This window comes from Spermophilus citellus, assembly GCF_964194105.1.
Source record: "Spermophilus citellus genome assembly, chromosome: 2".
Classification (NCBI taxonomy): Eukaryota; Metazoa; Chordata; class Mammalia; order Rodentia; family Sciuridae; genus Spermophilus; species Spermophilus citellus.
In genome coordinates, this window is record NC_138183.1 from 64,561,849 (window position 1) to 65,138,564 (window position 576,716).

The following is a 576,716-nucleotide window of genomic DNA, read 5'->3' on the forward strand; positions in this document are numbered from 1 at the left end:
GGAACTGTGTCTTTGACCCTGCCCCTGGCTGAGCGTACACTGAGCTGGGAGAGATTGGAGCTGCCAAGCTCGGGCTCCCGGGGGCCGTCTGGGCCTGAGGCTGGGGTTCCTCTGTGGAGCCTGCACCTAGCAGAGTGAGGCAGGGATCGGAGAGGCTGGGTTCTGGCTCCCGTGGCGGTTTGAGCCCAGGGCCGCGGAGCCTGCGGGGACCGCGAGCTGAGGCCAGCCTCAAGTGAAACTTGCGACGAGGGGCAGCGAGACTCTGTCTCCTGGAACAGTTTTGGCCTGAAGCTGGGGAACCCGTGGGAAGTGCGTCTTAGACTCTGCCCACAGCGGAGCGTGCACCGAGCAGGGAGAGTCTGGTGCGGCCAGGCCTGGGCACCGAGCAGGGAGAGTCTGGTGCGGCCAGGCTTGGGCTCCCGGGACTGCTTTGGCCTGGGTTTGGGGAACCCGCGGCGGTTGCTCTGAGGAACCTACGCCTAGCAGAACGTGGCGGGGATCGGAGAGACCGGCTCCTGGCTCCCGAAGCGGCTCAGGCTCAGGGTTGGAGATCCTACAGGGTCTGCTTCTTGGTCCGGGTCCTGCTGGGTGCTGCGGGGGCCCGGGGGGCAGAGTGGAGCTGCCTCCTGCGCCCAGAGCAGGCTAAGGGTCCCGCCGGTGTGGTATCACGACACCCCAACTGCAGCTGGGGCCGAGGAGAGTAGCCGCCCACGCCTGGAACAGGACCAGCGACCAGACGGCAGGGTAGCCAAGTCAACCCACTTGGAGTGGAGGCAGTGAAGAGCTGCCGTCTGATCCTGCAGGGTAGGCAGTCCTACGTCCCACTGGCAGGACAGGCTCGGCAGCCTGCCAGTGTGGTGGACGAGTAGGATCAAGGCAGTCACGTCACACTGGTTGGAGTGGGGGTTGAACAGAGCCGCTGTCAGCGTCCGGAAGGAGCCCAGAGACCCGTTGGAGAGGCAGTTAGGTACCCCCACTGGGAGTGGGGGTTGAGCAGAACTGCCGCCCAGGCCCGCAGGGTGGGCAGATCTGAGACCCACCGGCGGAACAGGTTTGGAGGCCGACCAGCGTGGTAGACACGTCACATCAATTGGAGTAGGGGTGGAGAAGAGCTGCTGCCCACGTCCGGATCAGGACCAACGATCCGAGGACGTGGTAGGAACGTCACCGCAATTGGAGTGGGAGAAGAGTAGAGCAGCCACCCGTGCCCGCAGGGCGGGCAGACCTACGACCAACCAGCGTAGTGGATAGATCACCCTGATTAGAGGAGGAGCACAACCACTACCCGCCCTACAAGAGAGATATCCCAACTATACAAGAGCAATATAAATAAACAGGGGGAAAAATTTCAAAAACACAACAGTTCCACCAAGCAGAAAGAAACGCAAGCAATATGAAAAGACAAGGAAAGAAAGGACCACAAGCATTGCAGGTCAACTCAACTCTAGAAGAGGTAATAGCTGCAACAGACGGAATGTCAGATAAAGAGTTCAGGATATACATGCTTCAGATGATCTGGACTCTCAAGGAAGACATGAGACAGCAAAATCAGACAATGAAAGATCATATTGACAAGGAACTACAGAAACAAATCCAGGAAGTAAAAGATCAATTTCACAGGGAGTTAGAAGTAATAAAAAACAAACAAATAGAAATCCTAGAAATGCAGGAAGCAATAAACCAACTTAAAACCTCAATTGACAATACTACCAGCAGAATAGATCACTTAGAAGATAGAACATCAGACAATGAAGACAAAGTATTTCAACTTGAGAAGAACATAGACAATTCAGCAAGAATGCTAAGAAACCATGAACAGAACATTCAAGAATTATGGGATAATATTAAAAGACCAAACTTAAGAGTCATTGGGATACAGGAGGGCACAGAGCTCCAAACCAGAGGAATGAACAATCTATTCAATGAAATAATTCGAGAAAACTTCCCAGACTTGAAGAATGAAACAGAATCCCATATCCTAGAAGCCTACAGGACGCCGAAAGTGCAAAATCATAAGAGATCCACACCTAGACACATTATAATGAAGATGCCCAACATACAGAATAAGGAGAGAATTTTAAAAGCTACAAGAGAAAGAAAGCAGATTACATTTAGGGGCAAACCAATCAGGATAACAGCTGATCTCTCAACACAGACTCTGAAAGCTAGAAGATCCTGGAATAACATTTTTCAAACACTGAAAGAAAATGGGCTCCAACCAAGAATCGTGTATCCGGCGAAATTAAGCTTCAGGATGGAAGATGAAATTAAAACCTTTCACGATAAACAAAAGTTAAAAGAATTCGCAGCTAGAAAACCAGCTCTCCAAAAAATCCTTGGCAAAACATTACAGGAAGAGGAAACTGAAAATAACATTGACAACCATCAGTGGGAGGTAGGACAGTAAAGGGGGGAAAGTAATCAAGGAGGAAAACTATCAGGTTTAGTAACATAAATAAACAAATATGACTGGAGGAACAAACCAAATCTCAATAATAACCCTAAATGTTAATGGCTTAAACTCACCAATTAAGAGACACAGGCTAGTCGAATGGATCACAAAACAAGATCCAACAATATGTTGCCTACAGGAGACGCATTTGATAGGAAAAGATATACATAGACTGAAAGTGAAAGGCTGGGAAAAATCATTCCACTCATATGGACTGCGAAAACAAGCAGGAGTGTCCATACTCATATCAAACAAAATAGATTTCAAGCCAAAGTTAATCAAAAAGGATAAAGAGGGACACTGCATACTGCTCAAGGGAACCATACACCAACAAGACATAACAATCATAAATATATATGCCCCAAACAATGGTGCAGCTATGTTCATCAAGCAAACTCTTCTCAAGTACAAGAGTCTAATAGACTACCATACAATAATCATGGGAGACTTCAACACACCTCTCTCACCACTGGACAGATCTTCCAAACAAAAGTTAAATAAGGAAACTATAGAACTCAACAACACAATTAACAACTTAGACCTAATTGACATATATAGAATATACCACCCAACATCAAGTAGTTACACTTTTTTCTCAGCAGCACATGGATCCTTCACAAAAATAGATCATATATTATGTCACAGGGCAACTCTTAGACAATATAAAGGAGTAGAAATAATACCATGCATCTTATCTGATCATAATGGAATGAAACTGAAAATCAACGATAAAAGAAGGAAGGAAAAATCATGCATCACTTGGAGAATGAACAATAGGTTACTGAATGATCAATGGGTTATAGAAGACATTAAAGAGGAAATTAAAAACTTCTTAGAGTTAAATGAAATCACAGACACAACATATCGGAATCTATGGGACACATTGAAAGCAGTTTTAAGAGGAAAATTCATTGCTTGGAGCGCATTCCTTAAAAAAAGAAAAAACCAACAAATAAACGACCTCATATATCATCTCAAAATCCTAGAAAAAGAAGAGCAAAACAACAGCAAAAGAAGTAGAAGGCAAGAAATAATTAAAATCAGAGCTGAAATTAATGAAATCGAAACAAAAGAAACAATTGAAAAAATTGACAAAACCAAAAGCTGGTTCTTTGAAAAAATAAATAAGATCGACAGACCCTTAGCCATGCTAACGAAGAGAAGAAGAGAGAGAACCCAAATTACTAGCATACGGGATGAAAAAGGCAATATCACAACAGACACTTCAGAAATACAGAAGATAATCAGAAATTACTTTGAATCCTTATACTCCAACAAAATAGAAGATAGTGAAGGTATCGATAAATTTCTTAAGTCATATGATCTGCCCAGATTGAGACAGGAAGATATAGACAGCCTAAACAGACCAATAACAATAGAGGAAATAGAAGAAACCATCAAAAGACTACCAACTAAGAAAAGCCCAGGACCGGACGGGTATACAGCAGAGTTTTACAAAACCTTTAAAGGGGAACTAACACCAATACTTTTCAAGCTATTTCAGGAAATAGAAAAAGAGGGAGAACTTCCAAAGACATTCTACGAGGCCAACATCACCCTGATACCTAAACCAGACAGAGACACTTCAAAGAAAGAAAACTACAGACCAATATCTCTAATGAACCTAGATGCAAAAATCCTCAATAAAATTCTGGCGAATTGGATTCAAAATTGCATCAAAAAAATTATACACCATGATCAAGTAGGATTCATCCCTGGGATGCAAGGCTGGTTCAATATACGAAAATCAATAAATGTTATACACCACATCAATAGACTTAAAAATAAGAACCATATGATCATCTCGATAGATGCAGAAAAAGCATTCAACAAAGTACAGCATCCCTTTATGTTCAAAACTCTAGAAAAATTAGGGATAACAGGATCATACCTTAACATTGTTAAAGCAATCTATGATAAGCCACAGGCCAGCATCATTCTGAATGGAGAAAAATTGAAGGCATTCCCTCTAAGATCTGGTACAAGACAGGGATGCCCTCTCTCACCACTTCTGTTCAACATAGTCCTCGAAACACTGGCCAGAGCAATTAGACAGACGAAAGAAATTAAAGGCATAAAAATAGGAAAAGAAGAACTTAAATTATCACTATTTGCAGATGACATGATTCTATACCTAACAGACCCAAAAGGGTCTACAAAGAAACTATTAGAGTTAATAAATGAATTCAGCAAAGTGGCAGGATATAAAATCAACACACATAAATCAAATGCATTCCTGTATATCAGCGACAAATCCTCTGAAACGGAAATGAGGACAACTACTCCATTCACAATATCCCCCCAAAAAATAAAATACCTGGGAATCAACCTAACAAAAGAGGTGAAAGACCTATACAAGGAAAACTACAGAACCCTAAAAAGAGACATAGAAGAAGACCTCAGAAGATGGAAAAATATACCCTGTTCATGGATAGGCAGAACTAACATCATCAAAATGGCGATATTACCAAAAGTTCTCTATAAGTTCAATGCTATCCCAATCAGAATCCCAACAGCATTTCTTGTAGAAATAGATAAAACAATCAGGAAATTCATATGGAATAATAAAAGACCCAGAATAGCAAAAACAATGCTAAGCAGGAAGTGTGAATCAGGTGGTATAGCGATACCAGACTTCAAACTATACTACAGAGCAATAGTCGCAAAAACAGCATGGTACTGGTACCAAAACAGGCGAGTGGACCAATGGTACAGAATAGAAGACACAGTAACCAATCCACAAAACTACAACTATCTTATATTTGATAAAGGGGCTAAAAGCATGCAATGGAGGAAGGATAGCATCTTCAACAAATGGTGCTGGGAAAACTGGAAATCCATTTGCATCAAAATGAAACTGAATCCCTTTCTCTCGCCATGCACAAAAGTTAACTCAAAATGGATTAAGGAGCTCGATATTAAATCAGAGACACGGCGTCTGATAGAAGAGAAAGTCGGCTATGATCTACATACTGTGGGGTCAGGCTCCAAATTCCTCAATAGGACACCCATAGCGCAAGAGTTAACAACCAGAATCAACAAATGGGACTTACTCAAACTAAAAAGTTTTTTCTCAACAAAAGAAACAATAAGAGAGATAAACAGGGAGCCTACATCCTGGGAACAAATCTTTACCCCACACACTTCAGATAGAGCCCTAATATCCAGAGTATACAAAGAACTCAAAAAATTAGATAATAAGATAACAAATAACCCAATCAACAAATGGGCCAAGGACCTGAACAGACACTTCTCAGAGGAGGACATACAATCAATCAACAAGTACATGAAAAAATGCTCACCATCGCTAGCAGTCAGAGAAATGCAAATCAAAACCACCCTAAGATACCATCTCACTCCAGTAAGATTGGCAGCCATTAAGAAGTCCAACAACAACAAGTGCTGGCGAGGATGCGGGGAAATGGGTACACTTGTTCATTGTTGGTGGGACTGCAAAATGGTGCAGCCAATTTGGAAAGCAGTGTGGAGATTTCTTGGAAAGCTGGGAATGGAACCACCATTTGACCCAGCTATTCCCCTTCTCGGTCTATTCCCTAAAGACCTAACAAGAGCATGCTACAGGGATACTGCTACATCGATGTTCATAGCAGCACAATTCACGATAGCAAGATTGTGGAACCAACCTAGAAGCCCTTCAATAGATGAATGGATTAAAAAAATGTGGCATCTATACACAATGGAGTATTACTCTGCATTAAGAAATGACAAAATCATAGAATTTGGAGGGAAATGGATGGCATTAGAGCAGATTATGCTAAGTGAAGCTAGCCAATCCTTAAAAAACAAATGCCAAATGTCTTCTTTGATATAAGGGGAGTAACCAAGGACAGGGTAGAGAGGAAGAGCTGGAGAAGAAGATTAACATTAAACAGGGATGATAGGCGGGAGGGAAAGGGAGAGTTAAGGGAAATTGCATGGAATTGGAAGGTGAGCCTCAGGGTTATACACAATTACATATAAGAGGAAAGGAGGAGTAGGATAAAAATTATATAAGTGGAAGAAACGATTTTTAGTAGAGGGGGTGGAGAGAGAGAAGGGGAGGGGAGGGGAGGGGAGGGGAGGGGGGATAGTGGAGAATGGGATAGACAGCAGAATACATCAGTCACTAGAAAGGCAATTTATAAATCAATGGAAATGTAACTGATGTGACACAGCAATCTGTATACGGGGTAAAAATGGGAGTTCATAACCCACTTGAATCAATCTGTGAAATATGGTATATTAAGAACTATGTAATGTTTTGAACAACCAACAATAAAATATTATAAAAAAAAAGAATAAATTATAGGTACATTAAGATTTAAATGCGAAATGTAAAGTTTTGAAATTTTAGAAGCAATATAGAAAAATGTCTTAATGTCTTGGAGTAGGAGAATATTTCTTTTTTATTTTCAATTTGTATTTTTCTATTTTTATATTTAATTGACATAATAAAATCTGGTGAGGATTTCTTCAAAAGAACAAACCATAAAGGAAATAATAAATTCAGTTATATTACAAATTTCTGTTTGCTAAAAGACGACAAAAAGAATACAAGGCACAAACTGGGAGGAAACATTTGCAACCCATATTACTGACAGAAGGTCAGTACTTAGAATATGCACATAACTTCTACATATCTATTAGAAAAAATCTTCAATAGAAAAAGGAGCAAAAACTTGAAAGGGCATTCCCCAGAAGAGGAAATCTGAATAACCCATTAACCTATTAAAATGTTCTAAATCATTAATAATAAAGGAAATGCAAATTAAAACCACAAAAATAATATGATATCACCCCATTAATGAGACTAACAAAAATTAAAAAGTCTAAAAATAAATAGTGTTGGTGAGAATATGGAACAAACAAAAACCCACATATACTGGGTGGGAGTGTAAATTGGTTTAACCACTTAGGAAAACTGTGCCATAAAAAAGCTTGTACCCCATGATTCACCCATCCCACTTTGTTATGGTTTGAATATAAGATGGTTTCAAAAGTTCCTGTTAGTTCAGGAATATTCAGAGGATAAGTGACTAGATTATGAGAACTGTAAACTAATCAGTCCATTTAGCTTGAATTAACTGTCTGGGTGGTAACTGTTGACAGATTGGGCATAGCTGAGGAGGTGGGTCATTGGGGTACACCCTGAAAGGTTTTTTATCTTTCTGTGGCCCCTTCATCCCTATTCCCCTCAATTCCTCATGTCCTGACCCCGTCATGAGAGGAGCAGCTTTCCTCCACTGGGCCCTTTACCAGAATATGCTACCTCACCTTGAGCCCAAGAGTAATAGAATTTGCCATCTATGCAATGAGACCTCTGAAGCCATAGACCACAAATAAACTTTTCTTTCTTTAAGTTATTCCTGTCAGGTATTTTGGTCACAACAAAAATCTAACTAAAACAGAAATCTGTACCAGGAGTAGGGTCATTACTATGATTAACCTGAACATGTGGTTCAGAAGCCTTTGAAAATGGTTTTCAGGAGAGATTTTGAAAAACATAGAGCCAAGGAATTGAAACCTAATGAGCACAGTCAGCATGTTGGGAATTGGATGCCACTTGTGTTATATTCTGACAAAGAACTTGGCTACATTTTGTCTATGTCCTGAGACTGTGTGGGCTGAATTTAAGAATGATTAACTAACTTGGCAGAAGAAATTTCAAGGCAGCACAGCATTTACTGGCATGGATATTACTGGCAGACTTCAGTCAGTTTTACTATAAGAATCAGGAGTAGAAAACAGAGTCAAAGAAATTTAAAAATTTGCAGTTTGACAAGAAAAGTGCATATAAATCTGGGACTGAGAAATGTATCCTTGTTAAAGATATTACAACCCCCAAAGAGATGCTAGCTACTTTTCACAGAGACAACAGGAAAATGGCTTGAAGACATCTCAGGAATTTGGGAAGACCACACTCCAGGTTCAAGGTGTAGAAGAGAAAATTTCTTTGAGAAGAGATTATGGAGGTACTCTGGTTGCATAGGGGACCTAGGAAGTTGTTTTAGTATGCTGAGTCACACAGGCCCTCAGAAGCTACTGCAGCCTTGCCAAAGGGACTAGGTACTGAGTGAGCTGGTGGCAGACCTTGGTGTCATTCACGTGTATTGAATTTGTAAGAATGAAGGATGCTTAAGGGGTCATGGAAGCTTCTACAAAGATTTCAGAGGAAGGCCAGGGAAACCAGGCAAAGTGTAGCAAGGTCAGAGTTCCTGTGGGCTGCCCCTGAGAAGTGTGAAGCTGTGAAGGTGAAGGTGAGGCTGGAATGGAGACCTCAGAAATTAAGAGATGCCATTAATGAGGACTGTCTGCCAAGAAAAGCAGCTAACTGAGGAAAGAGCCAGGCTAAAAGAGAGCCCATGTGTGCTGCCAGCAACAAGGCCAAAGAGGTGGAGCTGCGCAAGCCCTTTGGAAATAGCATGTCACAACCATGTGTCCTGGATGCTTTATGTAGAGTGATGGGACCAGTTTGTCCAACTGGGTTTCAGTCTGACTTTGGCTGCATCTCTTCTTTGTATTTCACTATTCTTCCCTTTTGTAATTGGAATATTTATTCTGTGCCACTGTATATTTGAGATGTGTAATTTGTTTTGATTTTTACAGGGGCTCACAGCAAATATTTGCCTTGAGTCTCAGAGGAGACTTGAACTGCAGTTTTGGGCAGTGCTGGAACTGTTATGACTATGGAACTCTTGAGATGAACTAATATATTTTGCATTGTAAGATGGACATGAGCTTTTGGTGACCAGGGGCAGAATGTTATAGTTTAGATATGAGGTATCTTTCCAAAAGTTCATTTTAATACAGGAATATTCTGAGCTAAAATGATTAGATTATAAGAGCTGTAAGCTAACCGGTCCATTTTAGTTTGAATGGATTGATGGAATGGTAGCTGTAGGTAGGTGGGGCATGGCTGGATGTGGTAGGTCACTGGGGACTTATTCTAGAAGGGTTGTTCTTGCTGCCCCTCCCCTCCCATCTTTCTTTCTCTGCTTTCTGACTCCACCATGAACTGAACAGCTTTCTTCCACGGGGCACTTCCTCCTTGGCTCCAGAGCAATGGAGTTAGTCATTTAAGAACTGAGTCTTCTGAAACTGTGAACCATCCCCCCCATAAACTTTTCCTCCTCTAAATTGTTCTCTCTGTGTATTTTAGTCACAGTGACATTAAGCTAACTAAAATATATACTTTAAATATTTTGAAAAACAAACTCTTGCACTTTTGTACTGGGAGACATTGTAAAAGAAGTATTGAAACATTCATAGTAAAGAAGTTTACAATGACAAAAAAATGGAAACCAAGTCAAATGTCTATTGACATATATAAGCCTCACTGTTCATGAATATGGAGGAACAGTGGTATGGATATGCCAAATCTTGTATAGTTCATTAACAGTGTCTTTCTTACTATCTAATTGGAAGATTCAAAATAATAAATTATTTCTCATCATGTTTCTTCTTTTTCCTGTCACTTGAGTATGGTATTGACAAATGGTTCTAAAAGAGAAATAATTTGCTAAGTGAACTTCTCTCTGCATTTTGGAAAGTCTAGAGTGGGAGTCTACAAGAAAATATTTTAAAAAACAATTTTCAGACCAACTTTGAAATCAGTTTGGCAGTCTCTAACTTGCATACTTTCTTTGTCCTTATTTTGAAATTGGCTTACCTCCTAATAAAATGAGATCACATGGGCCATGTGAAGGGTGTGTCAGTTGTTTTTGTACAAGTAACAGGATGGTGCCTAAGAGGACTGCCTTTTCCTCATAGCTGAGTCTACCTCAGTAATTAATGAATATAGCAGCTGCTGAAGGAATTGTTCATTCCCATCCATCAAATCATAATGACCTTGCTACTGAAGACAGCATTGCTCAGGAGAGTGTTTTCTCCGTGTAGCTAACAGTTATAAGCATATATAACAGTGCCCTTTAAGAAAGCTTAGTTTTACCAACCTCAGGGGAAGAGTTAAATCTTATTCATCTTTCCTTCTGTATTACTCAGAAACTATTTAGGGAGAGGGAAGGGAGGAAGGAAGGAAGGAAACCCCATTGGGACATGCGGGAGGGAGACTTAGGACAGGGCAGGGAGTTGTATTCCACATTCTAGGGAAAGAAAATACTGATGACACTTTAGATTATCATATTATGCAAAACAATAATCCAAAACAATAAACAAGCATATAGTGAAAATCAGATGGTAACTCTGTCACTTACTAACCAGGGTGTGGTGCTCTATAGAGTTGAGAAAGCTGCTTAAGATGTAATTTTTGGCTTCATTTGTAGATTACACAGTAATAGAGCCACTTTGCAGTTGTTATGAAAATATAATAATGCTTGTGAAAAATTTAACCTCTCATATGGAGATGCACAATAAACCTTAAGTTGGGAAGGGGCCTGTGTCCTCAACTGAATGATACATTTGATTTGTCAAAGGTTGCTCTGAAGCCCCTTTAAAAAGTTTTCATACTGCCTAGTTTATGCTCAAAAGTTAGGCAACAATCTCATGATGAATAACTCTGGAAAGTACAATGATGAAATTGGTCTTTCATAAAAATGTGATTAGATAACAGCAAAACAACTATGGTGAAAATTTTATCTCTGAACAATGCCTCCGAGTGCCAGAATCCTACATTCTGGTATTTATTTGACATCTGCATACAGAGATGTTACACATCTCAAAATCAGTTTATCCAAATTGGAGCACTTGCTGTCTCATCTGTGAATCTGTTCCCTTCCACGATTTTACAATTTAATACACTGTATCTTTGTGTATTCAGATGCTTGAGCCAGAAACTTTAGAGATTTCCAAATCCCTTCATCCCTTACTACTACTACTACTACTACTACTACTACTACTACTACTACTACTACTACTTCTTGTTCTTCTTCTTCTTCTTCTTCTTCTTCTTCTTCTTCTTTATCTTCTTCTTCTTCTTCTTCTTCCTTTTTTAAAAACTTTTTTGGCTATAGAGGGATACACAATATCTTTGTTTGTTAATTTATTTTTTATGTGGTGCTGAGGATGGAACCAGTTCCTCACACTTGCTAGGCAAGCACTCTACCACAGAGCTACTGCCACAGCCCCCATCCCTTACTGCTTAATCTAGTGTACCAATCAGGAAATTTCCAAGGATTTGGAGAGTGTCTCCCACTTATGAAATAAAATCATACATTTAAATAGTTTATGATGGTTTTCAGAAAGCATTTGCAGTTAGGTGGAGCTTTGAATGTATGTTAGTGACTCTTATTTTCAAAACTAAAAACTGAGATAAACAGATTAAAGGTGTAACTTCAAAATCATCAAAATTATATCAATATTATGAGTATTATAAGTTACAGGTAATATAATGGAAGAGCTTCATGTTAATATAGTTATTTAATCCATTTAAAATGTTTTTTTTGCAAACCAAATATACAATCTTTCATATAATACTTTGGTTTACTTCATATAGTTAGCCAAACACCTTTACATATATTATCTCATTTGAGACATTCAAAAGGGACATATAGGCTAAAATGAGTTCTTTCTCATTTTACAAACTAGGTAGGAAAAGCTCGGCTCAGAGTAGTTAATGATTTACTACTCTGTATTGGGACCAATACAGTGAACCCTATTTTTCAGATTCTAAGACTGATTTTATACTGTTAGAGCACTCTGTGAAATAACAATTTTGCTACTGTCCTTTTAATAATGGGCTTTAACATATATTTTCAAATATTCATGATGAATGTCTGAAATTTATCCAAACTGTATTGTTAGATCATCCCTAAGACCAAGAGCTGGCTCATGACAACTAGTTATAGCATAACTGAGGTAGGAGTTAGGGGGCTGTGATTTAATAAAAATAAATATTTGGACTTCTTCCTTGATTCCTTGTACACAACTTCTAAAACCCTTGGCTTCTCTGGACTGATAAAGAAGTAGTTTCTGTGTGCTGATGAAATAACTGGTGGCTGGGTTGTGGGGACTAGTTAGCTTCAGATAGCCAGAAAGAGCAAGTCATAATTAGAGGACTAGCACCTTGAGAGCTCTCTTCCTCTCTCCTTCCCCTCCATCACTGGGAAGAGGAGAGGGTCTGGAGATCAAGTGAATTACCAATGGCCAAAGATTTAACAACTCATACCTTTGCAATGGAATTTCCACAAAGACTCCTAAATTAGACAATTTGAAGAGCCTCCAGGTTGGTGAAGACATGGAGGTGCTGGTAGAAAGATTTCCCAGAGAGGACAAGCAAGTTCTGTGCCCCTTACCCCCTCCTGTTGTCCTGTGCATCTCTTCCATATGATGATTTCTGAGTTGTAAAAAATTCCTGTCCTTTTTTTTTTAAATATCTTTCCTTACTCATTTATTTTTTTATGTGGTGCTGAGGATCAAACCCAGTGCCTCATATGTGTGAGGCAAGCGTTCCACCCCTGAGCCACAGTTCCAGCCCCAATTCCTGTCCTTTTAAAAAATTCTTTTTTTTTTTTTAATCAAACAAACAAACAAACCAACTCCCTAGATATCTGCAAATCTCTTGTGGTTTTGGAAAGTACAATTCTGAGATTCATGTAGAAATCAATTATTCTGTCTAGGGCAGCTAAAAATTTCCTTTTTTTTATTGGTTGTTCAAAACATTACAAAGCTCTTGTACAGATTGCAGTATCACATGGGTTACACATCCACATTTTTACATATTGCCATACTAGTGACTGTTGTATTCTGCTACCTTTCCTATCCTCTACTATCCCCCCTCCCCTCCCCTCCCCTTCCATCTTCTCTCTCTACCCCATCTACTGTAATTCATTTCTCTCCCTTGTTTTGTTTTGTTTTCCTTTCACCTCACATCCTCTTATATGTAATTTTGTATAACGATGAGGTTCCTTCCATTTCCATGCAATTTCCCTTCTCTCTCCCTTTCCCTCCCACCTCTCGTCCCTGTTTAATGTCAGTCTTTTTCTCATGCTCTTCCTCTCTGCTCTGTTCTTAGTTGCTCTCCTTATATCAAAGAAGACATTTGGCATTTGTTTTTCAGGGATTGGCTAGCTTCACTTAGCATAATCTGCTCTAATGCCATCCATTTCCCTGCAAATGCCATGGTTTTGTCATTTTTTAGTGCTGAGTAATACTCCATTGTGTATAAATGCCACATTTTTTAAATCCATTCATCTATTGAAGGGCATCTAGGTTGGTTCCACAGTCTAGCTATTGTGAATTGTGCTGCTATGAATATCGATGTAGCAGTATCCCTATAGTACGCTCTTTTAAGGTCTTCAGGGAATAGTCTGAGAAGGGCAATAGCTGGGTCAAATGGTGGTTCCATTCCCAGCTTTCCCAGGAATCTCCATACTGCTTTCCAAATTGGCTGCACCAATTTGCAGTCCCACCAGCAATGTACAAGTGTACCCTTTTCCCCACATCCTCGCCAGCACTTGTTGTTGTTTGACTTCATAATGGCTGCCAATCTTACTGGAGTGAGATGGTATCTTAGGGTGGTTTTGATTTGCATTTCTCTGACTGCTAGAGATGGTGAGCATTTTTTCATGTACTTGTTGATATGTCCTCCTCTGAGAAGTGTCTGTTCAGATTCTTATTTTAATTTTTTGAGATAGGATCTTGCTATGTTGACTAGGGTTGTTTTGAACTTATGAGCTCAAGTGATCCTTCTGCCACCACTTCTGGAGTAACTGGGACTACAGGCATATGACACCATGCCCTGCTCTGAGTTGTATCCTTTATAATAAAATGATAATAACAAGTAAATTGTCTTTCCGGAGTTCTGTGAGTCATTTCAGCAAAGTCTGGAAACTGAGGAGGGGGTTGTGGGAATTCCTGAAATTAGCACTGCTTCAGTCAGAATTACTGGTGAGCCTGGGACTTTTGACTAATATCTGAAGTGAGGGCAATTTTGTGGGAATGAACTCTTAAACTCATGGAGTCAGATGCTAACTGTGGGTAGTCAGTGTCAGAATTGAATTGAATTCCAAAAGTAGAATTGGTTGGTGTAAGGAAAAAAACAAACAAAAAACCCAAACATTTTTTGTCAAGGAGTGTTATGAGTAAAAACAATTGAGATGTGGTTGTGCTGTGCCAGCATGTCCAGAGTGTCGCTTGTGCCTGAAAGATTCTCTGGACAGAGATTTTGGAAAGTCTTTGAACTTTATACCCTGTAGGGATGGGGGGCGGGGCTTGGAGGTTCACATGACAAGTGCTCTCTGTTCTATCCCCTAGACAAGACACAGTTTCACAAGTTTTTAACCAAGGAAACAGAGATCATATCCTTTTGTACAACAAGCTTGCAGACTCGACTCTATCACACCTTTTGTGTGCAAACCTGGCATTTACAAGAAAAAGGAAGCTTCAAACCATAAAGCTTTCTTCAGACATCCTACCTGCTGATACTGTTTGTAAAAGTCTTTCAGATGAGAGGAGAAGCTTAATTATGGCAAGGGTCTTCTGGGTGGGGGTCTCTGGCCTGCTTCAGTTACATTTATGGGATAGAGAGAAGCTGGGTGCTCTATGTGGGTCTTGAACTTGGAACCTTGGCGTCCTTAGCAGTCTGTTATAGCTGGCCAAGTCTTCCTATAAGACAAAGGCCCTCAACAATAACAGAAAATCAGATAGGTATGGTGGTGCACACCTGTAATTCAAGAGACATAGCAGGATGAGGCAGGAGGACTGCAAGTTTGAGACCAGCCTTGGCAACTTAGTGAGATCTTATCTTAAAAATAAGAACTGAGGATATGGCTCAGTGGTAAAGTGCCCTTGGTTCAACAAAAAACAATAATAGGAAATCATGAAGAAATTGATTTTGGATGTTAAGATGTTATATGTTGAAAAAAGAGGGTCCAAAAGATTAACTAAGCATTTATCTTATTTTATTTGAGTTTGTTATGGAGCACTGTTTTCCTCTAAGGAAAATATTGAAGATTATTGTATTAAAAACTATATTTATTAGCCTAATGTATTAAAAATATGTGATCTATGGGTCCTGGGTGCCTCAGATGAATGAACAGGACAATTGATCATAGGGACACTCCCTACAGAAGGAAGGAGCAGAAGAAAATGCATGGGATTCTTAACAAGATAAAAGGGACTGGTGGTCAGAGACTGACCTGGGAATCCTCCATAAGTTGTCAGTCATGTACTTTGGACACACATGCATATTTCAGCTTTCAAACAGAGTGGGAGTGTCCTTAGAAAAAAAATCTCCAAAGGATTCCTGTCTGTGAGAGGTGTCCCCTGAGAGATTCAAAAGACTGTTTGAACTATAGTTATGGTACAGTGGTCCCTGGTCAGGGTGGGTGCGGGGGAGAAGTTCTTGAAAGAAGGAAGAAAACAGCAGTAGCGACCTTTAATGTTAAACTGAGTGCTTAATTACAGAGGCTTGAGCTGGGCCATACTAACAGATAAAACTCAACCAAGCTTTTAATGCTTTTCTCAAATACTTGTAAAAGAAAAAAAAAAGTACATTTTACTCTTTAGGGAACCAGAAAATTGGCTGTATGCTCTCAGTGCAATCTGACCTTAAGGAAACTTTTTTTTTTTTTAATTGGTGCAGGGCAACTTTTAAAATTGGACCTGGTTATGTTTTTCCAATATACACTTAAATCAGAACCTTACTTTCAAAAAATGGTTTTAGGAATTTTGTTCCTATATAGTAATCAGCTGCAGTAATAATAGATTATTTTGTTTACATATTATTGTATTTATTCCATAGATCATTTTAAAATATTTACCATATTCTCACCTTCTGCTGGGTACTGTGGATCAAATGGTAAACATGATTGCCATAATGCCTCTTCTCACAGAGAAATAAAGAGACAATTATAGCCAGACTTGGTGGTGCATTCCTATAATCCCAACGATTTGGGAGGCTGAGGCAGGAGAATCACAAGGTTAAGGCCAGCCTCAGCAATTTACTGAGGCCCTAAGCAACTTTGTGAGACCCTATCTCAAAATAAAAGTTAAAAAAAAAGAGGTCTAGGGGGCTGGGGGATGTGGCTCAAGTGGTAGCGTGCTCATCTGGCATGCGTGAGGCACTGGGTTCGATCCTCAGCACCACATAAAAATAAAATAAAGATATTAAAAAAAAAGGTCTGGGGATGTGCCTCAGTGGTTAAGTACCCTAGATTCAATCCCTGGTAGTCCCTCTACGTTGCCAAAAAGACAATTATAATGCTACCTAACAATAGTCAAGGAAGAATAGTGCTGTGGCAGAACCTAGGAGACGTATGCAGTCTAGGCTACAGAGATAGTGAAGGTGGTCAGAACTCAGGGCATTTTTGGTAACTCTTCTTAAAGATATAAATTTTTTTTCTTACAAAGATTAGTGACCAATCTGTTTATCAAAGTTAAGGTTTACTATTTGTGGTTTGGCATGATTTCTTGGTTCACTTCTCCAAAAGTAGAGGAGGTGATTTGAATAACAAATTGTAGATTCTGCAAAACCACAGCTAATTATTAAACCATGTGCTAAAGACTGGGCTATAGCCATTATGTACCAAGGTACAGCCAGTATGTACTTGGTAATTATTGAAAGCTTCCTGAAAGCCAGATTTGTTCCTTCCCAGATTTGCAAAGAGTGCCACACACAGGGAATGGGAGGGCCTCATAAATGTTCTTAAGGAGGGGTCTTTTATAATTATCTGTATATATAAAATTGGAAAACTGGCTTAGGTTACAATAAAAACACTAAAATTAAGGGTAAACCTCTGAATTTTGGAACAATAATAATACATTTCTTTTGTGTTAGCACAGTTTTTATTTAATTGATTGATTTTTGCAGTACTAGGAATTGAACCCAGGGGTGCTTTACTTCTGATTTAGATCCTGAGCTGCTTTTATTTTTTGTTTTGAGACAGGGTCTTACTAAGTTTGTCCAGTCTGGCCTTCAACTTGTGATCCTCTAGTTCCAGCCTCCTGAATTTCACCACCATGCCTGGCTGACTTTGCTTTTTTTCCCTCCACTGTAACAAATCTTCAATTTATTCGAAGCAATTCAGTTTCAAAAAAGTTACAGCAGGAAAAAAGCAGAAGTCAGAAACAATAAAAGAATGATCAGGGTACTGCTTTATTATTTATTTTTAATAGTCATGGCTTTGTTAAAAAACACAGTTGCACAAAAGTATTAACTTCAAAGTTGTAAAGGACAGATTCTTAAGGAACTGAACACACTTTTTACATACTGCCATACAAAGGGCATTATAATAGGAACTAAACTTCTACAAAATAGAACCTCCTCTGCTTACTTTCATGAAAGTTATCTGGAAGCTCTCTAACTATTGTTTTCAAACCCAAACCTCTAATTTTGATTCAATAAGATGATTGATGAGTCAATATATGGATTTCTTTTAAAAACAAGCATTTTAACAAAATGAAACAAAATTCTTGATTTTCCACCCTAGCTACTAACTAAAATAATAATAATAAAATAAGTATTTTATAATCTGATGTCATATGTAATGATAATTCTTAGAGACTAAAGCAGGGATTTAAATTGTTAAATTAGGAAAAACTTAGCTGGGCACAGTGGTGCTGGCCTGTAATCCCAGCAGCTCAATAGGCTGAGGCAGGAGGATTGTGAGTTCAAAGCCAGGCTTAGCAAAAGTGAGGCATTAAGCAACTCAGTAAGACTCTGTCCCTAAATAAAAAAAAAAAAAATACAAAACAGGACTGAGGATGTGGCTTAGGGGTCCAGAGCCCCTGAGTTCAATCCCTGGTAGAACCCCTCAAAAAATTCAGAGAAAAATATTAGTCTTTTGTGGTTTTTGATCCCCCAACTAAATTTGTCCACAGGTGTTTTATTTCAGTCAGTTGTGCAACTGTTTTAATTTCTCCACAAATAATCTCAATTTTTACTTTAAAACACCAAGTCACATGTTTTAAACTAAAAATCAAGCAGTAGTAGTACTATAAACAGTAATTTAAATGTGTCCCAGTAGAGAGAGGCATAACTTCAATTAACTTATCGACATTAACTTTTAAAAACATTACAAATACTAAAAATAAAAAAAATTTAGGTAGCTGAGATTAAAAAAGCAATTGCCTTGAACATAGAGCCTCCATGACAAAAAGGACAATGTACTTTCCTATTCATATTTTATTTAGTAGCTATGTAAGGAAGCACACACTCACACTTCTCCCAAATATTTTTTCTATTTTTAATGGACATTAACTTGAAAATAAATCTTAATTTTAATATTGAATCTCAAATATTTTTTAACTGCTTATTATATTCCAGTTAAATGCTATAGCTGTTAATGCTTTAAAACTGTAAGAAGAATAACCTAAAGGTTCTACTTAGAAAAATCATACATACTGCTAGGATTGATATTCAAATCATTTGGGAAGTCAACTTAAAAATTTGACTTGAACTTACTAAATTATGAACTGGCAATAATTCTGACTTTTGAGGAATACTGATGCTGCTTCCAAAAGCCTCCCCTGCTTCATCCTCCTATTTTTCAGTCTACTAATATGGTCTTGCATGTTGTCAACCAAGCAAGATTTATAGTAAGCAGATTTTGCTTCATAAAACTACCAATAACAATATTCATTTCTCATAAAATTCTCAATTTTTCAACTTTGTTTAAAAATCAGGTCTGAAAAGGTGGTTGAGGTGTAAGACTAAAGGTTTTCTGGGTATCTAAAAGTTCTCAACTTTCCTTTAGGATGGAAAGAGGGGAATAAAACAAAAAGAAAAGGTGATCATAAAGAAATTGCTGAGAGGAGAAAGAATGGACACCTAAAACAGAACAAAATAAACAACTGTTGGCATGTCATGATCTCCAGCATGAAGAAAGGGCTCACCTGCATGTCTTTGCTCTTAGCATAAGAAATTTTTCCTTCAAAAATAAAATCAATCACCATAAAATCCCTGAACTATACTACTGACTAGAATTTCCCCCAAATCCACAAACTGTGTTGCTTAAATAGAACTTTTATTGTTCTGTTTCTACTTTCCAACTTAATTCATATGATTAAAAAGGAACCCACGGGCTGGGATTGTGGCTCAGTGGTAGAGCGCTCACCTAGCACGGGCGGGACCCAGGTTCAATCCTCAGCACCACATAAAAATAAAGACATTGAGTTGTGTCCATCTACACACACACACACACACACACACACACACACACACACACAATTTTTTAAAAAAAGCACCCAAATACCATTAGCCATGGAAAAAAGTCAATGTCTTCAAACTAAAGATCCATGGATCTCCTCTAAGAAAATAATCAACTTATTCATGAGACTATTGTCATTTCATATTAGAGCTGAATGTAATTTCAGTTAATTTATAATAAGTTAAAAATCACGTGACTGGGCTGGGTATGGTAGTGCATGCCTGTAATTCCAGCAATTCAGGAGGCTGAGGCAGAAGGATCAAAAGTTCAAAGCCAGCCTTAGCAACTTAGTGAGGCCCTAAGCAACATGGTGAGACCCTGTCTAAAAAAAAAAAAAAAAAAAAAAAAAAGAAAGAAAGAAAGAAAGAAAAGAAAAAAGGGCTGGGCATGTTGTTCATGGTTAAGTGTCCCTGAGTTCAATCCATGGTATGTGTGTGTGTGTGTGTGTGTGTGTGTATAATCTTATGATTGAAATACACCAAACTTCACCTATGTAAAAGCAATTATGTTTTAATTATGGACTAAAAATTACTAATACAATGAGTTTGAATTAGAAAAAATTAGATTCTAAATAAATTGCTAGAGAATAAAATTTTATTTTTTAGATATATTTTGTGGCAAAATATTCTGTAAAAACATCTCTAGGGAACACAATAAAATTTTAGCACCAAAAATAGTAATGTTATAATTCAGTAGGAATAATACATTTCTTTTTTTAAAATTTTCTTTATTTTTTTATTTTTAGTTAACTATACATTGCAGTAGAATATATTTTGGCAGAATATACATACATAGAATATAACTTATTCTATTTAGGTTTCCACTCTTATGATTATACATGATATGGAGTTACCCTGGTCATGTATACAAACACAAGCCTAGAAAAATTATGACCAATTAATTCTATTGTCTTTCCTATCGCCCCCCCCCTTCCCCTTTGTTTCCTTTTGTCTAATCCAATGGATGAGAATTTCTTAATGGGGGAAGTGTCAGTGAAATTTTTTCTCTAAATACAATATGATCATTAACAAGCTAGTAAATCTTAATTGGAATGATAACACAAAAATAGCAAAATCATACTTTGCTTATGAAAAGTTACGCCTAATCTTTTGTAGGGATAGCTACCATATATGAAGAAGCAAAGATGAAGTTACTTTCTTGCATACCCAGGAATGTTAAGGAATCTGGTCTTAGAATGAGCCAGTCATTTTCTTCCTCTCCATCATCTTTAACATCTCATTTCCTCTTTTCCCCTGAAAACCTTCTTCCTCTTCTTCCTCCTCTTCCCCTTCTTCAGCATAGTCATAATCATCTTCTTCATTCTAAATTTCTTCTTTCATCAAGTATGAGAGGCCCACTTCCATTTCTCCCTCTCTCAGCTCTGAATCTGCTTTGTCTTCCTCCTTTTCTTCCTATTCTTCCTCCTCTCCCTCATGTCCTTCAGGTGGACCAGCTTCATCTTCCTTTTTATCTCCATCATCTTTATCTCTATCCTCCTTCTCCTCTTCAGAATCTGGTGCTTCTTTATTCTTCTGATCAAATCCATTAAACTATGTGTTTTGTTTCAAAAGTTCACAAATACTTTCTCCATAATCTTCCAGGTTTCTGATCTCTCAATTAAACAAGTCAAGACTTTTCAAAATGTTAAGATTTTTCAGAGCTTCCAATGTAGTAAGCTCTTTTATTTTGTTTCCACTCAGATTGAGATAAGTAAAATCTGGACATTTTTCTGTGAGGATTTTCAAGCCTGAAGAAACTATATTGTCATATATTTTCAACTTTCAAAGTTTATTTAAGCTGGGAAGTTGGGCCAGTGAACTTAATTTCATATTAGCCACATTTAGAACTCTAATTCTTCAGAAGTGGCATTCAGAACTTCAGTTTCTCCATTGACATACAGGACATTATCAAGAACTAACTCTGTCACCTTCTCTGAGGCTCTGTTCCTTAACTCCCTATTCATGTCCTCTTCCTGCGCTTCTGCTACTGCTCCCATTTCCTACCTTTCCCACTACCTCCCAACCTTAAAATTTTAAAATCTTTGGGAATGAATGAAAATAAAGACAAATGCCCAGTACCACCAGATAGGTGTGGGGGAAGAAAGAAGAATGTCAAAGGAGTACAAGGAGTTGGGACTTTAACTCAGCCGCCACCACCTCCTTGTCCACATACCCACAGATGCATACATGTACATGCATGTGCGTGCGCACACACACACACACACACACACACACACACACACACACACCAAGAGTTCCTCCTGGCTTTGCTTTTATATATATGTAACTTTTATGTGTGTGGTGGTGGTGCTGGGGATTGAACCCAAGGCCTTATGCTAAGCATGTGCTCTACTACTGAGCTATATCCCTAGCCTTTACATATTTTTAAACTTTTGAGATAGGGCCCAGGTGGGCCTTGAACTTGAGATTTTCCTAGTCCCTCCCAAGTAGCTGGGATTATAGGTATGTGCCACCACACCTAATGACAAATACAATTTTGTGTCAAGAGTGTAGCTGTGAAGTGGCTAACAGACCTGGGTCTACAAATCATGGACTTAATTTATAGATCATAAAATTTTTAGGGTTCTTCAGTTTAATTCCATTTGAGAATGGAAAATTATCCCATTAGCTGAGAAAATTATCCCATTATCTGTCACAGTTTTGATGTTCATTAATTATTTGTTGAATGAATGAATGAAATGTTTTGCCTAAGGTCTCACAGAGGTAGATTCTGCACCAGAACTTAACTTCATGCTGAGCTTGGTGCTTATTCTTCTGTGCTGATATACCTTGCTATACTTTGGATTTTGACTATCCTCCAAAGGCCCATGTATTAATTGCTTGGTCCATAGGGTGGAGCTATTTGAGATGGTAGTACTTTTAAGAAGTGAGCTTAGTGGGAGGTCTTTTAGTCTTTGGGGGGGGGGGGCGGTGTGCCCTTGAAGGGGATAATAGGACTCCAGCCCCTTCATCTCTATCTCTTTTCCTGCTTGGATCATGATTAGGTGAGCAGTTTTGTTCCACCATGTATTCCCACCATGATGTTCTGTTTTTCTTCCCCCGCCCCCAGCAGGCCTAAAAAAACAGGGGAAACTGATCAAGGACTAGACCTCCAAACCTTTAAGCCAAAATAACCCTCTTTTTCTTTATAATGTGATTATCTTAGTTATTTGTTATAGTAAGAGAAAGCTGGTTAACATACACATAGATCCCCAGTGTGTATTTGTGTGCACATTGAGGTAGGTTAGTAATCCCTAGGGATATCATAGCATCCATTCTCACGGTAGGAGCCCTAGACAGAGAAAGTGACTAACTCAAAGGAGAAAGTATATTTATTTATAGTCTGTCAGAACCATTCATGAGACTCCATGCAAAGTGCATCATTTGCTTGAGAGGTTTGGGAAACCATCAAAGCAGATCTTCATTTCTTCATTATGAAGTAAGACAGTAGATGATTTATAACAGTAGGAACTTTTGCTGATCTCACATTTTTATGGGAAAAAGAAACTAATATTCAAGCTCAGAATGATAGTTGGTAGAGGTAAGCATTAGATATCTGGAGAAAATTAAGTCTCTTTGCTTTTTATTCAAATCTAGTTATGTGTAGGGCATAATGTAATGTGGGGCATGTTGCATCAGAAAAGAGGAAACTTAACTTGCTGGCTGCACCTGCTTCCCAGTCCTGGGGCCACGTGTGGCTAAAAGAGCACCTAGCGGTTAGCCAGAAGGCATTGTCCTGGGTTGTGATGAAGAATTGGACCTCCTCTAGGATAGGCTCAGAACCCCTCTGCCCTCACGGACATTACTGCCTGTAGAATGGGTGTAGATGTAAATTCTCCCCACCCTGCTGACCTTTATCCTGATTGGCTCCTGTATATTATATTAGCTGGGTATGTTTTCTCATTAAACGAGATCCTGCTTTGACTGTTCTTCCTGAAGCAATTGATTGTCCTCCGGAGAGGGAGGGCTGGATGCGGGCAGCCAGTCGACCTTTACCTTTCTTGGTTTGTCCTGGTCGGGGCATGCTCCCCCAATCTCTCCTGCAGGTCAGGAGGGAACAGGGGGCTTAAAAACCCTGATGGTTATGTATCTTCAAAACTCACCTACTCTTGTCTATAAGCACGTGAATATAGTCAGGTAATGTAGAAGCCTATTGAAATAATGTAAAATCCAGGTTTCTTTGGAAAATGGTCTGTAAGACCTTATATGAAAAATTTTAAAAATTCAGAGAAACAGTGTCCTAATAGAAACAAGTGTACCTAGATCTTATTTTTAGTGCTACTCTCTAATAAAAGCAAACAGGGCTCCTTAGAGAAATGGCTGAATACAGAACTAGACAGAGTATATGTGATAACCCTGGAGCATTTTATCATGCCAAAACATAAAAAAGTATTTTAAAAAAAAGCTCAATTATGGAAGTATTCCAAAGAGACACTGGAGCCAAGAGAAAGAACTTCCACCCACTGAAACTAGAGCAATGTGAGCAACAAATAAAATAGTACTGGATTATAAATATTCATGAGTCCATTCTTATATAAATTAATTAGTGAAAATTAATTAATGGGGGAGATAGACATGTTTTCCATGTAGTAAGAATTCCAAATAAATTATATAGATACTCTAAAGGAGAGGGAAAATAACCTTATTCCTTAAAAAATGGGCTATACACAGTGACTTCCTTCAAAAGAATACAGTATGGAAAATGGGAAAAATAGAGTAAATTTACAGTGAAGAACTCTGACAAATACTACTTCAGTCAGGTGATCAAGGTCATCAATCATGTATAAAATATGTTCCTGATACATCATGTGAAAAAAATGGCACTTTACACCTGTTGTTATGGTTTGGATGTGAGAAGTCCCCCAAAATCTCAAGTGTGAGACAGTGCAAGAAAGTTCAGAGGAGAAATGATTGGGTTGTAAGAGTCTTAACCCAATCAGTGAATTAATTCCCTGATAAGGATTAACTGAGTGGTAACTAAAGTGGTAGGATGTGGCTGGAGGTGGTGGGAATTGCGGGGGTGGTGGTGGTTTTGGGTATATAATTTGTATCTGACAAGTGGAGAGTCTCTCTGCTTTCTGATTACCACGATGTGAGCTGCTTCCATCTGCCATATCTCCTGCCATGATTTTCAGCCTCACCTAAAGCCCTGGGGAATGCAGCTGGCCTTCTATGAACCAGATCTCTGAAACCATAAGCCCTCAAATAAATCTTTTCTCCTCTACAATTGTTCTGGTAGGGTCTTTTGGTCACAGTGTGAAAAAGCCGACTAAAACACATGTGATCATTTTTTCAAAAACATATGTGCCCAGTTTAATCATGAGAAAAACACATCACATTCCAAGAGATAGACATCCTACAATATACTAATGCTACTTAAAACTATCAATATCATTAAAAACAAGAGAATCCTAAAGAGACATGACAACTAGATGTAATGTGGTATCCTGGATAGGATCTTAGACCAGGAAAGGACATGAGGTAAAACTAAAGAAATCTGAATGAATTATGGACTTCAGTTAATAGTAATTTGTCAGTATTGGTTCAATGATTGTAACAAATATAGAATACCATGTGGGATGTAAATAATAGGAGAAACTGGGTATATATGGTATATATTATTTTCTCAACTTTTCTGTAAACCTAAACTGTTCTAAAAATAAAGTTTATTAATTGAAAAAATCATTCCAAACTTGGGACTTAATGTGTTTTCATGATATAATTCACAGCCTCCTTCTACAAAAAAAATTAACATTATGGGAAAAATGCTCAATTGATTTTCTGGTAAGTTTTAATGTGATGAAGACTTGTTCTAGGAAAGTACTTACTTACCCAGCCAGTGACTATCAGTCGAGAGTTGTTGACCTTTCTTTAATCAAACATTGCTTTCTTTGGGTATCTAATCTAACAATTATTATCTTACTTTTTTTTTCTGTAAAATTTCTTAACCAAGAGTGAAATTTTGAATGGGTGTAATAGGGGTTTTTCATAGAATTTTGGAATCTGCTTATGGCCTAATTGAAAAGTTGTTTTCAAAACTTCTAATCTTAGTCTGTATTATTATAGAGACATCATAACAAATTGTTTTTACTAGATATTACCTGTCACTTTTCTTTTTTCTCCTTTCTTATATCACTAAATTAAGATAACAAAAATACAATTAAAATAGTGAAGGGGGAAAAAACCGAAGTAATGTTGGACATTTTACTTTGAGTTAGGTAAACTGAGGCATATAATGAAAATTTTCTTTTGGGGAAAGATGGTATCCTTCTCAGACATATGAGGCATTTGGGAAATAACTGTAAGTTCCCTTTTGAAAAATTATGCCTCACTCTAAATATTAAGGCAAAGGACAAAGGATATTTAATTGTTTTTATACTTATTGTAACATAATATGAAGGGTTTCTCTGATATTGTGGTTTCTTTATAAAGAAAGGGAAAAAAAATTACCCCTGGCAAGACCTGTTGACCTTGTATTTCTGCTGTACACTGTATGTCAAGTCAATGTAACTGATCAAAAGATGCAGATCTTGGTGACTTTTATAGTCTAAAGGCCAAGAATCTAATAGACCTAAGGAGGGAGAGAGGGTCCCTATGAGCTTCAGCCATGGACTGACACCTCCAGGTTCTGTGTATGAATCAGAATTGTTTGGAAACTCCTACAGATAAGACATGAGTATCTAAGCATTAATTCAGAAACCTAAACTGTTTTTTTTATTAAAGATAGAACAAAATAAAGCCAGAATTCCCTAACTACCTGGGAATGACATTTTTAAAAATGGACTAAAGATGGATAAAGCTGATAGAATAAGGTACAAGAGGGTTAGATTGGCAATGTGGGATCTGGAAGCCAAGACTAGATCTACAGTAAGGACCTCAGTGGGATTGTCTTTCAGCCATTCTGTCATGTGACATTTTAATGCTTTTTCTAAATTGTATTTTTCTCATTTTTCGTAATGAAATTTTATTTCATAATGAAGTTTTACAGACTTATTATCAAATATTTAGAAAACACATAAAAGAAGAAAATAAAAATTGCCAGAAAAGTTCAAACCTAACCTTATGTTTTTACAGCATATTTTATTATGGTCTCATAGTGACCTTTGAGGCAATTTTATAGTCTTCACTTTTCATATAAAGACAGTGAACTCTGGGAGCTTTTCTGGCCTTCCCCAGTGGTACAGGTACTCATCTGGTGACACAGCCCCTGCTATTCTCTTATCCACGTACAGTCCTGTGAATCCTCTTTCTGCTTTCCCAGCAATTCATTGTAGAGTTTGAAGAGTCTATCAATGTCTGTCCCTATGACCTTTTTTGTTTGTTTATTAGAACATTATAACTATACAGAGTAGTTGAGTTCATTTTGACAAAATCATTTGTGCATGGAATTTAATTTATTCCATTTTAGTCTCTGTTCTCATCACCTTTCCTTCCTCTTTTCCCTTTCTCTATTCTCCTTCCTTACACTACTGATTTTCCTTTTCCTTGTTTATTATTTATTTTTGATGGCACTTCCTATGTATACTTAAAGGTAGAAGTCATTGTGGAATATTTATACATGTACATAGCATGATTTTGTTCAATTCACTTCACATTTCCTCCCCCTTACCATCCCTCTTACCTCCTTATTAATCTCCCTTTCTACTCCACTGGTCTTCCCTATGTCTTCATGATATACAATCTTCACTCTTTTCTACCTTATTTTGCTATGGTTTTCACATGAGAGAAAACATTTGATCCTTGATTTTCTGAATCCTGGTTTATTTCACTTAGCATGGTGTTCTTCATTTCCATCCATTTACCCACAAATATCATAAATTCATTCTATATGACTAAAACACCATTGTGTATTTTTTTAAAGTTAGGTTCTCTTTAATACTTTATTTTCTGTTATAGTTGGACACAACACTTTTATTTTATTTATATATTTATATGTGGTGCTGAGGATCGAACCCAGGGCCTCACACTTGCTTGGTGAGCACTCTACTGTTAAACCACAACCCTAGCCCCTCCATTGTGTATTTTTACCACATTAATCTATTCATTTATTGACAGGCAACTGGGCTAGTTCCATAACTTGGCAATTATTAATTGTGCTGCTATAAACATTGAAGTGGCTATATCACTATTGTATATTGATTTTAATTCTTTTGGACAAATACCAAGGAGTGGGTTAGCTTGTTCATATGGTGGTTCCCTCCCTGGTTTTTTGAGGAATCTTCATACCTTGACACAGTGGTTGTATTCATTTGCAGTCCCACCAACAATGTATGTGTTTAAGTCAGCTTTTTCACCACTATGCCCAAAAGACTGACAAGAACAGTTAGTGGAGGAAAAGTTTATTTTGGGGGTCATGGTTTCAGAGATCTTAGTCCATAGGTGGCTGACTCCATTGCTGTGGGCTAGAGGTGAGGAAGAACATCATGGCAGAAAGGTATGGTGAAGGAAACTGGCTCAGAACATTGTAACAGGAAGCAGAGAAAAAGAGCTCTTATCAAGACAAAATATAAATCTCAAAAGGCATGTCCCCTGTTTCCCACCTCCTCCAGCCACACCCTATCTGCCCACAGTTACTACTCTACAGTTAATCCATCAGTGGATTAATGCACTGATTAGATTAAGATTTTTAAGAATGAGTATCTAAGCATTAATTCAGAAACCTAAACTGTTCTTTATTAAAGATAGAACAAAACAAAGCCAGAATTCCCTAATCACTCAATCATTTCACTTCTAAACTTTTTTTTGGCATTGTTTCATACATGAGGTTTTGGGGGAATACCTCATATCTAAACCATAACAGAATGAGTGTATCTTTTCCCCCCACATCTTTGCCAGCATTCATTATTATTTATATTCTTGATAGTTGATAGTCTGACTGCAGTGAGATGAAATCTTAGTCTAGTTTTTTTTTTGCATCCTTGATTGCTAGAGATATGAACATTTTTCATATATTTATTGGCCATCTATGTTTCTTCTCTTGAGAAATGTCTACTTGGTTATTTTCTCCCATTTATTGATTGGGGCTTTTTTTTTGTGTGTTAAGCTTTTTGGACAGCAAAAGAAACCATGTGGCCTTTTAAATCTATCATTTCTGTTCTATTGCTCTGAATTTGATGCTATATAAAAATAGACCTCACCCCCCCCCCAATCCTGAATCATCTGCCCCAATCATCTCTCACTCTACAACTGACCCTTCTGGCTATTTGTACCTGAAAGTTGTTTTCTTCTATATAGCCTTTCATCATAATTTCAACATTGTTTCCTTGGCTCTGACCTTTGGTTTCATTTCTCCATCACAACTGGCTATTCCCCTTATATATACCCCTTGGTTGTGCAGATTTTTCCCATTCTGAATTCAGACTATCTTCAAGGCCCCACACATTTTCCCAAGCCTTATCATTGCACAGTCAATCCCATGGGTGGGATAAAGTCACGGGACTGATGTAATGAAATCAGTAGCATAAATACTCTGGTGATGGGAACAGAGGTAGATGAAAGGTAAAGAAAGAAATATATTGAAGTTGACGGTGACTTTCAGGATAACCATTCTATCTGTTAGATAGAATAGATTCTATCCATATGTTTAGTATAAGCATTCTATTCAGTTCCTGGGATCATGTTTAGTGTTTAAAATATGTATTTGGAATGTGTTCCCCTCCAAACTTACCTCTTTTTTCTTTTTTACCTTTCACTGTTTCTCTCATCTGGAGTCATGTCCCCTTTCTTTTCCACACATTTATATGTATTTTTAATCATTCATGGTGCTAGTCTAACTGGTTAGTCTTCAGATTAGCCTCATTCTAATAGCACTTATTATTAACCTGTTTTCCTCTCACTATGGAGCTTGTCCTCTAATGCCACTTGCTATTATGTTTAGATGTACCATATCCACAGCATTATTGTTAGAACCCCTAGGAGAGTGATTTTTTATACTACTACTTCTTTCTCTAACCTTGTCAGGAAATAGAAGTGGGCTTTTTACATTATGTGTGTTTAGTGATAAATTAAAACTTACCATAGTAATTTGAGTATGAGAGGTGGTGGCTTACATTGAGTTGAAATTCTGGTGTGATCCTATTGGTATCTTATGGAAAAGAAGAATTAAAAGTATACTTCTGGGATGATAGTCTCAGAGCTGTCAACTAATGTCCTGTTATGGACCAGGCTTTATGGGAAATTACCAAGCAGACTCCATTTTACCCTGAACTCCATGTTATGTAAGAAATGCTTCTCCCACAGGAACACCCCACTTCTGTGTTCATCAGCAGTTGCTTAGCATAGCATGTTTGGCAACACAAACTGGCAATTCTTATACAATGTAAATTATTTTCTTTTTGGTTCCCATTTTTCTTGGACAATGTACCCTGTCAGAGAATGATTGTCTAGATGATAGAAACCATTCTTTAACTTGTACTCAACTAGGGTCACTTTGACCTACTTCCCTTTCTGCTTATGATTTTAGATCTCATCATGTTTGTTCATGATGTTGAATCATAGCAACAGCCACTTATGATTAATGCAGTTTTGAAATATAAAGGTGTACTCTTAAGTGCTCTAACCTTTGGAGAGGTTCAAAGAATGTAGTCTTGCAGCCTTCCCCTTGGCCCACCAGCTGGTGAATCTGGACCACCAGCTGGTAATAAAGATGGTTCTGTCTCCTGCTTTAAGATCAACTTTGTGATCTATTACAGCCTCACCATAACAATCCCAAGAGTACATTCTTTGTTGATAAAGTTACATCTCACTCTACTGCATCTGAGGTCTTTTGGATGCACCATCATATTGCCTCATAGGCCTCATTATTATTCAGGATTTCCCCTGCCTCCTGCCCTCCTCTACTCACTCCCTTTCTTCCTTCTTCATAAGTACTCCTGTGAATGAATATACCTTTCTCAAACATAAGTGATAATCCTTAGATGTCAGTGATAGCTAGGGAATTTAAATCAAATTGTTTTAAAAGGCACAAATTAGTCAAATTGCTTTGTAACATATACAAATAATAGGAAACTAGATATATGTATGCATTTTTGAATGACTCATTCAGCCTACATTCTATTTCTCCTGAGTTGCACAGAATTTCATATAATTTAGATGCCTATTTGAAAAATTTAAGTCACCACTAATTGGGGGATCATTATTATTAGGATGGCAAGTTTGGGCAGAAAGTCAACTTCATTGAAAATTGATATTGGAAAAAAAAGAGAACAGAGCTTAAAACTAAATAGAAGAATGGGTCACTTAATGATGGGAATGCGCTTGAGAAATGAATGATGATGTTATCTTACCATTGTGTGAACATTATAGAGTATGTTCACATAAACTAAGCCATCTATGATGTGCTTAGGCAATGTAATCTTCTGGGACTCTGTCATATATATGGTCTGTGGTTGACTAAAACATCATTATGCAGTGTTTGACTATAGTCAGTTTAAGAAGAGATTTGATCAATAAACTGAGTTCACTTTCAAAACTCAGTCAAGCATAAGTTTGACTGTTTTTCAGGTGACAACACTAAGAACATGAGAAGCAGTATTGTCTACAGGTTTAGTGCACACATTCTGGCTTCAAATCCCACTTCAACTCCTTACTATCAGTTGTCTTAGGCAAATTACTCAATATGTCTGCACCTCAGTTTATAAATTTTATTTTGTGATCTATAAAAAGGAAGATGTTTTGGTCATATGTTGGTATATAACAAGCCATTCAAACTTAATGATTTAAAACCATAACAATGATAATTTTATTTTCTTATGACTCTGTGATTTGGATTGGTATTGGAGAGGAATACTTTTCTATGATCCACGGAGGGGTGACTTGAAGGCTGGGGATGATTTGATAGCTGGCATCATGTGAAGACTCAGTCACTAGCATAGTATGTTAGGTGGTGAATGCTGGCTGCTGGCCAGCACCTCAGCTGGGGTTATAGGCTGGGACACCTACATGTGGGTTCTCTATGTGTTCTTAGCTCCCTTACAGTATGGTGGCTGGGCTGCAAGTGCAGCGTGCCAAGAAGGCAAGGCAGAAGTGCATGGTGTTTTTATGATCAAGCCTTGGAAGTCATGTAGAACCACATCTCTGAACTGTCTTGTTCTAGGCAATCACAAAGATCTGCCAGGCTCAAGGGGAGAGTAGATAGACTCCACCATTCTGGAGGAGGGAGGAGGCATCAATGGTATGTTATAAGAAGAGCACATTAGATGAAAAATACTATCATGGTGGTGTTTAGAAGATATAATCTGCCACAGTCTGTACTTTGGTTATGGCAATTCATATCCTTCCATAATACAGCCTACCCTCCTTATTCTTGCGTTTTGTATCTGCAGATTCAACCATGAATTGAAATATTCAGAAAAAAAATCATGTCTACTGAACATGTACAGATATTTTGATAATTATTCCCTAAATACAGCTTGCCAACTATTTACATAGCACTTACATTGTATTAGGCATTTTAAGTAAGTAATCTAGAGATGATTTAAAGTATACTAGAGGGTAGGTGGGGGATGTAGCTCTTGCCTAACAAGCATGAGGCCTGGGTTCAGTTTGCAGCACTGCATAAAGAAAGGAGGGAATAAGGGAGAGAGGAAGAGAGGAAAGGAAGGATAAAAGTATACAGGAGGATGTGCATAGGTTATCTGAAAATATCATGTCATTTTATATAAGTGACTTGAGTACAAATTTTGGTATCACCCTAAAGAGACCAAGATCTTTTTATCTAAATCAGATCAGGTGCAGATGTAACTCTTCACTGTAGATCTTCAGGTGAAACTATGACTATCATTCTTCTCCATTTCTAGACCTGTGAACTAAATTGACAAGTTATTTGCCTTTCCCTGCCCAACACCCAGCAGGAGAAGGTTAACTACTAGGGATACTTTTCATTAAAAAAGTGGGAAAGGAGAATTCACATGGCAAATTCAAAAAGAGAGAAAGCAGGATGCATTTAACATACTAGGCCACAGCAATTCTGAAATCCAAATGGGTATAGGATATCATATTCTCTATTTAGGCTCAAAATATTGCTTAGGAGCTGGTTATCATGATTTCTTTCTTTTACTCTCTGAGATATTGGTTCTGCCTTCAGAATCATCTTTTTTTTTTTCAGAAAGTATTGCCTGTGTTCACATAAAGCCATTTTCTCAAATGTTTCTTGCCTGTAGAAAATGGGTCCAAAGGCTTTTTTCATGTTGTATTATTAATTTTCAGTCCAAACTGAAAAATTCTTTAAAAATGTTGCAAGCTTCTTTGTGTATCAAAAATCTACTACATAAGTAAAGTCATGTTTCAAATTTCTTTGAGATAAGACCTTCTCTGCCTTGGGCTTACTAAGGCTGTTATGAGACATCATTCTTAAGTTTCTTAGAAGGCCCTTGTCTGTATGAAAGTCCATCTCTCTCTCTCTCTCTCTCTCCCCCTCCTTCCCTCCTCCCTCCCCCCTCCCCCACTCGTGTCCCCAGCTGCTTTCCTCTGCCATACTCTTCCACCACCATGTTCTGCCTCACCTTGGATCCAGAACAATGCAGTTAGTCATATGTGGACTAAGACCTCTGAGATGTGTCTGCAGCAGACCCCAGGAACTCACCACCAATTTCTTTCTGGGTTTGCAAATTCGAAGAATGAAATCCACGGACATGGAAGGCAAGAGTGAAAGGGGCAAGATTTATTTAAGTGAGATGAAAAGAAACAGAGCTCCCACTGAGCCCTAGGTTTGAGCCTTCCTGAAACCTCTATTTGGATCAGCAATCACTTCCATTTTCCCCCACTGCTCTGGAACAAAGGCTTGGATGGAATGTTTGGAATGTTTCTACAGATTATTTTCTTGGAGTGATCTTTACATTTAAAAAAAAAAAAGAAAGAAAGAAAAAAAAAAAGAAAGTCCAATATTTTCATGTTGAAAGTCCAGTCTCTAAAACAAACTATATCTTTCAGGTCTTTACTAAATGGCTTAAAATTCACTCATGGATAAAGCAATGTAGTTCAGTATATCAGTGTCCTTAAAGGAATAGTGTGATATGTGTACCCTTTTGTGTGTATCTTTAGTTTGTTGAGTTACTCATGTTTAAAAAAAAAAAAATATATATATATATATATATATATATATATATATATATATATATATATATATATACTGACATGAAAATCTTCTTGAATACTGTTTGAATTCAGTTGGTGTTTAGAACCATGTATTAAAGTTTATCTTGGTATTCTTTAGTAAAATAGAATGTCTGGAAGAAATGAATCAACACCTATTGGAGCTTAGTGTGGACAAAAAAAAAGAGATTAAGGGTAAATGTTGAGTGTACTAGTTCAGAGCCCAAAATTTAAACTGCAATGATAAATTCCTAAATTACCTAGCATTTGTCAATGTGCTCTGAACTGTGATGGAGTTGTGCTGAATCATGAATACTGTGTTACCTAATCCCTTCTTGCAACAAAAGCTTCTTTTGCTATAGTAATGCTTAGCATAGCAAAGAGTTCAGTTGGTTGTGGTCTTATCTGTTAAAATCTAACTGGCAGCTGGGTGTGGTGGCACATGCCTGTAATTCCAGTGACTCAGAAGGTAGAGACAGGAGGATAATTCAAGGCAGGCCTCTGCAACTTAAAGAGACCCTGTCTCAAATAAATAAATAAATAAATAAACACGCAAAAGCCCCCAAATGGCTGGGGATGTAGCTCGGTGGCATAACAACCTTGAGCCCAATCCCTAGTATTGGAAAAAAATTAACTCACACATCACAAACCTCCGGCACAATGTGAAGGAACCCTTGTTTTTAAGCAGCAGAATGAAAGTTGTGGTAACTGTGTCTGGCAGATTGTCTATAACTTCTAGTCTTGATAGTTGTCTTATTGCAATTTTAGACTGGTCCAGACTTAGGATTCTCAAAGACAAAGAACATATAAATAAAGGGGATGAAGAGTAATGGGCTTTAGGATAAAGATGTTTCCTAGTTAATAGAGGTTTTCTCTCTTTCTTTCTTTTTTTTATAATGACCATATTTAGAAGCTTCTTAGAATAATTACACATTTTGAGTAAAGTAGCTCTTAACTAAGATCAATATTGGGACAAAGAGCAAAGGGGTAAAAGAAGACACAGGGATACAGAGGGAGGGTCCATGCCTTTCTTGGATTGCTCTATGCACTGCCTTTGGGTGAGAAAAAAAAGTTCTTGAGGGAAATAGAGTTTAAAGATCTCTAGGAGCATAGAATGAAGCCCAAATTTCATTGATCTTTCTTCAGAGGACTGTGTATAAGTAGTCTTGGGAGCTCATTAAAATACAGATTCAGATTCAGATTCTTAGTAGAACTAGGATGAGGTATGAATTTCTCCCTTTTTTTTTTTGTACTGGGGATTGAACTCAGAGGCACTTGACTACTGAGCCACATGCCCAGCCCTATTTTGTATTTTATTTAGAAACAGGGTCTCATTGAGTTGCTTAGTGCCTCACTTTTGCTGAGGCTGGCTTTGAACTTGAGATCCTCTTGTCTCAGTCTCCTGAGCTGCTGGGATTATAGGCAGAGACCACCATGCTGGGTGAATTTCTAAACTAGCTTTAAACTAGCTTTCAGGTGAATATGAATGCTGCAAATCTAAGAATCATTTTTGAGTAGCAAGTTTCTAAGAGAATTATAAATATTAACACATTTAGTCTTCAAAACAACCTGATAGTGTAATTACAAGTATCCCCAGTTTATTCAGAAGAAAGATTAGATTAAACCACTTAGGGCCACCGCTAGCCAGAAGAAAGTGATGCAGGGCCTGAGCAGCAGCTTGAACAGTAATGTGGATTTATAGTTTTCCCGCAGGAACCAGCTGGGACACCTGAAGTCCTGGACACTAGCAGCACCCAGCGGAGCTGAGCACCTGGCAAGGGGGCAGGCAGACCATACCTGAGGACACCACCGAAACTCGCACTTGGACTAGGAACTACAAGGGTGACCATTATTCAGCTGTCTCCTTTTTGATTACCTTAACTTCTGGGTCTATCAAGGTACACTTTATGATTGTCCATAATGGCAAAAAGATAAGAGGATCCAAGATGGCGGAATAGAGGATGTACTGTTTCTGGCTGCTCTGTGGAATTAAACCAAGAAAACAGTCAGGCAGTGTCTCCACAAGGTCACACCTAGACAGAATACAACATATCAGAGCATACGACCTGACCCCTGTACAGCGGATTTTCACAGAAACCAACAGAGCCTCTGTGTTCCCATAAGACTCCAGACTCCGGACCCACAGCCCCGGCAGTGCTAGTGCACACGGCTCTCAAGCTGCATACCAGAGTCACCTAGTCAGCTGTGTTCCGCTCCCACGCAGGCCACATGGCTGCAATCTAGCCACAGCACAAAGTCATCCCAGCTCACCAGACACCCCAGAGCTGGAAACAGACCGACTACATCTTGGAAAACCTTTCTCGCCATTTTTTGGTGGGTGTGGCTATCAGCAATGGACCTCCATTTGAACAGGTACCTGGTTTCCAACTTCCTCCCCCTCCTGCCTCCCCAGCTGTGATTATTTGGCACAGTGACTACCCAGCACAAAAACCACTCTCAGCTGAGCAAAACGGGGAGCAGAGTGTGACCAAGGCACGGCCCACCTGGTGCAAGCCTGAAGATGAGAAGTCCTGCAATTGGGACCTGATAAGCAAAAGAGGGGAGGGGTCTAAAAAACCTGAAGTGAATCAGAGAGACCAGGATCGGGAAGCTCCAGGCTGGAGAGGGAGATGATACAGGGGGAGGAGGCTCAAGTCTTCTTACCTTGGTTACCTACTCCACCCTGAGGACAGAGACTTCAGCTTAAAATAGACAACTCCACCTACTGGAAGAGAAGAGAAGCAGAAAGGAAATGGAATTCTAAGAGGTTTTTTTTTTTTTTTTTTAATCCTTCTTTTTCCTCCTCTCCCCTTCTCCTCTGGCTCACACAACCACAACATATGTGAAACCAAGAACTTTACATGAAATAAAACTCTGAGAACTGAGTCACCTGAATAATATAATATAGAGGAATAGCATAAGCCCCCCACTTTCCTTATTCTCTTTTTTCTCTTTTTCTCTCTTTCCTTTTTTTCTTCTTTCTTCTTTCACCCTCCAAATTTTACTATTTTAACATCCTGTAATTTTCTAAATACATATGTGTTTGTTTTTATGTACTCTACTGTCCTCCCACGTACTTGTCTACCCTAAATTACCTTCTGTCATTCTCCTGCTTCTAACTCTCTTTGTAAGAGTTCTCCTTCAAATTTCCTAAGTTATATTAACCCCATACCCTCACATCTTTCCCCCTTAGCATACTGTCCTATGCCTGACCCCCAGTTCACTGTCCGCCACCAGAAAATGTATACCTATTATGAAACTACTGGTTATATTTTAAGTAATAATTGAATCCAACATTTCTGGACGTTGAGACTAACTAAAAATGTCTTAATAACAATAATTTATTCATAGGTGATGAACTGTTGATATTAGGATCTGTTAACATTGTCCTTCCCCACAAAGGAAGAATCTTGGAAACTTACAAGAGCACTACAAATATATAGGGTAAAAACAATAACACACCAGTCCCACAGAGCTGGAAAAAAAGAAACGTGAGCAGCATAAAAAGTCAAGGGAAGAAAGAACCACAAACAAATCAAGTCAACACATCATTAGAAGAATTGATAGCTACAGCAGAAAAAAATTACAGATAAAGATTTCAGGATATACATGAATAAAATGTTTTGCGATCTCAAAGAAGACATTAAACAACAAATACAGGCAGTGAAAGATCACTTTTACAATGAGCTACATAAACAAATCCAAGAAGCAAAAGATCAACTCAACAGGGAGATAGAGGTTATACAAAAAACAAACAAACAAACAAACAAAAACCCAGAAATCCTTGAAATGAAAGAAATAATAAACCAAATTAAAAACCTCAAATGAGAGCATCACCAACAAAGTAGACCCCTCAGAAGACAGGACATCAGACAATGAAGATAAAGTGTATCATCTTGAAAAGAACATTGACAGCACAGCAAAAATGATAAGAAACCATGAGCAGAATGTCCAAGAAATATGGGATAGCATAAAAAGACCAAATTTAAGAGTTATTGGGATAGAGAAAGGCATAGAGGTCCAAACCAAAGGAATAAGCAATCTGTTCAATGAAATAATATCATAAAACTTTCCAGACATGAAGAATGAAATGGAAATCCAAATCCAAGAAATCTACAGGATGCCAAATGTGCAAAATCGCAACAGATCCACACCAAGACATTATAATGAAAATGCCCAACATAGAGAATAAGGAGAGAATTTTAAAAGCCACAAGAGAAAGGAATCAGATTACATATAGGGGTAAACCAATGAGGATAACAGCAGATTTTTCAACACAGACCCTGAAAGCTAGAAGATCTTGGAAAAACATATTTCAAGCTCTGAAAGATAATGGATGCCAACCAAGAATCTTGTATCCAGCAAAATTAAGCTTCCAATTTGAAGATGAAATAAAAACCTTCCATGATAAACAAAAGTTAAAAGAATTTACAGCTAGAAAACTGGCACTACAAAACATCCTTGGCAAAATATTACATGAAGAAGAAATGAAAAACAACAATGAAAACCAGCAGAGGGAGGTAGCACACTAAAGGAAAAACTAATCAAAGAAGAAAACCAAGTTAAGTTAAATAACAAAAATAAACAAATATGGCTGGAAATACAAACCATGTCTCAATAGTAACCCTAAATGTTAATGGCTTAAACTCACCAATCAAAAGACATAGGCTAGCAGATTGGATTAAAAAAGATTCAACAATATGCTGCCTACAGGAGACTCATCTGTTAGGAAAAGACATACACAGACTGAAAGTGAAACATTGGAAAAAATCATATCACTCACATGGACTATGAAAGCAAGCAGGTGTTTTCAAACTCATATCAAATAAAGTAGACTTCAAGCCAAAGGGAACCATACACCCACAATCATAAATATATATGCCCCAAACAATGGTGTGACTATGTTCATCAAACAAACTCTTCTAAAGTTCAAGAGTCAAATTGACCACAACACAATAATCTTGGGTGACTTTAAGACACGTCTCTCACCACTGGAGAGATCTTCCAAAGAAAAGTTGAAAAAGGAAACTAAAGAACTCAGTAACACAATCAATACCTTAGACTTAACTGACATATGTAGAATATTTCAACATGCATCAAGTGGATACACTTTCTTCTCAGCAGCACATGGATCCTTCTCTAAAATAGACCATATACTATGACACAAAGCAACTCTTAGCAAATACAAAAAAGTATAGATATTACCATGCATTTTATCAGATCACAATGGAATAAAATTGGAAATCAGTGAAGAATAAAAAAATAAAAATTTCTCCATCATCTGGAGACTAAACAATATACTACTGAATGAACAATGGGTTACAGAAGACATCAAGGAGGAGATTTAAAAATTCATAGAGGTAAATGAGAACACAGACACAACATATATCAAAATCTCTGGGACACTATGAAAGTAATACTAAGAGGAAAATTCATTGCATGGAGTTCATCCCTTAAAAGAAGAAAAAGTCAACAAAGAAATGACCTCACACTATATCTCAAAGCCCCAGAAAAAGAAGAACAAATTAGCAGCAAAAGCAGTATAAGGCAAGAAACAATTAAAATTAGAACAGAAATCAGTGAAATTGAAACAAAAGAAACAATTGAAAAGATTTACAAAACTAAAAATTGGTTCTTTGAAAAAATAAATAAAGTTGACAGACTCTTAACCATGCTAATGAAGAGAAGGAGAGAGAGAACTCAAATTACCAGCATATGTGATGAAAAAGGCAATATCACAACAGACACTACAGAAATATAGAAGATAATTAGAAATTATTTTGAAACCTTATACTTCAATAAAATAGACGACATTGAAGGCATCAACAAATTTCTTAAGTCATATGATCTGCCCAGATTGAGTCAGGAAGATATACACAACTTAAATAGACCAATATCAAGTGAGGAAATAGAAGAACTCATCAAAAGACTACCAACCAAGAAAAGCCGAGGACCGGATGGATACACAGCTGAGTTCTACAAGACCTTTGAAGAGAATTTATAACAATACTCTTCAATTTATTTCAGGAAATAGAAAGAGAGGGAGCACTTCCAAACTCATTCTCTGAGGCCAATGTCACCCTGATTCTAAAACCAAATAAAGCCACTTCAAAGAAAGAGAACTTCAGACCAATATCTCTAATGAACATAGATGCAAAAATTCTCAATACAATTCTCGCAAATTGAATACAAAAACATATCAAAAAGATTGTGCATCATGATCAAGTGGGATTCATCTCAGGGATGCAAAGTTGGTTCAACATACGGATATTGATAAATGTAATTCATCACATCAATAGACTTAAAGATAAGAATCAAGGGATCATCTCGATAGATTCACAAAAAGCATTTGACAAAATACAGCACCCTTTTGTTCAAAACACTAGAAAAACTAGGGATAACAGGAATATATCTCAACGTTGTAAAGGCTACCTATGCTAAGCCTCAGGCCAACATCATTCTAAATGGAGAAAAATTGAGGGCATTCCCTCTAAAATCTGGAACAAGACAGGGATGCACTCTTTCACCACTTCTATTCAACAATTCTTGAAACACTGGCCACAGCAATTAGACAGACAAAAGAAATTAAAGGGATATGTATAGGAAAAGAAGAACTTAAATTAGTTCTATTTGCTGATGATATGATTCTATACCTAGATGACCCAAAAAACTCCACCAGAAAACTTCTAGAACTAGTAAATGAATTCAGCAAAGTAACAGAATGTAAAATCAACACCCATAAATCAAAGATATTTCTGTATATCAGTGATAAATCCTCTGAGAAGGAAATGAGGAAAACAACCTCATTCACAATATCCTCAAAAAATATAAGATACTTGGGAATCAACTTAACAAAATAGGTGAAAGATCTATACAATGAAACCTATAGAACCCTAAAGAAAGAAATCAAAGAAGACCTTAGAAGATGGAAGGATCTACCTAGCTCTTGGATACGCAGAATTAATATTATCAAAATGACCATACTACCAAAAGCATTATACAGATTTAATGCAATTCTAATAAAAATCCCAATGGCATTCCTCATAGAAATAGAAAAAGCAATCATGAAATTTATTTGGAAAAATAAGAGACCCAGAATAGCTAAAGCAATCCTTAGCAGGAAGAGTGAAACATGTGGCATTACTATATAAGACCTTAAATTATACTACAGAGCAATAGTAACAAAAACAGCATGGTATTGGCACCAAAATAGGCTGGTAGACCAATGGTACAGAATAGAGGACACAGAGACTAACCCACAAAATTACAATTATCTTATATTAGACAAAGGTGCCAAAAACATGCACTGGAGAAAAGATAGCCTCTTCAACAAATAGTGCTTGGGAGACTGGAAATCCATATGCAACAAAATGAAATTAAACCTCTGTCTCTCACCATGCACAAAACTTAACTCAAATGGATCAAGTACCTAGGAATTAAACCAGAGACTCTGCATCTAATAGAAGAAAAAATAGGCCTAATCTTTATCATGTGGGATTAGGCCCCAACTTCCTTAATAAGACTCCTATAGTGCAAGAATTAAAACCAAGAATCAATAAACAGGATGAATCAAAATAAAAAGTTTCTTCTCAGCAAAAAAAAAAATAATTTGTGGGGTGAACAGAGAGCCTACATCCTGGGAGCAAATTTTTACCTCTCACACATCAGATAGAGCACTAATCTCTAAGGTATATAAAGAACTCAAAAAGCTAAACACCCAAAAAACTAATAACCCATTCAATAAATGGGCTAAGGACCTGAACAGACACTTCTCAGAAGAGGATATACAATCAATCAATAAATATAGAAAAAATGCTCATCATCTCTAGCAATTAGAGAAATGCAAATAAAAACCACTCTAAGATATCATCTCACTCCAGTCAGAATGGCAGCTATTATGAAGACAAACAACAATAAGTGTTGGTGAGGGTGTGGGGAAAAAGGTACACTCATACATTGCTGGTGGGACTGAAAATTGGTGCAGCCAATATGGGAAGCAGTATGGAGATTCCTTGGAAAACTGGGTATGGAACCACTATTTGACCCAGCTATCCCTGTCCTTGGACTATACCCAAAGGACTTAAAAACAGCATACTATAGGGACACAGCCACATCAATGTTTATAGCAGCACAATTCACAATAGCTAAACTATGGAGCTAACCTATATGTCCTTTAGTGGATGAATGGATAAAAAAATGTGGCATATGTACACAATGGAATATTACTCAGCATTAAAAAAGAACAAAACCCATGGCATTTGCAGGTAAATGTATGGTGTTGGAGAAGATAATGCTAAGTGAAGTCAGCCAATCCCCCCAAAACAAATACCGAATGTTTTCTCTGATATAAAGAGGTTGACTCATAGTGGGGTAGGGAGGGAGAGCATGGGAGGAACAGATGAATTCTAGAGAGGGAAGAGGAGTGGGAGGGCAAGGGAGGAGGCAGGGGATTAGCAAGGATGGTGGAATGTAATGGACATCATTATACAAAGTACATGTATGAAGACTTGAATTGTATATCAACATACTTTATATACAGAGATACAAATATTGAGATATATATGTGTATTAAGAATTGTAATGCAAAAAAAAAGAATAGCATTACCTTTGATTAGGTAGAGAGAAGTGAAAGGAGGGGAAGGCAGGGGATGTGGGGATATGAAAGATAGTAGAATGATAAAGACATTATTACTTTATGTATATATGTGACTGTATGATCAATATGATTCTACAATATGTATACTCAGAAAAATGAGAAATTATATCCCATCTATGTATGATGTATCAAAGTATATAAGTGAATTATACTGTCATGTATAACTAATTAAAACAAATAAAAATTAAAACAAAACAAAACAAAACCACTTAGCCTGTGCACCTAGCTCAGTAAATAACGAAGCCAGGACTTGAACTCAAGTAGTTTGTATCTATTACTTGTTTCCTTTTTAAAAATATTTAAATCAATATACGTTTTCTTAGTATTTTAAAAAATATGTCCTACTTAGTTATACATGACAATATAATGCATTTTGATTCATTGTACACAAATGGAGCACAACTTTTCATTTCTCTGGTTGTACAGGATATAGAGTCATACCATATATGCAGTCATAAATGTACCTAGGAGTAATGATGTTCATCTCATTTCACCATCTTTCCTGCTTTCATAACCCTTCTTCCCCACTGCCCCCCCTGCTTTGCCTAAACTTCCTCCATTCTCCCCATGCTCCCCCCACACCCTGTTATGGATCAGCATCTACTTATTAGAAAGAACATTCAGACTTTGTTTTTTTGGGATTGGCTTAATTCACTTAGCATGATATTCTTCAACTCCATCTATTTACCTGCAAATACTGTGATTTTATTCTCTTTTAATGCTGAGAAATATTCTATTGAATATATATCACAGTTTCTTTATTCATTTGTCTGTTGAAGGGCATTTAGGTTGGTTCCACCATTTAGCTATTGTGAATTGAGCTGTTATGAACATTGATGTGGTTGTATCACTATAGAATACATACTGTTTTTCAGAGAAGTTTTAGCTTTATAGAAAAATCAAATAGATTTCCCTCCCCCCACCTCCTCATAACTTCCCTTATATTTAGCATCTTGCATTGTTGTGTTACATTTAAGGAACCAATATTGATACTTATTATTAACTGATATCCACAGTTCTATAGGTTTTCACAAATGTATAATGTCATATATTCACCATTATAGTGCCATATAGAATAGATTCACAGATCCAGAAATCCCCTCTACTTTCCCTATTTATCAGTCTCTTCTTATTTCCTCTGCTAAGCCCCTGGATTGTTTTGCTCTATCTACAGTTTTGCCTTTTCTAGAATATCATATAGTTGGAATCATACAACGTATAGACTTTCAGACTGGCTTCTTTCACCTAGTAATATGCACTTAGGGTTCTTCCATTGTGGCTTGATCACTTATTTATTTTTATTACAGAACAGTATTTTGGTGAATGATTATATCACAGTATGTCCATTCACCTGTTGAAGGATATCTTGGTTACTTTAATTTGGGGCAATTATAAATAAAACTGTGATTAGCATTTGTATGCAGAATTTTCCATGGACTTAACTTTTCAATTTATTTGAGTAAATACTTAGGAGCAAAACTATTGGGTTGTATGTTAAGACTGTGTTTAGCTTTATAAGAAACTGCCAAACCTTCTTCCAATGTGACTGTACCATCTTTTGTTCCCACTACCAATGAGTGAGAGTTTTGTTGCTCCATATCTTTTGTGTTATCAGTGTTTTGAATTTTAGCAATTATGGTAGGTATGTAGTGGTATCTCATATTAATCAGGTTTTTTTAAACAGTTATTTTCAATCACCACTCACTGGAATCAGTGGATCTTGCTGTTATTCCAGGCAAGACCAAATTCCAATCCCACTGAGGAATTTAGCATTGTGCCATATTTCAAGTTGGTTTTTAATGAAACAGACAAAAAACCCAAACCATTGTACATTTATTTCTCTCTAAAAATGTCAAAAGCTTACTTACAGGCTGGTGGATCAGTTCCACATTGCATGACATCAGGACAAATTGCCATTTGACTTTATTCATATATTTTATGATACTGGAGATTGAACCCAGGGCCACCCACATGCTGGCAAGTGCTCTACCCCTGAGCCACAACCCCAGGCCTTTTTATTTTATTTTGAGATGTGGTCTTGCTAAGTTGTCTAGGCTGTGATCCTCTTGCTTAGCCTCTTAAGATCTGGGCCACCACACCTGGCCTTAATATTTTTAATCAGATTTATTGAGGGATAATTTTCATGCAATAAAACTTACCCTTTCTAAGTATATAGTTTGGTGAGTTTTGATAAAGTATACAGATGTATAATTACCACCACAATAAAGCTATAGAGCATTTATAATACTGCACAAAGTTTTCTCATGCCCTTTTGTAATCTATTCCTGCTCTACACAACCACTAATTCAATATCTGTATATGTGGTATTTGTATTTTTGGAATGTTTTATAAATAGAATTTTATAGTGTGTACTTTAAAAAATTATTTCATATCAGTTTATTTACTTAATAGTTTCTATTTTACTTAATAGATTTTAGGTATTTCTCATAGGTTTCTTTATTTATTAGTTCATCTAGGTCTGAAGGGTTATTCAGTGCCATCACAAATAACCAACATCTTTATAACAAGACTTAGATTTTTCTCTAAGAACTTTATTAATTTTAGTTACTTCTGCTGATGGAGAATAGAGTTCACTAACAGTTTTCCTACTTTCCAAAACACCAATGTTATCTTGTTTGTTCATTTTTGCCCCTACTTTAGGCAGACAAGAATAAACATCTCCCAAAGCTTCCTATGTAAAATTGCTGAGTCCTACTATCCCATTACCATTTTCTACTGTTATAGTTTGTGAATTTATGTAGCAAGAGAAGAGTGGGGTCTATGGATAATATCAGGTGGTATGCTTCTTCAACCTCCAGGGCTCATTCAGGCAAGCCCCTTGGGCACGTGAGCTGCAGGCCACAGCCTACATGCTCTGTGTAGCCTGTAGCACTAGGTTGGCAGGGATGCTGGGTGTGGTTACCCTGACTGCCAATCACAGGGCAGGGCAGTGCTAGTGCTGAACCTGAGCAAGCCAAAACAAGCTAACTGGACTGGGAGGCAGGGGCAAGATTATTATGTACTTAAAAAAAATTATTTGTTTTAATTAGTTATACATGACAGTAGAATGCATTTATGCACTTTGATACATCATACATAGATGGGATATAATTTCTCATTTTTCTGAGTATACATGTTGCAGAATCATATTGATCATGTAGTCACATATATACATACAGTAATAATGTCTGTTTCATTCTACTATCTTTCCTATTCCCACATCCCTTCCTCTCCCCTCCCCCTCCCATCATTTCCTTCTACCTAATCTAAGGTAACGCTATTCTTTTATAGTGTCCCCCGCCTTACTGTGAATTAGCATTCGCATATTAGAGAAAACATTTGGCCTTTGGTTTTGTGGGATTGGTTTATCTCACTTAGCATGATATTCTCAAATTCTAGCCATTTACTGGAAAATGCCATAATTTGACTCTTCTTTAAAGCTGAGTAAATTCCATTGAGTATTTATACCACATTTTCTTTATTCATTCATCTATTGAAGGACACCTAGGTTGGTTCCATAGTTTAGCTATTGTGACTTGAGCTCCTAGAAACATTGATGTGGCTGCATCACTATAGTGTGCTGATTTTAAGTCCTTTGGGTATAAACCAAGGAGTGGGATAGTGGGTCAAATAATGGTTCCATTTCCAATTTTCTGAGGAATCTTCATACTGCTTTCCATAGTGGTTGCACCATTATATAAAGAACTCAAAACACTTAACACTAAAAAAAAGTAACCCAATCAATAAATGGGCTAAGGAACTGTACAGACACTTCACAGAAGAAGAAATACAATTGATCAACAAATATATAAAAAATGTTCAACATCTCTATTAGAGAAATACAAATTAAAACTAATCTTTCATCTCACTTCTATCAGAATGGCAATCATTGAGAATACAGGCAACAATAAATGTTGGTGAGGATGTGGTGAAAAGGGTACACTCATATATTGCTGGTGGGACCACTATTATGTACTCTTTTATGTTTGGATTACTTCATTTATCATAATGCTGTTGAGATTCATACATATTGTTTATATTAGTAGTGTCAACCTAAATAACAATCAGAGAGTGATATCTATTTAGGAATAACAACAATGCAATGGAAGTACATGTGCCATAGTAAATCTGTTTAGCTATTTTTAGTTACTGTAACAAAATGCCTGAAGTTGTATACTTTATAAAGAAAAGTTTATTTAGCTTACAGTTCTGTAGATTCAAGAGCATGGTGTCAACATGTCCCCACTTCTTTTTAGGCTCCCTTTTCTGGTCACTACATGGCAGATCATATCATGGTAGGAGGGTGAGTGAGAGGGAGAGATCACATGGTAAGACAGGATGCTAGAGAGGGATTCAGGGGCCAGGCTTGCTCTTTTATTATTTATTTTATTATTTATTTCTTTTATTTTGAGACAAGTTTTTGCTCAATTGCCTAGGGCCTCACTGAGTTGCTGAGGCTGGCCTTAAACTGAGATCCTCCCATCTCAGCCTTCTGAATTGCTGTGATTACAGGCATGCACCACCAAACCCAACTCCAGCCTTGCTCTTTTATGATAATTTGGCGCTTGCAGGAACTAACTAGGATCCTATGAGAACTGCATTAATCCCTTCCAAGGGCAATGTCACCAATGACCTAGCCATCTTCTAGTAGGCCTCACCTCTTTTTCTTAAAAAAAATATTTTTTAGTTGTCAATGGATCTTTATTTGATTTATTTATATGCAGTGCTGAGAATCAAACCCAGTGCCTCACACATGCTAGGCAAGCGCTCTACCACTGAACTACAACCCCAGCCCTAGGCCTCACCTCTTAACGGTCCCACCACCTATCAATAGTTTTGTTCCACTGGAAACCAAACTTCCAACACATAAATTTTGGGGGACATACCCAAACCATATCCAAACCATATTTAGTCTCTGGCCCCAAAGGTTCATGTTCTTTTCACAATGTGAAATACTATTATTTTATCTTCATTAGTACTAAAGTCTTAACTCACTCCAGCCTCACTCAAAAGTCCAAGTCCAAAATTTCATCTGATATGCAAGACAAATATCCTCTATCTATGAATATGCAAAATAAAAGTTACTTATCTATTCTCAAGACCCAGTAGTAGAACAGAGATAAAATAAACGTTTGTCTTTCCAAAGGGAGAAACAGGAAAGTAGAAAGGAATAATTAGCCCAGAGCAACACTGAATTAAATTGAATCTTAAACTAGGTAGACATTAAATCTTAGAACTCTGAAGTCCATTGCTCTCTGTACACTGCAGTAGAGAGTGGAGTGGTCCTTCGAGGTCTTAGGCAGTCCTACTTCTATAGTTTTGCCAGTCACGTCCACATGGGTATTCTCTTGGATTACACACTGATGCTATGATGCTTTCCCAGGACAGTGTTGGGTCTACCTTTCTAGAGTCTCAAGCTGTGTGGCTTTAATCCCATGGCTTCACACATCATTCTACTGGAAGCCCATGGCCAACTTCTGTCTGACCTCCTAGGCTTTCTTTAAAATCTCAGTGGAGACTGTCGTGACCTCATAGCTTCTGCATTCTGTGTACCTGAAAAACCCATACCATATGGACATCACCACCATATTTTTTTATATATTTGTTGATTGGTTGTGTATCACTTTCTGAGAAGTGTCTGTTTAGTTTCTTGGCCCATTTATTGATTGGGTTTTTTTTTTTGTGTGTGTGTGTGTGTGTGTGTTTAGCTTTTTGAGTTCTTTATATACTCTGGATATTAGTGCTCTATCTGATGTGCAAGTGGTAAAATTTTGCTCCAAAGCTGTAAGGTCTCTATTTACCTCACTGATTGTTTCTTTTGCTGAAAAGAAGCTTTTTAGTTTGAATCAATTCCATTTATTAATTCTTCATTTTAATTCTTGTGCTATATATAGGAGTCTTATTAAGGAAGTTGGGGCCTAATCTGACATGATGGAGATTTGGGCCTACTTTTTCTTCTATTAGATGCAGGGTCTCTGGTTTATTTCCTAGGTCCTTCATCCACTTTGAGTTGAGTTTTGTGCATGGTGAGAGATAGGGATTTAATTTCGTTTTGTTGCACGTGGATTTCCAGTTTTCCCAGCACCATTTGTTAAAGAGGTTGTCTTTTATTTAATGTATGTTTTTGGCGCCTTTGTCTAATATAAGATAATTATAATTTTGTGGGTTAGTCTCTGTGTTCTCTATTCTGTACCATTGGTCTACCAGTCTGTTTTGGTGCCAATACCATGTTGTTTTTGTTACTATTGCTCTGTGATATAATTTAAGTTCTTCTATAGTGATGCCACCTGCTTAACTCTTCCTGCTAAGGATTGCTTTAGCTATTCTGGGTCTCTTATTTTTCCAGATGAATTTCATGATTGCTTTTTATATTTCTATGAGGAATGCCATTTAGATTTTGATTGGAATTGCATTAAATCTGTAAAGTGCTTCTGGTAGTATGCTCATTTAGACAATATTAATTCTGCCTACCCAAGAACAAGGGAGATATTTCGATCTTCTAGGGTCTTCTTCAATTTCTTTCATTAGCATTTTGTAGTTTTCATTGTAGGAATCTTTCACCTATTTCATTAGGTTGATTCCCAAGAATTTTGTTTTTTTGTTGAGGCTACTGTAAAAGAGGTGGTTTTCCTAGTTTCTCCTTCAGATGATTTGTCACTAATGTACAGAAATACCTTTGATTTATGGGTGTTGATTTTGTATCCTGCTGCTTCACTGAATTCATTTATTAGTTCTAGAAGTTTTCTGGTGGAATTTTTTGGGCCTTCTAGGTATAGAATCACATTGTTGGCAAACAGTGCTAATTTGAGTTCTTCTTTTTCTTCTGTATCCTTTTAATTTCTTTCATATGTCTAATTGCTGTGGCCATTGTTTCAAGAACTATGTTAAATAGATGTGGTGAAAGAGGGCATCCCTGTCTTGTTCCAGTTTTTAGAGGGAATGCTTTCAATTTTCTCCATTTAGAATGATGTTGGTCTGGGGCTTAGCATAGATAGCTTTTATAATGTTGAGATATGTCCAGGTTATCCCTAGTTTTTCTAGTATTTTGAACATGAAGGGGTGCTGTATTTTATCGAATGCTTTTCCTGCATCTATTGAGATGATCATATGATTCTTATCTTTAAATCTATTGATGTGATGAATTACATCTATTGATTTCTGTACGTTGAACCAACCTTGCATCCTTGGGATGAACCTCACTTGATTGTGGTGCACTTTTTTTTTGATTCAACTTTTTTGTATTCAATTTGCCAAAATTATATTGAGAAATTTTGCATCTATGTTCATTAGAGATATTGTTTTGGAGTTTTCTTTCTTTGATGTGTCTTTGTCTGGTTTTGGAATCAGGGTGATATTGGCTTCACAGAATGAGTTTTGAAGTGCTCCCTTTTTTTCTATTTCCTGAAATAAATTGAAGAGTATTGGTATTAGTTCTTCTTTGAAGGTCTTGTAGAATTTGGCTGTGTTTACATTCAGTCCTGGTCTTTTCTTGGTTGGTAGACTTTTGATGGCATCTGCTATTTCATCACTTGAAATTGATCTGTGTAAGTTGTATATCATCCTGATTCAATTTTGAGAAATCATATGGCTCTAGAAGTTTGTCAATGCCTTAGATATTTTCTATTTTATTGCAAGTTTTCAAAATAATTTCTAATTTTCTTCTGTATTTCAGTATTGTGTTTCATGATATTTCATTTTTTTAACATGTGTGTTAGTAATTTGGGTTTTCTTTCTTCTCTCTCTTCATTAGCATGGCTAAGGGTCTGTCAATTTTGTTTATTTTTTCAAATAACCAATTTTTGTTCTGTCAATTTTTCAACTGTTTCTTTTGTTTCAGTTTCATTGAATTCAGCTCTGATTTTAATTATTTCCTGTCATATACTGCTTTTGGTGTTGATTTGATTTTCTTTTTCTAGGGCTTTCATATGTAATGATAAGTCATTTATTTGTTGACTGTTTCTTCTTTTAAGGAATGGAATACATGCAATGAACTTTCCTCTTAGTACTGCCTTCATAATGTCCCAAAGATTTTGATATATTGTATCCTTGTTCTCATTCACCTCTAAGAATTTTTTGATCTCCTCCTTGATGTTTTAGTAACCCATTGTTCACTCAGTTGCATATTATTTAGTCTCCAGGTGTTGGAGTGGTTTTTATTTATTTTATTTTTGATTTCCAATTTCATTCCATTATGATGTGATAGAATGCAGGGTAGTATCTCTACTTTTCTATATTTGCTAAGATTTGCTTTGTGGCATAATATATGTTGTATTTTAGAGAAGGATCCATGTGCTGCTGAAAGTGTATTCTCTCATTGAAGGATGAAATATTTTATATATGTCAGTTATACTAAGTTATTGATTGTATTATTGAGTTCTATAGTTTCTTTGTTCATCATTTCTTTGTACAATCTATCCAGTGTTGTGGTCTATTTGACTCTTGAACCTGAGAAGAGTTTGATGAGTGTAGATAATCCATTCTTTGGGACATATAAATTTATTATTGTTATGTCTTGTTGATGAATGGTTCCCTTAAGCAGTATGAAATATCCTTCTTTATCCCTTTTGATTAACTTTGGCTTGAATCTCCTTTTTCTTTCTTTCTTTTTTTTTTTTTTTTGATAAGAGAATGGAAACCCCTGCTTGCTTTCACTGCCCATGTGAGTAGTATAATATTCCCAAACCTTTCACCTTCAGTCTGTCTTTCTCTATGAGATGAGTCTTTTGGAGGCAGCGTGTTGTTGGGTCTTTTTAAAAAATCCAACCTTCTAGCCTATGTCTTTTGATTGGTATGTTTAGGCTATTAACATTCAAGGTTATTATTGAGGCAAGATTTGTATTTCCAGCCATTTTTGTTTATTTTTGGCACTTGACTAGATTTCTCCTTTGATTAGTTTTTCATTTAGTGTAATATCTCCCTTTGCTGATTTTCATTGTTGGTTTTCAATTCCTCTTCATGTAATATTTTGCCAAGGATGTTCTGTAGTGCAGGTTTTCTAGTTGTAATTTTTTTAACTTTTGTTTATCTTGGAAGGTTTTTATTTCATCATCAAATCCAAAGCTTAGTTTTTTCTGGATATAAGATTCTTGGTTGGCGTCCATTTTCTTTCAGAGCTGTATATATATTGTTACAGGATCTTCTAGCTTTCAGGATCTGGGTTGAAAAGTCTGCACAGAATTTAATTGGTTTCTCCCTATATGCAATCTGATTGCTTTCTCTTGTGGCTTTTAAAAATTCTCTCCTTATTCTATATGGTAGACATGTTCATTATAATGTAACTTAATGTGGATCTGTTGTGGTTTTGTACATTTGGCATCCTGTAAAAAGCCCCTTGAATTTGGTTTTTCCAATTCATTCTTCATGTTTGGAAGATTTTCTGATATTATTTCATTGATGAGATTGCTCATTTATTTGGTTTGGAACTCTGTTCCCTTCTCTATTCTAATAACTCTTAAATTTGGTCTTTTTGTGTTATCCCATATTTATTGAATGTTCTGCTCATTGTTTCTTACCATTTTTACTTTGTTGTCTACATTCTTTTCAAGATTATAGATTTTGTATTCATTGTCTGAGGTCCTGTCTTTCAAGTGGTCTAATCTGTTGGTGATACTTTCAATTGAGCTTTTAATTTGGCTTATTTTTTCTCTCATTTCAAGGATTTCGGGGTTTTTTTGTTTGTTTGTTTGTTTTGTTTAGAACCTCTATCTCACTATTGAAGTAATCTTTTGCCTCCTGTATTTGTTTATGTAATTCTTTGTTGAAATGATCTTTTGCTGTCTGTATTTGCTCTCTTATATCATCCTCTAATTTAGAGAACATCTTAATCATGTACATCCTGAACTCCTTCTCTGTAATTTCCTCTGCTATGCTTGCAATGGATTCTAATAATGTGGTATCTTGATTTGTTTGGGGCAATTTCTTCTCTTGTCTTTTCATACTGTTTGTGAGTCTTCCCTTCTAGCACTGTGGATCTGAGGCATTAGTGTCTTTACCCTATAGGCTTATAGTGCCCCTATAGTGCCACCTCTCCTTTGAGGTGACAGATAATTTTATTAGATCCTAATATAAGCATTATATACCCTAAAACCAAACATTTGCTATTAAGATAATTACAGTTTGGTCACAATGTACAGAAATTCAATTATTCAATGTACAGTGAATTCAATTATTATCTATTATATACTTAGTAGGTTTGTAAAAGAGTTTATAACTTATAGTTTCTGATGGTGGACAAAGAACCTGGGGTGAGGAGAAGGATGATATACCGAGGAGGTAGGAGGTAGGAGGTGAGGATATTGAGTTGTTATATCTTAGGAAGTGTGAAAGAGAAAGGTAAAGAGGAAGATTAGTAGCAGGAAAAGGGAAAGGAATTAATTTTGGGTAGACAAGTAAGTGGGGAGACAGTAGAGTACATAAAACAAACACATATATATTGAGAATAATACAAAATGTTAAAATAGTAGAAATTTGTGGGAAAAAAAGAAGAAAAATATATACAACACAGCTGTAATATACTATTCAGACGTCCTAGTCCTCAAAATCCTAATTCATGCAAAATACTTGGTTTCATATATGTTGGGGATGTGAGATGGGAAAATAGAGAGGGCGGGGGGGAAGAAAAAAATTTGAAGGGAACAGGATTGTTTTGGCTGGCAATCCGTGTCTTTCCTGCTTCCCTTCTCATTTAATAGGTGGGGTCATCTGTTGTTAGGTGGTCTTTCCACCCTCAGGGTGGTGAAGTTAACCAGGGTGTCAGTGTGCAGGGGTAGCAACTGCTGGGGAGAGGAAGGGAGTTAGAAACTGGGCACCTGGCCAGCCAGAGTTCCAAAACTGGGAGTTGTCCCTCACTGAAGATGGTGATGAAGGTGGCCCAAGATGGAGGCAACTGCTTTCAGTGGTGGGCTATTGGGTTGTGTGGGGGGAGCTGAGCGATGGCATTGGAGGATGAGTTCAGAGATGAGCTTGTGCAGTGTGTGTCTGTTGGCTGACTTCAGAGCCTGTGTGATGTTCTTGGGTGCAGGTAGGCTACCGCTCGAAGGGGACTATTTCTGCTGCTCTAGCGTCCCAAGATGGTGGCAACCAGGGGATTACCCATTTTGGTAGATGGGGGTCCACATGGGAGTGGTGGTGGGAGTTCCTGCATGTGGGAAGCTGCCAGGTGTCCTGTATGGGAGTGATATTGATGATTTCTGCTTGGGTGGGTGGCTAAAAGTTCTGCATGTGTATTGATGGTGCCCTCTTGGGTACCCGATAGTCCTGTGTGGGCTAGTAGTTTGGAGACCCACTCTGAGGCCTGGAGCCCTGGATGGGCATGGTGGTCGTGATTCCTACACAGGAGCAGGAATATTGCTCGCAGAGAAGCAGTACTTGAGTCCCAGGTCATGGAGCAACTCAGAATGCTGTCTCCCTCTGTCCTGCCATCTTGGGTCCTCAGCCCAAAAGTTTTTGAGGTGTCTGAGGTCTATTTCCTATTGCCTTGATGGTTAACATCAATGCTGATGTCTTTAGCAAGCAGTTGCTCAGGCACACCCTCCTCCATCTAGGAATGTTCCCCCCAAAGCTCATGTGTTAGGCAATGCAGCAGCATTCAGAAGTGAAAATATTGGATTATGAGAGCTATAACCTCATCAGTGGATTAATCTACTTGGTGGGTTAATATTGTACCACTATGTGATAACTGTAGATATGGGTGTGTCTGTGCCTATAACCTTGGGGACTGTATCCTGTCCCTGCTCGCTCCTCTCTCTCTCTCTCTCTCTCTCTCTCTCTCTCTCTCTCTCTCTCCCCCTTCCTGTTTGCCAAGAGCGGTGTGCTTTTATCTGTTCTGTCCTTCCACCATGATGTTCTGACCCACCACCTCAGGCCCAGAGCAAAGGAGTCATCAGGCTATGACTGAACCTCTGAAACTGTGAGCCCCAAATAAATATTCTTTCTCCAAGTAGTTCTTGTCGGGTATTTTGGTGGCAGGTGGAATAGACACGGTATGGATGACGGACAATACGACTGACCAACCCATCTCTCAAATATCAAATATGCTTTGTTTGCTCTTTACATCGGTAGGCTGTGGCTTTTACAGATCTGCTCTGTTTCCTTTTATTCTTAATTTTAAATCTCACTAATAGCCAGTAACAGCCATGTAGCAGTCCGAATGCTTTGCTGTTTAGAAATTTCTTCTATCAGATAAACTTGTCCATCAGTCTTAAATTTAGCCTTTCATAAAGACTGGAAGACATCAAAACAGTTAATTAAGTTCTTGTCCACTTCATAAGAAGGATGACCCTTTCTCCAATTTCCAGAAGATCCTCATTTCCATCTGAGACTAGTTCCCTAATCCCTTTGCCTTCTGAGACCTCACCAGAATTGCCTGAAATGCTTCACTTAAAGCACTTAGGTTATTTCTATCCTGCTCTTCCAAAATCTTTCAACATTTTCCTGTTACCCAGTTCCAAAGCCACTTACACATTTTTCAGTATAGTTATACCAACAAACTCATTCTCAGGACTAATTTTCTATCAATTAATTTTCTTTTGTTTTAATTAAAAAATACTAGAGATTCAATAATTTGTAAAGAAAAGAGGTTTATTTATGTAGCTGCTGGTTTTAGAGGTTTAAGAACATGGTTCTGCTTGGCTGTTGTGAGGACTTTATAGTACATGGAAACACAGTGGTGGGAATACATATGGAAGGTCATATGGTGAGACAGGAAGCCAGAGAGTGGAGAAGGGCCATTTTTGCTCTTTTTATAGCAACTCACTCTCATGAGAACTAACTCATTTCACAACACCGGTATTAATCCATTCTGTAATGCCCCCAATAACCTAAGCATCTTCACTAGGCCCTACCTCCTAAAGGTTCCACCAACTCTGAATACTACTACATTAGAAAGCAAACTTTCAACACATGAAATTTTGGGGGCAAACTCAAACCATATCCAAATTATAGCAGTAAGATATATTTATAGAGGTTGAGGCATGGGTAAATTTTTATTGACTTTAATTTTTGTTATTTTTTATTAGGAAGAAATTTGTGTAAGCAACTTGGATATAACATTCATTGGTCTTAGAGACTTAAGGTAAGAGTTGGCATCAGCTGATTGTTCGAAATGACATTGATGGACAAATGTTCTATCTAGAGCATATTATCTGAATTGCTGTAGTCTTAAAGAAGGTTAAAATACAATTTGTTGCAGAAATATATGTGAATGTGAGGCATGCAAAGCATGGGGTGTGTATAGACTGAGAAGAAATTTCTTATCAGTCTTTAGAAAGTCCTTGAGAATTTCTTCTCTCAGGTAGGCAGGTATGAGTTCTTTCTCTTCATTAATACCTGGCTCTAATTTTGTCTCATTCTGGCAAGAATGATTTATCTTGGTGTCAACAACTTTCAAAATTGTTTTTTCCTTTTAAATTGCAGAGCAGTATTCTGTTGGGCTGATACATCACATTTTGTTTATCATTCACCAATCGATGGACATTTTAGTTGTTTCCAGTTTCAGGTTATTAGCAATAACACTACTATGCCTTTGCATACCAGTATTAACGTGGAAATGTTTAATTTATCTTGAGTAAATGCTTAAGAGTATAATTTCTGGGTTGTATTTTTTATTTTATGAGAACTGGTAGCCAAGTGTAGTGGTGAATGGCTCAGGAAACTGAGGCAGGAAGATTGCAAATTCACATCCAACCCCAGCAACTTAGTGAGACCCTATCTCAGAAAAAAAAAAAGGCCTGGGGATGTGGGTCAGTAGTTAAGTGCCCCTGGTTAAATCTCTGGTATAAAAAAAAAGAAATTAAAAAAAAAAAAGAAATTGCTAAACTGTTTTCAAAGTGACTAAACAATTTGCATTCATTCCCTCTAACAGTGTAGTAGACTTATAGCTGCTCTTCATCCGTACCAGCGCTCTTGATATTGCCTGTATTTTAAGTTTTGTTTTGTTTATGATCATATATAATAGTATGTTACTGTGGATTTAATGTGCTTTCCTTGATGACTGATGACATTATCATTTTTCCTTGTAATTGTTCATCATCTGTATGTTTTATTTAGTACTGGTTCAAATCTTTTATCTCTCTTTTTAAAATTGGGTTATTTGTCTTATTGTGTTGTAAGAATTCTTTGTTAGTTATTCTGAATACAAGTCCTTTACCAGGTAGATGTTTTCTCAATACTTTATCTAGTTTGAGGCTTACTTTTTCATTTTCTTGGTGTTTTTTGAGGAACAGAAGTTTTTAATTTTTATAACATACAGTAAAGTTTTTTCTTTCATGGTTGGTACTTTTTCTGTTCTAATTAATCTTATCCTAACCTAAGGTTATCTAGTCTTTTCTCTTATGTTTTCTTTGAGAAGTTTTATAGTTTGAGCTCTTACATTTAGATCAAGGGTCTTTTCAAATTAATTTTTATAAAAAAAGTGACATAAGGGCAGAGGTTAAATTTTTTTCTCCTCATCTCCTCTCCCTTCTCTCAGCCTCTCTCCTCTCCTTTCCTTTCATTTCTTCCATTGTTCAGGAACTTTTTGTTGAAAAACCATTCTTTCTCTACTGATTTATTAATATGATTATGTGCTTTATAAGTCAACTTGATTTTATCATAGTACAAAAATAAAGTTAGCATAATTTGAAAAAAAATCAACCATATATAGTTGGGTCTATTTCTATAATCTCTCTTGTGTTCCATTGATATGTATGTCTGACTTTAAGCCAATTTTACATTGTCTTGGTAACTTTATAGCTTTATATTGTAGCTTTATAGCTAGTCTTGAAATTAGAAAGTGTGAGATTTCTAATGCTCCTTAAACATTTTTTTTGGGGGGGGAACTCTTTTAGGTCCTTGGAATTTCAATATAAAATTTTGAATTAGCTTGTTAATTTATATATTTAAAAAAAAGCTGCTGTGATTTTGATAGGGATAGTACTAAACATAGATAAATTTGGCAGAAACTGATATCTTAACAATATTGATTCTCCTATCATACACATGCTGTATTTTTTTTAAATTACATGTTTATTTTTATTATAAAGTTATTTTAATCCCTTTGGATTCAGCATGTCCTTGGGCTTTACCCATTCATCAAACTGCTCTGCTGTGAGATAGCTAAGTCAACAGCAGTTTCATTTAAGGTTGATCTTTTTGTGTGTGTGTAGTCCCCACCACACAGTTTTCTGTGATGGAAACTGAAGATCCCCCAGCCACCTGGCTGAGTGTAATACATTTTTAATCATCATTGGTTTGAGAAAAAATTCATCTCAAAATGTCCGTTACTGTCTTCAACAGTAACAGTGACATGATTCCCCATGACTTGGGATACAAACATGATCATTGCTTCACACTGAGTTCACCTTGTCTGGCATGATACTGCTTCCTGGTTCATTTTCAGGCAAGGTCAGTTCTCCTAGGCCAGACCGAGGACCAGAAGCCAGAAAACGAGTATCATTTTCTATCTTCATCAGAGTGTATGCAGTAGTGTTTATGGCTCCACTGAGCTCCGCTAAAGCATCATGAGCAGCCAGAGTTTCAAATTTATTTGGAGCAGTATCAAAAGGTAAGCCTGTGAGTGCAGCCACTTTTGCAGCAACCTTTTCTGCAAGGCTCTTTTAGTATTTAAACCAGAGCTAACAGCAGTGCCTCCAGTTGCTAGACATAGATTCTTGACATTCTAGCTTTTATTCTGGCTATGCATATTGTATCTGTTGAACATAACCACTAAATTCCTGCCTAAGAGTAAGTGGAACATCCTGAGCATGAGTACACCCAAATATAATGATCTGTGCAAACTCTTTGGATTTTTGCATTGAAAGCATCATGTAGCTTCTGCAGTCCTGGTAACAGTACTTCACGAACTTCTACTGCAGCTACAATTTGCATTACTGTGGGAAAAGTATCATTGAGCTCTGGCTTTTATTATCATCGTTATTGGGATGTACAGGGTTCTTGCCACTAAGCTCACCTCCTAACATTTCAATTGCTCTATTGCTAATAACTTTACATTTATATTATATTCATATTTGTATGGGTTCCTGATCCAGTCTGTCATACCGCAAGGGGAAAATGATCATTTAATTTGCCTTCAGCTACATCATCTGCTGCCTTCATTATTGCATTAGCAAGCTTTGGATCAAACCATAATCCTGATTTAATTGAGCAGCCGCTCACTTCAAGATGCCAAAAGCTTTAATAACTGGGGTCGGATGAAGCCTGCTACTTCTAGGCTTACTAGCCTATCCTACAATCCTGCCTTGACTATTTTTCATACTCTGGCTGGGCTCCATTAGGATATGTAATGTATTTCATTAACCCTTTTCACATGTTAAAATCTTGGCATACATTCTCTCATACCTCCAATCTTAAAGTTCTTTGTAGATCTTATGTCTGGGTGCCAAAATACTTATCATTTGGGACCTTCAGTTCACCAAAAGTGTCATATTCAATTCAGAAGGAATTTTGGCTTGCCATTCGAGCCATGTTCAGGGGCCCAAGTGGGAGGACAGCCACATCACCCACAGGAGCTAAGACAGCAGCTGGATTAAGCAGGAAGCCACTAGATCGTGCAAGGAAGCAGAGTTTCATATATCCATGTTCTGTGTCTTTTCATTTATTTAGATATTAAATTTTTTTTCTCAGAAATACTTCACAATTTTATTGTATTTTGTTAAATGTATTCCTGAGTATTTTGTTTAATTCTATTTTATATGACATTTCCCCACATTTTAATTTTTAATGTTTTTACTAGTATATGAGAAATTTTATATATTGCCCCTGTATCTTGTGATCTTGTTAAAATTATAAATTTTAACAATTTTTTGGTTGATTCTTTGGAACTTCCCATGAATAGCATCACGTCATCCAAAAAACAAAGGTAGTTTTATTTCTTTCTATAACTATATGAATTTTACTTATTTTTCTTACCTAATTGTAGTGGCTAATATCTCCAGTATAATGTTTAAATAAAAGTGGTGAGAACAGACATGTTTGTTAATGTTCCTGGGGGAGCATATTCAGCATTTAAGAATTTAAAATGAGGTTAAATCTGTTTTGAGTAGATATTTTTGTTATATTGAGGAAGATCCCATCTATTTCCAGTTTGCTGAGAGTTAGGGTTAATCCTGAAATGATGTTAAATTTTATAAATTTTTTTATGTTTATTTATGGAGATTATATTCTTTTTCCTTTTTTATTCTGTTGATATGGTGAATTGCAAGGATTTGAATATGGGGCCAACTTCACATACGTGAAATAAATTGCACTTCAAGATGCAATTTATTTCTTCTTGAAAAAAATCTGTTGCTGGTTTCAATTTACTAATTTTTTGTTAAAACTTTTCAAATTGAGGTTCAAGAAGGATATTTCCTGGCAAGTTTTATGGTTTTGAAGAATCTTTGTCTGTTTTTGCTATTGGGGAATTGCTGTCATCATAAAATAAATTGGTAAGTGTTCTCCCATCTTCTATTTTCTGGAAGAGTTTTTATAAAATTTGTATCATTTCTTCCTTAGTTATTTGATAGATTTCATCAATGAAGCCATCTGGAACTGGAGTTTTCATTGTGGCAAAATTTTAACTATGAATATAATTTCTTTAATAGACATATGACAATTTAGGTTATTTGTTTCTCTTTGAGTAAGATTTGGTAATTAAGTTATTTAAAGAAATTTATCCATTTCAATTTAGCTATCTAATGTATTGGCAAAACATGTTCAAAATATTCTCCTGTCCTAGGGGATCTCTAGTGATGTCTTCATTCCTGATACTGATATTTTGTTCCTGTGTATTATTCTTGGTCATTTGGTGACAGTTTTATTTGTTTTTTGTTTGGTCCTGGGGCTTGAACCTATGGGCGTGTGTATGCTAGCTAGGCAAGAGCTGCTACTGAAATATATGCCCAGCCCTTTTTTATAATCAAAAAATTTTTTTGAGATAGGGTCTTGCTAATTACTCAGGCTAGCTTTGAACTTGTGATCATCCTGCTTCTATTTCCCAAGTAGTTAGGATTATAGGTATCACCTGACTCAGGTTTATCAGTTTTAATGAGCTACTAAAGAGCAAGTTTTTACTTTCTCTTCTTTTCTTTTTGTTGTTGTTTTCTATGTCACTAATTTCTCCCATTATATCTCCTATTCTTCTTGCTTTATTATTTGTGTTTTATTTTTTGCTAGTTGTTAAGATGGAAATTTAAAAGCATCTATTAGAAATCTTTCTAAAATAACTATTTAATATAAATTTCCCTCTAAACAGTGCTTTAGCTGTGTTCCACTAATTTTGATTCATTTTATTTTCATTCAAATAAAAAATATTTTTCAATTTCTATTGTGTTTTCTTCTCTAACTTGATAGCTATTTAAAAGTGTTACATTTAATTTCCAAATAGTTTTCTCTTATTGATTTCTCATTCAATTCCAATATGTTCAGAGAACATACTTAAGATATTTTGAATTCTTTTTTATTTCTTTTTGGTGAATGTACATGAAAATAATATATATTTCTCTATTGTGGGCAAAGTGTTCTATAAATGTCCACTGGGTTGATTTAGTTGATAATGTTGTCAAAAATCTATATCTGTAATGATTTTTTTTTGGCCTGTTTGCTCTGTCAGATACTGACAGAGGTGTATCTCAACTATGATTGTGACTGTCCTGTCATTTTCCCTAAGTGTGCCTTTTCTGCCTCAGAAGTACCAGGATGGGTCCTGTAATAGAGCAAACACTCGCCAGGACATTAAATATAAGTCTCCTTCTCTGAATTACTCCCAAAATTTATCCAGATTTTACAATTTTATGCTCACTTTTGGTATCCAAGAGATGAAGGGAATATGATTGTTTCTTTACAAATTTAGTATTCCTCAAGAAGATGACTTTTCCATCCCTTTCCTGTCCTCTTTTCATATTAGGGGAGAGATGGTTGTTCCAAATAGCAGAATTTCAAATATTGGGTACTTTCCTTTTTTTTTTAGTTTCTAATAGTGGGGCCTTGGTGAAAATTCCAGGGGAAAATAGGAAAAATTCTGTTAAATAAATTGAACTTGAAAGAAACTGAATTACTAAATGAGTTTATACTGTTCTCCTTGAAATTCTTTGCAAAAATAAAAAAATTCTTTGCTATAATTACTTATACTGCTCACTGAGGGAAAAACTGTTTAGCCAAACTGATGTTGTTCCAGCTGAGGCTCATTCCAAAATTCCAAAGTGTTTGTTTAATGTTACAGAGTGATCATTTTTTTCAATAGAAGCAAAGGCCAGCATGCAAAATCCAGTATTGCACAAGGAAAGCATATCATGTTATCAACATCAAAGTGGAGGAAAATATTTAGTTTCTTGCTTGAGTTTAACTTTATAAGGTGTATCTGTTTGAAGATTCATTCAGCAGCAATGTTCTGATTTGCAGGAACATCTGCCAGTCCCTTTGAGCCTATGTAACACAAAACTTTGCAATTTTTGTTTTCTTGTGACTTTTGGAGAATATTTCCTTGAGGAAAATAATAAAAATTAAAATACCTATTGGACATTAAATTATAAATGCAGGTGGAAGGAGAAAAATAGGATTTATATGATTGATCCTAAAATAGGCCAGATACTGTGGTAGGTGCTTACAACCATTTCCTTATTCCATCATCTCAATACCCCTAAGTGATATATTAGCCCCATTTTATAGCCCCATTTTCAGAGCATTACAAGATCCCCTGATTGGCAGAAATTGAGATTAGAACCCAGATCTCTCTAGTACCAAAGTTCATATCCTCTGCTGTCCATTATGTGATGTCATTTATAAGGTGGTCAAACACAAAAGTAACCCACATTTCATGGCTGTTTTTATCTATTAGTTCAGTGGTTTCTAGAATGGCCCTGCTTAAGAGTGGTTAGCAGTTGAATCCACAAAATGTCATCTTTCTTTTTAGATTCATGTTGTTAGGGAAGCTTTGATCATGCCATGTTCTTTAAGCAGACCCTGAGTATTTTATCTTAGATAACTTTCATATTATACAGTGTGGACATCACTTTGGACTCTAGCCTTTTCAGATGTTAGACTCAATTTGCCAGGAATGAACAGTGAGCAACTTTGGACCTTCTGCCTAGATAATGAGGAAGGACTAGGAAAGTTTAAGATCAACAGTAAGGTTGATCAGATAGTAAGAACAAGAAAGCTAGTTGAGAGGTTACTATAGGTGTTAGAATTCAGCATGATATATATATCAGAGTGCCCAAATGACTTGCTACAAGAGGGAATGAATACTCAAAGTAGTAATCTAATCACTGTTCATGTGATCAGTGACCATACAGTTGTGTGATCTAGTGATTTCTGAAATCAGAATCTCTGTGGCTAGGGTCCAGAAAGTTGTATATGAAAAAGCTTTCCAGATGATTCTCATGCATGTTCATGTTTGAGAACCTCTGAACTAGAGGAGCAGAACATCAAGTAGCAGGAAGGAACAAACCAGAGTCATTGGTAGTTTGACTGACTGCCTCGAATATTTAATAAAGAAATATTTAAAGTGCGAGACACCACTGAGTTAGGTGCTGGTAATACAGAGATAAAGAGATAGACTGTCTCTGGTGATGGGATAAAGAAAAGAATGCATTGGATTCAGGTTGTATAGAACTTGATGAATCCAAGCGGTGGTGTTCTACAGTCAATTGAAAGTCCAACTGGACTGCAAAGAGATCTGGCCTACAGAGTTAAAAGTCCATAATTGTGTGAGGAACTAAAACCCTGGGATCTGACTGTCCTGGGTGGAAGCGAGTAGGTGTGGCAATGTGGAATGAGGAAAAGGTCAAAAGTCTGAGATTCCTTGATGTCCTGTTAACTATTTCCTCTCCAATCAACAGTACACTGATATCTGTTCTTCTGTTCACACCTTTAGTGAAGGCAGATCTCCTGCCCTAAATAGTATGAGATAGTTGAACACACGACACCCAAAACTGGTCTGTTTCTTCTTGGGTTAGCCTTGGTAGTTTGTGCCTTTCAATGAATTTGTCTGTTTTTATTAAAGTTGTCAAATTTATTGTTGTAGCATTGTTTATAATGTTCCATTTTTATATGTTTAATACTTTTAGATGGGTTGGGGATATAGCTGAGTGATACAATGTTTGCCTAGCATGTGTGAGGTCCTGGGTTCAATCTCCATTATCACAAAAACAAAACAAAAACCTTTACAACTACAGATGTCAGTTCTTTTATTACTGATAATGGTAATTTTTTTTCATGGTCAGTCTGGCCAAAGGTTTATAAATTTTATTGATTTTTCCAAGATCCAGTTTTTGGTTTTTCTAATTGTTTTTCTGACCCATGTAATATTAATAAATTATTGCATAAGTTTTTGGTTATCCCATTTACCATTCACATATCATTGAATATTTACACTTTTATCCTGTGCTCTTTTGAGGAAATATAGGTATTTTTTCATTTTTACTATTAGTAGTTTTATGTTTATAATTTAATATTTGATACATATTGCTTTGGTCTCAATATTTGGGTCTCCCCACTGCAAATTCTTAGTTTGAAATTCTAACCCCCAAGGTAATGGTGTTAGAAAGTGAGACCTTTGAGAAGTGATTAGGTCATGAGGGCAGGGTCCTTATGATTGTGATTAGTCCCCTTAAGAAAGAAACCAGAGGGGTGGCTAACCTCTTTGGTCATGTGAAGACTTCTTTAGATACTAAATATGCCAGTGCAGATCTTAGACTTTCAGCTGCTAGACTGAGAAAAATAAATTTCTGTTGTTTATAAGTTACTCAATTTATGGTATTTTGTTGAAGCAGGCTGAATAAAGTATGACACATATGAAAACATATGTTACATTTGTAGGTCAAAAAATATAGTAAAATACCTATGAAATTTATATGTTATAAATTGTCAGATCTCATCCATTCTGATTTATTCTCTCCACTTTGAGAGGATAACAAATTAGAAGCATACATGTCTTTTTAAAGTTTTAATTGTACCTAAGAAAAATTTTTCTCAGTACCAATCAAGTTTGCCTAGATTCTAAGCTAACATTCACTAAGTGCTTGATATGTGCAATGTAGTTTCTATTAGTGTCCTAAGAATCAGGTGTCAAAATCATCTTTTCTATTGATGAAATTTACTTTAAGCTTCATTCCACAGAAAACCCAGCACTAGCTTAAGCAGACATGGGTTTATTTTTTTCTCTTAACATAAAGTCTGCAGTTAGTATTTCAAAAATAGTATGGCAGCTCAACAATGTTACATGTGACCTGTTTTTTATGGTAAGTTTCCCAGGAACAGATTCTGTGTTAAGGGTTTTTGAACTTGTGATTTATTACTAAGGTAGTGCTTTCAAGAAAAACTAGGGAAATTAGGGCAAGAGAGGGCAATCTATGTAGCCTTTAAGCAAGGAAATAATCTTATGCTAAAGTCCAGCAGAAGTAGCTTCAGTATGAACTCAAGGAGGGAAGTTCTGAGTGAATGCTTGGTAAGGTTGGTGGGAGAAATATAAACTCAGACACTCATATCTTTCTGTGCAAGAGGGCAAAGCATCATGTATACCATCAAGCCTGTCCTTGTGAGAAGAACTGCAAATGCTAGATATTGAAAGTACACAGAAGATGGTGGTGGTGAAGATGTGTGGTATTCACAGAAATGTCATCAAAGGATCTAGTGTAAATGAATCCAAGGAGACTTGGACAGAGCATCAATACTGTCTGCTATACCAGAGTTATATCTTTCACTCTGCCATTTTTTAATGTATAGGTGTTTGTTTCCCCTCATCATCACCTCCTGATCAGAAGGTAGTTATTGTACATTCAGTTTCATATCTATGGCCCTGGTAGGAAGATGGGATGCTGAAAAGGGACATATCAGTTGAACATGTCCCTTAAAAAAGTTCTTCTCAAACACTTATCCTGCCTATATGTTACTGTCTGGAACTATATCAAATGGTTACCGTAGACATCTGGAATGGGTTGTTTTTAGTTGGGTAAACGACTAACTGGAACAAAATGAAGTTCCACTAGTAAGCAAGTAGGGTAGAGGTGGTGGATATTAGGTAGATAACTACAAGATTTGGTACATATCCATTTTACAGAGAAACAGAAGTTTCATACCTTGTTGAAGACACACCACCTATAAGTGGTAAGCCAAGCCTATGTTTTTAATATAGTGGGCAGTGATTCATGCATTCTGTTTATGATAATGTCCTCTAGGATAGGCTAAAAACTGTGATTGGGTGTGGACATCTGTTACTTCTTATTGACACCTCAACAAGAAATAGCTCATTGATTTTGTCTCTACCAGCTGGCTTTCTTTCGTCTCTTCCACCCAATATTTAGATTTAGCTTGAATCTTGACTATTAATGGAATTGGAACAACTGAATTTACCCTTTTTGCTCAAGATCTGTAGAAGAAACCTGCTTAACATGACTTTGGGAATAGATATATAAACAAATCAGGTGGATACTAGGGTGCAGGGGTAGAGAATTCAGTCCTGTTTCTTTCCTTGATGACAGACCCTCACTGATTTCTGTCACCTTGTATGATTATGTAGAGTTGGAATTTTAATACATACTATATATGTACATTATACAAGTTTCATATGGACAAGGAGAATAGCTTAGATATATTCTATACTTTCACAATGTTCAGTGTACATGGTATGTAATTAATTAGTTACTAATAGGAGATGAGATTTCTGGTCTGTACAGGTCATAGTATGAGGGAAGAAGGGATTTGGGGACAAGTCTGACCCAATCTCCACTAGACCATCTCATTTGAAGATTTCACTGTTCACTTTGAAATTTCTTATATGAAGCACAAAGATTGAAATTGTTATTTCTGATTTGTTTTGTTCTGTGTAAGTAAAAATTATGAATCCATCATCCTAGACTTAATTCAAGGTGGTACATTCTAATTAGATTAGCAATTTCCTTTCCAAGTGCCCCCTTCAAATTCAACTCTTAATTATTTCCCCCCAATTCTAAATGACTTCATTCATTCAAATGAAATTTTCTTGACCATATTTCAAGTGTTATGGTTTAGATATGAGGAATCCCTCAAAAGGTCATGTGTGAGACAAAACAAGAAAGCTTAGAGGTGAAATGATTGGGTTATGAGGACCTTAACTTAATCAGTGCAATAATCCACTTGAATGGATTAACTGGGTGGCAACTGTGGGCAGATAGGATGTGGCTGAGAAGGTAGGTCACTGGGGGTGTGCCTTAGGGATATATGTTTTGTCCCTGCTGAGTGTACCTGTCTCTCTTCTTCTTGATTGCCATGTCCTAAGAAACCTTCTTCTGCCACACCCTTTTGCTTTGGTGTTCTGCCTCACCTTGGACTCAGAACAATGGAGTCAGCTGTCTATGAGCTGAGACCTCCGAAACCATAAGCCAAAGTAAACCTTTTTCCTCTTCTAAATTGTTCTTGTTGGGTTTTTTGGTCACAGTGACAAAAAGCTGACTAAAATATCAAGGTATCCAAAAATACATAGAAACTTACAAAATATAAATATGAGGGGAAAAGAAGTTTTGACATAATTATCATTTCTGATATAGTTAAATGGACACATTCCGTCTGGTATTGTATACTATGGGCCATCAAAAAAACATGCAAGTAAGTAACAATACCTTGAATATTTTAATTAAATAACATTCATTATGATAATGGTGGAAAATATTTTTAAAAAAGAAAAAACAAAATCAGATAGCTGACTTAAAAGATATCTAAATAAGGAGTCATAAATCTCAGATTAAGTTCTAGTGAAGGTATGTGTTAGCTGTTTGATCTTGGGTAAAAATCATCTAACATTTTTGTAAGGGCTTCTCTACCAGGCACTGAGAAGACAAAAGCAAAAGTCTTACTTGATTTTGAATTAGCAAAAATATCAGTAAATATTTGACTTTCTCTAGAAACCAACATTGATAAATTAGGGTGTGCTTACTTTCACTTAAGAATTTCAGAATATTCACCGGGTGTAGTGGCACACGCCTGTAATCCCAGTGGGTCAGGAAGCTGAGGCAGGAGGATTGCGAGTTTAAAGCCTGCCTCAGCAACTTATCTGGCCCTAAGCAACTCAGTGAGACCATGTTTATAAATAAAATATGAAAAATGGCTAGGGATGTGACTCAGTGGTTAAGCACCCTTGGGTTCAATCCCCAGAACCAAAAGAAAAAAGAAAAAGAAAAAAAAATTAGAATAGTGAGTTGTTTTATGATAAAATCTTTATAGCCATGCATTCTTTAAAAAAGTACAGTTTTATTCAGGATTACAAACAGTATAATGGACATATTTAGTTTCTAATTATTTTAAGTATATCATACAGATGCACATAATGTTTACTATTTTTTGAAGGAAAAGATATAGATTATTTTATTTTTGTCTCTATAAGAAAGTTTTAACAAATTATGAAACAATGATATATTATTCTACAGTTGCATAATTTTTATACAATGATTCTCAGCATCTTTTATCTTATACCCATTAGGTTCCAATGAATTAGAAATCTCAAAGTCCACGTTCAGCAAAGGTTACATGTCATCAATTTTCTATTATTATATTTGCCATTAATTATAAACCATGTCTATGGAAAATTATAATAGAAATTGCTAAAGATTGAAATAAGCAAAAACCATTCATTTACTAGTTCAAAATGTTATTATATGATCATTAATTTTAGTACCTTAGTAACAGTAAAACACAAAGATGTTCAGTGAACAATTTTGCCATCAGTAGGCGAAAGTTCTACAGTATTAGGTACCGTATGTAAAAATTCTACATTGTCAGGTACACAAAGCAGAATAAAGGTAAACATGTAGAGTTCAGATGAAATGGAAATGAACGTGGGGGTAGTGGTGCCAAAGGATACCTTGGTTAAAATAACTGAAGAAGGGACAGAGTTAAATGAATATCTATCCGAGCAGAGTCATTGAGAAGCTAAACAACAAAAAGACCTGCTGTGTTCATGGAAAGCAAGGATTAGAAGAAATTTTACCCAAGGTGATGAGCATATCAAAAGTCATAGATCTTGGAAGGTAGGATTCGAAGGACATAGTATGCATAAATGTGAATGGCAGCCAGTTATTGAAATTTTAATGTTAATTTTGTGTCTTTTTTGGGCCTTAGTAAATTAGAGGACTTCTGGTTTCATTATAGTATTTGGATCCCATGCTACTTGAATGCCCTAACCATTCCACTATAACTTAGTATTTTAAGAAAATGTTTCAGTTTGTTAGATATTACCAATAATTTCAATTACATGTGTGAACTGAAATTTGTTTTCTAATGTAGGAAGGCCTTGTTTAAAGTTAACTCTCTATATAAAAATTATTTCATATTAAATCAGAATTTAAGAAATGAAACAGAGGTAAAAATGTTCATTTTATCAATACTGAATTTATTTTCTTAAATTTCAAATTATCATTTCCTTTATATTACTTGCCTAAGCATGTAGGCATTTGAAGTGCCATAACTCTTCACAAAAAGAGCCAATCTGAGTGTTACCTAGGGCATTTATAAACACACTCAGTGTTTTATTCTAGTGGATAAATAGTAAGTCTATGCAGTATTTATTCTTTTTATTAACAGCTCTAGTGTTTGAATCTATTGTTTGGAATAAGAGAAAACCATGTATCTCTTTAAAATGGATCCCTATTTAAAGAGCAACTTGAGTTATGGACTCTTCTCTAAAGAGATCTAAACTCTAAATGTGGAAATTCTTTCTGGACTAGATCTAGAAAAAAGTAAATGTTAGCCTATATCTCTTCAAAAAGCAAATCTTTTTACCAAAACCTTGTTTTATAAACTCATAATTTTGTTGAATATATAGTAATACAAAGAAAAAGAAAACAACTGAAGGATTAGAAAAAATATTTGTACACATAGTAAATAAAACATTCCACAGCATTCTAAGCTATTTCCCCTAGATATTGCCTGTCTCTTTCACTCTTGTCCTCCAGTGGTACCATTTGGGTTGCCCAAACCAGATCCTGCAGGTCTCTGTCACATTAAGGAGAGCTTAAACATGATATTATCACTAGTCTGATTCTTTCCTTCCACCAGAGCAAGCTGATTATCTTTGACTCCTATATACATTCCACGATTACTCTTACATTCGAATGAAACAAAATCAGAGGATTCCTTATGAAGGACAAAGAAGGCCTGGTCTGGCAATGGAGTTTTACACTTTTGCAGCTGAGGAAACAAGAGAAAAAGCAACCAATACGTGAGTCAAAGGTCCAGAATCAACTTTCCCTTCATATGTTAGAACCTGAAGGGGAATAATAATCTATAACTTGGTATTTCCAGCAAGCCTGCTTACTGAGAAAGGAGGTGGGGCAGATGAGTAGAGGGTAAAGTAGTGGGTGGTATGATTTAATTTGATTCACTGATGGATAGCATACTTAGAGAGGCAATATGACTTAGAATGCCTAAATCTGAATGCAATAGTTCTGGACTTGTACCCTTGATTTGTAATATATGCTAAGACTTGGGTATGTTGCTTTTCTCTTAAACTTCAATATTTTAGTCTAGCCAGTTTTCTAGATCAGTTAATTCTCATCTAGATGTATGAATAATATAAATAATTTTTATTTTAAATCACTAAGTTTGGGGGATAGTTTGTTATTCAGTAATAGCTGAAATATAAGTCTATGATGTAATATAATAGCTTCATCATAGATGTAACTATAAGGATTAGATGAGATAGTACTTAGCAAGTACTTGGTATTTAATAGCTCAGATGAGTTACTTCTTATTATTGAATAGTTATATATGCTAGATACTGTGTTATATATACTTAGGGAAATTTTGTTATAGAAAATGCCAGTTACTGACCACTACTTATGTTAATACCTTATATAACTGTATTAGTTATATTTATAAATTTGTGTATTTATGTAATTTATCTTCTGTATTATACTTTCATGTTCCTGTCCTTGCTTCTACCTTTGGTTTATTTGTTCTTCCAGATATTTATAGTTCCTTGTCATGACCAATATAATATTGCCTTTTACTAAGTAAACAATATGCAGTGAATCCTATGAGAATGTAGGTCATTTCGCTATCCACAAATCTTGACATGGAAATGTGTGCTGCATCTCCAGCTACCAGACTTGGAGTGTAAGAATATTTTACAAAAAACATTTCCTAGAAGAACATAATTCCTAAAGTCAAATAAAAAGAAACTGAGATAAACCTGTATAGCAGTGCTTCTCAAACCTTAATGAAATTGTGCATCTCCTAGAGATTTGTGTGTGTGTGTGTGTGTGTGTGTGTGTGTGTGCTGGGGATTGAACCAAGGGCCTTGTGCACGCAAAGCAAGCACTCTACTGACTGAGCTATATCCCCAGCCATAAGAATTTGTTAAAATGCTAATCCTGATTCATTCCTTGGAGGGCTTGAACTCCTGCATTTCTAAGAAGCACTCAGGTGATTCTGTGCTGCTGGGAGAGTCCAGATTTTTAGCAACAAGGTCACATATACTTTTCTCCTTCCCCTACTGCAGAAGCAAGTCATTAGTAGTACCCATTTTATTTACAACACCACAAACAAAATTCCTTCTTCAAAATATCCCAATACCCAAATATACACACATGGATAGAGTTAATCACCATAATTATATAATTATGTATCTATTACCTCCACAGAATGCGCCTTGTTGTTGGCATGAAGCAAGATGTCTCTGTCTTTTGTAGGACTCAGGTTTACCATCAACATCTTACCATCGACACCATCACCTTACAATTAAAATGATAATTAGTAAGGTAATGCAGTTTTCAACCAGCTAGATTTAACTATTCTACCATGTATATATACTTCAAAAATTCATGTTGTACATAACAAATACACAGATTCATTTGTCATTAATTATAAAATTAATAATAAGAAAGAAGATAAATTTTAAATTATAAAGACTTGAAACTCATTTTTAATTTAATAAAATTAACACCCAGAAAAAGAGTCTAAGATATCAAAAAAAATAACTACTTCATTCACTTAAAGATATTTGCACCCAAATGAAAGTAAAAGAGTCATTATTAAATAAGAAGAGGGTTCTTCTGAATTTCTCGAAGGAGAGAGGTTGGTATTTAAAAAATATGTTTTCCAACTGGAGAATTGTGACTCATGGGCACTTTTCTGGGCATCAGCTTCCCTGTCTGCCTGTAAAGCTACAGGGCTTTACATGGTTGTCCCCTAACATCTACTTCCTTTTATATATAATAATAAAAGATTTTCTAGCCTGCTTCTCATGGTTTCATACAGCAATGGACTAAGTTCTTAGGTGTAACTTCTAGTTGTACATTCATTTTCCTCTGTCTCACTGATTGGACATTGCCACCGTAGCTAGGAATATTGAACCATGTAGCTGCTGATAGAGCCACAGTGTAGAAGCTGTGTGTCTGGACAAACTTTGAGCAGAACTGCCATTCCAGTCCTAGGTAAGAGAGATTTTTATTAAATGCAGCCAAACCTTTATCCTAAGTATTAATCTAGAAAATTAATGCGATGGAATAAATCCTCTAAAAATCTAAGATTTTATTGTGAGCGTGGGTTGGAGAGAGCTTTTTGAAACAATCTTCCTTTCCCATGGAGTATTTTGGATTTATCTTTACTACAAACTTAAGAATTTCAGCACTACAAATACCTAAGCCTCCAAATTACCTGATTCGCTCGAGGGGTATGGAGACTCATAGTAGCGCAGTAATACCTTGTCTGAAAGAGAATGCATAAGATCACTTTTGTGAGATACATTTTTATCAAAAGGTTTCAGTTCCATCATATTCATAACATCAGAGAATATTCTCGCCTTTTTATTATGCATCAACAAAAGCAAACATTTCTTGGTTCTGAGAAGGTCTTAAAATTTGAAGGTCTTAAAATTTGCTCTGATAAATTCAACACAGTTATTATTAAATATTTATGATGTTGATAGCAGTGGTATATTCCTTTTGTTAAAGATTATAATTTATTGATATTAATAAGGCTAGAAAGATCTAGTGGGTAATTTAGCAATAGCAAATACATGTGGCTCCTCCTTCCATAGTTCACAAAATGTATACTCTTAATATCTATATTCTTGCATTAAGTAATCCTAATTAAACTTCTGAATCCTTCTCAACGTAGCGATGTTCAGGTGTCCACTGCCAATGTATTAGGATGAGCAAATATAACTAAATCTATTTGCTGTATCTAAATTAATCCATTGTTGATAGTTTGGTAGATTTATTTTTTTAATCATCATTACATAATTTTAGATAAGGAAATATTCTACCTTTTTCTTGATCTTTTGGCTGGTCTTCAACATTGGTCACATAATTTCCATCCTCCCAAATAAAACGAACATGTTGATTGTTGTATGTACTCAGGGAAGCGCAAGATTCTGTGAAAAAAGAAACTCCTATAACAAGTGAAATTCTTGTTTCCATGGGAAATAAAACTTGTTCTTGGGAATAAAACTTGTTACCATGAATAATTCTTTTGACAAACTGTTTTTTGAAGTGTGTCCTCAAAATTTTTTTTTTACTTTGCAATTTGAGCTACATTTTGTCATTAGCTGTGAATAGATGAAAGCCTTTGGCACAAAGCTTTATGTAGCTCAAAGGCTGAGGTGTAACACCTGGATGGGATTAAAAGTGCTTAGTCTCCTGAATAAATGCTGTAGGAGCACCTAGAATGTGTATGGGAGGGTTTGGTGGGGAGAAAGAAGCTGAAAAAGTGATGGGAATTGCCTGAAGAAACCTTCATTTTTTGGTTTCCCATGGTCTAGGGAACTGTGGGAAAGAAGGGACTTTATTTTGATAGACATAGGTAAATGAATGCCCATCTACAAAATATGGTTACTTAGAGACTTTTATAGTCCAGGGGAATTCAGATATAATCACAGTTCTCTCCTTTAAGCTAAATAACAGAGATACTTGGAGCAATATTCCTAACATTTTTTAATGTCATAGCACACATAGAAAATGATAATATACTTTTATATACTTTTATTTTATTTATTTTTATGTGGTGCTAAGGATTGAACTCAGGGCTTCGTATGTGCTAGGCGAGTGCTCTACCACTAAGCCATAGCCCCAGCCCGAAAATGATAATATTTTTAAAGCATGCAGGGATAAACTGGTTCAGATTTAGGGGGTACTGATATAGGGCCTGCAGGGGGAAAAAATCACTGTATCTTCTTTATGTAACAGAATTATACTAAAAAATATACAAAATATAAAAGAGATTGCTAAAAATTGAATTTATATGTGAACTTCTAAAGCAAAGTGATTTAAAGATCCTTAGTGAGAAACTTCAGTATTACTTTTGTGAACTTAATATGTTTTTATCAGGAATAATGCTTTAAGTGGCAACATGTAATTACTTATCAAGTTTCCTGAATGATGATTCATTCACTTCTTCCCCCAACCCGCTTTGGTGCTGGGTATTGGACCAGGGCCTTGCACATGCTAGACAAGTACTCTACCACTAAGCTACACCCCTAGTCCCTCTTCACTTCCTGATAGTTACCAGCAATTTGAATTTATGTGCAAGTAGGTGATAAAATTGAAAACCATTGTAACTTTAAAATATATTATGTTGAAATTATATTTCAGAAAATAATAGATCTTCATTTCCTTTCATGGACAAAATGTTGAATTTTGGGGAATAATAGATCTTTTTCTTTCAAAGGACAATGTATTTCCAGTGGGAATAACATATATAGGATTCCAAATAATGACAAGCATCTCAAAATCATGATGATGTGCTAACTATAGAATATACAAGCATTGTTAGATCAGTTACACCTGTTTGGATACCACTAAATGGGCATATCGGCATCAAACAGAGGTTCCTGATACATATGAAAACAAATTTGGAGCTGCCTACTTGTGTCTTACCTCCCTCCTCCCCCCAATACCACCCCTATGACCCATCACACCTCTGATACTTGATGTGTCAAGTGCTCTAGTATTTTCTTGGATCCTAGCTATTTCAAAGATGGAGTGCTCCATAGCAGGTTGATAGGCAGCAAATAACTGATGTATTTCTTTGTGCTTTCCACCTGTAGGTCGGAATTGAACAGGAATGGACCATCAGTCCTCACTCTGCATACATGCCATTTCCTTTTGATGATTCTAAGTCTGCTTGCTGACAGTGGTAAATGATCCCAGGACTTTGGACACCCCATGGTCTGATGGGATTAATACCTCCTGACATATTTATACCCTAGCAGAGCACACTAGGAGGGAGAAAACTGATCACCTATGGTCTCAACACTCCAAAAGCAATCACTTAGCCCTCTAGTTTGCCCCTTTAAATAAAATTACTTAGAAATATTATAAACCTATTTATATATAATCTTGTATCCTTTATTTTTACTTAATATTATAACATAACCGTATATCCCTCATACTGTTAAAAACTCTTTATATGCCCCTTTACTCTTTTGGGTGAGGAAGAAATTTATGTATTTAAATGTGGTAAGTGAAGGCAAATAGACACCCATTGCTGTTGCCATGAAACATAGTTTCCCTTACCTGTTTTTTGTGAACAATGTTTGGTGATTTCTTTCCTGAAGTAACAGGCCTTCTTTTTTATGGTAAGGCCAGAGCGTAGCTTCATACAATACACATGGCAGATTTCTTTGGTCTTCTGTTGGGATTCTAAACAATGAAAAATTGTTATGTTTTACTCTTTTCATCTTTATCTTTTTGCAAACCCTAAGTGCAGCAGATGAAAGCAAGTATAGATCCACTGTATTTTACCAAAAACTCTTGGAGCCAATTGTGTTTTAAAATTCAGAGTTTTTTTTAGATTTTAGCATTGTAATATAGAACATATATCATCCATATGTAGTACCTTTAATGGGCTGGTGTAGCACTGTTTAGTCAAAAATTAATTAATCTTACAGTGAAATATTGGAAAATTTACAAAAAGTAAAATAAAGATATTCAGATTGGGACTTAATGGACAAATGAATTCAGATCATATGTTGCTGCTAAATGAATTATGAAAAATTTTAGGTTTTTAGAAAACATTTTGGTTTTCAGAATTCCATATGAGGAATTACAAGCCAACATGTAATAAACATAAATCTTTGCCTGAGAGGAAATACATATGGCTATGTGAAATCTGAGATCTAAAATAGATCTACTTATATAAAATACACTTAATAATTTTGCAGGGATAGCTATATTCTATGAAGGTTATTGACACTAAAATAACTAACATCTTCTAAGTGTCAACAGTGGGCCAAGTACTGTGCTAATTATTTTACATATTTCACTTAATTCTTCATAATAATCTTGCAAGTTAGACATTATTATCCCAGTTTTATAGGTGATAATCTGAGGCTTTTAGGAGTCATGTAAAATTGTCCAAATTTACAAGGCTGATGAGAAGTTGTGACTGAGGTGTGTCTAATATAAAAACAACTTTTCTCACCCTACCTCCATTTAAGAAAATGCTACACTGCTGTTTGAGGTACTAACAAAGTGCAAATTCAAATCTAAAAAAATTGAAGTAGAAAAGTTAATCATTATTCAGTAAGTCTTACTTAATTTGGCCAAATAAAAATTTGTGCCAAATTTTAAAAAAAATCAGTTGGAAATTGGAAATCATAACAACCTCTCAGAGTTACACAGTGAAAACTAAAACATGAATCAGGCCAGTTGCCATGGCACATGCCTGTAATCCCAGCAGCTCAGGAGACTGAAACAGGATGTTTGTGAGTTCAAAGCCAGCTACATCAACAGCAAGGTGCTAAGGAACTCAGTGAGACCCCTCTCTCTAAATAAAATACAAAAAAGGGCTATGAATGTGGCCAGTGGTTGAGTGCTCCTGCAAGTTCAATCCCCAGTACCCCCCCAAAAAATAAACACGAGTCAGATGATCTCAATTTTCAACATTATATAGTAAATGAACCATCAAACAATTTATACTATATAGTTAAATTTCAATTATTCACAGTAATTCAGAAAAGAAAATAATTCTGACTTTGGGAGCCAATCAAAGATATTTTTCAATTTTCTAGAAGATTTGCCTTCCTAGTAGAATGCGTTTAAAGACCTGTGAGTATTTTCACCTGTTTAAACAAGGAATTGGCCACTCCACCATGGAACTCCCTGACTTCTCTTGACAATTCAAAAATATCAGCTACAGTATCTCACATTTATAAAGTACTTTTATAGTTACAAAAATAATTTACAAAGTTAAGTAGTGCCAGAGCCAGCATTGTACTTGCTCTCCTGATAACTTAATACAATACTTTATTAACTATACTACATCATGCCTTCAGAGTTTAGAGGCTTAAGACCATACCAAAAAATCTGTTTATTCCTTATATGCTTCTCTTTATGTAATATTTGGCATCACATGGGAACATGGTAGTCATCTCTAATATTGAATGTAGACTCTAGGGAAAAAGAAATGGGTCTTGGGTATTTTGAAGAAAGGGTCATGACATATACAAGTATTGTGGAGGTAAAAGAAGAAAAGGGGTTAGGAAGAGAGTTAAATGTATGAATGTGTGGAGCTAACATCTAGTGGGACATTCACTGGTTATAATTCATGGGGAATGCGACTACATTTGAAGTATTGTAAATACTTTACATTGGAAGAATTTGGGAGAAGTTATACTTTGGTGCTCTGGGCAGCTGAAAGTGTGAGGGTCGTGTGGGGGTTCTTCAGGAGAGAGTGTTCTACTGGTGTCAGGGAACCAGCTCAAATCTACACAAGGGCTATTACCAATTCCTGTGTCTCCATCCTGCCTGCTCTCTGAGGGTAGAGTCTTAGTGTGACTTTTAAGAAAATTCTCATAGCTAATATCATCGTTGTAACAGCATGAGTTCCCTAAGGCAATTCTAGTGAGTACATAGGAAGAGGCCTGGAAATCTTTCTGAAGTTTTGGCGCCATGGTTGACAGATTTGAAAAACTTCATCTTTCATTTCTTCCTCAAATACCTATTTCACTATGTTTTTTTCTCATTGCTTCTAATCTTGATCTCTGTGGCATTTGACTCTGGAGACCACTTCCTTTCTTGAATCGGTCTTCCCTTATTGCTATGTGACTAAGTACACTGGTTCCCTGTGTTTCTTTCTGATCAGTTTACCTCTGTCTCCTTGTTAGTTCTTCCTCTGCCTAAAATGTCAGTGTACCATATGGTTTTCTCCTTTGCCTTCTCTCGCTCTAAACTCTTTCCAGGCAATCTTGCTTGCTTCAGTGACTTCAAACATCTGCTTAGTGGCTGATGATTCTGCAAACTGTAACTCTGTCTTTTGTCTTTCTCCTGAACTTTCTTCACAGAGCATTTGGAATTAGCTACCTTCAAGCATTTCTGTCTCTATGTATGTCCTCAGGAATGAAATTATGGACATCTTTACCTGGATGACCTATAGCTACCTCAAGCTAAAATATGCCAGTAATGATGATGAGGATGAGGTTGATTATAAATATAAAACATCTTTATCTTTCTCTACCCTCAATATATTTCTCCTGAATCCCCTCTCTTGAAAAATAGTACAACTGTCTACCATTATCTGATCAATTCTTAAATCAGAAAGGTGAGAATCAGAAAGTTATTATCTCCAGGAAGGAAGAGCATGAGGAAAAGACTACAGTAAACAAAGACGAATGGGGGGAGAGAAACGAGGAGAGAAGGGAAAGCACATGGAAATGGTAGGAGACCTTCAATGATACATAAAATTATAAGAGGTTATGAGGGGCAAGGGGGAAGGAAAAAGAGGGAGAGAATTGAACAACCGCAGGGGAGGTAGAGAGGGAAGATGGGAGGGGAGGGGAGGGGAGGGGGGATAGTAGGGGATAGGAAAGGTAGCAGAATACAACAGTCACTAATATGGCATTATGTAAAAATGTGAATATGTAACAGATGTGATTCTGCAATCTGTATTTGGGGTGAAAATGGGAGTTCAAAAAACAATTTGAGTCAAATGTATGAAAGATGATATATCATGAACTATGTAATGCTTTAAATAATCAATAAAAAAAAGAAAAAAAAACAAAGTTATTATCTCTTTCTTTCTTTCCATCCTTCAATTTAGTCAATATGTCATTAAAGCTTATCGATTTCACCTTTCACATATATCTGGATTGTAATTCTTCCTCTCCATTTTGTTGTCTTAGGTCAGGCCTTCATCATCAGTCCTCTAGATGATACAGTGGATCTCTAATCAGTTTCCATTTCTCTCTTGACACTCATTCTATTTTCACACATCATTCCCCAGTTAAACATTTTCAGTGGTTTCCTCTAGTCCACAGTATAAACTGAAGTTCCTTCACTAACAGAAAAATCTTATATGAATAGATTTAAACTAAAAGGGTTGATCTCTACCTAGTCCTGACTAACTGTGTCATGCAGGAATATGGGCCCAGTGTTTCTAGATATTTAGATTTTTTGACAGAACCTATACATATAGATTCTCATGAAAAGTTCCTAATTTTGAAAAGTTGTCTCAATTAAAAATAATACTGTTCAGGCCAATAAATGCTTCTGTAGGCTGTATATGTCCATGAATAAAGGAGGCGAGCTTGTTAGGAAGAGAAAGTACTGATGGATGTTGGGGAACAGAAGCAGGAGAGGAGAAGGACCTGACCTTGGGGAATATCTTCCTGGAAACTGGAAAGGGGAGAAGTTTAGAGAGGGTCTTTCCTCCAGGTCATGAAGTTCTCTACCATGTTGGCATCAGAGGTGAAATTTTCCAGGGGTGAACTAATGTGTGACTGGCTGTGTGGATGGATATTGAGTTTTATGGCTTGTGAATTGTGAATTGTGTCATATCCAGGTAAACCAAGGGAGTTTGAGAAGGAAATGAAGTAGTGTGTGTGTGTGTGTGTGTGTATGTGTGTGTGTGTGTGTTTTCTTTGTGGCTTGAGGGCTCAGAGCAGAAGATTATTTAGAAAAATAATGTGACATTTCTTGCACTTTTGAGTTTTGAGAAATGGTTCAGCTCTGTCATAAATTGCATAGGTCTCTGTTGAATTTTTTACCAAGTGTTTAAATACCTATTATTGTAGTATGGTACTGAGTTGATATTATTGGAAAGGAAATTTTCTTAAGGGATGATAAAAATGTGTTGTATTGCAAAGTCATATTTTGGGATTATCTTTATCACTGTCCTCTGGTGCAGATAAGTAGTTCCTGAACTCATAAAAGAGGAGTCACATTTTAACTTTGGTATCAATACCAGAAACTCTAATAAACCCTACTCCCTCATTCCTATATCTGTAAAGAACCCTTATTTCCTGGGATACAAAAAATACTTTCTTTATTAAGAAGGAATTTGGGGACATGGAGTAACTGTTTCTGTACAAAGCATTTCAACTCAGTAAAGTGATTAATTTAATAATGATTTTTTGGCCAAAACTAGTGTCAAATTAGTGTTTTCCCTAATTACCAAAAAAATAGTGTGCATGGGCCAGACCCTCATGGAGGACAGAAGAGGACAGAAATGATATTCCTTAACACTGTTGTCTCTTCTAGCCTTAAAGGTGTTAATGGAAAAGGTGAGGAGCATAAAGGATAATGATCTACCAGTTGCCGTTATCATTCCTTGTCCTCCGTTTTTTCTCCAGCCCACCAGGGTTCTGTTAACTCTCTTATGTTGCTGTTTCCATGTGAAAAAAATGAGTGTATAAATTTACATGATTCCTTCTTAGGTAGATAATTTTTTAAAATATATGTTTTAGTTGTAGGTGAACACAATACCTTTATTTTATTTATATGTGATGCTGAGGAGCGAACCCAGGGCTCAACACAGGCTAGGCGAGCACTCCACCCCTGAGCCACAACCCCAGCCCTTAGGTAGATAATTTTAAGGGTTAAATAGGCATAGAGCCCTTCTATCTCAGAGATGTGGCTATTATTTGACTATATTTCCTTTTTATATTATTCCAAACTCTCTTAGATTTTTAAAAATATTTTTTAGTTATAGATGGATGCAATATCTTTGTTTTGTTTATTCATTTTTATGTGGTGCTGAGGATTGAACTCACTGCCTCAAATGTATGAGGCAAGTGCTCTGCCACTGAACCACAACCCCAGCCCCTAAACTCTCTTAGTTTTAACTACATAAACATGAGTTTCATTTGGTCGATTCTGCTTCATCTGAGGGCTGGATTATTCAAATATCTGCACTTGTTATTCTCTCCTTCATCAGTATTTGCAAGTCAAGACCACATGTTACACCAATTGTCTTCAGTATTTGTTGAATGAAAATAGATTAGTTTAGAATTTTGTTTTTTAATTAGGAAAAGGTTTGGGGATTCGGTAGCAAAAGGTGTGGGGACAATAAAAGGATCAACATAGAAGGCTATAATTTATATTATTCATAAATTTAAATTATCTGGGCTATTCCTATCTCATGATGTATTAAATAAGCAAAAGTTGGCTGTCATATCTATGAGCCATCCTTTTTAAAATTTTAATTCTTTTATTCTTAGAAGCTTTTGGCAAGGTAACATGTAATCATTGGAATAATAAAGATTTGACACCAGATAAAAATAGTGTAATATAATCAAGAATGCTTAAGTCCTTACCTCTTATCTTGCAGGGTTTTACCAAGGTTCTATCCGCTGTGCTGCTCAGCTTTGCTGAGGAGATTTTGGGGGTTGAATACTTCATTTTAGGCTTCATTCTTTCAGATTTCTGTTGAATTAAGATATAATATTAGTTCAACTTTCTTAACTTGAAAACAATCAAGAACCATGACTAACTCAATATAAAATTGATAACCACATTTTAAAAATTAAGTAAAATTTGAACAAGTATCCTATTTATACTTTTATACTGGAATATAGCCATAAAACAGAGAGAACTGCAAAGAAATTTAACTTTAGTTATGTTTATTATTAGTGGTAATACCAGTATTGAAATTCTGAGATTGTTTAGTTATACTGTAGTACAGAAAAAATAGAAGACATATTGATGCTATATGGTTTTCATTGTAGGGGAAAAGAGATACAAATATAAAATTAAAGAAGCTCAAGAAAAAACCCTATAAATGTTAAAATTTAATCAATAAACCAACTCCCAGCAATAATGTGTGCCCATATCTTAGTTTCTAAATATTTCTGCCAGAAGAAATCTCAAGATCTACTCCAGATCTGAGACTGGGAAAATAGTAGTAAACATGGAACATTCTTTGTGCCAGAAAGCATTATTGTTTCAAAAGCATACATGAACTGCCTTGAAGTGTTTCCCACTGGCCAAATTTGGCATTATTTGAATATCAAAAAGAATAATGATGGTAATTGACTATAAGCATTTTACTCATTAGGTCCCACGTTTTCAGCTCTGTGAATATTTCAACAAAATCAACATAGGTGCATTAAAATAGGTTGGAAGTCACAATCTAGATAACACACACACACACACACACACACACACACATACACACACATATATTCCTTATATATACTTCTGTATATATGAAATATATTTTTTCAAACACTTTAATCATTTACCTATTACTTTTACCAAAATAATAGAGCTCTAAAAACATAATTGTTTCAAAAGTTACCAAAAGTTGTATATTCATTGCTTAATTTGTTTTCATAAGTGTCCCATATCTGGAATGATGGGACTTGATGGGTTAATAAGAAACCCACAAATATATGGCATTTCTTGACAATGAATGAATAGAAAGGGATCTATTCATTATAGAAGGAATGATAAAACTAGAAAAATCACCATCTTGTAGCTTCCAACTTAATACTTAGTTCAGGAAAGGATTATCAATGGATGTTGTACCTTGAACAAGCTGGATTGCATTGTCATATTGAAAGAATATGGAATTCTCCATCATAAATTGTGGAAAGCTTTTTATTCTTTCAATATGATACTACAAACTGGCTTCATAATCAAGGTATGGCAGTATTGTGGTTTCTGGAAGAGTAGGACTTCTCCAGTTGACTTTGCCTGAAATTCTGCCAATGATTATTGATTTTTTTTAAAGCATTGAACTCCTATTTTGTTACATTTAAAAAACCCCCCACAAATTAGCTAAGAAGTGGGTATAATTTAAACTTTTTCTAAACTTCAGGTGAATCAGCTCTTCTAGCTGAGTAAGAGAGGAGTCTCTGGGTTAGAGGATTCTTTAGAGGATAAACATCATACACCTTTGTTTTTGTCTGTAGATAACTCTACACAGGTTGAAATTCCAAATTATCTTCTCTAGGTGGAGCTAGAATCTTATATACAAGTTGCTTATTTATAGTCAGTCCCCTTGAGCAAAATCCTCAAAGGAAGACTCCCTGTTATGCCCCTCAATTTTGTCTTGGAGTGGATATTATCCCTACACTGCTTGAGGACATCAGATAAATCCTACTTCTTTCTCTGATTCTCCCACCTTTATTGATCAAGAATGCTGAGAAGCAGAGAACCTTATGCATCATTTCACTAAGCCCCTCACCCTACAAATGAGTAGATTGAGATTCTGGAAGATGCCTTGCCTAGGCTCACAAAAACAGCTGTGAGCATAATCTAGTCTATTGACTACCATCTTATTGTGAGCACTTCTCCATTCTGTCTCCTTCCATCCCCATCCTATGGCCCCTTCCTCTTCAAAATGTAGTGGGGGTAGTCCGGGGTAAGAACTGGGAATTTCCACTTAAAACACCCAGCTTTTCTTCTACACAAGCAGTTGTCCAACTTCTTTGAAATAATAAATTTCTGAATATGGGATGTGAAACTGAAGAAGCTGTATCTATACTCAAAATTCTGCAGACTGTTTGACCTTGGCTGAATAGAACATCCTGATTGTAGAAATATGGGAATTTTGTAGTTTGAAAGCCAAAATTATCTTGGGCTATCTTAGATCATTTAGATAAGTAGTCACTTTTAACCTCTGTATCTGACCTAATATGCTCACCACTATTTTGTAAACTTCTCAGACTATGTTGTTAAGCTTAGAAGACCTCTAGCCTCTACCAACCCCAAAGCTAAGAATGCTATAACATAATGATATCCATAGGAAAGATATCCCTGCTTTGCTATGGCCTGCCTACCTAAAACCGACACTGATTCATTTGTTGAATGTATTAGTTTGTAAAACTCTTTGTTCTTTGGCTGTAAAGTTTATGTAACCTCTTTCACTTTGGAACATGTCATTTTGGGTAATCTGGGCCATGTTCACTCATATTTGGCTCAGAATAAATGTCTTTCTTATTTCCTTTTAAATAGGGTTCAATTTTACATTAACAGTAGCTAGTTTATGACATAATACACAGAATAGTACAGGTTAGGTAATCCTATTATATTTAAATTTTAAATTACACAGAAAATAGTTGAAATAGTATCCTGCACACAGTAGGTATTGAGGTCACACTTTACTAACATGAAGACTGTATCGCTATGAAAATTTTTGTTTTCTCTTTTTTCCAAAGCTACACATGCCCTGGGTAAAAATTATCCTGGTCATTAAAAAAAATATCCTGGTCATTAAAAAAATTTGCATTTTCAAATAAAACTTTGTGTTCCAATCTGTATCCTATCTCAGAGAACCAGAGCCCACATTAGTATCATGAAGATGTTGGTAGTCCTTCATTTAAGAAAATCAAAGCTATCTTTATTGACCTAATTATTTTCAGTAATTAGTTGATATCATAACATTTTTTCCCACCACTATTATTCCTCTGGACTAGCGAGAGAACACATTTGGAAGAATTCTATTCTAAATCATCATTAGCTTGCATAGTTGAACAAGAAGCTGGAAAACACTGCATTTATGATGAACACAGAGAAAGTCAACACCTTTTTAGAGTTACATAAACCAAAGTATAATCCAGAAATATTTTCAAATGCTGTTCTGAAAAATAACCTACAAATCTTTTACTTTGCTAAGTATGATAACTATTTTCATACTATTTTCACTTTCTTCAGACTCAAATTTGCTTTCTTTATTCTCTTTTTTTATGTTAGTATTTCAGAACATATTGCAGTATAAACATCATAGGTTCTTTTTTGCTGCTTTTCCCAGTAACAGACAACAAATATTCTTGCACACTGGTTATAATACTCACCTAAATCGTAAATGTGAAGGGCTACTCGCGCTGATGTGGTTTCCTGTAGTCAGCACTTGGTATTAGTTAACGAAGTTACATTCCAATTCTACTTAAATATACACACACACATGGATTATGCAATATTAGGTGACAGCATTTGATTAATGAGGCAAAGCAAATAGAGCTGGTTGAATAAATTACAATGTGTGGGAATATATCTTTCCTACAGCCAAATCCTATAGAGAGCTTTCAGATTATTGTAGCTATAGCACTTCCAAAGAGTTATGCTTAATTAATTATTAATTTTTATAACCTCCAAGACGTGAACTCTAGGTAGTGTTTCTTCTGGAATATAGAATATACAAGGGCACAGACAGTTTAATTGCCTCTCTATTTTCTATAGAAAGTTGAAAACAAGTAATTTTTTTCTAACTACAAAAATGATATATTTGTACTTGGAAAATGTATAAATAACAGGAAATCATATATGCTGTGAATCTTGACATTTGTTTTTCAATGTTAACATATATACAACTATTTTTAGATAAAAAATAGTGCCATACTGCAAATATTTTATAAGCTGTTTTTTTCTGTTTTTCTACTAACACTATATCATGAGCATTTCCACATGTCACAAATGTCCTTTTAAAAGTAACATTCTAAATAACCTTCAATCATATAAATATTTTAACTAGTCCTTTCTTGATTAACATGTTGGCAAGTTCAGGCTTTTCTTTTCTTTCCTTCCTTCTATCTATCCATCCATTCCTTTGTTTCTTTTTTCTCCTAACATCAGTGTTGCAACCACTAGTGTGTGTGTGTGTGTGTGTGTGTGTGTGTGTGTGTGTGTGTGAGAGAGAGAGAGAGAGAGAGAGAGAGAGAGAGAGATATTCTTGGAAAATATTTTTTTTAAAATTTTTAATTTGTAGGTGGACACAATACCTTTATTTTATTCATTTACTTTTATGTGGTGCTGAGGAATGAACCCAGTGCCTCAGACATGCCAGGAAAGTGTTCTATCACTGAGCTACAACCATAGCCCCTTGGAAAATATTTTTAAGTTAATTGGTAAAATAAATTCCTAATCAGAGAATTGCTAGATTAAAGGGTACATAGTTTGATAGATGTTACCTAATTGACTTACAAAATTTGTATTGGCTTATATTTTGTCAACAGTTCAGGAGAGTGTTCTTTTCCCCATCCCTGAAGAAGCAATGGATGCCATCACCTTTAACATGTTTACCTTTCTAATATCTTATAGTTTTTATTTTTATTTTTTATTTAGTGAAGTTGAACATTTAAAAAAAACATGTGTTGTATATTTCTGAAAATTATTCATAGGACTCTTTTTTTTAAGAGAGAGTGAGAGAGGAGAGAGAGAGAGAGAGATTTTTTAATATTTATTTATTTTTTTAGTTCTCGGCGGACACAACATCTTTGTTGGTATGTGGTGCTGAGGATCGAACTATCCAAAGAAAGGAAATAAGGAGAAGAAAGGAAAGAAGACCAGACAGGTGGCCAATTAAAATAGCCCAGGCAAAATGCAGTGAGGACAGTTAGGACAATGTTAGTTGGACTAACAAGAAGGCATTAAAGGTGAATGAGTGCTGCAAGCACTTCATAGAGTCTTTGGTGTGAGAAAGGGCTTCGCATTTCCCAGTTCCAGCTCCACTGAGTCAGGTAGCTGCTTAACAATTAAGCCAGGATTAGAACCTAGATTCTCCTCCTGGCTCAGGGATATGTCCATCACAGTGTCTCCATGGCTTTTTTTGTATGAGGAAGTGCCAGCTATGGACTGAGTAAAAGGGAAATCAGGGTAGTGAAGGGATGTGAAGGTGGGGCCAGTGGTTAATGATAGGTGACTGACTCAGGTGAGGAATTCATGGGTAGAAACAGGAAGTGAGTTAGATATGGGGCACATAGAGTTTTGAGGTACTTTGAAAGAACTATTAGGAAATTTCAGCAGGGGGCTGGAATTGGGTTGGAGGAGACTAGAATTAACTATGTGGATTTGCTCTTCAATTGTGAAAGCATGATAGTTGCTGGTGTGGGAACAAATGAGATTGGCTTGGCTAAGTGTGGAACAGGAAGAGAAAGCTGTGGAGAGATGGAACTCTGGAGATATTACATTTGAAGGATAAAGATAGGAAAAAGAGTCAGAAAAGAAAACCAGAAAGAGAAGCAGAGAAATGAAGAGATGAAGGGAGAACACTGTCTCAAAACAACAGAAATAACTGGCATCGAGCGGTAGAGCTATGATGGGAATCACAAAACAACTACAGTAGACTGTCTAGACAGGAGGAGGAGGAAGTGAAACTTTTTCAAGAAGTATGCAAATAAAGAAAAAAAATGTGAGAGAGAGAGAGAGAGAGAGAGAGAGAGAGAGAGAGAGAGAGAGAGGAAGGTATCGAGAGAGAATAGTGTGGAGCATGGGAGATTCTGCTTACTAGCTAGATATCTTGAGAGAGTTATTTGATGTTTCTAAAGCCACAGTTTCATAAAGATTCAATGCAATTCCTATTAAAATTCCAATGATGTTCTTCATAGAAATAGAAAAATTCATTTGAAAAAATAAAAGGCCCAGAATAGCCAAAGCAATCCTTAGCAAAAAAAGTGATGCAGGAGGCATCACAATACCAGACAGACCTTAAATTATACTACAGAGCTACAGTAAAACAAAACAACAATACCAACAAAAAAAACCCAGCATGGTATTGGCAAAAACAAACAAACAAACAAACAAAAAAACCCCACAAAGACCAATGGAACAGAATAGAAGGCACAGAGTCATACCAACATAAATGCAGTTATCTCATACTAGACACAGGTGTCATTAATATACATTGGAGGAAAGGTAGCCTCTTCAACAAATGGTGCTGAGAAAACTAGAAATTCATATGTAGTTGAATGAAATTGAAGCTGTATCTCTCACCCTGCACAAAACTACTCTCAAAGTGGATCAAGGACCACAGACTCTGCACCTACTAGAAGACAAAGTAGGATCAAATTTCCACCATATTGGCTTAAGAACCAACTTGCTTAATAAGGAAGATATGCCCGATTCATTCTATTGTCTTTATATTTCCATTCCTCCCTTCCCTTCATTTTCCTCCTAAAGCATGAGAAATAAAGCCAATAATCAATAAGGGGGACAGTGTCAAACTAAAAGACTTCTTTATAGCAAAGAAAACCATCAAGAATGTGAACAGAAAGCCTACAAAAAAGGAGAAAATCTTTACCACCAGCACCTCAGACAGAGTATTAATCTCTAGCATATACATAGTACTCAAAAAACTTAACACCAAAAATAAACTGAATAACGCAATCAATAAATGGCCTAGGGATTGGGGCTGGGGCTTAGTGGTAGCGTACTTGCCTGGCATGTGTTAGGCCTTGGGTTTGATTCTCAGCACCACATATAAATACATAAATAAAATAAAGGTCTTTCAACAACTAAAATAAATAAATAAATAAATGGCCTAAAGAACTTAACAAGCCACAGAAGAAGAAATACAAATGGTCAAAAATATATATGAAAAAATGTTCAATATCTCTAGCAATTAAATAAATGCAAATCAAAACTACACAGAGATTCCCAGTCAGAATGGCAATATTCAAGAGTAGAAGTAACAATAAATGTTGGCAAGGATGTGGGGGAAAATGTTCACTTATACATTGCTGGTGGAACTGAGCCACTCTGAAAAGCAATATGGAGATTCCTTAGAAAACTTGGAATGAAATCACTGTTTGACCCCACAGAACTATATAGGACTTAAAGTCAGTATACTACAGTGATGCAGCCACTTCAACATTTATAGCAGCTCAATTCACAATAGCTAAGCAATGGAACCAACCTAGGTGCCCTACAACAGATGAATGGATAAAAAACAATGGGGTATATATACACAATGGAATATTATTACTCAGCCATAAAGAAGAATGAAATTATGGCATTTGCTGGTAAGTGAATGGAAATGGAGAATATAACATTAAATGATATAAGCCAATCACAAACAACCAGAGGTGTAGAGAGAGGTGACTTGGACCATGGTCTTTGACTACCTCATAGATGTGGCTGCGCTTTGCCCTGGGAATGTTCTGTGCAAAGGTGCAGGACAAGATGAGATTGCCCAGTAGTTATGGTAATGCTCTGCCTGAGAAAGTTCTGTGCAAAGGTATAGAACAATAACAGTCTTGACCTTGAGCTCAGACACCAGCTGCCAGGGATAGAGAATTTTGAGCATAACAAGATAACCACAATATCTTGCAATTGCTGCAACCTTCAAGCCTGCATAATTTGCAAAAACTTTCCCACAAATAATCTCTTGATGATAAACCCTATATAAGAAACATGCTGTGCTAGCTCTGGATCACTGTTCTTCCATCAGAGGTCAGTGTCCCATCTGGTTCCACCTTTCTGTTTGTAAATGTTTGTGTGTCTTTCTTAATTCCCCATTGCCCCTTGCTGGTTTTTAGGGTTGGCACAAAGGCAGAATGTTCTCTCTGATTTTATGTGGATGTTAACCACAGGGGATGATTAGAAGTTCATTGGACTAGACAAAGGGAAATGAAGGGAAGGGAGGAATGGAAATATAAAAGGCAGTAGAATGAATAGGCATATTTTTCCTATCCATATATATGAATACATGACCAATGTAACTCCCCATCAGATACAACCACAATAACGGGATTTTTTTTTTTTGGTACCAGGGATTGAACTCAGGAGCACTTGACCACTAATCCTCATCCCCAGCCCTTTTTTTGTATTTTATTTAGAGACAGGGTCTCACTGAGTTGCTTAGCACCTCCCTTTTGCTGAGGCTGGCTTTGAACTCACTATCCTCCTGCCTCAGTCTCCTGAGCTGCTGGGGTTACAGGTATGCACCACTATGTCTGGCAATAATGGGGATCTTAACTGGAACAAGTTTTACTTTTTCTATGTATGTATAATGTCAAAATACACTCTACTTTCATGTGTATCTAGAAAGAACAAATGAAAAATAAAACCACAGTTTCTTCATAAGAATTAATTTCTTCATAATAATTTAAGCTCATAAGGTTGTTGTGAGAATCAGATAAGATGTACTTTAAGCAGTTGGCATGGATGATGGCACATAGCAGAAACTCAATACATCTTTTAAAATATTGTTATCATTATTGATGGTTTTTGTGATGTGGGACTCTTGGGAATGTTTCAATAAGAAAAGAGTCAATGAAAAGAGAAAAAAAGAATCTATATGATAATCATGGAGGAGATAGATAAGAGAGAAGAATAGTAGAGGAAGGGACAGATTTTTAAAGGAGGAGTCATCCTACTTGTAGGCAAGAAGGAAAAGTGAGAGAAGGGAGAAGATATGAAGTTCTAAGGTCTGGGACGCGAACCCGAGGATATTATAAAATGACATCAATCTTTTTAGTAATGTAAATTGTGAAAGAGTCAGAGACAAACAGGAAAATAATTTATTTAAACTTTTGAGAATACTTGGGAAAAAATCTAAAACAGCTCCTTGGAGAATATAAGAAATTAATCACCTAATGAATAGGGAGTTATTGTTCGGTGGTACAGAGTTTCAGTTTTAGAAGAGGGAAAAAAAAGTTTTGGAAGTAGATGGTAGAGCACTTGCAAAACAATCTGAATGTACTAAATGCCATAGAACTATATACTTAAAAATGGTAAATTTTATGTATGTTTCTTCACAATTAAGTGATTTAAAACACAGGAAGAAGTAGAAAGATGGAAGCTTGTGGGTAAGTAGAATTCCACTATTCCTAGCTTAGAGATGAAAATGTTTTGGTGAAAATAGTGGTCAGAATGAGGTTTCTGAGTGAGCTGTTGAAGAGTGCTAGAGTCATGAAAACAGTCATTGAAATCTCCAAAGGTGACAACAACACAGGCAATGATGAAAGGAGGCATTCCCCTCTGATTAACAATGACAAAATGTGTGTGATACATTCATTTCCAAAATTGCAGGTGTATATGGTTGCCTCTTTGACTGGAGAAGGCTTCAAGAAACTTTTATTCAGTAAGTACTGAATGCCCATTTTATGCCAGGGACTAGGTATTTCATTACCATTAATATTATCTCCTACATTCTGTTGTTGTTCAGAGATAAATGGCCAAGTATTAAATTTCTATTTAAGATATAGTTTCTTGATAGATTAAAATCTGTTAGGTTTTCTCCCTAATTTAAATGTATGTCATTTCTTCTGAAACATTCTCCTCCCATGCACATGAATACTCCTTATCCTCTTCCTCCTGTGGGACACTACATGAAAATTTTATTTGACTTTATCGTGTTATCTACCTCTGAGCAACTTGAAAATAATTTTGAATCACTCACCTTCTTTTATATTTTAGGTAATTGCCCTCTTTTAAAATACTGATCTGCTTAAAAGTGTTAGGTTGGCTGTTGAATTTTCTTATTGTTAATTATACTTCAAAAAATTTAAAAAATAAGATTGATTTCCTCTGATGAGTCTTGTCTTTAAAATGCAGTTAATAAGACTTTTTATTAAAAATACATAGTCATTATGAAAAATTTGGATAATACATAAAAGAGGAAGTTTACCCTAAAATGCCCAAGTAATTAAATGATTTGAAAAGAAACACAACTGGCAATCATTGTAAGAAAATCCTAACCTCCCTGATGTCCTGAGGCCTTTAATAGTGTTAGATTTGAATCTCTTTGTGGTAATGCACAGAATGCTGCATAACAATAATAAATCAAATACTTTGTCTAGTATTGGTCTAGGTACTACATAGCAGTGAACAAAGCAAAATATTTCTTGGTCATATAAATATTGTTATATAAATATTAGTGAGCAGTGATAAATTGGGGCAGAAGATAAAGGAGTAGAATAATATTAAGATAGTGTAGTCAGATAAGTTGACACTGAAGACGCATCCCAAACATCTAAAGAACATGTGGAAGGGATAGGAAGCAGGTGCTTTCTGAGCAGAGAAAATCCAGAGGAAAGGCCCTGAGATGGTCAGAACCTGAAGTATTTAGGGAACCAAGGGGGCCAGCGTGGCTGGATCAGTGGGTTTTGGGGAGAGCTTAATGCAATGGGATTGACAGTGAAAGGGGACAGAAGCTAGGTTGAGCTGACCCTAGAGGCCAGAGGAAGAAGCTTGGATTTTATTTAAAGTGCATGGGAAGCCAAAGAAGCATTTCAAGTAATATGGATGTGATTTGTTTTTTTGGTTTTAAATTAGTGTTCTGGCTGCCATGTGAGGAACAGCTGGAGGGCAATAAGAGAGAAGAAATAAAACCAGCCAGAAGTTTGCATTAGTTCAGACTCTTAATAATGGTGTTGGTGGTGGTAATGATGGAGGCTACTATGTTTTTGGTATGTTACATGGGCCAGATGCTTTATCTCTAATTGTCATCTTAATCCTGAAGTTTTAATATGATTGTCTCCCTTTTAGAAGTGAGGAACTGATTATGGTGGTTCCTGCCTGCGATCCCACCTACTTGGGAGACTGAGGCAGGAGGGTTGCAAAATTGAGGCCAGCTTGGACAAATTATCAAGAAAGACCTTGTCTCAAAAAAAAAAAAAAAAAAGGAAATAGTGGCTCAGAGAGATTGTCTTGCAAAAGACTATATATATAATAAGAAGCAAAGCTAGAATCTAATATCAAGTTCATCTGGCTCTTTCTTTTAGCTTATGGGGAGGATTGGTAGAATGGGTTGAATTCCTAGGTCTTAAATTTCATTCATCATTTTGTTGAGTTTTCATGCCCTTGCATGTCTTTAAGTTGAATAGCACTTGACATTTATAAACCAATTCTGTGCTTTTCCATGTTTTTTCTGGATGCAATATTACCCAGTCATTTTTATACATTGACACTATGTGCTCCATCAACCTTTATCACCTTATCTCTCCCTTCATAGCCTCTACCTTTCAGATGACTAGATTGATTTACCATTCTTCAGTTCCTTATGTGCTTTCATACCTCCATACCTTTGTTCAGACTGTTCTTGCTAATGGTGCTTCTTATTATTTGTCTGGGAAGCGTCAACTGAAAAACCAGCCTCTATCTCAGAGCAAAGCCTGTCCAAGGAAGGGACATGGCCTTTGTCCTTGGAAAAACCCACAGAGCACTCCTAGGCACATTCCCACCCTGCTAAGTTGTTTATCTACAAATAACAGGAGAGATCTGCTGCGCCAGGTGTCCCTGACTCAGTGAGGCTAGGTGGGGATCCATAGCAGCCCCCTAGCAGCCACCAATTAGCATGAGACAGGGCAATACCTGGGATGCCACATAACCCTCCCAGTAGTTTATGGTGGTTGATAACAAGTTGGAAAACCATGTAGTTCAGCACCTACACCCCTCTTGGCTTAAACCAATCAGTTCAAATGAATACCCCTTTTGTACTGACCAATCACCCCTACCCAACTTGTTCCCGCCAGTGAATGTGCTAATCATGTTTTAGAGTTGTTATTTGATTTTCCCGCAGTGTGTGATGATTTGCTAAAAGAGGGTATGATGTATGTGAAGTCCCTGCCCTCTCCAAAGAATGTATAAAAATGCTGCAAACCCTGGGTTCGGGGCCTCTCAGCATCACCAGTTGCTGTGTGTGCGCGTGGAGGACCGAGCTAGCTCACAATACACACCTCTTTGCTGCTTACATCGATCTTGGGTCTCTGGTAGTCTTTGGGGGTCCCAAATTCGAGCATAACACAACCTAACTCTTGGAGCCTAGTTCAAATCTTTATTTCCCTAAAAACCCAAAATGAAATAGACTTTATTGCTTACTGTCTTACTTGCTTACCATAGCCAACTCTGTGTATGTATGTCTGCTCCACTAGACTGCTATCTTCTTGGAAACCAGGGTTGTGCCTCAGTAATATTTATTTTTCCAGAAACTTTCCATAGAAGGCACTTGGTAAGTCATTCTATAATTTGGATCAGTCCTTAAAAAATCTCTATAAGTAAGGCAGGCATCACCTACTAAAAATATGTGGGGACTCTGTTCAAATTCCCAGGATCTACAGAGGAATCTACAGAGGAGTGGAGCTGGAACTTTGTGTTGAGCTGAAAGAAATTGACACTACTGTTATTTTTTAAATATTTATTTTTTAGTTGTGGTTGGATACAATACTTTTATTTGATTTATTTATTTTTATTTGGTGCTGAGGATCGAACCCAGGGCCTTGCATGTGCTAGGCGAGTGCTCTACCGCTGAGCCACAACCTCATCCCTGACACTACTATTTTGAAGTACAGAAATGATGGTTTTATAGGGCTCACTCTACCAGAACCCAGGCCTTCTTGTTCTTCGATCAATACTCTTTCAGAAGCCTTAAAAGAAGCTGATTTTCTGGCTGGCTTGTGGCTTGTTCAATACACATTGTTTTATTTTCCACTCCATTCCCATCCTCCTCTCCATGTCTCACACACTTTGGAAGCCCAGCTTGTGTAGCAGATCAAGTCCTTAGTGATTTTTGAAAAAACAGAAGTAGGATGGCCTCCTTTCCTAAGCTTAGTAAACCTGGGTCTTTTCCCTCCCCTCAGATCCCTTCAGCTTTTGAACTTTTTCCCCATCTTAAAAAATAACTCAGCTAGAATTGCAAGCCACCAGATATTCTCATAAGAAAACTTCCAGGGAAAATGAGTAGTTTATAGTCAAAATTTATAAAGCAAAGAAGAATTCTAGGCACTATGATAAAAGCCCATAGCAGAAACCAACTGTAAAGTCTTCATGTATTAGAATAATCAGAAATGACATAAAAATGACTGATTTTAATATGTATAGATAGTGTTGTAAAAAAGATTGACAAGCCAAACAGGGACCTAGAAATTTAAAAAAATGATATCAAAACTCAACAGAGAATCAGAGCCTCTGGGACAGGAGCCCCCTGTGTTTCTCCTTTGCTAGCAAAGCAATAAAACTTCTTTTCCTTTTTCTCAAAACCGTGTCCTCATTGGTTTTGCATTGGGGACAAGGACCAAGCTTTTGGTAACAAATTGGTGACAACAAAGGGACCCAAGAGCAACTCCTGCTCTGTTTTTTTAGGGGTAGGTCTGGTACTCTGAGAAAACTGCCTCCCATGCTGAGGATGCAAGTGGCTGGTGAGCTTGTTGAGTCAACTGTGAAGAATTAGGAGATGGGGTGAGTTTACCTTGGGCTAAACCAGAGGAGCTGTTCATGTGAATAAATGGAAGGACCTAGCAAACCATCCCAGCAACTGCCAAAGCTCCTTTTGCTTCAGGGAACTCCCACCCTCTCTTCCTTAACTGTACAGGATGGTCCATCAATCACTCTATTTTAAGAAAAAGGAAACTGAACACAGTCAAGTTGTGACACAGTTGTCCATGTGCATGATCCCTGCCCTATGTATGTGTTATAGTCACCTGCCAACTGCAACCATGGACTTCTGTACTGCTTTGATGCTAAAAACCCTTAACTGTCCATGCTCCACCTGATAGAGGACAAGGACTTAAGGTTACTTCCCCCAACTTTGCCTGTGTCAACAAGGAAGCATTTTGGAGATGTTACTGCCCATTTACTTGGAAATGAAATATAAAAATTTACAGTGGGGAAGTGTAACAGTGGTAATGCACAGAGTGCTGCTTAACAACAACAACAATAAAATAAAAACAAAATTATTTTGTCTATGTTGGGCTAGGTACTGGAGATACAGCAGTGAACAAAGCAAAATATTTATGCCTTGAATATAGCCCTTGCTGCTCTTTACTGTGACTTATTTTTCAAATGGACGTGTTTCTTTCTCTTCCTCTCTCCCTCCCCTTTCCTAATCTCCCTCCCTAATCTGGGAGGGGGCAGGAATACCTTTTTTCCCCACCCTATGCAGAGTTATTTGCACACACATACCACAGGAATGAAGGAATTCAGACTTTCCAGATGACACCAGGACATCTAAAAAAAAAAATATATCATCTCTCAAATTAACAAGTGAATTATAACTCCTGACAGAGAACACCTGGACTATAATCTTTGAATCACTTCTTTAAGAGGTCCCTGTTCCCCCTGATGAGCAGAATTACAGATTTTAGGACAGGAGCTCCCTGTGTCTCTCCTTTGCTAGCAAAGAAATAAGTCACTTCCTTTTCCTTTTAAAAACCAAAACCAAAACCAAAAAAAAAAAAAAAAAAAAAAAAAAGCCCCAACCTCAATGAAGCAGCAGATTTGACATGGGTGAAGAGAGTTGGTGAATGGAAAATACATTTGAAGATTTTTTAAAAATACAATCCAGATACAGGTAGAGATGGAAAATATGAAAAATGAGATAGGAGAATTTGGAGGATAAGAATGAGACAATCTAATGTATATCTACTTTGCAATCATAGAAGGAAATGATAGAATAGAGAAGGAACTATATTTGAAGATATAATGACTGAAAGCTTTCCAGAATTTTAGAAAGATCCCACTCTTCAGATATAAGAATACAAGTGAATCCTAAGCAGGAAAAAGAGAGAAGGGAAAAGGAAAAGGAAAGGATAGGACTACATTTTGATACATTAACTAGGAAACTGAAGAACATTAAAGAAAAAAAGAGAAGGTTGTAATTTCAATCACTAAGAATAATGAATTAGGTGGAGGCAGGAGTATCGCAAGTTCAAAGTCAGCCTCAGCAATGGGGAGGCACTAAACAACTCAGTGAGACCCTGTCTTTAAATAAAATATAAAATAGGGCTGGGGGCCCATGCAGGACTACTGGGTACCCAAGTGGGCACCATCAACACCCACACAGAGCTTTCAGCCACCCACCTGAGCAGAAATGACTGACACCAATTCCATGTGGACCCCCATCTACCAACGTGGGGCTCCCCCGGTCACTGCATTCTTGGGAATCTGCAGAAGTGGAAATACTATGCCCAGTAGCCTCCCTGTACCCGAGAACTTCACACAGGCTCTGAAGTCAGCCAACAGCCACACACTGCACGAGCTCATCTCCAATGCCACTGCTCAGTTCCCCACAAACAACGAGACAGCCCACTGCTGAAAGCACACACCTCCATCTTGGGTCACCTTCATCACCATCTTCAGTGGGGGACAACTCCCAGTTTTGGAACTTCGGCTAGCCAGGTACCTAGTTTCTAACCCCCCCCCCCCCGCATAGTGACACCCTGGTTAACTTCACCACCCTGAGGGCAGAGACACCAGCTAACAACAGACAACCTCACCTATTGGATGAGAAGGGAAGCAGGAAAGACAGGAATTGCCAACCAAAACAATCCTGTTTCTTCCTTCAAGATTTTTTTTTTCTTTTTTTCCCCCTCTCCCCCTCTATTCTTCCACCCTCGCATCCCCAACATATGTGAAACCAAGTACTTTGCATGAATTAGTATTTTGAGGACTGGGATGTCTGAATAGTATATTAAAGTTGTGTTGTATATTCCTTTTTTTTCTTTTATCCCACCAATTTCTACAATTTTAATATATTTTATCTTTCTTAATATATCTGTGTGTTTGTTTTATGCACTCTACTATCTTCTCACTTACTTGTCTACCCAAAATTAATTCCTCTCCCTTCTCCTGCTATAATTTTCCTCTTTACATTTCTTCTTCACACTTCCTAAGAGATACCAACTCAATATCCTCACTCCCTACCTCCTCAGCATATCATCCTACGTCTCACCCCTGGTTCTTTGTCCACCATCAGAAACTGTAAACCTTTTTACAAACCTACTAAGTATATTGTAGATAATAATTGAATTCACCTTTCTGTACATCGTGAACAAACTATAAACATCTTAATAGCAAATGTTTGTTTTTAGGGTGTATACTGTTTATATTGGGATCTGATAACATTGTCTGTAACCTCAAAGAAGAGGTATTGGATCCCTATAGGGGCACTATAAGCCTATTGGGTAAAAACACTAATGACTTGGATCCACAGAGCTAGAAGGGAAGATACACAAGCAATATGAAAATACAAGGGAAGAAAGTGCCTCAAACAAATCAAGATACCACATTATTAGAATCTATGGCCAGCACAGCAGAAGAAATTTCAGAGAAGGAGTTCTAGATGTACATGATTAAGATGTTCTCTAAATTAGAGGGTGATATAAGATAGAAAATACAGACAGCAAATGATCATTTCAACAAAGAACTACATAAACAAATACTGGAAGCAAAAGATTACTTCAACAGTGAGATAGAAGTTCTAAAAACAAACAAACAGAAATCCTTAAAATGAAAGAAACGATAAATCAAATTAAAAGTTCAATTGAAAACCTCACCAATAGATTAGACCACTTAGAAGTCAGGACCTCAGATATTGAAGACAAAATGTGTAATCTTGAAAAGAATGTAGACAACACAGTGAAAATGATAAGAAACCACGAGTAGAGCATTCAAGAAATATGGGATGGCAAAAAAAGACCAAATTTAAGAGTTATTGCGATAGAGGAGGGAACAGAGTTCCAAATCAAAGGAATGAGCAATATATTCAATGAAATAATATCAGAAAAATTCCATCTTGTTTTTTTTTCCCTTTCCCCTCACTTCCTCTTGTATGTAATTTTGTATAACCATGAGGGTCTCCTTCCATTTCCATGCAATTTCCCTTCTCTCTCCCTTTCTCTCCCACCTCTCATCCCTGTTTAATGTTAATCTTCTTCTCATGCTCTTCTCCCAACTCTGTTCTTAGTTACTCTCCTTATATCAAAGAAGGGGATAGTAGAAGATAGGAAAGGCAGCAGAATATAACAGACACTAGTATGGCAATATGTAAAACAGTGGATGTGTAACTGATGTGATGCTGCAATCTGTATACGGGGTAAAAATGGGAGTTCATAACCCACTTGAATCAAAGTGTGAAATATGATATGTCAAGAACTATGTAATGTTTTGAACAACCAACAATAAAAATTTAAAAAAAGAAAAATAAAGAAAAAAAAGAAAAATTCCAAACATGACAAATCAATTGGAAAAACCAAATTCAAAAGGCTTATAGGAGGGGCTGGGGATGTGGCTCAAGCGGTAGTGCGCTCGCCTGGCGTGCGTGTGGCCCGGGTTCGATCCTCAGCACCACGTACCAACAGGGATGTTGTGTCCGCCGAGAACTAAAAAATAAATATTAAAAAAAAAAATTCTCTCTCTCTCCTCTCTCACTCTCTCTTAAAAAAAAAGGCTTATAGGATGCCAAATGTACAAAATCACAACAGATCCACACAGGCAAATCATAATGAACATGACTAACATAGAGAATAGGGGGAGAATTTTAAAAGCCACAAGAGAAAGCAATCAGATTACATATAGTAGGAAACCAATTAGATTCTGTGCAGACTTTTCAACCCAGACTCTGAAAGTTAGAAGATCCTGGAACAACAGATACCAAGCTCTGAAAGAAAATGGACGCCAATCAAGAATCTTATATCCAGCAAAATTAAGCTTTAGATTTGATGATGAAATAAAAAACTTTTCATGATAAACAAAAGTTAAAAGAATTTACAACTAGAAAACCTACACTACAGAACATCCTTGGCAAAATATTCCATGAAGAGGAATTGAAAACTAACAATGAAAATCAGCAAAGGAAGGTATTACACTAAAGGAAGAACTAATCAAAGGAGAAACCTAGTCAAGTACTAAAACTAAACAAAAGTGGCTGGGAATACAAATTTTGTCTCAATAATAACCCTGAATGTTAATAGCCTAAACACACCAAAAAGACATAGACTATAAGTTTGGATTAAAAAAAAAAAAAAAGACCCAACAATATGCTGTCTCCAAAAGACTCATCTAATAGGAAAAAAAAATCCACAGACTGAAGGTGAAAGGTTGGAAAAAAATCATACCACTCACATGGATTGTGAAAGCAAGCAGTGGTTTCCATCTTCATATCAAATAAAGTAGACTTCAAGCCAAAGTTAATCAAAAGCGATTAAGAAGGATATTTCATACTGTTTAAGGGAACCATTCATCAACAAGACATAATAATAGTAAATTTCTACATTCATCAAACAAACTCTTCTCAGGTTCAAGAGGCAAATAGACCACAACACAATAATTCTGGGTGACTTTAACACACTTCTTTCACCACTGGATAGATTGTATGAAAAAAACTTTCTTCTCAGCAGCACATGGATCCTTCTCTAAAACAGATCATATATTATGCCACAAATCAAATCTTAGCAAATGTAAAAAAATAGAGGTACTATCCTGCATTCATAGTGGCATGAAATTAGAAATTAATGATAAAATAAAAATAAAAGCTACTCCAACACCTGAAGACTAAATAATATGCTACCGAATCAAACAATTGGTTGTAAAAGACATCAAGGAGGAAATTAAAAAATTCTTAGAGGTGAATGAGAACAAGGATACAATGTATCAAAATCTCTGGGACCCTATGGGCAATACTAAGAGCAAAGTTCATTGCACAGAATTCATTCCTTAAAAGAAGAAAAAGTTAACAAAATAAATGACCTATCATTACATATGAAAGCCCTAGAAAAAGAAGAACAAATCAACACCAAAAGCAGTAGAAGACAGGAAATAATTAAAATCAGAGCTGAAATCAATGAAATTAAAACAAAAGAAACAGTTGAAAAATTGACAAAACAAAAAGTTGATTCTTTGAAAAAATAAATAAATAAAAGTAGAAAATCCTTCCCCGTGCCAATGAAGAGAAGGAGAGAGAAAACTTAAATTTCTAACATACATGGTGAAAAAGGAAATATCCAGTAGACACTATAGAAATACAGAAGATGATTAGAAATTATTTTGAAAACTTGTACTCCAATAAATTGGAAAATATCAAAGGCATTAACAAATTTGTAGAGTCATATGATTTCCCCAAATTGAATCAGGATGATATACACAATTTAAACAGATCAATTTCAAGTGATGAAATAGCAGATGCCATCAGAAGCCTACCAATAAAGAAAAGACCAGGACTGAATGTATACACAGCTAAGTTCTACAAGACCTTCAAAGAAAAACTAATACCAATACTCTGCAATTTATTTCAGGAAATCGAAAAAGAGAGAGCACTTCCAAACTCATTCTGTGAGGCCAATATCACCCTGATTCCAAAACCAGACAAAGACACATCAAAGAAAGAACACTTCAGACCAATATCTCTAATGAACATAGATGCAAAAATTCTCAATTCAATTCTGCAAATCAAATACAAAAACATCAAAAAGAGAGTGCACCATGATCAAGTGTGGTTCATCCCAAGGATACAAGGTTGGTTGAACATATGGAAATCAAAAAATGTAATTCATCACATCAATAGACTTAAAAATAAAAACCATATGATCATCTCAATAGATGCAAAAAAAAAAATTCGATAAAATACAGCACCGCTTCATGTTCAAAATACTAGAAAAACTAGGGATAACCTGGACATATCTCAACATTATAAAAGCTATCTATGCTAAGCCCCAGGCCAACATCATTCTAAATGGAGAAAATGAAAGCATTCCCTCTAAAAACTGGAACAAGTCAGGGATGCCCTCTTTCACCTCTTTTATTTAATATAGTTCTTGAAACAATGGCCACAGCAATTTCGTAAAGAAATTAAAGGGATACAGAAGAAAAAGAAGAACTCAAATTAGCACTGTTTGCCAATGATATGATTCTATACCTAGAAGACCCAAAAAATTCCACCAGAAAACTTCTAGAACTAATAAATGAATTCAGTGAAGCAGCAGGATACAACATCAACACCCATAAATCAAAGGTATTTCTGTATGTCAGTGACAAATCCTCTGAAGCAGAAACTAGGAAAACCACCTCTTTTACAATAGCCTCAACAAAAACCCAAAATACTTGGGAATCAACCTAATGAAATAGGTGAAACACCTTTACAATGAAAACTACAGAATGCTAACAAAAGAAATTAAAGAAGAACTTAGAAGATGGGAAGATCTACCTTGTTCTTGGGTAGGTAGAATTAATATTGTCAAAATGACCACACTACCAGAAGCATATATGGTCTGTTTTAGAGAAGGATCCATGTGCTGCTGAGAAGAAAGTGTTTTCTCTCATTGTAGGATGAAATATTTTATATATGTATATATTTAATGCAATTCCAATCAAAATTCCAATGACATTCCTCATAGAAATAGAAAAAGCAGTCGTGTAATTCATCTGGAAATATTAGAGACCCTGAATAGCTAAAGCAATCCTTGGTAAGAAGAGTGAAGCAGGTGGTATCACTATACCAGAACTTAAACTATACCACAGAGCAATAGTAACAAAAATGTCTTGGTAGTGGCACCAAAATAGACTGGTAGACCAAAATAGACTGGTACAGAATAGTGGACTCAGAGACTAATCCACATAATTACAATTATCTTATATTAGCCAAATGCACCAAAAACACATACTGGAGAAGAGATAGCTTCTTCAACAAATGGTGCTGGGAAAACTGGAAATCCATGTGCAACAAAATAAAATTAAATCCCTATCTCTCACCATGCATAAAACTCAACTCAAAGCAGATCAAGGACCTAGGAATTAAACCAGAGACCCTGCATCTAATATAAAAAATAGGCCCAAATCTCTATTATATTAGATTAGGCCCCTACGTCCTGAATAAGACTCTTATAGTGCAAGCATTAAAATCAAGAATTAATAAATGGGATGGATTCAAACTAAAAAGCTTCTTCTCATCAAAAGAAACAATCAATGAGGTGAATAGAGAGCCTACAGCTTGGGAGCAAATATTTATCACTTGGACATCAGATACAGGACTAATCTCTAGGGTATATAAAGAACTCAAAAAGCTAAAAACCAAAAATAAATAAATAAATAAATAACCCAATCGATAAATGGGCCAAGGAACTGAACAGACGCTTCTCAGAAGGTGATATACAATCAATAAACAAATATATGAAAAAATGTTCAATATCTCTGGCAATTAGAGAAATGCAAATCAAAACTACTCTAAGATTTCATCTTATTCCAGTCAGAATGACAGTATTAAGAATACAGACAACAATAAATGTTGGTGAGGATGTGGGGAAAAAGGCACAATCATATACTGCTGGTAGGGCTGCAAATTGGTACAGCCAATATGGAAAGCAGTATGGAGATTTCTTGGAAAACTGGGAATGGAACCACCATTTGACCCAGCCATACTACTCTTCAGTCTCTACCCAAAGTACTTAAGAATAGCATACTGCAGGGACATAGCTACATCAATGTTTATTGCAGCACAATTCACAATGGCTAAACTGTGGAATCAATCTAGATGTCCTTTGGTCGATTCCAGACCTAAAAAATGGATAAAGAAAATGAAGTATATTTACACAATGGAATATTACTCAGCAATGAAAGAGAATAAAATTATGGCATTTGCAGGTAAATGGATGGAGTTGGAGAATATATGCTAAGTGAAATTAGCCAATTTCCAAAAAGATAAATGCCGAATGTTTTCTCTGATATAAGGAGTCTGATTCATAGTGGAGTTTGGAGGGGGAGCATGGGAAGATTAAATGAAATCTAGATAGAAACAAGGGGAAGGAGGGGAAGGGAGGGGGAAGGGGGGGTAAAAAAAGATGGTAGAATCAGATGGACATCATTACCCTAAGTACATGAATGAAGACACGAATGGTGTGAACATACTTTGTATACACCCAGAGATATGAAAAATTGTGCTATGTGTAATATGAATTGTAATTCATTCTGCTGTCACATATAACAAATTAGAATAAAAAATTTAAAAAATGATAAATGTTTGAGGATGTATATGTGTTAGACCTCATTCATGATTATACAATGTATGCATGTATCAAATAACAATAACAAAAAGAATAATGAATTAGTCTATTGAGATGAGTAAAAACAATTTTGATAGTGCTATGAATGCATGCATGCAGTCTTACAGTAATCCCAGAACCTGTGAAATTAACTACAGATATTTGCAGAACCAATGAAGCATCTCTGTGGTCCATTGAGCACTATTAAAAACTGCATCGACCTGATGTGGTGGCACACACCTGTAATCCCAGCTGCTCAGGAGACTGAGCCAGGAGGATCTCAAGTTCAAAGCCAGCCTCAGCAATGGTGAGGCCCTAGGCAACTCAGTGAGATCCTGTCTCTAAATAAAATACAAAGTAGGGCTGGGGATGTGGCTCAGTGGTTGGGTGTCCATAAATTCAATCCATGGTACCTCCCTCAAACAAATATACATACACACACACAAAAATGAAAAACTGCAGAGATGGCCTCAAACTCCTTATTTTACAGATGAGGAAAGTGATGCTCAGAGCTAGTGAGTGGGTACTTGGGGGAGCCAGGACCAGATCTTGGGCCTTCCAACTCACAGAGCACTAGTGTGACTGCTAGTTTTCTCTACCCTGCTGTTGTTTCTTTAAAACATTAAACAGCAACATAGAAAAAGTGTGAGGAAAAGTAGTTTCAGTTTATCAGAGAACTTTTTGGTGCTGTCCTCATGTTTCATGTGTAAAACTTAATAACTCTTTTAATACATTGTTAGTGCAATGTCTCCTCTCTAGAAGAGAAACTGCACACTTTTTTGGATGGAGACAATGGGATACAGCCTTGATTTGTTTCCTTTTAGTTAGTAAGAAAGCATGAGGCTTGAGTAAGAAAGAGTTTTTGAAAATGTGACTCAAACTGAGTCACAGAAAATATGTTGACACAGCATTCTGTAGAAGGTGGCAGAGGAAGAAAAGGTAGGGGAAATCTAACCACATACAAAGGCTTTGCTAAGAAATTCACAGGGGAAAAGCAAGTGCCAAGTCACACTGTGTGGGTACACCTGAGTCACTAGGTTATAAATCAGTTCATAAAACTAGGGATAAATCTGATTTGTTTTGCTTTATTTCAGTGCTTTAGACTTTTATATGATTTTCTTTCTAAAAGAGTTCATACCCTAGACCTGCAATGGAAGGTCTAATATATCAAATTTGCTAATATATCAAATTCTATCACTTCTGTTTATTCATGGAAAGATAGTATTGTGTTTATATGCATGTATGTATGAAAAATTATTTCTGGATCTTGCATAATTACCCACAGATATATATGTCTGTCTGTCTGTCTGTCTGTCTATCTATCTATCTATCTCTCTCTCTATCTATCTATATTTTTGCAGTACCGGGGATTGAACCCACTCTGCTATTAAGCTACATCTCCAGCCCTTTTTATTTTTTATTTTGAGACAAGATCTCCTTAAGTTGCCAGGCTGGCCTCAAACTTCTGATCATCCTGCACCTTAGCCTCCAGAGTCTCTGAGATTATGGGCAAGAGCTACTACACTTGATTCTGCAATATGTCCATTTAAATTTATTCACTTGTAGAGCAGCAGGCTGATTTGAGTATGCATATTTTTCAATCATAAAACATTAAGAAAAAAAATTTGTGTTGTATATCATGGATATATATATTTAGAGTCAGTGAAAGTTGTTTCTTACTTTCATTCCTGGTACACAGAGATTCCAATAAATACTTGAAATATATCCTGTGAGCCAGTGAATTCATTTGAAGCCAACAATAGAAAATAACAAGGAATAACAAGAAGAGTTTCTGAAAGAACAAGGCAGGTATTTATGGAAATGAGGAAAGAAGGATTCTAATCTCTACAGTTTAGGTCCAGAAGTACCAGTTGCAATGGCACAACTTTGCATTGGTAGAAGATAAATGTACCAACTCCATTTAAAAATATATATATTTTTTAAAAATTGAAAGTTTTCTCTTCAATAATGGAGAACAACTGCTGTTTAGCAAAGCATTTGCTAGTTACGTTGTAAAGACTAAAGATAGGTTTCAAAAGTGCTCTGAACATTTTATTCTCAGGCTCCTGGCCCCCAACCAGAAGATAAAAATTGAACAAACACACAAAAAACTAACCAGCTAAACTAATCAGTCAGTCAACCAATCAGCCTTTAGCATTTGGGTATCAAATGTACAACCCCTTTATGATCTGGTTTATGAAATGCTTGTGATAAATTAAACAAAGCAAGTAATTGTCTAATTATATGCTTTTTGAACAATGTTATAATATAAAAAATTCATTAAGGTAAATTATTATTAGTTCATAATGATTCAACAGTAACCTAGTTCAATTTTTTGTAAGTACATCCTATTCAAAAGTCTATAAAAACTCTGTTTTTGATAGGAAGTTGAAAGGTGAATCCTTTTTTTTTAAACTGTAGTAGAATATTTTAAAAAGTATCCCAGTATTCCAGACCATTTTCTTTTGAAACAGAAAAATAATATAATGGTTTCTTTTATTAATGTTTTCTTTTTATTAATGTTTTCTACCCTAATTAATTTCGCCCTGCAATTGGAACACAACAAAGGAGTCCCTCAGCTCCAAAATTATAATCCTATAGAAGATCTTTTTTTCTAGCTAGTTAAGTCTGGAAAAACACACAGGTTGTCCCAGACTAACAGATGTATTTCTGGGTTAGGTAAAGAAAATACAACAGCCAGGGATGTGGCTCAGTGATAGATTGCTTGCCTAGCATGTGAGAGACCCTGCGTTCCATCTCAGCACCACAAAGCAAACAACTTCAATAACAACAACAACAAAAATCCAGAAAATGCATGCATCCTATCAAAATCCTATGAGACTGAAAAAGCTATCAAGTATTGGCAAGGATTGGGATATATGAAATTCTTATACAACAGAAAGGCATAAAAATGTTCACCAAAAGAAATGCAGTGGGGGGCTGGGGTTGTGGCTCAGTGGTAGAGCACTTGCGTCACACGTGAGAGGCCCTGGGTTCCATCCTAAACACCACATAAATAAATAAAATAGAGATATTGTGTTCAATTACAACTAAAAAATAAATATTAAAAAAAATGCAATGGAATGTTTCTAGCAGTTGTAGTCCTCTATCTTTACTTGGGAAATAACCCAAATTGTGATATATACATTTACAGGTATAAGATTTAAAAGCTACGGTTATGTGCAACCACACATATGTATCTCAGAAATATAATGTTGAGCGAAAGAGGCAGGATACCAAAGGGTGTATAATGTATGAACTCATTTATGTGTAGTTCAAAACCTATGGGCAAATGTAATGCCATGCATTGCCTAAGAATGGAAATATAATCTGAGAAATGAATCATTAGGTGATTTCCTCAATGTGGGAACATCCTAGAGTATACTTACACAAACCAAGGAGGCTACAACATCACTGGGGATATTATGGGACCACTCTTTATATGTGATCCATCATTGATTGAAATGTGGTTATGCAGTGTGTGATTATGTAATATAGGAAAGCATAATAATGGTTATCCTTAAGATAGAGAGTAGTTATTAGAAGGGGGCATGAGGAGGCTTCTGGGGTTCTGTACTCTTCTAATTTCTTCATATGATGACATTGATATGTCCAATTTGTGATAATTCATTAAGCTACACAATTTGTGCAATTTTGTTTAATTTTCTATGTCTATATTCTATGTCAGTAAACTTTGCAGTTTTTTAAGTTAAGAGAAAGAGAGACTATCTAAATTCTAAAATATATTGATTCAAGTGTGGTGGTCAATGAGATTCATTGACAGAATTAAATAAGAAGAATTACATTGAATCTTAAAAGAGTTAAATAATTTAAAACTACTTTTAAAAATAATTAAAGGAGTTTCAACATCTGTGTTTGGAAATGGTCAGACATGAAATAAACACATTCCTTTTTCCTTAGCACTAAATACATACTTCTGATATGCTTGATTAAAGGCTGTTTTCTGCTCTAGTCTTAAAAACACCTCAAATATCCCCTTTAATCTCATTAATTTTCAGTTTTTCTGGACAGAAAACAGCCTTTAGTCCACTCCCCCAGTACTGGTAATTGAACCCAGGAGAGTGATTTATCACTGATGTACATCCCCAGCCCTTTTTATTTTTTATTTTGAGACAGGCTCTCACTAAGTTGCCCAGGATGGCCTCGAACTTGTGACCATCCAGCTGACTCAGCCTCCCACATAGTATGGATCTAAGAGTAACTTTAAAAGAGTTCAACTGTGCTCTTCAAGGGTGGGCAAGAAGTCTTTGAAAAATAAAAAAAGTTGGAATTCTGCAGGAGTTAGATGGTGCTAAGAGTATTAATTAATGTTGTTTTTGAGTATTAATGTTGTTTTTGAGCTATACATTACTCTTTTCTTTCCCCAAAGAAGAAATATAGATATGTGAAACACATGCCATTCATAGAAATTTTATTTCTACTTACCAACAAAGGGTGTAATAGTAGACATGTGACCTAGATCTGGTCAATGAGACAGAAGGGGAGGTCAGCCTGGGACTTTGGGGAAATGTTTTCTTCTTGAAATAAGAGGCATGTGAGGAGTAAGTGCTTTTTGGCCCTTGGGAGAACATAATGCTCATGAGCCCTGAGGATGGCAGAGCAAAAAGGATGGGAAGAGTCTGGGTCCTTAATGATGTTCTTGATTCTTTATGTCAACTCTGGGATAGCCTCCCTCTGAACTTTTTGTTAAGTAAGCAACAAGTGACAGACATTATGTTTGTGTGTGTGTGTGTGTGTGTGTGTGTGTGTGTGTGTGTGTATTGAACCCAGGGGTGATCTACCACTGAGTTACACCCCCAGTCCTTTTTATATTTTATTTTATTTACTTTATTTTTAAATTGACAAACTTGGTAGTTTTAGTGTTTGTGAAAAACAAGTTGTTCTTTATTTTGTTCTCCTCAAAATTTAATTCTTTCCAATAGCCATCACACATTTCTGACAATAAACAAAGAGGGTGAATCTTCAGTTCTGGCTTCTGAGGTACACAAGATAGGAATTGACCTTCTAATTCTCTAAAAAATGAGCCTAAATAAGATTTTAGTCTGTTGAGAGTTATGAGCTTGAACAAAAACATTACTTGTGTCTCCCATGAACACAAGTAATGTTTCCATGAACACAAACAATACACAACCCATAAAAATCTACTCCAAGAGAAGTGATTATTCCCAGAATATCAAGTGAAAGCCAAAGCCATTATCACATAGCCTAACTTCTTCTACTGAAGTCTTTTCTCTTTTGAGGTGTTATTAAAAGAGAAACAAAACAACAGTTTTCTTTGACTTACTTAGGACTCCTAGACTTTGTTCTTTCTCTAACAGTGTCCTTCACTAATAGGGAGCTGCCTTTTTATATTTTATTTTGAGACAAAGTCTCCCTAAGTTGCTGAGGTTGGTTTTGAACTTGCCATCCTCCTACCTCAGACTCCCAAATTGCTGAGATTAAAGGGATGTTCCACTATGCCTGGGAAATAAGTAAAAATTATCATTATGTTTTTAAATTATGTTCAATTTAGTGTTTCACTACTGCAGCTAAAAGCTTATCAAATGATGCAAATTCTTTTCATTTTTTTAAGTGTAATCTACACTGACATTTTCTAAATCTTAAAATGAAATGGCAAAAAACTAATATACTCTGGAGGTTGACTTAATAATATACTTAGATAAATATGAAGTTTTACACATTGTAATATTTAAATAATGTTATATTTTAAAGAACAATTTTTAAAAATGAATATCCAAATTGATGTATTAAAATCAATAAAAGAATATTATATATGAGCATGATATATCAAAAAATAGTAGAAAAGATTAGCTGAAAATCTTTTTTGTTATAACAAGGTTTTGAAAACTACTTAAGGTAGTAGTAAATAGTTAAAAAAATGCAGATTGCCAATAATAATGCTGTTGTTACTATTTTTACTATTAGTTTACAGACCGCTAATGTAACAGTGTTATTGCTATTTTATTATAAAACAGTAAAACACCTGTTGGATTTGTTTATCAAAAATATTTGTATATAAATTTAGTTATAAAATGATTATGAATATCATATACTTATAAATCATGCATTAAGTAATTTGGATGAACAAATAGTGACAAAATGAAATGACTTTTAAAGGCTGAAAATCAAACTTCATAAAATCATAAAGGAAGAGAGGGAATGATAAATATTATTGACTCTAGGAGGAAAGAAAGGATGCCACTAGGTAATGGCACAGAGGGGACTTCAAATGTGTTAGTAATATTCTATTTATTATGCTAGATGCTAAAGTGTTAGTAATATTCTATTTACTATGCTAGATGTTAGATACACAGGTATTTGTTTTATTGTTTTTCCTCAGAACTTTCATTTATATTTACATTATGTATATTATCTTTAGTGTATGAAAATATTTCATAATTAAAAGCTTTTAAAAAAGAAAATTAAACTGCAGCTAACATTATATTCATAAAGTAAACTGTTAAGTAGGCTTCCCTATCCTCCACTAAGATAGCTACCAATTAAGAAAACCAATATCAACACTTTCAGAACTAAAGAGAACAATTTGTTGCCTGAAAGCAATGTTTAATTTAAAAAAAAAAAACAACTATGAGGTGGGTTTTGCTTTGTTTTGTTTTGTTGCAGTACTAAAAATTGAACTCAGAGGCACACTACTGCTGAGCTACATTATTTTCTTTAAATTTTAAGACAGGGTCTCAAGAAATTGCCCAGGCTGGCTTCAAACTTGCCATTCTCCTATCTCATGCCCCCAAGTAGCTGGGATTATAGGCATGTGCTGCCACACCCGACTATGAAGTGATTCTAAAAGAACAAATGAACCAGCATAAAGAGGCTTCCATGTGTCAAACTGTCATGGTTTGACTCAAAAGAATAAAAAGAGTTATATCTAATTAAATGATTTAGCTATGACAGTAACAAAGCTCTTAAGTCCATACTATTGTTCAAAGTAGAACAGAACTTAAAATTGTTTTATGATCAAAGTATTGTTTTGAGTTACCTTTAGCAGTTAATTTTAAGTATATTTTTATGACATGGAAGCCTTTTCTTTTGCAAATTCTATAGTTACTGCTATCATCTTCTACAAGATTTTTCTTAGAAGAAAAATATGCTTATCGAATGGTGACAGAAACACTGATGTATTAGAACAGTTTGTTAAAAATTCTGTAAAGCTTTGTATATTTCACAACACCTCACTGCCACACCTTTACAAGTTAGCTGGTATTCAGCTGGTAGGCTCCATGGGCTAGGTTAGATGTATAAGACTGTCCCTTTCTTGTTTTTGTTAATGCAGTACCAGCTGTTAAATGTTTTAAACATCACACATGGATAGACCATGGAATTTTCTTTCACAATTAAATGGGTATACACTAATATACAGCTTTGTGTATTAGATAACTTTTATTTGGTTATTATAAGACATTAATAATTAAGAGTATATAGGATTTAGTGGAAAGCCTCTATATTGTTTCAGTGCACAGACAGTTCCTGGCCATTAACTTGAATAAACTAAGACTCAATCCATTTCTTGTATATTTCATCCCCATATAATTTAATCAGAGCTGCATTGTACAATGGTCATAAAAATACAACTTGAAGATCTAAAAACTTGACCATCACGCTATGGATAATGGGCTGCTCTAGCTTTTCGCCAAATTGGTATCTTCATCATCTTTTTGTAGAATTGTTCGTAGGCTTAGTCTTGGTTACCCAGCGGCTGAGCTTGAAGTGAAAACTACTAAAATGAAAAGACTCTGTTGAACACCTCTCTTAAAGAGAAAACTAAAAGATTTTTTCTGTTACATGAGAATGCAAATGACTTTAATACTACTAAATTTCGGTCTCTCGTGGACTAGACAGTACTGAGAAGTCCTGCTTGATATAATGAAGGTAATAATAATTAGGTAGCCAGGGGCTGGGGTTGTGGCTCAGTGGCAGAGCCCTTGCCTAGCATGTGTAAGGCAATGAGATCTATCCTCAGCACTGCATATATAAAGGTCCATTGACAACTAAAAAAAAATTTAAAAAATTAGCCAGATATAAGCATTACCTATCATAAACTAGGCATAGTACCCTCTAAACTGTAGAACAGTTTATATTCCTGTATATATTATTAGCATCAAATTTTTTTATTTTTAAATTTTTATTTATTTTTAAATATTTAATTTTTAGTTGTATACAATACCTTTATTTTGTTTATTTATTTTTATGTGGTGCTGAGGATTGAACCCAGGGCCTCACACATGCCAGGCGAGCGCTCTACCACTGAGCCACAACCCCAGCCCCCAATTTATTTTATTAAGGGATCACCACATAATAGCAATTTTGATTAGGTTTTCACAAAACACACTCTTGAATAAGTAAAGAAAAAATTGCATTCTCTTTAATAAGACATTATTCTACATATCCATTCAGATATGAATTATTTTTCTTTTTTTTTAAACTTTTTTTATATATTTTTATGTGGTGCTCAGGATCAAACCCAGTGGCTCACATGTGCGAGGCAAGCACTCTGTCACTAAGCCACAACCCCAGCCCTTGAATCATTTGTCTTATGGAAGAAAAATTAAGAAGCTGAAGATTGTCACGAAATTACATCAGAAGGAATGTAACTTTTCCCATGGTTGAGACTTTATAAAAAGACTAGCATGACTTATTGCTCATGAAAACCTAATACTAGTATTAATAATTTACCAATATGAAGCAGTTATACTGACTATTGATTATGTGTTATTGAACAGGATTGCTAAAGAATGTAGATAAGCAGTACATAATGTATGTGTAGCCAGGCCTGGGGGTACACACCTGTAATCCCAGTGACTCAGGAGGCTGAGGCAGGTTCAGGGACAGCCTTGTCTACTTAATGATACTCTGTCTCAAAATTTTAAAAAATATAAAAGGCTGGGGATATAACTCAGTAGTAGAGCACCCTTAGGATTCACTCCTCAGTACTGCAAACACATGCGCGCGGGCACACACACATACACACAAATACAACATCAGGAAGGAGAAATTTTGGAAATAATAAATTCAGGTTTAAGATAGTTCATGTTTGGGTATAATAAACTCCTAAATGACAACAAGTGGAGAAAAGCTTGTAATTTCATCTTTAAGAAAACAATTTGATTAAGTAGTATTTCTTAAACAACTGACACTGTTAAGCCAGAAGGCTAAGAAGTTAGAATGCTTGGGATTTGAACATAGAAGACACAAAACTATGAATTTCTGTTGAACTTTTAAAGAAAATATTGAGACTTTGTTAAGAATTCTGTGGGAAATAATGAGAAAAACATTCTTATGATTACTTTTTAGTGCATTCTCATATGTACCACATTGGTGGGGAAATTTTTCACAATTCTTCTTTACTTGTGAGGTGTTGCAAATGGAGGCCAAATTAGATATATTTAAAATTCAAATTAGCTTATTTAAAAGTAAAGCTCCAAGAACAAAAAAAGAAGGAGGAGGAGGAGGAGGAGGAGGAGGAGAAAAAGAAAAAAGTAAAGCACCAAGCTAAGTTTGTGGGTGGACCCTTCCTGATTCATAGCAACAGGAATGGTAGAGGAAGTTACATAAGAGAATGGTGGCTCACAGTGACCCTTTTCCTCAGATAACAGTGAACACATCCCTGAAAAAAATAAGTGGAAGGTTTTAACATTTTCTCACTATTATTTTTTGCTTTTGAAAATGGTAGAAATTCTGAGTTAAGAAATGGCTTTCCAGTATGTATTAGAGACACACTAAATGAAGTAGTTTAAAATTGTTCTTATTTCTTAGTTCTTCTTCCTGTAATGAGACTTGGCCCTGAATTTTAATCTTTGACTTGGAATTGACTAATTTTATCATCTTGTACAATCTTTTCAAATCCCACTTTCTTAATTTCATAAATGGATAAGATAATATTTATTTCACAGAGGTGCTTTGAAGATTAAAAGGGATAATGTGGGATAAGTGGTCAGTGATTGATATTAACTTTCACCACCCCTTCTAACTTGCAGTACCCATGACAACACTTCTCTTGGGTAGGGTTTTGTTTTTGTTGCTTTTCTTTTTAAACATTTTTATCCCAAAATGGAAAAACAAAAATAAATCAAACAGATAAAAAACTTGGGCTCAGGAAAGTTAAATCATACAACTAGTCAATGACAGATAATTGATCTGAGGCCTGTCGGACCCTAAAAATCTGCTTGTACTATTATGTTGTATCCCACTCTTCATTTAAAACATAAACAAAACAAAACAAAATCTTCATATGCATAGCATAATTTAGCAATAATACCAAAAGTAACGTATGCCAGGAGTCTGTAGCTAGAGGGAACTGACTCAAATTTCTGGCTCCCACTGTATCCTCTCTTAATGAACTTCTCTTCTCCTCAAGGTTATGGCCTCTTTGCACTCAATGGTAGTGCTTTCCCAGCATGCTAGAGGCATAGGTTCTGTTCCTGAGCACTGAAAAACAAATTTCTTTTGTATTCAGATGTCAGCCCCAGAGAATCTGGAGGGAAAACAGAGGTTAGAGGTTCTATTGTAATTTCCTGATGGCTTTGAACCAAGAATCTTTTTGTATTGCTGTTGACAACATTAAGCTTTCCTTTCATTATTTAAGGAGTTAAGTTTTTGGTTTTAATATTTCTAAATATCCCTTCTACAAATTGGAATATAAAGAAGGGAAATTTTGGCACTCTTGATTTCCACATGTTTGCCAAAATCTCAAATTGTTGAATAAACGATACATTAATTTTGATTTTGGCAGTCACATTCACATAAAAAAAACCTCTTGATATCAGATTTACTGGCATAAATATTCCCAGATATATACTTTTTTTCCTTTCGCAATGCCATATTTCCCTATAATAATTTAATTCTTTGACAAAGCTGAACTTTTCAAAATTGAAAATCATGCATCTTCCAAGAAGTTAGTTGCAAGCTGTTTCTATAACCCTTGGTCAGAAGTGGCAGCTCCCATTTCTCATCTATTTCCTGACTTTCAGCCTGGACTATTTCATCCCCTAAGTGAAAGTTTGCCTCAAAATTCTTTCCTCCATAAATGCAAAGGGGGAAAAAGTTACATTCTGGCTATGGATATTATAAGCCAAACAGTGATGACAAAGAGATAAACATTTAGGTTGCTGAGAAATTCTATAAAGACTAATCTTTTTAGGTAATTTATTAATAATTTTACAGATAATCCAGAAGAAAGCAAAATGGAATTATAAGTTAATAGCAATTGTTATCAACTTTTACTTCTATTAGCAATAATAATAACAACAAATCAACCTAATAATTACTTTGCCAAAATAAACAACAGTTCTTCCATGGCTTCTAAGATCTTTCTTTGCAAAACCTGGATAAAATTCTCCCACAATTTGGGTTTCAGTCTTACCTTTTGATTTTGTTTTGATTTCTCCCCTGAACTGCTGCAGTCTTTTCTCTACTGTTCAGAGAGCCTGCAAACTCTTTTTATTACCCAATGTTTGGCAGAGAACCAAATGGCCTTAGAAGGAACATCTGAGGGATGAGATTTTAGCCAGTCTTTAATCACAGTTAGAGAGTCAATAAAGTTACAATACTGTCAGCATCTTAGATTCACTTCCCAGCTCCATCTGACTCAACACCCCATTTCTGAAAGCAGCCACCTTTATCTTGGGACACCTTTGTCGTCATCTTTAGTTGGGGCAAACTAAACTAGCTTGGAACACTGTAAGGATGGCCTTAGGCCTTAGCCTAAGCAACTCCATTTTAAGACTCCATCTTAAAATAAACCTGTAGTTTCACCAGGCAAGCCATAGAGCCCTCTGATATGTCAATCAGGCATAGCCTGATAAAAGCAAGTCACTTTCCACAACCATGACAAGAGTCTGGGTGAAGTGACATGTCATTTTTCATAACCCTGATAAGAGCCAGAAGGGTATCAGGGCAGAAACCACCAGACCATATGTCCTCTTTCACATGTTAAGATGTCACTAAGAAACCTGGTAACAGCTGATAGGGACCCAAAGGGTGAGCAGAAGCTTCCAAAATTTGTATAAATAATTGAACAAGTGAACATTCAGCCAGCTGAAACTGATGTGAACAAGCCTGGGAGCCTGATGAGGACCTGGACTGACATCCCAACTCTTCTCATCTGCCTGATCCTCTGCGTCATCCTTACCACTCTCAAACTCTACAGCAGCCTCTTGACTCTGGTGAGAAAAGGACTTCTCCTTATGACCGTCTCCTCAGCCAGCCGTCAACTCACCACAGGAGAATCCTCTATTGGTTTCTGACCTGGTCGCTGTGGTCTGAGTGACTGTGCATCTGCTGGACTTAAGATCTAGGACTTAAGACTTTAAATCTAGCACTTAAGCTTAGCATGCAGATGGAATGTCTGTAATTGGTCTGTCATGATTAAGTGTGTTTGCAGTGCTTAGAATTAACTTAGAATTGTTTGCTTTGAGTTTATTGTTTATTGCAATGCCCAGCATTAAGGATTGTCATTCCTTGATTAAGAACCTGTAGAATGAAATTGTATTAAGTGATTTGAGTAAATAAAACATTGAAAAGGGCAGAAGCACGTGGACATTCTTTATCTCGCCCCTTAACTGCAGATGTTGCACTTTTGCCCATCACGAGAAACACCAGCTGGGGCTTAGAAGCAATATCAAGGTACCGAAAGTCCCCAACTCTCCCCTTCCCTGGCAGCTGTTAACCTGGCACAGTGCCTGCTGCTACTCAACCAGAACATAGCTTGCAAAACCAGGTCACAAAACCCAGTTCTGAACTGCCCAAAATAAAATAGCTGTCCATGACAGGAGTGCAGCCCCCAGAGCACAGCCCACAAGACCTCTGGAGAGAAGGTCTTGATTGGGAAGTAGAAAGGGAGGGCATGAGTGAGATACAGTTTAAAGACTAAATTAGAGAACAGGAATTGCAAGGTGTACAGACAATATAAGGAGATAAGACCAGCTGTCCACATCACAGGAGTAGGCCCTAAAGAAGATCCTTAGACCAACCCTCCCACCCTAATAAACTTCATCATCCTGAGGATGGAGATGCCAGCAAACAACAGACAACCCCACCTATTGGATGAGAAGGGAAGCTAGAAAGATACAAAAACAATCCCTGTATCTTTCGAGATTTTTTTTTTCCTCTCTCTTCTCTTGCCCTCACATTCCCAACATTTGTGAAATCAAGTACTTTACATGGATTAAGGTACAGAACACTGAAATGTCTGAATAGTATAGTATAGTGGTATTGTATATTCTTTTACCTCCTATTTTTACATATTTTGCTTTTCTTAATATTTATATTTGCTTGTTTTGTACTCTACTATCTTCCCACTTATGTGCCTCCCCCAAATCATTTTTTCTCTCCTACTACTAACCAACTTCTTTAGATTCTTCTTTCATAATTTCTAAGATCTAATAACTCTATATCCTCACCTCCTAGCCCCTCAACATCTCATCCTACATCTCACCCCAGTTCTTTGTCCACCATCAGAAACTGTAGTCCCTTTTGCAAACCTACTATTTATATTGTAGATAACAATTGAACTTACCATTTCTGTATTTTGTGACAAAACCATAAGCATCTTAATAACAGCTATTTGGTTTAAGGTTGTATATTGTTTGTATTGGGATCTGTTCACACTGTTCTCCCTCTTAAAGGAGAGATATTGGAAACCTGCAGGAACATTATAAGCCTATAGCGTAAAACTTTAATGCCTTGGATCCACAGTGCTAGAAAGGAAGATATACAAACAACATGAAAAAACAAGGGAAGAAAGTGCCCCCAACAAAGCAAGATATTACATTATTAGAATCCATGGCCAGCACAACAGAAGAAATGACAGAGAAGGAGTTCAGGATATATATAATTAAAATGTTCTATGAATTACAGGATGATATAAGAGAGCAAATCAGGCAGCAAAAGATCATTTTGATAAAGAGCTACATAAGCAAATACAGGAAACAATATATTTCTTCAATAATAAGAGTTTCTGAAAAAAAAAAAAACCACAGAAATCCTTGAAATGAAAGAAACAATAAACCAAATTAAAATCTCAATAGAAAGCATCACCAATAGATTAGATCACTTGGAAGACAGGACCTCAGACAATGAATACAAAATATACAATCTTGAAAAGAATGTTGACCACACAGTGAAGGTGGTAAGAAACCATGAGCAGAACATTCAAGAATTATGGGATGACATAAAAAGACCAAATTTAAGAGTTATTGGGATAGAGGAAGGCATAGAGTTCCAAACCAAGAAATGAACAATCCATTCAATGAAATATCAGAAAATTTTTCCAAATATGAAGAATTAATTGGAAAATCAAATACAAGAGGCTTACAGGACACCAAATGCACAAAATCACAACAGATCCACACCAAGGCACATTATAATGAAAATGCCTAGCATACAGAATAAGGAGAGAATTTTAAAAGCTACAAGAGAAAGGAATCAGATTAATATAGGGGAAAACCAATAAGGATATCTGCAAATTTTTCAACCTATATCCTGAATGCTAGAAGATCCTGGAACAACATATACCAAACTCTGAAAGAAAATGGATGCCAATCAAGAATCTTATAGCCAGCAAAATTAAGGTTTAGATTTGATGATGAAATTAAAAACTTCAATGATAAACAAAAGTTAAAAGAATTTACAACTAGAAAGCCTGCACTACAGAATATCGTTGGCAAAATATTCCATGAGGAGGAAACGAAAAACAACAATGAAAATCAGCAAAGGGAGGTATTACACTAAAGGAAATACTAATCAAGTTAAATACCAAAAATAAACAAATATGACTGGGAATACAAATCATGTCTCAATAATGATCCTGAATGTTAATGGCTTAAACTCACCAATCAAAAGACATAGACTGGAAGACTAGATCTAAAAAAAAAAAAAAGCCCCAACAATATTCTGCCTTCAAGAGACTCATCTCATAGGAAAAGACATCTACAGACTAAAGTTGAAAAGTTGGGGAAAAAAACATACCATTTACATGGACTGCAGAAACAAACAGGCGTTTCCATCCTCATGTCAAATAAAGTAGACTTCAATCCAAAGTTAATAAAACGGAATAAAGAAAGACATTTCATACTACTTAAGGGAACCACACATCAACAAGACATAATAATTATAAATATATATGCCCCAAACAATGTAGCATCTACATTCATCAAACAAACTCAAGTTTAACAGTCAAATAGACCACAACACAATAATTCTGGATGAGTTTAACACATCTCTTTCACCACTGGATAGATCTTTCAAACAAAAGCTAAACAAAGAAACTATAGAACTCAATAATACCATCAATAGCTTAGACTTAACTGACATATATAGAATATTTCATCCATCAATGTGTGCATACACATTCTTCTCAGCAACACATGGATCCTTCTCTAAAACAGACCATATATTATGCCACAAGACAACTCTTAGCAAATACAAGAAAGTAGAGATACTACCCTGCATTCTATCAGATCACAATGGAATGAAATTAGAAATCAATGATAAAATAAAAAATAAAAGCTACTCCAATACCCAGAGAACAAATAATATGCTATTGAATGAACAATGGGTTGCAAAAGACATCAAAGAGGAGATTAAAAAATTCTTAGAGGTAAATGAGAGCACTGATACAACATATCAAAATTTCTAGAACACTATTGCTGAGGGCCATTGCCAAGTAGGAATGACGCATCGAAATTTCCTTGCCAGCGTACCCCATGTTAAATGGACTTGCCTTGGAAATTCGCTGTGACATTGCATGTGTGTTTGAGAAAGGTGACCCTGCTCAAGGACGAGGGTGGATCCAGGTTTAGGGTGTATCCTGCAGGTTTTAGGAAGTATCCCGGTTTAGGATAATTTGGGTTTAAGGTGTTCCCGGTTTAAGACAATCTGGGTTTAGGGAAGTTCCAGGTTTAAGGTTATTGCTGCTGGGAATAGGGCGTATCCTGCTGCCTGAGTTCCCGTTGAGTTCTCGTGGAATTGAGAAAGTATTTTGGGACGTGAATTGTGCCCAGAATTTGGATTTCCCCAGAACGTGTGTAGAGGCCGGTGTGAGTTTGGGAATAAAGAATTGCTGTTTGAATCTACAAGGTGTGTGGTGGCTCGTGATTCTGTGCCCAGCCAAGACTGCGGCACACTATGACGACAATACTAAGAGGAAAGTTCATTGCATGGAATTCATTTCTTAAAAGAAGAAAAAGTCAACAAATGACCTATCATTACATATAAAACCCCTAGAAAAAGAAGAACAAATCAACACCAAAAGATGATTTCAGAGCTGAAATCGACGAAATTGAAACAAAAGAAACAATTGAAAAAAAATGACAAAACAAAAAGTTGATTCTTTGAAAAAATAAATAAAATCAATAAATCCTTAGCCATGCTAATGAAGAGAAGGAGAGAGAAAACTCAAATTACTAACATCTGTGATTAAAAGGAAATATCATGATGGACACTACAGAAATACTGAAGATAATTAGAAATTATTTTGAAAACTTGTACTTCAATAAAATAGAAAATATCAAAGGCATTGACAAATTTCTAGAGTCACATGATTTCCCTAAATTGAATCAGGAAGATATACACAATTTAAACAGATCAATTTCAAGCAATGAAATAGCAGACGCCATCAGAAGCCTACCAATCAAGAAAAGCCAGGGAGCAGATGGATACACAGCTGAGTTCTACAAGACCTTCAGAGAAGAACTAATACCAATATTCCTCAAATTATTTCAAATTATTATGAAATAAAAAAGAGGGAACACTTCCAAACTCCTTCTATGAGGCCTATATCACCCTGATTCCAAAACCAGACAAAGACATATCAAAGAAAGAACACTTCTGACCAATATCTCTAATGAACACAGATGCAAAAATTCTCAACAAAATTCTGGCAAATTGAATACAAAAACATATCAAAAGGATAGTGTGCCACAATCAAGTGGGGTTCCTCCCAGGGATGCAAGGTTGATTCAACATACAGAATACGGAAATCAATAAATGTAATTCATCACATCAATAGATTTAAAGATAAGAATTACATGATCATCGCAACAGATGCAAAAAAAAAAAAAGGATTTGATAAAGTACAGTACCCCTTCGTGTGTAAAACACTAGAAAAACTAGGGATAACAGGAACATATCAACATTATAAAAGCTATCTATGCTAAGCCCCAGGCCAACATCATTTTAAATGGAGAAGAATTGAAAGAATTCCCTCTAAAAACTGGAACAAGACAGGGATGCCTCTTTTACCACTTCTATTTAACATAGTTCCTGAAATTATAGACAGAGTAATTAGATGAAAGAAATTAAAGGGATATGGGTAGGAAAAGAAGAACTCAAATTATCAGTACTTGCTGACAATATGACTCTATACCTAGAAGATCCAAAAAATTCCACCAGAAAACTTCTATAACTAATAAATGAATTCAGCAAAGTAGCAGGATTCAAAATCAACACCCATAAATCAAAGGCATTTTTGTACATCAGTGACAAATTCTTTGAAGGAGAAACTAGGAAAACTACCCCATTTACAATAGCCTCAAAAAAAAAATACTCGGGAATCACCTTAATGAAATATGTGAAAGACCTCTACATTGAAAACTACAGAACGATAAAGAAAGAAGTTAAAGAAGTCCTTACAAGATGGAAAGATCTCCTTTGTTCTTGGATAGGCAGAATTAATCTTGTCAAAATGCCCATGCTACCAGAAGCACTATGCTGATGTAATGCAATTCCAGTCAAAATCCCAATGACTTCCTCATAGAAATAGAAAAAAAGCAGTCATGAAGTTCATCTTGAAAAATAAGAGACCCAGAATAGCTAAAGCAATCCTTAGCAAGAAGAGTGAAGTAGGTGGCATCACTGTATGAGACCTTATACTATACTACAGAGCAATAGTAACAAAAACAGCATACATAGTATTGGCACTAAAATAGAGTTGTAGACCAGTAGTACCGAATACAAACCCACCTAAATACAAAAGTGCAAAAAAAAAAAAAATTGGAGGATGGCCTCTTCAACAAATGGTGCTGGGAAAACTGGAAATCTTTATGCAACAATGAAATTAAACCCTTATCTCTTGCCATGCACAAAACTCAACTCAAAATGAATTAAGGACCTAGGAATTAAACCAGAGACCCCTGCGCTTCATAGAAGAAAAAGCAGGCCCAAATCTTCATCATGTCAGATAGGCCCTGATTTTCTTAATAAGTATCTATAGCACAAGAAATAAAATCAAGAATTAATAAATGGGATGGAATCAAACTAAAAAGCTTCTTCTCAGCAAAAGAAATAATCAGTGAGGTGAATAGAGAGCTTAACAAATGGGATCAAATTTTTACCACATGCATATCAGCTAGATCACTAATCTCTAGAATATATAAGAACTCAAAAATCTTAATACCAAAAAACAAATAACCCAATCAATAAATGGGCCAAGGAACTGAACAGACACTTCTCAGAAGGTGATATACAATTAACAAATATGAAAAAATGTTCAACATCTCTAGTAATTAGAGAAATACAATTCAAAACTACTCTTAAGATTTCATCTCACTTCAGTCAGAATGGTAGTTATTAAGAAGACAAACAATAATAATAATAAGTGTTGGCGAGGATGTGAGGAGAAAGGCACACTCATGCACTGCTGGTGCAACCAGTATGGAAAGCAGTATGGAGATTCCTTGGAAAACTGGGAATGGAACCCCAATTTGACCCAGCTATCCCTCTCCTCAGTCTATACTCAAAGGACTTAAAAACAGCATACTACAGGAACACAGCCACATCAGTGTTTATGACAGCACAATTCACAATAGCTAAATTGTGGAACCAACATAGATGCCCTTCAATAGATAAATGGATAAAGAAACTGGTATATATATATATATATATATATATATATATATATATATATATATATACACACACACACACACACATACACACACACACAATGGAATATTACTCAGCATTAAAATCATGACATTTGCCAGTAAATGGGTGGAGTTGGAGAATATTATGCTAAGTGAAGTTAGCCAATCCCAAAAAACCAAATGCTGAATGTTTTCTCTGATATATGGATACTGATTCTTAATTGGGATTGGGGGACAGAGAAAAGGGGAAGGAGGGGAAGGAAGGTGGCAGGGGGGTAGGAAAGATGATGGAATGAGCTGGACATCATTACCCCAAGTACATGTATGAAAACACAAATCATGTCACATGAAAATTTGTGTTCTATATGTGTGCTATGAATTGAAATGCATTCTGCTGTCATATATAATGAATTAGAATAAATAAATAACTTTTTAAAAAAATTATGTGGCTTTCTGTGGATTCTTGATCCACTGTGATGTGCTTTCTCAATGCCTTCATAAGTTTCTCCAGGAAGGTTGCAGGGTTTCCTCTGAGGGCCTTAATGGATTTCAGTTATCTTAGAGTAATTAATAGGCTCCTGAGACCTTCAAGAACCAGAGCCTGAAAATGTTTTTTTTTTTTTTTCCCAATCATCTGGTTCATCATTTGGATTCCATTTAGGATCATTCCTAAGAACTGCCTATGCCCCAGATGGATCATTAGATTTACTCCTAGTCTGTATTGTGGGGGCATGGCTGAGATGCAGATCATCTCCAAAATACTCAACTGACTTCTTTTCAGTAGAGGTCAAAGTTTGGTTAAGCAGTAACATAATATTCTTCCAGGTAAGATTGAACACCTGACATAAGTTTTGGAATACCCCAATGTATTTATCTGGATACTCTGAGAACATTCCTAAGTCCATCTTTATTTGCCTCAGGTCTTGAAGGTAAAAAGGGACATGGACTTTGGTTGGCCTCAATTCCCCTTCTGGCGTTTCCAGAAGTGGCAGTATGTTTTGTTCTCCTCTGGAGTGGATGATGAGGGTCCTGAATAGGGAGGACATGAGGGATATTAGTGGGGCTTAGTAGGGGCTGGGAATATTTGGGATTTCTCTGATTTTTCTACCCTGGCAGGTGTCTTCTTAGACTTCTCTTCCATCAAGGCAGCAACCATATCTGGGTCTAGCTTACACTGCTGACATAATTTGGAGTTCTCCTTCAGAGCAAAAAGAGCCTGAATTAGGGGACCTCAGACCATTTTCTTTCTTCTTACAAAGCAAACTAAGCAGCAAGATAGTATTAAAGTTTATACTTCCCTCTGGTGGCCATGATTCTCCATTGAGGCCGTACCTGACAGTAAAAGAAAATCAGGTGCTTTTTCATGCATGTATGGATTAAACTTGACCCAGTGTTTTAGTAGGCAGGCTAGTGGTGAACCTGGCACTACCTTTGAGGAAGCTCCAATCTAGATGAGAGAAATCAGAACTCAGGTGCCTGCACCAGAAGAATTGCCCACTCTCAGAGAGATGAACGAGCATCTTGGCGGTTGGCAAACCTGCCTGTTTCATTCTACATGACTTGCTGGATTTATCGTTGCCTTACCAGCTAAATTCCTCAGGTCTTTGGTTTTTGCATGACAAAGACCCTGGTGGAGCCAGACTTGGTGGAACTTACTGATCTCCCTTGGCCAGATATGATGGCTGATAATTAAATGTCAGTGTATGAATTCCTCTGCTTTCTATGCCCATAAAATTGGTGGGCCTAGTACGTATGAACTCTCCTTCTTTCAAGCAAGGTCTGAGGAGACTATGTAAAGCCAGAGTCATCAAGGACAAAGGTCATTTTAAAGGAGTTTTTCATCTACAATCTGTATCCCAGGAGTCCTGGAAGGACAAAGAGGACAAGTTGTCTCAGAGGACCTTCTGTCTTCTTCATGGAGAAATTTGAGGAAGAATTTAACAGACTCTGAGCCCGGTGGGATTGGAGATATTTGGACAGATTGAGTTTAGCTTCCTTTGAGGCAGGGATGTGTGAGAATGTGCCTCCCTAGATCCCTAAAGAACAAAAAGGTTTCCGTGCCTCTCCTTCCCTTATAGGCAAAAGAATTGGGGACGCACAGCGAGGCACAGAAACAACAACAGGGATGTCTTTGGCACATCTGTAGCCCTTCAATATGTGAGAGAGGGAGCCCAAACCTGCCCCTAAAACCACTCTGCAGAGTATGTACCTCTTTCTGTGGATAGACTTTTAGCTATGAGGGAAGTACTCAGGAGGATTGAGTATGAGGGAGGAGGTGCAGGTGGCCCATTCAGAGGTGCCAGCCTAGCAGAATTTTTGCTCAGTACCATGGTTACCCACCACCATAGGATATCCCAAGGGACTGTGGGGAAGTGGTAACAGAGGAGGGGCCTTTAAGAGTCACCAAAAAAGTAGCCTCAGTCAGAATCTCGCAGTTGCTTTTCAACTTCACCCAAATTCTCTCATCCAAAGGCAGGCCAGAATCAGGGGCTACTGTCTGCTTGCTTCAGGCACACCTCGAGCCAGGTTAGAAAAGTTGGAAATAACTCTGTAGTGCTCAATGTGCCTTACCCACATGGCAGGTGATTGGGAACTATAGAAACTAAAGAAACCTATCACCTAAGATATGAGACTGATAGGTGTGCAAATCACTTTTAAGTGGCTGACAGATGCCTAGTTTTTCTTCAAAGGATAGTGAAGGCAAAGAATGTAAGATGCAAATGACTTTCCTTGGTGGGTGTTGGGGATCCTGGATGAGCCCTCAAGGTGTCACCAGCAGGAGTCAGGATCAGGTTAGTGTTCCACCGAGTTAAAGAATGAATACTGTGAATGCCACCAAGGTATGCAAGTGAGCAGGAATTTTATTTAAAAGGAAAAAGACTCAGAACTCCCAGCACAGTGTGCCTGGGAAGGGCAAGAAAGCTGTTTAAATCTTATACCATTCCCTCTTTTAAAAACATGTAAGGAAATATTGTAAGCTCCTCTTGATTGGTTTTTTATATTTCAATTGTCCCATAGAGGGTGCAGGCTAGATTATGGATTGTATAGTCACTTTCTGGGAAACTTACACCCTTTGAGAAACAGAAACTGTTTTATTTTCTATAAAATGAAAATTTATTATTTTTACATTATGTATGTTTTATTTGTTCTTTTTAGATATGCATGACAGTAGAATATTTTTTGACATTTATACATACATGGAATATAACTTCTGTGGTTATAGATGATGAGGCATTACATTGGTTGTATATAAATAGAGGAAAGTTATGTCCAATTAATTCTACTGTTTTTCCTATTCTTGACCCCCTCCCTTTTCTTCACTCCCCTTTGTCTAATCCAATGAGCTTCTATTAAGTTCCTTACTGTGTGTCAGCATCCGCATAACAGAGAGAACATTTGGCCTTTGTTTTTTGGGGGGTTGGCTTATTTCACTTAGCATGATAGTCTCTAATTCCATCCATTACCTGCAAATGCCATGATTTCATTCTTCTTTATGGCTGAGTAATATTCCACATGAATTGTTTTATAACTTGTCATCAGGGCATGTTAAAATGGCTGTCTTGTGATTGCCCTTTTGTCAACCTTTACTGTCTCTTCCCTATTCTCCATGGCCTATCCTTTTCTATCTCATTAAGGTTGTTAAATCCAGGGGAAATAGAAAATGAGATAACGATAGGTGGCTGGCCAGGGGTTGGGAAAGAAAGGACTGTGATGGGTCTCCTTTGGAAAAAACAACTGGGGAAGTGAGGAACATTGAAATCTGTTACCAGTTTAAAGTTGTTTTCTTTTCTGTGTATTAATTCCCTTTTATCATTCCCCAACTGAGCAATCATTTGTGTATAAGCCATGGTGTTGTATCTGTAAGGAATGAAGGTAGAAGGCTATGTCTACCTTTTGCATAGAGTTTAATCCTCAGCACCAGAAATTTTTTTTTACAGAGTTAAAACTTTCAGAAGAGAATATAAAGGGTAAATCCTCCTGATCTTTCATTTGGTAATAGATTTTTAGATATGAGAACAATAAACGTAAGTTGAAAAAATAGATAAGTTGGACTTTATTAAAATTAGAATAGTTGTCATTCAAGGATACTATCAAGAAAGTGAAAAAAACAGCCCACAGAAGGTAACAAAATATTTGTAAATCATATATATGATAAAGGTCTAGTATACACAATAAATAAGGATCTCTTAAAACTCAAAAACAAAAAGATGTATAATTCAATTTTAAAATGGATGATGGAGTTGAATAGAAGTTTCTCTAAAGGTACACAAGTGGCCACGAAACACATGAAAAGATGTTTAAGGTCATTAGTCACTGGGACAATGCAAATCAAAACACAAGGATATACTACTTTGCAGCCACTAGGATGGCCATAATTTTTTTAAAAAAGAAAGAAAAGATTAAGTATTGTTGAGGATGTAGAGACTATGGAACCCTTACATGTTCTGAAGAAAATGTAAAATGATGGATGCACTGATTTTTCTAAAAAATCATACATAGAATTATTGTATGACTCAACTATTCCACCCCTAAATATATATCCAAAAAAATTGAAAATAGGTATTAAAATTTGGACCTGAATCACAGTAGCACCATTTTTAATAGCCAAATGGTGAAATTTACCAAAAAGTCCATTAACTGATGAATGAATGAACAGAATTTGGTATGGCCATGTAATGGAATTTTATTTATTAAGTCATAAAAAACCCCAAAGTACTGATATTTGCTACAACATGGATAATATGAAAACATGCTGAGTGAAAGGAGCCAGAACCTCCCACCCCCAAAACAAAGTAATTTGTAAAATTTAATTTATATGCAGTATCTAGAATAGGTCAGTTTATAGGAACAGAAAGCAATTTAATGATTGCCAAGGGCTGGCGTGGAAAGAGAATGACTGGTTTATACATATGGAATTTCCTTTTGGGAGGATAAAGATTATTTGAGAGGAAAAGGAACAGAGGGATGAAGGGAAGACATTCTTTGAATGTCTACCTTCCCCACAGAATATCATTAGTGCATTACAAAGCCTCATGGCCCAATTCTAAAAATTTTTACTTTGCTCTTTTTAAAACTATGCTTGCTTTAACTCTTCAGAAAAATAATTAGTAAAACCTTTGTTAGAGGTTTACACACTAGCATATAGTATGTAAAGGTAAAGGAGACAGCTTTGGAGAGGGTAACCTGCTGGTGCCCCTCATTCCCCTTATTCATGATCACTGGGCAGACTTCATCCTACTGAATTGTGGATTTGGGTAGAGAGAAGCTGACCAGCAGACTACTTATCCAGGGAGATTGTTAAGCTAATGTTTAATTTTCTTCCCAACCTCTTTGCTAGTTCCACCTTTCTTCTGACAAGAGATGTAGCCAGGAAGGAAAGCACTGCTTGTGTAATGAATGGTGTCAAGGTTTAGAATTGTGAAGTCTCTTGATAAGCCTGGAATTTGTTTTTGTGGAAATAACTGACAAAGGTCAAGTTCCCTCTCAGTTCTGCCTGGAGAGATAATCCTCTGTGTCTTACTGATTCAGAAATAGGATGCATTTGGTGCAAGATGCCTTATTTCTCCTACAGTTAGATCTCAGACAGCTTGGAACAGAATTTTCTCCATCTGACAAATTTGATTTGGCTTTTTGGTCCTCAAACTTTTCCTAGTAGCAGAAACCTTTTCTCAGAAAAAATCTTGACACTGTATTCATACATGTCAATATTTAGATGGAGAGCTCCTGCAGCTGAAGAAGAGGTTGAAGGAAGATCAGTGTTGCTTAAATTCACCTAGCCATGGGAGGCCTCAAGACTGTAGGGTTCTTCAGAAGAGATTTGAAAAGCACCAATCTGCAGAAATGTACTGCCGTGTTTCATATCTGAGAAATGTGCATGTTCTAAGAGAGATGATAACCTTCAATATTTCATCCCCAGAAAGTTATGACAGGTGTCTAACACAGACCAAGAGAGAATATGCAGGCTGGATGATACCAAACGGATTCCTCCTTGGAATACGGCCTGAACTGAGTATAATGAAACGTGAAAGTCCATAGTCTGGCTTTGGGCACAGTTTTTGTGCCAGCCTGCGGTTGTTCCTTTCATCCTGATCTGTTGCTGGGGAAGTTATGTTGAGCACCTTCATCTTCACAATGGGACACACCCTATACTTTCCCTACTTGATTTGTTTGCCCATTCCACCCTGCTCTTGATTGTTTGCTCATTCCATCCCCCATGCAGAGTAATTTCCAATTGCCCAGGCTCATGATCATATTCCATTTTGCCTTGTACACAAGGCTCTATTGTTTGACAGATTGACCTGTGAGTACCATTTTAATGTAAGTCATGTTTTATAGAGTCTGCAAATATTCTTATTTTCAATAACAAGGTAAGTAGTCTTATCTTTGTGGTTTACAATGTCAGGGAGAGTGGTTTAGGCAGAAGCTATTTTTAAGCAGGTGCTAAGCTACTTCACAATAAGTAGTTTTAGTTCCAGTAATCCCAGGAGTGTGCCTCCCAAGGCTCATTATTTCCTCAATCTCCTAAAAACAAAATAGGAGGCATTACTTTTTCTATAGCTGCTATAGTAAATTACTACAAACCTAGTGGGTAAAAAGAACATATATTTGTAATCCGAACATTCTAAAGGCCAGAAGTCCCACACCAGGCTCATCAGACTCAGATCAAGCTGTTGGCAGGGCTGCATTTCTTTCAAGGGTGTGCTGCTTCCTGTGGCCAAGAGTCTTAAAGAAGGAGCAGAGGGTGAGCCCAGGGGGCATAAGCTATAGGAAGGGACTATCTGGCAGCAGCTACAGATACAATACAGAGAATATGCTAACCCACAGTGACCTGGTAAAAAGGAAGACCAAGGGGAAAAATGCTCTAACCTCACTCTTATCTGATATGCCCCAAGAGTGACTGACCCTTCAACCTTCAGGATCCCTGGATGAGAAGACAGACATATGAAGCAGACCTGCATTGTCCCCAGACACAGAGCCACAGGTGTGTCATCTACCCTGACCCTTTGCATAACATAAGAAAGAAACAGATATTTATTCTAACAATCTGAGGTTATTGTTTATGCAGCACCACTCAGTACAAGCTCACTAAATCCCACCATTTTGCCCAAGAGCAGATTTTCCTGTTTGAGCAACCTAGAAAGTTTCTGTGGATATAGAACCGAGTTGAGGAAGGTGGAGAGTAGGCCTATAGGAACACAGAGAAGGCATTCAGTGCAAAGGCCAAGGATTTGTTGTTTAAGGATGCTGCTCTCAGCAGTCATGTTCCTCTGAGGGCTAGAAATCTAGCTGGAATACAAGCTGGTGGCATAATCCCTGAGTCACTGGTGTCCTCCAAGGATGACACTGCCTCCTAGAATAAATATCTGATATCTGATGGTGGCTTCTTTTTTTTTTTTTTCTTTTTTTTTTTTTTTTTTTTTGGTACCGGGGATTGAACTCAGGGGCACTCAACCACTGGGCCACATCCCCAGCCCTATTTTATATTTTATTTAGAGACAGGGTATTACTGAGTTGCTTAGTGCCTCACCTTTGCTGAGGCTGGCTTAGAACTCATGATCCTCCTGTTTTAGCCTCCCGAGCTGCTGGGATTACAGGTGTGCACCACCATACCTGGCTCCTTTTTTCTCAATGTCCTCTGTGCCTAGCATCTGCTCATAGGAGATGTAATAAAGATGGAGGTGTTACAGACCAATGGAACAGAATAAAAGACACAGAGAGAAACCCACACAGATATAGTCATCTGATTCTTGACAAAGGTGCCAAAAACATACATTGGATAAAAGACAATCTTTTTAACAAAAGGTGCTGGGAAAACTGGTTATCTATATGTAGAAGAATGACACTAAATCCTTATTTCTTATGTACAAAGTCATCTTAAAATAGTTTGAAGACAGAAATTTGACCAGAAAATATGCAACTCCTAGGAGAAAAAAAAAAAGGGTCAACACTCAATATGTAGGCACAGGCAACAACTTTCTCAACAGGACCCCTAAAGCTCAGGAAATAATGCTAAGAGTTAATAAAAGGGACAGCTTCAAGTTAAAAAGCTTCTGCACAGCAAAGAAAACAATTAAGAATGTAAAGAGAGATCTGTAGAATGGGAGAAAATCTTCTGACAGAGGATTAATATCCAGAATATAAAGAACTCAAAAAACTTAACACAACCCCACCCCCAATAACTCAATTAATAAATGGGCAAATGAACTAAACAGATACTTCTCAAAAAAAGAAATACAAATGGCCAACAAATATATGAAAAGTGTTCAGCATCATTAGCAATTAGGAAAATGCAAATAAAAAATACACTAAGATTTCATCTCACTCCAGTCAGAACGGCAACCATCTAGAATACAGACAATAACAAAGGCTGGAGTGGATGTAGAGAAAAAGGAATGCTCTTATACCATTAATAGGATTGTAAATTAGTACAATCACTATGGAAATGTATGGAGGTTCCTCAAAAGACTAGGCATGGAAACACCATATAACCCAGCTATACTACTCCTTGGTATTTATCCTAAAGAATTAAAGTCATCATACTATAGCAAAACAAGCACACCCATGTTTGTTGCAATATAATTTACAATACCAAACTATGGAACCAGCCTAGGTGTCCATCAGTGAATGAATGTGTAAAGAAAATGTGGTATATGTACACAATGGAGTTTTATTCAGTCATAAAGAAAAATGAAATTATGTCATTTGCAGGAAAATGGATGGAACTTGAGAACATTATGTTAAGTAAAATAAGGCCAGATCAGGGGCCAAATGTTTTCACTCATATATGGAAGCTAGGGAGGAAGAAGGAAAAGAAAGGTGGGGGGAAATCTCATGAAAATTGAAAGGAGATCAGTAGAGGAAAGGGGCGGGGAAGGGAGAAGGGGAAATATTGGGGAATGATACTTGCCAAATTATAGTGTTACATTGTGTGCATGTACAGATAGATAACAAATCCTACAATTATGTACAACTAAAATACACCAGTAAAAAATGAAGAACAAACTGTAGGTGTTGACCCCAGTGCACATGGAAACATGTATTTCTGACTTACTAGTTTCACAGAATTATATTACACAATTTCTCTCTTCCTTTACCACACCATATAAGATCCTCTGAGATTAATCTCTTTAAAACTTAATTTGAAAGGTTCTTTTTCCAATTGTCAAAATACTTGCTGAACTGAGTATGGTCTAACTTGAACAATTTGTCTACTCGGATATCTACTATAAATGTTCTATATAGAGTCCCTAGCTCTTGGGATCTTTATTCTCTTCTATTTCTATAGAACCCAAGGTATTTCAAGGCCTCTTTAGTGGCAAACAATAGAAGCCAAAAACCCAGGGTTTAATCAAGTTAAAGGATCTGAAATTTAACCCTGAAACTCTGCATTAGGCATCACTTATTTGTTCTTCCAATTTTCTTTTTTTAAAAAAAAATAAGTTTTATTGTGTATTTTAAGGTAATACAACATGTTGTTGTTGAATACACATAGAGAATAAAAAGGTTACTATAATGAAGCAAATTAACATATACATTACCTCACAGAGTTACTCTTTTTATTTTGTTTTTATGATAAGAGCAGCTAAAATCAACTTATTTAGCAGGAGTGCCCTACACAGTACAGTTCCAATACCTGTAGCCTTCATGTTGCATGTAAGATATCTAAACCTATTCATCCCACATGTCTTCTACTTGGTATCCTCTGAACTATATCTACCTATTTCCTCCCCAGTCCTCTCCTGGTAATCACTGTTTTGTTCTTTACCTCTGTACACTTGATTCTTTAAAAAAGATTCAACATATAAATGAGATTATATAGTATATTTCTTTCTCTGTGTCTGACCTATTTCACTTAGCATCATGTTCTCCAGGCATCTCTGTTGTAGCAAATGACAAAATCTTGTTCTTTTAAGGCTGAATAATATTCCATTGTACATGTGTATCTTTATCCATTTATCTACAAATATATACTCAGGTTGTTTCCATATCTTGGCTATTATGGATAATGCTGCAGTGAACATGGGTGTACAGATCTCTTTATGAGGTGATTTATACCCAGAAGAGGGATACTGGGTCATATACTAGTCCTATTTATAATTACTTTGGGAACCTTCATATTGTTTTACATAATGACTATACCAATCTACAGTCCCACCAACAGTGTACAAGAGGTCCCTTTTCTCCATATCCTTGCCAACATTTATTATCTTTTGACTTTTTGAAAATAGTAATCCTAACAGATATGTGGTAATGCCTTCCAGTGGTTTTAATTTGAATTTACTTGATAATAACGATGTTGAGCACCTGAGAGCTCATATAATTCAATGGTAGAAAGCCACCAATTTTAAAAATAGGTAAAAGACTCAAGTAAACATATCTCTCTTCTACTTTTCTCTTGACTTAAAGCTGATATCAGCTAATTTGACCTTGTGTAAGGGCTCAATGATGAAATTATGGAAAATGCAGACTCACAGTTATGTTCTCTTGCAAGATATTTTAGCAAATTAATGTATTGGCTTTTAATCATTATATTATAGGGAATGGGAATTTGTGCTCCCATTGGTGCTTCAGTAAAGTCCAGTGTTTGGTTTCCTTTTCATATATAATCTATAAGCTCCTTGGTGAACTGGATAGTATTCATATTTGTATTCTCCAAGTTATGCACTATTTTTTAGGCCTCTTCTCCCTCTTGCCTAGGCATTCTGTGCCTAATCGATTTTGGACACATGCTGGACATTCCTGAGCACTACTTGCCTTTGGGCATCTAACATTTAAAGTGACAGCTGTCACCATAATTGTGTGGGTTTTTTTTTTTGGGGGGGGGGATATGTTCAGGTGCTCTAGTGCAAGTGCAGAGCATACAGAGAATTGGATTTAATCAGAGTTGGAATTGTTGGGTGAGAATGATAAAATGAAAAGGAACTGAGTGATATTTGTAAAGAAATAAGAATGATCAAGAAATGTAAACAAGGTAAGAGGGAAAGTGAGAACATAGTTGAAATAATGGACAGTGCTAAGATGGTAAGATCAGTGAACTGAAGGTCCTGGTGAGGTTAAAGACTTGTTGGAATAGGATAAGCTAGAGAGAGGTTGTGATGATCAGAGAGTGGTAAGCTTGAACTAGAGATTGTGTTAATGATTCAATAATTGTTCTCAGATGTGAATTTGGGAGTGAATAACAACAGTGGGTTGGAAGACAAGTGCATTGGAAGTGAAGAGGTTGAGAAGCTACAGGGACACTGCTACATCGATGTTCATAGCAGTACAATTCACAATAGCAAGACTGTGGAAGCAACCCAGATGCCCTTCAATAGACGAATGGATAAAAAAAATGTGGCATTTATACACAATGGAGTATTACTCTGCATTAAGAAATGACAAAATTATAGAATTTGGAGGGAAATGGATGGCATTAGAGCAGATTATGCTAAGTGAAGCTAGCCAATCCCTAAAAAACAAATGCCAAATGTCTTCTTTGATATAAGGAGAGTAACTAAGAACAGAGTAGGGAAGAAGAGCATGAGAAGATGAATAACATTAAACAGGGATGAGAGGTGGGAGGGACAGGGAGAGAGAAGGGAAATTGCTTGGAAATGGAAGGAGACCCTTAGGGTTATACAAAATTACATATAAGAGGAAGTGAGGGGAAAGGGAAAAATAATACAAGGGGGAGAAATGAGTTACAGTAGAGGGGGTAGAGAGAGAAGAGGGGAGGGGAGGGGAGGGGAGGGGGGATAGTAGAGGATAGGAAAGGCAGCTGAATACAACAGACATGAGTATGTCAATATGTAAATCAATGTAAGTGTAACTGATGTGACTCTGCAATCTGTATACGGGGTAAAAATGGGAGTTCATAACCCACTTGAATCAAAGTGTGAAATATGATATATCAAGAACTATGTAATGTTTTGAACAACCAATAAAAAAAAAAGAGGTTGAGAAGCTAAGACCTGGATATTGCTTGGATTAGCTTCATGAATATTGAAATAATCAATAATGATGACAGAATTAGTGGTGAAGAGAAAGTTTTTAAGCCAGTTAATCAAATCTTTAAAGAAAAAGAAGAAGGATCAACCAGAATGATGAGATATAGCTAATTTTTTTAAGAAAAGTGGTGTGATAGATTTAATAGTCTGATGTCATATGCTTCACAGTGCTTTATAAGCATCAGTTGTTTTTATTCTCAAGCTTTTCATTTGGAAATGAAATATAGAAATTACTATCTCTTCATAATCATTTGAGTTGACATTGTCTGGATTTCCTTTAGTTCTGATATAGCATTAAAAATTTAATGTTAGCCCTTTGGAATGGTAAAGAGCTTGACAGTAACTGTAATTGGTGAGCTTTTCATAGAATTAAAATTTCTGGATATTTTTCTAGAGACATAGAATAAATGGAGAAATGTTTATTAGGGAAAATCTAAATGTTTTAAAAATTAAATTAAAAATTTTAACTGGTAGGGCTGGGGCTGTAGCTCAGTGGCAGAGTGCTTACCTAGCATGCGAGAGGCATTGGATTTGATCCTCAGTATCACATAATAAATAAATAAATAAATAAATAAATAAATAAATAAATAAATAAATAAAGGCATCTGTCCATCTACAACTAATTTTTTTTGAAAATTTTCACTGTTATATGAAAATTGTACCTATTGGTGGCATCATGTGATATTTTGATACATGTATAAATAGTATGTTTAAATCAGGTTAGACTTATCTATTGTTTGAAATATTTAATTATGGTGAAAACTTTCAAAATCTCTTCTTTTAACTTTTTGAAATGTAAAGTAAGTTATTGTTATCCGTTATCTCCCTACTGCCTAATAGCTCACTAGAAATACTTGCCCCTAAACTGTAAGTTACTATCCATAGGTCAACCATTCCTTGTTCCCTATACCTTCTACTCTCCTCAGCCACTAGTAACTAATGTGTTACTCTCAACTCTGAGGTCAACGTTTTTAAATTCCACATGTGAATGAGATCATGCAGTTCTTTCTGTGACTAATTGATCTTGGTTATCCTAATGATTTCTGACATAAATGATAGATTTTATCCTCTGAATAGTATGGCTCAATAGTATCCCATTTTGTGTGTGTATGTGTATCTCACATTTTCATTTGATAGACACTTTGGCTGCTTCCATTTCTTAGCTATTGTAAATAGAGCTGCATTCATGCTGTTTTTCATAATGTCTGTGCTAATATATATTCCCACCAACAACATGCAAGTATTCCCTTTTCTCTACATCCTTGCCAGCATTGTTACCATTGTTCTTTGATAATAGCCATTCTTACTAGGGTAAGTTGATATCTCACTGTGTTTTTTATTTGCATTTCCTTGATGATTAGTGATGTTGAGCATTTTTTCGCATACTTATTGGCCTTTTGTGTGTCTTTTTTTGAGAAATGTTTATTTAGGTCTACTGCCTGTTTTTTTTGCTATTGGGGTTTTGGAGTTCTTTTTATATTCTGGATATAAAGCCCTTATCAGATGTATAGTTTGCAAATATTTTCTCCTATCCTATGGGTTGTCTCTTCCCTATTTACTAAATTTTGATAAGAACATCAAGAGTCTGAGAACATGTGCCATGATCCACTCCCTCATCTCTTCCCCATCCCCAGATCAGCATAATGGAAGCTCACTTCCAGCAGATGTGGCAAAGAATATGGTGTTCCCTCTTCCTCTGTTTCCCAAGGCATTTCCCTAGGAAGAACAGATTACTGGCATTCCTCATCCTTTTCAGTTTTATGTTGCAAAATCTAATAGTAGAGTATAGCCAAGAGTTTGGAATCTCCTTTCCTTCTCTTAGCACCCAGCCCTACTCTGAGGCACAGGCTTGATTCCTTGCATGACTAAGAAAGCAGGGGGCCCATATATCCTTACCACACCTTACTTGTAGAGTATAGCTTCCAAATTGGAGAAGGCACGCTGAGAAGACTAGGCTACACTGTCCAGCACTCTGCTCATAAAGCTGACAAGTAGACCACTGTGCCTGCCTTGAGCCCTGGAACAGAGGTACAGAGATTTAGGCATTGAAGATTACCACTGCTAAGAGATATGAATTTAATCATATGAGAGTGTGGAACAATTTATACCTCAGAGATGTAAAAAAAAAAATAGACAATCAGCTTCCTATTAATAGAGCCTAACAGATGAGTGTGGTATCAAATGAGGCAAACACTTAACAGGATAGGAAAAGAGTTGAAGAGAGCCTTGCTAAAACCACTGTCATCCTAGGGAGACTATGCACATGCCCAAGGTTGAGCCTTCTCAGGAGCAACATCAAAGACTTCCATGAAATAGTAAAAGCAAGTAAATAAATAAGCAAACAACAGTTAACAACAAACTCAGAGGAGGGGACCAATATACAGAGTTACTACAAGTGACCAGTTTTCAACAAAAAAAATGTGACATGTAAAAACAAAAGGAAGTATGATCATGTACCAGAAAAAGAACAGGGAACAGAAATTGCCTATGAGAGGGTTTAAATGGACTTAGTAGAAAAAGATTTCTAAAAGCTATTAAAAATGTGTTCCATTTGTTTTTTTGGGGATTGGCTTACTTCACTTAGCATTATATTCTCTAGCTCCATCCATTTACCTGCAAGTACATGATTTTATTCTCTTTTAATCTGAGTAATATTCCATTGTGTATATAAACCACATTTTCTTTATCCATTCATTTACTGAAGGGTATCTAGGTTGGTTCCACAATTTAGCTATTGTGAATTGTGTTGCTATAAACATTGATGTGGCTGTATCACTGTACTATGTTGTTTTTAAGTCCTCTGGATATAAAAAAACCAAATGCCAATGTTTTCTCTGATATAAGGATGCTGATCCATAATGGGGGTGGGGAGGACCATGAGAGGAATGGAGGAACTTTAGACAGAGCAAAGTTTAGGGAGAAGAAGGGAGGGGAAAGAAGGGGACATGGGGGGTAGGAAAGATGGTAGAACGAGACAGACAACATTACCCTAAGTACATGTATGAAAACATTAATGGTGTGACTCTACTTTGTGTACAACTAGAGACATAAAAAATTGTTCTCTATTTGTGTAATATGAATTGAATTGAATTCTGCTGTCATATATAACAAATTAGAATAAATAAAATAAAAATAAATAAATAAATAAAAATAAGGAATGAAGGAGGAGACATGACATTGCCATTTAATGTAAGGGATAAGGCTGTGGGTGGTTGTTATGGTTGCTTTAATCATCAGTTTTTAAAAATAATGGCTTTATTGAGATATAATTTATATAGATATAATTTGCCAATGTAAATGTACATAAATCAATGGTATTTTAGTGCATTCAGAGTCATGCAATCATCTCTACAATCAACTTTAGGACATGTTCATGATCCAGGTACCCATTAGCAGTCACTTGCTGTTCCTTCCTATATCCTACTCCAGACCTCGTTAACCACTAATCTACTTTTTTCTCCAAAAGAATTCGCCTGTTTTGGAACTTTCATGTAAATGGAATCAGAAAATGTAACCTTCATTATGTGGTCTTTTATGTCTTGTTGGACATAAATTTCTTTACTGACAATTTTTTTCTTTCAGTACTTTCAAAATGTTTCTGATGAGAATTAAGCTGTAAATTCTATTGGCATTTCATTGCATATGGGCAGTGGTTTTCTATTATGCTTTCAAAATTTTGCTTTGGATTTTTAAATTTTTACTAATTTGTTCCATACATCTCTTTGCATTTATCCCCCTTCGAGTTCATTGAGCTTCTTGGATATGTAGACTGACATTTTTGATGAAATTAAGGAAGGCTGACCATTAATTCTTTGAATTTTTTTTCTGCTCCGTTGTCTTCTATCCTGTGGAATCCTATTATGCATATATTTGTATACTTAATGGTATACATACTTAATAGAACACATTTTTCAATATATAAAACTTATTTATTTTTATATTAATTGTCACCATTAAAAACATACAAAAATCATCTACCCCTGTCCTTTTTCCTAACATTTTTTTTTACAACTTTGCTGCAGTATTGATAACTAACAAACATTATTTTGTATTTTATTTAGAGACAGGGTCTCATTGAATTGCTTCACACCTCATATTTGTGGAGGCTGACTTTGAACTCACGATGATGCCTCAGCCTCCCAAGCCACTGGGATTACAGGCGTGTACCACCATACCCAGCTAAGAAGTAGTCTTTCTAAAACTTTCACTTACCACTTCCGGCCAGGAAGTGCTTATTTTCCCCTTTATATCTCAGTTCCTCATAGAATCCATTTCTATTGTATCCTAGTTCTTAGGATAAACTTTACTTTAGTATTTGTGTATGTTCATGTACTCAAACCATGCACTGGTGTCAGGAGAGGGAGATATAGGAAACTAAAATTTGTTGAGTGCCTATTAAGTGCCAGGCACTTTTCATACATCATATCTATATCTATACACACACATATATGTTATATATGTATATATGTTATATCATTTTATACATATATACATGTTATACATACATGTATGTGTGTTTATGTTTGTATATATATATTTATATAAATATATGTAAACATAGGACTTCCTACCTGCACTGCATCTGGATGTTTCTACTGTGTGTTACTATCAAAAGTTTAATATTAAATTGCTCTCAGTTTTCAGTCAGTGTCCAAAAAGAAAAGCAATTTTTCTAGACATTTCAAATAGAAGAAAGGAAATCCAAGAAGGTCAAAAGGAACCAGCATTCACAAGGGCCATGTTAGTAGACTACTAGGGCACTTCTGTCTTTGCTGCTGCTGCTATTAAGCAACTGCTGCTATTAAGCAACTATTGCTGTCATCTTCCAGGAAACCAAGAATCTGCAATCTTACTGAAGGTGCAAGAACTTGTGAGCCCACAGTCCCACTGATTCTACTCACTGATAAGACTTCTGGAACATATGGTTGCCTGCTGCTACTGCCAGATCCGGAGGCAGAAAATGGGGGTGGGTGTGGGGGTAGAGGGATGGCTTCTCTCTTCTTCCCACCTTCTAGTATTTTCCCAAGATCTGCCTTTGGTGACTGCGGAGCAAGGAAACCTAGGAAATATAGTTTGCAGATTTTTCAACACCCTGCAATTTAGAAGAGAATGTTGTAGGGCAGGGATAAAGCTAAAATTTCGTTTTCCCACAGATTAATATCATTGTATTAATTTGTATTATTTCCTGAGTTTTAAAAGCCTCTTTTTGTATAAACTGTGTTGTGATCCAGTCTCCCATGGCTAAGCGACTGGGTCTCCATTTCTTAAACAAGAAAGTAATTTGCTGGAAGGATATTGGATGACTCAGAGAAATGCAAGAAACCTGAAGAAACCAGTTGAAGGAACAACAGAATTTGGAAAGTAGGAAATGATGAGGTAGAGTTTTTGCAGATCACTCTTGCTTTAACGAATTCATTTAAACCAATTTTCATCTTAAAATCTCTACTGAAAATTCAAAGTCCAAAGGAAGAGAATTGAATTGATAAACCTTGGGAAAGATAGCACCTTCACTGAGAAAGGCAATTTCTCCAAAGTAATAAAGAGATCTTTCACCCAAAAGATATGGAAATGGTTCCTGGGCATCAAACAAACATACAAACAAGACTGGATGTCCCTGCAGTTCCCCTTTGGCCAGATTTGGTTCTCTCTTTCCCTTCTTTCCACCCTGAGTCCATTCTATGTCTTCTGACCATTTGTATCCATTCTTTCTTCCTGGGAATTGCAGCTCTATCTTTTTTTCCTAGCCTGTGGCCTGGAGTTTGGTGACCTACTCTGGACTTACTGCTTAGAAATCACTTTTCTCCTGAACAGGTCTTCTGAGCACCAGAGCAGGTATCTGCATATTTGTTGAAGCAAATAATTGCTTTAGCTTGAAAATTTTTGAGAGGATTCCTTAAGAGGAGTTCAGTTTTTGCTTAAATTTGAATATAAGATTTTTGTTGTTGTTGGGTTCTTTTTCAAAGAATATTTTTAGTTATAGATGGACACAGATCCTTTATTTAATTTGTTTACTTTTATGTGGTGGTGAGGATTGAACCCAGTACCTCACACATGCTAGGCAAGCACTCTACCACTAAGCTACAACCCCAGCCCCATTGTTTTTGGGTTCTCTCTCTCTCTCTCTCTCTCTCTCTCTCTCTCTCAGTGTGTGTGTGTGTGTGTGTGTGTGTGAGAGAGAGAGAGAGAAATTACCAATTTATTGTACTTTCATAATTTTTTAAAAACTTTCTTTATGCAGAGAAAGTTGCTTTGTATAGCAGGGAAGTTTTACATAATTATATGTAGTGAAACATTTACAAGAAATAAAGTACCCTCATTACAATATAAAACATTTTTGGTGTTTTTTTTTTTTTTTTTTTTTTTTTTTTGGTGGTGGTGGTGCTGGGGATATAACCCAGGGCCTTGTGCATGTGAGGGAAACACTCTACCAACTGAGCTCTATCCCCAGCCCACAATTTTAAATTCAAATTAAATAGTATAAACAATGAAAACTAAATATTTAAAATTTTTAAGGAAAGTTCACCTCTGTGAACAAATACCCTTCAACAAATGAACGGATAAAGAAAATGTGGTACATGATCATCTCGATGGATGCAGAAAAAGCATTTGACAAAGTACAGCATCCCTTTATGTTCAAAACACTAGAAAAACTAGGGATAACAGGAACTTACCTCAACATTGTAAAAGCTATATATGCTAAACCTCAGGCTAGCATCATCCTAAATGGAGAAAAACTGAAGGCATTTCCTCTAAAATCTGGAACAAGACAGGGATGCCCTCATCACCACTTCTATTCAATTTAGTTCTCGAAGTACTAGCCAGAGCAATTAGACAGACAAAAGAAATTAAAGGCATAAAAATAGGAAAAGAAGAAATTAAACTATCGCTATTTGCGGATGACATGATAATATACTTAACAGACCCAAAAGAGTCTACAAAGAAGCTGCTAGAGTTAATAAATGAATTCAGCAAAGTGGCAGGTTATAAAATCAACACGCATAAATCAAAGGCATTCCTGTATATCAGCAACAAAACCTCTGAAATGGAAATAAGGAAAACCACTCCATTCACAATATCCTCAAAGAAAATAAGATACTTGGGAATCAACCTAATAAAAGAGGTGAAAGATTTATACAATGAAAACTACAGAACCCTAAAGAGAGAGATAGAAGAAGATCTCAGAAGATGGAAAAATGTACCCTGTTCGTGGATAGGCAGAACTAACATCATCAAAATGGCGATATTACCAAAAGTTCTCTACAGGTTTAATGCGATGCCAATCAAAATCCCAACGGCATTTCTTGTAGAAATAGACAAAGCAATCATGAAATTCATATGGAAAAACAAAAGACCCAGAATAGCAAAAGCAATTCTAAGCAGGAAGTGTGAATCTGGAGGTATAGCGATACCAGAGGTCAAACTGTACTACAAAGCAATAGTAACAAAAACAGCATGGTACTGGTACCAAAACAGGCAGGTGGACCAATGGTACAGAATAGAAGACATAGAAACTAATCCACAAAGTTACAACTATCTTATATTTGATAAAGGGGCTTAAAGCATGCAATGGAGGAAGGATAGCATCTTCAACAAATGGTGCTGGGAAAATTAGAAATCCATATGCAACAAAATGAAATTGAATCCCTTTCTCTCGCCATCCACAAAAATTAACTCAAAATGGATCAGGGAGCTAGATATCAAATCAGAGACACTGCGTCTGATAGAAGAAAAAGTTGGCTACGATCTACATATTGTGGGGTCGGGCTCCAAATTCCTTAATAGGACACCCATAGCCTAAGAGTTAATAACAAGAATAGACAAATGGGACTTACTTAAACTAAAAAGTTTTTTTCTCAGCAAGAGAAACAATAAAAGAGGTAAATAGAGAGCCTACATCCTGGGAACAAATTTTTACCCCCCACACCTCCAATAGAGCCCTAATATCCAGAATGTACAAAGAACTCAAAAAATTAAACAATAAGATAACAAATAACCCAATTAACAAATGGGCCAAGGACCTGAACAGACACTTCTCAGAGGAGGACATACAATCAATCAACAAGTACATGAAAAAATGCTCTCCATCTCTAGCAGTCAGAGAAATGCAAATCAAAACCACCCTAAGATACCATCTCACTTCAGTAAGATTGGCAGCCACTATGAAGTCAAACAACAACAAGTGCTGGCGAGGATGTGGGGAAAAGGGTACACTTGTACACTGCTGGTGGGGCTGCAAAATGGTGAGGCCAATTTGGAAAGCAGTATGGAGATTCCTGGGAAAGCTGGGAATGGATCCACCATTTGACCCAGCTATCGCACTTCTCGGACTATTCCCTGAGGACCTTAAAAAAGCGCTCTATAGGGATACGGCTGCATCAATGATTATAGCGGCACAATTCACAATAGCTAGACTGTGGAACCAATATAGATGCCCCTCAATAGATGAATGGATAAAAAAATGTGGCATCTATACACAATGGAATATTATGCAGCACTAAGAAATGACAAAATCATAGAATTTGCAGGGAAATGGATGGCATTAGAGCAGATTATGCTAAGCGAAGCTAGCCAAGCCCTAAAAAACAAATGCCAAATGTCTGCTTTGATATAAAGAGAACAACTAAGAACAGAACAGGAAGGAAGAGCATGAGGAAAAGACTACAGTAAACAAAGACGAATGGGGGGAGAGAAACGGAGAGAGAAGGGAAAGCACATGGAAATAGTAGGAGACCTTCAATGATACATAAAATTATAAGAGGTTATGAGGGGCAAGGGGGAGGGAAAAAAGGGAGAGAATTGAACAACAGCAGGGGAGGTAGAGAGGGAAGATGGGAGGGGAGGGGAGGGGAAGGGGGATAGTAGGGGATAGGAAAAGTAGCAGAATACAACAGTCACTAATATGGCATTATGTAAAAATGTGAATATGTAACAGATGTGATTCTGCAATCTGTATTTGGGGTGAAAATGGGAGTTCAAAACACAATTTGAGTCAAATGTATGAAAGATGATATATCATGAGCTATGTAATGCTTTAAATAATCAATAAAAAAATTAAAAAAAAGAAAATGTGGTATATATACACAATGGAATATTACTCAGCCTTAAAGAAGAATGAAATTATGGAATTTGCAGGTAAATGGATGGAGCTGGAAAATATCATGCTAAGCTAAATAAGCCAATCCCAACAAACTAAAGGCTGAATTTTTTTTCTGATATGCAGATGCTAATTCACAATAAGGGAGGCTGCTGGGGAAGAATAGAGGTACTTTGTATTAGACAGAGGGGAGTGAAGGGAAGGGAGGGACATGGGAGTAGGAATGATAGAAGAATGAATTGGGCATTATTACCCTATGTACATAGATAATTACATGACTGATATAATTCTACATCATGTACAACCAGAAGAATGACAAGTTATACTCCAGTTATGTATGATGTGTCAAGATGCATTCTATTGTTATGTATAAATAATCAGAATGATTTTTTTAATGAAGAAAAAAAGTTCACAGAACAATTTAACATTATAGCTAAGATCAGGTAGATTCTATTTATTGTACACCAGGGTTTTAAGTGGTAGCAAATATTTTGAAGAATGCTGTTATTTACTTTTTTGATCCACAAGCAGCATAGTTAAAAATGTTACTAGTGTTTTGCCTATCTGACAGTTTTCCTTATTACTGAGACTTATAGAGTGATCAGTAACTAGTTAGGTTGAATCATGAAATTGTTGATACTCAGAATGGTAACTTATTATTTGGTGACCTGAATGATTGCTCTCTGGTTGTGGCTTTGGCTTTTAGTTGTGGGATTAGGGGCACTGTATATTCCACCCAGTTGAAATATGAATAGAAGACATTATTATCTGTAACAGGAATTAAGAAACTCATTTGTTTTTTAATGCTGATTCTGATATTGGGTTAATTGTACTCTCAAGCTCTACTTTATTTTTATTAGATCTTTATGGTTATACCTAGAAGGTGAGTTCATCCCAACAAACTCAGACATGCTTGGAAATCGATTTCAGTTAATGATTGCCCCTTTTCCCTCCCCTCCTCCCCAAGTTTTTTTTAACCTTTATTTTATTTATTTATATGTGGTGTTGAGGATTGAACCCAGGGCCTCACATGTGCTAGGTGAGCACTTTGCCACTGAGCCACAACCCCAGCCCCTCCCCAAGTTTTAATGAACTTTGAACTTTCTTTTTCAATATGATGAAGGGTTTTTTTTTTTTAAAGCATCCTCTGCATCCATGGGAGCATCCCAAGTAAGCTAGTACTCATGGTTCTTTAGAAATTTCCTAAAAAATGAATAAAAAGGCCCAGCATTCTCTCCTCATTCTATATATACCTTCTTCTTTCTCTTCTTCCTTCCCCTCAAGGGATATTTTCTGGCCTACTTCATTTTCCTGACTGGTCTAATCTCCATAATAAATACCATTTGGGCTCTCATTTATTGTGTACCTCTTTCCTTTCTGGGGCTTTGTGCACATTACTTCATTTAATTCACACCAGAACCCTGAATAATTTCTCATAACAAAGATAGCACTAAGACTCTCAAAATTACATGGCTGATCCAAGGTTATATATCTGATTAAACGTAAAACTTTTTGAAACCAAGTCAGCCTGAATCTAAAACATCTTATTATAGAAGTGTGGGAGTACATCATCCCATGTGAGTACAGGAGATAAAAGAGAGATCAGAAAGTCTCCTTAAGCTTCCTTCCAGGTCTTAGTTTCAAGAGAACATGTAGGACAAAATGAAAAGATGTGAAAATATAAACAGAATTAGAAAAGCAGGAAATCCCTTTTTCATGATTATTTAATCTCGGTATTTTAGAATAAGGGCATACACAGTGATTTTTGGATTCTTTGGAATTTAGTCTCTCTTCAGTTTGTCTTGACAGTAGAAAATGGAAAACTAAATTAGAAAAATTTAAGAAATTGCTTTGTAGTTTCATCCAGAGGCATAATCACTGCATGGGTTTTGTCAGATTTTATTTAGAGCTGACACCCTTTGTTGTTTAGGAGAAATAATTTGTGAACCAAAAGAAACAATCCTTGAGACGGATGCTATGAGTACATATACAGAACTCATTATTCCACAAAATGCCTAATGACAGCTGCAAGTATGATGATAGCTGCTTTCATCTAGACAGATTTGCCATTAATCTGATACTTTCATCAAGATTCTTAACACAACCTGAGAGATACAGAAAGAAAGAGATTCCATTTACTGAGTATTAACAATGTTCCAAGCTCTTGTAGTGGGTACTTTGATTTATCTACATTGTCTCTTTGAAGACAGCAATATTGTGAAGCAGATGTTTTATTCTGTTTTCCAATAAAGTAAAACTTAAGAGTTGAACTCAGTACATCCTGACTCTAAATTTTAGTTTCCTGTCATAAACTCTTGTCTCTGTTTTATTAAGTTCAATAAAGGGGTTTGATAGAGTTATAGAAAAATACATCATTGGAGAATGTCTAGAGACCCCAAGAGGTCACCTTTAAGAGAGAGCATAGTGGGTTTCAGTCTCAGGTCATCTTTTCTTATTCTGTGGATTCTCCCAAGGCCATTTTATCTATGCCCAAGTCTCAACTGCCTTGTATAAATCAATGATTTTCAAATCTATGTCCCAATCCAGACTTCTCTACTAAATTCCTTTTCACATATCTACTTCTCTTCTGAATATCTGACTTGGGTGATCCACAGGCATCTCTAAAGTAGCATGCTCCAAATCAAAGTATTTTCCTGCCACTCTGCCACTGCTTCCTGTTTCATGCTCCACTGAATGGCACCATCATACGCTTGATCGCCCAAATAAAAACCCAGGCAGCTTCCTTGATCTTTTATTTCCCTTACTATTCTCCACCCACCCACCCCACCTCAATCTAATCAGTAGCCAAATCCTATCAGCTCTGTCTTCCAAACATCTCTGGAATCTACATGCTTGTCTTTGCTAGGAGCTCAGCCAAGCTATTAGGAGTTAGAGTAGTTGACTAAAAATGAACAAATGAAAGTTAACAGTTAAATCTTGAATAACCTAACTGCAATAGTCTAAGGAAGAGGCTAAAAGCAGAGAAAGTGCAGATTCCCGCCCTTTATTTTCCCCCAGGAAAGTGTGCTGATAAAGAGAGTCCCAAACAAAGGACTGGAACCTGAAGCCAGAGATGCAGAAGAGGCAGGAGGGCTAGAAGTGGAAAAATATGGACTACTGACAAAGTGAGAAAAGTGTCTTCCAGGTCTGTTGATAAGCAAAATTTCTCCAAATGCAGGTGCCTAGGATAGGAATGCAACTATGTGTAAGACAGAGCATGGATGGTCAGGGAGGCCTGATTCCTTAACTGCAATTCCCTTCAGAGACTGCTTTGCATTGGCTGTGCACCATTTCTGGTGTGGAAAAGACAGCTTTTCTTCCATGAGGCCTGCCAAGTAAGGCCTTTGTCATTGTCTGTGCTCAGGCCTGAAAGATCACACATATGGTTTTGTCCAGGGACTAGATTCCTCACTTCTCAACCCTAGTTTTACTATCTTAACCCTCTACAATTACAACATCCTCTTCACTAGTCTCCTTGAAGCCAGTCTTGCCACCCTCCATCCTGTATTCCATAAAGCAGCCAAAGAGATCTTTATAAAACACAATATGACAAAAACAACTGTAGCAGTCATGGTCCCCAAAGGAAATAGAATTTTAACTCAAGATGGTTCAAATGAAAAGCTTTGATGATGGGGCCACTTATAGAGGGTATGGGTAGGATTTAAGAGACTAGAAATGAGAAGTCTTATCCATCTGTATGTTTGAAGGGGTAAGAAATATTTATTCAGTGAAAGCTGGAGCCACAAAAGGACTAGCTGGTAGGAAACTGTGGTCAAGGAGGGAAGTTTCCACTGTTAGAGATGTAGCACTGGAATGAGTGAGAACAGGACATGGGCACCTCATATATATGGGTTTATAAAATATCTATAAACCCATCAAGGTAATGGAGTTTGGGTGACAGACCCTATAGGGATAATAGCTTTCCAGGGCAGGATCTGAGAAGGGAAGAGAATGGATCTGAATCAGTTGCAAACTGAACAACTCTTCTGCATATTATCAACCAATGTCTTCCCATTGCATATAAGATAAAGTCCAGGCTCTTAAATATGTCTATTAGAGCCTTCCTAATCTAGGATTCCTCATGAGTTTTATCACAATCTTCATCCACTCTCATTCTATACTTCTTTAACATCCATGCCTTTGTTAAGAGCTATTGTGTCCCCCAGATAGTTTCTCCCATCAATCTTTCTTTAGTCTGGGTCATCTTATCACTTTTAAGACCTTAATTTGTTGCCTTATAGGCCCTGACTGGGCTTAATGTTTTCTCCTGGGTTCCCATATCCAACTTCCACACCAAAGTCTTAAGTAAACTGCCTGTGTCTCCCATTGTACTGAAAGCTGTGGGAAACACGGATTTTATCTATTATATTCACTATTGTAATCCTAGAAACTGTCTGCTACTGTTAGGAACTTAAATTTTTATTCAATGAATGAACACTTATTATATTTCATATACTTGTCATTGATTCTCTTTTTCATTGATTTTTCTTCTATTCCTACTTTGTGTAGAGATTTTATTAGGTAAGGCTGCTGAATTTCATCAGTGATTTTTCAGTATTGATATGGTCATGTACTTTTTCTTTTCTTTCACGGGTTGTTGTAATGAATGATATTAAATTATTGGTTTTAGACCACACCCTTAGATTCCTTAAACATACACCACTTGGAAGTAACAATAAGTATGTGTAATGAAAAATTGATCACATTGTTGTAGAAACTGGCAAGTCAAAATCTGTCCAGAGGGCTGGCAGGGAGAGCAGATATCCCAGCTCAAAGACAACCAGGCAGGAAGTGCTATTGTCACAGATGAACCCCAGTGGCATACTGCTGGAAAATTCTTACTCTAGAAGAATCTGTTTTCGTTTTTGGTTTTTGTTTTTTTTTTTTGTTCTATTTAATCCTTCAAGTAACTGGATGAGTTCTGTCCACATAATGGAGGGCAATCTATTTATTCTATGGATTAAAATGTTAATTTTATCCCAAAACAAAAAAGAGGTAGATATTGGTTAGACAAGACTACAGCAACTGCAACAGAGATGAGAAGAGAGACAATTTATTTTCTGGCTTTGGACATCATGGTGCTGGAGCTTTTGCCATGAAAGAAGGTTGTGTGATGATGAAGACAGACTAATTAATTTGAAAAAAAATCTGGCTCTTCTTTATTGATATACTTGCATCACTCTAGGGTGATCTCATATTTGGGTTTTGTATAAATTTTCCTTATTTTTAAAAGTCATTTTGATGTCTGAAACTCACAGCCAAAAGCATCTTTATGAATATAGTAATTACATATTCTTTTTGTCTAGAATCTTTTACATTTATTCTAAAATTTTAGAATAAACTTTTCTGTATATAGTATTCCTGTTCAAACTGGAACACTTCAACATATATATTAAAATTTTTTTAATGTCAGGGAAATTTTTATCTGATAGTTGGTTGTTATTACCTTGTCTCTATTTTATTTCACATTCTCAAATTTTATTTAACCATGGGTTAAGTCTATATAGTCTCTTGGTTTTTTCTTCCTTAGAATATCCTTCCCTGTGTATTTTTTTTTTGGTTCAGTGTAGTGATGCATTTCTTTTACTTCATTTTGCAAATAGTACCTTTACTACACTTCAAACTTCACATTTCTGGTTCTTGCCTAACATGTGCAAGGCTTTGAGTTCCATCCCCAGCACCACAAAACAAATAAACAAACAAATGAGAGAAAGAGCAAGAGATGAAATTTAGTAGTAGTATCTGATGCAGGGTTTCAATTTTTAACTTTGTTGCCTCCTATTCTTATTATCCATAGACATTATAAATTTTATTATTTTTCTTTAAAGGTAGATTGGACTTTAAGTAATCATTCCTTCTGAAGAAATAGACAAGAACAAGAATTCTAAGAGCCAGTAACACCAGTTTGAGGCTTTGCAATAAAAGTTTGAACAAGCTAATAATTTAAGTAACTTTATCATTGGTCCAAGAAATATTTTGACATGGAAAGAATAATACATTCAAATTTATTTCTTAGCTTCTTTAGCAAAGGATTAATCAAAAGTCTCTTCTTTGGACAGACAAGGATTAAGAAAACTAATTCAATCCCCTGAACCCAATGTATCAGAAATGCAATGGTTTCTGTATGAATCTTAACACGAAGGTGCTATTTGGGGCACAGAGAATATCCAAGCAAAATGAAATATGGTCCCTGAGTTCAAGGTCATATAATCGATTCAAGGAGGAATCTTATACCCTTGACCCAAGGAAGAAAGAATTTTGAGTGACCACATCTTCCTCCTGATGCACTTTTAAGAGGAAGTAGTTTCAGGCCCCAGCGTATGAAGATTTAAAGTGCTCATGATGTGATTTTATCTGGGAACTGGGTATAATAATTTATTTTGTTCTGGGATGGTGTTAAAATATCTCCTGAAGTATTTTCCTGCTAATTAATTTCTTCTTCACACAGCTCCTCTAACAGTATGATTAGGCCTTAAGCCAGGTGCAGTGGTGCAAGCCTGTGATTCCAATGGCTCAAGGGGCTAAAGCAGGGGGATTGTGAGTTCAAAGCCAGCCTCAGCAATTTAACAAGGCCCTAAGCAATTTAGTGAGACCCTGTCTCAAAATAAAATATAATAAGGGTTGGGGGTGTGGCTCAGTGGTTAACCTCCCCTGGGTTAAATCCTTGGTACCAAAAAAAAAAAAAAAAAAAAAAATAGGTATGAGCCCAGGATTAATTGCCCCAGAGAAGGAAAGGCAAATACAGGAAGACATTTATCAGCTCTGAGGTGTTTTTTTTTCTAATGTTTGCACACTTTTTTACCTAATTTTTCATTCTATTTACAAATATATGATAAAACAATAATGACTAGCCTGTTGCTAGGCAAGTGGGAGACTCACAATACCTGATTTTAAGACATACTGCCTAGGCACAGTAACAAAAACAGCACTGTATTGACATAAAAACAGATACATAGATCAAAGGAACAGAATAGAGAACCCAGCTCTGATTTTTTGGGAATAATGAAAACTTCTAAGATGGAACTTTAGTCAGAGATAGAGCCTTCCAAAAGGGAATCTAGAATTCATTTGACAAGCAGGAAGCATGTAGGCTGACTTTAAACCAAGCCAAGTAGAATATTGGAATATCATCTGATTCTTGCAGCTACCTGAAGCTATAACCACAATTTGCCAATCAGTCTGGGATCTGTACCTGGAGACTTATTGACCACTTGGCTATGGACTCATGGACTTTAACACTTACTTGCACCAATCATTGTAGGTTTTAGCTTTCTTAAACCCCAGCTCTTTGTTCTCCTCTTTAGAACATTATTTTGTTCTAAATCTGTGTCTCCCAAATAATAATTCCTAGGACTCCAAATAAAGTTCTTTTGTGCTTTTAGCCTTTATATTGATTATTAATGAATAGTTTAAAGGCAAACTTTTGAAAATCCATGGTAATAAAAGGGTTTTCATTGAACTCCCAAAGCTAGGTTTCTACATTTTAAAACAGAATCTTGGATATTGAAATAGATTTAACCTTAGATTGGGAAGGTCCTGTCACACAGAAATGATATCACTTGGGTAGAAGGGGAAGTTCACAAATAATAGTGTATTAATCCCCCACTATCCTTTGTGGGGGATTAATCTCTTTAAGTGCTTTTATAATTAGTTCAAAGTGGTGTTCTTCCAACAGCTCTGGCTAGTTCTCATCTTTGACTTATCTGTACCCTCTGACTCCAGCAGCTTCCAGACTTCTGAGCTGTTCTGTAGTCTGAATTGTATTTGAGGCACTGGATCATGAGGACATTAAGCAGGTCTTTTTTAAAAATATTTTTTAGTTATAGATGGACACAATATGTTTATTTTATTTATTTATGTGGTGCTGAGGATTGAACCCAGAGCCTCACACGTGCTAGGCAAGCACTCTACCACTGAGCCAGAACCCCAGCCTCTCTAGCAGGTTTTTTATTATTATTTTTTTTTCTTCAGCCACTTTTAAACCATTATTTTCTTACTTGGTACATAGATTTTGCTGCAGTAGACAGGTGGTTCTTTTGAATTTAACATTTTCAATTATAAATATTTATAAGTGGTCACACTCTCCTATGATGTATGTTTGAATGAGAGGTATTTTAAATGTTTGGAGTTACTTTGACAAAGAGTGTACCTAGTTGACCACTCAACATCTAAAGTCTTGTCTTGCCTTTGTTGAACTGCAGTCATTGTAGTAGACTACGTTAGTGAAAAGATGGAAGCAAGTTTTTTGTAGATATAAAAATGGCTATTAGAGGACAGAGTTGAAAGGGATCTTCCTCTGCAGTATGAGGATACGCCCAGGAAACATGAAATTGTCAGTGGGAACTGTGATTTGGGAGGAAACCAGGAACCTGCCTAAACATTGCTCTTTTCAAAAATTTGAGATTTATGATCATCTTGGAATGTGTCCATGGTGCATATTAAGGTTCTTGATAGTTAATTCCCCTCAAACATGGAACACAATTGAGTCATTTATTAGCAAGATGTGATTATTTTCTACATGTGTCTTTCTCACTTAGTTTACAAGAAAGAAATGCTGCCTTCCCAATCAGTTTTGGATCATCACAAAGGGAAATAACTGCATGTGTGTATGACTAATGAATAATAAAGCCTATGCCAGCCATGATCAGAAATAGATAGAAATAATGTTCTATTCATATCATGCCAAGACTAACATAAAGGCACAGGTAGCAGGATACCTTCAGATATCAATTCCAGTCAAACTCTTGCCAATATGAGAAGCTAACATAAAAATGAGAAGGTAATTTTTTCCCTTCTTTTTCTCCCCAAAGATAGAATGGTGCAGGCTTAGTGTTATTCTGAGTTTGGGGATCCTTTGTTTTAGATGTGGGAATGTAATGTTTAGGGCATAAACTGACATATGATAGTATGACAGCCTCCAGGTGGGTTTTTATTTGGGTAGTATTAAATGAGAGTAAAAAGGATGGCAGGTGGTGGCTTGTACTGTGAGTTGATAAAGGCAAATCAAACCTGATCAGGGTGAGAAAGGATTAGCTTCTCCAAAACTGGGTCAAGCCTTTAGAATTTTCATGTATGACAGAGATTGTCCCAAGGTTGCTTGTTGTACTCTCAGTAGGATGTGGTTAGGGAAGGCCTGCAGTATTCACACTAAGTATTATGATCTTGAGAATAGTACTGAAAGCCTCTATGGTTATACCTTTGGTCAGTGGATAGAACTACTACTGGACATTCTTTGAACCCATCCAGAGCAGGATATGACAGAAAGCAGAGGACCAGGCTTGAGAGCAGAAATTTAGAAAAAGGAGCAAAATGATCAGTGATAACCAATATAGTTAAAGAGCTGGAATAATTTCATTGCCTGATAAAATAACTCCTACATTATCACAGTGCAGGAAAGAGGCTTGAACTAATGGGTTGAACCACACAAAATTTTCAACACTTGAACATATTTTAGCTATACAAGTGGAGATTTCACATGACTCAACCAAGTAATTCTGAACAGTTTCAAAGTTGTTCTGTTATAAAGAGGTTGAAAGAATTTACCATTTCCCAAACTTTAGTGGTTTAAGAATCAATTTTATGATATTTTGCCATATCTGTGTACTATTGTCATCATGGCAAAATTATACACTATGACATACAAGTATTTTGCATTTATTAACACATCATCATTGTGAAATCACAGTCTGGTGCCTTATCTATATTTTCTACTATATACTAATATAAAAATATACATGTTGGAATTTAAAGTGTTTATCTCTACAACCCCTTAAAGTCACTTTTCATACCAGGTGGGGTATCTGTACCACACTTTGAGAAACGTTGGATTAGGGGATTACCAAGATTCGTTTTAGCTTTAACATTCTAACTGGTTGACCCTTACCACACAGAGAATCTGTGTCATGTGACATTTAAGTCTTTGGGCTTTCTGGATCCACTTTCATTCTGATACTTGCTGGCTATATGAACTTAGGCAAGTTATTTAAGACCTCTTGGCTACGTTGGCACTTCCCTGGGTCGCTGTGAGTTAATGAAATAATAAATGCTAAGTGTTTGGTAAGTGCTTAACTTGTACTATGCACTCAATAAATCCTCATCATTTACCAATATCAGAATCACAGCTAAGGTAGAATAATTAAGGCCTTGTTATAGGGCACTGAGATTCTGGAGAGGCCAAAAATTTAACAAATTTAAAAGGTAGTGAGGAAAGAGTCAATGTTTACTTTCTGACATGTTTTTATCTCTTGGGAAATAACCACCCAGTTTTTTCTATTGCTCTATCATCTGAATTTCTCTGGGCCCTGAAGCCAGCACTTTTGACCTTATGAGAAAATGGAAGTGGCAGAGACTCAGGTAATGACTATGATTCCAGTTAAGGTGGCTTTTTAGACATGTTGGAACTATTTTCTTCTCATGATATGAGACATTGCCCCACTAATTTGAAGGTATATTTCTTTCTGTTTGCCAGTACAACTAGTTCGGACTAGTTCTTCTCACTAAGGTGGAACTTGTAAGGCTAGGTGAGGTTTGAGAAAGCGATTATTTTCTTCTGGAAGTTTTTCTACAATTGATAAAAATCATCCATCCTTCAATGGAATAAGATATTTTAATAAAAGTTACCAGCTAGGTGTAGTAGTGCACACCTATAACCCCGGTGACTCAGGAGGCTGAGGCAGCAAGATCACAAGTTTGAGGCCAGCCTCAGCAACTTAGTGAGATCCTGTCTCAAAATAAAAATAAAAAGGGCAGGTGGTGTGGTTCAGTGGTTAAGCACCCTTGAGTTCAATCCCTGGTACCAAAAAAAAAAAAAAAGTTACCATCTCTGCAGATTTGAATATTTCAGATTGTCCTAATAGCATTATTTGAAGTAAGCACAGATGAGAAAAGTGAGATGTGGGGAGTGAATCAACTCAAAGCTATAGGGCTGATAAGTAACAAAGTGGGGATTTAAAGCCAAACAGTCCTGCCCACGTCCCATGTGGGCTGTGGAAGTGAAGATTCCTCTTGGTAGAGTGGACTGGCAGTGTTATAAAAGCTAAGAAAGAGAAAATGGGGGGTGGAGGCGGGAAACCAGGACACAGAAAGTAATTTTAAAAAGTGGGGGAGGGACAGCTAGCCAATATTAGGGATCAAGCTTCCACATTAGAAAGAGAGAATTGGAGCCCATGTTTGCTTTATTTATATGGGGGAACATCAAAGGTTTTCAACAAAACATTTTTTGCCAAATAAGATAGGAATTGGGCTGACTAGTTCCCAACGGGTTACACCCAACTCCAGAACTCCTGAAGCGGTCTCCCTAGAGCTCTCCTGCCTTGGACAATCTGATGCTCACAGGGGAGCTGGTATAGTTCCCGAGGAAAAACATAAATCTCTAGCTCAATACTGACTGAAGACCCTCAAGTAGTTCACGGGTGGCTCCCCGTAAAACATCTTGGATTAGTCAACATGCTCTTCGTCATCCACAGCACATTGTCTTTCTTTTTTTCTGGTGTTGGGTTTAAAGCCAGTTAGTTAAGCACATTACCACTGAGCTACATACCCAGCCCCTCAACATTTGCCTTTTTATTTAACCTTCTTACTTATCTTTACCCAAAATCAGCCACTGGCCACATTATTTCCGTGGCTCCTCAGGCAAACTCTGGAGCTTACTGCCACCACTTACAAATTACATGAACTTAGGTAAATTACCTAACTTCTATGCTTTCATTTCCCTAAATATAACATGTAGATGATAATAATATCTACTTCATGAGGTTGTTGTAAATATTAATGAGTTTATATTGTATACAATGTTTAGAACTCAAAATAAGTACAGCTATTATTATTAGTTTCTACCCTCACATGGAGTGACCATAAAGATACCTTCCAATTCATCATAAAATTTTTAAAAAATTTAGATCTCATGGTTCTTCTCAAGCTTTAGGACCTCCTGTTTATTTAAAATCTGAAACTTTTGTAAGACTTTCTTCCCTTGCTTTCCCTTGGTGGTTATTAAAGTTAGTAATGTGAGTGATCCTGTTGGCCTTCCTAGGCTAGTCCTAACAGTACCTACCCAATCCTTTGGATTCCAGCCCCTGGCAAAGAAAAAAAATTTAAAACTACAATGTATATTTAACATCACTTAAATACTGATACTAAACCAATCAATATTATGTTACATAATGAAGGAGGAAGGAAGGAAATCCTGTCTTGGGTCTTTCCTTCCAATCAAGAATCTACCTGCTAAAACCCTGATTTCTTTTTATTTTTCTTTTCAATTCAGGGCATAGGACATGCCTTGTTTTTCTTAGTTTTTAACACCTTTCTTCCTCTTTACCAAAAAATTAGGTTTTTGTTTTGTTTGAAACAGGTCCTCGCTATGTTGCCCAGGCTGATCTGAATTCCCAAAAAACTCAACTTCCTTCTTGATCTTGGTAAGCTAGTGTCATGTGTACCAAAACAGAACTTTAAAAACACACTGTTTCGCCAGGGGTGTGGTGTTGCACGTCTGTGATCCCAGCAGCTTGGGAGGCTGATACAGGAAGATCGTGAGTTCAAAGCCAGCCTCAGCAAAAGTGAAGCGCTAAGCAATTCAGTGAGACCCTGTCTCTAAATAAAATACAAAATAGGCTGGGGATGTGGCTTGGTGGTCGAGTGCCCCTGAATTCAATCCCTGGAACCCCCGCCAAAAAAAAATCACCTAAAAACACACTATTTCAGGGACCAGGGTTATGGCTCAGTGGTAGAGCGCTTGCCTAGCATGTGTGAGGGACTGGGTTCAATCACTGGCACCACATAAAAATAAACAAATAAAATAAAGGTATTGTGTTCACTTACAACTAAAAAGAAAACAAAAACAAACAAACAAACAAACAAACAAAAAAAGAAACAAAAACCATTGTTTCCGAAGTCAATGAGGTCATTAAATAAGTTTTTAAAATAGTTTCACTAAAGGTCACAGAAAATCTGAAGGCAATATTTCTCTCATTTCTTATTGTGTAAAATATGCATGACCAAATCAAAAGCCCTTCCAAAATAAATGAGATATTGTTGATGTTCACAGATATATTTTATAATAGAGCTGCAGGAATTTATTTTTTTAAATAAGCTGTATCTAATTTAAAACATATTTCTAGGATCTTTCAGGTCGAGTGGATATTGTAAAGATGCCAGGAAATTTCCAGGAAATTTTTCAAGTAAAAAGCCAAGTTTGAGGAGATAATGACTGAGAAGTTTCAGATTTAATTAAAGACGTGTCCACATATTGAGGAAGCACATTATTTATCATGTTTGTTTTTTTAGTAATGCATTATTATTAGATAGCATGAGAATGAAGCAATTCATGGTTAGATATTAAAAATACCAAAAATAAATCTGTATTAAAAGCACTAAAGGAAGAGGGATGGGGAGGGAGAGGGAGGGGAAAGAGAGGGAGAGAGAGGGAGGGAGGGGGAGAGAAAGGAAGAGAGAGGGAGGGAAGGAGAGAGGGAGGGAGGGAAAAAGGAAGAACATAGAAAGAAATGAAAATTGGGCAAGTTATGTATTGTTTCCAATATTTTAACTGTGGTTAAGTACACATAGCATTTACCATCCTAAACATTTTAAAGTGTAGAGTTCAGTGGTATTAAATATATTCATAATGTAATGCAGTGACCACCACCATCCAACTCTAACTCTTGTCCTCTCATAAAGGTGAAATTCTGTACCTTTTAGTCAGAAACATTCCATCTCTCCTTTCAGGACCTGGCAATTCTAATTTCTCTCTTATGATTTTAACTACTCTAAGTACCTTATTAAATGGAATCATATAGAATTTGTCTTATTTTGTGACTATCTCATTTCACTTAGTGTAGTATCCTCAAGGTTCATCCAGGTTATTGAATATTGCAGAATTTTCTTCCCTTTTAAGACTGAATGATATCGACAAACCATTGTATGAATCTTCCATATTTTACTTATCCATTCATCTGTCAACAGATTCCATGTTTTAACTGTAATGAATAATGCTGCTATGAACATGGGTATTCAGATATCGCAAGACTTTGCTTTCAGTTCTTTGGAGTGCATACTCAGAAATGGAATTGCTAGATCATATAATACATCTATTTTTAACTTTTTGAGGAACTACCATAATCTTTTCCACAATGACTGATCAATTTACATTTTTTTTGAAGTTTTAAACATTTTATTACTCATGTAGTCCTCAGTGATGGGCCATAGAGGGCCACACCATACCTACAAGCAGGAGGAATATATAGGATAGGTTGCATGCCCACTGCACAGGTGGATTTGTCCAGATGTTTTTTGAGTACAGTCCTTTACTTTATAGCCAGGGTCACTGTTTTGATTGTCACCTAAAGATTGGAGGTAAGGGAAATGCCAGCTTCCCTTCTCCATTTCGTTTCTTATCATACTCTATACAGTCTTTGTTTCACCATAAGCTTTCCTAGGTACTGATTAATGTTTTTTTTTTTAATATTTTTTAGTTGTTGATGGACCTTTATTTTATTTATTTGTATGTGGTGCTGAGACTTGAACCCAGTGCCTCATGCATACTAGGCAAGCACGTTACCACTGAGCCACAACCCCAGTCCCGTGATTAATGTTTTTTAAAAAATTATTCTAATTAGTTATACATGACAGTAGAATGTATTTTGATACATCATACATAAATGGAGTATAACTTGTCATTCTTATGGTTGAACATGATGTAGAATTACACCAGTCATGTAATCATATATGCACATAGGGTTATAATGTCTGATTCATTCTACTCTCCTTCCTACCTCCATACTCTCTCCCCTCCCTTCACTCCCCTCTGCCTAATCCAAAGTACCTCTGTTTTTCCCTAGCTCCCACCCCCAGCTTATTGTGAATTAGCATCCACAGATCAAAGAAAACATTCAGGCTTTGATGTTTTGAGATTGGCTTATTTCCCTTAGCATGATATTTTCCAGCTCCATTCATTTACCTGCAAATGCCATAATTTCATTCTTATTTAAGGCTGAGTAATATTCCATTAGGTATATATACCACATTTTCTTTATCCATTTATCTGTTACATTTTTGAGTACAAGGATTATAATTTATCTACATCTTGCCAATACTTCTTATTTTATGTTGGAGAGTAGCCATTCTAATGGGTGTGAATTGTTATCTTGTATTTTGATTTGCATTTTCCTAATTAGTGATGTTGGGCTAATTTTCATTTGGAAAATGTCTATTCAAGTCCTTGCCCATTTTTTAATCTTCTTGTTTGAGGTTTGTTGTTATTGTTTTTTAGCTTGAGGTGTTGTCTGTTTATTCTGTGTGTTAATCTCTTATCACATTTGTAATTTGCAAATATTTTCTCCCAATTCTGTGGGTTGTCTTTTTTGCTCTGTTGATAGGGTCCTTTCATAAAACTTTTAAATTACCATGCAGTCTAGCTTGTCTATTTTTTATTCTGTTGTTTATGCTTTTGATGCCCTATCCAAGAAATTATCACCAAATTCAATGTTGTGAAGCTTTGTCCATGTTTATCCTAAAGCATTTATTGTTTCAAGTATTAGATTTAGATCCTGATTCATTGATTTAATTTTTGTGTATGATTAAGTAAAGTTCTAATTTTATTCTTTCACATGTGTATTCCTAGTCACCATTTGTTGAAAAGACTGTCCTTTTACCATTTATGGTCTTGGCACCACTACTAAAAATTATTTGACCATTGTATTAGTCAGGATTCTCTAGAGGAACAGGACCAATGGGAAATCATATATATGAATATATATATATATATGATTGTGTATATATGATTTATATATATACATACACAACAGAAATCATATATATTATATATATACACACACACACACACACAACCAATGGGAAATCATATATATAAATATATACAACAGATCATATATATATATATGATCTGTTGTATATATTTATATATAAATAATCATATATATATATGACTATAAAAAGGGGTTTATTAGATTGACTTACACATTCTGAAACTGGATAATCCCACAGTGGCTATCTGCAGGTTGGACAGCTGGAGGAACTAGTAGGTGTTAATTCCAAGAAACTGGATCCTCAGAAAAAGAGGGACCAATGATGAAGTCCCTGTCCTGAGCTGAAGGCCTGGAAACACACTACAAGATGCAGTGATGAGAGTCCCAGTTGAAAGAGTGAAGGAGCTGGAGTCTGATGTCCACAGGTGATGGCAGCAGCAATAGGTACACCCATTCAAGAAGAACTGAGCTTTCATTTGCTGCCACTTCTTCCTCCTTCTACCTTTTGTTCCTCTAGGCCCCCAGCCTATTGGACAATACTACCTACATTCAGGTTGGGTCTTCCCAGCTCATTTTGCTGTCCCACATGCCTGTCTCTTCTCTGCAAATACCCTCATGGACACTCCCAAGTCTCTTACTACTAGGCATTTCCGAGGCATCTCAATCCAATCAAGTTGACAATCCAGATGAACTATTACAAATCCACTCCTTGTCAGTTTGACACCCAGTGTTTCTGTTTGTTTGGAGATTAAGTATGATTTAAATACAATAACAAGGCCATAATTCTGCCTAACCTGAGATAACTATCCTGCACTAATTCCTTCCCGGTATAGAAGCAAAGTTTCTGAGTGATGCCTATTCTTTTCCTGACATCCCACAATTTAAAATCTACAATGTACATTTAACATCACTTAAGTACTGATGCTAAGCCAATCAATATTATGTTACATAATAAAGGAGAGAAAGAAAAGACATCCACTTAACTATACATTCTTAACAAAACAGGAAAGAAAGAACTCATGACAATTAACATCCTCATTTCTGTAACTGGTCATGTCATTGTAGCTGGTATTTATAACTACCTTCTTTTTGTTCTTTACCCTTCATTCCTGAAGGCTCTAGGTCATTTGTCATTCTGCCTGGATGGGTGATTGTAGTTTCCCATTGACCTAAATAAAAGGACATGGTAGGGGCTGGGGATGTGGCTCAAGCAGTAGCGCGCTCACCTGGCATGTGTGCGGCCTGGGTTCGATCCTCAGCACCACATACAAACAAAGATGTTGTGTCCGCTGAAAACTAAAAAATAAATATTAAAATTCTCTCTCTCTTTAAAAAAATTTTTAAAAAAAGGACATGCTAATACTAAGGGACATGTTGAATGTCTCCTGCATTCCAAGCATCTTCTTCCTTACCTCCACTGTGGAGTATAGTCCAATAGTCTTTTTAGTAATCTGAATCAATCACCCTCACCTACACCATAACTACCTTCTTACCCTGTTGACTCAGAGGCATGAGCCCAAAGTAGCTAAGGAGAAGGTTTAACTTCCAGTTAAGCATTCTCCACTGTGAAACTAAGATTTCTAGTCCAGCAGAGAGTATGGCTGCAGGGACACAAAACTGAAATAATGCTAGTGGGGGTTCACTAAGGGTAATGGTGAGTGGTACCATTCCCATATCTCCTTTTGATTCTTGGACCCAGGAATCCTAACTATGACAAAAACAGTAGATTTATTGGGTTATGATTTAGAGAATGTACAGCCTCTGAAAAACCTTGTCCAAGCCCTGCAAGTTACTGCCCTGGCACTGTAACTGAATCTTCAAAAGGCCATAGTTCTCTCAAACAAGCTGCTTTGGGATAGTGGGAGATATGGTAAGAGCAGTGAGCCCCATGAGCATGATCCCATTGCTGCATTTCTTTGGCTGTGAAATGAGTTCCTTGATGATATAAAAAAAAATGCTGTGTAAAACACCATGATGGTGAATGTGACATTCTGTAAGTCCATGGATGGTAGGTTTGGCAGATGCATTACATGCAGGGAAGGCAAGTCCATACCTGGAAGAAGTTTCTATTCAGTGAGGACAAAGTGCTGCCTTCCTTGATGAAAGTAGTCCAATATAATCAACTTGCCAACAGGTCAATGGATGATAACCCTAGGGCATAATGCCATATTGGAACTCAGTATTGGTCTCTGCTACTGGCATTTGGGGCACTCAGCAGTGTCTGAACCCCGATCAGCCTTAGTAAGTGGAATGACATGTTGCTGAGCCCATGCATATCCTCCATTCCTGCCACCACAGCTACTTTGTTCGTGTTCCCACTGAGTATTGAAGGAGTGGCTGGTAAAGGAGGTTGACTGCTATCCAGAAACTGAGTCATCCTATCCACCTTAGTATTAAAATTCTCCTCTGCTGAGATCACCTGTGATGTCTTCACATCTTTCACCCATTTGGAGATGTCTATCCACATACCTCTTCTCCAAATGTCTTTGTCACCAATTTTCCAATCATACTTTTTCCAAGTCTCTGGCCATTGAGCCACAACACTGGCTACAGCCCATGAATGGATATGCAATGGCACATCTGGCCATTTTTCTTTCCAGGTAAAATTTACAACCAATTGCGCTGCCCAAAGTTCTGCCTACTGTGAAGATTTCCCTTCAGGGATCTCAGAAAAGGGCTATGATACTGAAGCTGTCCACTTTTGGGTGGTACCTGTGTGTCATACAGAACCATCTATAAACCAGGCCCTACTTTTCCCTCTTTTATTGATTATAGGGTATACTGAATGAGACCATAGGTTAATGCTGGAGGACAGAAGCATTGCAGAAGGAGTAGGAACCATGGGCATTTGGGCCATCTCTTCATCTAACTTATTTATGTCTTCAAGACCTTCTTGGGTGTGGTGGTATATATAACCACTTCTATTAGATGATGGATTGCTGGTGTGCATGTCCAACATTATGATTTGGTGGGTCAGATAACACCAAGTTCACAATGGGCAACTCAGATCACATGGTAACTTGGTGGCCAGTGTTCAAGTGTTCAGTTTCAACTAAGGGCCACTCACAGGCCAGAGCTGCTTCACAAAGTAAGAGTAGTTGTGTGCAGATGATGGCAGGGCCTGTCCATTGTAGTCTGGTTATAGGTGTAGGAGCAAAATTGGGTGGTGAGGATGGGTCCAGAGGAGTGTCAGCATTGCATCATCAGTTGCACTGCAGCTCAGCAACTCCATCTGGAAAGACTTTACTGTTCCCAATGGCAATGCAGGGTTCATTCCTTGAAAAAGAGGTGGAGAGGCCAATACCACAGATGGTGGGGAGGCCATTTCCTTTGGCACAATAATCTGAAAAGAATGTAGGAGTTTCATGTCCCCAGCCTCATCAGGGTCTTCCCATACATCTCCCTCCCATTTACTGGATCCCTTTCTTTTCTGGTCAATGCCCTCACTTTAACTGCAGACATCCTTTGAGGCTGAGAGTTAAACTTGCATTGTAATTCAGCCAATTGTAAGATGAGGGCTTGTGTTTGGTTTTCAGCAACTTCAGCTCTATCACTACAAGAGAGAATATTCTCCTTCAGAGCACACCAAGAAGGCTTTAGTTTGGTTATATGTATATGGAGCTGAGAAATTGAATCTCTGAGCTCAATTGTCCCTTTTTACTTTGTGGATTGAAGCCTGAAGGAACCAGCCAACATCATTATATTCCTTAATTCTCTAGAAATGTTCAAAAATATCATATAGTCACTAAAGTCCTTACCTCTCACAACTGATGAATTAGGAACATGAAAAACACTTACTTTGCATATCTGTTTTTTGTTTGTTTCTTTCTTTGTTTTATTATTTTTATGTGGTGTTGAAGATCCAACCCAGGACTTTGAATGTGCTAGACAAGCGCTCTACTACTTAGCCACAACCCCAGCCCTGCATATCTGTTTTAACACTTCATGCCATGGATTATCAGTGCTTTCTATCCTTCCAGGAGGTGAGTCTTTAGCAACATTAGGCCTACCGAATTTGGAGAGTCATCTTCAGAAACCACAGAATCGAAAAAATTCATCTTTACAATTATTTTTCTCTAGACCTTTCCTGGTACCAAAATCTGTATTAGTCAGGGTTCTCTGGAGGAACAGAACCAATAGAATATACATATTTATGATTATATAAGGGAATTTATTATATCGCTTTACATGATCAGAAGCTGGATAATCTCACAATGTAGAGATGGAGGAATCAGTAGCTACTCAGTCCAAAGTGGGAGCCTCAAAACAAGAGATGTCAATAATGCAACCCCAGTCCAAGGTTGAAGGCCTGGAAAATCACTGGAGAATCACTGATGAGATTCTTCACTGGAAAAGTGAAGGAGAGGAGTCTGATGTCCACAGGTGTAGGCAGCAGCAACAGATGCACCTGCTTAAAAAGAAAAAGCTTGCATCTGCTGCCACTGCCTCCTCCTTTTTTTGTGTGTGTGTCTTTTGTTCTGTCTTGAATCCCCAGCCTACTGGACAGTGCCCTACACTCTCAGAGCAAGTCTCCCCATTTGCTGTCCCATATACCAATCATCTTTGGAAACATCCTCATAGACACACCAAGAAGTCTCAGATTTAGGCCTTTCCTAGATACCTCTCAGTCCAATGAAGTTGACAATTCAGATTAACCATCACAACCATATGAAAGTTTACACTTGCGTTTGGTAGAACTGACCATTTGGAAGTTCTTCCAGGTCTTGGGAAGATTCTTAGTGGAGCAAGGGTGATGGGGAAAGAATAGTGACATCAATGGAATAGTCAAATTAAAAGGGCTAGGGGGTATCAGGGGGCAAAAGTGGACCTTTTAAAGCATCAGAGGCAAGTCAAACCCTCAGCTTATATTGTGTTTTCCAGGCAGCTTAGTTGAAGTTTTGCTAATGCCTAGCTAACATCGGTAAGTTAAAAATGAATAAGGTATAGCACCCAGAAACCAAAATCTAGTTCAAATTCAAAGGAAGCAGACTGGGATGTGAGATTCATTCAAGAAAAAGCAAGGTTCTTTGTGACTTAATAGCAGATAACCAGGCAAGTTACTAACCTCTCCATATCTCCTTTTAACCATATGGAATGTGTGCATAATATTAATCACCTACCCTAAAAACTTGTTCCAGGAATCAATGCTTCAATGATGTCTGGTAAATCCTAACCACTCTAAAAACATTAGCTATTATTACTCATTCTGAAATAATCCAAGCCAGTTTCTTTTTTTCTTTTTTTCATCTTTCAATGAATCTTTTATTTCTTTTAAATATTCCATGAGGGTCTAGAGATGTTTTATGCTTTAATTAAATAAAATGAACTAGGTGACTTCAAATTTGTTTACACATTTCCAAGTCATTATTTTCTTACACAAGTTTGTTGAATACTAGTAGCTGCCTGAAGTTTGAATACTTTTTTAATTTATATATGACAGCAGAATGCATTACAATTCTTATTACACATACAGAGCACAATTTTTCATACTTCTGGTTGTATACACAGTATATTCACACAATTCGTGTCTTCATACATGTACTTCATATAATAATGATCATCACATTCCACCATCATTAATAACCCCATGTGCCCTCCCTTCCCCTCCCTCCCCTCTGCCCTATCTAGAGTTCATCTATTCCTCCCATGCTCCCACTCCCTATCCCACTATGAATAGTGGGATAACCAGGAGCAAGGGTGATGGGGAAAGATGCCTCCTTATATCAAAGAAAACATTTGACATTTGATTTTGGGGGGTTGGATAACTTCACTTAGCATTATCTTCTCTAACTCCATCCATTTACCTGCAAATGCCATGATTTTATTCTTATTGCTGAGTAATATTCCATTGTGTATATATGCCACATTTTTTTATCCATTCATCTTTTGAAGGGCATCTATGTTGGCTCCACAGTTTAGCTATTGTGAATTGTGCTGCTGTAAACATTGATGTGGCTGTGTCCCTGTAGTATGCTTTTTTAAGAACCCAATCAATAAATGGGCCAAGGACATGAAGAAACACTTCTCAGAAGATGATGTACAATCAATCAACAAATACATGACAGCCAAAGGGGCCCCAGCAAACTTCCAGCTGCCAGCAAACTTCCAGCTGCCGGCTGATGATTGGCTCACAGCGGCCCCAGCAACATCTAGCTAATTGGCTCCTCTGCGGTAATGCTCATTGGGCTGTTTCTCTGCCCTTTCAGACCACGGAGCTGCTCATTGGGGGACTTCTTTGGCTCCGCCCATGCGACCCAGCCAATCGGCCGCAAGAGCAGGAGGATTGGGGGAGGTGGAGAGGCTGGTGTTGGGGAGAGAGGCTTGTGGGAAGCCGGTGGTGGCAGTTGGGCTCTGAGGGTTTTTTCCTGAGGAGCTGTTTTGTTTGGCGTTTGTAGTTCTAAAAATAAAGTTAGTTTCTTTTGACAAGTGGCTCCTGAATTGTGCCCAGCCAGACTGCGGCATTTGGTGGCTCACACGGGGAGCGACTGAGGGTAAGTAAACTGCTCGCCCCTGAGGGCAGGGCGAGAGGATGGGTAGCCATTCTAAGATTCCTCTTTTGTTTTGCTTCATTTTTGTTTTAAGTTGCCTGTCCCTGGAGATGAGTGAGACAGAAGAAAAACCGCTCACATCTGAGGAAAAACTATTTGCGTCTGAGGAACAGATAGGGAGAAAGGACGGATGGACATTTCAGGAGGATAGAAAGGCTGATATAATGATTTTGTATGGTTCCATTTTTATTTCATTCTGTCTCAGTTTTGTTTGGCGTCATCTTGTTGGGTTGTATTATAGTAGAAATACGGGATCAGAAATTAGTAAAAAACAAACCGAAAGACTGTTAAGTAAATTGTTAGAGGAAGGAGGCATCTCAGTAAAATCAAGAACAGTCGGGGCATATGTTGATACAATACAAAAATGTAGCCCATGGCTTTTTAAGGAGGAGTTGTTAAATATATCACAGTGGGACCAACATGGTGAAGATTTAAAAAGAATAGAAAAGTCCAGGAACTCTGCCAGTTGGCACATTGACATTGTGGGCATTGGTATCTGGTTTGCTTAGTCCAAAGCCTTCAGTTCAGACAATGGTAGAGGAAGGAGAAGACAATATTGACTCAAGTAAAAGAGAAGGTCTCTCGAGCTAGTCAGACAGAGGAAAAGATTCAAGTAAAAGAGAAGGTCTCTCAAGTTAGTCAGACAGAGGAAAACATTCAAGTAAAAGAGAAGGTCTCTCGAACTAGTCAGAGGAAAAAAGTGTAAAGCAGAAAAAGCCATCAGGGGAAAAGTTACAACAGGAGACTGCTACTAACGCCTTTCTATCAGAGGGCGTAAGTGTCCAACCAACAGCACCACCTCTACAGGAGACTGCTACTAACACCATTCTATCACCAGAGGGCATAAGTGTCCAATCAACAACACCACCTCCATATGCTAGGAGGCTCCCAACCCCCGCAGTTGATAGTTGGGATCCTGAGACAGGATCTCAAGTATTAAAATGCCCTATATTTGAGGTAGGAGGGCAGCAAATTTACCATGGTTTAAATTTCAAAACAGTGAAGCAGCTAAAAGAGGCTGTAACAACCTATGGTCCTCAAGCACCCTTCACTGTAAGCTTGGTCGAATCCATTAACAACTTGAACATGACGCCAGCAGATTGGGCTAATATGTGTAAAGCTGTGCTAAATGGAGGTCAATACCTGTTATGGAAGGTTGCCAATGAGGAATTTTGCAAGGAGTCAGCTAGGCGAAATGCAGCAGCTGGTTATCCTCAGAGAAATCTAGATATGTTGTTAGGAAAGGGACCTTATGAGGAACAGCAGCAACAAATTGCATATGATCCTGGCATATACTCACAAATTGCTGTAGAGGCGATTAGGGCATGGAAGACTTTACAAGGACATGGAGGTTTACAAGGTCAATTATCTAAGGTAATACAAGGAGCTAATGAACCTTATGCTGAATTTGTAGATAGGCTTATTCAAACAGCTACCAGAGTTTTTGGGAATACAGAACAAGCAATGCCATTAATAAAACAACTGGTTTATGACCAAGCAAATCGTTGGTGCAGAGATATCATTAGACCATGGAAACATGAAGATTTAAACACATATATTAAATTGTGTAGAGACATTAATGAACAAGAGCAAGTCATGGCAGCTGCAGTAAAACAGGCTTTAGATGCCAGAGACATTAATGAACAAGGGCAAATTGTGGCAGCTGCAGTAAAACAGGCTTTAGATTCCAGGCCAAGAACATGCTACAATTGTGAACAAACAGGACATTTTAAAAGGAATTGTGCCATAGGAGGAGGGTTTAACAAAACTAGGTATCAAAGGAGTAGAATACCAGGTATTTGCCCACGATGCCATAGAGGGATACATTGGGCTAATGAATGCCATTCTCAAACCACCATAGAGGGTACTCCATTATCAAAAAACGAACAAGGACCAGGTGTTTATCCATGATATCGTGGAGAAAGGCATCGGGCTCCATTGCCAAAAAATGGAAAGGGGGGCCCAATGCTCCGGGGCCCCAAACCACAAATATACGGAGCACTGGAGGAACCCAGCAACCCCATCAGGGTAGTGCCCAGGACACATTGTCCATCAGATCCCTCATCAGACAAACCAGAGGGAGCGCAGGGTTGGACATCTGCGCCTCTGCCAGATCAGTACTAACTCCAGAGATGGGAGTTCAAATCATTGCCACAGGGGTGAAAGGACCTCTTCCCAAAGGAACAGTAGGCTTATTATTGGGACGCAGCTCTTCTACTCTAAAAGGACTTATGATAAGTCCTGGGGTAATTGATCCTGATTATGAAGGTGAAATAAAAATTATAGCCAGTTCTCCAAAGGGTATATCAGTAATTTCACCAGGAGATAGAATAGCACAGTTACTAATAATACCAAGCCTACACGATAAATTTTCCAGTCGTGCTGTAGAAAGAGGTTCCAAGGGATTAGGCTTCACAGGTGTAGATTGGGCTATGCTTTCTTTAAATTTAGATTCTCGCCCCATGCTAAAACTAAATATTCAAGGACATGAATTTAATGGGCTACTGGATACAGGTGCAGACCTTAGCATCATTTCTCGTCAAGAATGGCCAAAACATTGGCCATTACAACAAGCCACTCAAATGCTTCGAGGCCAAGGAATGGCGACTAACCCCATAGAAGTGCAATGGTATTAGATTGGAAGGATCCTGAAGGATGTGAAGGAACTATACAGCCATATGTATTGGATCATCTTCCCGTAAATTTGTGGGGACAAGATGCCTAGATCAATTAGGTTTGACATTAACAAATAACATCAATCAAAATGCACTACTATTATGGCTAGACAAGGTTTTAGGAAAGGAAAAAGATTAAAAAACAAGAACAAGGTATAGCAGCACCAATACAAATAGATCAAGGAACAGACAGACATGGGTTGGATTTTCACAAAGGGCCACTGAGACAATAAAAATTACATGGAAATCAGAAAGACCAGTATGGGTTCCTCAGTGGCCCCTGACTAAAGAAAAGATACAAGCAGCCCATGATCTGGTCAAACAACAATTAGCGGAAGGACATATACAACCTTCTGTATCTCCCCATAATACTCCCATTTTTGTCATCAAAAAGAAATCTGGTAAATGGAGATTATTGCAAGATTTAAGAGCCATTAATAATGAGATGGTTATTATGGGACCTGCTCAATCGGGGATTCCTCAATTGTCTGCTTTGCCAAAACCTTGGTATGTTTTAGTTATAGATATTAAAGATTGGTTTTTTCAATTCCAATTCATCCTGAGGATAGTCCACGTTTTGCATTTACTATCCCTGCACTGAATCATGAAGGTCCTGATCAGAGATATGAATGGAAAGTACTCCCTCAAGGGATGGCTAACAGCCCAACTATGTGTCAAATTTATGTTAACAAAGTAATCCACCCACTTAGAAATCAAAATCCTGAACTACAAATATTTCACTATATGGATGATGTATTATTAGCACACAAAGCTAAAAACATATTGCTAGAATGTTATGCCACACTTACAAACTTATTAAAAAATTATAATCTAGAGATAGCAATAGATAAAGTACAATTAAATTTTACAATTAATTATTTAGGAGTTCTATTATCCTCAACCATGGTCCGTCCACCAAAAATTCAAATACGAGTAGATCAACTCAAATCACTTAATGACTTTCAAAAGTTATTAGGAGACATAAATTGGATAAGGCCTTATCTAGGTTTACCAACAGGAGAGTTGGGACCTTTATTTGATATCCTAAAAGGTCCATCAGATCCAAATTCACCCCGAATGTTAATGCCTGAAGCAAGAAAAGCATTAAAAATCATTGAAACATATATGGAAAATATGCATCTAGATAGAATTGATATGTTTGCCTTTATTATTTATTGTACTACCAACAAAAAATATTCCTACAGGAGTATTTTGGCAAGAAGGTCCATTATTATGGATACATTTATCTTATTCTCCTAACACTATTCTTACTAGGTATTCTGAGGCTGTAGGACAATTAATACTCAAAGGAATAAAAGCAGTAAAGGAAGTGTTTGGAATTTCTCCCAATAAAATTATTACTCCATATACTATGAAACAAATTTATGAGTTAGCTAATGAGTTAAATACTTGGGCAATAATCATGTGCAAATCTAATGTTTCATTTGATAACCACTTACCATCTAATCCTTTATTGTCTTTTTGGTCATTGCATCCTGTGATTTTTCCAAAAATGACAAGAAAAACACCTATCATGAATGCTCCAAATATATTCACTGATGGGTCAAATAATGGTACAGCAGCAATAGTTACACCTGATCAAACTTTTACATTTCTAGTACCCAAACAATCAGCTCAAAAGGTAGAGCTTAATGCAGTATTACAAGCTTTTGTGATGTTTAAAGATTCTGTATTTAATTTATTTTCCGATAGTCAGTATATAGTTAATGCTATAGTATCCCTTGAAGATGCTGGTAGGATTTCCCCTTCTTCTACTGTTTTCTCTTTGTTTTCCATTATACAAAGTCTAATCTGGGACAGAAAAGATCCATTCTTTATAGGACATATCAGGGCACATACAGGATTGCCTGGAGCCCTTAGTTTGGGCAATAATTTAGCAGGTAAAACTACACATGAAATACATATTTTCTCTACACTAGAAGAAGCTATAAATTTTCATAAAAGGTTCCATGTCAATGCTAATACTTTACAAAAGCGTTTTAAAATAACTAAGGAACAAGCTAGACAAATAATAAAACAATGTCAAAATTGTGTGACCTTTTTACCACAAGTTAATCTTGGAGTCAATCCTAGAGGACTGATACCTAACCATATTTGGCAGATGGACGTCACACACTTGCCAGAATTTGGAAAATTAAAATATTTGCATGTTACAGTTGATACTTCTTCTGGATTTTTGATGGGCTCCCTTCATGCCGGAGAAAAAACTAAAGATGTTATAGCTCATTGCTTACAAAATTTTGCCACTGTGGGTGTTCCAAAACAGTTTAAAACAGATAATGCCCCTGGTTATACTTCTACCTCTTTTAAACAATTTTGCTCATCATTTGGCATTACTCATATAACAGGAATCCCATACAATCCACAGGGACAAGGCATAGTTGAAAGAGCTCATCAAACTATTAAAATGTACTTATTAAAGCAAAAAGATAGAATTGGGAAGGGGTATATATTCCCCAAAGATAAACTTAAAATAACCCTTTTTACTCTAAACTTTTTAAATTTGGATTCATCAGGACTTAGTGCTGCGGAAAGGCATATGTGTCCAAAAATTGTGCATAAGACCAAGGTACTTTGGAAGGATATTCTAACAGGACAATGGAAAGGTCCTGACCCAGTAATTGTCTGGAGTCGGGGGTCTGTTTGTGTGTTTCCACAGGAAGAACAGCAGCCAATTTGGATTCTGGAGAGATTAACTAAAGTCCTGACCCAGTGATTGTCTGGAGTCGGGGGCCTGTTTGTGTGTTTCCACAGGGAGAACAGCAGCCGATTTGGATTCCAGAGAGATTAACTAAAGCGATTTCTACAGACCAAAAAGAAGATGATTTGGCTCAAATCCATAATAGCTAATATCCAAAACTCCAATTTGGCTATTCTTACATCTGCACCAGAACCAGGATGCTTTTTTCAATATCTATTTTATTATTGCCCTTTCCCATATCATGAAGTTCTATTTTGTTTTTTGAGCTCATACAGACCTAGGTTAATATTTTGCTGATCAGTTCTATTTTTTTTTTTTGACTATCGAGTTTTTAAACATTGCAATGGAGATTTCACCTGTAAAAAGTTATAAGGCCTTTACTATTACATTATGTGTTGTATGTATTATATTATGTGTGCACACTTGTGTTTTGTGTTATATGTTTGAATGTACGTATGTCCATATATCATATATGATGAGCGCTCATGAAAAAATGGATCCAAATTTTTTTTTTATTCACGTGATTTAAATGGTTTAATTTAAATTGGGTAAACAACTGTTGAGGATTGTCTTAATATGTGAACAAAAAAGGAGGCTAACAGATCTGTTTGTTTACTTTCACCTTTCCTTTTCATTATATTTAATAATTCTCTTCAAGATAATGTAAATTGTTAAGAAAATTGTTTTCTTTTAGTGCCTTCTGGAATGTTACACAATTTTTTCTTTAGCCATTATTACCAGAATTCCTATCTTCATCCCAGTGCTGGTGAAGACAAAGATAAAACCAATCTACAGCTTCTGCAATAGCCATCACCGAACTGCTTGCAGAACTTGCCTAAACTATGTGTCACTTGTATGCATTGTGAACTCACTTGTATGCATTGTGAACTATCTGTTGGTGCAGCGACTTGTGGTAGTGTTGGGGTATTTTTGCTGATGATGTCATCGGTGGTACAAATTTTCCAAAAGGAGCCGTCAATTGGCTTGGTGTATCTTCCTCCCTTCTGCTTGTCATGATCGTTCAGCTAAAATTTGGGGGCCAACAGAGGTGAGGCAAAGAACCTCACCCCCCCGCTGGTACAAAGACCTCTCCACTGGTGTGGCTGTATACTGGACCGGTAGTCAGTGACGGGTAAGATCCAATTGCAATGGTACCAACCTAAGACAGGAGGCTAACGCCCTGAGGTCAGCTCATCCGAAGATGGGTAAGGACCATATGTAGTATTGGACAACCTAAGGCAGGCACGGTCCCTAAGCCACATGCTTGTTGTTTAAACAGAGAGGGGGAGATGTTGAGAGCCACAGCCAAAGGGGCCCCAGCAAACTTCCAGCTGCCAGCAAACTTCCAGCTGCCGGCTGATGATTGGCTCACAGCGGCCCCAGCAACATCTAGCTGATTGGCTCCTCTGCGGTGATGCTCATTGGGCTGTTTCCCTGCCCTTTCAGACCATGGAGCTGCTCATTGGGGGACTTCTTTGGCTCCGCGCCCACGCGACACAGCCAATCGGCCTCAAGAGCAGGAGGATTGGGGGAGGTGGAGAGGCTGGTGTTGGGGAGAGAGGCTTGTGGGAAGCCGGTGGTGGCAGTTGGGCTCTGAGGGTTTTTTCCTGAGGAGCTGTTTTGTTTGGCGTGTGTATTTCTAAAAATAAAGTTAGTTTCTTTCGACAAGTGGCTCCTGAATTGTGCCCAGCCAGACTGCGGCAGCTGTGTCCCTGTAGTATGGTTTTTTAAGAACCCAATCAATAAATTGGCCAAGGACATGAAGAAACACTTCTCAGAAGATGATGTACAATTAATCAACACATACATGAAAAAAAATGTTTATCATCACTAACAATTAGAGAAATGCAAATCAAAACCATTCTAAGATTTCATCTCACACTAGTCAGAGTGGCAGCTATTATGCATATGAACAACATTAAGTGTTGGCAAGGATGTGGGGAAAAAGGTACACTCATACACTGCTTGTGGGACTGCAAATTGGTGCAGCCAATATGGAAAGCAGTTTGGAGATTTCTTGGAAAATTGGGAATGGAACCACCATTTGACCCAGCTATTCCTCTCTAAGCCACTTTCTTAAAGGCAATTGCCTTTGGAGCTTTCACCATTGGTTTATTATGTGAATCACAAATCGTTGTATTTCAAATTTCATTATTAATGAGATCAAAGACATTAACATTTTAGTTACTTTTATTGAAAACTCTTTGGGGATAGCTGAATTTTTGTGACTCACTGTTATGATCTTTTTCTTATTTTCTAACTATGTTATTTATGTAATATTTTTCTTTAAACACATCTTTTTCTTACATAGAGTAGGCCTTTTTCCAAATGATCATAATGTTATGAGTTCAATGTCCTAAAAACATTTTCTACTGAAATACATGACGGTAAACTAATCAGCATAAGTATTTAAAACAAAAACATCCATCTTTGGAATCACCTCAAATCATTTTATGTACTATAGCTTCTCGGTTTGTAGCTTCTTTAGGGGTTTACCTGATATAATTTTCTGATATATTAATCCTTTAGGCTAAGAACCCTAATGGATGCCTAGTTTCTTTTTTGGAGGGGCAAGGTGAAGAAGAAGCTATTCGATTCAGCTAAGGGATACATGCTGAGAACCTACTTTTTTTTTTTGCAGTACTGGGGATTGAACTTAGGGTCTCAAACATGCTAGACAAACTCCCTATTATGAGCTACATCCCTAGCCCTTTTGATTTTATTTTGAGATAGGGTTTTAATCCTCCTGCGTCAGCCACCCCAGTAGTTGGAATTATAGATGTGTGCCACTGTGCCCTACTCTGAGAACACTTTTTGATTTTGAAAAGTACTTCCTCAAGTTCTTCTTGACACTCCCTTAGCCAAAGAAAGTATCTCAGTGTCAATGACAAACTATGGGAGAGAATTGATTGGACTAGATTAGGTAAGCCAGGTCATAATTTGCTTGCTAGCATAAAGGTGGACAATATCTGAGGAAAATTCCTGGGGAAGTCAGTGACCTGAAAACTTAGCAGACAGTTCAAAACTTATTTTCTCCACCTCTGCAGATAAATCCACATCTTCTTTCAGCTCAGAAGTCCTAGTGTATTGTATAATATCATATCATATCTCTCAATTTGAGGGAACCCTCAAGTTTGGCAAAGAATGCCTTAATAAAATATTTCAGGTATGGTTTGATAACTCCAGGTCACTGGAAAAGTCACAGCAACTGCTATGGAGGCAATGCCATTTTGACAAAGATGGATGGTAACTCCAGTAGAGCAATATATCCTTTGTGGTCACTTTTTATAGTCCAGTAAAACCCTGGGACATTTTTATTGCTGTTTACTTAACAATTGTCCATTTTGAGAGGGGAAGGTACTGGGGATTGAACTCAGGAGCACTGGACCACTGAGCCACATCCCCAGCCCTATTTTGCTTATTATTCCAACTACTCCCCAAAAGTTCTACCACTAAACATTGCTGCATTGGGGACCAATTCTTCAACACATGAGCCTTTGTGGGACATCACAGATCAAACCTTAATAATCATTAACATGAGTTTACGGATTGTTTCTAATACATGAAATTTGGGGTACAGAATAATACCGTGGCAGAGCACATTTTGTTGCCACAATAATGCCATCCGAAAACTCAATGATTCATTAACAACCATTTATGTCAAGTCTATAGGCCAGTGGGGCGGTTCTTCTGATTTTGACAGCACTTCTACCACAGTTGTGACTCCTCTGTTAGTTGTGGGCTAATGGTTGGCTGATCTAGGCTGGCCTTGGCTTAGGAAGAATGGTTTTGCTCCATATTTCTCCATCTTCCAATAGATGCCAAACTCCAACATGTTCCCGTGGTAAAGACAAAGAAGAGAGAGTGTGTGTGCAAGAACTTTGAAGTCTAGACTTAAGACTGAAGACACTTTTGCTGCTTAGACAACTTCAGGACAGCCCAGATTCAAGGGATGGGAAACAGACTCCATGTCTTAATGAGAATAGCTGCAGTGTCATATCACAAGAGGCAGGAGAAAACTGAGGCCATTTTGTAATCAATCAACTTCACTAAGCTTCTTGCTTTTTCATAAATAAACACTTATTTTTTTGAGAAGTATGATTAAACCCACACGAACAATAGAGATGAGATGGCAGTCATGTACACTATAAAACTATATAAATATGTATCCAGTTGCCCTAGGGAAGAAAATAAAGTATTGCTAATGGTTGGTTGAGAATACTTATAAAATATCCTAGGGGAAACCCTGAGAAAATTAGGAGTATTCAGAAAGAATGACAATAAACATGGTGGTCAATCTAGCAACTTTTACTAGAAGCCACACGGGCAGAATATTTTAATTTTTTAAGTCTAGTTTCTTTTTCTAGTGTCTTTAGATGTCTCCTCCTGTCTTTCTCACCCTTCCACAGCTCTCCCTCCCACTTCTTACATATTTTAAGTTATCTATTTCTTGCTTTGTTTTAAATAAATATATGAAACAAAATAAAATATTCATAGAAAGCAACACAGTTAACAGAGGTGATATTTTTTCCCCTTACAGAGTAGAAAGGATAGCCCAGGGACAGGAGGAAATAAAGGGAAAGGAGGTGGATGAAAGCTGTAGGTCAAGTGCCCTGTGCCTGATGTCTTGAAAAAGTACCTGGCCAGCAAACAGAGCATACCAAGGAAAGGGGGTCAGAGACAGAAGCAGCAGGAGGATTCTTGAGACCCCAAATGTGTCAGGGAAACAGCAGAGACTGCTGGTCACCTCAAGGAAGCCACACTGACGGGCACAAGGGATGATATGATACACTTGTTAAACTTGAATACTCTGGAGACAGATTCAATGGGTTCCAATACCAGTTCTGTCCTTTACTAGCCTGTGTGACCTTGTGCAAATAAGTAACTTCTATGTGCTTTGGCTTCCTTATCTGTAAAACAGAAGAAAAGAGAAACCAACTTGAAGGGTTGCTGTTTAAATTAATTATCATGCAAATTTTTTAGGTAATGATTGGTACATAGCAAGTACTATGAAAGGATAAGCTGTAATTATCACTATCTCAGCATCAGTGTTTTCAGTCCAGCAACCAGTTGAGCCTCTGGATGTCACTGAAGTTGTCTGGGAGGTAGATTCCAGACTAAAGACTAAAGACCCAAGTGTATCTACTCCATCTCTCATTCTTGTGCACTATGTCAAGCCTTAGAAATTTAGAAAAAGCTCTGGCAAAAAAAGAGAAGAATCCTAAATTTGCTGAAATTTTGTTTCTGCTACTTTAATGAAATGAAAGTTTCAAATAAGAAGGAGCTTGACTTTAAAAAAATAATCACTTGTTTTTACTTTATGCATTGGGATTTGTATGCACTCTAGCTGTCTGTCCTCTGGACTAGATTGTGCGTACCTTACAGGCTAGGATCATTTGTCTTTCATATGTGTAGTTCCTAGAATGTAGAGTTTCTCAATAGACATTAGATGAATGAAGGAATATGGTTATTTTTAATTTGTGAATTTAAAAATTATTTTTATTTTAACCATTTGTAGTAAGTAAAATTGGTAAAATACAATAATATAAAAAAATTTTCATCTTAAACGTTTTAAGTGTTCATTAGCATTAAGTACTGTAAGGGTCCAGCGAACATCGGAGGAAGAGACCACCAAGAGACCGACTCATGCAACAGCAAAAGGGGTTTATTGAGGATCCAATCCAGCGCGCTGGGGCTCCAGGCTCACTCAAGATGGGAGAGCAGCCAAGAGCCCCGAGCAGGGGTTGAGCAGCGCTTAAGTACACTTTTTAGGGAGGGCAGGAACTTTACATACATCATGGTCCCCTTTAACAAATCATCATACACCGCGGGAAAATCAAACAACAATTCTTAAACATGATTAGTACATTCATTGGCAGGAACAGGTTGGGCGGGAGTGATAGGTCAATCCTAAGGAGGGGATACATTCAAACTGATTGGTTTGGGCCCTGAATGCCTATGTGCCAAACTGCACAGGGTCCAGGTTATTTAACAACTAAATGGTCAGTACCGGGTATTGTCTTAACTGCCTCAGGAATTTCAGGTTCTGTGTGCAGTTCAGAAACTTTACAATACCTAGTCCTTTACATTTTAACTCAGGCTTTGCAGCTTAGAAACTTTACCCTTTCAGTACATCATATTGTTATACAAGTATTACCTCTGTCTAGTTCAAAAACATCATCCTAAAAGGAAACTCCATGCTCATTAAATAGTTACTCCTCATTCCCCCGCCTTACAGTCTCCGCAACTACCAATCTGATTTCTTTTGCTATATTTACCTGCTATGGATAATTTATATAAATGGAATCATTCAAGTGACCCTTTGTATTTGTTTTCTTTCACTTAGAGTAATGTTTTCAAGCATCATCCATGTTGTAGCAAGTATCAATACTTCATTTTCTTACATGTCCAAGTAGTAGTCCACTGTACATGTATTTCACATTTTGTTTATCTTTTCATCCCTTCATGAACATTTAGATTATTTCCACCTTGGAGATACTGTGAATAAGTTCTACTGTGAACATGCATGCACATGTATTGGTTAAATAAATTAACTAATTTAAATTAATTAATTCTTCTTTAGGAGAAGAATTGCTAGAAAATGTGGTAAATTTATGTTTAAGTTTTTGAGAAATGGTCAAACTGCTTGCAGAGCAGGAGTAGGGTTACTAATGGAACCAAAGCTTTATCATATTGTCTTTCTAAATATCTTAGATGGCCAGACCATATCTTCACCATTTTCCCTCTAGCCCAGTGGCTCCCAGAATTCTATTATCTGTTCTTAAGAGCCTGAGATGGAGATCATAGCTTCTATTTCTCAGGAAGCAGCTGGAACTGCCCTTTGCCTCCTGGAAGATCCATGGAACACCATACTTCTCTTCACTCTGTTTATACTCTCTCCATTCTGCTTTCTTGGAACTAATTCTTGGCCCAGCTCCTGGGTTCATATTATTGCAAACCTACATCTGCTATTACTTCCTTCAGACTTAATGATTTAAAAACATTTTTTTAGTTGTAAATGGACACAATTCCTTTATTTTGTTTATTTATTTTTATGTTCGGATCAGGATGGAACCCATTGCCTCACACTACGCTAAATCACAACCCCAGCCTCAGACTTAATGATTTTAAAAGTGTTTTAGTGCTAAAATAGCACAATAACAGAAAAAGTCTTAAATATGAAACTTAATGAATTATCAAGAGTTTTATTTTTCTTTCTTTCTTTTTTTTTTGTTGTTGTTGTTTCATTTTGGTTTTGATTCTGGAGATTAAACCCAGGGCCTCATTCATGCTAAGCACAAACTCTACCACTGAGCTACACCCATAGCCCCAGGAAACATTACTTTAAACCACCATCCATAAAAGTAGCACTCTGCCAACCAACCCAGAAGCTCTCTTTGAGCTCCCTCCACAATTTAACCCCTTAACGTGTCTCTACTGAGAATAGCCACTATCCTAACAATTTTGGGAATCATGCCCTTTATTTTATTTAGTTTTATCACCCAACTATGCATCTCTGTTCTCTATATTTTCAAAGTTGATTTTTTTTAGAGTGAAAACTGCTTTACAGATGTTGTCCTGTTAACCAAGAGGCACCTGTTGTCTGGTTTGTTTTGTTAGCAACCATGGATGTTCAGTATTTATATCTTTAATTCATTTGGTATTGCAAAATGTGGGCATTTCAATTCTATCATTTCATCTTCATTTACTTGGCACGTTATATCAAGAGACACTTTCCCTCATCTGATATTTAGCTATCCAGGAGAACTATCTGGTAAAGGCAAAATAAATGCTTGAGTCTGGATAATTTTTCAAAATAAAGCATCTTCCAATGGCTAGTAATTAGGATTTAAGGGATTTCATTATGAACTCATGGTTTAAAAAATATTCAGTGTGTTTCTATCTGTTGTAGCTGTTGACTTTATTTGATGCTCAGTTTGCCAGTTTTAGTTTTGATCTGTTGACCAAGTGATGCTTGAATAGTTACTGGGTTGTTTCACAAGATTCACCTAAGGTTTAATGAGAGGTTTGGGGATTAAACCTACCAGCTACATTCTCAGCCCTTTTTTTTTCTTTTGAGATGGGTCTTGCTAAATTGCTGATGTTGACCTTGAGTTTATAATCCTTCTAACTCAACCTACTGAGTAGTTGGTATTACAGGCTTGCACCAGTGTGCTTGTAAGAATTCTTAAACATGATTTTGTGCTTTTAGAATCTTCTGATAAAGCATGGTTCCTAGATTAGCAAAAGCACCCTGAACTACTGTACCTCTTTTTAAGGTAGAAGCATCTAGGAAGGCGGATTCCTTGATTCACACCTCTGCCTACCTCTAGCTCTTATGGCATCAGCACCTGTGACCCAATATATTGAAGAAAAAAATGGGGTTCTCTCACTATGCTCATGTGAGCAGGATTTGTACAGGTTTTTGTCTTGGGATGCCTCGTAGTCCTCTATACTTTTCCAAACTGCCACAGACACTTACATTTCCAAAAGATGTGTCCCAGCTTAGCCAAACCCACTTCTACTGATTAAAGGAGGAATAAAGGAGCAATCTTTGGATTCATAAACTTAGTAACCAAAGACAGTTCTCCCTGAGTCTTTATATTGCGGCATACGCATTCAAAAGAAACTATGCAGTGGTTAAAAAGATACAGTAAAGTTTTGTCAATTGGCTTGGAAATACAAATACCTCAAAATTCTTAACAAAGCTTTTAGCTTTATCCTAGAAATGTAAATGCTGAATACTGATAAAACAATATCACTTGAAAGCTTAATTACTTACATTTTAAAAAATTTTTAAGTTGTAGGTGGACACAATACCTTTATTTTATTTATTTATTTATATGTGGTGCTAAGGATCAAACCCAGGTCCTCACATGTGTCAGGTGAGTGCTCTACTGCTAAACCACAACCCCAGCCCACTTACATTTCTTTTATATTACATTTTATGAACTTTAATGACTTAAATTTTTTGTTTCAGTCAGCATTTGCCAATTTCAATCAGAGGAATGGAAACAAAAACATTAAAATTAAAAAACTGTCAAAAATTTGCAAAACCTTATATATTTAAGTTGACATGAAATTAGAAGAATCAAAATTTCAAATGGCACTAAAGGGTTATCTCTTGGGCTGAAGATTTTGATAACACTTGTTTGTCTGCAACTTTAAAAAATTATTTTAGCATTTTTCAATCATATATACCTAATTAAAATTTAAAAAATCTAACAGGGCCTACTGATGCTAATGCTAATAAATTTGTCTGGTCTCCCAAAGTACTTAATAGCCTCTAGTTCAACTGTTATCAGAGACACTGTAAACAAAGTTTTTAATGTCCTTTACAGTGATGGTGCAGGATATTGCTTTAAACAAGCTAAGCTTTCTAAATTAAACTTTCTCTGTTCACTTTCATTTTTTGTCTTGTTTCATTTTAGTGTTCATATTTATTTTTCTTTGTAATTATGTCATATGTATACTATTTATAGTGGATATACACATATTCTCTTGAATAAAATGATAAATGAAATAAAAATATTTTTAAAATCACATATTTTATTTATAATAAAAATAGATTTATATTTTGAAATAAAAAGGTTTAAAGGGAGAAAGAATCAAATTCTGTGTATAAAATGGTAGATTCAGTATAATTCATATACATGTGAGTTTCTGAGTACTTGAAATTTCTAGTAAGAATATTTAATTATCTTTTTAACATTTTCAGTCAAGAGTTCTATGGGATTTTATTGGATATTATTAGAAGTCAAGTGAGTGATATTATAAAAATGGAGAAAATAAAGTGAGCATGGCCTTTAGGAGTTTGAAACTATAAAAAATTATTCTAAATGAAGAAAAACTAAAAGCATTTCCTCTAAAAACAGGAACAAGATAGGGATGCCCACTTTCACCGCTTCTATTCAACATAGTCCTTGAATTCCTAGCCAGAGCAATTAGGCAAAAGTAAGAAATTAAAGGAATACAAATAGGAAAAAAAAGAGCTAAAATATCTCTGTTTGCTGAGACATGATTCTATAATTAGAAGACCTAAAAATCTCCACCAGAAAGCTTCTAGAACTTATAAATGAATTCAGCAAAGTGGCAAGATACAAAATTAACACTCATAAATAAATTGTACTCCAATGATGAATAAGCTGAAAGACAAATTAGGAAAATCATCCCATTCATAATAGCCTCAAAAAAACAAAACAAAACAACAACAAAAAAAAAAAAAAAAACCTTGGGAATCAACCTAACAAAAGAGAGGAAAGACCTCTACGATAAAAACTATAGAACACTAAAGAAAGAAATTGAAGGAGACCTTAGAAGATGACAAGATCTCCCATGTTCTTGAATTGGCAGAATTAATATAGTCAAAATGGCCATACTACCAAAAGTGCTGTACAGATTTAATGTAATTTCTATTAAAATTTCAATGACATTCTTTATAGAAATAGAAAAAGCATTCATGAAACTCATTTGGAATAATAAGAGGCCCAAAAGAGCCAAAGAAATCCTTAGCCAGAAAAGTTAAGCAGGCAGCATCACAATACCAGACCTTAAATTATACTATAGAGCTATAGTTTAAAACACACACACACACAAACTTACAAACAACAACAACAAAAACAGCATGATATTGGCATCAAAATAGGCAAGAAGATAAATGGTACAGAATAGAAGACAGAGAAATAAACCCACATATACACAGTTGTCTCATATAAGACAAAGGTGTCATTAACATACATTGGAGAAAAGGTAGTCTCTTCAACAAATGGTGCTAGGAAAACTGGAAATCCATATGTAATAGAATGAAATTTAATCCCTATCTCTCGCCCTGCACAAAACTCCACTCAAAATGGATTAAGGACCAGAATCTCTGTGCCTACTAGAAGAAAAAGGAGGACCAACTGTCTAGCATGTTGGCTTAGTCCTTTGGGTATAGTCCGAGGAGAGGGATAACTGGGTCAAATGGTGGTTTCATTCCCAGATTTCCAAGGAATCACCATACTGCTTTCCAAATTGGCTGCACCAATTTGCAGTCCCACTAGCAATGTATGATGTACCTTTTCCCCACATCCTCGCCAACACTTATTGTTGTTTGTCTTCATAATAGTTGCCATTCTGACTGTAGTGAGATGATATCTTAGAGTAGTTTTGATTTGCATTTCTCTGATAGCTAGAGATGATGAGCATCTTTTCATATATTGATTAATTGTATATCCTCTTCTGAGAAGTGTCTGTTCAAGTCCTTGGACAATTTGTTGATTGTGTTATTTTTTGTTTTGTTTTGTTTTTTGGTGCTTAGCTTTTTGAGTTCTTTATATGCCCTCGATATTAGTGCTCTATCTGATGTGTGAGGGGTAAAAAATTGATCCCAGGATATAGGCTCTCTGTTCACCTCACAGATTGTTTCTTTTGCTGAGAAGAAACTTTTTAGTTTGATTCCATCCCATTTATTGATTCTTGGTTTTAATTCTTGTGCTATAGAAGTCTTATTAAGGAAGTTGGGACCTAATCCCACATGATGAAGATTAGGGCCTACTTTTTCTTCTATAAGATACAGAGTCTCTGGTTTAATTCCTAGGTTCTTGATCCATTTTGAGTTAAATTTTGTGCATGGTGAGAGATATGGGTTTAATTTCATTTTGTTGCATATGGATTTCCAGTTTTCCCAGCACCACTTGTTGAAGATGCTATCTTTTCTCTGGTGCATGTTTTTGGAAACTTTGTCTAATATAAGATAATTGTAATTTTGCCTTTCCTATTCCCATCCCTGCTCCCTCCCTTTATCCCCATTTGTCAAATCCATTGAACTTCTATCCCCCCTGCATTGTGTATTAGTATCAACATATCAGACTGAACATTTGGCCTTTGGGTTTTGGGGGATTGGCTTATTTCACTTAGCATAATAGTCTCCAGTTTCATCCATTTACTGGAAAATGCCACAATTTTATTCTTCTTTATGGCTGAATAATATTCTTGTGTGTGTGTGTGTGTGTGTGTGTGTGTGTGTGTATCTCCCAAATTTTCTTTACCTATTCATCTGTTGAAGGGCACCCATGTTGGTTCCACAGTTCCACAGCTTGACTATTGTGAATTGAGCTGCTATAAACATTGAAGTGGCTGCATCACTGTAGTATGCTGATTTTAAGTCCTTTGGGTATATGCTGAGGAGCTGGATAATTGGGTCAAATAGTGGTTCCAATCCAAAAGTTTTCTGAGGAATCTCCATACTGCTTTCCATAGTGGTTGAAATAATTTGCAGTCCTACCAGTAATATATGAGTGTACCTTTTACCCCACATCCTCACCAAAATTTATTGTTACTTCTGTTCTTGAAAATTTGCATTCTAACTGGAGTGAGATGGAATCTTAGTGTAGTTTTAATTTGCATTTCTCTAATTGCTAGAGATGTTGAACATTTTTTCATATATTTGTTGACATTTGTATTTCTTCTTCTATGAACTGCCTGTTCAGTTCTCTTGCCTGTGGTGAGCCGTTTCTGCGGACTGTGGTCGCCATTACAAGATGGCGCTGGCTCCGCTGTGGTCTGTAACAAACAACTCCTTATTTGGGAGAGTTGGCGCATGGTTTTTTAACACCCTATGAGAAAGCTCCACGTGGCAGCTTCGCATTGGGGCTTGAGATGCTTTATTAAGGCTGGGAGAGGCATCCGAGAGGAAGAAGAAGAAATATCAAGGACCTGAATAAACGGCTGAAAGAAGATTCCTGTTGTTGCGTCTTCCTTGCGGGCAAGGGGGTCGCGACAAGTGGTGCCGAAACCCGGGAACCAGAACTTTCAGACGTCAGGGGTGGTGCACCGGATAGTCCCAGGTAAGTGGGACCCGCGACCAAAGCGGGGATAGTCCCAGTAAGTGGGATCCGCGACCAAAGCGGGGTCAGCTCCTCTACAAAGAAAGAGAGAGCCTCATATTTTATTGCAGCTGCAATGTGTACTTTCACTTTTGTTTTCTGTGTTTCTTTTGTCATCTGTGTCTTTTGTTTTCTGTGTTTCTTTTGTTGTTGTGTCATGGGTGCCGCATCTTCAAGTCCGCTTCTCCTGGCCCTAGATGGCCTGTTACGTTCCAAGGGCCTGGAAGTGAAGCATCGTACTTTACAGAGATTTTTACAGAAGATAGATATTGCTGCTCCGTGGTTTGCATTTTCGGGCAGCCTTACCATACCTAGTTGGGATAAATTAGGCAAAGATCTTGACTTTGCTTCTGAGCAGGGCATATTAGAGGGCGGGGTGATACCCCTTTGGAGAATAGTCCGTAGTTGCCTCACAGAGGACAGATGTCATGACGCACTTACTAAAGGACAGGAAGTTCTAGAACAATTACATGAGGAGAAATCAGAGACGGCAGGAAGTGAGGTATCTCGGGAGGATGGAAGTGTGCGGAGCGTGAAACAGGGGAAGAGGCGATTGTATCCAGATCTCAGTGCGCTGCGCACACCTCCATGTGAAAGTGGGTCAGAGGAAGAGGAGAATGAGGAGGAGGAGCTTGGGAGGCTGTCTCGCCAGCTAGGGAGTTTAGCTGTAGGAGAAGGGAGCAAAGATAAGCAGGGGCTCAAGAAATGTGATCCTTCGGATCCACCGCCGTATGGTGGGGGTGTTTCGGGGAGAGCTTTCTATGCTCAAACATGGAAGGCTGTTCACGCTGAGATGGGTCTTGCTTATCCAGTTTTTCAGGACGATAATAGGGGAAGATTCCATGAGCCTTTAGATTTTAAAATTGTGAAGACCCTGGCGGAGTCTGTGCGCACTTATGGGGTGGATGCCGCCTTCACACTAACTCAGGTGGAGAGTCTGTCTAGATACTGTATGACTCCCTCTGATTGGACTAGCCTTGTTCGGGCTTGTGTTTCCCCAGGTAAATATTTGGACTGGAGAACATTTGTGTTAGAGGGCGCAATAGAACAGGCCGCCCAAAACCATGCGGCGGGACATCCTCATTGGGATAAGGACATGCTTTTGGGGCAAGGTAGATTTGCTAATCAACAGACAGGATTCCCTCTTGAGGTATATGATCAAATTAATAACATTTGCATTCGGGCATGGAAGTCACTTCCAAACAGAGGAGAGGTATCTGGTAATTTGACCAAGATTATACAAGGCCCTACAGAACCCTTTTCAGACTTTGTAGCAAGGATGGTGGATGCCGCTGGAAAGATTTTTGGGGATCCTGATAGAGCCATGCCCCTTGTTAAGCAATTGGTCTTTGAGCAATGCACCAAGGAATGTAAAGCAGCAATCGCTCCTTATAAGAACAAAGGCATAGAAGCATGGATGAAGGTGAATATGGACTGCATATTGCACCTGAAAAGGTTCAAACAGGGGATTCTATTAAGTATTTGGGAGCAACAATTGGGTATGGCAAATTATGACCACAAAAAATCACCATACGAACTCAGGATCTCCAAACTCTAAATGATTATCAAAAACTGCTGGGAGATATTAATTGGATACGAGGATATTTACATATTTCTAATGTTATGCTACAGCCTTTGTATGCTACTCTTAGGGGTGATCCAGATCTTACTTCCCCTCGTAGCCTCACTAAAGAGGCTAGAGCGGCCCTTATGACAGTAGAAGAAGCTATACAACATGCTACTTTATGCAGGCTCCAGAGTGATAAACCTTTCCAATTATGTGTGCTTGCCACTATGCGACAGCCTACTGTTGAGCGTGCTCATCGCACTTTAAAGGAAACTTTACAAAAACAAAAGGGGGGAATAGGAGCTGAACATACTCCTAAAGAACGCCTGTCCTTAGCTCTCTTTACCATTAATTTTTTGAATTTGGATATTCACGGTCGCTCTGCGGCCGATAGACATGTGTCCCCTCAGCCCTCTGTGATTGGCTATGTTAAGTGGAAAGATGTTCTTACGGGCCAATGGAACGGCCCCGACCCCGTGCTGACATGGGCACGAGGATCTGTATGTGTTTTTTCCCAGGATCGCACGGAACCATTGTGGGTCCCTGAACGCCTGACAAGAAGAGTCTTGACGCCAGCTACTCAGCAACAAGAAATACCACAGCAACCCCGTGATGAGGATCTTCATTCTGCTGAGTGCTCTGGCTCTGGTGCTGGTGCCGATGACATGGACGACACCAATGCAGTGGTGGGCAGCGGCACGGGCTTGGCCAATGCCGATGCCGGTTCATGATTTAATGATTCCAGGAATGCCTCCCGTATCATTGGCGAATATTTGGCCGGAAATTGGTCCAGATAAAGCTATGATCATACAAGCTCTTGCAGCTTTAGAAAATGGCATCTCATCTCAAGTCTGGCTTGCGCAGATTAAACAGTAAATCTTTGACATGGTCGTTGCACCCCAAGTTTTATGAACATTGCACTGGGATCGACATGTCTTTCTTTGTTATTCTCTTAGTGTTGGAAAGCCCTTGCACTCTGCCGGCTTTACTGCCATTGCACGCAGATGGGTTTCCACACTAGTGCTTTTCTATCGCCTTAAGACCCGTGCCTTTCTTTTAGGGTGTTGCCAACTTGTTTGTCGTCGTATTTCTATACAGCCACAGTTCAGCCTCAGCCATCCCCCTTCGTCCACCATCATCACGATACAGGATGCGAGGCAAGGCACTGCACTTGAGTGATCCTTGAAGTGGACCTCAAGGAGAGCATGTCCTATTGCATGCGGGTTAGACGCGTCCACGCCCCGTCCCACAAAAAAAGGCGTCGGCTGATATGGCCTCAGATCTGGGGAAGGGCCCTCCTTGGGGCTGAGCCATACTATGCAGCCACTTCTGCACAGTGGGATAGGACCTCTACTCTCGCCTGTATTGTTTTTGGAAAACAAAAGGGGGAACTGTGGTGAGCCGTTTCTGCGGACTGTGGTCGCCATTACAAGATGGCGCTGGCTCCGCTGTGGTCTGTAACAAACAACTCCTTATTTGGGAGAGTTGGCGCATGGTTTTTTAACACCCTATGAGAAAGCTCCACGTGGCAGCTTCGCATTGGGGCTTGAGATGCTTTATTAAGGCTGGGAGAGGCATCCGAGAGGAAGAAGAAGAAATATCAAGGACCTGAATAAACGGCTGAAAGAAGATTCCTGTTGTTGCGTCTTCCTTGCGGGCAAGGGGGTCGCGACACTTGCCCATTTATTGATTGGGTTATTTGTTTTTTTTTTTTTTTTTTTTTTTGGTGTTAGGTTTTTTTAGTTCTTCATATATCCTGGAGATTAATGATCTATCTAAGGTACAGATGGCAAAGATTTTTCTCCCATTCTGTAGGCTCACTGTTCATATTCTTGATTGTTTCCTTTGCTATGAATAAGATTTTTAGTTTGATATAATCCTATTTATGATGCTCTATTTCACTTCTTGTGCTTTAAAAGTCTTATTGAGGGGGGCTGGAATTGTGGTAGAGTGCTTGCCTAGTAAGTGTGAGGCCCTGGGTTCAATTCTCAGCACCACATATAAATAAATAAAGTCCATTGACAACTTAAAAAATATTTTTTAAAAAAGTCTTATTGAAGAATTTGGTTCCTAAGATGACATGATGGGGATTTGAACCTACATTTTCTTCTAGTAGGTGTAGGTTCTCTGATCTAATGCCTAGATCCTTGATCTACTTTGATTTTGTGCAAGGTGACAGATAGGGGTTTATTTCATTTTTCTACATATGGATCTCCAGTTTACTCAGCACCATTTGTTGAAGAGGCTATCTTTTCTCCAACATATATTAATGGTGCCTTTGTCTAGTATGAGACAACTGTGTATATGCAGAGCAAATAAATGTATAAAACCTATCTCCAAATAGCATTGGCTTTTGAAGGCATTGCACACAAGCCTCATGAAACCACTGCTTACATTTGCAGCACTATAGCATCTTTAAATACCAGTCTCCAGGACCTCCACAATAGCAGTAACACTGCTGCACATTGGTTTTATGACCTGCATCCCATTCAAGGTCTGCCACACTATAGGGTAATGTCTGCTTCATGACTTGCAATTCTTTGGCATTTGGTCCTTTTTTAAGTGCACCACCCCTCTTTGTTGTTGTTGCAAAAACACATTGTCGACAGAGCCATTTTTCATCTGAATCAATCACACTGGAATCAATATGAGGTGTATGACACAACTGATGGTACCCTTGGCCACATTTATCATATATAACCATTTCATTAGGAGCTTCTGAATACTCTTCTTGACATATTGTACAGACCATTTCCCCACTTCCAGTGGCTCCTGTTTGAATGTCCTTCCAGAGAACCCAGGATTTAGAACTGTCTTCAAATATGATGAAACAGCTCTGTTTCAAAATGTTTATCTTTTTGATAGTTCCAAGATAAAACAAGCCATCTGACCATCTAGCTAGGACATCCTGACCCTCTTCAAATTTACATGCTGGCTTTTTGGCTTTATGTCCATCCTGCCCCTGTAGAGTCTCTAAACTACTGGACACCTAAAGCCTTAGTCAAAATGGTTCCACTTAAATCATTGTCGAACCTCTCATTCGGTCACTTCAGTGGTGCCAACCGCTTCATACAGGAAAATATAACCAATCACGTCCCCGTGGGCGCTTCCCCTGCGACTCCGAACACTTACTGGGTACCCGCCCCACCGGGAACCCCGCACATACGCACGCACAAAACGAGGTCCTCGGGGATGAGGGTTGTGGGTAGAGTGAGCCTTCCTATACCGGCCTCAAACACAGCCCTCTCTACAGCCCTTCGCCATTTTGGTTTCCCGCGGACTGCCGGTGCATTCTGGGAACGCGGAGCGACTCCGGGGCCGAATGGCAGCTCTCCAGGGGCGCGGAGGGGCGGGGACAGCCGAGATTAATTTTTAATGATTTAATTTTTTTGAAAAGGAAAGCACAAGGTCCAAGATGGTTCACTAGTAAATTCTACCAGACATATAAGGAAAAAAATAATACTAATTCTCTACAATTTCTTTCTAGAAAATAGAATGGAAAGGAACACTTCTTAATAAAACCTATGAGACAAGTATTATATTAATACCAAAACTAGATATAGACATTGCACAAAAGGAAAACTATAGGCAAATATATCTCATAAACATAGATGCAAGAATCTTCAACAAAATACTAGCACATCAACCCAAAAATGCTTGGAAATTATATACGAAAACTAAATGGAACTTATTTCAAGTATGCAAGAGTGTTTCAATATTGAAAACTAGCCAGTGTAATACACCATAGTGACAGGCTAAAGAAAAAAAACGATCATATCAATTGATGAAAAACAGAAAGAACATTTTGACAAAATTCAACACCCATTTGTGACCCCCCCAACTAGGAATAGAGTGGGACTTTCTCAACTTGTTAAAGAATATCTGTGAAAAACCTATAACTAGAATCATATTTAATGGTAAGAGAAATGGATGCTTTCATCTTAATCAGGAGCAAAACAGTAATGGTCATATATTACCACTCATATTTGCCAGCATACTGGAAGTCTGAACTTATGCAATAAGGAAATTAAAAGTACACAGATTAGAAAGAAAGAGCAGAAAAAGGTGCAGAAATACATACACACATGGGTTATCTATGTGGAAAACCTACATGAAAAGAATTGACAAAAACTTCAGAAGGAGGAATATTATTAGGGTTAAAGAAGGGCCTTTCATAATGATAAAGGAGCTAATTCTCTATTTAGGATAGCAATCCTAAATGTCAATGCATCTAACAAGAAAATGTAAAAATATATAAAACAAAAACTGATAGAACTGAAACAAACAGAAATAGAAATAAATTGAATGACTAACATTACCTAATATCAAGATTTCCTGTAAATTATAGTAATCATAACAGTGTGCTATTGAGGAAAGCATAGAAAGATAGATCAGTGGAACAAATAGAAAATCCAGAAATAATGTCATACATATATGATCAAATGATATTTGACAAAGGCACAAAGTCATTAAATGGAAAAAGGATAGTCTTATCAACAAATGGTGTTGAAAATGGTGACAACTCAATGTTCATATACAGAAAAATGAACACAGACACAGGCCTTATACCTCACACAAATATTAACTAAAAAGAGATCTAAGATCTAAATGCAAAACAAAACTTCTAAAAGAAAACACAGGAGAAAATTTATGTCACCTTTGGTTTGTTGGTGAGTTTTTAGATACAACAAAAAAGCATAATCCATGAAAGTTAGACTTTATTAGAAGTAAAAACTTCATCTCTACAAAAGGCACTGTTAAGAGAGTAAAAATGTAAGCTATATATTAGGAGAATTTGCAGTCTATGTATTCGATGAGGACTTGTATCCAAAATGTACAAAGATCACTTAAAATTCAATAATAAGCAAACAACCCAATTTAAAAATACAAAAAATCTGAATAAACACTTCATAAATGAAGAGATAGGTAGATGACAAGGATATAAAGATGCTCAACATTTATCTTTAGAGAGACACAAAATAAAACAACAATCAGATATCACTGCATACCATTAAAATAGCTAAAATATGGCACACTGACACCACCAAATGCTAAAGGGGATGTGAAAAGAAGGAAATAATTTATTACTGGTGGGAATGCAAAACGATAAAGCCATTTTTGTAGACCATTTAGCAGTTTCTCACAAAACTACATATTCTTACAACATAGCTCAGCCCTTTTATTTCTAGATACTTACCCAAAGTGATATGAAAACTTACATTCACACAAAAACCTGCACATAAATGCTTGAATCAATTTTATTCACAGTCACCCCAAACTGCAGTACTCAAGATGTCCTTAATAGAGAAATGGGTAAACAAAAAGTGGTATATCTATACAGTGGAATAATTCAGAAATAACAAGGAATGAGCTATAAAGCCATACACAGATGCATATTTTCAAAGGCTATATCCTTTATGATTCCATTTATGACATTTTAGAAGTAGCAAAGCTATAGAAATGGGAAACAATAGAGTAGTTGCCATAATATAAGGCTGGTGGAAGGTTGAATTGATGAAACACAGGGGATTATTTGGGGTTGTGAAATTGTCCTGTATCATACTCTAATGATGAATACATGACTCAATGAAGTTTTCAAGACTCATAGAACTTATAACATGAAAAGAAAACCTTAATGTATGTAAATTTTAAAAAATTAGGAGGTTGGGGATCTTACCAGGGATGCTTGCTATAAGATAACTAAGTATATTACAAATGTGTGAACCATCCTTACTAAAAGGTATGAGTGAAATTGCTAGCTTAAGTAAGTTTGAAATTAAGTGTAATATATAAAACTAAAAACAAAAGAATTAGACATTAGCAGTACACTCTAGTTGATAGAATTGTTTCCCACAGGGATAAAAATTAAAAACTCAGGCTGCTGCTATGCATGTACTCTAGAATTGAACAATTAAGTAAGTAGATAGCAGATGGTGGGAACCAGGTTTCTTAATTATCAGAATGGAAATTTACAGAGAAGCATAGGGAAGAGCTGGAATGATTTGTTTCCTAATGGATTAGTTGAGACATCTATATAAACTCATGTTTAGCTCAGTGTAAATATACATAGTTACATATGGAAATACTTATAGATATGTGTATTAAGATTAGATTAATGAATTCCTTGCTAGGTCAGCCTAAAAGAACTAGAAGCTATGAAACAGCAGTGACAATGAGCACATCTAACATACAGGTCTTGGTATCTAATACCATTTCCCATTAAAAGGAACCAGGGATCACTGAAGAAATGACAGAATTTAAGAATGGGATAGGAAATATGCAAGATGAGTTTGGAGTCCCTTGTAGTGCCAGAAGGTAAGGAAGTACTAAAAATATTAAAAAGCACTAAAAAAATAAATAAGTAAGCACAATAATGGGGGTATGTCAAAGGAAGACACAGGCGCCAACTGAAGGAGTTCTCAGTGACTGAAACTAGAACAATTTGAGCAACAAAATATATAACATAGTGTTGGATTATAGGCAAATATAAAATCTATATCCATGATTCCATATTGATACATATGATAGATTGAGTAAATAAATGGGTGAAAATAGATAAATCTCTCATGCAAAAAGAATATTACCCATATAGAATTCTAATTACTTTCTGTACACGCTCTGCCCTCAGAAAGTGAAACATGGAAAAATGGAACAAAGAATAACTAACTCTACAGTAAAAAACCTGACAAACTACCTTAATATCAACAGTAGTAAGATATATTGATAGTATCTACCCTTGTAATGATGTGATGAGAATGGTACTTTACCCCTGTGGTCTTCCTCCCCCAAACCCATAACTCCAATCTAGTCATGAGGAAAAAAATCATACAAATCTCAGTTGAGGAATATTCTATAAAATAGCTGATCAGCAGTCTTCCTTTGATGTCAAAGTCATTTAAAACCAGGAATATCTAAGAAACTGTCAAGCGAAGAAGAGCATAAGGGAGGGCTGGGGCTGGGGCTCTGTGGTAGAGCACTTGACTAGCATGTGTGAGGCACTGGGTTCAGTTCTCAGCATCACATATAAATAAATAAAGTCCCATTGACAGCTAAGAAAATATTTAATAAAAAAAGAGCATAAGGAGATGTGATGACTAAATGTAATGTGTTGTCCTGGATAGGATTCTGGAATATAAAAGGTACATTACATGAAAATTAATGAAATCTAAAAAAACTATGGAGTTACTTAATACCAATATTGATTGGTTCTAACAAAAGAACCATACTAACATAAGATGTTAGTAATTAGAGACATTTGATATGGGGTATGTGGGAACTCTGTACAATCTTCACAAGATTTCCATATACATGGTAGTATTCTAAACGAAAATGTTTAATTTTAAAAGTTGAGGTGAAAAGAAAGGAAGAATAGAACATCACTAAAGGAAGCCAAATATCCGACTAACATCAATTTCACAAACCCTGGAGGAAACATATGAAAACTATTAAAGAAGATGAGAGAACTTCCCAGAACTGAGAGATATATTTCCACACTGAGAGGGCTGCCTGCCTAGCATTCAGCAGAAATAAAAGATTAAAACACACCATGTAAAGATAAATCATAATATTTCATGTTTCGGGTAAATGAAGTCACTAAAAGCTTTCAGGGTCAAAGGGAATCATAAACAATGAAACAGAAACTAGAAAAGCATCTAATTTCCCAATAGTATTCCTAAATGAAGAATGCATTGGGAAATGCCTTAAAATTTTGTAGGAAAATTATTTTCAATAATTTTCAGTCAAGTGTAATGGTGAAATCAAAGCATTTTTAGATGAATATAGTATCAATAAATTTACCTCCAAATATTTTTTCTCAAGAAATTATGAAAAATGTGCTTCACCAAATAAGAAAACAAGCAAAACAGTGGAAGGAAACTGGGAATCCAAGGCAACAGAAGAAATGAGGTTACGGAGGGCCATAGCCAAGTAAGATCCAGGTTGATAGTTCTGTAACTATCCCAGATAACACTAGATCAGAGGCAGAGGGCTTCAAGAAACACACACAAATGCATACACACAGATTAAATACCTTACATGGCAAATTTTGTTGACAGTTTGCTGTATAGTGTGGAAGCACTGTAATAGGTACACAGAAAAGTAAGTTACTGAAAAGAAAAGATAATGATTATTATGGAGAAATAATCAACAAAGAATATAAAATCATAGTATAATTGACTAAGCAGCAAATTAGATAGATAGATAGATAAGAAAATATTGATTTAAGCAAAAATTTTAATAAACTTGTGAGAACAGAAGAACAAGAGTGAGAATGAAGGAAATGGACTGAGGTAAGTTGGGTACCAGTAAGCTGGTCCTTCACTCACTTCATTAATTTCCAAGGGCTACTATAACAAAGTACCACAAATTGAGAGGTAAAAGAGGATAAATTGATTCTGTCATGGTTACTGAAACTAGAAGTCTAGAATCATCAAGGTTTCATCAGGGCCATGCCCCTTCTGAAGACTCTAGCAAAGAATCCTTCTTTGCCTCTTTCTATCTTCTTATGGCCCCAGGAATTCCTTGGCCTGTGACAACATAACTCTGATCTCTGCCTCTGTCTTTACATGACCTCTTCTCCATGTTTCTATGTATCCTTTCTTTTTCTTATGAAGGCACCATCATTGAATTAGGAATTCCTTGAATTCATGATGATTTTGTCTCAATATACCTAGCTACATCTACAAAGATCTTACTTCTAAATAAGGTGCCATTCTGAGGTTCCAGGTAGACACGAATGGGGGGTGGAGGGAGCTATGCAACTTATTACCATAAGAGAAATTCTAAGACTGATACTATATGCATCTAAAAATGCCTTGGTTTTACCATTCCACTTGACTATTAGTATGACTAGGATTAACATAATTTTCCTACAAAATTTTAATGCATTTACATATGAAAATAAAGTCTAAAAGTTCATTCAATATTTGAAGAGGTTGCTTGTGGTGTCTAAAGTGGGGAAAAATGAGATGGGGGTTGCAGATTTTTATTTCAAACCATTTTGTATTATGCACAACAGATTAATGGATAAAGAAAATGTGGTATATATACAAAGCCAGAAAAAGAATGACTTTATGATATTTGCTGGTAAATGATGGATCTGGAGACAATCATGCTAAGTGAAATAAGCAAATCTCAAAAAACCAAAGGTTGAATATTCTCTTTGACATGTGGACACTAACACACAACAAAGAGGAGTGGGGAAGAATAAAAGTTTAATGAATTAGGCAAATGGAAATGAAGGAAAGAGAGGAGGTATAGAAATAAGAAAAATAGTGGAATGAATAAGACATTACTTTCCTATGTTCATAAATGAATACACCACCAGTAAATCTCCACATCATGTAGAACCACAGAATGGATCCTGATTAGAATAAGTTATACTCCATGATGTACAGTAAGCAAAAATATACTCCACAGATATATATATATATATGTATATATATATATATATATATATATATATATATATATAATTTTAAAAATGAAATCTATCTTAAAATGCAAAGACAAACTATGAATATGTATTGCTTTGATATAAATTTAAAATTTGAAAAATAATAGGGGAATAAAAAAAAACCTAAATGATGTTTTTCCGGATATGGTGGTGCACACCTGTAATCCCAGTGGCTCAGGAGGCTGAGGCAGAAGGATTGTGAGTTCAAAGCCAGCCTCGGCAATTTAGTGAGGTCTTAAGCAACTCAGCAAGACCCTGTAACTAAATAAAATATAAAAAAAGGCTGGAGTGCCCCTGGGTTCAATCCCCTGTACCAATAAATAAATAAATAATTTAAAAAACAATTTAGCAATGAAAACCTTATTTTTCCTTTCAATCCAACTCAAAGCAAACATTTATTAAAGATATTTATATTTGAGGGAAAATCAGTTCTGTACAGAGCCAGAACGCATTCATATAAGAAGCAAAAAAGGTATAAATTCCTTGTGTTTTTTTTTAAACTATAGTATATGCTTTATAGAGATATCCCTACCTCTTTGTCCAATTTCTGGTACAGGGTAGGTTGTTGAGTTCATATAAAAATTAATTAGATTGAATTCTGTATTACAACAGTTTTAGAATAGCAAACATCAGAACTGAAGGTGAGTTTCTTGATCATTTAATTAAGTGGTTTTTTTAAAAAAAAATTATTTTTTTCCAATAAGTTATACATAAGAGTAGAATGAATTTTGACACATTGTACACAAATGGAGCACAACTTCTCATTCCTCTGGCTATATATGTTCAGAGTCATACTAGTTGTGTAATCATACATGTATATAGGGTAATAACGTCTCTCTCATTCTACCATCTTTCCCATCCCCACAGCCCTTCCCCTCTCCTCACTCCACTCTGCACAATTCAAAGTTCCTTCATTCTTCCCTACCTCCCCCACTATGGATCAGCATCAGCCTTTGTCTTTTGGGATTGGCTCATTTCACCATAGCATGTATTCTCTAGTTCCATCCATTTACCTGAAAATGCCATAATTTCATTCTTCTTTAAAACTGAGTAATATTCCATTGTATGTATGTACCACATTTTCTTTATCCATTCGTGTGTTGAAGGGTATCTAGGTTGGTTCCAAAGTTTAGCTATTGTGAATTGAGCTGCTATAAACATTGATGTGGCTGCATCACTGTAGTGTGTTGATTTTAAATGGTTTGAGTGTAAACTGAGGAGTAGAAATAGCTGGCTCAAATGGTGGTTCCATTCCAAGTTTTCTGACCAATCTCCATACTGCTTTCCATAGTGGAAGAACACACTCTTAAGATAGGAGAGTAATGAACTGGAAGGAGTTCTGGCAACTACATGGAACAATTAGTACAGCCCTGAATTGCCAGTCGTTTTCTCTTCCACATTGAGAGACCACATAGTACAGAGTAGAGTAAGAACAAGATCAAAACCTACATCCTCCACACTCTTCCTCCAAAACAACCCACTGTCACAATTTTCCACTGACCTGTTTTATCCAAAAAGGGTCTAACACACAGAAAGATCAGGTGGGCTTTGAGGATCTAAAAGAATCTTAGATTTAGGAATATGTAACTTCCATTCTTTCTCAGTTTTGAAAAACAGAATAAAAGGACCTTGATACCAGTGAGTGGTGATATAACTGTGGGAAATCCTAAATAAACCTTACAGTTTTACTTGCTTTTAATTGACTTTAAAAATTACTAATTTTGGAGATCATTAGGATGAGCAATATATTATTAGTCTCCAACTAGTTTGGCTGTAGATGAGACATACCTCTGACTGAAACTACTGTACAAGTTAAAATTTTTGCCTTTATCTCCCTCTGTTGTCCAGTGAAAGATAGATTTCACATCTTAATAATTAACTGTAAGTTTAGCTATTCCTGGAAGAAGGAACTAAAAAGACATACATTGTAAAACTTACTCATTATTAAGTTTCTTCTAGATTTATAAAATCCGGAACAGCTGATAGTGTTCAGATAACATCAAAGAATGAATCAAGGATTTGATAATTTTGTTCTTTAATTAAAAGTAAAATAATGCTTAACTTGTAGGGAAATACTGTGTCTATCCAAAAAATTGTAAGGACTGACCTGATATCTCAGGGATGTTCTGAAAGAAAAGAAAATATAGGCCCTGGAGGAGGAAGTCACCACTAGGCACTCAGTATCTTGCCTTCCTGCTCATTGCCCCTCTGCTCCTCCTTTCCCTCCTGATAAAGCCCCTTTGCACCCCTAAGTTCCCTAAGATGCTCTTTGTTGGCAACAGCCTCCCATCTTCTTCGGTTTACTAGCTTTTGAAATAAATATTTTTCCTTACCCCAACAACTTGTCCTCAGCCTTTTTGAGTGGCAAACAAATGAAATTGGGTTTATTTACAGTGACTTCTCACATTTCTATATTTCTATACTAAACCTGTATTACTGATACCAGGATTTTCTGCTTAATGGCTCCAATATCACTCAGTTTACCCAGGGCTCATAGATGGCTCTCGGCAATCTTCCACCCTTAGGGCTTGAGCCCCAACTTAGAAGCTCCCTTTGCAAATAGCCACTGAACCAGAAAAAGCCAGAAAGCTACAAACCAGTTTCCATCTCCTCTTCTTCAGTTTCAGCATCAATTAGATGATGTTGGGCTATGTTATGGTTTGGATATGAGGTGTCCCCTGAAAGCTTATGTGTGAGACAATGCAGGAAGTTTCAGAGGAGAAATGATTGGATTGTGAGAGTCTTAACCTGATCAGTGAATTAATACCTGAAGGGATTAAATTGAATTAATACCTGAAGGGATTAAACTGAGTGGTAACTAGAGTCAGGTGGGGTGTGGCTGGAGGAAATGGTTAAATTGAGGGCATGGCTATGGGATATATATTTTGTATCTGGAACAGGAGTCTCTCTGTCTGCTTCTTGATCACCATGATATGAGCTGCCTTCCTCAATTACCCTTTCCCACCGTGATGCTCAGCCTCACCTTGTGCCACAAGGAATGGAGCTAAGACTTCTCTGGACTAAGACTCTGGAACTGTGAGCCCTCAAATAAATTTTTTCTCTCCTACAGTTGTGCTGGTCAGATCCTTTAGTCACAGCAGTGAAAAAGCAGACTAAGGCTACAAAGCAGCAGTTCTGACTTCCTGAGTTTACCAGGATACCCATTGGGAGGGAGACTTTGAACACTTCATGCAAGGATTGTGTACACACGTATGTGTGTGTATGTAATGGAAGAAATGGAAGGAATGGAAACACAATATTTTAAGCCTAGAGGGGTTTGATCATGAACATGTCAAGGATACAACTCAAATAATGCATGAGCAGAAAACAACATGTATCAGGTTGCACTTGAAAGTTATATAAATTTTATCTTGAAATGTAGAACAAATTTTGGCCAGGAGAGTAGGGCTAAGTGATAAAATCAATGATGTCTGGGCCCATGGCCCATAACTTTAGCCTAGACCCATATAAGAGGTGTGTACAAGGAATTCCAGAGAAAAGGTGCAGGTAGCCAGGAAATTCAGCCAGATTTGTTGTCAGAAGATTGGCTGCTAGGCATTATTCTGCCACTTAGTTTTGTTACCTTAAGTACACGTCTTCACTAATATGTATTTATCTGAATGTGTTATGGAAGTGATAATGGGTTGCACCAGGAGATGTTAGGGGAAGGTTAAGTAATTGATACATATGTAGTGTTCATCATAACTGCAGTTTGTAGTGAGCTTTCAATGATATTATTATTATTATTATTATTACTATTATTATTATTATAAAATCCATACAAATGTGAAAACATCAATATTTTTCTTACCTTCCCTCAGTATTTGTATTTCAACAGTGAGATGTGAGGACAAGTGCATGGAGTACTGCATACATGGCATACATTAAGGCTTCTGAGTGGCAAACCACTCCCTGGTGCTAGGCATGTGAGCCACAAACAGCTTACCCTCTAGGATCAGCCCTGGGCATGAGGCCATGAGTTGCAGTCCCTGTACTTGTTCCACGACCCACTCCTTAATTGGTTCCTGCAAGGACAGTTGGCCAGAAATTGTATTGGTGGCTGCCTGTAATCTGCTTAGCCACTGCCTGAGTATATATACATGGTAACTTCGAATAAAATCATACCTGCTTTCTGCTTGGTCTCCGGAGGTCTTGATTAATGACTCTGCAGCCATGCTCTCCTCTATCCTGTTCCATGGACATCCTCACTGGATGAGAGAGAACCCATGCAGTGAGTTTTTCAAAACAATTCAACTAAGAACTATGCTTTAATCTGAGATTATGTTCTTCCTGAGTGTTGGTGCGTAAAATGTTTTCTTAGTGAAATCATAGGCAGTACTTAATGGCATCACTTGACAAAATAAAAAGCAATCAACTCTAAGTCTGTTGCCTCAAATATGGAAAACTTGACAATCTGTGAAATCAAATGTATGAATTTACTGGTGTCATGGAAAAGTGGGGATGAAATATTGGGTCACATTTGGTCTTTGTTATGGTTTGGATAGGAGGTGTCCCCCAAAGTGCCTATGTCCATGTAGGAATATTCAGAAGTGAAATGATTAGATTATGAGAGCTATAACCTAATTAGCTTATCCTAGTTTAAATGGACTAACTAGGTGGTAACTGTAGGCAGGTGGGTATGGCTGGAGGAGGTGGGTCACTGGAAGAGTGCCTTGGAAGGGGTCATCTTCCTTGTAGTCCCTTCCCCTTCCTCTCTTTGCTTCCTGTCCATCATGAATGGTGCAGCATTCTTCCACCATTTCTTACCACCGTTATGTTCTGCCTCACCTTTGGCCCAGACAAATAGAATTGAATGACCATGGACTGAACCTCTGAAACCATGACTCAAAATAAAATTTTCTTACTTTAAAGTAAGTTTACTCAGTGGTAGCAAAAATTTGTCCAATGGGTCTGAAAAGTTACTTTAGTGAACACGAGTTGGTAACGGTAACCCCCTCCTGCTAATTCCCCAGCATTGGTACACCCTCAAATAACAGGCTACCTGTATGGTAGGCTTCCACAGCAGGTAAAAACCCATGGGCAGAGACTGTGTTCTTTTCCTTTCCCCAGTCCTTTCTTAGCAAATATAAGCATATGGATCCTTACAAACCATTTGAGAAAGGAAAGAGAAAAGGGAATAAAAAGAAAGAAGGTAAGAACTGGACCTACTGAAGCAAGAACCATTCAAATGAAGCAAGAACCTGACATTATTTTGCAAAAATTTCTTCCTAACAGTTGAATGAGTAAACAGGTTTTTTTCTTTTCTTTTTCATTTGTGAAAGACAAAGGGAAAGAAAGAAGGAAAGAAATGGAGATGGACTGAGTGTCCACAGTGGATTCAGTCCTCTGTTAAGAAGGTCACAGTGAGTTGCCTCTTTTATAGTCAACCAACCCAATTAAGAAAAAGCTTCATTCTGCACACTGAGTCACCAGTACTGTCTTTAGGTTAAATTAGCACATAATGTAACATAACTGTCATCTAATGGAACAGAATGCCTCAGATAAGAGTGAGTTTCCTCTCAATGGAGTTACATAAGCAGAATCCAGGTAGTATCTATGGGGAACCTTGGCAAATAATGTGTATCAGACCTTACACCTTATGTTCCTGTATGATCCTGGGATTCAATGAGTTCTAATTATATCATTCCAGAGCTGTATAATAGATACCTTGAGGTTTCACATCATCAAAATATAAGTATATATGATATGACTAAAGAAGGCATAGTATTTGAATATGCTGGTGCTGAAGTCAGAAAGAAAAAAAAGAAAAAATAAAAATAAAAAAATAAAATTTTCTTCCTCTAAATTGTTCTTGTTGGGTATTTTGGTCACAGTAACAAAAAGCTGACTATCGCACGCAGTCTTGTATCTTCTTCCAAATCCCATTACACTGCGGAAAATTAAGTCTTGAATAAGAAGTTGGGAAAGAATGAAACAAAGAAAATATCACTTACTTCCTTAATTTTTCTTACCTTTGCATATAGAGATCTATCTTCAAGCAAGTTACACATTAAGTTGTTATCGTTACCCTTCCTGCACAGTTTTGCACTACTGGGCCTGGAACTCTGAAAACATCATTTCTGTGTAGCTAGCTGCTCCTGCTAGCTATGCCAGTAGATGCTAGAGGAAGACAACAAGGATGGAGGAGGGAGAAAGGGTGTGTTCCTTTCTGTTTGTTCATCATAGGTTTCTCATCAGCTTGTGGTTTGTGTAAGATCACTCCAGCAAGTCATCTTCACCCAGCAACAGTAATGCTTAACCATAGTAGCAGCTGGATCCAATTTGCGGTTTTTCCAACAATTGCAAAACCAGCCTCATCATGTTCCCAGCCTCAGAGACACCAGGGAACCAGTACCACATACTTAAAGTTTGGTCACAGGCCCATAGTGCCCCTAATGCCAGCCCAGAGACACAGCACAAGCTGAGACACAGCTTTGTTTTAGGTTTGAGTTTTACCTCTGTGGAGCCCCTTCTCAACATTTCTAAGTTTTAATAATTCTGGCTACTTCCCTTCTGCTTCCGCCCCCAGGGTGGGAGCTACTTCCTGCAGTTGCTACTGCCATACCTTCTTTTTTATCCTTCAGTTGCCTAGTTAAGCAACCTTTCATTAAATTCTCTCTGTTCAAGTAACTAGTGTGTTTTTGTCTCCTGTTTGGACTCTGATTGACACATTATATATAAATCTGTTTTCAAGAAAGCTTTAAAATCTCCAATTTGCTGACTCAAGAATTTGTTTTAGGCTTATAGCAACAATCATGGGTGTGTCTTCTAAAGCACTCTAAAATAACCAATTAAAAATTGGCAACTCTATCTTGAAAATAATATATATTTTTTAAAGTGGCCTTTTAAAAATATCTTTATTTTTTTATTTTTATGTGGTGCTGAGGATCAAACCCAGTGCCTCATGCATGGTAGGCAAGCACTCTACCTCTGAGCCACAACCCCAGCCCCAAAATAATATATTTTTAAATTTTTTTGTAGCTATTAGAGAGACAGCATGCCTTTATTTTATTTGTTTATTTTTATGTGGTGCTGAGGTTCAAACCCAGTGCTCTCTGCCACTGAACTATAGCCTCAGCCCTTGAAAATAATATTTTTAAAAATATTTTTTAGTTGTAAATGGACACAGTATCTTTTTATGGTTTTTTTTTTTTTTTTTTTTTTTTTTTTTTTGGTGCTGAGGATTAAACCCAGTGCCTCACATGTGTAAGGCAAGTGCTCCACCACTGAGCTACAGCCCCAGCCTGAAGATAATATTTTTTGATATTGAAAAGTCAGTCCTAGCCCAGAATATCTACCCAAAAGAAACCTAGTGGTTCTTTTCTTCCAGAGAGTATTTTTAAGTTGAAATATGTAGACACAGCTCGATCCAGTTTGGGGTAATGTTCATGACATGGGAGTAGGATTAGTCCAGAAATTTTTTCTGGTCCTAAATTTTCCCTGCACTCTTCACTGTATCCTTGTAATAACAGAACATTTCTCTATTATGTAATAGGAACAGAAGAGTCTTACCATGATCAAAGGCAGGAAATGGAGGAGGAAAGGTCTAGGCCAGGAACCAACTTCTATGAAGTACTTTCTCTGTTTCAGATGGTGACTCATTTACATTTTCCAGCAACTCAATATTGCAGGTATTTATATTCCCATTTCACAGATCAAGACACTGATCTTAGAGGCATGAAATAGTTAACCTTCTCTAGGGGCATGAAGAAACATCAGAGCCAGAATCCAAACCCAATCCCTCTAACTTCAAATTTCCTACCTTTCCTTTAGAAAACACTGTTTGGCATCAGTGGGACAAGGCACAAAGCAAGGGCATGTGACTACTTGTACTTCAGCTCAGGGAATAAAGTGCAGTGATATGTTATAAGCAGTCATGTATTTACTGACCACATAAGTAGAAGTTCAATAATTGTTTATTATATGCTCATACTGGTTCCCTTTTTTTTCAATTTATAACTTGCAAACAGGAAAATAGTTTCCAAAGCATAAATTTCTCTGAGAACTTGAAAGCAATCAAATACCAGTACAAAGTGAATCAGCTCTCTTTTCACATGATTTTCTAAGATGTCTATGGTGCTGCATAGCATGCAAAGAAGCCCTCTATAAGAATATTTTTTGCTAATAAAAAATAATATTTTATGATTTGGACATAGATATTGGTAGAAATAAACATTTTTCTTGACAATTTTTGGAAAAAGGAAGAAAAGGGAAAGGCTGATTAAAAAGCGTCAGTGCTGAAAATCTTGTAAATGAAATTGAAAGAGAGAAAAATAACAGGCAAAATGAGTCTTTCAGTTTCCCACCCCCATAGCTACTTAAGAAAAACTGGTCTTGACTGATAGAAGAAATACAATTTCTTAATTTATGGTTTATTTCACAACTTGAGTTTGCTTGTATAAGTGATTTTCTTTAAACATATTAGATGACTGATTTTTCAGTAACATAAATAGGAGGGCCAAAATGGCAATTATACTACTGTAAAATTACTTTTGACAATTCCCAGAAAAGATTATTGCCAGTTTAATTTCTCCTAAACACAATCTCTGTTTCAAGGAACTAGCTTGAAATGACTCTTTCTTTTTTGAACCCAGTACCTCACACATGCTAGGCAAGTGTAACACACTGAACTACATCCCAAACTATCTTATTTCTTGTTTCATACCATTAAAAAAAAACCTATTTGATATGACTTTGGTCTTCTTGAATTTGTTACAATGTGTTATATTTGTTGCTTAACAAATGATCTTCTCTAGAGATTGTTCCATGTACACTTGAGAATAAGGCATATTCTGTTGCTATTAGAAGGAATGTCCTATAAATGTCTTGTTAAGTGTAAGTGTAGCTCAAGTCATTGTTTCTTTCTTCCAGAAAGATATTCTTTCTGGATAAATATGTAAAAACGTGAGTGTGTAACCGGTGTGATTCTGCAATTTGTATTTGGGGTAAAAATGGGAGTTCATAACCCAATTGAGTCAAATGTATGAAAGATGATATATCATGAGCTTTGTAATGTTTTGAACAACCAATAAAAAAAGTGGGGTATTGAAGTCCCTCACTACTGTTTTGCTGCAGTCTTCTTTCCCACCTCTTATATTTAGGTGCTGTGCTGTTAGATGCATATATATTTGTGATTATTATATCTTCCTGATGAATTGACCCCTTTTCACTACACAATGGCCTTCTTTGTCTCTGTTTTACAGTTTTTAGTTTAAAGTCTATTTTGTCTGAAATAAGCATAGTTATCTTTGCTCTTTATTACCATTTACATGGAATATCTAAAATGTTTCATTATTTTTAGTCAATGAATGTCTTTCAAGTTTCTTTTTTTTATTGGTTGTTCAAAACATTACAAAGCTCATGACATATCATCTTTCATACATTTGATTCAAGTGAGTTATGAACTCCAATTTTTACCCCAAATACAAATTGCAGAATCACATCAGTTACACATTCACATTTTTACATAATGCCATATTAGTGACTGTTGTATTCTGCTGCCTTTCCTATCCCCTACTATCCCCCCTCCTCTCCCCTCCCAACTTCCCTCTCTACCTCATCTGCTGTTGTTCAGTTCTCTCCCTTGTTTTTTTCCCCCCTTTCCCCTCACAACCTCTTGTATGTGATTTTGTATAACATTGAGGGTTTCCTTCCATGGTAGATTCTTATTTTCTTATTCATTCAACCACTCTGTACTTTTTTATTAGAAAACTTTAACCATTTATATTCAAAGTAATTGATGATAGGTGATGCCTTCTTAGTGCCATTTTATTAATGTTTTTCTAGTTATTTTATAGATCCTTTGTTCTTTTCTTGTTTTGTCAGTAATGGATTTCTGTTGTGGTATGCTTTGGATCTTTTTGTGTATCCGTGATAAAATTTTGCTTTGTGGTTATCCTGAAGCTTACATAAAACATCTTATGACTATTCTAAGCTGATAAATAAGTTTGATCACATATAGAAACTCTACAGTTTTATTCCTCCTCCTCCTTCCACATATTGTGTTTTTGATGTCACAATTAACATTTTTACATTTATGATTTGCATTTTTAAAAAGCATTTTGTACCCTTAATGAATTATTATACCTTTAGGTTGTTTTTTGTGTTTGTTTGTTTGTCTTGTGGTACTGGGGTTTGAATCCAGAGGCACTCTACCACTGAGCTAAAACTCCAGCCCCAGCCCCTTTTATTTTTTATTTTGAGACAGGGTCACACTATATTCCATGGCTTGCCTCAAACTTGCAATCCTTCTGCCTCAGCCTCCTGAATGGCTGGGATTACAGGCATGAACCACCAAGCCTGGCAGTTGTTTTCAATGGTTTTGCCTTTTATAATAAAGGCATAATTGTTTTACCCAAGACCATTACAGAACTGGAGTGTTTTGGATTTGACAATGTTCCTGTTTTACCAGTGAGTTTTATCCTTTCATATGCTTTCATATTATTAATTAGCATATTTTTGCTTCAGTTTGAGGAACTCCCTTTAGCATTTATTATAACACAGTTGTAGTGGTGCTAAAGCTTTTCTTTGTTTGAGAAAGTCTTTATCACTCTTCATTTTAAAAAGACAAGGTTGCTGGATAGAGTATTCTTGGTTGGGAATTTTTTTCTTTCAGAATTTTGAATATATCATCCCATCCCCTTTTGACCTGAAAAGTTTTTGTTGATATATCCATGGATAACCTTATAGGGTTTCCCTTTTATGTAACAATTTGCTGCCTTCAAATTTATCTCTTCATAACTTTTGACTAAGATGTGTCTCAGTGTGGATCTCTTTAGATTCACCTTAGTTGGTGTCATTTGAGCTTTCCAGATCTGGATTTCTACATCAAAGAAGAAATAAACAAAACAGAGACTAGGAAAACAATGAAAAATAGCAACAAAACCAAGAGTTGGTGTTTTTGAAAAGCTAAAACAAAATTGACAAACCCTTAGCTAAGAAAAAAAGAGAAAATTCTTAAATAAATAAAATCTGAAATTAAAGAGGAAACATTACGATTAATAACAAAGAAATATAAGAGATTATATGAGACTACTATGAGTAATTATATGTTAACAAATTGAACAACCTAGAGGAAATGAATAAATTCCTAAAAACAACCTACCAAGAGTGAATCATGAGGAAACTAGATAGACCAGTGAGTAAGGAGATTGAATCAATATTTTAAAGTATCCCATCAAAAAATCTCAGGACCGTGTAACTTCAAGGCTGAATTCAACCAAACATTTAAAGAACTCATATCAATCTTTCTCAAATTCTTGCAAAAAAAATTGAAGAGAAGAGAATAATTCCAAACCAATTTTATAAGACCAGCATTACTCTAACACCAATTCCAGGCAAAGACACTACAAGGAAAGAAAACTACAGGGGAATATCACTGATGGGTCTAGATACAAAATCATCAACAAATACTTTCAAATCATATTCCACAATACATTAGAAGGATCTTTCACCATGGTCAAGTCTAATTTACCTCTGGGCTGCAAAGTTGTCTTAACATTTGTAAACAAATAAAAGGAATTCATCCTATTAACAGAATGAAAGACAAAACCACATGATCATCACAATAGATTCAGAAAAATCTTTTAGCAAAATTCAGCATCATATCATGATTAAAATAAAGTCAAGAAGTTTAGAAAAAATGCCCATTAAAACAATAAAGGCCATGTGTGACAATTCCACATGTGCTAATATCATAATAATTGGTGAAAAGTTCAAGGCTTTTCCTTTAAGATAAGAAACAAGATAAGAATGCCCACTCTTAGCTGGGCACAGTGATGCATTTCTGTAATTCCAGTGACTCAGGAGGTTGAGACAGGAGGATTCCAACTTATTGAGATCCTTTCTCAAATTTAAAAAAATAAAAAGGGCTGGAGGTATAGCTCAGTGGTAAAGTGTTGCTGGATTTAATCCCCCATAATGCAAATAATAATAATAATAATAATAATAATCCAACTCTCACCTTGTCTGTTCAACATAATAATGAAATTCCTAGCCAGAGTAATTAACAAGAAAAAGAAATAAATAGCATCCAAATAGGAAAGGATAAAGTGAAACTGTCTCTGCATGTTCTTATATATAGAAAATCCTGAAGACTCCCCCAGAAAACTCTTAGAACTAATAAATAAATACAGTAAAACTGTACTATACAAACAAACTTACAAAAATGAATAGCATTTCTTTGCTAACACTGAAGTGTCTGAAAAAATTTAAGAAAACAATCCAAATTTATAATCAAAGCATCAAAACAGCCAATAAAATATTTAAGGCCAAATTTAACCAAGGAACTGAAAGATCTATAATTTACAAATTAGAAAACATTGGTGAAAGATATTGAAAAAGACACAAATGATAGAAACATATGCCATGTTCATGGATTGCAATTAATATTATTAAAATGTTCATACTCAAGTCTCAGTCCATAGAAGGCCAAATCCATTGCTCTGAGACCAAGGTGAGGCAACACATCTTCGGGGGAACCATTCAGAAGAGGGAAGGTGTTTGGCTTATGGTGGGGTCAGGAAGCTGAGGGAAGGAGAGGGGAAAGGGGCCACAGAGAAGATGTACCTACCAGGGGATACCCTCAATGACCCACCTGCTCCAGCCATACCCCACCTGCCTACGGTTACCACCCAGTCAGTCAAACTAGGATGGACCAATTAAATCACACTCTTATAATCCAATCATTTTGCCTCCTGCACAAACAAGAACTTTTGAGGAACACCTCATATACAAACCATAACTCCCAAAGTTATTTATAGAATCAGTGCAGTCCTGTCAAAATTCCAATGTTGTTCTTTACAAATAGAAACAAATAGAAAAAACAATCCTTTAAAATTTATATGGAACCACACAAAAAAACTCCAAATAGCCAAAATGACAAATAGGACCGAGGCTGGAAGCACCACAATACCAGATTTCAAAATACATTACAAAGCTATAGTAATGAAAATAGCATGTTTACTGGCATAAAAATACATATTGACCAATGAAACAGGATAGAGAGCCCAGAAATAAACCCACATGTTTGTGGTCAGTTGATTTTTGACAATGCTACCAAAAATACACAATGGGGAAAAAACAGTCTCTTTAATAAATGGTGCTGGGAAAACTGGAAATTAACAGAAAAGATTGAAAATAGACTCTTCTTTCCTGCTTTATGTAGGGATCAACTCAAAATGAGTTAAAGATTTAAGTGTAAGACCTGAAAAAAATAAAACTACTAGAAGAAACAGGGGGAGAGCTCCATAACTTTAGTCTGGCATAGATTTCTTGGATATGACCCCCAAAACGCAGGCAATGAAAGCAAAAAAGACAAGTTGAGTTGTATCAACCTAAAAAACTTCTGCCTAACAAAGAATTAATAAAGATATCACCCACCCGCAGACTGGGAGAAGATATTTGCAAATCATACATGAGACAATGGGTTAAAATACAAAATGCATAAGGAACTCAAATTACTCAATAATAAGAAAACAAATAAGCCTATTTAAAATGGGTAAAGAGCCAGGCATGGTGGCACATGCCTGTAATCCTAGAGGCTCAGGAGGAGGAGGCATGAAAATCACAAGTTCAAAGCCAGCCTCAGCAAAAGCGAGGTGTTAAGCAACTCAGTGAGACCCTGTTTCTAAATAAAATGCAAAATAGGCCTGGGGATGTGGTTCAGTGCCCAAGTGCCCCTGATTAAAACCACAATGAACTATCATCTCACAATTGTAATATTGGTTACCAAAAAAAAAAAAAAGATGAAAGATAAAAAGTGTGGACAAGGATGTGGAAAATGGAAATTCTTGTATATTGTTGCTATAGTGTTGTAAATTAGTACATCCATTTTAGAAAACAATATGGAGGTTCCCTAAAAACTGAAAATAAAATTACCATATGCAAGGCACAGCATTGCATGCCTATAATCCCAGTAACTCAGGAGACTGAGGCAAGAGGATCACAAGTTTGAGGCCAGCCTCAGCAACTTAGTGAGACCCTGTCTGAAAATAAAAATAAAAAGGGCTGGGGATGTACATCAGCATTAGAGTACCCATGAGTTCAATCACCAGTATATAAAATAAATAGGATTACCATATGATCCTGCAATCTCACTACAGGACATATATCCAAACGAATTGAAACCAGTATGTTGAAGAAATATCTGTACTCTCATGTTCAACGCAGCATTTGTCACAACAGCCAAGATAGGGAAACAACCTAAGTGTCTATCAATGTATGAATGTATTTTTTAAAAAACATGGTTTATATATACAATGAAATACTAATTGTCTTTAAGAGAAAAAAAGAAAGAAATTCCCTCATTTATGAAAATACATATGAACCTATAGAACATTATATTAAACAAAATAAGCCAGACAGGCACAGAGAGAAAATAAAATAAAATCTCACTTATATGTAAAATCTTAAAAAGTTGAACTTATAGAAGCAGACAATAGAATGGTGACTACCAAAGGCTTGGGGTAGGGAGAGGGGAGAAGAGTGGCACAGGAAGAGGGATGTTGGTCAACAGGCGCAAAGTTACCATTAGATTGGAAGAATAAGTTCTGGTGTACAACACAGTGACTATAGTTAATAATATTATAATGTTTATTTCAAAATACCCCAAAGGGAGGTTTTTAAAAGCTTTTATCACAAAGAAATGATAATTAGCCAATTAACCTGATTTTCCACAATTCATACATATATGAAAACATCACATTATATCCCACAAATTTACATAATTGTTATGTATCAATTAAAAATAACAAAAAACTTTAAAAAGAACTTAAAAACTTGCTGTTGTCTTATATATGAAAAATAAAGGAAGAGGAAGACTTGTAGTTTTTTAGCTTGAACAAATTGTGATTTCAGTCTATAAAGAGAAAAATCACTTTCAGGAAAAGTTGATAAGCTTTGTTTTAGATATGCTGAGATTCAGGCATGCAGCTATACTGACTGCTCTGAAAACACTGTATCTCCTCTGATATGTCTGAAGCTAAGCACAGTTGGACCTGGTTAGTACTTGGATGAGAGATTTATGTATTCTATGTCCTTCTAATGGAGATGCAGGGTAAATAGTTGGCTATATGCATCTAAGATCAGAAGAGGGGAAAGACCTTGAAGAAGAAGGCATCAGCATGTACTTTCTGTTGGAAGCTAGAGGAGTGAATAAAAAGACCTCTGGCTTTTCTGGGTCTCAGTTTCTTCCCAAAAGGATATGATATGACTCCTCCAGTCTCAGTCTCTCAGTCATATGCAAACAGAGTGGTACCATTGTAGAGCCAACCCCATGACACATTATTGTATAACATGCAATGTTCATGTACACATAGAGAGTGACACGGTAAGTACCTTACATGATGAAAAATGAAAGTCAGGAATATCTAATTATTATTCCAGTCATCTGTATGAGTAAGAATGAAATAATCTGATGAAGGCAGTGGGCATGAAAATGAAGAAATATTTTTAGGAGATACTTGTGTTAATTACTCCTTCATCATCAGGATATTACATGATTTGTGCGACTGGTTATCAGCTTACTCATGATTTCTGCCTACTCAGGACTTCACTGACCTACTTTCACAGTTTTATCCACATTACTCTCTCTTTCTGTGTTGTTTCTCTACCACCTGTAGAGAATATATATAAACAAATATATGATAGTCTTGTTATTAAGGAAGTTTTCATGCCTCCTAGTGGGTTGCCTTTGGGTCAGATTCCATTCCTTTTTAGTGGAGCATTTGTGTATTGTCAGTACAAATATATAATCCTTTTATGTTCAAAAGAAAAGCTTGGTGTGTTTAGATTGTTACCTGGTGAAGCTGGTTGTGTCTTGGTCCCAAGAAGCCTCACAGAGAATGGCTAATTTCTCACAGATTCATCCTCAATCTTGCAGTCTAAGAAAATTAGTTTGAAAATATGCTGAGGTAAATTCTAAATGAGTACATGAAGTCTGAAGTATGAACCAGTATGCCATTTTATCAATTTACAATGAGAAAACTTAAAATTATAGAGACCTAAAGTATTAAGTCCTCATGATTTATACATTTTCTTCCAATGGGAAAATTCACATCTTCATTTCAAGATATGTGCCAACTGAAACTGCCCACTCTCATCTTCCTAACAGCTTTTTTTAGTAGTCTCACCCCAAAACTCCTGCTTACATTGCAACAAACAGAAACTGTGTTACATGCCATATTTATCTATAAGATGGGCTGAGAAATATAGGTTTGGGTTGTGTACACTACCACCCACAAATAAATCATCATTGTCCTTAGAAATAGGGAACGATGAATATCAGGCAGGCAACCGCTAGTACCTTCACGAAAGATAAATCAAAAGACTTAAAAGGATCCAGTTGTTGGGATTACAGGCATGCACCACCATGCCTGGAAAATTGGCAGAGTATTTTAACATACATATTTTAACACGACAAAGACTTTTCTTTAAAGGTCTTTGTACCAATAAGCACATGAAAAGATGTTCAACAAAATCAACGATAAAAGAAGGAAGGAAAAATCATGCATCACTTGGAGAATGAACAATAGGTTACTGAATGATCAATGGGTTTTAGAAGACATCAAGGAGGAAATTAAAAAATTCTTAGAGTTAAATGAAAACACAGACACAACATATCGGAATCTATGGGACACATTGAAAGCAGTTCTAAGAGGAAAATTCATTGCTTGGAGTTCATTCCTTAAAAAAAGAAAAAACCAACAAATAAATGATCTCATACTTCATCTCAAAATCCTAGAAAAAGAAGAGCAAAACAACAGCAAAAGAAGTAGAAGACAAGAAATAATTAAAATCAGAGCTGAAATTAATGAAATCGAAACAAAAGAAACAATTGAAAAAATTGACAAAACTAAAAGTTGGTTCTTTGAAAAAATAAATAAAATCGACAGACCCTTAGCCATGCTAACGAAGAGAAGAAGAGAGAGAACTCAAATTACTAGCATACGGGATGAAAAAGGCAATATCACAACAGACACTTCAGAAATACAGAAGATAATCAGAAATTATTTTGAATCCTTATACTCCAATAAAATAGAAGATAGTGAAGGCATTGATAAATTTCTTAAGTCATATAATCTGCCCAGATTGAGTCAGGAGGATATAGACAACCTAAATAGACCAATATCAATTGAGGAAATAGAAGAAACCATCAAAAGATTACCATCTAAGAAAAGCCCAGGACCAGATGGGTATACAGCAGAGTTTTACAAAACCTTTAAAGAGGAACTAATACCAATACTTTTCAAGCTATTTCAGGAAATAGAAAAAGAGGGAGAACTTCCAAATTCATTCTACGAGGCCAACATCACTCTGATTCCAAAACCAGACAAAGACACCTCAAAGAAAGAAAACTACAGACCAATATCTCTAATGAACCTAGATGCAAAAATCCTCAATAAAATTCTGGCGAATCAGATACAAAAACATATCAAAAAAATTGTGCACCATGATCAAGTAGGATTCATCCCTGGGATGCAAGGATGGTTCAATATACGGAAATCAATAAATGTTATTCACCACATCAATAGACTTAAAAATAAGAACCATATGATCATCTCGATAGATGCGGAAAAAGCATTCGACAAAGTATAGCATCCCTTTATGTTCAAAACTCTAGAAAAACTAGGGATAACAGGAACATACCTCAACATTGTAAAAGCAATCTATGCTAAGCCTCAGGCTAGCATCATTCTGAATGGAGAAAAATTGAAGGCATTCCCTCTAAAATCTGGAACAAGACAGGGATGCCCTCTCTCACCACTTCTGTTCAACATAATTCTCAAAACACTGGCCATAGCAATTAGACAGACGAAAGAAATTAAAGGCATAAAAATAGGAAAAGAAGAACTTAAATTATCACTATTTGCAGATGACATGATTCTATACCTAGCAGACCCAAAAGGGTCTACAAAGAAACTATTAGAGCTAATAAATGAATTCAGCAAAGTGGCAGGATATAAAATCAACACACATAAATCAAAGGCATTCCTGCATATCAGCGACAAATCCTCTGAAATGGAAATGAGGACAACCACTCCATTCACAATATCCTCAAAAATAATAAAATACTTGGGAATCAACCTAACAAAAGAGGTGAAAGACTTATACAATGTAAACTACAGAACCCTAAAGAGAGAAATTGAAGAAGATCTTAGAAGATGGAAAAATATACCCTGTTCATGGATAGGCAGAACTAACATCATCAAAATGGCGATATTACCAAAAGTTCTCTATAGGTTTAATGCAATGCCAATCAAAATCCCAACGGCATTTCTTGTAGAAATAGAAAAAGCAATCATGAAATTCATATGGAAGAATAAAAGACCCAGAATAGCAAAAACAATGCTAAGCAGGAAGTGTGAATCAGGTGGTATAGTGATACCAGACTTCAAACTATACTACAGAACAATAGTAACAAAAACAGCATGGTACTGGTACCAAAACAGGTGGGTGGACCAATGGTACAGAATAGAGGACACAGAAACCAACCCACAAAACTACAACTTTCTTATATTTGATAAAGGGGCTAAAAGCATGCAATGGAGGAAGGATAGCATCTTCAACAAATGGTGTTGGGAAAACTGGAAATCCATATGCAACAAAATGAAACTGAATCCCTTTCTCTCGCCATGCACAAAAGTTAACTCAAAATGGATCAAGGAGCTTGATATCAAATCAGAGACATGACATCTGATAGAAGAAAAAGTTGGCTACGACCTACATACTGTGGGGTCGGGCTCCAAATTCCTCAATAGGACACCCATAGCACAAGAGTTAACATCTAGAATCAACAAACGGGACTTGCTCAAACTAAAAAGTTTTTTCTCAGCAAAAGAAACAATAAGAGAGGTAAGTAGGGAGCCTACATCATGGGAACAAATCTTTACTCCTCACACTTCAGATAGAGCCCTAATATCCAGAGTATATAAAGAACTCAAAAAATTAGACAATAAGATAACAAATAACCCAGTCAACAAATGGGCCAAGGACCTGAACAGACACTTCTCAGAGGAGGACATACAATCAATCAACAAGTACATGGAAAAATGCTCACCATCTCTAGCAGTCAGAGAAATGCAAATCAAAACCACCCTAAGATACCATCTCACTCCAGTAAGATTGGCAGCCATTATGAAGTCAAACAACAAGTGCTGGCGAGGATGTGGGGAAAAGGGTACACCTGTACATTGTTGGTGGGACTGCAAATTGGTGCAGCCAATTTGGAAAGCAGTATGGAGATTTCTTGGAAAGCTGGGAATGGAACCACCATTTGACCCAGCTATTCCCCTTCTCGGTCTATTCCCTAAAGACCTAAAAAGAGCATGCTACAGGGACACTGCTACATTGATGTTCATAGCAGCACAATTCACAATAGCAAGACTGTGGAACCAACCTGGATGCCCTTCAATAGACGAATGGATAAAAAAAAAAAATGTGGCATTTATACACAATGGAGTATTACTCTGCACTAAAAAATGACAAAATCATAGAATTTGGAGGGAAATGGATGGCATTAGAGCAGATTATGCTAAGTGAAGCTAGCCAAGCCCTAAAAAACAAATGCCAAATGTCTTCTTTGATATAAGGAGAGTAACTAAGAACAGACTAGGGAAGAAGAGCATGAGAAGAAGACCAACATTAAACAAGGATGAGAGGTGGGAGGGAAAGAGAGATAGAAGGGAAATTGCATGGAAATGGAAGGAGACCCTCAGGGTTATACAAAATTACATACAAGAGGAAGTGAGGGGAAAGGGAAAAATAATACAAGGGGGAGGAATGAATTACAGTAGAGGGGGTAGAGAGAGAAGAGGGGAGGGGAGGGGAGGGGAGGGGGGATAGTAGAGGATAGGAAAGGCAGCAGAATACAACAGACATGAGTATGTCAATATGTAAATCAATGGAAGCGTAACTGATGTGATTCTGCAATCTGTATACGGGGTAAAAATGGGAGTTCATAACCCACTTGAATCAAAGTGTGAAATATGATATATCAAGAACTATGTAATGTTTTGAACAACCAACAATAAAAAAAATTAAAAAAAAAGAAAAGATGTTCAACATTATTATGAACATTAAACACCACTTATATATGACTATACATCTATTAGAATAGCTAACATTAACAAGTCTAAGGGAAGAGAGGGAGGATAGGAATAGGAAAGAGAGTAGAATGAATTGGACATACCTTCCTACGTTCATACATGAATACGTGACCAGTGTAAGTCCACATCACGTACAACCACAAGAATAGGAAGTTGAACTCCATATATGTACAATGTGTCAAAATATACTCTACTCTCATGTATAGCTAAAAAGAACAAATAAAAAAATAAATCCTCAAAAGAAAAAAAAAGAAGTCTGAATATACTACGGGTTGGTATGGAGCAACTGCGATTCTTATACACTTGTGGTCAAATGCAAAAATGGCAATTACTGTGGAAAACTGTGGCAGTTTATTAAAAGGTACACAACACAATTACCATATGACTTGCTATTCCCCTCCTAGGTATTTATGTAAGGGAAATGTAAACATGTTAACACAAAGACTTGTACAAAAATGTTCGTGGAAGTTTTAATTATAGTAGTCCGAAACTGAAAACAATATAAATGCCTACTAATAGATGAAATAAACTATGGTATATCCACTCAATAAAATACTGTTAACAATAAAAGGGAACAAACTACTAAGCCATGAAATTTGGATGAATCTCAAAATATCAAGTAAAAGCCAGACATAAAGGAGTATTAACTGGATTATCCATTTATATAAAATTCTAGAAAATGAAAATCAATCTACAGTGACAGAGAGCAAGTAAGGAAGAATTCTTTCCTGTATGATCACCTTTGAACTGAGATATCAGCTTTTTTCCTGTGTTTGGACTCAAACAGAAATATCACTTTTTCCAGAGTCTTGTACCTGACAGCCTTTGCACAGGAGCTACACCATTGGCTTTCTCAGTTCTCAGACCTTCAGACTTGGACTAGAACTCAGTTTCTGATTTTGTTGGGGGATGAATAATATCATTCATAAATGTGGAGGAAATGAGACTTTTCTGATTTAGAATCTATAGGAAGTCTTGAAAATTTGTCAATGTTTCTGGGAAGAAAAACAAATAAATCAAGAAATGATACATGGCTCTGTGCAAGTTGAGGAGTCATGTTATGTGGGTAGAATCAAGAGAAAATGCTGCATTATTGGGAAGATTGTAGGGTGAGAATGATTGTATCATAACCAGATGCTATGGTTTTAATATGGTTCATCCCCTCCAACAACTCAATGTTGGAATTTGGTCCCCAGTGTAACAATGTTGAAAGGTAATTAGGTTGTAGAGGCACCCCCTTCATGAATAAATTAATGTGGCTCTGGTGGGCCTGGATTAATTCTTTAGGGAGTGAGTAAATTTTCATTCTTATAGGTCTGGATTAGTTAGTCTCAATTATTCTGTTGTAGCAACAGAACACAGATTTAGATCCCAAGACTATTGGGAAATCATTGTCCTAATTGATACCTGTATATTACAGAAGGAGGTAATGGTTCTGAGGTAGGATAGAAGAAATAAGCATAAGTAGAAAGGAAACAAACATGGAAGGGAAGAGTAACTTTAAATCTAAAAACTCCAGGAACCCTCTCACCTTCACATCCTAGGTCTGTTTTCCTACAGGCCTAAATTCTTAAAAGGCTCGATAAATCTTAGAGCACTGTGAATATAGTTTATTAGGCCCTATATGCCTTGTTTACTTACAAAATATATTTACTTATTTTTAATTTTTTAATTTGTTCTAATTAGTTATACATGACAGTGGAATGCATTTTGACATATCATACACATATGGAGCATAACTTCTCATTCCTCTGCTGAACATGGTGCAGAGTCATACCAGTAGTGTAATCATTCATGTATATAGAGTAATAATGTCTGTCTCATTCTACCATCCTTCCTACCCCCATTCCCCCTCACAGAATGTATGTTAGACTAATTTTTAAAAATTTAGAGAAAACTATTATTAGAGATGCTTGATGTGGGTAATACAGTCCAAGTGCTATCTATTAAGTAAATAACATCAACCTGAGGTTCTGAGAAGGACCAGACCACTGTTGCCCATTCTGTGTTCCACATTCAAGAAATCAAGCTCATTAGGCTGATGCCACCCCCATATGCTTCTGATGGTCACTCATTTACAAAGTTTCCTTTTAAAAAGATGCCTGAGACTCTTAAAGTATGTCTCACTCTTGAGTGCCCACACTTCCTCTCCCTTTGAGTATGTGTCCTGCTGTTTGCCTTCTTTACTAAATTCCATTGCTTTCTCAAACAAATCATACTTCTGCAAAAACATACTTCTGCATGTTTTTGACACATCCTGAAATTCCTTTCTCTATAAGTCAAGAACCTGCCAGAGCTAGGATGAGGTCCCCTTTTACCTTCTGGAACCTCCTCAAACTTCATCTGGTGACAGTTTCAAGAGAAGAGCTATTAGGAATAAAATTCCCAAATCAGAAGTTGGCTTCAGAAAGTTAAGCAAATAACAGAAAATCTGAGATACTGTTCTATTTGGGAACTCCTGGCAGCCATATTTTGTCTTGGGGAGACATTAACATCACTGACGTTCACATATATATAAAGCACACTGGACTAGAAGGTTCTTCTGAAATGGAATGGAAATGACTACTTTCTAATTAAGCCCTGAATAAGCTGGTAGGGAGCTTTTGGCATTTTATGCAGGACTAGAGGATAGTGATTTGAGGAATAAAATAAATTAAGAGGATATTTAGGGGCTTGGGTTGTAACTCAGTGGTAGAGTGCTCACCTAGCATGCATGAGGCACTGGTTTGATCCTCAGCACCACATAAATGTAAAATAAAGATACTGTGTCCACCTAAAACTTAAAAATAAATATTTTTTAAAAAAGAGGATATGTACTCAAGATGATTTGAAGGCCATACAGGCAAACTGGAAAATCATGGTTGCTAAGAATTAATGAAAGTGGGGGAAAAAAAGATACAAGTCAAGATAGCAGTCCAGCAAATAGCTAGAAGGGTCAGAAATTAGAAAGCAATAAGGCAAGAGAAGTGAAGAATAGGTGGAAGAGAGTACTTTAGGACTAAGTCTTTTTTGAGTGAGATGAGTGTTCCCCCTTTATGCAGTGTTCACTATGGTAGTTGGGGTTTTGGTGACTTAATGGAATTGTCTAGGCTGACCAAGAGTAAGCATAGAAAGGTGAAAGATACATGGGAATGTGTGAGGATACTGTGCCTGATAAGGCTGTCAGCTGAAAGGGCAGTGAGAAGAAACTAGAGGAGGGAAGTAGAGATGAATGAAAAATACAACCAAGAATTCAATTCAATTAGATCATCCTGGTAGAATGGAAAGCATAAAATTATTTCAGTCTGCCCGATTCTGAAATTTCTTTTTTTTAATATTTAGTTTTTAGTTATAGGAGGACACAATATCTTTATTTTTATGTGGTGCTGAGGATTGAACCCAGTGTCTCACGCGTGCTAAGCGAGTACTCTACCTCTGAGCCACAACCCCAGCCCCTAAAATTTCTTTTTTTTTCTTTTTTTTATTGGTTGTTCAAAACATTACAAAGCTCTTGACATATCATATTTCATACATTAGATTCAAGTGGGTTATGAACTCCCAATTTTACCCCAAATACAGATTGCAGAATCACATCGGTTACACATCCACATTTTTACATAATGCCCTATTAGTAACTGTTGTATTCTGCTACCTTTCCTATCCCCTACTATCCCCCCTCCCCTCCCCTCCCATCTTCTCTTTCTACCCCATCTACTATAATTCATTTCTCTCCTTGTTTATTTTCCCATTCCCCTCACAACCTCTTATATGTAATTTTGTATAACCCTAAAATTTCTTTTAGGAACATTTGTAACTCTGAAAGCAGGAATAGAACAAAGGAAGGGAATAACACTATACATTTCAGGGTTAAAAGTTAGAAAAGTGAGTGAATCCCTGCATGGACACAATTCCATTTCAGCTTTAATTACGGTTATTTGAAGGCTGCACCATTTTGTACTGAAATGAAAATAGTTTGCCAAAGTCTCAAGGATAATGGCATAGCTGCTCCTTGACTGAGGGCAAACAGAAGCCCCAAGTTTTGGAGAATGCTACTAGATAAAAGATCCCTTGAATGCCTCAGTAGGGAGTTCACATATCTTGTATGACTGTCCAAAGCCTGACTTCTGGAGTAACATGTTTCTCCATAGCCCCAGGGTCCTGGCACCCAGTTGGAGTAGGGATGAGGATTCCAGATTCAAACTGAGACTTGTGTTTTACCATCATTTCTTCTAACCCCCATCATACCTCCTGGATTTATTTTTCCACTAGTGTCCTTGAATGACTATCAAAGGATAATTATTGAAGGCAGAATCGTGACTGCCATATAAACACAAAAGGAACATGTATCAAAGTTGTTTTTCTTTTGTTAACTTTTAACCAAAGAACAAGTAAATTGTTATATCCAGTTCCAACGAGAATTTAAAGACCCATACATAGGCATATATGTAGGTAAAGAGGAATTCTGAAGTGAATTGACTAATGAAACAAACCAACTGGGGATGGAAATAGAGAAATAAATTGTCCCTTCACTAGATAGAATTCATTTGCACATCATGAACAAGAATCATTTGCAAGCTGAGCATGGTAATACACACCTGTAATCCCAACGATTTAAGAGGCTGAGAAAGGAGGATTGCAAGTTCAAAGCCAGCCTCAGCAATTTAGCAAGGCCCTAAGCAACTTAATGAGAGCTCATCTCAAAATAAAAAATGAAAAGTGCTGGGGAAAGTGCTGGGGATGTGACTCAGTGGTTAAGTATCCCTGGGTTCAATCCCTGGTACAAAAAAGAAGAAAGAGAAGAATCATTTGCATTACTACTGATTGTTTAAATTTATGGTTACAAAATGGCTCAAAGGCAATTAAAGGCACGAACCTCATAGAATCAGAAAACCAATAGAGGAATGTGCTAAACAAGGCCCAATTTTCCATTTAAGATAGCCAGATATTACAAAGGAGCTGAACAGACACTTCACAGAAGAAGAAATTTTACAATCAATCAACAAATATATGAAAAAATGTTCAGCATCTCTAGTAATTCAAGAAATGCAAATCAACACTACACTGAGATTCCATCTTACTCCAGTCAGAATAGCAATCATCAAGAAAACAAGCAACAATAATGTTGGCAAGGATGTGGGGTGGAAGGTACACTGTCATACATTGCTGATGGGACTGCAAATTGGTGCAACCACTATGGAAAGCAGAATGGAGATTCCTCAGAAAACTTGGAATGGAGCCACCCTTTGACCCGGTTATACTAGTCCTAGATACACACCCAAGGACTTTTAATCAGCATACTACAGCGGTGCATCCACATCAAAGTTTATAGCAGCTCGATTCACAATAACTAAACTATGGAACCAACCTGGGTGCTCTTCAACAGATGAATAGATAAATAAACTGATATATATATAACAGAATATTACTCAACCTTAAAGAAGAATGAAATTATGGAATTTGCCAAAAATGGATGGAACTGGAGAATGTTACACTAAGCAAAATAATCCAACCCCAAAGAACCAAAGGCCAAATGTTTTCTCTAATATGTGGACGCTAATTCACAATAAGGGAGGTGGAGAACACAGGTATTTTGGACTAAACAGAGAGGAGTGAAAGAGAGGGGAGGGGGAATGGGGTAGGAGTAGAATGAATCAGACATTATTACGTTATGTGCATATATGACTATAAGACCTGTGTAGTTCTACATCATATTACAACCAAAAGAATGAGAAGTTAAACTCCATTTTTGTATGATGTGTCAAAATGCATTCTATTGTCATTAAAACAAATTAAACAAATTAGAACAAATTTTAAAAATTTAAAAGCTCAATTGTGAATATATACCACACACAAACAAAAAGATATTTTTTCACAATTTCCCCCTGCATGACCTGGCTTTATATGATATCCTACTTTTTCCATCTTTTTACTTAAAAGCCCTGCCTTTTAAAATTCAATATTTTCTGGAAGTAAGCTGTCCTTTGTTTATTAGATTCTCCACAAGATGTAATTCTGGTGTTGTTTTTTGCTGCTATGATTGTGGTGTTAATTGTGGATGTTGTCCTTTTTACTAATTTTTCTCCCCTCATCTTGTTCCTGACTCCATTTATTTTCTGGGCATAGATGACACATGGTGATATTACATGTCCTTGTACTATGTCTTTAGGAAGCTAGCACTGTCAAGGAGTAAACCATAAGAGAATAGGAAGTCAAGTTAATAGAACAAATATACTAGAAATAACCATGAAGTCTAGGGAGAGAGGAATTAGCAAAGCCTCGGTAAAGTACGTGGGGGATAGATACAGACTATTAAAATCAGGGTTAGCTACTTAAGAGTAAATAAAGAAGTCTGCAAAGCCTGAGGACTACTGACTGCTATGGAAAAGACGCAGACATTCTTAGTGACAAAATTCTGTGATATCTCCTTTGTCCACAGTCCAAACTAAGTACAGAAGGTATGTGCTTTGGCACCCTAAGCTTCTTTAAAACAAGTTTTTAGTAATACATTTCATGTTTCTGAAGCTTTAGGAATTCAGAAGTAGTAAGGCTGAATTATCAAATCCCAATACTATCTCCTATCATCCATTCGATTTTCAGTTAAAATATCTACTCTGTAATAGATTTCCTTCTTTTTCTTGTTTTGTTACCTCAGATTTTGAATGTTTAAGCTGGAAGTGAACATATTAATCACCCCTCATCATGCCACAGGCAAAACAGAAGCCCAAGATCCACATTAATCTTAACTCCAGACTCTGGGGGACCAACTTAGAGGTTCTTAAAATTTGCAGAGCATCTGTAATTGAGTCAAAGCACCTAGCAAGCTAACAGAAATCCTTTAAAGAAAAAAAAAACCTTTTCTTCCAGTTATGATATCAATACAAGTTTATTGCAAAAAAAAAAGACCCTGGAAAATATAGAAAAATAGGAAGAAGGAAAAACATCATCTGAAGTTCTACCAATAATAATATATTAATTAGTCTGTGATTATTTCCAATCTTATTTCTATGCCTTTAAAAATTCCTCTGATCTTACAGAACATATTTTATGTATGACTTTTTTTTCAATAACATGAAATGTTTATGAAACCTTCTTCTTTATGACTGATTAATATTCCATTGTGTATATATACCACAACTTCTTTATCCATCATCTTTTGAAGGGCATCTAGGTTGGTTCTACAGCTCAGCTGGATCTAGAGACTATCAAGCTAAGTGAAATAAGCCAATCCCTAAAAACCAAAGAAAATTTGTTTTTGCCGATATGTGGAAGCTAAACCACAATAAAGGGCCGGGGAGGGGAAGAAAAGAAGGTCAGTAGATTAAACAATGGGGAATGAAGGGAAGGGAGGGGGGCAGGATTAAGAAAGATAGTGGAATGAATCTAACACTATTTTCCTATGTATATATATGAAAATCCTTAAGAATCCCACTTTCATGTATACATGAATGGGGTTTGAATTAGAATAAGATATATTCCATGCTTGTATAATTATATCATAATGGATTCTACTGTCATATATAACTAAAAAGAACCAATAAATTTTAAAAAAAGAAAAATTTAAGAAAACAAGAAAGGTTTTAAAAATTTATGAAGCCTGGGTATTTTCATGGATGAAAATTAATCCTGACACAACTCACACCATTCACACACACAAAAAAAAATTCTTCGTAGACCATAGCTCTAATATAAAAGCTAAAACTACTAAGCTAAACTATAAAAGCTGAACACTAAATCTAAAACTATAGGAAAAAAACAGAATATATTTGCAATCTAAGCAAAGATTTCTTAAATCAAAAAAGGCACTATTAAAAAATGATAGAATGGGGGGCTGGGATTGCGAATAGAGCAAGCTTTACTATACATGCATATTTCAAGCTCCTTCTTGACCAAAGAAAGTCACACTGATTGAGGCAAAGTCGTTGTGAAAATTATCAAACTTTAGAGCAGTAGTTTTCAAATATAAGTGATTCTGTCTCTCACAGGAGGACATTGGCAATATTTGGAGACATTTTTGGTTGTTACACTGTGAGTGGTGAGAAATGATATTAACATACACTAAGTGGAAATCAGGGATGCTGCTAAACATCCTACAATGCCCAGGACAGCCCTCCCACAGGAAAAAAAAATCCCCCAAAATGTCAGTTATAGTGAGATTGATAAACCCTGCTTGAAAGAATTGCAAAGTTAGGGCATGAATACAGGGAAAGATGAAGAACTGGGGCCATTAATTTAATATACTATAGATTATAAATGTGGATACTTCTGTTAGGATTCTTCATTGAAAATCTTACAAAGAATTATCATTTAAAATGATGAAAATGTGGAATTTCTAAGAAAGCTTACAATAAGTGAAACTAAAAATATATTAACCTGGTCCTTTCAAATCCATTCAAAATTTTGAGTTTATGATAACTTTTCTTCATTCCTGGATCACATTCCCATGTATTACTCACAAGGAGTTATAATGTAGGCACCTCTAAGTGCTACCCTTCTTTATACTTGAATGATCAATGCAACAAAAGCACATCTTTGGAGAATGTTTACAATATTACTTCTAGAGTAGTTCTGAAAAAGGAAAACTTCAGAACATATTCTCAATAGGTCAATTTTCTCAACATTACCCAATGTCAAAAGCAGTTTCAATTGAATCCTAAAAGAGTAAAGTCAAGAATTCCCTCTGGGCTGGGTGTCAGGCTGCAAGTGGTTGTTGAAAGTTAGAAGCATTTCAGGGAAATACTTAAGGAAAGGGAAGTTAGGTCAAGTTCTTGATATCTGCTTTTGACCTTAAATGACATTTCTAGTGGTCAAGATTTTACATGATAGAACTATGGCTGAAATTTTGGTCTTGTAATGTACCTTCTCTTCGAAGGTTTTCTTAACAACTATCTGCCTTAAAAACAAAATAGATGAGGGGCTGGGGCTGTAGTTCAGTGGTAGAGCATTTGCCTTACATGTGTGAGGTACTGGGTTTGATCCTCAGTACCACATAAAAGTAAATAAATAAAGATATTTATTTAAAGTAAATAAATAAAAATATTTTTAAAAAACAGATGCGAAAGGTAGAGCAAAGTTGTCTCATTCTTTTTTAAATTTTTTTATTGATTTTATTTTTTAAAATACACAACAGCAGAATGTATTACAATTCTTATTACACATATAGAGCACAATTTTTCATATCTTTGTATAAAGTATGTTCATGCCAAATCATGTCTTTATACATGTACTTGTTTTTTTTGCATTACAATTCTTATTACACATATTATGAAACTTTGTTGTAAAGCTGAGGCATATTCTGTGGGTACCCTAAAATACAACCTACAACCTCTTCTGCATTGATTTTTCCATTAATTCCATGGTTTGGTGTATATTCTCACACACCTGACTCTGATCACCAAAAATTCAACCCTTTAGTAACACCCTACTTCTTCTATATTCCAGCTAGAAACCACTACAATGTGGGCCATTAAATTATGTCATAAGTCTTTGTTTCCTATGGAAAGGGAAAGTTAATGTAAGATCTAAGATGAATTTTTTTTTTTTTTTTGGTACCAGGGATTGAACTCAGGGGCACTCAACCATTGAGCCACATACCCAGCCCTATTTTGTATTTTATTTAGAGGAAAGGGTCTCACTAGTTGCTAAGCACCTTGCTGTTGTTGAGGCTGGCTTCGAACTCACAATCCTCCTGCCTCAGCCTCCCAAGCCGCTGGGATTACAGGCATGTGCCACTGCACCTGGCTCTAAAATACAAATTTGAGGCTATAGAGTTTAAAGCAGAAGTCAGGTAAAGTGAAGATATCAGAAAATTATTAATATATGTAAGATGGGATTTGATTTATATGAGCCTTTGCTGACTGCATTTGCCTATCAGGGGTATTTTATTTGGGGATATTAACTGTCTATAATAGAATCCTCTCTAGCTAGGTTAACCAAAAGACACTAAAAATAAAGAAGTAAAGAGATTTGTTAAAGGAAAATTGTTAGCTCAGAGAGTCTCTTGGAGGATCGGAGAGGTCAGATTCCGAGACTCCAAAGCCAAAGATGGTTAAGACACACTTTCGTTGGAGGCATATCACTACCACTCCCCTTTAGCACTGATGATGTTTAGGATAGCATGCCAGAAGTCCCTTCTCTGCATATGAAGAACAGTCCTGCTACCTGTGGCCATTCCCTTACACTGCATTTAGAAGAATCTGAGTTTTACATGACCGTGGAATATATGACACAAGTTTATATTTTCTTTAAAAGAATCTATGTAAGTTTTCTCATTTTCTATATTGAGAAGGTGGTGCATATAATGTAGAAATTACTAAAATGAGAGATTCTGTTTGATTTTTTAAATTTCTTTATTCTTTTTAGATACACAAGACAGTAAAGTGTATTTTGGCATATTATACATACATGGATATGACTTATTCTAATTAGGATCCCATTCTTGTGATTATACACGATGTGGAGTTCTACTGGTGGCGTATTCATATATAAACATAGGAAAGTTATGTCTGACTCATTCTACTATCTTCCCTATTCTTATACCTCCTCCCTTCCCTTCATCTCCCTTTATCTAATCTACTGAATTTCTATTCTTCCTCTCCTGCCAACCCCTCCCTGCCCCTTGTGTGTTAGCATCCACATAAAAAGATAACATTTGACCTTTGGCTTTTGATGGATTGGCTTATTTCACTTAGCATGATAGTCTCCAGAACCACCCATTTACCAGGAAAAATCATAGTCATTCTTTTTTATATATCCCATCGTGTATATATACCACATTTTCTTTATCCATTTGTCTGTTGAAGGGCCTAGATTGGTTCCATAGCTTGGCTATTATGAGTTGAGCTGCTATAAACATTGATATGGCTACATCACTATAGTACGCTGATTTTTACTCCCTTGAGCTAGGAGTGGTATAACTGGGTCAAAGGGTGGTTCCATTCCTAGTTTTTTGAGGAATCTCCATACTGCTTTACATAGTGGTTGCACCAATTTGCAGCCTCACAAGCAATGTATGAGTGTACCCTTTTCCCCATATCCTCACCAATATTTATTGTTGCTTATATTCTTGATCATTGCCATACTGACTGAGATGAAATCTGTGTAGTTTTAATTTGCATTTCTATTGTGTGACCACTATTGGAGAATATACATTACAAGATGAAATAATATCAAGGTGAAGAAAAAATTGTAAAAAATGTTCTCTATCAGGAACTGGTAGACATGGGAAACCAGTGGCTTAACAGGACTGCACCACACAGTGCTACATATCTGGAAGATGAGAGGGTTGGTCTCATTAAACCGTCTGACTCTTGTTTCCTTGTCAAGATAGCTGAGCCCTCCACAGGACTCCAGGATTTTGCAGGGATACACAATTGTCAGTCTTGGAAGGAGGTTAGAGTTGCTGTGAAATCATTTATTCTGATCCTGTGAAATGGTTGGCAGACCTAGCTGTCCTCCCTCTTTGGCCTTGACTATAGATATGCACATCAACCACAATCACACTTCCTTTCCTGGAGGCTGCCCATATTGAATGTGGATAACCTGGGCAACCATCAATGGCCATGCCAGCATCAGTTTTCTTCTTGGGGTCATCTGAGAGGCCTTATTGTGACTACATCACAGCTCATCTTCTCCCTCTGCCCAATCCTGTATCCTTCCTTCCACAACTTTGGATTCTAAAAGTATCTCCAATATACTTCTGCATGCCACTCTCCATTTCAGTCTGCTTCTTGGGAAACTCCACCTATTATAAGTGTTATTAATTTGTTAGGATTTGGCTCAACTGAAGTCATCAACAACAAAACAATAATTATTAAGCATAGAAAATTATTCTTTCCAAAGTAAAGTTCATATCAGAGATCCAAAGGTAGTATGGTACACAATGACATGGTACAGAAATCAGATTCTATCTTTTTGCTCCTCTCTGTAGATTTGACCTCTTTTTATCAGCATACTAAGTAGCAAGATGGGGGAAGGGACAGAAGAAACAAACACAACATTTGTGCTATTTCTTAATGATTGTCTCATGAGTTGAGGAAGCCCATGAGGAGGAAAAATCCCTCATATTTCTGTTGAAACTTCAGGAATTTACTGTCTTCAGCTGTTTTAGTTGATTTGGCCCTATGATAGGCAGTAATTAGTCCTGCTTTGACCTTCTTTTGAACTCATCCTTACTAGGATAGCTCCCTTCAGTGTCCACTCACTCTACTGAGCTAAATTCCTGTTTCCTGTACCTGCTTTTGATTCCAGCTTCATGCATAGTATGTAAACTCACTACCTCCTCAAGCCCTTTTTAAGGAAATGCAGGAACCTTCCATCTTATCCACCTAGAAACCAAGGACAACTCAGGAAAGTTGAACTCAGACCCATACTCTTTGCAATGAGCCTGTACCACAGATTTCCTTGCTGAAGCTGCTACCAGGTCAGTGGATAACCTCCCTTTGAAGCCTCAAACATGGAATGAGGAAGAGTCCTCAGATATGGGTGTTCCCATTTTGGCCAAAGCTGAGGGAGGGGATTCTAGGCCTTCATTGTGCCTCAATCTGCCTTCTCTCTTCTTTGCCACAATCCTCTTGGTACAGAAGGATAAATTCAGGCTTTCCATTTCCTCTGAGTCATATCCTCCTTCTTCTAGACTTAATCTCTTAGCCAAACCTTAATCGTAGACAGGATGTGGGAGAAAAAATATTCAGTTTATCAATGAGATAACTTGAACAACTGCATTATTAATTGGGTTATAGGTCTTTTTTAGTTTGAAGAAAAATGTGTTGCATTACCATTAATAATTTTTTATTTTATTCAGGAGAACAGAGTACTACATTTGTCTAGACAGAGAATATTGTGATTCCTACTTGGCCTTGTAAAACTAAAAATAGAAATGCTTTCCTTTATGTTATCCTAAAAAAATAGAGGTTTTCTAAATGCTAAAAAAGATCAATTTCAAGTTTTTTTTCCTCTTGTGATTAGAGCATAAATGGAGGCATTAATTGATTTTTTTTTTAAAAAAGCATTTTCATTAAGCTTTTCAAAAATATTAAATCCCTCAGGCATGCACTTATAACAATGTGGGAAAATATTCTTTTGTCAATGGACATGAAACAGATTTATTTAAACATATATCTTAAGTGAACCATAGTTAATAAAAGTAAGTTAACTTTTCTCCTTTAAAGTCAATAAGAATTTACAAAGATAGAAAATAGTAGCTTTTGTTCAGTTCCTTATGCCTAAAAATGCTAGAGTCTCTTGTCTTTCCAAATACCTAATTCTTTGACAATACTCCCATCCATCCCCCAAATAAGAGGTCAGGAAATTTTCTTTAAAAAACTATTTTTTAGATCTTACAGAACAATGTTGCAAAATCTTTTCCTTATGGGGCGGGGGAGGGGGGAAGACAACACAAATCTAATTGGGGGATTGACTCAGTATTATACCTTCCTCTGGTTGGTGTATATTCTCACACACCTAACTAATCACCAAAAATTCAACCCTTTAGCACTGTTATTTTATGAATATGTTAATTTTATTTTTTAATGAAGAGTTGCAAATATATACAAAAATACAGAGATTATTTAAGGATTTCCTATTTACTCATTCTCTGCTTTAACAATTATCATATGGTCATCTGATTTGATCTCTACCACTACCCACTACCACTTTTTCCCCATTCTTATAAGTAAATAATTTCATCTGTAAGTAAATGTTATTTTAGCCAGTATAACCAGCTCTATATTATGTTGGTTCCTTGGTTCTTTGTGCAATTTCCATCACTGATAATCAGTTCCTATTCAGGAGTTGTTCTTTCACTTTTGAACTTGCCATGTTAATCATCATGTTTATACCAGGCTGGAATTCGGTGCATGTGAAGTATGCACTGAAGTGCGTGAGCCATCTGTGTATTAAAGAAAATCCATAATCTTGTGTACAATAAATGTTTAAGGAATTGATTGGCTAATAAGTCCTCAAACACTTACTGTTTTTGGTTACATATTGTTTTGGTAAAATCCATATCTATTTATATTTTATATATTAGACCATACTATCTTAGTTAATGAATTTGTATTTTATCTGCTAAGAATTCATAAAATTTCTAAAGATTTAAAACCACTGTAACTTTGTGACCACAACCACTAGGGTCCCTCAAGCTTCTCTGAAGAAATTTATATTCTTATTCAACCAGTTTGCCTTACTCTTCCTTACTCTTAAAGCAATAGCACCACCATGTGTTAAGATTTTTAAATGTTTCCTCATACTGGTAGAACTTGCTTTATATATAGATTTTAACATGCCAGTAACTCCTTTGCAGACGTTGAAGTTTTGGACCCCTCTTCCGGTTAATGATTTCAAATGTATAAAACAAAATACATACTATTATAAAGGAAACTAGTTATATGAAAATACTGTTGTAGCCAAGGGTTCATGGATTCCAGTTAGAAAGCAATAATAAGAGACCAGAAACGTGAAATTATGCTTCCCTCAGAAACAAATCCTGTCATTCTAGTAATTTTAAAAAATCATTATTCCAGTTGAGTTTGCAGATAGACTTCAGGAATTACATAACGTTTTGGCTTCATCATGATATTTATATACTTTAAAAGAAGAGAAAGTTTATTGAAGACAGAGTTTCTGTGCAATAAAAACCATTTATACAGTGAAAAAATGTTGGATTTTGTATCTTAAATACTTGAAATTTGGATAGTCTTTCCAGGAAGAAAAGATACACCACAGAGTACCTGAGAAAGTGGTATTGAAGAATTAGGGTTTAGCCAGCATACCTTTATTAGGCTTACAAGGTTGGGCTAACTGGACTATCTGATGCTGTTAATTCATTCCAGCGGGGTTAGGCTCAGCTCTAGCAGTTTCAGAATTCAGTTCTCTAGAGAACTAATGCGGTTGCTCTAAGTACCACTAGAGGGCACTGTGAAGATTCTGTTGCCAGTTAGGAGAGGGAATTATGGAACAATAAATTAACTGGACAGTTAACATTGCAGATTGTGAGGAAATGGCAATAGGAAGGACTTACCAAGTATTTTAGTCTCTGCCATACACTGGGCATACGGAAGGATTGAGCTTCCCTGGCCCTCTTATAAGTGGGTGGGGCCAAATGATTGGGTCAGCAAGAGTGACATGAATCTCTTATAGCCTAAGCATTTAATTGTTGGTGTCACATCTTCCAGAGTTCTCTTTCCCTTTGACTGATAATATTCAATACTGTAATTATTTTGTCGGTCTGGGATCCTGAGTAACCAGAGTGGGCAGAGACCTGCTGCTGACCCACAGTGGACATGTAGCATGATTAAGAAATAAATGTCCTCTTAAATTATAGGTATTTGGGAATTATTCATTACTATATCATGAACTAATCATTCAACAAACCTGTTTAAATTAACTGAAAGCCAGAAGAGGTCACATTCAAGAATATCTAATCTGGCCATGTTTTCAGAATCCAAGAGTACCCAGTGTTATTTTATTTTGATATTCCACAGGCACTCTTTAGAATGCTTGATGTGTTTTAAAATGTAATTCATTTGAGGAATTATTTTCACTATTCACTTACTCTTTGAGTTTTAGTATGAGCCAGGCATACAAATAAACAAAAAATCCATGCCTTCATGATGCTTACATTATAGTGGGTGAGACAAACAATAAACATGTAGTATGTTAGAAGATAAGTGGTAAAGGGAAACACAAAGAAGCAGAGAAGTAAGATAATTATCTGTTTGAGTGATTTATATACAAATTAAAGTTTGAGAAGCTGTGCTTTGAATGGAATAATATTCCTTATAATGATTTTCTGCAGAATAATGAATGAGGTAATGGTCAAACTCTAAACCAGCAATTTTGGTTGGAGGGAAAGATCCTCAGTCAGTTTCTTGGAGGTTTGGAGCCAAATGCTAACATTACACAAGTACAAACTCACAATGGAACTTTTCCTCTTATTCTTTAGGGGTGTGTATACATATGTGTGCCTGCATGTACATGTATATTGATGTGTGAAGAGGAAGGCAACTAGCTTTGTTAAACAACAGGCAAATAACCTAGTTTTAACGTGCCTGTTAGGCATCATGTTGCAGCAGTGAAAATAAATCTTAGACTACAAGTAAAGATACATCAAGAAAATTCCATTTGCAATTAATTAAATAAAATTAGTTTTTATTCCAGAAATGGTTGTATGACTTTTTTAATTAGGAGGAAAATAATTTTTTAAAGTTTTTATGCCTCTTAATGCTTAGTCATTATTGAGCCTCTCTTGCTGTTATCACCTGGAACCCAACTGCACATCCTCTAGGCCTCAAATCTGATTCCAGTCATGCAAAATTCCTTTCAGAGTTCTACCCTCTTTGCACTGACAGCACCTCACTTCAAACTCTGCCTTCTTTCTCTCACTTCCTACCTCAGCATTCTCTGATGATTTGCTGTGATTATCCATAGGTGCCTACTCAGCATTTAACATATATGCAAACTACAGGTGTTAATAACCCAACTCATAGCAGGTAGGAGTAGATAAATAAATAATTTTCTCCTATTTCCTTTGATGGACAGTTTTGATTTGAGTCCATGACAGTAACCAACTCAATAAAACACCTTCTATTAACTTCTCCTAATTTCCTTTCCCAAACTCTTGCTCTCTGGGATTATTTCCCAAATAAATTACCTGCATCCAAGTTCTTCTCTTAACCTGTGATTTCAAGGAAAAATAGGCAAAGATACCTTCCCATCCAATGAGTTATATAAAAGGTCCCATAGGTCTTATCAAGAGAAACATAATTGGAGAACTCTCTGGGTTTTGGTTCACATGGGCCACCACAGAGATATTAATTACCCAAACTCTAGTCCCTCGGAAATACGCTTTTGCCATACCACCTCCTTTTGGGCAGTTACATTTACCAGGGCTGATAGCAGTATTAGCATTCAATTTCCCCTATGTACCTCTCACCTGTGGAAACCCAGCCACCAGAAGAACAGTAGTTTCCATCCTCATGGAACTGCCTTTATTTCTTTTATAAACTTGATGTACATCCACTTACTCTCTATTCATGTTTCTTTCCCTGAAAGGATTCCCACTTAACTTCCTATCCTCTCCACTCCCCCAAGACAATCTCCTTGATAAGCTGAAGCTTTGGAAAACACAGAAAACCTTTTTGTCTTTTTAAAAATATTTTATTTTTTTTAGCTGTAGTTGAACACAACATCTTTATTTTATTTATTTATGTTTATGTGGTGCTGAGGATCGAACCCAGAACCTCGCACTTTCGAGGCCAGCACTTTACCACTGAGCCACAACACAGCCCCCACATTTTTGTCTTTCAACAATTGCTTTTCTCCTTATAAATAATCCCCAAGAAAAGGGTACACAAAGGACCTTGGGAAGTTCAGAAAGAGAAAAATCTCACATTAATTAATATTGCAAAAAATTGTACATTAATTTTTATCTCAATTACATGTCACGAAGACTACCTGAAGTAGATCTTATTATTCCCCATTAAAAATGAGCCAACTGTAGTTTAAAAAATTTAGTACTAAAGCTCAAATTTGAATCTAGCCCTTTCATAATTAATACTATGCAATCAGTATGGACAGTTTCATTTTGATTCTTGGCCTTCCATCTTGAATTTGTTTCCTTTATCAAGAGAAGAATCTTGATTATTCAGTGTTCTTCCATTTGTTAGTGGCATCTTTCTATCTACTTTGCTCTTAAGAATTTGTCAGGTATAGTGGTGCAGGCCTGTAATCCCAGTGATTTGGGAGGATGAGGCAGGAGGATAGCAAGTTCAAAGCCAGCCTCACTAGTGAGGCTCTGAGCAACTTAGTAAGACCCTGTCTTGAAGTAAAAAAAGAGCTGAGGATATGGTTCAATATTTTAAGCATCCCTGGGTTTAATCCCCAGTACTAAAATAATAATAATAATAGTAATATTTCAAGAAATCAACAATGTTGCTTTAGATCTATCTTAAAATAGCAATATAATGAGGAACTCTGGCCAGCCATGGAATTTTCTGCTGTTGCCACTTATTGCAGATGTCAAAATAGAACCTGGATCCCTTTCCCACAGCTGGAAGAAGATTCCCTATTTGTCTTTAGCAGCAAGACAAATATAATTTTACGAGCCTTCCAGATCTTCTCTGGGTTGGAATGGATTTAATGGCCAGAAGTAAACACTATTGGCTAGTTGAACCCCCACCCCCACCCCAGCAGCAGTGGAATCAGATACTCCTAACCTTTCAGGCTGGCTCTGTTTTGCTGTGCTGAGAGGATCCCAGTGGGACTTTTGCTGGCTCTGAAGCTTCAAGTTATGTAGATAGGTTCTGGATGATCTCTGTGGAGATAAGGACATGTATCCAGCTCAGGAACTTAGTGCCTTTTTTAGACTATTGCTTTATATTCCCCATGTTTTACACTGGTAGTGCAAACGTACACTGCTGTCATAAAAATTCATACAGAAGTATGTAGAGTAAAAGGGAAAGTGCTCCAAACCTCAAACACATTCCCCTCCTAACAAATAGGTATATATACTAGACACTTTCCTATATATATTCTTTTTTAAAAAATTTATTTTTTGGTGTAGATGGACATAACACAATGCATTTTATTTTTATGTGGTACTGAGGATTGAACCTGGGTCCCGCCCATGCTAGGCAAGAACTCTACCTTAATAGGACACCCATAGCACAAGAGTTAACAACTAGAATCAACAAATGGGACTTAATTAAACTTAAAAGTTTTTTTTCAGCAAAAGAAACAATAAGAGAGGTAAATAGGGAGCCTACATCCTGGGAACTAATTTTTACGCCTCACACTTCAGATAGAGCCCTAATATCCAGAGTATACAAAGAACTCAAAAAATTAGACAATAAGATAACAAATAACCCAATCAACAAATGGGCCAAGGACCTGAACAGACACTTCTCAGAGGAGGATATACAATCAATCAACAAGTACATGAAAAAATGCTCTCCATCTCTAGCAGTCAGAGAAATGCAAATCAAAACCACCCTAAGATACCATCTCACTCCAGTAAGATTGGCAGCCACTATGAAGTCAAACAACAACAAGTGCTGGCGAGGATGTGGAGAAAAGTGTACACTTGTACATTGCTGGTGGGACTGCAAATTGGTGCGGCCAATTTGGAAAGCAGTTTGGAGATTCCTGGGAAAGCTGGGAATGGAACCACCATTTGACCCGGCTATTGCCCTTCTCGGACTATTCCCTGAAGACCTTAAAAGAGCATGCTACAGGGACACTGCCACATCGATGTTCATAGCAGCACAATTCACAATAGCTAGACTGTGGAACCAACCCAGATGCCCTTCAATAGATGAATGGATAAAAAAAAAATGTGGCATCTATACACAATGGAGTACTATGCAGCAATAAAAAATGACAAAATCATAGAATTTTCAGGGAAATGGATGGCATTAGAGCAGATTATGCTTAGTGAAGCTAGCCAAACCCTAAAAAACAGATACCAAATGTCTTCTTTGATATAATGAGAGCAAGTATGAACAGAGCAGGGAGGAAGAGTAGGAAGAAAAGAGTAACATTAAACAGAGACTTGAGATGGGAGGGAAAGGGAGAGAAAAGGGAAATTGCATGGAAATGAAGGGAGACACTCATTGCTAAACAAAATTACATATAAGAGGTTGTGAGGGGAATGGGAAAATAAACAAAGAGAGAAATGAATTACAGTAGATGGGTTAGAGAGAGAAGATGGGAGGGGAGGGGAGGGGGGATAGTAGGGGATAGGAAAGGTAGCAGAATACAACAATTACTATTAGTGCATTATGTAAAATTGTGGATGTGTAACTGACGTGATTCTGCAATCTGCATTTGGGGTAAAATTGGGAGTTCATAACCCACTTCAATCTAATGTATGAAATATAATATGTCAAGAGCTTTGTAATGTTGTGAACAACCAATAAAAAAATGTAAAAAAAAAAATAAAATGTACCATACTACTCAAAAAAAAATAAAATAAAATAAAAAATAAAAAAATAAAAAATTTATTTTTTGGTGTAGATGGACATAACACAATGCATTTTATTTTTATGTGGTACTGAGGATCGAACCTGGGTCCCGCCCATGCTAGGCAAGAACTCTACCGCTGAGCCACAATCCCAGATCCATATATATTCTTTTTATTTTTTATTTTGGTACTAGGGCCTCAACCCAGGGGTGCTCTACCACTGAGCTATATTCCAAGCCCTTTTTATTTTTTATTTTGGGATAGAGACTCACTAAATTGCCAAGTGCTGGCCTTGAATTTGTGATCCTTCTGCCTCTGGAGTTGCTGGTCATATTCTTATACACATATATAGGTGTTTTTATTTGTTTAATACAAAATTGAATAAAATCCACAATAAGCACTTTTCATTTTAGAGTGTGAATTGGCTGGGGGATTGTTAATGTAGATTTTGGATTCTTAATCTCAACTGGAGAAAGGTTGGCAATTCTTTTTTTTTTTCTTTTCATATTTATGTTTCTTTCTTTTACCATGTTTTCATGACTTCTCCAAAACTTTGACTCTTTCCTCAAACTCTTACTGCTTCACTTGTAACCAGTGGCTTCACCAAGTAGTAGATATTTTCAGTTTTGAAAACTTCATTTACTGCCTTCCTCCCACTTTTAACTGTAAGCTCATCTCACATGCATTTTCTCCCAGACTTTCCCTCCTTTTCCTTGTCTTCCACTTGTACTCTTGTTGGATTAAGTACATTTTCTCCATAAAAAAAAATAGCATAGGAAAAGATTGAGTAAATACCACAAATTTTAGAATGTCGCACTAAGTTGCTATGTAAATCAAGTCAACATCTTTACAACAAATCAGAACTCTAAGAAACTTTTTAGGAAAACAAAAGAACCTAATGAATATAAATATTTTAAATATTTAAAATTAGTCCTTAATTATTTTTTATTACTAATCATAAAATATTGCATATCTCTAATTGCTAAACCACACACCTCTGGTGACACATGTCCCAGATTACACAGGAAACCTGTCACCTGATAGAATCCAGTTGACAGATGACATATCTCAGATTTCCACCTCATCTAAATCCTTCATGTTGAGCCCTGTAGTTATGTTGCTTTTGACTTGCACACACCAAATTCTTATAATAGTTGGAATTTATTTTTAAGCTATTCCATTCTCTGTGGGTTTAATTTAATGCCAATTTTTATTATTTATATTTTGTAAAACAATATCTGATATTGATACTCTAGTACAAAGATTAAACATATTAACCTTTTTTGGTATCTGACATTTTATTTTTCAAAACAATTTCTCTATTACTGTGTCATCAGATTCTATAAAATCCTGAAGGGCATTTCATTGATATTGTTTTAACTTGTATGGTAATATGGAAATTATTTCAGGTGTTAGGGGACCACACTCTAATGTGCTTTAATGTTTCTCTGTGACTTATAATGGTTTTAAATGTAAGGTTTTTAAAATTTATTTTTAGAGAAACTTTTTTTTTATTAAACTACCTTTCTAACTCTTGGTTTAATTAATTTCTAGGGTTTATTCCCTTATCAAAATTTATTAAATCTATCTATTCATGTCAGGATCCTGGCAGGAAACAAAAAGCATATTTAGAGAGTGTTACCAAAAAGAGTGTACTGAAGGAATAATTTACAAAGATGTAGGCAAAGTTAAAAGAAAATAATGAGGTATAGGGTCTAGTAGCAATTATATGCTTTTTCCACCTTTAGGTCTAAAAGGGATATGGGGAAAAACTAGCATATGAGAGTTTACAGTATGGAAGTGAGGCTCCCTTATAAGAAATATGACCATAGAATTCTGCCAGTAACCAAATTGCATCAAGGTGAAGAGAGGGGGAATAAATACACTAGCTCTCTGATATCTCTCTTTGGTTAAGCCAACAGAAACCAGAGAGCGAAGTAAATATTATATGCATCTTGGTATAATGCAATATATAGTGTTCTTTATTAAAGATTCTTGGATGTAAATTTTACCTTTATAATAAATATCTTTTTAAAATTTTTTATTTTTAGACTGAAAATCCATATGTATTTTCACATATATATTCCTACATATGTTTATATACATTCATATATATATGAATATACCCTAACAGCAACCAAATTCCTACTCATACATTTTAATTTACATAATTATAAACTATTATTAAAACAAACTGTAAACATCTATCTCAAAAGAAAAATAAGTATATACAAATTTATATCCATTTAAACATGTATGTTTTTACATATATATTCATATTTGTATTTCTATATATACATAAAAATGTTCAATCCCTAAACTAACCCTATTTTTTCTATAAAAGTCCTATACCTACCAATACACCTCTGAGAAACCTCTATTCATATAAACCATAACATTTTACATGAATGTACCTATGTATTTGGGGATATAAGTTCATAAATTCACATAAAAACCCAAAGATATTTTATATATATGCTCATTTTCATAGGTTTAACCCAGATTTCACACATAACAATATTGCTTACCTTAAAAAATCCATAGATAAAAGTATATATATATATATATATATATATATATATATATATATATATATATAAATTTGGTATATGATATTACCTCTATATTCATATTTATATTCATATATATTGATATATATGTTCCAAAAGCAACCCATCTCCTAAACCAAAGCTGTAACTCAGAACTAAACCTAACCCTATCAATAATCATGAGCCTTTTAAACAAAAATTATATTACTAAATATCCATATATATTTTCACATATATATTCTGTATATGTTTATATATATATATATAGATAGATAGATAGATAGATAGATAGATATAGATACATACACACACACACATACCCTAATGGCAACCCAAATCCTACCCATAAATTTTCATATATATTCAGTTACAAAATCATATTCTATATCTTACCAAAAGTGTAAATATCCATATCCATTTAAATATTTTCATGTGTATTTTTACATACATATTCACATTTGTATTCATATATATGAATAAAAGTGTTCTAACCCAGTATTATTGTGTTGTGGTCTATGTGATTCTTGAAATTGAAAAGGGTTTGTTTGATGTACGTGGATGCTATGTAGATGTTTAGGGCATAAATATTTAAGATTGTTACGTCTTGTTGATGTATATTATTCCCTTAAGCAGTATAAAATGTTCTTCTTTATCCCTAGTGGTTAACTTTGGTTTGAAGTCCACTTCATCTGATATGAGGATAGAAACCCCTGCTTGTTTATGTAATCCATGTGAGTGATGGTTTTTCCCAACCTTTCACCTTCAATCTGTGAATGTCTTTGCCTATGGGGTGAGTCACTTGGAGACAGCATATTGTTGGGTCTTTTTTTAAAAAATCCAATCTGCCAATCTATGTCTCTTGATTGATTAGTTTAGGCCATTAACATTCAGGGTTATTATTGAGATATGATCTGTGTTCCCAGTCATTTTGGTTTATTTCTAGTTTTTAATTTGAATTAGTTTCTCTTTGATTGACTATTATTCACTTAGTGTAGTTCCTCTCTTTGTGGGTTTTCACTTTTTTCACATTTCATCTTCACAGAACATTTTGTTGAGAATTTCTGAAGTATAGGCTTTCTGTTGCAAATTCTTTTAATATTTGTTTATCATGGAAGGTTTTTATTTCATCTTCAAATCTGAAGTTTAATTCTGCTGGATATAAGATTCTTGGTTGGCATCCATTTTCTTTCAGAGCTTGGTATATGTCATTTGCAGACCTCCTGGGTTTGAGGATCTGGGTTGAGAAATCAGCTGAGATCCATATTGATTTCCCCCTATATGTGATCTGATGTTTTTCCCTCACGGCCTTTAAAATTCTATCCTTATTCTGTATGCTAGGCATTTTCATTATAATGTGCCTTGATGTGGGTCTGTTGCAATTTTGCTCTTTTGGGGTCCTATAAGCCCCTTGTATTTGATTTTCCATTTCATTCTTTAGATTTGGGAAATTTTCTGTATTATTTCATTGAAAAGATTGTGTATTCCTTTGGTTTGTATCTCCATGCCTTTATCTATCCTGATAAATCTTAAATTTGGTCTTTTCATGTTATCCCATATTTCTTGGAATTTCTATTCTTAACACCTTCTCTCCACATTCAACTCTATTTTCAAGATTGTATATTTTGTTTTCATTGCCTGAGGTTCTGTCTTTCAAGTGGTCCAGTCTGTTGGTGATGCTTTATTGAATTTTTAATTTGGTTTACTGTGCCCTTCATTTTGAGGATTTCTGCTTGTTTTTCTCCCCCAGAATCTCTATCTCTTTATTGAAGTGATCTTTTGCTCCTGTATTTGCTTACAGGTATCTCTCAAATCACCCTTTACTTCGCAGATCAATTTAACTATGTATATCTTAAACTCCTTCTCTGACATTTCTTCTACTGTGGTGTTGATGGATTCTGTTATTGGAGTATCTTGGCTTGCTTGGGGCAATCTTTTCTCTTATTTTTCATATTGTTTATGTTTCTACCCATCTACCAGTATGGATGTGAGACAGTAGAGTTTCTACCCTGTGGATTTATAGTATCCTTGAAGGTTTACAGTTCCTCACTGTGTAGGGGTAGACAAATAAAAAAAATGACCAATGCAAACAATTTACAGCATTAAACCAAATGGTTCCTACTATGATTTTTACAATGTTAATTATCATAATAAACAGAAATGATAGGATCGGTTATTGCCTGTAATAAAACAGCAAGTTTGCAAAAGGATTTCCATTTTCTTTCTTTTTTTAAAAATTCTTTTTTAGTTGTAAATGGACACAGTACATTTTATTTATTTATTGTTATGTGGTACTGAGGATTATACCCAGTGCCTCACACGTTCTATGGGAGTGCTCTACCACTGAGCTATAAACCTAACCCTGGATTTGCATTTTCAAACAGTGGACAGGGAGAAAGTGATATAGGATGTGAAGATTATGAAGGAAGAGGAGAGAAGACAGAAGTAAAAGATTAAAGGAAGAGTGAAAGAGAATAATAGAGATTGGCTGTTAGCAGAAGAGAGAATCAAGGGAAACAGGTAGGAGAAAAAATATATAAAGTAAAAGGTTTTTTTAATTAAAAATAAAATGATACATCCCATTTATTGATTCTTGATTTTACTTTTTGCACTTTAGGAGTCTTGTTAAGGAATTCAGATCCTAGGCTGACATACCTAGGCTGACATGGTGAAGATTTGGGCCTGTTTTTTCTTCTATTAGGCACAGGGTCTCAGTTCTAGTGCCTAAGTCTTTGATCCACTTTGAGTTGATTTTTATGCAGAGTGAGAGATAGAGGTTTAATTTCATTTTGTTACATATGGATTTCCAGTTTTGCCATCACCATTTGTTGAAGAAACTATCTTTTCTCCAGTGAATGTATATGGCACCTTTGTCTAGTATGACATAACCATATTTATGTGGGTTTGTCTCTGTGTCCTCTATTCTGTACCATTGGTCTATAAGTTTGTTTCTGTTACTATAGCTCTATAGTATAGCTTCTTCTCAGCAAAGGAAACAATCAATAATGTGAGGAGAGAGCCTACAGATTGGGAGAAAATCTTTACCACATACACCTCTGATAAAGCATTAATCTCTAGAATATATAAAGAACTCAAAAAACTTAACACCAAAAAAATAAATAACCCAATCAATAAATGGGCTAAAGAACTGAACAGACACTTCACAGAAGAAGAAATACAATCAATCAACAAATATATGAAAAAGCGTTCAACATCAAGATTTCATCTCACTCCTGTCAGAATGGCAATCATCAAGAATATAGGCAAGGGGCTGGGGTTGTGGTTCAGCAATAGAGCACTCACTTAGCATGTGTGAGGCCCTGGGTTTGATCCTCAGCATCACATAAAAATAAATAAATAAAATAAAGATATTGTGTCCAATTACAACTAAAAAATAAATATTAAAAAAAGAATATAGGCAACAATAAATGTTAGCAAGGATGTGGGGGAAAAGGTACATTCATGCATTGCTAGTGGGACTGCAAATTGATGCAACCAGTATGAAAAGCCTCAGAAAAGTTGGAATGGAACTACCATTTGACCCAGCTATCCCACTCCTCGGTTTATACCCAAAGGACTTAAAATCAACATATTACAGTAATACAGCCACATCAATGTTTATAACAGCTCAATTCACAATAGCTAAACTATGGAACCAACCAAGGTGTCCTTCAATAGATAAATGGGTAAAGAAAATGTAGTATATATACTCAATGGAATATTACTCAGCTTTAAAGATAGAAATTATGGCATTTGCCAGTAAATTGATGGAGTTGGAGAATATCATGCTAAGCAAAATAAGCCAATCCCAAAAAACCAAAGGTCGAATGTTTTCTCTAATATGCAGATGCTATTTAACAATAAGGCAGGGGCCACTAGAGAATAGCATTACCTTAGATTAGGTAGAGGGAGGTAAAGAGAGGGGAGGGAAAGGGATAAGGGGATAGAAAAGATGAATGAAACAGACATTATTACTGTGTGTGTGTGTGTGTGTGTGTGTGTGTGTGTGTATGACTGCATACCAATATGATTCTATAACATGTATACTCAGAAAAATGAGAAATTATATCTCATCTATGTATGATATATCAAAGTGCATAAATGCATTCTACTGTCATGTAAAACTAAGTAAAACAAATAAAAAATTAATAAAAATATATCCCATCAGAAAAAAAATAAATAAAAGAATACAAAACAAAACTAAAATATACTAATCAAACATCCTACTTCACACACACACACACACACAAAACTAATCCATGTAAAATAAGTGCCTTCAAAAATCCTAGAGATAAGAAGGAAAAAAAATACGAAAATGTATAAATGTCCATGAACCATTAAGGTCACAATTAAACAGTGAAAAAGAATTTTAAGAAAGAAAAGAAAAAAAAATCTTGATTAAAAGTTGAAGCATTCTTTCTAGTAGAGTTCAAAATATTCTCAGCTTCTCTTCTTAGCAGTTTCAGGTGGGGTCTTCTGGAGGGTGATACTCCACTTTATGGATTACTGGAGTGAGAGAGGTAATCCTGTAGTTGGAGTTTCCTGGAGGCAGAGTTTAGGTTTAGGCAGGCTCCAGGCTCTTCGCTGAATGCTAATTGGTCTGGAGATTTGAAATTAGCAGTTTCAGCAGCCAGTACTTGCTGGTCCACGCTGTAAGACTCTACCCCAGGTATCTCCCTTCCCACTCCAGTCTACTTGCAGGACCTATTGGGAGAGATGTTTCTGACTGGCCTCTGGTTCAGTCTCCAAACAATTTCTCCCACCTCCACCTTTTCAAGTTCCCAGTCAGAAACATCTCTCCCAGCAGGGGATAGGAAGAGCCGATGGTTTCCAGGACCAGTTGTCCCCTGCATAAATCTCTTCCCACCTGTGATTTTCTTCTGGTCACTTAAGTACATACTGTGTCGTGCAGCGTCTGTTTACTGGGCCAGTATTTAAGGCCAAACTCGGTTTTGCCAGGAATCTGCTTTCTCCATTACGGTGCCCCCCACCCATCCACCCAAAACTGCAAAATGATTCCTTCCTTTGTCCTCCAATGCTGCCTGGGGAGATGGTGGCTTTTTTCCCCACACACATGGAAATCTTGCAGTAAGTCATTCAGGTTTTTGGGCAACATCCTCAGTATCTAAACACTCAGTACCAAGACACGCCTCAGGCCTCCCCAGAATGTGGGTTCCTTTAATTCCCTATTCCTCTACTATGCTCATGGAGGGACCCCTCTGGCTAGGGTTTCTGGCCTGGCTCTGGCAGCGGCTGTGCTATTGGGGATTTTTTCCTTATTTTATTATATCCAACCTCCTATGTATGTATTTGGTCTGCTTTGGGTGTCCAGCTTTAAGTTCCAGTAAAGTCCCCCTCCCTTTTTGTTTTGTTCACCCACTTTGCAGAGAAGCTACCTGTCTGCTCTATTGGTTTCACACCATGGAGCTTCCAAGAACACAACCTCCTCTATTTCACCAGCTTGGATCTCTCTATAATTAATATCTTTTTACAAACCATATTTAAAAAAAAAACTAATTGAAATTTGCAGGAATCAACTGTTCCTCTTTGCCTGGGACTGTCCCAGGACTGACAGTCTTCCATTTCAAGAAACCTTGGTTCTGGGCAAAACAGGACAGCTGGTTACTAAGTTCTAAGTTTTACCAGTTATGCTCTCCATAATTCTAATACATCAGATTTTCATCAATCTTTTTTTGGGGTGAGGGGCAGTACTGGGGTTTGAACCCAGAGGTGCTCTACTGCTGAGCTACATTTCAAGTCTTTTTTTTATTTTTTGAGACAGCATCTTACTATGTCACCCAGGCTGACCTTGAACTTTCAATCCTCATGCATCAGCCTCCCAAGAAACTGAGATTACAGGGTTGCACTACCACACACCTGGTCTCTTCACCAATATTTTAAAAGTAAAAACATAATAATAAATCAACACATGATACAATGACTGCAAAACAGATCAATACACTAATGCCAGTTTTACACTAATAGGAATTCTAATTCAGTGGATATTTGTTATTATCTCATCATTTTTATTACTTCTTGCTGGAGATAGAACTTCTTGAACTTACCTAGAAAGTCAGAATTATTTCCTAAAGCAGCTGAAGATGCAGATAAAATGTCTTGGCATCTTAGAAGATATTTTCACCAAGTATACTACTCAATTGGACAGATTCTTTTTGTAATTTATATTTTGTCTGTCACATGAGAAATTGTTCAAAACAGTAGTTCTACTCAATCAGATATATTTTAATTTTGAAACCTAACATTATTATCATTACAAAAAGATGCTTTATATTTATAATGTACTTTAATATATCTTCTTTGTTATAATTTTTCTGAGTGTCTTTTTAAAATTTGTGGTTATATAATTTTTCATTGGTTAGAGTGGGTTTCTCATTTTGCACCACCTCTACCCCTGGGCATTGCTTGTATTAAGCACTTTTTATCCCTGGTAAGTAGGCACCAAAACATCCACATTTTAGGGGAACAAAGTGAACATCAAACATCTGGGTGGTTGATATCCTCCATCACTACTCTTAACTTTCTTCTGAGATAGGTATTTAATCTAAGGTTTTTAAAAAATGTTTAAAATTTATCCCTATCTTCATTTAGTATGAGAATTAAGTCAATAAATAGCTTCACATAGTATATAAATATCTCAACCATCTGGAGAAGATTTCAGCTGAGTACTCACATAGGGAGTTTTTTGTTCCTTCCAATTTATTATATTCTTATTCAACTTTGGAAATTCAGAATGATTGCCATGCCATTCTCCTTTTAATATATTTTTAAATGACACATAGTAATTTTATATATTTATGCAGTGTGGCAATTTTTTATATTTTACTGGTACATTATAATTAGACATGAGGGAGGAATTCATTGTTACTTATTCATACATGCACATGATATAACAATATAATTTGGCCAAATTCATTCCCTGGAATTTGCCCTTTCCCCCCCTTTTCTCTCCCTCTTGTCCATTTCCTCTTCCCTATTGATCGCCCTTCAATTTTCATGAACCTCTCCCCAGTCCTTTCTGTACTGTGGCAGACAGTTCAATACAAGCATACAATGTGTAGTGATCAGATAGAAGTAATTGACATATCTATCATCTCAGACATATAGCCATGCAATTCCTAAAGACAATAACAGTGTTTTACTACTGTTCTTCCCATACACATGGGGATAAGAGATAATATACTGGGAAATATACAATACCACTAGTTAAATATGATTGATCTTCCTGACATGAGCTAAGGAGTTCCAGACTAGATTGTAAACTTTATGAGACTAGGCCTTCTTGTCTGTTTTACTCAGCCTGCTATCCCCAATGTCCTAGGAAACTGCCTAGCACATAGTGGGTACTCAATACTTGCTGAACAAATGAATGAAGTGGAAGACTTAGAAAATAATTCCATATGAAAAAACTTGAAAATTCAGCAATTGGAACATTGTATTCACAAAGCAGTTTTAAGTAAAACACATGCTGCTTCTAGTTGCAGCCTCAAATGTTAGGAATATCTTTCTCTTCACCCAGTTTTTGAGAAAGATCTAGATATGGTGGAAAAGTTGATATATTATTCTGAATCAATATGTTTACATTGAAGAGAGGAAATTTGTTTTTAGTTTTACCTAACTTAGTATTTAATTTTCCAACACACAGTATAGATTGTAAAAAGTTACTATAGACAAATTTCTCAAACTTTATGGACTTTTGACTAGTTCAAACTATGTTAAATTTCTTTCAATCTAGAAAGCACTTTCTAAGAATTATAGTATTCAGTGATTTGGGGGTATTTTATTAACTATTCTTCATAATAAAGCTAGAAAATAAACAGTTGAGTTAATATATTAGGTTACAGATGTTTCCCATTTTTAAAATCAAAGTTAGAAACTTTTTTGAGATGAGATCATAACAAAAAGAGGCATTATTAGAATGAATAAAAAATGAACCATGAATATCTTTAGTAGACATTTTCCAAGTTTACATTTCAATGGGAATGACATGCGGGATGCAAATTTTATGTCTCTCATGTCTTTAATTTTATAACAAACGTCCTTCCCTTTTTGGATGAGAAACTGGGCAATTTTATTTTTTCCCACATTTTTTTTATTGGTGCATTATAGTGGTACACAATGGTGGGATTCATTGTTACATATTTGTATATGCATGTAATATAACTACAATTTGACAAATATAATTCCCCAGTATTTCTCCTTTCCCTTTCCTCTTCCCTCCCACTGGTCCCTTTCCTTTATTCTGCTGATCTCCATTTGATTTTCATGGGTTGCCCCAGTTTTCTTTTCCTTTTCCCTTGCTAGCTCCCATATATGAGAGTCATATATATTTTGCTTAACGTACTGTCTTCAAGTTCCATCCATTTTCCTGCAAATGACCTAATTTCATTTTACTTTATGCTGAGGAAAACTCCATTGTGTGGGTCTATATATATTCTTTTTATCCATTCATATGTTGATAGACACCTAGACTGCTTCCATAGTGTGGCTATTGTTAATTGTGCTACTGTAACATGGGTATGCATATATTGCTATAGTATGATGACTTTAATTCTTTAGGATAAATTCCAAGGAGTGGTATAGCTGGGTCATATGGCAGTTCCATGCCTATTTTTTTTTTTTAACCAGGGATTAAACCCATAGGTGCTTAACCACGAGCCACATTCTCCGGGACTGCCCAGGAAACTGGCTGGAACCTAGGCTCTGGCCCCAGACCACACCCACCCACCCACCAGCAGACCCACACAGAACCCTGCCCACCCTACCTCCATCTTTGGACCCTGTAGCCATTACCATAGCCCTCCCCATACAGTAGCCTCCATCTTGGGACACAGATAGGGCCTGAAGGCAGCTGCATCTCAGAATAGTCAGTCCAAAGCCATTGAAAGGCCCACCCTTTCAGTCCCATATCTGAAAGCGGTTGCATCTATGTTGGGACACCCCCATTGCTATCTTGAGTTAATTCCACTATTGCTACCACCACCTTTAGTTGCAGGAGCATTTATCATGGGACACCAGCTGGGGTCTAGAAGCCCAACAACAAGGTGAGGTACAGGTAATCTGGAGGGACACTATAAGATTATAGAGTAGAAACTGTAATACCTCAGATCTGCACTGCAAGAAAGGAAGACACATAGACAACAGGAAAATAAAGGGAGGAAAGTGCCCCAAACAAATTGAGATAATACAGTAATAGAATTCATGGACAGTGCAGTTGATAAAATTTCAGAGAAGGAGTTCAGAATGTACATAATTAAAATGATCTATGAATTAAAGAACAATATAAATGAGCAAATACAGGCAAAAATTGATCATTCCAACAAAGAGATAAGTGAGCAAATATAGGCAACAACTGATCACAACAAGAAAGAAATAAGGGAGCAAATACAGGTAGCAAAAGACTACTTCAAGAAGGTAATAGAGATTCTGGGAAAAAAATCAGAAATCCAGAAATGAAGGAAACAGTAAACAAAATTAAAAAAAAAAAAATAGAAAGCATCACCAACAGACTAGATCACTTGTACGACAGAACGTCAGATAATGAAGACAAAATATACAATCTTTAAAATAAAGTTGACCACACAGTGAAAATGGTAAGAAATCATGAACAGAATATCCAAGAATTATGGGATAACATCAAAAGACCAAATCCAAGATTTATTGGGATAGAGGAAGGCCTAGAGATTCAAACCAAAGGAATGCACAATCTCTTCAATGAAAAATATCTGAAAATTTCCAAACCATGAAGAATGAATTGGAAAATCAAATACAAGAGGCTTACAGGACACCAAATATACAAATTTACAACAGATCTACACCAAGACACATTATAATGAAAATGCCTAGCATACAGAATAAGAATTTTAAAAGCCATAAGAGAAAGGAATCAGATCACATATAGGGGGAAAACAATTAAGATCTCAGTAGATTTTTCAACCCAGACCCTCAAAGCCAGGCGATCCTGGAACAACACATACCAAACTCTGAAAGAAAATGGATGCCAACCAAGATTCTTATGTCCAGCAAAATTAAGCTTTATATTTGATAATGAAATAAAGACCTTCCATAACAAACAAAAGTTAAAAGAATTTACAACCAGAAAGCCTGCACTACAGAACATCCTCAGCAAAATATTCCATGAGGAGAAAATGAAAAACAACAATGAAAATCAGCAAAAGGAGGTATTACACTAAAGGAAAAAGGAATCAAAAGAGAAAACAAGTCAATTTAAATACCAAAAATAAACAAAAATGACAGGGAATACAAATCATGTCTCAATAATATTCCTGAATGTGAATGGCCTAAACTCACCAGGCAAAAGACATAGACTGGAAAACTGGATTTAAAAACCAAAAGATCCAACAATATGCTGCCTTCAAGAGATTTATCTCACGGGAAAAGACATCCACAAACTGAAGGTGAAAGGTTGGGAAAAAAACATACCACTCACATGGACTGTGGAAACATGCAGGGGTTTCCATCCTCATATCAAATAAAGTAGACTTCAATCCAAAGTTAATTAAAAGGAATAAAGAAGGACATTTCATACTGCTTAAGGGAAACATACATCAACAAGACATAACAAGTGTAAATATATATGACCCAAGCAATGGAGCACCTACATTCATCAAACAAACTCAAGTTCAAGAGCCAAACAGACCAACACAATAATTCTGGGTGACTTTAACACACCTCTTTCACCACTGGATAGATCTTCCAAACAAAAGCTAAACAAAGAAACTATAGAACTCAATAATACAATCAATAACTTAGACTTTACTGACATACATAGAATATTTCATCCATCAACGAGTGAATACACTTTCTTCTCAGCAGCACATGGATCCTTCTCTAAAATAGACCATATATTATGCCACAAAGCAACTCTTTCTTAGCAAATACAAAAAAGTAGAGATACTACCCTGCATTCTATCAAATCAAAATGGAATAAAATTAGAAATAAATGATAAAATAAAAATAGAAGCTACTCCAACACCTGTAGACTAAATAATATGCTACTGAAAAAGAAGAAAGTTCATTGCATTGAATTCATTCCTTAAAAATAGAAAAAATTCAACAAATAAATGACCTAACATTACATCTCCAAGCCCTAGAAAAAAAGAACAAATCAACACCAAAAGCAGCAAAAGATAAGAAATAATGAAAATCAGAGTAAAATTAATGAAATTGGAAAAAAAGAAACAACTGAAAAAATTGAGAAAACAAAAAGTTGGTTCTTTGAAAAAAATAAATAAAATTGATAAGCCCTTAGCCATACTAATTAAGAGAAGGAGAGAGATATTGATATGTTTTTGTATTTGATTTCCTCAAATTATTAACATCCATGATGGAAAAGGAAATATCAGGACGGACACTACAGAAATACAGAAGATAATTAGAAACTATTTTGAAAATTTATAGTCCAATAAAATAGAAAATATTGAAGGCATTGACAAATTTCTTGAGTCATACGATTTGTCCAAACTGAATCAGGATGATATATACAAGTTAAACAGATCAGTTTCAAGTATTGAAATAGAAGATGTCATCAGAAGCCTACCAATCAAGAAAAGCCCAGGACCAGACAGATACACAGTTCTACAAGATCTTCAAAGAAGAACTAATATCAATACTCCTCAAATTAATTCATGAAATAGAAAAAGAGGGAACACTTTCAAACTCATTCTATGAGGCCAATATCACCCTGATCCCCAAACCAGGCAAAGACCACATCAAAGAAAGAAAACTTCAGACCAATATCTCTAATGAACATAGATGCAAAAATTCTCAATGAAATCCTGGCAAATTGAATATGAATACAAAAACATATTAAAAAGATAGTACACCACAATCAAGTAGGGTTCATCCTGGGGATGCAAGGTTGGCTCAATATACAGAAACAATATATGTAATTCATCACATCTATAGACTTAAAGATAAGAATCATATGATCATCACAATAGATGCAGAAAAACACTTCAACAAACTACAGCACCCCTTAATGTTCAAAACACTAGAAAAATTAGGGATAACTGGAACATATCTCAACATTGTAAAAGTTATCTATACTAAGGCTCAGGCCAACATCATTCTAAATGGAAAAAAATTGAAAGCATTCTCTCTAAAAACTGGAACAAGACAGAGATGCCCAATTCACCACTTCTATTTAACATAGTTCTTGAAATTCTAGCCAGAGCAATTAGATGAAAGAAATTAAAGGGATATGGATAGGAAAAGAAGAACTAAACTATTACTATTTGCCAACAATATGATTCTATACCTAAAGGATCCAAAAAATTCTACCAAAAAACTTCTAGAATTAATAAGTGAATTCAGCAAAGTAGCAGTATATAAAATCAACACACCAAAATCAAAGGCATTTCTGTACATCAGTGAAAAATCCTCCGAAAGAGAAAGTAGGAAAATCACCCTGTTTACAATAGCCTCAAAAAAAAAAAAAAAATTGGGGAATCAACTTAACGAAAGAGGTGAAAGACCTCCACAACAAAAACTACAGAACACTAAAGAAAGAAATTAAAGAAGACCTTAGAAGATGGAAAGATCTTTCTTATTCTTGGATAGGCAGAATTAATATTGTCAAAATGACTATACTACCAAAAGCACTATACAGATTTAATGCAATCCCAATCAAAATCCCAATGACATTCCTCGTAGAAATAGAAAAAGCAATCATGAAATTCATCTGGAAAAAAAGAGATCCAGAATAGCTAAAGCAATCTTTAGCAAAAAGAGTAAAGCAGGCAGCATCACTATATCAGACCTTAAACTAAACTACAGAGCAATAGTAACAAAAATGGCATGGTAGTGGCACCAAAACAGACTTGTAGACCAATGGTACAGAATAGAAGACACAGAGTCAAACCCACATAAATACAGTTATCTCCTACTAGACAAAGGTGCCAAAAACATATATTGGAGAAAAGATGACCTCTTTAATAAATGGTGCTGGGAAAACTGGAAATCCTTATGCAGCAAAATGAAAGTAAGCCCCTATCTCTCACCATGCACCTGAGCCTAACAGAAGAAAAAGTAGGCCAAAATCTTCATCTTGACAGATTAAGCCCCGACTTCCTTAATAAGAAATAGAATAATAATTTTATTTCTCCTATAGCACAAGAAATAAAATCAAGAATCAATAAAGGGATTGATTCAAACTGAAAAGCTTATTCTTAGCAAAAGAAACAATCAGTGAGGTGAATAGAGAGCCTACAGAATGGAAGAAAATTTTTTACCACATGCACATCAGATAGAGCACTAATCTCTAGGATATATAAAGAACTCAAAAAACTTAAGACCAAAAAAAAAAAAATAACCCAACCATAAATGGGCCAAGGAACTGAACAGACACTTCTCAGAATATGATATACAATCAACAAATATCTAAAAAAAACATTCAACATCTCTCTCTAGTGATTAGAGAAATGCAAATCAAAACTACTCTAAGATTTCATCTCATTCCAGTCAGAATGGCAGCTATTAAGAATACAAACATTAAGTGTTGGCGAGGATGTGGGGGAAAAGGCATAGTCAGTCATACATTGCTGGTGGGACTGCAAAATTGGTGCAGCTAATATGAAAAGCAGTATGGACATTCCTTGGAAAATTTGGAATGGAACTACCATTTGACCCAGCTATCCCACTCCCTGGTTTATACCCAAAGGACTTTAAAAATAGTATACTGCAGTGATACAGCCACATCAATATTTACAGCAGCACAATTTACAAGAGCTAAATTGTGGAACCAACCTAAACAGTCTTCAGTAGATAAATGTTTAAAGAAACTGTGGTATATATACACAATGGAATATTACTCAGCATTAAATGAGAATAAAATCACGGAATTTGCAGGTAAATGGATGGAGTTGGAGAACATTATGCTAAGTGAAGTAAGCCAATCCCCCAAAAAACAAAGGCCAAATGTTTTGCCTGATATGTGGATGCTGATCCATAATGGGGATGGCGGGGGTGGGGGTGGAGCATGGGAGGAATGGAGAACTTTACATAGGGCAAAGTGGAGGGAGAGGAAGGGAGGGAGCATGGGGGAAGGAAAGATGGTGGAATGAGATAAACATCATTACCCTAAATACATGTATGAATATACAAATGCTGTGACTCTACTTTGTGAACAACCAGAGACATGAAAACTTGTGCTTTATATGTACTAAGAAATGAGATGCATTCTGCTGTCATGTATAACAAATTAGAGTAAATAAATAAATTTAAAAATAAGCTTTTGGAGTTCTTTATAAATTCTAGATATTAATCTTTTGTCAGAAAAGTAGCTAGAAAAGATTTTCTTCTATTCTGCAGGTTCTCTTTTCATTTCTTGTTTCCTTTGCTGTACAAAAACTTTTTAATTTGATGTCATTCCATTTATTAACTTTTGCCATTATTTCCTAGGTTTTAGTTGTCCTATTGAAAAAGTCATTTCCTGTGCTTATATGCTGCAGTGTTGACACTATGTTTTCTTCTAGGAGTTGCACAGAGAAACTGGGCCATTTTCAAAAAGAAGTAAAATAATGAAATTTGAAATCATTTGGGTTCAAGATTTAGTATAAAGCTGAGGAAATCAAGGCAGTATGGTATTGGAGTAAGGACAAACAGATTACTGGAACAGGATAGAGGTTTAGAAATAGAAATGCGCGCACACACACACACACACACACACACACACAGTTAGCTGATATTCAAGGAAGGATCCATGGTAATTCAGTGAGTAAAAAGTGGAACAACAGCAAATGTATAAGCAAAAAGAAATCAATCTTGGAGTGAGTAGCCCAACTCGTGGTGCTGCAAAGCGGAGACATTTTGTCTTGTTAGTGAGCCTGTGGAGTCTTGGTACTGGACCTTAAAGATAGCTACAGTGTGTTTTTTTAATATAGAAATATTATTCTTTATTTTTTTATTGGTTGTTCAAAACATTACAAAGCTCTGGACATATCATATTTCATACATTAGATTCAAGTGGATTATGAACTCCCATTTTTACCCTGTATACAGATTGCAGTATCACATCGGTTACACATCCACGTTTTTACATATTGCCATACTAGTGACTGTTGTATTCTGCTACCTTTCCTATCCTCTACTATCCCCCTTCCCCTCCCCTCCCCTCCCATCTTCTCTCTCTACCCCATCTACTGTAATTCATTTCTCTCCCTTGTTTTGTTGGCTGAAAATTGCTGCTCTGGAGACCAAAATCTGTCATCAAATTGAGATTAAACCATCAAACAGCAGACTTTAATGTAAAAGTAGAAGCATTAAGCAAATCTAAGGCAGAACTCATGGAAATCAGTGAAGACAAAACTAAAATTAGAAGATCTCTAAGCAAATCCCTCCCAGTTGTGACAGATGAGAATAAATATTATGCAAAAATTGTTTATATTAAAGGCTTCCCAAATGACACAACCCTTGGTGACATTAAAAGAATGGCTAAAAGATAAAGGTTAAGTACTAAATATTCTGATAAGAAGAACATTGAACAAAGCAGTTAAGGGCTCAATATTTGCTGGTTGATAGCACTGATCTGCTAAGAAGTTTATAGAGATCCCTAGCCAAAAGTACAAAAACATAGATCTGCTAATAGTTTTTAAGGAAGATTACTTTTCAAAAAAAATGAAGAAAGTAAGCAAAACAAAGTGGAAGCTAAGTTAAGAGCTAAACAAGAGCAAGGAAAAAGACAATACTTAGCAGAAGATGCTGAAATGAAATCTCTAGAAGAAAAGATTGGATGCTTGCTGAAATTTTCGATTGATTTAGATGATCAGACCTGCAGAGAAAATTGAACATCCTTTTCTCACATCATGGTGAAATAAAATGGATAGACTTTGTCAGAAAAGCAAAAAAGGGAATTTTTCTCTTTAAAGAAAAAACTAAGGTCTTGAGCAACTAATTAAAAAAAGGAAGAAGGAAGGAAGGAAGGAAGGAAGGAAGGAAGGAAGGAGGGAGGGAGGGAGGGAGGGAGGGAGGGAGGGAAGGAAGGAAGGAAGGAAGGAAGGAAAAACTAAGGAAGCACAGGATAAAGCCAAAGATACAAACAATGGTAATCTACAATTAAGGAACAAAGAAGTGACTTGGAAAGTACTAGAGAGGTGAGAAAAGCAGCTTTGAAAAAAAAATCATAGAAGACCAACAGAACCCCTAAACAAATGGAAATCAAGAGGTACAGACTTAAAGGGAAAAAAAAAAGGAAATAAAGCTGCCCAGCCTGGGTCTGCTAAAGGAAAAGTAGAGTTTCAGGGCAAGAAAAACGAAATTTGATAATGATAATTAACATGATGAAAATGATACAGCTGGACCAGTGAGAAGAGCAAGAAAAGAAAAAGACAAAGAAAAGCCTGCAACAGTAAACAGAAAATGGTGCTAAACTACTGGTACTCAACCAGTAGTTTAGGGGAAAAAATGTTTAAATTCATCTTAGCTAGGTTTTAAACTGTGTTTTGTCTTTGGAATCTTTTAAAAAGAAAACCAAATTAGGGCCAATTCAGTTGAACAAGGCAGTTAAGGGCTTTGTTCAATTCAGTGTCTCCACCAATAGTAAAGGAAAAAATTTTTGTTGTTTAACTTTACTGTTTTCCTATTTTCCAAGTAAGGTTTTTTTGTTTTTTGGTTTTGTTTGTTTGTTTGTTTAATGTATAGTTTTGTTTGTGTTCAGAGGATTCAAATATCAAAAAAAAAAAGATTCTTCCACTAAATTGCCTTTGTAATAACAGAATGTATAGTACAAAGTAACAAAAGGAGCAAAAAAATGAAATGAACCTTAATCCACACTTCACACCACATATAGATATCAACTTGAAATAGATTATAGATCTAAATGCAAAACCCAAACCATAAAACTTACAGAAGAAAATATTGGACAAAATCTTTGTGACCTTGAGTTGGGTAAGGATATTTAAATAGGACATAAAAAGCACAAACCCTGTAATAAAAAACTGACAAACTGAACGTTATAATTAAAATCTTTTTAATCTTCAAAAGATTGATCTAGAAAAGGAAAAAACTATTTGAAAATATATATCCACTAAAGGACTTGTATCCAGAATATATTTGGAACTCTTAAAATTCAATAGTAAAAGGACAAAAAAGCTAAATTTTTGTGGGAAAAAATATTTAAATATATACATCCCTAAAGGTATACAAATGGCAAACAAAGCACATCAAAATGTGTTCAATGCCATTATTCCCTAGGAAAATACAAATGAAAAACATAATCAGATACCACAATTTACTCCCTAGACCAATTAAAATCAAGGATATCAAGTATTGTCAATGATGTAGAGCAATTGGCACTCCACTACATTGCTGTGTAGGAGTGAAAAATGAAAAATAGTACAACCACTTTGGGAAGCATTTGGCAGCTTCTTACAAACCTACCTAACATATGACCAAGCCATTCTACTCCTAGGTTTTTATCAAGAGAAATGAAAATATACTTTCACACAAAAAGTTCTGTTCATATGTTCATAGGAGATTTATTTATAACAGCTTAAAACTGGGGACAACCCAATGTCTATTAATTGCTGAGTACATAAATAAATTGTGGTATATTCACATGACATATGAATATGAAGGGACAATCATACACCAACATGGATGAATGTCTGAGCTTGTGCTAAGTAAAAAAAAAAGCCAGATACAAAAAGCCACATATTGAATGCTTCCATTTACATGAAATTCTAGAAAAGATAAAGCTGTACCAATAGAAATTAGTGGTTGCCTGGAGCCAGGGGAGGGAAGGAAGACTGTCTACTGAAGAACCCAAGGGAACTTTTTATGGAATTGAAAATGACCTATATATGCTTATACTCATGATTCATCTAATTATATACTTGCAATTGGTGAATTTTATTACATATAAATTGTACCTCAATAAAATAAAAATACTTCATAGGTTGTGCTAGTCCTATTTCATCACTTAATTCATGATACATGAGTCATGGTCCAGTGGGAGAACAGAAACCATATGACTTATTTCAAGGGGAGACTCGATTTATATGAGTGTGAGAAAGCAAAAAAGAGTAAATAACACTAATGCAAATGTAAGCAAAAGATGGTAACTGCAGGATCTGCTATCACCTCTAAAGCTGAGGGAATAAAATGAAACTGTCCCTTTTGAGCTCAGAGGAGGGGCTTCCCAGGGTTGTGGGTGAAATCTGAGGAAGAGGTATACCAAGGCCACTGCAGGTACCTCTAGAGACAGGGGGTGTAGTTGGGGTTTTCACAGTGCTGCAAGAGGCAGGAAGCTGCTGTCCCCAGAAAGAAGGGCCACTGCTGAGACAACTTAGAGAAGAACAGAAAGAACAAGGATCAATCCCTTTTCTTTCCCTTTTTTCATTTCCAATCTTTATTGGTTCCTATTGGTGGAACTTAAACACAGACCTAGCTGTGAAAGGAGAATTTTGTTTCCAGAGGCTAATCTTAGCATCAGAGAACAGATCATAGAAAGTATGGGTGTAGAGCTAAAAGAGAACGTGAAACTTCTGGTTTAATCCCATTTTTACTAATATGAAAATCAATCAGTAATTTTAGAGTAATCCCTCTAAACATTCCCAATCAATGTTTCACTTACTGGTTTTAACGTCCATTGTTTATAGTTACCTAGCTTCATTATTTAATTCAGGGTTATAGTTTTCTGATTTTAGCTTTCTTTATGCATCTTTTAGTTGGAATTCTATAAAAAAGAATATTCCCTTATAAAATTTTGGCCATTTTCAGAGTTGATGTCTTAGCAACTTCCAAAGGTGATCAATGAATTAGTGGCTTTTTTAATATTAGAAAATCATCACTTTTGCTTATATATTTAATGTTCTAATCTATTACAGGTGTTATTCTTTTTGATATTCAAATTTTCCCATATTATGACAGCTGAAGCGTTTGTGTTTTGTGTCATTTTTGTTTTGTTTTGTTTTGTTTTGTAGTTGTTCTGGATTATCCTTGTAAAAATGTCAGGTATGTTCAAGTTAATTCAATCCTTCTCATTTGACTCCAAATCTCTCAGCTCTTGGAAAAAATTTGCAACTTACCTTGAACTTTCCCTGCTTGATGAACTGCTAATAAATTAACACCTTGATTGTCTAATATTGAGCCACCTTGTGGAAACATTCTTGAGATGATCTCTCCACCAGTTCAAACAAAGCCAGTATTAATCACAAAATTTAATAAAAGTTGTTCAACTCTAACCAAATCTGCAAGTTCAGTCTTGAAATCTTGGGTATTAAGTACAGTCTAAGAAAGGGGGTGGGAAGGGGGAATGACAATTCGGAAAAGTAAATAGAAATGTTCAATCTAAAAAGGAAACAAGATTTTAAACCAAAAAGGTAAACAAATGGCAAACAAAGCACATCAAAATGTGTTCAATGCTATTATTCCTTAGGAAAATACAATACAAAATTTGGTTCTAAAGTAAAGGATCATAAATAGTTTTCCTAAAGTGGATTCAGTTTAGCTCCTACTGTTGAAATTATAAGTACCACTATAGCATGTGGGAGCAACAAAAGAACAAAATATACGGGTCCTGGGATTCACCTTCTTGGGGAAACCTCTTTTTCCTCCAGAAGGGTTCGTAGTCTTTTGATCTCCATTAACACTCCTTTTTTATTCTTTTAGAGGTATGTAAAGAGGTGAATAGAAACACCTCCAACCAGATACCCAGGCCAAAACTTGGGAGATTTCTTGGGTTCCCCATGCCATACTATTGATAATACTTAAAAAAATCTCTCTAGTTCTCCCCTTCTTTTCCTCCATTACTGCTACGTTTAGACTTTCAATAGTAACTGAACTAGGTTATTGGCCTTCTAAATGTCGCCAGTCTTCACACTTTAGTTTTTATATTTCTATCAAAGTAATCTTTCTAAAAGTTTTTTTCATTTCATAGTCCCTGGTTAAAATCCTTAAATGGCTCCTTGTTACCTTTAGAAAAACTCCAAATTTCTTTGTATGGAGTAGAATACCTTTCATGATGATCTGGTCTCCATTTAATTTCATATCTTCCCCATTGCTGCCTCCTGTGTCATACCCAGGATCTCTCAAGTCCCATACACAATGCTCCAGAAATACTGAAACATGACAGATCCCTGACCACTCTATGCTCTAAGTCCTTTTCATTTCAATATGTTGTTTTCTCTACTTAAACCAACCTTCTTTCTTGACAAATGAAGATTCATTCTATTAAAAAATCACCTCTGATCACCTCTTCTGGAAAGTTTTACCTGACCTCCTCCACATCCAGAGTACATTAGCTGCCTCCACTATTCCATGGGTTCCTTGGTAGACTTATTACCATAGTGATCCCTACACTATGGGACACTAACTCTCATGAGCTTTCTCATGTGTGCAATCTCTACCCCTGGCATCCAGCAGCATGCTTGAGTATACCCTCAATGAAGGTTTGCACACAACAATTTTCAAACATTTTCCCAAAGTCCTTGTACTAAAATCTAAACTCCTAACAAAAATATAACTGAGTTCCCTATTGACCCACATCTATATTGGTATTATCATATATTTTCATTTAAAATATTGTGGTGCACCTATGGTGACATCTCATTGTGATTTTTAATAAGTCCATAATATGTTGATGGATGTAGTGTTACGAGAATCCTTTTTTCCCACAAACATTCATTAATATTTTCTAAAACAGCAAATTCAAAGGATTTAAGGTAAGCTTTTTTTTAAGGAACAGTAAAATAAAAAAGTGAGAAATGTCTCATCTAAATTAGTACTATACATAGTTTACCAACATTATAAATCTGTGTAAGGTTTACTATGAATGTGGCAACATGCTAATACAGTACTGTTGTCAAGATCTTGGAATCAGAACCAGAATTGATCCCATCAATGGTTCTCAAATTTGGGTATTCTAGAAAACCAATGTGCTTGCATTGAAGTCCCAAAAATTTTGATTTGGTAGTCTGGATGTTGGGCTCTAATGTCTATATTTTAATAAGTATCCCAAGTGATTTTGATGCTGCTGCAGAATGAGAACTACATCACAAAGTAGTTTATGGGACTACCTACTTCATCTGTCATCTGATTAATGTGAGAACAATAATTTTTCTATTTTTGTGTGTACATGTAGCAGCAATTTACAAAATTAAAATTAAGCCTATTTGGAGAAGTTTAAGACAGACTTTGCATTAATTCAGGGCCTTTAATGATGTTGTAAAACTTGGAGCAGTATGGGAAGCACTATAGAGCATTGGTGTTACTTTCCAAAGAGGTGAAGTTGAAACTCAGATGTATCATCATAAGCAAATCCCCTAACCTCCCTGAGTTTCCACTTGTTATCTAAAATTAATATTATACCTATCCTTCCAACCTTCTAAATTTGTATAAGGTTCAAAATGAGTGTGGCTACCTTCTAATACACAGTGCAACCTGGTTTTTGTTAAGCTGATCATTGTGCTTTCAATTATCTTTCAAATATCTGCCTGCATTAAAGAAACAGTCTCAGGAACATTTGTTTCTTGAAGTAACTTCTGCAGCTTCCTACTAAAGTGTAGTTGGGATTCTAATCACTGAACCCCTTAATGTTACAGTTTAGACACCATGTAAGGAAAATCTTGAGTGGCATGATAAGAAAACAAAATTAATTTAGAGAAAAGATCAGGGTTCAAGTGTTCTGATTATCAGTCCAGATCATTTTCCATCATACTTTACTCATTTGTCTCTCCCATTCTTTATTACAGTTCACAAGCCAAGTAATTCTGGTACACAATCAACGTTGAGCAATACTTTCGACTGCATTAGATGTGGTAGTGGAGCAGAAATCATTATTGTCATTCTTCTACCAATCATTATTTTGTAAATGACTTCGTTAGTATTCGTATACCATAAAATTCACCAATTTAATTGCACGACTCTTATATAATTTTAGTATAATTACAGAATTGTGCAACTGTTCGATTATCACAATGATCGAACACTTTCATCACTCACAAAGAAACTCCCCATCTGACAGCAGTCATGCTCCGTTCTTCCCTCCTCCCAGCTTTACAGCAACCACTAATGTCTGTCTGTACAGATTTGCTTACTCAAGACCTTTCATATACATGGACTCATACGTATGTGGTCTTTTGTGATTAGCTTCTTAGCATGTTCTAAAGATGCACTTATTTTAGAATTTTCAGAGTAACACCAATATAGTTTATAAATTTAAAAATCACTCTTAATCCCATTCCAATATAATCAATAGTGTCATTTTCTTCTTTCTTTTCCTTTTCCCCCATCCCCGAAGGTGCACTTTTACCAGATCAGAAAACAAATGGAGGATGCCCTTTACTTGAACCCTGCTTTCACTTCTGTGAAACCAAGTCTTGCCTTCTTCCAAAAGCTCCAAGAGCGCCCAGGCCGGGGAGGGAGAAGCGCCCCCGCCCATCCGTGCTGGCGCTTCTTTTACGTCACTGCTTGGAGCCACACACCCCATCCCTCCTTCCCGGTAGCCGTAGCTTTGACAGGGCGCGATGGCGGCGGCCGGGTCTGCAGGGGTGCCGGCGATTGTGTCGGAAAAGCAAGAGTTCTACCAGCTTCTGAAGAACCTGATCAATCCAAGCTGCATGGTGCGGAGGCAAGCAGAGGAAATCTACGAAAATATCCCAGGTCTGTGTAAGACTACATTCCTCTTAGATGCCGTCAGAAATAGAAGAGCAGGTTATGAGGTGAGACAAATGGCTGCCGCACTGCTACGCCGGCTTTTGTCCTCTGGGTTTGAGGAGGTCTACCCAAATCTGCCTTCTGATGTTCAGAGAGATGTCAAGATTGAACTGATACTGGCTGTTAAGTTAGAAACACATGCTAGCATGAGGAAAAAGCTCTGTGATATTTTTGCGGTGCTGGCCAGGAATTTGATAGATGAGGATGGCACTAACCATTGGCCAGAAGGTCTGAAGTTCCTTATTGATTCGATCTACTCTAAAAATGTAGTTCTGTGGGAAGTTGCACTTCACGTCTTCTGGCACTTTCCTGGAATTTTTGGGAACCAAGATCGGCACGATTTGGATATCATCAAAAGGTTGTTGGACCAGTGTATTCAAGATCAAGAACATCCAGCAATCAGGACATTATCTGCTAGAGCTGCAGCTGCATTTGTACTTGCTAATGAGAATAATATTGCTCTTTTCAAAGACTTTGCAGACTTGCTTCCTGGAATCTTACAAGCTGTCAATGATTCATGCCACCAGGATGATGATTCAGTGCTAGAATCCCTTGTTGAGATTGCTGATACAGTACCTAAGTATTTGGGTCCTTATTTAGAAGATACTCTACAGTTGAGCCTGAAGTTATGTGGAGATTCTAGACTTAGTAACCTGCAACGCCAGCTGGCCCTTGAAGTAATAGTGACCTTGTCTGAAACTGCAACTCCAATGTTGAAAAAACATACAAATATTATTGCACAGGCAGTTCCTCATATATTAGCAATGATGGTTGATCTACAGGATGATGAGGACTGGGTAAATGCTGATGAAATGGAAGAAGATGATTTTGACAGCAATGCAGTTGCTGCTGAGAGTGCTCTAGACAGACTGGCTTGTGGGCTTGGTGGAAAAGTTGTTTTACCAATAACCAAGGAGCATATTATGCAAATGCTTCAGAGCCCTGACTGGAAGTATCGGCATGCTGGATTAATGGCCTTATCTGCCATTGGAGAAGGTTGCCATCAGCAAATGGAACCAATTCTAGATGAAACTGTTAACTCTGTTTTACTTTTTCTTCAGGATCCTCATCCAAGGGTGAGGGCTGCAGCCTGTACTACACTTGGACAAATGGCTACAGATTTTGCACCTAGTTTCCAAAAGAAATTCCATGAAACAGTGATTGCAGCTTTGTTGCGTACGATGGAAAATCAAGGTAATCAGCGTGTACAATCTCATGCAGCTTCTGCTCTTATTATTTTTATTGAAGATTGCCCCAAGTCATTACTAGTTCTCTATTTGGATAGTATGGTGAAAAATCTACATTCTATCTTGGTGATTAAACTTCAAGAGTTGATTCGGAATGGAACTAAGTTGGCCTTGGAACAACTTGTGACAACCATTGCCTCAGTTGCAGATACGATAGAAGAAAAATTTATTCCATATTATGACATATTTATGCCCTCACTAAAGCATATTGTTGAGCTTGCTGTTCAGAAGGAACTCAAGCTTCTGAGAGGAAAAACTATTGAGTGCATTAGCCATGTTGGTCTTGCTGTTGGGAAGGAAAAATTTATGCAAGATGCATCAAATGTGATGCAGCTATTGTTGAAGACACAATCAGACTTGAATAATATGGAAGATGATGACCCTCAGACCTCTTACATGGTTTCAGCTTGGGCTAGAATGTGTAAAATTCTTGGAAAAGATTTCCAACAGTACCTTCCACTGGTTATTGAGCCTCTTATTAAGACTGCTTCAGCTAAACCTGATGTCGCTCTCTTAGACACACAAGATGTAGAGAATATGAGTGATGATGATGGATGGCAATTTGTAAATCTTGGAGACCAGCAAAGTTTTGGAATTAAAACTTCCGGACTTGAAGCAAAAGCAACTGCTTGCCAGATGCTGGTTTACTATGCTAAGGAGTTAAGAGAAGGATTTGTGGAGTATACAGAACAAGTTGTGAAATTAATGGTTCCCTTACTGAAATTTTATTTCCATGACAACGTTCGAGTGGCAGCTGCAGAGTCCATGCCTTTTCTCCTGGAATGTTCAAGAATTCGTGGTCCAGAGTATCTTTCACAGATGTGGCAGTTCATATGTGACCCCTTAATCAAGGCCATAGGAACTGAACCTGATACTGATGTACTCTCAGAAATAATGAATTCTTTTGCAAAGTCCATTGAGGTAATGGGAGATGGTTGCCTCAATGATGAACACTTGGAAGAACTGGGAGGAATACTGAAAGCAAAACTTGAAGGACATTTTAAAAACCAAGAATTACGACAGGTTAAAAGACAAGAAGAAAACTATGACCAACAGGTTGAGATGTCTCTGCAAGATGAGGATGAATGTGATGTTTATATTCTGACCAAAGTATCAGATATTTTGCACTCATTATTTAGTACTTATAAAGAAAAGATTTTACCATGGTTTGAACAGCTACTTCCATTAATTGTAAATCTAATATGTTCAAGTAGACCATGGCCAGACAGACAGTGGGGATTATGCATATTTGATGATATCATAGAGCACTGCAGCCCAACCTCATTTAAATATGTAGAATATTTTCGGTGGCCAATGCTACTAAATATGCGAGATAACAATCCTGAAGTCAGGCAAGCTGCTGCTTATGGCCTGGGTGTTATGGCACAGTTTGGTGGAGATGATTATCGTTCTCTATGTTCAGAAGCTGTTCCACTACTGGTAAAAGTTATTAAGTGTGCAAATTCCAAAACCAAAAAAAATGTCATTGCGACAGAGAACTGTATCTCAGCAATAGGGAAGATTTTGAAGTTTAAGCCTAACTGTGTAAATGTAGATGAAGTTCTTCCACACTGGTTATCATGGCTTCCACTGCATGAAGATAAAGAGGAAGCAATTCAGACTTTGAGTTTTCTCTGTGACTTAATTGAAAGTAACCACCCAGTTGTAGTTGGTCCAAATAATTCTAATCTCCCCAAAATAATTAGTATAATTGCAGAAGGAAAAATTAATGAGACTATTAGCTATGAAGATCCTTGTGCCAAACGCCTTGCTAATGTTGTTCGTCAGGTACAAACATCTGAAGAATTATGGTCGGAATGTATATCGCAACTTGATAATGAACAGCAGGAAGCCTTACAAGAATTGCTAAATTTTGCTTGAAGCACTTTAATATCACTTATATATCATCTATCTATCTATCTATCATAAAAGTAACTATAAATAAATGTTGTGAGTGAATTCCGTTATAAAATGAGAAAACTTCTCTCCCTGCTAAGCAGTTTATATTTCTTCCCCATGTTTCTCCAAGATTAGTTAATGTTCAAGCCTTCTGTTCACCTTGCATGTTTTATCTCTTAAACATAGACCTTGGTGATAACCTATGCTTCCAGTTGTCTTAGAATGTTTGTCACCTTTTCCCTATTTGGTGTGAAGTATAGAGATTGTTACTATTTGTCTGAACTATTGATGCTGGGCAATTGCTATACTTGGTGTCAAGATGTCATGGTGATTGTCACAAGATGCTAAGAGCTTACAAAGATAAGCTAGGAGAATTTTCAGGACAAACATCTTTGGAATCGAGGATGATAGATATAGTGACAGGCTTATTCCTCCTTGATAATACTCCTGGTTTTTATGTAATGGTAGTTTGCTGGAACTAAGCAAGAGTTTTAAGATATTGCAATGGATGTGGAAGTTTTCTCTATAATGTATGTGAACTTTTTAAATAATGTTAAGATTCTTGAGAATTGGGCAGAACATACCAATATTTAGTTCCCAAAGTGTTCTGCTGAAAGTTATGAGAACTTTTAAATCTCCTAACCAACATGGTTTGCATTTTTTAAAGTTATCCAGAGCTCCAAGAATCATGCTTACAGAAAAGGGAGTCCTGGTACATCTAACATTGGTAGTATGTAATATTCTAATAGTATTTGACAAATAGTAAGTAATCAATATTTATGGGAGTCTGACAGTGTTATGTGTTTCAATAGAGTATTGCTTTGTGTATGTATTACATTTTCCTCCCTGCAAAGCAGCTCAATAAGAAGAGAAGACTGGATTCAGAATGGGGCTTAAATAGATTACTATTTCAAATATCCCTAACAGATTCTTTTAGTAGCACTGAAGGATGTTCTGTTATGAAAGCAAAACAACTTAGTTTTATCTTTAAACATTAAAAAGAAAACAGCTTTGAGACTGGTCATTTATCAGTATGTGTGTATTATAAGAAAACAGTTGTATAAATCTAGGGTTAATTATATTAATTGGAATGTCAGTCTTTAATGTTGAGCTTTTGTAGGGTAGGAAAAAAAAAAGCTTTCTATTCAACAAATTTTCAAACCAAAACTTAAAAACAAATACATTTATTGTGATTTCCTGGGGCTATTGTGAATACTGTGTGTGTAAAGTGTTTAGCAAATATTTAGGACCTAGTAAGCGCTCAATAAATCATCACTGTTATTGCCCTCGTTTGTACTTATACTGTGTTTTTTGTTTTCTTTTTTTTTAATACCTTGGAATTCCTTTTATATTGGAGTTTTCCCAGTTCATTCCCTACCAATTCAGATGGACAAGCAATCTAGGCCACTCTAGACAGATATATAAAGTTGTCTTACACATATAGTTCCTCTCTATTCCATACAATTACTTATTAATGAGGGGAGGGGAAAAAGTTAAAGACATTACATTTAGTATGGTCATAATTTAATTTAAATAAAGCCAGTGTTGTGGTGCACACCTGTAATCCCGGCAACTCAGGAAGCTGAAGCAGGAGGATCGTGAGTTCAAAGCCAACCTCAGTAACTTATTAAGGACCTAAGCAACTTAGAAAGACCCTGTCTCTAAATAAAATATAAAAAGGGCTGGGGATAGGGCTCAGTGGTTAAGTACCCCTGGGTTTAATCCCAGTACCAAAAAATTAATTAATAAAAGTATAGATGAATAAATTTAAAATTCTACTGAAGTTTTAATAGAGGGTTTCTCCGGAGAGTGGGACTAAGTGGCAAGTCTTCTCACTTATGTATATTTTCTAACTTACCTATAATCAATATATTTATTGTGTAATAAAGTATTATTGTCATTTAAGTTCAAAGGCCTGATCCCACTTTCATAATAGCTAGGATTACTATCAAGTTGGCTTCTGCATGAACTAGAGTAAGCTTGGTTCTACTCACCCACAGGTCTTTCTCTTTTATATACTTTAAGAAAGCCTTGTTCAACATTTCTGGCAATTCCCTCTACTCTTGTGCATGAGGAATTAGAAATTCTGCCAAATGACTTGTATTTTGGTATTTGAAGTTTTTGAAGTATGATTTGAATACTACACCTAGATTTGAATTTAGGCAAATATTTTCTTAACCTAAGTGTTAGTTTTCTCATTTATAAAATGAGGATAATGCCTATCTTATAAGATCATTTTAAGAATTAAAGGAGAAAATGACTAAAGTGCTTAGTGGCACAGGATTCAAAAAATAGAAGCCATTATCTGAGTTGTGAAATATGATTGGTTGCTAAAAAGGAAGAAGGGATATTTGCTTTGGTAGGGCAGGCTCCAAATTTGGGGGCTTTGTGGAAGGAAATGAGGAATGTCCAGTTGGACATATGTTAGTTTGCTAGTTGCTTAAGTAGGTCTGGTCCCTGCCCTTTTCCTCCTGCAAGCTGAAGTATGTCTCCAGCCTCTGAGGAATGTCTAATAAATTAATGTCTGATTCAATAAGAGGAGACCCTGAATACCAGATGAGTTTGTGTACAGAGGAGGAGAGTGTAAGTGCCCTAAAAACTTACATTTCACCATGTTACCTACAACTCATTTAACTTGCTGGACCAAAAAAAAAAAAAAAAAATAGTTTTTAAATTTTATCAGTCCTTTAAACTTCACACAAGACTTAAAACAATCTCAAAGGTCAGACTGTCTCAACCATTTACTTATATAATTTTACTTTAAAATACGTGGTTTCTATAATTTTGTTTTTGTGCTTAAATAATTCCAAGTTTTAAGCAAGAGTTGTGTGTAATTAGAAAAGGTATTAGTGGTTTCTTTCAAACAATGTCAGAAAATAGTAGTATCTGCTTTGGGGAGTCATTAATTCCCCACACAGACTGATTTTAAGCAACATTTAATCTAATGTAAATTAATGTAAATGATGCGTCCACTTTCTAGTCATTTAAATAGAAATTTTAAACCGTGTAATGAGATTGTAAAGTCACACCAATGACTATTTAATGCTGTACAGCTTAGATTTGAAATATTTCGAGATGGATTTTTAGCCTGAAGGATTATTTTTATTAGAGCATTATAGTTAACATAGTAGTGGGGCTCATTTTAATAAAATCATATACGCATGGAATTTTATTTCAATCAAATTTACCTTAGGCAATTTAGCGAGACCCTGTCTCAAAATAGAAAATAAAAACGGATGGGGATGTGGCTGAGTGGTTAAGCCGCCCTGGGTTTAATCAATTAAAGAGGGACTTTTTCTCACCCTTACTCTCCTTACTCTACTGATTTTCCCTTGTTCCCGTATTTATTTGCTTGTTTGTTTGTTTTGGTACTGGGGATTGAACTCGGACACTCAACCACAGAGCCACATCCCCAGTCCGATTTTGTATTTTATTTAGAGACAGGGTCTCACTGAGTTGCTAAGTACCTCGCCCTTTGCTGAGGCTGGCTTTGAACTCGCAATCCTGCTAAACCGCTGGGATTACGGGTGTGCGCCACCCCGCCGGGCTCCTTTATTTATTTTTGTTGGGTACCTTCTACATATACGTAAAGGTGAAATCCCTGCGACATATTCATGTATATATATGATTTGGTTAAAGTCAGTCCATATTTCCTCTCCTTTCCCAAACCTTCCTCCCTCTCCATCTCCCTCCTCTACTTCACTGATCTGTATTTTTTTTTTTTTCTTTCTTTCTTTGGCTTGGGGGATTGAACCCAGGGCGGCTTAACCACTGAGCCACATCCCTATCCGTTTTTATTTTCTATTTTGAGACAGGGTCTGGCTAAATTGCCTAAGGTAAATTGCTGAGGCTGACTTTAAACTCACGGTCTTCCTGCCTCAACTTCCGATGCCCAGCTTCCTAGATCTTTTTCTTCTTAAGGTTCCATTGCCTGCCTTCATTCTTAACAGAACTCAGAAGGGCTCGGAGGCAAACGCCTGCAATCCTAGCTACTCGGGAGCCTAAAGCAGGAGGACCCCCCCTCCCCCGCCCAAAACACAAGAATATAGAAAGGGCGGAGATTTTTTAAATTTTAATGTAAAATTAGGATGTTTTCAAATATGAATTGGTGTTACGAACTAGTAACAGTAGTTTCAAGAGCTAGAATTGTATAAATCACCTCCTTTTCTCTTGCACGTGAACGTATAGTCAAGTCCTTTAATTTCCTTTGGAAACTTTCCAACATTCTATTTTTTTAAAAAAGTGAGGGTAAAAAGGGGATGGAGGTTTTACAATGAAGAGGATTTCCACTTGGTGTTTTCTATTAACAAAGTTATATAGCAACTTTCTTTAGGATAAAATTTTAGCATTTAGGTCTAACAAATATCTTGCAAAAGGAGCAACCTATCAGAATATTTGCTTGGTCCCTGGACGAATGCTCCTGCGCAGGCGCTCTGATTCCCCTCCATGGCGCCCCTTACGATCGTCGCAAGTGAATGACATAATTGCCCTGCGCCACAGCCCAGCTTCGGGGCCTGTAGCTGGACTGAAGTCCTTACTTTCGCAGAGCGGGGCGGGACGCGAGGGGGCGGGGGGGGGATTTTGTTCTACTACGCATGCGCACCAGGGATGGTGCCTCTTTCTTTGCCTCTTTCCACAGCTCTCCCCGACCGGGGGGGCTGAGTGCCCTCCCCCTTCTCTCCCCGCCCCTCCCCTTTCCCCCTTCCCCCCCCCCGCCCAGCGGGGCTTCTAACTGACAGTTGTCGCCAGGCCCCGTCCGTGCGCCGCCTCCTCCTGCCCGGGTCCCCCACAGGTAGAGAGGGGCGGGAGGGGGTGTGAGGGAGAGGAGGAGCCGGAGCCGCCGCGGCCCAGTGCTGCGGCCCACTCCAGGGAGGCGAGAGGAGAACCCCCTTTACTCCTCGCCCCCTCCCAGTCCCCCGCCGGTCCGGGAGGGGGTGGGGCGCCGAGGCCGCGGCCGCCCGGCTGGGCCCGGCCGGTGGAGAGAGGGAGGGCGAGGCGCGGAGGGGTGAAGCCGGCGAGGGCCGCGCGCGCCACCGCCGGGGGGAGGGGAGAGGAGGGCACCTAGGCTCTCCTCTTCTCTCCCCCCTCCCCCGCGCGCCATGTAACCCCGCCCCGCCGGTGGCGAGCTTGAGACCCCCGCGCGCACGGATTCGAGCCGGCGGCTAGGGAGACAGAGGCTCGATGCGGCAGGGGCTACGCAGCGCGGCCGAGCCGTGAGGAAGCTGTCCGAGATCACGCGTCCCCCGGCGCCTCGAGTGGCCCTGTCGCACTATCTAGCTTGGGCCTGCCGGGGGCATGAGCGTGCCCGAGACGCCGGGTGAGATGGAGCCGGCCGGGGAGGAGGAGCGGCCGCCACCAGAGGCCGAGGAAGAGGAGGAGGAGGTGGCAGCGGCGGCCCCGGCCTCAGGGCCGGCGCGCCGGAGGAGTGCCTCCTCGCTGGAGGACGCGGACGAACAGGAGGCTGCAGCGGAGGCGATGGTGGTCTCGAGTGGTGGCTGCAAGGAGCAGGAGCTGACGTACGAGCTGCAGCAAGGCTACCGAATCCTGGGCGAGTTCTTGCAGGAGAAGCACCGGGGCCTCACCGCCCCTTTCCTGAAGCCCTTGGGGGGCGTTGCCACCGGGGAGGAGGAGATGGCAGAGGGGCAGCGAAGCGGGGCCCGGGGCAGTCGCACCCTCCTGCAGCACCCGGGACAGGGCTTGTGTCTGCTGAAGATGGAGGACAAGTTCGTCAGCGGCCAGTACGCGGGCATCACCGAGTTTGTGGCGGACTTCAGGTTGATGCTGGAGACCTGTTACCGCCTGCACGGAGTGGACCACTGGATCTCCAAACAGGGCCAGAAGCTGGAGATGCTGCTGGAGCAAAAGTTGGCGCTTCTCTCTCGGTAAGCGAGCCCGGTCCCCGGTGGGATTGACAGACTGACACAAACACACCCTCACACGTGTCCGAGGATGGGCTGGGCCTGGGGCCGGGGGGGCAGCTCTGATAGGTGCTGAGTCGGTGCCGGAGAACCCCAGGAGGAGGAGCAGCACTAGGCCGGGGCACGGAGGGTTGTGGTGGGTGTGGGCTGAAAGCAGCTTACACCCAAATGAAGGGAGGCTGAGAAGGGAGCCAAATTTCCCATGCCTAAAATTTTTATCGTAGCACTTGGAGTTTGTAGACGCAGAGTGGAATGGTTGCTGTAAGAAGAACACGTGTAGGCGGAGGAAAAGCTTTTGTGGGATCAAAGTTGTGGGTTCAACTTTGACAGTTTTAGCAATGCATTTTTTTAATGGTTTTTAGGACGAAATCTCTTCAGAAAAACAATTTTGCCTCATGTAAAAGGTGATTGTTTCGAACCACTAAAAGATAATTTTATCTTTTACTACCTATTTCAGCCACCAGAGATTTATAGTGTTACTAAATGGGTAATGATTACTCTGCCATGCTCCTAATTCTTTCCTCCTTTCGTTTGAGCAAATAATTTTTGCAATAAGGGAATACATCAGTACAACGTTTTAATTAAGTTTAGACATTTGTGTGTGTGTGTCTTTTCCGTGCACCCAGGTCCTAGCTAATGCTAGCCAAATGCTATACTTCTGAGATACATCCCCAGCCCTTAGACTTTGGTTTTGGTTTGTTTTCCTGCCAGAACTCATGGGCAATTCAGATAGTTATGTGTTTTTGGTATACATCACCCATAATTCAAATTAATTTACTCTAGCAAGAGAAAAATATTAAAGGTGCATATTAAAGTAAATGTATTGTTTTAAAATTGTTATACAGTTGATATAAACCGATTTAATTTAAGTTCTTAAGCAATAGAAAAATAATTAAATGTTGTTAGAAATAATAGTTGAAGTGGATAGGTGTTTTGCGAGCTGAGAACACAGTGAAATCATTTAATCTTTTCATTTTTCTGATCTGTAAAACGGTTATAATAATGGTACCTATGTCATACAGTTGCTGTGAGGATTCAATGAGTTTAAAAATGGTCAGCCATAGAGCACTTGCCTGGCATATGAGAAGCACTGGGTTCGTTTCTCAGCACTGTGTATAAATAAAATAAAGGTCTATCAACAAATAAATTTTAAAAAATGTAAAGCCAACAATGTTGGTCACACAGCCCAGTGTAAGTGTTAGCCATAATAATAGTAGTGGTGGTGGTAGTTGAATGAAATGAGAATATACCTCATATCTGAACCTGGGTATTTTACTTGTACTTTTGTGGACTAGTTCCTCAAAAATTGTGGTAATATTTTGGTCCTTGATTTATAATTTTAATTTAAAATAATTGAGTCTTTGTTACTGGCCTCACATATTGCTATTTTCAAGACTGCTAGTGACTTATTACATTAAAATGTTAACAGTAATTTACACATTAGAGGAACTCTTTAGGGAGCCTCTTCTTAAGTTCTTTCATGAAGTAGAATTGTTTGGTAATAGAATAATTATTCACAAATTAGATTTGTAAATTACTTTTAATATTTTATTTAGTGATTTGATACTTATGTAGTATGTTTGTTACTGTCTGCAAAGTGCATTTTGACTATGATTCATAAGAAACAATCCATTTACATGTCATTATTTTTAAGCAGTGAAATACATTCAAATTAATGTCAAAAGATTTTAGATTTGGATGGAACCTTAAAGTTCTTCTTGTCTGTCTAGGTTTACAGTTTTGAAGTAAGGATTTAGAATAAGGCAAGAGAATAACTGAAGGGGCTAAGAAGTAGTATATAGATTTGACTGAATTATAGATGTTTTCAAAGCACTGAATGTTTAGCAAATTTAAGTCTTGAAAAAAGGGAAGGGTGGTTGTTTCTCTTTTACATAAAGGTAAATTTTTAAATGTTTGAAATCATTCCCAGTGGCTAATGCTCAAACATATTTCCACGTGATTTTACTAGTCTTCATAATTAGGAATTGAACTTATAACATTGCATAGTTGACATTCCTCAGGGAAGAATGATAGAAAAAATTCTTATATTTATAGCAGAAAGTAATATGATGGTATGAAGTAGACAAAGTTTTAAATTCCTAAATTTGTCTTGCACCTGTATTTGATGTGTGCAAACACTTTGTGAATAATAGGTTTGCTATGTCACACTTGGCATACTAAGAAATCATTTCTTTTTCATATTGGCCTAACATCTGAGTAATAACTATATAAGTGTTTTAAGTGGGTACAACTTTGAGAAAAGTGTAGGTTACAATTATTTGGAATACAATTTAAATATGTAGATGTTCCAGAATAATATTGTATAGATTGTTCATGTGAATATGGTTTTTAGCAAACAGATGACTCATAAACCTTATTTGTAAATATCTTAAAGTGGTAGATGGTATTTTAATAATAAAACCAGTGAATCACTCAGATGTTATTATTTAAGTTTTCTTTTGTCTTCTGCTGTATATTTGTAAGACGCTAAATTGACTCCTAATTTCAAGTTTTGGAGATTACTTTATAGGTTCTTAGTGAGCAATAAATGAGATATATTAGGTAAAGAGCATGCCACACTATCATTAAGAGAGTAGCCCAATGGTATTAGTACTGTGGACACGTTGTATATCTTGAGTCTCGATTACATCTATAAGAGGCTACATTAGTGAATTGTACAAATATTTAAATATCTGCTTAAATATTTACTCAAAAGAATTCCATATTGAGCTAGATGTGTGCATTGCTTTTTTCTAAAGTGACACTATATTTTGAAGGGCCCAACACATCTTTTTAAAATTTTAATATTAAAAATACAGTTGTTGACCACCCATTGCTAAAGATACTACTTTCTCTATTATATGACATAATTATTCTTGGAAAGTTACATTTTGAAGAGATTTCATTCATTTGTTTGAGGCAACTAAGAAACTGCAGTTAGATATGGAGAAAATCACCCAAGTAGAAAGGAATGGAAAATAATAGAAAGTCATGCATAGAGATTTAGAAAATGTCATATGTTAATAAGAATTTTTACCTCTTCCAAAATTGCTTTTAAGATGCGAATGTTTTTGAAAGCTTTAAGAATATTGCTGTAGCTGGGCCCTGTGGCACATGCCTGTAATCCCAGCAGCATAGGATGATCGAAGTTTCAAAGCCAGCCTCAGCAATTTAGCTGTTTCAAAATAAGAAATAAAAAGGGTCAGGGATGTGGCTCAGTAGTTAAGTGCTCCTGGGTGTGATTCCTGGTACAAAAGAAAAAAAAGAAAAAAAATATTGCCATATAGCCAAAAGATTTTTTTTTCCTTGTTTTAAAAGGTTATAAAAGACACTAAAAGAACTGAATTAAAATTTTAATTTTGGTCATTTAAGACAATGTTTTGGTGAAAATAATCTTGAGTATCCTTGTTAAATTTTTTTTTTTGATTTTTCAGTTAAGTTGTTGTTAAAAATGGTACATGTAGGGGCTAAAAAGTTTGTTCTTAACTTACAGCTGTATATTAGTTCATAATTGATTCTTAGTGGACAGAATATTTTTCCTGGGGATGAGAATACAAAGCATTCTTATCAAGTCTTAAATTTTTTTTAAAATAGAGGTATCCATTTACATGGATACATTAACTGGATAAAAAGAATTCTGTACAGATTTGAATCCTCTATTTAAATTTGCATTTTTATTGGCTTGCTTACACTCAATTAAGATAAAAATTAATTGGGAATTTTAGCAAGAGGTTTATTTTTTCCCAAGTAGTCTAATTCCTCCCAGCTCTCATTAAGTACTGTAATTCTGTCTCCTTTACATAAATCCTTAAAAATTGGGAAACTTTGTAAGTAGAAAATCTGGATTTGCCTCTTATTCAGAAGTAGAGAACTACATGATAATACATTCCACTTAATAGCCATTCTTAAACACCAACAACAAAACAGTGTTTTTTAAAGAAGGTTCTGAAAATATTTAAGGGCAATGATGAAAGTAGAAGGGTTCAATTAATAAGCTATTTGTTGAACACTTGCTTTTTAGGATTTAGGGGACAGTCCCTATTCCCAAAGGGCTTACAGGCTATTAGGAAGACACATATACAGGTGTGTGAAAGTTAGTAAAATACATTGAGGCTGTGATTCTTGAACTTGATTCATTTTCAGACTACTTGATGTCATGGTAGTATCTACACAGCACCCTGAAACATTGATATATCTAGATGTATCACAGAATTTTTTGCTAAAGGGTCCAAATGATTTAAAACAAATTATGGAAGGAATCCCTTAATCAAAGAGATCCCATCTAGTACCCCCCACACACTATAAATTAGGGAAACATGATCAAAGATCACTTTTGGATATTTTATAATAAATATTGGTTCAGCTTATGAAATGATTATGTTCCAGGGGAGCATAATCTTAGGTCTACTGTGATGAGCTATGTTATACAGTATTAGGAGAGTGTAGACAGGTCATAATTACTATGTGGATGGGAGGAGCTGAGATTAAAATTTTTTATTAGATTTTATTCAACAGGTTATAGTTTGGAGCTAGCTTTTGAAAGAATGGATAGAATATTGATAGGAAAAATTGAGAAGTTTATTGAACAATTATTTTAACTATTCTGTGCTGGATAATATGCAAAGCCCTAGATATAAAATGGTAAGCATGACCTTGTTCCTTACTTAAAGATAATAGGTGAATAGACACATACTCTTGAAGAAATAGAAGTAGGAGAGTACAGAGCATTCTGGAGGAATGGTTTATACCCAGTGTTTAGAGTATAGGATAAAGAGGACAAAGAGTGGCAAATAAGTCTAGAAAAATAAGTTAGAGCTAATTATGGAGAACTTTGAATGCTTGTGTGGGAATTTAGGATCTAGGCAGTATAAATTAATCACAGTTTTTGATTTAAGGGAGTGACAGGATGATCTTACTAGTATTTTGAGGTTCCAAGGCAGAAATGAAAGAAAGAAATCAGTTAAAAAGCTTTGAATTAATTCCATTAAGAGATAATAAACAGTAGGGATAGAAAAGTGAATGAGGATATAAAATAGACTTTTTGTCAGCAGGTACTGTGGTACATGGCAAACTGTTGGATATAGGGTGTGAGGGGATGATGATGTCCAGAGAAATTGGATCATTTGTGCCCAGGTAATTATAATGCTGAGGGAACATGATAGGGAGGCATTCACTTGAAGACATCTAACTGAGAGTTTTTAGAAAGGTACATAAGGAGCTCAGCATAGTGATGAGGGCTAGAGATGTTTAATGAAGGATTAACCTGCAAAATGATGGTGGTTGAAGAAATGAGATTGCCCAGGACAGCATCTAATAAAGAGAACCAAAAGCAAAACATTTTATGAGGGGTGTTTTCAAACTTGAAAGAAAAAGATGATTAGAATAATTATGATTAAACTATTTATAATGTACATTAAAAGCTAAACAGCTCAATTAGAAAAAGCAACTAATGAAGCTAAAAAGAGTTTATTCTGGTATAAGTAAAAGGTATTTTAAAGACTATAAACTTACAAACTTTATTAAAGGGTTTTATTCCATTTGAAAATACTAAAATATTTGAAAATATTAAATAACAATTTAGATTGCATATAAAATTAAAATATCTTAATAAAGTCTAATGCATTTTGACTTGTCTGTTTCTCATTGTATTTGTACCCTTGGATTTATTTTTACATTGCAGCAAAAAAATTATGGGGGGTGTTCATGTTGTATTCAGCTTTCAAACCATCTTTAGGCTATCTCCATACAATTAGTTTTGCCTAGAACAAATAATAGTCATTTTCATTTCCCAAGAACTTGCATAATATTATGAATCTTTAAAATTCATATTACCTGAGGGCTTGTTTTTTTGTTTTTTGTTTTAATGAGGAAAGACTAATAAGCCCCAATGAAAATATTATGTATCACCCAAACCTTTCATTATGTTGGGTTCCACCTGGGACCTATGAATGTAACTATTAATCATGCTTAAAAATCAGGATAGTAAATTTTTAATTTATTTTTTTATTGGTTGTTCAAAACATTACAAAGCTCTTGACATATCATATTTCATACATTAGATTCAAGTGGGTTATGAACTCCCATTTTTACCCCAAATACAGATTGCAGAATCACATCGGTTACACATCCACATTTTTACATAATGCCCTATTAGTAACTGTTGTATTCTGCTACCTTTCAGTATGTACACTTTGATAAAAAATACTAAGGAAAACCACAGACTAGTAATAGTGGTTAGTGGTTGTTGCTAAGTAGAAAGATAAGGGGCAGTTTTCATTTTCTTGTAACTTTTCTATACGTGTATCCTAGATTTTCTACAATAAGCATATCACTTTTATAGTAAAATCAGATTTTTCATTGAAAGGAAGTTAATATTTACAATTTTGAATAAACTGTATAGATAAAAATTGGCTTAAAACTATGTATCTGTGAGTCTACGAGGTAGTGCACTCATATGTAACTAGATAGTGGACCATAAATGATTTTTAATTTTTCTTTCCACTCTAATGTTTATTTTTTTCTGCAGTGATCATGTATTGCTGTTATTTTTATAATTCCATTCAAATTATAAAATCCACAGGTTTTCTAGGTGTGGTTCTAAGGACTTGGAATAGCTGGTGCTAAGAAATCACCCCAAATGTTAGTATTTAAAGCTTTTGAATACAACCATCTGAAAGTACCTTCAGACAAAACACTCTTCTGATAGCATCTTTTGTGTCTTTTTAAATGTCATTTTGTCTTAGAATTCACATCTGTTAATATCTGTGTACGTATCCCACTAAAAGATAGAAAAGGTTAGGATATACAGAAGACAAGCTAGTAGTTTGAGATAAGACTGCTTGACCATATAAACTTCTTGCTATTCTGGGTACTTTATGTAGTTCTTCTGTGAGAGTTTGTCTTTTGTGTTAAAATCAGTGAAAAAACATTGCCAGAATATAATGCAGAAAATGTTTGAGTTGTTATTTAGTACGTGAGACTCTCCAAAGTATAGCTCCCTCCTAGATACATCTCTTGCTAGATATAAATTTTATTTCAAATGATAACACCCCAATTTATAGTAACAACAGTTTTAATTTACAAAAGTTTTAAAAAGGTGAGCAGTTTTTTAAAGAAATTGCAATTTAGCACAGTACACTGACTTTTATGGTAATACATATTCTCAGTCTTTTGAGATAGATAATCAAATAAAATCTTCCACAAAATACATGCTCAGGTAGAACATTTTTTCCCCTTTGGCACTTCATATTTTTTGTTTTTAAAACTGCTTTTCAGTGTCAGTGGTAATTTGTCTAGCAGTAAGGGATTTCAAAACAGTAAAGGATTCCAAAATTTGCCTAAGTGATTCCTAGTGAGTTCAGGGGTTTCCCTCATCTTTGTTCTAAAAATAAAAACAGACTCCATTTTACGTGGAAGGAAATAGACCATCTGAAAAGCTTTACATAGAAACATTTTCCGTAAAAGCAATTATAAATATATATTGTTTCCATGTTGGTTGGTCCACAAACAAAATTTTTTATATATCTGATTTTTAAAATTTGAAGATATTAAAAATAATCAATAAACAAAATAGTATCCCTCTCATTGGTAATTACCTATCCTCTTTAACCTCTTTTGTTTGTCTTCATGACTTGTATTGTAACTAAGTATGTACTATACTATTATGTAATTAATATTAAACTACCTAGATAATTTTTATGCATAATAAAGTTTGAAGATTGATGCTTCAGGGTATAGTACCTGTTTCATGTATGATTTCACTTTACAATTTAGTTTTTTATTGAAGTATATCTGTAGCACTACTTTTATGATTGTCAGCACTTATTAAGTTTGTGTTTTGGGTTATAGTTGGAATGGTGGGAGAGAAATGAGAAGCAGATATCTTCATGTGGAAGAGAGCTTTAAGTAACTGGTAAATAGTGAGGGATGGTGTTTTGAAGGGTATTAAGTTAGGAGATGTGATATGAGGTGTCCATTTTATCATTCAGAAAAAGCATGAAGCCCCTAAAATCATGAGTTTGGCATAGGCTATTACACAAAGCATTCTTTGGTTTTACATTGTCCAAAACATTTTATTTATTAGAGATTTTTGAACATATATAAAAGCAAAACAGAATATTTGAACTTTCCTGCATCCTTTACCCAGTCTCCAACAATATTTATGACCAGTTTTGCCCTGTCTACTCTTTCTGTATATTTCCCCTGTTCGGTATAATTTTGAAGCAAATCACTGATAGCAAATGATTCTGTAAATGCTTTGGATTACAACTCTTGGAGATAAAGTACATTTTCATTTTAAATATAACTAGAACAACATGTTATTATTTTTATTTTTTTTAAAGAGAGAGTGAGAGAGAGGGGGACAGAGAGAGAGAGAGAGAGAGAGAGAATTTTAATATTTATTTATTTTTTCTTAGTTCTCGGCGGGCACAACATCTTTGTTTGTATGTGGTGCTGAGGATCGAACCCGGCCACACGCATGCCAGGCGAGCGCGCTACCGCTTGAGCCACATCCCCAGCCCTATTATTTTTATTAATAACATATATACAGTCAGTGAACATTTCTGATTATTTAAAAAATTGTTTTTTTTTTTGTTTTGTTTGTTTGTTTGTTTTTGGTGATGCTGGGGATTGAACCCGGGGCCTTGTACATGCTCTACCAACCGAGCTATATCCCCAGCCCCTCAGAAATTGTATTTTTAAAATATATTTCTAATCACAATTTCTAAGGCCACATATCATGATTGGTTATGTCTTTTAATCTTTCTGTCAAAACTGTCCACCCTCTTCTTGCAGCAAAATCATGTTGAAGAAACCAGGTTGTTATCTGAAGTTTCCTATAGTCTTAGATTCTGCTGATAGAATTCTGTTTGGTTGTCCTCTGTTTTTCCTATCAGTTGATTTGGTTCTAGGAAATTCACCAAATTCAGGATCAGTTTTTGGAGGCAGAGTGGTGGGCAGGACTATTTCTTTAGGTAATGTTGTATTCATCCATCAGGCTTTGGTTTTACATTTTAAATCAATTATTAGATTTAACATGATGAATGTGGAACAGAGCTTAAAGTAACTGGTAAATAGAGGGATGGTGTTTTTAAGGATATAATTTTTCTAAGTGCGGTAAAATGAAAGGTAACGAATGGTGACTTATGTATATAATGGTGACTTATATATACTTTATTTTTATGTGGTGCTGAGGATCGAACCCAGTGCCTCACGCATGCTAGGTGAGCACTCTACCACTGAGCCACAACTCCAGCTCTTCATGTATTTTATACAGTTAAAATTCAACTGTTGGACTATATGGCAAATAATCTTTTCATAGTTTCATCGTCTGGTGGAGTTTAGAACATGAAAGTAATTTTCATGGCAGGCTATTTTATTTATAATTTGAGAAACTGATTTTAATTTAGAATTATATCAAAACATTAATTCTAAGAATAAATCCTGTTACACAGAGGTGATAGGTTAAAAACCATTAAAAAAAATAATAATGAAAGGGAGCCTTAGCTTAAACTCAAAGACACTGGGCCCTACCGCAGCCCGGCTGGGCAAAATAACGGGGGGGGGGGGTGGGGGGGGTGCGACAAGCAACTTGAAGGTTGAAACAGGAACTGCTTTATTGCAGGGCAACAGCGGTATATATAATCAACTGATTACACACAGCTTGATTCAATTAGTATCATCTAGATACAGCAATCAGCCAATAAGGAATCTCCATCATCTCCTGGCAAACTGCCAGGCGCCATCTTAACTTGGTTGTGGCCCTCAACAGGGCCCTATGTTTTTAATCCATTTAAACTCATTTGTATGATCTTACATATTTGCTGTGAGTAATAATACTACTTTCTGTTTTCCTCTTTTGATTTGGGTGAATAATTAAAGAGGTTCAGGTTTAACTGTCATAGTAATGCTTTTGCACATTATCAGGCAAAGTATTTCTTTTTTTCTTATTTCTGTACTGGGAATTGAACCCAGGTGTGATTTACCACTGAGCTACATACTCAGTCTTTATTTTTATTTATTTATTTATCTTTTGAGACAGGGTCTCACTAAGTTGCTGAGGTTGGCCTCAAACTTGAGATTTCCCTTGCCTCAGCCTCCTGAGTTTCTGAGATAACTTATCGGGCAAAGTATTATATTTATTGACCTCAGAGCTGTTTGGATGATTTTTAAATTTTGTGTTTCTCTTTTATAGTTCAGTATGAGTTCCAAGCCTATATAGGTCTTTAAGGTGTTCATCTATGACCATTTCTCTGCTCAAATACAGTACATAGTAGTGTGTGTGTGTGTGTGTGTGTGTGTGTGTGTGTGCGCCCGCGCGCGCGTGCGCATGTATGCATATTTTAATTTTTTAAGAGAGAAGATACAAAGAGTTAATAGGTTATCAGAAAGCCACAGACTCAGAAAAAAATAAGAGCCAAAGGTTTAGACCACAGATTTAACAAATGTCCAGTAAGTCATGATGATGTGTGGTTACAGTGGAGAAAATTCAATTTAACTAACTGAAGGAAAAAATATGCCTTTAAGAGAAATAACAGAGAATGTGAATAGTATCTGAAGATGAATATTCTTATATTGTGTCCAAGATTGTACTATGAACTGTTTAGAAAGAGAGTTTAATTCTGACCTTTAAATGATAGTTTTGTTCTGCATTAAGTTGAAGGAAAAAAAATTTAGAAACAGCCCTCTTCTTATTCTAGGACTCTGAAAGAGTGACTATGATGTTTTTTATTGTAGACATCATACCTTTGTGAGTAAAGTGAGTTTATTTCTTGTTTTGCCAGTGACACTTATATATTGAATAAGATATTGGTTTTCTCTAGAATTTCATTCATTGATCATTAACTTCATAATATACAGAACAATTTCACAACATTTGAAATGTCCTCTTTTCTACTTAGGAAGCCCCTTTACTTTTTCTTCCTACATGTAGGTAAATTCTAATCATTGTTTGAGGTCCAGCTCAAATATCATCTCTTCAGTACAGTCTGATACAGAATGAATTGGTCCTCACCCCCCACTCTGTACTCTATGATTCTTTGTTTTGCATCTGTTTATAGCACTTCAAAACAAAACACAAACTATTATATTAAGGATCAGTCTGTCTATCTGGATTAGAATTTCTATAAAGGCAAATGATATGTCTTATTCATTGCATTTTTTAGGGTTTGTGGCATATACAACATGAAATAGTATTGCTATATTAAGCCCACATTCCTGCTTGTTGTTCATGACAAAACAGAGTTGTTATCTCCTCAGGAAAAATTCTTTGCCCATCTCTGCTTTTCAGCATATATTAGGTATATTCCTCTGTTTTTATGGAACCCACCATTTGAGTGCATATTTGTTTTGAAGTTTTAAAAAATGACAATGAAGTTGTCTGTTTACCTCTTCTCTTTGCCTTGCTACATTTTAAGATTTTCTCAGACATTTTTGTATATGTAGAAACTGTAGTGCAAAGGAGTTCAATAGATATTTCTTGAGTTGAATAGAGATATCATATTCTCCCTTAAAGGAGAATGTGTTCAAAAGCATAATAGGTAGTAGATGGTTAATGTGGTATGATAGATACAGCTCTTACATTTAACATTATTTATAATGCTTATTATCTGATAGACACTAGAGAGGAATTCAGAGATGAATATAGAAAGACAGGAGTTGATATGAAGTTGATGTTTAGGTTATTCTGGGCAACAAGAATAGCATATTTAAAAGTGCAAAGAGAAAATAGCCTGTATATAATTATACTACTGGATAGTTAAGGAATAGCCAACAGTTAGTTTGGCTAGAGTGTAGTTTAATATAGAAAAGTATTAGGAGAGCCTAATATGCTGTGCTAATAGTCTGATATTCCATATCAGAAGTTATTGTATTAAAAGCTTTTAAATTAGGGAATTATAAGGAGCACATATGAAATGGAGGAGAAAACTAGTATCAGTTTGGTATTTTCTCATCCCTTAATTTTCAGCATATCTTATTCTTTGACTTCCAAATTAAAAGATTTGCATTGACTTTCTTAGATTTGGTGTATGATTTTGTGTATAAATGTGTCTGGAAAATTTTGTTTTAAATGTTAAAGAAATCCTGGTGTTGTGCTAGGAAATAAAAGAAAGACTACTTTCTTTTGTCAGAATAGGTAATATGCTAGATTCACATCAGTATATTATTTAGATTGGGTTTAGTGGTTTTGTTTCTATACTTGAATAATTTTAGTCTCTCCAGTTCTCAGAAAAAAAAATTGTTAAATCCAGAATTTTACCAATCTGAAGTTTTTCTGTTTAACTGGTTATTCTGTTCTACCAAGTTATTTTTCAAAATGTTTGTCTGCCAATAACTAAAACAAGATTATGGCAAATATTATTAATGAATTGTAGGCATATTGGCAATGCGAGCTCTTACGTGTAATTTGACACCTTAGTTTTTCTTGACAATACCCATATTGGTAACAAATAATTGAATACGTAAAAGAACATAGACTTAAATAGTATATAACATTGCTAATAGAAGGTAGTAAGAAAAAAATTAAATATAACAATATTTCAAGGTATCTCTGAACAATTATGAGACCTATATTCTCCAGTTAATCTAAATTCCTGATTATAGTGCAATTGCTAGTACATTGGTGATTTTCCTCTATTTACTAATTCTAGGATTGGGAATTTGGTTGATAGTGAAGTTTAAGTCAAAGGTTATTTGTTGAGAGCCACAGCCGAAGGAAGGGGCCCCCGCAAATTTCCAGCTGGCAGCTGATAACGCCAAGGTCAAGGGTTCCTTCCCCATATGGGCCACCAAATGCTGCAGTCTGGCTGGGCACAATTCATGAGCCACTTATCAAGCAACGAACTTTAGTTTTAGAGCACACACGCAGCACCACACGAGCTCTTCAGGAATTCCCTCAGAGCCCAACTGCCACCACCGGCTTCCCACAAGCCACTCAACCCCCCCACTCCTCCTGCTCTTGAGGCCAATAGGCTGGGTCGTGTGGGCGGGGCCAAAAAAAGTCCCCCAGTGAGCAGCTGCTTGGTCTGAAAGGGCAGGGAAACAGCCCAATGAGCATCACAGCAGAGGAGCCAATCAGCTGGCAGCTAGAAGTTTGCTGGGGCCTCTGTGAGCCAATCATCAGTTGGCAGCTGGAAGTTTGCTGGGGCCCCTTGGGTTGTGGCTCTCAACATCTATTGGTTATTTTTAAGACTTATATTTTAGAGGGGGTTGTAGCTCAGTGATAGAGTGCTTGCCTAGCACATGTGAGGCACTAGGTTCAATCCTCAGCACCACTTACAAATAAATAACTAAATGTATTGTGTCCATCTATAACTAAAAATTTTTTTAAAAAACTTATATTTTAGGGCTGGGATTGTGGCCAGTGATAGAGCACTTGCCTTGCATGTGTGAGGCACTGGGTTTGATTCTCAGAAGCGCATATAAGTAAATGAATAAAATAGAGGTCTGTCAGAAACTAAAAATTTTTTTAAAGACATTTTAAAAGTTTTATGGCAAGAATATTTAAATTATACAGTAGCTGAAATTTTAATTTTTTTATCAACAGTCTAAATTTTTTTTCTATTGATAGTTAACATTTATGTATTTCATTATCCTATATACTTAAGTGTGGTTGAAAGCTCTTTGAAGATTTGGAAAATATGAAGTTATCAAAAAATTAAGATTGAAAAAAAATCACCCATCTCATCATATAGAGGTAATTGTTATAACAGCCTCTTTAGCCTATCTATATACATATATATTATTTATTCACACAGAATTCAATATAATTTTTTTGTTTTTGTACTGGGGAATTGAACCTGGGGGCATTAATCACTAAACCACATCCCCAACCCTTTTTATTTTTTATTTAGAGACAGGGTCTCACTGAGTGGTTTAGTGCCTTGCTAAGTTGCTAAGGCTGGCTTTGAACTTGCACTCTTCCTGCCTCAGTTCAGGAGGGATTATACACATGTGCCACCATTGCCTGGATCAATATAATTTTTGATTTCACATATATGCTTTTTTATGTCCCATTTATCACCTATATAAGATTTTATTTTACTTGTGTAAATGTTGTTATGCAGAAAATTATTTTATTTCAGCATTTTCTGTTCTACATTAACAGCCGTAGGACCCTATGGTGGTTTTTTTGTTTGTTTGAATGGTAGGGTCTTTTTCCTAAATATTTTTAGTTTTTGTCATTGTGGATTAGGTATATTTTGTTTTGTTTTGTTACCATTCCAACTCTATTTAAGAAGTAGGTTGAGATCATCACTTATGCCATGATGAGTTTGTGAGACTTAAAGTAAGACTTTACCTTAAAAATATTTTTGTCTTTTCACATCACACAACTAGTTTTCTAATGTTTTCATTACTTCACTGTGTTTTTTAACTGTAATTGGTTTATCAGTCTAGAGCAAGGATTAGAACTAGAACCCAGCAGAAAATTTGAAATTGTTTTATTATAATTTTAATAATTGTTAACATTTATTGTCACTGTGTAACTGTTTGCAGTGCTTTAGGCATATGAAATTAATCCTCAGAACACTAGATGATTGTTGATTTATATAACCTGTTTACAAATGAAGACACTGGGGTACAGAAAAATTAATTTGCCCAGACTAATTAATGGCAGATTTGAATCCATCCAGTTTGACTCCAGAGCCCAGGCATCTAAATCAGTGCTGTGCTGTTATGAGCAATAGCTGTTAAGATTGAGAGAAAGAGGTCTTTTCTACTGAGAGAGACTGGAGAAAAGGATCATAAGAAATTTCAGGGAATAAGGAACATTCAGATACCTTTAGTAATAAGATTGACAGTATTTGTAATATAGATAATTAAAAATCATTATGCATATAAAATAACTATAAATCTAAAGGAAATGGTTGAAATGTAACTATTATATATATGGATTTTTTAGCAATCCAGTGATTAGTGTTTGTACTATTAATAGTTTATTAATTTAAAAAATAATGTATATATCTGGTGGCAAAAAATAAACAGTTCAAGAAATAACTCAATGAAAAATAAAGGTCCTTCTCTCACCAGTTCCAGGGGCTCCTGCTGTTAAGAGGCTACTATTTTTAATAGTTTCTGATATTCAGTTGGGTGTCTTATTAGTTATTTCACTTTTAACATGTTTAAAATTGAACTTTTGGTTTGGTTTATGTGTTTTTTCTTCTTAACCTTTAGAAAGCCTTATCTTAGTAGATTTTACCAACTACCAGGTGTTTCTAGCCATAAAGCTAGTGTTTTTCACTGATTCTTCTTTTCACTTATTCCCCATATGAATTTGTCAATTGTGAGCTTTCTGTCTCTAAAATATATTTTAAATTTTGTGTATTTCAGTGGTGAGAGCATGCACTTAGCATGCCTAGGGTCCTAGGTTCAATCCTCAGCACCAAAAGTAAATAATAATCATTCAATCAATCTTGTATATTTTTCTCTACTGTTACCACTTGAGTATAAGCCATTATCATCTGCTGAAATACTGCTGTAGTTTCCTAACTTATCCTGCTTCTCATTTTTCCTCCTACTCTATTTTCTGCTGATAAGCCAGAATGGAATTTTTAAAGTAGACATTAAAAGAAATCAGTACTCATCTTAAAACTAAATGCTTCATTGACACTTAGGTTACAGTAAAAGGACTTTGACTTTCTTTTCTTCCTACATACCTGCTAAAATGTTTCTCATCTCAGGGCCTTTATTTTTATTTTTTAAATATATTTTTAGATGTTGATGGACCTTTATTTTTTTCACTTATTTATATGGGTGCTGAGAATCGAACCCAGTGCCTCACACTTGCTGGGCAAGTGCTCTACCACTGAGCCACAACTCCACCCTCTCAGGGCCTTTATACTTGATATAGAATATTCTGTTCCTAATTTTTTTTTTGTTTTATGACCTGCTCCTCCTCCTGTTACTTCCTCAGAGTAACTTCCTAATTCTTGACTATCCTTCACAGAACTTACAGTATATAATTTAGAACTTGTATATTATGTCCATATTTGTTTACTTGCATTTTATATATCTTCTTTATTGTCATTAAGCTCAGTAAGAACAGAAGTCTTGCCTGTAAATGTTGATGCCAACACCTAACCCACTACCATGCACTTAATATTTAATGAAGGAATAAATGAGATGAATGAATGGATCTGTCTAGAGTTTGGGTCAAGAGAGAGGTTGAAGTCCAACTTTATTTTTTTTTAAATTTCCAGCCAATTGTAACATTACTTTTTTCCATTGTTTTGAAATACCATCTTTAGGATATGTTTTTGGTATATATGGATCTAATTTCAGATTTTCTCCATTGTGCTCTTGACTCATTTTCTGGTGAGTTATTATTTTTAAGTATTTTTTTAGTTGTCAACGGGCCTTTATTTATTTATTTGTTTGTTTATTTATATGCAGTGCTAAGAATCGAACCCAGTGCTTCATGCATGCTAGGCAAATGCTCTACCACTGAGCCACAACCCAGCCCTATTGTCATTACTTTAAAATTTATTTTAACATCTGATAAAGTGAGTCTTCTACTAAAATGTCTCCCCCAGGTTTTTTTTAATGTTTATTCTTCTATGAAATATGTAGCTTTTTAATAATGTGGTGGAATCAAATTGTTTCACCCATGTTTGATCACTTGGCGTAAGAAATACATGAGAAAACATTAGAAATTATAGGTTTGTTGAATATAAGGATGATATTCTTCCTATTCATTAAATGAAAAGAGAAGTTGGTAACATTGCTTTCTTTCTATGGACACTATAACATCCACTTGTCACATCCTCCTAATTTCAGCTCTTGTCAGATTTCAGTATCACTGTTAGATCTATTATTTCAGGTAGACAGGGGCAAGACTCACCCTATATTTCGTATTTGTGCCATTGTCTGAATCTGAAAGTATCCTCAATTTACGATTTACTACTTTAGAGCCTCATCATTTTTTTGGCAGATATATAGGGTAGTTGGCCAGAAATAGACAGCCAGGGTATCTGCCTGTTTTCTTTGCAGACTCATCACAACTTTATCGTCTTGTGGGAAACATGAATATCTGGACAGTGAGAATGACTTAGGGAACTTCTGTTCTGCCTGCTCTGAGAATGCTTGAATTTTTCTGTTGGCAAGGGATAGCTGTAGCAGTAATAATAATGTGGAAAAGAATAGCCCTAACTCAACTCAAAATGCTTACCAAACTTGTTAAAGTTAGTAAGGCACTTTTCAAATACCACTTCTATTTAAATAAAATCTTTACATTTACCTTTGTACCGTCCTTAAATTCAAAACAAAATCAGGAAATAAATATATTCTAAGCAATGTATTTGGTTTTGAAAAATAGCTCTAGTTGTCTTCATTTTTTCTTTTGGGCATTATTTATTTGGTGCCATTTCAGAAATGAACAAAGGCTTTGAAATGTTTTTTAACTCCTAAGATTCTTTTCACTTAATCCCTTACTAAAGTTGCCATCTTGAATTTTACTAATGAACGCCTTCTTGCACAATCCTTGGCTTTTACTTCATCCTTTCTCATTCTACATGGAAAATTAAACAGTTTAGAGCACTTAGTATTTAAGCACTTAAGCTCTTCTCTTTTGGCCTCTGTTGTTCCATTTATTAATTTCTGTTACTCTGTAACTCATCTTTTTTAACATTTTTTATGACTTTATTTTATTTATTTACTTTTTATGTGGTGCTGAGGATCGAACCCAGTGTCTCACCTGTGCTAGGCCAGTGAGCTCCATCTCCAGCTCCCCTTTAATCTTTTTTAATCTCCTTCTTTTACTGTGTTCTTATTTATAACCCTCAATAATTCCTAAATTTATACCTTTTATATCTTATATCCCTATACTTATTCTTGTTGAGATATTGTTTATTTTTTATGGCCTTCCTTATCACTAACACTCCCAAGTCAGTATTTTAAGTCCTTCCTTTTTTAACATTTGATGTAATAGTTACACAACTGTGACGACAAAATTCTATGGACAGTTTCCATAGAATTTATTACATCAAATGTTAAAAATGAAGTATTTCTAACCTAAATCTCTTCCCTAATTTTTCTAAATTTTTTTCTACTTTAAGGTTTTCATTAGAGGTGTCATCATTGTTTCAAGTTGAATATGTTAGTCATCTTGGATGTTCATAGTTTTCATTCCATTTGTACAAACTGTCATATTCATTGTTGAGTTCCTGTTGCTCAGTAAATATATTAAATGAATTAATTAAAGTTGTATGAATGGGTATTTTTGTCTTTATTTAGTAGCTTCTCTCTTTCTGCTTACCTAAAACTGTTTTTTTCTGCCAAATCTAGCACAAGTTCTTGACAAGAGAATACAAGATAGTGCAGAGAGGTTGAGTAAAATAAGAGTTTTAAAATATTCTTTGAAATTCATGATTATTTGGGGAGAATAATTTCATTAGAGTAGGTATAGACAAATGCCATATTATAGTAGATTGAGATGTGAATGAAAGTTGAAGTAGATCATCAGTTGAGATGTGACTCTTCAAAGGGAATACAACTTGGACTGCTTATATGCTAAAGGCACCTAGCAGTTAGAGAAAGAGAAGTTGAAGATGCAGAAGATATTTAATAAAATATAAATTCTGAAGACCTTTGAAGTGATTAGTTTTTGATCAAAAGATTGGAGGCACATTTTTCACTAAACAAAGTAAGGATGAGCCTGTATTTAGATAATTTTGTTTTTTGAGAAGTAGGAAGTTAATTGAGCTTACTTCAGAATGGCGCTCTTACTGCTATTTTTTTGTGAAATAAATATTGGACAGAGTCAACTTCCAAGTGATGGTGGGTAATGTGGTGAAGTTTTTTGAATAAGAATGACATTAGAAATTGCTGTTCTGGAGAACAAAAGAGGAAACTGCCCACCTTCAAAGAAGTCTTCTTAGTCACAGTTGAGCCCAGTTGTGTGTATAGTTAGAAAACAGACTGCAAGGTATTTTCATTGTAGTGCTTAATAATGGAGTTAAAGGAGTAAAGAGGCTTTGGGCTGAGATGTAAGAGAAAGTCTAAGTACCTGAGAAAGAAAAGATAATTGGTATGGGAGATGATTTAAGTTACTCATATTGAGTTTCAACTGTTTAAATACATGAATAACTAAAAGAGGCTAAATTGTATTACAGCAAATGAGTCAAAGAAGGAACCAGAGATCTAGATGAGGATAAAGAAGAATTTCAGAGGGAATAACAATTGGAAGAATAGAAGATCAAGATCTTGTAGAAGTTGAATAATTTGTGACAAATTCTTTTTTGTGGATATGAAAACGTTTTGTTTATCAGGTAGTTATAAACTACCTGATGAGAATAGTGGTTTTCAAACTAACTTCATGAGCAGAAAAACAAATTTAATATGTATCCCCAGAGTATGCACATTCATTTATAAATCATGTACATGTTATTTTATGCCATAAAGATTTATGTTTTAGTGGACCTTTAGACAATTTATAGGAAAGCAGAGAAATATAAGGTCAACATTTAATTCATGTAAATTCCTATCCAATATGTTGATTGCTTACTTTTGAGTATTGACTTGATTTTGTTGTTGTGGAAACAATGTGTACAAAACCTTCAAAGGCTATGGCATATCTTAGAAAAGTGGAAGAGCAGATGTTTTCCTGGAAGCTTTTTATAATTAACCCTCATATAATAGATACTAATTCAGAAATCAGTAGTTAGCCTGGCTTTTAAAACTTCCCAAGATTAATGTACTGTTTGTCTTTTCATTGTAAATGTTTTTAATCAGTTATTTTAAATTCATTAAGGGACTCATGAATAATTAAGCAAACTTCTAAGAAACTTTTTTATCATTATTCTTAAGCATTAGATTAGTATCCCGGTGTATTAATAAAAACATAGAAGGAGACATGAGATTGAAGAGGAAATGTAGGTTCCTAGATTCTTAAACAATTTAGTTGAAAGTTTTCCAAATTTCAACCTACAATCATATATTGTAAAGCTGTATTTTTTTTATAATTTCCTCAGAGTATCATTGTATCATGTATCATTGTAAATTTTCTTTCCCAAAATGTTGTTATACTTTTTCTCATACCAATGTTGTATGAAATATATCTCAAACAATAAATTTTTCCATTAAAGAATTAATATAGTGCTTTAAGTGTTAACTTTAATACTTCAGTTTTAATATTTTTTAAATATAGAGAAGGGACTGACAGACTAATTATATGATGTGATTAAAGAAAGAAATTATGTGGGGAGGATAAAAAATAGGTTTATCTAAATACTTTTAATGTAGGTAGAAAACAAGATTCTTCTTAAGATGCTGTTAAAGTGAGTTTATTGCTTATCCCAAAGATTTGACCTTATAAATTGACTTATTCTTCTCCAAGGCACTTGAGAGAAAAGACAACGATAGCAGTTACATCTAGAGGCTATTATGGATTGGAGGATGAAAAGGGAACTGCATGTACTTCAACAAGGCGTCGGTCAACACCTCGAAGTTTGGCAGGCTTGACAAGTGGAGTTTTTGAATCTATAATGGTTCAAGTTTTGAGACAGGAAGAACAGCTGAGAGCAAAAGAAGAAAAAAGGTAAATGTTAAAAAAAAAATGAGTTACATGATGTTCAGATTTCCAGGCATTACTTTTCAAAGAGTAGGTTGCATAACTTTTCTGTACCCATATCCAATTCCTGGGTCCTTTTATATAGTACTCCAAAATGCAATATCACCAGAGTATAAATTCATAATGAAATAGCACAGTGAAATTTGTTTAAAAATATATAAAACAAATTACCTTGAAGCTTATAAAAAATAATTTCTATAAAAGATTTCATAATACTTTCTAGATTTCTCTTACTATCTCAAAGGAATTTTAGATTAGATGAATTTTATGTAGATTTGTAGTTTTAGAATAGAATCACAGACCTTTAAAATTAGGAGAAACTTCAGAAATTATGTAGTTCAAGAATAACATATAAATTGACCTCTACCAGTTCTTCCACTGATATACATTTCCTGATTAACTGAGCTTATTTTGGATTTATCAGGAAAATGTGTTATGCTCAATTAGTGGTACCTTCTAGGTACTGGGAGCATAGAGTGATGGCACTTATATTACATTTTATTTACAACAAAAGGAAATTAGGGCCTAGAGAGGTAAGTGAAACTCAAGTTAACTGTAGTAGGAGTGATTGCTGATAGAATAGGGTCTTGCTAATGCTAGTCCAAAGGCAATTTATAATATATTGCTACTTTTTTTTTTTTCTTTTGGTGGAGCTTGGGATTGGAACCAGGGCCTCATGCATGCCAGGCAGCTCTTTATCACTAAGCCACATCCCCAGCCCCATTAGAAATTTTGCTTTTCTTAATAAGTATAATTTGCTTTGATATTTGTAGAATTAAAACTCATCCTTGAAACTTTCTGTTCATGCTTTTATAGCAGTTTTAAATTTTGGAACCCTCTGTGAAATACTTTTTTTCCTGTGTAGAGCCCCATAGAACTTTCCTGCTGTAGGACAGGAGAGCAAATGGAAAGGGATAAAAATCTAACAGTAGTATATGATAGATTGACTGGGTAGAATTAGGGAAAAAAAGAAGGCTTATAAGAAGTCTGTAGTAATCTTGACCTTCACTACTGGTTACTGGAAACAGGGAGAAATCAGGTTGTTCTGGGAACAGTTAACAGGATTTGGGTACCTTCCTTGATATAGGGAGAACAAAGGAAGAGACAAGAAATGACTCTAAAAGTATTAATAATAATAATAGTAACAAGAAGATAAAATAACGGTTAGCATTTATTAAGCATGACTACTGGACCAAATTAGCTCTAAACACTTACATGTATTCAACATTTATCCTGAGTCACACAGAGATAAGTAACTTGCCCAAGGTCAGGCAGTTTTTGAATGGTGAATTTAAGATTGGAACCCTCTATTCTAGCTCTAAATCTTGTGCTCCTAAGCAGCTTTCCTTAAGATTTGTTAAAAAAAAAAAGGGGTGGGGTGGGGTGGGGTAAAGGGGTGGAAGACAGTAAAGAAAATTAAAAATCTTGAAAATGTGAGTCCAGTGTAGAAAAAGAACAGTGAACATATTTTGAATAAGTGTTTTGAAGTGATTATGGAAATATTTAAGCATCCTTGTAGGAATGGCTAGTAGGAAACAAGAAATTTAACTAAGTCTTCTTCCTTTCTCCAGTCTTTAATATATTTATATGTGCCTTGACACCAAATAAGCATGGGAGAATAAACCATGGGAGAAAAGTCGTTCATTAATGTCTTAACAACTATGATAATTTAGTGGATTAATATGAATTGAGCTATCTTTTCAGGTATAGGGTTAATGTCTTTATTTTTAATTGTAGAATATTTTAAACATAAAGCAAAGAGTAAATAAGATTACAGTGAAACTCTATGGACCCACAACCCAGCAGTTTTAAAAGAAATTAAGCACAGGTATAAGCAAAGTTCCCTATACTTTTCTTATACCCTAGAAGAAACCATTATCCTGAATTTTTATTATTCCTGTGCATTTTATTATTGAATTGTAAAAATTCTTTATATATTCTGGATACAAGTCTTTTGCCAGATGTATATGTCGTATAAATATTTTCTCCTGTCCATGACCTGCCTGCCTTTTTATTTTCAGTGTTTTTCTAGAGCAAAAAGTTTTTACTTTTGAATTTAATTTATCTCTTTGAAAATGCAACAACCAACCATTGAACTTTATAGGATTTTTGTTGTTTAAATATGTTGGCAAAGACTAGGGTTGTAGCTCAGTGGTAGAGCGTGTGCCTAGCATGTGTGAGACACTGTGTTCAATTCTCAGCACTTCACGTAAATAAATAAATAAAGTAAAGGTTCTTTCACAACTAAAAAATAAATAATTATGCTGCTGAAAGTATATTTAGGATATTAAAATTTGGTGAAAGACAGATTTTTAAATTTTTTCACAGACATATGCTTAATGCCTTATTAGTTGGTGTAATTTTCTTCTTATAAATCACATTTGGGGGAATATAAAATATATACTGAAAACAGAGTGCTGAAAAATATGGGAAAAAGCTGAGACCCAGAATGATAAAATGATTGTTCTTGTTTGTTATTGTTGTGAACTTAAGTCTTAGGAATGATATTTTATAATATCAGTGTTTTTTCTATATTTGTACTGTCTTTAACCTAGGGGAAAAAACAGATATTTACCATTTGTGGGGTTTTTGTGTGTGTGTATGTGATTTTTATAAGAAATTTTAGCTTACCTAGCCAGACATGTAATCCCAGTGATACTGTAGGCTGAGGCAGGAGGATACCAAGTTCAAGGCCAATAGCAAGGCCCTAAGCAACCTAGTGAGACCCTGTCTCAAAATAAAAACACAAAAGGGCTGGGGATGTGGCTCAGTGGTTAAGCATCACTGTGTTCAATCCCTGGTACTCCCGCCCCCCAAAAATTAAATTTTAGCTTACTTAAAGTTATAAAAAATCCTTTTTTTGTGGGGAGTGTTACCAGGGATTGAACCCTGTTAACAGGGTTCATTTAACCACTGAACCAGACCCCCAATCCTTTTTAATATTTTGTTTAGAGACAGTGTCTCCTTGAGTTGCTTAGGACCTTACTAAATTTCTGAGGCTGGTTTTGAACTTGTGATTTTCCTGTATCAGTCTCCGGAGCTGGTGGGATTTCAGGCATGTGCCACCATACCCAGCTAAAAATCGTTTTTAACCAGACATTTCTAAGTTTTGTTTTTTATGGTTATGTCTGTTATCTGTTTGAAGTTAATTTTTGTGTGCAAAATTCAGTTCATCAGTTTTTAAAATATTTTGTGCTTTTTGTGACCTACATAGGATTTTTTGGTTAACCAAGGTTATGAAAATTTTTCCCCCACCATAAATTTCTAAATTTCAGTTTTTATGGTTCTATCTATTATCTATTTGAAATTAATTTGTGTATGATGTGTGAGGTTAGGGTAAAGTTTATTTTTCCCCCCAGAGATATTCAGTATCATTTATTTGGGGCGGGGGGGAGACTCACTACTGATTTACCTTTGCATTTTTGTTGAAAATCAATTTATATATATGAATCTTTTATAGGTATTTCTTTATGTTAATAATATTTTTATATGATTATTGTAGCCTTATAGTAAGCTTTGAAATTAGTTATATGAGTCTTCATTTTTTTGCCCCAAATTTGGTCATATTAAGATCTTCACATTTCCATGTACTTTTAGAATCATATTGTGAATTTACACAGGAAAAAGAAATAAGCCTTAGGAACTTTCAGTTAGAATATATGGATACTTGTTAATTTCTAGGTAATTGTTTACTTTTCCTCAGCAGTATTTTATAGTTTTCAGTGAAACAGTTTTTGCATATTTTGTTAACTTTTCCCTTATATTTTTCATGTTTTTGATGCAATTGTAAATCACTTTAAAATTTAATTTGCAATTATTTATTGGTAATATATACAGAAATACAATTTTTAGTGTCGTGACCGTTTGTTTTTTCTCTCAATCTGTCAGATTTTGCTCCATGTAATTTGAAATTCTATTAGATACAGACATACTTGTGATTTTGTGTTTTTGTTTAATGGATTGAGTGTTTTGGACCTTTTTACTTAAATATTTCATTTTATATCCATTATTGGCTTATTAATGATAGGTCAGTTTTGAATTTCTTAAGTAATTTGAGGTATTACAGGATATGTTTTAATGTATTACAAACATCTGCTTCAAATAATGATTGAACACTTTACAGTATGCTTTTATTTACAATTTCCCATCCACCATGCTGCTCTTGTCATACATTTTCTTTGTATATGTGTTACAAACCTCCAGTACAGTTACTGTGTATGCTCTTTAACAGCTGGTTATTTTTTGAAGAAATTTAAGAATGAAGAGAAAAAGCATTTTATATGTATTCATACATTTACCCTTTCCAATAGTCTGCCTTCTTTTGTATTGATCTGATACCATTTTGTGTCATTTTTCTGCTGCCTAAAGAATTTCTGTAATTCCAGTGGTTTGGGAGGCTGAAGCAGGAAGATCAAAAGTGCAAAGCCAATCTTAGCAACTTAGTAAGGCCCTAAGCAACTCAGTGAGACCTTGTCTCTAAATAAAATATTAAAAGGGCTGGGGATATGGCTCAGTAGTTAAGTGCCCCTGGGTTCCAAAAAGAAAAAAAGAATTTTCTTTTAATATTTCCTGTGATATGGTTCTACCAAAAATGAATTCTAGATTTAGAGAATTTTTTTCCTTGTCTAAAAGTTTTTATTTTGCCTTATGTTTTGAAGGATTGAAAACACACATACAGGTACACTCACATATATTTATGACTCTATATTGACAAATTGTTTTCAGCATTTGAAACATGACATATTTTAACATGCAGTGTTTTAGAAAAGTCTGCTGATGCTTCTTATCTTTGTTCCTCTATATTTAATGTAGATCTTGTTTCTCTAAGTGCTTTTAAGACTTTCTCTTTATTACTATTTTTTAGCTATTTATGCTGTGTACTTGGTATGGGATTATGTGTGTACATGTATCTTGCTTGAAATTCAGTTTATTTCTCTGACCCGTAGGTTTTTTAGTTTTCCTCTTTGAGTTAAATTTCAATATTAATGATCTTTTGCAGTGTTCATTCCAGTGATTTTTAAATTTCATATATATTTTTCATCTCTAGAAGTTATATTTAATTTTATATGTATATGTATGTGTGTGTATCTTCATTTCTTTTATCATATGTTCATTTTATTTAATGTTCTTTTCTATTAACTCCATCATCTTTGTCATTTCTAGGTCTTTCAACTGACTGACATTTCTTCTGGTCTTAATTATATTTTTATGCTTCATGGCATGTCCAATAATTTTTATTAGAAATTAGACATTGTGAATGTTTCTTTGTTTGGTATCTGTTTTTTTTGTTTTTGTTTTTTTTAACTCCGTTTATAGAAGGTGGGCTTTTTTCTTTCAGGCAGTTAAGTTTCTTGCGGATTGGTTTGATAATCCTTTGAAGTCCAGGTTTTAAGCTGTTCCAGAGTGAGTCTAGAATATAGCTTTTACTCTAGTTCATCCTTACTATGGCATGATTCTTCTGAGATCTCCACTAAGTTTCCTAAGTGATGATTGGTCATTTTTGCCAAACTTTGTAGGGTTTTATTCTATTCGTAGGCTAATACTCAGCAGAGTCTCAAGAGGACCCTTATATAGATTTATGAAGCTCTTTTTCTGTATGTCTTTCTTCTTTTTGGAATTATCTTACAACTTCTAGGTGCTTCATCCTTCCTGAATGCTAATCTCCATCCCTGGAACTCAACTCCACTGGACTCTCTATTCTTTTCCATGAATTTGTAGTCTGAAAAATACCTTTAGTCAGAAAACTGGACTATTATAGTGGCTGCCTCATTTATTTTACTTATCTTAATGATCACAGTTCTGCTCTATTTGTTCCAATGTCTGAAAACATTTGGTTTATATATTTTGTTCAGTTTGTGGTTGTTTACAGTTAAAGGGTAAGTGTGATCCAGTTATTTCATCATGGTCATTTCCATGCATGAAAATGATCATTTCCATGCATTTTTTTATGTTTTGACTACATATGTATATTCACAGATAACATAAACATTGCTTGCATGTCTTTAATTTTTGTATATAAATGGCAACTGTGTTTTCATTCAACATTTATGTATGTGAGCTTCATCCGTATTAAACTATTTCATTTATTGCAAGTGTTGTTATAATAGTATTACATTATGTGACTGTATCACTGTGTATCCATTTACCAGATGAGATGGACACTTTGGATTATTTCTAGTATTTTGTTATTATAGAATGCTACAATGTGTATCACTTAAGAATGGATATAGAGATAGCTACACAATATGTCTGTTCGAGTATATGTGTGTCATACTGGTAATCATATGGTTATGACATCTTCTTTAATGTTTTATGGTATGTTGCCAAAATAATGTGATCTTAGAGTTGTGAGGAAGTTGTATTGGTAATGTAGTTATCATCACATGTGTTTTGTATAAAATGTTCAATAAATTATAGCGTTAAACTGTCTTATAATGCATCCTTGACTTGAAGAGTAAATATAGCTACTCTTTTTCTCAAAAATATATGAATCATTGAACTTTTTAACTCCAGTTACTCATAGGCGCCATTGTTGTCTAGTTCCATCTGATTCTTAACTGCCTAAATGTTGCCACATTTCATTTTTTTGTCCTAGGGTCTCCTTTCCCCACGGAGACATGTCTTTTGCCCAAATTTTTCCTTTAATTAAGTTTCTGACCTAGTTGCCTGTCTTCTCTGGATGGGATATTAGTATCTCACATCTGTCAGAAAACATGTATTCAATTTAGAATAATTCAAGGTTTATTTTTAAAGGAGTTGAAATATAGCAGAACATTAAGTGATGAGGCTAACCAAGATAAACAGAGGGAATAGTTACTGCTACCCAGGAGAGAGAAACAAAGACTTGTTTTGAGAGGATACCTTCTATTGAAGGACACAGCCCAAGGCAGCCTCACAGAGAGGAAACCCAGGAATAAATATTTCACCTTACTTTTTCTGCCTGACTCTGATTACCTGCCAGGGCTTTCCATTGACTGAACTCAAGGAAAGCCAGAGGATGAGGTTGCCTATTGAGACAGAAAAATTTATACAGTGAAGGGGATGGAGAGTAGATCTGGAGGCAAACAAAAGATATGTAGTACAGATATGTTCTTCAAATTTATCATATCTAAAATTAACTGTGAATAGGGTTTTCCTCTAAGACTACTGCAGTGCTTCCTGTCTTGGTCAATAGCACCACCATCAGTGAATTGTGCAAGTTAGAAAACTGGTATTCATTCTTGACATATTCCTCTCCCTCATATGCTTATCAAATCTATCCTCAACTCTGGACAGTTTTATTTCTTTTATCTCTTTTCAATATGCATGCTTCTCTTTGTCTTCTCTGTTTTCATCTATTTCCTTCCTCTCTCACTTAGATGTCTGTGATCTTCACTTAATTGGTTTAACAGTGTTCATGCTTGCCTCATTCCAGTCTTATTTTCCACATTAAAACTAGAGTAAACTTTTTGAAATGCAAATGTGATCTTCCACTCACCTATTAATGTAGCATCTCCTTAAAACAAAGTAAACCATACAGAAACTTTAATGCCTTAATTTAGTTTATAAGATCTTACTTTCACATTTTTTTAAGAGAAAGAGAGAGAGAGAGAATTTTTTAATATTTTTATTTTTTAGTTATTGGCGGACACAGCATCTTTGTATGTGGTGCTGAGGATCGAACCCGGGCCACATGCATGCCAGGCGAGCGCGCTACCGCTTGAGCCACATCCCCAGCCCTTACTTTCACATTTTGATCTCTCTCTATCTCTCTAATCTTGCCTTATGTCATTCTGTCCTTCATTCTTGCCATAGTGGTCTTCTTTCCCTCTCTTCAATGCCAAGAAAGTGTTCTAGATTTTATATGCATCCAAATTTGGAGTTCACATAAAAGTGCATATAAAATATAAAAGTACATATAAAATAGAAAACTGTCATTTTCTTTTAACCAGTATGTTCTAATTTTTCTAAAATGAGCATGCTTTTCTTCTGTAATTGAAAATGTAATCTTAAAAATCTTAAAACTTGTATATTAAAATTTGTATATGCAATTTAGTAAATGTCTTTTGAGCTTATCCCAAGATTTCTCTTTTGACTTCAGAAGAATCTGACATCTAGGCAGTAACTTGTGGTCTGATATATGGGAATGCTAGGCAAAGCCTCCCTGCATATATTATTTATAATTACCCTGTATTTTGTTGTGGCACCTAAATTTCTATTAACCTATCAATTCTAGCAATCTCAAGTCAGAGACTAGCTGAGAATGTAGATGTACATTTGGATCTGAAAAGAAATTTTGAAATCATATTGGAAAATTGGGAGAGTGCCAAAGATCTTAAAATTACTACAGTTGTGCTTTAGACTTAGCTTTTTTTTTTTTTTAAATTAAACTCTTTGGCATAAGAAGTGAGAGAATAAGTTTTCCTTTTGCTAAATAGGTTAAAACCCCTTAAAAATTTAAGATCAAGATAGCAAGCTGATTGATTCATTCTGTTGTCATATATAATAAATTAAAATTTTTAAAAAACAAGCATGTAGAATAAATTAGAGCTAGAATTTTTTTAAAATGAAAAAAAAGCAAGCTGAGTAATTTTCTTACAGATTTAAAAATTTTAATATAGCACTTTAATTTCCTTATGGTCTATTGACAATTCTATTTATTTATTTATCTTTATTTTTGTCTCAGATAATTCTTTAATTCCCCCACTGATATTTTACAAGTGGAAGGAACTCCATAAATATCAGGGCATCTATTAATCTTTAGCTGATTATCTGAGCATGCACTAACCCAAAAGTAAATTATTTTAAAAAAATCTTTGAAGTTCAACAGTTTAGTCTAATGGATAAATTTATAGAAACATATGATCATCAAAATTGAGCCAACAGAATATAGAAAACTTAAACACCAATAGCAAGCAGTGAGACCAAAGAAGTAATAAAAAAGCCTTCCAACAATAACAACAACAAAAAGCCCAGGACCAAATGGATTCCCAGCTGAAGTCTACCAGACCTTTAAAGAAGAACTAATGCCAGTGCTTCTCAAATTATTCCATGAAGTTGAAAGGTGTAGAACAGTTCCAGATTAATTCTGTGAAGCCTGATACCAAAATCAGATATAGACACTGCAAGAAAAGAAAATAGACCAATGAACATAGATTTTAAAATCCTTACTAAAATATTAGCAAACCATATTCAATAACACATTAAGATTATACCTCATTATAGTGTTGATTTCGTTCCAAGGATGCACAGGTGGTTCAACATATGCGAATCAATAAATGTAGTTCACCACACAAACAGAATCACTGGAAAAAATCACACAGTCATCTCAACGAGTACATAAAAAGCTTTTAACAATATTCAGCACCCATTCATGATAGAAACACTGAAGAAAACTAATGATAGAAGGAGCTTACCTCAATGTCATAACAGCTATATGCAACAAACTGAAAACAAACTCAATGGGAAAAATTGACTACATTTCCTCTCACATTAAGAATAAAACAAGGATATCCACTTTTACCACATTTACTGAATATAATGCTTGAAATTTACCAGAGCAAGAAAAGGAAATAACAGTGATACAAATAGGAAAAGAAGTTAAATTATTGTTGGCAGATGATGATTCTATACTTAGAAGATACAAAACTCTCCACCAAAAGACTTCTAGAACTAATAAACAAATTCAGCAAAGTAGCAGGATACAAAATCAACATTCAAAAATCAGTGGCTTTCCTATGCAACAGTAATTGATCCACTGAAAAAGACATTTAGGAGGAAAAAAATTCATATACCTCAAGCAAAAATAGGAATAAAATTAACCAAGGAGGTGAAAACCCTCTACAATGAAAATTACAGAACACTGAAGAAAGAAAACAAAGATAGAAAATGGAAAGACTTCCCATGCTCTTGGGTAGGCAGTATTAGTATTTTCAAAATGGTCATATGACCAAATGCGTTATGAAGATTCAGAACAATCTCCATCAAAATAACCAATAGCATTCTTCACAAAACTAGAAAAAACAGTCCAAAAATTTATATGGAAGAATAAAAGACCCAAAACAGTCAATGCAGTTCTAAGAGTAAGTCACCAATGCAGGAATCATCACAATACTTGATTTCAAATTATCCTACTCAGAGCTTCAGTAACAAAAACATAGTACTAGCATAAAAACAGACATATAGACGGATGGAATAGAAAGGAAGATAGACTCACAAAGATACAGTCATTTGATCCTTGATAAAAGCTCCAAAGCCCTACGCTGGAGAAAAGACAGTCTTTTTAACAGAGAAGTGCCAGAAATATTGGTTATACATTTATAGAAGAATGAAACTAAATCATTCTCTTACCCCCTGCACAGAAGACAGCTCAAAATGGATCAAAGACCTAGGAATTAGTCCAGAAACTTGCAACTCTTAGAAGAAAACATAAGGTCAACACTCCAACATATATAGGTTCAGGCAATGACTTCCTTAGTAGGATCTCTAAAACTGAGAAAATAATACCAAAAATTAACAAATGGTATGGCATCAAGTTAAAAAGCTTATGCACAGAAAGGAAACAAAAGCATGAAGAGAGAATCTAGAGAATAAGAGAAAGTCCTTGCCAGCTACTTTTCCAACAGATGATTCATATCAAGAATATATAAAGAACTCAAAAACCTCCATCAAAAGCAACAAAAACAAATAACCAAATCAATAAATGAGCTAAACAGACACTTCTCAAATATGTGAAAAAGTCTTCAACATCTTTAGCAGTCAAGGAAATGCAAATCAAAACTACACAGATTTCATGTCATTCAGAATGGGAGTCATCAAAAATACAAATAATAAATGTTGGCAAGAATATGGGGGGCAAAACACATACACACTGTGGTGGGACTGTAAATTAGTACAACCTCTATGGAAATATGTATATCTACAATGGAATTTTACTCAGCCTTAAAAAAGAACAAAATTATGTCCCCTGCAGGAAAATAGATGGAACTTTAGAGTATTGTGTTAAGCAAAATAAGCCAGACTGAGAAAGTCAGGGGTTGTATGTTTTCTCCCATATGGGAAGCTAGGGAGAAAAAAGGAGGGGAGTTTTCTCATGAAAATAGTTGGGTGATCAGTAGAGTAGAGGAAAGGGACCAAAGGGAAGGAGGAGGGGAAGGAAAGAAGAGGTAATAAGGAATTTTTAACTAGAAACTTCTTGACCAAATTTTAGGTGTGTATGACTGTGTCACAGCAAAGCCCACTATTGCACAAATTGTAATGAACCAATAAAAAAATCTTAAAATATTGGATATATTCACTATTAATTTTTATAAAACTGGATAATCAGAAATTTTGTGTATTTTGTAATACTCTATTTTACGTTTATATGAACTTACTGATACTTTATTCATTTGGAAATCACTGGTGTTAAGACAATAAGTGACATATATTTTTGGAAAATAAAAGCTAGCTATAATTAAGTGATTTATTTCCAGAACCTGTATAACACAATAATAACAGTGACTTAATGAAATAGACATTTGTGTTTTGTGCCCGCTCAGCACTTTGGATAGCTTTCATACCTTTTGGTGATTTCCCTTATTACAAATCCTGACACCACAAAAGAGATGCCAAACCTTTATATTTTCATACCCACTCACAGCTAAAGTAGAAGCACATAACCAGACAAATACTTCTTACTTGGAAGTACATAGAAGCAATCAGGTGGCAATAATGGGCAAGAGAGTTTGTCTTTTGATGAAGATGAAGGTAGAAGAAGCTTGTGGTTGTCCTAGGTTCTTAGTATCAGAGGTACTAAATAGTATTGGCCATCTAATTTTTTCTGGAGAAGTTCCTGAGTATGATTGAGATTTTTTTGTCTTCACGTCTTGTAAATTTGTTTCTCTAACCCTTAACAGAGCTTCTATAAGTTCCTTAATAATCTTTAAATTCCTTTTCTGTTTTAACTAGAAACCTCTTCATGACAAACTTGACATGAATGGTTGATTTGCCTAAAATATAACAGTACGTATAACGCATTTTAGAAAACATAAATGTCTTACTTTCATTTTTTATGCCACCAATTTGCTTGCATTGTATTGTTTCCTCAATTAATGGATTATTGTGGATTTTGTTTTTCTAGATTATACTCTCTTATGTGGTCCATAGTTTTTCACTTTTTTGTATCCTCATACATGGTAAATGGTCAATAAAAGTTTATAAAACTGATAGAAGACTTTAAAACAATTTTTTCCCCAAAGCTGTTCACCCATTAGCAGTGTGCCTGCCAAGTTATGTGTGACCAAAATAACCTAATCACACTTTCTCTTATTATTTTACATAGTAATGGGTAAATGCTCTCCAAGCAGGAGCACCAGGATGGTGCTTCTCATTTTTTGAGAGCTCATTTCCTCTGTATATTGTGTACTAGACAAATGAATCTTAATTTTATAATAATCTAGTCTCTAGATACTAAAGAGGCTGCAATGTATAACAAAAGTAGGCTAGTAAACTAACACTTCTTTTTTTTACACTTTGTGTTAAAATTCATTTGAAATCTGTCTTCTAAAAAGGACTTTTGGAAGTGAAATTATTACATCCCCATGCTGTTGAGGATCAGGAGCGATTCCATATGCCTATTTCCAAAGGGCTGTTCTGCCTTGCTGGTCTATACCAGTCATATACTTTCTTTTTCCTTCTCACACCTCTTTACTACCTGTAATCTAAGGCTAGATTCCATCTTTCTTCCTTGAAAGGTACAGTTTATGAGACACAGCAGTGTGAGTAGCAGACCTTACATAACTTTAGACAGTGCACATAGATGCCAGCATCACAATTCAACTGTGTCATGGTCCTTCCAGGCACCTAACAGAATGTGTATTTATATCATTGATTAATAGTCTTCATTTTCCAAGAATAAGCCAGTTGGTACTAAACCTTGGCCTACAGGCAAACTCTGTGTATTTCTAGCTCTTACACTGACCTTCTATGAAAGTCTGTGAATTTATTTTCTCACTCTTCTTTATGTTCTTCGTGTATCTATCACATGATTAGTTTCTGAAATTACCAGGTCACTAATCTGTAATGCTTAAAGGTTGCTTATTACTGCTTTAGGCAAAAACAAGTCCATTAAAGTTTTCTTTTGCTCCAACTTGCCCTGACTTTTTCTTCCCCAATAATTAGTTACTTTTTCACTTTTGCAGAAAGATATTGATATCAATCATTGTGCATTGCCTTTAGAAGCTTAAGATGATTTTTTATTATCCTTTTCCCTATTTACTGTTGACTCTTTGTATCTTTTCTAGTATTTGGTATTCCTTAATAGGTTGAGCATCCCTGATTCAAAAATCAAAATGCTCTGACATGATACCACAAAAGGAAAATTCCACATCTGGTGGAATTTGCTGAGGCAGGAGGATGGAAAGCTCAAGGTCAGCCTGGTCAACTTAGTGAGACCCTGTCTCAAAATAAAAATGAAAAGGGATGGTGATGTATGTCAGTAGTAGAGTTTGTCTGGCACGTATGAGGCCCTGGGTTTAAAGAAAAAAAATTACCTTTAATCTATGTGTATAAGGTATAATGAAACATAAATGAATTTCATGTTTAGAGTTGGATTGCATCCCTAAGATCTCTCTCAGGTATGCAAATGTTCCAGAATCAAAAATACTTCCTGTCTCAAGCATTTCTGATGTGGACACTTGACTTGTACCAATGAAATTTCTACGATTCTCTATATAAAGCAGAGAGAAACTCTGTTTCATGGGAAGATGTACATTATCTGTAGTTCTAACCTAAACAAGAACTTTAAATCACTTGACTAATATTCTTTCATTTTTTAAAAAACATTTATTTTTTAGGTGTCGATGGACACAACACAATGCCTTTATTTTTATGTGGTGTTGAGGATCGAACCCGGATCCTGCCCGTGCTAGGGGAGCGCTCTACCGCTGAGCCACAATCCAAACCCCAATTCTATAGGAAAGTGTTCTACCACTGAGCTACAACCCCAGCCCATTATTCCATTTTTTAAAAAATCTCAGACACTACAGTTTTTACCTCTAAAAGTTCAATTTGGGTGTTTTTCTAAATATCTTCTAAGTGAACTTTTTGGCCTTACAAAATACTACTTTAATCAAACAAATTAATGAGCAAACAAATTAATACTACTTTAATTTATTTGCTAATTCTGACATCTGGGTCAGTTCTGACTGTTTTTTTCTCATTGAGAGTCATGTATTGCTGCTTTCTTATATGCCTGATAGTTTGATTTAGATAATCAAATATTATAAATTTTAACCTTTCTGAGTGCTGGATATTTTGGAAGTCCTGTAAGTCTTCATGGATTTTTCTCTGGAATGCAGTTGTTACTTGGAAACAGTTTAATAATTTGGGGTCTTTTATAATTTGTTACTTGTGTTCAGAGCAATTCTTTTTATTTTTTAATATTTATTTTTTAGTTGTAGTTGGACACAATACCTTTATTTTATTTATTTATATGTGGTGCTGAGGATCGAACCCAGGGCCTTGCATGTGCTAGGCAAGCGCTCTACCACTGAGCCACAACCCCAGCCCCACAGCAATTCTTAGTCTAAATCTAATTATTCTCTACTAACAAGGCACAGCCATCCTGAATATTCTACCCAACCTCTTTGACTTGTGAGTCTAGTTTTCTGGTATAGCTTGTGCAAACAGGCACTATGTTCTCCAATATTTTGTATGTTTTTCCCTCACCTTGCTTTGGATATATATTCATTCATTCATATTCTCTCTCTCTCTCTCTCTCTCTCTCTCTCTCTCTCTCTCTCTCTGTCTCTCTGTCTCTTTCTCTCTGTCTCTTTACATGCATGCACTGATCAGTACTCTGGATACTCCAGAGGTACAGACCCCTTTTGCCCTTTTGCATCTCTACTTTCTCTTTAGTATTAGACTGTTTTGGTTTCTCTGGACTCTTGGCTTCTCAATTCAGAGGGTCTATGGGGCTTTGCCTGGTTGCCCTCTCGTTCTCCTTCATGGCCTGGAAACTCTATTAGGGCAATGTTAGACTGGGGCAGTTGAAAGACTCACCTTGTCTATTTCTCATCTCTCAGAAATCACTATCCTTTATTTAATGCTTTTGTTCTTGTTTAGTTGTTATTGTTTTCTTAGGTCATTTTTATCAATTTTATTGATTGGTGTTTTAGTCAGCTTTGTGTCATTGATGTTTAGGTTCTTGAAAAACAGTTTTTGTGTATTTTGCCTGGCTTTTTGTTTTTACTTTTTTGTTGTTGTTTTGGGGTTTTGTTGTTTTGTTTCAAGAGAGAACAAATTTGATTTGATCTTGGGTAGAAGCAGAAGACACTGTAGAAGTTATTTTGTTGTATTTGGGAATTTTTTGTATTTTTTTTAGATATACATGACAGCAGGATATATTTTGACATTAGACAGTATGATGTATTTTGACATTATACATGGAGTATAGATTATTCTAATTAGAATCTCATTCTTGAAGTAGAACATGATGTGGAGCCACTGGTCATGGCTCAATATATGAATATAGGAAAGTTATATCCAATGCATTCTACTGTCTTTCCTATTTCCATCCCCACTTCCCTTCATTCTCCTTTGTCTAATCCAATGAACTTCTGTTGTTTCTGCTCCCTACTGCATCCCCATATCTGAGAGAACATTTAGCCTTTGTTTTTGGGGGATTGGTTTATTTCATTTAGCATAATAGTCTCCAGTTCTAACCATTTACTGGCAAATGCCATAATTTCATTCATTTTTATGGCTGAGTAATACTCCATTGTGTATATACACCACATTTTCTTTATTCATTCATCTGTTGAAGAGCATCTAGGTTGGTTCCATGGCTTAGCTATTGTGAATTGAGCAGCTATAAACATTGATGTGGCTGTGTCACTGTAGTATGCTGATTTTAAGTCCTTTGGGTATATAGCAAAGTGCCAATGTCTTGGCTGGGCACAAGATCACGAGCCACCACACACCTTGTAGATTCAAACAGCAATTCTTTATTCCGGAACTCACACCGGCCTCTACACACACGTTCTGGGGAAATCCAGTTCTGCCCGCCCAATTCACCTACTCCACGAGGCTTTTTTTCCAATATCCCATTTGAATCTCACGAGAACTCCACGGGAACAAGCAGCAGGAACACCCTAATCCCGGCAGCAATAATCTTCAACCTCCAATTTCCCTAAAACCCCTATTGTCTTAAACCGGGAACGCCCTAAACCCAAGGACGGGATACTTCCTCAAACCTGATCAGCTCTAAACCCGGATCCGCCTTGGTCCTTGAGCAAGATCACCTTACATGCACTGTCAACAGCGAAATCCATTTAACATGGGGTACGCTGGCAAGGAAATTTTGATGCGTCATTCCTACTTGGCAATGGCCCTCAGCAGCAAAGAGTAGGATAACCGGAGCAAAGCGTGGTTCCATTCCAAGTTTTCTCAGGAATCTCCATACTGCTTTTCAGAGTGGTTGCACCGGTTTGCAGTCCCACCAGCAATTCAATGTATGAGTGTGCATTTTGGAAATAAATGTTTTTAAATTACCCTGACCCATGAATGATACTTTAGCTGATTATACAATTCTAGTTTGATAATGATATTAACACAGCATTTAAAGATACTCTTCTAATGTTTCTGATTTATTTTGATGCTATTGGTAGTCTCTCAGTTTTGTCTGTAATGTGTGGTATATAATTTGTCTATTATTCCTCTCGGGCTTATAAGATTTTCTTTTTGTCTGATGTTTTATTATCATGGGGCCCAAATGTGACTTTTTTTTTTTTTGATACAGGCATTGATCTCAGGGGCACTTAATCATGGAACCACATCCCCAGCCCTTTTTTGTATTTTATTTAGAGACAGAGTCTCACTGAGTTGCTTAGCACCTTGCTTTTGCTGAGGCTGGCTTTGAACTCGTGATCCTCCTGCCTCACCCTCCCGAGCTGCTGGGATTACAGGTGTGTGCCACTGTGCCTGGCTATGGCATTCTTAATTAACTTATTTTGGGGGACTTCTTGAATCAAGGATTTGTATCCATTAGTTCTGGAAAGTTCTCAGCCATTCTCTCTTCAAATATTGCCATCATCAGTATCCTCCTACCGCTCTTCTTTATTCCTATTTTCTAGTGCTCCAATTGATTGTTAGATTTTAATCTGTTTTGATTTTAATATTTCTTCTTTATGTCCCATATTTTTGACTTTTTTGCACTGAATTTTTGGAAAATTTTTTAACTCAACCTTTTCCTGTGTACATTAGCTACTTAATCATCTAATTGGGTTGTTTTTGTTTTTGTGATTACATTTATTTCTCTGAGTTCTTTTTAGGATCTACCTAGACCATTCTGGTGATTTCTTGATTCATATTTCCCTATTTTTGCTTTTTAAAATATTATTTATATTATGTTTTGTTTCTAATAATTTCATTAACTGAAATTGGAATTTTGCAGTGAAGTCTTGATGACCTCAATTTTTCTATGTTAAGAATATTTTTAATTATGTAATTTTTAATTAGATATAAGATTATTCAGATTTTCATTCTTATATCAATTTTGTTAATTCATGTTTTTCAAAAACATTATCCATTTAAATTGTCTCTTGGGGGGCTGGGGTTGTGGCTCAGTGGTAGAGTGCTTGCCTAGCATGCATGAGGCACTGGGTTTGATCCAGCACCACATTAAAAAATAATAATAATAAAAATAAAATAAAATAAAGATATTGTGTCCATCTACAAATAAAAAAATATTTAAAAAATTGTCTCTTGGCATAAGGTTTTCATAAATATCTTAATAAAATATCTTAATAAAATCTGTATGACCTATTTAAAAAAAACATTTATTTATATTCTGGGGGCAGGTACTGGGGATTGAACCCAGGGGCACTTAACCACTGAACCACATTCCTACCCCTGCTTCTTCTTATTGTATCCTCGTCATTATTTTAAAAGATTACTGCTTTATCTTTTTCTTTTCATTTGTCCTATATTTTTTCTCTTCCCACTACCTTTTGTTATTTTTTCCATGTCCCCATCTCTACTAATTTGAGTATGTCCTTAAGTCTTTTGTTTTAGTAGCTACCCTAGAAATATTCACGTTCATTATTAACTTATGAAAGTCTGAAATCAATATTTTTAGGTCTTCCTGATTAATAGAAGGACCTTGAAATGCTTTCAACTTTAATCATTTCTCATCCATTGGTTTGCTGTTGTAATGTTTTTTAAACTGAACATTTCTATCATTATTGAATGTTGTGTCTATGTAGTTTAACATATATTACAGCTTTTTTTCTCTTCTCCTCTTTGCTCTTTAGTCAGAGATCGTGTCCTTCCCTGGAAATAGATCCTTTAGAATTTCTTACATAAGGGGTCTTTTAGTTACAAATATTAATTTTTTGTCTGAAAATATTTTTATCTTTATTTTTTAAAGATGTTTTTGCTCTGGGGCTGGGGCTGTAGCTCATCGGCAGAGCGCTTGCTTAGCATGCATGAGGCACTGGGTTTGATCCTCAGCACCACGAAAAATAAACAAATAAAATAAAGGCATTCTATCCATTTGCAACTACAAAAAAAATCTAGAAGATTTTTTGCTCTGAATGGAAATTTATCTTGACAGTATTTTCTAATTATATTAAAGGTATTCCATTGTGTGGTAGCTTCCACTATTTGTTATTTAGGAGTTAACTGTAAATCTGTTCTCTTTTTTCTTATAATTTTTAAATTTTTTCTAGAAGTTCTTTTTAGTTTCTCACTCAACACTTCTATTGTAGACACAATTTTCCTTATAGTTCCCTAGTTGAGGACAGGAGGAAGGAACATTGTTTCTAATAAAACCATCTACTGAGTGTATGGGCTTTTAGAATCCCAGCTGTGTATGAGAGAAGCCAAATTCTACCAGTCTCTTACTGCTCCCATTAGTAAAAAGTAAAATTTTTCAAAGTTGAAAGCAGATTTTTTAAAAGTCAAATTTTATTAGGAATGTTTAGCATTGTTTATATATCAAAGTCACTGCTAAAAGTTTCCTTATTAATCTTAGGTAATGAAATAAGGCTGTCCCTTGTATCTAATAGCAAAGTAGTTATAATATGACCTCCTGACCAAAACCACAAAAGTTGGCTTGTTCTATAAGAGAGAAATTCTCAATATTTGCTAAAGTAGTGTTCTTACTATGTATTTGTCTTAATAGTATAAGAAATGTCAGATATTGATTTGTTTCCACTTTTTTGGCTATTAAGAATTATACTACTGTGAGGGGCTGGTTTTGTAGCTCAGTGGTAGAGTGCTTGCCTAGCATGTGTGAGGCACTGGGTTTGATTCTCAGCATCATATATAAATAAATAAAACAAATGTCCATAGACAACTAAAAAAATATTAAAAGAAAAAGAAGAATACTACTGTGAATATCCATATACAATTTTTTATTAATTTATTTTAATTAGGTATATATGACAGCAAAATGCATTTTGATTCATTGTACACAGTTGCCATACAACTTTTCATTTCTCTGGTGGTACAGGATGCAGCACCATGTACAAGTTTCTTTGTGGACAGATGTTTCCATTTTTCTTGGTTGTATACCTGTACCAGTAGAGTTGCTAGATCACATGATAAATATATGTTTAAGGTTCTGGAGAACTACACAGTTTTTCAAAACACCTATTCCATATATAGTGTATGAGGTCTTCAGTTTTTCAATTTCTTCACCAATACTTGTTATATTTTTTCTAACAGCCATCCTAGTGGATATAGAGTGATGTTTCATTGTGGTTTTGATTTGCATTTCTCTAATGAATAGCAATGTTGAAAGCATCATTTTGTGTGCTTGATCATTTTTATGTTTTTGTAGAAATGTTTCTTTTACACATTTTAAAATTGGGCTATTTCTCCTTCTACAAATAAGTCTGTTATTAGATATATGATCTACAAAATTTTCTTCAGTCTGTCAGTTGTCTTCTTTACTTTCTTAATGTTATCTTTTAAAAGTAGAAGTTTCTAGTTTTGATGATGTCCGATTTAGGTACTTTTTTTTTTCTCTTGCTTATGTTTGGGTGTTATATTTAAGAAATATTGCCTAATCTAAGATAATAAAAATATATACTTATATTTTCATCTAGCTTACTTTTTTTAATTAAGAAGTAAAGAAACTTCTAAAGGAAAACATCCTTCATAATCTTGTTATCTAAAAAGTTATTTGTTTTTGCAATACCGTGTCTCCTTGATCAATGTTTGCTTATTTTCATTATTACTATTATTTGTTAAGTAGATGCTTTGTTGTGTTCTGACATATTCTGTTTATATGTAATATTCATAATTTCAGTTTTTAAGACTACATAGTTTATAGCCTTTTTTCCCAAATTTTATTGTATTTTCTTAATAATTAATTTTATTTTTTCCCTGTATATAATATTGGTAGATATAATATTTAAAGATAAATTATAACCTAATTTAAATTTAATGTTTCATATTACTTTCTACTTTAAGTAACAGTATAATTTGTTGAATTTTCCTTTAGGCTTCGGGAGCAGGAAAAAAAAGAAGCAGAAGAAGCTTGTCAAAAGGAAATAGAAGAATGGGAAAGAAAACTTCTAGCTCAAGCAGCACCAACTTCTATGGAGAACATGTGGGAAATTCCAGCCATTGGGCATTTCCTTTGTTTAGCCCAGCAAATTCTAAATTTGCCCGAAATAGTCTTTTATGAATTGGAACGTTGTCTTCTGATGCCTCAGTGTAATGCTTTTCTATCAAAAATAATGACTTCTCTATTAAGTCCTCCCCATCGTAGACCTACCTTACATCGAAGACCTACTTTGCCTTATAGGGCCTGGGAAGCAGCACTGAGACAGAAAGTGCAGCAGTGGTACACTGCTGTAGGACAGACTGAAAATCCTGATAACTGTGCTGAAAAACTTGGGTTGTGTCCTCAGTTTTTTAAAGTTCTTGGAGAAGTTAATCCATTGGAAGAAAAACCTTTTCACGAACTACCTTTCTACCAAAAAGTGTGGTTACTTAAGGGTCTTTGTGACTTTGTTTATGAAACACAAAAAGAAGTTCAAGATGCTGTGCTTGGACAGCCTATACATGAATGCAGAGAAGTTATCCTTGGTTATGATTATTTGGAGAACGCTTATGTACATTTTCCACAGTTCTGTGGTGCAGATGTACGGATTTATAAACAGAGACCTTTTCAGGCCCCAGAATTTCCAGTTCCACCCATTAAAATACAAAGAGTACCTCGAATTAAACTGGAGAAATTCAAGTGTGACTATGTTAGTACAAGTAATGGAGAACATAAGTGTGGTAGAGAAGGCCTGCCTTCTACCTTCAAGAAAGAGCAGGAAATTAATTTTGATCTAGCTTGCTGCCCTGCTAAAATGAACTTTGATAATCATGACATCTCTGTTGAAATGGAAGTAAAGTCCAACTGTGAAATGAGAATTCACAGGCCCTGTGAAATTAAAAAAACTGATTGTTGTAAAGAAAATTTGGAAAAACCAGGGAGTCCAGGGGAAGTTACTGGCTTTGGAGAGCCACTTAGTCCAGGTGAAATAAGATTTATAGAAAATCAGGAAAAATATGGTGAAACTTCCAAAATAAAGACTGAACCCACTCCATTGAAAGAAAATGCTCTAAAATCTTGCCAAATACACATAAATGGAAGTCACATTGATCATCCAGAAATTAACTGCCATAAGGTTGTAAGGGATATTTTATTAGAGCAGTCACTGCAGAGCCACAAGAAACTCAAACTAACTAAAATGAGGGCAAAAAAGAAGAAAAAGAAAAAAAAGAAATTGAAAGACGTTTTGAATGAAAATTTACAGAGAAAGCGTGAAGGTCTTCATTCTCTTGCATTCAAGTCTTATAAACCTGAGATCCAGAATAAGCTATTCATCATCAAAAAGAAAGCAAAACATAAGAAGCACAAATCTGGTAAGCTAACACAGATGGGTAAGAATTACATTTAAGTGTAATTCCAGTTCTTTCAGTTACACATCATGGAAGCTCTGCTTTGCAGAATGAAATGCACATTTGTATTTGTGTGAGGGTCAAGTTTTGTTGTTGTTGTTGTTTTATTTTCCATGATTAGAAAACCCAGAGTCTTAGAAAAGATTTTTATATGCTAACAAAAAAAATTGATATAGTACATTTTAATTTCACTTTGAATTTGAACACATTTGGACTTTATATTTTTACTTTTAAATTTTCATCAGTTTCTCTGCAGTGCTTCCCATTGCTTATAGTAAATGTTTGGGGTTTTTTCCTAGGTTAAGGGCAGTACAAATGTAGTAGGAAAAACACTGCTATCAGAAGATATCATTCCCAGGACTCAGATTCATAACAACTAACAAACTAGGGTAGCCAGACTGTCTTTCTGAGTCTGTTTTTTCCCATATACAGTTTTCAGCATCTGTTTTTTGGTATATAAAAAATACACCAAAAAATATGAACTATAAGAAGGAAATTATATCAATAAGGCATTAAATATATGTGAAAGAATTCATAAATCTTTCATCAAACTTAAATATCCTATATACTTGTCACCAGCATATTTAAACAACAAAAATCATTCTTCAGTGGTTGGTTTCTGTACTCAGTGCTTTTGTTTCTCCTGTTGTCTGTCTTTGAATCAGTTTATGTCTCATCATGAGGACAGACAAAAGCAACTGATCAACTTTATTAACCTTTGTAAAAAGTTGGCTTTATTGGGGAAAAAATAAGAATTGTTTCCCAAAATGACTTGTGGTTCATCAGTATTTGTGGATTTCAGGGGCTTTTTTTCCTTCTCTAAAGTAGCAGAGTTAATTAAAATTTGACAACAGTTTGATACAGAGTTGGCAGATGAGTGAGTGAGCTTTTGTTAGGCTACTATAGTTAGTGCTGTACTGTAGTTACTTAAATCATTAACTATACTTCAGTATATCTTAAAACATGCATATAGTAAAATCATTGGGAAAGAAGTACTATAAAATTTATTACCAAAAATAAGCTTGATTTGTTGGAGTGAAAATTTCAAAGTGTTCCATGTCAACACAGGTGATAAAATGTTAGTGTTTTTTAAAGTAGCTTTCAAAAATAAGCCTTTTAAATTATACAAGTAATCCACTAGATTTTTATAAATTTAGTTTGACCTGATTTGCCAGTTCACTTTGAAATATTAGTCTCTAACACATTAAATAATATTTTAAATTTTGAAATTTTTTAAAAATATAAAAGTTTATAGTATTGTTTTATTAATATCATTGTCACCTTTTGTTAAATGTTTATTATACTGCCATTCATGTATTCAAAGGCAATTATAACTTATGTCAGTGTGTAAGATAGGCTAGATATCTCCTACATATTATAAAAGGCCATAAAAATGCTTATTAAACAATGGGTTAAAATAAATTTATATTGTAAGCAAATAAAATGTTACATTCTTTAAAATCAAAGTTCAGGGTGTTGGGAGAGAAAATTTATGGGCTTTTCATGCTCAGTTATAGACAAGTGAATGAAAATACTCAAAAGGCAAATGTAGCAAATGCTTATATATCCCCTCTGAGCCTGTGTGGTTGGATAGAGAAGGCTTATGTGCATAAAATAGAAGAATCTTATGCACTTGTTTGTATACTTTCATTTTATCCTCAGAGCAAATTTTAGAAAGTCAAGCCCTCAGTGACTAAAATATTTGGATCTGACAAATAGTTTCCCTTGCTCATTAGTATGGGGTGAGCATAGTCCTATTCCCTTTTGTCATCAGATATTAAGTAACTCTTAACTAATATAACAGTATTAAATAAAGTGTTCAAAGAGTAATGATAGTACATTTGTTTTACATAATTTTCAGACCACTTGTCTTTCTGAGGGTTTGCCCTATACACCTTGATTAGGCATTGAGACGTAGTGACCTGTTTTGCAGTCAGTTTAGGACATATATTCTAATCTAATACAGTGTTTCCTTTCTCACAGCCTTTTTAAAAAGTGAGCTCCCACGATCATAGGTGTGAAAAATGTACCTCTTACATATTCACATTGTGTATTAGTACAGGTTCACAGTGCATTTTGAGAATTTCAAAATTTCATTTTGAAATTCAAAAATCTTCAGATTTCACAGGGTACTGTGATGTATATGGTATATTAAATAACATCCCCAGTAGGGCTCTAGTAACCCCCCATAAAATCAAACACAAAATTTCTACAGAAAAAATATATGGATAGCCAGGTTCGGTGGCATACACCTGTAATACCAGCAACTAAGGAGGCTAAAGTGGAAGTATTGCAAATTAGAGGTCTGCCTCTGCAATTTAATGAGACCCTGTCTCAAAATAAAAATAAAAAGAATGGAGGATGTAGCTCAGTAGTAGAGCACCCCTGGATTCAATCCCTAGTACCATACATACACACAAAATATAAATAGACTACATGAAATGAATATTATTGAGAAACCTCATAACAAGTCAGGGAAGATTTTGTTGCTATATAAATTACTTTTAGGATTTTAGATTTCAGAACTTTATGGACTTGAGAATTGTGGTTAAGTGATATTGAACCATTAAGGGTTCTGAACAAAATCTTAAAACTGTTCAGTTTTATTTAACCTTGTATTTTTTTCAAGTTTATTTTAACACAGAGCTTTTTTCAGGTAATAATTACCAAAAGCCCATGTATTCTGTAGAATATACTTTGGGATAAACTGTGTTATCCATGATTGATTTATGAATTTGCGCTTAGAGTGGACTAACCTCTACATGTGATTAATCTGGTCCATAATATGCTGATTACTATAGGCTTTGATTTTTGGAGGTTATCTCTAATTTAGTAAGATGCCCTAGAGTGTTGGGAGATGCTTTTTAATAAAAGGTACAGAAACAGATTAGTTGAAAATGTAGTCTCAGTTTTGCAACTTTTAAGCATTTTAATCTATTTTTCAGAATTAGAGTTTTCTTCTGCTTTTTAAATTTTGAATTGATCTTTAGTCATTTAGGCCTTTTTCTGTTGGAAGCATTATAAAATAAATAGAGATCACTGGAAATAATATAATGTCCATCATCTCCTGCTGTCTCTTATATGATTTATTCAGTGCATTAGGACAAGAAAAATACAGGGGCTGGGGCTGGGGCCCAGTGGTAGAGCGCTTGCCTAACAAGTGGGAGGATCTGGGTTCGATTCTCAGCACTGCATATAAACAAACAAATAAATAAAGGTCCATCAATAACTAATAAAAATATTTTTTAAAAAGAACAAGAAAAATGCAATCTGGTAATTAGAAATTTTTTCTTGGTAACTTATTTACAAATTAAAAATTCCTGAAAAATTTGTTCTTTAAACAAAAGAACAAAAAAGGGAAAAGAAAAGAAAAAAGCCCAAAGTTAAAAGAAAAAAGTTCAGATTCTTTGGTTTTATATTTTCTTATTATAAAAGCATTACATTTTCTTTATAGATCACAGAGACAAGCAAGAATAGCCCTTTCCTTAAATACTCATTTTTTTTAACACTTCCTTAAGGAAATCTCCCATTATCTTCCTATTTAAATTTTCCCTTTTGTGTGTACTTAATAGCACCAGGCAGTTCTCCTTCATTTAATTTACTGTTGTTGCATTTATTTCTAGGTACTTTGATGATTTGGGGTCCTCTATAACATTCTTGAGGACAGAAGGATTATATCTGGCTTTGCATCCCTAGCACTTAGCACAATTGTGTAGGAATCTATTAAATAAATGAACACATATAATATGGTTTGTACAGATAAGGTTAGCCCTTTTTTATGTGTCTTTATATCTTTTTCAAATAGCATTTTGAGTAAAATGCTATTTTTCAGCCTGCTTTGTTCCCACATAACAGTATATCATAAGCAATTTTGTGCAACAAATAGATCTTTGCAGCATCATTTTAAATGACTGCATAGGATTCTGTTTATATTTTGTAGTTCATTGAACCAATGTCATTAGTGGATATTTTGGTCATTTCAATAATATATTTTCATAGACTGCATAGAGCAGGTAAAGTTGGCTAAAATTAATTTGAAATTTTTAAATTTGGAGACTTTGTATAAAACCTGAAAAAATAGACAAATATGATTAAAAATGGATTCACAATGATAAAAGGTTTATGATATTTTAAGTTATTCATCTTCAATAAGTTTGTTTTGGAACATTTTTCCCCTCTCAAATAGTCATTATTTTCAACCAAATGATTTTATAATAGTGCCTCTAAATTGGTTAAAGTAGGTAAGACAATGGTCTTATTCTCTTAGAGTTTAAGAAACTTAAACTAAGGTTCAAAATGGTAAATAGCCTTCTCAATTTAATAATTGTTAAATATAGGTAAAGACAGCATAGTAAAAGATCAAGTAGAAGAAAAATTAATGTATACTGTGATAGTCTGGGGAGATTTTACAGAGAATAAAGTACTTTGAAGAGTAATAGGAATTCAGTAGATAAAAAGATGAACAGCAAGCAAAAGCATTGGTATAATTAAGCAAGGTGTAACTGAAACAATTAGCACAATAAAAATTTTTCATGGAAAAGTTGAGGTTTTAGAAGTTGTTTGAGTAATGAGAGTATGCCATTTGGGGGATATACGTCTATGCATGTGGTGCTATTTTAAATAATTTAATCAAGAGCCTACAGGAGTTTGAACTAATAATATATATCAGGGGGCTGGGGTTATAGCTCAGTGGTAGAGCACTTGCCTAGCATGTTTTTAAAAAAGAACAAGAAGGCACTGGGATCAATACTCAGCACCACATAAAAATAAGGAAAGAGAGAAAATAAAGGTATTGTGTCCATCTACAATTAAAAATATATATATTGAAAAAAAAGAGCTGGGCATGGTGGCACACACCAGTAATCCCAGCAGCTTGGAAGGCTGAGACAGGAGGGTGACTAGTTCAAAGCCTGCCTCAGCAATAGAGAGATGCTAAGCAACTCAGTGGGACCCTGTCTAAATAAAATACAAAAGAGGGCTGGGGATGTGGCTCAGTGGTCAAATGCCTGAGTTCATTCCCCGGTACCCCCCCCCCCAAAAAAAAAAGAAATAAGATACATCAGATGTATAAAAAGCAGTGAGCTACTTAATAGAAAATGAATGAGAAAACAATGCTATTTATATTTGATTATTTCCAGGTCCATATGTGTGAAAAGTTTGTAGTATTCTATATTGATAGCACTTTAGAACCTAACTATGGTTATCTTCATGGAGGAAAACTTTTTGAGTACCAACTGGAGATTCCAAGATATGAGTGAAAGAGTTGGCTATATTCTGTGGCCTTTTATTATTCAAATCCTTCTGTTCCCCCAAAAAAACTAATATAATGCTCACTGTGTACCAAGCACCATAAGCCTTATATAATAGTGCCTTCAAAGCTGGGAATGGAACCACCATTTGACCCAGCTATTCCCCTTCTCGGTCTATTCCCTAAAGACCTAAAAAGAGCATGCTACAGGGACACTGCTACATCGATGTTCATAGCAGCACAATTCACAATAGCAAGACTGTGGAACCAACCTAGATGCCCTTCAATAGATGAATGGATAAAAAAAAAATGTGGCATCTATACACAATGGAGTATTACTCTGCATTAAAAAACGACAAAATCATAGAATTTGGAGGGAAATGGATGGCATTAGAGCAGATTATGCTAAGTGAAGCCAGCCAATCCCTAAAAAACAAATGCCAAATGTCTTCTTTGATATAAGGAGAATAACTAAGAACAGAGTAGGGAAGAAGAGCATGAGAAGAAGATTAACATTAAACAGGGATGAGAGGTGGGAGGGAAAGCGAGAGGGAAGGGAAATTGCATGGAAATGGAAGGAGACCCTCATGGTTATACAAAATTACATACAAGAGGAAGTGAGGGGAAAGGGAAAAATAATACAAGGGGGAGAAATGAATTACAGTAGAGGGGGTAGAGAGAGAAGAGGGGAGGGGAGGGGAGGGGGGATAGTAGAGGATAGGAAAGGCAGCAGAATACAACAGACACTAGTATGGCAATATGTAAATCAATGGAAGTGTAACTGATGTGATTCTGCAATCTGTATACGGGGTAAAAATGGGAGTTCATAACCCACTTGAATCATAACGTGAAATATGATATGTCAAGAACTATGTAATGTTTTGAACAACCAACAATAAAAAAAAGAAAAACTGATATATACTTATTAGAGAAAATCTTGTAAAATGAGTAAAAAGCTAATGAACTAAAAATTCCTCACATATATAAACATAAATTAATCATTCTGGATATCACTGCTCCTATTTTTAGAGATATTTTGAAAAGACAACTTTTTGTGCTGTTTTTATTATTTCAGTTGAACAACAGGACATGTTAGCAAGTTGCTTTGGCTTCTCTCCTTCACATTCTCCTCTATTATTTCTCCCATGCTGAATACTTTTAGAAAAACACAGTGTATGAAAGAATGATTATGTCAGATCTTCAAAAATGACCTCACTAATTAAAAATGCAGATATATATTGTAAGGGATTGGGATTGGGGTCTCTAATAGCTTTATGACTATGGTATGCTTGGTGGCTAGGAAGTTTCTGTGGAAAGACCCATAATGCCTGGCTGCTAGGAAAACTTCTGTGCAAAGACACAGGGTGCCTAGCGGCTATAGTAATGCCCTGCATGAGGAGGCTCTATGCTAGAGTCTTATCAGCCTCAACCATGATCTCAGGCACACAGCTCTTAAGAATAAAGAAACTCTTGTTAGACAACCACAATATTTCACCAAGCTCCACTGTGCCTGAACCTGTCCACATAGCAGTAATTTTAAACAATGTACTTTCTTGAGAGCTACACAAAGCTCCTAACTTTGCATATTGCAACTATAGTATGTAACTGAGGAATAAGCTGCATAATGTTGCTAACTCTGTAATCTGCCTAATGACACATGAACAATAATGTACTATAGATGCCAATGACCTAATATAACCTATTAATAAAAATAAAGCTGGCAGCTTCATTCTGCTCTTCTGCCATTCTGCCTCTTAAAAAAAAAAATAGTGCCTTCAAAAAACTCCAAAAAGTAAATGCTATTATATTCCCATTTTATAGATTTTAAAAGTTGAGGTACAGGGCTGGGGATGTGGCTCAAGCAGTAGCGCGCTCGCCTGGCATGCGTGCGGCCCGGGTTCGATCCTCAGCACCACATACCAACAAAGATGTTGTGTCTGCCGAGAACTAAAAAATAAATATTAAAAATTCTCTCTCTTTAAAAAAAAAAAAAGTTGAGGTACAGAGATTTATTTATTTGTCCAAGCTTACACAGCTAATAAATGGCAGGATTAGGAAAAAAGATCTCACAAGATAATGAAGATGCCATGAAAAAGTATGAAAAGAGGCTGACAGGGCTTGAATGAAGAGATAGAAGATAATGAAGAAGAAGAAATTTAAATCCAGATAAAGAATGATGACTTTTAAATCCATATAAGTAATATGGCTATTTTATCACATTGACAGAAGAAAATTCCATTTTAATAGATATTAAAACAAGTAGCAGAATTTGGCATCTGATTCAATATTTAAGTTAACCGGGAAAATGGGGTGTTAAGGAGTTACTGTATTATGTGATAAGGTTGAAGAATTACCAGTATGATGAAAAATTTGCTCATAGGCAAGAATAACAGAGGGGAAAATCAGCTGTTTTATTGAGATCAAATAGATTAGAAACAGTACATTTCAGAAACTTCTGCAAAATATAAATATTAGCTAAAGGCATGCATGTTAGTAAATAGGGTCAATTATAAACTCCAGTTCTATGGCTTCACATCTCTGGAACTTCTCAGATTCACTATTTAATAATACAAATGTCCTTGGGGTTTTTACTTTTAACAGAAACTAATGTCTTTTTAAACTACTTGCTTATTAATATTTCTAAAATAAAGACACTGAGCAAGTAGTGACTGTGTTGGGATAATTTTAAAACACTGAAAGCTAAATCTAGGAAGGCATTGAAATGGTAGAAGTCTTTGAGTAGCCCCAGAGGCTAAAGAGTGAAGACAGACAACGGAAACCATGTAGAGTCTAGGAATAAAAATGAAAAATAAGAAAGTGAGGAAAGAGAAGTTGAAATGAAGATGATAAGTACCTTCATATCTATAATATGAGACATATTTCTAGATTTTAGAGGACTAAGGTTTTGTGCCTCAGTTATAGTATAAAATATATTTTTATCCATGATTTCTCTCAAGCACCATTTTTTTCTGTTCTAAGAGTAGTGTTTATAAAGCTTTCTTAGATATACTTTTGTAATATTAATTACTAAGTTTTATTATTAAGGTTTATTAATAAGTTTTATGCATTTTCCAAGCACAAGTTGACAATTTTTGCACATTTATGTTTTAAGCTTAAGAATGGTGTGAGACTAAAACTTCATACCTCATACCATTCTTGAAGTTCTTGTATGTTTTAAACTGATCTCTGATTCCAGCACAATCCTAGGTCTGAGAATTATATTAGATTTTAAAAGACCAGGTGACTTAGGGCTGTGGGAATACAAGACCCAGGGTATGATCAAAAAAATTGTAGGGGATTGAAAGCCCACTGGGGGGCAGTATGTAACTTGCCTAGTGTATGTCTTATCCTGAAACAAAAACATATTACCAAATAAAGATTGTGTGATTTTGTAATATTACATGCTTCATTTCAAAAATAATATTTAATAAAAAGTAAACACTGTTTTTTATTTTAAAATGTAGGAAAATTTGAATTCAAATTATTGGGGTTTTATTGAGGATACAGACTTAAGGTATTAAGTACAATGAATATTCAGCTCTTCTATCCCTAGTCAAAAGGAAAACTCTGAAGTCAGTCAGAAGCAGTTTGAATATAGTATTTTACCATCAAAAAGCACAGCTTTGAAGTGAAGACAGATCTAGATCCAAGTATATGTTTCACTGCATATTAACTACAAGTCCTTCATTAATTTCTTTTTTTGTTTATAGTTGGTTTCTTTATCCATGAAAAAAGAGACAATACAATACCTGTTTTGCTATATTGTTATAAAGATTAATTAGATTAGCAAATGCATAGAATCTTGCATGTATGGAGCCTAGTATGTGGTAGGAATTGAATTGGTCAGGAAATGGTAACTAGGATTTTTGTGAAGTAGAATTATATAATGAAAGGAGCTTGGACTTTGGAGTTAGAATTTCTGGCTGTGGTTCATACTTACTGTGTGACACTTGAGAACATTAATTAATCTTTGGTTGTCCCATACTACAATAGGGTGCCTCACCTACCTTGGGTTGCTTTGAGAATTAAATGAGATAATTTATATAAATCACTTTAGTAAGTATCTGACACATAGTTGACTCTCAAAAAATATTAGTCTTCCTACAACCAGTGCTAGGTCATGTTGTAAAATACTGGTAAATAGTGTAAATTGTTTAAAGTCATTGATAAATGTTGTCCTCACTATTAAATGGGAAGATAGATGAAAAGAATTGTGAATAATTATCTTTTTTTTTCCTATCCCCAGACAGGCAAAATTTCTGATAAAAAGTGGTATTCTTGTATTTAAGAATCACTTCTCAGAATTTATTGTGGGCCATATACAAATTGAATAATATGATTTCTATCACCAGTAACTCACAACATAGTAAGGAAGACAAACATTTAAATAGTTTTAATATTCTATGATTAAATGTTACAGTCATTAATTTGTGTAAAAAGTAGAGTAATAGCACAGAGGACATATGAGCAAGAACTACAATAAAGGAGTAAGAAAAAGAATTGAAAAGTTAAAGATTTTCTGCTTAGATTCTTCTCACTAAAGCTAAAACAGAAACAATAACTTATTGATCATTTGCCGTATGAGTAGCAATATTCTAAGCTCTTTGCATGTTGTAACTCGTTTAATTGTCACAGATTAGGTAAAATTATTCCTGTTCTGCAGATAATAACACTGCACAAAGAAATAAAGCAGCTTGCTCAAGGTCATGCAGCCAGTAGGTGGTTATAGCAAATATTCAAACCCATGTAATTTAGTTCCACAACTCAATCTTAAAACCACTGCATAATTATAGAATACTGCCTCCAGTAACTTAATAGTTTTGAAGCATCCTAATGCTTTAGTGGTGAATTGAAATAACTAGCAACTGCTTCAGCTTCTGATCCTACTGAAATAGAGTGGCTGATAGAATGAACTGAGAATTTAGTACCTATGTGACAACAATAAGAAATTCATGGGACTATCAAGCATGACTTTTACTTACAAACAAATACAGAATCAAATAATTTTTTAAAGGTAATTAGAGCTGTACTGCAGGTCAGAGGGGCTACACTGAAGAATTCCTTTCCTTCAAATTGCTATTTTGATTAAGTTTTACTAGGCTTAGGTCAGCAAGTTCATTAAATCTTTTACCATAATTTTTTAAAATGATAAATAAAGATGATGTATACAGAAAAGGCATCCTGACATTCAGATTCACAAATTCCCTTGAGATAGCTTTTTCATAGAGATACCAAGAATTTAATTACTTCTCCCCAAGTATTGCTCTTTTAAGCAACCCATCCATTCACCTATTTTCATACAAGTTTAGTTTTATTATAGGTACAGTGTAAGCACAGAGCAAATAATAGTGATGAGGAAAGAAATATATGTTAGATTACTTTATTTTAAATAAAAGCAAATGTCAAATGACAGCAAGTTAATACTTATTAAAACAAGACAGTAAAATTTAAATTTGTGAATCTCAGCAGATACATACATTTTGAATCAAAAATTGGAAATTATTTAAATTATGGTTCTGTGATATGATTAAAAAGGAATACAGAAAATAGTGCAATTATATTGTTTACTGGAGTTTTATCAATTATCTTGAATAAAATGTTGCAATAAAAACTGAATCTCTCATCTAAGATTGTATCTATTTAGGAAAATAAGAAACTTTAAAATTATGTACAGCAAATTTACTCTGTTTACTCCTTTTCCCTTTTGAAAAAATAACTCTTATGTTTTTTGCCTACAAATGATTATGAGCCAAAATTAACATAGAAGTATCACTTAATTTTTTTGCCCTTGTTAGATTATAAACTCTTGGAGGACAAGGCCTTCATTTTATAATTTCTAATTGTATCCATAAATTATAGTATACTATATCTAGCATTGTTGAATAATTAACAGCAATTTATTAATTGATCTTTGCTAATTGCAAATGTGGAAAAACATACCCAAAAAAGTTTTCTGTGTGTATCCTTTTTTGTTAAGTTAAATGCAAAGAAACAGACTTTAAATGTGTGCTACAAATTGGGTTTCTTTAAGAATATGACATTTATTTTTCCCAATGATTTCTGATTGCACAAATTACTAGGTATACTTTAAAGGGAGATATTTACCTTCTTTTTAAACTGTGGATTGAATACTGCCAAGGGAAGCCCATTAGGTGAATGCAAAGCTTAAAGGAATAGAAAAACCTTTGTTTCTTAAGCTACTGAGGAGATTTTCACATTAGGTTGTCTAGAGACCATAATCTTCAGATATAGTTCTTATTGCAAGTTCCTGAGTGCAGAAGTCATTATTAAAGGTAAGGTTTTTTCCCCGAATGTCATCTCATTTTAAGTTGTGAATGTAGTTAGTAACTGAATAGTAATACTGTGGCTTTTTTTCCTAATCTTATTGCAATAAATTCTGATACTTATATAACACATTGGGAATAGTAATAATTGGTTCTTATATAAACAGGACAGCATTTGTTAATGTGTCTGTTACAGGTAGTTATAGTTTAATGTTTGCTTTTGCTGGGCTTGTTTGATTCATCATTTTTATTTGACTCACTAGCAGCCATCTGTTAGTTATAATTTAACTTTCAAGGCTCTATGTAATTTGGTTTTTGTTAATGAAGTGCTGTAAACAGCATTATGAAGCTTTTCTCTTTTAATCTTGAAAGGAAAAAAATCCATATCTAAAAAAGCAATCACAAAGAAGAGGAAAACTGTCACAAAGTCACCTACTGTACCAGAATTTCAGGTAAATTTTTTAACTTTGTCTCAAATTTTTTGGTTTAATTTTTTGTGTGTCAGTGTTTATATTTTCCTTGAGAGACTGGCTGAATTTCAAGAAATTGTAACATACTTTTAATGAGTATTTCTGACAATGTTTTTTTCTTTGCAAGTACAGATACGTAACCAAGATTTAATCTGCTAGTGTATCATAACTTTTTACCTCTTTTTGTTTCTTGATAGTAAAAAAAAAAAAAAAACCTGTTTTTTAATATGTTAACTTATACTGCGTTTCATAGAAGTAGTTTAATGGAAATATGTGTATATATTTGTATGTGTGCATACAAGTATTTTTTGTCTATGTATGTATTAAGCAGATATGAAAATGAAAGTCAAGAACAAATCATAATTTCTACATGATAATATTGCCTAGATAATCCATTCTCATTTCTTTGGGCAGTATGGAATAGTCTATTTATAAACTTGAAACACAGATGTTTTAATTCTTAGCTGTATATGAGCTTCAGAAAGAATATTGAGTAAAGGTTAAATGAAATGGTCTTTTCTACAAAATAGTGATCATATGTACTGCCATATGAATATGTGAAGAGTTTTTGTTTGTAGCTGGTATTAGGGATAAGCAAAGAATCTTACTTTAGTTACATATGCTTATATTTTCTGTTTTATAGAAAACGTGTTCTTTTCAACAAATGACTTTCTTTGTTGTAGTCTGCCTAATCCATTTCCCAAAGTTTTATAAGTTCATACTTATTACCAAATGTTGAGATGAATTTGTGGGTCTCAAACCAATAAGAAATAAAAATAAAAAAGCAATAACTATGAAAATATTGATAATATTATATGAGTTTATCAGTTATATATATTCAGAAAATGTGGACACATCTATTCTCGGATTTTTTAAAAAATCCTATTTGGGGGAAGTTGCTAACTGGTAAAGATCAAATATTTTTAAATAAACAGTTAAAATAACTTTTTTCCAATTTTTCAAATTTTTTTGATTTTTTGTGGTACTGAGAATTGAACTCACTCATGCTAGGCAAGTTCTCTACCACTGAACTACATCTCCAGCCCTAGGCATGTTTTTAATCTCAGTATTTTAGAATAAACTATTTTAATGACTTTAATGAATATAGTATTTTTAATGTTTGAATGAATTACAAATATTTCTACAGAATCTTATATATAACCTTGGTTCCCAGCCTATTCAATTAAAAATATGATTTTATTGTTTACTTAGAATCCTTTCTATGATCAATTGCCTATAACACTTAATGCTCTCATACTGTATCATTATGCTTGCACTTATGTCATGCTAGCCTTTGCTGTTTCTCCCATTCATGTTTTTCTCAATTCCCCAAAGTATTAATCCTAGAAATATAGGTCTTAGGACACTGCTGGCCCATTTTTATTTTCTCCATTTGTATGTTGGTGTGTAGATGTTTTTACATTTAGTAAGTGACATAGATTGCATAGGCAATATTTTTTTTTATTTCAAATGGCATTTTTTAGTGATGCATGAAATCAGTTCAGTGGATTGCATGACCACACTTTATCTTTTAATCTAACAAAATTAAAATAGAAAAGATATTATCAGTGTATCATGCTTAGTAAGTGTGTCACATGTAAGTAATGTACATACATATAGTTATATTGTTTTATGAAACTTTGGTTTTAGTTATGTATGTGTGCACAGTGACATGCATTATAAAATGTATTTTATTTGATTATAGGTCATAGACAAAAAATGTTTGAAAACCATTCTTTTAAGTGATACTTTTAGTTATTGTTCTTCTACTTATTATTCTCAGAAACTTAAGGTCAAAAGTACAAGTTTTTTCTAGATTGAGCTGTTCAAAATAAATAAAGTCCTCTTCCTGGTTCTTAAGGCTTGGCAGGTAGCTGGGGAAGGTATGTGTATTTGACTGGCAGACTGGCTGGCTGGCTGGCTGGCTGGCTGGCAAGCTGAGGTGGGGAATAGTCTCATGAGAACAAGATATCTTATGCCAAATTTACAGTATAAATGCCATGGTATTACTCATTAAGAAAATTTGGTAACTGTCTCCTATAGGAACAGGTCAGTTGCTTCAAATAAACACATGAATAGGAGATGGCATTAGTCATAGTAAACTTTGCAGATTACAAAACTTTTGTCCTTCTACGCTGGGTATGGTAGTACACGCCTGTAATCCCAGCATCTCAGGAGGCTGAGGCAGGAGGATATGAGTTCAAAGCCAGCCTCAGCAAAAGCAAGGCACTAAGTAACTTAGTGAGACCCTGTCTCTAAATAAAATACAAAATAGGGGTGAGGATGTGACTCAGTGGTGGAGTGCCCCTGAGTTCAATCCCTGGTACCAAAAACAATAACAAAAAAAAATATTTTGTCTTCATGTTAGAATATCAGTTATTATCAATAAAGAAGTGAATTTATTGCCTTCTCAAAAGCTCTAGTAATATGATATTCAAAACCTCAGATTATACAAATGACTTATTTAGCTGAGTTATTTTAAATATCTTGTTTCTAGTATTAAATATAAAAATACAGAAATATTTAACATTTTCTTCATATTTTCCATCGTCTAATTTTTTTTTTTCCATTCTGGTGTTGGGGATGAAACCCATGGCTTTGCATATACTAAGTGAGCTTTCTACCAGTGTATAGCCCCTGTTATCTAAAATATATTCAGCTTATTGCTGAAAATAATGAAACTGTTGGTGAATATTAAATATTAAATCCCTTTTGAAAATTCGACCTATTTGCCAAAGACTGGTCTTCTTTGAATTGGCAGAAAATATAATTAGACACAAGGGATGAAATTGTGAAGTTTATTTTTAAATACTATTACAAAAGTGAAACGTGGCTGAGGTCAGTCCATCTGTAATCTTGTCTATTGGGAGGGCTGAGGGAGAAGGATCATAAGTAAAAGGTTAGCTTGGGCTACTTAGCAAGACCCTGTCTCAAAAAAAAAAAAAAAAAGGCTGGGGATGTAGCTTAGTAGTATTGTTGCTTGCCTAGCATGTGCAAGACCCTGGGTTAAATCCCAGTACAACCACCACCACCACCACTCCTCAAAATAAGTGAAACCTGTTTTGACCTCATTTTGAAAGTGTTTTTGTTGGCTTTTTAAAAGCTAAAAATCAAACTTGCCTCCTTATTTGCTTTAGGAAGAATTCATGTTTGAAATTCCTGTTTTTCTATCCTCCAGAAACTGATGGGTACCAGTAATCTGCATGTGGTTAAACACATTGATTCTTGAACTAGGCTATTCAAGTTTGAATGCCAGCTCTACAGTGTACCTACTGACTCAAACCTTGAATAAGTTAGTTAACCTCTGTGATTCCAATTCCTCATCTGTACAGAGGGGTATAATACCTTCATAGTATTGTTGTGAAGATTAAATTATATAGTTTACTATTTTAGCTATTCTTATTATTTATTTTTTCAAATAAGCATGCTAGATGCTTCTGATGAAAAATGTTGTATTACAAGTTGGAAAATCAATTAAGAATTGGCTTAAGAACATCTGTTATTGACCCTAGCACTTTTTCCAGCTAACGACCTTGAATTAAATCTAAGTTTTGGTCTTTAAGATTAATTTAAACAATTTTTAAAAACCAAATAATATATTTGACCACATAGTAAAAACTTATGCTTATCCTTACTTCAGTATTATGATAAATTGGGTTTTTATAGCAAATTAACAGAGAATGATTTTGTTACATTGACTATATTATGTATTTGTTAACAGTTTCTAACATAAGACCATTACACTGAAATTTAAATGTCAGTTTTCCTAATAAATTTGTTTTTACCCCAAAATTCTTTTCTTGTAATCAGTCTGTTTAGTATTTGAAAAATCTAGTATGAATTCTTTTGTATGTAATTATTACAAAATGTCATAGAAAGTATTTTTGAAACTTAGTGTCATAGAAAGTATTTTTGAAACAGTGTATCAAGCCCCAATAAGCTTCCAATTTTTAAAATACAGTGCATTGAAAAAAACATCAGCTTTTGTTTGTGTGCTGGGTATTGAACTGAGCTACATATTCAGCCCAAAACATCAATTTTTAATTATGTGGTAGTAAAAAGTGTTTTGTTAACTTGTTTGTTAACAAGTTTCATGCCACAATGATATCCTTATTTGCAGGTTTTGATGTACTCGTTGTTGCTGGTATGGTGATCTTAAGAAATATTCTCCTGTTTGCATAGTTTTTGTTTTGTTTTGTTTTTGTTCATTGGTTTGGTTTTTGTTTGTTGTTGTTTTGGTTTTTTATTTGTTTTTTTTCGGTTTGGTACTGGGAATTGAACCCAGAGGTGCTTTTCCTATAGCTTTGGTCCCCTTGCCCACTCCCCTCCCACCTTTTTGAAACAGTCTTTTTAAGTTCCCCAGGCTGGCCACAAACTTGCCATCCTCATACCTCAGCCTCCCAAGTCACTGAGATTACAGGTGTACACCACCATGCCCTAGCTTGTCTGGATAGTTTTTATTTATTTATTTATTATTATTTTTTTATTGGTTGCTCAAAACATTACAATGCTCTTGACATATCATATTTCATACATTTGAGTCAAGTGGGTTATGAACTCCCATTTTTACCACATGTACAGATTGTAGGATCACATTGGTTACACATCCACATTTATACATACTGCCATACTAGTGTCTGTTGTATTCTGCTGCCTTTCCTATCCCCCCTCCCCTCCTATCTTCTCTCTCTACCCCATCTACTGTAATTCATTTCTCTCTGTTTTTTTTTCCCTTTCCCCTCACATTCTTTTATATGTAATTTTGTATAACAATGAGGGTCTCCTTCCATTTAGTTTTAACAGATATTAACATAATTTTAATTTGAATACAATATAAATTTTATACATTTAGTGTTTACCATTTTATAATAAATAATAAGAATGGAAACAAATGTGATTCTTTTGTTTGGATATAATTTTACTTTACATAATTTTCCCTTGGCTTTGCTTTTAAATAAAATCTACCATGTTGTTTGTATTTTGTATGCTACCTTATAAATACCTTTTAAACATATTGAATTTCTACCTGAAGGGCAGAATTTAAGTAACTTAAGCAATAAATTAAGGAATTATTTATTACACATTTTTTCTGAGATGTAATCTTGGTGTGCATTTGATTGCCATTATAGTGATAGGGGAGGAGAGGCATAAAACTATAATACATATTCAATTTTTGTTAGGAATTTGTGTTTATTTTGTTTCATTTAGGAAAAAACCTGAAAGAGCCAGGTACGGTGACACATGCCTGTAAATCCCTGTGGCTCTGGAGGCTGAGGCAGGAGGATCAAAGTTGGCCTCAGCAATTTAGTGAGGCCCTAAGCAACTCAGTGAAACCTTGTCTCTAAATAAAATATAAAAAAGGGCTAGTGATGTGGCTCAGTGGTTAAGTGCCCCTGGGTTCAATCCCCACTCTCCCTGACTACTACCAAAAAAAAAAAAAAAAAAAAACAAAGAAAAAAAAACCCTGAAAGAATATAATAGAAGGATTAGTCTTTTGAGTTCTATGGTTTCCTCTACTAGTGTGTCATTGTGATGTGAATTGGAGATATAGCTTTTTAACCTAGATTCGTCTGGGGTATCAGGGTATCTGTAACTCTGCAGTATGATTGAAAACCCTCCTCTCATCATTGTTGGCAATGTGACTTGACTGTAATCTGAGCTGGAGCCTTTCTTTTTTGTCCCTGGAGGTCCTGTACCTCAAATATGTTTTTCAAATTCTAGCTAATGAGGAGGTATTAATAAAGTGTTTTGCTTTGTTCCAAAAATGCATCTGTTCTCCTTATTGAGGTGAACTTATTGAATTGATTCTGTTTTAAAAATACCATTCCAAATTATGTTGAGTTTAAAGTCCACATACATTCTTTACTTTGTAAAAAGGAAATAGAGTTGCATATGACATAGAATTGGCATAAGTCAAATTAATTATGTTCTTATAGAAGAATTTTCTACCTGATTCTATATATTGCATATTAGGTATATCTTAAATGTATTTATAGAAAGAATGTACATATTAGCATATAAACATAAATTGCTATATAAACAGCAAATATAACAATACAGATATATAAATTGTTATGTAAATGTTAATATAGCTTCAAAGAAATATTGTTAAAAATATTTTGACCCTCAAAAAGAGTCATGACACTTATTTTAATATTTGTCCTACTATCATGCACTTAATATGCCATCCCATATTTGGAAATTAATCTTTCAACTTTTTATGTTCATTAGCTTCATAGTACCAAAATGTTTCAGTAGCCATACTGATTTATAACTCATAATCATTTAGTACCTTACTACACAAAAGTGTGATCTACAGACTATACCTAGGAACTTGTTACTTTTGCAGAACAGAAGGTCTCACTTGAGACCTACTAAGTCAAAATGGTGTTTTAATGAGATCCCAGTGTAGTTCTATACATGTTGAAGTTTGAGAAGCACTGATTCAGTACAACTTACTAACTCCGTAAGCTTCTTGAAAGTGTTATATAGCTGTTGAGATCTGGAAGTCATTCACGGTTTGGCCTTAGAACAGTGCTGTCTATTCCTTTGATGGAATATAAATATTTGTTGTTTTCATGATTAATTGATAAGTAAAAGGTCTTAACATTTTTTTAGGATGTGTTTACTTATATGAGTGTACGTCTGTTGTTCCTGTAAGTTTCTACAAGCTACATGTAAACGAAACCTTTACTCTTTGTATAGTGATGCAGTGAAGATCTAAGCAAAAAATTCTCTGAGCATTCTATGTGCAAGTGAGAAATTTGTGCTATGATATCAACCAATATAGCAAGTTCAGGGGAAAGAGAGCCATCTGCAGGTCTGGGACAAATTTGACATAGTGTCATAATGGAAGATTATACTACAAGAAGTTTAGTCCTCACTGAGTAATTAATTACTAAAAGCCTGCTGTAGGGCCAACATTTTTCTATAGTTTTATGGATATAATAGAAGCTGAAGACATTATCTAGTTCTAGAGGCACTTACTTAATTGGCCAGTCCACTGCTTGACCATCAACATTTCTTCCACAACCAGATTTGGCAAATTGGAATGTTCTAATAAATATCAGCTTTATTTTCCTATTACATTACTATGTTTAATTTTCTTTGGGGAGGACTGTTTGTTTTCCTGTTTTGAGTTTTGTTTTTTGTTTTTGTTTGTGTGTTGGGGGGGGGGAGGGGATTAAACCCAGAGCTTCATGTGTACTAGGCTAGTGCTCTACCACTGAGCTTCAACCCCAATCCTGAAATTTTTTTATTTGTATTACTTAAGTACATATTTTCCCTACTTTGTCAAGTTTGTGAGTTTGAAGTTGTATAGATATTTCTAATAAGTAATTATTAATACTAGTTATAATCATATCTGTGACAGTTTTTCTTAATCTATTAGGTTGAACTATGTAGCCATTTTTAAGATCAAAACTATATCAGCAATTTTGTATGCTTTAACCTAATAAATAATAAAGGAAATTTAAGGAGCTTCCCAACTCCTATTTCTGTCATTCAGTAGCCAATAAGAATTAACTTGTAATCTGCTTTTGCATTTGTTGTTTTGTTTGTTTGTTTGTTTGTTTCTCTAATAAAAGTATGCCTTTTAGGAAAACAATGCCCTTCCATAGAAATTAATGGATGTAACAAGTTAATGGTGAAATTAACAATTTATTAGTACAGAATTTTAAATTATTACACAATATAAACGTTGCAACAAGGCTTTCTTTAATCTGAAATTTTTCCTCTCTGTGGTTGCAGTTTTGTTTCAGAGGTATTCTATTTGTTTTTCACATCAGATGCTTTCAAATGGCTTAAATCGCTGTAGGAAAATTTAAATATATTGAACTGAGTGGACAAACTCATTCTAATTTTACAAGAACTAAAATATGTAGTTAACTAATATTTTTATTACTGTTGCTGAAACTTCTCTATATAAAACTTCAGTAATTAAACCCAGCTAGTTCAGTTGTTAGTAACTAAGAACCAATTATTTTGGCTATTTGCCAAAGTTATCAAGGTAAAATAAAATGAGCCACACAATTATGAAAGGAAATAGAAGCTGTGAGAGGGGTTTTATTAAAAACTACTAAGCTCATATTAAGAATATGTACTTAATTTTGTTCACGCCTTAGAATATATTACATGTAGTTGTAACCCTTCTTTGGTATTCCCAACAGCAATAACTAAAGTTTGTCAAATTATATAGTTAGCAAGCCAAAGTAAGTGTATAATGACAGTTCTCCAGGGGTTCATTTAGTCACCTACCCGGAGACTGCCTGATGAAGTACTTCTGAAAGGAGGTTCAGTAACCTGTGAAATGTAGGGTGAGTTTCCAGATCTTTGTCATTCTGGGCTGAAAGTTAATAATGTTTAGAAAGTACCTGGATTATAAAGCAACCTAAGAGGTGGGGATGTGGGGTGAGATCACCATTGTTGAGATTTCAGCTTATTTTATATTAAACTGAAGTTCCTACATCATAATAAGTTAATATCTCTTAAAAATATAAACTGCAGAGCTTTCACTATTGCAGAGAAAAATAATTTTGTGAATTCAGTGTGTGTTAAAACAACTTCTGTTACCACATTTTGGGTGTTTTATATTATGTGTTATCAAGCTGTGTTTTTGTGTTTTATTTTAGCTTATTTGCACTAATCTTGATGAACTCAGGGAATTAATCACAAAAATCGAGAATGAACTCAAAGATCTGGAAAACAGTAGAAAAAAATCGGTAGGTGTTAATCCAAAAGTTCTGTCTATTATTGTCAGCATTAAAATTTATTCCTGCCTTTTTTCTAAAGCCTTTTAAAAATTTTGTTCTCCTGGATTACATTGAAAATTTGAAATGAAAGATAGAAACATTATTTCTTTTATTTCTCCTGTGGTCTAGTTTTTATTTTTAATACACAAAAATGGTGCTGGGGCAAGTAAATTAATTTGTTTGCCTGGTTTATACCAGGTGTAGATTTAGATAATTCCCAATATACTGATTGTTTTCTGACTGGTAGTGGTTTTAGATAATGCTTATCTTGCAAATTAACAATTATATGCTTTTAATGGAAGTTTATTGCATTAGTAACAAACTTTTAATTAAATGTAACATGAAAATAGATGTAAATTGTTTAATTGGGCCCCAGATAGTTTTGATTCTTAACAGTATGACTTTTTTAAAGAGCCTTTATCAGCTGAAAGATTTTTAAAATTAACTTTCACTACATATTCTAAATAATTAATCTTTACTTTCCCTTTCTGATATTTTATTGATATTCAGAGACTATAATATAAGGGCATTATGTTTATTTTCCCAACTTGGTAAAACACTCAATTTTGTTATTTTTAAATGAATAACACCTATTTAACTGGCATTTACATTTAGATTATGTCATAAATTTGAAACACATCCAATAAATAAATGGGAAGGTTTTAAACATTGAAGAAAATTAATCATCATTAAAAAAAAGCCTCTGTGTCTTAGGAATGTCATGAAACCACTCTGTGTCTTTGTTTAGAATCTGTTAATGTAAATATGTATAAAATATGGTTAATGATTCAACAAGTATGATATCAGTAGATTTGTAGTAATCACTTTACATGCTAATAGGAAAGCCATATTGTTAGTCTGAGGCAGGAGGCTGAAATGCCACAAAAGTACAACCTCTTGAGGTTATTCAGTACTAGAGTGAAAGAACCTTAAGCATTTCAGAAGTCTCTCATGGGATACTTCTGAGAATATTACTTTAAGAGGTAAAATAATATTCATAATAATACTCATAAATTAGCAAGAAGACTGTGTTCAGTATACTGAGAATGAGAAAAACTATATACTACATAAAATTTCCATTAAAGATGGTTTAGACCCCTGTATTTTCATATATTAGGTATCTGGAAAATCTCTTGATATGGAAGACTATTTCATTAAAATTTACTGCTGTGATATATTTCTCAAAAAAAATATGAGAATATTTTCTCTGCAGCCAGAGTAATTTTTTTAAAGAAAGAGAGAGACTGAGAGAGAGAGAGAATTTTTTAATATTTATTTTCCATTTCTCGGCGGATACAACATCGTTGTTTGTATGTGGTGCTGAGGATCGAACCCCGGCCGCACGCATGCCAGGCAAGCGCGCTACCGCTTGAGCCACATCCCCAGCCCCAGAGTAATTTTTAATGTATTTAATGTTTTATATTCATAAAAGACTCATTATTTTCTGAGGTAGAAAAAAATAGTCTCTTTTTAAAATCCATATAATTCATTGTTTTTGTAGAAGTTACTTGTTTTTAGTTTTCCATAATTCATAACTTAACAGAATTCTATTAAATAAATTTGCTAAATTTCTTATGCTACAGTTAAACATAACTTTAATTTGTCCCCACATTATAGTTTATTTGTTTTTATTGCATAGTTTTAAGCATACTTGACTTACTTACAGCATGTTTAGAAGAGAAAAAGACTTGAAAACATCCTAGGGTTTTTCGGTAAAACCATCCACCTCATTTTATTGGTGAAGTACAAGCATGTTGCCTTCCTTCACAGAATCAAGTACAAGAAAAATAAGAGGAAATAAACTACAAACATTTGACACTGTAGTCCTTGAAGGCATGTTTATCAGAAAATTTTAGATTACATATCAAGTAATTGATTGGATTTTGGGTCTCTAAACAATTTATTCATGGTCCCTCATATTTTCAATAAAGGATGTTTTCCATCCTTCAAGAAGTAGAAATTCTTGGAACTATACTTAGCAGGGATAATTTTATTGAGATTACCAACATGTGAGCTGTTTCCCTATGATATAAACTTCCTAAAAGATTATTTACATGAACATATTATTTCAAACAATAAAATGGTCACATACCATAAAGCAAATAAGACTATAAAAGTTTACATCTCAGTAGTATTTCCTATTTTACAGAATCTAATTGAGTTAGTTGCACAAATTGACTTTATTGAATGTTTATGTTAATATTTATTACCAGTTTGTTTGGCATCATTTGGAAATAAGGTATTCCACTTAACTGAATTTTCTAGATAAAACTTAAACTTTTAATACTAAAATCTTTATTTTAATCACTTAACTTCTTTGATTACTTGTACTATATTGAAGACAATATAAGCCTTTTTGATGACTAAAGGGTCATCTTCATATCAATAAGTGTGTTGTTATTCTAAAAACTTTATTGGTATTAGCAGGGCTCTGTGGCAATTGCCTATAATCCCAGCTACTGGGGAGGCTGAGGCAGGAGGATCACAAATTCAAGGGCAGCCTGGGCAGCTTAGCAAGACCCCATCTCAGAATTTAAAAATTACAAGGTTTAGGGATATAGCTTAATGGTAAAGCACATCTAGGTTCAATCTCCAGTACAAAAAGAAGAAGAAGAAAGAAAAGGAAAAGAAATTTATTGATTTCAGTAGCTTTAATTAAACATTCACCAAAAGACTTTTATCCTGTGGATTTTAAAGGATTTTGTATGTCTTCTCCATTTTTGGCTTTTGTTCTGTCTTTCTTCATTGCCAGATTGTCTGTCAGTTGTCATCTCTTGTGTGCGTACATATATTTGCTCTAGCTGATGCATTGTGGATTTAAAAAGCAGGTAACCATACTTGTTAGAATTGGACTCACAGAAAATCCCCTAAGGGATTTTCTTAATAATGAAATATATGAACTCAGTGATAGCAATAGTTGTTATGACTGATTGCTTGTCTTGTGGACTTCGTATACTATTGCCAAATAAACTATTAATATTGCTCTTCATTAGAGGATATCAATGTCAAAACTAAAATAGTATTTAAAGCACAAGCAATTCTGTTATTCATTATCATTGTTCATATCTATAATAATAGCACCAATAACAAAGAATATATATTCCATATAAATTTTGGTTTTATATGTTGTTACTAAAGATAGAAAGTACACATGATAGAGAATTTAATACAGATTCATATAAACAACTAGCTGCTTCAGAGAGCTTATTTTCTGCAGAGCCTTTCAAGATAGTTTTTCTTTCCAAAACAACAAGGAAGAATGGTGCTGTTTTCTCTACTGGGTCAACATTCCATTTAAAAAGTTATCATTTTTTTTTTCAGTAACAGACTTCATATTTTAAAACAGTTTTATTATGTTAATATTAAAAACCTTTTAAACTTCTTTTTTAACCTCTAAGAGGCTTTGTAATGGAAGATGTACAGTTTTTTAAAATCTAGATTGTTTACTCATTCTTGGTGCTGTTTTCTCTACTGGGTCAACATTCCATTTAAAAAGTTATTTTTTTTTTTCAGTAACAGACTTCATATTTTAAAACAGTTTTATTATGTTAATATTAAAAACCTTTTAAACTTCTTTTTTAACCTCTAAGAGGCTTTGTAATGGAAGATGTACAGTTTTTTAAAATCTAGATTGTTTACTCATTCTTGCAAGACAGGTAATTCCCTTTATGGTTAATCATGTAAAGAGAAAAATGCTTTAATTTTGCTTGAGCTTACTCAGTTCATTTGATCACATCACTTAATTCAGAAGTGACTCAACATTCTTTGGATCCTGAAGTGCTAACTTAATTATCTACCTGAGATTGGTTTAAAGTGAAGCCTCTGGTTGAGGTAAATTAAAATATTTTGACAGAGTCCTTTAATTTTTCTCATCATTATTTAGATCATAAGAGTCTTTAGAAATCTAAAGGAGAAATCACATTTTTTGCTTTTTCTTTAATATTTTTTTAGTTGTTATTGGACACAGTATATTTATTTTTATTTGTTTATTTTTATTTGGTGCTAAGGATTGAACCCAGGGCCTCATGCATGTGAGGTAAGCGCTCTACCACGGAGCTATAAAACCAGCTCTTCATTTTTTGTTTTAATTGAAGTCAAATTTGTATTTTGCTTAATCACTTGGAAAAATATCCTTTCCAATCTAGGAAATTTTTTGTTTTCTAGAAAAATAGAAAATTAAGGTATTGATAAATTTACCTGATGTTATTGTATTTGAAATTTGTTACACATTATTTCTCTATAGATAGTGAAAATTGGAAGATTTGTCAAGCATTCATGTGAGTTAGTTTTTCATCTTATCTGCTTTACATCATAGTTTAGATTTTCAAAAGGTTTCAATCTTACAGTAAGGAAGGATTCATGTAGAGATTGGTTATAAGGAAAAGTTAAAATTTGGCAACAAAAAGATGTTATTTATAAAAGAAGAAGCCATGCCTAGATCATATAATGATAATCAAAGTCTTATCAATATGGAAAAATTAAGATTTTAAATATAAGACCATATCTTTTCTAACACATCTTTTAACATTCAAGTACCTCAACTTTGAACAGTATTTAAAGGCAAATTACAATTATTACTAGATTTTATTATCAATATGTTAGAAAAGCCATAAAACTGCCTTTGCTTTTTGATACGGGGATAATACTTGGAATCTAATTCTATTCTTTGAATTTCTCCTCTCCTGCCCCCAGAAGTGATATACACAATGGTGTATTTAACAAACTACCTTTAATAGTGGAAATTTGGAAATAGCTCATATGTCCAGTAGTAGGCAAATGATTAACCAAACTATAATATTGATAAAGTGGTATATCATATACTAGTAAAATGAAATATTGGTGGGACATTGTTACTACAAGAAAATATTTGTGAAATGTTGTATTTTAAGAACATACAAAATAATATGTGCCTGATGATTATAGTATGTAAAAAGGTGTGTTAAAATTATTAAGGAATTTTGGGCTGGGGATGTGGCTCAAGCGGTAGCGCGCTTGCCTGGCATGCGTGCGGCCCGGGTTGGATCCTCAGCACCACATACAAACAAAGATGTTGTGTCCGCCGAGAACTAAAAAATAATAAATATTAAAAAAAAAAATTCTCTCTGTCTCTCTCTCTCTCCTCTTTCACTCTCTCTTTAAAAAAAAATTATTAAGGAATTTTGAATGAATAAAGTTAATATTTCTAAAATAATTTAAATTCATAATATAGTAAATATTAGAGAAGTCAGAAGATTAGATGAGAAATGATGGCACCTACCTGTTTTTGGGTCACAAGAGTTCTGTATAAGCCAGTAGTTATCAATTAGGGATTATCTTTCCCCTTCCCCTCATTAGGAGACTTTTGGCAATGTCTAAAGACAGTTCTGGGTCACAGTTGAAGAGATTGTATTGGCCTTTAATGGATAAAGGGTAGTGATACTGTTGAATATCTTACATTTTAATGATCCTACAATGTATATGACATTCTACCACAACAGAGTATCATCTGGCCCCAAATGTCAGTTGTACTAAGGTTATAATACTGTAGTATAATCCTGTATTTGCTGAGTACCCTGTTCTTTAATTCTCTATGCTGCTGTCAACTTATTATGGGGAGATAACAAGCTGATGTGTTTAAAGTTAGTGACAATCAGTGAAATAATACCACATCCTCTAATGGGATTACATCGTGTACTTCTAACTTAGATTTGTATTTTATGAAACTTTCAAATGTCAGTATCATTATTTACTCTTCATGATTCCATGAGATAGTATATATTTTTTAATATTTATTTTTTAGTTATAGATTGACACAATATCTTTATTTTTATGTGGTGCTGAGGATCGAACCCAGTGCCTCACACATGGTAGGTGAGCACTCTATCTCTGAGCCACAACCCCAACCCTTAAGAAGGATTCTTAACCTTAGCTTCCACTCAGTCTTAGCTGTCTTCAACTCATTATAATTTATGACAAATATGTTCACTCTTTACCTTTTAGCTTCCTTAGTAGAGGATTCATAGTTATAAATAATATGGTTGTATATGTATTTTCTTCATTCATTTTTAAAAATACAGTATAGTTAAAAACTTAAAATATAGTGAGGAATGATACACAGGTAAATAGAAAACTATTGTCAAATCATGTTAAAGTTTACTTAATTGCATGAATTTATATGGACTCAACATGTAGAATACTGTTGCATATACAAAAAGCCTGATAGAAGTCAAAGAAATTATCAAACATTAATTTTATTTTCTATCGCATAAAAAAAGAAAATTTTAGCTCTATTATGATGAAGGATTATGAGATTTTTCCCTTTCCATTATATATTCCTTTTTTTTTTAATATCAGGATTGAACCCAGGGTACTTAACCACTGAGCCACATCATCAGTGCTTTTTATTTTTGTTATTTGTTTATTTTTGAGACAAGGTCTCACTAAGTTGCTTAGGGCCTTGCTAAATTGCTGAGGTTGGCTTTGAATTTGTGATCCTCCTGCCTCAGCCTCTGAGCCACTGGTATTACAGGCACCACATCTGGCTTATATATTCCATTTTTATGTAGTTAGGTATCAAATCAACATTTTTTAAACAGTACAAAATCTATTTTACTGCAGTGTAAGAAACTTAAGTACAATCAGAGTCCTCAATAAACCCTGATTGACTTTATTTAATGGCTTTGTTTGTAAATATGGTTGTAGTAATTGCTAACCATTTTAAAATTGTTTTATTTAATATTTTTTAAAAAAATTTTAGTTGTAGATGGACACAATATATTTATTTTATTTATTTATTTTTATGTGGTACTAAGGTTCAAACCCAGTACCTTACATATGCTAGGCAAGCGCTCTACCGCTGAGCTACAACTGCAACCCTATTTAAGGTTTTGATAATTACTTCATTGTATATAATGTTTTCCTTTTTTAATTTTTTTAGTTGTTGATTGACCTTTATTTTATTTATTTGTATGCAGTGCTGAGAATCGAGCCCAGTTCAATTCATGCATGCTAGACAAGTGCTCTACCACTGATCCCCAGCCCCAGCCCTATAATGTTTTCTTACTGTAACTCTTTCTGGTAAACTAGTTAATGGTTAATAAGACCAAAAACCATCTCAGCTATAGAAGGTAGTCACTTTGTCTTTAGTCATTTAGAAGTTCAAAAAATTAAAATGACCTTTTTGAAACATTACACAGCAGCAAATAAACTAAGTTTTCTCTTACCTTAGTTACAGATACTCGTCTTATTCACTAGGCAGATATTTCCTGAGTGTCTTCTGTTTTGTATACTATCAGAGATTTGATAAGGAGTCTTTATCTTCAAGGAATTCATTTACAGAGTTTAGAATTTTATCCTAAACCCTGGGGATAAGTTTTTAATTTTAATCTGGGTTACTTGGGCTAGTAAACTGTACTATTATTTTTTTCCCAGTATATAGGGTTCCACTGTGTTGACCAGGCATGGCTTGGAGTCCTGGGTTCAAGCAACCCCCCTGCCTAAGCCTCCTGAATACCTGAGACTACAGGTGTGAACTACTGCACCTGGTTCCCTGTACTTTTTTTTTTAAAGAGAGAGAGAGAGAGAGAGAGAGAGAGAGAGAGAGAGAGAGAGAGAGAATTTTAATATTTATTTTTCAGTTCTCAGTGGATACAACATCTTTGTTTGTATGTGGTGCTGAGGATCGAACCCGGGCCGCACGCATGCCAGGCGAGCGCGCTATCGCTTGAGCCACATCCCCAGCCCTCCCTGTACTTTTTTAAGCTTATATTTTTGTTTTCAAATTGTGTTTATTCGGAAGTCACCCAACACCCTAGTCTCTTGTTCACTGCCCTTAATTATCTGTGTGTTTTGTAAGATGGAATGACCAGTAAGCAGATGAATTTTATGAACACTCAGAAATAAACTTACATGTTCAAAATTATAGAAAGGAAAGCTAGATGACAGGAATTGTCAAGCAAAATAATATATGACTGGCAAGGCAAATAAAGCTTCAAATAATTAGTCACTGAGTGATTTGAGAATATATTTTCTTATTTATCTTCAGTAAGTCTTGCTTTGGGGTATTTTTTGACATTTAATAACTACCCTGTTCAATTAAATGCCAGATTTTAACCCGTGTTAATAGAGCTCAATGTTACTACTTACTGCAGTTAGCCATAGTTTAAAGTAAATGGATGGAACTGGAGACTATCATGATAAGTGAAATAAACCACTCCCAAAAAGTCAAAAGGCGAATATTTTCTGTCATATGTGGAAGCTATATCAAAATAAGGGAATGGAGGTTAAAAAAAATAGGAGAAAGATTAGTGGAATAGAATGAAGGGAAGGGAGGAAAAATGGGATAGGGAAAAATAGTGGAATGAATCTGACCTAACTTTCCTATGTACTTATATGAATATACCACAGTGAATCTCATCATCATGTATATCCACAAGACATTAATTAAAAACAAACTATAAGTAAATAGCAGAAAGATCAATAGATTAAAAGGAAGGGAACAGGGGGAAGGAAAGGGGAAGTAGAACAAATTGTATTCCATGCTTTTATAATTATGTCAAAGTGAATCCTAATGTTATGTATAACTAAAAAGAACCAATAAGAAAAGACAGAAAAAAGGTTGGCAGGGAAATTATCATGAAAACAATATTCAAAAACCTCTCTTTTTTCTCCAAAGAAAGTTCCAGTTAAAAGGAAAGATTGTGTGATATTCTTACATCAGGCAGAGACTAAATACTGTATATTCCCAGCTTAGAATAAAGTTTGAGAAGAGTTGAACCAGGTGGCAGATACTTTTGTAGTAAGAGCTTCATAATGTGGGTTTTATAATTTGCCCTAACATTTTAATGTTATATATTTTTCGAAGTTCTAATTAATGTGAATTCTACAGTTGCTTTATTACCTTGCTGTTCTGAAAGTTTTAACTTAAATCAATGGGAGTTCAAGGCCAGAAAATAAACTTAAATCATTCTGACATTTTTATTACAAAAGATAAGAAAATCCTTGGAAAACCCTTAGTTCAAAGCCTTTTGTGAATTGGGGAATAATAATATAAAAAAACTGAAAGGAATTAATACTAACAAAATTTTCCTACCATTTTATCAGATTTTATAGAAAAAGAAAAACTGCTGATATATTGAAGCAAAATTAACAGAATCCAGCAAAGAAGCAAAAGAATTCTAAATTGAGTGTAGTGTCCACATGTAAATGTTCTAATACCTTAAAATAGAAAAAGGCCTTCCATGGAACCATTCTTTTAATGTAAATATGATTCTAACAAGTAGTAGCAGCTGCTTTTAATTAGGACAAGAGACAGTTAAAACAGATTTATAGATAGCATGAAATACTGATAGTTTTTTAAGGACTTTAAAAAATTACAAAAACAGATCTTAGAAGACTAATTTAATATAGGAACATCGGTAATAGCATCAGAAACCTTAACAGTGCCTGAGAGTCACTATGTTAAAGCATAATACTATAACTGTTCATAATGATGACCCAAATTTTTTCCAAGTTAAATTATATTCATTGTTTGGCCAGGAAATCTGAAAGACATGATGTATTTAGGAATATTTCTATCATTCTTTAAAAATCTTTTGTATGTAAGGAGGAAACATCAGTTATCTAAGAAATTTACTTACATAGTTGAATACTTATTGTGGTAGACATTGTGATAGAGTATGAGAAAGTAAAAATAAGTAAGACACTGACCCTGCTTCTAACATCAACCAGGCCAGTTGGACCTTGTGCTGTACATCTGCAATCCCAGCTCCTGAGGCTGGAGGGTCGTTAAGTTTGAGGCTAGCCTTGGCAGCTTTGGGGGAGACCCTGTCTCAACATAAAATGAAAATGGTTGGGGGTATAGCTTAGTGGTAGAGTGCTTGCCTAGAATGCAGAAGGACCTTGGGCTTAATTCCCAGTACAGCAAAAATCCAAATTTCACTTTTGTGGAATTTTCTGTCCTGATGATGCCAAATAAGCATAGCTTTACTTAGCAATTTAGTGAGTTGCTTGAGATTGCTTGAGAACCCCCCATCTTGTTGATAGCATGTGTATATTTGATAAAATTCCTCAACTTTTTTTCTACGTTACCCACTTTACTGAAAAAGATCAAACAGAAATTTGTGGTTAATTTCCAGCCCAGGCGTCTTTAACTATATCATGTGTTAAAGGTATATTGTTAGATTTTCTTCTCCAAAAATAGTAAATTGCCTCAGTAGGAATGTGATCTGTCACCCAGATTTTTCTATCTGTACAAAGCCAGAAGACACAGAAACTTGCATTGTTATCATTATAGTGCTAATTATGTGCCTTCATACTTTTTGTTTCAATGCTAATTAAGAAATATAATGGAAATATTAAACATACTATTCAGTTTAAGAAATATAATGAGAACATACATACTATTCAATGTATTCATTGAGATGCCTTTAGAATAAAATGCAAATGATTTCCTGTTAATCTTATGTAAAAATTGATGAGGGTATCTCAAGATAATAGCATATTGTAGTATATGTAGTATATAATATATAATACCTCTGGAAATATTAAAATGCTTTTTAACTTTTTCTGTGTTAAATGCAAACATTTCACTATACTGTCAAAACTAGTACTTTTTCAACAGACCATATACCAACAAGATTAATGTGGTGTTTTATCTCCTAAACTGTGGATATGAAGGAGTATGTGAATATGGTAGTAGTTTCTCTAGGTAAGCAATTAAAGAAAAGGGAATGCATATTAAAAATAATATGACTTTTCATTGAATTATTTAAACTGAGAATGTCAGATAGTTTATTAAAATACATACTTTTATTTGTATTATTTTTGTACACAAATTTAGATTATTTTCAAGTTGCCTTTGGATGTTATTAATGATTTTAAATTGAGATATTGTGTAGAGATCCTCTTAGCTTTTCTAAAAGTTACTTGTATTTTATTTGAAAAGCATAACATGTTGATACTTAATCCCTTTCCACCACAGGATTTATGTCTGTGACAAGAAGCAAGCCTATAATAAAAACTATTTTGTTTTGTGATCCACATTTTTGTGCCCTAATGAACAAAAACATACAGCAAACTAGCATTCATATTTTAACATATATGTCATCTTTGTATAAATTGTTTGTGACATATAAAATTATATTTATTCATTATGTACGGCATTAATATCTTCTCAATTTAAAAAAGCATTTTTGTATATTTATATATGATTTTATTAAATATACAATTTATATATATATATATATATATGATTTTAATCATATAACTGTTGAGACCTGTTTCGTTTAACTGTAACATCAAGAAAATTTGTGTAAGTAGCTAGATGGGTTTTTTTAAGCAGATGACACCTAAGTTTAACAAAGCGTCTAAATTTATTAATGTACAAAATATATCTGTGCTGATAAGACGCTTAATAAATCTAGAATTTATTTATTTTCCTCTTTTTCTTCCTTTTAGGTGTCCAATGTCCCCAGCATCAGTAGATTGCCAGTTCTCTCTCTTTGCAACACCCTCACCAGCATTTTGCTGGTGCTGTCATACCCATCCCAGATTACTGCAACAGAATGGAGTTGTTCTTTAGTTACAAGGTAAGTTCCCCCACACTCATTTCACACTTATCAAGGTGCAGTTTTTCATTTTACAATATTGTGTAGTTTTGTAAGTTTTTTCCTTATAACTCCTTATTAGTTTCTCCTACCTGAAAACTTATAAAACTGCATAATATAGTAAAGGACTTACTTGTGAACATAGATCAGCTCCTTTTTGTAGTAATCCCCTTGGGGTTATAAAACCTGCATGGCTTAGTAGTTGGGGCATCTAATGGAAAGGGAGCTGGCAATCTGCAGCTGCTATGGACATTGGATGAGAAAGCAATGAAAGGTAAGCTTCAAATTTAGAATATATTGGATGGTTTTTGTTCCGTGATATATATTTGAAATTCATAATTTATGTTGAACTTTTTAGTAGGTTGATAAAAGTACTACTTCTCTTTAAAGTGACCTTTGATAAATGTTTGTTTAATAATTATCAAGTTCACATAATACATTGGTATTAGGAAGATATTTTATTCATGAAAAATCTAAAACCAGTGAATTTGTCCCCATATTCATTTACCTGTTTGTAAAGTCAGGACTAAAATTATATGTATAAAAATTATTAAATTATTTTTATTAGAGAATGTTATAGCACTGCTTCACAAATGAACTTTTACCAATAAATGTGTCTACCATCTTTATTTTTAATTCTGTATGATTAGTGCAGATAAAAGTTTGTAAGAGTCTTTCTGTATTTGAAGGTGGAGCTTGCTGTTTCCTTTTGTTTTAATTCACTTTTAATTTTTAGGTCACTAATTTCAATTACTCTTGTAACTTTTAAATTAATTAAATTAATTTTAGAGATTTTGATTCTTGCATTACAAAGATATCTGTAAGTAAATGTAGATATTTATACAATAATCTATTTCTTCTTTAGGAATTATCTTTGTGGGGTTCAAGAGCAACAATATTATGTGGTGGAGGGAGAGTGAATTTTAGCATTTAAGAGCTATAGAATTCTGGTCTAAAGTCTATTTCTGTCCATGAGTACTTCCCTTTATGACTTTAGACAGTTTTCTTTAAAAAAAAAAAATATATATATATATATATATATACATATATACACATATACATGTATATATATATATATATGCCCTCTGAGTTCCCCTTTAACTTTTAATGAATTCATCTAAGAAGAAATATGATTATTCTTGGTTTTCCCCTTATCTGTATATATAAATAAAGTTGGTCAGTCAAAAAAAAAATTGGTCACTTAGAGTTAATGACCTCTTTTAAAGTTCAATAAATATTTGTTTAAGTAGATATTTGTATTAATCCCAGGATAAGGCAGATAGTTACCAACTCTTAATTTGTTTTTTAAATTCACAACTTTTCTTCTCTTTACTTTAGTTCCATTGTATACTATGAAACTCTGAGATCACAACTTAGTAGAAAGGGACAGTGTCATCATTTTAATTCCATTTGGGTTGTAAGCATCATGTTTTGACCAAAGAAGATGATACATGAAACAAGCAGTGTGAGTTTCCCTTTTATTATCAGTAGTTAAAGCACCTTACCTCAAGTATCAGTCTCAGAGCAGTGATTCTCAACATTTTTAAGTCTGTGCACCCTTTATAAATCAAAATAAAAATATGGACTCACATACCCCATGGAAGGCCCAGGGGTGCCCCTTGTTGAGGTCATTGTATTCTTTTTATGTATCTTTAAGGCAAAACATTTTATAGATCTTTACTTTCAATAATTTGTGTTATGGAGAAAAAATTTGGTTCATTTTCCAAATACAGAATGATAAATATGCATTTTCAGATTATAAATGAATGCCATACCATCACTGCCCTGAGTGGAGGATAACATAAAATAAATAAAGGGAAGAAAACCTTCAAAACACATGTGAAGTTAGGCCATTGACATTTCAAAACAGGTCAGTGGGTCAGACAGAGTTGTGTGAAAGTTAGAACTATATTCTCAGATTAGGATTTAAGCCTCATTGCATATAATATAGTCTGCTGGTCCAGTAGCATATTTTCTAGATGTTGGATTAATTGAAAATTAATCAAAACATAAAATCTTATTTTTAAGCTTTTATGCAAAAATTAATTTTGTAATTTAGCAGAGGCACAACTACATCTGACATATGTCCTGAGATAACATTGTCCAGCTACAAAGAGTCTAACCTTCCTGTTCTTCATCTACCTAGACCTAACTAAAGTCTTCTGCATCCCCTATCCCACTGCCACCATGGTAATCCAGACAGCAACCATACAACTCAGGTTAATTCTTCAACTCTTTTCTTCCTTGTAACCCCCAGTGAGGAATTCAGTATGTTTGATGCTCCCTGTCTTATTTTCTTTCCCCCTCTCCCCTAGTCTGTCTCTCTTTTTTTTTCCCCCAATTAATTTTACCACAAAGAGGATAGTCTCCTTACCTTTGTACCTTTCTTTTTTCTTCTCTTTTTAGCTTAATAAAAGTTGGCTTTCACTCTTACCAGCTCATTTTTTTGAGCCAAATAATAGTTGAGGAGTAGAAAAATTTATATGCCTTATTAAAGGGAAAAATCTACCTATTATTTATTGAAACAAAATTCTACTTCATTCCATGAAGAATTTAGGATGGCTGTCAGCTGTCTGCCTTTTTATCTTCCTCAATTGCAGTATGCTTTCCCTTAATGAAGGTTATTTTTTGCTCAGTTTGAATGTATATCAGTTTAATAATTTTGTTTTTATGGATTAGAATAAGCACTTTATATAATCTTATACAATTTCTTTGAGAAAAACAAACTTTCAAGGTAAAACCCATTGTTAACTTGGGTTCTGTATGTACATTTAGAACACATTTAACAAGAAAGAGATCAATTTTGTATATTTATATGAAATAAAAATTACTTTCCTTGAAAAAAATTTTAATATTATAAGTTGTCATGCTAATAAGAAGACAAGAAATAATAAGAGTAGGTTTCATATTTATTATGCACACATGCACATATATACCATATCTTACTATTCTTTTAATAAGTATTTCCCCTTCTAAGATGTAAAAACCTCAGAAGTAGAAATATAGCTGCTTAAACTAGGTGTGGTGGCATACCTCTGTAATCTCAATAGAGGCTGAAACAGGAGGATTGCAAGTTCAAGGTCAGCCTCAGCAATTTAGTAAGGCCCTAAGCTACATAGTGAGACCCTGTCTCAAAATAAAAAGGACTGATGATATAGCTCAGTGGTAAAGTGCCCCTGGGTTCAGTCCCCAGTACCAAAAACAGAAATAATGGCTGTTTATGTGTATAAATTTTGGGGGAGAAACCGTGCTATTAAACACTTGGGCTTATATATGATGAAATTTTCTGTGACTGGAGTATTGAAGGTTTTATATATGTAAAACTGAAATCCATGCACACATTTAGAATATACATTTTGCTCTAGATACTGGTAATTTTTCTTACTGTTCTACATATGTACCAAATGACTTGCTGTAATAGTTCCTTATAGGATGAAGTCTAATTTTATACATCTTATCCATATGTGATCCATAGGTTATGTAATTGTCTTTTGCTAGAAATAAAACGTGAAGTGTATGGTATGTGAATTATCTTTCAAAGCTATTACAGGAAAAATACTACATGGTTATATAATGGTAGATGATGATGATGATGATGATAGCTCTGCACTAACATTATAGAGAAGCAGAGGTTGACTAAATTGCTATAAATTTGTTTCTATGGCATTCACTTCGTTTTTCATATACTGGTGAGGTATATCTTCACCAGATATTTTTATAACCTACATCAGATTGAATTTATTTAGGTAGGAATATAGTTCTAAGAGCTTGGACTTAAGAATCAGGCAGATACAGGTTCAAGTCATAGGACCCTAAACAAGTCATTTGATCTCTCTGAGCCTTACTTTCAAATACACATACCACCTCAAAAGGGTTTTCATAAATGCTAGAGTCTTTCTCCCCCCACCCTTTATGCGCCCCACCCCACCCCCTGTTTGTAGATGGATTCATAAAATACCTAGGATAATGTTTTGCAAATGGTGTGATATCAATAATTATTAATTCTTAGTGTAGCATTGTGATATTGAAAACAGTTAACTGTTGTATTTGCTTTTTGTACTAGTCTCTTAAAGTAATTGTAAATTTTCCTAAGAAGTTTATGAAGACTACTTTTAAATATAGTAACCAACCTAGCTTTTCTCATTTATTTCTTTATTCTTTCAGAAAATTACAAAAACTTTATAGATGAATTATATCTTTTACTTATATAATTAATTTATATATATTTTACATCTTTACAATTTTTGTTTTGTTTTGTGGCACTGGGATTAAACCCAGGGCTCTTTACCTGGGTTTAGTAAATGATTTATTAAAACATTTACAGCTGACAGAACTAATTTTTTTTTTAAATTTTTATATCCTGGTTAGATGACACAGGTTTCAGAGTTCACATAGAAATTAAAATCATTAAATATATTAAATAATATTCATTACAGGATATTTCCCCTTTTCTGCAGTTTGAGAAAAAAATAATTTTTGATAGGTTTTTGGCATTTTGGTTTTTTTATTCAAAAGATAGAGCTTGACATTGACTTTTAGATTAAATCTAAGGAATTTACTTTAAATTTTTGTGTTTTTAGGGCAAATGGTATCAACGGAGACAAGCTGTAAAAGAATTACATAGCACATTGATTCGTCTTTTAAATGAATTGCTGCCATGGGAACCAAAGTTAATGAAGGCTTTTCAAAGGAACAGGTAATTAAAGCTTTATAATCTATTTTACTTATTTTAGAGCTCTTAATTTATGATTTCTGGGAAGATGTTCTAGAATCATTTAGTAGTTTTCCATTCATATGTAATTCAGCAGATAATTTTGAGTGCCTGCTGCGTACAAGGCACTTCCTATCCAGGAGAAAAATGATAGTGGCTTAAACCAGGATAGTAGCAGTGCAGATACCAAGGAGTGGTTGGATTCTACATATTTCAAAAGTAGGATTGGTAGAATTTGCTGAAAGATTGGATATGGGGTATAAAAGAAGGTGAAAAATAAAATCAGTGTGCCCAACATTTTTGCTCTAAACAATTGGCATTATAGATTTGCCATTAACTAAGATAGAGAAGAATAACAAAATAGCAGATTTGGGAGTAATGGGGGTTGAGTAGTTTGGATATCAACGTATTAAGTTTGATATACTTTCTAAACATCTGATGTATGAGCCTGAGTTCAAGAGAGTCAGCCAGACTGGTGATGTGAATTTGGAGTTATCCACATACTGATTATATTTAAAGCTTAGAAACTGATAGAAGTCACCTAAACACTGGACATTCCAACATTTAGAGGTGAGATATATGAGTAGGAATCTCTCGGAAGAGACTTTGAAGTAGTACTTAGCAAGATAGGAGGATAACCAAGGAGGAAAGGTGTCCTAGAAACCAAGTAAAGAAAATGTTTCAAAAAGGACTGCTTTTGGGTCTGGGGATGTAGCTCAGTGGCAGAACACTTGCTTCTCATGTGTGAAGCAGTAGGTTTGATCCTCAGCACCACTTATAAATAAATAAATAAATAAAAAGGTCCATCGACAACTAAGAAAATATTAAAAAAAAAAAAAAAGGACTGCTCATGATGTGTTGTGGAAGATAAAGAATAAGAATTCATTATTAAAGGACTGAGGATATGACTCAGTGGTAGAGTACTTTCCTAGCATGCAAAGCCCTGAATTCAATCTCTTAACACCACAAAAATAAAAAAAGAATTAATTATTGAGAAGTGGACAAAAATCTTAAATCTATTCAAGAGAATAAGTGGAGAGGAATTAAAGAGTCTTTTTATTCATGATATTTTGCTGTGAAGTGGAATAGAGAAATAGGGAAGTACCTGGAAGGACAAGTTTGGATTAAGAGAGCACTGTTTTTGTTTTTTTGTTAAGTCTTTATTAATGGAGAAAGAATATGTTTTGTTATTGGTAGAAATGATCTAAGAGAGACAAAAATGGACTCAAGGAAGGTACATTTAATAGAGTGATCCTTGAATAGAGAAGAAAGGGTATGTTAGCATATAATTGGACGTGTTCACTTAGATAGGGAGACAGAATATATGAGTATAAATTAAGGTAAGTTGCAGATAAGGTATGAGCAAGTGAAATTTCTTTTTCAGTTGCTTTCATTTTCCATGAAATAAGGAATTGTCATTAGCTGAGACTGGAAAAAAGAAGGGAAAGGAGCTTCATACTACCCCCACATAGATACTTCACCATTCCAATCATTTGTATTGAAAGGGAAATTGATTTTATCATTATATTTTGGTAACCCATACTGGTATCTCACAGCCCCATCCTTAAGCAATAAATCAAAACCAAAATCAATTTAACTAACACTTGCTGAATATTTATGTGCCACATATACTATGAGGGTAAGTACTATTTTTAAATAAAGTGATGCCTTAGATTAAGGAATTTTCCCAATATTAGAACTAGTAAGTGATAAAGGTAGTACTTAAATTCTAACATGCACAAATAAAAATTTGTCGCAAAAATAAGTTGTAGAATGTATGTTCAGATCCCCACCCCCTCACCCCCGCCACCCCATAGTACATAGTACAGTAGTCTCCCAGTGAGCTCCATCTTCCAACTGTTTTCATTTTATTTTGTGACAGAGTCTTGCTAACTTGCCTAAACTGGCCTTTGTGATCTTCCTGCCTTAGAATCCCAAGTAGCTGGGATTACAGGCATATGCTACTGCACTTGGCTCAGATTTGTTATTATTTTTTTAAACATAGAAATTGAGGGTACAGCAGAAAATTGGCTGAAAGCAAAAGAAGGATCTCTAAAATATCATGTAATCATTTGGAAATGTTTCCATCTCTCCATAGTTTCTCAGAAACAAAGCTAAGATTTCATTGAAAGTTAGATTGCTTTTCAGTTTTACTGCCCTAAGCTTAATGAAGGACTAATTCTAGTAAGACACAAAACACCTATTATTTTCAGGATTAAATGATAGATTTACTTATTACAATCTGTATGATAGTCACAATAATCAATATTGTTGCTTGGAATTTTTTAACTTCTTTAAAATAATCTTAAACTATAGTATAATTAGTAATTTTAAGACTGTCTCAAAACCATTTTTCAATTCATCTAGGAAAAAAATAGCTTTCTCTTTTTTAATAAGCCTGACAGCAGCCTTTAGAAAGACAAACAAGGTGGTATATTCAAACTTTATTCAGAAATTTGCACGTTACCTTTTAAATTTCTTATTCTTATACCCTAGGTTTCATCTTCTTCAGCAGTTAATTGTTAGCAAGACTGAACTAAACATCTTAGATACACTTAACATAAAGCATAATTTTTAGTGACAATTGAAAATATTTCAATATATAATTTAAAATGTTAAATTAGCAGGTTCCCTTCAATACCACATATACTAAAATTGGAACAATACAGAGCAGATTCTGTTTCTGAAGTTTTCTTTAAATGGAATTTGGCCTAATGAGACCAGAGTAAACACATTATTCTAATAAGGATAGGTGGCTGGGTCAGATTAGATGTGTTTCACTTCAACTCTAAATCTAGTTTAGTGACTTTCTTTAATTCTATAAGAGATTAATATGAAAGTTTGTAAAGAATCTCCTAAAGTAGATTAGCATAGCCCCTGCAGTATGGCAGGCAAATTTATGAAGCATTCTATATTTTTAAATGTTATCTCTCATATGTGGAAGCTAGAGAAAAAGAAAAAAAATTTTAAAAAGGGTATCTCACGAAAATAGAAGAGAGAGCAATAGAATAGAAGTAGGAAACCAAGGGTAAGGGAGGAGTGGAGGCAAATGGGAAGCAGTAGGGAATAAATGTAACTAAATTATGTGTTGTGCATGTATGAATATATCACAATGCTTTCCATTTTGATATATAACTATAATGTACCAATAAATCAATAGAATGAAGACCAATAGTAGAGGAGGAGTCTGGGAGGTAAAAGGGAAGGGATTTTACTGAGGGTTGAAATGGATAAAACTATGCTATATGTATTTATAAATATGTTAAAATGAGCCCCACTTTTATGTATAACTACATTGCATTAAAAATTAAAAAGTTAGTTTAGCTTCTAAGAGTTAAATATATATATATATTTATATTTATTATTTTGGGTATTTTATTTAAGGAGCCGCCTAAAGAAAGACTATGATGATTTCAGAAGACAACCTGATCATGATAAATTTACTAGAGAACTGTGGACTACTGAAGAATGTGAAGGAGATCCTGGTAAAGAATCTCCTAAAGTAGAAATCAGTAAGCCTATAGACTCAACAGAGCCTCTAGATATCCTGGAAAAAGATAACTTTATTTCAGGTACGCATTAAAACTTTTTAAAACCAACATAAGTGCACAAAGAGAAGTTTCTATTTGTTTTGAAAGGAAAAGATAATCTGGCTATTGTATATTATTTGGGGGAAATCTGGAATGTTTTGAAGAAGTACTGTCCAGGTCCTTACAAGCAACTTTTTGGGAGTAATTATTACATTTTTAGGAGTTTCTGAAGCCAATCCCTGATTCCATATGTAGGCATGTCATTGCTCATTACAGACTATACATCCTTAACCTGCAATCCCTTTGAAATTGTTTCATTCTCTTCTTTATTATTACTATTTTTGAAACTCTGTTTCTGAAGTTTTCTTTAAATGGAATTTGGCAAGTTCCTAGTATTATGAAGATTTTTTTTTTTTTAATGAATGACCAAGGTTGATGGCCTAATAAGACCAGAGTAAACACATTATTCTAATAATAATAGGTGGCTAGGTCAGATTAGATGTGTTTCACTTCAACTCTAAATCTAATTTAGTGACTTTCTTTAATTCTATAAGAGATTAATATGAAAGTTTGTGGCTAGAAATGTATTAACCTATTATTTTCCATGTCTTGGTGAATTGTAAGAATAAATTCCTATCAACCCAATTTGACCAGATACTATAAGGATATACATTAAGAAAATGATAGATATTTTTATTCTTTAGACTCTCTAAAAAAGAATAGAATAAAAAACTATCTTTTGTATCAAGGTTTCTATGTCTAGAGAAAGAGAACTAGTAGACTAGATTCCTTTTCAAATTAAACTCTGAACTCTAATTGTTGGCTCTAATATCTCTTTAAAAATGAAATTTTTTCTTTTGTACTTATATTTGCAGCAGAATTAAAGAATTATATCAAAAATAATTTTCTTGGTAACAGGTTGCTCTTGAGCATAGTTATGATATCAGTATTACCATGATAGAGGTCCCCTTGCCTTTTATCTCCAGTGTTGCTGAAGCTTTAGAACTACCCTATACTAGATTGACTTTCATTTTTATTATTGGTGTTATTGCTATTTAGTTGCTACTTTCTATAAACAAAGCGCATGTTTTTATAATTTTTCAGATGATATGAAATTGTCAGAAGTAGATTTTCCTATGGCTAGAAGCAAGGTGTTGAAAAAGGAATTGCCTTCTAAAGAAGTACTGAAGACCCTGCCTAAAACACTTAAACGACAGTCCAAACAAACTAGTTATCTGGATGATAGCACAAAAGAGCTTTCCCCAAGGAAGAAAGCAAAGTTAAGCACAAATGAAACAATGGCTGAGAATTTAGAAGGTGATATGCAGATTGACTGTTTGAGTGAATCAAAGCATATAGAGTCATTTGCCTCAGTGGATTCAGTACCATTGTCTACTCTCCAGAAAGGGACCAAACCTATTCAGGCCTTGCTTGCAAAGAATATTGGGAACAAAGTGACCTTAACAAATCAACTGCCCCCTTCCACAGTTAAAAGTGCTCCTGCTGTGGAAAAACCAGTTATATCTCCTCCAGAAGCAAGCCCTGTAAAGCCAGCATTGACCTGCCTCAACAGTACAAAAAGTCCTTTACAGATGGTATACAAAGTGCCCTGTACTCAGTGGTTGCCAATAGATGTTCACAATAGCTCTGTGAAGATTCAGGTGCAACCTATGGTAGATCCTAAAACAGGAGAAAAACTTATGCAGCAAGTTCTTATTTTGCCTAAGAATTTTGTGATTCAGCACAAGGAAGGAAAAGCAGTTACAAAAGATAAACCATCACTTCAACAAAAAGGTACAGAACAACGTTGTTCATCTTTACCGCAGACAGCAAGTATAAACTCTTCTTTATCATCAGTTCTTGTCAACTCAACAGCAACTGTTTCTGCCCAACTACCTATTTTCAATAAGACGATTACACCTTTACCAAATGTGAGTAGTGCTAGACCACAGCCTTTGTCACCTGTAACCTCTGTGAGCAATTTACTAATACCACCAGTTAAGACTAGCCAGAGTGAGGCAGGAAAAGTCAAGAATGCAGTTTTAACAGCCACATTCCCTCAGCCTGTTGCTTCACCCACCATTTCCTCAACAGTAACAGTTCAGCCTCTATTATCAGCAACAACACTAAGTGGATCTACAGATCCTGGTAATTCCCTCAACTCTTTTGCACAACAAACTGCTGATTCTTCTGAAGCAAAGCAAGAACTGAAAACTGTATGTATAAGAGATTCACAGTCAATTCTTGTTAGGACACGAGGCGGGAACACTGGAGTTGTAAAAGTACAGACCAATCCAGATCAAAATTCACCCAACAGTTTATCTTCAAGTTCAGTTTTCACTTTTGCTCCTCAATTTCAGGCATTTCTGGTACCAAAATCAATAACTTCATCCTCCTCTGCTTTTTCACAAGTAGCTGGAATGACTACTACATCTAGTATCCCACCTTTCAGCCAAACACCAACTTCTGTTTCCATTCCATGTGGCTTTAATTCATCCATAGGAAAAAATCTCAAACTTACTGTAGGCCAACCCTCCATCAGTGGTAATATGGGCCACATGAGAGAGAAAACTTCACACATGCCCCCTTCCCCCTTGAAGTCCTCTCTTTGTTCCAGCACTGTACTACCATCAACAACAAATAGTTCAGTAAGTGTAATTAGCATATCAGCAGGAAACTTTGGACAAACCAATACAAATGTTATTCATACTCCAACTAAACAGCAACAAGTAGATTGTATCACAAAAAGTTACCCTGTTACAAGATCAGAAGCAACAACAGCAACAAATGGAGACGTCATCAGTGCAACTCCAGTTCAGAAACTTATGCTAGTATCAGCCCCATCTATTCTTCCTTCTGGCAGTGGAACTGCAATTAATGTAACACCTGCACAGACATCTACAGGTGTTTCTACCCAAAAATTAGTTTTTATTAATGCTCCGGTTCCTAGTGGCACTTCAACCCCAGCTATTGTTGCAGAGTCATTAAAACAAACTCTACCTCCCACCTTGAATAAAACATATGTTAAGACTCCAGAGCAACCCCAAATAGTACTAATTCCATCTACAGTGGGAGCACCAATAAAAATAAATTCTTCACCAACTGTATCTCAGATAAAAGATGTGAAAATTGGACTAAACATAGGTCAAGCAATTGTGAATCCTTCAGGCACCTTGCCAACTATACCATCAATTAATATATTGCAAAATGTAACCCCAAAAGGAGAAGACAAAAGTAGCAAGGGCTATGTTTTGCCATTGTCATCAAGTGGTAATTCAATTCCAGTAAGCTCAAATTTTGTGAGTCAAACTATTACTCCTGTTAATGAATCAGTGGTTTCTGCAGCAAAAACAATAAATATGTTTTCAGTAACAGGAGCAAATGTATCTTTGGGTTCCCTTTCAGTGACTTCATCCTCTGGTTCAGTTGGGACACGGCCTCCTGTTTTAGTTAGTGGAAATGAAACCTCCTCAAGAAGTATGCCTATCTTGTCAAATAGACTTGGCACATCGAATCTCGGAAACACTGTGGCTATATCAACTGTGAAAACAGGACATCTTGCATCTTCTGTTCTGATTTCAACTACACAACCAACAGTGTCTCCTAAATGTTTGACATCAGCTTTGCAAATCCCTGTTACTGTTGCCTTGCCTACTCCTGTGACTGCATCCCCCAAAATAATCAATACAGTTACACATTCAGCAACAGTACCAGGATCTACACGTTCCGTGTCTCTTTCTAAAAGACAATCTCGAACTTCTCTTCAGTTTCATTCTCCAGGGACTTCAACTACAGTGCCAACAAATGTAAACACAAATAAGCCTCAAGCTGAGTTGTCGTCTGTTTCACCAAGTCCAGGTAAAATAATTAGTATTTCCAATTTTGCTTCTCTTCCAAACCAGCAGATGTCCCCTGCTTTAGTAAAATCAACCCCCAGTTATAGTTCTGTTCCAGGTGGCTCTGCCATTCACACTGCTACAGCAACATCAAATGTAACTAGTTCAGTAGGGGGTCCAGTTAATGAACCTTGCATTCAGCAAAAAATAGTCATCAACACCAGTACACCTTTGGCACCTGGCACTCAGATCATGATTAACGGAGCCCGATTTGTTGTCCCACCACAAGGTCTTGGAGCTGGCAGCCATGTTCTCCTTATATCTACTAACCCAAAATATGGGCATCCCTTAGTTCTTAATAGTGGCCAAGGCATCCAGCCTACACCCATAGATAATGCTGTTCAGAAGATCACACTAGCATCAAACAGTTCTTTAAGTGGGCAACCTGTAAAACATTCTCTAAGAAGCTCTACAAAGATTGTAAATTCTCTGGGGAATGTAAGTTCTCTACCCACAATACATACAACATCACAATTTGTAAACACAGCTGCTAAAATTTCTGTTCCACTTCCTGCACCAACAGTGTCATTGACTTCAGTAATTAAGCCTCCGCCAGCTTCACATTTGTCTACAACATCTGTGGTTTCTGCCATTTCTTCCAGTAATCCTCCACTGCCAAATAGCACTTCGGTATTTCATTTGGACACATCTGTAAAAAAATTGTTGGTTAGCCCAGAAGGAGCCATTTTGAATACCATAAATACTCCAGCATCTAAGGTTTCTTCACTCTCTCCATCTCTCTCTCAAATTGTTGTATCTGCCAGTCGAAATCCAGCCTCTGTCTTCCCTGCTTTCCAGTCATCTGGTTTAGAGAAGCCTGACACAGCTGCATCTTGAGTTTAGACTAAACGAGCCAGTTTTTAAATAATGGGGCATTGTTTTAACTCCCATAAAAATTTTTAACTGTTTATTATACTGTTGAAAACATACTATACATAGGGGTGTGTGTGTGTGTATGTGTGTGTGTGTGTGTGTGTGTGTTTAATGTACCTTTTCATTAGCTTGCAGCGAGACGTTATTGGGGAGGGAAAAGTGTGTTCCATTTCACTCATTGGTATGAGGATGTTTTCAAATGTTTGTTTAAAATACATGGTCTGTATCACATAAATTGAACAAAGTCAAGTTTGACTAGTTTAGAGTAAGCTAGCCTTTTGCACAGTTACATTGACATGTTTCTTGAATTTGGACTATTGCAGCGTGTCTATGCTATAGCATTCTGTGTTATTAGTGAAATCTTATTTTTGTTTCTGTAAAAAGAAATATATATATATATTTATGCATTGTGAAAATGCAGTCAATGGTGTAAAATTGTACATATTCCTAAATCCCTAACAACCTGTACTAAATATATGTACAAAGAACTATGCTGTCTTATTTATGTTTTGTTTACATAATGTATAGTTTTTTAAGTATTTTAGTAATTTTGGACCAGTGAACTGTTAGCAACAATGCAGAAGAATCTGCATGTAATAAACTGAGTTGCTGTATTTCTTTGTTTGAATACTATTTTTAAAGTGTGTTCTTGTTCCATTTAAAGAATACATGATACAAATGAAAATAGTCCTTAATAAAAAGGAAGGCTGGGAAATTTCTATTACTAAAACTAGTGTTTGCACAAGGCCTTACAGTTTTCAAAGTTTATTTGCATATATCTCTTTTGTTATTTTCAAAATATTCTTGAGGAATTAAGTGATACAACCAAGGTTCCCCATCTAATCTATAGCAGAACCATTACTTGAACCCCTATGCTATAAATCCTTTTCCCACAGTTCTACATTACCTCTGTTAATTTTTTTTTAAATTCTAGACTTCACAGGTTTAGATTTCTTTTAGAAATCCACCACCAAATTTCCACATGGGCCAAAATAAGTGAATTTTTTTTTCAGTATACTTGGTCTATTTATATACCCCAAATATATTTCTTAAAACTTTTAAAATTATTTTAGGTTCATGAGAAATTATAAAGATAGTACAGGGAGGTTTCATGTACCCTTAACCTTGCTTACCCCAGATGTTTAATTTCAAGTTGAGGTATTGGTTCATAGTGACTGATTTTCCAAAATGATATATAAGAAAATGAATTTTTTTTTAGTTTAGAATAAAAAGTGAATATGGACACCAGTGCTCTTTCCATTTGTTTTTATTCCAACTACAGAGACATTATATTCCATTGTAAAGCAAATTTGGGGGGGCTCAGCTGATTCTCAGGGCTTGACTTTGTAGCATTTCTAAATCTGCCTCATTTTAAATAAAAGGTAGCTTTTATATTTATTGGATCTTTATATCTATTATCTTATTTGAGATACCGATTATGTGTACATTTTATTTATATTGTTAAGCCTCATCACGTGGAATTATAATTTGAAGTTGAAAATGTTAGGCAGAGTAGACTTAAAGACTTCTTTTGAAACTACATCAAAATGATGTTATCAAAGTGGAGAAAGCAGTGGGAATATTCCTGAAAATTTTGCTCCAAGGTCTCAAAAATGTATATTTGTGCTCTAAGACCACCCTACATTTGCCAGTCAAGTCTATGTTCTACTCTAGTCTCTGATTAGTTTAAAATACCCTTGGATTTCAGGGGTGGGTAATGGTTAAAGTGCATTGTGTAGCACATAGGTGGTGCTCAGTTGTAAATGTATACTTGGCCTTTAAAACAAAGTAATCTAGAGCTGTTCACCTTTCGTCTCAAAAGCATTCTCTAAACCACTTTCAGAAATTAATTTGCTGAATTGCTCATGGCCTAACTTTAATCCCAGTTATCACTAAATCTGTTGTAACTAAATTCCTAAATTCAAAATCCTAATGCAGCCTTCAAAGCTCTGTGTGAGCTGGTGAACCATTAAGAGTGAAACCTCCACTTAGGGCTTTAAAAGTTCTTCAATCTGTTCCTGCCTGCCTCCCCTTCATTTTAATCTACTCTCCTTACTTGTTCACAGCACTCTGGTTTTTAATTTCTAGAAATTTTGAAACACATCAAAGTCTTCCCCACTGTCCTCTTGAACTTAATGTTTCACTATAGGTACTCACTACACGTTGCAACTTTCCTTGCCACACTCATGCTATTGTAGTCACTGTTGTGAGGAGGACATAGCACTTCTTTACCAGTGTAATATAATTATTTCCTTGCAATCATTTAATATCTTTGTTTTTACAACCTCATCAATCATCTTTATCACCCCAGCAGCTGGCACATGGTATTCAGTATATATTTTTGTTGAATGAGTGAGAAATCTAGATAGCTTCTTGTATTAATTTAAGGTCTAGTTTACTTTTTAAAACTAATAGTCCCTGTTTTTCACTAGAAATTTAAATTAATGGATGTACAGATTGAAAAAGCTGAATTTCTTGCCTTTGCCTTCAGCTTCGTAGCTCATGTAGTTATCTGGAGTCTTAGTTAATGAGTACAAAGCCTAATTCCCCAGTTCTTTGTGCTCAGTGTTATCATTAAGTATTCATTAAAAGTCATCTATAAAGAAGTATGTATAATGAAATACATATAATAATGTATAATGAAAGAAAAGTTACCACAGTGCTACCTAAAAGGGTTCATAGTACTAAAGGTTTTATGTGTCTACACTAATGTGTCTACTACAGTAGAATTATGCCAATGTGGCATAATGTGGCAATGTCTTCCATCAGTATCATTTTAAATACTAAGTTAAAACATGCCAACTTCTGATGTGTTAGCTCTTCCCTTTCCTCTAATTTCCTATATTTCTAAGTGACTTTTTAGATCCCTGTTTTAATTCCAAGCCTCTTGTATATAGTAAGTGACATCAGTAGTTTTATGATTAAAGCAATAATGGCTATAATATGTACACAAAGGTCAATGAAAATGTTTACTTGTTCAGTAGAACATTTAACTTAATAAAAGACTGAATTTGGAAAAATTTAATATTAAAAGCTTGAAAAGGTGGCAAGTTCTGAAAGTAACCTAAGAAATTTTGATGGGGATTTTAACTATCCAAAAAACTTATACTATTATAACTTAAAGATGATAAACAATTTACCTGAAATCATTCCAGAAGCCATTTTGCCATCATCTGAGTCTGAAACCTCATTGTGGCCATAGAGCTTTTAATTATCCATTTATTCTTCCTCATTTATTTATTAGGCATTTATATGACATGGTGCTTAGAGATGCTCAAGGGCATGGCATAGTTTTAAAAGTTCATATGAAGAAGTGCTAGAAACTCAACAGGGCATATTTTTAGTGTATGTAAAACATAATTTAAAAGTAATTAACATGAAAGTATTTTCTAAAATTGTAAAAAGTCGGGGCTGGGGATGTGGCTCAAGCGGTAGCGCGCTCGCCTGGCATGCGTGCGGCCCGGGTTCGATCCTCAGCACCACATACCAACAAAGATGTTGTGTCCGCCGAGAACTAAAAAATAAATATTAAAAAAATTCTCTCTCTCTCTCCTCTCTCACTCTCTCTTTAAAAAATAAATAAATAAATAAATAAAATTGTAAAAAGTCATTCTACACATTTACTGAGAACTATATAATGTAGAAGATAATGAGTAAGATCCCATTCCTGTACCCAATAGAAAAAAGAATAAAACAAGTTAAAAGTAATACCAGAGGAATGAACTACAAGAGTTCAACAATGAGTTGGCATTTGTGATGGGACTGAAAGTTTGTGCAGAACTGAGCCTGCAAAGACAGTCTCAGAAAAGCTCAAGGAGCACAAGTAATTGAGTTTGAATGGAATACTATAGATTAAGAGAACCAAAGGGGAGTGATTGTAAAATAGATTGGATGATACAGGAGTAAAAAATATTCAAAATAAATATGAACATTTTAATATTTATTGCATGTCAATTATACTGCAATAAAGCCGTTTTTAAAGAAATTGCATATATACGAAAAAAATCTTTTATTTCTAATTACAATTTTTGCATATATATTTAATAATATTTATGCTTAGCATTACTTCAAAACTGCAGTAGCTACTATGGGTATTATTATTTAATGTTTTAATATATTACTGTAATAAATTTATTTTTTAAAAAAATCAAAAGTAATTAGGAAAACTACCAAAGCTTCTGAAGAAAAGGTAGTAGCATTCACATACAAGATGGAATACAGTTACCTTGCAGTATCGCTATGAGAATTAATGGTCTTAACTGATTGATATGTCTCTCCCTGGTCATAATGAAATAATTTATGTAAAATATTTGGTTCAGTGCCTAGTAAATAATAAATGGTTATTCTATCATTCATCTGATGGGGACAGGGAACCCAATTAGGATATCAGGTGTGAAGATTTGGTATATGGTAGTAGAGGTGGCAACAGAGAGATGAAGAAAAAAATAAAACTTAAGAATGAGAATAGAGAAAGTGATTTTTTAAAATATTTTATTAGTTGTTGATGGACCTTTATTTATATGTGGTGCTAAGAATCGAACCCAGAGCCTCACACAGGCTAGGCAAGTGCTGTGCCACTGAGCCATGACCTCAGCCCCAGAGAAAGGGACTTTTTAAAGGAAAATTTTACAGTGCTATAATAGTTATTTAACAGTTTATAGCTCATATAAATAAATGGTCTTTATTTTTGATTTACATGTCTCTCCCTGATCATAAAAACAGTTGTAGTGTAAATAATAGGCAATTTAATTTTAAATATAATATTTATATGCATCTAATTCTGAGGGTCTAATGAAATGATCTAATAGCCATAAAAAGTATTATTAAAACCATACAGAAGCTGGGTGTAGTGGCACATGTCTGTAATACCAGCGCCTCAGGAGGCTGAAATGAGGATAACAATTTCAAAGCCAGCCTCAGCAAATTAACTAGACCCTCTCCCAAAAATAAAAAGGGCTGAGAATGTAGCTTAATGGCAGAGCACCCGTAGTTCCAATCCCCAGTACTAAAGGTGAAGAGCCATTTTAGGAATTATAATTTTATCAGACTTCAATTTAAGTAAGTTTAGTAGCAATTAAGAAAAATAAACAGTTAAGCCAAAAAGAGATTATATTATATTTAAAGAAAAGAGGTGTCCTCCAGTGGATATTGGAAATTGGTTGTAAATATCAAACCTGCAGTGACTCAGGCACCTGAGCCCTCACAGCTTAACTCTACACCTTCCTTGGAGAACTGATGATCAAAGGAATTCTCTAATGCTTCATATGGAACTGCAGGAACCACTTCATGAAACCTGAATTTAAAGTTTGTTTCAGTCAATTTTCTCTTGTGATCATTTGCTTTTCTTATGATTTGTCTCAATCAGTTAAGCTGCCAGACAACCAACTTTCTTGAGCTTTTTTTCCTCATTGAAAGATGACATTTGTATACATTTATGAGGTACAATGTGATGTTGTGATTTATGAATATACTGAGTAGTGATCAACATATCATCACATTAAAGTTTTATTATTGCCTTATAATGAGTACATTCAAAAATTCTTCTATCTTGAGATAGATAATACATTATTGTTAATTCACCTTACTGTGCTATAGAATACCAGAGTTTAATATCCATACTATATAAGGAATTGAATAACAAAACAAATAAGTCAGTTTTTAAAAATGGGTTAAAAATCTGAATAGACATTTCAAAAAAGGCAAAATACAAATGGCAAACAGATAAAATGAAAATTGCTCAATATCATTAGTCAATAGAGAAATGCAAATCAAAATCACAGTGAGATAGTGCCTCATCCCAGTCAGAATGCCTGTTCTAAGAAAGCTGGTAAGGCTGTGGAGAAAGGAGAACACTTATACACTGTTGAGGGGATTGTAAAATAGTAAGTACAGGCATTATGGAAAAATAGTATGATGTTTTCTAAAAAAAAAAAATTTAAAAATAACTAAAAGTGGAACTACCATAATGATCCAACAATCCCACTCTAGGAATATGCTCAAAGGAAATGAAATCAACATGTTGAAAAGAACTACTACCCTCCCATGTTTCGTGCAGGACTATGCACAATATCCAGGCTCTGGAATCAACCTAAATATCCATCCACAGCAGATTAGATCAAGAAAATGTCGTACAACCAGACACAGCAGCTCAGGAGACTGAGGCAAGAGGATTGAAGTTCAAAGCCAGCCTCAACAACTTAGTGATTCCCGCTCCCCCAAAAAGATCTGGAGATGTGGCTTAGTGGTTAAGTGCCCCTGGGTCCAATCCTTGGTACCAAAAATAATAAAGAAAATATGGTACATATACACAAAGGAATACTATTCAACCATTAAAAAAACATGAAATCCTGTCATTGCAACAAAATTGATGGAACTGGAAGATGTTAAAGGAAGGAATATGTTTAATATGTTTTTCTCCCCCCAAAATTGTGAGGAATTCTTTTACATTTTTGAAAATCTCTTTAATGTTTGGTTTAATAGAAAACAGATTCCCATATTCTTCATTCAATCTGTTATATGTTGTTTTGACTGAAGTACCACCATTCCTTGCTATCAAATTCCATGGATGCTCAAATACCTTATATAAAATGGTATAGTATTTGCAGATAAAATATACACATCTTCCATATACCTTTAATTAATCTCTAGGTTATTTATGATACTTCATACAATGTGAATAATTGTTATACTGTATTACATAGAGAATAAATTTTTTAATTTTTATTCTTTTTAGATAGTACAATCTATTTTGATATATTTATACAAACGTAAATATAGCTTATTCTCATTAGGATCCCAGTCTTGTGGATGTACATGATGTGGAGATTCACTGTGGTGTATTCATATATGTACATAGGAAAGTTGTATCAGATTCATTCCATTGTTTTCCTATTCCTAACCCCACTCCCTTCTCTTCTTTTTCTTTTGTCTAATCCAGTGAACTTCTACACTTCCCCTCCTGCTGCCCTTTGTTATGGATTAGCATCCACATTTCAGAGAGAACATTTGTCTTTGCTTTTTTGGATTTGGCTAATTTCACTTAGCATGATAGTGTTCAGATTCATTCATTTACAGGCAAATGTCATGAAGTCATTATTCTTTATGGCTGAGTAATATTCCATTGTGTGTGTGTGTGTGTGTGTGTGTGTGTATCACATTTTCTTTGTCCATTCATCTGTTGAAGGGCACCTAGGTTGGCTCCATAGCTTAACTATTAATGAATTGAGCTTCTATAAACATTGATGTGGTTGTGTCCCTGTAGTATGCTGATTTTAAGTCCTTTGAGTATATACCAAGGAGTGGGTTAACTGGATTCAAATAATGGTTCCATTCCTAGTTTTTGTTTGTTTGTTTTTTGAGGAATCTCCATATAGTTTTCCAGAGTGGTTGTACCAATTTGCAGTCCCACCAGCAATGTATGAGTGTACTCTTTTCCCACATTCACACCAACATTTATTGTTACTTGTATTCTTTTTTTTTTTTTTTTTACATTTTTTTTATTGGTTATTCACAACATTACAAAGCTCTTGACATATTATATTTCATACATTAGATTGACATGGGTTATGAACTCCCAATTTTACCCCAAATGCAGATTGCAGAATCATGTCAGTTACACATCCACAATTTTACATAATGCCATATTAGTGACTGTTGTATTCTGCTACCTTTCCTATCCCCTACTATCCCCCCTCCCCTCCCCTCCCATCTTCTCTCTCTACCCCATCTACTGTAATTCATTTCTCTCTTTGTTTATTTTCCCATTCCCCTCACAACCTCTTATATGTAATTTTGTTTAGCAATGAGTGTCTACCTTCATTTCCATGCAATTTCCCTTTTCTCTCCCTTTCCCTCCCATCTCAAGTCTCTGTTTAATGTTACTCTTTTCTTCCTACTCTTCCTCCCTGCTCTGTTCATACTTGCTCTCATTATATCAAAGAAGACATTTGGTATCTGTTTTTTAGGGTTTGGCTAGCTTCACTAAGCATAATCTGCTCTAATGCCATCCATTTCCCTGAAAATTCTATGATTTTGTCATTTTTTATTGCTGCATAGTACTCCATTGTGTATAGATGCCACATTTTTTTTATCCATTCGTCTATTGAAGGGCATCTGGGTTGGTTCCACAGCCTAGCTATTGTGAATTGTGCTGCTATGAACATCGATGTGGCAGTGTCCCTGTAGCATGCTCTTTTAAGGTCTTCAGGGAATAGTCCGAGAAGGGCAATAGCAGGGTCAAATGGTGGTTCCATTCCCAGCTTTCCCAGGAATCTCCAAACTGCTTTCCAAATTGGCCGCACCAATTTGCAGTCCCACCAGCAATGTACAAGTGTACCCTTTTCTCCACATCCTCGCCAGCACTTGTTGTTGTTTGAATTCATAGTGGCTGCCAATCTTACTGGAGTGAGATGGTATCTTAGGGTGGTTTTGATTTGCATTTCTCTGACTGCTAGAGATGGAGAGCATTTTTTCATGTACTTGTTGATTGATTGTATATCCTCCTCTGAGAAGTGTCTGTTCAGGTCCTTGGCCCATTTGTTGATTGGGTTATTTGTTATCTTATTGTCTAGTTTTTTGAGTTCTTTGTATACTCTGGATATTAGGGCTCTATCTGAAGTGTGAGGAGTAAAAATTCGTTCCCAGGATGTAGGCTCCCTATTTACCTCTCTTATTGTTTCTTTTGCTGAAAAAAAACTTTTAAGTTTAATTAAGTCCCATTTGTTGATTCTAGTTGTTAACTCTTGTGCTATGGGTGTCCTATTAAGGAATTTGGAGCCCGACCCCACAATCTGTAGATCTGAGCCAACTTTATCTTCTATCAGACGCAGAGTTTCTGATTTGATATCAAGCTCCTTGATCCATTTTGAGTTAACTTTTGTGCATGGCGAGAGAAAGGGATTCAGTTTCATTTTGTTGCATATGGATTTCCAGTTTTCCCAACACCATTTGTTGAAGATGCTATCCTTCCTCCATTGCATGCTTATAGCCCCTTTATCAAATATAAGATAGTTGTAACTTTGTGGGTTAGTCTCTGTGTCCTCTATTTTATACAATTGGTCCACCCGCCTGTTTTGGTACCAGTACCATGCTGTTTTTGTCACTATTGCTCTGTAATATAGTTTAAAATCTGGTATCGCTATACCGCCTGATTCACTCTTTCTGCTTAGAATTGCTTTTGCTATTCTGGGTCTTTTATTTTTCCATATGAATTTCATGATTGCTTTATCTATTTCTACAAGAAATGCCGTTGGGATTTTGATTGGCATTGCATTAAATCTATAAAGAACTTTTGGTAATATCGCCATTTTGATGATGTTTGTTCTGCCTATCCATAAACAGGGTATATTTTTCCATCTTCTAAGATCTTCTTCTACTTCTCTCTTTAGGGTTCTGTAGTTTTCATTGTATAAATCTTTCACCTCTTTTGTTAGGTTGATTCCCAAGTATCTTATTTTTTTTGAGGATATTGTGAATGGAGTGTTTTTCCTCATTTCCATTTCAGAAGTTTTGTTGCTGATATACAGAAATGCCTTTGATTTATGCGTGTTGATTTTATATCCTGCCACTTTGCTGAATTCATTTATTAGTTCTAGTAGTTTCTTTGTAGACCCTTTTGGGTCTTCTAGGTATAGAATCATGTCATCTGCAAATAGTGATAATTTAAGTTCTTCTTTTCCAATTTTTATGCCTTTAATTTCTTTCGTCTGTCTAATTGCTCTGGCCAGTGTTTCGAGAACTATATTGAATAGAAGTGGAGATAGAGGGCATCCCTGTCTTGTTCCAGATTTTAGAGGGAATGCCTTCAACTTTTGTCCATTCAGAATGATGCTAGCCTGAGGCTTAGCATAGATAGCTTTTACAATGTCAAGGTAAGTTCCTGTTATCCCTAGTTTTTCTAATGTTTTGAACATAAAGGCATGCTGTACTTTGTCGAATGCTTTTTCTGCGTCTATCGAGATGATCATATGGTTCTTATCTTTAAGTCTATTGATGTGGTGAATAACATTTATTGATTTCCGTATGTTGAACCATCCTTGCATCCCAGGGATGAATCCTACTTGATCATGGTGCACAATTTTTTTGATGTGTTTTTGTATTCGATTCGCCAGAATTTTATTGAGGATTTTTGCATCTAGGTTCATTAGAGATATTGGTCTGTAGTTTTCTTTCTTTGAGGTGTCTTTGTCTGGTTTCGGGATCAGGGTGATGTTGGCCTCATAGAATGAATTTGGAAGAGCTCCCTCTTTTTCTATTTCCTGAAATAACTTGAAAAGTATTGGTATTAATTCTTCTTTAAAGGTTTTGTAAAACTCCGCTGTATACCCATCCGGTCCTGGGCTTTTCTTGGTTGGTAGTCTTTTGATGGCTTCTTCAATTTCATCTATTGATATTGGTCTGTTCAGATTGTCTATATCCTCCTGACTCAGTCTGGGCAAATCATATGACTTAAGAAATTTATCGATGTCTTCACTATCCTCTATTTTATTGGAATATAGATTTTCAAAATAATTTCTAATTGTCTTCTGTATTTCTGTAGCATCTGTTGTAATATTGCCTTTTTCATCCCGTATGTTAGTAATTTGAGTTCTCTCTCTTCTTCTCTTCGTTAGCATGGCTAAAGGTCTGTCGATCTTATTTATTTTTTCGAAGAACCAACTTTTAGTTTTGTTAATTTTTTCAATAGTTTCTTTTGTTTCAATTTCATTAATTTCCGCTCTGATTTTAATTATTTCTAGCCTTCTGCTACATTTGCTGTTGTTTTGCTCTTCCTTTTCTAGGGCTTTGAGTTGGAGTGTGAGCTCATTTATTTGTTGGTTTCTTCTTTTTTTGAGGAATGACCACCAGGCGATGAACTTTCCTCTTAAAACTGCTTTCATTGTGTCCCATAGATTCCGATATGTTGTGTCTGTATTTTCGTTTATCTCTAAGAATTTTTTGATTTCCTCCTTTATGTCTTCTGTAACCCATTGATCATTCAGTAACATATTGTTCATTTTCCATGTGATGTAGGATTTTTCCTTCCTTCTTTTATCCTTGATTTCCAGTTTCATTCCATTATGATCAGATAAAATGCATGGTATTATCCCCACCCCTTTATATTTACTGAGGTTTGCCCTATGGCATAATATATGGTCTATTTTTGAGAAGGATCCATGTGCTGCTGAGAAGAAAGTATATCCATTTGATGATGGTTGATATATTCTATATAAGTCAGTTAAGTCTAGGTTATTGATTGTGGTATTGAGTTCTATAGTTTCTTTATTTAACTTTTGTTTGGATGATCTGTCCAATGGTGAGAGAGGTGTGTTGAAGTCTCCCATAATTATTGTGTTGTGGTCTATTTGATTCTTGAATTTGAGGAGAATTTGTTTTGTGAATGTCGCAGCACCATTGTTTGGTGCGTAAATATTGATAATTGTTATGTCTTGTTGGTGAATGGTTCCTTTTAACAGTATATAATGACCTTCTTTATCCCTTTTGATTGACTTAGTCTTGAAGTCGATTTTATTCGATATGAGGATGGCCACCCCTGCTTGCTTACGAGGACCATGTGCGTGGTATATTTTTTCCCATCCTTTCACCTTCAGCCTGTGTATGTCTTTTCCCATCAGATGTGTCTCCTGGAGGCAGCATATTGTTGGATTTATTTTTTTAATCCATGATACCAGCCTATGTCGCTTTATTGGAGAGTTTAAGCCATTAACATTCAGAGTTACTATTGATATGTGGTTTGAACTTCCATCCATGTTTGATTGTTTATCCTTTTTTTAAAAAAAAAAAATTTAGTTTGTCTCCCCATGATTGTCTTTCCCCTTGCCCTCTGTTTTTACTGCGGCACTTCCCACTGATGGTTTTGGTTATTGTTTTTCATTTCTTCCTCGTGTAGTGTTTTGCTCAAAATGCTTTGCAATGCTGGTTTTCTGGCTGCAAATTCTTTTAACTTTTGTTTATCATGAAAGATTTTTATTTCATTGTCATACCTGAAGCTTAATTTTGCTGGATACAGAATTCTTGGTTGGCATCCATTGTCTTTCAGTGTTTGAAATACATTGTTCCATGACCTTCTTGCTTTCAGTGTCTGTGATGAAAAATCCGTGGTTAACCGTATTGGTTTACCCCTAAATGTAATCTGTCTCCTTTCTCTTGTAGCTTTTAATATTTTCTCTTTGTTCTGTATATTGGATATCTTCATAACAATGTGTCTTGGCGTTGGTCTACTGTGATTTTGTGTGCTCGGTGTCCTGTATGCATCTTCAATTTGTATATCTGTTTCCTTTTTTATTTCTGGAAAGTTTTCTGTAATTATTTCCTTCAGTAAGTTTCTCATTCCCTTGGTTTGAATCTCTGTACCCTCTTCTATCCCGATGACTCGCAAGTTCGGTTTCTTAATGTTATCCCATAATTCTTGGATGTTTTTCTCGTGATTTTTTACCAGCCTTTCTGAGTTGGCTAGACTCTTTTCAAGATGGTGTATTTTGTCTTCATTATCTGATGTTCTGGTTTCTACTTGCTCCACTCTGTTAGTGATACTCTCAATTGAGTTTTTAATTTGGTTTATCGTTTCCTTCATTTCTAGAATTATTGTTTGATTATTTTTTATAGACTCTATCTCCTGATAAAGATGCTTAACTTCTTCTTTTATCTGTTTGTGAAATGCATTCTCTATGTGTTCTTTCGCTGCTTGAATTTGCTGTCTTGTATCCTCTTTAAGGTTCCATTCCATCTGTCTTAGGTGTTCCTTGAGTTCTTTATATGACCATTTTTCTGATGACTCTAGGTCCTCCTGAATATTTAGGCTGTCCTGCGTTGTTTGTACTCCTTTTCTTCCTTGTTTTTTGAAGCTGCTCATGTTGTTTCTTGTTCTGTTTGACTGCTGAGTTACTGTTTACTCCTATAAATTAGTTTGATGCTTGGGAGGAAAGGTATTTGAAGGGAAGGGAAGAAGTCTCTAAAGAGAATGAGAGTAGGCAGGTAGAATTCAAGAAAAAAGGGGGGATAAGAAAAATGAGAAGACTAAAGAAGAAAAAGAATAGGAACTAAAAAAGAAAAAGATTTAAAAAAAATAATAATAATAATTAAAAAAATTTAAGTTAAAATTAGTAGAAAAAAAATTTAAAAAATATTTTGTAAAAAAAAATTAATAAAACAACAAGAAAGAAAAAAATGAAAATGAAAGAAAAACCTAAATCAAAAAAAAAAAAAAAGGAGAAAAGAAAAAGAAAAAAAAACCTAATAACTGCAGTCTTAGAGTTTGATTAACTTCTCTTCCAGTAGATGGCGCTGTGCCCACCAGGTCAAGTTTCTCCTGTCAATACGCGGGAACCAATCACTGTGCAGCAGCTCCTCCCAGACTGGGCGAGTCTCCAATCCTGAGTGTCTAGGGCCTCCTCTTGTGTCTAGTCACTTCCCACTTTTTCTCTAGCCAGGCCCCTCTCACCACAATACTGGCTACACGCCAAGTCTGCTGCTCCCGGGAGCCCTGTTTTCATGAACGGCTGGGCACACTCTTCCAGTTTGCCATTCCCTCAGACCCTACGCTTGTAGAGTTTGGGGCTGAGAATCCTCAGCGGCTTTTACTTGCCCTCTGGTATCCACTTCCCGTAGGTGGTGCAAGAGGCCTCAGCAATCAGCCCAGGTGGGAGCGGTATTTCCGCTTGCGAGACCCGCACCACCTCTGATTCCCTCGGGCTGGCTGAAGCACTCACAAGAGAGCTGGGAGGTACCCTTAGGGGAGAGCTGGGAGGGGCTCTTAGAGTTTTCCCGATGTGTGGAGAGGCAAGGCTATGGGATCACACACCTGTTTCAACAAAGTTATCTCCGCAGCAGTCTGATGACACGGTTTCCCTTTGCCGGGAGACTAATTCTACGGGTGGGTCCTTCTCTCCCAAGCCCCGTTTCAAACCTGTGGCCACTACTTATGAAGGCTCGGTAGGCATTTACCTTCGTAGGATGAGAAGGGCTGACCCGTTGTTTCAGCGGGATGAATTAATGCCGAGTCATAGCTGTTTGTCTGCGGGAAGCAGGTGACCGGGAGTTTGAATTCAGCGGGCCAGAGCTCAGTGCGTGTTCTCGGATCACTTGGATTTTAAATTGTCGCTCATCTTCGTTACTTGTATTCTTGATAATTACCATTCTGACTGAAGTGAAGAGAAATTCCAGTGTAGTTTTAATTTGAATTCTCTAATTGCTAGAGATATTGAAAATTTTTTCCATATATTTTTTACCATATTTCTACTTTTGAGAAGTGTCTATTTAGTTCCTTTACCCATTGATTAATTGGATTATTTATAATTCTTGGTGTTAAGCTTTTTGAGTTTTTTGTATACCCTGGAAATTAATGCCCTCTCTGAGGTGCAGGTGGCAAAGATTTTCTCCCATTCTGTAGGCTCCTTCTTCATGCTCTTGATTGTTTCCTTTGCTTGAGGAAGATTTTTAGTTTGATACCATCCATTTATTGAATCTCACTTTCAACCAAACCCTTCTGAGAAGCTAGGCTAATCTGCTAATCTGAGTAATTTAGTGAGACCCTGTCTCAAAAAATAAACAAGGACTAGGGATACAATTCGGTGGTAAAGTGCCTTGTTCAATTCCCCTTTACCAAATTAAAAAAAAAAAAAAAAGACAAACTCCACTCTGCAGTCTACGATGATACTTATTCAGTTTGGAGACCATTCTTTTGAACTGTGATTCATTTGATTTTCTTAACTTTTTATTTTTATTTTTTTTCTTCTTTTTTTTTAATTGGTTGTTCACAACATTACAAAGCTCTTGACAAATCATATTTCATACATTAGAATCAAGTGGGTTATGAACTCCCATTTTTACCCCAAATAAGATTGCAGAATCACATCAGTTACACATCACATTTTTACATACTGCCATATTAGTGACTGTTGTATTCTGCTACCTTTCCTATCCTCTACTATCCCCCCTCCCCTCCCCTCCCGTCTTCTCTCTCTACCCCATCTACTGTAATTCATTTCCCTCCATGTTTGTTATCCCATTCCCCTCATAACCTCTTATATATAATTTTGTATAACAATGAGGGTCTCCCTCCATTTCCATGTGATTTCCCTTTTTTTCTCCCTTTCCCTCCCACCTCATGACTCTGTTTAATGTTAATCTTTTCTTCCTGCTCTTCCTCCCTGTTCTGTTCTTAGTTGCTCTCATTATATCAAAGAAGACATTTGGTATTTGTTTTTTAGGGATTGGCTAGCTTCACTAAGCATAATCTGCTCTAGTGCCATCCATTTCCCTGCAAATTCCGTGATTTTGTCATTTTTTAGTGCTGCGTAATACTCCATGGTGTATAAATGCCACATTTTTTTTTTATCCATTCATCTATTGAGGGGCATCTGGGTTGGTTCCACAGTCTAGCAATTGTGAATTGTGCTGCTATGAACATCGATGTGGCAGTATCCCTGTAATGTGCTCTTTTAAGGTTTTCAGGAAATAGTCCGAGAAGGGCAATAGCTGGGTCAAATGGTGGTTCCATTCCCAGCTTTCCCAGGAATCTCCATACTGCTTTCCAAATTGGCCGCACCCGTTTGCAGTCCCACCAGCAGTGTACAAGAGTACCCTTTCCCCCACATCCTCGCCAGCACTCGTTGTTGTTTGACTTCGTCATGGCTGCCAATCTTACTGGGGTGAGGTGGTATCTTAGGGTGGTTTTGATTTGCATTTCTCTGACTGCTAGAGATGGTGAGCATTTTTTCATGTACTTGTTGATTGATTGTATGTCCTCCTCTGTGAAGTGTTTGTTCATGTCCTTGGCCCATTTGTTGATTGGGTTGTTTGTTTTCTTATTGTCTAATTTTTTGAGTTCTTTGTATACTCTGGATATTAGGGCTCTATCTGAAGTGTGAGGAGTAAAAATTTGTTCCCATGATGTGGGCTCCCTATTTACCTCTCTTATTGTTTCTCTTGCTGAGAAAAAACTTTTCAGTTTAAGAAAGTCCCATTTGTTGATTCTTGTTATTAACTCTTGTACTATGGGTGTCCTGTTAAGGAATTTTGAGCCCGTCCCCACAATCTGTAGATCGGAGCCAACTTTTTCTTCTATCAGACGCAGAGTCTCTGATTTGATATCTAGCTCCTTTATCCACTTTGAGTTGACTTTTGTGCATGGCGAGAGGAGGGGATTCAGTTTCATTTTGTTGCATATGGATTTCCAGTTTTCCCAACACCATTTGTTGAAGATGCTATCCTTTCTCCATTGCATGTTTTTAGCTCCTTTATCAAATATAAGATAGTTGTAGCTTTGTGGATTAGTCTCTGTGTCCTCTATTCTGTACCATTGGTCCACCCGCCTGTTCTGGTACCAGTACCATGCTGTTTTTATTACTATTGCTCTGTAATATAGTTTGAAATCTGGTATCACTATACCACCTGATTCACACTTCCTGCTTAGAATTGTTTTTGCTATTCTAGGTCTTTTATTTTTCCATATGAATTTCATGATTGCTTTATCTATTTCTACAAGAAATACCATTGGGATTTTGATTGGCATTGCATTGAACCTATAGAGAACTTTTGGTAATATCACCATTTTGATGATGTTAGTTCTGCCTATCCATGAACAAGGTATATTTTTCCATCTTCTAAGATCCTCTTCTATTTCTTTCTTTAGGGTTCTGTAGTTTTCATTGTATAGGTCTTTCACCTCTTTTGTTAGGTTGATTCCCAAGTATTTTATTTTTTTTGAGGATATTGTGAATGGAGTGTTTTTCCTCATTTCCATTTCAGAAGTTTTGTCGCTGATATACAGAAATGCCTTTGATTTATGTGTGTTGATTTTATATCCTGCCACTTTGCTGAATTCATTTATTAGTTCTAGTAGTTTTTTTGTAGACCCTTTTGGGTCTGCTAGGTATAGAATCATGTCATCTGCAAATAGTGATAATTTAAGTTCTTCTTTTCCTATGTTTATGCCTTTAATTTCTTTCGTCTGTCTAATTGCTCTGGCCAGTGTTTCGAGAACTATATTGAATAGAAGTGGTGATAGGGGGGCATCCCTGTCTTGTTCCAGATTTTAGAGGGAATGCCTTTAATTTTTCTCCATTCAGAATGATGCTAGCCTGAGGCTTAGCATAGATAGCTTTTACAATGTCGAGGTAAGTTCCTGTTATCCCTAGTTTTTCTAATGTTTTGAACATAAAGGGATGCTGTACTTTGTCAAATGCTTTTTCTGCGTCTATCGAGATGATCATATGGTTCTTATCTTTAAGTCTATTGATGTGGTGAATAACATTTATTGATTTCCGTATGTTGAACCATCCTTGCATCCCAGGGATGAATCCTACTTGATCATGGTGCACAATTTTTTTGATGTGCCTTTGTATCCGATTCGCCAGAATTTTATTGAGGATTTTTGCATCTAGGTTCATTAGAGATATTGGTCTGTAGTTTTCTTTCTTTGAGGTGTCTTTGTCTGGTTTCGGAATCAGGGTGATGTTGGCCTCATAGAATGAATTTGGAAGAGCTCCCTCTTTTTCTATTTCCTGAAATAACTTGAAAAGTATTGGTATTAATTCTTCTTTAAAGGTTTTGTAGAATTCCGCTGTATACCCATCCGGTCCTGGGCTTTTCTTGGTTGGAAGTCTTTTGATTGCTTCTTCTATTTCATCTATTGATATTCGTCTGTTTAAGTTGTGAGTTTCCTCCTGACTCAGTCTGGGCAAATCATATGACTTAAGGAATTTATCGATGTCTTCACTATCTTCTATTTTATTGGAATATAGGTTTTCAAAATAATTTCTAATTGTTTTCTGTATTTCTGTAGCATCTGTTGTAATATTGCCTTTTTCATCCCGTATGTTAGTAATTTGAGTTCTCGCTCTTCTTCTCTTCGTTAGTATGGCTAGGGGTCTGTCGATCTTATTTATTTTTTCAAAGAACCAACTTTTTGTTTTGTTAATTTTTTCAATAGTTTCTTTTGTTTCAATTTCATTGATTTCTGCTCTGATTTTAATTAATTCTTGCCTTCTGCTACATTTGCTATTGTTTTGCTCTTCCTTTTCTAGGGCTTTGAGATGAAGTGTGAGCTCATTTATTTGTTGGTTTTTCCTTTTTTTGAGGAATGACCTCCAGGAGATGAATTTCCCTCTTAAAACTGCTTTCATTGTGTCCCATAGATTCCGATATGTTGTGTCTGTATTTTCATTTATCTCTAAGAATTTTGTGATTTCCTCCTTTATGTCTTCTGTAACCCATTGATCATTCAGTAACGTATTGTTCATTGTCCATGTGATGTAGGATTTTTCCTTCCTTCTTTTATCATTGATTTCCAGTTTCATTCCATTATGATCTGATAAAGTGCATGGTATTATCTCAACCCCTTTACATTTACTGAGGGTTGCCCTATGGCATAATATATGATCTATTTTTGAGAAGGTTCCATGTGCTGCTGAGAAAAAAGTATATCCACTTGATGATGGTTGATATATTCTATATATGTCAGTTAAGTCTAGGTTATTGATTGTGATATTGAGGTCAATAGTTTCTTTATTCAACTTTTGTTTGGAGGATCTGTCCAATGGTGAGAGAGGTGTGTTGAAGTCACCCATGATTATTGTGTTGTGGGCTATTTGATTCTTGAACTTGAGGAGAGTTTGTTTTATGAACGTCGCAGCGCCATTATTTGGTGCATAAATATTGATAATTGTTATGTCTTGTTGGTGAATGGTTCCTTTTAACAGTATATAATGTCCTTCCTTATCCCTTTTGATTAACTTAGTCTTGAAGTCGATTTTATTCGATATGAGAATGGCCACCCCTGCTTGCTTACGAGGAGCGTGTGCGTGGTATATTTTTTCCCAACCTTTTACCTTGAGCCTGTGCATGTCTTTTCCAATCAGATGTGTCTCCTGGAGGCAGCATATTGTTGGATTCGTTTTTTTAATCCATGTTACCAGCCTATGTCGCTTTATTGGATAGTTTAAGCCATTAACGTTTAGAGTTACTATTGATATATGGTTTGTACTTCCTGCCATGTTTGATTATTTATCTCTTTTTTTCCCTAATTTAGTTTGTTTCTCCATGATTAGCTTTCCCCCCGTCCTCTGTCTTTACCGAGGCACTTCCCGCTGATGGTTTTGGTTATCGTTTTCCATTTCTTCCTCGTGTAGAGTTTTGCTCAAGACGCTTTGCAATGCTGGTTTTCTGGCTACAAATTCTTTTAGCTTTTGTTTATCATGAAAGATTTTTATTTCGTTGTCGTATCTGAAGCTTAATTTTGCTGGATACAGAATTCTTGGTTGGCATCCATTGTCTTTCAGTGTTTGAAATACGTTGTTCCAGGATCTTCTCGCTTTCAGCGTCTGTGATGAAAAATCCGTTGTCAACCTTATTGGTTTACCCCTAAATGTAATCTGCCTCTTTTCTCTTGTAGCTTTTAATATTTTCTCTTTGTTCTGTATATTGGATAGCTTCATAACAATGTGTCTTGGCGTTGGTCTACTGTGATTTTGTGTGCTCGGTGTCCTGTATGCATCTACAATTTGTATATCTGTTTCCTTTTTTATTTCTGGAAAGTTTTCTGTAATTATTTCCTTCAGCAAGTTACTCATTCCCTTGGCATGAATCTCTGTGCCTTCCTCTATCCCGATGACTCGTAAGTTTGGTTTTTTTAAATTATCCCAAATCTCTTGGATGTTTTTCTCGTGATTTTTTACTAGTTTATCTGAGTTGGCTAGACTCTTTTCAAGATGATATATTTTGTCTTCATTATCTGACGTTCTGGCTTCTACTTGCTCCACTCTGTTAGTGATACTCTCGATTGAGTTTTTAATTTGGTTTATCGTTTCCTTCATTTCTAGAATTATTGTTTGATTTTTTTTATAATCTCTATCTCCTGATAAAGATGCTTAACTTCTTCTTTTATCTGTTTATGTAATTCCTTTTCAATGTGCTCTTTAAGGTTCCTTTCCATCTGTCTAAGGTGTTCCTTGAGTTCTTTATATGGCCATTTTTTCTGATGACTCCAGGTCCTCCTGAATATTTAGGCTGTCTTTCATTGTTTGTACTCCTTTTCTTCCTTGCTTTTTTATGCTCATGATACTTCTTGTTCTGTTTGACTGCTGAGTTACTGTTTACTCTTATAAATTTATTTGATGCTTGGGAGGAGAGGTATTAGAAGGGAAGGGAAGAAGTGACTAAAGAGAGTGAGTGTAGGCAGGTGGAATTCAAGAGAGGGGGAATAGGAAATTGAAAAGAAATGAAAAGACAAAAGAAAAATAGTGAAAAGAAAGAAAGAAAAAACGAAAAAATAAAAATTTAAAACAAACAAAAAAAATTATAATGATAATAAAAAAATGGAAATTGAAGTTTAAAAAAGAATAATAATAATAATAATAGAATAAAAAGAATTTAAAAAAATTGAAACCATTAATAAGAAAGTTAAAGAACAACATCAACTACAAAAAGTGAGAATTAAAAAAAGTACTAATAATAATCATTAAAATAATAATAATAATAATAATAATAATAATAATAATAATAATAAATGCAGTCATAGAGCTCGATTAACTTCTCTTCCAGTAGGCGGAGCTATGCCCACTGGGCCAGGCTTCTCCTCGTGATAGGTGGGAACCAATCACTGTGCTTCAGCTCTTCTTCCCAGACTGTGCGAGTCTCCAGTCCTGAGTGCCTAGGTCCTTCTCTTGTGGTTCCTCAATCCAGGCCCCACTCACCTGTGACGATTACCACATTACTGGCTACACGCCGGGTCTGCTGCTCCTAGGAGCCCTGTTTTCACGGATGCCTGGGCACACCCTTTCTGTTTGCCTCCCTCGGACCCTAAGTTTGTAGGGCTTGGGGCTGAGGACCCCCAGCGAATTTATTTGCCCTCAGGTAGCAACTCCCCTGGTAGCTGGTGCAAGGGACCTCTGTTGTCAGCCCTGGTGGGAGCGATAGCCGGGGGTTCTGTGCCGCTAGTCCCACGTCACTCCTGATTCCCTGGGTCTGGCTATGGTGCTCAGTTGGCTTTTACCTCTGTGAGATCAGGTGGGCCGACTAGTTATTTCAGCAGGATCGTTAGTGCTGAGTCACGAGAAGCAGGCGATCCGGGGCTTAAATGCAGCAGATTCGTGCTCAGTGTGTGTTTTCTGAGGGGCCCAAAGTGTACGCCCTAGCTCCACGTCAGCTCAGCATTGCCTAGTGATCCTGAGCAAATAGGCTTTAGATAATTTACAGCTCCCTATGCCCGCGCAGTTGAAGAGGTCAGAGACTTGATCTCTCCGCGCCTGCTGCCATGTTAGACCTCCTCAATGATATTCATGTTACCCTTACAGTTTCCTGGCATAAGCAAGATCTTGGGGTTATACAAACTGCTGCTTCTGTTTCCAGTCCAGTTTTCTAGAACTGAAACCCTGCTGCCGTCGCCTCCACCTCTGGTCCGCGCTCTTGGGCGCCGCACTTGTCCGCGACCTTAGCAGCGCCGCCGCGGAGGGCCCAAGTGGCTGCCGCCGCGGAGGGCCCAAGCGGCTGCCGCCGCGCCTCTCCAACCCCGTCCTCCGGAGCACGGGTCCCCTCGCAGGGGGATGCCGAACGACCCCAGAGCAGGCTCTGCCCCAAGGTGCAGCAGGGAACAGGCGACCGAGGCACTTGAGGCCGTGGTCCAGCCTTCGGAGGACAGGGCTCGGCACGCAGCCCAGTTCCAGTCTCTAGATGCGGCAGCTGGACCGTGTAGACAGGGCCATCAAGACAGCATGCAGAAAGCAAATGGCGGCTCCCACGGAGTGGATTTTCGGCCCCAAAACTACAGCCCCGCCAACAATTCCAATCCACTAACTCTCCCTGTATAGACAATATTCAAAAAAAAAAAAAAAAGGTGGGGTGTACTGAGCTTTCTTTGCCTCAGGTACTTACAATCCACTGCTGATTACCCATTCAGCTTCTCTGCCGGGAGCGAAGTGAAAGAGGAAGCAGATGGGCGCAAAGCGCCCGCGGCTCAGAGCAGGAAAGCGTCTGGGAGCCAAGCGTCTCTTTTTCAATCTCTTTGTTTTTTCTGCTGCTTCGCCGGGTGGTCCACTACAGATTAATGGTGAAAGGAGCTCTAACAAGCTGGGCGAAGTCTCGATTAAAGCCGCTGTTCTGAGCACCAGGCTCAGCACTTCAGCCACCCCCTTACGCAGCGGCCATCTCTCCCTTCTTTCATTTTAAAATCTTAACTTTTTAAATAGTCCTTATTTTTCTCCCTCAATCCTTTCCAAGGAAATGTTTAACAGCATCAATGTATTTCTTCAAATTGACCTTTGTTTGGCAATCTAGAAGTTCTCAAATTTCTTGTTTTCTCTTGGTCTAATTGCAAGTTGCCACCAGCAGTGTAATCTTTTCTAGCGAGGGCAGGCAGGGATCATCTTTGGTATTTTTTCCCCAGTGGCTGTAAAGGGCGCTATCATTTATAACCTCTTTAATTCATATTTTCAAGTTGTTGGGCTTTTAAAAAAATTGTTCCCCAATTTTCCACATTCTTTCTTTATTCTCACAGCTTCTTGGGACAGCAGTTTTAAATTTTCTTAAAAATGAATATTTTCATTTAAACCATCAATGGGAGAAATCCCTCTGAAGTTCTAAATTTTAAAATGCTTTTGTCATCACTTGAGATTGAGGAATTTTTGATGCCTCTTTGAGTGGCTGGGCCCTTGAAGTGAAGCCATGAAATGAAAGGGGACTATTTTCTGTTCTTTTTAGACAAAGTCTACAGTACTCTAAATTGACAAGTGGACCTGTCTGGATATTTACTAAATGCTGCCAAACTCAATGTTTGTAACTTCAGAAGAGGTAATTTTGAAGGTGTCATAGTCTAATCTCACTAACTTAATTTGGGCAGAAAGTCTTTTGGCTAGTTTTTCCCCTCCTTAAATTATGCCTGCTGTTTACTATAATAACTACATCAGTATCTCCAAAAAAAATCCAGAAAAGTTTGAACCTTGATTCTAGCATCAGACAACACCATTGAGGATGGTGGAGGAGGAGGCAGATGAGGTTCTATAAAACAATGCTAACTCTGTTCCACTCACTGCACAAATAGAAAGTGGGATTTATACAATGCATTTGGGTAAGTGGAAAACACCAATCATAGGTAGAGAAAGACCAGTCATGAGTTCTGACCAGGCTGGTCCCCACCTGGCCCTGCAGGAGGCCTTGAATATTAAAGTATTGCCATGTCGTCCCTCATTCTCTGCCCCAAAGCCTGTCAGGGCAGAAAGGTGGGGCATGCTGCAGTTGAGGATTCCTGTACCCATGTGCATAGGGAGGCTCATTCTGAGTTCAAGTTTCCTTCAACAGCAGGGAAACTTGATCCTAACCTACACAAAGGTCACAAGGATCCCCCTTCCATGAGGACTCCCCGCCTTGTTTCTCTTTTCTGAGTTCAGTAGCAGGTGTAGAACACTGAAAGGCCTCAACAGATCTAGGAATAGCCGTGGTTTTCCTTATTAGAATGACAATGGACATTTCATGAATTTTCTATGAGGCCAGTTAGTTTCTCCCTTCAATCTAAAGCATTCCCAGTGTAGGAAGACTCTCCTTCAGTGGTCACTACCCAGGCTCCTTGCATCATTTGACCTTTCCATCTTTAGCATGTGCCTCCAAGGATTGCCCTGAACCTGGTTCCCAGTCCAGGAAGTTATCTGCAGACGTGAGGCTTCCCCTGTGAGGAGAGCTGGTCTCTCTGAATCTTGCACTTCTTTTTCCTTCCAATAAAATCTCACTCTCACAGTTTTTCTCTGGCGGACTCAGCCCAGTCCCCCATGTCCATCACCTGGAACACTGTTTGAGGGACTCTGTGAGAACAGACCTTCAACGTGGAAAGGAGTGAACCATCAGTGGGTGTCAGTCTGGGAGTCCTGGAGAGGTCTAGGACTCAAGCCACAGGTCCCTCTGTAGATGTGGAGGATTGAAGCTCTGGTGAGACCTTCCAATGAGGGGAGGAGATGGCCAGATGTCTAATGAAGTTTTCTCTGTTTGGATTTTTTTTTTAAAAAGAGGGCAGGGAAGGGGAGTATTATCAAGTGGTAAGTCCTGAAAGAATCAGGAAAAGGCAGAAAAACATTTTCATATTTTGTTGAATGTCATTTTTTATTCTATTATTTTCCTTCAGCCTAATTTCTTTGGTTAATGTTATGCTTATGTTTCCAGTGACACAAAATGATTTTAGGTGGTTTAGCAACTCAGCATTAAATAACAGTGGATCACACAGTGATAAAGCCATTGTTTTAAAACTTGCAAACCTTCTGATTATGTCAACAGCAGCCTGTAAGTTTTCTCTGACTCTTGGTAATCTCCCTCTTTAGCCAAGAAAGCAGGTCTCAGGTTCACAGCTTTCTACAACCATCAATGTCTTCCTAGGTTTTAATAAAAATAATCTGCTTTTATTATCTTCATTTTTATAGTTATCCTCTGTTTATGGAACATGATGCTAGTTTTCCATTTAAGGTAGTGGGTATCAATTTTGACCAAATATTTTATTTATTTTTTATTTTATTTTGGCCAAATGTTTTATTTAATGTGCTAACTAAAAAAAAACAACTAGATAATAAATAGTGTGATATGTGAACATGCAGAAAAGCAAATTGCACTGTTGCTATACAAACAATGACATGGCTCCATAATCTCTTATCCTTTATGGTTTCTTTTGTATGTTCTTGTTTGAGAGATTCTGGAACCTGAAAATATCTAAACTGCCATGGGGACACTTAAGACTGTACACAGACAGAGTCAAACTTTAGTGACTTTTGCTTATTTAAATCCTTAAACCACTTTTTTTGGTTTAAGAGAAGATTCTTATCCTTAATTATGATAACATTGACCCTTAAAGTAAAATGTAATTATAACTTTATTATATATATTACTGAAGGTGGGGATCTATTATTATATATGAAGCGGTGTGGCTGACATGGTCCAGATCAGATAAGTAGGTCCTTCAGTTCTTAGTTTTAAGCTTGTAAGTGTCCTTTGTGAGCAGGCTATAACACCTGCCACCATTCTCTGTACATTTCATGTTGGTCAAGAGGTTGCTACTTTAAAAATCTGAATAAAAGTTTGTAAGTTAGCCAAATTTCAATTTAAAAGAAATAGATAGTCCCAGAACACCCACTTGAGTTCTATTATTCATAAAATAGTGGATTTAATAGCATTACTACTAGTACAGACAGTAGATATTGATGAAGCCTTTCCATTTTAATATTTTTCATCATTTCCTTACTTGATTAGTACTGCTAGTTGTCCTGTTAAGAATGTAACACTGGCCTATTAGATATGTACATTGTTGTTCATTGTAAAGTAGAACATTAGATGTCAAAAGTAAGTTAAAGCAAAAGTGTGAGGGAAAGCATTTCAGCACTTCTCAGATGGCTTTGCTGGCTCTCAGGGTGAGTAAGGTGGAGGTGATGGTCCTGTAGAAAGTTTCTCATAAGCAGGAGGAGCCTCAGGGACCTGTGAGAATGAGAAAGGGAGAACGTGGGCTTTGGCAACCATGTCTATTTCTGGGGAGGCATTAAGTCAAAAGAGCATCATGTTTATATTTCTGCTGTAGCCGGAAACTTCTGAGTGTTCACATCTAATTTCCACCCAGTTGGGTAAATATATACATTGAAACATTGTCAGAGAGAAGGATTAAAAAAAAAATAGGACTAAGGGTTTTCTCAAAACCTGAAAGTGTACTTATACCTGGAAGTCCCAAGTCCTAACTAATGAATACTTGAATTCTGTTTACAGATAATATACACTGAATCTTTACCACATAGATCTTTGTAGTTGTGTCCAAAGGTACATTTATACTACCAACTGAGCAAAAATGTGTCAGTCCTTCATTTTATGCTCAACATTCTAGGAAATGTTGCAGAGTGGAAAACTGAGGCACAGAGAAGTTACTCACCCAAGATCACACAACCAGTAAGACATGAAGCTAATTCTCAAATACAGTCATTTGGCTTCAGAGTCAGTGCTTTCAAGCATTATGTTCCATTGCTTCTCTACCAGTACCATCTAATAGAAATATAGTACCAGCCACATATGCCATTTAAAAATTTCTAGTAACTACATTTTTAAAGGCAGATAAAAATTAATCTTGATAAAATAGTTTATTTAACCTGCCATATTAAAACATAGTCATCTCAACATGTAATCAATAGTAAAATAATTAATGATTTTCATATACTCTGTCTTTGAAATAGGATGTGTATTATAGTATGTCTTAATTCAAATTACTATTCCAAGTATCCATAAAAATGCATGACTAGTGGCTACTGCATCATTAAAGCACAGCTGTATGCAATTAATATTAGATACTTTTTTCCTCCTCTTTATGTATCTACATTGATGAAAAGGGCAAATGTAACTAAAAACACAACCTACAACATAAGGATATGTTATCTAAAACCAATTTCTTCTTTGGGTCTTCTGTGTAGGGCTCTCATCATTGACCCTGGAAAATCTGAGTATGAAAAAATACAATTTAGCTGGTCATGATGGAGCATGCCTGTAATTACAGTGGCTCAGGAGGCTGAAAAAGAAGGATCGTGAGTTGAAATCCAGCCTCAGCAACCAAGTGAGACCCTAAACAACTTAGTGAGACTCTGTCTCTGGGGATGTTGCTCAGTGGTTAAGCACACCTGGGTTTAATCCCCAGTATCAAAATAAAACTTAAAAGATATAATTTGGTTTTTGATTTATGATAACTCATTTTTATTGTACTAAAATATGCATAACAAAATTTACCATTTTGATCATTTTTAGATCTACATTTTAATACCAGTAAATATGTTTACTCTGTCCTTGCTTTTTCAATAGAAATCATTTTGTTCAATTGAGCTAAAAGCAATCATATGGAAAAATATCCAGATGCATGATCTCAGCCTACCTGAGGATCACAGTTTTGGTTTTGAAAAGACAGTTTGCTGTCCTGATGACCAAGCCCTTCATATGGGCATCTTTCCCTCAAGTTAGTTTGAATTCCAGCATGAAGATTTTTGTCCTGCAATAGAAATTCATAAAAGTAAATGAGCAAGAAATAACTGAGTCTGTTAAATAAAAGATAAGGCTAAGTCTTAAGAATAGGTTTTAATCGAGGTTCTGCAATTTATTTGCTCTGTATCCTCAAGCTAGTCACTTTACTTCTCTGAATTACAGTTTTTGCATCAGAAATAGGAAGATAATACCACCTATCTCTCAGAGTTGTGGGAATTAACTAAATGAAAAGCATTGGTGAAGTGCTTGACACCAGGTTGGTAACCTATTAATATTTTTGAAGGGAAGGAGAAGATTGAATCTATAAAATGAACCTCTTATGAAATTGTCCTTAAAATGAAGGTGAAATAAAGACTCTCTCAGGCAAATAAAAGGTGAGGGAATGCATTGCCAGTATACCTGCCTTGCAAGAAATGTTGAGTTCTTTAGAAAGAAGGAAAATACAGACCAGAAACTCACATCTACATATAGAAAGGAAGAATATTGAAGAATAAATGAAGGTAAAGTGAAAACTTATTTTTTTATTCTTAATTGATCAAACATAGCAACTAGTTAGAATAATAACAATGTATTTAATTATATATTCTTATAAGTGAAATGATACAACAAATGAGAAGGAAATACTAGATGATTTTGTTAGGATGAGGTATTCACATTACCTGTAAAGGGGACATGAATTAAAAATGTATATTTCAAACTATAGGGCGGCCACTTAAAAATTTAATTTTAAAAGGTATATACTTAGAAAAGAAAGAATCATATATGAAATTTCATATATGCTATCATATAAAATGTTCATTTAAAACCACATAAGGCAGAAAAAGAATGGAAGACAAAAATAGGAACAAAGAACAAGGACAAAAAATATATAAAACAGTAACATATATAGTAGATACTGATCCCAACTATTACAATAATCACATTGAATGTCAATGGTTTAAATACATTAGTTAACAGATTGGATTGTCAATGTGAGTCAAAATCAAGATCCACTGTAAAAGACACATGTATGTGGAAAGTAAATAGATGGAGAGAGATGATATATCATGCTAACACTAATCAAAAGAAAACAGGAAACTGAGAATAATGACAAATGCCTATAAGTCCAGCAAATTAGTAGGCCAAGGCAGGAAGATCAACAAGTTCAAGGCCAGCCTTAGCAACTAAGTGAGGCCCTAAGCAATTTAGTGAGACCCTCTCTCAAAAAATAAAAAGGCTGGGAAGGAGCTCGGTGTTAAAGTGCCCCTGGGTTAAATCCCTAATACTGGAGTAGGGGGAATAATGGTGCACACCTATAATCCCAGCAACTCCCAAAGCTAAGGCAGGAAGATAGCAAGTTTGAAGCCAGCCTCAGCAACTTAACAAGACCTTGTTCAAAATAAAAAGTTCTGTGGATATAGTTCAGTGGTAGAGCACTCTCACCTACATGCACCAGGTCCCGAGTTCAATCCCCAGTACCACAAAACAAGAAAAGAAAGTGGAAATTCCTATGTTAATTTCATAAAGAGCAGACTACACATAAAGTCATGGATAAAAAAGGCATTTCACAATGATAAATGGATTCATTCTCCAAGAAGACCTAAAACTTAACATGCAGACTTAATGACAGAGCAGCAAATACACAGACAAAAACTGATAGAACTTCAAGGAGATACCACTGAACCCACTATGTTTGTGGAGTTATATTTGGAGACTTTAACATCCCTCTATCAGAAATGAACAGGTCCAACAGGCAAAAAGTCACTAAGGACACAGTTAAACCCATCAAAACTGTCAATCCAAGTAGATATGATAGACCTAGAGTCTAGATGCTACTGGATGCTCTTGTCATCCAACACAGCAGAATATACATAGTCTCAAGGTCACATAGAATTCACCAAGATCAACTACATTCTGGACCATAAAACATATCTTAACATATTTAAAATAATACAAATGAGGAACCATGCATAGCAGTACACACCTGCAATCCCAGTGATTCAGAATGCTGAAGTGTAGGATCTGAAATTCAAGGCTAGCCTGGGAAAGATTCTGTTAAGAGAGATCCTGTCTCAAAACAAAACAAAAACTAAAAGGGGCTTAGGATGCAGCTCAGTGGTAGAGCATCTCTAGGCTCAAACCTTAGTACCACACACAAAAAAAGATAGAAATCATGCAGTTCTCTCTTACATTTCAACAGGATTTATCTAGAAATCAGCAAGATAGATAATCTAGAAAACAGAAAGATAACCAATATGATTCTGCAACCTGTACACTCAGAAAAATGAGAAATTATATCCCATCTGATTCAAATGTATGATATGTCAAGGTCATTGTACTGTCATGTGTAACTAATTAAAACAAAAACTAATACAAAAAAATAAAAAGAAAACAGAAAGATAGCTGAAAAATCCCCCACCCCTGCAAATACTTGAAGAATAAACAACACACTTCTACAAGAGAAATTTTTAAGTACTTTGAACTAAATGAAATTGAAAACACAATTTATCAGAGTTTGTGGGATGCAGTGAAAGTATTTACCTGAAAATTTATAACATTAAATGCATACATTAGAAAAGAAAAAAAAAAAGATCTAAAATCAATTGCCTAAATTTCTACCTTAGGAAACTAGAAGGAAACCAAATTAAATCCAAAACAAGCAGAAGAAAAAAAAGAAAAGAAGTAGACCAGAAATCTATGAAATTGAAAACATGAAAAATACAGAAAAATTTTCTCCACCAAAAGCTGTTTCTTGGAAAAGGTCAATAAAGAAAGCCCTTGAGACAGGGTAAGTAAGAGAGAAAAAGAAAACACAGAGAAAGAGGACATTACTAAAGATCTCGTGGGCAGTAAAATGGTAATCAAGAAATACTGTGAACGTCTCTATGCTCACAAATTTGAAAACCTAGACAAAATCCTTGAAAGACACAATCTTTCAAAACTCACACAAGAATAAATAAACCATGTTAGGCCTATATTCATCAAAAAAATTGAAAAAAATAATTAGTAGCCTTCGATAACCGAAAGCACCTGGCCCAGGTGGGTTCACTGGTGAATTCTACCACACATTTAAGAAAGAAATTATTCCAATTCCCTATAATCTGTTTCATAAGAAAGAAGCAGAGGGGTACTTTCTAACTCATTCTCTGAGCGTGAGTCAAAAACAAAATCCACTGTATTAATATTATTGCCTTAATACCAAATAGTATTGCCTTAATACCAAAGCCGGACAAGAAAAGAAACTAGTTCTCATGAACATGGATTCAAAAGTCCTCAAGAAAATATTGGCAAATCACACTCAACAATGTGTTAAAAAAAAAAAAGTTAGACACCATAAATAAGTAGATTTACTCAGGTATACAAGCAACTTGGTTCATGTTAAATCAATTCATGTAATCCAGCACATTAAGAGGCTAAAGGAGAAAAATCACATGGTCATATCAATAGATGTTAGAAAGAGCAAAATCCAATACCTATTCATGATTGAAATTGTAAGTAAACTAGGAACAGAGGGAAGTTTTCTCAACTTTGCTAAAGAACATGTACCAAAAAACATAGCTAACAGTATACTTAATGATGAGAAACTTGAAATTTTCCCACTGATATCAGGAACAAAGTAAATATGTCCTTTCTCACCACTCCTTTTCCACATCGTACTGGAAGTTCTAGCTTATGCAACAAGAAAGGAAAATAAAAAGCATACTGAGAAGAAAGGAAGAAAACTGCCTTCATCAATTATTGATGTCTTTTCTTTTAAGTCTCTGAACTACCATAGAATAGGAGTGTGATTCACTTTCCCAGTTTACTTCCCATTTTCTGCATTTCACTCAAACTCAGTGTGCATGCTAAAATGCATATTCCTAGATCCCACCACCACAGATGTTCCCCGATTTTGCATTTTAGTGAGAATTCCAGATGATTTCAGTGCAGGTGGCTCCTGACCATGCATTGAGAAACCTAATGCCTTGAGACAGGAATGTAAATTGAGCTGTCAGCAAGGGCTTTGAAATTCTAATCCACAATTCAAAAGTATTATGTACTAAATTTCCAAGTCAAAATGTAAAACAAGTATGTATAAAAACCAGTGTCCAGTTCCTCAAAAATTATTTCCCACTCCCTGATGTGGAAACATGTTGCTGCCAGAAGCAGTCTTTCCTTTCAAAAGGTGATCTGTGGGGCTCAGGGGAATTGTTAACCAAAGGAGAAATTTTAGGTGATCTAAATTTTAACCAACCTTGCTACCATACTGTGGTCAATGGAGGTTGTAAATTACACATTTCAAAGCCAAGTGAAGATCGATGAAGTCTCAGGTACCCAAAGCTTGTGTTTACTGTCATTTATGTTGTTCTGCTTTAAAATAGAAATAGAATCGCTGAAGAGAAAAAGGGAGGTAATTATGTACTTAAATTGCAGTACGTACAGCACTATCTTTCATAATTTTACCTAAATATCTTAGACTGCTGATTCCCAACCTGGCTCTCCTAGAGATATGAAAGTCTCAAAACAAGATTTTAATGTTAATTTTAAAAACAAGTATGACAGCAATTTTTTTAGGCACTGGAGAAATCATGGAATTCAAACACAAAATTTTTTATCTCATGAAAATTCCAAGCCGTGCCTGGTACCCACTTGCAATCCCAGCTACTCAGGAAACTGAGGCAGGAAGTTGGCAAGTTTGAGGCCAGCCTAGGAAATGTAGCAAAACCTGTCTCAAAACAGATGTTTTTTAAAAAGGTCTGGAGCTCAGTGGTACAGCCCTTGCCTAGCATGTGTGAGGCCCTGGATTCAATCCTCAGTACCACTTCCCCAACACGCCCCCCACATACCAATTTTTTTTTCAGAAACTCTTTGAATCACTGATTTAATCCTAGAGGAATGGAAATTGAACTTGGACCATACCAACCAAAAATGTTCACAGTGTCTGAGCACATGGCATTAAGATTCTCTGTTACTCTTCAAATTGAATGAATTTAAAATGAGTGTTGAAGCAGAAAGGAGAAAAATCATTCTTTGTGTTCGGTTACATCAAGCTAATAATTGCAGATGGTTAGGAAGTACGTACCAACATATTAAGTTTGTGTAACCATACTCCTTGAAAGATTAAACCATTGTGGATTTTTAAATACAAATATATGATGAAGCAAAAACAGAAGAAATAAATATTAAATAAAAACTGATAAACTTTGTATTATATCACATATTTCTACCATGTCTAAGTGTAGAATAGAGCTAATGAAGCTTGGAGAAATTAAAATCTAAGGTTGCAAAGTAAGTCAAGGGTAGGCAATGAGACCAAATACTGATGCCACACAACTGTGTGACTGCTATGTGCCAAGCACTGGAGTGTCCTGGTTCATAAATTGGGGGGAGAAGGTAGCTGTGAATGGATGGAAGAGGCAAAAAGTAAATAACCAATTATAGGGTTATTGTCATTCACTCATGCTAGAGGTACAAATGAAATTCTATGACAGAAAGCAAAGTCCCTCTATTAAACTGTAGTGCAGAGGCACTTGTCACACGAGCCCCAGTCCTGTCACTAACCTCCTGATCCAGTGTTGATTTGCAGTCCTCTTATTCAGACTCAGCACCTTCTCCTCTTTCCCACTGAATATGAACACAACTAGAGGGCTCTGCTTGTGATGTGTCAGACCCCAAATTTGCCCAGTTTTTCATGGTTTGTATTTGGAAAAACACTGGTAAGAAGGGCATTAGGGAAAAGAAGATACAAAACTGCCCAGTGTCTTGCCAAGGAAGGAAAGTGTTGGAAGGCGCATTTCTTGCTTTCTCCTCCTTTTCTTCATACTGCCAAGCTGTAGACCCACAGGCACCAATCCTGCACTCGTTCACACAACCTTTACTGAATAAAGAATGGGACTTTTCATCATCTTCTGTAAAGACAATACTTTTCCAAAGTTTCCAGGTGTATTAATAAGAGAGGGAGAATTACAATTATAGACTCAGTTGATGTTTCCCACTCGTGGGGAAGAAGCACCCAGTGCCAGAAGAGCAGATAGGGTTGTTGTATTAGCATCCTGTTTGTTGGGGTAAAGAAGAAAAAGATAACTATTAAACCAAATTGATCACCTAAAGAGAATGTAGCTTGTTAGAAATAAATAATAAAATAGGGATGCTTTGAACCTCTGAGAGGAGGATGGTCTTCTCATTGCACTGATGCCCAGAGGGGTTTTGGATACCCAGGCTATGTAGTAAGAAAGTTAGGAGAACCTGGAATTTCCTAGGTTACCCAGGATGAAAGATGTAAAAGAGACAAGATAGGAGGAGCAGTCCACTACAGGGAGTAACAACCAGGGAGAATATCCCAGAGCACTGGTAAATCTGAGGAGTCTAATGTCCTGCTGTTCAGGTGATCACAAGCCCTTTTCTATGTGCCCCCATTGAACACTAGTACTCAGCTATTCATGGCAGCCAAGTTCTCAAGTTTGCTTCAAGTACAACTAAAGAAATTGTGCAAGTTCCTGATTGGAGTTCATGCCTGGGCATAAGGAAAGGAAGAATTCCCAGAAGTATAAAGTATGGAAAGATTAATCAGAAGCAGGAATCAAAGCTAGAGATGATCATGAGAATGTTTTATCCCTTTCCCCAAAAATTCAGAGAAAGGAGCAGAAAAGGAGTCCTTGATCTGAAAGGATCCCCCAGCAGTGGGAACTCTACCAACCGTCAAGTTTCTGTATCCACTTCGTCTTCTACAATACCAGCAGCCGATGAGCAGTGAAATTCCCAGGATCACTATCAGGAAGCCAATCCCTGCAGCCCTGGCCCAAGAGATAGACAAGTCCAACTTGGCATAGAAACATTATTTCAGATTGTAATAAAATATAAATCACTCTTCTCTCTTCATATGGGCTTTAATAGCCCAGAGAAGCACCTCTCAGTCCCCAGGCAGTTTGCTATCCCCAACACAGGGCACCCCCACCAGGCCTTCAGCTCCTGAACCAGAGACAGGTCCCAGTCTAGGAGCCTCTCAGGTGTGTACTCACAGGACCACTGCTAACTGCATGGCCCAAGCCCCCAAGTTCTAGGCACAGGAAGTGCCCTAGCAGTTGATCCTCATGTGGGTAATATGTCTATTGGAGCATAATTATCTTTTCTTCTCATCAGGACTGGTTTAAAGCATTTTCCCCAACTCAGTCCAGAAAAAGGAAATATAAATTAGCACTATCTGAACATCTACAATAAGTCAGGTGCTGCACTGAACATTCTACATGCATTAGCTTTTTTAATTCTCATAATAACCCTGTAAAGGTGGATGCCACTTCTCATCCATGGTTATCCAGAGATAGCAAATGACAAAGCTACCCGAGGCAAAGACATCTGCCCCATACTCTACCCGCATCCCCTGTGACTCTGGGGAGAGGATTCTAAGCTAAACCTAGAGCAGAGCTTAGTTTCTTATGGAAGGATATGATCTTAAGCATGGAATGCCAATCTGGGATTAAGCCAGCCTGGGGGCCCTGAGTCGTGTGACCCACAGTTACCACGAAGGCACTGGAATCAGGGCCTGGGGCTGTCACTGCCTGCATAAGATTGTCAGTTAGCTAGCATCTCCCGGATTTTCCACACAACAGCCCAATCAAAATTGAGAGTATTGTGTGTTACTTGTGGCTATAAACTTGCTAAGAAAGGCTCTTTGGATCTGGGTGATCTACAAGAGACTGAGCAGCTACAGGAGAAGCAAGGTTAAACAGAGACTTCTGGAGAGAGTTCTGCCTAGTACCTCCTGCCCCACCACCTTCAGCTCCAAGCTACTGAGGTATCAAACATGTCCTGTCCATCTCCAAAAGGGATGCAGAGAACCACACAATTGCAGAGCTTATGGAAGCTCTGACCTAATTATGGAGATCAATCTACCCATTTTCTAGATCATGAAGCTGAGACCTATCAAGATCTCTCAGCATCAGCATCACTACCACCCTAGTGACTCCTGTACCATCCATCCATTGAGTACTAATTTGTGTCTGGCTCCATGCTAAGCACCCTGCAAATGTGCTTTCATTTTATCCTCACAACAACCCTCTGAGGTAAATATGATGTTTGTTGTATGGCTGACATCAGGCTGGTACAATGCTCAAGGTTGCACAACCAGTAAGTGGTAGACTCAGTAATCATAGTAACTGGCACTAGTCACCCAAAGAAGGAACTTTAGAATTTAGGCCAGACCCAGGTTTTCAGTCTCCCAAGCCAGTGTTCTTCCTGCAGAAATCACTCTCTCCTAAAATGAAGCTGTCACAGGAGTGTACAAAGTGCTCTCATGACCGGAGGCAGCTGATCAAATTCCCAGCATGTCTGTGCTCTAACTTTACCCCGTGAGTTCCCCTAGAATGTTCCCTAGAACAGAGAGAACTCTGTTCTAGCTCTTTATGCACAGTCATGCTGTATTCACAACATTCCCAGGTGACTGAGTGCATAAAACACAAAGGAACACCAGAAGAACCCACTGCCCATCTTAGCAGGGTTCCCAAGTGTCACCCAGATACCACCACCTGCAGCAGAATTAGCTAAGATTAATTTAAAAGCAAGCTCTGTAGACAATTTATGCCCACTCAGTGTGGGATCCCTTATCTACTGAGGTTTCAAAGCCCTTTTTGGGGTTGCCTACTTCACATTGTTCTTCCTCAATCTATCTGGTGGTAAGAGAGAAGGATAAATATTCTCGGAGAATCTCAGAGACTTATTGCTACAGTACAGTTGTCTGTGTTTCCCTATCTCCATCCACCTGTTTAGGGGAGGTCAGCTGAGGGTAAGTCCTGACATTGGTGGCCTTATGCAGAAGTGATTAGTCTTTCACTACCCTGCATAAAATCATGACGTTCTATGTACTCAATGGTTCCTGCCCACACAGACTGAGGTTAAGAAAGTCACTTTGTGGGAGCTTTGGTCATTTGACCTTCATACAGACAGCAAAATGTCAAAGGAAATGGCATTCTGCTTGTGCAAAGACCACTCCCACACGTACAGGTCAAATGGGGTTTGGGGGTTTTTGTTTGTTTGTTCGCTTGTTTTTAGGGCTAGAGCCTGAGGCTCCCCTGTGTTCTCAGGGAAGCTACCAGAGAATCCACCTAACTCTGCATCAGTCCTTTGTTCAGGATGCAAGACAGAAAGCTTAGGCCTTCAGTCAGAGACTCCTTTATATGATGATGGTAATAAACTCCATATGCCTTTTATTAAGCTGTTGTTCCCCAACTTCAAACCCACCTTTCTATGCTTGCTGTGAGGTGCTGGGGTCGAATTCTACAAACCCCACTTCTCTTTTGCTCATTGGCTCCCATTAGCACCTAAGGGAGTCCACTAGACTGGAAGAGGAAGAAGCAGGTGTTCCCTCCAGTTAGCATAGCCCCAGAGGCAGTTCTCCTCACCATTAGTCCCACTCACCAGCTTTACTTCTGCCACTCCAGGACCAGGCCTTTTACGCTTCTCACTAGCTGATCAGTGCCCACCACAGAGGTCTGAGCATTTAATCCATAGGCCCTTCCTCTAAGTTCCTGAAGCCCCAGGACTAACTAAGCAGAAATCCTTCCTCAGAACTGTGGGTCCCATTTCTGTGGGGTCCCTTCTCTGTTCCAAGTTCCGACGGCCCCACACTTCCCAGCAGAGGCAAATATTTGCATAGTCCCATCCAATGTCTAGGGACATTCCTTTCAAGTGACAGGCATCCACTGCTGGGGTGGGTGAGCAGTTCTTCACCCAGCCCCAGGGGTGGAAGCAGCCTCCTGCAGTTCCTGCCTTTGGGTCCTCTCTGGGTCTCCTTTGCTTCCTCAGGCCCAGCGCCTGTTTAACCAGTTCCTTATACCAAGGTTGAAATGCCTGATTGGTTTCTGTCTTCCTGATTAGACCCTGAGAGCAATTCTGTTTGGGCTGTGGATGCCACCTGGCCATTAGCTTCCCCAGCTGGGAGAGACGACACAGTGAAGCAAAAGAAAAAAAGAAAAAAAAAAACGGCTCTTTTCCAGCCTACTGAGTTGACAATTTCCAGCCTCCAGCCTTTGGCTTCACGGTAGACATTCTGATCTCTGCCCTAGCCTCTTGTTGGATGGGGCTGTGCAAATATTTGCCTCTGCTGGCCTGCAGCATAGTGCTTTATAAGCAAACAAACCTGGATTTAAATCCCAACATCATGGCCAGATACACATTTCCAATTTTCTCTAAGACTCTCCTCACATACAGCACAACATAGGGTGAGCATCACCACATGGTGGGTGAGCAGTGGATGCCTGTCACTTGAAAGGAATGTCCCTAGCCTTCCCTTTATCTCCCCCTTTCTATTAGTGAGACACAGAGATGATGACACACCGTTTCTAACCATGTAGAAAAAGCAATGTCCAAGGGGAGTAATCAGAGAGAAGGAGGCTGGCCAGCTTGAATTTCATACACTTGGACTACTACATGGGAGATTAACAAAATTATATTTTATTTGTTTATTTTTATGTGGTGCTGAAGATTGAACCCAGTGCCTCATGCATGCTAGGCAAGTGCTCTGCCGCTGAGTTGTAGCCCCAGACAGAATTACATTTTAAAGAAGAGGTTGTCAAGTCATCTTACAGTAGCTGAATAATATCCTAAATAATTCCATGTGCAATTTACCTTCTCCACCCTCCACTTCACTCTAAAATGAGCATATTTTTATTCTTGGGACAACTTGTTGAAAGATATTACCACCACCCCCTTCCTTAATTGACCATATAGGGAGTGAGAGACTCTCACTGGGGTCTTCAGAGGAAATGCTACCAGCCTGAATTATTCCTTGGTATCTGATAGATTCTTCATGTTGCTTGTTCCTGATAATTGGGTCTGTTGAAGATTTTTCAACAGCTGTTTCCAAAAGTAGAGATTTGCAGGGAGTTTTTAATAGACCACATAAAAGATGGTCCAAATAAAAGTCTGGCTCCTTGTCCTGTTGGAATCCCTGCTCAGAGGGTGGAGCCCACCCTTCCACCTGGACACCTACCCTTCACAGGATATGTCCTGCAGCCTCTGTGTTCCCCTAACAGCACTTACACTTGCTGAGATTAACTCTTGGGCTGGTATACAATGCCTAGCACTTGGAAATGCTAATCACATAAATACTTATTTTTAATTAACTCATAATACCAAACACCCTTCTGTAGGATAAGGCTATGATGCAAAGGTCATGGCCACAATCTTCATCCTGAAATCAGTCCACACACCTGCACCTCATCCTCATGGGCTCTTTGGCAAGTCAACTTTATTCTGTCTGCAAAGCACCTTCAGGAGCCTGAGTGGAGTTGACAGAACAAGGTTTGAGGGAAAAAGCATCTTGATCCTGGGCAGGTGTTTTCCAGCTTGGGAACCTACAGCTAAGACCCCAGAATGTAGACAAGAATAGCAAGATGCCTGGGTGGTGGGGGGGAGAAGAACAGCAAGATCCAACTTATCTCCCTTCCTGTTTGGCCCAAGAGAAGCTTGAGAGAGCCCCTTATAGGACCCTAAGGTGTCCTTTTATTGTCAGGGTTTTTACTGTCTGGGGAGATAAACACAGGGAGATGTGTACACAGGCTTCTGTAGGTGGAGTCAGGAGTCTGGCAAGTTGAAAACCGTAGTGGGTCTTGTTTTGAACTTACTCTTCAGTTGTAATGTAAGAATAACTGTGCCCCTTCCTGAGGTTACCATAGATGAAGTGAGCCTCTTCTTGTGGCATCTTGTAGGGTCACGGCACAGGGCACCTAACAGAGAGGCACATGGGCATCATTTAGTGTATCTAAAGTGTTTTTGTGCAATATCTCATAAAGATCCACAAAGACATTGTTGCCAGGTGATGGGAATTGACAGGGGGACCTTCTGGTTTTTCTCTCTCTGAGAGGATTTGTATCTACTTCTTTCACTAACATCCGGGACTTTAGAAAGTCCCTTCCACTAATGGAAAATTAATCTTGAAGAAGAAACTTCACATGAAAGCCAAAAATATTTCAAACTAAGTTATTATGGGGGGGGTGCTCTTAATTTGTCTTCAATTTGACTCTATATATAAACTTATAGCAAAAAGAAACAAAACACATTTCTATTCATTCTCGACCTTCTCTGACCTAGGACACTGGTTAATAAAACAAGACTTTAGTAACTCTTAGTAACCCCTACATTACCCACCTGAGGTGATTAATGAGATCAACTATAATTTTTTAACTATAATTTCTAGTACCTCTCCAGAGTTAGTATTTTATATCATTCCCTGATCTGGACAGTGGCTAAGATGAGATAACGTGTATTTCTCAAAGCATCCCCTGCTCAAGCTGGGCCATGGGTGTGTAAAGCAGAGCAACCAAGCATAGTGTCTTCCAACTCCACCCCGCACATGTCTTAGCTTGCCCTGTGCACGTCACCCAAAATAAGCCAAGGAAGCTCAGGACTTGACTTTGTCTGACAATTTTTTTCCCTTTCACCTAGACTAATTTCTGCTTCCCTTTAGTTCACAACTCATGGATAGGGGTTAAAACAATTTTTTAAGAGAGAGTGAGAGAGAGAGAGAGAATTTTTTAAAATATTTATTTAATTTTTTTTTTTTTTTTTTTAGTTTTCAGCAGACACAATATCTTTGTTTGTATGTGGTGCTGAGGATCGAACCCGGGCCGCACGTGTGCCAGGCGAGCGCGCTACCACTTGAGCCACATCCCCAACCCTAAAACAATTTTTTTAATATTGTAATATATACAAAGAAAAATAAGAAGTTCATGAACTGCAGTGGTTATAATTAAAGTGAGCTCATTAAAAACCAAGAACGGAAACTTCTCTCCTTACTATTGTGTATTTTTCTTCCCTTTCGCTGTTCTGTGAATTTCAAAGTCCTGATCCCCACAGAGTTATATTAATGGGCTCCAATTTGAACATCAGAGAGAATGGAGAGCAGAGTGGGGGTTTTCCCACGTGACTCCTTTCCACTGGGGGCGTTTTATGTGTAATTTGCCCTTCCCAGTAGTAAAAAAGAAATTATAGTTGAACTCATTGATCACCTCAGGTGGATAATGTAGGGGTGAATGTTCTTCAAAATTATAGACAAGAAACCCAATTAATTCTGCTTAAATTGTTTTTGTACATCTATACCTCAAGCTCAGAGCCTCAACAAACAGTACAGGGACAGCCAATGCGCCTCATCCCACTCAAATATGAGATGTGGTCCTGCAAATGGCAGGAGAGTTCATCTAGACAGGGAGCTGCTAGTCACCAGCAGACTGTCCTGCACTCCAGGAATAATCACTGTTCTCAAAAGTTGCAGAGGACAGAGAGAGAATCTAGGAAGAGACTGTGAATACCCAGAAGTTGGAGAAGCACACATGTTGAGGAGAAATCCTGTTAATAATTAACCACGTAGGCAATGAGGACAGCAGAGAGGTCCACCAGCATTTCCCAGGCCCTGTTCTGGAAGAATAGGACACAATGACAGTGAAAAGGAATGTCCTTACCGTCCCTGATGAGCTAGTCCTTTGCTTGCTCGCTGGCCGTGTGTGTGAAGATTGCTTCTCTGGCTCTTAATCTTTTTAACTTTTTTTTTTTTTTTTTTGCCTTGGTTGAGTCCCATGATAGTCACGGGTTTGGATTCCTGATGGGGTCGTCTGTAATTGCTTATTTGGCATGAAAGAAACAGACTTCATTACACCTTCAAAAAAAAAAAAAAAAAAAAAACCCACAGCTCACTGTGGCCTCTGTTTTCCCCAGTTTCAATGCTTCATCAAATGCCTGGGGAAGTCATTTATTTTAAATGCTGGTTCTCTGTAGGATTGCTAGATAAATATAGAATACCCAGTGAAACTTGAATTTCTGATAAATAATGAATAATGTTTCTGTATAACTATGTCTTATGTAATATTTTTTTAGTATAAATATGTCCCACATACTGCATGGGACGTATAGTAAAAAAAAAAAAAATTTTTTTGTTTATTTGAAATCCAAATTTAATTGGGGACCCTAGACTCTCTCCCTCATCTCTACCGCAAAGAGTTGAAGAACCTGTAAGTTCAGATCCAGAGATCATCCAGTCCCACACTTTCACATCCAATAAGAGGAATCAGAAGATCTCTAAAACTTCCCAAGCTGAGCTCCTTGAGTTCTTTGTGATGACCTGGGGTTAACTTCCCAGTGGGGACAGTGAGTTTCCACGCATTTACAAAGGGAAGATGAAGTTTTCTTTTTCAAGGTGGAATATGACCTACTATGAATCTGACTGAAGCCAGGATAATTGCACTTAACATCCAAATCTACCTTGGGAGTCAAATGTATATATCCCAGAAGTGTTTCAGTGGGACACTGTAGTCACCTTTGCTAAGTGGCCATCAAAGACCCTCAAAACAAAAGTCCCTCCAGAATTAAGGAATGTGAGAGTTCTTCTTGGCCAAGAACTTGAGTTAAGTGACCACAAAGCTCCCTCTTTGAGCCCTCTGACCCCGTTCCTTTCAGATCCTGTGCCTTTCCAGTTTCTATGCTGGTCTGTGGACAGGAGCTGCCCTGTGTGATTGCAGTATCACTCTACCGGAAACTGGATACTTCAATAGCCATCACTGGACTTGGTAACGGGGGAAACAAAACAGAAAAAGAAGAGTTGATCCTTATTAAGCAAAACTGAGGAAAACCTTTCTGAAAGAAGGAAAGATTTAAACAGATCTAAATGACAAGAGGTCAGCCATGAAAAGATAGAGAAAGAGGAATTGGGGATGTAGCTCATTGGTAAAGTGTGCTTGCCCAGCATTTGCAAGAACCTAGGCTTGCAGAAAAAAAATGCTGGCGGAAAAAAAAAATCCTGAAAGAAAAGCATTTCAGCACAACCAGTGTAAAGGCCCTGAGGCAGAACAATAGAACATGACTTGGTCTGGGTTCCCAGAACTGGGGCTGGCCCAGGAGACTTTGTACGCAAATTGGGAAGAATATAAGCCCCTGTCAGTGAATTGGAGAGAGCGATTTTAACCTGAATCTCAGTGTTATTCCCTGTAACTCCCAGAAAGTCCTAGTAGTGATTGCTAGTCTTCAAAGAAGGCTGCAGTGCTAAACTAAGAAGGCCAAGGTTTGTGCTAGGCTGAACTCTTCACTTCCTCTGGACCCCTGGATGACTGGTGGTACAACCACTGAGGAGAGTGGTGCTGACCTGGATATCAGAGTCAGGTGAAGTCCCAGTTCTCACTTGAGTTCTCTGGTGTTGGGAGCTGATTCAGGAGGCATCCTTCCAGGGTGGAGACTGCAAGGCTACTGTCCTAACCCCTTCCTCAGAGAGGGCTCCATGTCCAGGCCCAGCCTGTTGGTCACAGGACACCTCTCTCCAGTGATTTTTTTTTTAACCTCAGGGAGGGAGTCCTGACAGAACTTTCACAGAACTTTATCTCTTTGGTTTGTGTGTGTGTTGCTATTGTTATTTTTTGTTTGTTTTGTTTTGTACTAGGGATTAAACCCAGGGGTTTTTAACCACTGAGCCACACCCCAAGCCTTTTTTTATTTTTATTTTTTTTGGTGATGCTGGGAGTTGAACCAGGACCTTTTGCATGCAAGGCAAGCACTCTACCAACTGAGCTATATCCCCAGTCCCCCCTTTTTTATTTTTTATTTTGAGACAGGGTCTCATTGAGTTTCTAAGTGCCTCACTAACTTACTGAGGCTGGCTTTGAACTCTCTTTCCCCTGCCTCAGCCTTCTGATCCCCTGGGATTACAGGTGTCTACCACTGAGCCTGGCCTCTTTGGGTCTTTAAGTGGTTTGTGGCTTCTGAGTGCCCAGTCCTTCAAGGTAACATGACCAGGACAAACTGAGTATAATTCTTCAAATAAGGGTTCACTGGGACCCTCAGCCTGAAAATCCTACCACATCCTATTTTCTGGAAGCTCCCAGAACTTCTCCCTGACTAGACTCCTACTGACTGTCCTTGGACTGGCCTCAGCCTCAGGCTCCACCTCCAGTCCTCCCAAGCCAGGTCCTACCTGCCTCACACTCAACACTTGCAAATGACTGCCTTTCCTTCCCTGGCAGAACTGTCCTTGGAAGCGGCTCTAGCTCACCTGCCTGAACTGCATCTCCTCAGTTTGCAGGATCTTGGGCAACTCAGGAACCTCTGAAATTCTCAGCATATACATCCAAACCATGGGGTTAACAGTATTCCCAGGTTCAAAGAGATAATGCTTATCAAGTGCTTGGTATGGTATCGGACACCAAACATGCTTAACAACAGAGTGAACTATTTTTTTTTTTAAAGAGAGAGTGAGAGAGGAGAGAGAGAGAGAGAGAGAGAATTTTTTTAATATTTATTTTTTAGTTTTCGGTGGACACAACATCTTTGTTTGTATGTGGTGCTAAGGATCGAACCCGGGCCGCACGCATGCCAGGCGAGCGCGCTACCGCTTGAGCCACATCCCCAGCCCCAGAGTGAACTATTCTTATGAGATGGATGGTCATCTGTTACCGCTTGGTCCCAGCTCAGACCACTATTACATTCCCTTGCACCTGCCTAAGGGTTAGAACTTGAACCCTAGTACCTTGCTGGCCACTGCTGGTTCTCTACTGCCACCTAGTGGGCATAGTGCCCCTTGCATCATAGGCCCATCTCATGAAGGGTCTGGAGACATCTGATTTTTTCCAAAATCATCCTACTTACAGTGCTCAAGGGCCAGAATTCTCTTTACTCATCCTCCTTGGGGCTAGAAACCCTCAGTTCCCTCCACAAGATTGTGAGCAGACCCCAGAGCCATTGCCGTCAATGTGGATTGATGCTGCTGAGACCTTTTGTAGAAGCTGAACAGAGCTGGCGCTTGGGAAGCAGAGAAGGCAAGTAGGCAGCTCTGTGTGAGTGAGGCTGCAACAATGCTCCCTCCCTATGCTGCCTTGAATCCCAGCTCCCTTTGCTTATTACTTGTGTGATCTTGGCAAGTTACTTCATTCCTGTGAGCTTCAGCATCCTCATCGGCAAACTGGGAATAAAGAATAATTACAGAATTGTCATGAGAATTAAATGAAGTAATGTATATAAATCATCTAATGCAGTGCCTGGCAAGTAAATGAAGCTAGAGAATGGCTAGTGCTCCTGTGGATTTCCTATGAGTGGAAGCAGCTGGAAAGGGCTGGCGGGCAAGCCTGGGAGCTCATGACCACTGGTAAGTGCTGACAAGTTAGTTACTGCCTGTGGAGGAAAGAGACCTCAGAGAGGCCTGATGGTGGGGAGGGAGAGATTAGAGAAGAGAGCAGAAAGAAGGCTGTCCAGGTGGAGCCTAATGAGGAAATCCTGCAGCCTGGGGTCAACTAGAAGACAACAGACCCCTGTCTTCCACCCCCCAAACACCCAAAAGCAAGAGAAGCAGTGTTGGGTAGGCCCCAAATGGCTGTAGTTAGGCTCCTTTGCCTCCCTTCTGTTGGGCTATGCTATTTGTAGTGTGTAGCCAGGGCTGGGAATTGGCTCTGTTATGGTTAGTCAAGGCCAGAACACTCAGATTCAGTATACTCACACACACACACACACACACACACACACACACTCAAGGTCATAAACATTAACTTGTGAGTATGTGCCCTTTTGTGTAACCTATTGGCACAAATCTTCTTTGTTTGGCCTGCAGATAAAAAAGGCCTATGGGCTAAATAGGGGACTAAAGTGGACCTGGCTGGGGGCTAAAGCTGAGGGTGGAGGTTAGAAACTGTTACCACCTCTGAATAAAGTATGTCTACTATCCTAATTGTGTCTTGCATCTTCTTCCACCTGCTGGGACCCCAAATCTGTTTCCTGGGTCTGAGCCCCTGTGTGATAAGCAGCTACTGCTGGGTTCATTTTTGGCTCCTTCTCAAGAAGGAGCAGGGAGGGCTCCATCAGTTCCCACTCCAGTAAGAACGTTGCTGCAGGTGAACCAGCCTCCACTTGACACATGTGCACAGAAGCTGGCTCATGTGTGCATGTGACCCAATTCTCAAGGCTGTTCAGGTGGGCAGAGAAAAGCACAAACTATGTGGCCACTTGTGAGTAGTCACTATCAAGAAGAACGGCATCTTCACCTTTGGAGTGGGAAGATACTGGGGGGTCAACCTCAATGTTCGCTGTGCTATCAGATTATACTGGGGCCACCCTGAGTCCTCCCAGGCTGTGTGTGTGTGTGTGTGTGTGTGTGTGTGTGTGTGTTGGGGGGTACTTCTTCTCAGTGGGGGCAGGAGGCAAGGAAAACTCAAGGGAAGAAAGGCTTCCCTGGAGTCTGGAAAGATAAGCAGGGGTTCACCAGGTGTGATATGGGAGCACTTCCAGATGGAGGATAAACATGTATTCATCCGTCACAACTTGGGGTGAGGATGAGGAGGTGAGGTCAGGAAGAGGCATGGAATGCCCAGTGGGTTTGGGGAACTGAAAGGAGCTCTCCGTGGCTGGAGCTCCAAGGACAAGAAAGGGAGTGGCAATTAAATCACCACTATGTTTTGTTGAGGGCCACATCCGAGTCAGGATGATGCATGGCTTTTTTGCCAGAAGTAGTGGTTGAGAGGTGACGCCAGCGAGCCATTAAGATGAGAATTTTGAGTTCTCGCGGAGTTCCCGTTGAGTTCTGGTTGAGCTCTGCGGGGATTCCTGAAGAGTTCTCTTGGTTGGTGAACTTCCAGTGGTGGGAGTTCCGGTTGGTGTGTGGTGTGTTCCTGGAGGAGCCGCGTGGGTGGCATTTGGGGAGAGTTCCGGGGGAGTGTGCTGGTGGAGTTTGGAAATAAAGTTTGTTCCTGCTTGAGTGGCTCGTGATTTGTGCCCAGCCAGACTGCGGCAATGTTTGATCGGTATTGCTCTGAAGGCTTGGTGAAGGTTTAATGAAAGGCATGATCACTGTTTTCAGCCATTGGGCAGTTCCTCTCATATGCAGGACTCAGAAGGGAACAGGCTGAGTGCAGCCCTGAGGGCCACACCTGGGGTGATAGCCATGGTCTGCAAGCCTCCCTGTTTGCTCCGAAGCCTTAAAGAGCTAAAGGGGTTAGGAAGATGTTTTCCAGTAATACACACCTTAAATACTCTTCGCTGGCCTCCCTTCTGCCTCTGGAGGCACTTTTCCAGCCTTCCCTGTGCAGTGACCAAACCTACAATCCCACAAGGCCTGGTTTCTAAGGACATTTTTGAGATTCCTTTAGTTTTTGTATTTAGGAACAATGACTGTTTATGATTGAAGACTTTGACTCTGTTTCACTAAGAAGGACATTTGGGTTTCTCATTAACCTGCTCAGTTCTGCCTTCCTACTGGTACATTAAAATACCTGGAAACAGCCCCCAGATTTTAAACAGACGAAAATTTTAACAGTTTCAGGCAAAAAAAAAAAAAAAAAAAAAAAACCAAAAAAACCAAAAAAACCTCTATGTGTGGAAAGAACAAAGCAATCCTTTGATAAAACTCCTTGTCCCTGCCATGGAGAGTTAGCCAATATCCTCTATCTAAGGTGAGGTCTTGTGATTCCATGAGTAATATTGGGTGTTTTTCCCCCCAGTATTGGAGGTCTAGTACCATGAGCTACATCCCCTTTTTACTTTTTTAAAATTTTGAGATAGCATCTCACTAAAGTGTCCAGGTTGGCCTTGAACTTGTGATCTTCCTGCCTCAATCTTTCAAATGGCTGGGATTATAGGAGTGTGCCACTGTGCCCAGTCCCAAGAGTGCTGCTGGGAAAAGGAAAGGGGAAGAGATAGAAAGTGAAATAGGCCAAGGTCAGAGTTATGCTTTGTAATTTCTTATTCACTATGGTTGTTGAGGGAAAAAATGTTGGCTAAATCACTTTTTTGATAATTAAAAAACTCAATTCCAGTTTGATTTTAAAAGTGAGGTCTGTGTAGCATTTTATTTTGTTAGGTTAAAAAAAATAATCCAGTTGATTTGACTATCTTCTGGCAGGGAGAGCCCAGCTATGGGCTTTTTTGGAATTATGGTCATGGGTTGGATAATTCCATCATCCCTGACATTCTACTGGAAATCAAACTGAAACCTGGAGACACTGACCGTGTGAGGCAGATAATCTGGTTGTCTGTCTCTGTATTTCCTCCCTGGAATTATCTGTCCTTTAGCTTAATTCAGCCAGCCAACTTTTTGGGTCCACACTTGATGTCCAGTCCTAAAGAGGCAGTAGTGGTCCCCAAGATCAGTGTCATTTGCCCCCAAGGGAAAGGTTCCTTGATGAACCAGTGCCAAGGATGCTGGTTTGGGGGATTAGGGTTGTGTTTGATCAAGAGAACTAGCATAACTGAACTGAATAAAGCATGTCTATTATCCTAACTGTGAGAAATCCTAGCAGATTTCATTTCACCAGTTAATGTGTCTAGAGATTTGTGCCAGCCCTTTGGGGATCAAAGGGAGGCAGCTCAGCCAGAGTCTCAGGGGATACTGCCTGAGAGCAGCTGGCTATGGGGCCAAAGACTCACATCAGGCTATTGATGATTCTTGATATTTCTTTGTCTTTCTGGAGAGGGCCTGGTAAGTCTTTGAAATACTCAATACGGCAAAAGAAGAAGTAATATAAATAATTATTATAATAAATTATTGAAGAAAGGGGTTTACAACTGTTCATCATGATAAGTAATTCCTAACTGGTACATGGCCCAAATTCTTTCACCTAGTCAATAAACATCTGGTTGAGCACCTACAATATGCAAAAGACTTAATTCAGTCATCACCAAAACATTTTGAGTTGCTTATGCCCTTCCTATACCTCTAATGCTCCATGTTATGTGATAATATTTTGTCTCCTCAGATTATACATATAATCTGAGGAGACAAAATATTACAAGGCATATCTCCCTTTCCTGTGTGAATTCCTCTATAGTAAATGTCATATCTGTTGCTTAGGGACAGGGATACTACAATAGTGGTTAAGGATTGGAAAGATAACTCCTCAAATTAATGAATTGCATGAACCTAAGCTGGGGATGTGGCTCAATGTTAGAGCACTTGCCTGGCATGAGTGAGGTCCTGAGTTCAATCCCCAAAGCAAAACAAAACAAAAAGGCATGAACCCACTAATCCACAAAGGCTATAAAACATGGAAGGTATTTAGTAAATATTAATGGAATAAATGCATGTAGAAATGCAAGAATGAAGTCAGTTCTGGGCCCCAAATTAAGAGAGGGAGCAATCACTTTTTTAGTGGCTTATCAAGATCACTACCTAATATATACCCTACTTGGGCCCGTGTGTGGCTATTTTGTACTCTTTAGGGAGCATGGACTGAAATATGGGATACTAACAACGAATCCCACCTCATCCCAAGAGTCTCTGCTTGGGAAACCCCAGATTAAACTCATAGGGATGATAGTTAATCTGAATATGGTGGTAGAATAGAAGCCACCAAGACCTATCTCTGCAATTTATTAGCCACGTTACCCTGGGTAAATTACCTAACCTTTTGGAGCTTTGGTTTGTTCAACTGTGAAATGGAAATAGTAATTTTAAATTTTTTTAAATTTAGGATTATTCTTGTTTGTTCAGGTCCTTTCAGAGTGCAAAGGAAACAAGTGAGCAGTCTCAGGTGAGGTGGAGAGATGAGCTGTTAGGAGGAACAGCGTATTTCCAAAGCCCATCCTTGTTAAGCAAAGGACTGTGACTGAAGTGGCTTGTCAGGAAAGGGTGCCCTCCTCCTTCTGATACTTTCTGCTGCCTCCTCTTAACTTTCACACATGTAAAGGAGCTGACTGGGCTGGTTTGTCACTATCCAGAATGGAGTGCCCCCGTTGGACAATATTTTTGTTCCACGCCACCTCATGTCCATATTTGGCTCAGTGGTGTCATGGCACTCCAGGGATAGCAAAGTCATCCATAGAGAGAACAGCCCAAGGTCAGTTTGACTTGGAGGATATATTCCTTTTGTAGAGTTGCTATAAAAATGCCACAAACTGGGGTGGATGTAGGGGCTTAAAACAGCAGAAATTTATTGTCTCACAGTTTCAGAGGCTGTAAGTCCAGAATCAATGCCTCAGTAGGGCCATGGTCCCTCTGAAACCTGAAGGGGAGAATCTTTTCATGCCTCTCTAGCTTCTGGTGGTGGCTAGAGACCTTCTGCATTCTTTGGGTTATAGGTCCATCACTCCATGATGGCCTCCAAGGATGCCTCCTTCACCCCCTGGCTGTCTTCTTGCTGTGTACTTCTGTCTTGCTGTGTACCTCTGTCTTCACTAAACATTTCCTCTCTGTGTCTTCTCATAGAGATACCAGTCATATCAAATTAAAGGTTTATCCTACACTAACAGCTCATCTTAATTACATCTACAGCTACCCTATTTCAAAATACGGTCCCATTCTGAGGTATTGGGGATTAGAACATCAGTATATTTTGGGGTAAGGGAGGGAACATAATTCATCCCATAACAGAGTTTCACAAACTATCCAGCATCTACCCAGCAGAGCTGTGGTGAGCATTACAAGAGATGATACACGTACAGTGCTACCATGGTGTCACACTAAATTGTCTTTCATAATTCAGTGGTTTGAAAAGTGGAGTCCTCAAAACAAGTAGTAGCAACAGCTTTTGCAGACTTTAAAAAAAAAAAACACATTTCTAGCCCCATGCCTGACCTACTAAGTCAGAAATGCTGGAGATGGGGACATGGACATCTGTTTTAACCAAGCTCTGCCGGTAGTTACAACATGAGCTGAAGATCAAGAACCACTGGCTTTATTCATTCTCTGGCCTAGACAGAAGTACAAGCTGAAGGAGAAAAGCCCCAGCTGATAAAAGCCCACCAGCATCTTCCCAGTTGAGCTGCCTTCAAGATCTCATGCCTAGACCTCTGTTTCTCAGTCCCCACCAGGTATCTAGACAGCCACTGGCTCGCTGACGCCCTCAGTGTTGGTGCTTCCTGTGGCTGCACTGCCTCCCTCAGGCCTCTGGCAGGGTGAGATGTCCTTTCTTGGGCTTTTTCTCATCACAGACCTGGCAAGCAGGTCCCACCTTCCTCTATCTTTTCTCCCCACCCAGAAGAGTGCCAGGCCCCACCCAAATAGAGGCAGCCACTCTTCATGCAGGCTTGGCCAACTCATGTGCCCTTCTCTTAGCCCCAGGAGACTCCCAACATCTCTTGTTCTTGGGAGAGCAATGTCCTTGCCCCAGAGAGTCCATCCAGTTCATCTTCCCTCTTCCAGCCACATGTGCTCAGTCTAACAGCAGAAGATTTGGGGGTTTTACTTATTTATTTTTCTTGCTTTACTGAAGGAATGTGAAGTTTTTCCTTCACTTGTACTTTCTCTACTGCTCTTCCTTTCTTTATATAGATCTGCCTACCTTGTCTCTTTTTCCTTCTTTCTAAAGAATGTTTTAAAACTTTTTTTTGTGCTAGTGCACACCGGTAATCTCAGAAACTCAGGAGGCTAAGGCCAAAAGATCACAAGTTCAAAACCAACCTCAGCAACTTAACGATACTGTAGGCAACTTAGTGAGACCCTGTCTCAAATAATAATAATAATAATAATAATAATAATAATAGTAATAATAATAATAATAATAATATTGGATATGTAACTCAATGGTTAAGAACTCCTGGGTTCAATCCCTGGTACAAATAAAATATTTCTTGTAAGATAGTGCTACTGATGAAAAATTCCCTCAATTTTTGTTTGAGAAAGTCTTTATTTCTCTTTCTCTTCTACTTTTATTTTTTTGGTGCTGGGGATTAAACCCAGGTGTGTTTCACCACAGAGCTATATCTCCAACCCCCTTTAAAAATTTTTAATTTATTTTTATTGGTTCTTTTTATTATATATAACATTGGGATTCACTGTGATATAAAAAAGCATGGAATATAATTTGTTCTAATTCAGTCCTTAGTACTTCCCCTTTCCCTCCCCTCCGTCTGCCCCCTTCCCTCTATTCTATCAAGCTTTCTATTATTTACTTATATATATGTTTCTTAAGTTAATATCTTATGGATGTACATGATGAGATTCACTGTGGCATATTCATATATATACCTAGGCAGGTTCCTTCCATTGTTATTCCCTTATCTTGCCTCTCCTCTTTCCCTTAATCCCCATCCTCAACTCCACTGATCTTTCTTCTATTTTGATAAAATCTCCCCCTTCCCCTGTTCTCTTTTTCCTTATTTTGGACTAGCCTCTGCATATCAGAAAAAAACATTCAACCTTCGATTTTCTGGATCTAATTTCATTTAGCAGGATGGTCTTCAGTTCCATCCATTTACTGTAAAATGCCATAATTCCATTCTTCCTTATAGCTGAATAAAACTCCATTGTGTATATATACCACATTTTCTTTATCCATTCATTTGTTGAAGGGCACCTAGGTTAGTTTCATAGCTTGGCTATTGTGAATTGTGCTGCTATAAACATTGATGTAGCTGGGTCACTATAGTATGCTGATTTTGGATCTTTTGATACATACCAAGGAGTGGGATACCTAGGTCATATGGTAGTTCCATTCCTAGTTGTTTTTGTTTTGTTTTTTTGTACAAGGGATTGAATGCAAGGTAAGCTTTTGGAACTACATCGACAGTCCTTTTTATTTTTTTTATTTTGAGACAGGGTCTGGCTTAATTGCTTAGGCCTTTGCTAAGTTCCTGAGCCTGGCTTTGAATTCACAATCCTCCTGCCTCAGCCTCCCAAACTGCTGGGATTACAGGTATGCAGCACATTGCCCAACCCATTCCTAGTTTTTTGAGGAATCTCCATATTGCTTTCAGAGTGGCTGCACTAATTTGCAGTCCCACCACCAATGTAAAAGTGTACCTTTCCCCCCATATCCTCTCCAACATGTATTGTTATTTGTATTCTTGATCATTGTCATTCTGCTGGAGTGAGATGAAATTTCAATGTAGTTTTAATTTGTATTTCCCTAATTTCTAGAGATGTTTAACTTTTTTCATGTATTTTGTTGGTCATTTTTTTTTCTTTTTTACTAAAAATTCTAATTTGTTATATATGACAGCAGAATACATTACAATTCATATTACACATATAGAGCACACTTTTTCATATATCTGGTTGTATACAGAGTATATTCACACCATTTGTGTCTTCATACAGGTACTTAGGGTAATGATGTCCATCTCATTCCACAGTCTTTCTTACCCCCATGTCCCCTCCCTTCCCTTTGCCCTATCTAGAGTTCATCTAATCTTCCCATCTTCCCTCTCCCAATCCCATGAATCATCCTCCTTATATCAGAGAAAACATTTGGCATTTAGTTTTTTAGGATTTGCTAACTCCACTTAGCATTATATTCTCCAACTTCATCCATTTACCTGCAAATGCATTTTTATTTCTTCTTTTGAGAAGAGTCTGTTTAGTTCTTTTGCCCATTTATTAATTGTGTTATTTGGCTTTTTGATGTTAAGCTTTTTAAGTTTTTTATATATTCTAGATATTAATGATCTATCTGAGGAGCAGATGGCAAGGATCTTCTTCCATTCTGTGGGTTCTGTCTTCATGCTCTTGTTTCCTTTGTTGTGCAAAAGCCTTTTAATTTGATGCCATTCCACTTATTGATTTTTGGTTTTATTTCTTGTGCTTTAGGAGTCTTGTTAAGGAAGCCAGTTCTTGTGCCAACCTGTTGGCATGTTGGGCCTACATTTTCTTCCAGCAGTTGCAAAGTTTATAATATAATTCACGGGTCATTGACCCACATTGAGTTAATTTTGTGCAGAGTGAGAGATAGGGAACAAGTTTCACTTTTCTATATGTAGATTTCCAGTTTCCCAGTTCCCAGTTACAAAGCTTATTTTTTCTGCAACATATGTTTTAGGCACCTTTGTCTACTATCAGATAACTGTATTTATGTGGGTTTGTCTTTGTGTCTTCTATTCTGTTCTCTTGGTCTTCATGTCTGTTTTGGTGCCAATGCCATGCTATAACAATAGCTATGTAGTATAATTTGTGATCAGGTATTGTGATGCCTCCAACATGGCTCTTCTTGCTCAGGATGGCATTGGCTATTTGGTCTTTTTTTCTTCCAAATTAATTTTAAGATTTTTTTCTAGTTCTGTGAAGAATGTCATCAGTATTTTGATAGGGATTGTACTGAATCTGTGTAACATTTTTGGTAATATGGCCATTTTGACAATTTTAATTCTGGCTATCCAAGAACATGGGAAGTTTTTCCATCTTTGAAGGTCTTCTTCAATTTCTTTCTTCAATTTCTATAGTTTTATTACAAATGTCCTTTATCTCCTTCATTGGATTAATTAAAAGTATTTTTTAGGGCTGGGGATGTGGCTCAAGCGGTAGCGTGCTTGCCTGGCATGCATGCGGCCCGGGTTTGATCCTCAGCACCACATACCAACAAAGATGTTGTGTCCGCCGAGAACTAGAAAATAAATGTTGGAAAATTCTCTCTCTCTCTCTCCTCTCTCACTCTCTCTTTAAAAAAAAAAAAAGTATTTTTTATTTTTTTGAAGTTATTTTGAATGGGATCATTTTCCTAATTTCTTTTTCAGCAGATTCATTATTGGAGTATAGGAAAGTGATTTATTTATGTGTATTGATCTTGAATCCTGGTACTTTACTAAATTTGTTAATCAGCTTTAGAAGTCTGGTGGCATTTTGGGGGTCTTCTAAATATAGGATAATGTCATTAGTAAATAGATAATTTGATCTCTTCCTATTTGTTTTCCTTGAATTTCCTTCTCTTGCCTGATCACTCTGGCTAGAGTTTCAAAGGCTATGTTGGCTAAGAGTAGTGAGAGTGGATATCCTTGACTTGTTCCTATTTTTAGAGAAAATGTTTTCAGTTTTTCTCCTTTCACTATAATGTTGGCCTTGGGTTTATCACATATGGTCTTTACAATATTCTATCCCTACTTTCTCTAGAGTTTTAAATAAGAATGAAGTATTGCCAAATGTTTTTTTCTGCATCTATTGAGACAGTCATGTGACTATTTTAAGGAAAATATTCATATGGTGAATTATATTTATTGATTTCTGTATGTCAAACCAAACTTGCATTTCTGGGATGAAACCCACTTGATTGATGTTGGTGCACTCTCTTTTAAATACGTTTTTGTATGTGGTTTGCCAATATTTTATTAAGAATTTTTGCATCTATATTCATCAAGGATATTGGCCTGAAGTTTTCTTTCCTTGATGTATCTTTCTCTAGTTTTGGTATTAAGGTGATACTGATTTCATAGAATGAATTTGACAGTGTTGACTCCTTTCCTATTCCTTGGAATAATTTTGAGGAGGAATGGTATTAGTTCTTCTTTAAAGGTTGTAGAACTCTGATGAGAATCTTCTAGGTTTGAAGGCTTTTGACAGCAGTATCAATGTCATTATTTTAAGTTTTCTGAATTCTCATGGTTCCATTTGGGTAGGTCATATTTTCTGTAGGATTTTGCTAGCATCTTCAAGACTTTCTAGATTATTAGACTACAAATTTACAAAATAGTTTCTAATGATATTCTGGATTTTTATAGTGTCTGTGGTGATATTTCCTTTTTTTTAACCTTTGAGGCTTCCATCTCTTTCTTTTGGTTAGTTTGGCTAAGGGTTTATCAGTTTATTTTCAAAAAACCAACTCTTAATTTCATTAATCCTTTGTATTTTTTTTATTCTCAATTTCACTGAATTTTGGCTTTACTTTTAATTTTTTCTTCTACTGATTTTGGTGTTGATTTATTCTCATTTTGCTAGTTATTGAGATATACTGTTAGATTACTTGTTTGTTATCTTTTATTTTTTAATGTATGAACTCAGTGCTACAAATTTTCCTCTTAGAACTGCCTTCATACTGTCCCAGAGATTTTTTGTTATATCAATATTAACATTTAAGATTTCTTTTTATTTCTTCTGCTATTCATTCATCTTTCAAAAATGTATTATTTAATCTCTGAGTGTTAGAATGGTTTCTTTTTTATCTTGTCATTGATTTCCAATTTAATTCAATTATAGGAGGCAAAGAATCATCTCTATTTTTTTGTATTTGATAAGATTTGCTTTATGACCTAAAATATGGTCTATTTTAGAAAATATTTGATATGTTGCTGAAAAGAAAGTAAATTCAGTCATCGATGGATGAAATATGCTACAGATGTCTCTTAGGTCCATATTATTAATTATAGTTTTTAGATTTGTAGAATCTTTACTTAGTTTATATCTGGATGATCTATCTCGTGGTGAACGAAGTGTGTTGAAGTCACTCAGTGTTATGGCTTAGAAATGAGATATCTCCAAAAACTCATGTGAGACAATGCAAGAAGGTTTGAGGTGAGCTGATTGGGTAACGAGAGCCTTAACTCAATCAGTGAATTAATTTCCTGATAGGGATTAACTGTGAGGTAACTGTAAACTGGTAAGGTATGATTGGAGGAGGCGGGTCATTGGAGGTATGCCTTTGGGGTATATATTTTGTCTGTGGTGATGGAGTTTCTCTCTCTTGCTGCTTCCTGGCACAATATTCTGAGCTATTGTCCTCTACCACATTCTTCTGCCATGAAGTCCTCCCTCAGTTCAAGCCCTAAGAAATGGAATCAGCTATCTATGGACTGAGGCCTCTGAAACTGCAAGCCCCCAAATAAATGTTTCCTCCTCTAAAATTGTTCATCAGGTCTTTTGGTCACAGTAGTGAATTATCACAACTTTCACAATTATCACAAAAAAAAAAAAAAAAACCCAGAAATTAGTACCAAGAAGTGAGGCTGTTGCTGTGACTAAGCTGACCATGTGGTTCAGAAACTTTTGAAGTTTTTTGGAATTTGTGGGAGGAATTTTGTAAAGTTTAATGGTGCAAGCTGCAAAAGCTTTAGAATGTTGTAAGTGGAGCTTAATGGGTAATTCTGGTGGGAGCTAAGAAGACCATGGTGTTGATAGGACTATGGAGGTTTCAAAGCTACAGGAGGACTCTATTGGAAGTTGACTAGAGGCCATTCATGTTATGTTCTGGAAAAGACGTTGTCTGAATTTTGCTCATGTACTGAAACTTCCTGTGAGGCTAAATTTAAAGGTGATGGACTAAATAATCTGGCACAAAATTTTTAGATAGAATAGCCTTCAGGCAATGGCATGAAAGTTTGTTGTTGTTCTTGTTTGTTTGGTACTGGGTATTGAACCCAGGGACAGTTAACCACTGAACCACATCCCCAGCCCTTTTTTATATTTTATTTAGAGACAGGGTCTTACAGAGTTGTTCAGGGTCTCACTAAGTTGCTGAGGCTGGCTTTGAACTCATGATCCTTCTGCCTCAGCTTCCTGAGGGATTTTACAGGTGTGCACCACCACGCTGGCTGGTGGCATGGTTTTGATGACAGCTTTTAGCCAACTTTATTATAATAATCAGAAATAGAAAGCAGAGCTGAAAGATTTTTTTAAATCTTTCAGTTTGGCCAGAAAATTGGGTGTAAAATTAGTAATAAGAAAGTTGTGATAATTAAAGAGATTATAGACACTAAAGAGAGGCTGCCCAGAAGCAATAGGAAAGACAGCTTGAGGGTACCTTAGCAGTTGGCAAGACTACACTCACCTGGGGCTCAAGGGTATAAAAGTGAAAATTATTTTGAGAAGAGACCGGTGAGGCACCCTGCTTGCACAGGGGTCCTGGAAAATGGTTTTACTGTGCTTAGCCACCCAGGCACTCAGAGACTGCTGGAGTCATCATCCCTGAAGGCATGGCTACTGCTTCAGATGGCAGCAGACCTCATTCCTGCTGCTGGTTCTGCAGGAATGCAGGATGTTAGAGGGTGATAAAGGCTTCCACTAAGATTTCAAAGGAAAGCCTGGGGAGTCAGGCAAAGTGCAGCAGGATTGGAATCCCTGAGGGCAGCCCCTGAGAGAGTGATGCATGGAGATGTGAGAAAAAAGTTGAAATTGCAATGGAGGGCCCTGAGATTATGAAATGCCAGAACCATGGAATGTCTGCTGAGGAATGCTGAAGGAATAAAGCAGAGAGCAGCCAAGAGATGTCATATGGGCTGCAACCAGAAAAGCCATAGGGGCAGAACTACACAGCCCTTTGGTGAGAACATCACGATGTCATGTGCCCCAGATGCTGGATGTGAAGATATAGGACCTGTTTTCCCATCTGGACTTCAGTCTTTCTTTGGTCCCATACCTTCTTTCTATGTCCCTATTCCTCCTTTGTAGAAGGAAATGTTTACTCTGTGCTGTTTATATATTGGATATATGTAACTTGCTTTTGAGTTTTACAAGGGCTCGTTCTGCGAGTTTGCCTTGAGTTTCTGAGGAGACTTTGAAATTGTATTTTTGGAAAAACCTGAAACTGTTGAGAATACGGGGACTCTTGAAAATGGACTAAATGTATTTTGCATTGTGAGATAGGCATGAGCTTTTTGGGACCGAAGGCAAAATCTTATCATTTAGATATGAAGTGTCCCCTGAAAGATCATGTAAGACAATGCAAGAAAGTTTGGAGGTGAGATGATTGGGTTATGAGAGCAGGGATTAAAGCAACTGTAGGCTGGTAGGGTGTAGCTGGAGAAGTGGGTCAGCGGGGGAGGAGGTGAGTGCCTCTTGTCTTCTTGATTGCATGATTTCTGAAGAGAAGTTAGATGTAATTCTCATTTTTTTCTCCTCTCTTTGGTAAATGGGTTTTCCCTCTTTGGCTTCTTTTAGGATTTTTTTCTTTATCTTGGATTTTCTGCAGTTTAAATATTAAATGCCTAGATGTGAATGAGATTTTTGTTTTGTTTTGTTTTGTTTGTTTGTTTTGGCATTTATACTGCTTGGCATTCCTTAAGCTTCCTGTATTTGTGGTTTGTTGTCTGATATTAGTTTGGGTAAATTCTTGGTTATTATTGTTTTAAATATCTCTTATGTTCCTTTATCTTTTTCCTTCTGATACTCCATAGTTCAGTGGTTCACAAACTGTAGTTCCCCAATAAACAGCAGCAACAGCTCCTGGGGACTGGTTAAGAAAACACTAGTCTGTTTGGTTTCTTCAGTCCTTTTTTCTTTGCTTTTTAGCTTTGGAAATTTCTATTGACACATTTTCAAGCTCAGAGATTTCTTCCCTTAGCCGTGTGTACATTCCATTAAAGACATTATTCATTTCTATATTATGTTTTGATCTCTAGCATTTATCTTTTATTCTTCCTTAGAATTTCCACCTCTTTGTTTACAGTACCCATCTGATCTTGCATGATGTATACTGAGAGTCCTTAGAATATTGGTCATAGGGGTTAGGGGCACACCTCAGTGGAAGGCCCAATGTGAGCAAGGTCCTGGGTTCAATCTCCACTGCAAAAATAAATAAATAAATAGTCATTGTTGTTTTCTGACCTGGCGTTGTAGTCTGACCTGGCACAATGGTACACACCTATAATCCCAGTTACTTGGGAGACTGAGGCAGGAGGATCACAAGTTTGAGGTCAACCTGGACAACTTAGTGAGGCCTTGTTTCAAAATAATAAAAAATGTTGAGATGTAAATCAGTGGTAGAACACCCTGGGTCCAAGTCACTCGTACTGCAAAAAAATAAAATAAATTCTGGTCTGATATTGAACATTCTTGCTAAATCTGAATTTGGTTCTGATGTTTGTTCTGTTTCTTCAAATGATGATTTTTCTCTTTCTTTTCTTTGTCTTTTTTTCTTTTTTTGCCTTTTAATTTGCCCTGTAATTTTTTGTTGTAAGACAGACATAATGTACTGAGTAAGATGAACTACAGTAAGTGATGTGACAGGGAAGCATCTGTAGCATGGTATGGTCCTATGATTAGGTCTCAGTGTTTCAGTGAGCCTGTGCCTTGGGGCTGTGACATCACAAAGGCTTTCAGTTTCCTGCCCTGCTATTGTGAGACAAGATGTTAAAAGGAGCCAGTTGAATATTTCCTTTCTCCCAAGGTAGTTAGGCTCTGATAAAATAGTTTTTCTTGAGGTCAGCCCTTGTTATGAGGAACAGAATACTCTGGCATATTTTAAAACAGTTTCCTTCCCTTCTACCTCCAGAAGCTTAAGGGAATGCCCTCCTCCCCCAGTTTTCATTATAAGAATTTGTTAAAGCTCTTGTTAAGTAAAACTCACAAATTGTATGGCCTCTTGGTGTTTTTAACTCAAACTGTCAACATTGAGCCTCCAGCAGTTTGTCATTATAGTTCAGGCTTTTCCTATGCCAACACTGATTCCTGCAGACATTTTTGCTCCTGGAATTCTGTTCCAGTAAGTTGTGAGTCTTTGCATCTGCCTGTCTGATAATTTTGGGGGAAGCAGTTTACACTATACCTCACTGTTCTGATGGATCTAGGAAGAACAGTTGAATTTTCTGTTTGTTTTGCTTTTTACTTCTTATTAGGACAGAGTGATGATTTTTAAACTCTTTACAAGGTGGACTGAAAATGGAAGTCTCTTCTTCACTTTTGAAGGATAATTTCATTAGGTACATGATTCTAGGTTGATGGTTCTTACTTTTTAACAGTAAATAGTTCACCTTATCCTTGTCTCTGCTTAATTCTGTGTGTGTAACTATGGACAACTGATTTCCTCTCTCTGGTCCCAGTTTCTTCATCTATAAAGTGAGTAGATTCTGGTGGAGAGGGTTGGAATAGATGAGTGTGAGGGTCCTTCTAGCTCTAATACTCCTTGATTCAGTCACGCAGCTACACAGAATCAGGGCTAGATGTGCCAGCTGTACTAGTTTGTGGTTAGTGGTGTGAGCCCTTCACATGGGCCCACTTCCAATCACACCATGTTTTGCTTAAAGAAGTCACGGTAGGCAGCACTTGTGATATGTGCATCCACATTTGGCCATGCTTCAAAAAATAGATCCCAAGCCCTAAAAATCCAAACAACAACAGAAGTCAGAATGCCTACAATCCAAATGCTTTGCCTATATTCAGGAAGGAAATATAAAAAGAAAAGAAACTTAAGCTGGGCTCATCGGTGTATGCCTGTAATCCCAGTGATTTGGGAGGCTGAGACAGGAGGATCATAAGTTCAAGGCCAGTCTGAACAACTTAGTAAAATTCTGTCTCTAAAAACAGGGGAGGGGGATGTAGCTCAGTAGTAAAGTGTCCCTTGGTTCAATCCCAAGTACCAAAAAAGAATGAAAAAAAAAAAAGGAGGACATACCACCCTATACTATAAGCAGAAACAAATTAGAAAAGACAACCCAAAAGAAAAATATTTTTTCCCTAAGGCCTCAAGCAAAACTGAGACTAAGTGCCTGACTCCCAGACTCTTCCAGTGCATGGGTAAATAGCATCACAAGAGGGAGGCAGCCCCAGGTTCCTTTTGCAACCTCAACCCTTTAGAAAAAAGAGGCTAAGTTAGGCACAGTGGTGCACAATTATAATCCCCCTCAGGAGGCTGAGGCAAGAGGATGGCAAGTTTGAGGCCAGTCTAGGCAATTTAGGAGACCCAATCTCAGAATAAAAAAATAAAAGGACCGGGGATGTTGCTTAGTGGAAATGCACTTGTCCAGCATATACAAGGCCCTGGTTCCATCCCCAGCACTGCAAAGGGAAAAAACCAAGAGTCCATTACCATTTCATTTCTCCAGGGAATGTAAGTACCTCCTTCTTCTGAAAACCCCTCCTCACTCCTCGAGGGAGATGTGGGGTTTATATTTGTGTAGAACCTGCCATCCATCTGTGTTGGTCAGTTGGGTGTACCTGATGGGGAAGTTCTGACATCACTTGCCCCCTACTTCCTATTTCCCTTGAGGCCCACCTACATCTCTGCCCTGTTGTGGTTTGGTTACAAGCCCTTCTTTTGTCAACAGAATATATTTCAGAATCCTCCTAAATGACTCCTCCTTTTGCTTAAGGATGGTTGAGATAAGTTTCTAATTGGCAGGCCAGGAGCCCAGAGAAGAGAATCTCCAAAAGTGGCAACACACAGAAAGGCCCCAGGTGAGCAGCTGAGATTTCAACCTATCTTCACTGAAAGCCTCAACTTTCAGCACTGTGTCCTGACAATGATTTGCCTGGATCTGTTCAACTATTCCCATCTTTCTCCTCCTAAATTCCAGGGACCTGGGAGGGGAGCTTTTGAGTTCTTGATAATGGAGGAGAATGTAGAATCTCAGTAACTAGTGCATTAAAGGCTTTTGACCTTAATATGTAATCAGAAGTGTGCACGTTAGGTCTGGGGTTGTTCCATTACAGCTGTAAAATGCCAAGCTTTGTAGTTGTTTGTATGACCTAAATATCTAATGATAGTTCAGATATTTATGGCCCAGCCATCAATAGGATGCATTATGGCTATTAAACATGATATACTGAAGATTATTTAATGACATGAAAGAGTGCCATGATATGTGAAAGCCAAGATATATAATCGAATACACTTTAGAACCTTAATTGTGTCAAGTTCAATAATATTATGTATACATTATCAGATGACCAAAAACAACCACAGAAAATTTTATTTTCTTCATTCTATTTTCTTGTAGCCTAAATTGTTTATAATGAACTTTTTTTTTTCTTGTGCCAGGGATCAAATCCAGGGCCTCTCATGTGCCAGGCAAGTACTTTACCACTGTACTACATCCCAGTCCCTATGACAAGCACATTTGGTTTCTTAAATTTTGGTACATTTGGGCATAATCTTTTATATTAAATGATATGTAAAAGTTCAGTACTTTATTCATAGAGCATATTTTGCTATTTTAAAAAATCAGATTTCTTTCTCTGCTGTTAGTTCTCAGACTTTATCAGTTACATGACCAGCAGGAATGGTAAGGCCCCATTTCCTGTCATGTTCCTCCAACTAGAATGTGTGTTCTCAGGCTGCCTGCATCTCTGGAATGCTCCGCCTGGCTGGCTCAGGAGGCTGCTGTTTCAAACCCCAGGGCAGATTTGTTTTTTCAGTTGACCGTTGACTTTTAGCATCAAACTAGTATCCATCCTTTTACATGAACTAATTCACAGTCTCCAAACCACCTGAGGTAACTGCAGGTTCTGTTCCTTGTTTTTTTCCAGGAGAGGTAGGGAGCTAGAGATAGATCGTGGGGTCCCCCAGCTATGACATAGCAATTAGGGAGCTGCTGTCTGACAACCAGGACAGACCTTTGCCTGAATTCATGAATGTAGCTACACAGGGGTGCCAAGCACCCAGGGGAGGCGCCAAGGTCCCCAAGCTCATAATGTACAATCTCAAACACCTTTTCTGACCCAAACAGTTGGTTCATTCCATAAAAGAGCAAATTTGTGCCTGGTGCCACAGTTCTTAATGATTCCTCTCTAAAAACTCATTTAATGTTCAGAACAACCCTGGAAATAGATACTATTATCATCATCATCCCTCTTTCGCAGATGAGGAAACTGAAGTACAAGGAGGCTAAGTAACTTGCCCAAGTGCAGACAACTGGGATGTGAAGGGACAGAGACATAAACCCCGCTTAACTGGCTGTTGAATCTAGGCCATCAACTACCCCATTCCATTGCTTCTCAGTGCAGTGGGTTTCAGCTCTCTTCATTCCAAACCTAGTCAGAGGTGGTCAGTTGACTATAGTGACTTATTGGCAAAATGCCCTGTCCTCTAGGTGCCCAAAGTCAGCCCCTGGGACCCCTGCTCTATACTTCTTCCTTCTCAACTACCAAGAGTGATTCAGGCCCTCTTGCCAGCCAGACTCTCTAAGATAAGTCAGTGGGCTGTGGGGCTCCTCAACCCCCCAATGCTGTTGGCTCTATATTCTGAAGTAAGAAAATGTGGTTTTCTTGGGTTTTAAGAAAAAAAAATAAGGCTGGGTGTGGTAATGCACAAGCTTGTAATATCAATGACTTAGAAAGCTGAGACAAGAGGATAGCAAATTCAAGGTTAGCCTGGGCAATTTAGCAAGACTCTGTCTCAGAATAAAAAATAAAAAAGGGCTGGGAATATAGTTCAGTAGTAGAGTTCCCCAGGGCTCAGTCCCAGTGCCATAAAAAAGAAAAAAAAGGAAATAAGGCAAAGAAAGATGACAACCATCACTTTAATAGCACACTCTGCACATGTATACATATGTTATCTCTTCAAACAACCCAATTTTATTACTAGGCCCATTTTACAGAGGAGGCCAATGAGGCTGAGTGAGATTATAAAACTAAAGCTCCTGGGCTGGAGATGTGGCTCAAGCGGTAGCACGCTCGCCTGGCAAGCATGTGGTCTGGGTTCGATCCTCAGCACCACATACAAACAAAGATGTTATGTCCGCCGAATACTAAAAAATAAATATTAAAAAAAATAAATAAATAAAGCTCCTGCAGCCAGAAAAGGAATAGGAAGCACAGCAGGAACCTATTCACCTTGCCCTCCCATCTCCACCCTCTATTCACACATCTAGATGGTTATCTCATCTAGATCCCTCATCCACCAGGCACATTTGTGGAAAACATTTTAATAATGTTATCAACTCAAATCAAGTATTTTGGGTTTGAATAGTTTTTCAAATTTGATTTCTTATACTTCCAGTTCTATGAAATCACAAGTTCAACCATCCCTGACTCGAATTAGCCTTTTAGAGTGGTTGAGAGACAGAGGTGAGATAATCTATGGGCAAAATATTTTGAAAGCATCAAGCAATCTGCCATTCTGTGCTATCATTTTGTCATCATCTCTATTGAGAGTGTTCTCTCATACCCTCTGGGCTGTGTGAGGAACTATTCTGTGAAGCCCTGGAACAGAACCATATCTGTTTGGTGCAGTTTAAAAGTCAAAAAAGGTACCTGGGAAAAGTTCAACAAACAACATAGTCCCAACACTAATGAAAGAAAGACTCACCCAATATGAAGGACTCTCATTTCTATGAGCTCCCTCTGAGTCTTTTCCACCGCAACTTAGTGAGACCCTGTCTCTAAATAAACTACAAAATAGGGCTGGGAATGTGGCTCAGTGGTTGAGGACCCCTGAGTTCAATCCCTGGTACCAAAAAAACAAAAACAAAAACAAACAAAAAACTTCAAAATGCAAAAAAGAATAAGGAAGAGTATTTGAATCCCTGTTAATATCAGGACCTGTCAAAACAAACCTCATCATAACACACGTAGGACATCAATAGTTACAGTGAAATTTGCAGGATACCTTCCAACTGAAATTCAGAACTGAGGTGCAGAGGGTTCTGGAACACAGGCCTCCTGTCCAGTGATCACCTCCTTCAGGCTGGCCAGCCATCTCCTGAAGGAGGGTGCATAGAATTCTCAAAGGTTGGGCCTAGTAATAAAAGTGGGTTGTTCAGAGATAACATATGTATACATGTGCAGAGTGTGCTATTTAAGTGATGTTGTCATCTTTCTTTGCCTTCTTTTCTTTTTTCTTTTTTATGGCACTGAAGATTGAGCCCTGGGGTACTCTACTACTATGTATACGTGTGTAGCATGCTTACATTTCTGAAATCTGCTCTTATTCACTCATAACGTCTTTGATTAAAAATTATCCTAAAAGCAATGCATGCTTATTGTTCAAAACTTCAAAAATGCAGCCGGGCGCAGTGTTGCACACTTGTAATGCCAGTGGCTTGGGAAGTTGAGACAGAAGAATTGTGAGTTCAAAGCTAGCTTCAGCAAATGTGAGGCACCAAGCAACTCAGTGAGACCCTGTCTCTAAATAAACTACAAAATAGGGCTGGGGATGTGGCTCAGTGGTTGAGTACCCCTAGGTTCAACCCTTAGTACTAAAAAAAAAAAAAGGGCATAGATACAGAAAGGTATTTTACAAGGATGGCCATTACAGAATCCTTCATAGAAGAAAAAAATCAGGAGGCTGAAGATGTAGCTCAGTAGGAAAGCACTTACCTAGCCTGGATTCTGCAGAAACTGAAGGGGAAAAAAAAGTAAAAAGTTGGAAACGATCTAAATACCGATAAAGATTTCAAATGAAGTACAACAGATCTAAACTACTGGACCAAGTAACTACTCAGTCCACCAAAAATGATATAGGTACAAGACAGTGGAATGATTCTGACATAACTTTCCAATGAATACACCACAGTGAATCTCTACATCATATACAACCACAAGACTGGGATCCTAATTAGAATAAAATGTATTCCATGTTTGTATAAGTGTGTTCAAAATATACTCTACTGTCATGTGTAACTAAAAAGAACAAATAAATATTTTAAAAATGATATAGGTGAATATTTGTTAAGAGCAATAAAAAATCCATACTATATTAAGTAAAAGAAGCAAGTTATAAAATAGAATGATCCCATTTTTATAAAAACAATAAAAAGAAAATATGTTTGGAAAGATATAATTATTATAAGTTTCAATGAAGAAAAAGCATGGCTTCTATGATTAAAAAAATATTTTAGTTTCTGAAGGCTCCAAGAAACTTCCCACTGCCAGGCATGCCCTTGACCTTCCCTCCAGTTTGAACAGTGAAGCTAGTGGGTATATAGCTGCACTTAGCTAAATCAGAGCACAGCATCAGCCCTGAGGCAGGTCACTTGGGTGCTCTACTTTCTCCTCAGCTAGACCCTCCCTCATTGTTATCATTGCTGGGTGGGGCAGGTTTTTGCTCCTTGCTTTTTATCACTTTCATTTTCTGACCTTATCAGAACCATGGTCATCTTGAGGCAAGAAGTGAAAATGGGAAACTGATGTTTCTAGGACTTATCATAAAAATGTGGTGGTTATGGAAAGGCAATTCTTAGAATCTGCCAGATCCCAGTTTATGTTACAGTGTGTTTTAAAGTCATTGGCATTTGCAGAGACTCGTATTGCTTTTAAATTCCCCCGCGACAGCCTGCAGTGAAGTGCAAAGTCACTGAGCTGCCTGGTGCCAGAAAGGTGACATTTCTACCATTCCATTTCTACTAAGACCTTTAAACTGACATTAGTCTAAGACAATGGGGTGGTGGCTCTCTCACTGAGGACTGAGTTTCTCACTACCATAAGGATACTTCCAGTGTCCCAGGATCTGGGATTTTTAACTCAGGGCAAAAAAATTGGCTCAAAAGAAGTTTTCTCAGAATCCCTGTGCTACCAGAAACAGATGTTTGAGTTTCTTTCTCTTCTAGACAAAACTCTTCTTCACTGACTCATATTTAAGAAAGCTGATCAGATTTTGGCTTTCCCCTATTGCATTTCATTGAATTGTCACACAATGTCTTGGGGGAGGGAGGGGTGAGGCCCTGGAATGTGAACCTTTAGAGGGCCTGAGCCCCTCCTATGGCCCCAAATAAGGAAACACCCTTAATAATGAGAACTTGCTTTGGTCAGTCTGTGCCCTGAAAAAGTTAAAGACGTGGGCCCTAATGATTAATCACTCCTTGATTATAATACAAGAAGTTGGCTTTAGGTGTCAAAGTTAAGTATGAAATAAAAAGTATGTGTTTTTTTTTTTTTTTTTTTTAACTAACTCTACATTTTTAAAGGATTGGTGATTGGCCTGTGTCTCTGTGGGCAATCCCTGAACATTTGGTCACTTCTGATAAGGGGAAGAATGACATCCAACTGGCCCCATAAAAAGAGAGGTACCAGGGTCTTTCTCCCCAGAATGGTCACAGAGTAGAAGATGCAGTGCTCCTCCCCTGCCACTGCTATTGCTCCTACTGAGATCCTTTGACCTGGGCTGCTTTTCTGCTAGGCAGACCAGGAAGGACCTTCATCCTTTCTCCAAGGTCAGCATGAGCTCAGTGGCTTTGGGGAGAGGAGAATGGTTGGCTGCTCACTGGCTCAGCACCTCCCCCCACCTTCTCTCATAGGGTCTCAGAGCCTGTTCTGTGTGCTTGAGGCTCCCAACTGTCCAATTCCGTGGGGAAAGAACTTGTTTTTAGTGCCCTCTCAGGAACTAGACGAACTAGACAAATAGACTTTTAATCAAACTGATGTAAGTGGCTCCCGCTTCCTCCTCATTAAAAGTTATACTGAAAATAAGGAGTGAAAATGGAAAACGGATTTTACAGAAAGTAAAAATCAGCAAGTGTGACTTTGAAAACTCCACCATATACCTTGAGTAGAAAAATGCTAGAATCTGTTTCCCCAAAGCAGAACCCAAGCACCTGAGCAGCAATTGGCAAAGACATGGGGCAGGGCCTGAGCCCCTGTTTAATAAGGTTTATTCCCAGTACTCCTGGGAACTGGGCATTTGAAATAGAAATTGAATTGAGAAACTAAAAAATGATATTTCTTGCTTCTTAAGTTGGTGCCTGACACGGCCTTCATATATTCCACCATATATTTTGAGTAGAAAAATGCTAGAATCTGTTTCCCCAAATCCAGCACAGCCTAAGGACAATGATGATGTCCTGGGAAAACGCTATTAAGTTATTAACCCATTTTTTCCTTCCCCAATGCTTTGCTTTTTGGATTTTACACACACACACACACACACACACACACACACACATTTTCCTTCCCCAATGCTTTGCTTTTTGGATTTTACACACACACACACACACACACACACACACACACACGGCCATTGTGTATTTGTTGCCTCTCAGGAAATGCAAAATCATATTGACAGAGAGCATAGCTTTTTACTAAGCCAGGGTTTGGGTTTGGTTTCTGCTGCTATCATAGGATACCACAGACTATAATTATGGTGACCAGAAATTTATTGGCTCACAGTTCTGAGGTTAAGTCCATTACTGAGGTGCTGCCATCTGGTGAGGGCCTTTTTGCTCTGTCATCAGGGTGGCAGAATACTAGGGGTATGAGAGGGTGTGAGAACAAGTGGGAGGAGAGAGAAGGCACCAAATTCTCCCTCTGACAAAGAACTCACTCCTGTGGTAAAGGCATTAATCCATTCATGAGAGTGAAGCCTTAAATGTTTAAGTACCGCTTAACAGTCCTACCTCTTAATACTATTATAATAGCAGTTAAATTCCAGCTGAAGTTTTGTTGTTGTTTCTTTGAGATAGGATCTCATTTTGTTGCCCAGGCTGGTCTCCAACTCCTGGGCTCAAGAGATCCTCCTGCTTCAGTCTTCCAAGTAACTGGGACTACAGAAGTGTACCACCTCAACTGGCTTTAATGTAAGTTTTGAAAGGGACAACCATAGCAGGAGCCAACTAGAAAAGATTCCTGACCCAAAACAGGTGTGAGGGCAAGGAGGCGAGTGTGAATGACAGAAGGGAAGAGGGTTGATTCTAGACAGGGACCTGGGCAAAACCTCTAAGAGGGGACCACCATGGAGGTAGTTCAGGTACATTCAATAACTCCCCAGAGGCACAAGAAAGCAGGACTCCTGGGTCCCACCACATGGCAGACAGGGAGTAGAAATACTGAAGGTGTCAGGAAGGCAAGAACCCAAGCACCTAAGCAGCAATTGGCAAAGACATGGTGGCAGGGCCTGAGCCCCTGATTAATAAGGTTTATTCCCAGTACCCCTGGGAACTGGGCATTTGAGATAGAAATTGAATTGAGAAACTAAAAAATGATATTTCTTGCTTCTTAAGTTGGTGCCTGACACAGCCTTCATCACACTGTCTGTCCTCTCCGAGTGATTCCATCCTAGGATTGCTCACAGCCCTGCATAAGGAGGGAATGCAATACCGTTCAGTGTTATGTGGGATTCCCATGTCCTGATATTAGGATGTTCCCTTCCTGTTGCGTGTGCCTCAGGTGAACTGGTTTTCTATTCCTCTTACCTAACATCTCAAGTTCAGAGCCCCTCATTCTCCTTCCCCTAGGGCAGAGGCTAGTGCCACACATATAACAGCCTTGAATCGGAACATGAAGAAGACCTTCACTTTTGGGACATTGCTCATGGCTCTTTGCTCATGGACATTTGCCTGCATCCATGCACACAGAAAGCTACCACCATTAATATTATCCCAGAAGTCGAAAGTGTCTATATTAATATATTTTTTTTAAATTGTGGACCAGCTGGGTGCAGTGGCTCATGCCTGTAATCCCAGTGACTCAGAAGGCTGAGGCAGGAGGATCACAGCTTTGAGGCCATCCTGGGCAACTTAGTGAGATCCTGTCTCAAAACAAAAAAATTAAAAAGGGCCAGGGCTATGGTAGAGCACTTCTGAGTTTAAACCCAGGTACAACCAAGAAAAGAAAGAGAGAGAGAGAGAGAGAGAGAGAGAGAGAGAGAGAGAGAGAGAAATGAACGAACAGATGAATGGACAGATTATCTTTGCCAAGGACAGAATTCTATTTAGTCCTCTTCAGGACAGAAAATATCCTATTTCAAAAGCACTTCCATTTTATTAGTAAGGAAAAAGAAAGGAGGAAGCAAAATGGAAAAAGCACAGAGAGAAGATATGACTAAGAGTCAGAGGTAGTAGATTCAAGTTTCAGTTGTGCTTTTTGCCAGATTCTATATTTTCCAGGAGCTCTGGAATATCCTATCTGGATCCTCTCTCTCTCTCTCTCTGCATGGCCAAATCTTGCTCATCTATATAGGGTTGGTTCAATATAATCTAACTATCCTGTGAGCTCCTAAAGTGCTCTATCTGTCCTTCTCTTTGGTACTTTTCAGCATTGGGACTTTTAATATAATCACATTTGTGCCTAGATGGGCCCTCATCTCTCATCATTCTTCCCCTAATCTGAGCTGCAGGCACTGGCTTTGAATACACACTTTCCTGCCTCCAGGATGCACTCATTGAACAACCCAAAGTCACCTTCTATGCTAAAATTATTCTGACAAGTAGATGCTCCAATGAGAGCACTTATCCTGTAGTGAACTCTTTACACATCACTTCTCCTCTGGTCTGTACCTGCTGCCACAGCAAAGCTTTATGTTGGGTCCTGCTGTATCCTGGGCACCCAAAACAGTCCAGGATGTAGGAGGTGCTAAACATCTGTTTGTTGACTATTAGCTGTCCTTTCTGGACCCTAAGTTCCTAGAAAATAGGGATTGTGTCTTCTAGCCTTTTTAGACCTTTCTTACCACATACATCATGGTACATGCCCTAGGCCTAGGTGCTCAGTAAATGCTGGTAAATTAATGGGCAGATCCTTTAGGCATCTCAGTCAATTCTACAAATAACAGGGGAGGATATGCCAAATATTTTGTAGATCTCCACTCTATTCTTGACCATTTGCTCAGTGCTCAGGAAGTTGACCTTTATCAGTCTGCACCAACAGGCTCTTGTGCTCTCTGATTGGGTTCAGTCAATAGGAGGCACCAGTAGATTACCAGGGAGGGAGAAGAGTGAAGTCTAGGAATAGTTGATCTTCATCATTTGTGGATTCTGTATCTGTGAATTTGCCTTCTAAAATCTTAGTAATCCTAAAATCAGTGCTACTCAGGGTGCTTTGGGGATGGACATGCACATAGCCTTGAAAAATTGGAGTCATCTAATAGGCATGTTCCCAGCTGAGACTGAACAGCCAACACTCTGTTTTCTTGTTTAAGCCCTCATTTTGCAAAGAATTACTCTAAGATCTACTTACTGCCACATTTTGTGCTTTTCATTGGTGATTTTAACATTTAAAATGGCCCCCAAGGGTAGTACTGGTTTCTGAAGTGCTGTCCAGAGTTTCTAAATCCAAGAGGGCCATGGTGTGCCCACATAGAAGATATGTGTGTTAGATAAACTACATTTAGGCATGCATTATAGTGTGGGGGACAGGAACTCAAAGTTAGTTACTTGATAATATATATCAAAGTATCTTAAAGCATAAAAACATATGAAACAAAAGTTATATATTGATAGGTTATATATCAACGAGACCAGAAACTCACAGGAACCTAATCATGTGTTTCCCATAAGAACAATGGTTCAGTATTCAATAATTCAGTGTTTGCAATGACTTGATAAAACACAACTACTGTAAAGAATGAGAATTAACTGTACTTATTGCCCAGGAATATTCTATATAATGAGTTGACATGAGCTTACCTCCATCCAGCCACCAAAAGCCATCAACTCCTATTGTGCTGCTTCTCTGGAACTACAGCTATCATCTTGGTATTCTTGTAATCTGCTCCATCTTGAGTCCCTGTAGGCCCAGAGGTGATAATAGGCTCCTACTGTTGCTAGCCCCAAATGATTCATCATCTCTTGCTGGTTTCCCTGCATTCTGCCCACACCTTTGTAAACAGTCCCTTTATTGAGACTCCTTTCTTACTCCCTCTAAAAAGGCACCATCTGTTTCCAGCCAGAATCCTAACTAACACAGTTTATGGAAAACTTCAGCTGTGTTCTTTCTAGCACCTACACAACAGACACAAGCATGGTCTCCTCTCTTCCCACCCATTCCCAGTGAAACTTCATCACTACAACTCCTTGCTCCCATCACTACACTCCTGCTCCCTTGGAGGATGAACAGTGGTAACCCTAGGATTGAGCTTCTTGATTAGGGCCCCTGATCAGCAGCAGGGTCACCTCTTAAGAGCCTATTAAAATGCAAATTGCTGGGCATCCTAGATTTACTAAATCTGAATCTCTGAATTGTGTCTTTCATAAGCTTTTCTAGTGATTCCACCCTCAGGTTTGAGGCCACTTTTTGAAGTACTGGTGGGTATGGGATTGGGAAGGTGGGCATGGGGCAGTGTTCAGGACCCTTTCCAGGGCCTCTAACTCCCACCTGCTGAATTCCCATTTTAATTCTCCTGGCCTTTTTTCCTCTAGGCTGAACCACACCTGGGAACACATACAATGTGGAGCACAGAATCCTTTGCACCCAATCTAGGTGTAGCGTTTCTTAACCAGTGGAGCATGGTACCTTCTAGAATACACATGGCTATTCTGGAAGCTCAACACTAAAATGCCAGACTTCTGTAAGCTCAGCCACAGGGCAAGAGGAAATCTAACAGCCCCCAAATCTAACTGCTTCCTTGGGTTTTCACTTTTCTGTGGAACTGCCATGTATGTAATGATATTAATATCCATATGGATGCCTTTTCCCCTGTTAATTTGTCTTTTATCAGTTTAATTCTTAGGTCCCGGTCCACTGAACCTAAGAGAGTAGAAAAAAAGGATATTTTCTCCCTACCACAGTGGGAAGAACTGTTATAGACCTGGGATCTTCCCAGAAACCAAAGCAGCATGAAAACCATTTATTCTCCAAATCCCAATTCTTGTGATCAAGTCAGAAAGACTTTAGACATGTTGCTTAGAGTAACAGGCATGAGTTTACTGAAGGGATAGGACAAGGGAAAGGGGATACTCTCAAGGGAGAGAGTGGGTCCTCTCAGAGAGGAGAGGGATGGCATGCCTTTCCTGCATTCCAGTTTTATCCGGGATCCCAGGATGCTGAGGGCCATTACCAAGTAGGAATGACGCATCGATTTCCTTGCCAGCGTACCCCATGTTAAATTTGCTGTGACCTTGCATGTGTGTTTGAGAAAGATGACCCTACTCAAGGACGAGGGTGGATCCAGGATTAGGGTGTATCCTGCAGTTTGAGGAAGTATAGTATCCCGGTCCTTGGGTTTAGGGCGTTCCCAGTTTAAGACCTTGGATTTTAGGGAAGTTCGATGTTGAGGATTATTGCTGCTGGAATTAGGGCGTTCCTGCTGCCTGAGCTCCCGTTGAGCTCTCGTGAGATTCAGAGAGCATTTTGGGAAGAAAGCCTCGTGGAGTAGGTGAATTGGGTGGCAGCAGAACTGGGATTGCCCCAGAACGTGTGTGGAGGCCGGTGTGAGTTCGGGAATAAAGAATTGCTGTTTGAATCTACAAAGCTGTGTGGTGGCTCGTGATTCTGTGCCCAGCCAAGACATTGGCACCAGAGAAGTTTCCCACCCAAGTTTACCTCTTGACTTTTAATTGACAGAAGGATGACATCAGACTTTCAAGTCCCTACTTCGTTCTAATTAGATTATTAACTATAAATTCTTACAAATTTTGTGGTTAGGAGGAATTTATCCTTTTCTCCATAAATAAATGGGTCTGGTCTGTGAAGAAGGGATTTGGGATTTGGTTTGTGAAAAAGTTCACAAAAGTCTTCCCCTTCAGGATAAATTGGTTTCCTCTTATTGACATTATTTTGGACCTATATTTCTCCTGCAGATAACAGGTGGTTTGCTGAGGAATGTGACATAGCCTGTCTACTTAAGCCAGGCAGAACTGCAGGTAAATTGCTTCTTGAACATTAGCACAGTGGGCCCATTAGATAGAATTATTCCCTTAAGCTTGGGTTCCACCATTTGCATCTATCTGTCCCCTATCAAAACCAACAGTTGAGATGGCCCTGTAGATTTGAAAAAGAAATAATTTTCATCCCACTTACAAAAACCTGTCTTAGGGTTCTGAATGGAATTGCTTATTACTTTATTAATGTTTCTATATCTTCCCTGATTTCAAAAAGCAAATTTGAGGGCTGAGACCGTAGCTCAATGGCAGAGTGCTTGCCTAGCATGTGTTAGGCACTGGGTTCATCCTTAGCACCACATAAAAATAAACAAATAAAAGAATTCTGTCCATACACAACTACCAAAAAAAGTTTTAAAAAGCAAATTTCTTATTAATATACATATAAACAAAGCTAAAAAATTAATAGTTGCCCCTGGGATTTGCAAGTTTTTGTTTAAAAACATTTTTAAAATGATTAGCTTCTTGCTGATATGGTAGCAAGTGAACATTCCAGTGTTTGAGCACATGAAAGACCTTGCAGTTTTATCGGGGATACCAGAGAAGTTTCCCACCCAAGTTTACCTTTTGACTTTTAATTGACAGAAGGATGTACCAGGAATAACAACATCTAAAGTGAAGACTTAAGAAAAACTTAATAAGGACTAGATTATCCTTAGGATTCTGCATTTTCTATGCAGTTTTGTATTTTTTTAAAAATAGCATATCTATCACAGAAATTTAGTTAGCATCTTGGAATTGAACACGGCTGTGAGTGTGAGAGAGAGCGAGAGGAGAAAAGGATTTTTTCTCCCAGTGCTGGGGGTGGAACCCAGGGCTTCAGACATTGGAGGCAAGTGCTCTACCACTGAGCTCTGTTCCCAGCTTTTTTTTTTTTCTGTTTTTGATGAGTCATAGTCACCATACCTAGTATTGCAGCTGCCAGGCTTTGATATTGTAACTCCTACTACCACAAACTTAACAGCCTGTCTGGTTTAATGAAAACATTAAAGGGCTTGACTGTAAAAGGAGGTTCCATAAAATCCTTGGGAAATAGCTAGAAGCAGATGGATTCACCTTCAGAGACCATAATTCCACGGGCTGTGTAAAGGTCACATGATCTCCAAAGCATTCGTCCCTGCCTATTTCTGAAGATTGTGCCTATGGGCTTCCTCTCTCAATCTTATTTGTGAGCTCCTTTTCATTCTCTGACCCAAGAAGGAAAAAAAAAAAAGCATATTAATGATGTCTTTTATTTATTCTATTATAGCATGTCAGAATAAATGAAAAGAACATTTGTCTGGCAAAAAAAAAAAAAAAAAAAAGAGGTAAACAGAAAAAAATGAAAGAAAAACTATGGAAGGAAAATAAGATGTGGCCCAGATATACAGTCATATAAAATGTATACCATGCCATAAGGCACTGTGTAGCTCTAAAAGCAAGCCTCAGATTTGGCTCTGAGCTTTACCATACACAGCTAAGAACAAATCAATGACAGGATTCACTTGTCCACAATTTAGGCTTTGCTCAGCAGAGAGATGTCGAAGACAAGTCCTTAGGGACCTAAAAGAGTTAGAACACATTCAGGGAGGCCTTTGGGGTTTGGGTGCTTTTTCCCCAGTTGATTTGAGGAAGAAGTCGCTGATCCAATGCTCTGGGATTCTAGGGGGACCCAGCCTTGCTCCTCCTCATTTTCCCCTCTCCTGAGCCCTGCACTACCTTCTCATAGACAGAAGATTGGGCTGATTTACTTAGGAGTTACCCTGTTTGGGGGGTATAGTATTTGTTCCTATTCACATTGGCCATGGATTTCCAATTTTGACTGCACATTAGAATTATTTGGGGGAACTTCTTATATAACTGTCTGGGTACCACCCAGATTAATGGAATACAGACCAGTGGGAATGGGCCCAAGGATTCTTTATTTTGTCTTAATGCTCCATCGAATTGTATGTACAATGGGAGTAGAGAATGAGCGACAGCTGGGCATACTCTACGATCTACAGAGCTTGACTCTTGATCAGAGTCACTTGAGCAACTTGTTCAATGTTCCCATTCCTCAGCACTCCACCTCCTAGTCTCTCCAGCTACCTGGAGCCAGGAATTCCATATTTTAAACAAGAACTCTAGGAAATTCTGACGCAGCTGACCCACAGACACAAGAGTCCACAAAGTGTAAAGGAGACTGGGCACCAGTCTGATCTGACCACAGTGGGCTATGGGACCTTTTGGCCTGTTAAGTACTTTGATTTTGTTTCCTTGCTGGTAAAATGGTTGGAGAAATATTCTGCTGTACTCTACATCCTAGATGGTTGTAAAGATTTCTGGTTGATTCCTAACTAGAATGGGGACAGGGCTGGGGATGTAGTTCAGTGGTAGAGCAGTTGCCTAACATGTAGGAGACCCTGGGTTTGATCCCCATGACAAAAAAATACAACTCAAATGCGAGTTCCAAGGGGATGGGGGCCTGTTAATTTTTGTATCCCTGGCATGTAGGTCAGTGCTTTGTACACAATAGGCACCTAACTAGATTGAAAATGAGCTCATATTTGGCAAATCAGATTAGAAAAGATTAAATATGTTTGTGGCACCAGATATGCATTCTGACTTGAGGTGTGTGCACATGTGTATGTGTGTTCAGGGAGAAGGACTGAAATCCACAGACCTATTTTGGATATCCTGGACTTCTAAGTTCATTAATTTCAAGTCTATTTGCTGAGAGCAGTGAAGTATGTGAGTTTGGGGCCTGGCACAAGAGTGCCCTTTGGCCTAGTTTCTACTATCTCGTGTCAAAATGTGGGTAGATTTATGTGATCCCCAACTGGAAGATGGTGAAATTTACCACTGCCAGCATAAACACTTCTGTAAGAGCCCAACATGCTAAAACAGTGATACAGGAGAACAATATTCTTATGGCATGTGTAGCTCTGAAATAAACTTATTATAACAGCATGGGTTTTCTTAACGAAGGAAGGGCAATTTACTGAAGTCTGGATATCACTTTGGTGATATGAAAGATTATCTACAAATAGCACCTTCTGAATAGTAACCAAACCATGACCTTGCTTATGTGAAATGTCCAATTAGAGTACATAAAACAGCACCAAGTGCTGAGATAAGGGAAGTGGGCAGAGCAAGGACTGGGCCGGGTTAGGTTGAGTGCATTGTGTGCCTTAGCCAAGTCAGTTCCCCACCCAAGACCAGGTTCCTCAGCCGTAAAATGACAGACTGAATGATTATCTCTAAGGTTCTTTATCTCTCCAATAGGTTGTGAAGCTCTGATTGTAAAACTGTTAAACCAGAATTCTGGCTATGAACAACCTTTAAACAAGAGGCCTTTTGTAGGGTGGAAGTGGAGAGAGGTCATTCAGCTCAGTGGTTGAGTTCAGGTACTGAATACTAAAAAAATAATTACACTTCCCTAAATCCACATGGAAAATCAGAAATGTCTAAAAGCAACATAGAAATGAATCACCGAGACAACTACTGATGCTTTTTTTCTTTCTGTTACTACTTATATCAGGATGCATATGAGTTTCCCATGACAGTGCAAAGAAATCACCACAAGCTTGGTGGTTTAAAACAACATAGATCTATCATCTTGCAGTTCTGGAGGTAAGAAGTCTAAAATGGCTTGACAGAGCTTATTTCTTTCTGGAGGTCCTAGGAAATCCCTTTGCTTCTCTTTCCAGCTCCAAGAGGCTGTCTGACCTGTGGTCTTACATCACCCAGCCTCTGCTTCCATCATCTCTGGCTCCCTTACCTCCTGCTTTCCCTTAGGAGAATCCTTTGTTCATATTAGATACCCTTAGATATAATCCAGGATAATATCTCCATCTTATGGACCATAAGTTAATCATGTCTGAAAGTTCCTTTGGCCGACATCCTAGCGTCCTTGTGTTAAGTGTAAATGTTCAGGATGATAACTCAGACGTTGCAAAACCCTAATCTTCAAAAAACAATGTTGCAAAACCCTAATACTCAAAAGACATTAAGTTATTGTTCACAGAAGTCCTCTAATTAAGGTAGTACATTGAAGAGTAATGTTTTATAGAGATCTTTTAGTTATAAGAATTGGAAAGATAGCGAAACTCAGTGGCAGAGCACTTTCTTGCCTAGCATGCATAAGGCCTAGGTTTTAATCCCAGCACTACCAACAAAGCCAAACAAATGATCACAAACCCCTTCAAAACAAAAACAAACATTTTTCCAGATGTAATACGAATTAAACAGCAAATTCCACATCTCAGAGTTCCTTCCCTCCATTCCTGGACTTCTTGGTAGCTGAGGGCTGTCAGTGAGATGTCTTTGTGTTCTGTTGAGCAGATGCAGATGAGAATATGCTGAGTCTGCTGGGAGGGAGGCTGTCATGCCCCTTGAGGCAAATAAAAATACAGGAGGCCATATCTACAGTGCATCTTCGAAGCCTTTCATTTAGAGTTTACCAAATAAAGGGCCTCTCATTCCATGTCAAACAGGAAAACCAACTATTCTGCCCAAGGGTATAGGTGAAATGTGAGTTAGTCCAAATGGGAGGAATAGTCATCCTATAAAACAAGTGAAATGACTGATATTGAACCAGAAGATTGGCAAAATCTCAGGAATATGGACCAGTCATAAAGCTTTGAAAGATAAGGAAATAAATATAGGTTCTTCTTCTTACCTGCTCACCCAGTTCCTTGGGAAATGTAGTTACATGTAACTATTACTCATATGCAGGTGAAACTTTGAAGGAAGTTACCCAGAAGGAAATATCTGATATACCATTGATTAAATTTGCTAAGTTTTTTGGTGACTTTAAAGAGCATCTCTCTATATATTTTATTTAATTCTCACAATAATCCTTTGAAATGGTTGATAGGCTTTTTAAATCTGTGTTTACAGATAAGGAAACTAGCTCAGAGGGATGCAATGACTTTCTTAAGGTCACACAGAAAATTAATGACACAGGTAGGATTTGAACCCAGATCCTGTTCTGCTTTTGACTGTCTCCCTATAAGACTATCCATCTGTTGCCTTAATGCCTCCTGCCTCACTTTTGAACTATTCCTAGTTTCTCCCACACTCTACCATCTTACTTCACAAAGTGTGGCTAGCTAGTGTGGTAAAGAAGAGCATGAGTGTCCTCAGGGAGTCTGTCAGAAATGTCACATTTTTTCCCACTTCTTCTCCAGCCTCAGATCTCAGGTAGTTCCTGTGTACAACCAAGTTTAACAAGTACAGTTTGGTCAAATTTGATCATCCAGGCCTGACTGATACTCTCAAGTGGCTCCTTCACTTCCCTTCTCCCTGCAAAACATGGTCAGGGCCCAAGCAACAGAGTTCCACTCATTTCCTCTCTCCTTTCAGAACTTCCCCCTACAGGTCACTGGTTTTATAGGTTCAGAACTCCTCAGTCCTCTTCATTTTCCCTTGAAGGTTCTCATGCTGGTATCTGGTCACTTTAGCAAATACTCTACTCCAGGAAGTTTCCTCACAAAAGTCCGTAGCAGAGCATGTTTTCCTAAGAAGTTGGATCTGACTTCATTGTTTTCTTTAGGAGAGCCTGCAACTTCTCTTTGGGGTAATCAAAGAGAAGCAATTTGTTCTTCCTTCCCCTCAATTATGAGAATCTGTGGCAGCAATAGCAAGACATTGGCAGCAAAGAGAGGGAAGGAAGATAAGGAGTCAAAATAGCCCAGATAATCAATCAATTGGGGTTAGTTTGAGGAGAGAAAAGAGAACAGATAATTAACTTGGAAAAGTTATTCTCTCACTTTCTTGCTTTCTCTACATTCTCATCTCCACCCCTTAAACATTAAGAAACATCATTTTTAAAAGCACAAAAATTGTCAAAATCTTTCAGGCTCCCAGGTCAGAGGCATTAAAAATTCAAAAATAAACAATGATTAAAAAACAATTAAAACCACCACAACAAAAAAGAACCCTGAAATTTGCCTGATGAAAACAGAAACTAGGAAAACACCAAGCCAAAGTTTTAAGACCTAGCAAGTACAAGTTCAAATTACAAAGAAAGGGGTGGCAGGAAACATACCTATACCCCCAGCAGGGGCCAGAATATGTTTTATACTTCAGAGGAGATCGAAAGGCCAACATACTCAAACTGGCCCTAATTTATGATAGGCCAGTTGGGAAGAATGTGGTATTTGTTGATTGTTATCTCTGTAAAGAATGGTGTCTTTGGAAGAGCTGGGTTGATCCCACCAGAAGTCTTGAGTGTAAACTTGGAATATATTCATGGTTTTCTGCAAGTCTGATAAAGTTGAAAAATCCACCCATTCTTAGAAGGGGATGGGACTGTAGATTGTATGCCCAGGCTTGTTCTAGGAGAGTCCTTCTAGACTGATCCAGTGGCTCTTTGACAAGTCTCAGAAGGTTGGCAGTAGAGATTGCTCTTTAGCTCTCTCAGCTGAGTTTTATTTCCCCTGCTGGGAAACCTGTGACTACTTGGCCACTTATATCTGAGACTGGGCAGAAAGGGCTGGAAGAATTCAGGAAGGAAATCTCAGGATTTAGGATGCCAATGTCTTGTAAGATAGGAAGTCTAATCTTAAGAAGTCTAATCGTCCTTCCTAAGAAGGAAAGTTTTTTCTTAAGACAGGAACTGATGTGTAGGTTTGATTGAGTTTCACTTCTCGGCAATGCCTTCAGAGTTTACAGATTACACCTCAAATTGAGAGTCTTTGCTACCAGGATTGTCCCCTGGGTAGAGAAGTGCTCCTTGTTCTCCATAGTTGCTGGCTTTATTCTAGGCCCCTGCACTCTTCTCCTGTTCCCTTCCTTCCTCCCCACAGGACACACAAGAAGAGTAAATACAGCTGCTTATTTCAGGCTTAGCCCCAAGTCTAGGGGGATGGGATGGAGCTGTAACTCTGTGCTTCAATTTCAGGGACCCAGTGTGTTCTATCCTGTCAGTGTTTAGGGATGGGGATGAGAGGGAATAATCCATTTCAGAACATTCATTGCACATTGAAATCTTTAGCTCTGCATCAGCACAAATGTCAGAAAGGGCCGTCCTACTCAATCATTGTTCATTTAAAATACACCAAACAGTGCCACAGATAGGGGAGGGGAATGAGGCATTTGGCAAGACTCACCTTCATACCTACCTAGAGGAGGAAGAGAAAGAGACCTGGCTAACTGTATCTGATAAATTCTAGCCGGTAAACTTTCCCCCAAATCCAGCGATAAGAATCCCACCTATAACCTGATTCTCATACACGGAAATATTTTCTCTTTAGCAAGTGTGGCTTAAAGGTGAGGGCTCAGAGATTTCAAACTGGCTGCTGGTGGGTGGGATCCAGTTTGCAGATCTGTTTTATTTGGCACTTGCAATGGTTTTCTCTTTTAAAATTAGTTTCCAACACTAACAGAGCAAAAGGTTTCACATACATATCTATATTACTGTCATTTCTTGGAAAAAAATAGAAGTTCTGGTTCCTATAAGTCCCAAATTCCACAAAGTTCACATACACATAGTCAACCCACCTGTCCTCACCACCCTAAACTGACCTGCTTTATTCTCTTACCTTTTCTGTCCATTTCAGGAAATGATTGGTAAATGCTTTGTTTGGTTTCCCCACTACTTTGCTGACACAATACCATTTTGGAATAACAGAAAAACTTGGACTTTTGTTTCTGAATCTCTCAATTCAGTCTCCCAACTTTGCAGGATCTCACAGATTCACTTTTCCTCTGGTTAGGATGCTGGAACCGTGGAGGAGTCAGGGGGAAAATAGTTCAAAAACTTTAGGCTATGAAGTAAGCCATTTTCTTTGACTTTTCTAAAGACTCAGAATACCTGCCACAGATCTGTTTTTTTATTTTTTCTTTAAAAAACTAACAACAACAAGTCAAACAACAACAAGTGCTGGCGAGGATGTGGAGAAAAGGGTACACTTGTACATTGCTGGTGGGACTGCAAATTGGTGCGGCCAATTTGGAAAGCAGTTTGGAGATTCCTGGGAAAGCTGGGAATGGAACCACCATTTGACCCTGCTATTGCCCTTCTCAGACTATTCCCTGAAGACCTTAAAAGAGCATGCTACAGGGATACTGCCACATCGATGTTCATAGCAGCACAATTCACAATAGCTAGACTGTGGAACCAACCCAGATGCCCTTCAATAGATGAATGGATAAAAAAAATGTGGCATTTATACACCATGGAATATTACGCAGCACTAAAAAATGACAAAATCATGGAATTTGCAGGGAAATGGATGGCACTAGAGCAGATTATGCTTAGTGAAGCTAGCCAATCCCTAAAAAACAAATACCAAATGTCTTCTTTGATATAATGAGAGCAACTATGAACAGAGTAGGGAGGAAGAGCAGGAAGAAAAGATTAACTTTAAACAGAGACATGAGATGGGAGGGAAAGAGAGAGAAAAGGGAAATTGCATGGAAATGAAGGGAGACCCTCATTGCTATACAAAATTACATATAAGAGGTTGTGAGGGGAATGGGAAAATAAACAAGGAGAGAAATGAATTACAGTAGATGGGGTAGAGAGAGAAGATGTGAGGGAAGGGAAGGGGGGATAGTAGGGGATAGGAAAGGTAGCTGAATACAACAATTACTAATAGGGCATTATGTAAAATTGTGGATGTGTAACTGACGTGATTCTGCAATCTGCATTTGGGGTAAAATTGGGAGTTCATAACCCACTTCAATCTAATGTATGAAATATGATATGTCAAGAGCTTTGTAATGTTGTGAACAACCAATAAAAAAAAAGAAAATTCTAATTTAGTAAGTACTTTGAATTGTTTGACAGTAGGAGGCTACTGAAGCCCAAGGCACTTATTATCAGTACAGTTTATGACAATAGCAACAGAGTAGCAAATTGCTTTATTGACACTGAACTTGGGTAAGTATCTATCTCTGAAACTAAGAATTATTTAAAAATTCTACCTACTACAGTCAGCTATGCACACTATATAGTGAATAAAGTTTTTAAGGTAAAATTTACCCAATATAAAAATTTAAAAGTAAACAATTTAGAAGTATTTAGTACATTTCAGTGCTACACAGACCACTAACTCTATCTAGTTCCAAAGTTTTTTCATTACCCCAAAGGAGTCCTCATTCTTGTTAAGCAATTGATTCTTTTTTCCCTTCCTCCCTGTCCCTGGTAACTACCATCTCTGTGGATTTACTTGGATATTTCATATGAACAGAATCAGACAATATGTAACCTTTCTTGTCTAGTTTCTTTTACTCTTTTTAATGTTTTCAAAGCTCATCCCCCTTATAGCATGTATCAGAACTTCATCCCTTCTAATGGCTGAATGATATTGTGAATAAGTTTTAATTAAAAAACAGAGAATCTATTCTTGATACTTCTGGCTTTTTGCTCATTGATTGCTAATATACCAAAGGGAATTAAGACTTGAAATGACAGAGGAAAGCAGGTTCTCTATTTACAAGGCCTCTCACCAAGAAAGTAGTTTTAAAGAGATATACACAGGTAGGGACATAAAACTATTTCCAGGAGTAGAGAAAGTAGAGTAGGAAGAAACACTTAACAGTTAAGTGGTTGCCTTACTTAAAGTAAATATGCAAGTTAAATTTCCCTCAAGTTTATGCTGCAAGTTGCCTTTTGACAACTTTAAATTAGATTGGTGTGCATGGTGTAGTGGTGCACACCTATATTCCCAGCAGCTTGGAGGCTGAGGCAGGAGGATAACAAGTTCAAAGCCAGCCTCAGCAATTTAGAGAGGACCTAAGCGCTTAGCAAGACCCTGCCTCAAAATAAAAAATAAAAAAGGGTTAGGGATGTGGCTCAGGGTTAAGCGCCTCTGGGTTCAGTCCCTGGTGCAAAAAAAAAAAAAAAAAAAAAAAAAAAAATTAGGTCGGTGTAAGAGGACTATTTCTTTATACCTACACCAAGCCAACTGTGGAGGGGTTGGAACATTGGAAGATGGTATATTCCCTAAAGCCATGCAGTTTCCTAACTGCCATGCAGATGAAGATGCCAACCACAGAATAACAGAATAATAGCAATGAACAAACACATCCTGAGCTTTACACAGGTCTCCTGGTATAGGGCCTAGTAGCCCCACTCTCAGATGGGGAAACTGAAGCACAGCACAGTTAAATAATTTACCAGTGGTTACACAGCAGGTTAGTCATAGAGCAAAACATACTAAAGTAGTTTGAGGGCGGAGCCCATCCTGTGAACCACTGTATGATATATCTGTTTTACAACACGTGTGACAAGGTACTACATGGTTCTGGCCATTGGGGATGGGGATGGGAATGGGGGATGAACAGAAAGGGAGAAGATGGGAAGATGGCAATGCAGACCTGCCATTCATAAAGTTGAAGGAAGGATCTGGCCCAGGTTCCACCATAGATGCCTCTGTGCCCTCTTAGAAATGTGGAATAGATGTAGAAGAAGACCTTTGATGACACCATGGTTTGCCATTTTAGCCTGCATACGAATCACAGGTTATAGGACCCTACCTGCAGAGAGTCTGCTGCAGTAGGTGGAGCACAGGAAGGTGATTTTCTGCAGGTCCCCAGGTGTTTCTCATGTTATGTGGTCCTCAGACTACAGTTATTTACTTATTTATTTTCATACTTGGAATTGAATCCAGAAGTACTTTATCAATGAGCTACTTTGCTAATTTTTTTTTTATTTTTTATTTAGAGAGAGGTTCTTCCTAAATTGACGAGGGTCTTGCTAAATTGCTGAGGCTGTCCTTGAGCTTTGGATCCTCCTGCCCCAGCCTCTGGAGTTCCTGGGATTATAGGTGTACATTGCCACATCTGGCCTCAGACCACATTTTGAAAGACATTTGTCAGTTTCATACAAGATCCACTGTTGTTTCTTTCCTCTTTGGAAAAGCAACAGCTGCAGAGGCTATTTTGGGCCAGCAAGGACCCAAAGAAGGTCACAGCTCATAGGTCAAGTGAAACCAGTCCTGGGTAGAGCCTAGGAATGGGGTTCCTGGTGGTGCATGAAGTGCTTAACTATTTAGAATGGGGGTGGGGAAGAGATGGGGCTGGATCTGCACTCCTAAATGCTTTGAGCTCTGGCAATGCATACCCTCATGAATGTTTTAATAGACGGAAACAGCCAGTTTCAGCATGGAGCAAATTCACATGAGTCAGCTTCCCCAGCCCCCAAACAGCTGAGTCATACCCTTTTGTCCTAAGTCACCTGCTCCTGCAGCCCAGTGGAGAAAGCAAACAAAGTCCTCAGTGTGTGGCCTTGAAATAAGTCCCCAGAAACCTTCATGTCCTGGGTTCTATGAAGGAGGAAAAAGAAAATTCAGAATCTAAAGCCATTCAAAAACATGTGCACTGACTCTTCTCTCATGTCACAGGCTGAGTTTAAGAAATGATAATTAAGTGAAAACTCTTTCAAAAATTTGTTGGTTCAGCAATCGATTAATTACTGAATCTTTCCCCCTAAGCTTTTTAGTGGAAATGTGCTTGGAGCTGGGATGTAGTTTGGCAGTAGAGTATTTACTTAGCATGTACCAGGGTCTGGGTTTGATTCCCAGCCCAAGAAAAAAAAAAAAAAAAAAAGAGTTCTTTGAGAAAAACCAAAACCAGAGACCAACTTTTTGACACTTTGCTCCCCTGTCGTATCACATCCATGTAGGGCCTAATTTATAAACTGTCTAAAGATTAAAATGACAGTGCTCAATAGACAAGTGCTTTCCTAGGCACAGAGCTGCTAGAGCCTGAACACAGGTCCCTGGCTTCTAAAGGAAATGCTGAACTCATAGTAGGAAAGGTGGAAAAGAGAGAAATGAATAAAGAGGAGGAAAAATCCTACAGAGATAACCACTGGCATTGTCCAGTGAATTACCTTCTACATATTTACTATTTATATAGTATACCCTTATCTATTCAATTTTGTACCAGACTTTGGTAATACGGCATTTAATTCTACATGATATTCCAAACTCTGAATGTACTATAATTTGACCTTTTCTTTCTCCTTCTATGCTAAAGTCATTTCCATATATTTGACTTTTATAGATGAACATCCTTTTGCATTTTTCCTCTCTAGCTTCCACATGTGAGAGAAAATATATGGCCTTTGACTTTCTGAGTTTGGCTTATTTCACTTAACAAAATGTTCTCCAGTTCCATCCATTTACAGGCAAATGCCATAATTTCATTCTTCTTTAAGGCTGAGTAATATTCCATTGTGTATATACACTGCATTTTTTAAAATCCATTCATTTGTTGAGGGGTATCTAGGTTGGTTCCACAGCTTGGCTATTATGAGTTGAGCTGCTATAAACATTGATGTGGCTGCATCACTTAGTATGCTGATTTTAAAATCAATATACTAGAGAATATCTTTTCTAATTGACCATGGAAAGAGAAAACTGGCTGTGACAGGTTCAGTGAGACACAGCTGGACTTGCTTCCTAACTCCTCTTGCCTCCCTAGATACAGGGAACTAGACAACAGGGGTCCAACTCAGGTTTGCAGGGGAGGTAAGGGTGGTATGCTGTCTTAGGCCCCATGGACAGCTCAGCTCATGTGGGGTAGGTAGCAAACTTCTAAAGAGAAGTCAGATTTGCATATCTGGCTTCTGTGCCATTTGAAATACCCTTTCCTGATGGTTCCTAGGCAGTCTGACATGTTGGGGTATGCCCTGTAGTTGACCATTTTCACCAGATATTAACAATTTAGAGATTCATAGTTAGGAATATTAATTGTCTAGTAGCATCCTGAGGCCTCAGCTTTAGCATTAATGGATCTAAACCAACCAACCAACCAACCAACCAACCAACCAAAAAACTAATGGTGTTCCCTGAACCTCAGCTCCATCCCTGGTCCTTTAAACCAAACTGGCCCACCCTTATTCTACCTAAGTGAGCATATTAAACCCAGCTACGGGCAACAGAACCTCTCTACAATATTTATACAAGATCTTATTTACATTTGTAACCCTTGCTCTTCTTGTTTTTTTAATCTTTTGACTCACTGTCTTTCAGGTTTTGACATCTGCTTCTGTCTTTTGCATTTAGTTTCGACTCTCTTCTCACCTTTGTCCTGGAACCTCACTTAATTTCAATGTCAATGTATATCAGGTAAAAGGCCTCAGTCCCAGGGAACTTCACCCCTGCCCTGATAGGCCCTCTTCCAAGAAAGGAGAAACGTAGGCTGTGGTTTCCTTCTAAGGCACATCTGCTTTGGAATGGCCTGTGTGGGAGCCAGAGGCTGGCAATTCATCTGAATCCTGACAGGTCACATGCCCTTCCACTAATTTTGGCTAATTTACTAGGAAATATCCAAGAAATGGTGAGAGAGAAGGGTCATGGGGCATCTCTATGCCTGTTGGTCACTCTAGCTCTCACTTTGTCATGAAGGGACACACAAGAAACACATACTTGTCTGACAAACTAAATGAATGGATTTAGCCCCAGTGATCAATAGCTTACCTTATGGGGCATCCATCTTGTCTTTATCAGCAATTTGATACATGGAAACTAGAGCCTGCATTTCAATACACTGTGGTCATCTTTCCGCACATAAATCAGAGCGGCCTCAAAAGCTTCAAAGGCCAGACATTATCAAGGTCTGTTAGCCTTTGTGATCTAGGTGTGATCATTCCTGCTCTGCCTGGGGTTGAGACTGAGTGATCTCAGGAAACATCACTCAGAGCACAAACTTTCACTGCTCAAAATCATGCCAAAGTCCTTGCTGTGACCAGGAGCTCTCCTTGCTCTGGTCCCTGTCTGCTTCTCTGACCTCTCTTTTCCACTGGCCCCATGGCTTGGTCTGTTTTTGTTACAGGCCTTTCCCAGTGTTGCTTCTGAACATACCAGCTCAGTTTCCTCTGCCTGGAACATTTTCTCTCAGACTTATGTGGCCCTATTTCTCACTTCATTCAGGTTACCTCAAATGTCATCTACTCAGAAAGACCTTCCCTGATCACTGAAATACAACAGCAGCTTCTGTCATTCTCAATTTCCTGCTGTATTTTCCTCATAGCACTTAGCCCTGACATTTTATTCACATACATGTACACTCCTTTTGTTAGAATGTAACCTCTGTGAAGGCAGGAACATTGATTTGTTCTTCTGTTTCTCCACCTTGATTAGTAACTGACAGAGTAGATATCTTACATATGATAGCTCAAAAATATTCAAATATGAATGCCATAGTATATACAAGTCTAAGAGAAAAACTGCCTTTTAAGAACTCAATTATAGGTGCTGGGGATGTGGCTCAAGTGGTACCGTGCTTGCCTCACATGCGTGCGGCCCAGGTTCGATCCTCAGCACCACATACAAACAAAGATGTTGTGTCCGCTGAGAACTAAAAAAGAAATAAATATTTAAAAAATTCTCTCTCTCTCTCTCTTTAAAAAAAAAAAAAAAAAGAACTCAATTATAGCTTCATTTGCACTACCCAGGGCTCTATGATTATCATGATAGGAAAATCACTTCTAATCTATAAAGGATTATTTAAGGAAAATTCTCTAAAATAGCTTTTAATGAGAATTATGTGTGAGATTATTCATATATATATATATATATATATATATATATATATATATATATATTAATGATTAATCCTCCTTGAATCCCATTAAGGCAGATATATCCATTAGCACAGATAAGAACAACTGGTCTAGGTAAAATTATAACTTAAATAATGCCATGTGTATTGAAGGTACCAGATCTAGGAACTCAGATTCCTGAGTTCAATAGCCAGTTTTTTTTTTTTTTCTATTATGACACACTGTCTCCCATAGGGTCTGGCCAGAGACATTTACCATGCAGTATTCATTCAGAAAGAGTGAGCTCAAGTGATTTACTCAATCACATAGCTATTTTGTCCCTAGATTTCTGATACCAATCAGCCCAGCAAATGATGGCACAAAATAAGTAAAGCATAAAAGACTTTGAGGGCCTTCCCTTAAGCACCAGAAACCTCCACATCTTGTTATACAGTGGACACAGTTGATTTTGAGGTCTTTCAAAGATGGTAGAAAGTCTAGGTTTCAGAGGAAGTAAATAGCAAAAACAGTTGGTTCTCATAGAAGGCAATATATACTCATTCCTTTATTTAATAATTACTTATTGAGTGATGACATGGACTACGCACAGAGCTAAGCACTATGGATGTGGTGATGAATAAATAAGATGGACATTGTCTTTGGCTTCACAGAGCTTACAGACTAGAAAGAATCTCACAGAGCTAAAATTATGTTGTTTCCATAAAATTGTTATGTTTTCATTTATACATTTACTCAAGAATTATTTATTGTTGGGTGCAGTGACATACATCTATAATCCTGACAGCTCAGGAGGCTGAGGTAGGAGGATCATGAGTTAGAGGCCAGCCTCAGCAACTTAGAGAGACCCTAAGCAACTTAGTGAGACCCTATCTTAAAAAAAAGAATTATTTATTGATTATATTTATTGATTATACACGCCAACAGTGAGCAAAACCAGATATGATTTCTGCCCTATTGAAACCTACAGTCTAATGAGGGAAACATTAAATAATCCTGTGCATATCTGGTCAAATAAGGGAAATAAGAAAGGCTTAATTTTCTTAAGTGATTCTTGTTTGAGGAAGTACCATTTACACATTCTCTCCCAGGCTTATGTGGCCTTGTTTCTCACTTACACTGAGACTTGAAGGACTGAGTTAGAAATTAACTAGGCAATGGGGGAAAGGAAAACATTCTAGGTAATCCAAACAGCATATGAGAAGATCATGTTGTAGAAGAAAAGATGGTAAGCAGGAAGTCTGAAAGAGGCTAGTGCGGCTGGAGAGCTGGGAATAAGAAGCATTCTGATGGCAGAGGAGCCTGAGAAGTAGCTGGAGGAAAACCATAGTGCATTGTGTCTGACAAATGTATTAAGTCAAAATTGTGCAAGGTGCTTTTCCAGTTGGTTTCTAGATAAGGCTCATGGTACTGTATCAACTGCATGCCCGGGAAACACAAATGAAGCAGAGAGGCTCACTACACAAAAGTAGAAGAGAGGCTCACTGCACAAGCAAGAGGGAAGAAGACTAATGGCTAGGATTCACACTAAAACCAAGACTATGCTTCTTACCACAGAGGGTGACACTGAAAAACGAATAACTTTTTTGGATCTTCTTCTCCAGAGTGTCGTTTGTAGTAGAGGAACAAAATGCTGTTTTGGAAGCCCACGGAGTTAAATTTCAATTCTTCATCTGCTACCTCTAAGTTTCTCGGGTATTAAATAGAAATATTTCCTTTTCCGGGTTCTTAGAATTAAATAAGACACTGTTAAAGTACTTGGACAGTGTTTGATTCTTAGCATGAACTCCTAAAAGACACGAGGTTATAAAGATCTGATTAGATTGTTCATGTGAAAGCAAAATGAGCCCTATTACTCATTTTAAGAGTCAGGAATCTACTTTTTCTGAGCCTGTTCTAATGTTCTTTACGAAAGTCGGGCCATTGTTTCCCTCATCCACCAGGTGCACCATAAAAGCCACCGTCATTCTTTTTTAAGCACACACTCTCTCTCCTCTCTCTCTCTCCCTCTCTCTCTCCCTCTCTCTCTCTCTCTCACTTTTCTCTTGTTTGGGGTTGTTCGTTTCTAGACTTATGGGTGTTTTTCCATTTGGAAATCTCTGTTCCCCATCAGGCTGGGAAACCATACAGGAGAAGAAATACCTACCACGCTCAGTCTGGGCCTGCCCTACCGTGGTCAGAGGTCTGCCCAAAGTAGCTGGTCGCGACGCGGCCGGACGGGCCAATCAGAAGAAGTTTGGCCCTCTGCAGTTTCCGTCCGCTCACTAGGAGGCGCTGCGGTGGCGGCAGCGGCTGCGGCGGCGGCAGCGGCGGCTGCCGGGGCCGTCGCGGGCTGGGTCTGTTGGGCTGGCGGCTAAGGCTGGTGGCCATGGAGTGGGGCTCTGAGCCGGCTGCTGTGAGGCGGCATCGCGTCGGAGCCGAGCGTCGGGAAGGACTGGAGGCTCCGTCGCAATCGGAGAGGGAGGCCTCGGCTCAGGAGCCCTTGGTAGACGCGGCCAGAGGCCCGAGGACGCGGAAGAGGAGCCCGGGGGGTAGCGGCGGCGCTAGCCGGGGCGCATGGACTGGGCTGTCCGAGGCACGCGCAGTGGTGGCGATCGCTGTCTACCTGCTCGCTCTCCGGTTTCTGGTACAGCTCTCGCTGCAGCAGCTCGTGCTGCGGGGGACCTCTGGGCACCCCCGCGAGTTCGACGCGCGCCATGCCAGGTACCGGCAGCTCTCGCCCGGCACTGCCCGCGCGTCCCTTTGCGTTCCCTTCCCGGGCGCCAGGGCACGGTACCTGCGTGCACCTGCCGGTGCTGGACGCGTAGGTTTAGTCCCCGCATCGCAGGTGCACGTGGGGTGGGGTTGCCTTAGGTGCCCTTCTTCTGGGGTCCGAACTGCCGGGATGGGGACTTGTCTGGTCTCCTGTTTATCTCGTGGTACGTACGTACAGATTGGGGGTGGCCGGGTGGATTGAGCCTCCTTTTTCACTTACACGTGGAGCTGCCTTTTTCACTTACTCCTGTGCTCTCCCTGCACATGATTGGTTGTTAGTGGTATCCACATCTTCTGGAGCAACTTCCACTTTTTGCCTTGATTAGCTTTCTTTTAAAATGAAATGAATGAGAAAGAAATAATATGTGTCCAGACTGTACTATAAATTCGGTGTGTGTGTGTGTGTGTGTGTGTGTGTGTGTGTGTTGGGGGGAGGCACTGTTGAAAGAGTCTAGTGTAGTGTTCTTTCTGAGGTTTACAGCCCCCAAATCTGAAAGCTATGGAGTCTCAGTGGAAAACCCATTCGAAATTTTGCACACAATTTCAGAAGTTCTCAAATTGTCTTTGGGGGTGCCCTAGGTTAGTGACTGTAAGGTTTAACCTTTTGTTTTTAAAAAGACCTTTAGGTGTGTTAGGAAAGGTGATTAAGTTGGGGGTATTGTAATAAGTGTCTGAAAGTTAATAAAATCATAAGTCAGCAGTTTTCAACAATCATTGTGTTTTAAAAACTTTTTCTTTGATTGCAAAGTGCTGAAAGCTTTTTAGGGACTTTATGGAACACTCCCTAACCCTCTCTTTTTCCTTATTTGTAATGCATTGAAACTTTTTTTTTTTTTTTTTTTTTTTTGCTTTAGGATAGAGTTGTTGTGGCCTGAATTGAAGATTTTAGGTCCTGTGTGCACTGAAGGAAGGCTGAGTCCATTCCTCACCAAATGTTTTTCTTTGCTTATTTACCCTCTTGACTTGATTGTCTTTGCTTATTGATGTCTGCCATTTAGAATTGGAAACCCAGAACTAATAACCTTCAGGAGTGGTGGCACCCTGAAGTTGTATTCTCTCCTATCCAGCCTTCAGTGTTCACACATTTTGAATATGATCCTGTCTTTCTATTGATTTGTTATGGAGATTGAGAGAAATTGGAAGCCGGATGGGTAGATAAAACTGAAGGCATTAACTCTTGGGAGGCAAAATAAAATGATGGAATTTTACAAATGATTGTTCTATAGGGTTGGGGATGTAGCTCAGTAGTAGAGTGCTTGCAAATAAGTGCTTGATTTAATAACAAGGCAGTATTTTTTTTTTTTTAATAGGAGAAACCAAAGAACTATGCTTTTTTTGAGGGAAGAAGTGGCATGTAATAGAAAAGTTGCTCTGTTCTAAGTGTTGGTTTTAAGCCTACAAGTGTTTGTCATCATCATTCTTTTGGCTGCTTCCAGGGATTATCTTGAACATATAACATCCATTGGCCCCAGGACTACAGGAAGTCCAGAAAATGAAATCCTGACTGTGCACTACCTTTTGGAACAGATTAAATTGATTGAAGTTCAAAGTAATAGACTTCACAAGATTTCAGTGGATGTACAAAGGCCTACAGGCTCCTTTAGCATTGACTTCTTGGGAGGCTTTACAAGCTACTATGACAACATCACCAATGTTGTAGTAAAGCTGGAACCCAGAGATGGAGCCCAGCATGCTGTCCTGGCTAACTGTCATTTTGACTCAGTGGCAAATTCACCAGGTATGTACCTGTTTTGCAGACATTTTAAGACTTAACAGCTAAGAAAGTTTATTAACAACCTGAAGATGTTTGGGCAGTTTTGGGGACCATTTTCTTGGACAAGTCTTTTTGTTGTTGTGATGGAAGGTATCAGTTTTAAGATCTAACCATTCAGTTTTCTCTTATGTGCTTCATTATTATTACTTTTTTATATATTAATGCTGGTAGCCCAATCATGAAATGTTTTTGGTAGACTGAAGCATCCTAATCAGTGTTACCAGTCTTGTGTCCTGTGTCCTAGAGTCTGGTCTGTCACTTCAAGTGTTTATTTAGTTAGGTATTGTAAAAGTAGTGGGGATACTTCGTAAAGAATAGTCTTTGCCTTTAAGGGATACATGATTTGGAGGATACCACTTCTGGCAGTTTCTGTTGACTTGTAAAGGGAGAATTTTGTGTGCCATTGCTGTTAGAGTACACAATTAATTTAAAATTTTGCTCTGAAATACCTGGAAAAATAGGATACTTGATATTTAGGACAGTGCCTGATATAATGTATATTTTCCAAATGATCGAAAATTTCCTAAATAGAACTTTCATTTTGTAAAATAAGATTCCTCAGAAAATTGTTTTCAATAGTTAAAGTAGGAAAAGTGGATAGATACAAATAGAAAATAGCATTTTACAATGTTATCATTTAGAATGTACTTGGCTTTTTCAGAAATCAGTATGCACATATTTGTTATGTAAAAGCTGGAGTACTTTCCTCCATGTTGGAAAAACCAGTGGTCTTTTATGTCAGAATAAAAGCACTAATAAAACAAGCATCACCCTCTATAATACATCAGTTCTGGGAAGGGGCAAATAAGTATCATAATTGGATATTATATAAGAAAGATTTGTAAATAAGTAAATGTAGAGGAAGAAAAAATAATTTTCCCTCTGTCCTTCATAGTTCTTAGATGGATTGAATTCCTGTAATAACAAAAAGATCGTTTTTGGTGGGGGGCAGTGCTGGGGATCTAACCCAGGACCTTGTGAATGCTAGGCAAACATTTTACCACTGAACCATATCCCTAGCCTGAGAAGATAGATTGAAAAGAGAAAAATCAAAGTTTATTACCATGTATTACAAGGAAGGTATCCAGGGAAAATTAGTAAATATCAAAGAGGTGGCTTAGAACTCTGGCTTATATAGCATCTTCAACAAAAACACAGTGCCTTTTGGATTGACAAGACAAAGGAAAAGGACTCCGAGTCTCCATGGCCAGCAAATTGTTTGAATATAAATATATTGTAGATAAAGCTAGTTAGTAAAGTTTGTTATTTAAATTTCTCTGCTGCAGTCTCTAGGTTAATAAGGGTCTAAAATTGTCTTTGGTGATCAGCCTTTGACCTTCTTGGTAGAGAGGGAAGGTAGAATACCTCCATAAATTTATATCCTATTGCCTATTTTAGGCAAATAGGAGGAAGGCAAGAGCATTTATCCACTTCTCAGTTGCTTTCAGCTCAAAATAATCCTTATGCCAAAGTGGCATATATTGGAGTGGCATATTCTGTTACTCTTGGGGCCAAGTGTTACAAATTGCATATGTAGTGTGCTAATTAAAGAATGGTATTTTTGTGAGCCATTAGAATCCATTTTTACCTAAATTTTTATAAGAATACCTATACTATACCAATAGTCTCAAGGAAATTTCTGTCAAGAAGTTGTTAAAAATAATAAAATAAGGTTTTGCACATTCATCAAATAGACTATTACCTAAATTATTCTTGTGGGATAGAAATTGAAGTATGAGTTGTTTTTTTTTTTTTTTTGTACTGGGGATTGAACTCAGGGGTACCTGACCACATCCCCAGCCCTATTGTTTTTGAAACTCAGGAACTAGTACCAATTAGGAGTAATCTTATTCACACAAAAGCCTTAATTATCTTTTTGAGTCTGCTGTGAGGTTCTCAGTCATTGGTAGAAGAGTTATTGAGTTATTTGGGGAGTGGCTTCAATTTTGGGATTAATTCTAAACAGAAGATATGTTGGTCAACTACTCCCCTTTCTTTCTCTTCTAAGATACCAGAACCATTAATTTAAGGGAAGATAAATGGACGGCATAATTTATTAATCAACCCTGTAATGATAAATATGTTTAATTTCCCTTTTACTTTTAATAAAGAAAAATTTTATTGTTTGCTTTTATTATAAAATGATTCTCAGCCTCAAAGTAAAAGTAAATGTTTTGGGGCTGGGGTTATAGCTTAGCCATAGAGCACTTGCCTCACACATGGTAGGCACTAGGTTCTATCCTCAGCACCACATAAAAATAAGTAAAAATATTATGTCCATCTTTGAAAAAAAAAAAGTAAATGTTTAAAAAAATGTTTTTATTTCTGGACGGCACTTTTTAAAAAAAAATTTTTGTAGTTGTAGATGGACAGAATGCCAGAATGCCTTTATTTTATTTGTTTATTTTTATGTGGTGCTGAGGACTTAACCTAGTTCCTCACACATGCTAGGCAAGCGCTCTGCCACTGAGTTATAGCCCCAGCCCTTTTTTGTTGTTGTTGGTAATTGGATTGAACCCGGGGACACTCTACCACTGAGCTACATTCCCAACCCTTAGTTTTTATTTTTAGACAGGGTCTTGCTGAGTTGTCCAGGCTAGCCTCCAACTTACCATCATCCTCCTGTCTCACCCTCCTGATTCCAGGTTCATGCCACCATACCTAGCCAAAAGTGGCACTTTTTATTTTATTTTATTTTTTTTTTTAGAGAGAGGGGGGGTTATTTATTTATTTATTTTTTAGTTCTCGGTGGACACAACATCTTTGTTTGTATGTAGTGCTGAGGATCGAACCTGGGCTGCACGCATGCTAGGAGAGCGCGTTACCGCTTGAGCCACATCTCCAGCCCAAGGTGGCACTTTTTAGTAATGGCAACATATTCTTGCAGAATAGTAATTAGATAACTATTACTTTGTTTCATTTTGATTAATACCACAATTCAGTAATCACTACCAAGACAAGAGTTGTTAATAGTGTTTCTTCTTCAGTAGGAATTGGATCTAGAATTTAACAAAGCCCAAACAAGCATTTTTATTTTAGCTGGCATCCTTAACCCCTTTTGTCTCATTGTGTCAGATGTGGAACAGCCATAAAAACTTAAATTGAGCAATAAATATATTAATTATGTCCACTTTGAAATGATATTTGAGCATTAAGTTCCCAGAATTGAAAACTTGGAACTTCATGGAATAAGTTTACTGAAAGGAGAAGGAAAAATTAACATGGAATGCCTCCCAGGTTTTAGGTACCAGGTTTGTCTTGTATAATCTTCACAACAAACCTGGGAGGTGGCTGTCATTATTCTGCTTCCTAGACTGGAAAATAGTGGAGTAAAGCAAGGGCTAAAATTTATTTCCTAATCTTTCCTTTTCTAAAATAGCCATTAAACTGGAGCACACTGCCTCCCAGTGTGTAGATCCAGAAATGCTCTTGCTTCGGTTATGATAGAGTTTATTTACTTGGAATACTCTTTAAACTTATTGTTTTAAATTTTTTGTTTATTTTTGGTACCAGGGATTGAACCCAGGGATGCTTAACCATTGAGCCATGTCTTCAGCCCTTTTTATTTTTTATTTAGAGACAGGGTCTTGCTAAGGCTGACTTTGAACTCAAAATGCTCCTGCCTCAACCTCCCAAGCTGGGATTTCAGGTGTGAGTTACTACCCCCGGCTCTTTAAACTTTTTATTATGGAAAATCTCAAGTACATAAAAAGAGAATGTTTAATGAACCCCATTGTACATTCAACTTCAGTGATCCAATCTTAATTTTCTGCTTCTACCCCTCTGTTCTTTGATGATTTTGAAGCAGATCTTAGCTATAATGGTTTCTCTGTTTTTCATTCTGTATTATTTGACATGATCATAATACTACTAGTTACTTCACCTATAAAACCTAACAGTAATTCCTGAATACCATCAAATAGCCAGTCAGTTCCTTTAACTACCCCTTCAGTGCTTTTAAAAAAAAAAAAAAACAAGGCATCAGAGTCCTTTTTATAATCTCCTTTAATCAACATATAAAATTTCTGAGTTAAGAGATTAGGAGATTTGACTAATTCCTCTACTTTGTCAGTGGTGGGACCAGATATATGACTTAGTTAGGCTACTGTGTCTACCAAACAAATGTTTTCATTGTGCTTTTCCATCATATGATTGATCCGCTTGGAAGAACCTTAAAAAGTACTATACCATCCAAACCATCCCCTCTGTTGATGTGGAATGATTTGTAGCTTTTATGATCTTGGTAGGAAAATAAGCAAGAAGGGAGTGGGTGACAATGGGAGATGATGAAGAAAGCAGTAGGTACCAGAAATGAGAATATTAGAGGATGCAGAATAAGGAGAAAAAATGATAAATAGCCTTCAGTTGCTGAGAATACCAGTTTTCAGTATAACTTTAGGTCTCATCTGTTTGCTTTATTCAATAGATACAGTCTACTGTGAGCCTGGATTGGTTCCAGTCTCTGATTATAAGTCAGTGAGCAAACCAAAGATCCTCATGAGGTTTATCTGTGGTAGGGATAGTGGTCACCTGACAATGACAGAGTTATGCTTCTAATCTTGCAGCTTTTGTGATTCTTCTCTGAGGGAAAAAATTCCATTCTTAGGCATTACAATTATAATGTAAAAGTTCTAAAATCTGAGAAGCATATCTGTTTTTCTGGTTTGAAGGTGCCAGTGATGATGCAGTTAGTTGTTCAGTAATGCTGGAAGTCCTTCGTGTCTTATCAACATCTTCAGTATCCTTACGGCATGCTGTGGTGTTTCTCTTCAATGGTGCTGAAGAAAATGTCTTGCAGGTGAGAACTGTTTTATTTTATTTTATTTTATTTTATTTTTTTAGAGGAGAGAGAGAGAGAGAGAGAGAGAGAGAGAGAGAGAGAGAATTTTTTTAATATTTATTATTTTTTAGTTCTCGGCGGACACAACATCTTTGTTGGCATGTGGTGCTGAGGATCGAACCCGGGCCGCACGCTTGCAAGGCGAGCGCGCTACCGCTTGAGCCACATCCCCAGCCCAAAAGAACTGTTTTAAATACCAGGCTTGAGTAATAATGAGAATAATAACAATAACTAACACTTATGCATTTTTATTATTCATATGAATAGTATTATAAAATGGTATGCAAAAGACATATTGTACCTGCCAGTACTTTAGAAAATCCACTGATGTTAACATGTTCAGTATATGAAGAACTCAACTCAGAACAGTTCATCTTGGCAGTGTTTGATTCTTTTGAGAGCTCTTTGATGGCATAATAACTCATATTTAGTTTTCTTTGGAGTTACAGAGATGTTTTCAGACAGGCATATAGAATGAATGCACTGCCATGCAAATTATCTCTTCCTTACTCTTGTTCTTTTTGTCTTTCTTTTGCCCAGCCTCACATTTACCAAGGATGTTGTTTGGCACCACTCATGGCACCACTCAGGCTGCCTCTCTGATAAATGACTTTCTAAAACTCAATAGACTGCACACAGCCATTAGATGTAAAGAGAAACAGAGAATGTCTTCAGTGACTGCCTTTGAGAAATGATTCTTTTGTTCTTATATTCTTTACCTCATGAAGATAGCCAATCTGTCCTTTTAAATAAGTACAGTAAAAAATTTAGGTTCTGATCATTTACCCTGTATTTATTTTCTTTCCTTCTCATTAAGGCCAGTCATGGTTTCATTACTCAGCACCCCTGGGCCAGCCTGATTCGTGCATTTATTAACCTGGAAGCAGCTGGTGTAGGAGGGAAAGAACTTGTGTTCCAAACAGGTATGCAACACCATGCTCTGTGTATTTTAATGCAATTCTGATTTTTTTTAAAGTGGGAAGTTTTTTAACTTAAGTAATTCCTTAAACAATCTCTTTGTTTTTTGTTTTTGCTCAGCAAGTGCTCTTTTCACTGAGGAACATATCCACCGTCTTTAATGAAGTATGTCTTGAATGAGCATTCTTTATAGAATATAAAAAAGTATAAATTTAGCTAAGTTTTCAGAGTTGGTAAATGGCAGAGCAGGATTTGAATCTAGGCAGTTCAGGTTTAGAATGTCATGTAGGTAGTGAACATTTTATTCATTATGGGTGATCATGATATAAATAACTTTAAATGAGAATCATTTCATGTATTAAAATAAGAAAATTTATGTGTAGTTTAAGGTATTTAAATTTATCATTGAATTAATTTGAATGTAAAAAGAAATCCAATAATATTTAATCCACCAGAGAAATATTTAAAAAAATTTTTTTAATTGATTTTTTGATACTGGGGATTGAACCCAGAGGTACTTTACTACTGAGCCACATCCCCAGCCCTTTTAATTTTTTTTTTTGAGATCCTTCTCACTGAGTCGCCTAGGGCCTTGCCAAGTTGCTGAGGCTAGCCACCTTGAACTTGTATTCCTCCTGCCTTATATTCCTGAGTTGCTGATATTATAGGTGTGTGTCACCATTCCCAGTGAAATATTTTAAATTTTATGATTAAGCTTTTTAATGATAAAAAGTTACAGTTGATAAATATGTAATTATTATCTTTCTTAATTCAAAACTCATAGATTTATTTAGTCAGGGTCTACTAAAATCTGACAATGGAAGTTCCATGCCTTTTCCCTGCTCTATTAGAAATTTGGGTTATGTATTTTATCCAGACATAAACATTTGCCAGAAGTTTTTAATATTGAGTAGTGTGTTGGGTGAGATTGGTGAGGGAAGTGAATAAGGTGATAATGGGAACTTGTTTTATAGCACCCATGAAAGATATGGTATTGTTTAAGTTATGAAGTTATGCTAAATGCTAAGTGTGTTTTTGTAACCTGAGCAGTACCATACTTACTATCCATCCAACTTAAGTTTTTATGCTTCAAAATGGACGTGTGCTTTACTTCAGCTAAGCCTCTGAGAATCTCAATGTCATAAGATTAAAAGCAGCGAGGTTTTTACTTTTTTTTCAACTCTCAAACCTCTTTGCTTCCTCTTCATCTAACTAATGAGAAGAAGCTGGACTCTAACATAGGAGTAAGTAGCTGCTACATTTTATTCACACCTCTGGGATGTCATTTAGGGTAGGAAGAACACATTCAACGATGACCAAATAAAAAAGCAGTAGCAGAAAATTTGTAAGGAAAGAGGACTTTAAGTCAGTCTTTCCTCTTTTAAAAATCTCAGGGCTTCACATGAACAGTAGCATGTCTGTATGTTTTCCTTGTCATAAGTATACTGTATGCTAAGTGCCTTTATATTCATGCTTTTAGTTATTGTCACAGCACCCTTTCCCCATATTCCTCCTATCCAGGTATAATCCAGTGTTATATGCTAGTCTGTAGTTTTCCTGAATTTTTTTCTGTGTGCATATATATTAGCATATTTTACATATGTATACCCAAACAGTTGAAAACACTTTTACCTAGGGTTAGTCAGTTTGAGTCCCAAGTAAGTTTCTTTATTTATTTATATTTATTCAGTACTCACTGTTGTTAGGTCTGACTAGCCCAAAGACCTTATTCTTCAGTTAATGTATGTATTTTATTTAAAAATTCTATAGCTACATAAATTTTAGAAATAATTGCATTATCTGGAAGGCTATAAATAAATTTAATAATGGTCACAGTTAAATAGTGGGTATTTATTGGTGGAACTAGGGAGGTTGTGCCTGGAGCCGAGAGGGGGCAAAATGTAAAAAAGCAGTTTGAACTCTACACTACTTCATGAAATAATACAATTCTTGTCACTACTATTTTACTTTCTGAATTGTTTAAAATTTTGCAATGCATATGTTACTTTAATAATAAAGCAAAAAAGTGACTTAGGACTCAATAGCAGAATGTTTATATATAATTTAAATGTTTTACTCATTCTAAAACCCTCATATTTCGAAAGTAATATATTTCTGAAGGATCATCAACAAAAGATTTGGATGAAATTTTATACTGTTCCCCCCCCCCCTCCTAATTTTGGAGCTTATTCTTGTGGCTAAACTGCATACCTGAAAGCTTCCTCTGAGTACATTCTAAAATTCTTGTACCTTTCCCAGTATTGCTTTCACTTTTGATCCTATTGCCTACAAAGACTAGCTTTTGTGGGTATGTTTTTCTGAAAGTTAGTATTGTTTCCATGTTTAACTAAAAGAGGATAAATCCAGATTGGGGTTGTGGCTCAGCGGTAGAGTGCTTGCCTGTCATGTGTGAGGTACTGGGTTCGATTCTTAGCACCACATAGAAATGCATAAATAAAATAAAAGTCCATCGACAACTAAAAAAAAATAAAAATAAAAACGTCTAAATCCTCCCCCCACCCGTCCCTTGACATTTGGAATTGTGCTTGAAAGCATAAGGCAGATGGCTCTGTCCTTTGCGTTTTAAATAAGCCCTTTTTCTGTGTGGTAATAATTTACTTGTCCTGTCCTAGAAACTTTTCAGTTAAAACAGTCTGTACTTTCTAGTTTTGTTGTCACTTCTGAGAGATGTTGATTTGGGAGGGTTTTTTAAAAAATATTTTTTAGGTGTTAATAGACCTTTATTTTATTTATTTATACGCGGTGCTGAGAAATGAACCCAGTGCCTCACACATGCCAGGCAAGTGTGCTACTGCTGAGCCCCAGCCCCAGCCTCTATTGAGTTTTTAGTGACTAGAATAATCATTACTATTAATTTTTTAAAGAAGGGCCAGAAAGACTGATTCATCAGCTCAATGATTTAATGAGTTGGGAAGGCTTGATTTAATAATAGTGAAGTTGTTTTAAAATCCATCCTTTTAAAATTTAGACAGATCAGTAATATAAATTCCTTGTTAAAAAAGGAATTTCAGATACTACCAACTTTGAGTGCAAGAAAGCCCATAAACAAAAAGGATCACAGAATCTTTTATTTTCTCTTGTGAAAATATTCATGTTTTTGTTCCTACCACCTAGAGCAAACCAGTGCAGTTTAGTCTACATCCTTTTGGAATATGTTTTTTTGTGTGTGTGTGTATGTGTGTATAAAAATAAAACAGGATTATACTCTGCTTTATATTTTCTTTAGAATGCATTCTTTTTATTTAAATTATAGCTTTATTGAGATATAATTCAGAGAAAAGTGTAAAATTAAGTGGTTTTTAGATATATCCACAAGAGTCGTGATCATCATCATAATTATAAAATGTATTTATTACCCTGAAAAAACCCCTATACTCAATATGCATTCATTCCCATTTTGTCCCAAACGCAGGCAACCACCTGCCAATTTTCTATTTCTACACATTTGTCTATTCTAGATATTTCATATTAATGGAAACAAATAACATGGCATCTTATATGTGGCTTCTTTTCCTTAGTATGTTTTTGAGGTTCTACCATGTTCTAGTATGTATCAGTACTTCATTTCTTTTATTTTTTTTTTAATTTTTTTTTAAAGAGAGAGTGAGAGAGGAGAGAGAGAGAGAGAGAATTTTTAATATTTATTTTTTAGTTCTCGGCGGACACAACATCTTTGTTGGTATGTGGTGCTGAGGATCGAACCCGGGCCGCACGCATGCCAGGCGAGCGCGCTACCGCTTGAGCCACATCCCCAGCCCACTTCATTTCTTTTAAATGGATGAATAGCCCATTGTATATGGATCTATCACATTTTCATTATCTGATGGACATTTGGAGTATTAGAGAAACAGGCATCTTTTATACACTATTTATTGGTAGAAATGTAGAATGATGTATTTTGTCAATATGAATTATATATTTTTTTGGTACTGAGTATTGAACCCAGGGATGCTTAACCACTGAGCCATATCCCTAGACCTTTTTATTTTTTATTTAGAGACAGGATTTTGCTAAATTGCTTAGAGCCTTGCTAAGTTTCTGAGGCTGGCATTGAACTTGTGATTCTCCTGCCTTAGTCTCTGGAGTTGCTAGAATTATAGTCAGGCCACCATGCCTGACTATGTATTACTTTTTTGTTGTTGTTGTTGTTTTTAGATATACATGACAGTAGGGTATATGTATTACTTTTTTAAATGTAGATTCTTCTGTCTAGCTGGTTCAATTCTGGGAATTTATTTTGTAGAAATAGTTGACTTGGACACATAGGGCTAAGTGTTACATAGTCTTCTTGACTTTTTTTTGAGATGGGGTCTTACTATGTTGCCCAGGCTAGCCTGGAACTATCCTCCTGCCTCAGTCTCCCAAGTTGGGGATTATAAGTGTGTACCGCCACACCTGGCTTGGCTTTTTTATGAGTGAAACATTTAAATTAACTTGAAGGTTCATGAGTAGGAGACTGGTTATATAGATGGTGACTTAAATTCTTTTCTCTTAAGTTCTTTTTTGTTTTTCCATCATTCATTTTTTCTTCTCTACAGAAATGAACTCTTTCTCTCATCTTAAAGAAAACCACTTTTTCTCCCAACCCAACTCTACTGCCTTATTTCTCTGACCATCTACTGCAAAATTCTTTTGAGACTGATCTATGGTTGTTTTCTCCAAGTGACTTGTTTCTGCTTTTGGATCATTTCTGTAAGCTTTAGCCTTCTCACCAAAACTACTCTTGTTAATAAAGTTGCTGTGGCAAATTCAGTGTCCAGTTTTCAGGCCTTATCTTTCTTGGCTTCATTAATAATATTTGCCATTTTTTCTCCTTTATTGAGTTTCCTTTTTTTGTTTCTCTGGGTGCCAGTGCCACCACCCAAATGTGAAGAGGTAGAGCTGTGACAATGACGATGTAGCTCTGCTTTCACTTCACTTCAGGGAGCTTTGACTTTTCATTCTTTCACTGAATTCTAGTTCCCTTCAACAACACATATACCTAAACTCTTTGCATGAAAAAGTGACTCATTCTTTTTTCTGGTACTGGGGATTGAACCCAGGGTGCTTTACTATTGAGCTACATACCCAGTCCTATTTAAATTTTTTTTGATACAGGGTCTCCCTGAGTTGCTGAGGGTCTCTATCCTTCTGGCTTAGTCTCCTGAGTTACTGGGATTATAGGTATGGGCTTATTCTTTAAGAAGTAATTTATAGATACACACAACCTGGAAGCATGAAGGATTTTGATGATGGCAAGAGATAGAATGCAAATTGAAAATGTTTCTAAATGTGTCTGATACCTTTCTCTTTTAGGATAAGTAAGATAAAAGCTTTTGGGAGAAGGTGAGATAGGGGAGTGATGAAGAGTCCAGGGTCTGTAATTAAATGATATAAGCTCAAACCTCACAACCTTAGTGGCAGTATGCTGTAAGCACTGAACATTGGACAAATTTTATAACTGCTTCAAGCTATACTTTCTCCTGTATAAAAATGGGATACTATTTGTATATACCTCTTTTTTTAATATTTATTTATTTTTATGTGGTGCTGAGGATTGAACCCAGTGGCTCATGTGTGCGAGGCAAGCGCTCTGCTGCTGAGCTATACCTGTACCTACCTCTTATGATTAATAACAATGTAGTATAAAATATTTAGGTATATATCTGGGTGGTAAGAACCACTCAGATCAAGGCAGGGAATTTCTCATTTAAAGGGCTCCCTTTTGTTTATACCATGGGGATTATCTTACTCAGGAGCTGATCTATCTTCCCCTTCCAGTCTCCCTACCCTCCCTTTTTATACCCAAAGTTGACCTGTCCACAACCTGTAGATTGCAGTGGATGATCCATGAGAGGCTGGAGTAGGGCTAGAGCACTTGGATGTTGCAGTGGAATCTATACTGGGTTAGAGACCAGATAGTAGATCTTTAAAACTGTAAATCCCTTTCCTACTAATGGGCCTTGTGTTTTTCTCAAGTAGTTTTTATGGTACAGAGCATAAAATGGTATCTTTATTTCATTTCTTATTATAATGTAAGAAAAGTTCACAGCTCTTAATGTTCAGCTTAGTGAATTTAACAAATGCAATATAATCATGTAAGCACCACCTAGATCAAGGCAGAAAATATGATAGGTACCTTGTGGCCTGCTCAGTCATTCCTGCCCCCAAAGGTCATCAATACATCAACATATCTTGATTTAATTTTGCTTGTATTTGAACTTTGTATAAATCAAATCATTCATTATATTTTCTTTGTGTGTATGACTTTTTCATTCAACCTTCTGGCTGTAAGATTCATCTATGTTTTGTTTAGCAGTAGTTCATTGTTTTCCATTGCTGAATAATATTTCATTGTACAACTATATTTATTCTTCTGATGATGTTAGTTTGTTTTCAATCTTTGCCTCTTATGAATGGGCCTGCTGTGTTTTTGTAGGTGTCTTGTGGTACACATGTATGTATATGTTCAATTCTAAGTAGAATTGCTGAGTTATAAGGTATGCATGTGTTTAACTTTGGAGATTTTTGGTGTATAACATCAAACTTTGGTGCACATGTCCTAAATAAAGTATTAATGATTGAATCCAGTAGTTTATACATACAAAACAGGTACTTTTCAGCCAAGTTAAGCAACAAGATGATTTATATTTGAAATATTTGAAAATCTGTATAATTCACTGCATTAACAGAATAAAGGAGAAAAATCATGTCTGTTGGTAATCTCAGTATCATATCAGTAAGTAAAGAATATGGATATTCTCTATGATAATACATTTATCATACTTAAGAAATGTAACATTATAATATAAAACTATTATCTAGTGAAAATTTATTTTAAGATTTTTTTCAGGCATTCTAATACTGTCTTAACAGTTTTTGTTGTTTTAATCTGGATTCCAATCTAATATCAAGCATAGCATTTAATTATCATGTGTTAGTAAATATATCATAGCCATTGTATAATTTATACAAAGTATAAAATTTTATTATAAGGTGAACACGCTTCTGTCTTCACCTCATGACCAAGCGTAGACTCTTGCCATTCTTCCTCCCAAATTTTTCCTCCTCTGCCTCTTCAAATACAGTTTCTTTCTTCCTTCCTTTCATGCTGAGGATCAAACACAGGGCTTGCCTCATGCTAAGCAGGTATTCTACACTGAACTATTTCCTTCCCATCTAGGACTGTTATTCTGATTTTAGTGATAATCACTTTTTATAGTTGAGCTTTACCTGTTTTTCAGTATGATTTTAATTATCAATATCTAATTATAATACTAATAATGGTTTAATTATAATAATGTAGGGTTAATTATATTAATGTAGGGTCTCATATGTTTCCCCACTATTGCTTTTCTTTTTCCATTTGTATTTTTGTCCTTAGTGCGTCACATCAAGAGGCCTGTAGTATCTTTTTGTCTTTATTATTGATAATATTAACTTATTCTCATTTGATTAAGGTATTTTCCAGGGTTTTCAATTGTTTCTCTTTATACAAATTACTGTTTTTCCCCTTCGTAGTAACTACTTTGAAATTACTTACCAAATTTTGATCCTAGTTTTAGCAATCACATAATTCTTGCCCTAAGAAATTTTTACTACTTTTTTTTTGTCTTCATCATTCTAATTGTATTAAATAGTTGGAATTATACTAGAAGGAAGGCTTTCCTTTCTTTCTCTCTCTTTTGGTGTATGTTTATTTCGGTATTTCATGTATTTTTATTTTGTTTTGTAGACTACATGTTTTGTTACTGACATTACTTTTTTATTTTATTTTATTTTTTTTTTTATGTATGGGGGACTGAATCCAGGGGTACTCTACCACTGAACTACATACCTTGTTCTTTTTCTTTATTTTTTGAAATTTTGAGACAGAGTTTCCCTAAGTTGTCCAGACAGGCTTTGAACTTGCAGTCCTCCTGCCTTGGTCTCCCGAGTAGCTGGGATTATATGTGTGTACCACTGCATCTAGCATTGCTTCTGCTCCATTTTGTCTGCAGTTAATCATGCATTGGATAGACTTTTCAATGATCTCATATGTTTCTTGTACACATTTCTGTATATTCCATTCCTTTTTCTTTTTGTTCTTTTTAGCATATTAAACATAATTATTTAAAAAATCTATGTGTGATAACTCCAGTATGAATCTCTTCTTTGTGTTTATAGTGCCTTCCCCCTTTTTGTTCAGTCATCTTTTTATTGTAGGATAATCTGTTTATAAAGTTATGAAAATAATATTCCCAGATGCTCTGAAATAGTTATTTTATCTGTTAAATCAATGTATTGCCAAGTTTTGTTATAAGAAGCCTAAAATTTCAGTGATTTACAATAGCAAAGGCTTAGTTTTTGTTCATGTCATGTTTTCAGTTTTGGGTATCTGTAGTCATTCCAAGATTATTATGTTTCATGTGTCTTATTCATTCTGTCTGGGATTTAGAGTAAAGGAGAAGCTACCATCAGAGATACAGTGACCTCATGGCTAAAGTTAAAGAGAGGGATGGAATGGCTTTTAGATTTCCTCCTATGTTGAGGGTTACATCATTCCTACTCACACTCTGTTGGTCAGAGCAAATCATGTGGCCAAGCATGCAGTTGATCATGTGAAGAGGCATTATGTGCTAAGGTTAGAAATATAGAATTCTTTTTCAGAGAGGAAAGAGTGAATAATTTGGAGCAATAATGTACTTTATCCCATAATTCTAAAGGAAGAACTCCCAATTTAGAAAAAGGTGTTTAAGAATGATGATGGGGGCTGGGGATGTGGCTCAAGCGGTAGTGCGCTTGCTTGGCATGCGTGCGGCCTGGGTTCGATCCTCAGCACCAAATACAAAATAAAGATGTTATGTCTGCCGAAAACTAAAAAATAAATTTGAAAAAAAAAAAAAAGAATGATGATGGGAATGCAGAATTATTAATTGTGATAAATTATAAGCAGTAGTAAGGTACTTTATGGTATATTCAGTATAATGTTATAGGAATTATTAAAATGAACCTTGTAATATCTAGCAACATAGGAAATTTCATAATATAATGTTAAGTGAAACAACAATGTATGAAGTGTACCCTTTGACTTTGTACATTGTTGCTATTTATACACATTCATACATTAGAAAATTGAAGATACATGGACTGGAGTTGTGGCTCAGTGGTAGAGCACTTGCTTATCATGTGTGAGGCACTGTGTTTGATTCCTGGCACCACATAAAAATAAACAAATAAAATAAAGATATTGTGTCCATCTACAACTAAAAGAAATTAAAAAAAAAGAAAATTGAAGATATAAAATTGATAGTAGTTATCTTAGGATGATAGACTTATGAATGATTTTTTCCATTTATAGACTTAAACTTTTTCTTTTACTTTTCTTCTCATTACTGAGGACTGAATCCAGGGATGCTCTACCACTGAACCATATCCCTACCCCTATTATTTTTTGAGACAAAGTCTTGGCTAAGTTGCCTAGGCTGGCCTTGAACTTGCAGTCCTTCTACCTTAGCCTTCTGATTAGCTGGGATAATAGGTGTGTACCAAAACCCAGATTCAGACTTAAACTTTGTGTACTGCTGTTATTTTATATTTAAATTGTTTATAAAAGGTTATTTTTTCATTTTAAAACTCATACACACACATATTAAACATTTGAAAATATAGAAAAGGGATTAAAAAATAATACATTTAAAAAGCCACTATGTTCCATTTTTGGGTATGTTAAAAATATTAGTTCTAGATCGGGGATGTAGCTCAGTGGTAGAGTGCCTACTTAGATTGCCCCTACGCCCTGGGTTTTATCCCTAGCACCACTCCCTGCTCCTGCTCCACCCCCATCCCTCAAGAAAAGAATATTAGTATTGTATGTTTAAAAAAAATTACTAGGTTAACCTTGTATTATATTGTCATGTTTCATTTCAGGTCCTGAAAATCCTTGGTTGGTTCAAGCTTATGTAACAGCAGCTAAACACCCTTTTGCATCTGTGGTGGGTCAGGAGGTTTTTCAGAGTGGAATCATTCCTTCAGATACTGACTTCCGTATCTTCAGGGATTTTGGGAACATTCCAGGTATTTTGTCAATGGTTATAGGCTATTGTGCAACATTGATTTTTCAAAAGCAAGCTTTACCTCTTGAAAGTTATGAGTAAGCAGCATTTTCTGAGAGTATATTCTGTATGAGAGTTGTGCATTCTGACTCATTAAATGAGTTCTTAATGTTTTCCTTTTAAAACTTCATACTAATTTAAGTGTTTGCCTTCTTTAGAATATATCATCTTGCCCCACAATGTGACAGAAGAAACAGGGGAGAACTGTTTAGCACTTCATTCCCAAAAGATGGTAATAGATCCTTCAGGGGTCTTTGACTTTCATTGTTGTTGTCTTGCTTTGCCAACTCCCTTGGGGACTTACAGAGCTATTTGAAGTTAAAATTTGGCTTTGGCCCAGCAAGGATATAGATGGCAAAGTTTTGATGACTGCCCAAACTTAGCATCCCTACCTCCTGCTGTGTGACTTATAATGCCTTCCTAAGAAGTAGTATACTTCCTCAGTCGTTATATATTGAATCATGTACCATATGTACAGAGTTTGTAAGAATGTAGAAGAGAATTTATATCATTCACTAATAAATATGACAAAGCAATCATCCCACCCCTTTGATATTTTGTCTTTTAGGAATTTAATATGTTAAACAAGTCTAATACAAATTTGATATTTAAAACAAAATGACTTTTGTTGTTGTTGTTTTTCTGTATGTCTTAGGAATAGACTTAGCTTTTATTGAAAATGGATATATTTATCACACCAAGTATGACACAGCAGACAGAATTCTAACAGACTCCATTCAGAGAGCAGGTTGGTATTCCAAAATCTACTTTTAATGTACAATAAGGTGAAATTTTAGTAATGACCTGTAAAAATCTATAAATATTCTGTGGCTTGAACATTAGAGAGGCAGTATGTGGTAGAATGAGGTAGGGATTTGGAATTGGAGAGATAAGGGCTTAAATTTTAGTCTTGCTGCCTGTTTAGCTGTTAAGAACATAGAAATATTCATTACAAGGATTTGCAAAGGGAGCTGACCCAGGGTTACAGTAGGATTGTTGAGCAGTAAATCTGTAGCCAGAGTGGGTGAAAAGCCATACATTGGAGGTGGCATTATGACACAGCTGTGGGCAGCTTACTCAGTGTAGAAAATAGTTAACTTGGATCCCTGATTGGGTGGGTGGTGCATGTAGGTGAGAGGCTTAATAGTCAGGGAATTAAAGTGCTTTCTGGAAAGGTCCAGAATGAGAGGATACAAATTTGAGGCAGAGCCATAGAGTTGGTAGAATTTGGTCTGCAGAGAAAAGAGGATGTTCCAAGTAAGCATAATATGAGTAGAATATGTTTGTGTGTAGGAGGCTATTGGTGAGTAGGTGGTCAGACTGGAGTAGAAGAAATATTTTCAGAAATAGGGAGATGAGGTAAAAGTATATGAGGGAGAGAAAAATTGTAGGCTTTTTAAAAATCAGTAAGAAGATGCCAAAGGGATGAGGAATCATTGAAGGTCTGAGTTCATGCATGAACTCATTAAGACAGTTTTAAATGTTGTTGATCTGGTAATGCATTGTGGATGGTGTGGAGATGGGTTGTTCTGACAGTGATTTTCATGTGGAATAAGGGGGACATAGACTATGGTGGTGTTGACAAAAGATAGAAACAAAAGGGGAGGGATGGAGAATTAGATACATTTAAAATGTAAATTCAGCAAGACTTGACAAGTTGGATAGAAGGGATAAATCAGATGGACAGCAGTAAAGATGACAAAGTATAAAGCTTAGCTGACTAGGGAAATGGAATGCTATTGGCCATGGTGGAAAGTGGGACGGTGATTCTTATTTATATTGGCAGTGGACAGGGGAAGCAGAACTTGAATTCTGAGAGGTAAGTAAGGTATAGGGGTCTCTGAACTAGCCTGATGAAACAGATGTGGTATTAGAGCTCTTTGCAAAAATGAATAGTTCTAGTAGAAGACAAAGACTGCTTCCAAATTGAGAGGCAGTAAAATAGGGAATATGGGCCTTATTTGAGAAACTTAATAAGAAAAATGGGAGAGCAATAGGAGGTAGGAAGCTTTGTCTATTCACATTCAGCCCCTTCCTCCTTCCTTCCTTTCTTCCCTCCTTTTCTCAGAGCTTGGGATGGAACCCAGGGCCTCATGCATGCTAGGCAAGCCTTCTACCACTGCACCACATGTACCATTAGTCCTCTTATAGATTTTATTTTGAGACAGGGTCTTGCTAAATTGCTGAGGCTGTCCTCAAACTTATGGTTCTCCTGCTTCAACCTCTTGAGCTGAGATTACAGGTGTGTGCCTAGCCTTTTTGTTGTTGTTGTTTATTGAGGTACTGGGGATTGAATCCAGGTCTGCTGATGACCTACATCCCAGCCCTTTTTTTATTTTTTGAGACAGGGTTTTTCTAAGTTAGTGAGTATGATCTCAAAGTCTTATTTGTCCCATCTCAGCCTCCATGTTGCTGGAATTAGGGTGTGTGTCATTATGCCTGGCTCCCAGTTAATTTCTTATTCAAATAATAATTTATTTCTGTTTTACATATAAATTTCTTTCAAATAGTTGATTCAACCTTGTTATTTCTCTTTACTAATAGGTGATAACATTTTAGCAGTTCTTAAATATCTAGCTACATCTGATATGCTGGCTACTTCTTCAGAGTATCAACATGGAAACATGGTTTTCTTTGATGTACTTGGCCTATTTGTCATTGCCTACCCATCTCGTGTTGGCTCAATAATAAACTACATGGTGGCAATGGCTGTTGTTTTGTACCTGGGCAAAAAATTTTGGCAACCCAAACATAACAGTAAGTATTTTCCTCTAAAATTGCAAACACTGTTGTAGGATTTGCTAAAAAGTTACTGTGCTTATATCTTTCCAGAACATTAAAAAATCTTAAGAAAATAATGCTTGATTTTATATTATAAGAGATTTCTAGATAAATGTTAAATTGATATGCTTATTATACTTTTAAGTCTTGGTGAAGTACATTTTTACTCCATAAAAGTACTCTATATAAGTGCCACATAGGCGCTATTGAAAAATGATTTCTTGAGATTGATTTTTTTTTCCCTGTATTGGGGATTAAACCCAGGTGCTCATGCATGCTAGGAAAGTGTTCTACCACTGAGCTACACTCCCTCCCCTTTTTTTTGTTTTGTTTTGAGACAGTATCTTGGTAATGCCCAGGCTGGCTTCCAGTTGCATTCCTCTTGTTTCAGCCTTTGAAACAAACTGAGATTATAGGTGTATGCCTCCAGGCCCTATTTATAGATTTACTTTTAATGAAAAGCCCCATTATATAAAAAAAAAGTCTTGATCACACTGTAGACTAATAGCACACTGTTGTGAAGTATGAACAAATTGTCTTTGTTTAAATTGGTCCCTTCCGTTTGAAATGTTTCTGAGACTAAGGTGTTATGTGCTGTTACAAAATAAAATATTTAGCAACAAATTAAAATAATTTTTTATTACTAGCTATTTTCCCATGCTATTTTGCCTTCCTGTGTCAGTTTCTTTTAGGAAAATTTTATATGGAACTTTATCTTCTTTCCTGGTTAATATTTTGGTACATAAAGCATCTATCTCTAAGGTGTTAAAGATTAAAATAAACCTCCAGGCACAGTGGTGCACATCTTAATCCCAGCAACTTGGGAGGCCAAGGTAGGAGGATCACAAATTCAAAATATGCCTCAGCAACTTAGTGAGACTCTGAGCAACTTAGTGAGACCCTATTTCAAAATAAAAAATCAAAAGGGCTGGGGATGTGACTCAGTAGTTAAGTGTCCCAGAGTTTAAAATCCAGTTAAAAAAAAAAAAGATTAAAATGACCAACTTCCCTAGTAAGGGTATACCTGAATTTAGAAGACATCTGATTTATTGATAACATTCTTCTTTTTCCAGTTCCAACATTTAATTAATAGTCTTCAACATTAGGACATTTCAGTAATTTTCAGTTATGGTGGTAGATTTTTAAACATTTGTCTTTTTAGCTTGCTAACTGTTTATGTAATTGATTTGAGAAGATAGTGACTTCAACTTTTTGTTTCTCTTTATTAGCTGTTAACTACACGAAAGATTTCTTGTGTGGACTTGGCATCACTCTCGTTAGCTGGTTCACTAGCCTTGTTATGGTTCTCATTATAGCAGTGTTCATCTCTCTTATTGGACAGTCTCTCTCATGGTATAACCACTTCTATGTCTCCGTTTGTCTGTATGGAACTGCAGCAGTAGCCAAAATAATCTTCATACATACCCTTGCAAAAAGATTTTATTACGTGGTAAGTATTAGGCATATTTACTGATTTCTTTTTTGCTGCTTTCAGGAAAAGAAAACAAACTCAGGTGGGATTCATTGTGTTTGGTCTTTCAGGCTGTTATGAGAAATTGTTCAGCATGGTTATAGAAAATGCTTCCACAACTGTGTTAGTTTGCTAGGGTTTTTATTCTAAGTTGTGTTACAGAATTAAAATGAAAGCTATTCCATAAATAGTATTTAGGATGGTAGTGACAACAAGACTTGTTTGCACAGCCCTCTGCTCTGTTGCATTTGCTTAGTTTTTGTAACTGTGCTCTCACATCTACTAACCTATCCTGAGTTCACCCAGTTATGTTTGTTGTTTGGATATCCTTGATCTCCCCTGGGATATAAGCTTCATGAGGGTGGAAATTTGTTTTATTCATTGCTGTATTCTCTGTGTCTGGCATATAGCATGAACCACACAGCAAGTACTGTTTCTTAAAAGAATATTGCAACTAAAGTTTTCTCAGTTTTTCCTTCACCTTTTTTTCTTTTACCTGAATGATGTTGATGCAAATTATACATGTGTGTTATCAGAGTTAAGACACATTACTAATGGAAAAAGTGGAAAGGGAAATAGGGTTCCAGATGATAAACTGAGTTTTAGACAATATTGTCATATTGTTATGGTTTCAACTGTATAAATTTGGTAAAATGGGAATTGGGGTTATGAAATAATATAACTAAAAATGAAGTACAGTGAAGGTCATGGTTTCTGATTTTCTAAGTGTATTAAAGGGAAAAATCTTCTTAGTTTCTTTATTTTCAAAACAACAAGTAGATATCTGTGTTGTTATTGTTGTTGTTGCTGCTGCTTGTTTTTTTCTTCAGTTTGTCTTTGTAGGGGATTAGAATGGAGATATGTAAGACTACAATCCAGCGTCCTTCCACTAGGATGTCTATTTGCTGAACCTTGACTGAGTTTTAGTAAATGTTGTGAGATGGTCTGAGGAACTCTTCCATGTTAGCAGGGCCTATTGAAAAAAGGTTCTTTGAGGTTAAACTTATGTTTTTACAGTTGAACTTATGTCTTTATCTTAGTGGCTTTGATTTCCAAAAGAATCATACCTGGGGCTTAGTTTCACAAGCTTATTCTTAGTGTAGGTGTATATAATCAGAGTATGGTTGAATATTATTGATTGGGGTAGGAGGAGATAGAAATAAGAGTCTATTTACTTTCACTAATTTCAGTGGTCTGATCATAATATTTGAGGCTGAAAACACATTGGAAGGGGTAATGTGTTTTATTTTCACTTCACAAATATTCTTCAAGCACTCAATGCATGGTGATGTGGAGATTTGTGAGAATGATATTTTTCTTTGAGGAGCTCAGTTTTATTTGGGAATAGGTAGGGACTACAATGATTGCAGTACATTGTGGGACAATGTGAAATAGATTGACACAAAGTGCAATAGGAATACAGGAGAGATGAATTTTGCTTGTGGAAGTCAGGAAAAATTCACGAAGGAGGTCATAGGTTTTTGAGGCATGAGTTGAAGTTTACTAGAGAGCGAATAGGTTGATAAGGGTACAAAGTTGGGAATGTACCTGATAATTTGGGTCACAGTAAAAAGTACAGTGTGGTGAAGAGAAGGTTATAGCACAATAACTGAAAAGTTGACCAGTGTGAAGTTGGAGCATGACCCGAAAAATCAATGTGACCACCATTAAAATTTTCTTAGCAGGACAGATTTTTTTTTTTTTATTATAATGGATTGGAATAAGGCAGGAGTGGGATCGACAAATAGAGGTGATGATGAAAATAGATTTAAGGATGTTTGTTTATTTCTGGAACACTTATTATAAAATATTTTCAGTTTTCATTGCTTAGCTCTGTTGATGTTTGAGTGGCATTCAGTTTCAAATTGAATTCACAGAACCATTTTCTTCTTTTTAAGTACTAAGTCTCCTGATCGATATTGTTTTCAACAGTTGTAGCCTGTCTTTTTTTTTTTTTTTTTTTTTTTTTGCAAGAGGGAGTTGTCAAATGAACCTTAATTTCTTTGGAAAATATATGACAGGAAGTCTTGAGCTCTTGAAATAGGGTCCCTTAAAACAAACATGCTCTAGGATGAGGAGAAATGAGAAGGCTAAGAGAAACTTAAAAGATAGGTATATTCATTTTGTTATTTATGCATTGGAATTATAACTTTCATATTTGTGTTGATAGAATCCCTCTTGCACTCATTTTTAAGTATTAAGTTCATAAGGCTGCGTCTTCTGAAGAGTGCAAGGTGCTGCACAGGAGTCCTGGGGATTTAAGTCTCAAAAAAATGTAGTTCAGATTTTATAATATGAATACAAGAGGAATACACCAGGAATACAAGAAGGGGCAAAGGTGACAAGTTGGAGATAGAAAAGACTCCAGAAAATCAAGGCAAACCCAACATAGCTGTTACTTCAAAGGGCATGCAGTTTTCCAGGTGTGCTGTTGGTGGTGCTGCAGCAGTTGATAATGTTCCTTGGTAGGTCATTTCTCTAGTTTGTCTGAAACACTCTAAGCTTAGAAAAATGGATGTTTGTAGGAGGGTACTTGTTTAAATTCTGGAATATTTCCAAAGGTTTTATTTACCTAGTGGAAGAAAAGCACAGATTAGATACAAGGAATAGTGCTTTCACTTCATCTTGTTAAATTGTCCTTTCCTATGCAGCAGTAATTTATTACTTCTGATAGGATTGACCTTTTTCAGTTTTAAAGGGTAGACCTGCTTTAAAACAAAATGTAGTTCTCCTAAGCAGTGGAAGTTGTTTTATAATAAGAGATCTTTATGAATGACCCATGAATGAGACTACTTGTTTATTATTATTATTATTATTATTATTATTATTATTATTATTATTATTATTTTCTTTCAGAATGCCAGTGACCAGTATCTGGGAGAAATGTTTTTTGACATCTCATTGTTTGTACATTGTGGTTTTCTCGTAATGCTCACTTATCAAGGACTTTGCTCCGCATTCATTAGTGCAGTCTGGGTAGCATTTCCGTTGCTCACAAAGCTTTTCGTGCACAAGGACTTTCAACAACATGGTAGGGTATTTTTAGTTTTAATACAAGTGGGAAAATACCTTAAAATATATAAAGCTTCCAGAGACTATTTTTCCCCTTTTCCTTATACTTAAACCCATTCTTGTGTTTGTGAACATATACTGATATATTACTTGTAAGTAATTAAATTAAGTATTTAAATACTTAAAAGTATTTTATCTTGAGTGAAAGTGTAGATAATATGTATCTGAAGTAGATAATATGTACCTAAAGGGTAAGATTCATAGCTAATCTAATTTCTGTTAGGTGCCAAGGTGTGGCAGTACTATAAAATCTGCAACTCACTTTAGAATTCCATAGATAAGTGTTTTGTATCTCTTTTTCTCCTAGGTGCCCAAGGAAAATTTATTGCCTTTTACCTTTTGGGGATGTTTATTCCTTATCTTTATGCACTATACCTCATCTGGGCAGTATTTGAGATGTTTACCCCTATCCTTGGGAGAAGTGGTTCGGAAATCCCACCTGATGTTGTGCTGGCATCCATTTTGGCTGGTTGTACCATGATTCTCTCATCCTATTTTGTAAGAAAAAAAAATTGTTTCTTTTTTTCCTTTATTTTTTTTTATGTGAGAATATGTAATGAGTTTAGCCATACTAGATAACTAAAACAATGTTATTTAGTATGGCTAAACTCATTACATATTCTTTGAAAAGGTCTTAGGTAAACTAAATGGGGAATGGCTGTGCATTTTATGGAAGGAAAATGTAGAATGGGCTAGGCATGATGGTATGTACCTATAATCTCAGTGACTCAGGAGGCTGAGGTAAGATGACTGCTAAGTTTGAGGCCAGCTTTGACAATTTAGTGAGACCTTGTCTTTAAAATAAAAAGGGTTGAGGGTATAGCTTAGCAGTGGAGTGCCCCTGGGTTCAATTCCTAATACCACCACCACCACCCTGCTGATTGTTGATGCCACGGGATATCGTTCTCTTCATTTTCTTGTGTATGTGCAGCAATATTACTAATAGTCACTTTTTTTTTTCCTTCTGGTAGTGGGGATTGAACCCAGGAGTGCTTTACCACTGAATCATGCCCCCAGTCCTTTTTATATTTTATTTTTTTTGAGACAGGGCCTTGCTAAGTTGCAGAAGTTGGCCTCAAACTTTTCCTCTCAAGTTGCCTGGGATCATGTTGTTTGATACCATGCCCTACTGTTTTTTTTTTTTTCCATAATGGCTTATTAATAGAGAAATTATTCTTTTTTTTTAATATTTATTTTTTAGTTCTCGGCAGACACAACATCTTTGTTGGTATGTGGTGCTGAGGATCGAACCCGGGCCGCATGCATGCCAGGCGAGCGCGCTACCGCTTGAGCCACATCCCCAGCCCCGAGAAATTATTCTTGAGTAATGGAGAAGTAAACCATAGTGCTTACTTCAGATAACTTTTCCTTCAGTCCTTGGGGATTTATTAAATATATTTTGGAAAGCATTTAATTCCTGTCAAGTGATCAGTTAACAGGTTTCCTTAGGTTACACTTTGCTGTTCCAATATAGTTATATTGATTGGGTGAGAGTTGAAATGGGACTATCTCTAGGAATGGGATCAGAAGGAGTCTTAGAAACAGCTCAGTCATTGGCACACACTGGATGTTTCAGAGTCCTTCTAATGCTCCTTTTTAGTTTATTTTGTAAACATTTAAGAACCTAAAGTGACATAGGATATGCAATGTTTAAGATAGAACTATTAAGTTGATTAACCATGAAATCCAAACACATTGTTAATTTATGTATTTCCTCCTGTTCTTCTTTGTTTGGTGATTGTCATTCCATTTATTGTCATGACCAAACCTCTTCTAGAAGATGGGGAATAGTCACAAGATGAACCTTGTAATTTGTGCAAGAGGGAACTTGAATGTGGAAATGATAGCTTAAGTAAGGTTTTAGGGCAACTTTGGTAGTAGCTGACCTGAGAATGCAGAAAACACAGTATTATATAACAGGGAGGGTTTCCATGGCTAAACTTACCAGCCTTCCAATAGAGGGGAAACTCATTACTTGGCAGTATATTTGAAACTTTCTAAGGAACTGCATTTTACATATTGTGACTCGGTGGTATAAGAGCAAACAGAGTTACAAATTGTGTTTAGCTAGCTTACTGCTTTAAATCCAGGGTGCTTTGTCTTATTTCTGTACTCACAGTATATAAACATAATTCCCTTCACCTAGGAATGGAGCTGTTTTGTTGGAAATTACCTTGAATGGGATATTGGAATACTTCAGAGATGAAAATTCTTTAACTCTGCCTAGTATATTATGAATATTTGTTTAATTTTCTTGATTTTTAAAATATATATATATATATATATATATATATATATATATATATATATATATATATATATATTTTTTTTTTTTTTTTTTTCTTTAAATGATAGGAGATCAAATCCAGATCCTCATGCATGCTGGGCAAGTACTGTAATACCATGAGCCCCAAATACTTGAGTTATATTAATCACAAAGTTGCCCCTCTCTTCAACCCGTAACCCCCAGTACTGGGCATGGAACCCAAGGGGTGTTCTATCAAGCTATATCCTGAGCCCTTTTGTTTTAATTTTGAATTTTGAGACAGGGTCTAAGTTACGAGGCTGGCTTCAAACTTATGCTCCTCCTGCCTCATCCTCTTGAGTCACTGGGATTATAGGCATGCTCCACCATGCCTGGCCTTACATTTTCATTTTCATCTCAACAAAAATATTTTTGCATTCATGTTTTTCTCTACTTACTAAACCTGGAGGTGGGCAATTAGATGAAAAGGGCAAAAGTGGCAGCTGGGTTTAGGTCATTGTTTCTCCAAGTGACTTTTCAGACCACCTCAAACCCTTGAGGGAACTGGGACCTATCTGAGTCTTTGTTTTCTGTAGTTTTTAATTCAGCGGCTTGATTATAATAAAAAAAGCTGTTATTTAGTATTTTGTGGATGCCAATCTTGAGGCTGAGCCATTCCCTTTTTTTGCCCAAGTTTAGATTTGTTTTGTTTGTGTTGAAATACACAAAGGGACAGACTTACTTTGTAATGCATTTCTTTTTCCCCCCTCAAATGCAGGTCCACAGGCAAAGCCCTGAAGGTACATCTAAATACTAGTTTAGTTTACTCTTTGCTACATTGCAAAAGGATTATGGGTGGAATTTGAGTTTTATTGAAACATAACTACTTAAGCTTAAAAAGCTTGTCTTTGGTACTTTAGTGAAAACCTGTGATACCATAACATTTGGTGCAGTTCAGTGGTGTCTGCAGTGCAGTGTGAACTATTAAAGGCAATTAATAGAATCAGAAGTAATATAAGGTTTGGCTTGGTGAGTGTCAGATCTACATTCTCTTTGCTTAATCGAGCATAGGAACACTGCTTAATCTTTTTCCCATTGCTTTCTGGTTACCTGTCAAAAGGTACCATCTTGGCTAGTTGGAAGCATCTGTCATTTTCTAGGTACTGACTTGTGATGGAATTTTCAATTCCCTAGAATTAGTGCTTTATTTTATTATGTGTTGGAATATGTTATCACAGGCTGATAAATTTTCTGCATTGTCTTAGATAATACCTGTTACAAAATACAGTTAAAAAACCTTGTCAGTGATATGAATTTTTAATTTTTCTATTTTTGTTTCAGATTAACTTCATTTACCTTGCCAGAAGCACAAAAAAAACTATGCTAACTTTAACTTTGGTGTGTACAGTTACATTCCTCCTTGTTTGCAGTGGAACTTTTTTTCCGTACAGCTCCAATCCTGCTAATCCAAAGCCAAAAAGAGTTTTTCTTCAGGTAAGGCAATTTTGCATGGGTGATGTGAGATTCAGGAGAGGAAATTCAGGTTGTATGTTTTGAGCTTCGCTAGGGAACAGGAAACTCAACTGACCTTTCTGCTGTTGACCTAATTAGTTGGTCTTGATGTTTTTGTGTATATGGCAGTGAGGAAAAGACTGACAATCAAGGGGCATTCTTATTAGCTAGATGTACTTCTCCCAAGAGGTGGAATTGTAAATGCTTGCCTGTTGTTTTTATTACTATCCAAATTCTAAAACTACTCAAAAACAGGCAAATATAGATCAGAATAATGAACTTTTAGAAAAACAGATTGCAAAACTGTCTGCAGGCTGAGTAAAACTAAACTCTAAACTAGCAAAATAAAATAGATATTTATAAATTGCTAGTAAAATTGAGGTTAAATAACATTCAAAGTAATACGTAATGATGAAAATATAATAACTTAAGAGATTATTAAATTGAGATTTAGAATGTTCTTTAGATTTCAGGTTTTTTCTTTATACTTTTAGAGCTGGTAGTATAAAGATATAGCTTCATTTATGTGCTCTCTGCCTTAGGGGTTGTGGAGTAATCCAACAGAATGCCCAAGGATTCACAACCTGGATAATTATTCAAGGACTAGAAAAATTAAAAATACTAGAAGTTAGAGAGGAGATTTTAAAAAGGGGTCAAATATTCATTTTTAAAATAGTCCTGAAGGACACACTGATACATTTTATGAGTTGTACAATTTGCACAACCTTTAGTGAAGAATAAATAATTTTTAGGAGGTTCATTGTGGTTTTCAGTGACATGCTTATTTTTATAATTATGTCAGTAGTATTTACTTAGAATAAACTAGATTTTTATTTTTAAAAAGTCCAGAGGGTTCTCTTTTCCCCTCTGCACCAGAAATTGGCAGACTTTCCCTGTGAGTGGCAAGTAATAAATATCTTAGGCCTTGTCAGCTACACAGTCTCTGTAGCTCATCTGTTTCATAGAACAAAAGTAGCTGTAGACTATACCTAAGCTAGTGAGTTTGACTCTGTTTCAGTAGAACCTTATTTATAATTAGTAGGTAATTTGACCCATCAGCTGCAGTTTTCACCTTTTGCCCTATGCAGCCCTTTTTCTTTCCTGTTTCATATTCTTCAGGCTGGTTACTGCTGTTAATAGAACTATTCCAATTGGAGAGTGGTGCCTTTTCATAGAATTCTATTAGGTACAAGCTTGTCATGTAGTGTTGAGCTACAATTCTTGTTTTTCTCTGCATATGAGTTAGCTTCATGTAACACACTGAAGGGGAAATGAGTGTGGATATACGTGCTTAGGATGTATTTGTTTTAAATCCTTCTCTAAAAGGAGTTCTAGCTAATTCAAGTCTTTTAAATCTGAAATAGGCTAAAAAAAATTTTTTTTTTTTTTTGGTACCCAGGATTGAACTCAGGGGCACTCCATCACTGAGCCACATCCCCAGATCTATTTTGTATTTTATTTAGAGAAATGGTCTCACTGAGTTACTTAATTAGCGCCTCATCTTTGCTGAGGCTGGCTTTGAACTTGGGATCCTCCTGCCTCAGCCTCCCGAGCCTCTAGGATTATGGGTATTAGGCTTTTTCTTTTCTTTTTTTTAAGACTGGATCTCTCTATATGGCCCAGACTGGTCTTGAACTCCTGGGCTGAAGTGATCCTCCCTCCTCAGTCTCCTTGGTAGCTGGAACTATAGGCACACACACTGTGCCTAGCCAAAACATTTTTATGTAAAATTTAAATAGATAAATGTATTTGTAAGATACAATAAAAATCATGTAACTATCCATTATCCTGTTTAAAAAAAAAATCATAGGGGCTGGGATTGTGGCTCAGCGGAGAGCACTCACCTAGCATGGGTGGGACCTGGGTTCGATCCTCAGCACCACATAAAAATAAAGGCATTGTGTTAAAAAAAAAATTGAGCTTAAAAAAAAATCATAGCAGTAACTTAGTAATCCTGAGTGCCTTCCCCTTGTATTTTTGCTCTTTATCTACATACATTGCTTGGTATGGTCATATTTAACTATTCTTTATTAATTTGGGGTGGGAATGTGGGTGAACTAGTTGAAAGAATTTTCTCATAAGTCTTGTTCTTTTCAGCATATGACTAGAACATTTCATGACTTGGAAGGAAACATAGTTAAAAGAGACTCTGGAATATGGATTAATGGGTTTGATTATACTGGAATGTCTCACATAACACCTCATGTTCCTGAGATCAATGACACCATCCGGGCTCACTGTGAGGAGAATGCGCCCCTTTGTGGGTTCCCGTGGTATCTTCCAGTACACTTTTTGATCAGGTTGGTTCATTACTTTCCTGTTTAAGTAGGGGTTAGTTTGCTCTCAAGTTCTGTCAGTACCCTGTTACTTAAACTTTTATCCTTAACCCACAAGTCAAATGCTGATTATACTGTTTTTCTATTAGTATAAAATTCCTGTTCTTTAGTGGGATTAAGCACTCAGAAAAGTACTTTTGTTTTTTCAAATTTAAAAAGTCTATAAAATTGTGAGTAGTTAGAAAGAGTGACCCTCCTAGTTATTAAAATAGATAGCAGTTAAGCATCAATCTTAGATTTTATTTCTAGTTTTTATGATTTGGTAGTAAAGGATTAGATGAGAAGAAATAGGATGCGACATGGACTCACAATCAGCTAGGTAACTCCTCTCTTCTTAAATTTGGGAAAGTTTTATTATACAATAACCTGGGTTTCAGAGGAGTTGGTGTTATAATATTATTCAGTTTTTTTCATATCTAAGGATGTGTTCATGTATTATGAATACTTCATGAATTATAGAAACTGTCAACTAGTAAGATATGCCAAACATTGAAGCTACCTTTCCAAATAGGAAAAACTGGTATCTTCCTGCCCCCGAAGTTTCTTCAAGAAATCCTGCTTATTTCAGACTTATATCCAAAGAACAGACACCTTGGGATTCTGTAAGGTTAACATTTGAAGCAACAGGTAAGTCAGATAACAGGTTTTTTTCTTCTGTCCTTATTTCTTAAATTTTTAAATAAGTTGCATATATATTTTCCCCTAAAACTCAGTGGTGCTGTACCACTGAGCTACACCCCAGCCCTTGAGATGACTTTTGTTGACCTGTTTATTACCTAGAAATATGTTATTTCCAAATAATTCAAGATTTTCCAGTTGTTTTTCTTTTCTTTTTTTTTTTTTTTTAAAGAGAGAGAGAGAGTGAGAGAGAGATTTTTTTTTAGTTCTCGGCAGACACAGCATCTTTGTATGTGGTGCTGAGGATCGAACCCGGGCCGCACGCATGCCAGGCGAGCGCGCTACCGCTTGAGCCATATCCCCAGCCCTCCAGTTGTTTTTCTGATATTAATTTCTAGTTTAATCTCATTGTGATCTGAGAGCATACTTTGCATAATTTCTGTTCTGAATTTGCTGAGGTGTGCTGTACAGTGAGGATATGGTCTTTTATGGAATGCTCCATGTGTGCTTAGAAAGAAATGTATGCTACTGCTATTGGGTGAAGATTCTATGAATGTCACTTAGATCCGTGTGATTGCTGATATTGTTCAGTTCAACTATATCCTTATTAATTTTGAGTTTTTGTCCCACCTATTTTGATGCTTTGTTGTTAGATACATATACATTAAAGATTATGTCATCTTATAGAACTGACCCTTTATTATTATGTAATGCCCATTTATACCTGATAATTTTCCATGCTCTGAAGTCTGCATTGTCTATAATTAATATAGCTCTCTAGTTTTTTTTGATTAGTAATAGTATTGCATATTTTTGGTACTCATTTACTTTTAATATATTTGTCTTCATATTTTAAGTATGTTTCTTGTTTGGTCTTGTTTTTTGATCCAGTCAGAAAATCTATTAATTGGTACATTTAGACTATTGATATTCAAATGATTATTGATATTTGGATTAGAATATACCATATTTGTTACTGTTTTATATCTATTGCCCTTGTTTTTTGTTTCTATTTATGCCTTCCATTTCTTTAAAATTTTTTGCTCCATATAGTTTTAATTGAGCATTTTATATGATTTCATTTTCTTTACTTTTTTAGCAATCAGTAATACTTCTTTTTAAACTTTTTTTTTTGGTGGTTGCCTTAGTGTTTGCTATGTATGTTTACAGCTAATCCAAGCCCACTTTCAAATAACACTCTACATATCATGAGTAGTATGAGTATTTTATAATAATGAAAGAATCCTAATTTTTCCTGTTTCCCCTATATTTTTGTCATTCAAATGTAATCATGTAAGCATACATAATAAAATATATTGTTGTCACTGTTATCTTGAGCAAACTATTATCTGTTAGATCAGTTAAAATAAGAAAAATGAGAAAATTTTTATCTTCACTTGTTTCCTCTCCAGTGCTCTTCCTTTCTTCATTTAACTCCAAGTTACTCCTATATTATACAAGTTTTAATTGAGGATTTTGTATTTTCTGTTTTTATTTACTCTCTTAGAATATCAATTTTCTCCATTTTAATTAATGGTTGCTTTAGAGCTTGTAATAAGTCCACCTTCAAACAACACTGGACTGTTTGGCTAGTACCGATGCTTTATAACATAGCATTCTTGATTCCTCTCTTCCTGGGATTTTTATGTACTTGATCTCTGAAGCAACTGGTAGGTCATATGACACTTTTTTCTTTGACCCATCACTTAAACTTTATAATAAGTTGCATGTGGTTTTCCTCATCAAATTTATTACAATAACTAGCAATTTAGGAGCTTATGGTGTCTCTAAAAGAAAATGAGGTTGGTTATGACTTTTAGGGAACCCTACTGAAGAACTTTGTAGTGTCAGATATTGGATCATTGTTAGATCCATAATAGCACTTGAACTGGCACAGGTAGATATTATGACTTTGTTTACCTTTCTTAGTACATTTTCTTTCCATCTCCATGTTTAAAACTAGTAGTTAGAATTATATAAAAAAAATAAGAGAGCTCATATATAATGGAATAATTTGGCATGAACATACTTTATATACAGAGTTATGAAAAATTGTGCTGTGAATGGATAATTATAAATGTAATGCACTCCACTATTGTCATGTATGTAAGAAATAATTAAAAAACAAAAACAAAAACTGGTAGTTAGCTCTTCTACTTTCTCTGTTGATGTTTTGGCCTATAAGTTTTCTTGCTAGGATATCTTTTATGGTGCTGCCAGTTTATCCTTTCAAAAATAAATTTGATAATGTTGCTTCTTTATGTAAAAAACTTGAAGTTCCATGCTTGCTGAATAGGTTCAAACTCTCTGGCAGTCCTTATCTTCAGGAGTCTAGCCACTGTGTATGTTTGCAGTTTTTTTTTTTTTTTTTTTTTTTTTAAGCACTCCACTGAGACTTTCTTGGTAGTACCTTCTATCCCAATTCTACCCTTCTCTGCTTTGTAAAATACGAAAACTTCTCTGGTCTTCCTCTCCATGAAAGTGAGCAAGTGCCATCCTTCCACTTTTTCTTTCCTTTGTACAGGTCTGTGGTAGCACTGATTATTTAGTTCATGCTTTTGTTTCCATTAGAAATCAAGGGAGGCAGATGTGGATGGTTTCTCTATTCTTGGCATCCAGTACTTTTAAAGAGTACTCCAGATACATTGAATTATTTAGTTTGGCAGTTTTATTCTCTTAAGTAAGCAGCCTGCTTGAACATTTTCCTCTTAGTAGGGAGACAGATGCTTGAGAAAGAAGAGAAATATATGACATAGGAAATTTGTCTCATCTTCAGTAGCTGACAGAGTTTGCATGATTACTAGCTATTTTTTTTAAGAATAAGCAAACGATAAAAAAAAAAAGAATAATCAAATGATGGGCTGGGGTTGTGGCTCAGTGGTAGAGTGCTTGCCTAGCACGTGCGAGGCACTGGGTTCAATCCTCACCACCAAATAATACATAAGTAAATAAAATAAAGGTACTGTGTCCAACTAAAACTAAAAAAATAAATATTAAAAAAACAAGAATAAGCAAATGAGGATTGTTTTGTTTCCCTTTCTAGTGACTTGTCTTTGGGAAGTGTGATAGTTAACTTTATGTGTCAGTTTGGGCTAGGCCACAGAACCCTGATATTTAGACAAAGCTGTTCTAGATATTTCTGTAAAATAAATATTTGTGATAAGATTAACATGTAGATCAGTGGACTTTGAGTCAAGCAGATTGACTGACTTTCAGGACCTCATCCAGTCAGTGAAATCCTTAAGGAAATCACTACCAGGGAATTCTGCCAGCAGACTGCCTTTGCACTCATACTGTAGGATTTTTTTCCCAGGTTTTGAGCCTGATGGCCTACCCTGCAAATTTTGGACTTGCCTGCCTCCACAATCATGTCAGCAAAATTTAAAAAATAAATACTCACCATACATTCAGTTGGTTCTGTTTTTCTAGGATCACTTGTATAGTTGTTTACTCTGTACCTTCTTTTAAGTTTTGCAGTGCTGGTGATTGATCCCAGGGCCTCATTTATGCTACTCAAGCACTCTACCACTGGACTACATCCCTTTTAAAATTTTTTTTTTCTAATTTGTTATATATGATAGCAGAATGCATTTCAATTAATAGTACACATGTAGAGCACAATTTTCCATGTCTCTGGTTGTACACAAAGTAGAGTCACACCATTCATGTCTTCATACATGTACTTAGGGTAATGATGTCCATCTCATTCCACCGTCTTTCCTACCCGCCTGCCCTCTCCTCTTTGCCCTATCTAAAGTTTCTCCATTCCTCCCATGCTCCCCACCATCTCCATTATGGATCAGCATCCTTATATCAGAGAAAACATTTGGAATTTGGTTTTTGGGATTGGCTTACTTCACTTAGCATATCCTCCAACTCCATCCATTTGCCTGCAAATGCCATGATTATATTTTTAATGCTGAATAATATTCCATTGTGTATATATACCAGAGTTTCTTTATCCATTCATCTACTGAAGGGCATCTGGGTTGGTTCCACAATTTCTGCTCTGTACTTTCTTAATATTGAGTACCACTCACATGGTAGAAAGTTGCCTAGTTATGTATAACTAAAAAGCACCAATTAAAAAAAAAAGATGCCTAGAATATTCATGACTGAAAAGTATTTTCAAATATGACTTTCCCCTTCATTTTGTTTGTATTTTTAAACCTAATTTACATACAGTGAAATATGAAGATCTTATTTCGTTTCATTAGTTTTGGTAAAAGCATATATTTGACTCATGAAACCTTCATTCCCATGAAGATACAGAAATTTCCATTGCCCAGAATGTTTCTTTTATGCATGTTTCCAGTCTCTCTGAACTTCACTAATGCATATTTTGATTTTTACATTCACAGGTTATTTGGCTTGTTCTTGAACTTTAAATAAATGGAATCATCCAGTATGTAATTGTCTCGGTCATTAAGCAAAGGCTTTTGAGGTTCAGCTATGTTATTTGAGTATCAGTATTTTTTTCCTTTCTGTTGCTGAATGTAGTCATACAAAGATCTCATAGTTTATTATTCTCCTGTTGATAGACACTTGAATTAATTCGTTTCTAGTTTGGGGTTGATGTAAATAAGGCTATAATGAACATTCTTGTATAAAGCTTTTTTTTGGGGGGTGGGTGGGAAATAGGTGTTCCATTTCTTTTGGACAAATATATATTAGAATTGCTGAGTTCATAAGGTAGACATGTTTAGTTTTTTAAGATTGTTCTACATTTCACTCCCAACTTGTAATATATGAAATTTCTAGTCTTCCCATGGTCTTTTTCATTTTATCATTTCTAGAGGGGGGTGTGTCTTGCATTTTTCAGATAATAGTGTAGCACGTTTTCAAGTACTATTGGCCACTCACATATCTTGCTTTGTTTCTTTGTCTTTTCCCATTTTTGTAAAATTATGTTGCTTATTGACTTGTAAGACTTTGTATTTTCTAGATAAAGTCCTTCATGAGATACACATTGTGAAGATTTTCTTACTCATTCTCTTAATTTTGTCTTTTGGTATATAGAAATTTTAAATTTTTATGAAGCCTAATTTATCAGGATTTTCTGTGTTAAAAAAAAAAATCTATGCCTACCCAGAAGTCATGAAAATAGACTGTTTCTCCTAGAAGCTATGGCTTTAGCTTTTATAGGCCTCTGACCCACTTTTAATTTTCATGTATGGTGTGAGGTGTAGGTTCAAGGCTTTTTTCTGTATAGATATTCAGTTGTCCTAGCACCATTTGTTGAACACACTTTCCCCATTGAGTTCCTTTGGTGCCTTTGCCAACAATTATCTGTGTTTGCATGGATCTATTTGTGTACCATTTATCACACTTTTAATTATAGAAGCTTTATAAAGTTTAAATTTGTGATTTGAAGAGTTAAATTTGTAATCCCCCCATTATTTTTCATGCTATTTATGTTTTCCCACATGAGCTTTAGTAATAATTTGTCTAACTCCTTATTGCTTATTGGTATTTTTTGGAGTACCATGATAAATTCATAAATTAACTTTAGGATAACTATTATTGAATCACCCTGTCCATCGACTGGGAGTGACTTGTCCTTTGCTCACATCTGTTTTTATATCTTTCAGGAATGTTTTAAAATTTTCCTCATCTAGATTTTATTGGTATTGTAATTGGGGACTGTCTCTATCATTATATCCTCTTATGTTGTTTTTTTGTAGGTACGAAGGCAGTTTATTTCTGTCAGTTTTATATCCTACTACCTATTTTTATGCTAGTTTTATCCTTAATACTCTCAGATTCTTCAGTTGTACCAGGGATTATTCAACTTTGTTCTCTAAAGGGCCACATAGTAAATATTTTAGGCTTTGCCATATACATCTGTCACATATTTTTTTTTTAATTCTTTGGTTAACTGTTTTTTTTTAAAAATATCTTTATTTTTGTTTTTATTTTTGCATGTGGTGCCAAGGATTGAACCCAGTACCTCCTGCTTGCAAGGCAAGCACTCTACTGCTGAGCTACAACCCCAGCCCTGGTTAACTGCTTTTTAAAAATGTAAAAACCATTCTTAGCCTGAGGCCCATTAAAAAAATAGACCTCAGGTGGGATTTATTGACTACTGCATATCACCTGCAAATATAGTTCTGTTTCTTCTATACCAGTTCTTATGCCCCTAGCTGATTGATACATTGGTTTTTACTGTCATGATTTCATGGAATTATGTTATTTTATTTGCTATATACCTGTTTCTATGTCTTCTTTGCTTATTAAAAGCTTGGCATTTATAAAATTTTTTTGTTTTAAGCCCCTATTTGACCTTTTACTATCTGTTGGTTTTTAAATGGTGTATTTTAACTCCTACCAAATTTGCTTATTCCATTTTTCTCTTTGCCTCTTCAGTTTTCTTCCGATTTGTGTTACATGTAATATCTGTCTTGTCCAGCTTCACTTTGAGTATGTTTTAGCAATGCATTCAGAAATATTCAAACACCCACTCTAAGTTCTTTTGTTGCAGTTTTTGCAGTTCTTTCTTTGTTGGATGAATCTTATCCTCTTGCCTTCTCAACTAGGGGCTCTTGAGTGCTGTGTATATGTTTATGTGTGTTTGTTTAAAACTGGTGATGTTATATATAGCATGATACTTGAAGGACAAGTGGTGGACATAAAAATTTTGCTCATACTTTAAAATATTGTTTTAAAAAATTCTTCTCATTGTTGCTTTGTATATTGTTTTCGCAGTTTGATGTCAGTCTAATTCTCTTAGCCCTATAAAGTATTTGATGCTTTTACTGAAGACCTTGAATTTTTGTTTGTTAATGGGTATTTAACCCAGGGGCACTTTACCACTGAGTCACACCCTCAATTCTTTATTTTTTATTTTGAGACAGAGTCTCAAAAGTTGTTGAGGCTGCTCTTGAACTTGCAATCTTGTCTCAAGTCTCTGGAGTTCCTGGGGGTTGCTTTGCTATTTTTTCTTTTTAGGTTTTTCATTCTAGGTTGATATTATAAGGTTACCAGTAAGACTTTGTAATGTGTAGATTCAGATCTTTTACTTCTGGGAAGTTTCCTTGGATTACCGATTTGAATATTGACCATGTTCCATTGTTTTGTTTTTCTTCTTTAGTGATATACATTGAATGTTGCTTCCTTTTGACCTACCTTCCATCTTTACCTCTCTTGACCTTTCTTTCTTTTCCTTTTTCTTTTCTTAGTACTTTGCTACCTTTCTATAGATCTGGAGTCTCTTTTGTCTTGGGCATGTTATAATTTAGTCTACCTTTTCTTCCATTTCTTTTTCTAGACCTTAGAAAAGAAATGGAAGTTCTATCAATTCTTTTAATTTTTCCTTGTAGTATATGCACTTCTAAGGTTTAGAATTTCTGATTCATGGTACTGTTTTCCCCATAGCTCCAAAATGTTCTTGTTACCATATTTAGTTGAGAATGTTGGCTTAGTTTTCTTTTACTTAATGTTGTTTTGAGGTGTGTTCTCATTTTGTTTTCTAATAGCTATATAGTCCTGTTTGTCCTTGTCTTCCTCACTTTTGTTGTTATTGGGTGTTTGTAAGACTCCTAGCCAATGGGTTGCTCTTCTGTCAGTATAACAGAGTTTAGATTTTTTAAATAAATTTTTAAATTCGTTTTGGTGTGGATAGGTTTTATGTCTTCCAGTTTCTATTTTGCTTTGGTCTTGCTGGACCATAAATCTGCCCTTTTTGTTTCTTTACACCTCCACCCTCCCACCCCTGGTTTCTTTTTCCTTTCTTTTTGCTTTATTTCTCCCTTAGAAGCTTCACTTTTGAAAACTGATAGGTCAAATAGTGTGTCCTTTAAGTAGCTTCCCCAACTTTGCTTTAACTGGACATGTGCTATTCTCAGATTTAGGGTGGACTTGCTTGGTCTGCCTTTGTTTGCCACAAAACTTGTAGCAGGAACAAGGCAGGCATGAGCATGTGAATTTGTTTATTTATTTATTCTTCTCAAATTTGAGTTAAAAAAAAACACCCCCTCAGCCAAATTTGAAAATAAAGTTAAAATTTGGCTGAGGGGGTGGGTTTTTTAAGTTTTTAGTTTGACAACCACTTTTGTTAGTTTCTTGCAAGTATCTGGTGCTAATTAAATTATCAAAACTTAACTGTTTCATTGTACTGCAAAAAGGGAAAAATTAGTGTCAACTATTTTAAAGTGTTAATATCAACTCTCTGAAATTACAACTCGATTCATAATTGTCTCAGTACTTTTATAATACTTTGAAGTCTTCCCAACTTCCCCATGCTTTTTCTTTTTTTATATGTATTTATTTTTTAGTTGTAGTTGGACACAATACATTTATTAATTTATTTTTATGTGGTGATGAGGGTTGAATCCAGGGCTGCACACGTGCAAGGCGAGTGCTCTCCTGCTGAGGCACAACCCCAGCCCTCCCATGCTTTTTCTAATATAATCCTCTCTAAATGAATTCCTAATATCATATAGCACATGACAGTATCAATACTTAACATAGGCTTTCTTGTTTAGATTTTTTGCCCTTTCTGCTGTGCTTCATTGCTTAACCTTGTTGGATAATGCATCAAATGTCCAAACTGGTAGGCCTCCATTAGGTCTGTAGTGAATACATTTAAAGTGATACAAGGCACGCACCTTCATAGTATAGTTTGGGAGGTGGGTTTATTGCCTTTTCTTGATGCTTTTTTAAAGATGTAACTGTTCTTTCTTCCTCTTCTCTTATAGGACCAAGCCATATGTCATTCTATGTTCGACCCCACAAAGGGTCAACACTTTTTCAGTGGTCTCTTGGTAATGGTACCCCAGTCACAAGCAAAGGAGGTGACTATTTTGTATTTTATTCCCATGGACTCCAAGCCTCTGCATGGCAGTTCTGGATAGAAGTGCAGGTGGGAATTTTCCATGTGATATTTAACAAAAACCTTGAATTCAGTTATCTGGCTTGGAGAACTAACAGATTATCTCTGGCAGGTCGTAGAAGAACAGCCTGAAGGAATGGTTACTGTAGCCATCGCTGCCCACTATTTATCTGGGGAAGACAAGAGATCCTCTCAGTTAGATGCTCTGAAGGAGAAATTCCCAGATTGGACATTTCCCTCTGCTTGGGTGTGCACCTACAGTCTCTTTGTGTTTTAATCTTGTGGATAAGCTCTTAAGTACGTGCCCAAGGGATACTCATGTGACAGTTACATGGATATTTGTAACGTAAGTCAATGAATTTTAATGAGCATATGTTCAAAAAGCTTTTTGGGTTAACACTCTTTAGGGCCAGCCACTGTATGGGTTAAATTGGGATTGTGAAGTGTGACCTTTTTGACACTCAAAAATGCCATTTTCTGGTACTTAATCACATGTGGGTATTGCCATTACACACATAATGTCATTTTTTATGACCTTAAGGACAAGAGCCAACAAACCAGTTGCAATAGCTGCCTCTCTAGGATCAACAAAATTTAGACTGTCAGACCACCATTAACAAGATAAAAGTCATTTCTACTTAAAACCCAAGATCATTTGTTTTATTAGTAGAGGTGGGCAGAAATACCGTTCACTATGGTAATGACTCCCATAAGGACTGTGGAAGAAGGGTGGGACTCTGGACCTAAGTATTGTATAGAGTGTGCTTTGTGTAAATGTGGAGCCCTGTGCAGAGCTGGCCAAATAGAGCTGTTGCCATGCTACTTTCCTGAGGTGGTTTCCTATTGTCCTCTGAAACGTGTTCTCTGCCTCCATCTTAGCAGATTGAGAAGGGGAACATTTGCTCAGCTGTATTTCCCTCTGGGTTTTTATGGTTCTTTTGATTCAGAAAAATTGTGGAAGTATACAGCCTGAATATCCTTCCTCAGAGCACTGAGTTGCCAATGTGGCTATTCTGGGGTGCAAGCTGTGGGGAGGATAGGGAATGGTGGGTATTTTACAAATATTCTGTTTTGTAGGAGTCTTTTGTTATACAAGGTTAATCCTTTAGGATGATTTTATCGATACACTGGGTCCTTTTTTTGTTTTCTATCCAGTTACATAATTTCCTGATAAACTTACTGTCCAGTGAGACTGGCTTTCCTGAGACTTGAAGTTGTGGCTTATATGGGAATGAGACCACTAGAACTGTTAAGTGTTCAAATCCTGTATCACAGCAGCACTAGGCCTTAAAGGTGCTTTTCATTTTGAAGATGGATGGGGGGTGTCTAGCTTGTGAGGTATAACAAAGCAGCAATAGAGTGTGGCGAGATCATTGGTAAATAGCACTAAAGTTTTTTTTTTTTTTCATTAAGACGTAATAAGTTAGACAAATTCTGTGTTAGTAAGCACAGGCCAAAACCAGTTGAAAGCCATAGAAGAAAAAAAAAATTCTCAGGTGATGCAGGAACAAGAGGAATGCTTCTTGAAAAGTGGCCCTGAGATCTGTCTGCATAGTAAGAACATACTAAGTGTGCATCAAAGAGATAACTTTCTTGAAATTGCTTGTGTGATGTGTACAATGTGCTCTCTTAAATCATGCTCCTCATATTGCCTAATTTATTTATGACTTCCTAAAAACTGTGCCGTAGGTAGCAGGGCTTTGGCCAGAGCTTTCACATGCATTAACACTGGAGTCATTGCTTTTCCTGGAGTTAGTTAAAAATCATTCTATCAGACTCAAGTGCTTGAAGTGTCTGGCTCCTGCTGCATATGCCTAGAAGTACATAAGGTTTGCAGGACTTAATCATCGTTCAGAGAAAAAGTAACACAATGATAGTTTCTCAATGAATTTCAAAATAAAGATATATTCTGTCCCTGTGGTTAATCTGAAATAGATTATTAGAGATTATTTATAGAAAAAACTAAAACACCATGTTGAGAACACTACGAAAAATCTGTTCTCTGTGATTCCCCCACCCCCACTATGGGGAAGGCTACTGTTTCTCCTTTCAGTAATAATCATGGTTTGCCTTGGGGTTGTTTCTCTAGGCAAACAATTGTTTCATTTAGCATTATGAAGCTTTTGTATTGTGCAAAGCCCATAACAAAATGCTCACTTACTCTTACTGCCTGCTTAATAATCTGGGAGGTTGTTTTAATGCTAAATGGTCAAGTAATTAGTGTTCAGTCCTATTAGTAAACATAATGTATCATGTTAGCAACTTCTGGGACTAATAAACCTGTTAGGTCCACCCCTGCTTTTATCTGATCATTTGAATAACATTTCTAAAAGGGTCTTTTAAACTCTGAAGCATTTTCTACAGAACTTAAAAGTAGCACAATATTGTAACATTCAGGGAAAGTGTGAAGAATTGATTTCAAAGTAGTTCTTATGTGACCTAAGAATGACTGTTGCATGGTATTTGTTTCCCCAGTTTAGCAGATGAAATTAAACAAGGTAGGATACTTTAAGATGTAACCACCAAGGGTTGGGGTGGGGTGCACAAGCTAGCCTGCTGACTCAGGAAGCTTTCGGAAGAGTGATTGTTTCTGTCCATTTCTTTTTGCTGGTTTGCTGACTTGTTGAGGATTAATTGTTGCCTTACAATGTTACTGAAATAAACTTTTTAACATACTGGTTAGTATCTTCTTAATAGAAAAAAACTTTAATTGCTTACTTTATCCTCATATTTTGGTTATTTCATGTTTTATGTAGCTTTTAATTAATGCTAAAGACATATATGGCTTATATGTGTATAATTGCTATTTCAATGAATGAAATGAGCAAATAACTCAGATTATTTCAGGTGAAATCTTTATACCTTGGAATGAAGTTCATGCATCTGAATTTTATAGAACTTAAATGAAATTGTTTGGTAAATGTTGAATTGTAGCATATTTAGGAGTTTTAAATCATCAAACGGCTAATAATGAATGATGGTGGGAAGGTAGGGCTAGGAGAGAGGGAAGAAATTCTCAGTGACAGCAGTAACACACCGTTTAATCTCCAGCCAAGGGAAGGGCAGCACCATTCACCAAAACAGAGCACACACTTCTGATTCAAAGATCTCTATTCAGGTTTCCTGAGTGAATTCTTTCAAGGTGAAATGGCCAGACAATTTCTTAATATACCTCCCTTTCTTTTAGGGCAAATAAACTCAAGATGTACTTGTGCCTTGTATCTGTTTAGTTGAAATATTTATGGAATTTTGAAGTACATCAATTTTTTTTTGAAATTACTACTTCCATATTTGATTTGCAAAAAATTTCTTTTTATCTAATTTGGCTGTACATCATGACCAAGTAGGAATGCAAGGTTAGGTTAACGTTCAAAAATCAAATCTAAAAAAGGGCAAAACACACATGATCATCTCAGTAGATGCAAAAGTGTTTACAAATACAAAATCCTGCCAGTGATAAAAAAAATTCCCAACAATCTTAGGAGGCAACTCAACCTGGTAAAGTCAGCTATAAAAAACCTGCAGCTAACATGATAGTTAATGATAAGAGACTGAAATCTTTCCCTGTGAGATCAGGAAGAAGACAAGATGTCCATTGTTGCCACTGTTATTCATTGTTGTCCTGGTGGCTTTAACTATGGCTATTTGGCAAGGGAAAGAAAGGCATCCAGATTGAAAAGGTTCAAACTAGCTGCAAATGACACAATCTATATAGAAATCTATTTATCTAAGGAGTCTACATACATACACACACCAGTGGAACAACAACCTTACAGTTATTGGATAATACACCACTACTGACCTCAATATCAATTTCTATACAAACAAAACAAAAATGAATTTCATTTACAAGAGCATGAAGAACAAAATCCTTAGGAATATGTTAACAAAAGCACAAACCCTTTAAACTGAAAACTACAAAGCGCATTGCTAAAAGAAATTAAAGACCAGTATTCCTAAAACTGATTTGTAGATTGAATATAACACCTATCATCAATCAGCTGACTTTTTGTTTAGTGCAGAAATCACAAGTTGATCCTAAAATTCATATGGGACTTCAAAGGACCCAGAATAGCTGAAATGGCTTTAAAAAAAAAAAATGAAGTTAGGACTCACACTTTCAAAATTTCCTATAAAGCAAGAACATTCAAGAAAGACAGCACGTTACTGTTGTAAAGGATAAACACTGAGATCATTGTAACATACAGATGACTGTTAATTGAGAGTCTAGAAATAAACCTAGACATTTAGAGTCAATTGATTTTTGGCAATTCACTGAGAAAAAAAATCTCTTCAATAAATGGTGCTCAACTGAATATCCACTTGCAATAGTTAACTAAAAATGGTTCAGAATTCTAACTGTATAAGCTAAAATTATAAAATTTTTATAGATAGGAAAACATAAATAAATGTAATTTGAATTAGGGAAATTGTTTCCACTGTGAATGGAAAAAAGACAGAATGAGGAAATTCTTGCAAATCACTTATCTGGTAAGGGCCTAGTATTCAAAATATAGAAAAAACTCTTGCAATTCAATGACATATGAAAAGATGTAATCAATAAATAGTTAGTTAAAATATAAATTATACTGACATACCCATTTCATTTACAAGTTCAATGGCTTTGACCAAAAAGGTAGACGACAAGTTTTTGTTGTAGAGACTGGGACCTCCATCCACTGGTAGTGGGAATGTTAGTGCAGGTACTCCAAAAACAACAAAAAATTAAACAATCATCATATGACCCACAGTTGCACTGTCAGTCCCTTGTTATCCATGGGAATACCTTCCAAGATCCCTACGCAGTGGATTCCTGAAATTATAATGGTACCTGATTTATACCATGTTTTTTCTATACATACACACCCATGACTAATTTTAATTTATAAATTAGGCACAGTAAGATATTAATAACTACCAGAACAATTATAATAATGTTATTTAAAACTATTTCTTTTAATTTTTCATTTAATATTTTTGGATTTCAGTCTAGTTGACTGATGGTAACTGAAGACTCAAAGTAAAACTGCAGTTAAGGGGGGGAATTTACAGTATCTGAATGTTCATATTTATAATAGCCCCAAAGAAGAAAAAAAAAAACCCAAATAAACCCTCAACTGCTGAATTGATGAATTAATTACATTGACACAATGAAATAATATTCAACCTTAGGAAAGGAACTAAGGTACTTAGTAAAGGTTACACAAGTAAAGGATGTCAGATATAAAAGTCCATGTTTTATATGATCATGAAATGTCCAGAATAAACAAATTCATAGCAACAGCAGATTTAGGAATGCAGAAAAATGGGAAAGTCAAAATAATTTTTAATCCCCCATATTAGAGAAAGATGCTCAGTCTCCTGTACACTTCAATATAAAATTGCTTGCTTGATGGAGGTCATATGGGATAATTTTCTATCATTTATTATATTTTGAACATTTTCCATGTTATATTAACTGTTGTTCTAACATTCTGTTGTCTGGCATTTAGGATGCTGCCAGCTCTACATCTACGTATGAATATTCTAAATATATCTGCCTGAATTTATAGGCATTTCATAAGGAAAAACTCCAGGTAAAATTGTAAAAATAAGAAGTTTTTTTGAGACAGGGTATTGGTATGTTGCCCAGGCTGATCTTGAACTCCTGGGCTCAAGTCATCGTCCCATCTTAATCTGCCCAGTAGTTGGGACTACAGATTTGTGCCACCACACCTGGATCAAAAGAATATTTTTGTTGTTTTAATGTGTGTGTGTGTGTGTGTGTATATATATATACACACACACTTTTTGCTGTAACCTGAGATGATAAATAAACAGAAGTTTGTGTAATAGTTTTATTGCCCTTTGCCAAGTAAAAAATACACATTACAGAAGTAGCAGCTTTAATTACAAGCGAAGGTTGACTCTATCCCCCAATGAGTTCTTGTTTTGGTATCAGCAAATAACTTAATTGTATCCAGTAACCTTTCAAATCACTATACCAAATATTTAAATTCACTGGTTAAAACTATGGCTTAAACAGTTGATATACATAAATCAAACAATACAGCAAAATAAAGTATGAGTTTTTAAAAAGAATTAAGTGGTTATACACCAAACAGAAAATTTTGATAAACTTGCCAATTTTTTTTTTTTTTTTTTGCCCTGGGCTTCCTATTTGTATTAACTGAAAAGTAAATATTTTATAGAAGAAAAGACTCATTTACAGTCTCAACTATGGGAATAACATTAACAGATTGGTGCCCTGCTTTCCAGAATGAGATGAACTCAGCACAGTTTTATTTAGAATATTTGAAAAGATCACAGCTGTTCATAATGGTAAACCATTTTTATTGATTGACTATTCACACCAAACACAAAAGATGCTGGTTCTTCTCCCTAATGGAATAGGACTGAAGAAATTTCAGTTTAGTTTCCTGGTGTGCTGCATGTAATCACACAAAAACATATTCTCTCAAAAGGTTCAGAGGAAAGATGGTTTGAAACAAAGACTTAAATAAAAATAGCACCAGAAGGACCAGGTACCAATTGTCACACACTCCACCTATTCAGGAATTTTATTATGTGAAATTATTGCACTTGTAAAAAAGTAAATGATAGTAAATTACCAAACAATAATTTTAAATGGTTGGTGAATTTTGAAATAAGCAATTTTAAAATGATTTTGAGTTTCCCTTCAAAGGAAATTCAGCTAAGACAACTATTTACTTTTTAAAAACAAGGACAGAGGACCAAGTTTTATTTCTAAATTATAACTGTACTGTGAGAAAAGAGTTTTTTTTTACATAGTGGTACGAATTTGGTCCACATCAAATACATTGTTATTATAAAAATAAACAAGTTTTCATAAAAAATAACGTTGCATTCCTTGTTCAAATTGCACAGTACAAACAAGCTATCTAAATTAATACTGTTATTAAGTAATTACAATTACAGTGGATATGTGTTTAGTCTGAAGCAGCTAAGGGGTATGCAGTTTTGTTTTCATAATGTAAAAAAACCTAAAATTTAAGTCATGTCTAGAAACACATAAAATCTTTTTAAAGTTTACAATGAAGAATGCATTATTTACATACTAATTTTTAGTAGCCGTGATAATACAGGATTCAGCAATCTATTTACATAAAAGCCTATTTTTATTCAATTTACAAAAAAGCAATAAATAAGAAACTACATTAATTTGCACGAAACCTGTTATACTTCATGATCAATGGGACCATTGCTGTTACTTGATGACTGAGCCAATAAATCTGTATTTTTTATGAAGACTGTTTATTTCTTGGAAGAAGAGCGAGCCCAGTTTTTGTTCCAAGTGTATCTATCTATAGTCATGCAGAATCCAGCATAAAACCTTACAAATTATGATACAAGCCTTAAAAAATATGAATAGTGCCTTTGAGTATATTTACATAAGAATATTCACAGAAAAGATACAGTTCTTTGATACAAAATAGTTTAGTGGTATCAGCATAATTGATAAGAACCCCTCACACCTCTGCCCACATTATCTAGTAGGAATCAAGCTTGCTGAAGCAGGCACATTAACTCCCAGATAAATATCTTCCAATTTGGGGATGCGATTTAACAGGCTAGTAAAGCCAAAGAATGTTTCCATCACACTGGCACATATTGTGCAAGGGGAGGCCCTCTACTCAAAAGGACCAATTAGGGAGTCCAGCAGGCTGTACTCAAGGAAGCAAACAGGTAGCTCAAGTACCCAATGAGCTACAGCAAGCACCTCAGCATTTATTTTTTAAAAAGCATTCTACACACGCAGAACCAGAAAACAGAGGCTGTAAGTACTGAAAAAGTATGCTTATCTGGAACAAAACAATCCCATAGTTTAAGAGGCCCCAACCTTTGAATAAAATCAAAATATTCTCATGTACATCTGTATAATTCTCTTTTATTACTTTCCACTGCAGCTTAAAAATTTTTATGAAAGATACTTTATTTGATATCACATTTTTATGGAGTCAAAGATATTTCTTAGAGAAAAAGTTCATTAAAATCTGATAATACTTAACCATAGTCTCTGAGCTGAGTTCTTTCTCCTGTTAAATAATTCAACTAGGTCACAATGTACTCATAGTTGCACACTGCTGCTAATTAATACTGCCTGTCATGATGTTACCTCTATGTTGTTAGGACACAGAACAGTCATAAGTCCCATCCTGAAATGGTTCTTCCTCCTGTGCTCGGGTTGTGTCCTCTTCTTTCCTGCTGACCATACTGCTAACACCAACTTCACTTTGGGGGATGATTCCATGGCTGGAGGAGGCTCTGCTCTCCTCTGCCCGGGGACTGGTCTGTTCAGGAGTCTTACCCACAGCAATTGGCTGGAAGGCATCAGGCTGGATTTGCTCTTCTGTTATCTCACTGAGCTTCTGCAGTTGCGGCTTAATGATGTTTAAAAATGGCTTATATCCAGGGCTAAGTAGAGAGAAAAAACTATTTCTCATCTGCCATATTTCAAAAGACTTGGTAAATCGTTATGGGTGAACTATTAAATATTGATACAATAAGGAAAATAAAAGATTATGAGGGAAAAGAAGGCTTCTTGAGTGCCTTGCCTAGCAGCACAGAGGGAGCTGTACATAGTATAGGCTGAGTCTTACATTCCTGAGCAGTAGGAGCAAGGACTGACATTTAAGGCCATTTTACAACTAAAAATACTTTTATAGTTGAAGGACCATACTACCACTTTAGATTAAAAAAATGACCTTTAGAGAACATAGTATTTGGCAAATAGGAAAACTAGATCTAAATAAGGGAAATAAATAGAACCAAATTCATATATAACTGGTGGCAAAGTTCAAGGTTCTGAACTCTGATCTAATCCTATTTAAAAATCAACACAACTGTAAGTTTTTGTCTTTTCAAACAGATTAATCCAACCATTACATTAACAAAATGGTTGGGTATAGAATGATTATTAAAGAAAGTATCCTTAAAAACGAACATGAGAGGGGCTGGGGTTGTGGCTTAGTGGTAGAGCGCTTGCCTCCCATGTGCAAGGCCCTGGGTTCGCTCCTCAGCACCACATAAAAATAAATATAAATAAATGATAGCATACACCTGCAATCCCAGCAACTCAGGAGACTGAGGCAGGAGGGCTGCAAGTACAAAGCAACTTAGGGGGGCCCTAAGCAACTTAGCAAGGCCCTGTCTCAAAGTAAAAAATAAAAAGAGCTGGAGATGTGGCTTAGTGGTAAAGCACTTTTGGATTCAACATCCAGTACAATAAACAACAATGAAAACAAAAATATATAAGCATTTTTATCCTACTAGCCTGAAAAAATAAAAAAATAAATGTCCAAACTACAACTAAGCCTTAATGTGAAAGAACACATTACCAAAGGTCACCAAAGGAATACAAGAAGCCTGTGGACACCAGCACTTACCAATCTGTAGAGGCCCATCGGTCCACCGCATGCAGCCCTGTCTTTATGTTCTGTAACATTTCTCCATCTACCTCTGAAGATTGTGCAATAACTAAAATCTGATTGATTATTGAGGATTCTCTAAGAATCAAGCCTATTACAATACACCAGTCCAGACATCCTGCCTCCATGAAAATGTGTAGCAAATACCTATAAATGAAGCAGAAGCAAAATATTTATGCTAAAAAGGATCTTCAAGTGTAGAGAAGGCAATGATTATTAGAAAAGTGGCTTCAGTACTCCATTTATACAAATACCCCGAGTAAGCTTTCTGTACTTTCAAATAGCTGAGAAACTCACCTAAGTTGGACTTGGGATTTGTGAGGGCCTTTACTTGCCAGCTCCATGGAGATATGTTCTAGCTCAGATTGAGTCAAACTGAGTGTAGAGAAATTTTCATCCACCATTGTCCAGTCCCCATCCACCATGGAGCTACTTTCAGTTAAGTCTGTGGCTGAACCAATGCTGCATTCATCACCTGATGGAGAATTTCCCAAAGTTATAAACCAGTTTAGTTTAGAAAATGTTTTCCTTTAAATATTAGCTGTTTCTCAGATGTTGATTTCTCCTTAGGATTTTGAAACCAAAACATGAAATCTACTACTAAAATAGCCATGTCATGTGAACAATAATAAATATTTTTTAAAAATCAGTGGAGCAATAGAGCTTGGAACAGAAAGACACACTACCACTAGGAAGTAGTCTTCCTTGTTCCCCAAAAGCCTCTAGCTCAAATTTGACCAAGTCTTTAGGTTCAACTATTTATTTACAGGAAATAGCGGAAACTTAAACCAAACCATGAAGATGCAATCAGCAAAACTCATTTCATGAATAAATCCACAGAAGCAACATTCCTCAATGAATAAATTGCAAGAGGTGGGGGATAATCACTTAAAAATTAAAAACAATCACAATGTTTGAATCTTATTTGGATCTTCATTAAAAACTAAAAATTTGTAACATTTATGAAACAGCTGCGAATCATAATACTTAAAAAAACAAAACAACAAAAACCTCAGAAAATAAGTGTTGGTGAGGATGTGGACAAATTGGAACTCTTAATGCTTGGTGGGAATGTAAAAAGGTATAGTTGCTATGGAAAACTATAGTGATTCCTTAAAAAGTTACAAATAGCATTACCATGTTTCAGTCATCCCATTTCTAAGTATTTACTCCAAAGACTTGAAAGCCAAATCTGGAAGAGAGATTTGTACACCTACATTCACAGCAGCATTATTCACAATAGCCAAAAGGTGGAAGCAATCAATCCAAGTGTCCCTCCATAGATGAATGGACAAACAAAATGGTTCATACATACAGTGGGATATTATTTAGATTTTAAAAGAAAGGAAATTCTGATCATGTACAGCATATTTAAAGTACCCAGAGTAGTCAAATTCATAGAAACAAAATAGAATTAGGTTGCCAGTGGCTATTACTGGAGGGAGGAATTGGGAGTTAACAGTTTTGCAAGACAAAAAGTACTATGGAGAGTGACTGCACAACAGTGTGGATAGAAGTAATCAACACTACTGAACTGTATGCTTAAAAATGGTTAAGATGATAAATTTTATGTGTATTTTACAATTTTAATTAATGGTTGTTATAAGCCTCCTCATGTGGCAGCTCAGGTATCCAAACATTAGGTGAATGCCTAGTCGTCAAAATGATTGCAAAAAGAAAACAAGAAATATCAAACCAATTACTGTTTAAACTCCTGTATTTTATAACCCTTTGCCAAAATAAATTGCTTAAAAACCTCTGTATTTTATCCATTACTGCAGAGCAGAGGTTGGTGTATGTTTTTTGTTAAATATCCAGCCAATAAACAAATGTTCTGAAGGCTAAGAGGCAAAATCAAGGATATTATGAGGAACTTACATACAGAACAAATTCCCACAGGAGTTTGTTGATGAAATTAAAAAAAAAAAAAAGATAATTGTTTTTTTTTTTTTTTTTTTTTGTGTGTGTGTGTGTGTGTGTGTCACACAAGTCTACTTATAATAAAAATGGAATTCTTATGGAGATAACATTTTGCTTACTTGGGGTTAAAAGTTAATGTTTCTTTATCTTATTGCAAAGATTCATCTATTAGTGCTGATCTGTACTGAGATTTTTACCTACTTACATTTATCTAAAATAAGGCAAAATACAATCAAGTTCCTGTCCACCGCTCCAGCAGACACTGACTACTCCTTTAGGATACTGAAAAAAGAGTGACGGTATCTCTCTGAAATGCTACAGCACACATACTTTATTTCCAAAGAAACTGAAGAAGAAGTAGGACTTAAAATGACATTTACCTTTATTAGATAAAGGTAACAAGAAAGCATCTTGCATTTGTGGTCCATGGGATGAAGCTGCGTCTATCTCATGATGAGTGGGGCCAATGTTGCTGAGCCAGCTCTGACTTCGTTGAATATTAGAGATACCAGCATCCATCTCAAGGTTCATAAAAGGGTCAGTTGATTGAGACTTTAACAGCTGCTCTCCCACTGTGGGGTAGGTACAAAAACAAAGAGATGGAGGTGGGGAGAATCCTCAAAGATTTACCCACTGTCATTTCCAATTCAGTTCTTCTACCTTCCCCCACCTGCTCCTCAATACTAAGCAATGCAAAGTCAATTACTATCCTACATTGTTTCATTCATTCAACTAAAAATATGGAATTATAACAAAAGAGAGTGACCATATAAAACATTTAAGTCATATCTATGGTATGTTCTAAGGTCTATGAGAAAGTTCTAAGGTTCTTGCCTTGGTTCGTAAGGTGACACAAAGTTTCCAAATACCATAAAAGTTTTTGTTTAACAGTCCTCCTAAAATGACTTAAACTAAAAAAAGTTATATTTAAATTTTTATTTCACTCAAATATATAGTTTTACTTAGTCTTCTAGTGCAGAATATGACCCAAGATGTCAAAGATGCATTTTTACTATTTTCCTGGAATGAGTTCCATGAGGTAAATCACAAATTACCTTATCTTGAGGTCCATGACTAATCAGTTCCAAAATTCCTTCCCACAATAAGGTAAGTGTGGTAGCATTTACATTCAGCCAGTTCTCAATTTGTTTATAGTTTAAGATAATGGTTAGATTTATGAATTAGACTTAAAGGTCAAAAGACACAGAGATATAGATTCTCCTTTATTTATATCCTTGGCCAAATGGTGAATGTTAACTCAAGATGAAAGTTGGCTTTTATTTGCTTGAGGGTGAAATGAAGACTTCCATGTCAGCTAGAGTAAAATAAAATTCTCCTTATAAAAGTGGCAAGAAGTCTACATTACCTGTACGGTATTTTCCATTTTTGAAAGGAGAACTGATAGAAGAGGCAGGGATGATGGGAAGTGGCCACAGGAAATCTTTGTGGAGTCTCTTGAGGGCTATCACAAAGTTGTCTACCCGGGCAGCTCGGGTACGTTCTTTGCAGAGCCAGCTAATTAGTTCAAAGCCTAGCTGGGCAGCAAAGCAGCCAAGGTCCTTTAACCGCACATCTTCTAAGAGACGCCGAGCATGTCTCCAGAGCATCATGTCAATATACATGTTCTCAGCACATTCACTGTCTTTGCTCCATCTATAAGTGGTAACAGAAGAAAGCTATAAGACAATCTTTATTGGAGGACTTCACATAATTTTATGCAGTAGCATTGATAAAACTGACAAGAAGGTTAGTGATCTATTTATTATTTGACTGAAGAGGAAGAAGATGTGATGATATACCGGAGCATAGCAGGTTCTTAAGACTGATATGTGGAATGAATATATGGACTAGAAGAAACAGGACCAGGAAGCAATAGTGAGTGGTTGAAGGAAAAAAGCAATAAATAAATGCTGTCACTGAGAAGCAGTACAGTGGATCAGTAAAGAACCCAGTCTCTGCAGTAGGACTGTCTGGATTCAGATCTTCACTCTGATTTGTTATGTGTTATATAATTATATAGCAAATCAACACACTGATTTGTTATGTGATTATAACTATATTTGTTTTTTTGAGCCTGTTTCTTCATCTGTACAGTGAGTACCAACCCTTATGGAGCCGTTTTAAGGATTAAAACATTGATGTATGTAAATGTTTAGAACAGCACATAGTGAGCACTTGATACATTATTAACCAATATTTAAATTCAGGGTTTGGCTGAAAAGATACTATTTTCCTGCCAATTGTTTATAGACCTCCATGGCTACATTTTACTTGTATACAGTCCACAATTGTGTGTGTTGGTGGGGAGATTTATGGCCAGTGATAAAAGAGCAATAAAATGCCATGATAAAAGTGTTCAATTTTTCTGTTTAATTAACAACGGAATTGGCATAATTGGGAATGATAAAACTTGGAACCAAGATGAAGAAGATAGAATATATAAAGAAGGGCTGTCAAAAATGTAAAAGTTGGCTATATTATTTGTGGAGATTCAGACTTGTGAAGTTTAAATATTATAATTTTTCCATTTGTTCTGTATTTTGATTGTGGGGAAAAATCCATCTTTATTCATTTCTTATTAAAAAACTTGTAAAAAATGTTCGATAAGTTCTTACTACATTAAAGACAGGTATTGTAGTAAGAATACAAACTACACAAAAGAAAGGATTAGGGAAGAGATAAACAAAAGAACATGTAACAACACAAGAAGGGTTACAAAAGATCTTACATACCAGAGGAAATTCTAATGATTTTATAAGGTTCTGTGTAAGTTCACAGTCACCCTTCTGGAGAACAATAACCTAACTCTGGGTGATGCAGATGTTGGTCTGCAGACCACAATTCCTTTGGCTGTTTAATGACTTCTTCTTACATGAACGTCAAATACATGGGCACAAAATTTTTATTTTTTTGTCAAGAACTATGTAGTTGAAAAGAAGGGTAAAACTACTGATGTTCTGCTTTTGGATTATCTGTGGACTGTCTGGTCCTCTGTCATCAGAGGTAAAGTCAGTAGCATTCAGAACAGATATATCAAGTCCTACTCTAGTACAAAGGCACAGAAATTATACAAAAGTACAAAAATTAACTCTGGAGGAAGGACAAATGGAAGCTTTTTGTGGGGTCTCTATTACTTTTGGGAATGAAAAAAGGATTCACACTCAGAATAAGTAGTTGTTTCCGTAAGATATATAATTTATATAATGATACGTTAATTAACTTACATAATAGTTAATTTAAAAACAGGGTGTATTGGAGACACAATCTCACTAAGTTGCCTAGGCTGGCCTCAAACTTATGATCCTCCTACTTCAAACTCCAAGTCCTTAGGATTATAGACTTAATTCTATAAATGCCTTGAAATGCAGTGTGTCACAGATACCCTAAATCAGTAATGGCTATTTATTCTTTTACCTTTTTCCAGAAGGACCAGATGGCATACTTAGTGTTTTCTGTAAGTTGAATTTACTAGGAGGAACATTTTCAGCTGACTGGGATAAACTGATGCTTCGATTCCTGAAGAACTCGAATCCACCACTTGAACTGGGTTCCTATGATTACAAAGTGCAATAAAGTTAGACAAAGATGCCTTGTAGGTACATGGCATAAAGAAGTTATACAATTTTGCAACTAACCTGAGCTGTAGGTGTGGATGGAGGTGTCTCAGATTCTCCAGAGCCAATGGCTTTAAGAAATCGAATCATGTGTCGACATAGGTCCCACTTGCCTTGTTCCAATGCTGTGTTGAACAGAAGGGTAGCATGTTGCCTACTTACTGCTGGAACTTCCATATTCTACAGAAACAAGCAAGGAAGATAGCATCACTTTCATACATGATTTCGGAACGTTTGAGCACTTCTTTTCTTCACACTAACCTAAACCTGAGGAATGTACCTAAAATACTGTGGGGTACTGTGGGCTTATTTTAACAATAAGATTTAAAGAAGCATTGAAAAGTACCATACAAGGAAAAGTAAAGCAGGTCTCTGCTGCTATAACATAAACTATGATTTCCTAAACTCCCATGACATGTAGATATCTTACATATATTATTTCATTTAGGAATTATTCTGGAGAAAAAATTTCCAATTTCATTACAGAGATTGCTGCAGGTTTAAGGAGTGACCTAGAACAAAATGCCAGCAGCATCTATATATGTATATATTTATATTTAGGCATTACATTAAATTTTATTCAGATTAATGGATCATTCCATTTCAATGATATCATAGAATTAACAATTTAAATTAGGTGTGTTTTGCATGACATTTAAAAATAATATAAACATTGATCAATGTAATATTACAAATGTTTCTCAAACTGTACTTACTGGAGATACAGTAATTGGAAAACTGAAGTCTACTTATTATAATTTAATCAAGAGATTCAATTTCAAGCAGTAAACCTACACCACCACCACCCCCCAAACACACACACCCTTGCTTTATCCCTGGGTACAGTTTTTTTTCTTTTATTTGTTCTTTTTAGATATACATGACAGTAGAGTATATTTTGACATAGTATATATACACAGAGTATAACTTATTCTAAATAGGATCTCATGATTGTACATGATGTGGAATTTCACTGGTCATATATTCATGTGAACATTGAAATGTCTTATTCATTCTACTGTCCTTCCTAATCACATCCCTCCTCCCTTCCCTTCATTCCCCTTTGTCTAATCTAATGAACTATTCCCTCCCCCACTTATTGTGTGTTGTTTATTTTGATCAGTTTCTATAATTCTCCTGTGTTCTTTAGGGCTAGCCAAGGAACCATAGAATCTCACGGCCACTAATCTCTGCTTGACTGTATTCGCTGGTTTTAATCAGCTGTCAAAAAGCAAATAAGCTGATGTAAAATCTGCAGTTCATATCAAGTTTATGGTTAGCTTGTCATCAATGAAAACAACTTTGCAGTAATTTAAATAACCTTAAGTGTAGACTATAAAATACAAGATTTATGTGAATAACAAACTATGAAGCCTATCTGTCAAATATGTAATGAAACAAATTTTCAGAAGTCTCAAAGAATGCATTGTTTTGAGAAAAATCATGTGTGATGAGGGTCATTACTGTGGCAGGCCTGAGTCTCTCCAGCTTGCTATGTGGAGCCAAAAATAGGTGTTGTGTTATAAATGAGGTACAATCAGAATCCCCTTAGCAATTCCACACTATAAGAAAACAAATCTATTATTTGTGGGGAGTTCAGACAAATATGTTAATGTCCAAAACAAAGTTTCTTCACAACGTAGTAGTATTCATTATTATGTAGTATTTTAGTAATCAAACATTATATTTCCTATGTAATATGTACATAGCAATGTTTTACATACAATAAAACATTTCTTCAATCTTATTTAAAATAATACTTGGAATTGATTTGTTTTAGGCTTATATATGAAAACAAAACAAAACAGGATAAAATACCCTTACAATGCTCCTTAATAATACTACAAAAGCTGGGTATGGTGGTGCATGCCTGTAATCCCAGTGGTTCAGGAGGCTGAGGCAGGAGGATTTCTAGTTCAAAGCCAGCCTCAGCAATAGGGAGGTGCTAAACAACTCGGTGAGACCCTGTCTCTAAATAAAATACAAAATAGGGTTGGACATGTGGCTCAGTGGTTGAGTGGCCCTGAGTTCAATCCCTGGTACCAAGAAACAACAACAAAAACAATTAAGAAAAATCTGGCAAGATTGAGTTCTTCAAAATGAAAAATATAAACTGTAAAGAAAATCTGACTATTCCTTAAACATAATCACAGTACCAAAACAGAACATTTTTTTATTCTAAGTTTAAGCATTATTCTTGTATCTTTATAAGAATAGAATTGTTACCTGTAAGATAATAAGGTAAGAGGCAGCTGTGTCCAAATCCTGAGCCATCAAACATTCTTCAAACAAGTCCTTGGGGTTTCCAACAGCTGCAAAAAGGTAATTCCACAGGGCATATTCAGTCTTCCTAGCACAATGCACAACTGTCTGCAGGAAGAGGGGGAACTCGGTGATAAATTTTGCCACAGTGGGAAGTAGTGGGTCGGGAATGGGTTCCCGTGAGGTAGCTTCTTCTTCCAGCACTTCATGGAGCATGAGCTCCAGCACATGAGGGAAGTAAGGTAATGCGGCACAGGATTGAGCCAAGAGCAAGGCTTGTTCCCCGAGGTTCCTGACCAGAAGTTGACGTAGAATGTGGTGGAGGTAGATCTGAGAGGTTCTCTCCACAACACAGAAAGGGAAGAGCACCTCCAGCTGCTCCCTAGCAGTGTTCCGAGTATACAAAGAATCATAGAGTAAAGTGTCATTGACAGCACCAAGGACCAATGCATCTTCAAACAGAACCGCCAATGGATAAATATTGATATGGAAAGGCAGCATGATCCGCTGGGACAAGAAGGAATGGGGCTTGCGGTGATCCCTAGGGAAGAGGGGGAGCCAAACTTTCATCCCTGCACCACCACAGCTCAGCCAGAGGGCTTCCAGAAGGTGACGTTTTTGTTTATTTGCTCTACACGTAGTCCAGACATTTTCAACAGACTGGGCTAGTACAACAGGAGGACAGAACGGCAGCTGGAGAAGGAGACACAAGAATCAGGGTATTTTCCTGTTAAATCTGCAGGTCCTTATTTGTAGCTACTAGTTTTTTTTTTTTTCCCCCAAAATGAGAGTACAATAACTTTGAGAAAACCAAAACAACATAACCAACAACCAAAACAGAGTAACAGTACCCTGCCTTTTAAAGTATATAACTTTAAATCTAAAAAGCAAAAAAACCATAAATTCCACCAAACTATCACTAATTTCCCATTAGTTTTGCAACTAACAATACCTAGGTAATGTCTTGCCTGGAGTTCAGGACATCTTATTGTCATTTGGGGACTTATTCTTCACAAACAGCCTTATTCCCAGGGACTTAAATTTTATATACTTTCTCAGTTTTTAAATCACAATACTCTCTTTTAATTCTTTTATTCCTTCACCCTAATCTCATACCTTTCTCAAGATTTGAAATGACTTTCCCTTTACTCACCAGTTTCCTTTGGTTCGGATTACTGTCCTTCTCCCGGATCTGAGGACCTGACCTGTCCCTCTGCATCATGATGAGCTGCCCTGCAAGGTTCAGCATAATGCTCTCTGCATCACGTGCCTGAAATTTTAGAAAAGAAAAATGGGTTCATACCAATTTATAGTTTTTTTTTGGTGTCCCCCCAATCCATAAGTTATGTAGATGAAACAACCAACAGTATTGATTGAGGTTGTACTAATAAGCTCTGTGGGAATACAAGGAGCTTTCTGGCTAGAGTGGAACAAGGCTAATTAATGAACCATACCAATGAACATAAAATTGAAAGTAGAGCTGAATCTTGGAAAATCTAAGAGAACTTAAGTAGTTCATAAAAAATCAGAGATCATTTTATTATTCTAGCTGGCACTGCTTAAGAAGGCATAAAGGATGAGGTGGGAAAGATTAGAAAACATACATGGGTAGAAGAGAAAGGGTTGGTACTCTGGTTAAAGCATGAAATGTAAATAAAGACATGGAGCTAGGATAGAACAGCTCTAATGGTAAAGTGAGAACAATTTTGCAAGACTAGGGATATTATGAAATTAAAGCTGGAGAGCCACAGATCTTCAAGGGCTTAGAAAGCCAGGTAAAAAAGTAACAGGAAAGAACTCACTATATATGGTTCTCAAAAAGGGAATTAATGAAAAATCTGAGTTAATCAGGATGGATTACTGGGGAGAAGCAGACACCATGGGTGTTGACAGGGATTTTTCTTTGTCTCTTTTATGGACAACTTAATTTTAGAGAGCCTAGCATAATGATTTTCTCTTGAAAATTATGATCCAGTCTAAACAATTATGAATATTAAAGTTTGAGAAGCATTGTCTCAAAGCAAATCTCAGATGAAATCATTTTCACCTCTAAAGAGGAAAAGCATTTTGATTTAAAAACAAAAACCAAAATTTTACTGCTATACTAGGCATGAAAGGTAGAAAAAGAGTGTTGCACCAAACATTATTTCAAGTTACTGAATCTAGGTGAGGTACCACAGAAATTCAGGTTATCACCAACACAAGTTAGAAAAGACAAGTCAGGGGAGGGAAAAAGTATGTTCCTTCACATTCCATTAAACTGAAAGAACCTTGCAACTTTCACGTAGAACTATTGTGAGTGACAACTGGATCAGAGTTGAACATGCCACCATAATAAGCATAAGGGTAAGTTTGGTAAACCGAAGGAAACAGATGAGGCAAAGTATATGGAGGTGAGAGGTAGAGAGCAGAGGGCCATTGTCTGAGCTTTTTAAGGCAAGAAGAAAAATAGGGAAGCACAATAGCACACAAACCAAAACAGGAAAGAATTTCAGGAAGGAAAGAGTGACTATTCACAAGATGTAGGATTATTTCCAAGGCTCTAATGTTTGCTGGCTGGATGAATTTAAGTTGCCAGTATTACCTAGGGTTCAGTAAAGGAAAAAAGTAGAGTACCTCTAAGAGTTAGGTACTTAGTAAAAAGTAGCTAGATGATAGAGGAAAAACATAAATACAAACATGAATCAAGATAGTATGACTGTCGGAACTGGCATATAGTCATATCCCTCAAATACTTCAAAAAGACCCTGAAAATGTTTTACTGAAATGCACTATAATAATGACTAATATTCATAATGACCATCTTAAAATTTAAGATGATAGATTTTACCACTACATTTGACATATTTAATTTAAAAAAAGAACATACTTCTCTCCTCTTTACAAAGTAGACTTCTTTGGGGGGCGGGGGGTCCTGGGGATTGAACTCAGGGGCATTTGCTACTGGGCCACATCCCTAGCCCTATTTTTTTAAAAATATATTTTTGGTTGTACGTAGACACAATACTTCTATTTCATTTATTTATTTTTACGTGGTGCTGAGGATTGAACCCAGTGCCTCACACGTGCCAGGTGTTCTATCGCTGAGCCACAACCCCAGCCCCCTATTTTATATTTTATCTGGAAACTGGGTCTCACTGAGTTGCTTAATGCCTCGCTTTTGCTGTCTGGCTTTGAACTCATGATGCTCCTTCCTCACAGAGTAGATATTATTAGTATTTACTCAATCAGTACTTTTCTATTAAAAATATTATAGGTATATGCAATAGTACTCCCAGGAATCCTTAATGAACTTACAGAACAAGCAGGGGCATCTGTATGCTCAAAATCCTAAATCTGAAGGAACTCAAAACACCATTTCTTAGCCTAAAAACTTCCAGGTGGATGGTTCTCTGTGGGAGTTTCAGGAGCTCAAGAAGCTCACTCTTTCATAAGAGGCTATTTGACTATTGAACAGTTCTCACTGTTATTACTTTTTAAAATCTTTACTACTAAATCAAGACTTTCTTTGCTGTAGTATTCTTGGTCTTCCTCCCACACCAGATATAATCAGTCTCACTTCTGTTATATTTCAACTTACTACTTAATCTGCTCTTCATAAGTTAAGCATCTTCTCTTCAAGAAAGGCCTCTTTTAAGAGGTTAAAATGGTGTATCCAGTACTATTGATACCACTGATTGCCTTCTATATCTGGAATATACAAAGTTCCTGGTTTTTGGCAATACTAAGGATTGAATGTTTTTTTGTACTGGGGATTGAATCGAAGGGCGCTTTGCCAGAATTATATTCCCAGCCCTTTTAATTTTAAGACAGAGTCTTGCTAAGTGGCTTAGAGCCTCACTAAACTGCTGAGGCTGGCCCTGAACTTGTGAGCCTCCTGCCTCAGCCTCCTACTACCATTAACCTAGATCATTATAATGGTCTCCCAACTGCTCTTCCTTCATGCAGTTTTGCCCAATTCATTTCTTTAGTTAGAGCAAACATTATAAAACTTTAAAACACTTTAAACTTGAAGATAAAGTCTAAAGTTATCAATATTATCTATAAGACTCACATTCTCTCACATACCCTATATCCCAGAAATTTTAACTTCCAGAATGTGTAATGTTCTCTTGTCTATAAGCCTTTGTATTACTGTTCCCTCTGCCTGAAATTCTTCCTCTTGCTTAAACAATCTCGACTCATTCTCTAGGTTTCAATTTACATTTTTTTTTTTTTTTTTTTTTTGGTGGTGCTAGGGATTAAACCAAGGGCCTCTGCATGCATGGCAAATACTCAGTTACCTCTCAGTTATACTTCCAGCTGAGGTTTCAATTTAAATGGTACAGAAATCCTCATTGTTCAGACTATATTAGGTTTTTGGTTTATTCTCTCACAGTAACCTATATTTTACTTTTTGATATATATATAATACATACATAAACACAAACATCATAAGACATATATATGTAGATAGATATATTACAAGAACAATTAATTATTCATGTAATTTAATATTGAGCAGAAATCAGGTCTGTTTAATTTGCTACTGTAACCTGGCATATTCATACAAGATACATTCTAAATATTCAATATTTATTTGTTGAACAAATAAATAGTTTCTATGATCAACTTAAAATACTAAAGACTGAGATGTAAACTTCAAGGAGTTTTGATAATGGGATGGTACCTGCTGTGGCATTTTCAAGGTGATTCCATTCTCTGTACTCACTGAGGTCAGAGTGACAGACACTACCAGGAAAGGGTGAGGAATGTAGCGTGACATGGAGACTTCCTGAAGAACTTGAATACCAGCCATAGTATTTGAACTATAAAAACAAAAAGAAACTCTGATAGCTCAACAATGCTAACAATGTTGTTTTGTTTTTCCTTTCTGCTACTATATAGTAGTAGAATTCATGTTTATAAAGACCCCAAAGTTCCTCTCCTCCCTAAATGTCCTTCAAAAATGATTAACAATATTGTCCTTCAATAATGAAAGACCCAAAGAACACATATGGGGAATAAGAGAGGGAGGAAAAAAAAGGGACAAGACTTTGAAGTAAAGGAAAAAACAAAACAACAACTGAGGAAGAATCTGTAAAAATAGAAATATTTAAGGGATAAAAACTGAATGGTTGAGGAAGGATAAAGGTTGAATTACTGAGGTTAATAATATATCTTAATTTTTATGTGTGCATTACCAATTACTGGGCTACTTCAGCAAATACATCCTTCATAGCTTTGTAAATAAATAAGCATACCTCCGAGAACAAAATAAAACTCAAGAGATGTTGTCTAAATGCTGCAAGTTGGACCAGCTGCCAAGAACAATATGAGGCCATTTGTAATAACAGCAGGACTTTTGCTTTATCCTGTTCTAGACTATTATCATCTAGCACAGTGGAAATGAAACTGAGTATGCTAAGTATATGCTTACTGAAGCTGTCAAACCGTGGAATGCCTTCAAATTTCCCAAGTGTCTGGAACTTATTTTCAAGGCTGTGAAAAATTTAGCATTTTAGGGTTTTCCTCAGCTGAAACTAGATTTTTAAAAAATAAATCCAGGAAGATTAGCTGAAGATAGAGCAGGCTATGCTATCACTTTTTTTTTTTTCACAGCTATTACATAAATATTACTAATTAAAACTCCTTGCATTTTTGACTTCTAAAAAAGGGAAACTAAATACAAAGATAGAAAAACTGTTTTGAGGGGGGGAAAAAAAAACCTACAGAGGAAAAACAATAAATAGGAACAGAAAGTGACTTGTCATATACTATAACTTACCCATCAGATTTTCTTTCAATACTGTAAAGGCATATTGAACAGTCTGCTCTAAATACTATTACCATGTCCCGGAAGACACTCAGCAGTAATGTTTCTGCTTGTGTCTTGGTGACATGAGCAAAGGCATTGTCCAGATTTGATGTTCGCAAGTATACTCTGAGCTGCAGAAGAAAATTATAAAAATGAAATGGCTAAATACTTTAGACAAACCGTTTTGTTTTTTTTGGGGGGTGGTGCTGGAGATTGAATTTTGTGCATGTGAGGCAAGCACTCTACCAAATGAGCTATATCCCCAGCCCCCCAAACTGCTTTTTATTTATTTACTTTTTTCAAGTAATAGTTAAAAGACCTAAGAAAGCTTTAATAATAAATGAGTTCTGTTTATATTTTGGCAAGCTAGGCTCATTTTACAGATAAAAGATAAAGTGATCAAAACTGTGAATGCAATATTATGAGACATTCCTATCAGACTTGTATATTTAGATCTAATATAATGAGCCTAGCAGTTTCTCAAAACAATCATAATCAATGTATTAAAAAAACTTATAGAGAGGGGCTGGGTTTTAGTTCAGTGGTAAGAACACTTGCCTAGAACACATAATAATAATAAATAAAATAAAGATATTGTGTCCATCTGTAACTAAAAACAATTTTTAAAAAATCTTATAGGGGATGTCTATGAGATACAATCCTTAGAAAAGGCTATCTTAGAAATCCCATTTGTTACTTAAAAAATTTTAAAAATATAGTAACCTGAAAAATTTAAAATATATTACATGAAAGAATAATCCCATTAGCTAAAATGTTAATTACTAAAAATAAAATATTTTGTTTAGTTTTCAATTGGTTATTTTCTATATAAAATTACATAGTGCTTACTAGGTCTAAAATATAAAGATCTATTATTTCTAAGAGAAAATAAAACCTACCTCTTCTTGATGGTCACTTATATTATAACATGCAAGTACCATAAAATCATTCCACCAGGCTAAACCACCAGTCACAATCATATTTTGCTCCTTAAAAGAAAAATTTAAAAAATATTTTTAATTAAGTTACCAGAAATTACTATAAAGTAACAAAGTATTCTTAGGCAAAGAAAGCTCAAATTATTTCTGCTTTACTCTCTCCCTTGAATTACTCCAGGGACTTTAATAATAACGCTTCATATTCTAAGTTTAAAAATAAATACTTCTGTAAGGAAGCAAATACACTGATGTATCATTTAGCATCATTATTCCACATCCAAGAAACATGGGTTAAAATTCTGGTTTTATCATTCATCAGATGAGCAACACCTGCTTCTCTTTTATCAAATGGTGAATAACAATAATGCCCTGTGTTGAGATAATATACAGAAAGGACCCTAAAATGACTTGACACAAAAAAGCAACTATAAATGCCATTTCCCTTTTTTTGGGGGGTGGGGTGGGGTATTAGGTATTAAATTCAGGAACATTCAACCACACAGCCACATCCCCAGCCCTATTTTGTTTTTTATTTAGAGACAGGGTATCACTAAATTGCTTAGCACTGGGCCTTTGCTGAGGCTGGCTATGAACTGGCAATCCTCCTGCCTCAGCCTCCCGAGCTGCTAGGATTACAGGCATGTGCCATCATGCCCAGCCCATATTCTTCTCTTCTTCCAATTTGATTCTTGCAAAACCCAACTTCATGCACATATGTATGTGTGTCATATATATATATAGTCTACAATTACATCACACAGCTAAGCAGAGAATGATTTCAAAATTTTGTGGAAATTTATTCTCATCACATTTGATGGACACAATATTGAGATTAAATTCTTAAACTAAATAATTATTGTTACTGATCTTAACAAGAATAAAAATTAAGCCATTTCAATACAAGACCCATTATCAAATTATCAAATACTTTATTAAAATCAGCTCACAGATATTATCCAGTATCAGTTTCTCATATATGACTTTCAGTTTTTATAAGTAAATAGTAGTTCACTGTACAGTATAATTATTTTATATTATAGTTCTTCTATACTTTGGGAAATTGGTTTTTAATTTCAAAAAGACTAACCTGAGTAATGTTTCCAAAAAGTTTCCATTTTTTGGTGAGTAAAGAGTAATGTGCAAAACCAAACTTGCCAACCACAGCAATATTTTGTCCAAGTTTATCAATAGCTGAAAACTGTTAAAAAAAAATTAAGAACTCTTTGCAAACTTACACACTTTAATAGGCATAAGTGGTTAATACTATGTAAGGTAAACAGACTTAATAAGTGCTTGCTAAGTGAATTTTACATAAAATGTTAAATTACAAATCCAAATATTTATAGTAACATATGACAAAATTAGATGTTAATACCCTAGCAATGTATAAAAGATCAGGTATTAAAATTTTACTCTTATCAATATACCCACTGAAGGGCTCAATTCCCAGAAAGCCTCTTGCAACAAATGCTATTCAACAAAGTTAACACCAACAAAATAACAACTCACCCGTATAGGCCAATTGCTTTCTAGATAGGTACTGGAAATCTACAGAAAATAACACATCAGTTTGGTAAGATTTATGAATTATATTTAAAATTTAAAGCATTAATTTATCACAATATGAGATTCGGCTTCCCGAGAGTGGCTATTAGTAGTAGAGCACTTGAAATTTACCATTTATATATGAGTCAATATTTCTCATCTCATGTCTTAAACAGCTCCAAATTCTAGACATCAGGTTTTCATCTTTCCCCTTCACAGTGCTTTTTTTTGGGGGGTAGTACTAAACTCAATAAACATAGACCAATGAGTTATTTAGAGAAGCATTCCTGAGAGTAGCCATGAACTGCATAGATGAACAGTTTTGGTTTGCTAATGTGAATAATTTCCACAACCTCATCAAATAAATTACAGCCTCAGCAAGATTTTTGATTTTTAATGGAAATACTTTGATTACATTTATGTTTTTCTGATTAATAAATAATACAAAAATGTACAAAGTACAAAATAAAATTGTTGCTTAGGGACAACTAGTAGTTAGTTTTTAATCTATCCTCTAAACAAACATCTGTAAAAAGGTAAGAGTATGTTTAAGCTACTATTAGTTTCTTGGAATGTTCAACTTAAACTATAAGAACTCTTAATATATATTACAGATACTAAGTTTTTATTTTCAGCATCATTGGTAAATATATTTTCCATGTTATCTGTTTTCCATCTTCGTACATGGTGGTATCCTTGTATCATTGTAACAAAACTATCTGTGGGACATAAACGTGGATTAAGTAAATTCTAGTTCTACTGAGACTCCTATCTTTCTACTGGCCCACTAATTCCGTAGTTTTCATGAGCACTTGTGAGAGTGGAGTGTAAATTAATAGAAAAATAGAACAAAGGGAAGAATCTTCAGCTCCTGTAAAAAAAAAAGCTTCAATTCATTCATATTTAATTTTACTCAGGAAAAAAAAATGATCACAAATTTCAAAAAGAACTCAAAATTAGAAAGCCATGTTTACATGAATCAAATCTAAGAAGACTGTGTAATGTAAAGACAAAATGAAAATCAAGTAAAAACAATGCTGAAACTATATTTAACCTTGATAAAATTTATTCATAAAACTATTTGTTAGGGGGATAGTAGGGGATAGGAAAGGTAGCAGAATACAACAATTACTAATAGGGCATTATGTAAAATTGTGGATGTGTAACCGACGTGATTCTTCAATCTGCATTTGGGGTAAAATTGGGGGTTCATAACCCACTTCAATCTAATGTATGAAATATGATATGTCAAGAGCTTTGTAATGTTGTGAACAACCAATAAAAAAAAGAAAACTATTTGTTAAACTTCTCTTGGCTACTAAATTAACTACATTAAATAGCTGTTAATACATTAGGAAGTTCTTAAACCCCAGTACTGTGTGTGCAAGCCTACTTATAGAATTAAAGATAATTGTGTCATTAATACATGCTAGAAGAATGCTTCACTTGAATCTTAACAAATATGCTACACTGTTCAGTGTAAAATTCACTATGATGAGAAAAATTAGTGCAAAATAATGGTAAACTTGAGGTAATAACATGGTGGTAAAATAAAAATTAAAAGCAATTTTCTTTTTTGCAGAGCTGAGGATTGAATCCAGAGCCTTACACATTTTAGGCAAGTAAAAAAGTACTGAGCTTCATCCTCAGCCCCAGTTGAGAGCACTTTTTATTAGCCTGTAAGTAAAACTCCCTTTCCCCCCTTACAATTAAGAAAAGAACAATGTAATAGATGTACTTGAGTACAATTGCCCCTGTTACCCAAGATGCTAAAAAAAAAAAAAAAAAAAAAATCCTGTAACTACCCAAACTTTGATGTATCACTAGTACTTATGAAACATGTGTGAGAGGGTAATGCACGAGCTGGAATCTCATTGCAAAAGTGGTGTATAACATAAAGTTTCTAATTATGGGAAGTCAAAGTTAAACCTTACCAAATGATTGCACTCCAATGAATATTTTATACATGAAAACAATTTATTATTTTAATTTGAAAAAGTCTAAGAAGTATTGGGCACAGTGGTGTACACCTGTAATTCTTGGGAGGCTGAGGCAGGAGGATCACAAGTTCAAAGCCAGCTTTAGCAATTGAGTGAGGCCCTAAGCAACTCAGCAAGATCCTGTCTGTAAATAAACTATAAAAAGGTCTGGAGATGTGGCTCAGTGGTTAAGCACTCCTGGGTTCAATCCCTGATACCAAAAAAAAAAAAAAAAAAAAAAAAAAAAAAGTCTAAGTAGTACCAAAAATTGCAAATGGTTTATTTTTAAAACTCAAGATATATAAGTTTAAAATGAATGCAGGTATTTGTCTAAAGATATTATAAAATACACTGGAACAAAAACTTGTATTTTCCCTAGTAGGTCACCTTTATTGATCTACGTGTCATCTGAACTCTGAACTCTATACCTAACATGGAGAATAGGAAATGGTAGAAATAAGACGTAGCTAATGAATAATGAAGAAACAGAGGTCAAGAACACATACTCAGAGCTCAAAAGTCATGCCACATCATTGGGAAACTGTGTGCTAAGGTACAGAAAGAATCTTTACCTTTACTGTATGATTTTCCAGTCTCTTTTTTATAATGGGGTGGGGGGTAGTTATTGGACATTTAACGTAGGGCTTCATGCATGCTAGACAAGCACTCTACCACTGAGCTACATATCCCCAGCCTCCAGTTTCTCTTCTCTCTCTCTTTCCCTTTAAAGCCATTCTCTAAAATCCTATGCCTGCCTAGACTACTTTTATAACTGGTGAGACATGGAACCCAGCCTTTTAGCAAATTTGATCTGTGACAAATACCACACCTATTATACTTGATACATATTTCAGGATAGCTAATCATTTGTAAGTAAAACAGCCTTTAAGATCCACAGCTGACATTCCTAACATGGTGTCTGATATACCACTGGTACTACCCACATTTTGTGAAGGTTATTCTTTCCAGGTATTAGAGCCAGTTAACAAAAACCGATAACCTCAGAATACTGGATAATAATTAATGCATCTTTCAGAAATCGTACAAAATACTGAGCATTAAAATAAATGGCATCTGAGAAGAAACATAGCTTAAAACTAGAAGGTTTTCTCCAGGCACGGTGGTGCACGCTTGTAATCCCAGCAGCTCGGGACATTGAGGCAGGAGGATGGAAAATTCAAAGCCAGCCTCAGCAAAACTGAGGTGCTAAGCAACTCAGTGAGACCTTGTCTCTAAATAAAATACAAAATAGGGTTGAGAATGTGGCTCAGTGGTTCAGTGGCCCTGACTTCAATCCTTGGTACCCCCTCCCCCTCAAAAAACCCACAAAAACCAGGTTTTCATTTTTAAAACTTTTCATATTGTGCTCTCATTACTTTCTAAAATTTTAACCATGAAAAATCAGGTCAAATAAGTAAACAAATAAATAAAAGCATGCTTCGCTGCCAGCTATGAACACTGCTTCTGACAAGGGTGTATTTTTTGTTTTATCTTTAAAGGAAAACAATGAGCATAGAGTCTTCTAATAAGGAAGTCACGGAGTACAAGATAGGACTTTAATAAGAAAAAATCCAGTGTTCTAAGTAAGGAACAGAAACAGCAGTAGAATTAGTTGGGGCTTATTAGATGAAATCTAGCTATTCAAGAAGCATATAAAGTACAAATCACACAAACAAATCAACTTTGATGGAGAATGTGATCTTATCCTGGAAAAGATATGTTGAAAGGGGAATCAAACCAGGCACTCATGTTTCCTCAGAGTCATCAGTACTGGCTTTAAAGCCTAGAAAGTAAAGATTTAGCATTATGCAGACACTGAAAGATCACCATTAACTCTGCATTGAATCACTGTGTTAGCAAAGTATAGGGCAACTCCAAATAAACATATTGCCTTTTAGGCAAATTCTAAGTTTTAGCCCAAGGTTAATAGCATATGATTCAACATTTAGTACCTACATTTGAATATAGATTAGACTTGTTAGGTCACAGTAAAAATAGGTCTGCCATTACTCTGCTGTGAGACCTTGGTAAGTCACATAACTTCCCTGAGCTTTTGGTTTCCTCATGTATAAAATCCAGTTGGACTATGATTTCTAAGGTCCTTCCAGCTCTAAAAATTCTATGAATCTATTATAATTTAATTGTTTTGGGAGTACAACTGTAGAAATGTTTTCAAGGAAACTGGAAAACCGAGTTAAAACTCAGGTTTATAAAGTTTATCTTTCTAGATGTCTTCCCCTAACAAACAGAATGATAGAAGAAATCTTGTTAGTATCTAAAGTCCTCAAAAATCAGTGTCATATGCTTTTCTTATTGGATGACTCACAGATGGCTAGAATCACTGAATTTTTGAGCTGGAAGGAAATTCAAATTTGTTATTGCCTCATGGATTTTGAGTACCAGACCTACCTTCTTTGATCCTCTGCTCTACTTGGCTCTCTGGTAACACAGACCTGGCTAGGCAGAACTGGCATTGATGCTAGGTCAGTGTAGAATGAATAGTTCAAAGTATGGGGAAATGAAAATAGCAGAGAAATGGCTATAGGAGAGAAGGGAGCAGTGGAAAATTTTAGTCAAGAAAGTAGCTGATGCAGTTCTATTTAAAAATTGTTACTAATTATAAAATGGTATGTACATTGTTTGAGTCTGTTTATTAATGTAAATTAAATACATTTTCTTCTAGTGTATACCACATGTCAATGTAGGAGATATTCCTCCTTTGACCCTTCACATAATGACCATTTTTCTGTCTCTTATTATCTCCAAAGTCAACTGAAAATAATATGAAAGCTGAAGTAAGCTAGTTAGGTACAGGTATAGAGAGCGGAAGGCAAAGAATTGTGGAAATAGAAAGTAACTGAAGTAAATTCATCCAAGAGTAGGCTCTGAGGCATTGTGGTATAAAAGGAGAAAAGAAAACATTCAGGACTTTGAAATTACATATGCAAGTTTCTCTTAAAAAACTTCAATTTATTGAATTCCCCAATTTAATTTTAATTGTCATCAAAATTCAGAATTAATCTTCATGTTAAATGCCAACTTATCAGAATTATTAAAAGAAACTGCTAAAAGTGATCAGAATGAGTGAATAATTTGGAACAAGATTAAATATTAGTAAAATTTTCAACAATAAAGTTCTAGAATGATCATAATTTTTACAATTTGGGTCCACTGTCAGGTGATTAACCTCAATTTGGCCCCATCAGGATTATAAGGTCAGCTGTAGAGGGTCAACATTGCCACTTTCACAGTGACTACACTTTTTCCTCTGTAAATCCAGAGTTATCTTATGTAAAACAGGTCCTGAAAATAATATAGTTATCTTCAATGAGAGGGCAAAATAAAACTTCCAGTTTTTGACAGTAATGAACTTAAAAGCAGGTGAGGAAACAATTTGTATCAAGTGGAAAGAGAAGACAAGAGGACAAGAACATAGAAAAGCAGAAGAGTGATGTGATAGTCAAAAAGGTTAAAAATATTTAGTTTTCTAAAATTACAACAAATGAAATACTTAAAAATCTGTTCCAAGTGATATCTTACTAAGGACTGAATCACTAGTAATCAGTAAACGAACACTTACCTGTACAACATGCCAATGTCGATGTCCAAGTAAAGTGCTTAAACCCTGGGACTCTAAACCTCCATCTGCAAATGGGCTCTTTTCCAGGCTCGGCTTATGCTGAGTGTGTGAAGAACTTCTGGGATTCTGGGTCTGAGAGGGCTCTCCACAGTTCAAGTACAAGCGATCCTCTCCCTGAAGCAATACCTGCTCTTGGTTACTCTAGATAAGGAAAGAGGAAGAAGAAGAGCAAAGAAGAAAAGCAAATAAAAATAACCCAATATTTGGAAGGGAAAATTAAGTAATGCATAGATTCACTTTTATTATAGAAAGCATATTATGTACCTCAATGTTAATTTTCTTCACAGAGGACAAAGACTACATAATGATCTCCAGCACAGTTATATTTAGAGAGAATAGGCAATGTTTTGATTTTATTTAATTTTATTTTCCAGTGTAAATAAAACCTTTGCTAAAGTCTGCTTTATTGTATAGTTGTAAACATGCCTAAGTTTACAACTGCTATAGTAGTACCTTTCATTACTATTTGAAAATGGTAATGATAAGAGAGATTTTTACATCTGAAAAATTAAATATGACTACTCATTATTTAGTTTACAAATTAGTTTTACAGAAAGTATGCTTTTAAGAAACTGTCTGATCAAAGACGTGTTTCTTTTTGTATTCTTATCCATGTGCTTACATGTAACAAGGGGGATAGATCAGGGATAATTGGATGCTGGAGGATCTTCTAAACCATGTGGAAGAGGAGAAGCCTAAGCCTATAGTTTGGGATCAGAAAAATTCAAATATCAGTGAATGTTTAGTTAGTGTCAAGGACACTAAGAATAGCCAGACAAATAAAGGAGTTTTACTTTTTAAAATTATGTTCTGGTTTTCAATTAAAGGACCAGTGTATTCACAAGTGGGTAGATTCTTGGCACCCTATCCCTTCACCTTTCCATTATAGTCCAAATATTATACTGACATAAAACTCAAGGGTGCTATAAAATTACTGTTACGGAGGGAAAATACTCTGTTCTTATTTTCCTGGGATTTCTTAATTTTCAACTGCAGTAATGAGATCTGAGATTCAGATTTTTTTTTATAATATTTTTCAATGTATTATAAATGCAAATTCAATTCAATTGTTTTACTAAACATCTTTAAACAGCCCTTAATACTAAGGTACTAAGATTTGCATTCCCAACATGTAACCTATATTATCATTATATATCAGCAATATATAATATTACTATATATTATTTCAGATTGACAAGCATGGGGAGTTTATAATTTGGGACAATGTTTCTTGAAGCAGTTTCTTAGACATACTTTCTTCCAAGTGTTCATTAAGAGTTGATGGTTGATTAGGCATGGGGAACACTGCCTTTTATTTATTTATTTATTTATTTTTAAGTATAGGGGATTAAACTCAGAGGTAGTGACACTACCTTAACTTTTTGCTTTTTATTTTGAGAAAGTTCACTGAACTGCCCAGATTGGTCTCAAACTTGTGATCTTCTAACCTCAGCCTCCCAAGTCACTGGGATTGCAGGCATGCAAGACTGGGCCTGATGTAACTGTGCTTTTTTATATTTCAACTCCTAGGTTTTCATGATGCATATGAGCATATTTGAAACTCTTGATCCCTTCAATAAATACATTCTACAGCTTTGTCTTAAGGCCTTTATTTCATACTTAGGTAAAATGGAACTTTTTTTTTTTTTTTTAAATCCCATGGAACTGCTAATATTTCTCATGAGTAGTGTGGTGAAATTCTTTGGGAAATTCTATTCAGATTAAGACTAAATTATTAAAGTTATTCAACATACAAACATTGTTTTCCCACTTGTTACCCTATTTAAAAAACAACAAAATACCAAAAAACAACAACACCCCCCAAAAAAAAACCCAACAAACAAAAAACCAAAACTCTAAAGTATGTTCAGAAATTATTTTGGTATAAATTTATTATAAAGTGTAAGAATCACAAGAATATGCACAAAGGAAGGTAATATGCCAATTTTAGGAATATACTTGCTGCCCATGGATTATGAAGAAAGGTCTGAATTCTGATTTGAAAGACACTAAAGAAATCAGAGTTTTAAATACACTTACCATACAAGGGTTTACAGTGAGGACACTCTTGATAAACTGAAATAGCAGAATGCTGGGCTGTTTAACTATATTTCTGAGGTCAGATCCAATTTCAATGTGTTGAGAACCAAATCCACTGATTACCCATAGGTGATAGCCTTCTGCACCCCAGCTCTTGGAGGGAGGATGGTGGAGAAAAAAAGTAAAAGCATTAAAAGGGTCTTGTTATCCTTCCCTAACTTCAGTCAACTTCTGAAATAACCAATGAGGCACTGACTTCTGAAAGTTGCAGAACCCATGACAGATAAGAATGATATCTTCTAGTACACCTTATCTATCTTCAGAGAAATCATTACCACTGTCCTCTACCTAGAATGGTCAAACCACTAAATACCATTCTTAGCTTCAATTTCAGTATCACAATCCTAAGGAATACCTATTGCTTTCTGTAACTTCTCCATTAATTGAATTTAGTTAACCTCTTAAATACAGAAGATGTATTTTATTTTATTTATTTATTTTTTTGGTACTGGGAATTGAACTCAGGAGCACGTGACCACTGAGCTACATCCCCAGTCCTATTTTGTATTCTATTTAGAGTCAGGGTTTCATTGAGTTGTTTAGTGTACCTGGCTTTTGCTGAGGCTGGCTTTGAACTCACGATCTTCCTGTCTCAGCCTCCCTAGCTGCTGGGATAACAGGTGTGCGCCACTGTACCTGGCAAAAGACATACTTTTATATAGAGCAAAGAACAGTGGAGTGGAAGCTGAGACTACAGTTTTCATTTTAGATGGGCTTTTGTTATATTATCATGGCCAGGCTATCTGGTTTATCAAAGTGTTTCTTCCTCTGTAAAATGAGAAGTTTCAAATAAAATTCTCTAGGCATGTTCAGTTTTAATATTCTATAATTAAATTTCATGACATAATTTTTAAAAGATTAGTTATTTTCGATCTGTAAGAAAATGGTAATGGTGGAGCCAGGAAGGGAGTCTTGCAAAATTTCAAGAGCTTAACAGAATTTTTATGTTTTCCCACGATAAACTTGTACAAGCTAATTAAAATGTTCAGATTCTTAGTTTGTGGCTGAAATATCAACTCAGCAAGGCTGATAACACTACTATATGCCATTCAGAAGCACTGACTAGCAGTCACAGAAATTCTCTCTGGTAGAAAACTTATTTTAAATATGGAGATGGGCTATAATCCCAGCAACTCAGGACGCTGAGGCAGGAAGATCGCAAGTTCAAAACCAGCTTCAGCAACTTAGTGAGACACTGTCTTAATAAAAATCGAATGGGCTGGGGATGTGGCTCAATGGTTGAATGCCCCTGGGTTCAATCCCTGGTAGTAAACAAACAAACAAACAAATAAAAATAAAATACAGAGGCAAGGTGAAACAGCAAAAGGGCTTGTTGGTGGTGAATGGCAACCATAGTGATTTTAACTCTTGGAGAAATCCAAGATCAGAAAATGCCTTCCTCTGTATAATAAAATAGAAGGTTAATAATAAGTCTCATAGCCACTAATTTCATAAGGATGATACCAAGAGATGCTATGCAGCAAGAAAATAGTTTTATGTAAAGACAGGGGTTATATATCATTATTTTTTTCAGAAATTTGAAAATAAGTAATAAATTAATTATTAACAATAGTGACTATAATTCTCTTGACAAACATCTATGAAAAGTTTTAAGAATGTGTTTAAGTAATGCACAGGTACATGTCTTTCAGGAAATATGCTCAAAGTACATTTTACTACATTTTAAAAGAAAGGAAGCCGTAAGAGTGAGTGCCTGTGAGTCACACAAGAATGGGAAGTATGCTTTGAAAAAAGAAGAGCCTTGCTTGAACAGTCATCTTTGTAAAGGTACTTAGTGAACACTTCTAAGCAAAATTGAAAAATCAGGCAGCTACCAATTTAAAAAAAAAAAAAAACTTTCATTAAAGCAAGAGCTGTAAGGAATAATCTGCTAAGACTAAAATAACTTTGTGATTTCTATCAGACCAATATGAGAGGAAAAGAAGGAAAAGAAATCTACATTCTTTATACTATGCCAATTAAATAGAAAGTACTTACCATAGAGTTGATCTTAAGGGGATCTTTTTTAGTACCATCAGACCTATACCTAAAACAGAATAGAAACTTAATTTGAAAGGGTCTTAACAATTATCTATAATACACACAATAGCTTTAGTTTTTTAGAAACCACATTAATTTTGCTCCTTCAAAACAAATACATAACAATGCATGAAATAAAAAGTTGTAGGAAAATATACATAGGCACATCATTCAGCCATATTTTCTAGGTTCAACTGACTTCTTATAGCATCATGAAGTTTGGGAAGGCGTATTTCACTTCATCAGGACTGTAGCTAAAGGTAATATAATATATAAAGATAGCAGACATATCAATCAACCCGTTACTATTAACCCACTGGGTTAAACTACATTAACTCAATGAGATAATATAACTTTCTACTTCCTATTTAGTTGCTTACGTATGTGGCTTATCACTCATACTATATAAGCAGCTACTGGAAGGCAGGACCTTGTCTGATTCAGCCTTAAATCTGACATGAGGTCAAATACACAACAGGGCTCAATAAATAAGTGAATTTTTTTTCAGTGTTGGGGATCGTTAAGTAAGTTTTACTGACTGAACTGTCAGTTTTAAGAGTGTGATGTTTGGAGAACCAATACATTCTGAACAAACTAATTCTGAATCTCACAAATTATTTTGGGGTAAGTGTCAAATAAGGCAAAAGGGTAATTACATGATCCAAGGTTTCTGTATACATATACTGTCTAGCAGATAACGAAGTTATTTTATTTAAATTTGTTTTTTTGACTCACGCAAAATCTCCTCCCAGTGTACAAATCAGCTGGGCTCCAAACACACTCCATAAAGAAAGTCCTCCATATTCCCATGTCACTATTACCACACTATTATCAGGAGACCATCTGATCAATTTAACAGCTCCTGTTTTGTTCCAAATGTCTGTTAAGAAATAGTGAGAAGGGTTAAAAAACAAACAATTGTGTCAAAAATACTAAGTACTTTTTATAGTCCATATCTTCAAATATAAACAAGCAGAAGCATCATTTATAGTCTATATCTTCAAATATAAATAAGCAGAAGCATCACTGCTTCACACAATGAGATGAATCCGCCCATGTAAGGTTATTTAAAACAAGGACCACCAGTTTTGGCCTGATCTAATCAGAAGGAACTCAGTGCACAGGTGATTGCAAAAAGTGAAGGATGTTTCTGGCCGCTATTAGCTTGAGTAATCTTTGGTCTTTGGTTTGTGCTAATCAGCTTATGTAGAACAGGGATAAGGTTGAAGAAAACACTGTATTTAGAGAAAAATATATGCTGGCCTTTGAAAAGGCTATACAATTAGAATGGCAAATTTCTATTTCTGGCAGTAGAGTAAATGATGCCCCAAAACTCTACAACGAAACAACTAAGATGTCGAATAAAATATTTAAATACCTCCAAACAACCAAAAATACTGGGACAAAATGGTTTTTTTTTTCTTTTACCTGAATTTATCTGCTAAGCCCCGAGAAGCTTGACTACCACCTCTGATGACTCAGGTGTGCAAGGGATAGGAAAGAAACTCAGAGCTTGCCCCAGCAGGGAGTTTAATAAAAGATACCTATGTAAAGTTAGACTGTAAAGAACAATATCCACTGTACAAAGGCAATTGAAAAAAAAAAAACTGCCAAGGAGAAGAGAAAGAAATAGCAAGAAATATTTCCATGTTTCACCTATGGTACTGAATAAAAACTAAAGCTCCCTGATGATCTGCAGCCACAAGTCAGCCTTCACTCTGATTTGCAATTTGTGCCATTAGTGTGGTTAAAAAAAAAACAACAAAAAAAACCACCTCAAACTACAAAATGCAAAGTGTTCCAGATTGTTGTAGTACCCTCAAATGACCAGCAGAAATACAAACAAATCCTCTCTGGTAGAAGTCAAATGTAATCCAGGCCTCAAAGTATTCACATAAATAACTTTCAAGAAAAATAATTGGCTCTCAGTCAAAAATCCTAAAATAATAAAGAAACGAGTGAGAACCTAAAGAACCAAGTACAAGAAACAGACTTAGGAAGATTTCAGATATTAAAATTAATGGACACAATATAAGCATGTCTTTTAAAGAAACACAAGACTGAAAGTTGGAGCAGGAAGCTTAGATAGGAAAAAACTTAACTTTCTGATAAAAATGATTAAAAACTCAACGGACAGATCTAGCCACATATTAGATAAAAATGAAGACAGAATTGGTGAAACAAAGATTGACAGGGAAATTTTTTCTAAAATGCAGTTCAGAGAAATAAAAGAAATTTAAAAATTCAAAAGCCAGGTTAAGAAACATGGAAAAAAATTGGGTATAGTGGTGAACACCTGTAATCCCAGTAGTTCGGGAGAAGACTGAGGCAGAAGAATCAAGGTTTGAAGCCAGCTTCAGCAACTTTATGAGGCCCTAAGCAACGTAGTAAGATCCTATCTTAAAATAAAAAAAAAATAAAAAGAACTGGGGGTGTAGCTCAAAGTGCCAAAGGGCTCAATCTCCAGTATAAAACAAAAACAAACATACTTACACACAAACCCACACACTAAATAAATAAATACATAAAAATTCATAACATGTATTAGAGTTCCAGAAAAAGAAACTACAGGAGAGGCAATAAACAAGGATAATGATGGAGAATTTTTCTAGAACATATGAAAGATATGAACCCTCAGATCCAGCAAATCTGAATTGCAAACAGGATTAAAAAACAAAATCCTTCACCATTCACATCATAGTCAAATCACAGAACACAAAAGACAAAGAAAAACTCTTATAAGTAGCTAGACAAAAAACAACAAATCTGAAAAGGGAATATAACTTGACTGAAGACTTCTAAGTAAGCAGCACTGAAAACCCAATGACAATGGAATTTCAGTGAATATAAAAGAAATACTTATCAATCTAAAACTGTATAACAAGCTACGCTATAATTAAGTCACAGGGTACAATAAGCCATTAAGACCAAATAAACAAAAACTTCACTGAAAGAAATTCTGATGGATGTATTTCAGGCAGAAAATTATCTAAGAAGGTAGGAAAGAGAGGTGACAAAAATATTGGTATATGTATGTGAGGTAGAACTAAGTCAACAAGAAAAGTTAAATATTCTAATATTTAATTGAAATTTTAATAAGATATCTCAGTTTCTTCCTTGAAACTAATAAGATTTTTTTATTAATAAGTTTGATTAGATTTACATGGGTACGCTCAACCTCTTTCTGATCCCAAACATCTTAAGGCTCCCAATTACTAATATGGATACAGGCATAATACATTACAAAATTCAGAAGACATATAGCAATAAGATTATACTCTGCTATATACAATTCTGCAAAGGTAACTGGCCTTGACTTAAATAGATTCATTCATCACATGTCAAGTATGTGTTTCTCACTAAACTGAATCAAATTGGTGTAAAGAAATAAGAACCAAGCTATACTCAAGCTTGTAGTCGAGGAGGGGGAAATATCTGTAAGCAATTAAGTTTCAGTAAAGCATTATAGATGTTAAGAAAGACTTAATGTGCAAAGTATAATGAAACAAAGGAGGGAATAGTATTCTAACTAGTTAACAAAAAGATATTTCATTTAAACTATGTCGGGAAATATGACGAGATGTCTGCCATGTAGAAATATAAAACAATTTACATCTTAGACAAGAGAACAGTGAGAGTCAAAGGTATAAAACAGCATGGAGATATCAAGGTATCAAGGATCTGTAGACAGTTTGGTCACCTAAGTAAAGTGTAAGACTATAGTTCCCAGCCTGTGTGCCAATGTATACCAGAAAAGGGCAAAAGACTTACAGAGGTGCTATAAGATAATTTTCAAAAGAAACATAGTGATATACAGCATGTGTTGGACACAATGTAAATACCTAGCTGCAGTAGTTTACAACTGCAATTCATTTTGATGTTATCTCTTCATGAAGAAGGGTTTTCAGGAGCTGCTGTAATACAAAGTAAGTATTCTGTGAAAATCAATGTGAAACCAGAAATGTGGATGGTTGAGACTGCAGTCTCCAAAAGGCATACACACTCCATTAGTTAAACAAACAAATAAACAAACAAAACCTATGTTTAAGAATGTTTCCATTTATAATACACACACACACACACACACACACACACACACACATATAAATTATATATATATATATATATTTATTTAGTGATACTGATTGGCACCAGGGCCTCATGCATGCCAGGCAAGTGCTCTACCACTAAGCTAACATTTTCAGCCGAGCTGGTCAGTTAACCCAATACCTATTGACATCTACCTTCTCCACTTCTGCTAATAAAGGCTTAGAAAAAGCTATCATTTCCAAGTTTTCTCTGAAGCCTGAAGTAGCCAGGCTTTATGGCCATAAAGGAGATGAAAGTAGAAGACAGTTGAAGTAAGTAGGAGGCAGGGATATATCTGGGAAAGCTTTTGCTTTACTCATTAAAAAGAAAAAAAAAAATCAGATGTTTTGCATCTTTTCTTCTTGACTCAAATGCATTATGCTGGAGATTTGGAGCTACCTTGTGACCACCAAAAAGTTCAAATGAAGGTAAGTAGAAGCTTGCCTTTGGATTTTATGCTCTTTGAGAAAATAAATTCTATTTGTTTAAGCCACAGTAATTTGGGTTTTCTGCTAATTTAGTCAAAAGCATCTTCAATGATACAAAGTTTAGGCTTAATTTTGTGAATAGCAGAGAACAAAGGGTTCAAAAAGAAATTCTTATTTATTGCTATGTATCCAGCAGTTAGAAGTGTCTAACATGTATTTGTTTAAAACTGAATTGGAAGACATACAGTGGGAGTGAAATCAGGGAAGAGATTATGGCAAAATCCAGATAAAGAATACAGGGGTTAAAACTAAGGATAGAAAGAACTAAGTGAAGGAATAAAAAAATATCTTAGCAGCCTATCCTGTTACACAGAAATCTTTGGGTTACATAAAACCTTGTTACATGTTCTAATAATATTTACATATAGTAGGTATCATTTAATTTAAAGCCAGTATTTGTTAGACACAGTATTACTACTATGTGTTACCTTCCTTTATCTGAGATTTTGCTGTCCATATTTTCAGTTACCCAAGGTCAACTATGGTCTGAATATATTAAATGGAAAATTAAAGAAATAAATAATTCATAAATTTAAAAATGCATACCATTCTGAGTAGCATGATAAAATTTCACTCTGTCCTACTTAGGGTATAAATCATCATTTTGTCCATTATGTCCACATTGTATACACTATTTACTCATTGTCACCTAGTAGAATCTCAATTATTTGACTGACTGTTGTGGTATCACAGTGCTTGTGTTTAATAATCCTTATTTTACTTAATAATGACCCCAAAGCACAAAAGCAGTAATGTTGGCAATTCAGATATACCAAAGAAAAGCTGGAAAATGTTTCCTCTAATGGAAAGGTCAAAGTTCTCAGGAAAGGAAAAAATTATATGCTGAGGTTGCTAGGATCTGTGATGGTAATCAATGTTCTATCTGTGGAACAGTAATGAAAAATCTGTGTTAATTTTGCTGTTGCACCTCAAACTACAAAAGTTATTTTTGGAATGTGTAATATATTCACTACAAAGATGGAAAAGATATTAAATTTGTGAAATACATGAACAGAAAATTAACAGCAACATGTTGCCCCAGAAAGCATCGAAGCCTATGTGAAGAATTCAGAAGTGATCCTCTTTCTGAAGAGATAATGATCCATTTACTGCAAGTAAGAGATGGTTACACAGATTTGTGAAGAAGTTTGGACTGAAAAATAATAAACATTACTGCTGCATCTGCCAATGAAGAAGCTGCTGCTGCATTATTCAGAATTGAATAAATTGATCAAAGAAGAAACTGGGCTTACTGGAGTAAGATGCCCAAAAGAACTTATATTCATAAAAGTAAAAAGGAGGTACCAGGGCAGAAAACACAGAAAGGCAGAATAACTCTGGTACTAAGTGGCAATATCTTAGGGCATATATTTAAAGCCAAGCATAATGTCTAGAGCACTAAACCTCACATTCAAAAATAAAAATTATACTTTGAAAGAGAGGAAAGAGAAAGGCCACTTGCACATAACTTTTATTTCAGTATATAATTATTCTAGTTTGAAGGGTGAGGAGGGGTGTTGGGATGTATTCCTTATAGACAGAGGAGGACTAAACTAAAAACACTCTTAAAAAAAAAACTCACCAGGATATTGTTTTGCTGTTAGCTCTAATTTATGATTCAGCAGCATGGCTCCAGTAGTGTTATCTATTGTATAAACCTGTACAGAACCACTGTGAAAAAAAAAAAAAAAAACTTTTTATGAAAAAAAGACAAATATAAATAGAGCATTTTATGAGAACTCTTATGTTCTGCTAATTCGAATAAAAAGTAGAACAAAATTGTTTTGTAAATAATTTCAAGTCACCTCATGACTTTACGCAGTTGCATATTCTGTATTCTAGCAATTTTGTTTCTAGATATACCCCAGAAATTCTTGTCTAATGTTTATTACAAGACGTGAACAATTCCACTTTACTAGGTGTAATTGTAAAAGAAAAAAAAAAACTGACTATAAAACAACATGAGTAAGGGAAAATAAACTGGCATATTTATATAGTGCTCATACCATAGAGCACTGGAAAAAAAAATGAATGAACTTTAGCCACATGCAAGGCAAGGAGCTAACAAACATAAATTTCAGATAAGTGATTGCCCAGATGGAGAAAGGGGAATATTAAAGAAAGCCAAAAAGAAGGCTTTGTTAGTACTAGCAATGTGCTGTTTCTTATGCTGGGTAATACAGATTCTTATTGTTATATATGTTATTCTGTATATATGATATATATAAATAGTTCATTTAAAAATATTTATACATTTCAAACTTACAAAGGGCCTAAAACCAAAACTAAAATCTCTATATTACTTCTAAAAAGGGGGGCATCATTTTGTGTTTATAGGATTATTCTCACTTCAAAAGTTCAACACACACTCATTTTGGAAAGTGAGTTGGCTAATTCCGTTACATTACTTATACAATGAAATTAAAATGAAAAAGAGAAACAAGTTTGTTTTCAAAATACTTTTTAGTACAAGTCTGCTTTTGCAGATGAGTGTCAGAATGAAGAATTAGAAGAGCTTGAAGACACCAAACACAGAAATGATAAGGAAATGGAAATGTTAATATCCTGATTTGATTAGTACACATAAACATCTGTTGTAATATCATGCTGCACCTCATATTTACTTATGATTATTATACAAAAAAAAGACTACTGCTCCTAAAGCAACTGAACAAAACATCTCTATGATAGAAATATGGCTATTGTTAACAAAAATCATCAAACTTAGCATCATTAATATTGGGACAACTGGACATTATTGTTGAACATCTCTATGATAGAAATATGGCTATTGTTAACAAAAATCATCAAACTTAGCATCATTAATATTGGGACAACTGGACATTATTGTTGAATGATGCCACAGAAAGTACATATCATCAACCAGGACAAAAATGTTTACCCAGAATATTGGATTCTGGGTAAACATTTTTTATCATTTACTTAAATGGTTAAGACATTAAATATAAAGGTGAAGAACTAGGTTGCCCAAGACTGATCTATTGCAAAATGGCATCTTAAAAGAAAGCTGGCTTCTTACAGAACTCTAAACACATCAGCTATAGCCTACAGCTCCAGAGCTCTGGATCCTACGTCTGGCTCTGCTAGACCCCTGGGTACCAGACCTGAATACAGGTAATGGAAGAATTACACACTTACCACTACTCCTGTCTCTGTCAGTTTTCTCTAAATGCTGTTCCAAACTTGTTGTGTGAGCTTCCCAGTCATTTAACTGTATTTGCTCAACAAAACCAGTTTTCAGGTTAGTCATTATAGGTGTTAGAGAAACTAATTAAATACCATCATGAGGAAACAATGAAGCAAATTTTAGAATGTAGAACATTCTGTAAAGAACTGATCTGGACTTAAAAAAGTCAATGCCATAAAAATAAGAAAAAAGGCATAAGGATTGTTGTAGAAAAAGATAACTAAAGAGAAATAACAACTGAATATGAATTTTGACCGATTCTGGTTTAGAACAAAGGAGTTATAAAAGAAATTCGGGTAACACCTGAGTTAATTTGAACATGATATTAGATATTATTAGGGCATTGTTTTCAGGTACTTATCATTAATCACTTGCATGTGATAAAGATAGTGGGTTTATGTTAGAAAAATGTCTCTCTTTTTTGGAAACCAAGACGTAATATAAAGGTCAGAAAAGCTGATGAATATGATACATTATTCATAAATCAACTAAAAATGGTTATAGCTATTGGCAAATACTATGGATGAATTCACAATGTTGACTGATACAAACAAGATAAAAAAATGTAAAATGTGATTCTCTAAAGTTCATAAACAGGTAAAACTAAATTATGGTCTTTAGGAATGTATACATGGGTAACTAAACCATAATGAAAAATAAATGATTATCAAAAAAGCCAAAATACTGTTACTAAGTTAGGGAAGGAGTAGAGTTACAATTAGAAGCAATCTAGTTGTGAACAGATAGATGGTTGTTTATATTAAAATTACTTTTTCATATTTTTTGGTACTGGAGATTGAACCCACTGAGCTATATCCCCAACCATTTTTATTTTTTCTTTTGAGACAGTCTCACGAAGTTGTTTAGGGCCTCACTAATTTGCTGAGGCTGGCCTCAAATTTGCAATCCTCCTGCCTCAGCCTCCTAAGCCGCTAGGATTATAGGTATGTGCCACCACGTCTGCTACAATTACCTTTTAAAGTGTGAATATTTGGGTTACATACCATTCTGTATCTATGTTTTTAATTTATAATATGAAAGTGAAAAGGAATGTTATAAACTTTGCCAATAAATGACATTATATGAAAGAAACCAATTCATAGAAAAACATAACTTACCAAAATTAGAGAAATTGAAATCCTCTTAAATATATTTTAAAAACTGAATTGAATCAGGCAACCAAAAATTACCCCAAGAAGAAAATTAAGGCCTAGATGGCTTCATTAGCAAATTCTGCCACATATTCAAAGATGAACAGAGAAAAAATAGAAACCCTTCTTCAACTTACTTTATAACCTTGCTTGACTAGGAGTATTAGGTGAAGGAAATATACTCATGAACATAGATTTTAAAATTCTCAAAAAAATGTGAATAAACTGAATCTACAACTATAAAAAAATGCTTGTATATCTACATTTAACTCAATGAGAAGCAATGTGTTCAGAACAAGTTCAAATAAAAATAAAATGAAGAGCCTTCACTCTACAAAGGTTACTGAAAGTGTAATCAAGGTAGTGATTTGTAATAAAAACATCTTTGATATTTATTTGGGTGGAAATAATGTGGCTGGAGACCAGACTACATGCACATGCTATAAAATAATTAAGTCTCATTTTGAGAGCAAAAAGGAATTTCATATATAACAAAGTTTTTAAAAAGCACTATACACATTGCAATGCAGTCTTACAACTGACTGAATTAAATTTTTTAAAAAATTATGTTAAATATTTCAATTTAAGCTAATATATAAGCTCAAAGTCAGGAATCCTTGTTTTTTTAAGGTATTCTAGGTGTTTAGACCCATGTCCAATACATGATAAGTACATAAGACATTGTTTAACTGAATAATTTTATTCCATTTTATTTTTAAAAACTCTATTACATTAAAGTTAAACTAAGAAATTGATTTTGCATCTAAGCTTTAAATACACTTCTTAACTAAGGCACATCTACTAATTTAAAAAGGCAATAGCAACATTGATGTGTTAAAAGGGATTATTAAGAAAAAATAAATATCTTCTAGTTTTATTTATTTTTGCTGTACTGGAGATTGAACCCAGGGGTGCTTTATCACTGAATTACAAACCCAGTCTTTTTTATTTTGAGACAGGCTCTTGCTAAGTTGTCAGGGCTGGTCTCAAACTTGAAATCCTCCTGCATTTGTTTCCTGAGTTGCAAGGATTATAGGAATAAACCATTGTATCAGGTTCAGATCCTCTTTTTAACAATAAAGAACCTAAATTTTAACTGATTTATTCTTTTTAACTTGTAATTCAATTTTCTACAATTAAAGAAAAGCTTGCTTTTACAAATTAAAATGTCCAACCTCTCAAATCTGCCCGTTTATCTTTGTTTCAATCTAATACCTTTAGACTTTATGATAAATTATAATAGGCATGATAAAGTTTCCAAGTGTGGAAAGACATCTTTTTAAAAATTTTGTTCTTTTTAGTTATACATTACAATAGAATGTATTTTGATATATCATACATATGTGGAGTTGTGGTCTACATATGTGGAGTTACACTGGTCATGTGTTCATACATGAATATGGGAAAGTTATGTTTAATTCATTCATGGAAAGAAACTTTAAGTCTAAAAAATTATTTCTGATAATAACTTAAAAATTCAGAAATCTATATAAATACCTTGCACAACCAAATGCCATTAGTCGATATTTGTTATTTACTGCTACACATGTTCCATCAACAACATCCTGTGGCCAAACTCCATGAAGCTGCTATAACAAAGAAAAACGGTTAAAGCTTAAAAACTATTTCCTCAAATTTACTGTAGCCAGTATAATTCTTCTCCAAAAAACATGAAGTTTCCTAAAACTTTATTTGGTTTCATCGCATAGGAAATATCCCATCAGACCTACCATCTGAATATTCTCCCTTAAAAAAGTCAAATCTTTCATCAATTGTTCAATAAATATTCCCAAGTGAACTCAATCCAATAAGAGTCAATCTAAAACACTAAAAAATGAATATCCAATCTCAAAACTTAAACTAAATGAAGAATGACCTGCTTATTATAATGTAAAGCTTCTGATAACAAAAACTGTATCTCTCTTGTTCAATATTAATATTCTCATTACCTAGCGGAATGTTTAACTTCCCAGGCAGTGGAAAGTAGTGAATATTACTTGGCTTATTAGAAGCAATTCATTATCTGTTAATTGTTTACTATTCTTTACTATTTCTTTACTATGTAGTATGGCTAATGGCATTATATCCAGCAGCCTGACAGAAAAGCGAAAATCTATTTCAGGTGATTCTCTCAAATGACCTTTCCAAGATTTAATTTTCTTATCTCTAAATTTCTTACCTCGCAGTGTGGCTCAAAGATTAAATGAGAATGTCCATATTCACTACTCAGTACAATGCATACAATTCAATAATTTTAAGTACTCCATAAATGAATGAAATTATTATTAATCTCATATGCTATTTAATTCTGTATATACAGAATAGATTTTGCTCATAGTTGTTAGTTCTTATTTGCCAAAACAAGGATATTTAGCTTATAAATTGTAAAGGAAAGGTCATGACATTAGTTTAGAAGCACAAAAAGTAGAGCTATAATAAAGCACTTTATTTATTTTTTGTTTGTGCACTTTGTTTTTTAATGATCCCCAAAGTAAATGTTAGAAGATGCATACAATATAATCACAACTGTTTTAACTTTACTATTACAGATTTTATTCAATTCCAAATGAACTACATAATCTATTATCTCAACAGAGAATAGTCATGTGTGAATGACAAATGATCTGACAAATTGGTTGTTCCACAATTTTATCACCAGGCAAATATCAGTGTATATCTTCACAATCTAAGAAGGCTACAACATCACTAGGTGATATAATATTATGGGACCACTATCATATATGTGGAATATCATTGATCAAAATGTAATTATGTAGCACATGACAGTATTTGCTCTTTTGTAGAGATTTTACTTATTTTTCTTTTCTTTTAATATTTTTTAGATGTTGATAGATCTTTATTTTATTCATTTATTTATATATGGTGCTGAGAATCTAACCTAGTCCCCAGCACATGCTAGGCAAGTGCTCTACCACTGAGCCACAACCCTTTTCCTTTAGACTATTGCCACTTAAACATATTTCCATGTACTCTATAATTTAAAATTGCTTGTATTTTTACTTTCCTTTTACTTTTGTGTAAAATAAAATCACAGGTCTGTTTTTATTCAACATGCTTGTGAGATCTATTTTGTTGCACATAGCATTGTTTGTTCAAGTTTACTATACACTTAAACACTGGGTTTAGCTCACTGGGTCTCTGGCCTCCCCTAACCAGGTAATTCTTTATTATTATGTTACCTTTTGAAAGTCTTCATGTATATTTTTTAAAGTTTTAATCCAACTTTTTGGAACCTCAGCAGGATTTTTTGCCCTAATTTTCTAGCTCTACTGAACAGAGAAATGGTATAATGTATGCATTTTAACACATTTATTAAATGTCATTTTGTGTATTTCCCAATTATCAGTAATCCATATATATTATATTCTTATAATTTATATTTTCCAGTTATAACATTTAATAATGTTCTTCTGCTTTTATTTTTTAAATCCTTATTGGAAATTTCTTTAACCACATAACCAATAAATGATGAGAATAACTGAACTAATTTTAAATACTCAGAAAAATGTTAACTACCATTTCAGCTCAAATATTTTTGTTTTCAGTATAAATATTTAAATTCTATATATAAATATATATACATCTTGTAGAAAAGATTTTTATTTGTATGTTGACATTAAGCTACCAAAAATTCATTATGTAATATCTTACTATTTGAAGAAGAGCAACAACAAAATTCCCCTTAAAAACTTGAAATTCTTTCCCATTAGAGAGCAGACTGAAAATGAATATTTAGTGTCCATAACTCCTAAAGCCCAAACTTTCATACAAGATTTTTTTCAAAAGCATAAACTGACAAAGACAAAGAATGGGAGAGAAGGCAGAATTTTTAGACAACTTTGGAAGCTGGGAAGCATATGGATAAGTAGAGCCCTTCACTGGCAGTAAAGAATACTGAGAAATGGCTAACTTTACATTGTAGTATACACGAAAGGCTTGGAAACTGAATTAGAACTGGCTTAAAGCCCATTTAAGAAGCACCTGGTTCTCTCAATGCTGTGCAGCCAAGAAATACATAATCTATACTCCAACAGAAAACTGGACATTTTTCATTGGAGAAAAACAGAAATGTCAAAGATAAAATTCACACCTTGAAATTGGACCCCCTAGCCTAACTCTTTCATAACTCAAATTCTAGAACACTACAGGAGCCAGGTACACATCCACTGGAAAGAACTAAGACTCTTTTCCAAGGAATAGTGGAGAAAGAAAGATGATGGGATTGAAGAGGAGGGGAAGAGAAAGAAGGGGAGAGGAAAAAGTAATGAACATAAAGATAGGGGGCTCCCCAAGTAAATAACTAAATAAGATTATCCCATAGTGAAGATCATATAACCAAATTCACCAAAACTCAGTTTTCAATAAATCCAATTTTATTTTGGGTCTCTATGACAGCAGCAAAATCCATATAATAATAACCATTAGCTATCCAAGGATCTCATATAAATAAAAGATTAATGGGAACCCTCAGGGTGATGACGATGAAAAATTAAAAAAATACAGCTATGTTAAAGGAATAAACAAGTTAAGTGGTAAATACATATAATGTAAAAAACACTTATTAATTCCTAGAGGGACTGAAAATCTGCAGGAAATGAAAAGAAACCATACCTGAAAACTAAACATACAACAGGGCTCAGGAACTAACAGGGTCTACATACTGATAAAAATATAAAAAATAAATGAATAGTAAACAAGTCAAAATGATAAAACTTCATTGAATAAAATAAAAGTCCTTCAACATCTTAAAAAAATAACACAAAACTTCATTGGGAATATGGAAAGAATATGAGTATGTTGGGAGTAGGGAAGCAGGAAGTGAATGGCCATTTTCCATAGGAGAAAGTCAATAACACAAACTAAAAACTAAAATTAAAGAAAATGCTCAGAGCAGTAGAGGAAATATCCAAATAACTAGTACAAGAATTAAAAGGCATATGCCTCTGGACAGGAACCATTAATTTTCTTCAATATGTCTAATATAATTTTGTCTACACACATTGTTTATACATACATATTTATATAGTTAAATTAAAAAATTAATAACTCCTAAAATCTTATATGAAAATAGAAAACGGGGAAGGATTTAATAACAAAGATTAACATTATTAAATGCAAAATAAAATAAATATTCAAAGTAAATAAGCCATACCTCTGCAGTAAATCTACTTGACACTGGTGTAATAAATCCAACTTTACCATCATTAAACACAACAGCAAATCCATCAAGTGTGGCACAGTATTCCATGTCTCTGATGTGCACATCGGCAAAGCCCAGGAATGAACCTACTGAGGAATAAATAAGTGCACAAAATAAGTTTATGAGTATAATAAAACTATCACACTTTTGCTTGCAAACTCTCTAAGAACAGTTAAAATGACAAAAATTATGACCTGATGACCCTAAACAATTAAACTAAAATCAATGCTCATCCAAAGAAAATACCTAACTAGGTTATGTCAAATATTAAACAACTGGTTCTACTTTCTGTAGAAAGTGTAATTACCTCTAGATGATTGCAGATCTACTGAAAAGGGTACTGTGCAAAGATTAATGGCTTTCCTTCCATTTGTCATTCCTTCCCAGTGAATAAGATGAAGAAGTCCATCAGAAGTAGCAACCAGAAGATCTTCCAGTACAGACTGCAAACTGTAGGGAAATAAGCAACTTAAATCACTTTTAAAAACATGCTAGGAAAGTAATGACTATGAATATAATTACTCTGGAAAAGGCTAATGCAAAAAGAATCATGACATCTCCATTTATATGCAATTTAGCTGTGACATTTACCTATGTATAATTCAATCTAGATTCAGAAATTCAGGGAAAAATGATGGACTATGTGTAGCGACAGTTACAAACTTGATGAATTGGGTTAAAAACTAGAAATGCTGAAACAGCAAATTAGTAAAGAGAAGCACAAGTGATAAATGACATGAAAGGAAAAGAGGAGGGGAAACAATAAAAAGAACAGACATTAACAACAGGATGACAATCTAGAGCCATGGACTGTGGAGGTAATAATTCTCTAGCATTGTCCAAAAGAATTTTCAATAATGATGGAAATGTTCTATATTGGTACTATCTTATAATAGTAGCTAATAGCCTTAAGTAATGAATGTACACTTGAAAATTAATAGCATATATAATCTCTACATTAAAATTAACAATGGCGCAACAAAACATGACCAGACATATGAACAGGAAAATGTGACCCAAATTTCAAAAGAAAAATCCATCAATATAAATAAATGACCAATAGAATTAGCGGATAATGATTTTAAAGATGATAAAGAATCTATACAAAAAGACAGATACATTATATATACCTTGTTTAATTAAAAGTAAACAAAATTGTTAAAATAAAGGCTGATGTCAGTTGTTAAAGTAATGAATATTTCCATAAATGATGGCAAATATAGGGCTTGCCCTAAGCCATCCAAGTGCCACTAACGATTCCTTCCCTCATGAAGATCTAGTATATTAAAGGATTAATTCTTGGCGTACATGCCAGGACCCTGTACCAATAACCCACAACTTTTTTTTTATTGGTTGTTTAAAACATTACAAAGCTCTTGACATATCATATTTCATACATTTAATTCAAGTGGAATAACCCACAACTTTTCATGCTATATGGGTTCTCAAATATTCTGAATATCATCCTTGGTTTTAAGTACATACAAGATACATTTAAATACACTTAAGTTATGTCCTCAGAAGACCTCTTCAATCACTGGCTGCATGGGCATTATAACAACTATCTGGTATCCCAAATATGTGTATGTATTTTTAAATTTAGGATCTTATTGAGTTCTAAAGAATTTAATATGGTTAGAGAGCAATATAATACATATATGCTTCCATGTGTACCTTGAAGTAGAAGAGTGTTTCTGATTAATCAAAATTATTTTAAACATTATATGAATTATATAATTCACATGTTAAAAACTCCAAAAATGTTATTATTAGAGACAGGGTATCACTGAGTTGCTTAGCACTTCACTCTTGCTGAGGCTGACTTTGAACTCATGATCCTCTTGTCTCAGCCTTCCGAGTTGCTGGGATTACAGGTGTGTGCCACTGTGCTGGGCCTCTTTTTTTATAGGCTCTTTTTCTATCCTATTTCCATACACCAAACAGGTTTTACCACCAAGTGGATGTAAAAAGCCAAGTTTGTAGTTTTCACCTCGCATGGTACCCATACGTTCAAAATTCCTTCTACATAATAATCTATCCTGAGAAGAGATATTGCTTCCAAAGTTTATGATGATCATTGTCAAAGCAAACTATACTGTAACTGTTTTACAGCAGCACTTTTCTTTTTTGTAAACTGTACTGAAATAAAGTAGTCATCATTGCTAATGTTTTTTCTAATGCAATAAAACAGTAATCATCCCGACCCTCAAAACATCTGTTCTACATCAAGTTACATTCTTCAAAAGGATTTCAATGCTGAAATATATAAAATCTTAAGTGATGAGTAACCTTTTGACGAACGTGATGATTATCCTGAATTCAAATATTTTGTGACACTTCCACATTTAAGAAAATAACAGCATTCTTTTCTATGAGAATATAAAAAAAGATGGACTAAGTAAGGCGGACAATAGCTAACTACTTGCACACGATTTTTCTGTAATATGTTCCAGTGTCATTCTATTCTAATAAGAGAAATGGTGAAAGAAGCCATTTCATTAAAATTGTGAATCAAGAGGATCTTTAAAAAAATAGGTATTACATTTATATAGTTCAATACATTCATATTATATTCATATGGCTCAATACTTTTACAAAGTAAACAGTAAAAATATCTTCCCAAACCTGTCTTGAGGCTACTTGGTTCTCATCCCCAGTTTCTTATGTATTCTTCTAGAACAATAAATATTCTAATACTACCATCTTCTCTTATATATATCATAATATTAAAAGTATATATTATAATATTCACATTGTTTTTTGTCGATCACTAATATAGTTAGAAAGTTTTTTCAGTAAACAATATCCTCATTGCTTTCATAGCTGCACATTATTTAAAAACAGTTTCTTACATTTACACAATGGCAACAATATGCAGTTAAACTAAGTGGCAGCTAAAATGTCAACCATGATGCACTTTAAGAAATAATGTCAAATTATAAATAAGACCACTTATTTCATCAATGGATGTAAAAATAGATTTTTGGTGTAAAAACAGATTTTTGGTATTTTGGCTGCCTTGTCATAAAATCTTTATTCGTACTTGGATCAGAAAGCTTAATTTTCTTCTAAATGCAAATACGTTTCCTAGAAATATATGAATGCTTTGAAAACAAAGGCACTTTCTCTTTTCCTTAAATTATGATTCTATAATGATTTTTATCAGTATCTTTTAGAGGGACATGGATAATATTATTTAGTCAAACAATTCTAGACCTTATCAAAAAATGTAAATTCCAAAGTAAAATTACCCAATTTATGAGCAAGTAAAATAATGTACTATTTGTAAAACTTCAAATGTCTTAATCAAGCATTTCCATTTGAATTATAAGAAATGCAAGCAATTTTCCTGTTGATCATGTTATTAACCAACTACATTGTCTACTATCATTACAAAATGCCAAATTTAACCAAAGCACTGTACCTCATGATGGGTGCTTGTAAATCCAATATTTTCCTCATCTCTAAATTTAATGCTGGAGCACAGTGTTCTTCCTTAAAATGGGGTGTCCCCTTCATCTGTGGACTTCCTCTAAAAGAAACAGCATAGGGTTAAATTAAAGAGAAATATTGTGGCTAATTTACACCCAATTAAATAAACATAACTAAACTTAAAAGTCAGGTGTTTATCCTTTAGATTCTCAAATGAAAAACAGATAAATTCTATTGTAATAGACGTATCTATTTGTTAATTGGAAAAAAGTAAGTTTGATCAATGTAACTTATATTGGAGAACTGAAAGTTGAGATTCTATGTGTGGGGGGCACTTAAAAAAAAAGTGAAGTCTCAAGAGAACCAACAGACATTTTGTTTAAAATGACTAAGGAAACTCTGTGGATTGGAAAACAATGGAAGAAATGTATTATTCCATATACAGTAAATGTTCCAAGAGGTCCACATTGTTACTTCATCTAATCTTACTCCACACTTCATTTTTCATTCCTGTTCTTTGGTTATATTAGAACTAAGTCAGATTCAGCAATATAATTAATTAGATGTTTCAAAAATTATTTGGTAATAATAAAAAGCAAAATATCTAAATTTTAAAAAAATCCATGGGTGTTAAATGGCTGCATTATAGTGGCTAGGTCAACGCCAACATAATTAAGCTGCCAGATAACCCCCCCTCAAAAGGACTACATGAGTTGATTTGGATTCTTTATCTCCATGTGGCATAAGAGCAGGCTATTATTCACTACACTACTTTTCTTCCTCAATGCCCGAGTTGGGATTTAATATAATCTGTCCCTTTTCTTACTGTTGGCTATCAATCTTGGCAATAATTAGCCTGCTGACATCACCTCTCTTCCTTTCCACTCACCTACAATCCTAGTACTATTTAAAATTACATGCAAAAGTTGAATAGACCCAATGGCTTTTAAGGTTCCTGGCTTTGTGAAAATTTTGTTGCTCAGAAACTTAGCTTGCTTACTTTTTATTTCTGGACTATTTTTCACATGTTTGGTGGTGGCTTTTTGCCATCTTGTCCTGCTACAGCAACAACATGGAATATTTGTTTCTATATCTGAATGGCTGAGCCAGTTAAGTTAGCTACACGAGTTCATGTTCAACTAATATTTGATCAACATGAAAGTCTGTAAAATACACATGGGTAACATTTAAACTGCTAATCATATACTCTAGTAAATCTCCTGAGACATTCTCTAAGTATAACTGGTTTTAGAGTTAATTTGTATTTTTCAAAGTAGTACAGAGACAGTATTTAAAATTCAAATATTGCTAGAAGGCTTGTGAAAAATAAAAAAAAAATATATACACATAGTGGTAGTCTTCTCAGTGGAAATTTAAGATATATCTACTAAATGCAGGAGATTCTTATTAGAACAAGCCAACTCCTAAAGACAGCTTTGAGTTAAAATGGAGAAAACAAAACAAAAACTAAATATTTGATATTAACAAATTCCTATATTTTTAGATTAGTAACAGTGTGATTTTGTTTCTTTAAAATATCTGTTACAGATAAAATTGAAGTAGTAAGTATTGAATGATAAAGTATCTGGAATTTGCTTTAAAACTTTATAAGTATGCATAGAGGAAAGGGTAAGGCTAATGACTCTGGGAGATGAATATATGGGTTTTCATTATATTGTTCTTTCTAATGTATATTTTTACAAATTTTGTAACAATATATTTCCCTCCTCATTTAAAAGGTTTTGTTGCAGTGTCTTATATTCTCATGAGTGGATATGGGATTCAATCTCACACACACCCTTCTTTTTGTAGTGTTAGGGATCCACCCTAGCCCTCAATGATATTCATATTCATAGACTTCACCCTTTTTTCCCCTCTTCCTATCTCAAAGTTCTTAGATCGTTTTATTATCCGTTCTGAATTTTCAGAATGATGTACTTTACACAAGTATATGAATTTATATCACTGTGCTGGGCACTTGACCTGTTCAAACCAATGATGTCTTTAGGTCTACAAAATTTACATATTTTGTTTCCTTAATATATTAATAGGGTTCTTTGTTTCCTGTTATCTTTCTGGAACTCTTGTTCAATTAGATACTGAGCCTCTTATTAACCTCTTTCTCTATTTTGTTCTACATTCTATGTCCAGAGACAGCCTTTCAACTGTCATGCTTTTCTTTTCATCCCACAAACTTTCTTAGTTGCTCTCTCCTTTTTCTTCTTAGGGCATCATGTTTTGTTTCATGAAGCAATACTGTCTGAGGTAATTGATTTTCATTTCCTTTAAGTATTTTTGTTTCCTGCATTGTGTGCTCCTTTAAAATGCCCCAACCTCCAGCTTTCTGTTATGTATCTTTCTTTTATATTAGAAAATTTCCTAAGATAGCTAACAATTTTTGGTTGGTTGCTCCTATTTAAAGGGTCAACATTAAAAAGCTAACAATAATGCTGTGTATATATGTATAGGCCGGGGTTGCCAACTGTGGGCTTCAAGGTAATGTCTAGCTGGCTTTTTTGCTGAGGTCTTCAAATACTAGTTAGCTGTTAAGTAGCTTTTCTGGAGTAGTTCAATTTGTATAGGAAAGAGCTCTCAATTATGCCTCAGATATTTAGGCATGAAAGACAGACATCTGGAGCCAAGCAGGGAAGGGAGGCTTAATGAACTACTATTCAGTATGACAAGTTTCACTTAATCCTGATCTTTAGTTCAGTACCTCACACTTAACCCCACTCTGTGTTTGGAATTCCTTTGGTTCAACCAGACAATGTACTTCCTATCACCACAAGATGAAAACAAAGGGTCCTTATCCATATCTGGATTTTAAAAGCAATACGTCTGTGGTACTTACTAGTCTCCATCTAACTCCTGAGCTTTTTTGGGTATATGAATGAATCAAAGTGATTTTTGTATCCTACAGGTTTAAGCCCTCAGGTTTAATTAACTCTTCCTAAGTCATTTACTCTTTTTCTTCCAATTTTTAGGTCAATGACTACCTTTAATGACCTCTCAATGTTGTTAAAGATAAAAATATTTCAAATTTTTGTTCTGTTGATTTTCAAGAGGAAATTACCTCACTACCTATCTTAAAACAGGAAAGCCTATTTTTCTTTATATAAATACGTTCCTCTATTATAGTGAAGTATTATAAGAATTCTGAAAAAAATTAAATAAATCCTGATTTTTCTTATAAAATCAGTGGGAAATTTCACAGAAAAAATTCCATTCTCTCTTCTAAACAAACTAAAATACAGCAAAATCAAAAACAACATTAACAGGAATTGGGTTTGTGGCTCAGTGATAGAGGGCACACCTGGCACTTATGAGGCACTGGGTTCGATTCTCAGCACCATATAAAAATGAATAAAATAAAAGTATTGTGTTCAACTACAACTAAATAATAACAACAACATTAGCATCTGGGCGCAGTGGTGTGAGCCCATAATACCAGCAGCTTGGGAAGCTGAAGCAGGAGAATCATAAGTTCAAAGCCAGCTTCAGCAACTTGGCAAGGCCCTAAGGAACGTTGAGACTCTTGTCTCAAAATAAAAATAATAAAAGGGCTGAGAATATGGTTCAGTGGTTAATGCCTCTGGGGTTCAATCCCTGGTACCAAAAAAAAAAAAAATTACAAACAAAAACACACACACACACAATAAAAATACTATTACTTATAGTTTATCAATAATTTGATAAAGTATAGCCATCAAATGGTTATAAGAGAGTCAAAGAAGATGAAGACAAAACTGAAGATGAAAGGATAAGTTGAAGCCAGATTATGAAAGGCACTAAAGGCTAGGAAAATAGTAATAACTCAAGCATTTACTATGCATGAAACAGTGTACAAAATGTTCTAGACACATTATTTCAACCACTTATAATCTTCTGAGATAAGCTTTATTATTCTAATTTTTGAATTTTTTTCTAACAAGAGAAAAAAACTAAAACTTAAAACCACTGAGAACTTTATAGTCACAGAGCTAATAAGTAAAGGAGCTGACAGTTGAGCTTTTGGGTTCAGTACTAGGTTCTAAGCAACTGAAAATTATAGTTAAGGAAAGAAATGTGATAACCTTTGTTTACACAAATAAATAATGAGATAAATGCTGAAGAATAGATGGGGATGAAATAGGAGAGGGAGTGGAGATTGTAGATTAATTAGAAGACAGTTATGTTTCTACATTTGGGCACAAACAAATATGGTGGTTACTTGCCTACTTAAAATTAGGGATGGCCCCATAACTTACTTTGGTCAAAATATAAGAATAAAGAATTTGTATTCCTTATGGGTAGAAGATTTAAGATCTGCTATTCTGTACACCATGTTGTTTTTAAACTCTGTGATAGGGATTTAGTTTAGGCTGAATGACATAGCATACTAAATCAAATAACTGAACGCTGTTGTTAGACTTTTGTACAGTAAAACCCAACAAATTGCACTGGAAAACAAACTGCTCTGTAATCCCAGTAACTGAGGAGGCTGGAGGAGGATTACAAACTGTCAGTCTGAGCAACTTAGTGAGACTGTCTCAAAATAAAATTAAAAGGGCTGGGGATATAGCTCATTGGTAGAGTGTTTGCCTATTGCTTAGTATGCGTGAGGCCCTGGGTTCAATTCCCAGTGCTGCAAACAAAACAAAACACCAAGGTAATAGTTTGTAACTATTCTACATGACTGGTTTTATAAACTACATGGTCTGAGATATAGAAAAATTAGATATACAATAAATTTGAAAAGATCCGCAGTGAGACACATTATATTTGACGGTCAAAAGACAAAAACGGGCTGGGGCTGTGGGTCAGTGGTAGCGCACTTGCCTGGCATATGTGAGGCACTGCATAAAAATAAATAAAATAAAGGTCTATCAACAACAGCAGCAACAGAGGTAACTCTTCACATAGAAGGGATTCTCCTTTAGACTAACAGCCAATTTTTCATCAAGTACTAGGGAGACCAGAAGCAAAGAAAGAAAAAAATGACGAAGAATTGTATTCTTCAAAACTAAAGGAGAAACTAAGAGATTCCAGATAAAAAAGTTTATTTCCAGATAAAAAAAGTTGAGGGAATTTGACAAAAGTAGACTTGAACAACAGGAAATGCTGAAGAAAGTCCTTCAGACTAAAGTGAAAGGACAAGAGACAATAACTCAAAGCCATGTGAAAATATAAGACTACTGAAAAATGTTAACTACAAAGACCACTATAAAAGCTGGTAGTATTATATATTTGGTCCTCTATGACCCTTTTTCCCTATGTGATTTAACAAATGCATAAAACAAAAGTTATAAATCTGTTAATAATCACACAATGCATAAAGATGAAATTTGATAATAACAATCAAAAAGAGGAGGCATGGAGGTATACCAGGAACGTAGTTTTGGTATACTATTAAAGATAAATTGATATTAACTCAAACTAGGCTTGGGTAGATGTAAGATGTTAATTGTAATACCCAAGGTAATAAAAAACAAACAAACAAAAAAAAAAAACAAACACTGTAAAGGATATGAGAAAGGACAAAACATGTAGTACTGCAAAAAATCAAAAAGAAAGCAGCCATGGAGGAACCCAGAACAAAAACAATAGATATAAGGAAAACAAAACAGAAGAGTGGCTGACATCTTTCCCTATCAGTAATAACTTTATATTTAAATGGATTAAAGGTTCCAATTAAAAGACAAAGACTTGTCAGAATATGGTTTTTTAAAAAAAATGACTACAAATATAAGTTGTCTAAAAGAACTCACTTTAGATCCAAAGACATAAATAGTCAAAGGATGGAAAAAGATATTCCATGAAGATAGCAACCAATGGATTGAAGAAGAAACTAAAAGGGAAATTAGAAAATACTCTGTAATTAATGAAAATAAAACTGAACATTGTAGGATGCCATTTACATTGTTCTTTCTTTCTTATATGCGTAAATAAACATGGTCTTGGATTTGGCAATTGTTTGTAACACCAAAAGCATAAGAAACAAAAAGAAAATACAGATAAAATTGGACTTCATCAAAATTAAATGTGTGTACAAAATATACTATCAAGAAAGAGAAGAAAGGAAAAAGATAAACATTCCAATTAAACATGAAGAGATGACTTCCATAGAAATCTAGGGAACATATCAAATGGCCAATAAGCAAAGGAAAATATAATCAACATCACTGGGTAAATATAAATCAAAATCCTACTGAGATACTACTTCACATCCATTGGGATGGCCATAAAAAGAAACAGAAAATGGCAAGAAGTAATAATGGTATAGAGAAACTGGAACCCTCTTACAATGCTGTGGGAAAATAGTCTGGTGGTTCCTCAAAATGCGAAGGGGAGAGAGAGGTCTGAACTAGAACATGACATATTCCATGCTTTTATTATTATGTCAAAATGGATTCTACTGTCACATATAACTAAAAGAACCAATAAAAAAATGTTGACTTTAAACTTGCCATATGGTCTAGTAATTTTACTCAGGTATATGCCCAAGGGTCAAAACAAAATGTTCAAATAAAAACTGTACAGTAACATTCGTAGCAGCACTATTCATAATAGCCAAAAGATGGAAACATCCTCAATGTCCACCAACAGAAAAATAGATAAATATAATGGATAAATACAAGGTGGTATATCCACACAAAAGATTACTCAGCCATGAGGGAATGAATTATTGATACATGCAAAAACATGGATGTACCCTGAAAACATTATGCTAAATTAAAGAAACAAGAAACAAAAGGCTATATAGTATGTGATTCTATTTACTTGTTATAACCAGAATAGGTAAATTCATAAAGACAGAAAATAGATTCATGCTCACAAAGACTCAAAGTAGAAATAGGGAGTAATTCCTTATTAGGTCCATGGTTTCTGTTTAGAGTAATGCAGAAGTTCTTGAACTAGATAATGATTGCATAAAACACTGCGAATGTACTTGATGTCAGTGAACCACATGCTTTAAAAAGGATAAACTTTATGTCATGTATATTTCATTACAAAGGAGAAAAAAACCCATACAATTATGCCACCTCACCATGAAAACTTGACCTCCACCCAAACCATATTTCCCTGTATTCTACAGCATTTTGTTTAATCTTATTATTACATCTTTTAAATTATGCCAGTACTGTAACTATTGGTATAAATTTCTGACTCACCTGCTGTATGTTCCTCCAGAGGAGGAATCATATCTAATTATATTTGATGCTGTCTGTAACAAGAGTAAAAGTGTGCAGGGTGAGAGGTAGGGGCCTAATTTCATTTTATTACATATGAATTTCCAGTTTTCCCATTTGTTGAAGAGACTCTCTTTTCTCCAATGTATGTTTGTAGAGCCTTTGTCAAGAATAACTGTATTTATGTGGGTTTGTCTCTGTGTTTTTTATTCTGTACCATTATTCTCCATGACTTTTTTGGTGCCGATACCATGCTGTTTTTGTACTATAGCTCTGTAGTATAATTTAAGGTCTGGTATTGTGATGCCTTCTGCTTCACTTTTCTTGCTGAGGATTGCTTTGGATATTCTGGGTCTCTTATTTTTCCAAATGAATTTCATGGCTGCCTTTTTTATTTCTGTGAAGAACGTCATTGGATGGAACCTTAATAGGAATTGCATTAAATCTGTATAACACTTTTGGTAATATGTCCATTTTGACAAAATTAATTCTGCCTATTCAAGAACGTGGGAGATCTTTCCATCTTTTTAGGTCTTCTTCAATTTCTTTCTTTAGTATTCTGTAATTCTCATTGTAGAGGTCTTTTACCACTTTTGTTAGATTGACTCCTAAGTATTTTATTGTATATATATATTTTTTGAGGCTATTGCGAATGGGACAGTTTCCCTTAATTTCTCTTTCAGTTGATTCATCACTGATATATAGGAACACAATTGATTTATGGGTGTTAATTTTATATCCTGCTACTTTGCTGAACTCATTTATGAGTTCTAGACGTTTTCTGGTGGAGTTTTGTTTGTATTTTGACTTCTAAATATAGAATCATGTCATTAGCAAACAGGGATAGTTTGAGTTCTTTTCCTGTTCATATCCCTTTAATTTCTTTCTCCTAATTTCTCTGACTAGTTTCCAGGACTATGTTCAATAGAAGTCATGAATGAGGGCATCTCTGTCTTGTTCCAGTTTTTAGAGGGAATGCTTACTATTTTTCTCCATTCAGAATGATGCTGGCCTTAGGTTTAGCATATATAGTTTTTAAAATGTTGAGGTATGTTCCTATTATTCCTAGTTTTTCTAGTGTTTTGAACATGAATGGATGCTGTATTTTGTCCAATGCCTTTTCTGCATCTATTGAGATAATCATGTGATTCTTGTCTTTTAAGTCTATTGATGTGATGAACTGTTTGTAGATTTTTGTAATCATGTGATTCTTGTCTTTTAAGTCTATTGATGTGATGAACTGTTTGTAGATTTTTGTCTGGTGAACCAACCTTGCATCTCTGAGATGAACTGCACTCGATCATGGTACACTATCTTTTAAATATGTTTTTATATGTGATTTGCCAGTATTAAGAAATTTTGTACCTATTTCATCAGGGGTATTGGTCTGAAAATTTTCTTGATGTCTTTGTCTAGTTTTGGAATCAGGATACTAGCTTCACAGAATGAGTTTGAAAGGGTTCCCGCCTTTTCTATTTCATGTAATAATTTGAGGAGGATTGCTGTGAGTTCTTCTTTAAAGGTCTGGTAGAACTCAGCTGAGAATTCATCTGGTCCTGGGCTTTCCTTTGAAGATAGCCCCCCCCCTTTTTTTAAGTAGTTGTTATCTTTACTTTGTTATATTTTTACAGGATATGGTTTGTTCCTTCAGAGGGCCGTGAAAGAGTATCTATTTTATTTTTTTCCCCAATTTCTTGCAGCCTGATGACAATCTTGACTTGTAAAAGCTACATTCCAATCTCTTGTTGGTAGGCCTTTGATGACATCTTCAACTCCATTGCTTGAAATTGATCTGCTTGAATTTTCTCAGTCCTCCTCAATCAATTCAGGAAGGTCGATGTCTTCAAGACTTTCTATTTTATTAGAGTATAAATTTTCAAAATAGTTCGATTTTCACCTGTATTTCAGTAGTGTCCATCTCGATGTTTCCTTTTTCATGATTTAGTAATCTGTGTTTTCTCCCTTCTTCTGTTATCAATTTTATTTGTTTTCAAAGAACCAACTTTTTGATTTGTTGACTTTTTGCATTGTTTCTTTTGTTTCAATTTCATTGATTTTAATTATTTTCTGTCTTCTACTGCTTTTGGTGTTGATTTTTTGTTTTTTTTCTAGGGCTCTGGGATGTAATGTTAGGTTATTTATTTGTTGACTTTCTATTCTTTTAATGAATGATCTCAATGCAATGTACTTCCCCTAGAACCATCTTCATAGCGTCCCAGAGGTTTTGATATGTTGTATTGGTACTCTCACTTACTTGTATTTTTTAATTTCATCCTTGATTTCTTCTGCTATCTGTCCTTCATTAAATAACATATTAGTCTCCAGGTGTTAGAGTAGATTCTATTTTTTATTTTATCATTGATTTCTAATTTTATTCCATTCTGATATGACAGAATGCAAGGAATTATCTCTATTTTTTTGTATTTTCGAGGAGTTGCTTTGTGGCCTAAGATATGGTCTATTTTACAAAAGGATCCATGTACTGCTGAAAAAAAAGGTGTATTCAGTCCTTGATAGATGAAATATTCTATATATGTCTATTAAGTCTAAAGTATTAATTGTATTTTCTAGTTCCATAACTTCTTTAGTTTTTGTTTGAAGAAACTATGCAGTGGTGAGACGTGTATTAAAGTCACTCAGTATTATTGTGATGCTTTATTGTTTGGGGCATATTTATGACTGTTATGTCTTATTGATGTATAAATCCCTTAAGCAGTATGAAATGTCCTTCTTTGTCCCTTTTGACTTTGGCTTAAAGTCAATTTTATCTGATATGAGGATAGGAATCCCTAGCTTGTTTATGTGGTCCATGTGAATGTGATGTTTTTTTCCCATCTTGTTACCTTCAATCTATGGAGTTCTAGCATAGTAAGGAGTCTCTTGGAGACAGCATATTGTTGGGTCTTGTTTTTTAATCCAACCTGCTAGCCTATGTCTTTTGATGAATGAGGTCAGGCCAATTACATTTGATATTATTATTATTTTTGTTTAATTGTGGGTTTTTAATTTGAATTAGTTTCTTCGTTGATTCACTCATTGTTCTTTTAGTTTAGTTCCCCACTTCGCTGCATTTTATTTTTAATTTATTCTTTTTGAAATATAGTTTTATAGTGCAGGCTTTATAGTCTTGAATTCTTCTACCTTTTGTTTATCAAGGAAGGTTTTTATTTCTTTGTCAATTCTGAAGTTTAATTTTGCCATGTATAGTATTCTTGACCAGCATCCATTTTCTTTCAGGGCTTGGTATATGTTATCCCAAGACCTCCTAGTTTTGAGGGTCTGGGTTGAGAAATCAGCCGAGATCCAGAATGGTTTGCCTCTAAATGTTACCTGTTGTTTTTCTCTGGCAGACTTTAAAATTCTATCCTTATTTGTATTTAGGCATTTTCATTATAATGTGCCTTTGGTTAAGTCTGTTGTAATTTTGTGTATTTGGCATCTCGTACGACTCCTGGATTTGATTTTCCATTTTATTCTTTAGGTTTGGGAAATTTTCTGTTATTATTTCATTGAAAAAGTTGTGCATTTGTTTGGTTTGTACCTCTGAGCTTTCATCTACCCAATAAATCTTAAATTTGTTTTTTTTTTCCAGGTAATTCTGTATTTCTCAGAAGTTCTGTTCATAGTCTCTTCACATCTTTTCTCCATGGTCAACTTTATTTTCAAGATTTTATATATATATATATATATATATTTTTCATGTGTATTTCTTCTTTATTTTGCTATGAACATGTTTGTGGCATAAATATTTTTTCTTTCTTTATTCTCTTATCATGTGATATGATTTATTTCCATGTCATGGCATTTAAATATTACTAAGTTTTTGGGAAAAATGAAGGAGAGGAATAAACATCATTAGGGACTTTCTTTCGAAAAGAGATAAAGCATGTTTCTGGTTGTAGGCAGAATAGTTGTTTCACATTGTGCACAATTAGGACCTTGTTATTGTAATTATTTGGGGATCAGTATGGCTTAAAGAGATGTGCATGGGTGCTTAGTTGACAAATTAATTTTATGTGTCAATTTGGCCATAGAGTGCTCAGATTAAATCTTATTTATGGATATGTGTCTGTGAGGGTGTGTCTGGATGAGATTAGCAGTCAACTCTCCTTCCAGAAAGTGGGTGGCATCAAGGATTAAATATTTATATTCTTCATTGTCTAAAACTCGTCTTCCAAGTATAGTCTGTGTTGATGCTTTCAACTAAATTTTTAATTTGATTTACTGATTTCTTCATTTTGAGTATTTCTTTTTTCTTCAGAATCTCTTTATTAAAGTGATATTTCGCTTCCTATATTGTCTCTCTGATTTCACTCCTTCTATAATCCTTTACCTCACAGATATACATTTCTAACTCTGTCTCTGATATTTCTTCCACTGTGGTGTTGATGGATTCTATTATTGGAGTACCTTCATTTGTTTGAGGCTATTTGCTCCCTTGCTTTTTCATGTTGTTTGTGTGTTTACCCATCTAACAGTATGGATCTGAGGCAGTAGAGTTTTTAATCTTGTGGACTTATAGTGTCCTTGAAAGTTTCTAGTACCTTACTTGCTGAGAAGCTGCATCTCTTCTTTCTTGCTTTCATGCCATAGAGCAGCCAGGAAAGCAACCTCCTCTATCCCACCATCTTGAAATCCTGGTATGTATGTTTCTTAAAGTCATGTTCTTGGCTCCATTTTGTCACCCTTGTATTTTTTCCCATATTTTTTTATTGGTCCATTATAATTATACATTGTGGTGGGATTCATTGCTACAGATTTGTATATGCACATGAGACAACGATATAATTTGGTCAATAGTGTTTACCATTTTCCCCCCATCCCTCCCCTCCACCTTCCTCCTGGTAACTTTCCGTATTCCATTGGTCTCTCTTCAATTTTGAAGATAACCTTGCTTATACATATGAGAGAAAACTTACAAACTTTGACTTTGTGAGTATGGCTTGTTTCACTGAACATAATGTTCTCAAGATCCATCCATTTTCCTGCAAATGATATAATTTCATTCCTTCTCTTTATGACTGAATAAAACCCTATTGTGTACATATACCACATTTTCTTTATCCATTCATTCACTGACAGACACCGAGGTTGGTTCTATAGTTTGGCTATTGTGAATTATGCTGTTCTAAACACAGGTATGCATGTATAACTATTTCTTTAGGATACATACTGAAGAGCGGTAAAGGAATGGTGGTTCCATTCCTAGTCTTTTGGGGAAACTCTATACTATTTCCACATGGGTTGAACTAATTCACAATCTTAACAGTGTAAAAGTGTTCCTTTTTCTCCAGCATTTATTATTCTTGTATTTTGATGGCTGCCATTCTAATTGGAGTGAGATGAAATCTTGGTATAGTTTTAATTTGCATTTCCCTGACTACTAAAGATGTTGAAAAAATTTTTCATGTTTGTTGGACATTTGCTATTTCTTCTTTTGAGAAGTGTCTGTTTAAACTGCCCACTTGTTAATTAGAATATTCAGTTTTTGTATATTGTTTTTTGAATTCTTTATATATTCTGGATATTAATCTTGTCAGAAGATTAGCTAACAAATATTTTCCTTCATTCTGTAGATTCTCTCTACACATTCTTAAATGTTTCCTTTTCTGTACAGGTGGTTTTAAACTTTATGTTATTCTATTTAATAATTCTTGTTATCATTTACTGAGCTTTAGAACTCCAATTGAGGAAGTTGTTGACTGTGCCTCTTATGTTAGAATGTTGAATCTACATTTTCTTCTAGGAGTTGCATAGTTTCAGTTCTAATTCCTAGGTCTTTAATCCAGTTTGAGTTGATTTTTGTGCAGGATAAGAGAGAAGGATCTAGTCTCATTCTTCTACATGTGGATAACCAGTTTCCAGCTCCATTGGTTGAAACTGTCATCCTTGTTTTTTCTTCTTGCTACAAAGTCATGGCTGTGTCCTTGCAAAGTATCTTAAAACCCTTCTGATACAATCAATATATACAAATCATCTCTGTATGCTACACAATTCCCAGCATAAAAGTCACTTAACCAAGGAGTGAAGCACACAAACATGAAGGGTATGAAGATAGTGAAAACAGACTGGCTGTCTCCATGAGACAGAGGAATTATTAGAGTGGAAATTTTAGAGCAAATGAAATGTTTAAAATATATATAATTAGAGCTAATGTTGTTGAGGGGGATAAGGTCAAACTATGTAATCAAGGGAACAAATAGCTAAAGTGAAATGGATGACCCTTTTTGAGGGGAGGGGACAGTGCTGGGAATCAAACCAAGGGCCTCTCACATACTAGGCAAGTATTCTACCACTAAGTTACATCTCATTTGTTGTTCTCATCATATTTATAGTATACTTGATATTATCTGATTTTTTTTCCTTAACAAACTATGAATTGCACACTGGAAAAAAATAATCCATGCTATCTGCAGTGCAAATGATGAGGAGCACCTCATTTATGGGATAAGTATATTTATTCTGCTGCTTAGTGTCCTCTTTGAGGCCTCATTTCTTGGGTCTTAGCTATTCCAGATTACTGATGAATGCCGAGTACATGACCCTTCTATAAGTGGAATGAGAATGTTTTGTGACATTTTGGTTTATTAAATGTTAATAATTATTTTTTATTTTTTATTCCAATCATGCACTTTAAAAACTAAAAAGCTTTGATATTCTTAGTTACCTTAGCTTTTATCACTAAAAATTATAAATTGTCTGGTGAAACCAAAAAAAATTTGATATGTGATAACTACCACATCCACAAACAACATTATGGTGTAAATTCTGCAGAGCTAAAATTTAAAGGAAGGAAAGATGGATATTAAAACAAAAACCTAAACTTTTAAAAGAAAATTTAGTTCTAAGTTACACTTTGTATTTAAACTAAACTATTATGAGAGGATTAAATATATCTGCCCATTAAAAAGAGACAAATACATTAGGAGTGCTATGTACACATCCTTTGATGAATAGAATAAAACAATTCAAAATATTCCTACAAGTCCCAAAGGAATAGCCAGCTAGTGACTTTTTGAATGTGTTATAACAAAATTTTTGCTAATCTGTATTAATGAAATAGAACCCAGTCAACAAGACTTACAGTAGACAAATTTAGAGGAAAAAAAATGAAACACAACACTTGATTCTACAATTCTGAGTTGAATCTGAATTGAAAAGCTAAACTGGAGAAAAAGAATATGATGAACAGAAAAACAGTAGTAGGAAATCAATTTCTATCTATTTAAATAAAAAAATGAAATTTCTAAGTGTCTTGTTAAAACTACATGGAAAAGAAAAATCCTATAAGACATCTAAATATATTAGATGAATCCTCTCATCTAAATCTGCAAAGTGTCACTACCAATTTCACAGACTTCCTTAAGAGAGTTTCTCCTATCTTGCTAACGCTTTGCACCACCATCAACTAAAAGCAAAATACACCGAGAGAGAAACAAAAGATGCAAGTGAACTTAGCACTCTCTTCCTCTTAGCTCAAATGCTTATCTTTGTACATTTTGCCATTATCACTATAATTTAATAGCTCAATTCTTTCCTTAAATTCCTTTACTCATAAAGTGTTCTTTGCCCTTTTTAAGTCCTATATTTAAAACACTATCTTTGAATGTTTATTAGGATTGTTACTGTGAATATTCTAATTCAGTTTTAAAATGTTTTCAGTAATCTCCAGTTATTTTCCCAAACTGGTTTTAACATGCAATTTTGCAGAATGAAACTTTTTACCTAATGCATTCCATGCTTTAGCAAAAAAAAAAAAAAAAACTACAAATGAGAAGTTAAAAAACTTGCTAGTCAGACAATGAAGGACTATAAAGAAATACAATAAATAAAATTTGTACAGCATAGCTTAATATACTTAAGAGAATTTAAGTTGTAAAGGTTCTCTCTAAAAGTAATTATTAAAATTTGATAGATTTATAAATATAATATTTTTACACAGAACTTGAAAGTTTAAGAGCTATGTTTATATTGAAACTTTAATAAATTGTCTATTTTTTTAATCAAAATTCTGAATTAATGTGCAGATTCTTGACCTTGAAACACAATCACATATTAACAAAAAGAAAAAAACAGCTGAATGAATTAAGGGATAGGAAAAAGGGCTTAATTTCAATATAATGACTCAACAATGTCCTAAAGTTCTATCCACTGAAGATGGAATAGGGCCAACAAAACTAAAAATCTGTGTGACTAGCTGAAGAGCTCAATCATTCCCAGTTCAGTACTGGATAGTTCAATCAGGTGATTTCCCCCTGCAAATTATGGTGGAACTTGTGATACAAGAGACAGAAATTTCAAAGGAAAGCAAATGAACTTCGTGCAAATGGGTTATGGGGGTGACAATCCAGGAGAGCTGGTAACCTGAGGATCAAGAAACTAATAATAGGGGAAAAAAAAAGTTGAAAGGGTTGTTCACTGCATACAAAAGAATATCCATTCTAAATTTTAACTGGAGTAAGCCTTAACCTCTTTCTCGAATTTTGTTTTTTTTTTTTTTTTTAGAGAGAGAGAATTTTAATATTTATTTTTTTAGTTTTCAGCAGACACAACGTCTTTGTATGTGGTGCTGAGGATCAAACCTGGGCCGCATGCATGCCAGGCAAGGGAGCTACTGCTTGAGCCACATCCCCAGCCCTTCCTTGAGTTTTTGATAAGTAGTTCTTCAAATAAAATAGCCAATGAATAAAGGAAATGATGAGAGGTTACCATTTAAGTATTTTTGATTTTTTTTCTCTCAATGTAATGTCAGATCAACTATGTGACTGTTTCCTTAACATTTTAAATTGTGGAAGTTCACAAAGCCTCTGCAGACAATTTGGTTATTCATAAAAATAAACAAACAAATAAATTTTTGAATAGACTTTAAAGTTTAATCATGGAAAACTGCCATTAATTTTGATACATGATATAATAATGTTAATTTAGTTTCAGTTAATTAAAGTGGGCGAATATCAGAAACTGTTGAGTGTCATATTTCTGCAAAAGAAAAAGATTTATCTAAGATTTGTTAAAATTCAGTTTATGAAGTAAAACATATCTAGAGACTAGGTTGCCCTTACCACTTGGCATAGAAGTCTCTCCATAGAATATTTCATAAAATTCCACTTTTATATTTAACATACAGTAAATAAGCTTCAATGTTATAATATTAACTTTATTTAAATGAACAACTATTAATGCAAATAAGCATGTTATGGTAATATAAGTACACAGCTGTTGGTAATAAGAGTTTATCCCTATTAAAGAAGCTATCTTTGTCAACACTTTACATTTTCAAGTATTTGTAAACAAATACTCTTAAAGTTGTCAGGAAGAGTCAAGTTTGTGATTGCTTACATTTAATACATGACTCAATCTGAGACTTGCTTTTGATCAAGAACACTTGTTTGAGAGATTTATTTTACTAATATATTTTATATAAATTAAAAGTAGCATTTTCCACCTTTCTATTCTAATGAATGACACAAGACATTCATGTCAATAAAGGGCAATAAAAACTGAAATGCTTTAATGGGATATCAATTACTATTCAAATTTACTATTATATCCTTGGAAAAGGGAATAAGTTCCCATTAAACTGATTTAAAAAAAAAAAACCTGCAAACCAAACCACAGTTCTCTCAAATGTTAAATATGCTTTGGGAATTACACTAGATGATACAGAAAATTGTTACTATACAATTCAACAAGTTCTTTTTTGTAAAAGATCTCAAATACTCTAAGTACAAGATAAAGAAAATAATGTGGCAGATAAACTGATGGATTTTGGGTGCAGGGATACAGGAACTTCAAGAATATAGTTAATTATACATTGTTTAACATAACTTATCTATGGCCTATCTTTTCCTTTAGGCATATAGTTTAAATAAAGTTTAAAGAAAGCTTCCCCTAATAAGTGAGCACTTTCCCCTGAACTACTATTGTAACTTTTCATAATATCCATTCACTTGTCATTTGTCATTTTACATTGCCATTAACTTTAAATATTTATTTTCATTAGTATTTCATATCTCTTAAGCCTGAGTATGTAGCTGATGTCTACAAATGATAGTAGGCATAAGTTTAAATATAGCAATGAGGATGAATCCCTTTCTAGGTTTTCATTCTAGAATGTGCTTGATATAGGGGGTTCTGGCAATCCTCAGAGAACTCTGGGACTAAGAGGCTCTGTTTCTCCAACCATAGTTCTAGAAAGGCTCAGAATTATCTCTTTTCCCATATCTGACATTCATAGTTGCAGACAATGCAACTGGAGAAGCAAGGGGTTCCTAGAGGTTGAATTCAGAGTTTCACACATATTAAGCATGTGCTCTATCACTGAGCCACACCACTGCAATATTTTTACTGATATGCCCATAATAATGAGAGCCTTCTGGGTGAAATAATGATTTCTAAGATGTTCATAAATATACTCTAATGGAAAAAGACCAAAAACTGTTGAAGCTGACTGATGAGCATGTAAGTACTCATTTCATTATTCCACTAATAGAATAATTAGTTTCTAGCCCCCTAGAAACAAACCTGGACAAAATATATGAAACAACTATATTTAGAAATTAAATAACAGGTAGTACAAAATTGTTATCATGAGCAAAGGTAAGCAAATAAGGTTTTCTAGCAGAAGTCACTTTCAGACTATCATCTAGGGTGAGAGAATCCAACATAGGATGGTAGTAAAAGTTGAGGAGAGCAAGATTAAAATTCAGGGAAGCAGAAGCAGCAATTTATAAAGCAGAATACCAGGAAGGTATTATATAAAGGGCTCTAGAAATCCACATTCCCCTGAGTCTTAACAAATACTAAATTATGAAAACATACTGTGACACCCCACAAGGCTTGGCAACTGCTAAGGTTTTTGGCTGTCCAGCTCATAGAGGGCTGAAAGAATTTCAATTCCAACTGGCTCAACTGGAGAGACCTTATTAAAGACCTCAGGGGGATAAATTAGCCCAACCAAGTGAATTTTAAATCCACCCTTTAAAAGCACACACACAAGCCTCAAAAGAATCAAGAACGCCAAACAACTGCCATCCAAAACAAGTTTCAACACTCTCTAAAGGAAAAACACAAAAATCAGACTATTAATAATAATGTCTAGCATACAATATACAATCACTAGGCATATGATATGTTCCAGTAATTCTACTCCTAATTATTTACCCAAGAGATTTAAGACAATTGGACAGTGAAACAAGATTACAATCTGAAAAAGCAGACAATGTCCATATTTTCTCTTTATATAACTGTTTGATTTTTTTTTTAATGAGATTCATGGATTACCAGTTAAAAAGTTAGAAAGTTCTCAGTTGGGACTGTGGCTCAGTGGTAGAGTGCTCACCCAGCACACGTGAGGCACTGGGTTCGATCCTCAGAACCACATAAAAATAAAATAAAGGTATTATGTCCACCTACGACTAAAAAAATACATATTAAAAAAAAGAAAATTCTATGGGAGTACACTAACATACATTATTCTGTGTTCAGTTCATGAACTTGATAATGTACACTAGCGATCTCAATATTTTTTATTCCCTTTGCGCCTATTGAAACATCATGTTGAACCTGATTTCATTATGTGTATATTCTGTAGATGTATATGCTATGATCTTTAGCTGCAGAACTTTGCATATTTCATGCTTCCCTTAACTGACATCATAAATGCATGAGCACTTATATGTTTTATTTATTTAATGGCTTCAAGGGAATTTATTCACAATGTTTTCTTATGAATTTTCTTACCTGCTAAATCTCACCAACTCAGAATTACTCTTTTCCTAGGTTTGTTTTGTTCCCTCAAAACTCTTTAAGATTCTTCTACATGTTATCTTCTCAGTGAAAATTACTGAAGACCCTATATCAAATTATGATCCAACTTCATATTCCCTTATCTGGCTTTATATTTTTGCCTAAAATGTATTTTCTAATTTGTGAAATATTATTTATCATCCTTTACACTAGGGGAATACAATTTCTATAGGGAGGATTTTTTGTTCCATTTCTTAACCGATGCATCTTTAGCATAAACAATAGTTCTTAAAGCCTGACAAAACTGAATACTTCTTAAATGCATGAAAATAATTTTTTGGAAGAGTTTTCTTAAAGAGGTATTACTCTGACTACTGGATATTTTATAAACTACCCCTGCCCCAATCCAAAAAAATTGCAAATGAACACATCAAATGGCCTTCAGTCTGATAATAATAATGTGCAGGGCTCTTTGAATTGTTTTGAATACTACTCAGCTTAAAAGAAGAGTAAAATTATGGCATTTGCCAGTAAATGGTTGGAGCTGGAGAATATCATGCTAAGTGAAATAAGCCAATCTCACAAAACCAAAGGCTGAATGTTTTCTCTAATATGCGGATACTAATTCACAATAAAGTGGGGGGCACTAGGAAAGAATAATGTTACCTTAGATTAGGTACAGGGAAGTGGTGGGAGGGAAAAGGAGGGGATATGGGGATAGGAAAGATAGTAGAATAAAACAGACATTATTACTGTATGTTTACATATGACTCCATGACCAATATGATTCTGCAACATGTACACTCAGAAAAATGAGAAATCATATTCCATCTATGTATGAAATATCAAAGTGCATAAATGTATTCTACTGCCATTTAAAACAAATTTTAAAAATAAAAAAATAGACTACAAAAGTTTAAACAAGTGAATCGTACAGATCGTTAGATTCTATCCTCTGAGTTCAGGTGTCATACTCAAAGTATGGCTAATAAAGGAATAGACTGCAGTACCCAGAATCTAAACATAAATATTCTTACCAATCCTATTAACAAGTGCTCATATCATTATGCTGTCAGAGAGTCATGCAACACACAACATTTCAATCAAAGGTGGTATTTTAGTCAGCTTTTTAGTGACCAAAAGAACTGACAAGAACAATGTAAAGGAGGAAAAGTTTATTTTGGCCCATGATTTCAGAGGTTCAGTCCCTGATTAGCCAACTCCATAGCTCTGGGCCCAAGGTGAGTCAGAACATCATGGTGCACAGGTATGGCAGAGAAAAAGAGTTCAGAACATCGTAACAAGGAAGCAAAGAGAGACAGACAGCACTCCACTCACGAGGGGAAAAATATAAACCCAAAAGACATGCCATCAGTGATCTACGTGCTGCAACTACAACCTACCCGGCTACAGTTCCCACCCAGTTAAAGTCTCAAGTCTAATCATTTCACCTCTGAACAGCCTTGCATTGTCTCAGACATGAGCCTTTGGGAGACACCTCATATTTAAACTGTAATAGGTAGACTCCACAGAGCAGTGGTCCCATAAATTATAATGGAGCTAAAAAATGCCTATCAACCAGTGGTATTACAGCTACTGTAATGTCATAGGAGACAAAACATTCATTACCCATGTTTGTAGTGATGCTGGTATAAACAAACCTATTGAGGTACCAGTTATAGGAAAGTGTATTCACAGCTTCTGGTGTTGGAAATCTGAAGATATCAAAACTGCTTGTATAAAAATATAAAGGCAAAAAAAAATCCAACCATTATACCTTTTCCATTTTTAGATGTTTAGATAAACAAATAACTTATAATTGTATAACAGCTTATAGTATTCAGTACAGTTACATGCTATACAGGTTTGTAGCCTGGAATATAAAAGTTCTAAACATCTATAATAGGCTATAACATCTAGATCTGTATAAGTACACTCTATGATGTTCACACAAGGATGATATCACCTAAGGATGCATTTCTCAGAACTAACCTGTTCTTAAGCAATGCACAACTAAATATATGTTGAGGGAAACGGTCATTCTATGACTAATTCAGACGTCTTTTCTCCTATACATTTGATGTGATTCAGCAGATGCTTATGACTTATGATATAGGATTTTCCTAAAAAAAAAAAAAACCTGGATTTTTGGAGATAAACTATTGAAATCAGAAATTATAGCCTCAGTCAGTCTCTTCTTCCTTTCCAGTCAGTACTAATTCATTAACAGAGAGCTTGTAAGATAAACTATGTTGGGGAGGAAAGGAGTAAAGGAGAGGGAGATTTGTTCTTTTGTTTGGAGTGATTATTTCTTTCTATGAAGATGATGATGATCTATAACTTAGATATTTGAAATTAAGTACACTCAATTTTAGTAATTTTTTTTTTTCTTTTCAGTGGTGCTGGGGATTGAAGCTAGAGCCTAACTGATGCTAGAAAGCACTCTACCTCTGAACTACAACACCAGCTCCTGTAATTGTTTGTTTTAGAACTTGGGCCTCAATAAGACTTGTCTCTTAACAAAATAAAAAGAGAGAGAGAGCTTAATGGTACTGGTGGAGAGACAGAAGTGAGAGAAGTGTGGAGGTTCTCTGTTCTCAACAAAATATACATTATAATATATTTGCTGAAATTATTTTTTTTTTAAAAATACCTTTTTATTTTTTAAGTACAGATGAACACAACATAATACCTTTATTTTTATGTGGTGTTGAGGATCGAACCTGGGTCCCGCCCATGCTAGGCGAGCACTCTACTGCTGAGCCACAATCCCAACCCCTGAAATTATTTTCACTATGAAGAAATATAATTAGCAATTTCAAGATTGATTGAACTCATTTAAATACAAGTACGTGAACACATTCCCATCTAAAAACAATTTTTTTTCTGATTTATCCCTGGCGGTTTCCTTCATTAATTTCACTACATATTCTAAAACATAAAATTTAAAAAAAAAAAAAAAAAAAGACAAGCTTCAACCATCCTGCACACTGGTTTGTATGACTAATGTGAAGACATTTTATACAGAATGGAATCTGTCAATACACGAAAGACAAAGAAATAGAAAATGTTATTATAAATGAGTGATCTTTGAGATAAAGTCATTTAATAAAACTGCCATCACTTTTGAAGACTGACTCCAAGTATCTACAAGGATGCTAGCAACTACTATAGGTGGAAACTATGAAAGATCAAAGAGGTATCTGACCTGTGTTCTCAGATGGAACACAATGAAAATGATATGCAGCCTGAGGTTAAGATGCTATCATATAATACAGGAAAGCTGAGATTCTCTAGAAAAAAATCATGTGATATACTGCTAAGATTTAGAGAAGTGAAATAAGAGATAACAGCATTTCTATAATTGAGAAGACAATTAACTATTGGTCTTAATTATGCTACCTCTGTTCTTCAGGACCATTATAAGCACTCCAGATCATTTCTCCTCTTTTCTATCCCTATTCCCTCAGTAAGTCCTAGTAGATGGTTAGATAGGGCACAACAAGGTTGGGACAGTATAGTAGTAATGATTAAAAGCACAAACTCTAGGGCTATAACACTTATATCTGCATTTTGGCTGTGCCACTTAAGAATACAACTATGATGAGTCACCTGGCCTCTCTGTGTAATAATTTGTATACTAGTTGTACCTAGTTACTTCTCTGGGTTACTACAGAAATTAAATGAGTAGTGAAAGTACTTACAACAGTGTCTGTGAACTACATAATTGTTTACAATGGTACAAGTGATATTGTCAAAAATAAAACATTTTTTTTTACTTATATAACCACTATTTTTCAGGTTTTAAATATATGAACATCTAACAATTTAAGATATTTTTATTTTCATTTTACAAATGACTTCTGCGGGGGGGGGGGGGAGCTTATTAAACTAACCTAACCTAAAAGTAGTTCAATGCACAAATCTGTAACAGACTGACTATCCTACAAAATTGTTTTGCATATGAGATATTATTTGATTTTATGTAGCAGTTACTAGAAGTTATATGTTGGCAGAGGCACAGCATCAACAAATTACTTATATGTATATATATTTTAATCACTTAAAATCTTAAAAATGAAGTAAAAATTTTGTGAAAGAAAAATACATTAGTGATTACAGCAGTTGTCCTTTGTTAATTTTCTCATAAGCCAGGTATTTATCCAAGCATTAAATATAAATGATCTCATCTAATTCTAGGAAATGGTTTGTACTGTTATCCCATTCTACAAATGAAACCGTTTTGGGCAGTATTAAAAACTTGAAAAAAATCATACATCAGGTATGGTAAAGCTGATGTTCAATTCCAGGTCTCTCTGCCACCAAAGCTTATCTCTCAAACCAAGATTCATGCTGTTCTAAGAACATTTTATTGAGCCCAGGTATTAAAACCCCAAATATTCAATATAAGGAAATAATGTCCAAACTGAAAACAGAATAATATTCTTTATTTAATTCTCTACCCCAACACACATAGTCAAGCACAGCAAAGATTATGCATTGTCAGGATTCAGTTAAGAGGCATCTTGTGTAGTTTTGGAATCAAAAGGTAAGACACTATTTTTTAAAATTCTGTGATACAAAAAGTGGGTCTCAAAAGTACTATTCTGAAACATGTAAATATATGTAAATTATATTAGTGAGCTAAAGAAAAGAGTCTTTTTACTATCTCAAGAGAAGTTATTTCTGTACTCTGCCCACAGTTGTATAGACTGATCAAGTTTCAGTTGACTGTGATTATTGCTTTTTATTTACTGGAACACGTCTGAATCAAGCCAAAAAAAGAAGTCAGACACAATAGTTCAAAATACACAAGTCAATAAAATTTTAGACATTGATTACAAGAGTATTTCACAAATTTATCACTTAGAATAAAAAAATTTAGTTTTATTAATATCCACAAAACTGAATATAAGAGCTGGGGTTGTAGCTCAGCAGTAGAGCACTTGCCTAGCATGTGCAAGGCCCTGGGTTCGATCCTCAGTACCACATAAAAATAAATAAAGATACTGTGTCCAATTGCAGCTCAAAAATAAATATTTCTTTTAAAAGAATATAAAATTTCTAAATATACCATAATGCCCATTATGGTATATAAGTATACCATAAGCAATACTGAAATTGTTTCTTCATTTAAAGTTTTATATTGAAAAACAACCAAATCAATAACCAAATCATTAAAATTTTTCTGTACTTAACAAAAGTTTTCCAAAACTCAGCTAATACTTTAATTAATTAACACTATATTTGTCACAAAAAGAAGTGGCTCTTCCATTAGGCAAGTCTAGATAGTTCTCTAGAATCTATGATAAAAGAATCTGACCTATATTCTAAATGACCTAGTTAGCCTTTTCAAAGCTGTATTCTCAAGAATATTAACAAAGTTTTCTTAAACAGAAACAAAAAACTTCCATGGTACCATTTTCTTGGGAAATCATGGGTTTCTTTTCCTTTGGGATTTTGCAAATCCAATTTAACAAAATTAAATACAATTTCCAAATTTTAAAAATGTTAAAAAAATTTTTAGAATTGAAAGCAGCAGAAAAATCATTCTGGTTCTACTATTTAGGAGCAAAATACTATAAAGAGCTGTATTACAGGGCTAGAAATATAGCTCAGTTGATAGAGTGTGTTTTGCCTCACATGCACAAGGCCCTGGTATCAATGCCCAAAACCATTAAAAAAAAAAAAAAAAAGAAAGAAAGATCTATATTACAGTTCTATCACTTAGGGGCAAAATACTATAAAAATTTGTATTATATTGTTCTGGATTTTTTTATATGATTCTTATTGTTTTGTTTTAAATAGCTATGGTAATATTATACATGTAATTTTGTGTATGCTTTATTTATTTTAATATGATCAGGTTTTTGAGTACACAAAATTTTCTGAGACTTTATATTTAATGACTACATCATTGAGAAGGATGTACTACAGTTAACCTGCTAACTCCCCATTATCACACTTTGGTATACAACATCTATCAAAAGTGAGCAACACAACATTTACTATACCTCTGCTAGCGGAACAATAATTCAGCAAACATTTTTATATTAAAATTTGAGTTTCTTTTTAAAAAATTGTTGAATTTGATATTTTATTTGAATAATATTAAGCTTGAACAGTTTCTCTTGTGTTTATAGTAACTGCATTTCCTCTTTTTGAGACTGTTTTATCAATTATAGACTGTATTTATTGACAATTTATATGATTCCTTTATTAAAAGCAATAAGCTGAGGCCCTATTTACTAAAAATATTTTCCCCAAGTTTGTTATTTGATTTTTAATGTTTTAATTTTGTTGTTAATTTTCAGAAATTTAAACTTTTCAAATAGTAAAATCTATTTTTCTCATTAATTCCTTACATACCTATTAAATTTTGGATGTTTTCTATTATCTAGAAACATGATAATTTTATATCTAGCTTCAAAACTTGATCTTTTAAAAACGATGTCATGCTTTAAACCTATACATCCTTTTATTTTGAAAATAAGGCATGCTATGGAGGAAAAAATACAAAATATACATAACTACACAAAGAGCAAAAGTTCATGTTCCCTCAAATTTTAATCAAGAGTTAAAAAAGAACCCCAGACATTTTTCTTCTTTTTTTTAAAAAATCTATGCATATAGAAAAATACAGGCAAAAGTACTTATAACATAGTCATATTTCACCTCTTTCACTCAGGATTTCTTAGCTCCTCTCTAATAAAGACTGCAGAATGTCAGATCTGGAGTATATTAATAGTAATTGTGAATGGCTATGAAAGGATACAATACATTCCTAATGATTCCCAAACTTATTTAATTACAGAATTCTTTAATCAAGAAATTATGGTTCAAAGACCTGGTAATTTCTGAAATGCTATTTTGGAAATGCTGGCTTATCTTTATATTAATAACTTCAGACAATCCAAAACTTTAATGTTTCTGTGAATATAAAGTATGCAGATTTATATTAAAAAAATAAAAGCCAACAAACTTACTTGGGATATACTGGTTCATAAAGGTACTTGTCGCCTCTTGAAGATATAACATGAAAAAACAAGATGTAGCCATTTGCTGTCTGAAAGAGAAATTTTATTAAGCATGAATTAAAGAATAAGGCTATGACTGGTCTGCTAAATTTTAATTTTATATCTTCTTACTATGAAAAAAAACCTCATTCTTAGGAAACTTCCTTTGAATAATTTTAGCCTAAATATGTAAATAAAACAACTTGTTTTAATATAACCCATTGTGAAAAAAAGGTTTTACAAATATTTCAGAAAAATATAATTGGAATCAGTTGTTCATTAAATATTCATTTTAAATGTGAATATTTTCCAGTGATTACATTTATTGAATGGGTAAATTATTATTCTGCAAAATACATAGACTTTTTGAATTCTGCAATAATATAGCAAATAATTATTCCAAGCTTTAAAGCAAGTAACAGTATGTAAAATGCTTCTGGACAAATAAACTTTATATAACACTAATCTCAAAATAGCCTATTTACATACTTCAAAATCAATCTTTTGGTCTCCGATTTACATAAAATACAGTCTAAATCAAAGAAAAGCAGTGCTAAACTTTAATTTCCAAAAATGTGAACATTTGAACATTAAACTGAACATCATTTTTCTTTTTTAAAATTGTGTACTGTATTTATACATAATAGTGAGATTCATTATGTCATATTTGTATATGCACTAATTTGATCAATCTCATTCTTCAGTACCTTTCTTTTCTCTCCCAATCTTCTCTCCCCAGATCTACTTCCTCTACTCCACTAATCTCCTTTCTATCATTGTTTTTTAATTAGTGTGTTAAATTATATATATGCAGGTTTTCACATTGGGTAAATTTGTACTTGGACAAGCATAGTCTAAATAACATTTTTTTCCTAAGTTAACAAAATATTTTTAAGACAGAAGCTATATTAAAAACAAACAATGCCATTATATGATCAAAGCATACATCTGTGACTTGTGAAACTCAAGCAACCATTTTACAATTTATATATGAAATACTATATACAGCTTTTTCTAACCAAACATTTTCAAACAGAACAGAACAAAGTGGCAAATGTTTTCCCCAAACTTTATTATACTAACACTGAATTCCTATCATTTTAGAGGCAAGTGAGCATTTACCCAAAGTAGAACCAAAGAAAAGATCAACGTTTCAAATTTCTTTCCAGTACTAACTTCCTGTTTTTCATTTACAGAAAGGACAAAGAAAAAAAAATACTCAGTTTCTTCAGCAAGGCCAGGTCTGTTTTTTAACTATAAATTTAACTATTTTTTAATGTGCTCTCAAAAACTAGAGTTCAATTTATCAGAATACAAAAGAAAAAGGTTGAAGATTGTTCAGATAAGATCACCTTTCTAAATCTTCACAAGCAGTTTTATGTTCTTACCATATGGAAAACAAGAAAACAAAAGGAAAATGGCTTTAAATCAAACCATACAAAAGTTACAAACATATTGTTCCTTTACAGAAAAAATGACTGTTCAAAAACTTTAATCTGTACTGTTACCTTAGTAACATAGAGTAATATAACAAGAGTAACATAGTATGATATCATGGATAACACTGACATACAAATACTGTCCCAAGTATCAGTCACTGAAGGCCAAAAGTTTGACATTTCAGAGTATCAAATGCTAATATTATAAATCAAATTAAGTGCTTAAAAGGCTACAAGGTCAGGAAGAACATAGCATTTTTCACTAGCATTTGGAAATTTTATATACATAGAATACTAGGTAAAATTACAAATAATATCTTGATTTACTGTTTTGATATTTTATATCAATCAACTTAATATGTAAACCAAATGCCAAATAATTCTGGATCTCATGACCATCTATCACCAATCTTTTATTAAATAGTCTTGATTCTGAACAAATTAAAAAGTCGGTAGTAAATTATCCTTAAAAAGCAGTCTCTTAATTTGCACTGAATCTATCTCGATATAGGGTTATAATGACCTTATCTTTCTTTCTCTTCATGCTCCCAAAATAATGCAAATAAAGCATGACTATTACTTAATCTATAGGAAACAATCCCACCATCCTCTTCTTACATACATACATATTGTCACCCAAAACTAAACTAATTTTTAAGTAAATGAAAAAAATAATCTTTAAGTTCTTTTTCCTGTTATCATGACTTGTTTTAAATACATTTTCCTTCTTTCTGTAGGACACATTTAAGGATCTAGCTTCAATGACCTGAATGATGTATCACAAAGATACAATTAAGAGATAAAGGGTTTGATGACTTATATATATATCTTCTACTCCAACATATTGTTATGTCAGTCTTCAAATAAGGATGGAATAAGAGACTAGCACTCAAATTCTTTACACTGGTCTATAAATGATATTTTGTTTTTATTTATGACACATGTTCAAATGAGAAAAAACAAAATTAGTTACCCTAAATCATACTACCCTCCCAAGATAATAATTTAATATTTTTGTATAAACTTCTAGACTTTGTACATACATACAATGATTATACTTAAAGGGTAAATGATTACAGATTATAAATCACAAGCACTCTTAATTGTAGACAGAGTGTTTTTTGACATACCCTTCAAAATTATTTTTCCTAATATTATCACATTGTTTTATGTTTTATATCAGAGCATTAATTTGAAGGGGGGGACCTCCAAAACAAACAACAAAAACAGCAAGACTCCAACCTAAATGTATTACTGAAGTTGATTTATGCTGCACTGAAACAACAAAAAATCCGACAATATATTGAACAATGATTTTCAAAACATGCATCAAGCAATGAAAGCTGGTCATCCTTAACAGAGGGGAAATGAAGGTGAGCCCTACTCCTCTTGCCCAGTTTATTGCCTTGTTGATAATTTACAGGTTACAGCACTGAGAATGGAAGCTGAAACAGAGCCTAATAGACTCTCTGGCTTCAGAAGTTAAAGCTCGGTGTTCTAGAAGAATAAGGCAACTCAAATTCATGTGACAAAGTACCATAATAGAAAGAAAAGAATTACATACAGAAGTAACTCAAGAATACCAATAAGGAGAGCCACCGCCCCCGCCCAGATCAGGACCAGTGACCTGCCGGCATGGTAGTCACAACACCCCAATTGGAGTAGGGGCAGAGCAGAGCCGCCACCTGCGCCGGCAAGGTAGGCAGACCTGCAACCGACCGGAGGAACAGGCTCAGCGGCCTGCCAGCATGGTAGACACGTCACCCCAATTGGAGTAGGAACAGAGCAGAGCCGCTGCCCGCGCCCGGAACAGGCCCAGAGGCCCGGCAGCGTGGTAGTCACGTCACCCCAATTGTAGTAGGGGCAGAGCAGAGCCGCCTCCCGCGCCCAGAACAGGCCCAGCGACCCGCCGGTGTGGTAGACATGTCACCCCAATTGTAGTAGGGGCAGAGCAGAGCCGCCTCCCGCGCCCAGAACAGGCCCAGCGACCCGCCGGTGTGGTAGACATGTCACCCCAATTGCAGTAAGGGCAGAGCAGAGCCGCCGCCCGCGCCTGCAAGGTAGGCAGACCTGCGACCGACCGGCAGAACAGACCCAGCGGCCCGTCAGCGTGGTAGACAGATCACCCCAATTGGAGGAGGAGCACAGCCGCCGCCCGCCCCTGCAAGGGAGACTTTTCAACTATACAAGATCAATATAAATATATAGGGGGAAAATTTCAAAAACACAACAGTTTCACCAAGCAGAAAGAAACGCGAGCAGTATGAAAAGACAAGGAAAGAAAGGACCACAAGCAATGCAGGTCAACTCAACTTTAGAAGAGGTAATAGCGGCAGCAGATGGAATGTCAGATAAAGAATTCAGGATATACATGCTTCAGATGATCTGGAATCTCAAGGAAGACATTAGACAGCAAAATCACAGTGAAAGATCACTTCGACAATGAATGACATCAACAAATCCAAGAAGCAAAAGATCAACTATACAGGGAGATAGAGGTTATAAAAAACAAACAGAAATTCTAGAAATGCAGGAAGCAATAAACCAACTTAAAAACTCAATTGAGAATACTACCAGCAGAGTAGAACACTTAGAAGATAGAACATCAGACAATGAAGATAAACTATTTCAACTTGAAAAGAACAGACAGCTCAGCAAGACTGTTAAGAAACCATGAGCAGAACATCCAAGAAATATGGGATAACATAAAGAGACCAAACTTAAGAGTCATTGGGATACAGGAAGGTATAGAGGTCCAAACCAAAGGAATGAGCAATCTATTCAATGAAATAATACAAGAAAACTTCCCAGACTTGAAAAATGAGACAGAATCTCAAATCCTAGAAGCCTACAGGACGCCGAATGTGCAAAATCATAAGAGATCCAAACCTAGACACATTATAATGAAGATGCCCAACATACAGAATAAGGAGAGAATTTTAAAAGCTACAAGAGAAAGGAAGCAGATTACATTTAGGGGTAAACCAATCAGGATAACAGCTGATCTCTCAACACAGACTCTGAAAGCTAGAAGATCCTGGAATAACATATTTCAAACACTGAAAGAAAATGGGTTCCAGCCAAGAATCGTGTATCCGGTGAAATTAAGCTTCAGGATGGAAGATGAAATTAAAACCTTCCACGATAAACAAAAGTTAAAAGAATTCACAGCTAGAAAACCATCTCTTCAAAAAATCCTTGGCAAAACATTACAGGAAGAGGAAATGGAAAATAACATTGAAAACCAACAGTGGGAGGTAGGACAGTAAAGGGGGGAAAGTAATCAAAGAGGAAAACAAATCAGGTTTAGTAACATTAATGAACAAATATGGCTGGAAGAACAAACCATATCTCAATAATAACCCTAAATGTGAATGGCTTAAACTCACCACTTAAGAGACACACGCTAGTTGAATGTATCACAAAACAAGACCCTACAATATGCTGCCTACAGGAGACGCATTTGATAGGAAAAGATATACATAGACTGAAGGTGAAAGGTTGGGGAAAATCATACCACTCATATGGACTGTGGAAACAAGCAGGAGTGTCCATACTCATATCTAATAAAATAGATTTCAAGCCAAAGTTAATCAAAAGGGATAAAGAGAGACACTACATACTGCTCAAGGGAACCATACACCAACAAGACATAACAATCATAAATATATATGCCCCAAACAATGGTGCAGCTATGTTCATCAAGCAAACTCTTCTCAATTCAAGAGTCTAATAGATCACCATACAATAATCATGGGAGACTTCAACACACCTCTCTCACCACTGGACAGATCTTCCAAACAAAAGTTAAATAAGGAAACTATAGAACTCAATAACACAATTAATAACCTAGACTTAATTGACATATATAGAATATACCACCCAACATCAAGCAGTTACACTTTTTTCTCAGCAGCACATGGATCCTTCTCAAAAATAGATCATATATTATGTCACAGGGCAACTCTTAGACAATATAAAGGAGTAGAGATAATACCATGCATCTTATCTGATCATAATGGAATGAAACTGAAAATCAACGATAAAAGAAGGAAAAATCAAGCATCACTTGGAGAATGAACAATAGGTTACTGAATGATCAATGGGTTATAGAAGACATCAAGGAGGAAATTAAAAATTCTTAGAGATAAATGAAAACATAGACACAACATATCGGAATCTATGGGACACATTGAAAGCAGTTCTAAGAGGAAAATTCATTGCTTGGAGTTCATTCCTTAAAAAAAGAAAAAACCAACAAATAAATGATCTCATACTTCATCTCAAAATCCTAGAAAAAGAAGAGCAAAACAACAGCAAAAGAAGTAGAAGGCAAGAAATAATTAAAATCAGAGCTGAAATTAATGAAATCGAAACAAAAGAAACAATTGAAAAAATTGACAAAACTAAAAGTTGGTTCTTTGAAAAAATAAATAGCCATGCTAACGAAGAGAAGAAGAGAAAGAACTCAAATTACTAGCATACGGGATGAAAAAGGCAATATCACAACAGACACTTCAGAAATACAGAAGATAATCAGAAATTATTTTGAATCCTTATACTCCAATAAAATAGAAGATAGTGAAGGCATCGAGAAATTTCTTAAGTCATATGATCGGCCCCGATTGAGTCAGGAGGATATAGACAACCTAAACAGACCAATATCAATTGAGGAAATAGAAGAAACCATCAAAAGACTACCAACTAAGAAAAGCCCAGGACCGGATGGGTATACAGCAGAGTTTTACAAAACCTTTAAAGAGGAACTAATACCAATACTTTTCAAGCTATTTCAGGAAATAGAAAAAGAGGGAGCTCTTCCAAATTCATTCTACGAGGCCAACATCACCCTGATTCCTAAACCAGACAAAGACACTTCAAAGAAAGAAAACTACAGACCAATATCTCTAATGAACCTAGATGCAAAAATCCTCAATAAAATTCTGGCGAATCGGATACAAAAACATATCAAAAAAATTGTGCACCATGATCAAGTAGGATTCATCCCTGGGATGCAAGGCTGGTTCAATATACGGAAATCAATAAATGTTATTCACCACATCAATAGACTTAAAAATAAGAACCATGTGATCATCTCGATAGACGCGGAAAAAGCATTCGACAAAGTACAGCATCTCTTTATGTTCAAAACTCTAGAAAAACTAGGGATAACAGGAACATACCTCAACATTGTAAAAGCAATTTATGCTAAGCCTCAGGCTAGCATCATTCTGAATGGAGAAAAATTGAAGGCATTCCCTCTAAAATCTGGAACAAGACAGGGATGCCCTCTCTCACCACTTCTGTTCAACATAGTTCTCGAAACACTGGCCAGAGCAATTAGACAGACAAAAGAAATTAAAGGCATAAAAATAGGAAAAGAAGAACTTAAATTATCACTAATTGCAGATGACATGATTCTATACCTAGCAGACCCAAAAGGGTCTACAAAGAAACTATTAGAGCTAATAAATGAATTCAGCAAAGTGGCAGGATATAAAATCAACACGCATAAATCAAAGGCATTTCTGTATATCAGCGACAAAACTTCTGAAACGGAAATGAGGAAAAACACTCCATTCACAATATCCTCAAAAAAAAATAAAATACTTGGGAATCAACCTAACAAAAGAGGTGAAAGATTTATACAATGAAAACTACAGAACCCTAAAGAGAGAAGTAGAAGAAGATCTTAGAAGATGGAAAAATATCCCCTGTTCATGGATAGGCAGAACTAACATCATCAAAATGGCGATATTACCAAAAGTTCTCTATAGGTTTAACGCAATGCCAATCAAAATCCCAATGGCATTTCTTGTAGAAAGAGAGAAAGCAATCATGAAATTCATATGGAAAAATAAAAGACCCAGAATAGCAAAAGCAATTCTAAGCAGGAAGTGTGAATCAGGCGGTATAGCGATACCAGACTTCAAACTATACTACAGAGCAATAGTAACAAAAACAGCATGGTACTGGTACCAAAACAGGTGGGTGGACCAGTGGTACAGAATAGAGGACACAGAAACCAATCCACAAAGTTACAACTATCTTATATTTGATAAAGGGGCTAAAAGCATGCAATGGAGGAAGGATAGCATCTTCAACAAATGGTGCTGGGAAAACTGGAAATCCATATGCAACAAAAATGAAACTGAATCCCTTTCTCTCTCGCCATGCACAAAAGTTAACTCAAAATGGATCAAGGAGCTTGATATCAAATCAGAGACACGGCGTCTGATAGAAGAAATAGTTGGCTACAATCTACATACTGTGGGGTCGGGCTCCAAATTCCTCAATAGGACACCCATAGCACAAGAGTTAATAACTAGAATCAACAAATGGGACTTACTCAAACTAAAAAGTTTTTTTTCAGCAAAAGAAACAACAAGAGAGGTAAATAGGGAGCCTACATCCTGGGAACAAATCTTTACTCCTCACACTTCAGATAGAGCCCTAGTATCCAGAGTATACAAAGAATTCAAAAAATTAGACAATAAGATAACAAATAACCCAATCAACAAATGGGCCAAGGACCTGAACAGACATTTCTCAGAGGAGGACATACAATCAATCAACAAGTACATGAAAAAATGCTCAACATCTCTAGCAGTCAGAGAAATCCAAATCAAAACCACCCTAAGATACCATCTCACTCCAGTAAGATTGTCAGCCATTATGAAGTCAAACAACAAGTGCTGGCGAGGATGTGGAGAAAAGGGTACACTTGTACATTGTTGGTGGGACTGCAAATTGGTGCAACCAATTTGGAAAGCAGTTTGGAGATTTCTTGGAAAGCTGGGAATGGAACCACCATTTGATCCAGCTATTCCCCTTCTGGGTCTATTCCCTAAAGACCTAAAAACAGCATGCTACAGGGACACTGCTACATCGATGTTCACAGCAGTACAATTCACAATAGGAAGACTGTGGAAGCAACCTAGATGCCCTTCAATAGACGAATGGATAAAAAAAAATGTGGCATTTATACACAATGGAGTATTACTCTGCACTAAAAAATGACAAAATTATAGAATTTGGAGGGAAATGGATGGCATTAGAGCAGATTATGCTAAGTGAAGTTAGCCAATCCCTAAAAATCAAATGCCAAATGTCTTCTTTGATATAAGGAGAGTAACTAAGAACAGAGTAGGGACGAAGAGCATGAGAAGAAGATTAACATTAAACAGAGATGAGAGGTGGGAGGGAAAGGGAGAGAGAAGGGAAATTGCATGGAAATGGAAGGAGACCCTCAGGGTTATACAAAATTACATACAAGAGGAAGTGAGGGGAAAGGGAAAAATAATACAAGGTGGAGAAAGGAATTACAGTAGAGGGGGTAGAGAGAGAAGAGGGGTGGGGAGGGGAAGGGAGGGGGGATAGTAGAGGATAGGAAAGGCAGCAGAATACAACAGACACGAGTATGGCAATATGTAAATCAATGAAGTGTAACTGATGTGATTCTGCAATCTGTATACGGGGTAAAAATGGGAGTTCATAACCCACTTGAATCAAAGTGTGAAATATGATATATCAAGAACTATGTAATGTTTTGAACAACCAACAATAAAAATAAATAAATAAATAAATAAAGAATACCAACAAGGACATATATGTGAGGAAACTACTCATAGTAGAAGAAAGAACAATTTGAAAGAAGTGGTAAATAGTGCATAAGCAGGACTAAAGAAAGTCATAATTTACAGCGCACTAGATAGAATACTCGGGAAAGCAGTTCTTAGGTCTTCCTGTGGTAATTCTAGAAAGGTATTGCCTTAGTAGTGGGCAAGAACTAGCTCAGGATTGAGCTCTAAATCCAGCCCCCCCCGCCCCCGCACACACACACATACACAAAGAAAAGCTTAAAGTGAGACATGAACAGATCAAATTATTTCCAAGTAACTTAACTGCATTCCAAGAAAATTTATAGGATCGCAAAAGTACCCAGTATATAACAAAGTAAAGTCACAACTTCTGATATCTAATTAAAAGATACAGGGAGGCTGGAAATAAAAGACACAATGAAAAGAAAAATCAACCAATTTTAACAATCCATAATGCAATAAGATTGTTGAAATTAGCACAAAAGAGCATTAAAACAGATACTATATTCCTTATCTTCAAAAGGTTACAAAAATATAGAAGACCCAACAGAACTCGAGATAAAAGCTAAAATATGAGAGTCAAAAAAACATACTGGATTGGATGAATAAGTTGGACACTGCAGGAAAAAAGTTTATTGATTATAAAAGTATAGCAATAAAAATTTTTCACAATGAAACAGAAAAAAAGTAATAAAACAGAAAGAGATCAACAAACTGTGGAACTTCATATGGCCCAATAGGCATATACACAAAAAGTCCCCAAATGATAATATTTATATTTCCATTGAATTTAATTAAAATTCACTTCCTTCACTTAAATTTCTTTAAAATGTCAATTTTCTTTTAAATAATAATAGAAATGTATACTGGAGCTTATACCATAGGTAAAATAAAATGTGTATGTTCCCTAATCCCAACAGAATTAAACTAGAGACCAATAAAATAAGATTCTGGAAAACCTTCAGTGTTTTGAAACTAAAATACATAGTTCTAACTAACTCATGGATCAAAGACGGAATCAAAAGGGAAATTAAAAAATATATAAATCGTACCAAAATTTGTGGGATTCTGCTAAAGCAGTACTTAGGGGGAAATTTATAGTTTTAAATACCTGTTTAGAAAAAAAGAATGCATACAAACAACAATAAGTGTTGGCAAGGATGTGGGGAAAAAGGCACACTGATACATTGCTGGTGGGACTGCAAATTGGTGCAGCCAATATGGAAAGCGTATGGAAATGTTTCAGAAAATTGGGAATGGAACCACCATTTGACCCAGCTATCCCTCTCATCAGACTATACCCAAAGGACTTAAAAACAGCATACTACAGGGACACAGCCACATCAATGTTTATTGTAGCCCAATTCATAATAGCTAAACTGTGGAACCAACCTAGATGCCCTTCAATAGATGAATGGATTAAAAAAATGTGTCATATATACACAATGGAATATTACTCAGCAATAAAAGAGAATAAAATCATGGCATTTGAAGGTAAATGGATGGAGTTAGAGAAGTTAATGCCAAATATCTTCTTTGATATAAGGAGGCTAATTAATAATGGGATAGAGAGCAAGAGCATGGGAGAAATAGACAAACTCTACATAGGGCAGAGGGGTTGCAGGGGAAGAGAGGGGGCATGGGGTTATTAATGATGGTGGAATGTGAAGATCATTATTATCCAAAGTACATGTATGAAGACATGA

General features: G+C 36.0%; 6 protein-coding genes and 3 pseudogenes across 27 annotated transcripts in view; 4 read left to right on the forward strand and 5 right to left on the reverse strand.

The window, feature by feature from the left end:
• Positions 1-20,747: 20,747 nt before the first annotated feature.
• On the reverse strand, positions 20,748-21,553 carry LOC308641522 (acidic leucine-rich nuclear phosphoprotein 32 family member E-like; annotated as a pseudogene). Its single transcript has 2 exons — positions 20,916-21,553; positions 20,748-20,879 (listed from the first exon to the last, which is right to left on the reverse strand). The product of its transcript is annotated as an acidic leucine-rich nuclear phosphoprotein 32 family member E-like (transcript).
• A 35,770-nt stretch (positions 21,554-57,323) lies between these two features.
• LOC308641523 (fumarate hydratase, mitochondrial-like) lies at positions 57,324-58,869 on the reverse strand (annotated as a pseudogene). The gene is made up of 2 exons: positions 58,627-58,869; positions 57,324-58,497 (listed from the first exon to the last, which is right to left on the reverse strand). The product of its transcript is annotated as a fumarate hydratase, mitochondrial-like (transcript).
• Positions 58,870-67,455: 8,586 nt separating this feature from the next.
• Positions 67,456-259,497, reverse strand: IL33 (interleukin 33). Of its 12 annotated transcripts, XM_081278830.1 has the most exons (11): positions 259,410-259,497; positions 256,153-256,354; positions 232,798-232,895; positions 198,627-198,709; positions 80,780-80,888; positions 74,763-74,888; positions 74,165-74,287; positions 72,515-72,622; positions 71,905-71,955; positions 70,882-70,979; positions 67,457-69,435 (listed from the first exon to the last, which is right to left on the reverse strand). In XM_081278830.1, the coding sequence occupies exons 4-11, from the start codon at positions 198,702-198,704 to the stop codon at positions 69,244-69,246; spliced, it is 885 nt and encodes a 294-aa protein (XP_081134956.1). In that variant the 5' UTR covers positions 198,705-198,709; positions 232,798-232,895; positions 256,153-256,354; positions 259,410-259,497; the 3' UTR covers positions 67,457-69,243. The 12 variants fall into 12 exon arrangements, with proteins under 12 accessions (XP_081134955.1, XP_081134956.1, XP_081134957.1 ...); XM_081278831.1 differs by lacking the exons at positions 198,627-198,709; positions 256,153-256,354 and adding an exon at positions 95,085-95,129; XM_081278826.1 differs by lacking the exon at positions 256,153-256,354.
• On the forward strand, positions 251,866-253,368 carry LOC308641524 (lupus La protein-like; annotated as a pseudogene). The gene is made up of 3 exons: positions 251,866-251,942; positions 252,321-253,004; positions 253,136-253,368. The product of its transcript is annotated as a lupus La protein-like (transcript).
• Positions 259,498-259,567: 70 nt separating the features above from the next.
• RANBP6 (RAN binding protein 6) lies at positions 259,568-264,212 on the forward strand. Of its 2 annotated transcripts, XM_081275622.1 has the most exons (2): positions 259,568-259,726; positions 260,842-261,056. In XM_081275622.1, the coding sequence occupies exons 1-2, from the start codon at positions 259,591-259,593 to the stop codon at positions 260,910-260,912; spliced, it is 207 nt and encodes a 68-aa protein (XP_081131748.1). In that variant the 5' UTR covers positions 259,568-259,590; the 3' UTR covers positions 260,913-261,056. The 2 variants fall into 2 exon arrangements, with proteins under 2 accessions (XP_081131748.1, XP_081131747.1); XM_081275621.1 differs by having other exon boundaries at positions 259,568-264,212.
• Positions 264,213-267,060: 2,848 nt separating this feature from the next.
• On the forward strand, positions 267,061-357,295 carry BRD10 (bromodomain containing 10). 4 transcript variants are annotated; one of them, XM_081282046.1, is made up of 8 exons: positions 267,066-268,808; positions 289,177-289,377; positions 309,881-311,298; positions 323,239-323,318; positions 331,967-332,056; positions 348,252-348,367; positions 351,767-351,954; positions 353,017-357,295. In XM_081282046.1, exons 1-8 carry the CDS (start codon positions 268,222-268,224, stop codon positions 356,643-356,645), a joined length of 6,309 nt encoding a protein of 2,102 aa, XP_081138172.1. In that variant the 5' UTR covers positions 267,066-268,221; the 3' UTR covers positions 356,646-357,295. The 4 variants fall into 4 exon arrangements, with proteins under 4 accessions (XP_081138174.1, XP_081138172.1, XP_081138173.1 ...); XM_081282049.1 differs by lacking the exon at positions 267,066-268,808 and adding an exon at positions 287,982-288,109; XM_081282048.1 differs by lacking the exon at positions 289,177-289,377 and having other exon boundaries at positions 267,061-268,808.
• A 24,638-nt stretch (positions 357,296-381,933) lies between these two features.
• On the reverse strand, positions 381,934-446,196 carry MLANA (melan-A). Of its 2 annotated transcripts, XM_081263257.1 has the most exons (9): positions 446,066-446,196; positions 445,472-445,708; positions 427,248-427,347; positions 400,227-400,539; positions 397,061-397,219; positions 395,228-395,329; positions 390,307-390,403; positions 383,545-383,658; positions 381,934-382,118 (listed from the first exon to the last, which is right to left on the reverse strand). In XM_081263257.1, exons 6-9 carry the CDS (start codon positions 395,302-395,304, stop codon positions 382,050-382,052), a joined length of 357 nt encoding a protein of 118 aa, XP_081119383.1. In that variant the 5' UTR covers positions 395,305-395,329; positions 397,061-397,219; positions 400,227-400,539; positions 427,248-427,347; positions 445,472-445,708; positions 446,066-446,196; the 3' UTR covers positions 381,934-382,049. The 2 variants fall into 2 exon arrangements, 1 of the variants encoding a protein (XP_081119383.1); XR_014018334.1 differs by lacking the exons at positions 381,934-382,118; positions 383,545-383,658; positions 390,307-390,403; ... (2 more) ...; positions 400,227-400,539; positions 427,248-427,347 and adding an exon at positions 430,624-435,031.
• ERMP1 (endoplasmic reticulum metallopeptidase 1) lies at positions 446,153-492,624 on the forward strand. Its single transcript, XM_081263243.1, has 15 exons — positions 446,153-446,622; positions 448,110-448,411; positions 453,118-453,245; positions 454,105-454,210; positions 464,115-464,261; positions 464,955-465,047; positions 466,844-467,056; positions 468,310-468,530; positions 471,408-471,582; positions 471,931-472,121; positions 475,210-475,362; positions 477,478-477,680; positions 478,228-478,343; positions 487,031-487,194; positions 487,277-492,624. The coding sequence occupies exons 1-15, from the start codon at positions 446,288-446,290 to the stop codon at positions 487,439-487,441; spliced, it is 2,712 nt and encodes a 903-aa protein (XP_081119369.1). The 5' UTR covers positions 446,153-446,287; the 3' UTR covers positions 487,442-492,624.
• A 363-nt stretch (positions 492,625-492,987) lies between these two features.
• Positions 492,988-576,716, reverse strand: part of RIC1 (RIC1 homolog, RAB6A GEF complex partner 1) — a 120,779-nt gene continuing 37,050 nt past the window's right edge. The window contains exons 3-26 of one of the 3 annotated variants that reach the window (XM_081263221.1): positions 565,941-566,020; positions 540,030-540,137; positions 536,913-537,055; positions 536,558-536,691; positions 532,882-532,973; positions 528,608-528,696; positions 523,184-523,328; positions 522,407-522,455; positions 520,349-520,501; positions 518,249-518,449; positions 512,654-512,692; positions 512,232-512,342; positions 511,106-511,195; positions 510,177-510,337; positions 509,079-509,217; positions 505,563-505,679; positions 504,374-505,102; positions 502,169-502,327; positions 501,948-502,084; positions 499,900-500,186; positions 498,914-499,105; positions 496,911-497,088; positions 496,572-496,760; positions 492,988-495,600 (exon numbers count right to left, since the gene is read on the reverse strand). In XM_081263221.1, coding sequence (XP_081119347.1) covers positions 495,312-495,600; positions 496,572-496,760; positions 496,911-497,088; positions 498,914-499,105; positions 499,900-500,186; positions 501,948-502,084; positions 502,169-502,327; positions 504,374-505,102; positions 505,563-505,679; positions 509,079-509,217; positions 510,177-510,337; positions 511,106-511,195; positions 512,232-512,342; positions 512,654-512,692; positions 518,249-518,449; positions 520,349-520,501; positions 522,407-522,455; positions 523,184-523,328; positions 528,608-528,696; positions 532,882-532,973; positions 536,558-536,691; positions 536,913-537,055; positions 540,030-540,137; positions 565,941-566,020 — 4,011 coding nt within the window. In that variant the 3' untranslated portion in view covers positions 492,988-495,311. Of the gene's footprint in view, positions 495,601-496,571; positions 496,761-496,910; positions 497,089-498,913; positions 499,106-499,899; positions 500,187-501,947; positions 502,085-502,168; positions 502,328-504,373; positions 505,103-505,562; positions 505,680-509,078; positions 509,218-510,176; positions 510,338-511,105; positions 511,196-512,231; positions 512,343-512,653; positions 512,693-518,248; positions 518,450-520,348; positions 520,502-522,406; positions 522,456-523,183; positions 523,329-528,607; positions 528,697-532,881; positions 532,974-536,557; positions 536,695-536,912; positions 537,056-540,029; positions 540,138-565,940; positions 566,021-576,716 lie in introns of all 3 variants that reach the window. The other 2 variants (XM_081263220.1, XM_081263219.1) reach the window with 2 other exon arrangements.

Bases quoted from the DNA above. Each gene is read 5' to 3' on its own strand.
- MLANA (XM_081263257.1), bottom strand. From the start codon at position 395,304: ATGCCACAAGAAGAGGCTCACTTCATCTATGGTAACCTCAGGAAGGGG. The intron at 383,659-390,306 runs GTTGGTAGAGTT...TTTCTATTGCAG, and splicing joins GTGGATACAGAAACTTGACG to GACAAAAATCTTCATGCTGG. The intron at 382,119-383,544 runs GTAGGCTGAGAT...TCATTCTCACAG, and splicing joins ACCAAAACTGTGATCCTCAG to GTCCCTGAGGCTCCTCCTGC.
- IL33 (XM_081278826.1), bottom strand. From the start codon at position 198,704: ATGTCCATGGAACAGGATAGAGGAGAGCATGGCTGCAGAGTCATTAAT. The intron at 74,889-80,779 runs GTAAGGACTTAA...TTCATTGTTTAG, and splicing joins AAAACCCTGCAAGATAAGAG to AATCCCAACAGAAGACCAAA. The intron at 70,980-71,904 runs GTAATTTGGAGG...TTTAATTGTAAG, and splicing joins ATACCCCTCGAGCGAATCAG to GTGATGGTGTCGATGGTAAG.
- RANBP6 (XM_081275621.1), top strand. From the start codon at position 259,591: ATGGCGGCGGCCGGGTCTGCAGGGGTGCCGGCGATTGTGTCGGAAAAG.
- ERMP1 (XM_081263243.1), top strand. From the start codon at position 446,288: ATGGAGTGGGGCTCTGAGCCGGCTGCTGTGAGGCGGCATCGCGTCGGA. The intron at 448,412-453,117 runs GTATGTACCTGT...TCTGGTTTGAAG, and splicing joins CTCAGTGGCAAATTCACCAG to GTGCCAGTGATGATGCAGTT. The intron at 471,583-471,930 runs GTAGGGTATTTT...TTTTTCTCCTAG, and splicing joins CAAGGACTTTCAACAACATG to GTGCCCAAGGAAAATTTATT.
- BRD10 (XM_081282046.1), top strand. From the start codon at position 268,222: ATGAGCGTGCCCGAGACGCCGGGTGAGATGGAGCCGGCCGGGGAGGAG. The intron at 268,809-289,176 runs GTAAGCGAGCCC...TTCTTCTCCAAG, and splicing joins AAGTTGGCGCTTCTCTCTCG to GCACTTGAGAGAAAAGACAA. The intron at 323,319-331,966 runs GTAAATTTTTTA...GTTTTATTTTAG, and splicing joins CTACTGTACCAGAATTTCAG to CTTATTTGCACTAATCTTGA.